This window comes from Pinus tabuliformis, chromosome 7 (assembly GCF_031772625.1).
Source record: "Pinus tabuliformis cultivar Carrire ecotype Pingquan chromosome 7, CPIR1, whole genome shotgun sequence".
Lineage (NCBI taxonomy): Eukaryota > Viridiplantae > Streptophyta > Pinopsida > Pinales > Pinaceae > Pinus > Pinus tabuliformis.
In genome coordinates, this window is record NC_142293.1 from 165,598,327 (window position 1) to 166,175,042 (window position 576,716).

The window sequence follows — 576,716 nt, forward strand, 5'->3', positions numbered from 1 at the left end:
TGGAAGAGCACGGAAGATAATCAGCGAAGAGGTGGTTTCTCAAAACCATAAGTGGTATTTCGGGCGGACAAAAAGCTGTAAGTTGTATTGAAGGGTAGTCACTCGATTCCATTAACCATTTTCCATGTAGCAGCCAAGGAGAGAGAAAAATTGCTTTATCGAGCGGGTATTCTCCATGCTTTTGTCTCCCCTGAAATCGTTCTGGATCGTCAGATCAAGCAGATCCAGATCAACGGTCACAAAGTGTTGTGCAAGTTGATTGATCGGGAAAAGGCATCAGCCGTTGATCTGATGGAAGGAGATCAATGGTGGAGATCGAGTGGACTAGTTAGTGATCAGGCTAAGCGACAACCGTTGGATCGAGTGCCAGATCGATAGTTGCGATTTAATTGATAATCGCAGTCATGAAGGGTTGTCACCCCCGAAACCTCCGATTGCGATAATACATGCGGACCCACAGCTCCATTGTAAATCACCTATTGAAATATCACGTCCACCATATCACAAGCCTCTTGTAAAGCCTTGCCACATTGAAAGCACTGATTGTGATAATAATGTGGACCCGAATGCACCATTTAACATGACTAAATGTAATATCACATATGTGTTGTATCGCTAGTCTCTAAGGGATGTCAAACTGCCGATTGCAATAAGGTTGTGGACCTGACGGACTTATTAAAAGCAGTTTAATATAATATTGCATCTGGTAGGGGCAATAGGCCATCGTCTATGGTATGGGCATGACTTATAAAATACCTCCGGAAGTCGCGATTGTGATTAAAGGAATACAACGTCCATGAACAATTAATGTATATTGTATGAATATTAAAAAGGGCCTCTCTGATATTTTTTAATATGCAACACTATTGTAATTCTACCTCTCTTCCAAATTAATGTGTCCTATGAGTATTGGAACACTCGAATAGACAGAGGAAGCCATAGATCGAGAAGCCGAAGAATCAAGCAAGCGCAGAGGAAGCTAAAGCGACTAGAGGAGGGAAGCCAGAAGGTAGAACGAGTGTTGAGGAAGCCAAAGCTCAAGCGAGCAAGGAGGAAGCCAAAGGTCAGCATATTAGGCTTATATAACAAAGAAAAAAAAAGGTGGTTGAGGTTGGGAAACTGGAAGAAAGAAGGAAGGCGACAGTTGATCCGGATTTAAACAGGAACGCAACAAATTACAGAGATAACCATGTACACAAAGATGCAGCGGAAATAATACTTCATTTCATTAATGGAAAATACTGAAATATGCTTACAAACAGAAATAGAAATAAACTAGCTAGGGCGATGGTAGCTTATCTCTGAGAAGAGATGTGATGGCTACATGCCTCTGAACTGTTCTGAACTGTGTTACAATGAGGCTCGAAGGCCTATTTATTGTTGAGAAACAATGGAAAACCCTTCACATCCCGAAACCTAACCCTAGAAGATGAAACACCAAATTGTGGGCCTCGTTTGGGTAAATTGGTACATCAATTTCCCGGGGTCGTAACTTTGGCATACGATCTCCGTTTGACGCGCACGATAGCTCGTTAGAAAGATCTATCCGAGTACTACCACTTTGGGAGGCAACATTGGTCTACGACCCATGTTGCCCCAGAATCCCAAAAAAACGTCGTTTAGGGCCTCAAAACGGCTCCGGAAGTTCAGGACCCGAAAAACTGCTAAAAATAGTAAACTGTGCTACAATTAAGGAAACTGAAAAGACTGAAAGAGACAGTTGTGGGGGTCCAAATGGGTTGGTGGGTGGCCACCAACATCCACCTGGATCATTCCTCCCCCCTTAGGAAGCAATGGTCCCCATTGCGTTGAGTTCCTCCATCTGCTGAACTTGTCCTGCAATCTCTGATGTGTCCAGTGATGGTGGGAAGCATGGTCGACGATGGTCCACATTGAACATTTGGTGCAGGCGAAGGAATGGAGGAATGATGTGCTCCAAAGCATTGTTCCCCATAGCCTTGGTACTGCTGTAAGGACCATGTCGGAGTGGTCTGAGCTTCTGATGGGTTCTGGTAAGGCGTTCTCTCTGCAAATGCAACCAGACTTTGTTGCCCACTTGAAGCTTATGTGGTACCCCTGTGGATGAGGAGAAGTTGTTCCTGTGTTCTGTCATGACCGTATTCCTTTGCTGCTGCTGCTGTGTAGAGGAACCCTTTGCCGGGGTCATGGATGTAGCAACGATCTTCCCCTTATTTTGGGAGTGAACCAGACAGATGAATTTCCTGGTCTGTGATATGAGCTTGCTGCCTTTCTTAGTAGTGATCAAGGATGTGGCAGTAGGTGGGGCTACCTCTGGTATCCTGTATAATGAATTATTCAAAGAAATAATGACAGCACGAGGCCTTGACTCATACACAGCATGTCGCCTCCACAAGTATGGTTGGCCTAATAATACATCACAAACATCCAGAGGTGTAACATCACACAATACCTCGTCTGTGAATGGTTTGATGCTGTAGGGAAGGCGGCACTGCTGGCGAACTTTGAGATCTCGTCCTTCATGAAGCCACCCGATACTGTACGGCTGTGGGTGAGGTGTAGTCGGTAGGCCCAACCGCTTCACGGCCTCTGCTGAAATGAGGTTCTTTTGGCTGCCACTGTCGACAATGAATTGCAGCGGCGAACCCTTCACCCACATCTGTGAGTGGAAAAGACGCTCCCCTTCCTCTGGATTTTCGGGCTCATCTTTCTGGATCTTGGCGGTGGCAACGGTGGCGCTGGGATCCGCATCAATGATCTGCTTCCCTTTGCCATTCCCCTTGTCGGGTTCTGGTTCAGGATCAGAACATGCATCTGATTCGGAAGCCTTCAACTCGGCCACAAGGGACTGCTTGGTCCGACACTCACTTGTGTTATGAGTGGGACTCTTGTGGAACTCACACCACTTCCCTGTGTCCTTCTTCGGCTTCATGGTGTTGTTCTTTTCTTGTGGCTTCGACGGGTTGTCTTGGGTCACCCCGCCTTGGCTTTGTCCTTTGGGCTTCGGATTTGCAGATCCAAAGTCTCGCTTCTTCTGTTTGAACTTTTGTTCGATTTTGACAGCATATCGGTATGCTGTGCCGAGTGAGGAGATGTTCAAGAACACCATCTCTTCCTGGATGTACTTGTGCAGGCAGCCACGGTATTTGAGTACCAGATGCAGCTCAGAATCTTTGATACCCAACTGTGTGCGAAGGGTATGAAAAATGTTTGTGAACTCCGGCACATCTTGGTCTCGTCCCTGCCGCAGTGTGGTCCATTTGATGTATTTGTCCTCATAGCTTCCGACAGGGTAGTATTGCTCCTTGATGGCATCCCGGAAGTCATTCCAAGTGGGTGTGGCTGAAAATAGTGAGCCTGTGATTTCATCCTTCTGCTCGCAGTAGGTTTCCCACCAGTCCTTGACGTGGGGGGCTGCTTTGAGAAGAGCGAAAACAATCTTTTCCCGATTTGAAAATTCATGAACAGAAAAATACCCATCTAGCAGATTTAACCATTTATCTACGACATCTGCGTCTATTTGACCCTCGAATATGGGGATTTCAAAATTAACTTGTACCTTGAAGGGTGTGGCGTTTCCAAAGTCACTGTTGGAAGCCGATGCGTCGCCCCTGGGTAGCCGCTGAAGAATCTGCGCAAAGCTATCCATCATCGCGTTCCTTTGCCGCTCGAGCGCTTCTTCGAGCAAGATTTTGATAGGATCCCCTGCTCCCTCGTCTTTCTTCTGATCCGCCATGGGAGGCCGTCGGGATTTGCGAGGCTGGTCTTGCAAAGGTTCGACCAGTTCAAGCCCTAACTCCTTATATCCCGACCTCGTTGGGGACATGCAAAGAAAAACAGAGAAAAAGCAGACCGCTCTGATACCACTGATCCGGATTTAAACAGGAACGCAACAAATTACAGAGATAACCATGTACACAAAGATGCAGCGGAAATAATACTTCATTTCATTAATGGAAAATACTGAAATATGCTTACAAACAGAAATAGAAATAAACTAGCTAGGGCGATGGTAGCTTATCTCTGAGAAGAGATGTGATGGCTACATGCCTCTGAACTGTTCTGAACTGTGTTACAATGAGGCTCGAAGGCCTATTTATTGTTGAGAAACAATGGAAAACCCTTCACATCCCGAAACCTAACCCTAGAAGATGAAACACCAAATTGTGGGCCCCGTTTGGGTAAATTGGTACATCAATTTCCCGGGGTCGTAACTTTGGCATACGATCTCCGTTTGACGCGCACGATAGCTCGTTAGAAAGATCTATCCGAGTACTACCACTTTGGGAGGCAACATTGGTCTACGACCCATGTTGCCCCAGAATCCCAAAAAAACGTCGTTTAGGGCCTCAAAACGGCTCCGGAAGTTCAGGACCCGAAAAACTGCTAAAAATAGTAAACTGTGCTACAATTAAGGAAACTGAAAAGACTGAAAGAGACAGTTGTGGGGGTCCAAATGGGTTGGTGGGTGGCCACCAACATCCACCTGGATCAACAGTCCAGCAGGATAGAAAGAGGCTGAAGGTCCAGCAGGACAGAAGGAAGACGAAGGTCCAGCTGAACAGGAGGCAGTCGAAGGACAAGCAACTCTGTTGATTGTGTTACCCTGTGAAAGACTCAAACTTGTGATGAATTAATCAGGTACATAATGCATACTGAAGAACAATTCTATGATATAATAAATAAAGTTTCATTTGATATCGCTTGAAGGGAACAGTAGCCAGCACCAGTATTGAAGCATATGTGAATGTATTTCTGGGAAGTAAGAGATTTCAATAGCAAGAACAGTGCCCAGTAGTCATGGTGGAAGCATTCACCATGACAGTGAGAACAGAGGCTTGAAACAGAGAGTTGGTTCTTGTGCAGAGCTTAGTGCAGCTAATAGTAGACTCACTAACACTATGTGGAGAAATTATCAGAGATCATGATGGCTATTTGATATCATCATCATATAACTTGTGCAGACTCTGTGTGGGCAGTATGAAGAGTTGTAAATACTTCTTCATATGAATATTGGTTGCCATTGATGTTGTAGCATGGAGACTACAGTGAAGCTGCAAACAGACAGAATTAAGTAGAGAAGAGTTTTTGGAGCAAAACATTACTATCAAACATGCCTTGACAGTAGAGGGTTGGAGCCCTTGGGGTCGGTGCCTCAGAAGTTGGAAGGATTGGTGTCCTTAGAGTTGGCGCTCCTATATCCAAGGTTGGTGCCTTGACAGCAGAGGGTTGGATCCCTTGAGGTTGGTGCCTCATAACTGGAAGGATTGGTGTCCTGGGAGTTGGTGCTCCTAAGTCCAAGGTTGGTGCCTTGACAAAACAGAGTTGGTGTTCTAGAGGTTGGAGCCTCACAAAAGTCCAAGTTGGTGCTTGGCAACAGATTGGAATCATATATATTTGTATCTATTTTATTGCAAAGATTACATTAATAAAAGCATTTATTCTTGTTTTTCATCTTGTGTTCTGAATATAAATGTTTTAACTGGTAAAATAACAATTGAAAAGAAATATTAATTCACCCCCCCCCTCAATATTTCCAACAATTGGTATCAGAGCCAGTACCTTCATTCAAAGCCTAACAGCTTGAAGGTTGATCTTTAGAACACAAATGGCAAAGTCAAGGAAGAAAGTCTCCAATCCTCCTAAGCATGTGTCTCCCTCTACCACTAAAATAGAAGACAATCAATTTGAGAAGGCTCCATGGTTCAATGGGAACTTTAATATATGGGAAGCAAGAATGAGGAATTTCTTAAAGACTAAAGGCATTGAAATCTGGAAATGAGTAATTGTTGATAGCATAATGGATGGAGAATCCAAGGAGTACAATGAAAAATAAATGAAGGCAATCTTGAATGGGCTACCTGATTCTATAAAGAACAATTTAGGAAAATGTTTGTGAGCAAAGGGTATATGGGACAAACTTCATGACCTTCACTCAAAAGGAGCATTGACCATGACCATCACTCAAGAAGATGATGGAAATCAAGAAGAAAATCTAGAACCCATTATAGAAGCTGAAAATGAGAATGATAACATCAAGGCTAAAGAAGACCTAGAAGATGAAGAGAATGAAAAATATTTTATAGAAGATCTCCTCGCTCAACTTACAGCTGCCATTGAAGAGATTACCAATTGGAAAAAGGAAAACAAGGAACTTAAGAAGAAAGCACTAGCTGGTGACCAAGACCAAACAAGGAAGAAAGTTGACCTTGTCCAGCTTCAAATACAAGAAAGGGATGAAGAGCTTGTCAAGCTTAAGAAGGAATTTCATCAAAGCAAAAGAAACATCATGAAGAAGTCATATCCATGACAAATAAATTCGATAAAGCAAAGAAACGGGAAGATACCTTGTTAAGTCAACTTGAACAAAGGCACAATAGCTTGAACAAACTTGATGAAGGGATTGGTCAGTACAAGGTAGAGGTCTCCTCTCTCAAATCTCAACTACAAGAAGCAAGAAAGTTAGCACAAGGAGCTGAGAAGACAATGGAAACAATGGCAATCATAGAAGAACAAGTCAATGAAGCAGAAAAGGAGAGAACCACCATGATATCTCAACTAAAAGCAAAGGGTGTAGAAATCTTCAAATTAAAATCTAACATCAAAATTCTCAAGGCCGAAACATGTAAAGCTACAAGGATCAAGGAAGAAATGGAGAGAAGTCTAGCAAAGGAAAATGAAGAAATCTTCAAAATGAAGCCAGATATCATCTCCCTTAAAATAGAAGCAAATGAAGCTGTTCATATCAAGGAAGAAACTAAGAAACAACTTGCTAAGAAGAATAATGAGTGTGAAAGATTAGAAGAAGAGATTGTCTTCCTTGGGAAAAAGGTTGAAGGGATGAACAAAACCTTGAAGAGCTATCAAGCCTTGGATGACATTCTCAGCCATCAAAGATGTCCATTTGATAAATCAGGTCTCAGGTATGCAGGTGAATCCCCAAACAAGAATGATAATGCTTCAAACAAAAAGGATGTGAAGAAGCCAAAAATAAATGGTGATGCTCCCAGTTCCAGCAAAGGCAAGGAGAAAAATCAAGGCAACAATGGAAGAAATCTTGCTCCAAGAAGAAATGTAGATAATGTCAAGGATGCTAGAAGCAATGGTTATCATCAGAGTGTCTCAAGATAGAAAGACTTCAGAAGTACATCAAGGAAAGCTCCATCTCCCAGGTACCAAAGTATATTTCTTGGTTATTGTTATTCTTGTAGAAACTTTGTCACATAGCAAAAGATTGTAGAGCATATCATAAAGATAGATGTTATGGTCCCCAACAATCTCCGAGGAAGAATTTTGCTGGAAGAAATCATGAATTCTTATTCATGAACAATGTAGAATGCTTCAAGTGTCATAACATTGGTCATATGGCATGTAATTGTAACTTAACTTGGGCTCTTACACAAGCTAGTACCATGCAAAAGAAGAAAGTTACACAAGTATGGAGAAGGAGGCAAATACAATCCGGAAGTACCTTGAACTCTCCAACCAACAACATATGTTGTTGACCTAATCTTCGACAATCTGAGCATTTGATAGGAAGATTCTGCCAAAAGAGATTATGCATACAGTTAGGGGGAGCTTGTGATTCTTGATCATTATTGCAGAAGCTATTAGTGAAACGGTCCTTATGAAATCCTTATTGAGCTATATTAACAATCATTCATTGATAAAGATCATTTTTCATGAGCACTCCATTGAAGAACTTGATCTCTTAACTATTCTTTGTACTGGTGTTGAATATGTTTTCCACTTGATCACTAAGTAGAAATTCGGACAACAGAGAATGTCATCTTATACTAGAGAAATAGGGCAAATAACCGTGTTGCTGTTATTACAGAAGTTTATGTCTCGACTCAGGGATTGAATGTAAGAACAAGTAAATTATGGACACAAATAAAGGCAACCTTCAAACAAACAGATACATTTGGGAATGAAGTATGAAGCAAGAGTAGTTGGCAGCATCTAACAAAACCAAAGCATTGTTGAAGCCATGATAAAGTAGTTCTGAGACATGAAGAGGGGATAATGTGCTAGTTACGGCAATCCTTCTATCTTGAGTAAAAAGAAAAAAAATAGAACATTATGACAGGGGGAGTAATAGACTAATGAAGATCTACTATTCATGAAGAAGAGTAGCAGTTCGACAGGGGGAGTCCTTGTGCACTCCTTTGCCATTGATGTCAAAGGGGGAGAGAAGAAGAATATTGCCATCAATAAAAAAGGGGGAGATTGTTAAGTTAGGTTGTCATTGATGTCAATATGGAAATATTCTGGACAATAAACAATGATGTGAAGCCAAGTAGAGCAGATCCATGAAGAAATAGGAGTATGTCAATACAGAAATATTCTAGGATACTAAATGACGATATGAAGCCAAGGAGAAGTAGAGCAGATCCGTGAAGAAACAGGAGCAAGAAGCCATGAGAAGAAACTAGAGGAAAGCCAAGACAGTTAAGCCATTGGAGAGAATATCGGAAGTCATAGGAGCTATCAGAGCAGAGCTATCAAAGCAGAGAAGAGGTATTGGGGCGGTATTGGAAGCCACAGGAAAGCCAAGTTAGTAAGAGCGGGAGATTGAGGAGGAGCCATATCAGGAGTATCGCATGTAATATATGCCAAAGAAGAACTATAGAGTATCAAAGGAGTTAACAGAGGAGCCATATCGGACCAGAGAAGAGCGGAAATTCAAGGGAGTTGAGATGATTAGGTTTTGAGTGAGAAGCGAGAGGTTGAGTGTTAGAGGGCGTTTGAGACAGAGGTCAATTCATCATTGTAATTGAGCTGAGAGGGTAAGACTCATGCCTGGTGTGGACTCTTGTTACTTTGTGTATCCGCGTTCAACAGTTAACCGTGTATTTCTTTGTATTCCCACTGAATGGATCGATGGTGATCCAATATTAAGTGAATGAATCGATATATGAATGTCGTGTGTTAAACGGAGTGTGGAAGAAACCGTGGTTTTAACACAGAGTCCATCAAAAGCAAGCGAGATTAAGTTAAGGAGGAAACAGACGGAGAGTGCACAAGATCCGTTGGATCTCATAGATCAACGGTCATCGCATGGTGGAAGAGCGTGGAAGATAATCAGCGAAGAGGTGGTTTCTCAAAACCATAAGTGGTATTTCGGGCGGACAAAAAGCTGTAAGCTGTATTGAAGGGTAGTCACCCGATTCCATTAACCGTTCGACACGTAGCAGCCGAGGAGAGAGAAAAACTGCTTTATCAGGCGGGTATTCTCTATGGTTGTGTCTCACCTGAAATCATTTTGGATCGTCAGATCAAGCGGATCCAGATCAATAGTCACAAAGTGTCATGCAAGTTGATTGATCGAGAAAAGGCATCAGCCATTGATCTAATGGAAGGAGATAAATGGTGGAGATCGAGTGCACTGGTTGGTGATCAGGCTAAGCGACAAACATCAAATTGAGCACCAGATCGACAGTGACATTTTAATTGCTAATCGCAGTTATGAAGGGTTGTCACCCCTGAAACCTCTGATTGTGAAATACATGCGAACCCGCGGCTCCATTGTAAACCGCCTATTGAAATATTGCATCCGCCATATCACAAACCTCTTGTAAAGCCTTGCCACATTGAAAGCGCTGATTGCGATAATAATGTGGACCCGAATGCACCATTTAACATGACTAAATGTAATATCAGATCTGCGTTGTACTGCTAGTCTCTAAGGGATGTCAAACCGTCGATTGCGATAAGGTTTTGGACCCAACGGACTTATTAAAATCAGTTTAATATAATATTGCATCCGGTAGGGGAAATCGGCCATCAGCTATGGTATGGGCACGACTTGTAAAAGACCTCCAGAAGCCGCAATTGCAATTGAAGGAATGCGATGTCTGTGAACTATTGTATGAATATTAAAAAGGGCCTCTCTGATATTTTTTAATATGCAACACTATTGTAATTCGGCATCTCTTCCGAATTAACATGTCCTGTGAGTATTGGAACACTCGAATAGACAGAGGAAGCCATATATCGGGAAGTCGAAGAATCAAGCGAGCGCAGAGGAAGCTAAAGCGATCGAAGGAGGAAAGCCCAAAGGTCGAGTGAGCGTTGAGGAATCCGAAGCTCAAGCGAGCGAGGAGGAAGCCAAAGGTCGGCATATCAGGCTTATATAATAGAGATAAAAAAGGTGGTTGAGGTTGGAAAACTGGAAGAAAGAAGGAAGCCAATAATGCAGCAGGATAGAAAGAGGCGAAAGGTCCAGCAGGACAGAAGGAAGACGAAGGTCCAGCCAGAAAAGAGGCAGTCGAAGGACAAGCAACTCTGTTGATCGTGTTACCTTGTGAAAGACTCAAACCTGTGATGAATTAATCAGGTACGTAATGCATACTGAAGACCAATTCTGTGATATAATAAATAAAGTTTCATTTGATATCGCTTGAAGGGAACCGTAGCCAGCACCAATATTGAAGCATATGTAAATGTATTTCTGGGAATTAAGAGATTGCAATAGCAAGAACAGTTCCCAGTAGTCACGCTAGAAGCATTCACCATGACAGTGAGAACAAAGGCTTGAAATAGAGAGTTGGTTCTTATGCTGAGCTTAGTGCAGCTAATAGTAGACTCACTAAAGCTGTGAGGAGACATTATCAGAGATCATGATGGCTATTTGATATCATCATGAGATAAATTTTACAGACTCTATGTGGACAGTATGAAGAGCTGTAAAGACTTCTTCATATGAAGACTGGTTTCCATTGATGTTTTAGCATGGAGACTAGAGTGAAGCTGTAAAGAGACAAAATTCAGTAAAGAAGAGTTTTGGGAGCAGAACATTACTATCAAACATGCCTTGACAGCAGAGGGTTGGAGCCCTTGGGGTTGGTGCCTCAGAAGTTGGAAGGATTGGTGTCCTTGGAGTTGGTGCTCCTATATCCAAGGTTGGTGCCTTGACAGCAAAGGGTTGGAGCTCTTGAGGTTGGTGCCTCAGAAATGGAAGGATTGGTGTCCTCGGAGTTGGTGTTCCTAGGTCGAAGGTTGGTGCCTTGACAAAACAAAGTTGGTTCTCTAGAGGTTGGGGCCTCACAAAAGTCCAAGTTGGTGCCTGGCAACAGATTGGAATCATATATATTTGTACCTATTTTATTGCAAAGATTATATTAATAAAATCATTTATTCTTATTGTTCATCTTGTGTTCTGAATACAAATGTTTTAACTGCTAAAATAACAATTGAAAAGAAACATTGATTCACCCCCCACCTCTCAGTTTTTCCAACACAGTAATGTTGTAGGTCTCTGCCCACAAAAATAGAGGTAACCCCTAATCATGAAGCATGGCTTTGGCAGCGCCTACAATGGATCTGTTCTTCCTCTCTGCAACCCCATTTTGCTAGGGGTAGCAAGAAACTGTGAACTCCCTCCTAATGCCTGCCTCAGCACAAAAATCAACAAAATCATAAAGGGTATACTCCCCTCCATTGTCCAACCTGAGGACCTTGATCTTCCTACTTGTATGGGTCTCCACAAGAGCTTTGAACTCTTGAAACCGCTTTAAGACCTCACTCTTGGTCTTCAAGAAATAAATCCAGGTCTTCCTAGAGTGGTCATCAATGGATAAAAGATAGTACTCATAGCCACTCAAAGATGCATGAGACATCCGACCACTCACATCAGTATGAATCAAGTCAAGGATCCTAGTCGCTCTGCTGTCACTGCTGGGAAAAGGGTTCTGGCAAACTTCCCCATAACACATCCTCTGCGTACATCAAGGTGATCAGAACTAAAATCTGGCACACTAGTGGTGATCTCCTGCAATGTACTTGAAGGCCCCATGATACATGCGCCCCATCCTGCAGTGCCAAATCTCACACAACTCTGAATTGCTAGATCTAATGTCGGTCTTGTCTTAGGTGCTACTACTCAATGCCATCAGGGGCTGAAATGAGAACTTGTACACCTTGGCATGGTGCACACCAATCTCTCTAGCTGAAGAAACTGGAGTTCCCCTAGGATATATAAGCACCTGCCCTCTCCTGAACAACACATCATACCCTCTATCCTCAAGTGCTGAGACAGATATTAGGTTCTTCTTCATTCTAGACACATATAGAACATCTGACACTTTCAAGGGAGGTTTGGATCCCCTATCAAATGTCAATGTCCCCACACTGACTCCTCTAACAATGATTCCATCACCAAGTACTACATCCATATCAGTATCACCCTCTGAAAGCTCTAAGAAGTACTCTTTGACTCCTATCATGTGGCGGGAAGCACCATTGTCAACATACCAAATGCTAGAAGATGCTCTGCTAGTAGCGGAGAATGCACACTCACTCTGAACCTGTTTGGCATGTGATCCTGCACTAGTGGCCTCACAAGCTATGAACCCAAACTCCCGATCAAATCTCTCTGAGAAGCTCTCTATCTCTGCAGAAGTTTCCATGGGTTTGTCTTTCCCTTTCTTTTCTTCTTCTCTGGACACACAATAGCATAGTGTCCCAACTTTTGACAATTCCAACATTTGACTTTGGAATAGTCCTTCTCCTTATTCTATTGCTTGCCTTTACCTTTGTCTTTTCCTCCACTGTTGGAAGCTTGCTTCTTAGCTCTGCCCTTCTTGCATCTTGCTAACAATGCCACATTGTCATCCTCCTCCACCTATTTGGCTGCCCCAAGATGGTTCTTTATGATCTCATTCTGAATGCAATCATCCCACAACCTCTCCCAATCGGGAAGGTTTTCCCGTGCAACAATGCCATCCACAAAATTCTCCCAAGTCTTGGGAAGACCATTCAAAGCAATCCTCACCAACTCAGTGGGTGCAATGATCTCACCTACGGCTGCCAACTCATCTCTCACTGAAGTGATCTTTGTGAGGTATGTTGTAACATTGTTAGTCTTAGTCATTTTAATGGCCTTCAGTTTCTCCTTTATCACCATTTGTATGTTTTCATTTGAACTCTAGTAAAGACTGGTCAAGGCTATCCACATCTCATGTGCATAATTCTTTCCTCTCACATGAGGAATGACATGGTCTTTGATTCCTTCCAGAATCAATCTTTTTTCCTTAGCATTCTTTTTGTTAGACTATGCCAACTGTACAGGGTTAGCAGGTACTATTACTGGATTCTGTGTGGTATTTACCATAATGCCCCAGACTTCTTCTTCCTCAAAGACGCTCTGGATTCTCTCCTTCCATGCATTGTAGTTGTTCAGCCCATCCAACCTGTCTTCAACTCTCAAACCCAAAGACATGTTTCACTGTCCTACCAAATTGAAATTTTCAAATCTGTGGTAAAGGTTTATGTTTTCTGTGTAAAAATCAGCGTGTTGTAATTTTCACTTTATTGTCCCAAACTACACTTTTCAGCGAACCAAGCTCTGATACCATGAAAAAATTTCAACCCCCACTCCAGTTATCAGTTTTCCTTATCACTCCATGCATTTAGTTTTAAATCCAAGCATGATAAAAATTCTAAAATCTGGAAATGATAATATTTTTCTGAAAACACAAATTTAAAGATTTCACAACTGCTGAAATTGCAAAAATAAAACACAACAAAATTATGATAGCCACACACAAAAAATAGCACAGTGATTTGTGGTCAATGTGACCCTAGAAAAACCCCCTACAACTCTTGGGAAAAACCAGTTTGAGAGCTCTTCTTTATTTCTGAAAATGCTTTTATAGCGAAACTGAAATACGCAGTAAAAATTCCAGCAACCAAAAATTACAATTTATCTTGATTTTCATCCTTGAACTCCACCTCAAAAATCGTGCCAATCAACAAATAGCCAAAACAGAAATTTTTACAGCAATAAAACAACATTAAATATTGTACGTCCAGCCTCGAAAAATGTGCCCAAAACTTGTTGTCCCTCTTCCTTGATTTCTGTGCATTTTTCCTATTGTACGGTTTTTTCTTGGGATGCCTACCAATAAATGTTGCTGCCTAGATTTTTTGAAATGTCTTCTTGCTACTCTCCTTCACTTCCTCACTGCTAAGAAATTTTCTCCTTGCTCTCTCTTCTCTTTCTTTCAAATGCTCATAAAAAAATGAATTGATCTTTTCCTCTTCTCTTCTCATTTTATTCTCTAAATGACCTTTTGGGTTACCCTAAGATCTAACGGTTGAGATTCATTTAGATCTAGGGATGTAAATAAATGTGCATTTAACTCTCACTTTCTATTTTTTAACTCACCCACTTAGCCTTTTATTTCCATAGTCACTTTTTCACTTTCTAATTCTTCATTCACTTTAATAAAGTCATATTTAAATTAGAACTTAACTTTACCACTTATAAAATCACTTTTAAATTAGAATGTAACTTTACCACTTATAAAGCCACTTTTAAATTAAATTGACTTTACGACTTATAAAGTCACTTTAGGAGAGAAGTAAAAAATAAATTTGGACACTTTTCCCTAGGCCAAAGATCAAAGCCTTAGGAAACCACTTGTCCTCTGGTGCCCAAATTTTAACAAGGTGTTGGAAAAATTCATAGACATTTGTTTGATACCAGACACTGAAGTTGTTTATGTACTTAAAAAACTGCCACAAATGAATCTACAAAGTTGTGTAAACAAATTATAAATGACATTGCACAAGATATAGTAAGTATTTTTGTTTATATTTGTGTTTTGCGTTATTGTAACTGTATCATTATATTTTTATAACTTAATTTTTATTGACATATGATATTTTATTTGATAAAACTTTATTGAAAATCTTTCAATTATATTGGGAGGCATTCATTTCATAGAGAAAGATATTATGAATATTGTCAGCGGTTTCTACTTAGGGACAAAAGAGGATATAGCAAAAAAGCAAAATGTAGTAATTCAAGATGCTACAAAATTACATCCAAGGGATCATAAAAAAAAATGTCTTTAGTGGATAAATCTAGCAAATGTAAACAAGTTACTTTTGAAGATGAGGAAGTTGAAATTGACGCTAAATAATATGTTGCCATTACTGAGGATGACATTAGAACTTATGTTAAAAAAGAGAAGAGCCATAAAAGACCAAAAGTTGTTATGCCCAAGAATGTATCTGTTCTAGTTAATGATGAGAATGTTAGGAGGAAGAAAATGAAAGTTGAACATTCTCAAGTAGTCATTGCGAACAGTGAAGATTCTAGTGAAAATTCAAAAGAAAACAAGGAAATCATTACCCAAGGAGCTGATTTAGAGGATGGCATTATTAAAACAAAATAAAATGCCATTCGACATAACTTGACAAAGACAAACTTAATTGAGGGTGGTCGTACATTTCAACTTAATGTGAGACAAATCTATAAACCAAGTGAAGAACAATTTAAATATCAAATCAGAAAGCCACACCACCTGCATGTTCATAACTTGAATACATTGATGAGGTAAAACCCATATGCTCATGTGGTTAATTATGTGCTTCTTGTTGATCCAGTTCAAGTTCCCAACAAAGAAGCATTTGATAAGTCAAAATGTTTGGAATACAATTATTATGTGCTTGGGGGGAACCATTCTATAGAAGTTCAAAAGCAATTGATGGAGGAATATCCAACAACCCACGTTTTGAAACAATGAAATGTATCATTTACGCTCGTTTATCAGATACAGAAGCAAATTAATTGGCATGGGATCATAATTCAGATAATGAATATAGGATGTCTATGACTTTCATCCAAAGGGTTAGATTTATTCATAATGAATTTGAAGAAAAATGTGGTGGGCTAAGATAAATGTTATTATAGAATTCTGAAAGGAATGTTGTATGGAAATAGGCTATCAAATTGAGGATAAAATCAGTTCAAAAGGCGGCGGAGTAAATATTGATATATTCAGAAGTATTGATGACATTTTCAAGTTGGCATTTAGTACTGGAGAGATATGGGAATTGATTAATGATATTTTTAGCATGTGGGAGAACATTGGCATTAAAAACAAGAAGGTCAAAAGGTCTAAACCATTTATATGTAACAACAGTGAATCAGGTCCTGAAATGAAACAGCTTCCAGAAGATATGACTATCACGCCTTGGAGAGCATTGCAAGGAGTGAAGGATGAAAAAATTGTCGAAGAAATATTATCTTGTGTGAAGTCAGGGGAATTATGTTTGATTAATGTTTAAAAAATCATTTATGTACAAGTTAATTAAACTTTTACTATTTCGTGTTACGGGCAAAAGTCAAATCTTCTTAATCGTGAAGAGAGTTCATCCATATTGATAGTTGGACAAAAGATGATAACTATATGTCTATGCTTTTTAATCCAGTAGATGGAAAGAGTCATAGCCAAGTACTGGTTTATGATGTTGTTGTGAAAGAATTAACATATGACGATAAAAAAGCAAAATAAGAGATAGTTAACATCTATTAAAAATCATAGTCATTGATTAACTATCTTATAGACTTATGTTCAAATGAAGGAGATTGGGTTTTGGATTTATTTTCTGCCTCAGGTAAGTTTTATTATATAGAATTGAATTTCAATATCTTCTTTCTTAATTTATATGTCATTATGCTAATTTATTGCATTATTTATTTTGTGCTTGATATTAGGTACAACACTAGCATGTTGCCTACAAAAATGAAGAAATTGCATTGTCATTGAAAAGATCCAGTACAGTGCAAATTTATTCAGCAAAGAATTAATGCTCTTCAATTTTTTCCATATGCAATGCAAGAAATTGGGTTGAAGAAAGGGGATTTTAGTGAAACATGTGTGACAAAAAAGGCAAAGGAACCTCAACCACCATTACATGCAATGATTGGAAAGGCATACATTGGGAGATTCGCAAACATCAAAGATCCATTAAAAGAGCAAAATGAAGTAGAAAATATTGTGGAAAAATACAAAGATGAAACTCTAGAGGATGAAGAGTTTAGATTACGTGATATTGTTAATTAAATTTAAGTTATGCTTGGAAATTAAGCTCATTTTTTGTAACCATTAATTAGTTATACCTGTAATGTTTTGACTTTGACATTTTATCCGAAGAATAAGTATTCAATTAATGTTATTATGTGTTCAATATTTGTATTATGTGCTTTTGGCTTTAATTTTTTTGTGAATCATTATGTTTTGAAAAATTAATATTATTTTTTGACATAAAATTCATTAAAAAAAAACAACAACAACAACTATTATTTAACCATTTTTTGTTAAATTTTTCCTATAAAAATTGTGATTTTAACATGTCATTTCTAGCAAAAAATTATCAAAATGTGTAATTTTTTAGTTATATTTATGTTCAAAATGGTTATTTTTATGTCAATTGTTAAGAATTATTTTTTTTGAGACAATTATTTGATGTGAATTGAAACATTAATTAAAGATATATATAAATATGTAGAATATAGGAACTTTAAAATATTAACCACCTTCTTAATTATGCAAAAAAATAAAAATCTCACTACAAAAAAAATTAAAAGAAAAACAAGAAAATATGAAGGAGAAGACCACTTCAAAAATTCTTAAATTTAGAAAATAATTATTCACATTTAATACATTAGAAAATTTAAAGTCAAAAAATAGATCTTTTAAAAAAAAGACCTAATGCAAAATCAACACTTTTAAAATCAGCGTGTAAATCACTAACATTCTAAAAACTAATGTACATAAAGAAATTTAAAGTGTCAAACACTATGTTAAAAAAATGTGTATTCTATATCACCACTTTTGAAAATCGATTGACTTTTTTGCTACCTCAACGAAACGGATAATCGTATCAGTTCTCGTTTCAAAGTTTACAATGTTAAAAACTAGGGTTTCTGCAGTCGTTGAAATTGCAATCATAAATTGCAGGTCTAAAGTTAAGGTCGAAGAAGAGAAGTTGCAACAAATGTAAAGTTTGTTTGACTTGAGTCGACTTTGCTAGAAGAAAGTTCTTCTACGAAGAAGTTTGACTTGGTCTTGGAGGGGTCTTGGTCAAAGGTCATAGGTATTGGAATTCGTCATTTGAAGTTCTATAAGAAGATAAGAGTTCTTGTTGGTTTTCCTCTCAAGAGGAGAGGTTTTGGCCCTAGCCGATAGCGTATATCTTGTGTCCTCTTGTTTCATTGTTCTTTATTGTTTGGTAGTTGTTTGATGATAAAAAAGCCAATTATAATCAAGTGAAAGAAAAAGTTAATCAAGTTAAGTAAAAACACATAACAAACAGTTATCAAAGAAAGAAAAATCACCTAATCTAGTTTCCCCTAGATTTCTCAACAGTTGGATGCAGAATTTAATCCCTCATCGAAGGAGTACCCATCTTGCATACTTTTGATGGACCCAGCGACACGAAAAATAAGAAATACATAAAAATTGTTATTGCAATCACGTTTTTTCATATATTTCTCATTTTTCGTGTAACAGGGTCTATCGAAAGTATGTAACATGGGTACTCCTTGGATGAGGAATTAAATTATGCATCCAATGAGTGTTCCTACTCCAATCAAGACAAAGTCAGCATTGGTCAACCTTCTAAAATCCGATCAACTCCTAAAATTTTGAGCTTGTAGTAGCAAAAAAATTGCCTTAGAAAAATTCACATGTGTGAGCTAACTTAGGGCAAAAATCTTGAATTTTACCTCCTTTGACTTTCTCCTTTGACTTTAGTTTTCTTCTTATTTGGCACAGAAATCAATGTGTTGTGTGACGAGTGAGTGTATCTCCAAGAGGTTGAGTTGACTCATATATATGCATGCCCATGAGGGTCAAATTGCTGCTTCTCAGTCTGAGTTGTTCAAGGGGAGCCGACTTGGTCTTGTGATAAACACTTTGACACCAAAAAATAAAAATCTCTCTTTCTTTCAAAAGTCCAAATGGGACTTGACTCGTACATATTTTTTGACTCATAATAAATTCTTTGTGACTCAAATTGACTCTATAAGCATGAAGAACATGCTTTGACCAAAAATAATAATAATAATAATAATAATAATAAATATGTCCATGATAAAAATTACATTTTATTACATTATGAAAACCGACACTAATTACATTTTTCAATTATATTTGACTCGAGAATCACCAATTGATTAGCAATTTTGGGACATATAATTATTATTTTAAGCAAGAGAGATAGAAATAGTAATATCTTCTCTTGCCAAAGGCCCCTTAATTCCCCTTATTGTTATTGGTCTCATATGAATGAAACTGTGTCCAAATATGTAAAAGGATATGTCATGTATGCTACTAGCAAACCAAGTAATAGAATGTTAGATTTGTACATGCCACTTTCTATACCTTCTCATCAATGGAAAAGTGTATCTACGGATTTTGTAGGGGGTCTACATATGTCTAGAAAAGGGCATGATTACTTGTATGTGGTAGTGGATAGATTTAGCAAAATGTGTCTTGACGCCTTGTAAGAAGCAGGTGATAAGAGATAAGACTACACATGCTTTTTCAGAAAGTTTGGCTTCAATTTGGTTTTTCCATTATCATTGTATCTAATCGAGATTCTCGCTTCCTTGGGATGTTCAAGTCAACTCTATGGGGATTAATGGATACCAAGCTTCAGAAAAGCATTTTTTTTCATCTGCAAACTGATAGAAAAATAAAATGGTCAATGGGTAATTGCCTCTACTTTAAGGATATTGTAGCAAGCATCCTAAGCTTTGGGATGTGTAGTTGCATTATGCAGAACATGCCTATAATTGTGGCATGCATTCTTCTACACAAATGTCTCCTTTAAAGACAAGCTTTGTATATTTTCCAAAGTCTCTTTCAGACTTCACTTTTTAGAAAGATTTAGAGATGGATGGACATAGTGATGCAAACAAAGTCGTGAAGTTCATCCAAAAGATCTAATTGGTCCATCAAATTGTGCGAGGAAAATTGAAAAGAGCCCAGCCAACTATAACACTAGGCATGACAAGCATCGAGTTGATTATCACTTCCAAGTCAATGATTAAAATTGTTTATATATCAGCGAAGAACGTCTTAAAGGTGAAGGTAAAAAGCTAGAACCAATCAGGTTTGGTTCGTTTACAAGTTTGGAAAAGATCAGTGACAATGTTTTCAACTAGATTTACCTCCATATATGCAGAGGTATTCAATCATGAATATTGAAAACTTGAATCTACACTTATGGATCAAGGTGTGACTGTTCAAGTTCTTTATGTTGATGATTTTGCTTCTGAATATCTCAATGTGTTGCAAGAAGATGGTAATGTTGTTAGGAAGGTGAGGACTTCGTGAAAAGGTGATGTGGAATATCTTTGTGTGGGTCTAAATAGAATGCATCCAAGTGCAGTACAATGGAATGAAATCAAAAGAGTGAAGGAGTTATACCCTCACTTGTAAAATAAAATCAAAATTTTGGAGATTTGAATGCTTCTTAGTGGGAAGGATTTATCTAGGAAGATTCCTACAACCAATCCAAATATATTGTCTCAAATGTTGATAAAAAAGTCTCCATGTCGAAAAGCTCGCCAAGATATTTCTAGTGCAATTTGAATGTGCTCAAATGATCACTATTCAAAATTTATGGGCCTGACACATGGTACACTCACACTAACACATAGAACACTCAAGGCTAACATGTGGCATGATTATAGGATGACACATGGCATGACAAGTTGACACATGGCATAACCACAGGTTGAAATGTGACACCACATGGACCTTCTACAAAACTATATCGCAATGTGTGGTGGAGTTAGTTGGTGGATCAAAACTATATCGCATGAAATCTAGTAACAGTAAGATTTGAACCCCCTACCATGTCAAGGTAAGCCCTCCGCCTTACCACTACACCATAATATATAGGCATGTTATGTAGTCCAAAGGTTTTTTAATTTTTAAGCTATTTTTGGAAAACAAATGCCATAAAATGTGCAATTGCGGGAATCAAACATTGACCTCCTATACATAAGCTACAAGATTTACAACTACACCCAGACGAGGATACATGAAGATGTGGATGTTGATTTCGTAGATGATGTAATTAACCATGCATTATTTTTTATGCAAAATCCCAAAATAATTGCAACAAGAAGGCTTGAACCTAAGACCTTGCCTTTCTAAACTTCACACATTAACATTGCACCACAAGTTTGTCATGTGATAATTTATTGCCCATAATTGTTTATAAGAGCATTTTACAGTTGTTTTGGAGAACAAAAGTCCATGTAGCCTTTTTATTTATAGGAAGAAGCCAGAGGAAGTTTTCAACAGTGCTCATTTGTCATTTTCTAAAGGCGAATTTTACAAGTTTTAAAATCATTTTTGATGTATGAAGGCAATTTGATGCATTTCTTACCATTATAATGGATTAGTTGCACCTTTGATTATGAATGTACTATGTGTACTTAAACTTGTTGCAAAACTAAAGAAGCCATCGCATGACCTATCTCAAAGGCATCAAACATATCTCTCTGAAAATTAACTTACATCTTGAAATCATCTTGCAGACCTTGACGGTTTATGAGTTTATGGTTTCATTGGTTCTAGAATTTGATTTGCAAGTCATTTGTGATAGTGTGTGGTTTTTGAAGCAATTTATTAAGCATTATGAAGCAGTGTTTACCACATAGGCTCGCACATACATCTAAATATTAGAGCAAACCTAGTGCTAGCAATGGTCTCGTAGACATAAGCATGATTTGATTGTGAAACAAAACAACCTAATCTTCAAAAGTTAGTGGCATTGACCTTTGTGGCATTAAGAAGTCAGTGACTTGTTCTAAATATTACAGTAATTTGTAGTTGTAAAAATAGCAGTGGTCATATTTGCCCTCATCCAGTGAAATATAGCAGTGACATTTTGAGTTGATCACTTTAACAAGCAGCAAGTGATATATGATTTGATAGTTGTATGATAGAACATAATGCATCTATAACAATTATGGCAGTGTTCCTTTATGAAAAACTGGTGACAGCCGTCTTGATCTAGTCGATACTAATTTGTTTGTGAAAAAATTACATGACAAAAACCTACAAGACTAATGAATATGCAGAGTATTCTTTGAAGTTTTGAGTATGTGCTAAGGTATTGATCACCTAAAGGTTGTTGCAGACAATGACCCTATTGATATACATTGAAGTTTTGAGTATGTGCTAAGGTATTGATCACCTAAAGGTTGTTGCAGACAATGACCCTATTGATATACATTGTGGTACAATAGGCAGTGAAACATGATGACATAAACAGAAACCTAAGCATGGTTGGATAACAAGGGAAATGGCAGTGACTTGTGTGAGCCTATGACATATACTAGTGTTACAATGAACCTTTGATCTACAGTAACTTCTGAGAAATTTTGAGGTATAAAATGGGCTTTCTAAAGAATATTATAAAATAATAATGGAAATAATAAAATACAATTAGATTACATCATCAAATTTTAGAGTGAAATATAATAAATAAATTAAAAAACTACTTTTCCAACTTGTATTTGCGACTTATATCCCTATGGTTTACTCAAATTTTGAGTGGGAATACTCGTTGGATGCAGAATTTAATTCCTCATCCAAAGAGTACCCATGTTGCATACTTTTGATAAACCCTGCTACATGAAATATGAGTAAAACTATAGAGAGATAAGTTGAAAATATGAGTTGAAACATTAGTATTTTAATTCTTTTTATTTTTTATTATTTTTACTTTTTTACTCAAAAAATGGTGAATCATCCCTCATGGTTGACATCATCATCTTGAACCCTATTGATTCTTATAAAGTTGATTTTAGTTGTACATTTTTGTTTTGAGGCTCATTTTAGACCTCAAAATTTCTCCAATGTATTGCAGCGATCTATGACATTTGATATGGGCCGCTGAATATTTTGGTAAGGATCTGAAGGAAAACAAGTTCGTTTAAGTTTGTGCTATGTTCTTTCACCTATGGCAGACATCTATGACAGTGATCTGACCTGATGATGGTTGGTTGTGACCTAACCATGTCTTTGCAGTACCCTTGACAATATCACAATTACTTTGGTGTTCGGAGTTTTATGTGCTAGTATTGGACTCAATCGTAATCTAATAACATAACAGTGATGTATGAATCCATGATGTTTGGCAGTGAAGAAATATGTACAATGGCCTTGTGACAATGACTCAAGATCTATGATAATGATGATGTGCACAATGTGACAGATTGTATGTCTAGAGCAGTTCCAAGTTTCCAACGACTGTGAATAACAGTCAGTAATAGCAGTGACAGAGAGAAGTAGCAGTTATCAATAGTAGTAGTAGCAGAGGTGGCAGCGGTGGACAGTGACAGTGTGGCAGTTGTAGAAGCAAGGGTAGTTGAAGTGACAGCAGTTTATTGTACTTGGGCCATTATCCCTGATACAGGAGCCCATTCTTCAGGGAGCATTTGCTTCCTTCCAGCCTGTTGTTGGTAAAACCACTTGGGAGTGTTGTACTTCATTCCAAACTTGTCTGGTAAATATTGTATATACAACATACATAACTGAGCTTTTGTTGAGCCAAACTTGTGCATTGCCTTATTGATGTGATGTGATGGTTTTATGTTTACATTGATGCTCTGAATAATCTGAATATTTAAGAAAGATTAGAAATACTAATTGATAAGGAATTATTGATTCACCCCTCTTAGTATTTCCAACATCTGTGTTTCAAAACCACCTTCTCATAGATGTGAATTGTTACCTCTGTGAATTGAAGAGGTAACAGTATGGTTGATTTTTTCAAGACTATATTCTTTCCACATTTAAGAATTCTAGCATGTGTTGGTAAAACGGATACGCACATATTTTCTTTATCATTAGAATGTATTACAAGCAATGGAACATTAAAACATAGAGACACCATCCCAGCCGAAAGGACATAAGCCAAATAACCCATTATCACAAAACAAATGTTTAGGAACATTAAAACATAGAGACACCATCCCAGCCGAAAGGACATAAGCCAAATAACCCATTATCACAAAACAAATGTTTAGGTCGTTCTCCTACAAAAATTGTTCAACTATGTGACAGATCACTTTCAACTTGGCATGAAATGGAAATGTGAGCCCACAATGAAATTGAATTTTCTTTCCACAATCTAAATTGAAATCAGAAGACTAGAAGGATCGAAACTGCAAATGACACAAAACTAAACATTGTGGAGTTCTTGGAATATTTACTGTCAAAAAATAATCAGCAATAAGTTACCAAAGTGGGAAATCGTTTCATCTAATTGAATGTTTCTAGCAAACATACGACATACGAACTAGTTCTTCCCTACCTTTGTATACAATGAGCCTATGGAAAACTAAATCGTTTCTGCAAGTTTACAAAAACATGACCACGGGACAAGGTCCAGTGCAAATTGGGTGCAAAAGTAGCAGATGTCAAAATTTTAAGATTTAAAGATCTATAGAGATTGGGGTGTTCAGAAACATGATGATATAAAAAAAAATGCATGAACAACAAAATACACATATAACAACCTTCTTGAAACATCTTTTAGAGTTTAAGTAGAGTACGGCGTTAATCTTAAAAGTTTTCCTTTTTCATGGGTCATTTCATGTTTCTTTGTATTTTTAGTATAATATACGACAAAGGTCACACGTAAGTGGCAAGATCCATCACAGGAATCGTTCAAATCATCTCTACTTGTGCAATTTGGTCAAGAAACAAATCCTAAAAGAAAATATCACTGATGTTCCCTGGCAAAACTAAATAGAGCATATACATGACGTTCGATGTGTCCAATTTACTTAATCCCAACTACGTTTATTCCTCCTTGCAGATTTTTTTAAGGACTGCACCTTTTTAGTTTGAAGCCTCTTTTGTTCCCCAACTTCTGCCCTGCAAAAAATAAATACATTTTTCAATAACTCACAATTGTCTACTCTTGTTGGCCATAGTCTTGGCAATAGAAGATTTTTCCAATATAACAAATTAGCAAACAGAGAAATTCTAAAGTTCTCAATATTTTGGGCACCCCAGAATATCATCCATCGATCATTTTATTCCAAGGGAAATTTGTACATTGAACATTCTAATGCTACTTATTCATTTTTATATGGTATATATGACTACGGTATAATTTAACTGTATCGAAAAGAATGGCTAGAATTTCTATCTTTTCAAGAGCATCTCACCTTATCACCAAAGTGGGAAAGGGGAAAAAAGAAACGTGGAGGTTTATGAAAATCTGACTAATACTCTACAAAGTCCACAAAATTCAGTGCAATTAAACGAGGCAATACTGTCAATTCAAATTAGCATAAAAAAGTGGCATTCATAATCCGTTGGATCTACAAATCTTGTCCTTTTAACTACACTACATCCACATATTCAGCAACGATCAGCAATAAAAAACAATTCTCAATCACACCATAATGGCAAATCTATGGAACATGTTCTTCTTGGAGAAATACTAAGAAATTTTAGCAAAGTACTGTTAAACTACCAAATTTGATACAGGTAATGTTAGCATTATTTAGAAAAACACCATTGAAATCCAAAAACATTATATTGATCTTGACAGTCTAACCTAAAACAAGAAACTAGTTGCAAATTGTGTTGACATTTTCAGATGGGAGAGTTTTATTGAATTTCATCCACCAAATCCATTGAAGATGTTCACATCACTGAAATTAAAGCTTCTAACGGTTCTTAGTGGGGTGCTGAAAATGTCCATTCAAAGATTTAACAACTCTCAAATATCTCATCGGAAAAGACACTAGTGTACGGAGGGATTGAAAATTCCCCGGCAGCAAAGAGTAAAGGAGACTAGTCTAATAAATTGATTTCAAGTACTGAGTCATTTGTAGTTAGCTAGCTGACTACCTTCCATATTTCAATGCTTCTTCCTTTTGCAGCAACATCTGTGCAAAATCCTGGTTCAAAAACACAAATCTAATGCCTGAGTTGTCCTTTTCCAAATGAGTTACAGAGATCTAATGCCCAAACTGTCTTTTCCAAATGAGTTAATCACCTAAGATAAAGGGAATTATAGTGATGTTCCCATTATCTCCACCCATGACAAAATGATAAACTGTCTTCAGTTAAAATAATACATATGGTAAAGGATGCGATAAAAAACGTTTAAGAAATTTGTATGTTGTTACCTTGTGAAACTGGGTAAGAAATTATAAGCATATAACTCAACACATAATTTGTTTGAGCTGAGCCACAAGCACTACACGTGCTTAAGTTTTAAAAGTGGCAATCCTGTTAGACTGTGTTATGAACTCAATACTCAACAAAGCATGATAAACCAACATACACACATACTCCAAATATGCATGGTGAACGAGGAAAAAAATGACGCAGGCAGAATTGACAAAGAAAAATAAAGATATAAGAAGGTTCCGAGATCATAATCAAGCCCTTAACATTTTCAAATTTTGAAAAGTAGAATCAAAAGATCATAAATGAAGGTACGATAAAAGATGATTGTAAAAACTTTGAATAGCATTGAAGATGCACTAAATGTCGATGAGGTATTATCATAAATATAAGCAATAATTGAGAAGGGTGAAGGAAGTTAATGGATAGCATCACCTTTCAGCCTTCAAATAAGAAGCAAGAGAAGTTAAAAGGTCATCAAAAGATAATTGAGGAAGTCGATATCCTCCTTGAGGAGATAAAGTACATAACAGAGGACCAAAGAAAAATGGGGAAAGAATACATTTAATGAAATTCTCTCCCAATTAAGTGTGAATGAAGAAAAACCACAGAAGATAAAAGTAGATAATAAGATAGAAGAACTGCACAGGTATCCTCACTAGCAAGAAAGCATGAAAGAAATATGAGGAAGTGAACTGAACATTACCAGAGAAATAGATGGTGAAATCAGCAACATTAATGGAATCTGGCATCAATGAACTCTTATGTGATAGGATATTATCAAAGACCAACAACTACAACAGTACTGAATCAAAGGAAAAGAAATATGCAACATCAAACAATCAAGGATTTGTTGAAAGTGTAACTAGTATCGATCTTCATAATTGTTGATTGGCTCATGACATGATGTAATTCTTATGTACTTGTCAAGAGAACAAAAGGAAATTATTGTAAAGTTCAAAAGAAAAAATATTTTTTACAAGCACAGGTTTCATGCTCTATTTATTTTGTTTATAGGTCAAATCACCCATTGAGTGCTTCTAGGCTTGTGTCATGAGTCATTGTCCTAGTCATCATGTATTAGACCCTTCTTGGGCTCTTTATGTAAAGAAAGAAAAATATTTTTGTATCAAAAATAGGTTTTGTCCCTCCTCCATCAAGTCAGCATAGCTCCCTGTCAAGTCAGCCTCATGAAAGTTGTTCGACCTCGCATGAAGACTATATATAGAAGAGACATTCGATATCCATCCAAGAAGCAATTCAATCTACAATCCTAGTTAAGAAAAGAAGTGCGAAAGGCATAAAAGGAAGGTCTATCCCATTGAAAGAGAAGAAAAACCCTAGCGAGGAAGGAAGGAACAATTGACAAACAAGAAAGACCGAAAATATCTATGTTTCTGACATCTGTCACAAGTTCCAGCAGTTAGGGTTACCACAGGTCCGAGCTATTGCAAGCCGAGAATTTTAGAGCAAGGAAGAGGCCGAGACCTTATTTGGCTTGGTTTTGAAGTGTTTGACTCTATGTTGCACGAAACTTCAAGGAACCCAACGTTTTGGGCCGTACCCGTACCCAAAACTTCGAAACTTGGCCGAAACTCGACCGAAACTCGACCATCATGTAATCATTTATTAGAGTTAATATAGGCTTGTTCTTCCTTCTAAATTGTCATCTATGGGTATTATTCCCTTTTTTCTTGCAAGATAATGTGTTATTCACTTATTTATTTATATATATTTTTTATATATACATATATGACGTTTCGACCGACATTTCAGCCGACATTTCCATTTTTGGAAGGTGATGTTTCTAAACTTACTCGTTTCGAAAACTCCGAAACGTTTCAGCGTTTCATGCAACTTAGGTTTGACTTGTATTGAGTTTGAAGGTCTTGACTAGACTTTGACTAGTCTTTCTTGGAGGGCCGACTTGGTGGATGGAGGAAGGTTTGTTATTGGTCTAGAGGTCTTGGTTGTCTCATTTTGAATTGGTTCTTGAAGAAGAAGAGAATTTTGTTGGGTTTTCCCCTAGGAGAGGGGTTTTTCCCTGGCTGAGAGCCTACACATTATGTCCTTTGTTGTTTTGATCTTCATGCTTTTATGATTTGGTAATTGCTTGATGAAAAGAAGATAAAGAAGATAACATAAAGAACAAATACATCACAAGTAATTATCAAGATAAGAAAATCTTTCTTCCTTTATGAATTTCTAACATGGTATCAGAGCTAAGGTAAAGAAGGGAAAAACACAGCTTCAAGGAGAAAGAAGAGAAGTTTTGGATTCTTGTTCGGAAGATAGAAGGAAGTCTTGGAAGTTTTGAGGTCTTGGATCCTCCCTTGAAAAAGATATTGGAATAGTAAGCAACCCTTTGAAGATTCAATAGAAGAACTTGTTGTCGCTCAAAATGTATAGGTAAGATGCGACAACTAACAAGTCGGGGGTTGTCACTCTGAACTCTGGCCTCTCCATTCTAGTTGTCTCCCAACAGTGGGTTATGGGGAGTAGTCCCTATGGAATTTGAGAATGCAAGATTTGTTGGCAACCAACAAATCTGGGAGACACAACTGAATGGCCTAGCCACTTGGTTGATTTAGCAAGTTTTAGAGATTAGATTAAATTATTGCACGAGACCAGTGCCTTATGGAGTCAAATACTTGCTTTATATCAACTATATACCAAATGACCGGATGAACAATTGTTGCTTGGATATGCTTTTGCTATCCTATATGCCATGCAAATCCCACAACCTAGGTGAGTTGCAAAGTCTTGGTTTATTTTAGTTAAATGTTTGGCTAGGTGAATCCCTTAATCCTCAGTTGTTTTGAGGCTAGTCTCTAAAGTCAAGGCGAAGCAAGCAATGGCTTGGTTAATGATAACTCCCCTTGAAATCTAACTACCCGATGCCTCCAGTGCTGCAAACACTGTGGATCTGACGACTACAAGGTCACTGTGTTGACCACTAGAAAGAGTCTATCCTTCGCATACTACAAGAAGAAGGTCGGCCCTATCTTTCTATCAACCAAGCTTATGCTTGGAGGTTAGTTAATTAATGCAGGATTAGGCCTAGTATGCAAATACAAGATGATGAGTGCTCTTAAGGTGAGATTACTTATGATCTTATGTATCCAATTACAATGACCTTTAAATCACTAACAATGAAATACTCGGACAATTAGATGAATAAGAATCTCAACCATAAGAGGAAAGTGCTTAAACTCAATGGTGCCAGAAAATGTAGCCAATAGACAATTGCTTAAGTGATAAATGAGAAAAGATAAATATAATCAACAAGAGATATTCAATTTAATCGTGAACTATAAATCCACTTATCTAATGGTAATAGAGCATTTATCCACAATGTCACTTGGAACAATTACTCAAGGCGCTTATCAATTAATTAGAACACTTATGTGAGATGACGCAAGAGTGAAGATAGATTCCAATGATGTAAAACAAAACTATAGATCAGCCAATAAACATGAAATTGCAGCAGTATAAAATGACCCAATCACACAATTAAATACTTATCCAAGATTCATAAAATGTAAGGAACATAGACCAGGTGAAATGAGATAAGCTTCAGCTCTTTTAGCACTGTTGCAGATCTTTATATCAGACCTTACACTAATGTTAAAGCTCTTACAAATTATGAATTACGCCCAAACATATAAGCCCAATAAACACAAGTGACAGTATAAATGTAAAATATGATTGTTAATGAGCTATTAAGTCATTCTTATGAACTTAATAACTGTTGTAACTCAAATGTAGATGGCTGTAGCATATGAATCAGATTTGAAAATTAATTAAACAACTCACAAAATCCACTTGCATGCAATCAATATGATCCAAGATTTAATCTTTAGTGACTCAGGAGTATTCTTCAATGTCTTATACTAGGTTGCACGAAACGGGGAAACGGGTACAAGTTTTCGAAACGGGAAGCGATACGAAACGCGACCTCTCCAAATTTTGGAAACGGGGAAATGCAAATATATACATATATATATATAGATATATTGAAAATATTTAAATATATATATATATATATATATGTGCAATCATAAAGCATAAATGATGCATTATAATTTATTACACTTAAACATTAAGATTTAATTTACATCACATTTACTCATGAATGATCACATAATGAAAATAAAAATATCGGAATATCCAAAAGCAACCTTTATTATATATCCAAATCTCAAAATCAGCCTTTATTTATATTAATATATGAGGCTGCAAGTACAATAAAGACTATAAGGCTGCAAGAGAGAGATTCAAATCAGGATTTTCAGCATCCACATCCCATTCTTTAGAAGGACCACTGTTGTATTGGGAGTCTCCTCCTACATAGTCGAACGACCTTAGTGCTCTTGATTAAATACAAGTTTCATACCCTAGTACCCTACATGAGTTTCCCCTACATAGAGGGCTTGGTTCTCTTGATTAAATACAGGTTCCATACCCTAGTACATGATAAAATCCAATGGAAACTTTGCAATCCCCCCAATCCTGAAAACTTGAAAAACAGATAAGTCTGCTGGATTTTGAGTGAGATCTAAAATTCCACTTTCTCCATAAGAAATCCAATGAGGGCGAAACCACTCCCAAACATCCTAAGCCATTTCATGGTAATGTTAAAAATTTAAGTAAAATGATGAAAATGAAAAATAAAAGAGAATATCACTTTTACTTTAAGAATTTAACATTACCATGAACTGCATATGCCTCAAACTTCCTGATGAACTGCATATCAACACTAGGGCAAAAATTCACTTTTATAACTTTAGACACGCATCTAGAAGCAACTAGAAGTCACTAACATACCCTAAAAATAAATTAAAAAACAAATTAAAGACAACAACAAAAAAAAAACACAAGACGACCGTGAAACGCGTTTCCGGCCGTATTGGCCACGTTTCCATTTCGGGAAACGTGGTAGTACGGCCGGAAACGCGTTTCACGGCCATACCAAATGTGTTTCCTCGTTTCGTACCAGTTGACGTACAAAAACAGACCTCTGTACCATGTTTCCTGCAACATAGGGCTTATATGATCAATTAGTGGATTTAGGCTTAGATTTAGAGTGTTTTAGTTACTGAATACACTGTTGTAATAAAATGATTTATGATTTAGATTTGCATAACAGAATAGAAAGAAAAATATGGAGGAAGAGAGCAAACCCCTGGGCCTAATGGCCTAGTTTAATGACTAATTGTCCTCCAAGTGATTTGGGACTTGGGCCAATAACCTGCAACACAAATTTGTCAACTAAAAACCAATGGATCAGCCCTTTTATGACTGCAACTAGGGCATTAATGGCTGGTTGAGGCCTTGAATGGCACTTTTGGCCCTTGAAACCCTAGCCCAAGAGGCTAGTAAATCTGCAAAACCAATTGTTAGCCAAATAAACCCAAATTTCTAAATTTAAATTGCTAGGAACCAATGCCAAATGGCCTCCAAAGCCTGCAGCTGCCCAAGAAAAGGCTCCAAAGGCCTAGCAGCTAAGGGAAAAGGCCTCTAGGGCCTGCCACAAGCCCTCTAAGAGCTACGGCTTAGGGGAAATGCCCCTTAGGGGTTACGGCAAGGGCTAAAGGAGGGGGCTGAAGCCTCGATGAGGCTGGACGGTTCCCTTGGAGGGAGGTTGAGGCCTCTAAGAGGGAAAAAAGGGGGATGACTAGGGCTTAGAAGGCTAGGCTAGCGCCTCCAAAATTTTCCCAAGACCTGCAAACAAAAATTTTCTCCATGAAAACGCTACAAAAATGTTGAATGTTGAGCCTGCAAATTTATTTGAGACTAGATCTTACCCTCAAGAGCCTAGATCTAGCTCAAAGCCCCAGCAAACTTTTTCTCAATCACCTTGAAGCTCACCTGCACAAATGAATCAAAGAATTCCAAATCCCCAAATATATACACAAAAAATGACAACCCCAAAATAAAACCGCAAGTGCTGCAAAACAAAATAGATTAGAAATAATTTACAAATTTTATTTTACAATATATTTACAGATATACAATGTTTTGCAAATTAAAATTTTGGAGAAATATTTTGGTAAATAGCAATGGATAAATGTAATTTCCGAAAAATTAGAATATTGGCCACAAACCCTTCTACAAAATTAAAATACCAAGTATAAATCTTAGAGCCCAAACATAGTCGGCTCTTCCCCACAGTCTGTGGACTTGGAGCACAAGGGCTAGTGTACTTGTAGCTCTCTATATTTTTTCTCAAGTGAAATCGCTAGATCATATGGTGAAAGAGATCACCTAGCATAAAAAATATATTTTACCAATAGAATGTTCTTATCACTGACAAATGAAATAACAATTCATATAAACCATTTAGCACAATATTGGATAGCACATAACTAACACATACCACAGATCAATGGAAGAAGAACACCATGAATTGAATCCCAAAGTCTTTCTATTATGATACAGAAATGTTCTCAGCAGAGAAATCGCTCAATACCAACATTACAAAAATTACATTATCTAGAGATGCCAAATAGAAGTAAAATGACTTCTATTTATTGAGAAACCCTTCCAAATGGAAAATAATGGCTAGTTGGCTTGATACCTGTCAAAATAATATCGACCATTGAAAATAGCTTGATGATCTTTTAATCTCCAACGTCGAATTTTTAATTTTGAGGAAAAATTCATATTTTTCTTCAAACCCACTTTTAAAAGTATGTCTAACAAGCTTTCTTGAGAAAAATATATAGTGTTTGCAAGTCCCCTGATCCTTGGGTTCGAAGTTCACAAATTGTGGGCATGAACTAACTTTGTTTGGACTTCAGATATTTGTTGTGGTTTATCTAACTTCACTAAGGTTGCAGCTTGCACCTAATTTCAAAAGTTTTATTAGCTATTTATCAAAGAAAAACTCCAAAAAAATTATTCTCAAAATTTACTTTAAAACCCTTGTATATTTGTAAATTTTGTAGATATATTTGTAAAGTATATTTTTTGTAAATTATTTCTAACTAGAATTTTGGGGTTTTAAGATTTTGTATATATTTGGGGTTTTGTGTAAGAACCTTAAATTCAAAAATCAGAATATGTAATTTAACACAGAATTTAAATAATTTAACTAATGAAAACCAACCTGTCTGCTCTGCTGTGAAGCTCTACTGCAATTGTTCTGTTGTAATTTTGTCCTGGCTGCAATTCTTGTTCTGGCTACATTACCAAAACGGCCAAAACCACCCTGCCGAACTGGGTACAACCTGGGTACACAGTCTCAAAATGCTTTCCAATCGAAGCAATCTGATCCCCTGTGCCCAAAAACTCCAGTACAATCAAAACTCAAAACTCGAGAGTATCTGTATCTCTGTGTTAAAATTGAAATTGTTCTCTGTTTTTCCTCCCCCCCTTCTCAAGATTTCCTTCCTCCTTTTAATTCCCTGTCCACCGCCTTCCTCCCATCTCCGTGTCATTATTTTGATACATGTAATTTTATAAAACCAAATTTATTTGATTTTGTTGATTTTATTCGGATATGGAGATTTGATTTGATAAAGTTTATTTATTTTTTTAATGAATTAATTTGATTTATTTAATTTATAATTTTAATTAATCTAGATTATTATTTTATTAATTTTAAATTTTAAATTTTAATTTGTAAATTAAAATTAACATTTTCTGTTAGTTTAAGGATTTATCATATATATATGATATTTTGGTGAGGTATTAATTCATTACCTTAATTTATATCTCCTCCTGTAGTAACTAGCTTATATATAATGCGATACATGCGGGTCCATGCATACGTAGCTATTGTATGAAGGTCTCGTATGTATGCTAATACTCGTATTTTACTTATAGTTATAGGTGGGTCATTACATTTTGGGTATTTGTGCATCCATTTTTGTAGGTGAGATCAAGAGGTAAAGGACGGAATAGAGCTAGATCTAGGCCCTTGAGGGTAAGATCTAGTCTCTAAAATTTTTTGCAGGGTCAATCATTGAAGAATTTGCAGCGAATTTCAGATCTGAAGCAAGATAAATTTTCTAAAGTAAGCGTTTCATTTTTACGGTCTCTCGGGCCCAGATCTAGCCCCTCCAAGGCCAGTGTCCTCCTCTTAATCCCCTGCATCAACATTCTAGATCTTTGCACCAGGTTTCAACTTCTCTAAGGTTGGTCGTGAGCCCTAGGGGCCTCAGCCTTTCCTCCTATAAATGTCGCAAGCCTCCTTCTCCCTCTCGGCCTTCTCTGTTGCCCTTCTTCCCTTCTTCTCAGCCTCCCTCCTCCTCCGTGGCCTCTCCTCTTCCCTCCTCGACCTCTGTCCTCCTCTGCTTGCCCTCGATCCCCCTTCTCCCTTAGGTCGCAGCCCTAAAGGGCTTATAGCTGCCTCTTTTGAGGCCTCCTCTAGGGTGTCGCAGGCCTTAGGGCCTCAAAACCCTAGGCTGCAGCCCCTAGTGGGCCTTTCAATCCTTCCTAATCCCAGCAACAGCCCCTTTTGGGCTTATCGTGAGGCCTACTAGGCCTTTTAACCTAACCGCAAGCCTATTTAGGCCCCTTCCCTTCATCTTTGGCCTCTTCCTTTCCATCTCTTCACCCTAATTTGCCCTTGTCTATCTCTAAAATTTTTGGGACTGATTCCTTGGTGTATTTTTGCAGATAAAATTGGTTTCGAGCTTGTGTTTTGAAGTATCAAGTCATTGGGCAAAATTGTGCACAAGTTGGGCTAATAGGCCTCAAGGCCTAGGGCCTAGGGTTTGCTCTCTAAACACTATTCTCTCATTGTTTTACTACAGTTGTAAATTCCAATTAATAGCAGTGACTTAAAAGCCCCAAAAACACATCTAATTGGTCAAAATAGTCCAAAATTTGCATAATAAAATTTTCCTAAATTTTTGGCCACTTGGGCGTTGCATATTTAGCTTAGATCTACATTTTAGCTTGCTTGAATATCTTTGCATAATAGTGAAACCAGATCTGATATTTTCTGAATATCACATCATAAAAGCCCAAAAAATCTAATTTTTAAGTTTTGCAAGCTTACTCTAAGTTTTGGCATATTTGGTACTTGTTAAAGCACTAATAGCTCATCGTTTACATATTTCCTTACTGTTGTAACAGGTCATTTCAGATCTGATATATGTTAAACATAACATCTTAAGAGGGTTAAGAACTCAAAATTTCATATTGGTTAACTTGTTCTAACACTTAGCAATTGTTGGGCACAATTTGACACAGACCCTCACATCGATATCTCATCGACTTCACTCTTGTTTCTCTGTTGTCATAAGTACTTTTCAGATTTGATATAACATCAAATAACTCCTCATAAGTGGTTTTTTATTGTTTCATGCTCTAAGTGATTCATTGTGAAGAAGATTTGTTGCTTAAACATTGGAATCTAACGTTTACTTGTCTTGTGTTAGCTATAAGAATTGTTAAAACTTTGCACTAAGACACTCACATATCTAAGCATCTATCTTCTAATCTTGTTAATAAGCTAAGACATTTTGCCACTGAGATCTAATTGACATTTTGGTTGAAGCATTGTTATAGTAATCCAAGCTTATAATCTTGTGCTAAATCTTGAAAGACTTTGGTGATTTTATTGTCTATCTTGAGTAATTGGCATCTTGTGGATTTGATATTGGCATTGTTTAAGAGCATCATCATTGGCATTTATCTTGTTAAAGTACCTTGGAATACCTCTAATCATTGGTGTATTGGATAAGTTGCTTGATTTAGTGATCACATTAGCACTTTAATAGTTGGCACTTTCTTGGTTGTAAGATTGCATTTGATTTATAAGTACTTTTGTCTTTTAAGATTCATCAATAACTTAAAAGTACTCAAACAAATCTTAACCCAAGAAATTCACTCATAATCATTGCATAAGCATTCTAGGCTTAGTTTGCATTGAAAACTTACCTCCAAGCACAAGCTTGGTTGATAGACTCCTAGGACAACCCTTTCTCATCTAGCTTGAGGGATTCAACCCTTCTTAGTGGTTAACACAATGACCTTACAGTCGTCACAGCCACAGTGTTTGCAGCACCGGAGGCATTGGGTGGTTGGAACACAGGGGGAAGTATCATTAATCAAGCCTTTGTTTGCTTCCCGTTGGCTTCCATACCACAACCTACACTAAAAATTGTTCTCAAAACAGTTAAGGGAAAGGTTCCATTTAGACTAAGCATATAATCTAAAACTAACCAAGATCTTTGCATCACACTTATATTTTAGGACTTGCACTTCATATAGATTAGTTATTCATCTAAGAAGTAGTTGTCCATCCGGTTACTCTGGTCATAATTTATAATAAGCGAGAATTTTAACTCCACAAGGCACTGGTCTCAATTTCAAATATAATTACATCCTTAAGTCTTACTAAATTTTCACCAAGTAACTAGGCCACTCAACTGTGTCTCCCGGGTACCCCCCATAGCTTGTTGTTGGGAGACAGCTAGAATGGAGTGGGCGGGGATCAAAGTGACAACACCCACCCTATGCAGTTGTCACGGTGCATGTACAAGCTGAGCGACAACAATTTTTGGCGTCGTTGCTAGGGACAAGTTTCTTGTTGTCGGGGCTCACGACAATTTTCAATCCTTCATTTTTCCATCTTTTCATTTTAGTTGCCAATGCCACGACATTTTTGGCACCATGTCGGGGAACATTTTATTGGACCTTGGTTTTGACGACATTCTCATCCATCTTCGTAATCTTCTAATCTCTTTCACCATTCATTAGCCCATCAAGCGGCACAACATTTTTTGGCGCTTCTCTTTCATCATTCTTCGTCACCTTAACTTTCTTCCTTTCACTAATTCTTTCATCTTGTGTACCTCCACCTTTAGCACTTGGACATTTAGGTTGATTTCCTATTTGGGTGGCGACTCCACTTATTCAACCATTCACAAGAGCTTAATCTAGAAGGAATCTTGGTAGCTTGGTTAACCCCACTCCCAATCCTAAAAAGGTTCTAAGAGCCCAGTTAAACAAATTACATTCTAGAGAGCTTTTATTTTTTCTCAGACAGGAAGCTCTCCTTGATTTCTGTTGACCACTAAATGTCAACGACCCATAGCAGTACACCTCCTTTTTTCGCAAAAGGGGTAGTGCGGCTAGCGCCTGATCGATATGTCTGTGTCGTCCAGTGATCATCATCTGCCTGATCATCATGTTATAATGTAAACCCTTTCTGCATATATATGATGTAAATAATCTCAGCAGAACCGTGTCATGTATGTAACAACCTAGGTAAACCTACCCTTCAAGTGACGATCTCCATTCTGGGAAGTTTTTTGTCTCACTGATCCATTCTCGAATGATTGGCAGAGTTTTTCCCCTCCAATCTTACCTCAAAGCTGGAATGGATTTTGTCACTAAGATGTTAAGAGAGTCTCAGTGTTCTAGATCGAGTCTATGTAAAAGTATTTTGGGAATAATCCTAACTATTTGGTTAGGTTATTTTATTACAAATTGCTTGTTCTGCTGAATTATATTTGTGTCACAGAAATGGGTAGTCTTTGAGGGTCTATTACAAAAGGGTTTTCCCCCTTATGATATAAAAATTATGAAAATCAAGATGTAAAGCGTCTTGAGGGTTGGAAAAAGAATTTATCCCCTCATAGGTTAATTAATTAAATTTTCTAGCCAAAAATTAATTAAAATCGTAAACTAGAAATATAATTAATTCTAGGCCCTAGGTAAATTTAAATTCTCCAAAGGCAAAATCCGTCGATCCTAAAGAATTAAATTTTAAAAGGTCTCAGGACTAAGGTAAATTAATTATTTTGATAAATTTTAAAACTTTGATCCCTAGGGGTTAAGTCAAAGTCAATTTTTTGGGGAAACTAACTCAAAAATTCTATTTTTGAGTTAATTAAAATGCATTTAGATAAAAATTTCTAATTTACTCAATATTTAAATATTTCGACGGATGAGATTAAAAGAAATTTTAATCTTCATCAACGATCAAGATTGCTTCAACGAGGACCACTCGAACTAGCCATTAGAGGATTTATCTTTAAATAGAAAGTCATTTGTCTGTGAATCGATCCAATCTTTGAGTCGTGTGCTTAGAAAGAAGCTCTGGTATAATCTTTTTCTTGATAATAAAGAAAGACTTTGGGGTTAAATTCTGTTGATGTTACTCTTCATGGAAATACTGTAAGATCTGTTATTTTCATGCATAACTTTTTCTAGAGCCATTGATGATAGCTTTTGAAGAGTGATTTGAGTACAAGTATCTTCCTAAGTCGCTGGGGTTTGAGTAATAATTTAAATTTTGAACATAATAGCAAGTATCTCTATTTGTCAAGTTTTATTGTTATTTTTTCGCTCTATTTTTAATGGTTGGATCGATTTTTGTAGGGAAATCTTGATTTAAATCATCAGGCATTGGGGGAAGTTTTCAGTGGAACCAGCCAACACCTGATTCGTATTTTCTAAAGAGCCCAGCTAAATTAGTTTTGGACTTATCATAAGATTTTTGTTGGTGATGCATGAAGGGTTTCGAGTTAACACCTCATTTAAAATTTAAAAAATCTTTTAATTTTTGTGCAGCATAATGATAGATCTGGCTACTTAGAGCCTTCAACTTGTAATTATTGTAATTTAACTCGCGTTTTGGGTTTCTTTTAATTTTATCATTGTATATATCGTTTCTGGGTGTTTCATTTTTGTCATTACAAGTACAGATCTGAAGGAGAATTCCTGTTTGAAGCTAGATCTAGGCCCTAGAGGGTAAGATCTAGCCTCAATATTATTTTGCAGGGACATTTTTTAGAAAAATTTTAAATTCCTAAGGGTTTAAAAATTCTTAGATCTGGAAATTTTTATAAGGGTTTCAAGGATAAATCTGAAGCAAAAGGATACATCATTTTAAATCAAAAATTTTAGAAATTTTTCTTTTAAAGGTTTGAGCTACTCGCTTTTGGCTAAATTTTTCGCTACTTGCTTTGGGCTAAATTTTTCTTTCTCTGGGAATTTTTGAAAAAACAAATTTACTGCCTAGGCTTTTCGACCTATTGCAAATTTCGAAAAAAATATTAGAAACCCCTTATTCCTCCATTGTTGTGGCTCGATCATTACCTTTCTCTGTCGCAGCTCCCACAAGCTCTTCATCCAAGTGCTGCTCCCGCATGTACTTTACCTATGTCTCTCCTTGCCTGCAGCCCATCTTACCTCCCTCGAGACCTTCCTTCCCTTTCACATTCTCCTTATCTGCTTCCTTTCGTTTCTGCTCACCCTCCTTTTCTCCGCAATTTCCATCCCTCACCTCATCGCTGCCATCTGTGTGCTGCTTAAACTCCCTCAACCAACAACCCTCCTTCATTGCTACCCTCGTTCTTCCATTCCCTTCTTGTGGATCTGCAAACCCTTCCGCTGCCTCTACCTACACGTTGTGGCTCCATCCTGTCGTAGCTTCCTCCTGCAGCTACCCTCTCGACCTACACTGCATACAACAAAACAATTCGATTTTTTTTATTTGTTTTATGTTTGATGTATGCATTAAGTTTAGGTTTTAATTTTGATTTTTCTTCTTTATGTTAGTTTAGGTTAGGATTCAGTTATTAAATTTTCTTTTTTCTTTTTTTGTTTTTGACTTTTCAATTTTTTTTATTTGATTTTTATTTTGTTTTTGTTTCACATTTTTTTTTATACCCATGACTTTGATTTCTGTTTTGATTACCTTTTTTTATGATGATGATGATGATGATGATGGTTAACGTCCGCTGAGACCAAACATTGGTCTATCAAACCTAAAGAAACAAATTATTTATTTTGATTTAATATTTTATTCCTATGCTCAAAAAGCTTGGAGAGAAGCCTCCCGAACTCACTATAATTTTGACATTGTAAAAGGCCAGGAAGGTCAGTATTGTAACAAAGATTGTGAAACTGAGATCTAATGTGGTTGTACGCAGGGCACTCTAAGAGGGAGTGGTTTTCATCCTCGATGTTCCTATTCTCACATATATGGCAGATCCTTTCCATCCATGGCATTTTAGGAACTGCCCAACAACCTGTTTCACTATGGAGCTCATGAGAATTCGTTCTAATCTTTGCTATATTAATTTTCTTCTTTGAGCTAGTTAAAATAGAGAGATGCTTTTGATCTTCTAGGGTGGGGTTGATGACCTTCATATAATAACTTAATTATCTTTTAGCCGCTAAGTCTTTCTCACACCACATTTTTTCTTTGAACTTAGAAGGAACAATATCTTTAATGTTGTTTATGTTTTGCATTGCATCATTCTCGTTGATCTCCCAATAGTTTAACCAGGCCCTTGTGTCTTTATGCCACCCCCGATTGAGCCTTAGGTGGTTTTGGCTAGAATTTAAAGCTAGCCTAGGAAGTCTATGATCGTCTATATTATTGAGTTTGTGCTTGTACAGCAGAAACCTAATCATAGCTAGGCTCTCAATAGGGGAAAGACCTGCTTCTATAAGGAGAATAGGATAGGGTGTATTACTTTTAATTTTCAGGTTATAAGTTATAAAACGCTTCTGGATTTGCTCAATCTTTCTCCATGATTCTCTGGAGACGCTGCAACCCCAAACCTCACAGCCAATGTTACTTGGGAGCGGGAGCGGGAGCGGGGAGCGGGAGCGACCATTTTCAGAAGCTCCCGGTTTGGGAGCGAATCCGGGAGCGATTTTTTAAAAATATATATATATATATTTTATATTTTTTAATTTTTGATACATATATGTCAACAAAAACATGTAGAATGATGAAATAGACATAAAAAACATAAAAAAACATAAATTGATCATTGAACCATATCACATCAATCATCTAGAAATTATAATCGTCATCAACCATGTCCACAAGTTAGTAAAATACATATTACAACTACAACATATTGAGTCTTATAAATCATGATTCATCAAATTCAATATTAAAGTTTCAACTTCAAGCTTTCAGAATTGAAAATTCAATAACATTTATCATCATTGATCACCAAAGTTGTACTTGTAAGCCAAGTTTAACCATTACAAGAAGTAATATCGAAGATATTTCTAAGTCCTAACTTCTAACTGTTAACATGATATGAAATGTTAAAAATTTATAAAATGAAACATGAATAATGAGATGAAATGAAACAACTTTAGTCTTTCACAAAGCATCATATTCATAATTCACAATCATTACCAATGAGTTATAATTGCCAAGACCCAACTTCAAACTTCAAATTTTCATTGTCACAGTGATATAATGTTTACAAAAAATATCATAATGTCATAATGATATGAAAGAGTCAAGAGTCAAGAGTCAAGGACTCAAAACTCAACAGTTATGAAAACTAAAGTCTAATAGAAACTAAAAAAGACAAGTAAACTGTAAATCTACAAGTGGCCCTTGCCACGAGAGTCTCCAGGAGTATAAGCAGGTCGTGGTGGTCTTCTAGGAGTCTCCCGCACAGACCGACGACCAGAACTAGAGCCTCCACGCGAGGGTGTCGATGGAGGTGGCGACAGCAATGGAACAAGACTCGGGCCCCGAGCACTGCTACTGGATGGTGGAGGTGGAGGTGGCATGGCTGCAGCAGCTGCTTCATTTTCATTTCTTACAAGCTCCTCTTCTAGTTCTTCAATATGTACAATGCCATCCTCCAAATTGTCGTCCTCAGGGTGATTGTCCCAAATTTTATATGTGGGATCTTCATTAGCCCGATCACAGTAATGGCTCAACAACCTCAAGTTGTAGTGCACATAAACCAAGCTTTCTGCTCGGTTTTCGTTGAGTCTGTTTCTATAACTGTAGGTGCTCCAACACCTCTCTGCAGAAGAAGAATTTACAACCTGTGAAAGAACTTTTTTTGCCAATTTTGGCAAAAGTCCGTGGCCGCCATATGTTTCCCACCATGTGAGAGAATCAAATTTATCTTTGTCGTCCACTGCATGGAAGTTACCATACAAACCAGTGCCACTGAAGTATCTGCCTATTTCAAGGCGCACAGCTGCACATTCCTCCCTGTCAGGCACCAACTTTTCTAATGCTTCCAGATATCCTTTAGTTACCTCTTGATCTAAATGGGGTTTGGTCCTAACCCCACCCCCTGCTGCAGGTTGGCCCAACCAAGATGTAGAGTAGTATTTTGGCGTAAGGATATACACCACGCAATGTAGTGGAAGGTTAAGCCTATTCCACCGTTCACACACACAATCATGAATCAGTTTGTACAAGTTGGGATCTTTATTATGAACAATGTCTTTTATTTCCCCCAACATGGTATCCATTTGCTCATACACCTCGCCAATCACTGGTTTGTCTGTATCTGCAAACCGAATCATGTGATACATTGGCTTGGTGAAATCCAATACCTGCCTCATAGTTGTCCAAAACTGCCCATCAAGAGCGGCCTCCTCCACCGTTTCAAAACCTGCCATGTCAGCTACATTTGTAGCCCTTTCCTTTAACACCTGCCAATGTGGACTTGATACCATGCTAGCTAATGCCTCTCTTACCTTCAAAAGGCGCCTAAAGGTGAGGTAATAGCTACCAAATCTAGTCCTCGCAATCTTCAGCAACTCCAATCTCGAGTGACTGCGGAAAAGGCCATGGGTATTGCTATGATTTGTAATAAATTTTATCATTTGTTTTCCTTTCTTGTACAAATCACCAATCCATTGGTATTGTTCATTTTTGTTTTTGACAATATCATGCAACAGAAGGTTCAATGTGTGAACCAAACATCCAGACCAAAATATGTTCGGGTATTTATCCTCAATAATTGCTCCCGCTGCCTTACAATTAGGAGCATTATCAGTGATGACTTGGATGACATTGTATGGGCCAATACGCTCAATTGTTTCAAGTAATGCTTCTGCAATGTTGATAGCGGTCTTGAACTTGTCTGAGTAATCATGTGCAGCTAGAAAGATGGGACCACTAACAGACACAGCAAGAACACTTATCAATGGCTTGCCTTTTACATTTGTCCATCCATCAGATACAATGGACACCCCATTGTCAGTCCAAGAACTTGTCATTTTATTCAAAGAATGTGATATTTTTGCTTTTTCATGATCAAGGCCAACAGTTCTTGCTTTGTCATACCCAGGGCTCTTGTATCCTTTAGGGGCATCATTTATGGCAGAAACCATTTCGTGCCAATAAGGTGAGCGTAGAACATTGAATGGTATCCCACATGCATAGAGGAACCTGTAAACTTTTGAATCCACATCATTCCTACACCCCTCATCAAGGAAATCTGATATGGTTCTACGCCTTAAAGATGATGACCCTGTGCCTCCATGTCCATATCCACTGCCTTGGGAGGATGCTGAAGGAGTTCTTTGTAATTGTGAGCTTGGTTCAAAGAAACCCCTTGATCTTTTTGTTCTGTATTGGGCGTCCTCCTCTTCCTTTATGTATTTGGCTCTATCTGTTGTTGACACCGCTGCACAAGTTTTGATTCCTATTTGTTTCTCTCCATCCCATGGCCTTTTCCCGCAGAGGTGTCTTCTAGCACGGGTGTATGAGCCTGTGTAATCAGTGTTGCAATGGGGGCAATGAAATTTAGTGGTTCCACCCCCTCTCCCTGTTTCAGCCCTGTGAACATATTTCCACAATGGAGTTTGGTCTTGTTTAGTTTTTTGAGGGTCATGTTCACCCTCCTCCACCTCCTCCTCACTGGGGTTTTCACCCATTTGACTTCCTCCGGCTTCTTCATCCACCTCTTCAGTTTGAGGCCCCCTCCGTTTCCTACTCTCCATCACCATAATAACCATAAAAGGGACCAAGAAGAGGAAAATGCCAATAAATATCCCCAGGTCCATGGTGTTTGATGTTTGTAGGGTTTTGAGTCTTGAATCTGCAAATTAATTTAGTTTATTGGGATTAATTCATTTAATTTATTAATTTAATTTAAATACATGATTTTTAAACAGTTAAACTCAAACAACTAAATTAAATCAACTAAATTAACTACCTAACCAGCTAAACTAACTAGATTACTAAGTTACTTACCTCTGCAGGCTTGCTCCTCGCTCCTTGGCAGTTGCTCCTCGCTCCTCAGCACTTGCTCCAGCTCCAAATTGCTCAATGAAGTGATAATGAAAGTTTTTTTGGCCCATTGGCCTTATAAAACAAAAAAAAAATTCAAAAATTTTTATTATTTTCGGGTCCGGCGGATTTTTTTTCCGCCGAACCGCTCCCGGCCCGGCCCGATTCGCTCCCGGAGCGTTTTTTAATGTCCGGGAGCGATCAGGGAGCGATTGCTCCCCGATCACTCCCGGGCATTAAAAAACGCTCCGGGAGCGCGGGAGCGATCGCTCCCTGAGTCGCTCCCTAACAGACCAGGGAGCGTAAATTTTTTTACGGGAGCGATTTTGGGAGCGCGCTCCCGAGCCGCTCCCGCCCGGAGCGCGCTTCGGGAGCGGGTTCGAAGGGGGGGGGGGGGGGGGGGGGTGCTCCCCCGCAACACTGCTCACAGCCATATAAGATAACAGGAGTGACTAAAGTTTCAAAGAGGAACATCTTTTTATTCCACATTACGAGGTTTGTTGTTTTACAATTATTTTCAAGACCAAAATAAGCTTTCCACCCCACATTAATCCTTTTCTCAATGCTATGGTTCCAGTTGAGCTTGTGATGAATATCAATTCCTAAGTACTTGTAAGGATACACTTCCTCCAAGTTATTATTGTCATACATAAAATTAGCGTAAGTGTCCTTCTTGGATTTGATGGTCATAACTTTTGTTTTGTCAGTGTCAATAGTCATACCCATGGTAGAGCAAAAATCCTTAAGAACACTGAGTTGCTTATCAAGATCAGATGGGCACCTTGCCAAAAGAACAATATCGTCAGCATAGAGAAGAAGGATGACGACTATCCCAGCTAAGATCGTGCCATCTGATCCGGATTTAAACAGGAACGCAACAAATTACAGAAATAACCATACACACAAAGATGCAGCGGAAATAATACTTCATTTCATTAATGGAAAATACTGAAATATGCTTACAACCAGAAATGGAAATAAACCAGCTAGGGCGATGGTAGCTTATCTCTGAGAAGAGATGTGGTGGCTACATGCCTCTGGAGTCTGAACTGTGTTACAATGAAGCTCGAAGGCCTATTTATTGTTGAGAAACAATGGAAAACCCTTAACATTCCAAAACCTAACCCTAGGAGATGAAACGCCAAACTGTGGGCCCCGTTTGGGTAAATTGGTACATCAACTTCTCGGGGTCGTAACTTTGGCATACGATCTCCGTTTGACGCGTACAATAGCTCATTAGAAAGATCTATCCGAGCACTAGCACTTTGGGAAGGGCAACATCAGTCCATGGACCCATGTTGCCCCCAGATTTCCCAAAAAACGTCGTTTAGGGCCTCAAAATGGCTCCAGAAGTTCAGGACCTGAAAGACTGCTAAAAATAGTAAGTTGTGCTACAATTGAGGAAACTGAAAATGCTGAGAGAAACAATGGTGGGGGTCCAGGTGGACTTGGCAGGTGGCCACCAATATCCACCTGGATCATTCCTCCCCCCTTAGGAAGCAATGGTCCCCATTGCGTTGAGTTCCTCCATGAGATGAGGAAACTTTTGCTGAACTTGTTCCCTGGTGAGCCACTTGCCCTACTAAAGGAGTTGGCCTGCTTTGACAACTCGATACAGTTGGATATTCTGTTGGCGAGTGTTCTTGATCTGTGTGTCCATGATCCGATTAGTTGCAGCTTGTTCCATGCAATCTGGATTTAATTCTGTGGGTTTGATCTGTTCTACAATGTCGGATGTGTCTAGCAATGGTGGAAAGTATGGCCGAAGGCGGTCCACATTGAACACTGGATGTAGGCCAAGGAATGGGGGAATGCTGAGCTCAAACGCATTGTCTCCCATAGCCTTAGTAATGGTGTAAGGACCATATCGGAGTGGTCTCAATTTCCGATAGGCTCCAGTAAGGCGTTCCTTTTGCAAATGCAACCAGACTTTGTCGCCCACCTGAAACTTGTGTGGCACCCGATGTTGATCATGTCGCTGCTTGTACTTGGCATTTGATTTCTCAAGAATGTCATTGACCTGCTGGCGAATATGTTGGATGCGCTCAATGAAGTTGGTGGCCTTATCTGTTTCGGACTGGACATGAGCTGAATTTATGTGAGTAGCTGCAAGTGGCATGGCCACATCAATGGGGCATAGTGGCTGGAATCCCAAACCCACCTGAAAAGGGCTATGGCCAGTGGAGCTGTGAAGAGCTCGGTTGTAGCTGTGCTGAACATAGGGGAGGCTCTCGTCCCATGTGCGTGGATGCTTTGAGTTATACATGCGCAGAATGTGCACAATCATCCTATTGACAACCTTTGTCTGGCCATCAGTTTGAGGATGGAAGGCTGTGGACTTCGTGAGTTTGGTGTCCAGCATTGACCAGAGACTAGACCAAAATGTGCTGAGAAACCGACTGTCCCGATCTGAGATGATAGACTGTGGGATCCCAAAGTGCACCCACACTTGTTCAAAGAAGAGTTTAGCAGTGGCTTCTGCTGTGATATTCTTCTTGCAGGCCGCTATAATGGCCATCTTTGAGAACCTGTCGACGACCACAAAAACACAGTCATTTCCATGCTTAGTGGAAGGAAGGCCTGACATGTAATCCATGGAGATGGATTCCCAAGGTCGACTAGGGGTAGGCAACGGGGTATAGAGGTCGTGCTTCTTAATGGTCGATTTGGCAATGGCACAAGCAGTACATGATCTGATGTACTTCCCAACATCCTGTCGAAGATTCGGCCAATAGAAATAATTTTGCAGTACTGCCATTGTTTTCTCGACCCCGAAATGCCCAGCAGCCCAACTATAGTGTGCTTCCCAAATCATCTTGGCACGCTCGCTTGAAGGAACACAAAGGTGACCCGGGTGGCATAACAGGGCATCCTGGAGGTGAAAATCTGGAACATGCCGACCCTCCAAGAGTCTGGTATGTGTGGCCGAATTGGGTCGCTTTGGTAGAGAAGTGGTCAATCAGAAGTCTCGTGCCCACAAGAGTTGAGCACAGTGGTTAACGCCATGATCGGTGGTCGACTGAGGCAATCTGCAACATTATTGGTGCTGCCCTTCTTATACTTGATATTCAAGTGGAACTGTTGCAGGTATGTAGACCACTTCTGATAGTGATCATTCTGCAATTTCCCTTGGGTCTGTATGAACTGCAGGGGTCGGTGGTCTGTGTGGATGACCGTTTCCTTCCCCAAAATGTAATGCTTCCATTGTCGGCAGGCCTGTACAATGGAATACATCTCTTTATCATAAGTGGGGTACTTTCGGACTGTGTCTGAAAGTGTTTCACTGTGATATGCCACTGGATGTCCATGTTGAGTAAGGGCTGCCCCAATAGCATAGTCAGAGGCATCTGTCTCGACTTCAAATGGTTGTTGTAAATCTGGTAACGCGAGCACTGGTGCCGTGCAGAGGCGATCCTTCAACTCCATGAATGCCTTCTGTTGAGATTCAGACCAAAAGAATTTTGCTTTCGCCCCTCCCTTGGTGACTTGACTCAAGGGCCAAGTAATATGAGAGAACCCCAACACGAACCTGCGGTAGAAGTTGGCAAGACCTAGAAAGCTGCGGAGCTCTGTTAGAGTGGTTGGAGATGGCCAATCCCAAATGACTTGGATCTTGGCTGGATCGACATGCACCCCTTGTTCATCAATGATGTATCCCAGATACTGAACCTGGGTCATGCCAAAAGTGCATTTCTCCAAATTGGCACATAGCTTGTGTTGCCGCAGTGTTTGGAGAACCTGTCGAATGTGGTGGAGGTGTTCTTCCCAACTCTGGCTGAAGATCAGAATGTCATCCAAGTATACCACTACAAAGGAGTTGGTGAATGGCCGCAAGATGTCATCCATTAGCCTCATGAAGGTTGTAGGAGCATTCGTCAATCCGAAAGGCATAACCAACCATTTGAAAAGGCCCTCCTTGGATTTGAAGGCAGTCTTCCACACATCAGAGGGTTCGATTGGTACCTGGTGATATCCTGACTTCAGATCAATCTTGCTGAAATATTTCGACCCCTTTAGTTGGTCCAGGAGGTCATCAATCCGCGGGATCGGGTACCTATTACGGACAGTGATCTTGTTCAGCGCCCGATAGTCAATACAGAGTCTCCACGTCCCATCCTTCTTTTGTACCAACACGATCAGGCTCCCACAAGGCAATGAACTCGGACGGATGTGACCTTTCTGCAGGAGCTCCTGAATCTGCCTCTTGATTTCATTGTTCTCCAGAACGGAGTGCCGATAAATTGGTCCATTGGGTAGCGGCGCACCTGGGGTCAGATCGATGGAGTGCTTGACCTGACAGTGCAGAGGAACCCCTGCAGGGGAGGTGAAGATGTCCTCGTACTCCTCCACAACCTTGTCCATCTGTAGTTGTCGTGCAGAGGGACCCCGTCTGGAGGCCGCGGCCACCGTCTTCTTCTTTCCTTGAGGGCGTATCATCAAGAAAACAAATTTCCTGGTTTTGGAAATGATCTTACTGCATTGTTTTGCAGTAATCAAAGAGATGGCGGTAGGTGGTGCTACCTCTGGTATCCTGTACAACTTATTTCCCAATGTAATAATAACAGCACGGGGTCTTGATTCATACACAGCATGTCGCTTCCATAAGTATGGTTGTCCTAATAATACATCACAAACTTCAAGGGGAGCAATGTCACACAATACCTCATCCGTGAAGGGCTTGATGTTGTATGGAAGGCGACACTGCTGGCTCACGCGAAGATCTCGTCCTTGGTGAAGCCACCCAATGGTGTATGGTTGTGGATGCGCTGTGGTCGGTAAGCCCAACCGCTTCACGACCTCTGTCGAAATGAGGTTCTTTTGACTCCCGCTATCAACAATGAACTGTATCGGGGAGCCCTTTACCCACATCTGGGAGTGGAAGAGACGCTCCTCCTCCTCTAGATCTTCGGGTTCACTTTTCTGGATCTTGGCGGTAGCAACAGTGGCGTTGGGATCCGCATCAATGATCTGCTTCCCTTTTTCATTCCCCTTATCGGGTTCTGACTCAGAGTCGGAACATGCATCTGATTCTGAAACCTTTAGCTCAGCCACCAGTGACTGCTTGGCCCGACACTCACTTGTGTTGTGAGTGGAGCTCTTATGGAACTCACACCATTTTCCAGTGTCCTTTTTCGGCTTCGCGGCGCTGTTCTTTGCTTGCAGCTTCGGCGGGTTGTCTTGGGTTGTCCCGCCTTGGCTTTGTCCTTTGTTCTGTGGTTTAGGGGCACCTTTCCCCTGCTTTGGATTCGCAGATCCAAAGTCTCGCTTCTTTTGTTTAAACTTCTGCTCGACCTTGACGGCATATCGGTATGCTGCGCCGAGTGAGGAGATGTTCAAGAATTGTATTTCTTCCTGGATGTACTTGTGCAGGCAGCCACGGTATTTGAGTATCAAATGTTGCTCTGAATCCTTGATACCCAACTTTGTGCGAAGGGTATGGAAAAGATTGGTGAACTCCGGCACATCTTGGTCCCTTCCCTGCCGCAATGTGGTCCACTTTATGTATTCATCCTCATTGCTTCCGACAGGGTAGTACTGCTCCTTGATGCCATCCCGAAATGAATTCCAGGTGGGTGCAGCGGAAAATAGTGAGCCAATACTTTCATCCTTCAGCTCGCAGTAGGTTTCCCACCAGTCCTTGACGTGGGGGGCTGCTTTGAGAAGAGCGAAAACAATATTTTCTCGACTCGAAAATTCATGAACAGAAAAATAACCCTCTAGCAAATTTAACCATTTATCTACGGCATCTGCGTCTATCTGACCCTCGAATATGGGGATTTCAAAATTAACTTGTACCTTGAAGGGCGTGGCGTTTCCAGAGTAGCTGCTGGAAGCCGATGCATCGCTTCTGGGTAGCCGCTGAAGGATCTGGGCAAAGCTGTCCATCATCGCGTTCCGTTGCGCTCGAGGGCTTCTTCGAGTAAGATTTTGATGGGATCTCCTGCCCCCTCGTCTTTCTTCTCATCCACCATGGGAGGCCGTCGGGATTTGCGAGGCTGGTCTTGCAAAGGTTCAACCAGTTCAAGCCCTAACTCCTTATATCCCGACCTTGTTGGAGACATGCAAAGAAAAACCAAGAAAAGGCAGACCGCTCTGATACCATTGATCCGGATTTAAACAGGAACGCAACAAATTACAGAGATAACCATACACACAAAGATGCAACGGAAATAATACTTCATTTCATTAATGGAAAATACTGAAATATGCTTACAACCAGAAATGGAAATAAACCAGCTAGGGCGATGGTAGCTTATCTCTGAGAAGAGATGTGATGGCTACATGCCTCTGAACTGTGTTACAATGAGGCTCGAAGGCCTATTTATTGTTGAGAAACAATGGAAAACCCTTAACGTTCCAAAACCTAACCCTAGGAGATGAAACGCCAAACTATGGGCCCCGTTTGGGTAAATTGGTACATCAAATTCCCGGGGTCGTAACTTTGGCATACGATCTCCGTTTGACGCGTACAATAGCTCGTTAGAAAGATCTATTCGAGCACTAGCACTTTGAGAAGGGCAACATCGGTCCATGGACCCATGTTGCCCCCAGATTTCCCAAAAAACGTCGTTTAGGGCCTCAAAACGGCTCCAGAAGTTCAGGACCCGAAAAACTGCTAAAAATAGTAAGTTGTGCTACAATTGAGGAAACTGAAAATGCTGAGAGAAACAATGGTGGGGGTCGAGGTGGACTTGGCAGGTGGCCACCAATATCCACCTGGATCACCATCACATCCTGCTTCCTCTAAATAGCCTTCGAGCTTATCGATGTAAATGCCAAATAGGGTAGGGGAGAGGGGGCAACCTTGTTTAACTCCGATGTTACACTTAATATCTTTCGACCACCCCTCATTGCTCTTTAGCTTGGCAATTATATTCTCATATAGCCTTGTAGCGATAGCTCACAACTTGAAAGGAAACTTTAGCTCTTCTAACCTATTCCAAAGGTTGTATCTAAGAACCATATCAAAAGCCTTTCTAAAGTCCAGAAAGCAACAAAATAAATTGGATTTATCATTACAACATTCCTTCACAATGATCCTAAGCGTAACGAGGTGGTTTATTGTTGAGTGATGCCTTCTGAAACCTGCTTGGCCTTTAGCCCGCTTACCTTCATTTTCAAGCCATATGCTTAACTTCTTTTCCAAAATACTACCATATAACTTGGCTAAGAGAGGGTTGATCATAATTGTTTGATAATTAGAGGGGTTATTTGTATCCCCACTTTTAAAAATAGGGATAATGAGGCTCTCATTCCAAGGTTTAGGGAACCCTTGCTTGACTGCTTGATTGAAAAGCTTATGGATGTGGGGGATGGGGACAGGACCTCCAATTTTTAAGATTTCCGCCTGGTAACCTTCAATGTCCTTAGCTTTCCCATTAGTGAGGCGATTAACCCCAAACTTAATGTCTTCTAAAGAGAAAACTTCTTTCGTTGTGAGCAGGGTTTCCAAATTATCCATGACATTTGGAGATTCATAAAGCTTTTTAAGATAGGAATTCCAATCGTGAAGAGCAATTTTATTATTATCTTTAGTCTTCCTAGTCAGAATCTGCCTCCAAAATTTCTTAGGAGCTACCTTAGAGAGGTGTAAGAGATTCTCCTGTCTTTGATGAATGTACTGCCTCTTTTTCATTTTAGTTAGGGGTTTGTATATTTTTATCTTGTCCATTTTAAGAGATTCACCAACAGCTTCCTTAATTGCTCTCCTCGCACTTTTACAATCTTTGTCATACCATGGATTGGTTTTGCTATTTCTTTTATTATTTGAAACTTCAATTGAAAACTTGTTAATAGAATATGAGAGGGTTGTAGTAAAATTATGATAGAGGTCTTCTATGTTGTCTATACTAGATAAAGGAAGCAAATTAGTTTTTAATTCGTTTAGAAAGAGATCATTTTTATTTCTATCAAATATTAAGTTCTTTTGGCTGTAAGTATTATTTTCTGTGGGAACTCTATGCATGACAAAATTGAGAGTTATAAGTAAAGGCTTATGATCAAAGTCAGGTTCATGGTTGTTTAAGATGTCAAAATTTATTATTTGGTTGTATAATGGGAGATCAGAAATAACGTAGTCTACCATGCTGCTACCAAGTCCATGGATGCAAGTCATCTTGCTGGAATTGGACCACTTCTTTAGATCGTTGCAAATCATGAGATCCTGAGCACTACAGAGCTTGACTAGCTCCAACCCAACCAAATTTTCCCCGAAGTCTTCAGTGCTCCTTTTGTACCTACTAGCCAGAGTAGGGTCTTCGTCTAACCAAAGAGGATTAGGGTTGGAATGATTGCTTAGAATAATGGCTTGGTTGTTTGAAGTTCGAGCATTAAAGTCACCTATTAAAAGGATCTTACCATCATTCCTTAGGCTAGAAATATCATTCTCTAAACCATTGTAAGGGTTAGTTTTATCTAGATTCTTCTTCTTATAGAAGTTAAAATTGATCGGGGAAAATAACATATTGCTATGTAGGACTTTTTATTATTAATGTCTCTGATCTCTATCCAACTATATTGGTTGTGAGGGTCATTTTTATAAATCCTAGGATGGGGGGAGATGTTCTTCTTAATGTAACAAGCTATTCCCCCAATGCCTCTACCAGAGGATTGCTTGTTCCAGATAGACCATAGCGTAAAGCCATCTATGTTAGGGACCTTAGATTCTTCGTGCTCCCAAGTTTCAACAAGCAAAATAATATCAACATCATTTGAAATCCAACTTAGCTTGGGGCCTTTATTCCATGGGAAGCCCCGACAGTTCCAAGAAAGGATCCGGAGCATGTTTAATTGCTATTGATTACTATCTTTTTGGTTTCTATCTCGACTAAAGGCTTTTCTATTTCTGATTATTGCCCATTTTCCTTCCTTTCTAGCTTCTTTTACCTTTTGAACCTCCTTTCTTAATTCTTCTTGATCTTCTGGAATGAGATCTTCATTTATGAATATTCCTGTTCCTTTTAGACTTGAGGTTTTACTAAGTATGTCGGACTTATGATCAGTGTAGCTCACCTTTATGCGGATTAGTCTTCCTTTATTCTCGGCTAATTTCCCCAACGTTGTTGCTTTTGTGAGACACATTGTTTCAATTTGTAATCTATTATGTAATTCTGTCTGGGCTAAGGCTAAAGTATCCTCATCTACTTCCTCTTTTAAACTGAAGATTATAAGGTTCAAGGCCCTTTTGTTACGTTCGTGGTCTAATTCTATTAATTTTTTTCATTTCATCTTTAATTGGTTTGATATCTAACTTATCTACCACATTATTTAGAGTGAGGCGGCTATTAACTTTTTCCTCTAGTTCTTTAATCATGTCTTTCATTTTAAGACTCTCTAAAGTATCAGCATCTCCTTGCTGGGATGGTTGGTTAGTATTTTGGTTTTGTTTTTCTATAACCTGCAATCTAGTCTCCATTGCCTCCATTTTATTTTCCAGTAGTTCTATTTTATTTTCTATTTGTTTTTGGATCGTGTCTTCAAGAGATGCAAATTTATTTTCCAGCATGGCTTCTAACTTATTTTGTAGCTTGGCTTCTCTTTCTTCTCTACGTTTCTCTAAAGACTCTATATACTCATAAAGGCCTTGTAGAATAACTGTGCTAGGTCTGCCCTTGGTAATCTTTGGTAACTGTGGTGAAATATTCATACTTGAAATTATATGAGCAAATATGTATTAGAAAAAGATAAGGAATGTGTGCACCTGATATCAGCAAACCTGACTGCAGATCGTCCGTGCCCACCGCAGCCCACAAACCGAAGAATACATAGAGTACGTTTTTAACTCTTTCACCGAGCCTCAAAACTCTTTCACCGAAGAATATATAAGTACGTGTTTAACTCTTTCACCGAGCCTTAGAACTCTTTCACCGAAGTATATATAGAGTACGTGTTTAACTCTTTCACCAAGCCTCAGAACTCTTTCACCGAAGAATATATAGAGTAGGTTTTTAACTCTTTCACCAAACCTCAGAACTCCTTCACCGAAGAATATATGCGAAGAATATATAAATTACGTGTTTAACTCTTTCACCGAGCCTCAGAACTCTTTCACCGAAGAATATATGGGAAGAATATATAGAGTATGTTTTTAACTCTTTCATCGAGCCTCAGAACTCTTTCACCAAAGAATATATGCGAAGAATATATAGAGTATGTTTTTAACTCTTTCACCGAGCCGCAGAACTCTTTCACCGAAGAATATATAAAGTACGTGTTTAACTCTTTCACCAAGCCTAAGAACTCTTTCGAAACATCTGAAAAACTAAAAATTTAAAAATTTCATTTTTGTGACTATGAGATTACTAAGGAATTAAATCAAAAGAGGACCTACACTTTCACATTTAAAGAATTAAATTTTGATGTGGCCTACGGCCCATTAAAAATTTAAATTTAATTAAGGTCTTTTGATTTTTATCTTTGGTCACATTAAAACATTTAATTAAACATTTGTCACATTAAAAGTTTACCTAAGGAATAATTAAATTCTAATCCAATGTTCCTTGGTGTCTTTTTGTGTTAAATGTAAAATTTTAAAGGGAGAATTTTGTGGTATTGACTTCTCTATTGTCAAGCGTGATTAATGTTTTAGAATCATATCTAAAAATTGACTATAGGAGAAAGATAATTTTTTCTAGATCTAGGTTATTCAAGAAAATCATTTTAATGCTAGAATCATATACTGCTTAGCAGTTAAATTTCATAGCTCTTCATGGTATTTAATTGCTAGAATATCTTGCATGTTAAAGTTTTGAACATTTACATTTAATCGTTCATGATCGTCACTTTCATCGCATTTACAAACTTCTCTGGATAACTTGTTTTCAATTGGTTTATGGTTAACTAAATATTAAGGCACTGGTCTAAAATCATTTCTATCTTGTGGTTGTATTCGTCTTAATTGTTTGATCTATCCATCTCGGTTAACCAAGACTTGTTTTATAATCATCAAGTTGTTCATCCTTAAGTCTCCTAGACCCTGTGTTAAACAGGATACCCTCATTCGTTCACCCTAGGGACTACCCCCCTTGACTTGTCTAGGAGAGAGTCTAAACAGAGTAAGGATTAGAGTGACAGCTCTTACTCTAAGAGTTGTCACAATGCCTAGACACTTTATACGACAACATTTTTTTGCGTCGTTGTCGAAGACAAGTTTTTTGTCCTTAGTCCTCTCAATCTCTTCTCATCATTTGATCCTTTCATTTTCACCCATTCATCTTCATCTCAATTTCGTCATATCATCTTCTGTGTCTAAGTTAGATTTCTGTCCGGGTGGCGACTCCACTTCCTTCATCTTCTACAGGGGCGTGTACTAGGAGGAACCCAAGCAGCTTGGCTAATCCTGCTCCGGATCCTGAAAGGGCTCTCAGAGCTAGATTACACAAGCTCTCTTCTCATACACTCCTCGACAATCTCGGTCAAGAAGCTCTCTATGGCATCCATTCACTCTTTTTGAATCCTCCCATTCCAGACATCATGGATATATATGAGCCTCTTAACTTTGCTAACATCCAAGGTTATCCCCATAACCTTCCTAATATTGGTATAGACAAGTTGCCTGCTTTCCAAGGAAATAATGCAATCACTGTTAAAAATCATTTATATGCTTTTCAGACTTGGTGGGCTAAATTCGCTCATGCTCATATGAGGATGTGCAAATGAAATGCTTCGTCTTGACCCTTGAGCAGGAATCAGGATGCTATGGATTGGTTTAGGGATAAGCCTAATCATAGCATTGATTCATTTGATTCCCTCCTTAATGCTTTTAGAGAGAAATTTGGTGATAAGAAAGAAGATCGATTTTTAACAAAAGCCATTAGCGTCCTTAAAAAGAAAGAAAATGAGACGTGGAGAATTTAATAAAAGTTTTAATGGTATGCTTAAAGAGATATCTAATGATTACAAACCAACTGAGAAAATGCTTCTAGAATATTATCTCGATGCTTTCAATCCTAACAATTCTTATGAGCTAAGAAGGTCCAAGCATGTTGACTACAAGGCTTGTCAACTCATAGCTTTAGAACTGGAAAAAGATAAAAAGGCTTCTAGCAAATCTGAAATTCCTGGGTTTGATAGATATGTTTTTAAATTAAAAGAACCTAAAGAAAAAGAAAAGGAATCCGAAGAAGAACCTATGCAAAAACTGCATAAGAAGTTGGAAAACATGGAGTTAAATCAAGCTAGGATGATTGTTGATCACGCTAAAGAAATAACTACATTACAGCCTAGGTTGATTCAAATCGAAAGAGCTCAAATGAAAAATCCTCAACCTAGGGGTCAAAATAATAATAATAATCGAAATAATTGGCAGAAAAAAGGTCCAACCAATGGCCAGAGGCCTCCCAATCCTCTTGAAACTAATAATCTTGTGGAGGATACCCTGCCTTACTGTAGGACCTGTGATGAGCTTCATGAAGAAGCTACTTGTCTCGTTATCAAGAGAATCATGCATCATGAGATGCTTGGGACAAATAATCAGATAAATGTGGTTGGTAAAGAATATCATCTATCGCAAGAGAATTGGGAAGAGGTCAAGGGAAATATTCAACGAGTTAGACCTTTCACATCTTCATATAGCATTAATAATTTTGGTCAGGAAACTGATATCTTGGTTAAACTTTTTAGTGAGGAACTTCCTCCTAAGCGAGTTCTTGAAATTGCTAACGAAAAGGGGCTAACCTATCAGAGAAGAAGTCAAAATGATAATCAAGTTAATTCTCAAAATCTTAACCTTGAATCAGCTTCTGGTATGAATATTGATTTAGGAGGTTGGTTTAATAATTCTAAAGTTTTGGTTCCTGTCACCAAAATAGTGAAGATCCCCTCCCAGAAGGCCAAGTTATTAAGTGCTATTGGTAGTACCCAAGTGAATGCAACTCAAGAGGAAACTCATGAGGCTTTCTACCAAGATGCTCCTATGTATTTGCAAAGTATGGAATCCGATAACAAAGGGCATTCTCCTTTTTTCGTTACATTGCTTGTTAATAATTATCGGTTATATAACTACATGCTTGACTCTAGTGCTTATGCTTGTGTGATGACTAAGAGAGTCATAGAACAGCTTAATTTAAGGATATCTAGGCCTTACTACAACATATGTGCCATGGATTCGAAGAAAATTGAAGTTCATGGGTTAATTAAAGACTTGCAAGTCCATCTGTCTGTTTATCCTGACATCATGATTGTCATGGACATAGTTGTGGTTGATGTTCCTGATGCTTGGGGTATGTTGTTGTCTAGGAAATGGGCCTCCAATTTAGGAGGAAGCATACAAATGAATTGGTCTTATGCTATGATTCCTTCCCCTAATGGTCAAAGATATCTTAAGTTAAACAGAGAGCCTAAAAGGAGATTCCATGTGGAAGATCCTACAAGTCCCCACAACGAGATCATAAGTGAACAGCCTAGCCTTGGGAATCATGCTATCCTGTCTAATCCTATCACTCCCTTGGAGGCCAAAGTTGAAGATAAGGTTTGCATTTATACTTTGATGGTGTAGCGTCTAGATATCGTCAAGATGCGGGAATTGTCTTAAAATCTCCCCTTGGTCATATTTTCAAATTTGCTTATCGGTTAGAATTTGAAGCAACCAACAATGTGGCTGAATATGAAGCCTTGTTGTTGGGTATTGAATTGGCAAAAGCTTTAAAAGTTAAATTGCTAAGTACCAATGGTGATTCAGATTTAGTTATCATGCAAATTAAAAATAAATTTACATGTAAAAATCGAGATTAAAAAATTATAGAAATGTTGTGTGGGATATCATGGAGTATTTTGATGCCATTAACCTTGAAGCTATCCCAAGGGAGCAAAATAGTTTGGCCAATGAGTTAGTTGTTGTTGCTTCCACCATGCAATTATCTGATAATTTAATTGAAGATAAAATTAAGATGGAAATTGTTTTCAGTCCCAGATAATTCTGTGCATTGGCAGGTCTTTGATGATGAAAGACAGATTATTCACTTCTTAGAAAATTTGGATGAGTTTCAAAGTTTTCAAGTAAATTATAAGGAGGATGGACCTGATAACGATGAAGATATTTAAATCCTACTCCTCGGAATTGTTGCTCTTGAACAACACTTTGATTGGCATGATGTTGTTAAGAAGAAAGAGGAAAATAAAATTGATCCTAGAGAGTTTGTTGAAGTAAACATTGGTACATCTAAAGATCCTAGAATTATTAAAATTGATAAAGGTACTAATGATGATGAAAGAAGAAATTAATAAATTTACTTCACAAGTATAGGGATGTTTTAGCTTTTTCTTACGATGAATTAAAAGGCTATAGGGAAGATGTTATGGAACATACTATTCCCTTAAAAGATGAAAATGCTAAGCCATTTCATTAGAAACTTAGACAAATAAATCCTAAATTGGCCCCCTTAGTCCAAAAGGAACTCACAAAGATGCTTGTTGCTGGCATTATTGCTCAAACTGGGCATTCTACATGGTGCTCAAATTTGGCAATCGTTAGGAAAAAGAACGGTATGATCAAATTGCGTGTCGATTTCAGAGACCTTAATTTACCTTGTAAAAAGGATAATTACCCTTTGCCTAATATGGAGACCATGTTGCAAAGAGTGACGGGATCCGGGATGATGTCATTGTTAGATGGTTTTTCCGAGTACAGGCAAGTCTGGGTAAAAAAGGAGGATCGACATAAAACAACTTTCACCGCACCATGGGGAACATATGAATACATAAGAATTCCTTTCAATTTAACGAATGTTGGGGCTACTTTCCAAAGGGCTATGGACTATGCTTTTAAGGGTTTAATTGGAAAATTCATTGAAATATATCAAGATGACCTTACTGTTTTTTCTAAGAATTGTATTGATCATATAAGTCATCTTAGGAAAATTTTTGACAAATGTAGGGAGTTTGGCATTTCCTTAAATCCTACTAAATCTATCTTTGGGGTAACTGGAGGGAAGTTACTTGGTCACATAATTTCAAAGGATGGGATCAAGATTGCTCCTAAAAGAGTTGAGGCAATTCAAAAGATTACTCTGCCCTATAATCTAAAATCCCTCCAATCCTTCTTAGGAAAGATAAATTTCCTTAGAAGATTTATTCTGAATTACGCAAAATTAGCAAAGCCTATTCAAAGTCTTTTGAAAAAAGAAGCAAAATTTATGTGGAAAGAAGACAGTAGAAAGGCTTTTCAAGAAATAAAGAATGCTATAGCCAAAGCTCCTATTTTAATCAGTCCCGAATATTCCAAGGATTTCATGATTTTCTCTTTTGCTTCTGAGGATACCATTGTTGGTGTCTTACTTTAAAAAAAATAAAGATGGGCAAGAACAGCCTATTACTTTCATGAGTAGAACACTCCAGAATTCTGAATTTAATTACACTACCATTGAAAAGCAAGCTTATGCCTTAGTTAAATCTCTTAAGCATTTCACATATGTGGGATATTCCAAAGTCATAGCTTTCGTCCCACATTCCGTTGTCAAAAATATATTAAGTCAAATTGATTGCTTAGGGACCTGTGCTAGGTGGGTAACGAAAATTCAAGAATATGATTTGGAAATTAAACCCACCAAGCTGGTCAAGGGTCAAGGTTTAGCCGAGATGTTAACTGAAAGTAACGAAAAAGATCTTGGTTTGATTTGTCTTAATGATTCATCTTCACCTGAGCTACAAAGGTTAGGAGAGCACGAATGGTACAAGGATATATATTACCTGTTGAATCTTGCATGTCCTAATCATTTAGTTGCTCATAAAAGAAGGGCTCTTAGGTTAAAGGCTTCTAAGTATTGCCTCATGAAGGACGGCCTTGGGTGGCGTAATCCAGAGGACATTATACTTAGATGTGTTGATGAAATTGAGTCTTAAAAAGTTGATTTCCGAGTTTCACTCTGGATTTTGTGGAGGGCATTACGCTGCTAGAACTATCGCCCACAAAATCCTTAGAGTTGGATATTATTGGCCTTCGATTTTTACTGATGTGCACAAATTTGACAAAAGTTGCCAAGCCTGTCAACTATTCACTGGAAAGCAGAAGCTAGCTGCCCTGCCCCTTGAACCTGTGGTTGTTGAGGCTCCTTTTCAGCACTAGGGTCTGGATTTCATAGGGAAATTCCACGAAAATTCTAGCAATGGCTACTCATGGATTTTGACCGTTACAGATTATTTTACAAAACGGGTAGAAGCCATTCCAGCTATGAATGCCACTAAAAAGGTTATTACGGACTTTCTTGAAAATCAAATAATTACTAGATTTGGTGTCCTTGCCAAGACAACTACTAACAATGCTAAGGCTTTCAGTTCTATGGAACTTTCATCATTATGTTTTAAGTATGACATTGTATTATCTCATTCATCTAACTATTATCCTCGGGGTAATCGCCTCGTTGAAACAAGTAATAAAAATCTTATAACCGTTATCAAGAAAATAGTAGGAGATAACAAGCAATCTTGGGACAGTAAAATCGAGTATGCTTTGTGGGCAGATCGGATAACAAAAAAGAAAGCTACTGGTAAAAGTCCCTTTGAATTAGTCTATGGCCTGGTTGCAACTTTGCCAATGCACCTTAAATTTCCAACTTACCAACTCCTTCAGCACTTTACTAACAATAAAACTATTGTCCAGAATAGAATTGATCAGCTTGTAGAGTTGGATGAAACTTGTAGGAAGGCTTTTGATAATATGTATAAGAATCAATCTAACATCAAGAAAAGCTTTGACAAAAATCTCGTCCTAGATCTTTGCAGGTTGGAGATATGGTCTTATTGTGGGATCAAAAGAATGGAAAACCAGGAAAGCATAACAAATTTGACAGTTCGTCGCTGGAACCATACATCATTCGAGGCATTGTTGGACCCAACTCATTCCATTTGAGCATGTTGGAAGGCGAACCACTAGATTTATCTACAAATGGCCAAATGCTCAAATTGTACTTCAAAGAGGACATCTAATGCCACTGGGCATCCTTTGTATTGTATTCCTAACCCTACACTCTTTCATTTCAACATTTCATTTTGTAGTTATGTCAGATTTATGTTTTTCATGTTACTAGACTTGTTAATAAATGAAGAGCTTATATCTTTCAAGTGTTTAATATTATATGATGATTTTTGGATGGACGCTACTTATGTTATCTTGTGTGTTGCGTGGATGCAGATTATGGATTCTCACATTCATCCGGTGCAAAAACGTGTCCCCAAGTAGAACCAGATGTTGACCACTACGTGTCAACTACCCATAGCAGTACACCCCCTTTTTTCGCAAAAGGGATAGCGCCTGATCGATATGTTTGTGTTGTCCAGCTATTGTCAACAGCTTGATCATCATGTTATAATGTAAACCCATTCTGCATGTATATGATGTAAATAATCTCAGCAGAACCGTGTTATGTATGTAAAGTGTCCTGAGGGTTAGAAGAATAATTTATCCCCTCATAGGTTAATTAATTAAATTTTTTGGCCAAAAATTATTTAAAATCCTAAACCAAAAATTTAATTAATTATAGGCCTTAGGTAAATTTAAATTCTCCAAAGGAAAAATTCAACAGTCCTAAAGAATTAAATTTTAAAAGGTTACGGGAATAACGTAAATTAATTATTCTGATAAATTGTACACCTTTGATCTTTGGGGGTTAAGTCAAAGTCAATTTTTTTAGGAAATTAACACAAATATTATATTTTTGAGTTAATTAAAATGCATTTAAATAAAAATTTTGAATTTCCTCAATATTTAAATATTTCGACAGATGAGATTAAAAGAAATTTTAATCTTCATCAATAGACGAAATTGCTTTGACAAGGATCACTCGAACTAGCCATTGGAGGATTTATCTTTAAACAGGAAGTCATTTGTCAGTTGATTGATCCGATCTTTGAGTCATGTGTTTAGCAAGAAGCTTTGGTGTACTCTTTTTTCTGGATAATAAAGAAAGACTTTGAGGTTAAATTCTGTTGGTGTTACTCTTCATGGGAACACTCGAACTAGCCATTGGAGGATTTATCTTTAAATAGGAAGTCATTTGTCAGTCGATCGATCCGATCTTTGAGTCGTGTGCTTAGCAAGAAGCTCTGGTGTACTCTTTTTTCTGGATAATAAAGAAAGACTTTGAGGTTAAATTTTGTTGGTGTTACTCTTCATGGGAACACTGTAAGATGTGTTCTTTTCATGCATAACTTTTTCTAAAGCCATTGATGATAGCTCTTGAAGAGTGATTTGAGCACAAGTATCTTGCTCAGTCGCTGGGGTTTGAATAATAATTTAAATTTTGAACATAATAGCAGGTATCTTTATTTGTCTAAGTTTTATTATTATTTTCTCGCTCTATTTTTAATGGTTGGATCGAGTTTTGCAAGGAAATCTTGATTTAGATCATCAAGCGTTAGGGGAAGTTTTCAGTTGAACCAGCCAACTCCCGATCCGTATTTTCTGAAGAGCCCAGCGAAATTAGCTCTAGGCTTATCATAAGATTTTTATTGGTGATGCACGAAGGGTTTTGAGTTAGCACCTGCTTTAAAATTTAAAAATCTTTTAATTTATGTGCAACATAATGATAGATATGGCTACTTAGAGCCTTCAGCTTGTAATTATTGTAATTTAACTGGCTTTTTGAGTTTTTTTTTTAATTTCATCATTGTATATATCATTTCTGAGTGTTTCGTTTTTGTCATTACAAGTACAAATCTGAAGGAGAATTCTTGTTTGAAGCCAGATCTAGGCTCTGGAGGGTAAGATCTGGCCTCAATATTTTTTGTAAGGACATTTTTTTAAAAAAAACTTACAGTCCTAAGGGTTTAAAAATTCTTAGATCTAGAAAAAATTTTAAGGGTTTCAAGGATAAATTTGAAGCAAAAGGATAGATCATTTTAAATCAAAAAATTTAGAGAAGAAGAAAAAATAAAAACAAAAAACAAAAACAAGGGTTTGAGTACCAACTTTTGGCTGCATTTTTCCTTCTCTAGAAAATTACAAAAAAAAATTATTGCTTGGGGTTTTCAATCTACTGCAAATTTCAAAATTGTTTTTTAGAAACCCATTATTCCTCCATTGTTGTGGCTCGATCATTGCCTTTCTCTGCCCAACTCCCTCGAGCTCTTCCTCCAAGTGTTGGTCTTGTGTCTCCTTTCCCTGCGTCTCTCCTTGCCTGCAACCTGTCCTACCTCCCTCGAGCCCTTCCTTCCCTTCCGCGTTCTCCTTATCCGTTGCCTTTCGTTTCTGCTTGCCCTCCTCTTCTCTGCGGTTTCCATCGCTCACCTCATCGTTGCCATCGGTGTGCTGCTTACACTCCCTCAACCAACAACTCTCCTTCATTGTTGCCCTCGTTCTTCCATTCCCTTCCTGCGGATCTGCAGACCCTTCTGTCGCCTCTACCTACACGTTGTAGCTCCATCATGTCGTAGCTTCCTCCCATCGTTGCCCTCTTGACCTACAGTGCACACACAACAAAACAATTCGATTTTTTTTATTTATATTATGTTTTATGTATGCGTTAGGTTTAGGTTTTAATTTTGATTTTTTTTGTTTATTTTAGTTTAGGTTAGGATTTAGTTAATTAAATTTCATTTTTTCTTTTTTTGTTTTTGACCTTTTGATATCTTTTATTTTTTATTGGATTTTAATTTTGTTTTTGTTTTACATTTATTTTTTCTTAAACCCATGACTTTGGTTTATGTTTTGATTGCCTTTTTTTTCAAAACATCTAAAAATCTAAAAAATTTAAAATTTTCGTTTTTGTGACACTAAGGAATTAAATCAAAAAAGGACCTACACTTTCACATTTAAAAAATTAAATTTTTATGTGGCCTGCGGCCCATTAAAAATTTAAATTTAATTAAGGTCTTTTGATTTTTATCTTTGGTCACATTAAAAAATTTAATTAAACATTTGCCACATTAAATTTTCACATTAAAAATTTACCTAAGGAATAATTAAATTCTAATCTAAAGTTCCTTGGTGTCTTTTTGTGTTAAGTGTAAAATTTTAAAGGGATAATTTTGTGGTATTGACTTCTCTATTGTCAAGCGCGAATAATGTTTTAGAATCATATCTAAAGATTGACTATAGGAGAAAGATAATTTTTTCTAGATCTAAGTTATTGAATAAAATCATTTTAATTCTAGAATCATATATTGCTTAGCAATTAAATTTCATATCTCTTCATGGTATTTAGTTGCTAGAATATCTTGCATGTTAAAGTTTTGAGCATTTACATTTAATCATTTATGATCGTCACTTTCATCACATTTACAAACTTCTCTGGATAACTTGTTTTCATTTGGTTTATGGTTAACTGAATAGAAGAATAAGTGTAAATTGTCCATTATATAAATAATTGATGTAGGATGAGTACAAATGAAAATGAGGGTCCTGTATATATAGCCGGATAAGTACCCTTTCACGAACAGGCATGTCTCTGAGACATGCCTTTTCATTATTAACTAACTAACCATTAGTTAATTTACTTATTATTTATTATTATATTTATATTATTATGATTATTATTTATTATCTATTTTTATTTATTTTTACATAATTAATGTTCATAACATTTCCTTCTTCAAAATGCTTTGTCCTCAAAGCTTGTTGATGAAAGAGCTTGATCTCGTTTCTGCTATGAATGTCTTCTGCCTAATATCATTCCTACTACGATGCCTTCTCGTCACGGAACAATCATCTTTGTCGATACAAGTTGATATGATCCTTGGAGTGATATACAAAATTGTCTTACTGAGAATGAATCGGACCATCCTAGATTAACTTTCTGTGGAATCTTCTGATCACTGGAACTCTGTAACAAATTGTTATCAGTGGACTGAATTGAGCTCACTTCATTATTCTTTGTAACATAAGTTTGTTGTTTATGTTTTGAGTGATACAGATTCATAGATTGATTAAGGTGTCTACTCTTGTGATTCAGATGTAGATAAGAAGTTTTTCTTGTTTGAACTTCCTTTAACGTTTTTATGACAGTTTCCTGATTTCCATCAAGCATTGTTGTTGTTGACTTAACTACTAAATCTTTATTTGGGGTGTTCTATGTTTGAACGACAACCTCTGAGTACGTTTTTACTTCAACAGGGTTTGGATTTGCCTGAACTGCGAGATTAGTGGTCTTGATCTTTGTTTCTTCAGTTTGGACAGCTACATCTGGAGATTTTGATGCTTCCTTTGCGACAAGTTCATTGAACCTATTCGTCAATGATTTCTTTTCATCCTTAACTTTTTTAATCTGTTTGTGTAGATTTTGATTATGATTTTTGAGACGCAAGCATTCCTCATTTTCTGAGTCAACTTTATTTTGGCTTCACGCTTCTCGTCTTTTAAACACTTGATTTGTTCTACTAATGTTTGGTTAAGGCTCTTTAAACATAAATTTTTTTCTTCTTGTTCTAATAAACGCTCATTGAGTTCCTTCCTTGATGCTTTAGCTTTCTTGACTTGTTCAAGTAGCTTTTCTTGGTGATCTATGAGGCACGAAATTTCTTTGTCTTTGCTGCAGATGACTTCTTCAAGCTCTTTTTTCTTTTTTGATACAATTTTTTCGTTATCTTGAAACATCAAATTTGAGATATCCTTAAGATCTTCTAACAAAGATTTTATTGATTTTGATTTACTTGTTATGTCTCGAAATATGACCATCTTCCCTTTATAAGGAAACGTCAAAACTTGTTTCTTTATGTTTAACATGAATGTACCCAAATCCTTAAACCAGGGTTGACCGAGTATGATGTCAGTGTTTTTATCCGTCCTTACAACATGAAATTGAGATATGTAGTCATAATGACCTATTGTCACTTGTAGATCACTAATTTTATACTCTTTTTGGTCAAAAATATTTTTCTTTACACCAATGCTTAGCTCTGGAATTAATAGTTGATTTGCCAAGTTGATGTTGATATAATTTTTATCGTTGCTTGGGCTGATGGCGACATTAACTTCTCTTCCTTGGATACTTCCTTTTAATGTAATTACTCTATGATCTGTAATTGAAAGACCATTATAGGAAAACCTTTCTTCCTTCGTCATTTTAGAATTGAGCTCCATCATTTTTTTCAATGATTGATCCCATTTTGTTTTGTCAAGATGACTTTAGGTATATATTTAAAGTTCCTTTGGACTTTGTACTTCAAGCCTCCTTTAAAAGTGTCTTTTTAATATATATATATATATATATATATATATATATATATATATATAATTCTTCAAAACTCTTTTAATCCAATTTCCTATTATCCTTAATATTTCAAAACTCCTTTGTATTCTTTTTATATATTTCTACTTACATTTTTTTTCCTTTTGTACTTTAAAAAGAATATTTAAATATTGTTTCAATTGGCTTCTTTTAAATATCTTAATGTCCTTCGAATTTATTTTTTAAATTTCATATAACTCTTTAAAATTTAATTCAACTTCACTGTAACATAAACTCTTAACTGATAGTTTCTCCTTATGTAACCTTTTATTTATATATTTTCAATAATTTTATGCTTGAACTTTTCTTTAAATACCCCTTTATAATATAATACTTCTCTTTATATATCTTTTATTTATAATATTTGTTTTTCTTTTCGAAAAGTTACAACCCTAGTGAAACGTGGCTATTCACCTCTTTGGGGTATAATATAAAAAGTAAAACTTACCATTCACATAAAGAGATTTTGTATTCCTTTTATTTTTCTTTTACTTTTAAAATACCATGGGAAATTACCATGGGTTTCTAAAACCATGGGCTTGTAAACCACTTAATGAAGAAACAAGATAATATTATTTACTCTTCTTTCTCTTACGTATAGTTTTAAACATATTTGGAAAGATTCCCTCTTTACTTTATCATGCATTCTTTATCAATACTATAGAACATTTTTATATATATGAATTTTCTCCTTTAAAATTTACATTAGACTATATTTATTTACTTTTTTTAGATCTTTTTTTTAATCTTTATATGTACTTATTTTATTTTCTTTTTTCTTTTTTTCTTTTTTTGAATTTGATTTTTTTTCTTTATTTTTCTTTAACTTTGTTTTTTGACTTTTTATTTTCTCTCCATACATATATATTAAGTTTTTTTTATTATTATTATCGAATGGCCAAATACTTGATAGCGAAATGGAGAAACGCCAAATTCTTGTAGCAAAACACTTCAACGACAATAATGTTGATGAATTTGACGGTCAAAGACCTAGATCAGAGAACATGGCTCTGTGCAGCGGTTGAGCGACCAGAGGATCGAACACCTCTGATACCAATGTAATGAACAAATTTCGTACTTCACAAGGAATCCTCTAATACCAATGTAATGACCACCAGTCGTATATGCAACAGAAATATTTAAAATATTTCGTAGACAAATACATCCATCGTAGGATAGTAAGTGTAAATTGTATATTATATAAATAATTGATGTAGTATGAGTACAAATGAGAATGAGGGTTCTGTATATATAGCCAGGTAAGTTCCCTTTCACGAACAGGCATGTCTCTAAGACATGCCTTTTCATTATTAATTAATTAACCATTAATTAATTTACTTATTATTTATTATTATATTTATATTATTATGATTATCATTTATTATCTAATCAGCGGATCAAATCCCGACCTCCCCGCCGCTCCATTGTGATATGATAAGACATAACAAAATTATATTTTTTAATATATGGTGGTTGGGGTCTAGCCATACCCACTGCCCATTTCCTCCACAATATACAATGTATAACAATAACCCTTGTCACTCCACAATCTACAACGTATAACCATATGTCACATTAAATATTAAACGAAATAATGTGCCACCATAAGAATTCGAAGAAGCATTGGTTATGGCAGGAGTTATGGTTGGAGGATAAAGTTGGTAACTATGGTTGAGTTAGATATGGCGGAGGCGACATATAACATGGCGGGGGTATGTTGGTTATGATAAGTATGGCAGAGGTATGGTGGGGCCACCAATAATGGTGGCCTTCCGCCATTATTTTCGTTTAATAACAAACATTATCCCTTTAAATAAATGCGTTGGAGGTTTGTTTAACAAGAAATTTTCATAGCTCAATGACAATGTGTCGGATTTGACGCCGAGAGGTCGCAAGTTCGAATCCCGTCCAATCCGTCGAAGCCCTTAACAAATTTTTGACTAATCCAATGAGGCCACGTGTCGCCTTGGGATTGGTCCCAATGCACCCAACCGCAACTTGCCACTTGCCAGCCATCATTGGTTATGCGCCAATCACAACCTGCCACTTGTCACCTTCTCGTGATGCCACGTGGCAGTCAAACCTTGACCTTTGACTGCTCGTTGACTATTGACTTTGACTTTTTGGATTTAACCCTGAAAACTTTGACTTTGAATAACTTCTTCATACAAAGTCTATTTTCGCCCGTTCAAGTTGTGTTGGAATCGTTTTTCTGAGCTCTACGCCATGGCACTGCTTTCGCTTGAATCCAATGACTTTGAATTTTTGGCCTTTTCTCGATCCTTGATCATCCATTAATCCATTTCGAATCACTTTCCTGATCATTTCGGATTACTTCCTCCCTCTTCTACAAGTTGTTTGATAAAGTGGCAATTCACCTCAACATATTTGGTATGGTTATGTTGAAATATGTAACTAGGTTCGGTCTTCATAATGACATGTGTAATCATGATTTTAGTAATTGATGCAAAGAAGAAAATAAAATTATTTATGTTATGATTGAGTCATGGGTTTCATGCTCAAAAAAATTATTTTATAGATGAAGCTCCCATTGTGAGTTATTAGGTTTGGTGATTAACTCAAGTCTATTGAATCAATGCCATGTATTGAAGACCCATTGGGCATGTTACATATTATAAAAGAGAATGTATTTGAGTCATAAACCCTCCCTGACCTTGTCACAAGTACTCCATCAAGTCGACCTTCAAAAGGAGATGGAGATCATTCTAAAAAAGGATGTCGGTCTACAAGCACAAGTTGGCTTAATTTCATGGCCAGACTACTATATAAAGGAGGTCTTGGCCTCACTTGGAGATCATCGATTCAAGCATCTAAAATAGAAAATCAAGTGTGAGAAACACAAATAAAAGAAGCCTCTCATCAAGCAAAGAAAGGAGAAGAAAAATCTGAAGTAATCTTAATCTGTTTTGGGCCAAATACCTCTCACATGTGCAAGGAAGACTAGTATCATCTAATGCGGAAGAAGTCTCATAGTCATCTTGGAGGCTGAATCAAGGAAGAACCAAGTCACTTTACAAGCCGAATTGTAAAGTTGGCTTAATTTCATGGGCAGACTACTACATAAAGGAGGTCTCGGCCTCACTTGGAGTCATCGATTCAAGCATCTAAAATAGAAAATCAAGTGTGAGAAACACAAATAAAAGAAGCCTCTCATCAAGCAAATAAAGGAGGAAAAAAATCTGAAGTAATCTTAATATGTTTTGGGCCAAATACCTTTCACACGTGCAAGGAAGACTAGTATCATCTGATGCAGAAGAAGTCGAAGTTATCATAGTTATCTTGGAGGCTGAATCAAGGAAGAAACCAATTCACTTTACAAGCCGAATTGTAGAAGAAGGAGACTCTATCCAAGTGAAGGGAATCAAGGGATAAAATTATTGTTTATCCCTCACACGTGCTGCAACTAGGGTGGCTTCCATTCATCTCATCAAAGTTATCATTACCATCATCGTTTATATCATGCTTATCATATCAACTTTTCTTTCGATCATCTTCACCACCTTGAAGTCTGTATACCTGCACAACTTAGATAGCAAGTACAACCAAAACTATAGAGGCATGACGTTAGCCATCTAAAATCCTATAATAACATAAGCATATTACAAACATAATCAGCAAGAGACTATACTTGAATACTTCAACTTCTTGCCCAGGTCTTGTTACAAACCCTAAATCACATTCGTAGCTCATCAAGATATCAAACTCATTATATCTAGGGTTTCAATATTATTTTTAATAACATGACATGATCTTTCACATAGCAAACCTTAGAAACAAATTGGATTAATAAATCTAACAATTTTCAAATTTCATATGTTAGACTCCCTGTAAAAAATTTGAATAATATAACACTTATTCACAGAGAGTATCCTGATTATACACTATTTGCGGAATGCATGCATAATACATAACCTCCTCTATTATTGATCATCAATTTGCAGTATTCAGAAACAATCGCACGCGCACATTGAAGCATCAATCACACATATCAACACAGTATATCACGGGGAATGCATACAGCTAAAAACCCCCAACTATCTGTATATTATATTGATTGAGAACATGTAACAATACATAGTACAATACTCCTCGCAAGTACTCAGTACTATCTCCACCTATTACATACAAACTAGCTCAGATCTGAATCAATCACAGGTTCACATCTCCTCCACTGCTTGCCTGCCTCCACTGCGCAATCCTGCATGAGAATAGATGAGAATGGTTGATCCAAACTTGTATTTCCCTTGGCTAAACCACGCAATCCTCATTGGCAATACTCAATCCATTGATTGTGCAAATCTCATGCACAACTATAGTCACAACTAACAGCTGTCTTGCCCTTTCACTCACCTCTAACACTTGTCTCCACTGAACTGTCCATGCACTGAGTTAACTGATGTATTCTTTAGTTGATTTATGAGTTAATAATTAGTGAATTAATTAATAATTAATTCACATCACTCATCGCTAGTGTATTCTGCAGTTAGACTAAATACAACTAGTTCAACTAAGTCAAATTGAACACAACTCCATCAACTCCTCAATCAACTCCACCAAACTCAATCACTTGAGTTCTAACTGAAGTTCATCATGCAATAACTCAACTGACCCATAAGAAAAGTGTATTTCCTTCTGGCAGTTGCATGTGCCACATCCATAGCTCGAACTGAAGTGCTCCAAGAGGATAAGATAATGTTTATAGTCCAAATATTATTAAGAGCTAATAATATTCGACTGTTCTATTTTTAGCCTGGCATTCTAAAAATAGACTCCACCCATATGTCTAAAAATAGAAGTCCATCTATTTTTACCATCATGACCAATCATCCACAAATAGCATCCTGCAACTCATAGACCATGATCCATATGTCTAAAAATAGACTTTGCGCCAAAAATAGCCTGCGGGCCCACTTAGTGAAGGCGACTCCTTTCCACTAAGCTCCATCATCTTGTTGCATTTTCAACACTCCCTCTCAACAAGATATGGATTATCTGCAACCCCTATCCTGCAACTCTGGAATGTTTTGCATGCAACACATTTGCCCGGTCCACTTGCTCCAACAACACTTGGAACAAAAACACTCCCAACTGACCACTCTGTTGGGCTAGGAACATACTCTGATGCTGAAGCTCTACCTATTGCTGACAAGTGCTCCCTCTCTGACATCTGCGCTACTGCAACATCTCCATGCATCTCGCACCATTGCACACCTCTCTGTGCCACCTAGCACTGTGCAAAACACTTGTGCCTCTCGCATTGCTGCAGCCTGCTAGCTATGCGTTGTCCTGGGATTCCCTGCACTGTCGCTCTCTCTGTCGCTCCATCCGCATTTGTCTACCCAATTAGTCAGTTCTTGCTACTCCACATCGGGGCTCCCGTAGCAAGGTCTCATCCAAGAGGTTGGGTACCTCAAAGATCCTGCCCCTCCTCCTTGGAACGATCACTCTATATCGCCCCACCTCCTACCTGGAGGTATGGCTACATGTGATCCCTCAGCCCACCTGGCTCGAAGTTTCCCCCTACTGGAGGTCTCTGCATGAGTAGATGTCTCTACTCGATCTCCTCTCAGCTTCCCTTGTTGTGGATGCTCCATAACCTCCTGAAGCTGCTACACCAATCGTGGCTCCTCCACAATCGTTTGAGACTTCTTCTGGCTCTGCATGTTGAGAGGTAATATACGCTCCCTCTCAACCACCAAGTCTCCATCAGTTGCCTCACTGCTCAAGGCTTTGCATGCATCTTGAACCTCAAGAGCATACAGGTTCTTGACCCGTGAACCAATCTGCTTCACCTGTCTAGTGATGATGTGTCCAAGGAAAACCTTTCCCTTACTGAAGACTACATCATAGCCTCTGTCTTCCAGCATCACGATCGACACCAAGTTTCTCTTCAGTCCTGGTACATACTTGACATCAGTCAAGGTAAGGCGAGCTCCATGCTCCCTCTGAAAAATAACCGTGCCTACACCTGAGACACTATACTTCTCATCATTACCCATCGCTATGAGCATCTAGAGATCTTTCTCCTCCAAAGTACTGAACAAACTCTTGTCACCGGTCATGTGGAAAGAAGCTCCACTGTCAAGGAACCAACCACTTCCCACCATGGATGAAACCATGCACGCAAAAAGTGTGAAATCCAACTCAAACTGTGAAGCAAGTGCCTCACCTTCAAATCCTTCCCCGGATCCCTTCTTGGATTTCCTCCGTGGACAATTTGCAGCGTAATGGCCCACCCCATGACAACGAAAGCATCGCATTTTCGATTTGTCAACCTTCTTCCCATCATTGGAAGAACTGGATTCGGAAAGAGAACCCTTCTCCTTCCCCTTCTTCACCTTACTCGCTAAGGCACAGTTCTCCTCATCATGCATGCATGAAGAACTCTCTGGTGCTCCGTCTGATCTCCTCCTGCACAAGATCAGACCAAAGTCTCTCCCATCCTGGCAATTTCTCCCGACCATTGACAGAGTCCTGATAGGAATGCCAACTCTTCGGAAGACCAAGGAGAGCCAAGCTCACCAAGTCCTCATCATCGACAGTCACCCCCACACTTCCCAGCTCATCCCGGCATTGGGTGAACTTCGTGAGATACCTGGGCATACTGTCTCCATTCTCACACTTAATGTTTCTGAGTTTATCCTTGAGCGCCAACTTCCTCTGGTCGCTCTTGCTTTGGAATAAATCTGTCAACGCTTTCCACATCAAGTATGGAGAAGCCTTTCCATGCACGCTGGACACAATGTGATCCTTCACGCCCTCCAACAGAATCCTTCGACACTTTGTTGTCTTCTTTTGCCCATCCTCAACGTGAGCAGCATCAGTAGGCTTTGGGACCTTAGCCTCTATGAACTCCTTCAACCCATTTTCATCTAACACCGCCTCCATCCTGTCTTTCCATGCAATATAATTCGAGCTGCCTTCAAGAGCATACTCCAATCGCAATCCGTTGAAAGACATTTCAACTTTGACACCAAGAAAACACTGCTGCAAATTCGAATTCCACCAGCACAAAACTCAACCGCTTCTGATCTACAATTCGTGAGAACAAAGTATTTCTCGTACAGAGATTGACTGTATGGGTTTTTACCGGATATCTCACCTTCGAAAAGAAGGATGAATCCAGAGGCTAGCTGGCCCGATTACAGACTCTGCCTAAAGAAATAAAATGTCATCACTTTCTGAATAATAGATCTGATGATCAATTCTACTCTGATACCATGTATAAATTTTGAATAATATAACACTTATTCACAAAGATTATCCTGATTATACACTATTTGCGAAATGCATGAATAATACATAACCTCCTCTACTATTGATCATCAATTTGCAGTATTCAGAAACAATCGCACGCGCACATTGAAGCATCAATCACACATATCAACACAGTATATCACGGGGAAAGCATACAGCTTAAAAACCCCAACTATCTGTATATTATATTGATTGAGAACATGTAACAATACATAGTACAATACTCCTCGCAAGTACTCAGTGCTATCTCCACCTGTTACACACAAACTAGCTCAGATCTGAATCAATCACAGGTTCAAATCTCCTCCGCTGCTTGCCTGCCTCCACTGCGCAATCCTGCATGAGAATAGATGAGAATGGCTGATCCAAACTCGTATTTCCCTTGGCTAAACCACGCAATCCTCATTGGCAATATTCAATCCATTGATTGTGCAAATCTCATGCACAACTATAGTCACAACTGACAGTTGTCTTGCCCTTTCACTCACCTCTAACACTTGTCTCCACTGAACTGTCCATGCACTGAGTTAACTGATGTATTCTTTAGTTGATTTATGAGATAATAATTAGTGAATTAATTAATAATTAATTCACATCACTCATCACTAGTGTATTCTGTAGTTAGACTAAATACAACTAGTTCAACTAAGTCAAACTGAACACAACTCCATCAACTCCTCAATCAACTCCACCAAACTCAATCACTTGAGTTCTAACTGAAGTTCATCATGCAATAACTCAACTGACCCATAAGAAAAGTGTATTTCCTTTTGGCAGTTGCATGTGCCACATCCGTAGCTCGAACTGAAGTGCTCCAAGAGGATAAGATAATGTTTATAGTCCAAATATTATTAAGAGCTAATAATATTCGACTGTTCTATTTTTAGCCTGGCCATCTAAAAATAGACTCTGCCCATATGCCTAAAAATAGAAGTCCATCTATTTTTACCAACATGACCAATCATCCACAAATAGCATCCTGCAACTCATAGACCATGATCCATATGTCTAAAAATAGACATAGTCTAAAAATAGACTTTGCGCCAAAAATAGCCTACGGGCCCACTTAGTGAAGGCGACTCCTTTCCACTAAGCTCCATCATCTTGTTGCATTTTTAACACTCCCTACTAGGATTTCAAATAAACCCTGGATTTCTTATTTACACAAACTCAACACTCACCATATAGATAGATTCCAGAGTGTCATATCACACATACTAGAGAATTTAACTACTACTAGGGTTTAGCTGCAAAACCCTAGTTTTACCAAACAACATCATCCTAGAATATCAATCTTTGACAAGGGCTTGTTTCCAAACCTTAGGACTCATGACCAACAATAATTACATCAACATCCATATCTAGGAATTCATCATCAATTATAAGCATAACATATGTCAGGCAAACACATTAGACATATATTGACCTAGACCAAGCTAAGTTTTGACCACATGGACTCATATATAAACCTAGTGCTCCATTCCTAGGATCTTTCATTACATATCAAAGGTTTTGCTTATAATCCCAACCAAACCATAAAGATCTAGGGTTTCATAACATAACAAAGTAAACCCTACTATACTAGAACTTTAAAGGTTCAGGATTTCAAACAACACCATTTCAACCCTAACAAGTTAGGGTTGTCATGATCATACCAAAACCCCAAACATGACATCATCAACAAAAACTTCAAATAACATTTTCAAGTAACACTAAAATGTTTTAGGGTTTTAGACATTAACATTAACATACCCTTAAGTTAGGGTTTTCCAAGAAACCTGTCTAGGGTTCTATAAAGTCAATTAAGAATATGAGGGGGGTAGATTTATCAAGTGATGAATCACCCAAAACAAGAATCATTATGATTCAATGCTAGACATAATGATGTTAGTAATAGATTATGAATAAACATTTATTATAAGGAAATCAACATTTTGTAGTTTAAGACATAACTTTGTTCCTTGACAAAACCTTGTAGGGACTTCTTGAACTGATATGATATTTTGTACCTGTACCAAATACTTCTAGGCAAAATATGTGATACCAAGAATATGATGTTAGCTTTCAATCTATATTTTCTAACAATTGAGGATGGAATTCTTTATATAAAAATCAAATTTATCTTTTCTTCCAATTAATACTAAGATTTTGCTTGACATTCTAGATTGCTTTATAAATCCTAGAAGATAAGGATTAAGCTTCTTGTATGTTCTAGACTTGGATTTTATGGACCATCTCAGATTAGATATAATAAAATCTTATAAATATTCGTACCTCGAGTTTACATACCTTGAACTTCTTTAATTGAGAGATCAATGTTTTATAGGACTTGATGCTCTCCTTGGAATCTGTAAACACATTGTTAGATGACTAAAGAATAGAAATCGCAATACTTACTTGAGTTAGAGGTTGTTCTCAAACTGTAGAATGTTGTAGAGAAGGCTTGTAAGAAAATAGCTGCTACAAGACTTCATATAGGCTACTTCTTATGTTGTCATAAACGACTTATTTTTGCTGATTGAATTTAGACCTCATAACATGTCTTATTGTCATCTTTCTAGGATGGATTCTTGTCTTCTTCATATTGGTGGCAGTTCCTTCTTGAGTGATAGTATCTTTGGCTTCTCAAATTGTAACTTGCTTTAAAGATTACCCATAATGACCTTGTCTTTTCGTGCTTCTTAGAAGGTTTAGATTACCATTGTATCTAGGATCTCCTCAGACTTATGCATGTGCTTAGATGATCACAAGATAAAGAGTGTATTTAATCTGAACTAGATAAAATAACATCACTGATAACTATGAATTTAATCTGAACTAGATAAAATAGCATAACCAATAACTCTGAATTTAATCCGAACTAGTTCACTGTGGTATACTGAAACTAAGATTCCACCAAAAACCTTTTGAGCTATATATATCTCTTCTAGATTGTGAATACATTGACCCTTATTCTCTGACGATTGATCTGAATTCCTTCACTGTGGTTAGCATAACATCGAATTGTGGTTACACCGAATCTATAGTAGCACCGTGACCTTTGGTAGCAGAAAAAGTGGATCAATTTCGAGAAGAAAAGAAAAGAAAATGCAGACAGAGGGAGCAGCGAAATTTTAAAGGGCTTTAGGGCAGCAAACAGTAGCCCAAGAACCTTAAAACAAATCCAAAATATTTAAATTTCAAATGGATATATTTCTGCTTTAAAATTTTCTCTCAGAAAAACCTCAGATCTAAATTTGAAACTCTCGAACTGAAAATAATTTCGAATAATGTCCCTGCAAAATGATATTGAGGCCAGATCTTGCCCTCCAGGGTCTAGATCTGGCTTCAAATTAAATTTTTCCTTCAAGTCCGCACCTGCAAAACTTCAAACTAGAAAAACCCCAAAACCCAAAACCCAAGCTAGAAAAACTTCAGATCTATACAAAAAAAAAATTACAGATCTATGCACAAAGGTTGCAGATCTATCAATTCTGAGGAGTATGAGTCCAATTCCACTCCCAGATCTGAAGATCTAAAGCTCTTCCTAACCAGATCTATCAAATTTTCCACAAAATATTTAAAAGATAAATTTTGAAATTTTAGAGAGGTACTAGCCCAAAAACATCATGCAAACACTCAATGAAAACCTGAGAGATCTTCTGCAAACACTAGATCAACTATCAAAACAAGTAGAGAAATAGAACAACAATAAAATTCTGAAGAAATAGAGATACTTGGTACTTCAATCAAAATTAAAAATGCTACCCTATATCCGACAAACCAAATAAGGTACCCGTATTCAGATTATTCTAAGAGGGCTATTGATTGAAATTTTTCACATAATATTAAGCAGAAATTAAAACAATGTTACCATAGATTCATGAAGTGGAACACTACCGCAAGTTGAAACCCCAAAGAATTTTGCATTTATTCCAAAAAAAGTATACAAAAAAGCTTGAGAGCTTAGTACACGATTCAAAGATCGGCGAAAAATAGACTAAAATCGATCTCTAATTTATAGATAAATTTTCCAACGGCAAGTTCGCTTGATCTTTGTCAAATTAATTTCGATCGTTATTAAAGATTTAATTAATCTTTAATTATTACTGTCGAAAATTATTTTTTAGAAAAACTCAAATTTTTCATTTAATTAACTCAAAATTAATTATTTTGAGTTATCGTCAAATAATTGACTTTGACTTAACCACCAAGGCCCAAGAGTCCAAAATTTCTAGATTTCCTAAATATTCCCTTGGTCAGGGACCTCTAAAAATTAACTTCTTTGAAACCCACGAATTTCACCTTTGGAGAATTTAATTTTACCTAGGACACAAAATTAATTAAATTTCTAGCTTAGGATTTTTAATTTAATTTGGCCAGAAAATTTAATTAATTCACTGATGAGGGGATTAATTATTTTTCCAACCCTCTAATACTTAGCCATGGTGTCTAATTATGAAGGACCATGCACTAAATATTTTTACATCAAGATTTTACATTTAAATACATGAAGGGGGAAAACCCGTTCGTCATAGACCCTCAAATATCTACTCAATTCTGCGACTCAAAAAAAATGATCTAGTAGACCAAGTAATTTGTAATAAAATAATCTAGCCAATTAGCTAGTATTATACACTCGATAAAAAACACTAAGACTCACTTAATATCTTGACGATAAAATCCACTCTAGCTTTGGGGTGAGGTTGGAAGGAGAAACTTTGTCGATCATTTGAGAGACAGATGAATCAGTAAGACAAAAAACTTCTTAGGGTAGAAAGCGTCACCAAAATATTATGCTTACCTAGGTTGTTACATACATGATGGTCTTACTAAAATCATTTACAATATAACCATGCAAAATGGGTTTACATCTTTAGCAAAACTGTCAGTTGATGATGAAATCTGAATGGCATGGACACTTGAACATGATGGATCCCTTTTGTGAAAAAAGGGGTGTACTGTTGTGGGACCGTTGACACAGAGTGGTCAACATCTGGCTCTACTTGGAGACACGTTGTTTCATCAAAGGAATGTGAGAATCCAAAATCTGCATCCAAGCAACACACAATATTATATAAGTAGCTTCCATCAAAAAATCATCATATAACATTAAGCACATGAAAATAGGAGCTCTTCATTTATTAACTATTCTACTAACATGAAAACATAAATTTAATCTAACTACAAAGTGAAAATGTTGAAATAGCAGGGTGTAAGGTTAGAGATACAATACAAAGGATGCCTTGTGGCATCAGATGTGTTCAATATAGTGCATGCTAAGCATTTTCCTTCTTTCGGGCAAATCTGTGGGCTTTTTTTCGGATGTGCTATGTCCAATCCTGCATATGGTAGGAATTTGTCTTATCAAAAAATCGAGTTGCTTGCGGTCATCAGATGCATCAAATGGCTTCCTTATTATTTTTCTTTTTCGCTTCAGGCTTTTCTTCGTGGCAAGTTGTATCGCTAATGATGTGGAACATTCTACTTGAAAACTTTCAGACGAAGTATTTAAGAAATTTGTGACATGCCTCTCTTCATTCTACATCTGTTCTGTGATAAATGATGGATCAATTTCACAAGTGTTATGAGTTATAACTTGATCCTTTTCAATTTCTTCTTTGATTATGTCATCCCTAGCTAAATCTTCGTTAATGGGGTCAGCCACTTTCTTAGGATATTCACAACAAGATGGGACGTGCTTTAATGGATTATGAGAGTTATGATTTGTTGAAAGCTCCTTGATTTTCTGCCATCTATCATCTGGATCAGGCTGAAACTTTTGTACCTGTGATTTCCTTTCTTCCAACCTCTTATGTATGGAACTTATTTCTCTAGTATGCGTTACTATTAATTTAGCTTCATTGAGCTCAGTTTTCTTGAATATGTCTTGTAGAGTGATATGATTGGCCTCCATAGTTTTCATTTCCCGAGTGTGCTTTGCTTCCATTGCAATCATATGATTTTGAATAATGGACATCTGATTAGAATGATTAACTTCCATTATCTTTAATCTTTTATCATTCTTCGCTTTCATGCCCATGAAGCAATTTTGCATATAGTTTATCTCTTTCTCATGATGATTCTGCATGTCGGTCCTCATAGCTTCCATCTTCTAAACACACTTTTCTACTACAGTGGCTATGTGATTGGAGTGATTAATTTCCATGATCTTCATTTCCTTAATGTGTTTTTCTTCTATAGCCAACAACTTGTTTTGCATAGAACTCATTTCCCTGGTGTGATCTTCTGTTAATCTAGCTTGGTTGAGTTCCATGTTCTTAATGAGTCAAGTCTGGTTGTCTTCCATATTCTTGATTTCCTGCGCTTGATTTAGTTGCATATCCTTCTCATGGCCAAAGTTATTAATACTATAGGAAAATGTAAAAGGTCTAACTTCTTGACTATGCTCTTTAACTTTTGTCCAATTTCCCTGAGACAAATGATATCCTTTACCAACAATATTGACTTGATTACTTGTCTCTACCATTCTACTACCTATGATTCTTTTGACAACATGGCAAGTAGCCTCTTCATGAAAAGCATCACATGCCCTGTAATAAGGCAAAGCCTCATTTACTTGTTTGCAGATTCAAGCGGATTGGGAGGTCTCTACTCACTAGATTGGCCTTTTCTCTGCCAACTATTACTGCTTTGATTATTATTGTTAATCCTAGGTTGAAAAATCTGCGCTTAAGCCATTTCCATTTGGATCAACCTAGACTACAAAGTACTTATTTCCTTAGCATGGTTAGAGATTAATTTCGCTTGGTTAAGCTCCATGCTTTCAAGTTTTTGCAGTAATTTTTGCATAGAGTCGTCATCAAATTCTTTAACCTCTTTTCCTTTAGATTCTTTCAATTTGGTTGAAGCCCTATCAAAACCTGGGATTTCAGACTTCCCAGATGCCTTCTTATCTTTTTCAAGCTTTATAGCTAAAGTCTGAGCAATTTTATAATCACAATTCTTAGCTCGTTTCAATTCATAAGATGTATCAGGATTAAAAGCATCAATGTAAAAATCCAAAAGAGATTTATCAGGAGGTTTATAATCTTGAGGTAATTCCTTAATAATACCATTAAATCTCTTGTTGAACTCTTCAACTGTCTCGTTTTCTCTCTTTTTTATGACACTGATAGCTTTTATGAGATGTCTCTCTTCTCTCTTATCTCCATACTTTTCCTTAAAGACATTAATAATCGATTGCAAAGAATCAAATGAATTATCAGGCTTTTTCGTAAACCAATCCAAAGCATCTTTCTCCAAGGTAAGAACAAAGAGGCTCATTTTTACATCTTCATGATTATAATCAACAGCTCTTGCATGCTTACCTAACCCAAGAACCAAAAGCTTTCAGATGAGCATCAACACTAATTGCATTATTGCCCTGAAAAGAAGGCAATTTATCAATCCCATTCTCTGGAAGATCATTAGGATAACCTTGAATATTAGCAAAGTTACAAGGGGCGAACACGTCCATGATGACTTGCCTAAAGGGAAAAGGAGGGGCCAAATGGATGCTAGAGAGAGAGATCCTTGCTCAAGAAAAACAAGAGATCCACAAGAAGCGAGCTTCTAGCAGAAATTCTTGTAAGAAATGAAAGAAGTGGAGTCGCCACTTGAACATGAATCTAGCTCTAAGATCCAAAAGGCAAAAACTAAAAGGTTAGTTAGGGAGGAACAGATGGATACCAAGGGAAGGTTTCTTGTCTGAGAAATAATGGATGAATAAGTAGAGTCGCCACCAAACAAGTGTTAAAATTTGGGTACCACAAGTGGTTCCCTAAGGCTTTGATCTTTGGCATAGGGAAAAGTGTCCAAATTTATTTGTATTTTTCTCCTAAAGTGACTTTATAAGTGGTAAAGTCAATTTAATTTAAAAGCGACTTTATAAGTGGTAAATTTACATTCTAATTTAAAAGTGACTTTATAAGTGGTAAAGTTACATTTTAATTTAAAGGTGACTTTATTAAAGTCAATGAAGAATTAGAAAGTGAAAAAGTGACTATGGAAATAAAAGGCTAAGTAGATCTTTATTTAAGTGGGTGAGTTAAAAAATAGAAAGTGAGAATTAAATGCACATTTATTCTCATCCATTAGATCTTAGGGTAACCCAAGAGGTTAATTAGAGAGTAAAAAGAGAAGAGAAGAGGAAAAGATCATTCATTTCTTTCATCAGCATTTGAGAGAAAGAGAGGAGAGAACAAGGAGAAAATTTCTGAGCAGTGAGGAAGTGAAGGAGAGCAGCAAGAAAACATTTTAGCAAATCTGGGCAGCAGCATTTATTAGCACGCATCCCAAGGCAAAACTGTACAGCAAGAGAAAGGCATAGATATCCAAGAAGAGGGGTAGCACAGAAATCGAGGAAGAGGGACAACAGTAAGGACACGAATTTTGAGGTAGATTTGGGCATGAATTTCGAGGCAATCATTTTTGAAATACGTACGATCAGTACAATCCATACAGCAAGTTTTGGGCACGTTTTTTGAGGCATGTCGTACAACATTTAACGTCGTTTTATTGCTGGAAAAAATTATGTTTTCGTTGTTTGCTGATTGGCACAATTTTTGAGGTGGAATGCAAGCACGGAAATCGAGATAAGTTGTAATTTGTGGTCGCTGGAATTTTTACTGTGTTTCAGTTTCTCTGTAAAAACATTTTCAGAAATAAAGAATAGCTCTTAAACTGGTTTTCCCCAAAAGTTGTAGGGGGTTTTCCAAGGTCACATTGACCAAAAATCACTATGTTATTTTCTATGTGGCTGTCATAATTTTGTTGTGTTTAATTTTTGCAATTTCAGCAGTTGTGAAATCTCTAAATTTGTGTTTTCAGAAAAATATTGTCATTTCCAGATTTTAGAATTTTTATCATGCTTGGATTTAAAACTAAATGCATGGGGTGATAAGAAAAACTGATAACTGGAGTGGGGGTTGAAATTTCTTCATGGTATCAGAGGTTGGTTGGCTGAAAAGTGCAGTTTGGGACAGCAAAGTGAAAATTACAGCAAGCTGATTTTTACACAAAAAACAAAAACCTTTACCACAAATTTAAAAATTTCAGTTTGGTAGGACAGTGAAACATGTCTTTGGGTTTGAGAGTGGAAGACAGATTGGATGGGCAGAACAACTACAATGCATAGAATGAGAGAATCCATAGCATCTTTGAGGAAGCAGAAGTCTGCAGCATTATGGTAAATACCACACAGAACTCGGTAGTAGTGCCTGCTAACCGCGTACAGTTGGCAGAGTTTAACAAAAAGAATGCTAAGGCAAAAAGATTGATTCTAGAAGGAGTCAAAGATCATGTCAAACCTCATGTGAGAGGAAAGACTTATGCATATGAAATGTGGACAGCCTTGACCAGTCTTTACCAGAGCTCAAATGAAAACAGAAAAATGGTCCTAAAGGAGAAACTGAAGGCCATTAAAATGGCTAAGACTAACAGTGCTACAGCATACCTCACAAAGATCACTTCAGTGAGAGATGAGTTGGCAGCCGTAGGTGAGATCATTACACCCACTGAGTTGGTGAGGATTGCTTTGAATGGTCTTCCCAAGACTTGGGAGAATTTTGTGGATGGCATTGTTGCACGGGAAAACCTTCCCGATTGGGAGAGGTTGTGGGATGATTGCATTCAGAATGAGATCAGAAAGAACCATCTTGGGGCAGCCAAACAGGTGGAGGACGATGACAATGTGGCATTGTTAGCAAGAGGCAAGAAGGACAAAGCAAAGAAGCAAGTTTTCAACAGGGGAGGCAAAGGCAAAGGTAAAGGCAAGCAGCAGAACAAGGAGAAGGACTATTCCAAAGTCAAATGTTGGAATTGTCAAAAGTTGGGACACTATGTTGTTGTGTGTCCGGAGAAGAAGAACAAGAAAGGGAAAGACAAACCCATGGCAGCTTCTACAGAGATAGAGAGCTTTAATTGAAAGTTTGGGTTCATAGCTTGTGAGGCTACTAGTGCAGGATCACCTGCCATATAGGTTCAGAGGGAGTGTGCATTCCCCGCTACTAGCAGAGCATCTTCTAGCATTTGGTATGTTGACAGTGGCGCTTCCCGCCACATGACAAGAGTCAGAGAGTACTTCTCAGAGCTTTCAGAGGGTGATACTGATATGGAGGTAGTACTTGGTGATGACAGCATTGTTAGAGCAGTTGGCGTAGGGACACTGACATTTGATGGGGGACCCAAACCTCCCTTGAAAGTGTCAAATGTTCTATATGTGCCTGGAATGAAGAGGAACCTGATATCTGTCTCAGCACTTGAGCATAGAGAGTATGATGTGTTGTTAAGGAAAGGGCAAGTGCTTATATATCCTAGGGGTACTCCAGCTTCTTCAGCTAGAGAGATTGGTGTGCGCCATGCCAAGGTGTACAAGTTCTCATTCCAACCCCTAATGGCATTGAGTAGCAGCACCCGAGACAAGACCGACAGCAGATCTAGCAGTTCAGAGTTGTATGAGATTTGGCACCGCAGGATGGGGCACTTGAATCATGGGGCCTTGAGTACATTGCGGGATATCACCACTGGTGTGCCAGATTTCAGTTCTGATCACCTTGATGTATGCAGAGAATGTGTTATGGGGAAGTTTGCTAGATCCCCTTTTCCCAGCAGTGATAGCAGAGCGACTGGGATCCTTGATTTGATTCATACCGATGTGAGAGGTCGGATGTCTCATGTATCCTTCAGTGGTTATGAGTACTATGTTTTATTCATTGATGACCACTCCAGGAAGACCTGGATTTATTTCTTGAAGACCAAGAGTGAGTTCTTCAAGCGGTTTCAAGAGTTCAAAGCTCTTGTGGAGATCCAAACAGATAGGAAGATCAAGGTCCTCAGGACAGACAATGGAGGGGAGTATACCGTTGGTGAGTTTGTTGATTTTTGTGCTGAGGCAGGGATTAGAAGGGAGTTCTCAGTTCCTTACAACCCCCAGCAGAATGGGGTTGCAGAGAGGAAGAACAGATCCATTGTAGGGGTTGCCAAAGCCATGCTTCATGATTAGGGGTTACCTTTATTTTCGTGGGCAGAGGCCTGCAACACTGCTATGTACTTGTAGAATAGGAGTCCACATTGTGCCTTGGGGAATGTGACTTTGGAGGAGGCTTTTTTTGGGAAGAAACCTGATATTGGGCACTTTCATATCTTTGGGTGCCTTACATATTCCTATGTCCCCAAGGAGAACAGGACCAAGCTAGAGCCCACTGCAGACAAGGGCATCTTTGTGGGTTATAGCGAGACCTCGAAATCTTATCAGATTTATATTCATGCGCGGAGGAAAGTGGTTGTCAGGCGAGATGTGAAGTTCGAGGAGGAGAGAGCTTTCAGGAGGTCACGAGAGTTAGAGTATCCAAAGTCACCAGACCCTCAGGAGCAGCTAAGTCAGTGACAGGGATCCAGTGGTCAGGGATCAAGAGGTACATCGATTACAGTGTCAAGTCCATCAGTGAGCAGTGGCTCTCAAAGTCAGGTTGGTGGTTCTTCGGGCAGCATCCAGGGCAGTCTGTAGAGCAGTTCACAGGGTAGTCCACTAATGGATAGTTTGCACGGTACTTCACCATCTACAAGCACAGATTCATGCATGAGGTCAGTTGGCAGGCCTTCAAGAGTTCAGGCTTCTGATGATGATGAAGATTCTTTCACTCTGATGGGAGAAGTATGCTCAAGGAAGAGGAAGCTCAAGTGGCTTCAAGATACCTTGCGTGAGGCCACATCAGTTGCTGGGCCAAAGAGGCAGGTTAGAGAGAGTAAACCACCTGAGCGGTTTTGTAGTTACATGGCATTAGTAACAAGCATTGTTGACTCCGAGCCTTCTAGTTATGAGGAGGCAGCCAGCCAGCAGGTCTGGAGAGAGGCCATGATGGAGGAGTATTCTTCTATTATGAAGAACGATGGAGGTAATGTCGAGGCCTAAAGGTAAATCAGTGGTTACTTCCAGATGGCTCTACAAGATAAAGCATGCTACAGATGGCAGCATCGAGAACTTCAAAGCTCGATTTGTGATGAGAGGGTCCTCACAGGGAAAGGGAGTTGACTATGAGGAGACCTTCACTCCTATAGCTTGGTATACATCTATTCGCTCCATTATATCGATTGCAGCAAAGATGGGCTGGAAGATCCACTAGATGGATGTGAAGACCGCATTTCTCAATGGCTTCATTCAGGAGGAGGTTTATATTGAGTAGTCGCAGGGCTTTGATGTGCATGGGAAGGAGTCCCATGTATGGAGATTGAAAAAGGCACTCCATGGCCTGAAGCAAGCTCCTAGAGCTTGGTACTCGAGGATTGATACATACTTGCAGCGGTTGGGTTTCACAAAAAGTGAGGCTGATCTGAACCTATACTTCATTGTGGTCGGTGAGGAGCCTCTCATTCTAGTGTTGTATGTTGATGACTTGATCATCATTGGTGCAGAGAGACTCATTGAGGGCTGCAAGAGAGATCTTGCTTCAGAGTTTGAAATGAAGGATATCGACTTGGTGCATTATTTTCTAGGATTGGAGGTGTGGCGGGAGGAGGGCCATTTCTTCCTGGGACAAGGGAAGTACACTGTGGATATTCTTAGCAGATTTCACATGGAGGACTGCAAACCCATGTCTACACCTATGATCACTAACTGGAAGAAGCTTCACGCTTCTGATTCTGAGTTGGTGGATCCTACTCTATACAAACAGCTGATTGGTTGTTTGATGTATTTGGTCAAAACTCGACCAGATATATGTTTTGCAATTAACACTATGATTCAGTTCATGTGTGAGCCCCGGAGAATGCATTGGGTGGCTGCAAAACACATTCTTCGTTACTTGCAGGGGACTGTGGATTTTGGTCTGGATTATAGGCAGGGTGATGGAGTGAGACTAGCAAGGTACACAGATTCAGATTGAGCAAGTTGTGCTTCAGATAGGAAGAGTACTTCTGGGTGTTGTTTTGGGTTGGGTTCGACAGTTGTGTCGTGGATCAGCCGGAAACAACAGTCAGTTGCATTGAGGTCAGCTAAGGCAGAGTATATCACTGCTAGTTTGGCTAGTTGTGAGGCCATATGGCTTCGCAAGATGTTGTTTGGTCTATTTGGTCAGGCATTGAGACCTTCAGTAATTTATTGTGATAATCAAAGTTGCATAAAACTCACGCAGAATCTAGTTTTTCATTACAAGTCAAAGCATATTGAGATCAAGTATCACTTCATTAGAGACTATGTCCAAAAGGGAGTTGTCAAGCTCGAGTACATTTCCACAAATGAGCAGGTAGCGGACATTTTCACCAAAGCCTTACCATGCGGCAAGCATGTCTACTTCAAAGACAAGATGGGAGTGGTGAGGAATACTTTCCTCGGTAAGAGAGAGTGTTAAAATTTGGGTACCAGAGGACAAGTGGTTCCCTAAGGCTTTGATCTTTGGCCTAGGGAAAAGTGTTCAAATTTATTTGTACTTTTCTCCTAAAGTGACTTTATAAGTGGTAAAGTCAATTTAATTTAAAAGTGACTTCATAAGTGGTAAAGTTACATTCTAATTTAAAAGTGACTTTGTATATGGTAAAGTTACATTCTAATTTAAAGGTGACTTTATTAAAGTCAATGAAGAATTAGAAATGAAAAAGTGACTATGGAAATAAAAAGCTATGTGGGTCTTTATTTAAGTGGGTAAGTTAAAAAATAGAAAGTAAGAATTAAATGCACATTTATTCTCATCCCTAGATCTAAATGAATCTCAGCCATTAGATCTTAGGGTAACCCAAGAGGTCATTTAGAGAATAAAAGGAGAAGAGAAGAGGAAAAGATCATTCATTTCTTTCATGAGCATTTGAGAGAAAGAGAAGAGAGAGAAAGGAGAAAATTTTTGCGCAGTAAGGAAGTGAAGGAGAGCAACAAGAAGACATTTTAGCAAATCTAGGCAGCCGCATTTATTGGCATGCATCCCAAGGCAAAACCTTGCAGCAAGAGAAAAGCACAAATATCGAAGAAGAGGAGCAGCACGGAAATCAAGAAAGAGGGATAGCAGGAAGGGCACAAATTTCGAGGCAAATTTGGGCACAAATTTCGAGGCAATTGTATTGTTGAAATCCGTACGATCTGTACAGTCTGTATAGCAAGTTCTAGGCATGTTTTTCGAGGCAGGTCATGCAGCATTTAAAGATATTTTATCGCTGGAAAAAATTATGTTTTGGATGTTTGCTGATTGGCACGATTTTCGAGGCGAAATGCAAGCACGAAAATCGAAATAAGTTGTAATTTGTGGTTGCTGGAATTTTTACAGTGTATTTCAGTTTCTCTATAAAAGCATTTTCAAAAATAAAGAAGAGCTCTCAAACTGGTTTTCCCCAAGAGTTGTAGGGGGTTTTTCCAGGGTCACATTGACCAAAAATCACTGTGTTATTTTCTGTGTGTGGCTGTCATAATTTTGCTGTGTTTTATTTCTGCAATTTCAGCAGTTGTGAAATCTCTAAATTTGTGTTTTCAGAAAAATATTGTCATTTCCAGATTTTAGAATTTTTATCATGCTTGGATTTAAAACTAAATGCATGGAGTGATAAGGAAAACTGATAACCGAAGTGGGGGTTGAAATTTCTTCAACAAGAAATCAACCAAAATGTCCAAGTGCTAAAGGTGCAGATTGAGAAGATGAAAGGATTAGTGAGAAGAAAAAAAATAAGGTGATGAAAAGATGAAGAAATGAATTGGCATCAGTAAATGTGGCGTTGATGGGACAAAAAAAAGATAAGAGATTGAAAAATAGATGAGATGAATGAAACTGAATATTGTAAATCCAGGTCCAATAAATTGGTCCCTGACAACAGCGCCAAAAAATGTTGTCGCACAAAATGTCTAAGCATCGCAACAACGGCTCAGATCAAGGGCTATCACCCTGATCCCCATTTAAGCTATCTCCCAATAGCAAGCTAAGGGGGCTAGACCCTACAAAAATGGAATGAAGGAGAAATAGTTGGGAACCAACCAGTTTGGGAGACAGTGAAGCGACCAAGTACTTGTTTAATATTTAGCAAGACTTATAGGATTTGATTCGATTTAAGAAATTGATACCAGTGCCTTATGGAGTCAACTATCTTGCTAGGAAATTTAGGGCCAAGTAATTGATTTGCAACTGGTGCTTGAATTAACTATCTTATATGGAGTGCAGATCCTAAAGCTAATGTGAGATGTAGGAATCTTGGTAAATTTTAGTTAAATGCCTATCTAAGTTTTAACCCTTCAATTATTTCTATATTGAGCTTGATTTCGTAGTAATTGGCAGAGAGAAGATAAGATGAAGCACACTAAGGTGTGATTAACAAAACCTCTCCTGAAAATCTAACATACCCGGTGCCTCCAACGTTGCAAAGAGTTGTGGCTCTGACGACTACAAGGCCACCGTTTTAAGTACTATTAAAACTAGGTTTCTCAAGCAAAGATGGATGGGTACCTATCTTTCCATCGACCAAACTAATGATTAGTAGTAAATTTTAATTATGCAAGACTAACCTAATACGCAAATGCACGAGATGATTAAAAGACGAAGCGAGAATGAAGTTAAATTCAACGATAGAAAACGTTTATGCCATGATCTATTTCTGAGTTATATATCAAAGCCCTTAATTGCCAAAATGAATGTTCACTTCACTAGATTGAAAGATAAACTTCTCATCAATATGCTTAAAGTATCACGATATAATGCCCAATTAAATCACAAGCTTATCCACTTCGATTTATCTAGACTCTTTCCAATGCAATTATACCTCAAGGAGAACAAAAACCTCTTCACAATTCTTTAATATCAATGCCAATTATATAGATGCTTCAAAAAAGTACTCAATGTAGGAAATGAAAGATACGCAATTGACCACAATTCCATAAAACAGTACTTAAAAATTACTTGAAGAATTCTCAAAAGTATAATATGCCATAAATATTCAATAATTCAAGTAATTAAACCACGCTTAGAATTAAATGACGAGCAATCTCAATAGATGTCAAGGATAAAAAAGTTCAAAACCCTTAGCATGCAAAATACTTGAGCTTAAATTTTAAAAATTAATTACCATGTAGAACCATGAAATTCAAATGCTAAACACTTCAAACAATTCCAGAATTAAAATGATTTTTCTTAAGTGACCCCAACCCAGAAAATTTCTCTTTCCTCTAGTCAAAATTTAGAGAAGAAAAAATATTTAAATGTGACTTGACTATAGAGAAATTTAAAATCTTTTAACACCACAAAATTTTCCCTTTAAAAAAAAATTAAAGCCCCTAACACAAACACCCCAAGAAGGAACTTTAGATAAACAAAAAAAAAAAAAAAAAAAATTCCTTCAGCAAATTTAATGTGACGAATGTAAAAATTAAAATGCGTAGTTAATTAAGTTTTTAATGGGCCAAAGGCCACATAAAAATTTTAATTGGAAATATTAAAGTCTTCTTTTAGATTTAATTATTTTTTTTAAATGTTAAAAAACCACAAATGAAAATTAAAAAAAAAAAATTAAACCTTTCTTTTGTTTTAAACAAAATCAAAACAAAAATTAAAAAATGAAAAGCAAGCTCAAAAAAAAAGATCGAATTCTTTTCGTGTTTTATAATTGCGAGACTTTAACCCTAACAACACAAAAGAATTACAATAAAGAATGAAAAGGGAAATTGGAAAGGTAAGTCGAATTTTTGTATGCAAGTAAGAGTAGCGGATGAAGGAGACGTAGAAGAGGAGTTTGCAGGCCGAAGGAGCAACAATTGGAAGGAGTCTTTACGCAGCTCTGCAGGTCGAGGGAGAGCTAACAGGCGAAAAAGGGATAGAGGGTCACAGACGAGAGATGTGATTGCAAGCTAGAGCAGCAATGGAATGGAGTTGGATCTCACGTAGGAGAAGAAGAAAGGGAATGTGGATGGCAGAAGGCAAAAAGAAAAAGGCAGCATGCAGATAAAGGACGAGAAGCAAGGGAAGTAAAGTCTAGGGAACTCGGACAGCGAGGGGAAGAAACACAGAGGAGAGGGAGCGAGGAAGAATATAGGAGAAATGCAAAGGAGGAAGAAGAAAAACGCAGTTGGAGAGGGCTGTGGTTTGGCAGCAGAAAAAGAGGAGCAATTTCGAGAAGAAAAAAAAAGGAAAAGCAAACAGGGGGTAGCGAAATTTTAAAGGGCTTCAGGGCAGCAAACGGTAGCCCAAGAACCTTAAAACAAATCCCAAAATTTAAATTTCAAACCAATATATTTCTGATTTAAAATTTTCTCTCAGAAAAACCTCAGGTCTAAATTTGAAACCCCCGGACTGAAAATAATTTTGAATAATATCCTTGCAAAACGGTATTGAGGCCAAATCTTGCCTTCCAGGGTTTCGATCTGGCTTCAAATTAAATTTTTCCTTCGGATCCGCAACTGCAAAACAAAAACAAAAAATATCCAAATCCCAAATATACAAAAATGAATAAAAACCCCAAAACCCAAGCTAGTAAAACTTCAGATCTATACAAAAAAGTTTACATATCCATGCAAAAAGGTTGCATATCTATCAAATCTGAAGAGTATGAGGGGAAGAAACGCAAAGGAGAGGGAGCGAAGAAGAATATAGGAAAAACGTAGAGGAGGAAGAAGAAAAACGCAGTTGGAGATGGTTGTGGTTTGGCAGTAGAAAAAGAAGAGCAATTTCGAGAAGAAAAAAAGGAAAAGCAGACAGAGGGGACAGCGAAATTTTAAAGGGCTTTAGGGCAGCAAACGGTAGCCCAAGAACCTTAAAACAAATCCCAAAATTTAAATTTCAAACCAATATATTTCTAATTTAAAATTTGCTCTCGGAAAAACCTCAGATCTGAATTTGAAACCCTCGGACTAAAAATAATTTTGAATAATGTCCTTGCAAAATCGTATTGAGGCCAAATCTTGCCCTCCAGAGTTTCGATCTAGCTTCAAATTAAATTTTTCCTTCGGATCCGCAACTGCAAAACAAAAACAAAAAATACCCAAATCCCAAATATACAAAAATGAATAAAAACCCCAAAACCCAAGCTATAAAAACTTCAGATCTATACAAAAAAGTTTACAGATCTATCCAGAAAGGTTGCAGATCTATCAAATCTGAAGAGTATAAGGGGAAGAAACGCAGAGGAGAGGGAACGAGGAAGAATATAGGAGAAACATAGAGGAGGAAAAAGAAAAATGCAATTGGAGAGGGCTATGGTTTGGCAGCAAAAAAAGAGGAGCAATTTCGAAAAGAAAAAAAAAAGGAAAAGCAAACAAAGGGGGCAGCAAAATTTTAAAGGGCTTCAGGGCAGCAAACGGTAGCCCAAGAACCTTAAAACAAATCCCAAAATTTAAATTTCAAACCAATATATTTCTGATTTAAAATTTGCTCTTAGAAAAACCTCAAATCTGAATTTGAAACCCTCGAACTGAAAATAATTTTGAATAATGTCCCTGCAAAATGGTATTGATGCCAAATCTTGCCTTCCAGAGTTTCGTTTTGGCTTCAAATTAATTTTTTCCTTCAGATCCGCAATTGCAAAACAAAAACAAAAAATACCCAAATCCCAAATATACAAAAATGAATAAAAACCCCAAAACCCAAGCTAGAAAAACTTCAGATCTATACAAAAAAATTTACAGATCTATGCAAGAAGGTTGCAGATCTATCGAATCTGAAGAGTATGAGTCCAACTCCACTTCCACATCTGAAGATCTAAGGCTCTTCCAAACCAGATCTATCAAATTTTCCACAAAATATTTAAAATATAAATTTTAAAATTTTATAGTAGCCCAAAAACATCCTGCAAACAAACAAACAAACAAACAATATATATATATATATATATTGGAGCTTATGTGGGTAAGCCTAAGTTGCACGAAACGGGGAAACGGGTACGAGTTTCCGAAACGGGAAGCGATACGAAACGCGACCTCCCCAAATTTTGGAAACGGGGAAACGCGAATATATCTATATATATATATATATGTGTGTGTGTGTGTGTGTGTGTGCAATCATAAAGCATAAATGATACATTATAATTTATTACACTTAAACATTAAGATTTCATTTACATCACATTTACTCATGAATGATCACATAATGAAAATAAAAATATCGGAATATCCAAAAGCAACGTTTATTATATATCCAAACCTCAAAATCAGCCTTTATTTATATTAGTATATGAGGCTGCAAGTCCAATAAAGACTATAACGCTGCAAGAGAGAGATCCAAATCAGGATTTTCTGCATCCACATCCCATTCTTTAGAAGGACCATTGTTGTATTAGGAGTCTCCTCTTACATAGTTGAACGACCTTAGTGCTCTTGATTAAATACACGTTTCATACCCTAGTACCCTACATGATCTTGATTATTGGGAGTTTCCCCTGCATAGAGGGCTTGATTCTCTTGATTAAATACAAATTCCATACCTTAGTACACGATAAAATCCAATGGAAACATTGCAATCCCCCCAATCCTGAAATCCTGAAAAACAAATAAGTCTGCTGGATTTTGAGTGAAATCTAAAATTCTACTTTCTCCATATGAAATCCAATGAGGGCGAAACCACTCTCAAACATCTTGAGTCATTTCATGGTAATGTTAAAAATTTAAGTAAAAGGATGAAAATGAAAAATTAAGGAGAATATCACTTTTACTTTAAGAATTTAACATTACCATGAATTGCATATGCCTCAAACTTCCTGATGAACTGCATATCAACACTAAGGCAAAAATTCACTTTTATAACTTTAGACACACATCTAGAAGTCACTAACATACCCTAAAAGTAAATTAAAAAACAAATTTAAAAGAAAAATTAAAAAAACACAAGTTAATGAGGAAACGTGGGTCGTACGGCCTTGAAACGCGTTTCCGGCCGTACTGGCCACGTTTCTGTTTCGGGAAACGTGGCAGTACGGCCGAAAACGCGTTTCACGGCCGTACCAAACGCGTTTCCGCGTTTCGTACCCATTTCCGTACGGAAACGGACCTCTATGCCACGTTTCCTGCAACATAGGGGTAAGCTCTTCAGAAAATATATGTTGAGAGTTGGTCCAACCGAGGACTATCCCCAAACACTCAATGAAAACCTAAGAGATCTTTTACAAACACTAAATCAACTACCAAACCAAGTAGAGAAATAGAACAACAATAAAATTCTGAAGAAATAGAGATACCTGGTACTTCAATCAAAATTTAAAAAGTTACCCTATATCCGACAAACTGAATAAAGTACTTGTATTCATATTATTCTAAGAGAGCTATTGATTGAAAATTTTCACATAATATTAAGCAGAAATTAAAACAATGTTACAATAGATTCATGAAATGGAACACTACCGCAAGTTGAAACCCCAAATAATTTTGCATTTATTCCAAAAAAAGTATACAAGAGAGCTTGAGAGCTTAGTACACGATTCAAAGATCGGATGAAAAATAGATTGACACTGACCTCTAATTTATAGATAAACTTTCCAACAGCAAGTTCGCTTGACCTCTGTCAAATTAATCTCGATCATTCATAAAGATTTAATTAATCTTTAATCATCATCGTTGAAATTCTTTATTGTTTTGAGGAAAAATCCAATTTTTCATTTAATTAATTTTTAATTAACTCAAAATTAATTATTTTGAGTTGATTTCATCAAATAATTGACTTTAACTTACTGGGGACCTCCAAATATTAACTTCTTTGAAACTCATGTATTTCACCTTTGGAGAATTTAATTTTACCTAGAACACAAAATTAATTAAATTTCTGGCTTAGGAGTTTTAATTTAATTTGACCAGAAAATTTAATTAATTGACTGACAAGGGGATTAATTATTTCTCCAACCCTCTAATACTTAACCATGGTGTCTAATTATGAGGGACCATGAACTATATTTTTTACATCAAGATTTTACATTTAAATACATTAAGGCGTAAAACCCGTTCGTCATAGACCCTTAAATATCTACCCAATTCTGCGACTCAAAAAATATGATCTAGTAGACCAAGTAATTTGTAATAAAATAATCTAGCCAATTAGCTAGGATTATTCTCAAATTATTTTTACAAAAACTTAATAAAAAACACTAAGACTCGCTTAATATCTTGACGACAAAATCCACCGTAACTTTGGGGTGCGGTTGGAAGGAAAAACTCTGTCGATCATTTGTGTCTAGAGACACAGATGAATCAGTGAGACAAAAAAACTCCTAGGGTTCAACAAAATATTATTCTTACCTAGGTTGTTACATACACGATGGTCTTACTAAGATCATTTACATTATAACCACGCAGAATGGGTTTACATATTTAACAAAACTGTCGGTTGATGATGAAATCTGAATGGCACAGACACTTGAACATGATGGATCCCTTTTGCGAAAAAAGGGGTGTACTGCTATGGGGTCGTTGACACGGAGTGGTCAACACCTTGAATGTCAAACACATAAAATATTAAAGGCTACCATGATCATAGTTTCACAAAATATAATATTATTGATGGAAAAATGACCTCAGTTAAGGATGAAAATGGCACCAACTTGTAGAGGACATTTTTCCCTTTCTAATGAACTATCACTCACCCTCTAACTCTTCATAGATTGAGAAAAAACGAATTTACAAGTTGGAATAATATATTTTCTCGGTAAGACGACGTGAGCCTACTTGTGAAGTCGACCTCTCCTCCAAAAAGACATGTCTCTTCGCTAAAGGTCAAAAACTAGCATATATAAACGTTTAAACTTGTCACTCAACCATAAAAATTTCAGTGAAAAACATAGAATTCGGATTAGAAGCATGATAGCAATCAAGGAGTGTTAAAATTGGCAACTAGGGCCAAACTCCATGTGGATCATCTTATTTATGGCAACTAATATTTTTTTGGATCCCTCTCGTCGAGAGGTGTAGGATTGATCTAAAGATCATCTGATTCCGATAAGTATTCATGGAAATATGAATTTATTTGTGTTATGGGACAATTCGTCAAGGTCGACCAGCAACCAAATTTCCCCCTCTCATCCTCAATGTAGCACTATGAATAAAGGTGACTCTTAAGTCATTTCACACACCTCTTGTGACCTCTTCCTCTCCCCCAATCTTTGGGTTTTGGTGGGAGGAGAGATCTGAAGATGATACGCTGCCCAAGAAGAAGCCCTAGACCCTAACGCTGTCATGGAGGAGACACAGTTTCTCATATGTTGTCAAGGAGAAGCCCTAGACATGGAGTTGTAAAGGTTTTCTAAGGAAACCTACGCTGCCCTAAACTACAGCCCATAAAGCCAACGTTAACGTTAATATGGAGAAGCCACTTGATGCCCTCATACGTTGTCTAATATGTAGCAAGAAGAGACACTTAAACGCTTTCATGAACACAGCGAAATGGAGATCCAAAAAAGCCCTAACCGAAATCTTAGAACACAGCTCTAACGCTGTCCTAAAATGCGGTCATGGTCATAGCAAGGATTGGGCAAACATATTATGCCCTAGCCGCAGCAAAAGAGACAGCATGAGGACAGCGTGGAGGGCCTAATTAGAGGCCGAGTTGTTGTGGGGATGCGGGTTGGTTTGAGGGTTGTTTGAGGGTGCAAACAGGCCCAAGAACAGGGTTGTCTCAAAGGAACAAGGAGTTGGAGATTAGGCCAATTAAGGAGGCTCCTTGCAGGCCTATCTTGAAGGCAATTTAAGAGCACCAAGATGTTGGAGTAAAGACAATTAGGGCACTTTTATTTGAGCCGTTGAGAGAGGCTACCACTGCATGGGAAAGGAGGCTACTAGGAGCTATGTGTAGGGCTGTTGGGCCAAGTATCTACAAGAGCCTAATCAAGGTTGTTTGGACCGCAATCAAGTTACATTAGCATTGCTAAGTGCTAGGCCACAGGCCATAGCACCATAGCAAGCAACCTTGGTATCTTAGGATGAACGTTGTGATGCATAGTACAGTAGTTATGTGAGACTCAATGAAGGTGCAGCATGAAGGACAGTTGCAAGTGGGTAAGCTTGGTGACACATAGGGACAACGGCAACATGGGACAACTGCAAGCATGAACAATCATGGACAGCAGCAGCATGGTAAAGCATGGACAGCAGCAAGTATAGTGCAGCAAGTACATTGGGACAGCAGTAAGTATGGTGCAGCAGTGGCACTATGTACAGCAGTGTTAAACACTGGGACAGGGCGACTACTCGGTGAAGTCGCCCTGCCCAAGTGATGGTTGCAACATGGTGCAGCACGTTGAGGTGCAGCATGATGACGAGATGCAGCACTATGATAGGTGAAGCAGTCACCTTGGAGAATCAGTTGAAGCAGCGTGTCTTCAACTGATCTCATGTATCATTATCCTAGGAGATGATCTATGCTCTTATCAGGATAAGTCAAAGTGTTGACTTCTGTTGTAAATGTACTATCTCTATCTCTCTCTCTCTGTTGAACTATTGAAGATCATATAAGAATAATTGACGAAGGGTTTCCCCACATTGGGGTTTGTCCCTGGCTAGTGCCACATCTTGTGTCCTCTTGTCTTGACTTGTCTTCTGTGATTTATATTTATGTTCTATCTGCAATTTACTTTAATGCTGATGTGATTGCTAATCTGGAAAAGATATTAAGCTAACTGTGAAAATTGAAATAAGACTACAATCAATCACAGTGACCCTTGCTACAGGGAAGGAATACACCGGTATATGAGACAGTGGATTATATTACAAAGACCTTCTTGAAGTCCCTTTGAACATTATTAAAGGCATATTGGAGAAGACTTTGTAGATTTATCTTTGGAGACAATCTTGAGAATCTAGAAGACTTGTTGTTGGGCATCGGATCCCCCCACAGCATGTTTTGGGGCTCAAAGCCCAGGTTTTGGTAAGATGTATTATAAGACTCCGCGAATTGCAAGCGCGGAGCGCGAAGTATAGGTTGAGTCATAGGGTTGTCCGCCCTAAGTTTTGTAATGTAATGTAATGTCATGTCGGCCTAGCCATGGTCCGCGGACCATAGGATTGTATAAATAGAGCAAAGCTTTAAGTTGTAAAGATAGCGAAGGAAAAGGAGATAGATGAATACGAATGGTTCGAACATAGAGTAAGAGTCTAAGTGTATTGGGTCGCAGTAGTAGGAAGAGGCTCTACAGCGGAGTGCGCAGAGGCCTAGTAGAGTCCGCAGCTAAGTGCGCGGACCCTGCAGCTGAGTGCGCAAGGCAGTGTTGAGTCTGTAACCTTGAACGAAGAATAATAAAGAGAAGTTGATTCCAAATTCTGTGCATCTACTTGTGTATTGCATTCTATACATGTATACTATTTTGTTTATCGCGCGCATTTATATGAATGTTGGATATATTGTTAATTATGACTAGAATTACACAGATAAGTTAAGTAATCAGGTAACAACAAGTTAAATAGTAAGGAACTTGAGTATAATACGGATCGCGCACTGAGTAGGGCTGCACGAAGGCAGCATCATAGGTTGCGAGGGACTAATAGATGCGCGTAGCGACGTGCGCGCAGGGTCAAACCACAGACCGCCGGAAGCTCATCACACATCCCCTGGGTGCGAAAACCTGGTTCTAGCACCCTCCCATACTACTTCAGGTGAGACCTCAGTCCGCAATCCGCGGACTGTTGCCGAAAGGGCAAGTAGTACCGGGATTTGTTTGGCTAAATCACCTTTGAACCTAGGTCAGGCCCATACAAGCCAACAAATGGTTCCGTTGTTGGGACCGGGATCTGCATAAGGGATGTCTGATGTCGTGCCACTGGAATCCAACAAAGAAAGAAATTGAAGGGTGGTTGGACAAGAAGATTCACGAGTTTGCGGCACAGGAAAACAAAAATCTGCGAGTATCTAAGGAACAGTGGTTGGAGCGCTACTTATATACGGAAATCCACGAAATTTTCTTTGCATCCTTTCCTTCTGAGTTGTATGAGTGGATCGTGAAGCTAGCAGACAGTCAGGGAAGGTGTAGGCTCGACAAACCAATCGTGTGGACTCTGGAATTAGTGCGCAGACTAGAAGCGTCAGGAGATAAGATCGCACGAGCTGTGGACCATTGGCTCGACTGAATTATAGGAGGATTTATCACTGAGTTCGCGGTAGATACGACCGTCAGCTACAGTGAGGCAAAGCGACGTTTCCTCAAGGGACCGCGAGGTAAGTATATCAAATCTTTGAACACTTGGATTAAGATGCTATTGTGTGAAAAGTGGGTTATGAAAATAAATTAATGTTTGGGACTATGCGAAGTGGGAAGATCTACAGAAGCGAAAGTAGTGAAGAATTGGAAACCAATCCCTTAATTTCCTCCTCGCGAGAAAGCAAGGAAGAGCACATGAAAGTTTCTCTGAGAAGCGCGGTCAGTCTAATAAGGTAGCGAATTCCACGCTTACCACCTCCACCTACACCACCACCCGTCTCACGCTCCTCACCCCCATCTCCACCCACCCCACCTCCGCCACCACCACAGTTCAGTATCGCGAGTGCGATCAAACTACCGATATTCATAGGAGTAGGGAATGAAGATCCGGACCAATTCTAGTTCGTGGTAAAGGCGGTATGGGAAGCACAAGGCGTCGTGGAAGATAATATCAAGAAGGCTACATTGGTAAGCGCGTTGCAGGATCGCGCATTAACATGGTACATCAAGCATTCTAATGACCATCCAAATGCAAAAATCGCAAAAATCCAGACCGCGCTGAACAAGGAATTTAGCAGGCCAAAGTCGGAAACACAACCAATCATTGGGTTTAAGGAGATCGCGATGCTCCCGAGCGAGACCCCATGGGATTTGGACCAAAGACTGAAGGGTATGATTTGCGAAACCAACATGATGTTGACGGATGGACAGCACCGCACATGGTTTGTAGTGTCACTAACACCGCACTTACGGACGGCGCTGTCACAGCAAAAGCTTTCCACCTAGGCCAAAGCTTTGGAGATGGCGATGAGATTGCATGAGACCCCTATATAAGACCCTGGTCTAGGAGTCCAGCAAATCCACGCGCAACTGCAAAATCTGTATCTGGAGATGCAGAGTTTGAAACAGGACAGGACACCTCAGCCAAAGGTGCGCGAGGAGGTATGGTGCATAAAATGCAAACACCAGGGGCATGACAAGGGCCACTGTCCAGTGTTCGCAAATTACTTGGCAAGAGGAGGGTCGATGCCGTTAAGACCCAAGGCACAGGCAGGATGCGCGATCTGTCAGATAGGAGGAAAGCACACTACAAATAATTGTCATCTATTGCAGAAGTATACGCAGACGTCCCAGCAATTGTTTTGTAATTTCTGCAGATCAGTAGGCCATGATGAATGCACCTGCAGAAGCTACGAACTAATGATGGATCAGACTCCTGCCTACAGGGTGCAAACCGAAATGCGAGCCCTCGACCCAAATGCAGGAATGGCGCGCACTGGATTTCAGGGGCGCAGTCGAGGTCGAGGTGGAATGGGACCAGGAAGGGGCCGCGAACAATTAATTTGTTACAATTGCAGGGGGCCAAGGCACTATGCCCACGATTGTACAAATCCGACAAGGACATCATGTTTGTACTGTACTTAGTTTGATCATGTGGCAGAAGACTGCCCTGCATTAATAGCAAGACTACGCGAAAAAGGGGTACTTCAGCCCCCTCCGACTCAGAATTTGCAGATGATGAGGTCTGAGCCGCACGAAGAAGACTCGAATGTAAACATGATGCTCAAGAGCGGTATGACCACTGACGATGACAAGGGTAAGCAGTCAGAAGAAAGTGGGTGGGTCCGCAAGGCTCCTACAAAGGAACTTGAATTTGATTTAGAACGCGCGAAGGAGACATTCATGGAAGCTAAGAAGAGCTTCACCGAGGCCTCCACTTCAGGTAGTAAAGATCAACTAGAACCAGGGATGGATCCTTCAATGCTCACTACCTTTCTAGAGACATGCATGAAACTGCTACGCAACAGCAAGGCAGTAAAAGGACTACAGGAACTTATCACTAGGTGCGTGGGGTCAAGAGAACCGCGCATGGTCCGGAAACTTGGGAAGCACGCATTGTGCACAGGAAGGGAAATGAGGTTGATTGTGCAAATCGGCGAGTATGAAATGGATCAGGTAATCCTGGATCTCGGATCGGACGCGAATGTACTGCCAAAACAAACATGGGAACGCATGGGCAGACCCGCGCTACAGTGGTCTCCTATTCAGTTACGAATGGCGAACCAACAGAAGATGTTGCTCATGGGAAGATTGCAAGGGGTAACAGTAGATATTGAAGGTGCGAGCGCACAAGCGGATTTTGAAGTGATAGAGATGTCGATGATAGTAATCCCTATCCCGCGCTACTAGGAATAGACTGGACCACCGATATGAACGGAGTCATAAATTTAAATAAGCGCAAAATGATCTTTGAGAAAAAGTCACTACGCGTAGTAGTACTGCTAGATCCAGTGGAAGGAGCACGATACACTGAACCGGTGCGCAACGACGATAGTGATGACGATCTCGATTGTATTTACAAAAAAACTGCGCGAGAAGAGAATTGGGTGAACCCGATTGCAAATGGAAGGATTTTGTGGGAGCGCGAAAACTCGTGCACTTCAGATTCAGATGAAGAGATAGAGCGATGGCATAATCGGTTGCACGAAGTAACAACACTTAATTGCAACATGATGGTTAAATCACTGTGCTGCGTGACAACAGAAGCAAGGGATCTGCCTACATATGATGGGTTGACAGCGGTGGATGAATTCCTGAACAAATTTGAAAGCGCAGTACCAAAACAACAGCGATTCGATGCTTTGAAGTGGGCACTGTGCACAACGCCCGCACGATGGTGGGGTACGCATCAAGGAAGTTTTGAGGACTGGCGTGGATGCAAAAGGATGATGCGCCTACACTTTGGAAAACCCCAGCTTAGAACAAGAGCCAGTCAGCAGGGGCAGAACAACTTGCGCGCCCACCTTTCCCGATGGGTACGGACATATGTTGTACAGCCCGCACAAGCGCACACCACTCCCAAAATAGAGAATCGGAACAACCGCAGCAGCAGGAAAGGCAATGCGCGCTACCAATTATCCAGAAGAAGCATTCGATAGGGTGTGCGAAGTACTGAACAGGGTTCACCAAGCGAGACGCACTGATTGGGACCTACGCGTACCAGCGGTTTGATGGGCCTATAGGACCATATGCAAAACCCTGACCGCGGAAACGATTCCAAAGGTGCGGAACAGAGTAGAGACCATAACTTCTAAAGAGAATGCAAAAAGGAATCCACACGTAATAGCTCCCGCAAATGTGACAATGTGCGAAGACCAGGACAAAGAAATCACACAACTACGCGAGGTCGAATACATAAGGATTCAGGAAGCCATTCAGTGAGGGAACCTTAGACTTCGCGAACTCGAAAAAGACCGGGTATGATTGAGGACGAAAATCATTTTGATGGATGCCGAGGTCAAGAGGTTGGAAAACGAGATCAAGCAAGCATGTCTCGTCGATAAACCAAGGATGACAAGGCAAGGTGCGGATGATCATACCACTGAATTAGAAAAGTGTCACCGAGAATTTATGACTCTGCTGCCATGGCTACAACCGCATCTCACCAAATGCAGTAACCAGGGGAGCGCACTACATACGATAGAATGTGTGGCGTCGGCTATCGCAAGGGCAATTAGGGATTTTTCGTGGACTATACTGGAAGGCGAGTTGAAGCCTCGCACAGGTGGTGCAACCACCAGAGTAACCGTAGGAAGCACAATCTCAGCGCTCCAGGCAGTTGAAAGAGAGCGCGGGACTATAAAAGAGTCTGTTTGGGAGCTGCGCGATAAGGGGGGTGCACGCAGAATCAACATGTCACAAGGTTCGCGCCCACGCAGGAGGGACTGCGCTACCGTGTGGGTAGGCTGGGAAGTGACGCTGGTGTCACTATTCATGACGGGATGTCCGATTTGAGGCCAAATGGAGCAGGCGGCGGGCATTTAAGACGCGAAGTGCAAGATTTGGGACAATCTACTGCCAAAAAAGCATTGATGGCCTAGAATTGGGGCGAAGGGTCAAATTTGAATTCAAAAGGTGCTATAAAACTCCAGGGGCTAGCCATGAGACAACACTTGTTCACTTGAGATTTGAGCAGTTGATTAAAGCACGGAGTTTTGAGCGCTGAGTGATATTCAAGCCCCGAAGTTCGTGAACGACCACAGACAGTTCAAACAAGATGGCGGCTACCAGGAGAGGTTTGGGCTTTGCAGAAGGAACCGCCGACAAGGCTGCGCAGAACCCCACGGTACACGGTGTTCCCGAAGGTACTGAGGTTGCACCGGAAATCCCAAAATCACCTCGGACGCTAAGACCTAAAAGAATAAGCAGGCAATGGGACCAGTCCGCATGTCCCCGAGGAATCCGCGGTTCAGTAAGCTCTCAATGGAAGAAAAGGGCAAGGTTGTCACCATTGAGTCAGATGACGAGGAGGAGGACCTACAGGCTTTCATTGCTGAGGTAGAGGAAGCAGAAGATATGGAAGAGGATATCCAGTTGGTGCGCTCTACAGCGAAATTGCCCGAGTACGTCCCTCCGTGAAAAGGGAAAACCAAGATACCAAAGGATCTGTATGCCACAAAGAGCGCACTCCAAACCCCGCTCCTCCTTGATGGAATTTTGTTTGAGGGCTTGCACCTAGGCCGCGTGCCCACAATGAAGTTAGAAGATTGGGACCTCGCGGATAGCGAGAAGTTTCCACACTTAGAGACGGAGAGCCTCATGAAGCAGAGCACGAAGGGGCCAGTCATAACATTAAAGCCGCAAAAATGGCTGCGTGGTGTAGAGAAGGTTGGATTGCTTCATCTGCTGTGGATACCACACTTTCATCGCGCGCCCATCATTATTTTCGTCATTAGGCAACTGCTTTGCCTAGTGCATGATGGATACTTATGGTTGGAAGAGCCTATTCCCATCACAGCCGATCTCATCCAAAGAATTTCTCGGCTTCCCTGTAAGGGAAAGGACCCTACGACAATAGCAAGAAAGAGCGGCGATCTAGCTCTCGCGGAAGCCATGAAGAAAAAATATAAGCTCGAGAAGAAAAAGAGGGGTTACGCCATCAGCAGTATCAAGGATAAAGGGGTGCGCATAGCCACCCAACTCCTGGCCGGGAAGGTAATGAGAAAATGTCGCGGCGACGAAGTACCAGCATCGGTAGTTGCGTTGGCCGAACAATGCGCAAAGGGGGTCCAATTCAACTGGGCCAAGTTCCTTTGCGAGGAATTCTTGATCAACTGCAAGGAAGCACAGGAGCAGGGTAAGACCTTCCACTATGCGTGGTTTCTCTTGTCCATTTTGCTGGTAGCGGGAGAACTGCCAGAGGACAATCAGTTCCCAAGCATTGAGCATGACTTACCAGAGGCCGCAAAGTACGCGTCGCTCTGGGCTACCAAGGACGCGAAGTGGATTCGTGATACGAAGATCTTCTGGGTGCTCATGGAGGCGAGCATCCAAATGTGGATTAATAGGAGGTCGCGCCTATCCCCCACAGTGCACAATAGTCTGCGGAGCTTTGCAGACTTCAAGGCAGACATGCACAATATTTACATCAAGGCGCGAAAGGATCTAGCGCAGCAATGGACCAAGCTCCCCTTCATCACCACTGATGATGCAATTTTTACAGTGTTAGAATCATGGCCTCCCGAGTGGCACGCCCCGGATTTGGCGAAGTTGGATAGGACAGCAGCACAGAAAAGAAAGGATGAGGCCAAGTTGCGCGTCACGCAACTGGCCGAGAAGAGGCGCAATGAAAAAGCAGCAGCAGAGGTAAGGGCAGTCTGTGAGGCAGCAAAGGCAGCCACAGAGCAAGCAAAGGCCGCCAAAGTAGCAGCAGTAGCATAGACAACAGGGGCCACAACAACGTAGGAAGAGGAGGGCCAGGAATTGTCTACAGGATAGGAGGCAAAGGACACAGACCTTGCAGAAGAAGGCGCGGACCCGGGCACAACTTCCACCCAACTCAAAAGGCCGCGCGTCATAAAGAGATCAGGTCCACGGAAAAAGGTCAAGGCCTCCAAATTGGCCATCGACCTGATCACGTTAACGGAAGGTGACCTCTACGACATTGGCGACATGGTTCACGAGGTCACCAAGGAAGCACTCCAAGAAGCCATGTCGGAGCAGCAGACTGTGTTGGGGGCCTTAAGGGCACAGCGGCAGGAACTACACGTGCGGCCCCCACAGGAACTATAGCCACCTACGTTGCAGCAGGCACATCAGCAGCAGAGCAGATGCTTCGTGCAAGGATGGCCAATACCATAGTGCTATCGAAAGGGGCGCTAACAGCAGAGAATGAGATCAACAGAGCTGCGGTTGGCAGGATCAAGGGACTTGGCCTTAATTTGGTTGCCCTTCCGCGAGACACACTATACCAACTGCAGGATGGAATAACAGCAGAGCTCTGCGCCAGGGAGGGTCGCACGATTCAGGTGATGAGTGAGCAAAAGATCAACATCGAACAGCTCAGCCTACAGCGTGACAAACTGGTGTCACAAAACCAACAGTTAGTACAAACAGTGGATGAAGCGTGTCGGCGTGTCCCAGAGTTGTCCATCATCGCGGACCTACCAACAAAAACGTGGATCCACTGTTTCACATGTGGAGTCCAAAATGCGCGCGAGGAAACAACGCGAGTGCAGCTGGAGCTGAATCTCCAGATTGTCGAGTTGCGGCTGAAGGCACAGCCTTCCACTCCTCCGGAAGTTAGAGAGCAGCGCATTAGCACTATCCAAACAGGGTTGGAAGAAATTGGACGGGCAGTGCAGGATTGTACCAGTATGTTGGACCAAGCCTTTGGCGTCCTCACATCCTTGCAGGAGGACCCCAACATACAGCGCCTGGAAACAGAGGCGCACGAGCTTCAGGAGCAATACGACAATGTAAGGGGAACTATGCAGATAGTCGTCCTCACTCAACGGCTAGCAAAGATGCAGCAAGCAAGGGCACTGAAGGAGCAGGTGGATGCTGCAAGACAAAGAGAGGCAGTTCTTAAAGCACGTGTCCAGCCATGGATTGACGAGGCCTTCACCATTACGGCAGAGATCGAGGGCAAGCTCGCACAAATGCAGGGGCTCTACGCGCTAAGGCAGGGATTTGATCCTCACAAAGAAGCATCAAAAGAGCGCATGCAACAGGTCCAGCAAACCGCAAAACAGTGCGTTGCGGACCTCCGAACCATTCAGGACCAGTTGGAGGGACTCCGCACCAAGATCGCCACGTCAACAGAGTGACTCGAGGGCGAGTCACAATGTTTGTGTTAGGGGCCTGTTGGGCATCGGATCCCCCCACAGCATGTTTTGGGGCTCAAAGCCCAGGTTTTGATCAAATGTATTGTAAGACTCCACGAATTGCAAGCGCGGAGCGCGAAGTATAGGTTGAGTCATAGGGTTGTCCGCCCTAAGTTTTGTAATGTAATGTAATATCATGTCAGCCTACCCATGGTCCGCGGACCATGGAATTGTATAAATAGAACGAGGCTCTAAGTTGTAAAGATAGCGAAAGAAAAGGAGATAGATGAATACGAATGGTTCGAGCATAGAGTAAGTGTCTAAGTGTAATGGGTCATAGTAGTAGGAAGAGGCTCTGCAGCTGAGTGCGCAGAGACCTAGTAGAGTCCGCAGCTGAGTGCGCGGACCCCTGCAGTTGAGTGCGCAGGGCGGTGTCGAGTCTGTAACCTTGAATGAAGAATAATAAAGAGAAGTTGATTCCAAATTCTGTGCATCTTCTTGTGTATTGCATTCTATACATGTACATTGTTTTGTTTATCGCGCGCATTTATATGAATGTTGGATATACTCTTAATTATCACTAGAATTACACAAATAAGTTAAGTAATTGGGTAATAACAAGTTAAATAGTAAGGAACTTGGGTATAATACGGATCGCGCCCTGAGTAGGGCCGCGTGAAGGCAGCGTCACAGGTAGCGATGGACTAATAGATGCACGTAGCAACGTGCGCACAGGGTCAAACCGTGGACCGCCAGAAGCTCATCAGACATCCCCTGGGTGCGGAAACATGGTTCTAGCACCCTCCCATACTACTTCAGGTGAGACCTCAGTCCGCGCTTCGCGGACTGTTGCCGAAAGGGCCAGTAGTACCGGGATTTGTTTGTCTAAATCACCTCTGAACCTGGGTCAAGCCCATACAAGCCAACACTTGTTGACCTATGAAAACTAGTAAAGGCTTGCTGGCTTGTAAAGTGTTCTTGAAGATTTGGAACATACCTTGGAGAAGCCTTCATTGTCTTGGAGAATTCTTGGGACAACTTATTGAAGACAACTTGGAAGCATTCTTGAAGACACTTGTAGAAGTTGATCTTGGAGACACCCTTGGAAGATCAGGAAGCATTGTTGAAGCCCTCATGATGTAACCTTGGAGAATATTGTTTAAGTAACATGAAGAGTTGTGGAGACACCTTCATATGAAGACAAAATTTTCATTGATGAGCTAAATGCCTTGGAGATCATTTGAGGGCAGTGTTGAAGGTGAAGATATTGTCAGAACTCGTTGCAGAAGATATTGGCAGCCGGGAAGAATAATTAAACTTATCTTAACGAATTGAAGTTGTGGGTTGGAGCCCTAGAGGGTAGGAATCATCAAGAACACCAAGTTGGAGCCTGTACCAGAGATTGGGTTGGAGCCCTAAAAGTTGGTGCCTCAAAGTGACAAGGTTGGAGCCTTGGGAAGATAGGGCTAGAGCCCTAAAGGTTGGAGCCTCGTGAAGTCCAAGTCGGTGCTTGGAAAAATATAGGTTGGAGCGTGGTGGATTGGAGATTGGTGTCTTCATCTAAGGTTGGAGCCCTAATTATTATTGTACTTGATTGATTGTAAAGAGGATTGGAGTCCTCGTCATTGATTAATAAAATTATTATTTTGTGTTCTAATTATAAGTGATCTTAACTGGTAAAAATAACAATTGAAAAGAAATATTGATTCACTCCTCCCCCCCCTAGTATTTCCAACAATTGGTATCAGAGCTAGTACCTTCACTCAAATCCTCACAGCTTGAAGGTAGACCGTTAGAACAAAAATGGCAAATTCAAGGAAGAAGACTTACAAACTTGTTGAAAGTGTCATGTCATCAATGGATAATCAAATTGAAAAAGCTATGTTGTTCAATGGAAACTTTGATATATGGAAGCCAAGAATGAAGAATTTTTTAATGGCTCAAGGTTTTGAAGTCTGGGAATCAGTGATCACTGAAAGCATGATGGAAGAAGAGTCCACGGAATATAATGCAAGAGCAATAAAAGCAATCTTGAGTGAGCTACCAAATCCTATAAAGACCAAAGTGGAAAAATGTTCATCAGCAAAAGATATGTGGGACAAGCTTCAAGATCTTCACTCAAAAGGAGCATTGGACATGACCTCTAATCAATAAGATGATGGAAAACAATAAGGAAACCTAGAACCCATAAAAGAAGTTGAAGACAAGAGTAAAGACATCAAGACCAAGAAGGACCTAGAAGATGAAGTAAATGAAGAAGATCTCGAGGAAAAACTTGTAGCCTCCCTAGAAGAGATAAGCAGTTTGAAAAAGGAAAATGAGGAGCTCAAGAAGCAAGCACAAGATGGTGACCATGACCTTGACAAGACAAGGAAGGAGGTTGACATTGTTAAGTTGCAAGAACAAGAAAGAGATAAGCAACTCATCAAGCTTAAGGAAGAACTTCAAAACAAGAAAAGGCATCACGAAGAATTCATATCCATGACAAATGAATTAGATAAAGCAAAGAAAAGGGAAGAAACTTTGTCAAGTCATCTTGAACAAAGACATGAAGACTTGAACAAACTTGAAAGAAAAGTTGGTCAATACAAGGAAGATGTCTTCTCCTTTGAATCTCAGTTGGAAGAAGCAAGGAAACAAGCACAGGGAGCTAAAAAAGTGATGGAGTTTTTGGTCCTCCTCCTGGAAGGACAAGTCGATGACGCAAAAAAGGAAAGAAATGCCATGACATGCCAACTAGAAGAAAATGATGAAGATATCTCCAAATTAAAATCCAATGTCACCTCACTTAAGGCCCAATCATGTGAAGCAACGAGAATGAAGGAAGAAATGGAGAACCATCCCGGCAAAGATAGATAAAGAGAGCAAGATGATGAAAGAAGAAATTAATCTCCTAAGAAAAGAAGTTGATCATCTGAACAAGGGTCTACAGAGCTCTCAAACCCTAGATGACATACTAAGTCATCAAAGATATCCTCTTGATAAATCAGGTATTGGTTATGCAGGTGAAACCTCAAATAGAAATGATGCAAACCCTAATGCTTCAAACAACATGGATGTGGAGAAGCTTGGAAGATATATTGATACCCCCATTTCCAACAAAGGCAAGGAGAAGAGTCAAGATGACATTGGAAGAAACCCTACTCCAAGAAGATATGCAGATGGTGTCAAGAATGCAAGAGGTAATAAATTTGATCAAAGGAGCCCAAAACAAAATGACTATAGAAGTACATCATGACAATCTCCATCCTCCAGCTACCAAAGTATATCTTTTGGTTATTCATTACAAATTTTGGGCACATGGCAAAGGATTTGTTGACACCTAATCCTCTGCGATTCGGTGAATGTGGAATCTGAACAGTCATCAAGAAGATGAACTGATCAGTCACATTCATGTATATAACAATAGCTACCTAATGAAATAAACACATCAGTTTTTCTGCCAAATCTGGAGTTACTCCTGGCCTGACATGGTATCAGAGCACAGGTCCCAGATTCCTTTTTTTGGCGTGCCTTGTAACTCCTCTGTTCCATACTCTGCCATAACGCATCTGCCTGGCCTGAACATTTGCCTGGTTGGTTAACGCCTGACATGGCCTGAACGTTTGCCTGGTTGGTTAACGCCTGAACGTTTGATAAGGCTGCGTGAATGATGGAAGGAGGCTGCGTGAATGTTCGAAACCTCGCGGCAGACTCTTTGCGCGCATAAAGATTCCATGCTCGCTGCCCTGGTGCTCCGCCATTTGCCCAAAGATGATAAGGATAGCAAGAATTCCGTCGTCAGAATCGACAGAGACGGTGAGAGGTTCGTTCACATCTTGAATTATCTACGCAGCGGCACCGTGTGGCTGCAGGACGTCTGGCTCCTGCGCAGGCCGATTTCTTCTGCCTCAACGGCTTTAATGCCCTCTGCGTGATAACGCTTTGCATACCCATCGAATACCCAATGCTTTAGCATTGATCTCTTTGTTTTTCCGTTTACTGTATATGCATTAAGCCTAACCTGTGTGAAAGATTGGGATCCGCCAGAACATCACCGTCCGGAGCTGGAAATGTCAAGGACGAGACGTTCATCGAGTTACAAGTAGGAGCGAGAGCCATTGCTCATCTTCTGAGCCCGAGAGCCATTGCTCATCTTCTGGCCCGAGAGCCATTGCTCATCTTCTGAGCCCGAGAGCCATTGCTCATCTTCTGGCCCGAGAGCCATTGCTCATCTTCTGAGCCCGAGAGCCATTGCTCATCTTCTAAGCCCGAGAGCCATTGCTCATCTTCCAGATTTTTGTGCTTGTCTGTATAGGAATCTACGCAGACTAAGACATACAACCTATAGAACAGATCCTGTTCAAGTAAGGTCGGCCTCTCTCTATTCACAATGCTCCAGGTTCAATCCTTGTATGAATACCATTAAACGCTGCTTGAAATACCATTGAACGCTGGCGACTCCGCATCAGAAGTGAATACCATTGAACGCTGCTTGAAATACCATTGAACGCTGGCGACTCCGCATACGACTGTGTGAAGCATTGATCCCGGAGTGAATTAACTGTGTGATTCGCCACAGGTCCCAGGATCTCTTCCGCCATGGATTTATGACTATGGGCCTGTTTTTTTGGCCATCGAATGTTAGTTCTCATTCTGGTTGAGTCTGCACAAGTTTCTGAGAAGTGCATACATTTGGATTGTATACATGGACTCCTTTAGGACCGGCAATATGTGTGGATTTTGAAATCAATGTGTATTGCTACTGCTACATCGTTTGTTTCAGAGGATTATAGTTTTTAAGACTTGGAGATGCTGATGAAAGAATTTAAAATCATCAGCCTTTGATTTGAATGCCTATAGTATTGCACAGTTTTGTTCATTCAAAGCAGTTGTGGAGGTGACATAGTAATATTGCACAGTTTTTTTTTATCATTTGAATGGTAATGCTGCTTTGAAAAGTTAAAGCATTAAAGTGATATGTAATATTGAAGTGAGGAAGTTTTTTTTTATCAGCAGAAGTATTTTTTACAGAATGCATTCAATCATCTCTATGGTAGGGATAGTTCTCACTGGCAAGGAGAACTATCCTGAATGGTCCAGGATGATAAAACACACTCTCATCTTCAATGAGTTGTGGAAAGGAGTGTGTGTCGGAGAAGGAGACAATGACCCAGTGCAGCCTACATCAGACAAAGAGCTTGTCATTTGGGAAAACAAGAACAGCAAAGCCTATGCATTAATCATAGCATCTGTAAATGAAGAAGTAAGTCGCCATATTTCATCATATTCAACTGCCTTTGAAGCTTTACAAAAGCTGAAAGAACTTTATGACTCACATTCTGCACTTGAAGTTGTTCAGCTCATGATTAAACTCTTCACTCTTGAACTGAAAAATAATGATCCTCTTGCTCTTGCATCTGAAGTAAAGTCCATAATGCATGATATCAAATCCACTAAGGTTGAGTTGGATATCCCTCTTATTGCTTTTCTCAAGGCACTCTATCCTACTTACTCCAATTATCTTGAGTCTTTACAAGCAAATGGAAATCTTAAAGATATAACCTTTGATTCTCTTGTGAAAAAGTTTGCTAAAAGAGAGAAAGCCTTTGGAAAGAAGACAGTCCCTGAATCTTCTGAAGAGACTGTTTGCCTTGCTCATAAAGAAAAGCATCCTGCTCAAGATTCTACAAGAGGAAGAGGTGGACGAAGAGGAAGAAGAAGATATTTCAGAGGCAGGGGGGGCAGACATTCTCAAGGAGAAAAGGCAGATCTGCATTGCATTCGCTGCAAACGAAATGGATCACATGATGCTTCTACATGCAAGCTACCATGGGACAAAATTGAGCAGAAAAGAAACTAGCAAAAAGGTAAAACTGATGATACAGACAAAGGTGAAGCACCTGAATCCGCTCACTATATTGAGGCACAATGTAACATTGGAGTAAATGAAGATTTGTTTAATGCTTCACTTGCTTCTTCGAAAAATGATTGGTTGCTTGATTCAGGAGCAACCTGTCATATGACTCATAGGAAAGATTTTTTTGAAGATTTCACTGACAATGTTGATGGAGCAGTATACTTTGCAGATCAGTCAAAAATCAAGCCATCAGGGCTTGGCACAATCAGGCTTAAACTGCCTGGTCTTCCAGACTTTCTTCTGGATCATGTTCTATATCTCCCACAGCTCAAGAGAAACTTGCTGTCCTTGGTCCACATCCGCCAGCAAGGTCACTCCATTCATATGTTTGATGGCAAGCTTGAGGTAAGAAAAGCATCTGACCACTCACTTGTCATGAGGGGAATGGAAGAAGAAAGGCTTCTCAAACTGCAAGGAACCTCTGCTCATGCACAACATTTCTCATATATTTCTCATCATGAAGAAGGTACACTTCCATCAAGTTTATTATGGCATGCTAGATTTGGACATTTAAACTATGACAGTCTCCACTTATTGAAGAAAAATGGTGTTGCTGGTTTGCCTACAATTCCTAGGAAACATAAGCAATGTGATGCTTGCATTCTAGGAAAGCATAGCAAACAGTCTTTTCATGATTCACATTCAAGAGCACATAGGAAGCTTGAACTCATTCATTCAGATTTATGTGGTCCAATGCCTGTTCCTTCTGCAAATGGAAATAAATATATCATGACATTTATTGATGATTACACCAGAATGTGTTGGGTTTATTTATTGAAGAACAAATCTGATGCTTTTCAAACATTCAAGAATTTTCATAAATGGATTGAAAATGATGCACAATCTCATATTGGGTCTATTCGCACTGATAATGGAAAAGAATATACATCAAATGAATTTGAAAACTATCTCCGCCAACATGGGATCAAACATCAAACAACTGTGCCTTATAATCCCCAACAGAATGGTGTAGCTGAAAGAATGAATAGAACAATCTTGAATATGGTACGATCCATGCTTTTCTTCAAAAATGTAAAGATAATGTTTTGGGCTGATGCTGTTCTATGTGCTGCATATATAAAGAATAGATGTCCATCTAATGCTATAAGAAACAAGACTCCTTATGAATTGTGGTATGGACATGTTCCTTCGGTAAAACATCTCAGGATCTTTGGTTCCACCTGTTATGCTTTGATACCAAAGGTACATAGAAACAAACTTGGTGCTAGAAGTCGTAAGTGTATCTTCTTGGGGTATTCAAACACCTCTAAAGCATACCGCCTCTATGATGAAGTAAATAAAAAGTTTGTTGTATCTAGAGATGTCATTTTTCTTGAATCATCCAAATCTGACAATGTTGTTGAGCGGCAACTTGATCGCTTGGATAGATTCGCAAAAACGAAATCATTTCAAGAATTTGATAATCAGATTCCACATCTTGAAGGGGGGATTCCTATACTAGATCAACATGTGGAATCTTCTTCTGAAACACAATCTCCCCTGCATGAAACTCCAACAACGGATGATGTTTTAAGTGATGTAATTGATAGAATTGGGAGACTCAATCTTGATTCAGTCCCAACTCAATCAACAGAGCAGCCTGGACCATCTCAGAAAGGTCCCCCAAAGTGGCTGACAAAGACACTTGAAACTGTTCATCCTGATGAAATTGGAAAAACAGGAACCAGAAATTCAAACCGACAAAATGGAGGTGATGTAGATGACTCTAATTCACCTGTTGATATGGATGTTACTTATGATTGTGAATTGAACTTGTCTACAGATTTTGAACCAACTTCCTTCAAAGAAGCTGCTTCTCATGATGAATGGAAAGAAGCGATGCAAAAGGAGTATGATGCTCTCATAAAGAATGGCACTTGGAAGCTGGTTGACCCTCCATTTGGAACCAAACCAATTGGCTGCAAGTGGGTCTACAAGAACAAGTACAAAGCTGATGGCTCACTTGACAAGCACAAAGCTAGGCTTGTGGCAAAAGGTTTTGCATAGAAGGAAGGGGTCGATTATGAGGAAACTTTTGCCCCCACAGCAAAATGGGCCACCATCCGGACACTCTTTGCACTAGCAGCTCAGAACGGTTGGAAAGTCCATCAAATGGATCTAAAGACTGCATTCTTGAATGGAGATCTAAAAGAGAATGTTTTTATGTCCCAGCCTGAAGGATTTGCTGTGAAAGGACATGAACAAAAAGTATGCAAACTTGTGAAGTCCTTGTATGGCCTCAAACAAGCACCGCGAGCCTGGTATGAAAAACTAACTGAGCATCTTCTGAAACTCAACTTCAATCATTTCGATCTTGATGATGCAACTTTATTTGTCAAGAAAGTTGGCAAAACAGTTGTATATCTTGTGGTATATGTAGATGATCTTTTAATGACAGGGAACAATGAAAGCTATATTGCATCCATAAAGAAAGAATTAGGAAAAAGTTTTGAAATGACTGATTTGGGCTATGTTCATTACTATCTTGGCATTGAAGTAACCCAACATCCAAAATCCATATTTCTTTCTCAAAAGAAATACATTGGAGATTTGTTAAACAGATTTGGCATGACAGAGTGCAATCCTCTTTCTACTCCAATGGAACAAAACTTAAAGCTCACATCTATTGAAGGAAAGGAATTTGAGGATGCAACAAAGTATAGACAGCTTATAGGAAGTCTCATCTACCTCACTACTACCAGACCAGACATTTCATTTGCTGTTGGAATCCTCTCCAGGTTTATGCAAAAGCCTTGTGAGGAACATTGGTCTGCTGCAAAAAGAGTTCTAAGGTACTTGAAGGGAACTCAAGACCTTGGAATCAAGTATACACAGGTGGACGACTTCAGGTTGATTGGATACTCTGACTCAGACTTCGATGGAGACAAAGAAACTGGAGTATCTACTTCAGGATATGCTATGAGTCTTAGATCAGGAGCTGTCTCTTGGAGATCACACAAACAATCAGTTCCAGCAGATTCCACAACAGAAGCAGAATATGTGGCAGCAGCTAAAGCAACGAAAGAAATTGTGTGGCTCAGGAAAATTCTTGAAGATTTGCAGGTAAAACAAGTACAATCAACTCCACTCATGATTGACAACACCTCTGCAATAAAGTTGGCCAAGAACCCAAAGTTCCATGATCGTACAAAGCACATCAATACTAAATATCATCTGATCCGACATCATGTTGAGGCCAAAACAATCCATCTTCGTCATTGTTCCACAAATGAGCAAATTGCAGACATCTTCACCAAAGCGCTTGGAAGAGAAAAGCTTGAAAGATTCAAAACGATGCTTGGACTCACCAACATCCCTTCAGATTAAGGGGGGGAATGTTGACACCTAATCCTCTGCGATTGGGTGAATGTGGAATGTGAACAGTCATCAAGAAGATGAACTGATCAGTCACATTCATGTATATAACAATAGCTACCTAATGAAATAAACACATCAGTTTTTCTGCCAAATCTGGAGTTACTCCTGGCCTGACAGGATTGTAGGGCATACCATAAGGACAAATATAACGGTCCACATCAGCTCCCTACAAGCAACTTTGCAAGAAGAAGTCATGATTCCTCATTCATGAACAAGATGGAATGCTTCAAATGTCATAACAATGGACATATGGCTCGTGATTGTAATTTGACTTGGGTCCCTAAACAAGCTAAAAACATGACAACCAAGCAAGAGAAGAAAGTTACACAAGTATGGAGAAGGTAGAAAATTGGATTAGAAAGTGTCTTAGACACTCAAGGAATTAACACATGTTGATATGATCAGTACATCTTTGGCATATGTGATATTCCAAGTTTTGATGATGAAATTCTACCAAACAAAAGACCATGCAAATGTTAGGGGGATGATTCATGACTATTCTTGCAAAAGCTATCCGTGAAGAGCCCTATGAAACCCTTGATGCATCACACATGGAAAATCGTCTCTTGATAGATCATCTCTTGGGAGTAATTCCATTAAAGAAGATCATGATATTGTGTCTTCACTACACATCCATTGTTGAACATGTCTTGATATTGTGTCTTCACTACACATCCATTGTTGAACATGTCTTCCACTTGATCACAAGGCAGCAATACTTCTTGTCTTGACCAAAAAGAAGAGCTAGAGGAGCTTATGTAGGCAAGGGGAGTTGGTTGATCATCTACCTCATCCATTTCCATGAAAGCATGAAAAGGCTTAGGGGGAGCAAGTTCATTAAAGAAGAGCACCATGATAGTGGGAGAAACATATCTATCATGCAGAACTATCACTAATGAAGAAAATACGATGGAGCAGCATATCAAGAAGTAGCTTGTGAGGGGGTGTACATGGGCACCCCATTTGCCATTGATGTCAAAGGGGGAGAAATTGTTGACAAAGCAAGAATATTGCCATCAATGACAAAGGGGGAGACTGTTGATCAAAGTTGTCATTGATGTCAATATGTCATTGTTGGAGATGGTAAATATTATTGTGATGCATGAATAACCCTTTTGTGATGTTGCCCTAACCTCTTGCAAATCATAAGAGAAAACGCTAAGCATGAAGATGTTCAAGTCACATGATGCAAATATTCCCTAGCTACATTTATATCCCTATCTATATAATGACAAGCCCTAGATTGATGATGCATGATCTAATGATGAACAATGAAGCCCTAGATGCCCACGATCTATCTTGAATGAACTAATGATGCATGAAGATGAATGAAGAAGCCCTTACCATAAAACTCTTCTAGGCACATGCATGTAATACACCCTTGTCCTTATGTAATAACGATGCATGGATAACTGATTGGCAAATTGGATGCCCTAAGGCTTAGCCTTGAATGAAGATGCCCATGAAGACAAATTGAAATGGCACCCTAAGCCTTGTTGAATGATGCCTTAAAGAAGGAGCCTTTACCTTGAATTCCAAAGACAAATATTAAAGGTTGCCATGATGACAGTTTCACAAAATATCATTTTATTGATGGAAAAATGACCTCAGTTAAGGATGAAAATGGCACCAGCTTGTAGAGGACATTTTTCCCTTTCTAACAAGTTATCACTCGCCATTTAACTCCTCATAGATTGAGAAAAAACGAATTTACAAGTTGGAATAATATATTTTCTCTGCTAGCTGACATGAGCCCACTTGTGAAGTCGGCCTCTACACCAAAAAGACATGTCTCTTCGCTATAGGTCAAAAACTAGTATATATTGACGTCTAAACTTGAAATTCAGCCAAAAAAATTTCAGTGAAAAACACAGAATTTGAATTAGAAGCATGATAGCAATCAAGGAGGTCGAAGAACATTAAGCTTGGGTCAATTCTGTTTTAAGATTTTTGATGGGTTAAAGACCTAGGGCTACAGCAAAACTATAACAGCCACCTGTGGAGGCCAGAGGCTCGAAGTTGCAGTTTAGGGTAGTCGCATTCAAACTCGGACTAGTGGACAAGTGTACAAACAACACCATGGATCTGTGGCAGGAACCTAGGAGCTCGGACTGCAGGACTGTGACAAATCTCGGACCTGTAGCTTAAGAAGGCATCTGGACAGCCATCTCTAGATAGCTCGGACTATACTACAGTGACCTTGTTTGGAGCTCGAAATAAGATTACAGTCACTTGGACCTGTAGCTTAAGGCTGGTGTGCAGTGATAAGGAGTTCGGAAATTCTGTGGGAGACTTACACTTATACCCTCCAGTACCCCGAACCAGTGAACATACCTTCTTGGAGCTCGGACAAAGTGAAGGAACTTCGGATCGGAGGATCATAATTCTGTGGAGGACAAGCCTCTGAAGCTCACCTTACACCAGTTATAACCAGACCTGTAATACCTTGGACAGCAGACAGTATTCTGCGGCTCAGACTAAAGTAGAACAGTTATTCGTTAAAGAGCTCAGACCTGAAGTTTCTCAATAGTGAGGCCTTGATTCTTCTAGGACTTGTGATAAGACCCTTCACCTATAGCAGAATATTTATTTGTTGGCATAAGTGTTAGTGTGACTGATATTTTTTATACTAGTGATTGCTAACAACACATGACACTCTTGTAAAGACAATGACAGCAAGACAATAAGACTACAGTCAATGACAGTGACCCTTGTTGCATGGAAGCAATACACCAGTATATGAGAGAGTGGATCTTCTTGAAGTCCCTTTCAACATTATTAAAGGCATATTGGAAAAGACTTTGTAGATTTATCTTGGAGACAACCTTGAGAATCTAGCAAACTTGTTGACATCTAGTATTCAGAAGTTGTGAAGACTTGCTGACCTGTGAAGACTAGTAAAGGCTTGTTGACTTGTGAAGTGTTCTTGAACATTTGGAACATACCTTGGAGAAGCCTTCATTGTCTTGGAGAATTCTTGGGACAACTTATTGAAGACAACTTGGAAGCATTCTTGAAGACACTTGTAGAAGCTGATCTTGGAGACACCGTTGGAAAATCGTGAAGCATTGTTGAAGCCCTCATGATGTAACCTTGAAGAATTTTGTTTGCGTAACATGAAGAGTTGTGGAGACACCTTCATATGAAGACAAAGTTTTCATGGATGAGCTAAGTGCCTTGGCGATCGTTTGAGGGCAGTGTTGAGGGTGAAAATATTGTAAGGGCTCATCGCAAAAGATATTGGGAGCCGTGAAGAATCATTAAACTTATCTTGACGAATTGAAAGTGTGGGTTGGAGCCCTAGAGGATAGGAGTCACTCATGAAGACCAAATTGGACCCTGTACCAGAGATAGGGTTGGAGCCTTAAAGGTTGGTGCCTCAAAATTACAAGGTTGGACGCTTGGGAAGATAGGGTTGGAGCCTCGTGAAGTCCAACTCGGTGCTTGGCAAAATACAAGTTAGAGCCTGGTGGATTGGAGATTGGCGTCTTCATCTAGGGTTGGAGACCTAATTATTATTGTACTTGATTGATTGTAAAGAGGATTGGAGTCCTCGGTATTGATTAATAAAATTATTATTCTATCATTGTTCATTTTGTTTTCTAATTATAAGTGATCTTAACTGGTAAAAATAACAATTAAAAGGAAATATTGATTCACCCCCTTCCCCCTCCCCCTCCCCGCACCTCTCAATATTTCCAACAATTGGTATCAGAGCCAATACCTTCACTCAGAGCCTAACAACTTGAAGGTAGATCCTCTGAACACAAATGGAAAATTCAAGGAAGAAGACTTGCAAACCCGTTGAAAGTGTCACGTCATCAATGGATAATCAAATTGAGAAAGCTCTGTTGTTCAATGGAAACTTTGATATATGGAAGGCAAGAATGAAAAAAAAATTAATGGCTCAAGGTTTTGAAGTTTGGGAATCAGTGATTACTGAAAGCACGATGGAAGAAGAGTCCAAGGAATATAATGCAAAAGCAATAAAAGCAATCTTGAGTGGGCTACCAGATCCTATAAAGATCAAAGTGGAAAAATGTTCATCAGCAAAAGATATGTGGGACAAACTTCATGATCCTCACTCAAAACGAGCATTGAACATGACCTCTAATCAAGAAGATGATGGAAAGCAAGAAGGAAACCTAGAACCCATAAAGTAAGTTGAAGACAAGAGTAAAGACATCAAGCCCAAGGAGGACCTAGCAGATGAAGAAAATGAAGAAGATCTCAAGGCAAAACTTGTAGCACCCTAGAAGAGATAGGCAGTTTGAAAAAGGAAAATGAGGAGCTCAAGAAGCGAGCACAAGATGGTGACCATGACCTTGACAAGACAAAGAAGGAGGTTGACATTGTTAAGCTACAAGTACAAGAAAGAGATAAGGAGCTCACCAAGCTTAAGGAAGAACTTCATCATGGAAGTTTTGGTCCTCCTGGAAGGACAAGTCGATGAAGCAGAAAAGGAAAGAAATGCCATGGCATGCCAACTAGAAGAAAAGGATGAAGATATCTCCAAATTAAAATCAGATGTTACCTCACTTAAGGCCCAGCCATGTGAAGCAAGGAGAATGAAGGAAGAAATGGAGAACCATCTAGCAAAGAAGGATAAAGAATGCAAGATGATGAAAGAAGAAATTAATCTCCTAAGAAAAGATGTTGCTCATCTGAACAAGAGTCTAAAGAGCTCTCAAACCCTAGATGACATACTAAATCATCAAAGATATCCTCTTCATAAATCAAGTCCTGGTTATGCAGGTGAACGCTCAAATAAAAATGATGCAAACCCTAATGCTTCAAACAACAAGGGTGTCGAGAAGCTTGGAAGATATATTGATACCCCCAGTTCCAGCAAAGGCAAGGAGAAGAGTCAAGATGACATTGGAAGAAAACCTAACCAAGAAGATATGCAGATGGTGTCAAGAATGCAAGAGGCAATAAATTTGATCAAAGGAGCCCAAGAAAAAATGACTTTAGAAGTACATCAAGACAATCTCCATCCTCCAGGTACCAAAGTATATTTTTTGGTCATTGTTATTCTTGTACAAATTTTGGGCACATGGAAAAGGATAGTTGGGCATGTTAGAGTCAGTCTTGAGCCCTCCATCGGCGATCAAAACTCTTTGCATTTGCATAGGTAGGTGTCTCATCAGTGTCAATTTTTGCATCCCATTAGGCATGCCATAACGCTGATGGAGGAACTGGTGTATTTATACCCCTCTTGGCATTGCTGGATCAGGTCATTTCAGTCATTGAGCTCTTTCAAGCTTGTCTTGTCTTGTCTTGAGGTCAAATTCCTAGGTCTAGGGTTTTGGTCAAGTATGTTCACAAGGTCATGTTTCTGAAGGTCAATAAGTGCTCAGCAAGCCAGAGGGATGCTTGTAAAGATGTTTCTTCGAAGTTTTTATCTTGTACAGTTAATTTTCACCTTGGATTTAAAAACTCTGTTTTTAAAGCCAAGGTCATTTTTTTAATTTTTGTAAAAAGTGATGAAATTTCAAAAGATTTCAGCGGACAGCATGTAACCCTGGTCCCCTTGCCAAGATCCCTCAGATGATCTCCCTGCAAAAAGAATCAAGCCAAAGCACTAAATGAGTCAATTTCAGGACAAAGGAAACCAAAAAGTCAGTTTTATAAAGTGTCAAAGAGAAACATTAGAAAGTGGGTTTGAGCATGAAATTTATTCAAATGAAACCTATAAAGACCCAAACTCCCTCCTTTTACTCTCATTGTGCATCCAAGACACTTGCAAGAGAGTTTGGGCGAGTGATTGAGTGAAAGGAGTGAAAGTTGAGCGAATCCGGGCGTTTGACAGGCGCGCGACCCGTCAGGCCAGGCGCGCGACCCGTCAGAGGCGCGCGACCCGTCAGAGGGGTTCCCACAGTTCAGTTTTTTAACGGGCGCGACCCGTCAGAGGCGCGCGACCCGTCAGCGACCTCCCTTCCAAACTCGTTGCAAATTTGTTCAAGCACCCTCCAAATCATCAAATTGCTTGAGGTAGGTTCTCCAAACTTGGAAATGATTGCTGGTTATGTTTGAAGGACATCATGAATGTGTTTTTAATGATCAAATTGTGCAAGAGAAAACGCTCCATATGGCTGTATATTAAATTTGTAAAAATTTGCTAGGGTTTGTTGCTGTTTCAATGGTTTTTTCCCTTGTAATCATTTTTCCTCATTCCCATTTCATTTTCCCTGTATGTCCATGTAAATTTCTCTTTTAAATTTGTAAACAAAAAAGAAAATAAACCCTACCCCTTTTCCCTAAAAAAAAATAAAAAAATCAAGCCCTAACCCTACCCCTCATAATACCCATGTAAACACATGTATTTAATGATGCATATGCAGTGATGTTTGCAGTGTTTTTCCCTAAATTCCTTGTTGTATACATGTATTCCCATTTTCCTTGTAAAAATGTCCCTCCCCTAACATTTCCCTCATGTTCCTTGTCCCCTTGAAACAGCATATAAATCAGCATTTTATAGGCAGAAACAGCAGCACAGTTTGTCCACTTTGCTCTTTAAACAATGTCAGAAACCGAAACCTATGAGCAAAGTGATGACCAGTCATCAGCTTCAGAGATTGAGGTACAGAGGAGGCCTCATAAGGGTGGAAAGGGTGGTCATCATAGGCGAGAGGAGCCCACCTCTTTAGCAAAGTTACAGGCTTGTCCTATGGCAGTCACATGTTTCCAGTATATGTCTTGCTATGAGTTTTGTGAGAGGATCTCTCGGATTCAGCACCACCGAGAGTTGGCTCACCTTTTTGTTTTACACTTGCATGATGGACATGTCAACCTTGCCGGGGTGGACCTCACATTGACACCCGAGGTGATCTCACATGCCACAGGGATACCTAATGTTGGGGAGGTGTGGAATAAGCACAAGGTGCTGGATAGTGTTCACTTTGAGCCTTTTGTCCGGCCACCTTTCATGAGACATTTGGCAGGTGCGTTTCCATTCAGGTTTCTCAGGAGCAAGTATGCTCCCATGATGAAGCTCATCATGCACTATTTTACCTGTGAGGGCAGATTTTCACAGGTATATTCATACCATGTTCGCCTCTTGATGCACTTCACCCGAGTGAGGATGATGAACATCCCTGTTTTCTTCTATCAGAACATTCAGAGGATGGTGCCCATGTTGCAGAGGAAGAGCCCGGCACAGCAGTATAGGAGCCTGTACCATTATGGTTTGATTCAGCTTGTAGTATTGCATCAGTTGGCTCAGTAGGGCATCTCATGGGAGGAGTTCATCTCTCGTGAGTTTTTCACAGCACCACCCTCACCACATCCTGAGGTTGTTCACGAGGAGGGAGGACCATCACAGCAGCATGACATCCCTGTCACTAGACATGTCAGCTCCTCACCTCTGGTTACCTATCAGAAAGGCCCGAGGGTCTTATTTGCAGCAGCTCGGCGAGTACTTTCTCCACAGCATGTGGAAGGGGTCTCGCCTTCTTCATCGGCTCAGCGAGTGTTATCTCCACATCAGGTGGAAGGGGCTTCGCTTTCTTCACCAGCACAGGTACCAGGGAGGGGCAAACAGCCCATGATTGATGAGGGGCCATCAAGAGTTCCAGATATTGAGCTTGTCGATCTTGAGGCCAGTTCTCCTAGCCGAGAGGCAAAGGAGATCATTCAACACCTTAGAGCTGAAAATGATGCCTTGCAGAGGAAATTAGAGGGGGCACAATGGACCATCACATACCTCGAGCAGCGCAACAAACAGCTGGAAGATGAGCAAGCACTTGATGAGTTGTGGAGGATTCGTAGTGACCGAATCTTGAACCGAAGAAGACCCGGTGATCCATTGCCTGCTGACCGAGAGTCCATGCTCATCCGGGTAAATGCACACTTGGAGAGGCTGTTGGCTAAGGCCAACCAAGAGAAGAAATTGCTGAGGAACATGAAGAACCATTACTAGGCAAGGATGCATGTGTGCAAGGCAAAGATGAAAATGTTTCAAAGGCGGTTGGCCAAGGCACAAAAAGGAAGAAAGAGGCCCGATCCCCTCCATATTTTGGCTGAGGCTTCACTCAAGGATCAAGGCACTAAATAGCCTAGCCACAGCACAAATCCCAAAAAAATTTGAGAATTTTGGGTGAATTTTGGCATTTTTAGGCAATTTGCAGGTTTTTCCCATTAACGGGTCTCACCCCTCGCGCGACCCTTCATCATGGCAACTCCATTTGACAAAAACTCAGCATTTCCAGATTTGTCATGCAAAGTTACACATGCTCATGGATGGACTTGAGATTTGGTGAAGTTTTGGGCCTCCAGAAAGTCAAAAAACTAGTAAAAAATGACTTTCTGCCACTTTTTTGAATTGCAGAAAGCAGTCTTGGGAGATTTGATTTTTGATAGGGCAAATGAACTCCAAATTCAAAAATTCCAGTTGGGTTGGAAAGTAGACTCACAGACCTTTCCAACAAGCCTACTCTTGCCCAATTTGGACACCTGCAAGTGCCCCAAAAGTGGCTCCAAAGGCGCGCGACCCGTCAGGCAGGGGCGCGCGACCCGTTAGGCAGTTTTTTCCAGAATGCACTGTACAGCTCAGAAAAGCGCAGTTTGACTCAGTTTGACTTTTTGGGGTGAATTATGATTCTCTTTGATGTAATTATTGTACTTTTAAGACACTTTTACTCTTATGTAACACTTCTAGAAGATTCATTCATGAAAAAGGGTAAATATTAAATGAATGAATTGGTTTCCTAGCTTATAGAGGCAAGTTGTTTTGACTGCCTAGTTTGTAGTGCTTAGTTTAGAAATGGTTGAAACAGCTCCTAGGATAGTGAGCTCGACCCATGGAGGCAGGGAAAGAGGTTAGATCATCTATATTATGTACTTTCTTGCTCATTTTCATGGTTGGACTCTTGAGGGAGAAGCTATCATTGTATTATTCACTGTATCTCTGCAATTTTTGGCTAAGGAAGACCAGGGTTTTGCAGTCCTCTTTGGGATTCTTGTGGACTCGTGTTGATGGTGTGTTTCTCAATGTACTTGTAAGCTTGTTATGTGACTCATTTCCTTTCTTTTATTTCTGCACATTAAACAAATGAAGTGTTAAAGTAAGAATTCATGCCTGCCATGCTCTGCTTTTAAGTTTGTTTAATTTCAATGTTTTCTACTGTCTAAAGAGAATTCAAAGTTATTGTTTGCTCTCTTTAGCTCCTCACCTTTCATTCCTGACCATCCACCTCAGATCAAAGGCATCAATACTGTCTCCTACCTCGCCCCAAAGAACCCCCTGCAGAAACTGTGTCCAATCCCCGCACCCAAAATTGCCCTCTCCTCAATTTGCCACCAAAAACCCAAAAAACCCCAAATCAACCCTTTTGATCAGTTTACTAGCCTAATATCAGTGTTACCATTATTGGTCATCTCATCTATTGAAGATTTTACCGAGATAGACCGGAGAGAGCCTTCTCCTGCCCCGTAGGGCTAGCTACGAGGCTAAATGGTTTGATGTTGCCTTGAGGTTTACCTTTCTCAGCCTGAGGTGAAATTTCAAGCGCTAACAGGGCATACCACAAGAACAAATATAATGGTCCATATCAGCTCCCTAAAAGCAACTTTGCAAGAAGAAGTCATGATTCCTCATTCATAAACAAGATGGAATGCTTCAAATGTCATAACATTGGGCATATGGCTCGTGATTGTAACTTTACTTGGGTCCCCAAACAAGCTAAAAACACGACTACTAAGAAAGAGAAGAAAGTTACACAAGTAGAGATAAGGAAGCAAATTGGACCAGAAAGTGTCTTAGACACTGAAGGCATTAACACATGTTGTTAATCTGATGAGTACATCTTTGGCAGATGTGATATTCCAAGTTTTGATGATGAAATTCTGCCAAACAGAAGACCATGCATACTGCTAGGGGGAGCTTATGATTCTTGACTATTCTTGAAGAAGCTATCCATAAATAGCCCTATGAAACCCTTGATGAGTCACACATGCAAAACCATCTCTTGATAGATCATCTCTCGGGAGTAATTCCATTCAAGAAGATCGCGATATTGTGTCTTCACTACACATCCATTGTTGAAGATGTCTTCCACTTGATCACAAGGCAACAATCCTTCTTGTCTTGAGAAAAAAGAAGAGCTAGAGGAGTTTATGCAGGCAAGGGGAGTTGGTTGATCATCTACCTCATCCATTTCCATGAAAGTATGTAAAGGCTTACGGGGAGCAAGTTCATTAAAGAAGAGCACCATGACAAGGGGAGCAACATATCTATCATGGAGAACCATCATTGATGAAGAAAATACAATGGAGCAACATATCAAGAAGCAGCTTGATAGGGGGCGTGCTTGGGCACCCCATTTGCCATTGATGTCAAAGGGGCAAAAATTGTTGAAAGGGCAAGAATATTGCCATCAATGTCAAAGGGGGAGACTGTTGGTCAAAGTTGTCATTGATGTCAATATGGCATTGTTGGAGATGGAAAATATTCTTGTGATGCATGAATAACCCTTTTGTGATGTTGCCCTAACCTCATGCAAACCCTAGGAGAAAACCCTAAGCATGAAGATGTTCAAGTCATATGATACATATATTCCCTAACTACATTTATATCCCTATCTATATGATGACAAGCCCTAGATTGATGATGCATGATCTAATGATGAACAATGAAGCCCTAGATGTCCATGATCTATCTTGAATGATATAATGATGGATGATGATGAATGAAGAAGCCCTTACCATAAAACTTTTCTAGGCACACGCATGTAATACACCCTTGTCCTTATGTGATTGGCAAATAAGATGCCCTAAGGCTTAGCCTTGATTGAAGATGCCCATGAAGACAATATTGAACTGGCACCCTAAGCCTTGTTGAATGATGCCTTAAAGAAGGAGCCTTTACCTAGAATGCCAAAGACATAAAATATTAAAGGCTGCCATGATCACAGTTTCACAAAATATAATTTTATTGATGGAAAAATGACCTCAATTAAGGATGAAAATGGCACCAGCTTGTAGAGGACATTTTTCCCTTTCTAACGAGCTATCACGCGCCCTCTAACTCCTCATAGATTGAGAAAAAACGAATTTACAAGTTGAAATAATATATTTTTTCTGCTAGCCGATATGAGCCTACTTGTGAAGTCGACCTCTCCTCCAAAAAGAAATGTCTCTTCATTAAAGGTCAAAAACTAGTATATATTGACATCTAAACTTGTCATTCAACCATAAAAAATTTGGTGAAAATCACAGAATTCGGATTAGAAGCAAGATATCAATCAAGGAGGCCGAAGAAGATTAAGTTTGGGTCAATTCTATTTAGAGATTTTTGTTGGGTTAAAGACCTAGGGCTACAGCAAAACTATAACAGCCACTTGTGGAGGCAAGAGGCTCGAAGTTGCGGTTTTGGGTAGTAGCATTCAAGCTCGGACTAGTGAACAAGTGTACAGACAACACCTTGGATCTGTGGCAGTGACCTAGGAGCTCGAACTACAAGATTGTGACAAATCTCGAACATGTAGCTTAAGAAGGCATCTGGACATCCATCTCTAGGTAGCTTGGACTATACTATAGTGACCTTGTTTGGAGCTTGAAACAAGACTACAGTCACTCGGACCTAGAGCTTAAGGCTAGTGGGTAGTGATAAGGAGTTCGGAAATTATGTGGGAGACTTACACTTATACCCTCCAGTACCCTGTACCAGTGAACATACCTTCTTGCAGATCAGACTAAGTGAAGGAACTTCAGATCGAAGGATCATAATTCTGTGGAGGACAAGCCTGTGAAGCTCACCTTACACCAGTTATAACCAGACCTGTAATACCTTGGACAGCAGACAGTATTCTGAGGCTCAAACTAAAGTGGAACAGTTATTCGTTAAAGAGCTTGGACCTGAAGTTTATCAACAGTGAGGTCTTGATTCTTCTCGGACATGTGATAAGACCCTTCACCTATAGCAAAATATTTATTTTATGGCATAAGTGTTAGTGTGACTGATATTTTTTGTACTAGTGATTGCAAACAACACATGACACTCTTGTAAAGACACTAACAGTAAGACAATATGACTATAGTCAATGACAGTAACCCTTATATTACAAAGACCTTCTTGAAGTCCCTTTGAACATTATTAAAGGCATACTGGAGAAGACTTTGTAGATTTATCTTTGGAGACAATCTTGATAATCTAGCAGACTTGTTGAAGTCTAGTATTCAGAAGTTGTGAAGACTCGCTAACCTATGAAGACTAGAAAAGACTTGTTGACTTGTGAAGTGTTCTTGACCTGTGGAGAATTCTTGGGACAACTTATTGAAGACAACTTGGAAGCATTCTTAAAGACACTTGTAGAAGTTGATCTTGGAGACATCGTTGGAAGATCGTGAAGCATTGTTGAAGCCCTCATGATGTAACCTTGGAGAATTTTGTTTGGGTAACATGAAGAGTTGTGGACACACCTTCATATGAAGACAAAGTTGTCATTGATGAGCTAAGTGCCTTGGAGATCATTTGAGGGCAGTGTTGAAGGTGAAGATACTGTCAGGGCTCGTTGTAGAAGATATTGGGAGTCGTAAAGAATCATTAAACTTATCTTGACGAATTGAAGTTGTGGGTTGGAGCCCGTACCAGAGATAGGGCTGGAGCCCTAGAGGTTGGTGTCTCAAAGTGACAAGGTTGGAGCCTTGGGAAGATAGGGTTGGAGCCTCGTGAAGTCCAAATCGATGCTTGGAAAAATATAGGTTGGAGCTTGGTGGATTGGAGATTGGTGTCTTCATCTAGGGTTGGAGCCCTAATTATTATTGTACTTGATTGATTGTAAAGAGGATTGGAGTCCTCGTCATTGATTAATAAAATTATTATTCTATCATTGTTCATTTTGTGTTCTAATTATAAGTGATCTTAACTTGTAAAAATAACAATTGAAAATAAACATTGATTCACCCCCCCTCTCAATATTTCCAACATAGCCAACAAAACCAAAGATCTTATAGTAGTATATCTTGTGGTAGGTGCAAAGGTTTCTTCATAGTCTATGCATTCCTTTTGAGAGAAACCTCTTGCAACAAATCTAGTTTTGTACTTGTCTATGCTTACATCAACAACATGCTTGATCTTGTAGATCCATTTAGAAGTGACAACCGATTTGTAACTTGGTCTAGGAACGATTTCCCAAACCCCATTCTTCATGATGGATTGATATTCTTTCTACATAGCCTTTTTCCATACTTCTTGATGAGCAGCTTCCTCAAATGTAGTTGGTTCAGCTTCTGTTAGTTTTGTCATATATGCAACATATCCAGAATATCTTTTTGGTCTTTTACTTTCTCTAAAAGTTTCTTTTCGCAACTCCATGTCCCTCGGCATCTTCAAGAGTAGCTTTTAACCAATTTGGCCTCTTCCTTGTGTCAGGTATGATCACAGGTTGAATAGGCTCACTTGGTCTTTCTTCTTCTTCTTTATTTGTAGTAGGATTGTCATGATGCTCTTCTTCTTCAAATAGTGGTATATCTTCGTCATCAAAATCAATAGGAATATCTTTGGATCTTTTGTAGGCATGATTTTCATCAAATATAACATCCCTGCTTACTTCAATATGTCTTCCTTCCTTGATGTAGATTCTATATGCCTTTGAAGAAAGACTGTAGCCAACGAAAATCCCTTTAATGCTTGTAGAATCTAGCTTCTTTCATTTGTCCTTTGGAACGTGGATATAGGCAGGACATCCAAAGATTCAGAGATGGTCCACACATGGCTTCCTTCCTGTGAATGCTTCTTCGGGTGTCATATTATCAAGGATTCTATGAGGACTTATATTTTGTATATATACAACAGTCATTGTTGCTTCTCCCCATAGAAATTTTGGTATATCTTGATCAAAAAATCATTGTTTGTATACATTCTTCGAGTGTTCTATTTTTCCTTTCTACAACTCCATTCTATTCGGGATTGTAGGGAACAATAAGCTCCCTCTTAATTCTTGCTTCTTTGCAATATGCAATTATTTCTTTTGTAGTGTATTCTCCACCATTATCGGATCTCATAGTCTTTCTAGAGTGATCATCAATGAAGGTTACATAACAAAGATGACCTCCAAGTGATTTGTCAGACATAGGCCCACACACATTTGAATGAACGAGGTCCAATATTTTTTTAGACCTTGTTTCACTGCTTGTAAATAGCTTCCTTGTATTCTTTCCCAAGGCACATCCTTTGCGTATTCCTTCCCGATATTTTTTTATATTGGAAATGCAATTTACCAATTTATTGAGAGAGGGAATAACCTTGTAATGTAAATGTCCATATCTTCTATGCCATAGTTCGATGGAATTGATTTACATGTGAACTAGGGCTTGAGGAGATGGTGTTAATACTCTATATAAAGTTCCTTCACGAATTTTGATAACTCTAGCTTTATCAATGCTTGAATATTTACCCCAAGCCAAAACTTTTCCATCTACAAAAGCAATTCTATCACCTTTATATTCTAAGCAAGAAATTTAAAGTAAATTCTTTTTCAAACCTGGACATAGAGTATATTGTTGAGATGTAGCTTTGCTCCATTGTCCAGCTTCAAAGAAGTTGATCCCAGGCCTTTAACAGCATAGCTTTTGTTGTCTCCTAATCCCACTGCATGAAAAGATTGTTCATTTGATAGAGTGTGAAGTTGTTTGCTATCTCGTGTCATGTGTCTTGATGTTACACTATCAATAATCCATGCATTGTCATCATTGAGTGAACCTGTGAGTGCAGCCATAATCCCTTTGCTTTGACCTTATTGAATATGTTGTAGATGATTATTTTGATCCAACTTCCTGCAATATTGAATCCCATTTTCAAGTATCTTATCATAGAGGGAGTAGCCCTTTCTTTCAAGTCAATAGAGTGATCTCCAATCTTCCTTGACCTTAGCTTTGATCTGTTAATTTTTGGTATGTTCTATGCTGAAGACCAATTTACTTCAATTTTCTTGTTAGCCCAATATCAATATCTCATTTAGCAATCATATCAGTATGACAGTAAAACGCAGATAGAGCATAAACATAAATAGTAGAAGACAAGCCAAGACAAGGGGACACAAGATGTGGCACCAGCCAAGGACAAACCCCAATGTGGGGAAACCCATGATCAATTCTTCTTATACGCTTCAAAAGTTTGGCAGAGTGAAAGAGATAGAGTACAATGATTTGAAGTCAATACTGACTTGTCAAAATAGGAGATCTGACATCAAAGATCTTCACCATGAAGATGACACAATGAAGTTGTAATTCTGGCACGAAGGATTGCAGTGTTAAATATTGGTTAGGGCATACTTATCAGCCCCCAATCTTTAACCGATTCCAGCATATCACACTTCTAGAGCTATGGTTCTCCAAGGTGAGACCCTTACATCACTACGTTGCTCCTTACCGGTTGAATAACCCTCAACGCACCACTTCTAATCAATGTTGCATTAATCATTATCGGGATAATATCGATGCAAGGAAAAAATCGGAAAAAATCGTAATTATCGGGAAATAATCGGAAATAATCGGGAAAAAATCATTTGGTACAAAAATATTCATTTTTTTTTCATTTTTTTTCAATTTTTTTAATATCTGAACCATCTGCAACATAAATTAAATACATTAACACATAAATATGATAAAAGAACTAATATATAAGATGTTTAATATCATTTCTAGTGCTAAAATCACACATAACATTGAATCATGTCCTAACTCCTAGTCCCAACTCAGCCTCAAAATATCAACAAAAAATATAATAATGTATCTCATCATGTCATAATGTCATATACAACAAAATGAAGAAAATAACTAAAGTCTAATCCTATTGATTTCCTCTGCCCCTCTTGCGAGAAAAGGCCAAAGCTTTCCCTTTCCCTCTAAATGTAGATGCTGGTGCTGATGGAGTTGGCAGTGGAGTCTGCTATGCTCTAGAAGCTGAAGAACTAGAAGTAGGAGCTATAGGAGGTAGACCACGTCCTCTACTGGTGGCAGGGGTAGCCCGGGCAGGTGGTGTCACCTGGAAACATTACAATCTCCCAATCCTGAAATCCTAAAAAACTGATAAGTCTGCTGGATTTTGAATGAAATCTAAAATTCTACTTTCTCCATATGAAAACCAATAAGGCCGGAACCACTCTCAAACATCCTGAGTCATTTCATGGTAATGTTAAAAATTTAAGTAAAAGTATGAAAATGAAGATTAAGGAGAATGTACATTACCATGAATCGCATATCAATACTAGGGCCTAGACTTGATCATTAAGCTGCCCCACTCAAAAATTATTTGTTTCTTTCAAAAAAATTGCATTTCGAACATTTAGCATCCCTTATAAAACCTCGCTGCCCCGATTGCCCGCGATAAAAACGGAAAAAATCGCGATTTTTTCCAAAAAATCGGGTATAAAAAAAACTGGCGATAATTTCGGATATTACTCGCGATAATATCGGCAGCGGGAAATTATCGCGATAATATCGCGATATTATCACGATTTTAATAACACTGCTTCTAATAGCCTCATGTTGTTAGCTATGGCCTGCGGCCTAGCTCAGAAAGTCTAGGCCTAATCAGGGCACAAAACACAGTCTCCTAACAATCCCAAAATCTGCCCAGATTTGCCTTTAATTAATGTAGTTGTCCTCCAAGGGAAGGTTGTCCCCTTTGCTATAATTCAGAGCAGCCTTCTAGCCCTTAATAATGGCTCTGCCCTCCTGTCATTACAGCGGCATCCTACAGTCCTTAGAACAAGCCTGCGGCAGCCCTTCTAGAGGATTGTTCCACCCTCTACGAGGCCTCAAACAACTCCCTTTCTCCTCGGCCTTCTAGCAAGATACCCAACCTCCTTTCAGCCCTTTGGTCTTCCTGAAATGGCTTTAGAACAGCCCTATTTCACCCACGCTGAATTGCCTCCTTCACGCTATGATAAGGCTCCTTCTTGCTACGGCTAGGGCATCCTCTTGCTGCAACTTAGGATGTCCCTCTTGCTACGCATTAGGGCCTCCTTTGTTGCGGATTAGTGCCTTCCTTTTGCTGCATATTAGGACCTCCTTTTGATTGCGGCTAGGTTTCTCTTCATGACTGCGGCTAGGGCTTCTCTGACCTTTCTTTCCACCACGTCCTCCTTGTGAGAAGACAAACCCAAACAAGTGGAGAGAGAGATCATGAGATAATGTGCTCCTCAAATGACTTGGGGCCTCCTCTATTTAAATGCAACGTTGAGGTTAAGCTGGGGGTAAAAGTGTTTGTTTAGCTTGTTGGCCGACCTTGACAAATTGTCAATAATATGAATAAATTCATATCTCCATAAATACATGTTGGAATCGGATGATCTTTAGATCAATCCTACACCTCTCGGAGAGAGGAATCCAAGAAAAATATCAGCGGCAATAAATAAGGTGACCCATATGGACTTTGGCCCTAGTTGCCAATTTTAACATGATCCCATGTCGAGAAATCAATGCTAGTATAATTAGGGTTTATTTCTCTTTCTTGATAATTACTTGTGAATTATGTTGCCTTCTTTTACTTCTTTATTATATTATCGTTCATCAAGAAATTACCAAATCATGCATGTATATAGATCACAAGAACAAAAGTCACAAGATATAGGCACTCTGTCAGGGCAAAACCTCTATCTAGGGGAAAACCCAGTCAAACTTCTTCCTCCAGTAGTTAAGATGAGTTAATCCAAGACTCTTCAACCTAGACATAGACTTCCCCCAACCACCAAGTCAGCCCTTCCTTCCAGCGACTTCGATCTAGATCTTCGACCCTATGACCCAGCAACTCTAGAATTTTGACCTTCCCAGCAACAGAACTTTGACCCAGCAAAATCCAGGACTTCGCCCTTCCAACAGCAGAACTTCGATCTAGCAAATAGCCCAGTAACTTCGCATAGAAGAGAGAGAGATAGCCCAGAAACTTTGACTTGCAATCCTTCCTTCTTCTCCTTGAACTTCGCACTTTTTATGCACTTCCTTGATGTGTATCAAACTTGTTGAGGTTATATCCAAGAGATCGAATTGCTCTTGTATATATAGCCTCTTTTGTGGGTCGAATTGTCCTCTTGTAGGCCGACTTCATCATGCAAGGGCCGACTTGGTGTGGAGGTGACAAATTACATTTTCGACTCAATAATAAAAAAAATTACATGATTCAAAAGCCCAAGAAGGGTCTCATTAAATGGACAATGACTCTAACGTCTCAATATAAAACCTAGAAGTCCTCAATGGGGACTTTGACCTATAAAATGATGACCCAAGCATGGAACCCATGCTTTAATAAGTCATTGTAATAATAACAAAAAAATATTTTTCATTATTTGATTTAAATAAAAATATGAAGACCAAACCTAGTTACATTCTTCAACATGTCATAGTACTTTGTTTGCAAATCTATGATTTTGTTGATGGGCGAGACGGATACATTCAATGTCTCCAGCTGAGAGCAAGTCTGAGCGACGCAAAAGGTAATAGAATAAACTGACCTTTTGTAAAGTTTGATGCCCTGACTTATCTGCCCATCATTCCCCAACCTTACAACATGTCTACCCTGCGGAACCACCAGCACCTTAGGGCCTTGAACTTGGCCTGTGATTATGTACTCAACGGTTCCTTCGGTTTTCCAGTTGCTGCTACTGTTGCCCCCACAATCAATGGCATTGCCATTTTGATTCCAGGAAGAGCAAATCAAAGGAAGAGAGGGTTATGCAACCTTAGGGTTTAGGGTTTAGCACTACAGATGGGTTCAATGGAGGCATAAAAGCAACGGTTGGAGGAACAATTTACATTTTTGGATACCCAAAGAGTCGTTTTAGAGAAATGCACTCTCTAATGGGAGGAACTCACAGCCCACTATGTATAAATGGAGCAATTGCTCTAGAAGAAATTTGAAGAACTCGCAGAGAAGGGAAAAAGAAAATTGGAGCTCAAAACCAAAGAAACGGAAGAATTGTTGGAAAAAAGAGAGTAATCGATCAATTTTAACAGAGAACTTACCTCACCTACTTATAAGAGTAGAAGAATGCCACTCTCATGGCCATTGAAAGTGGAAAGAGTGAAAATGGTGTCAAACTCCTTTGCCAGAAAATGAACACAAAGGGTCTTAGGGAATTCATCATGGAACACAAAAGAAGTTACAGTGCTCAAGGCCAAGCAATGATTGTTGAAAATTAGCTTTAACAAATAAATGCCAATAGACCTCTCCTAAACCAAAGAATAGGCCCCGCGCATGAGTTAGTATATTGGAGCTTTAGCTTAGAGGTGTAATTTACAAGATGGAGAGGTCATCTTTGGGGAGTTTAAAAATTTTTTAATAGACTAGGCATTACCCCGAGCTTCTATAATGGGGCTTTCTTTACTAACAAAAATTTCAGTGGATGTGTATTTATAAAATGGGTTTAGTTGTTCGAACAAATAACTTTGCAAGTGTATGAGTTTAAATCAGTTGGAATTCAACGTTTGCTCATGAACAGGAATTTGATGTTGGGTGCGGAAGTGTGTCTTAGGTAAAGATTTTGAATCTAGGCTCTAATACCACATGTGAGGACCTAACCTAGGTCTTCTAACTAAACCAAATTTATCATTTAATTGAATTACAATAAACAGAAAATATCATGTTTATAACTCTATATTTACGTGATAAAAACATACAAGCAAAATTTGATCAACAACATATGAAACATGTAAGAAATTTCTTTTGCAGCAATTTACATAAATAAAACAACAAATAGAAAAATACATGTTCCAGTGGCTTGGTTGAAATGTTGCTAACTCTGTTGGGATGTTCCTCCTAGCTACCCGACTAAATTTACCTCCAAGCCAACTAGGAATGATTTCCTAGCACAGGGAACCTCTAGAAGTTCCCTAGCCCTTCGAGCCCACGTCCAACCAAATGTAGTGTGTCCAAGTTAAAACCAACACTCTCCAATTGATCCAGGTTTGAGTTCTCTCATTTTTCTCTCCATTCTCTCCCTTCTCCTTCTCCATATTCCTCCCCAAAATAAAATCCTCCAATCCAAAACAAAGACCAAGGATCCCCTCTTCTCTTTTCATCCTCCTTCCATTTATGTCTCTTCCTCTCATCCACCTCAACCACTTACCATTAATGTCATGACTACCCCTCATCATTTTAATTTAATGACCTTGTGTTAAGTTATGGTATGTTCTATGCTTATAACAGTTTACTTCTTTTCCTTATTATATTCCAAAGATTAGCAATCACACGTACATAAAGTAAAGTGCAGATAGAGCATTAAACGATTGACAGAAAACAAGCCAAGACAAGAGACACAAGATGTGGCGGCTAGCCAGGAACAAACCCCACAATGTGTGGAACCCTTTGATCAAATCTTCTTTTATCTTCAATAATTCAGCAAAGAAAAATAGTACAATAAATCTGAGTCATATCAGCAGTAGCAAACCCTAGATCAACAGCATCAGCATTAGCGGCTTCATTATCAAACTAGGGCAGACGATATCTCACAAACCGACCGTCGGATTGACTTCATTCCACCACCAAAAGTTTCGGCTTCCAGAGGAGGTTCAGATGAACCTACAGCGCAGTTCAGATGAGGAGATCTTCTAGGCCACGCAAGTCAATCTTTACTTCTGCAGTTGCAGCTTCAGTTTCAGCAGTTTCCGGCTTCAAACTAGGGCAGTCGATATCTTGCAAACCGTTCGTCGGATTGACTTCATTCCACCACCAAAAGTTGCGGCTTTCAAAGGAGGTTCAGATGAACCTACAGCGCAGTTCCAAAGAGGAGATCTTCTAGTCCACGCAAGTCAATCTTTACTTCTGCAGTTGCAGCTTCAGTTTCAGCAGTTTCCGGCTTCAAACTAGGGCAGTCAATATCTTGCAAACCGTTCGTCGGATTGACTTCATTCCACCACCAAAAGTTGTGGCTTTCAAAGGAGGTTCAGATGAACCTACAGCGCAGTTCCAAAGAGGAGATCTTCTAGGCCACACAAGTCAATCTTTACTTCTGCAGTTGCAGCTTCAAATTCAACAGCTTCCGGCTTCACATGTGTGAGAGAGAGAGACCCATTTCAGCGCAGTAGAGAAGAGACTCATATCTGCGCAGTAGAGAGAGAGAGATGTGATGAGATGAGTGAGTCCAAATGAGGAAAAATCCTCTTATATTTATACACAACGTTGGTGGGTGAATAGATGCGACTGTTGGGCTTCTGAGCCTACATGAGTTGTACGTCGACTTGATAATAATTCCATAATCAAAATAAATTCATATCTCCATGAATACTTATCGAAATCAGATGATCTTTATATCAATCATACACCTCTCGACGAGAGGAAACTAATAAAAATATTATCAGCCATGAATAAGATGACCCACATGAAGTTTTGCCTTGGTTGCCAATTTTAACACTCCCTCTCAACCATGGAGAACTTCATCTGCAATCTGTCTATCGGTCGTTACTATTCATCCATCAAATGCACTCCCCGGAACAGCCTGACCCTTGCCCTGCTCTGCTCTATTCTGCCTGTTCTGCTTTGTCTTGATCTGCCTGCACTGATCTGTACTGTTTTGCTCCGTTCTGCTCTGCTCTTGCATTGTTCTATTCTGCTCTGCTTTTGTCCGAATTATGAAGAAGAAGAAATGATCGAGGATGTATCATACTGACTCAAAGTCAGTCTCAGAGTATGTACCACTGGTCCCAGACCAGTCTCAATCAACCCAAAGTCAGCGTCATAGTGAGTACAACTCCAATGGTCCCAGACCAATATCATCCTCCACTGACTCAAAGTCAGTCTAGAGTATGTACCACTGATCCCAGACCAGTCTCAACCGACCCGAAGTCAGCGTCATAGTATGGTACAACTCCTACCACTGGTCCCAGACCAGTATCATTGATCCCAGATCAATGGAGGTCATCCTAGCGTAGGGAGTACGGTAGTTACAACGATGCGTCCATCGGTACTACTATGGTCCCTAACTTCATTTCCCTGCTCATTGATCAGATGAGAGGTACTTCCCATGAGTCCCAGACTGCATGGGTAGGATGCCTCGACAGGAGAACTAATCAATCCTGTCCTCACAGGAGAACACATCAATCCTGCTACAATTGCCATGGAGAACACATCAATCCAGGCCTCACAAGAGAACACATCAATCCTGCTACAATCGCCGTGGAGAACACATCAATCCAGGCTGCCATGGAGAACACATCAATCCAAGCCTCACAGGAGAACTAATCATCCTGCTACACAGGAGAGCGAATCATCCTGTCCCACAAGAGAGCGAATCATCTTGTTCCAGTGTGCACCACCAGGGGAGGGTGAGTCACCCTGTGGTCATATGTTGCTCCAGTAATAACCGCAAGCCCTCAGAGCTCCCAGAGCTCAATGTATGCAACATGCAGGACCCTTGTACAAGGGTTTCTTGCCGACTCCAAGTCGTTTGGGAAAATCACAAATTAGATCTTTCCTCGGGACTTTGACAAGGTGTATCAACCTGTACATCATCTTAATGCGATGGAGCCTCCTTGCTCATCAACTTACCATATCCCAGATGATGTCTATCTGCTGGAGCAATCGACGAATACAGGATTCCTCAATAATCGAATCCCACCTCTGGTTGTTATAGAGAATCACAGTGGTATCCAATGTAAATCCAAACAGCTCACTGAACAGCTTTCACAACAAGACTGCCTCACACGAGGTCATGCTAGCAGCAATATATTCTGCTTCGGCGGTGCTCAAAGCCACCGACTTCTACTTCCTGCTCATCCAGGATATCGAAGCAGATCCCAAGATGAAACAGCACCTGGAAGTGCTCTTACGGTCCACCACATTGCCTGCCCAATCAGCATCAGTATATCCAAGTAGTCTTACATCTCTGGCAGTGTATTTTAACCCATTGTACCACAAAGATATCTCAGAAGATTCTTGGCATCAATCCAGTGAGGCTCAACCAAATATGAGCTCACAATGCTAACTGCAAAACATATGTTCGGACGGAGGTTCACCAAGAACATCAATGCGAATGAGTTTTTGAAACTCAGAGGCATTTCCCAAGTTTGGTCTGACATCACTACCATATAACTTCTAAATGTTAAGATCCTCGAGGTAGTCACAGGCTTGCAGTCCATCATACTAAATCTTTCCAATATCTTTACCACATATTTTCCTTGAGATAGGAAAATTTCCCTTGGCTTCTGCCATACTTCAATTCCTTGGTCCTTCATTTCAAATTCAGAAGCCAACTCCCTCTTACATTTGTGAATGAGAGGGTTTGCACCTGTTAGAAAGAGGTCATTCACATACAACACCAGTATGAGAGGCTTGTCATCTTCAACCTTAAAGTAAAGGTTAGGATCAGCTTCACTTCTAGTGAATCCCAGCTTCATCAAGTAGCTATCGATCCTCTCATACCATGCTCGGGGTGCTTGCTTCAACCCATAGAGAGCCTTCTTCAACCTGCATACATGATATTTTCAATCATAAATCTCAAATCCTTCAGGTTGCTCCACATAGACCTCTTCCTTGATAGAACCATGCAAGAACGCAGTCTTAACATCCATCTGATGTAGGTTCCATCCCTGTGAAGCCACAAGGGCTATGATCAAGCGGATGGTCGTATATCTGGCAACAAGTGCAAATATCATAGTCTATACCTCCCTTCTGGGATAAACCATGAGCAACAAAATGAACCTTATACTTTTCCATACTTCCATTTGCTGCATGCTTTATCTTGTAAAGCCATTTTGAAGTAACAATTGTCTTGTCCAGGGTCTGGGAACTACTTCCCAGACATCATTCTCCATAATAGACCATAGTTGCAGGAATCGCCCCCCCCCCCCGGATCCTAAGCCGGAATCGCGACCCGTACGGAATCGTTCCGGAATCTCCAGGCGAAGCGCGATTCCAAATTTTAGGTTGCGCGATTCCGTTTTTTAAAAACGATTCCTGGTTTTTAGGTGGCGTTGCCCCGGATCCGCGCTTCGGAGGGCGATTCGGGCATCCGGTTGCGCCACGCAACCCGCCCGGAAGCGCACGCAACCCGGACGCAACCCGCGGGCAGCAAAAATTAACTTAAATTTTTTTTAATTTCTTTTAAAAGTTAACTTAACTTAGCATGAGGGGGTGGGTTAGGGTGAGTTTAGGGTGAGTTTAGAAAAGAATAAAGCCCCCATTCTCTTCTCATTTTCTCACTTTGAGTTTATGAGAGTTGGAGAAGAGAAGAGAGGAGAGGAGAAGAGAAGAGAGGAAAGGAGAGGAGAAGAGAGGAGAGCTTGGAGGAGTGAAGAAGGAGGAGCTAGGAGAAGGAGGAGGAGCTTGGAGCAAGAGCTTGGAGGACTTCATCTACAAGAGCTAAAGAGGTAAGTTCAAACCCCAAACTCCCTTGTTTTTTTGAAAAAAAAATTGTATTTTTCTCCTCCCTCTCCTACTCTTTCCCATTGTTTCTACTTGCTCCTTTATTTACAGGTTGTCCACCACCTATATCCATATTCCAAGATGGTGTTCTTTTGGCTTCTATGTATCATTCCACTCTTGGTTTTAATGATGGCAAGGGTGAGGAATAGAGGGGAAGAGGAAGGGGATGAACTTGGTCCTAATAGTAGTGACCCAATGTATGATGAGGAGGAAGGGTTTGAAGAGGAAGGGGATGAACTTGAAGGGGACACTGAAGCACAAGATGGGAAAGGTACATCAAATCCCTTGTGGAACTATGTGACCAAACTTGATGGGGGAAAGGGTGGTGGATCTTACAAATTTGTGTGCCCTCATGGTTGTCATGGAGGAAAACCATATACGGGTTCATATACCCGTCTGAGGAGGCATCTTTGTGGGGTGCTGGACAGTGATGAAAAAAGGGTTCTGTGGGGGTACAAATTTGCCCAAACATTTCAACTGAAGAAAGAAGAAAATACATCCAAATAGAGATGCCTGCACAACGAAAAAACAAGAAACAAAAAACTCATTCTGAATCAAGTGCAACCTCTAAATTTGGTAGTTGCCCATCTCCTCATGGTACTTCTGCAACCTCTGGAGGTAGAAAAACAATAGGGGATTTCCTTAATGTTTCTGGGAGGGATGATGTGGATGGAAAGATAGTCTGTTTTCTTTGTGCTTGCGGTGTACCATTCAATGTGCTTCGCTCTCCCTATTGGCATGACATGGTAAAGGCCATCAATGAAGCCCCAAAAGGATACAAGGCCCCCAACTATGAGAAAGCTAGAACAGTGTTATTAGAAAGAGAAAAAGCTAAGGTTCAAAGAGCTTTGACACGTTTTACACATGAGTGGGTGGATTCTGGGGTATCCATTGTATCAGATGGGTGGACAAATATTAGAAACCAACATTTGATAAATGTTCTTGGTGTTTCTTCTAGTGGTGCAGTATTTATTGCATGTCATGACTCCTCCTCCATCAGTGCAACTGCACAAAACATTGCAGATCTCCTATTGAAATCAATCAAAGATGTTGGTCCGAATAATGTGGTTCAAGTGATCACAGATAATGCAGCAAATTGTAAGGCAGCAGGAAAAATTATTGAGCGTACTCATCCACACATCTTTTGGTCTGGGTGCCTGGTTCACACATTGAACCTTTTGATGCATGATATTGTGAAACACAAAGATTGTGGGTGGATTGCTGAGGTTTACAGGAAAGGGAAGCAGCGCATTAAATTCATCACAGGGCATACAAGGGTAAACTACTTCTATTGCACTTACTCCAAGTTGCAATTGCTTAAAATTGCAAAGACAAGATTTGCTAGTTATTACCTCACCTTTAGGCGGCTAGTGAGGGTGAGACAAGCTTTAACTAATCTGGTGTGTGCTGAAACATGGGATGAAATTAACACTGACACAGATGGTGCTAATGTAGTCAAGGACACTGTTCTTGACAGTTACTTTTGGTCACAGGTTAAATATGTTTTGCAATTCACCCAACCAATTTATTACATGATCAAGTTTGCAGATTCAGATCAACCAGTAATTGGGGAGGTGTATGAGCAAATGGATAGCATGTTGGGGCAGATTAAAGACATTGTTGAGCCTAGAGATACCACCTTGTACAATTATATTCGTGTAGAGGTGCAAAACCGATGGGAAATGCTAAATATTCCATTGCATGCATTAGCATATGTTTTGACACCTAAATACTATCATCCATCATGGCTTTCAACACCAGCACCTGGGGGGGGAAGCAGGAAAAAACCACACCAAGATAGAGAGGTTCACGAAAAATATATGGCTGCATTGAGTAGATTAATCCCTGATAATGAGGAGGCTGCATTGGTACGGAGACAGGTGAGCAACTATACGCTCAACACTGGTCCATTTGGGAGCATGCATGCAATTCAAGATCGAGAGCATTTTTCTGCTCTTGAGTGGTGGAACATGCATGGAGGGGCTACTCCACTTCTACAGAGTTTGGCATTGCGGGTGCTATCACAGGTGGTAAACACTTCTTCTACAGAGAGGTGTTGGAGCTCTTATTCTTTCATCCACAGTGTTAAAAGGAACAGGTTGAATTTAGACCGGGCAGAGAGCTTGGTTTATGTTCATTACAACTTGCGATTGTTGTCCCATTACTGTGAAGATGCAAAGTCTAATAAAGACTTGTTGACTTGGGACAAGAATCCAGAGGAGCCCAATTTGGAGGATGGAGTGTTGCGACTAGAGCAATTAGAGGATGCTCTTATCCAGGTATGTCCATTGTGGTATGAATTTTCCAATTTTCCCTTATAAAGCATTTCTCTAATTCATGTTTTTAATTTTTTTGTTAACTAGTGTTTTTTTTTTTTTGCATGAATTTTTTGAGCGATTCTAGGATGATGATGACCGTGTTGATATGCCACCACCCCCACCCCCATCTGGTCCCTTGGTTCCTAGGTTCCATGGTTCAACACCAACAGCAGGGGGTTCTTCTTCATCAGTTCCAGTGCCACGACTTACACAGGGACCATCTTCTTCATTGCCACCACGTGGAGGCCCGCCATCACGTTCTATTCGTGGTGGAAGGAGGAGAGATTAGTAGATATATTCACAATCTACTTCTTTTTGTCATAGATTACTCATTAGACTTGTAGACTTGTGAATTTGAATTTTGAACCTTTTTGGCTTGGCGGTGACCAAGTGACATATTTTGTAAACATTATTATTTGAATTTTGGACATGACAAATGTTGACAGTTGCTCACTTGCTAGATAAATCATAATATGCTCTATGTTTTATGTTTTATAATATGCTTAAATGTTTTATGTTTTATAATATGCTTAAAAATTTGATGTATGTTTGTAATAGCTAGAATATAGATGATTGTTGTACTAGTAAGTAACTACAATGGAATCATGGATGCCATATCTATCTTGATTTATGCAAAAATATGCATGTTTTCATGTCTTCTACAATTAATTTGGTATTTGGGATGTTTGTTTTGAGTATAAATGCAAAAAAATATAAAAATATATATATATATATAGCAGACGCTTCCGCGGACGCTTCGCTTCCTAGATTTTTGGAAAATGACGCTTCCGCGCTCCGCGCTTCCGCTTCGCGCTTCCGCTTCGCTCCCGCTTCGTGCAACATTGTAATAGACTCATATTCTATGGTCATAGCATCCTTCCATAGTTAATGCTTGATGACATCTGAGAATGATGAAGGTTTATTTTGTATGATCGTGCTCATGATGGTCAGGTATCCCTGATACTTGTTAAGTTTCTTACTTTGATGGAAGGTTCCTCAGGGTGCAGCGTGTCCTTCAGCATCATCAAGTATCCCCCTAATCCATGAAGGCCTCTTCCTAGAAGAAGAAGGCTCATGTGGAGGAGGATCAATCGGATCCATGGGTTCTTCTACATCAGGCATTGATTTATCAGCCTTTTCTTTCGATTCCCTACTGTCGGCTTCTTGAGAGCTCCTCAAAGTCGGAAGATTGTTCACCTTGCTGAGAGCCATATCTTCGTCAAAGGTGAAATCATGAGTAATTACGACTTCCCTTTGACCGGCTACATAGATTCTATATCCTTTAGTATTTTCACCATAGCCCACAAAAATTCACTTCTTTCCAGATGCACCCAATTTATTTCTTTTCTCTTTCAGCACATGAAAATATACAGGGCTTCCAAAAATTCTGAAATGAGAAACATCAGGTTTCTTACCAGTGAACTTTTCTTCAGGAGTCTTGGAACCCAATGCTTGATGAGGGCATCAAATTTTGTACATATACGACAATGATTGTAGTTTCAGCCCATAGAAACTTTGGAAGTCTTTAATCATGTAGCATGGCCCGGACAACTTCCATCATCGTGTGGTTCTTCCTTCCCACCACACCATTCTGCTCAGGAGTATGTGGTGTAGTAGTCTCCCTCTTAATGCCAACCTCAGGTATGCCTGAGTAAATCAATTGTAATATATCGGAGGTCTTGCTTTGGCTTGAGGGGAATGGTCCCCTTTTGAGCTTTCCTTTGGCACATCCTGGACATACACCTTCTTTCTCTACTTGGAATTCGGGCATCCCTGTTACCATTTGTTTTACATTGGGTAGAGCTTTGTAATGAAGGTGGGCAAACCTCCGATGCTAAAGTTCGGACTAAAGAGTTGTGTCACAAGACATGACACCTAGCGGACTTCCATCGACCTGATATAATGAATAACCACTAAACCTAAGAGTAAAGGCATCTTTAACATTATTTTTCCATATACATACCTTGCCATTGTTGAAGGTTACCTTGTAGCATCTGTCTTCCATTGCCGAGATGGACACTAGGTTCTTTTTGAGGTCAGGTGCATTTAATACATCCTGGACTTTCTAGCCTTCTTGAATGGTTGTCCTCTTCCTCGATTCCCAGCTCTCCTCTTACCTTTGCTATTAAATTTTCCATCCCTTTGATTTGCCATCAGAGGGATTTTGATCATTGTCCCGGTGTGAGTCCTTTCTATCAGGGCACTCCCTTGTAGATGTAACATCGTCCTTTTCTTCCACCCTTAGGTCTAGCCTTTCCTTTTGATTGAGAAGAAGAGGCAGCAGGAGGACCTTTAGGCATGGGCATTTCTTGCTCTTTCTTCCCTTGTTTCTTCTTGAATGCATCTAGCCATTAATTCCTCGAAACCAGGAATTACATTATAGTTCAGAAGAGTAGTCCTGAACACATACCATTCAGATGGTAATCCTCCAAGAGTTGTGAGTGCCATTTCTCTGTCAGTAATAGTTTCCCCAATAGATAGGAGATCGTTCTTGATCTCGGTGATTCTTAAGAAGTATGCTTGCATACTTTCATCTTTACCCTTCTTGATTTCCCTAAGCTTATTTCTAAGAAACAAAACTTGATTTGCATCATTAACTTTAAATAAACTCACCAGTCTATCGTAGATTTCCTTGGAGGTGTCCAGTTCAGAGATGTAGGCCACCAAGTGCTTGTAGATAGAGTCCCGGATGATCTTCTATTGTTTTGACTTCTCCATTTTTCCATTTGTTCCAGGCAGCAGCCGATGCATTTGATGGAGGCTCAACAATATTGCCTCTCACATGATCCAACACTCCTTGATTCTCAAGGGTTAGATCGATAGACATCTTCCATCTGTGATGGTCAGCATTCTCACGGAGCTTGTCTTCAGCAGGAAAGAGTGTTGAAGACACCATAGTTCTTTTAGGATAGCCTTGCCAATCTTCTCTTCGATAATTGCTCTTGCTCTTGCTCGGGCTTTGTCTTCACCTCAGCTCTGATACCATGTTAAGTTATGGTATGTTCTATGCTTATAACAGTTTACTTCTTTTCCTTATTATATTCCAAAGATTAGCAATCACACGTACATAAAGTAAAGTGCAGATAGAACATTAAACGATCGACAGAAAACAAGCCAAGACAAAAGACACGAGATGTGGCGGCTAGCCAGGGACAAACCCCACAATGTGTGGGGAAACCCTTTGATCAAATCTTCTTTTATCTTCAATAATTCAGCAGAGAAAAATAGTACAATAAATCTGAGTCATATCAGCAGTAGCAAACCCTAGATCAACAGCATCAGCATTAGCGGCTTCATTATCAAACTAGGGCAGACGATATCTCACAAACCGACCGTCGGATTGACTTCATTCCACCACCAAAAGTTTGGGCTTCCAGAGGAGGTTCAGATGAACCTACAGCGCAGTTCAGATGAGGAGATCTTCTAGGCCACGCAAGTCAATCTTTACTTCTGCAGTTGCAGCTTCAGTTTCAGCAGTTTCCGGCTTCAAACTAGGGCAGTCGATATCTTGCAAACCGTTCGTCGGACTGACTTCATTCCACCACCAAAAGTTGCGGCTTTCAAAGGAGGTTCAGATGAACCTACAGCGCAGTTCCAAAGAGGAGATCTTCTAGGCCACGCAAGCCAATCTTTACTTCTGCAGTTGCAGCTTCAGTTTCAGCAGTTTCCGGCTTCAAACTAGGGCAGTCGATATCTTGTAAACCGTTCGTCGGATTGACTTCATTCCACCACCAAAAGTTGTGGCTTTCAAAGGAGGTTCAGATGAACCTACAGCGCAGTTCCAAAGAGGAGATCTTCTAGGCCACACAAGTCAATCTTTACTTCTACAGTTGCAGCTTCAAATTCAACAGCTTCCGGCTTCACATGTGTGAGAGAGAGAGACCCATTTCAGCGTAGTAGAGAAGAGACTCATATCTGCGCAGTAGAGAGAGAGAGATGTGATGAGATGAGTGAGTCCAAATGAGGAAAAGTCCTCTTATATTTATACACAACATTGGTGGGTGAATAGATGCGACTGTTGGGCTTCTGAGCCTACATGAGTTGTAGGTCGGCTTGATAATAATTCCATAATCAAAATAAATTCACATCTCCATGAATACTTATCGGAATCGGATGATCTTTATATCAATCCTACACCTCTCGACGAGAGGAATCTAATAAAAATATTATCAGCCATGAATAAGATGACCCACATGAAGTTTTGCCTTGGTTGCCAATTTTAACACCTTGACTTTCCTTACCATATCTTATCCAAAAGTAAATTTGAGAAGACACCTTGGGAATTGAAATATGGATATTTGCTTTAAAAATAAATTGGAGAAGACCATATCTTATCCAAAAGCAAATTTGAGAAGACACCTTGGGAATTGAAATATGGATATTTGATTTAGAAATAAATTGGAAAAGACCATATTTTATGAAGACACCTTGGAACTAAAATATGAAAATTTAATTTAGAAATAAATTGGAGAAGACCATATCTTATCCAAAAGTAAATTTGAGAAGATAACTTGAGAATTGAATAATAACAATAATAAAAGCCATATCAATAAAATAAAATTACAGATTCGCAAGTGTAGGTATATACCAATATTACTTAATAATTATAAGTCAATATTTTCAGGTTGATTAAACACTACTCAAAATTAGCATTATAGGATCAACTAGGGCATTACAAGAATGAGGAATATGAATCTATCGTAAAGAATGATGTCTGGGACGTGGTGCCTAGACCTAAGGACAAATCCGTGGTCACCTCAAAATGGCTTTACAAAATTAAACGTGGAGGTGATGGAAGTGTTGAAAAATATAAGGTCAGGTCCGTAGCTTGTGGCTTCTCTCAAAAGGAAGGAGTGGACTATGATGAAATATTTACACTGGTTGCTCAATACACCACTATCCGATCTACAATTGCTCTCGTTGCCAATCAAGGATGGAGCCTACATCAAATGGAAGTCAAGATTGCTTTCTTGCATGGCTCACTTAAAAAGGAAGTCTACTTCAAACAACCTCTGGGGTTTGAAGTACAAGATCGAAGCTCTCATGTATGCAGGTTGAAGAAAGCCCTCTATGGGTTAAAGCAAGCCCCTAGGGCTTGGTATGAGAGAATTGATAGTTATCTTATGAAGCTGAAATTTATAAGAAGCTATGCTAATCCAACCTATACTTCAAGGTTGAAAAGGACATGCCTCTTATTTTGGTATTTTATGTTGATGATCCCTTTCTGATCGATGTGGACCCTCTTATTTATCAATGCAAGAGGGAGTTGAATTCCACGTTCAAGATGAAGGACCTAAGACCGATGCATTGCTTCCTAGGCCTGGAGGTCTAGCAAAAGCTCGGCGAGATTTTACTTTCTCAAGGAAAATACATTGTAAAGTTGTGAGAGAGATGCGGCATGGTGGAATGCAAGTCAGTGTCTACTCCGATGGAACTCAAATTCAAGAAGCTATAAGTGTTGATGGGCCTGAATTGGTAAACCCTTCTGAATATAGACAACTTGTGGGGGGCCCGATGTTCTCGGTAAACACTCGACCGGACATATGGTTCGTTGTAAATACTTTGAGTCAATTTATGGTTGAGTCTCATCACATATATTGGATTGTTGCTAAGAATCTCTTGAGATATCACCAATTCATATAAATGCTTCTTCCTAGATCAGAGGCCCATTTTCTAGATAATAACATACCCCAAGCATCAGGCACATCAACAACAACAATGTCCATAACAATCATAGTGTTAGCACAGATAGATAGGTGCACTTTCAAGTCCATAATCAACCCATGCACTTCAATCTTCTTAGAATCCCTGGCACATATGTTGTAATAAGGCCTACAAATTCTTAAGTTGTTCCATAACTCTCTTGGTCATAACACAAGCCGAAGCACCAGAGTCTAACATGTAGTTATACAATCTATATCCATTCACAAGCAAAGTAATAAAGAAAGGTTGATGTTCTTTATTATCCGAGTCCATACTTTGCAAATATATAAGGGCATCCTGATAGACAACCTCAGGAGCCTCTGTCTGAGCAACATTGATATGGTGACCTTCAATGGCACTTAATAACTTGGCCTTTTGGGAGGGAATCTTCATTATTTCAATGATAGGAACCAAAATTTTTGAATTATTCAACCAACCTCACAAATCAATATATAATCTAGAGCTTGACCGAGGGTTGAAACTTCGAGAATTAATTTGATTATCATTTTGATCCTTATTTCTCCTTTGATAGGTCAACCCTTTGACTTTAGAAATTTCCAGAACTTACTTCAGTGAAGGCTTTTCATCAAATAATTTAACTAACACATCCTTCTCATGGTCAAAGTTATTTATACTATAGGAAGATGTAAAAGGTCTAACTTCTTGACTATGCTATTTAACTTCTACCCAATTTTCCTGAGACAAATGATATTCTTTACCAACAACATTGACTTGATTATTTGTCCCAAACATTCCACTATCAACGATTCTCCTAATAGTGGGACAGGTGGTTGCTTCATGAAAAACATTGCATTCCCTTCAATAAGGTGGAGCCTCATTCATTTGATTTGCAAATTCAAGCGGATTGGGAGGTCTCTGCTCACTAGATTGGCCTTTTCTCTACCAAGTATTATTGCTTCGACTATTATTGTTATTCCTAGGTTGGAAATTTTGTTCTTGAGCTCTTTCCATTTGGATCAACCTAGATTGCAAAGTACTTATTTCCTTTGCATGGTTAGAGATTAATTTCGCTTAGTTAAGATCCATGCTTTTAAGTTTTTGCATTAATTTTTGCATATGGTCATCATCGAATTCTTTAACTTCTTTACCCTTATGTTCTTTTAATTTAGTTGCGGCCCTATCAAAGCCAGGAATTTCAGACTTCCCCGGTGCCTTTTTATCCTTTTCCAACTCTTCTATGAAAGCTTGGCAAACTTTATAATCACCGGTTTTAACTCGTCTTAACTCATATGAGGTATCAGGATTAAAAGCATCGATGTAAAAATCTAGAAGAGATTTATCAGGAGGCTAATAATCTTGATATATTTCCTTAATAATACCATTACATCTCCTATTAAACTCTTCAACCATCTCATTCTCTTTCTTTTTTATGATACTGATAGCCTTAACCAAATGTCTTTCTTCTTTTTTATCTCCAAATTTATCTTTGAAGGCATTCACAATTGATTGAAAAGAATCGAATGTGTTATCGGGCTTCTTTGTAAACCATTCCAAAGCATCTTTTTCTAAGGTAAGAACAAAAAGTATCATTTTAACATCCTCTTGATTGTTACCTCTAGACCACTTACCCCACCAACCACAAAAAAGTGCTTAGATGAGCTTTGACACTAACTGCATTATTGCCTTGAAAAGAAAGAAACTTATCGATACCATTTTGAGGGAAATCATGGGGATAACCCTGAATGTTAGCAAAGTTACATGGGGCAAAGATATCCATGATATCTTGCTGGAGATGGTCAAGGAAGAGCGAATGGATATCAGAGAGAGCTTCTTGTTCGAGATTATCAAGAAGTGTACGAGAAGAGAGCTTATGTAATCGGACTCTGAGAAACTTTTCAAGACCCAGGTAAGAATTAACAAAGCTACTTGGATTTCTCCTAGTACACACTCCTGTAGAAAATGGAATAAGTGGAGTCACCACCCGCACAAAAATCTAACTTAGACACACAAGATGAAAGACGAGAAGAAGAAAATGGATGTTGTAAAGCCAAGGTCCAATAAATTGATCCCCGGCACGGCGCCAAGAAATGTTGTCGCCCAAAGTGTACACCAAAGGCCACAACGCTCAGGACAAAGGTTGTCAATGTAAACTTTGTCCACTCCGTTCTAGCTATCTCCTAGGCAAGCTAAGGGGGGTAGTCCCTAAGAGGTGAAATATGGATGATGAAGGAAAACTTATTGGGAACCAACAAGTTCTAGGAGATGCATCGAAAGCTATCTTATTAACTTGACTTAAATTAGATGCAAGCAAGATTATTTGAGTAATGTTTAAGATATTCAATTAAATTTAAACAAACCAAAGTTAAAGTTATGAGACCAATGCCTTTAAATACAATGCTCAGAAATAAAAGACATGCAAGATAAGTGATTCACCAAGTAACAAGATGACAAATGTTGCTTTAGATGGATGATCGACTAACTTATATGAAATGCAAGATGAAACAAGATGTTAAAGACTTAAGCACTTAGGTTACGATTTACTCTAATCTAAACGTTGAGTACTTAAACAAAAATTTCAATGAAAATCTCAATTATGCAGTTGCACAAAATACTCAATTTAGGAAACGAAACATATACAATTTTCCACAAGTCCACGCTAGAGTATTCGATAAAAATGTTGACCACAATTACTTGAAAATTTCCAAACTAAATATGCAAGAAATATCCAATAGTTCAAGTAAATAAACCCACACTTAGAGTTAATTAAACAATGAGCGATCTCAATAGATATCAAGCACTAAAATATTTAAAATCCAATGCCAATGATCATGAAACTTAGCTGAAGCATGCAAAAGGCTTAAACACTTAAATTTTGAAAATTAATTACCAGGAAAAACCATGAAATTTAAATGCTAATCAAATAAATACTTCTTCAAGCAATTCTGGAATTAAATGATTTTCTTAAATAACTTCAATTCATAAAATATTTTTTTCTTCTATAGTCGAACTCAGAAAGAACAAAAAAAAATTAAAAAAATTAAAAATTAAAAAAATATATATATATTTGCCTTGACTATAGAAAAATTTAAATTTTTACCCCACAAATATTTTAAAGATTTAAAAGCCCCAAAAACCCTTATCACAAAAAATCCAAAAAAAGAACTTTAGTCATACCTTTATTGAATTTAATGTGATAAATGATTTAAATGTGAAAAATCAGAAATTTAATTTTTTAAAGGGGCAAAGGCCACTTTAAAAAAATAAAATCTAAGTATTATTTATGAAAAATTAAGTTTATAAAAAAAATTATGGGCCAAAGGCCACATTAAATAAAAAAAAATAATAATAATAATTAAACAAAAAAACACAAAAAAAATTAATCGAAATATGAAGTTGGGATGAACGATGGAGCTAGGTCAAGAGGGAAAAAGGAGAATTAAAGGAAAGCGGGTCAAGGGAGAATGACAGACGCATGTGAAGGCAGCGCAAGCAAAGAAATGGAGACACGGGATAGAGGAGGAGTTCACGCAGAGGGAGAAGGCAGAGAGCAGCAAAGAAAAGGAAGGACGTAGGTTGCAGGAGATAGGGACATAGAGAGAAGGGTTGCGGGGCAGAGGAGTGATGAGTTTAGAAAGAATAAAGAGACTGCGGGAGTATGGCAGTGAGGGAGAGAGGGTTTTCGAAGTCGAGGGAAAGCGCAGAGAGAAGGTGGGAGGGATGTGTGATGGATTAAGGGACGCGGTTTAGGCAGGGATGGAAAGGCAGGAACGTGGAGGAGTTTAAAGGCCTTTAGGGCCTATGAAATAATGGAGGAAAAGGGCAACGTTATGCAAAAAAAGAAAAGCAGAGAGATGGAGCTACAAGGAAAGAAAATGGAGAGAGAATGGAGCTACAGCAGGCAAGTAGGAGAAGAGTGAGACTGCTTGGAAAGAAGCTGAGAAAGCTAAGGATCCCACAAAACAAAACAAAATTGTTATAATAATAATAATAATTTTATTTATTAAATTTTAAAAATAAAAAATAAAAAATAAAAATAAAAATGTCGCTGATATATTTATGCTTTGAATTGTTCCCAGAAATTACTATGAAAACCTCAGATCTGAACCTTTAAACAAATGATTTAGTCGTTTGATCCCTGCATACAAAAGTTTGAGGCTAGATCTTGCCCTCCAAGGCCTAGATCTACCTCAAAACCCCAAATTTTCTTTGACAAGTTTCACATCTGAACCTGCACAAAACAAAAATAAAAACCCAAGACCCAACACATATACAAAAATCTAAAACAAAAAACCAAATCCCAAGTTAAAAAAACAAAATTTAAATTTTTCAAAGATTTATACAATTAAATTTACAGATCTATCATATCTTAGGAGTATGAGTCTGACTCCGCTCTTTCTAGTCAGATTTAACAATTTAACACAATATTTTGAAGATAAATAATTTTTTGAGTTTTAGGTACCAGCCCAGGGCACCCCTATAGGATATAATTCATTAGATAATCTAGGAATTTTAATCGGAAGGCTCTCCAGATCTTAAGGTTCAAGAGTCGGCTAGTTCAACCGAGAACTTCCCTAAACGCCCAAAATTTCTGAATCAAATGATTTCTGCACACTTATAAAATAAATCGTTAAACCAATAGAAATATAAAATAACTATTAAATCTTTAAAGATTAGAGATACCTGCTAATCAATTAAAAATCTTAATGCTATCTTAAAACCCAACAACCTAAGCAAGTGTTAATTTTAGGTATGTTCTATGCTATAGCAATTTATTTAAATTTTCACAGTTAGCAATCACATCAGCATTAAAAGTAAATTGCAGATAGAACATAAGTATAAATCGCAGAAGACATGCCAAGACAGGAGGACACAAGATGTGGCGCTAGCCGGGGACAAACCCCACAATGTGTGAGGAAACCCTTGATCAATTCTTCTTTTATGTTCTTCAAAGTTCAGCAGAGAAAGAGAGAGAGGGAGATAGTACATTTACAACAGAAGTCAACCCTTTGACTTATCTAGATCTAGCATAGACCATTTCGTATAACGATGAGATCAATTGAAGACATTCTGCTTCAACTGATTCTCCAACATGACGACTTCACCTATCGTAGTGCTGCATCTCGTCCATTTGCCGCACCTTACCATGTAGCACCATGCTGCCCTATCACAGTGCTGGACCTAGATGACTGCATTGTTCATCATGCTGCATCTTCCATGGTCTCATTCATCATCAAGTTGCCCATGCTTATGATTACATTCATCATGATGTTGTCCATGCTCCATGTATCATTGTGCTGCCTATGCACATGATCTCATACATCATGCTGCTGCCCATGCTCCATCATGCTCGATGTCATCACAGTTGCATCATTGTTGCTCCTTTACTGAGATCATGCTTGTTGTGCCTTTGAAGTTGTTACTGCTACATATGTTATATAATGACAGTTTCATCATATAAACACTAGGATCATCAATGTATTACTGCAGGGGGTATACGAGCTAGCAGGAGCACAGATCAACACATATTTATATATTGATATATATGTTAATACACATACCTTTTTCATCCATCCCAGATGACATCCGAGATCATACCTTCATTCAGGGCATCCGAGATCTGCTCCTTTGATCGAGATCTCAGAGAAGGTTTTACTGTCAACAAGACTGAAGCTTACCATTTGAAGTCTTGTCTATCTGTGATTAAGCAGGAGAATGTCTGAGGCAAGTCTCCTTTGACTACGTATAAAGGCTTGTCTCCATGACTGCGTAGAAGGTGACTTCCTGACAGCGTAGGAAGGTATCTCTATTACAGCGTATGTACATATAGTGCCATTGCCTGCAAATATATCTTTCTGCGTTGAATGCCATTGTTGCATTGTATCTCTATTGCCTGCGTATCACCTGCAATTGCCTGCAAATATATCTTGTTGCGTTGAATACCATTGCTGCGTTGTATCTCTATTGCCTGCGTATGTACATATATTGCCATTGCCTACAAATATATCTTGCTGCGTTGAATTATTTTCTCTCTGCCCTGTGTATGTACATATATTCTTATGTATTGTGTTCTCCTCATGATCAGTGTATAATGGCATCAATGTACAGCATACTCTGCGTATTAATGTCATCAATGTACTCCTGATTTGCCTATGTATAGCATACATAAGTCTTTCCTTATCTGCGTATGTACAGCATACATAAGTCTTTCCTGATCTGCGTATTAGGACCTGTGGTAGGGCACCTTTCAACTACAATTGTGCTTCCTTTTGTCATTGTGGCTAGGGTTTATTATGGTCGCCTTTATACAGCGTATAAGGATCCTCTGTGACTACGTTTATAGGGCCTGCATCTAGATGTCCAACATTTCATCTTTCTTAGGACAGCGTAGATACTAGGGCACTTCTTTTGGATCTTTTCTCCATCAAACCCAAAACAGGATGAAGAGAGATCACAAGAGAGTAAGTGTGTAGAATGACTTAAAGTCTCCTTTTATTTATACTAAAAACATGGATGATTGAATAGACATGACGTTTGGGCTTCTTGAGCCTACATAAGTTGTTGGTCGGCTAGATAACAAATCCATAATCAAAATAAATACATATCTCCATAAATACTTATCGAAATCGGATGATCTTTAGATCAATCCTACACCTCTCGACGAGAGGGATCCAATAAAAATATCAGCTGCCATAAATAAGTTGACCCACATGGAGTTTGGCCCTAGTTTCCAATTTTAACACTCCCTCTCAACTAAGGAGAACTCCATCTGGTGATCCATAAGTCCAACTGTACTATCTCTGCCATCAGTGTCCTCCACTGCTCTGCCCAAATCTGCTCAACTCTACTGTCTCTGCTATGCTCTGCTCAGCTCTGCTAGCTCTACTCAGCTCTGTTGGCTTTGCTTTGCTCTGCTCAGCTCTACTGGCTCTGCTAGCTCTGCTCTGCTCTGCTCAGCTCTGTTGGCTTTGCTAGCTCTACTCTGCTCAGCTCAACTCAACTCAACTAGCTCTGCTAGCTCTGCTCTGCTTAGCTCTGCTGAACTATGAAGAAGAAGAATTGATCGAGAATGTCTCATACCATTCTCCACTGACCCAAAGTCAGTCTCAGAGTGTGTACCACTGGTCCCAGACTAGTCTCAACCGACCCAAAGTCAGCGTCATAGTGGGTACCACTCCTACCACTGGTCCCAGACCAGTATCGCAGGCTCAGAGAGTGTACCACTGGTCCCAGACTAGTCTCAACCGACCCAAAGTCAACGTCATAGTGGGTACCACTCCTACCACTAGTCCCAGACCAGTATCGTAGGCTCAGAGAGTGTACCATTGGTCCCAAACCAATCTCAACTGACCCAAAGTCAGCGTCATAGTGTGTACCACTCTCACTGGTCCCAGACCAGTCCTACACTGACACGAAGTCAGTCTCAGAGTATGTACCATTGGTCCCAGACCAGTCTCAACCAACCCGAAGTCAGCGTCATAGTATGGTACAACTCCTACCTATTAGAATATTCCTATTTAGCATTTAATGCTCATTCCTTTTAGCTGTTGCTATTTGTATTCTTTTAGCAGTTTCTTAGATGAAACTGAGTGTTTCTATATTCTACATAGAAACCTGATGTTTCTATTATTGTAAATATCTCTGTATTATGATTGAGCTGTTTGCTCATTTGAAATTAATTCATTCAACATTCTTTTATGGTATCAGAGCGAGGTTAAGAGATTTCTTGAACAGTTATTCTCTCTGCATCTTAATCTCTCGAGTCCTTTCTAAGGTCGAGCCCTCTGTAAGCCAGGTAGCCTTCACTGAGTCTTAGCCTCGGCTTTGCTCGCTGTGATAAAAGCTTACAGTCGTCCATCTCGATACAGAAATGGATTCTTCTCCTGCATAATCATTTTTCTGAGGAATTAACTTTGTGGCGGTGACTGTTTCGTGGGAGCGGGATTTTTTTTTGGCTGGCGAATCCGGTTATTTTCTTCGAAGTTGTGGAACCTGTGGATACACCTCGGGTATTCAATCAAGCTCTCGTATATTGATAATTGAACCCTCACGGCTTCCAGCGTTGCTCTTAACTCTGCGTTCTCGGCTTCGAGTGCTTCAATTCTCGCCTCGGTCTGCTCAAGCCCATTCACTTTCATGGTCAACAGATACTATCTTGGAAATGCGTGGATGAATATTCAGTAAGTATATACTTCACACGTCTATGCTGTTCGATCTTCGATTTAGAGGGAATTGCTTGTCGATTTAATATACCGCGGAACTGTGGACGTGAAGCCGTAACAAAAATTAAATCGTAGCTGAGACGTGAAGACGTGGGTTCATTTTTTTTGTTTTGTGAGCCGTGAAAAATTAAATCGTAGCTGAGACGTGAAGACGTGGGTCCATTTTTTTGTTTTATGAGCCGTGAAAAATTAAAATCGTAGCTGATATACCGTGGAACTGTGGACGTGAAGCCGTGAAGAAGACGTGGGTCCATTTCTTTTTTTCAATCTACGTATTTATTTTTCAACAGTCTTGTCTGCCGGCAGTTGTTTTCCAGTCAGCGAATTTTTTTTCTCCATCGTGATCATGACAGCCTCCATTACAACTCAGATTTGAAGGAAAATTACCTGTTTATAGCTTGGACATTGCAGCAGTATACGCTTGTGGTAGATTTGCATTCTCAGACCTGTGGGAGACTGTATACTCAGACCTGTGCTTACCTTAGGACAAATCTCAGAACTGGACAGAGAAAGGAATCTCAAACTTTACCTTATGATTTGGACCTGTCACATTCATTAAAGTTCTGTCCTGTGGTATTTGCCTAAAGAAGGGTACAGCTACAGCCGTATTGCTATTTTTTAGACAGGGAGAGATATTTTTGCTGGGTAATTTTTTTTTCAGAACAAAATCTGTTTTGATTTACATCAGGATAAACAGGCAGCTACATTTTGTTTGTATCAGACTTCTGTATTTTCTTTGAGAAAATGGCCACGCTCACCAATCTGATGTTAGAAGGAAATCAACGCTTTAATGGCAGCAACTATAACATTTGGAAACAAAGAATGTTGACCATTTTTGAATACAGGCGTCTTGATCAGCTCATTTTGGGCAAAGAGCTTCGTCCCGGTACAGCTGGGACCGATCAAGATAAATTTGATGATCGAAATCGAGAGGCTGTTATGCTTCTCAAGCTCTCTGTCGCTGATGATCAGTTACCACAGATTCCTTCTGGCAAAACAGCTGCCGAAATCTGGCAACAGTTGAAAGAACTGCACGAGACATCTGACAAAAGCAGAGCTTTTTTTCTCAAAAATCAGTTGTTCTCCATCATGATGGACGAACATATGTCTTTACAGGAACATCTCAACAAAATTAAAGACATTCGAGATCAGCTCGAAGCCATTGGTCGGACCATGGAGGAAGAAGATATGGTAGTCATTACTTTGAAAAGTCTACCGAAATCTTATGAACACTTCATCGAAACACTCAACATTACCACCACAAATGTTGATCTGAAGTTTTCAGATTTATGTACCAAACTTCTGCAGCAGGATCGGTGGAAACAGCAGTTTGGTAGTAGTGCTTCATCAGTGTCCTCGGAAAATGCATTTGCTGCAAAATATCAGTCCTCTCAGTCCTTTCAGCAGAAAGGCTCTTCTCAGACTTTTGATCCTGCTAGGAAGAAAAGTGTGCAGTGTAATTACTGTCATAGGTTCGGTCACATGAAGAAAGATTGCCGACAGAGGATTGCTTCTGAACAAAAGAAACAGGGAGGGCCACATCAGACAGCAAATGTTGCAGAGCATTCCGAGCAGACAGAGTCTGCCTTTTATGCCTTTATGGCTAAAAGGTCCTCAGATCATGTTCCTTCCTCTGCATGGTACATTGATTCTGGTGCATCACGCCATTTCTCTCACAGGCGTGATTGGTTTATTGACTTCTCACCTTTCAGTGATTCTGTGGTATTTGGCGGAGGTGAGAAGTACACAGTAGCTGGCAGAGGGACAGTTCAAATTCAGTCTGGTGGACGCACACTCATATTTCTGAATGTATACTATGTTCCTGGTATGGAAATTAATCTGCTATCTGTCAGCCAGATTATGAGGAATTCTCCTCAGCTTGATATTGTGTTCAGTGCACACAAGTGCTCCATCATTGACAGGGAGACCAGTCTAACAGTTGCTGTTGGCCTAGAGGACCATGGTCTATACAGGCTACTTGATACCGGTGACTCTCCAGAAGTGGCTCTAGCAGCACGTGTCTCTCCCATCAGCACTCTATGGCATCAGCGGTATGGGCACCTAAATATGCAGTATCTCTCTCAGCTCTCTCGGGAGGGACTTGTGTCAGGATTACCTGATATTCAGACTCAGCAGTTGGGGGTATGCAGCGCCTGTCAAGCGGGAAAGCAACATCGGTCTTCATTCAAAAATGGAGAATCTTGGCGCGCATCTAAGGTACTTCAGTTAATTCATGCTGATATTTGTGGTCCTATGAATACAGCTTCTATCACTGCTTGCAAATATTTTTTACTTATTGTAGATGATTTCAGTAGAAAGATGTGGGTGTATTTTCTAAAAAATAAATCTGATGCTCTTAGTACCTTTCAGAAGTTTAAAACCTTAGTTGAAAAAGAATCTGGTTGTAATATCATGACCCTTAGGACCGACAATGGGGGGGAATTTTGTTCCTCAGCTTTTGCCAACTTCTGTGATATTCATGGCATCAAACGTCAATTAACCACACCTTACACTCCCCAGCAGAACAGTGTTGTCGAGCGTCGCAACCGCACGGTTGTTGAAATGGCTCGTTCCATGTTACAACACAGGAGTGTTCCAAACAGATTCTGGGCTGAAGCAGTATTTACTGCTGTTTATCTTCTTAACCGATCACCCACTCAGGCTGTTACAGGGAAGACTCCTGAAGAGGTTTGGTCTGGCCGTAAGCCTAAGATCAGTCATCTCAAAGTATTTGGCTCAGTTGCATATGTTTGGATTCCAGCTGCTAAGCGCTCTAAATTGGATTCCAAAAGCCAGAAACTCATGATGACAGGGTACAGTGATCATCATAAGGCCTATAGGCTGATAGATATAGCCACTGGTCGTCTTAGCTTCAGTCGGAATGTAGTATTTGATGAAGAAAGAGGATTCTTTCAGTCTTCTTCTTCTTAGCAGTGTTCTGAGGATCAGCCTCACAGTATTCGTCTTCCGGTCGGTCCACCTGATGGGAGGGATGATGTAGCATCCGTATTTGATACTACTCTATCTGAGCCTCCTCCAGAAAATAACCCTCCTCTTGCGGCCCCTATTGCTCTTGAGTCTTCTCCAGCTATTCCTGATATTGGTTCTTCTACTCTTCGGCCTAAATGGTGGGCTAAAACCATTGGTGATCTCCGGGATGATGAGCTCCTTGAAGGTAGAACTTCTAGACATAAGAACAGACAACAGTCTACAGTCAATTTTGCTCTTATGGCTAACCTGCACAGTATTTTTGAGCCTCAAACCTATTCAGAGGCTAAGGGTACATCTGAGTGGGAACAGGCTATGGAAGCCGAATTCCAGAGTCTTCAGAAGAATCACACATGGACACTTTCTGATCTTCCTGCAGACAAAAAGCCCATAGGCTGCAAATGGGTGTATAAAGTGAAATACAAAGCTGATGGAACCATAGACAAGTATAAAGCTCGGCTTGTGGCTCGAGGATTCTCACAGAAGGAAGGCATCGACTATGAGGAGACTTTTGCTCCTACAACCAAGATGAGTACCATAAGGCTTGTTCTTGCCCTAGCAGCTCAGTTCAATTGGAAAGTTCATCAGATGGATGTAAAAAGTGCTTTCCTAAATGGTGATCTCCAAGAAGAAGTCTACATGACGCAGCCTCCAGGATTCAAGGTTGCTGGTCAAGAACAGAAAGTGTGTCGGTTAGCTAAAGCAATCTATGGATTGAAACAAGCTCCTCGGGCTTGGTACATGAAAATTGATCAGTACCTGACAGATCAGGGTTTTCAGCGGAGCCCTTCTGATGCAAACCTGTACATCAAGCATACTGGTGATGATATCTTGTTTGTGGTTGTCTATGTGGATGATCTTATCATTACTGGCAGCTCTGCACATTTGATCCATGGGATCAAACAAGATTTATGCAGAACTTTTGAGATGACAGACTTGGGGCTTCTTCATTATTGTCTGGGGGTTGAAGTTTGGCAGACTGAAAATCAGATCTTTCTCTCTCAGTCCAAGTATGCCAAAAATCTTGTGGACAGATTCAGAATGCAGGATTGCAAACCGGCCACGACTCCTATGGAACCAGGGCTCAAACTTTCAGCTCAGTCATCCTCTCCCCTTGTGGATGAAACTTTATTCAGGCAATTAGTGGGCAGTCTCATCTATCTTACTGCTACCAGACCTGACATCAGTTTTGCAGTAAGCTACATTTCTCGCTTCATGTCCGCTCCTAAAGCTGATCATTGGCAAGCAGCAAAGCGTGTGCTACGATATGTGCGTGGCACTTCTGATTATGGCCTCCTATACACTTGAAGTTCCAATCCTATTCTCAGTGGTTACACTGATTCTGACTGGGCCGGTTCGGTTGATGGCCGTAAATCTACAGCTGGGTATGTGTTTAATCTAGGATCTGGTGCTGTTACTTGGACTAGTAAGAAGCAACAGGCAGTGGCTCTCTCCTCAACAGAAGCCGAGTATCGGGGAGCAATTAAGGCATCCTGTGAGGCAGTTTGGCTTCAACGTATGCTGGCAGATATGCATGTTTCCCAGACAGGGCCTACTTCTTTGTTTTGTGATAATCAGGGAGTGCTCAAACTTGCCAAGAATCCTGTCTTTCATGAACGAACAAAGCATGTGGAAACTCATTGCCACTACATTCGCCAGCTTGTTGAAGACGGCTCAGTTCAGTTGCAATATGTTCCCACAACAGAGCAGCCCGCCGACATCTTCACCAAGCCTCTTGGTCCTGATAAATTTGTAAAATTCAAAGGGTCTATTGGTGTTGTAAATAGATTGAGCATTAAGGGAGGGTATTAGAATATTCCTATTTAGCATTTAATGCTCATTCCTTTTAGCTGTTGCTATTTGTATTCTTTTAGCAGTTTCTTAGATGAAACTGAGTGTTTCTATATTCTACATAGAAACCTGATGTTTCTATTATTGTAAATATCTCTGTATTATGATTGAGCTGTTTGCTCATTTGAAATTAATTCATTCAACATTCTTTTACTACCACTAGTCCCAGACCAGTATCATTGATCCTAGATCAATGGAGGTCATCCTAGTGTAGGGAGTACGATAGATACAACGATGCGTCCATCGGTACTACTATGGTCCCTAACTTCATTTCCCTGCTCATTGATCAAATGAGAGGTACTTCCCATGAGTCCCAGACTGCATGGGTAGGATGCCTCGACAGGGGAACTAATCAATCCTGTCCTCACAGGAGAACACATCAATCCTGCTACAATCGCCATGGAAAACACATCGATCTAGGCCTCACAGGAGAACACATCAATCCAGGCCTCACAGGAGAACACATCAATCCTGCTACAATCACCATGGAGAACACATCAATCCAGGCCTCACAGGAGAACACATCAATCCTGCTACAATCACCATGGAGAACACATCAATCTAGGCCTCACAGGAGGACTAATCATCCTGCTACACAGGAGAGCAAATCATCCTGTTCCACAAGAGAGCGAATCATCTTGTCCCACAAGAGAGTGAATCATCTTGTTCCAGTGCGCACCACCAGGGGAGGGTGAGTCACCCTGTGGTACTGGTCGTAAATTGCTCCAGTAAGAACCGCAAGCCCCCAGAGCTCAACGTATGCAACATGCAGGACCCTTGTACAAGGGTCTCTTGACAACTCCAAGTCGTTCGGGAAAATCACAGATTTGATCTTTCCCCCGGGGCTTTGCAAAATGTCAGCGACCTGTACATCAGTCTCAATGCGATGGAGCCACCTTGCTCATCGATTTACCATATCCCAAATAAGGCAGTATCTGATGTCTATCTGCTGGAGCAATCGTCGAATAAGGTATTCCTCAATAATCGAATCCCACCTCTGGTTGTTACAGAGAATCACAGTGGTATTTATCATGTGTACAAACAGCGCACTGAAGAGCTTCCCCAACCAGGGAGCTTCATACGATATCATACTCGTAGATATGTATCTGGTCTCGACGGTGCTTATAACAACCGACTTCTGCTTCCTGCTCATCCATGCTATCGAAGTAGAATCCAAAGAGAAACAGTGCTAAGAAGTGCTCTAGTGATCCTCCACACTGCCTGCCCAATCAGCATTCGAATAATCATGCAGTTTCATATTTCCGGCAGTGTATCTCAATCCATGAGAGATTGTGCCCTGAAGACATCTCAAAAGATTCTTGGCACCAATCTAGTGAGGCTCAACCAAATATGAGCTCCCTATGCTAACTACAAAACATATGTCCAGACGGAAGTTCACCAAGAACTTTCCCAAGTCTGGTCCAACATCACTACCATATAACTTCCTCGAGGTAGTCATAGGCTTGCAGTTTATCATTGCACATCCGGAATCCAACTCCCTCTTACTTCTGCAAGTGAGAGGGTCTGCATAGGTCGTCCTCAGGTTGTTCCATACCTGTGGACCTGCTACATGAGGGGAATGGTCCCCTTGTAAGATTTTCCTTCGGTACATCTTAGACGTGTACTTTCATCCTCGTTTTGAATTCAGGCATCCCAGTCACCATCTGACTCATAGACTTTCGATGCTACGTGACAATGAACATGGTCCCCAGTGGACTTCTTGCAATTTGATACAACCCTGAACTCAAAAGCATCTTTGAAAATTCTATTTCCAAAAACTTACCTTTCCATCGATGAGTGCCACCTTGAAACCTTTGACTTACATTTCCGAGATGGACACCAGGTTCTTCTTGCGATCAGGTACATAAAAGTGATTCGGGGTTCCTTGCTTTCTTTGAAGGGTCGACCATTTCCTTGATGACCTGTATTACCAGTCATTCTTTTGATCATGGAAGATGTCCCTGGAATGATTGTTATCTTCATCAAGAGATGTGTCTCTGCCATTCGGACACTCCTTCGCATAATGGCGGAACTTATTGCAGCCAACGCATCTGCGTTTCCTTCCATCCTTAGATCCGAACTTCCCAATGTGATCTTTAGATGGGCCATCAGAAACTTCCGTTGTGCCATTTTGATAACATTCTCTGCTTCGACTTCTCCCTGGGTGAATTATGAGGAACCCATTGACCCTTTTGTATTGTCCCGACTATCTTTGGTGATTGCTCCTTCACTCTTGCTTAGGCATTGTCTTCACCTCAGCTCTGATACCATGTTAATTTTAGGTATGTTCTATGCTAGAGCAATTTATTTAAATTTTCACAATTAGCAATCACATCAGCATTAAAGTAAACTACAGATAGAACATAAGTATAAATCGCAGAAGACATGCCAAGACAAGAGGACACAAGATGTGGCGCTAGCCAGGGACAAACCCCACAATGTGTGGGGAAACCCTTGATCAATTCTTCTTTTATGTTCTTCAAAGTTCAGTAGAGAAAGAGAGAGAGAGATAGTACATTTACAACAGAAGTCAACCCTTTGACTTATCTAGATCTAGCATAGATCATTTCGTATAACGATGAGATCAGTTGAAGACATTCTGCTTCAACTGATTCTCCAACATGATGGCTTCACCTATCGTAGTGCTGCATCTCGTCCATTTGCCGCACCTTACCATGTAGCACCATGCTGCCCTATCACAGTGCTGGACCTAGATGACTGAGTTGTTCATCATGTTGCATCTTCCATGGTCTCATTCATCATCAAGTTGCCCATGCTTATGATTACAATCATCATGATGTTGTCCATGCTCCATGTATCATTGTGTTGCCTGTGCACATGATCTCATACATCAAGCTGCTGCCCATGCTCCATCATGCTCGATGTCATCACAGTTGCATCATTGTTGCTCCTTTACTGAGATCATGCTTGTTGTACCTTTGAAGTTGTTACTGCTGCATCTTTTATATAATGACAGTTTCATCATATAAACACTAGGATCATCAATGTATCATTGTTGGGAGTATACGAGCTACCAAGAGCACAGATCAACACATATTTATATATTGATATATATGTTAATACACATACCTTTTTCATCCATCCCAGATGACATCTGAGATCATACCTTCATTCATGGCATCCGAGATCTGCTCCTTTGATCGAGATCTCAGAGAAGGGTTTACTGTCAACAAGACTGAAGCTTACCATTTGAAGTCTTGTCTATCTGTGATTGAGCAGGAGAATGTCTGAGGCAAGTCTCCTCTGACTGTGTATAAAGGCTTGTCTCCATGACTGCGTAGAAGGTGACTTCCTGACAGCGTAGGAAGGTATCTCTATTACAGCGTATGTACATATAGTGCCATTTCCTACAAATATATCTTGTTGCGTTGAATGCCATTGCTGCGTTGTATCTCTATTGCCTGCGTATGTACTGCCATTGCCTGCAACTATATCTTGTTGCGTTGAATGCCATTGCTGCGTTGTATCTCTATTGCCTGCGTATGTACATATATTGCCATTGCCTGCAAATATATCTTGCTACGTTGAATTATTCTCTCTGCCCTGTGTATATACATATATTCTTATGTATTGCGTTCTCCTCATGATCAGCGTATAATGGCATCAATGTACAGCATACTCTGCGTATTAATGTCATCAATGTACAGCATACATAAGTCTTTCCTGATTTGCGTATGTACAGCATACATAAGTCTTTCTTGATCTGCATATTAGGACCTGTGGTAGGGCACCTTTCAATTGCAGCTAGGGTTTATTATGGTCACCTTTATACAGCGTATAAGGATCCTCTGTGACTGCGTTTATAGGGCCTGCGTCTAGATGTCCAGCACTTCATCTTTATTAGGACAGCGTAGATACTAGGGCACTTCTTTTGGATCTTTTCTCCATCAAACCCAAAACAGGATGAAGAGAGATCACAAGAGAGTAAGAGTGTAGAATGACTTAAAGTCTCCTTCTATTTATACTAAAAACGTGGATGATTGAATAGACATGACGTTTGGGATTCTTGAGCCTACATAAGTTGTTGGTCGGTTAGATAATAAATCCATAATCAAAATAAATTCATATCTCCATAAATACTTATTTGAATTGGATGATCTTTAGATCAATCCTACACCTCTCGAAGAGAGGGATCCAATAAAAATATCAGCTGCCATAAATAAGTTGACCAACATGGAGTTTGGCCCTAGTTGCCAATTTTAACAGCAAGACACATGTGCAATAGATTGATCTACAAGAGCTATTAACCAGCAGCTTCTAAATAAGACCAGCAAAACTTTAAATAAAAGTTACCATAAAGTACCGGAGAGGAGCACTCTCATCAAGTAAAACCCCAAAGACTTTGCGTTGTATTATTCTATAAAAGTTTACAAAAGCTTCAAGAGCTAGTACACGACTCAATGATCGAATTATTTGAATGACAAGTGGTCTCTAATTTATAGATTAATTCTCCAACAGCTAGTTGGCTTGATCCCTGTCAACGTAATCTCGACTGTTGAAAAAGATTCAATTATCTTTTAATCTCCTGCGTCGAAATTATTTTAATTTTGAGAAAAATCGAATTCTTCATTTAATTGAATTTCAATCAACTCAAAATTAATTAGTTGACTTCCTCAAAAAATTGACTTTGACTTGACTACCAAGGCCCAAGGATCCAAAATCTCTTGAAATTTTCAATATTCCTTTGGTCGAGGACCTCCAGAAATTAAATCTTCTAGAAACCACGAATTCTTAATTTGGAGAATTAATTTTTCCTAAGACTTAAAATTAATTAAATTTTTGGCTTATAATTTTAATTTATTTTTGCCAGAAAAATTTAATTAATTGACTCATGAAGGGATTTATGATTTTTCCAACCCTCAAATAATTTAGTCATGGTGTCTAAATAGGAGGGACAATGCATTAAAATATTTTTTACATCAAGATGTTACAATTTAATACATGAAGGGGGAACACCCGTTCGTTATAGATCCTCAATCATTTACCCAATTCTGCGACTCAAATATGATCTAGTAAACCAAGTAATTTGTAATAAAGCAATTTAGCCAATTAACTCAAATTACTCCCAAATTACTTTATAGAAGACTCAACTAGAACACTAAGACTTACCTAATATCTTAATCCACCCTAGCTTTGGGGTGAAGTTGGAGGGGAAACTTTGTCGATCATCCGTGTTTAGAAACACAAATGAATCGATGAAACAAAACCTCCTAGGATAGAAATCGTCACCAAAAAAGTAGGATTACCTAAGTTGTTACATACATAGATGGTCTTACTAGGACCATTTACATTATAAACTCGCAGAATGGGTTGATAACTTTTACAACAACAAAAAACTGAAGATGATGACGAAATCTAGATAATCTTCACTGCCCGAGCATGATGGAATTTGCTTGCGAAAAATATACACCGCTATAGTGTAGTTGACGCAGAGTGGTCAACAGGCCACATCATCATGTAGGCTCATGAAGGCCAACGGACATGTCTTTTGACCCTCATCGATTCATATAAATAAGAGAGACCTCTCACCTCATTTGGCACCTCATCAACTCACACATTCTTCTCTCTCCTCATATGATTGGTTCGTACACCTCATTGGCTTTTCACGTGTGGTAATAAGGAATACGAATTTCAGTAGGCCAAAAATCTGAAGTTGTCTTCAACTTTAACCAACATTGAGTTGGGTGTATTTGACCTCTTTTGACTTCATTTTTTGTGGGAGATTTTCTATTTAGACAACCTGCATTATTTAGGACAGAAACAGAGAATTTCTAGGCTTGTTAACTGCAGGGCTAACTGCAAGTTTGATCATAGCAAGAAGTGCAAACTTTGACCAAGTTTGACTCATTGTTTTGGGTTGACTTTGACCAACAAGAGAGGTTGAGTTTCTCTCTCCTTTGACCGAACTCTTTTGGAAGGATATGATTAGGCTTTGACTATTGTTTACTTTCTGGTTAGAGTTGATTTAACTACTGTTGACTGAGAGCAGTGTTGCAAATTTGAAAGGGTTGTTTTGGGCAGTGATTTGGCAAGTCAATTTTGACTTTGACTTTGTATTATTGTACTTTCTCTCTCTGCTAGACATTTGATACATATAATAAGAAGAAATGATCAAGGGTTTTCCCGATCTTGGGGTTTTTCCCTCGCATTAGCCAAATGTTGGTGTTCTCTTGTCTTGGCTTGTCTTTTGCATTTACTGTTTATGTTCTATCTGCAGTTACTATCAATGTAATTAATGGTTAATGTGATTGTTATTGGAAATCAAGTGGAAATTGTCATTGGGCTACTAAAAAGACATTGAAGTAATTGTTGCAACCATAGAACATAGCCTTGTTATCTAAAATTAACAACAAGTCGGCTCTGCTCTCAGAGGTACCTTTTCAGATGAGGAAACAACCCATATATTAGCATCTATTCTCCATCATTTGGCAACCAATTCGGATCCCATCTGTGGAAGACAATTCGGAGATATTGTTTCATGGTATATGAGTTCTCTATGGAACTATACTTCTGTGATATGCAAGTTTCTTGTGACACTATACTTCTACGATGATGCAAGCTTCTATAGCACCTTCTCTCTGTGACATGCAAGTTTCTTGAGGATTATACTTTTGTGATCATTAATTCTGTGAATCCGAGTTTTTTGTAGCATTATACCTGTTGAAATTTTGATGTTCTATGCTGCAACAATTACTTATTCCAAAACTTCTTTCTTCTGAAATATTAATTAACCAATTGTAGATAGAACAAACACCATATAAATCATATGCAAAATAAAAACAGCCAAGAACACAAGTAGAAACAAAGCATTTAGGTCCAATGACCAAGGCAAAACCCACAAGGGGAAAACCCAACCAGATTCTTCTTCTATTAGAAATCAGTTGTTCAACAGAGATACAGAGTACAATGAGAGATCAAGAGAATGATTAGGTTCACCCAAATCTGAACAAGTTTTAGCATGCAAATCATTGGTAGCAGCAGCAGATGCACACGCTAAATCAACCTTCCCTTCAACTGAATCAACAATGAAACACTGAAGCACTAAATCAACCTTTACTCACCAAGTTTTGCTCTTACTCTCCAAGCCTCTCTCTATATATGTATATGCGAATATAATGACCTAATTGTTGATACTAATGGTTTGTGAATTATGGAAAACCTAGTAGAAGATTGATATTCTAGGATATAATGGGATTGCTTCCGAGATGATTTAATTTTGATGATAAAATCTAGGGTTTGCAACAAACCCTAGTAGAGTCTAAGGGTTTGTATTTCGAAGGTGAAATCTAGGGTTTGCAAGAGTAGAGCCTGCCATATACCTTTGAAATCGAGGCCCTACATATAATAAATCTAACTTCTTGATTAAGTTGTTTTATGGTGTAGTCTAGGTTTGTGACGAAACCCTAGAAAGTAATTGAGCTTGTAACTTTTGATTATAAACCTCACCAGGTTTAGGTATTTGATGTCTAAATCTAGATGCTTCCATTATATTGACATGATTTTGTTATAGTTAACTTCATGCATTTGTATGGTTATATTTGGTTGCACTTGCTATCAAAGTTTTGTAGGTACATAATTTTCAAGATAATGAACATGTCCATATAAGCATGATGAAGGATGTTATATATCAAGATATCCTTGATGTCGTAAGAATAAATGAAGCCATGAAAAGTTCTCTGATGTCATAGAAAAAGGAAGTGGTTGATCTCCCTAAAGTTAAGAGGGAGCCTAGATAGAAGAAAGGTTATATCTCCCCAGTTGAGAGGGAGGGCATATTATGATAGTGGATACCTTGAAGAAGAAATTGAATAATGAGTGAAAGTACTACAATATATTGAGGATGTCTTGGTGATACTAAAGAAATGAAAGAAGAAAAGCTTCCGACCAATTGCATATAAATAAATTGATATAAGTGGCATCAGGATGACTGAGGACCCCGAAGGTTTGTGTTTACTCGTATGTGTATTTGAAAGTTTATTACTGATTGGGGTTGTGTTTGTACAAGTAAAATCTCTCCATAAGAAGGTTGAACGCTCTGGAACCATACTTGGACATAAGGATCTCTCTAGTTTGATAGAGAGAGTTGAAGCATCTAATGGTGGATGCTTGGGAGGACATTTGGTCGACCTATGTGTTGATGTCTAGATCCCGAAGAGGGAGGGTGGTATTAGTCTTGGAGCTCTGACCTTGGATACACACCTAGATCCATGGGTTGACGGTTAGTGAGTAAGCTTGATGGTACCTAGACTGGTTGAAAGCTTGAGTCCATCTTAGTCCCACCCGGATAGATTACCTTGGTCAAGTATCTAGTTCGCAACACTGAGTGTGCAAGAACTCTTCGTAGTTCATTTCGAGATCTTCCATGTACTTACGAATACCTCCCTAGTTAAGAGGGAGTGTTGAAGAATGTAACTAGTGTTGGTCTTCACAATTCTACTTGAATCATTACGTAATATGTTTAAAGAAATTCTTGTTATTATTAATTTGTTTTATTAAATAATCGGTTTCATGCTTGGGTCAAAAGTCAATAGGTCAAAGCACCCATTGAGTGCTCTAGGATTTTGTTGAGTCAAAGTCAAATTTAATTATGTAAACCCTTCTTGGGATCATTGTATTAAAGAAAGGAAATTATTTGAGTCATGTTAACTCCTCCACCATTAAGTCAGCCTCCAGCGCTTCGAATTTGGATTAAATTTCAAGTCAGCTTCTCCTACTAAGTCATGTTGGCTCATTATACTAGTGGAAACCACTATATATATCCTAGTGAAGTCAACCCAAAGGTGGAGTAGTAAAAAAAAATCGTATGAACTACAATTAGCGAAATTACAGAGATACAGTGAGCGAAATTACAGAGATACAGTGAATGAAATTACAGAGATACAGTGAGCATAATTACAATCAACAAAGTTTTGAATATATACAGGACAGCGAAGTATTGGAGCATGACATAAATTCAGGACCAAAATTCTCCACAATTACAGAGATTGAAATTTTCTATTAGTACAGGGCCAGATTTAAATTGCAAGATCAAAGTTTCTTCCTATAATTACAGAAGTCATAAGTTGGTTAAAGAATGACCGAAACTTTTATTCTTGAAGATCAATATTGAAAGAATATTACTTCAACTAATAGGTTGACTTTATGGATGGAGAGAGGTTTAAGTCAAGAGCCTTGGTTGTCTCACTATAATTTGAATCTACTGAAGGAAGAGTTCTTCATTGGGTTTTGCCCTACCTAGGGGTTTTGCTCTGGTTGGGTGCCTACATCCTGCGCCCCTTGTGATTTTTATTGTTTGGCATCAATGTTAACGAAACCGAACTAGTCATTTAACCTTAAAACCTTGTGGATCGGAAACCAATTGGAACCAGGCAAAGAAAGAAGAAAAAGAACCAAAAAAAAAAAACCGGTTTACCAATAACACATAAAATATTCATATTTTAAAGAAAAAACAGATATATTCATGTACATCCATACAAATCCAAACCATTTATACACAAATATCCAAAAGTTATCATTTATATAGCAAGTAATAGTGCATATAACAAAAATAGCACTTAGTGGAAAACATCGTTGAACCAAAAATGTTACAAACATCAAGAAGCACGCTCTAAAAGGCCTTTATAGTCCAAAATAACATGTTAGATCATAGTATTATACCACAGCCTACAATACTACAAGGTACAGCTATAGCAAATCAATGATCAAATCATCATCCTCCTCATCCTCATCTAAAGAATGAGTAGCATCCAAGTCTGCAATGAGATTATGGCTTGATTCCCCTGGCCCTGAAGCTGCTACTGGTGCTGTTGATATATCTGTCTTTGCATCCTCTACAGGTGGGTCCAAATCCAACCAAGAAAGGTCTTCATTGTCAAAAGTTGGTGCTTGACTCTCCACAACCCATTCTGATGTTGGATCAAAGTCACCCAAGACAATGATGCTTGTTTCAGGGGTTTTATTCAGCAATTGATTGTGCCTCAACCTAAGGTTGTATTGAACAAAAACCATGTCATTCAACTGCTTTTGCTCCAAATGGTTCCTCTTCTTAGTGTTTATACATTCAAACACACTCAAATTCCGCTCACACCCTGAAGCACTACATGTTTGGCTCAAAATTCTAATTGCAAATTTTTGCAATTGAGGGCATTCACTACCAAATTGTTGCCACCAATAGGCTGCCAAAAGAGTGTAAGGGAAAAAAGTATTAGCAAATGAATTTGAAAGTTGAAACATAGACTCAACAATTGCAAAATTCAAATTGAAATCAAACGAGTAAATTATTAATATAAGAATTCAAATTTTAACAGTTTTTACCTAGGGAACTCTTTGCTCTATTTCTTATAGCCATAGAAATTCCAAAGGTACCAAGACTCTCACTAAAATTCAAGAGCTTGTTATGAATTTGATCTTGAGTCTTGAAATTTGGGACCAAGCAATCAATGCAATTATACAATCCCCCTAAAACCTCCCCATCAACCTCAAAATTTGTAGTGTAATGGTATCTTCAAAATTCAGAAAACAAAAACATATTCATCAAGTCAACAAAACTAAAAGCTAAAACTTATAACTTATAAGCAATGAGAATTGAAATCCAAAATTACATACCTTGGATTTAAGTAGTAGTCGGCTCCATGTAAAGGTCTATGGAGTTGTTTGTTCCATCTTTCATCAATGATTCTCCATAGAATGTCTTTTTGTCTTTTATCCCCATATGTTGCCTTTATTTGTTCCTTGGCCTGATTCATGGCCTCATAAACAAAACCCTTAGCAGATTTATCATTATCCACCATCCGCAAAACTTTGACAAGAGGCTCACTAAATAGCACAATCTCCTCTGCCTTTAACCAAAATCTTCTGTCAAATACTTGGTCAACCATCTATTTCCCTTCTGCCTTTTTGCTCCACTGAGATGAATTCCATTCATCACATGAAAATATCTTCCTCAAGTTTGTTTTTTGTTGAACAAGGGATTGCAACAAAAGGAAGTTGGTTGCAAATCGTGTGATCGCTGATCGAACAAGCTCTTTACCCCCTGTGTGCTTTCTCATAAGGTTCAAAACCCATGAGTGGTTGTAGATGTACCTGTTTATGGATTTTTTATCTTCCATGCATTTCTTCACCCACTCAATTTTTCCAGTATTCTCAAGCATGAGGTCCAAACAATGAGTTGCACGTGGAGATCACCAAATGGTGGGGTGTTTTTCCTCCAACATCTTTCCCACTGCAACATAGTTAGAGGCATTATTTGTGATTACTTGTACAACATTTTCAGCCCCTACTTCCATAACTACTTCATCCAAAAGATGAAATAGCAATTGTGCATCCTTCACCTGGTCGATGCATCAACAAATTTGAGAAACCTAGTACCTTTTGGACAAGCAGTTAAGAAATTTAGTATGGTGTGAAATCTACCATCAGTCCATCCATCAGACATAATTGTGCATCCTGTTTTGGGCCATGATTATTTGAACTCTATAAGGTACTATTTTATTCTCTGGACCTCATTTTGTAAAAGTGGCCCCCTGATATCATGAAAGCTAGGACCTTTGAAGCATGCTCCTCATGAAGCTATAGCATCAATCATGGGCTGAAAATATGCAGAATTAGTAGCATTTAAAGATATGTCTACATCATACCACCATCTAGCAATGCATTCATATGCAGCCTCCTCCTCTATTTTCTTCCATTTAGCATCAAGAGTTTGTTGAGAACCAGGGGTGGTGCAGGGTACAAAGGAGTCCTCTTCAAGTTTAAAACATTTGAACTACCCTCTCCAACTTTAACAGGGAAACTAGAGGAATCTTCAAAACTGGGCACATATTCTTCAAAATCAGGGTCACTAAACATAGCATCATCATTTTGACTTTTGGCTATATCTTTTTTAAGTCTTTTGTTTTTCCCCTTCTCTTCATTGTAGGCTTCAATTAAACTTTGGATCTTTGCTTTGAGATCATCATAAACATTTTTGTAAGGTTTTACTTGCCCTCTCCAATGTGCTATGTGTTCTTTGATTTTATGGTTCCCTCCACCCTTAACTTTTTTCCCACAATAATTGCAGACTTTTACCCCTTGTTCATTTAAATGATAGTGACCCCAAGCTAGATCATTCTTGGTTTTAGGGGCCATGAAGAATAAAAGAAAAATCTGCATAAAGAACCCTATGGTTTTTAGAATTTTATGACATTTTTTTTTAGAGAAAAATAAAAAAGAGTAGAAATAATGAAATATCTGGAGAAGATCTGTAAATTTTGAGAAGAGAAAAAGCTCCAACCAATCTAAAAAATAAACTCTTCAATCAACTCAAAAATCTCCCTCAGAAATTTGCCTACGAAATCTCTCAAAATAACCCTACAAATTACAGTATTTTTTGAAAAAAAGATAGAAGAAAATAACAGCGACAACTTTTTTTTCAAACAAAAACTTACAAATCTGAAATTTTGAATTTTGTGTAAAAAAAAACTGGGGTTTTAAAATTTTAAGGGAAGAAAAATAGAACATTAATAGTTGAAAAAAATACCTTGAATTTCCCTCTTAATTTGCTAAAGAAAATCAGCTCTAGAGTAGCCCCTACAAATCTGCATAAAAACACTGGGGTTTTTAATTTTTATGAGAAAAAAATAACTGATTTTTGGAGAAAAATTGAACAAAAAAAGGGCAGAAATTTCCTTGATTTATCCTCTAAATATTTTGGAGAAAATCAGCGCCAAAATCAACTATGTAGCAGCCCCAATAAAATAAAATAAAAATCTTCCACCCGCTGCAAAAACCAATCTTCCAACCCAACAGCTCTCCAAAACTCCAATCAGCACTTCAAATCTACAAAAAATCCCCCTCGGAACAACCTTGCAAAAAACTCTCCAAATTCTCCTCACCGAACTCAGCTCAAGAATTGCAAGAGACTCGAATGAATAGTGTGAGTAAAATAGAGGAGTGGGGGTGTTTAAATAGCTTTAGGAGGGGTAGATTAGGTTTAAAAAATAAAGAAACCAATAAAAAAAAACAATTTTTTTCACTACCTGGCCGTGTGGCGTGGCCCGTGGGACCTGCAGACCGACAGAACCGGTCATTTCCGGTTCGGAGAGCCGGTTCAGAGCGGTTTCGCCTCCAAACCGGTCGGACCAGCCAGTTTTGCCGGAACCAATTCGGTTCCGATAACACTATTTAGCATTTATCTTGATGAAAAAAAATATATAAATAAGAAAAAGAAGAACTAACAAGCAAATAAAAATATTCACAAGTAAATGTCAAAATCTATGAGAAATATAATGCCCTAGATTTCTCAACATAAGAGTGTAAGAGAATCTTTTATGACGAGCGTTAATGAGTGTAAGAGAATGTAAGAGCATTAATGAAAATGTAGGAGGAATATGCCATGCCAATAATGAGAGTATAAAAGAACATTATTGAGAGCCATGATTGAGTGACTTGAATTTCTTTTTAATAAAAATATAATAGTATCATAACAATAATAATAAAATGATAATATTTGCAAAGAGACGAGAGAGCGGAGGAACGCGCGCTGTGCTGCGTTCGACTAGGTCAGAGATCAGCTGCCGCCGCCATGGCTGCTCCAGGGGGTGCGGAGACCTCTCCCACCCCTCCGATATCCCCAGCAGAAGCATTCAGACGCATAATTTCGCAGAGAGGGAAACCCCGAATTCATCCTGAAGTCCCGAAATTTATAAAAAAGTTGGAAGAAATCCCAGAAATAGCTTTGCCAGAAGATCAAACCATCAAAATCGCCCTTGCTTTGGCTGATAGAGGTTTAGTAGGGCAATTTATGGGCCGGTGGCCAACTTCAAAATCGACCGATGAATGGGTGCAAAGAAACTGGAGACCTCTCCTCCCCAACAATGTGATCAGCTATGCGGTTGGAAGGGGCTTCTTCATCTTCGAATTTACTACCAAAGAAGACCGAGATCTGGTGTTCAGAAACGGTCCATACTTCATGGGAAACCAAGGTCTCTTCCTGAATAAATGGACGCCCGACTTTGATCCCTCAGTTGATGTCCCAAAGGAGGTCCCTGTTTGGGTCCGGCTCCCCAACTTGCCAATACACTGCTGGAGCTTTCAAGCTCTGCAAAAGATAGGAAACGGATTGGGCAGATTCATAGACAAAGCTGATAACAAGGGCCAATACACTTGCGCCAGAATATGCGTGGAAGTTGACCTAGAAGCTGGGCTACCGGAAGCCATCAAGCTTTCAGTGGGAGATTGGCACCATTACCAGAAGTTGGACTACGAGCAACTGCCATTCAAATGCAGAATCTGCCATGAGCACGGCCATTTTCAACGAAACTGCCCCAAAGCACCTTCAGGGGACAAAGAGGAAGAAGAAGGATGGAAGGAAATAAAAAAGGGAAAGGTAGTCACAAAGCCGAATGAGAAAAAGCAATCAGGATCAAAGGTAAATCCCCAGATCAATGACAAGACCAATCCAGTCTCACATGAAGGCCCAACCTCCTTTGAAAAGGGGGAGACCTCAGAGAAAAATGAAGAAACTGAAGATCAACCAAAGAAAAGGAAGGACACCGAAGAAGAATCAAATGCCCAACCAGTCAAGGCAGATCAAGGGGACAAAGCAGGCAATGATGAACACATAAGCCTTGCCTCTGAATCAGTGGAAGATTCAGAAGAAAGAGACTCCGAATCAGACAGCACACAAATAACTCCTATCAAATCGACCAGGGGCCGGAAATCCAAGAAAAAACAGAGAGAGGAGATAACCTACATGGATGTTCTCCAAGGTTCTCAGAAAACCCTAAAGGGAATGATGAACACAAGATCCGGGCGCAAGCATAACAAGGCTCCAAAAGGGGCCACCTCCCCCCACTCCAATAAATAATGAAATACGTCTCCTGGAATTGCAGAGGATTAGGTAGCAGGCTGAAAGAAGAGGCCCTGAAAGATATTGTGAGATTGCATATGCCTGAAATCTTTCTCATCCAGGAGACAAAACTGGAGGACACTCTTCTCCTCCAAACCAGCAAAACCTTTTGGCGCAAAGGCCCTGGTAGAGCTGTCAGTGCTAGAGGCGCCTCTGGTGGGATTGCCTCCTTCTGGGACAGCTCCAAATACGACTTGAGTCAGGAAGAAAGTTGCCAGCACTGGATTTTTACTCAGCTCCTCCACAAAGAATCTGGTCAACAAGTAAGTATATTTAACCTCTATGCTCCAGTCTCTCCATCGGAGAAAAAAATTTGTTGGGACTCGCTCCAGTCATTTCTTGTTTTGCACAACCCAGAAAATATCATTATTGCAGGGGATCTGAACGTTACTCTAGCAGCTGAAGAGAAAAAAGGAGGTTCCCCGGTAAGGGATCCGTCCAGAGAATGGGTAGAAGATATTATGATTGGTTGGGATTTGGAGGACATCAAACCATCAGCTGGGAAATTCACTTGGTCTAATAAAAGACTAGGCCCCACCCATATAGCTGCTCGATTGGACAGATTCCTCGTCCAAGCCTCCTTTCTCACCTCCGGGCTTATGGCTTCTTCCAAAATTCTGCCCAACTGCACTTCCGATCATAAACCCATAAGTCTCGAGCTTTCCAAGGATGATTCTCTGGGCCCAATTCCATTTAGATTTAGTCCATTATGGATTCAGCAAGAGGGTTTCAATGAGCTGGTTTCAGAAGAATGGAATCGGAAAATAAAAGGATCCCCCTTCTTCGTGTGGGAGGAAAAGTTGCGGACTCTTAAGAGAAGACTAAAGGAATGGGCTAAAACTTTGAAAACCCCTGCTTCCAAAAGAAAAGAGTCTTTAGAAAACCTTGCTGTTCATCAATCATCAATGGAGGATTCAATTATTACCCAAAGTCTTCTCCAAAAAGAAGTTGAGCTGCAAAAAGCCCTTCATAAAGCTAGTAGGGAAGAAGAAGAGTATTGGAGGCAAAAATCTAGAAATTTATGGTTACAGGCCGGAGACAAAAATACAAGTTTCTTCCACAGGCATGCCGAAGCTAGAAAGCAATTCAAAAATGTTTCAGAAATCAGATTCCAAGAGGCAGTGGTTAATGATTTTGAAGGTATCAAGAAAGCAGCATTTTCCTTTTTTAAAGATCTTTACTCAGCGCCAGATGACCAGCCGATAGACCCTCAAGCCTATCCGTACAATCTAATCCCCAGCTGTGTGAAAGATTCTGCCAATAATATGCTGACTGCTATGATCAGCATGGAAGAACTCAAGAAAGCCGTGGATGGCATGGATCCGGACAAAGCGCCAGGGCCTGATGGGTTCTCAGCTAGATTCTATCAATCTTGCTGGTCAACTATCAAAAAAGACCTCTTGAGAATGGTCAGGAAGTCCCAACTCTGTGCAAAGATAGGAGGGAGTACCAATTCAGCCTTCCTTGCTTTGATTCCGAAAGAGAAAGGAGCCTTAGAATTCAGTAGATTTCGACCCATATCTTTGTGTAATACTAGTTATAAACTGATTACCAAAATAATTTCCAATCGCCTCAAGAATATTTTGCCAGACATCATTCCGGAAAACCAAGGAGGCTTCATCAAAGGGCGAAAGATCCTGGATAATATAGTGCTGGTTCAAGAGGCAGTCCATTCAAGTGGCCAGAGAAAAGAGAAAGGAATGGTAATAAAACTAGATTTGGCTAATGCCTTCGATAGGGTGAGGCACGAATTTCTGTTTGCTGTTATGATGAAAATGGGTTTCTCACTAAATTTCATAAACTGGGTGAAAGCCTGCATTGCCTCTCCTTGGATTGCACCGTTGGTTAATGGTCGATCGACTGAATTCTTTACAGCTTCCAGGGGATTAAGACAAGGCTGTCCGCTGTCCCCTCTGCTCTATGCTATTCAAGCATCAGTTCTTAGTTTCCAGCTTGAATTCTGCCAGCAAATCCAAATTCTGCCAGGCCTTAGAATGGTGCAGAATGTCAAAGATATAAACCATGCTCAATTTGCCGATGATACTCTGCTGCTAGGTGGAGCGAGCATTAATTCGGCCAGAGCTTTCAAAAATGAACTGGACATCTATAAGGAAGCATCCGGCAGTAAAATAAATTACGCAAAAAGTACAATCTATGGCTGGAACTGCTCAGCCAAAAATCTTGCTGACATAGCCAGGCTTCTGGAAATGAAAATCTGTCAGGACTGGGATTCCTTCAAATACCTTGGGATCCCAATTTTCAGATCCAATCCTAAAGTCGCCCACTGGATGCCCTTGTTAGACAAGTTAAAGCTCAGAATACAAGCCTGGGGAGCCTCCTGGCTGAACACTGCCGGGAAAACAATTCTTATAAAATCTGTCCTAACAAGCATGCCTCTTTATCAGCATTCCATTCTCCTTGCCCCCAAAACCTTTCTCAATAAAATGGAAGGCTTATTGAGAAGATTCCTGTGGGAAGGGGGGAAAAACAATGAAAGAAGACTTCACTTAGTAAATTGGGATACCATAAAGAAACCATTCATAGAAGGAGGTCTGCAAATGAGAGACTTGGCAGCTCAAAATATGGCTCTAGGTTCAAAAATTTTGTGGAATATTGTGGCAGGGAAAATAAGCTGGAGCAAAAAAGTACTGTGGAAGAAATACTACCAAGGTAAACGTCTGAGATGTCTGGAACTTCCACCAAAAAATTCCAAAGGTTCCCCTATTTCCAAGCTATGTAACGCAGCCCTGGAGAACTTCATTACCAACCTCTACTGGATCCCAGGCAATGGGAAGAAAATTAGAATATGGAAAGATCAGATTCTTGGAGATCAACCTCTACACCAGAAAGAAGGTCTGGCAAATATTAAACTATGGCTGCAATCTAACAATAAAGAAACCCTTTGGGACATTTCCAACTGGACGGAGGATGCTGACAGAAGATGGGACAGCTGGAACCTAGGAGAGGTTCCACAACATTTGCATACAGAAGCTTCTTTACTGTTAGACAATCTGCAAGGGAAATCTCCTCTGTCTGCTTCAGCCAAGGACAAAAGAGGGTGGGGCTCCCATACAGGTACCTACTCAGCAGCTGAAGGATACAAAAGATTGATAGCTGTTCAGAACGTTCCCCCAGATCCATCGCCATGGAAATTCATATGGAGCTTCCCTTCTCTTCCAAAAATCGACTTCTTCAGCTGGACGCTTGCCCATAACAGTGTGCTAACAGGAGACAACCTGAGAAAACGGGGAATGGAAGGGCCATCTAGATGCCCTTTATGTATTTCAGAGGAAGAATCAGCTGATCACCTGATGTTGTTGTGCCCCTTTGCCAAGACAGTCTGGAAGGGGGTTCTGAGTTCACTGGCGAACAAGTTTGAGCTGCCAAGTAATGTGTCAAATCTCCTCCATGAGTGGGCCAAGCTATCACCCTTTTGCCTCAATAAAAAAAAAAATCTGTTAAAAACTGCTTGGATGTGGACCCCTAAATTCACATGCTGGAAGTTATGGCTGGAAAGGAATAACAGAATTTTTAGAGGAGAAATCTGCACAGCAAACAGCGTAATTTCCAAAATTAAAGCTATAATGGGAGAAACGATGGATGTCAAGCCAGCCTTAAGGAATGAAGCAAAGCTCGACAGTGAGGAAGAGCTCTGGCTGAAAGAATTTGGCCCTAAAAATCAATCCATCACTACTTCCCCAGCCTTTTGCCATGCAATGTGGGAAATTCGTCTAGAAGAACAGGAATTTCTAAAGTGGAGATCGGCCCTAGATGACCACTGTCTATTCTTTGACGGGGCCTCTAAAGGCAATCCAGGTGCTGCGGGTGGAGGAGGAGTTCTTCTAAAACCTGATGGCACCTGTTTATTCAGGTTTCACTGGGGTTTAGGCATCGAAACTAACAATAGAGCAGAGGCTCTAGCTTTATGGCAGGGGCTGACTCTCGCTCTCATCTGGAATATTCAATCCCTGACAGTCTTTGGAGACTCTCGGATTATCATTCAAGCTATGAATTCACATTCAAATCCATTGCAAATTCATTTGGACCATACTCTCAAGAAAATTAGACCCTTAGTGGCTAAAATTCGGAAAATATCCTTCTACCACATTCTGAGGCAGCTAAATTCTGAGGCAGATTCGGAAGCAAATCTTGGCTCTGGCAAAAGTCAAAGAACTCTTTCAGTCAATTCGGTTGATTCTCTCTGTAGTATCCCTTAATAGGCTTTTCCAGACTACTGTTCTTGAAGTTATGGGATCAGATTTTGTGACAACAATCGATTTGCTGTTCTGTTCTGGTTTCCAGGTTCAAACTCACCATTCTCCTAGGGCAGGCAATCAAGGAAATCAGTTACCCTGGTCTCTCTGTTTCTGGCAGTCTATAAGCCTCTGTCTCCAGCAGAATTCTGAACTGTCATGGACGATGCGTGACTGCTTGGTCAATTCTACGGTACAGGTGAGATATTGGAAGTATTAAAAGTATATCCTTTTGATTCCCAAATCCAATGTTGGAAAAAGCCTTGAATGGCAGCATTATTCGGGGCCCTCCTCTGTCTCAGTCCACAAATGCGCAGAGTCTGTTAGCAACTCTTTCCTCTCCAGACTATTGTTTACCTTCAGAAAGAGGATCCGGCAACAGCTTGCTCCACCCCATCGGTTCCCGCCCGGACCTCTGCAAAGGGAACGCTGAATCAAGTAAGTGCTTGCCATTCTATTCAGCGAGCCTAATAAAGCCTTGGATTAATCAGTCATAGACAGCTAGTTATCGCCCAAGGAAACGCATCACTATTCTACAGATTGTCCAGAGGAAATCATGTATTGATGTCTAAAAAGGGAAGTCGACAAACAATTGAAGAAACTATGATCCGTTCGTTCTTCTGGCAATCGACTCAGTGGTCAGCGTATTACACTCCAGGTCCAAGCAGGTCAATTTATGAAACCGCACAGGGGCATCAAGTTTCAGGCTTTGATCGAGTGGCCCATCGCTTCATCACTGATGTCCAGATCTGATAGGCAGAGCCGCTGCGTTTTTTTTCCCCTTCAGAAGTTTATGAATCCAAGCTTGTCAATGGATTCGTCTTGAATAGAGATTTCGGCGGATCAAGAAATTTGAAATCCTAATTCAATGTAACCAGCACGCGGTAGCTTTTTTGCCGCCAAAGCAATAAAAACCATAACCGTTACAGTCAAAAAAAACAATAATAATAATATTAATCATAAAATATTAAGTGGACACTGAACTATTAGGATTGATTAATGATAAGAGGTGATTTTTCATCAACAATACTTGATTACCGAATGATGCAAGGTGATTTATTATCTTGAGACTTTCTAATTTTAGACTCTACATTTTCAGAATTTCTATTTTTAGAAATTCTATTTTTGGGACTTTCTATTTTTTAGAAATTCATCCCTGAGCTGCCAATTTTCAACAATACCTCTGTGGATTCGAGCTTTCTGTGAGACTACACTTCCATGGATCCGAGCAACCTGAGATATCATTTCTTCTGTATTTATGCGAGCTTCTTTCTCTATGGGGCATAGCATCTAAAGACAGACATGTGTCATCTTGTGACCAGACTTGTTGAATAATTTATGGACAGAGTTATGGCAGAATTTGGACTATAAATGGAGGGCTGACTTGGCACATGGATCAATGGTTAGTTTCACTTGGATATCTCTTGATGCCAAAGATTCTATAAGGAAAGGATTGATGAGTTTTCCCCTTGTGGGTTTTGCCCTGGCCTTTGGCCTAATTTCTAGTGTCTCTTGTTTTTTTGTGCATTGTACTTGTATAATTGCTTGATGACTTAATGAATGAAATAATGGCTAAAAGAAAAATATAAATAAACCATCACAAGTAATTATCATGTTAAGAAATTATATCATGCATTTGAACTTCAACAGATCTAAGGGTGTTAAGTCCACCAATGCTTCTGTGATGAAAGATGAAGCATAAGTTTTCTTCTCTATAATTTAAATAAAAATATATTGAGGAACCAAAATGACAATGATTAGTTATATAAAATCCTCTTACAATTTTATGATCTTTTTTATCTTCTGTTCTGTTGGAGATGGTGGAACATAAGCGGCAGCATCAATTATTGCCTGTCATCACAGAGGCCTATCTTATCAAAAGACTACATGAAAAATCTGCCAAGGCACAACCTTACGTAGAAGGGTACAGTGAGTCTAGTGTAGCAATGAGAAGAAGCAGTAGAATGAGCTTTACAAGTTGCTAAAATGTAAAAACATGAAAAATATATAATTCTAAATCACGCCATAAAGAAAAGCATATGCAACATACAAGACCTGAAGTTTTCCCAAAGCATCCTCAATATTGCCCCTGCAATTTAACACTATTGTCAATCAATCAGATATATTCCTATAAATTAGTGAACAAAGTCCAAAAGATGAACAATAATTTACTTAATAGACATCAGAATCTAAGGGCATCTATTTACTTTTGGGTCCGACTTTTGGTGGATGACATAACAATTTCTCCATCCTTGTTTATTCGATTCTTTTCCTGTTTCACATTATAAGAAAATTCAGTATAGTGTTCACATGTTATAAATGCGACACATCCCAGAAGAGACATCAAAATAATTTAATAATGCATGTTTCTATAAATCAAACAAAATCATTATAGTAGACAGAAGTAGCTGATTCCTACATATGAAAACTTCAACAGACCATTTGCAATATTCTTTCTCTAATTCGCAGGGGAAGCCAACCAGCAGCCATAACATTGAATCGCATATCAACCTTGGTGTTCACTGGAAAATTCAGTATAAGTATAAGATAACCTCTACAATGTCTTAACTTCTAAGAGTAGCAAAAATGAGAAGATTTCACAAGCAGTATACCCATCCAAACTAGTTTCTGCAACTAAGAAGACTTGGAGGGTACTCGACCTTTGCTTCCAAGTACAGGAAAAAGAAAGAAAAAAAGCACAAAGAGTCTGCTCGGATATCTAACGATTTTAAAAGCATGTCAAGAAAACATCTTTTATAATGTCAAGGAACAATGGTTCAGGTCTCATTTTTCTTTCTGAAGTACAAAGCTTACTAATAACAAGCATATTTAGCATAAGACATTAGTTTTAGCTCTTAGGATGTTACAATTCTACATAACAGTTTTATGTGATTCTGTAAACCACATAAATTAACATACCATAGTATTATTGATACTGCATAATCAAAGTGTCAGTATACTGGAGCAATGTCTGCCATAGATGTTAAGAGACAAATGCATTGTAGTTAAAGTTCTGCACTAAATCAGTTATTCGACCTTGAAAAGATACAATCGAGCTTACAACTTCTGACAAGATTATTTGTTGCTACCTGTGAATTATATCTATATCTTAAAGGTTTGATGCTAATAATTACTAAAGGAATTGATGTCAAACTATGTAAACACACACAATCACATTAAGGAAAGGCATCCATGCACATAAGAGTTACTCTAACATCATTAAGTCATTTCATCATGTTTATTGCATGCAATCCTGCCACAAAAACTATATGCTGAAAGAGTAAAAAGCTCCAAGACCTTCAATAATCTCTTAAATATGAATGAATATTGACAGATATTACCTCAAAAACTCTTTTTTAAATCCCAATTGACTCATTCACTTCTAAGGTATTTACCAGGAAACACAAAAGCATACCTTTATTGACATTTTGTCCTCCAGGTCCTCCACTTCTTGCAAAGCCAACTGTCACGTGCTCTGCAAGATGCATATGTTATGACCTCTTTTAGTTTCTTATGCATTAAGAGTTACAAAGACCTGCATGTATACAACACTTTCCATGTGAATGAACATATATATTTGCAAAATATCACATAATCCTCCTTGAGGCTCTTCTTTCAACTGAAAACTGATTTCAGCAAATAATTTCACAGAAAACATTCAAGGATGACTATAATAAGGATTCAAAACAGACTGACTAGAACCCACAAATCTAGACAACATGGTAGCATACTACAGTAGTTTCCAGATGGTGGTCAATCAAATTGGTTAAGCCTTGAGATAAAGTTGAAGCCAAATTGGTTCATGTTTCTCATCAACAGGTTATTTTCGACAACCTCAAGTGTTATGAGAGTCCTGACATATTGTCCAAGACTCTCTCCCAAGGTTACAAAACCAGGCCTCTTAAGCATAGACTACCCCCTAATTACACAGACAAGTAGTGTATTGGCTCCTTCTTAGTGGTTGGTGGTACAGCACGGACATCTTGTAATGTCCCCAAATTTTGGATTACTAGGCGAGGTGGTTAGGAGGGTTTTCTAGAACTTGTGTCACCCTGGTCATAGGAGCAGGTTTACTCCATTGGTGGGCCCAGAGGGTTTTAGAGGAGTTTTATGGGTCCGAATGGGATCGCTTACCATATTTCATCATTGAGATCAATTCTGCACTGTTTGCTCTTGGTTCTGATGTGTTCCGACGATTTCCGTAAAATGGCGTTAATGACAGACATATTTTAATTATTTATGCTTAAGGTGTTGTTTCAGGTTGATTACTTGGAAAAACACCTTACTATAATAGCTCGTTGGAATTGGGGTGAAAAGATCTACAGGTCAGAATGATAAAAAGGGGCTTTGGGTGGCCAGTGTGACCACAGAGACGAATTAAGCATTTTCCAGCATTAAAAGTGACTTTAATTAGTTTATAAAAGTCACTTTATTAAATAAAGAAAGGAAAAGTGCTTTTAAATATTTAATTGGAGGAAAAAGGTATGTGAGTGATTAAAAAACAAAAAGAAAAGATAAAAAGGGAAGGTGAAGGTGAAAAGACAACCCTAAATAAGGAAAATGAGGAGACTCTCCTCATTCGTGCATTGTGTGAGTTTGAAGAGAGAGCTCTTGGAGAGAGTTGGAAGAGAACGCTGAGGGCTTTGGAACCCTAGCTGCCATAGCAGACTTTGGTGTTGCAATGAGACCCCCTAATCTGGATGTGAGAGTGAAACCACTCAGATTTCACCAGAGAGCTTCAATGGAGAACGAAATGTTTGAGAAATAATGAGGTATTCTAGTGTTATCAATTGATTTTAGAAGCTTAATTGGTATTTTCTATATTCCCTTTGCAGGTGGAGGAAATGTTTGAAACTTGAGACCTGGGAAACAAATTCCATGACCAAATAGAGGTTGAGTTTGTGGTTTATAGTGGTTGTTCATTTCGTGGCAACAGATAGAGGGCATCAGTTGCACAATTCACATCTTCTGGAAGGAAACTCGAACACCCAGTCACAGCGATTCCTTATTTTATTGCATGGACGATTCCCTGGTTGCTTGAGACTGCATATTGGTTGTGAAACTGAGGATAATGTCCGTGCAGCATACCCAGAAGCTTAACCAGGCTTATCATTAAAATCCTGGGCTGCATATTATTTAGAGGAGGGAGCATATGCGCTGTAGGAGGTAATACAAAGCTACAGGCAAGCCATGTCACATGTTTGGGGCATAAAATCATTTCTTAAGAGGCCGCAACTCCTTTCTGAGCATAACCATGAATTCTGGAGCATTATAGAGACAGTCAAAGGATTATTCCTCACTGCTGTAACCTCATTTAGGACACTTTGTACTTTCTCAAGGCATAGTTGAAGAGGATTGTTGATTATAAGAAGGGAACAATGTTTCTAAGTCAAGCAGAATTATTTGCCAAAAAATTTGAAAATTATAACAAAACATTTACAAAGGTGATAGAGCACATGGAAGCATGGGTGTCATCAAATACAGTAAATAGAAAATGGAATAGCAAATCCAAATATGAAAAGGTAGTCAAGGACCAGGAAGCAAGGAATGAAGATTAAAACCATGACCAAACCTTCCAGAACGAACTGAGAAAAGTCACACATTGAAAATGAAATTATCACAAATTCACTCCAACAGGTTGAAATGAGAGTTTGGGATGGAAGGGAATCAGAAATTGTTACAGACTGCCTATCGTCACATAGTGAGATTGTTGAATTAGATGATGGGTACAAAGAAAATCATGAGGCTACAACAGTTGATGATGATTCCCAAGAGGTGTGCAAAGATGATAACGCACATGTGGTCGACGATGCAAACTCAGTCCCATTTAGTTGATGAGGTAAATGCTGCTCACAAACCTACTTGTGCATATAACTTGGAAACCCAATTGAAGATGAAGGCAAACAAGATTAAGGCAGCCACGAAAAAATATGATGATGCACTGGTATTGGTGACAGATTATTGTTGGAGAAGTGCAGTGACACATGACAGTTTAGGAGGAGAGCCTTCACTTGCAGATTTTCAGACCCTCAAAGAGGTATTGGTAGAGATGAAATCTAACTACCTACACCTCCTTTCAGACAGAGATCACCTACTCATGCTTGCTAAGATATATCATGAGGCGCTAGTAGAAAAAGAGGAGGAAGTCGACAAGCTTACTTATGAGCTTGAGATTTCCCAGGAGTCCTTGAAAAGCACTCAAATGGCCCTTCAAGAATCAGAGTTGCAGGTCGAGCATGCCTTGTACAGAGTTGCATTGTGTACATTCTTCTAGGGCAACCATCACCAAAGAGGATGTTTGGGCCACTCATGATTTGATAGTGGAGCACACAGAGCATCTAGATGAACAAGCACTTGTAGAGAGGTATGTTCCAGAGGTTTCTGATTATACACCCATGGGATGTGGATACAGATATATTTCAGATGAGGATACGTGCATTTGGGATCCAGGTTCGGTTGACACGAGTGGAGTGGATACTGGAGATCCCGGTTGGCATTGGGATCCAGGTGGAGTTTTCAATCAGTTACCAGGTGTGAAGGATGACTATGGCGTTGACAGGGTGATTGACCCAGTGATGAAGCATTCACGTTCCTTCATACTTCCATCAAAGTTATGATCAACACTAGTGGCTGGTTGGTGTCATGCAGGATATGCAAACTTTGGGAGATGTCTTGGCAAATCATTCATACATGGAGTGGCAGGGTGGTCAACATGCCCCGACGAGAGTTATTCAGATGGGATGGCAATTGTATGCCACCAGATAGAGCAGTATATGAGGATGATGTTCTTCCATTGATGTATTGGGCACAGGAGCCACCGAGGATCAGCACAACAATGACATCCCCATTAGCATGTGAGAAGTCATACCTCTCAGGTCTACCAGGACAGAGGAGATATGGCTCACATCATGGTGGGTCCACTAGCAGGATGGCAAAGAAATTGGCACAAGCAGGATATCAGACGATACAGGGTGCATTAGTAGCAGGCGGGGATAGCCAGTGGGGTACAAGTATATGATATAGTGTGTATGGGTATGCAAAGGAGTGCGGTGATGCATGGTTTTATGTAGTCGTGTATGGTGTTGCACAATGGAATCTTAGAGCATTGCTTTTGGGGAGACAGATTGATTGAGACATCGGGCATACCAATGGGCCTGGCTTAACCAGGATTGATGAGTGGATGGATGAGCGTCAGGGAGCATTGCATTCCTCAAAGTTTGATCTTCGATTGGAGCATCACCTAATTAGAGTCAAAGAGCAAGATACTCGCAAGACTACCCATGGGTATCCATATGGGTTCTTGATCACGCCTTTGAGATTGACCCATGCATCGGTCACTTTCCAATCCGGCAAACTATTGCAAAGGCTTTTGTTGTTGTTCTTTGATGCTCTCATCACATATAGCAGGACACACAAGGGTCACCTAAGATAGTTGGGTGAGACACAGTGCATCATGGACAGGATAACGACTTCCCAACTGAGGCATATGGTAGGAGCGTGAGTTGACAGATACATGATTAGGGATGGTGTGACCCACTGCAGAGGCAACATATGTCCCGCCCCTGAGTACACACTTAGGGAGATGATCAAGAGAGAGTTGCATGACACACCTTCGGTAGGACATTTTGAGGCATTGTACGAGCATGGGGCACAGTGGATGGTAGGCCTCTTTTACAGGAAGGCATGTGGGCTCTAGGAAATAATTGGGTACATCACCAAGAGACAGGATAGCATAGTCTAATGTGTGATTAGGCAGGAGCAGGGCAGTTTAGCGTGCACCAGATTGATTCATGATACATGGTTTCCATCTATTGGTTGCATACAAGGATTAGTGATGGGGCACAAATGGGCGCCAACAGTTAGCAGTGCTTCATCGCAGCAGTTAGTTATGATCAGAGTGGCGCAGCGGCAACATGGCAATTTCCTTTTGGGATTAGCATGGGACCCTAGCATTACAACACTTGACAGCTCAACCACCATTATGGGTGAGTTGGTCTTTACAGGGGAAGATCACTCAGATCTTCCATTGGACTTCAATTTGGCGGAGGGTCATTTCACTTCTCTGTGATTCATTGGGGGTATCAAAGGTGGTAGTGGTTAGTTCCTGTGGGTGAGGATCCTTTTTAGTAAGTTTTGGAAGGTACTTTTGGAAGTTCACTCGTGAGGTGCACGAGATTGGTTTTCTGGTAGAGCAACTTCTTGAGGAGTTGGTTGGACTTTCACATTATCAAGACGCTCTACTTATTAGCAGTAATCAGAGGACCTCTAGTGTTTGTTCCTTCATGGTGAGTGAGTGGAGCGAGAGATGCTTCATGATGACTAGAATGGTTTGGGACCCTGGTATTCATTTGGATCAACTTGTGGAGCGACAACATGCGATGACATTGCTTGAGGGAAACCAATTTTAGGGAGGGGGGACTATGATGTCCCCAAATTTTGGATTACTAGGTGAGGTGGTTAGGAGGGTTTTCCAGAGCTTGTGTCACCCTAGTCATAGGAGCAAGATTACTCCATTGGTAGGCTCAGATGGTTTTAGAGGAGTTTTATGGCTCCGATTGGGATCGCTTACCATATTTCATCATTGAGATCAATTCCGCACGATTTGTTGTTAGTTTCGTTGCATTCCAACAATTTCTGTAAAATAGCGTTAATAATAGACATATGTTAATTATTTATTTATCAGAGTGAAAAGATCTACAAGGCAGAATGATAAAAAGGAGCTTTGGGTGGCCAATGTGACGACAAAGGCGAATTAAGCATTTTCTAACATTAAAAGTGACTTTAATTAGTTTATAAAGGTCACTTTATTAAATAAAGAAAGGAAAAGTGCTTTTAAATATTTAATTAGAGGGAAAAAGTAAATGAGTTATAAAAAAACAAAAAGAAAAGAAAAAGGGGAAGGTGAAGGTGAAAAGACAACCCTAAACTCATTAAATAAAGAAAATGAGGAGACTCTCCTCATTTGTGCATTGTGTGAGTTTGAAGAGAGAGCGCTTGGAGAGAGTTGGAAGAAAAAGTTGAGGAATTTGGAACCCTAGTTGCCATAGCATACTTCGGTGTTGCAACGAGACCCCCTAGTCTGGATGTGAGAGTGAAATCACTCAGATTTCACCGTAGAGCTTCAATGGAGAACGAAATGTCTGAGAAATAACGAGGTATTCTAGTGTTATTAGTTGATTTTAGAAGCTTAATTGGTATTTTCTATATTCCCTTTGCAGGTGGAGGAAATGCTTGAAACTTGAGCCCTGGGAAACGAATTCCATGACCAAATAGAGGCTGAGTTTGTGGTTTATAGTGGTTGTTCATTTCGTGGCAGCAGATAGAGGGCATCAGTAGCTCAATTCACATCTTCTGGAAGGCAACTCGAACACCCAGTTACAGCTATTCCTTATTTTATTGCATGGATGAGTTCCCTGGTTGCTTGGGACTACATATTGGTTGTGAAACTGAGGATAATGGTCATGGAGCATACTCAGAAGCTTAACCAGGCCTATCAAATAAATTCTGGGCTGCATATTATTTAGAGGAGGGAGCGTATGCGCTGTAGGAGGTAATACAAAGCTACAGGCAAGTCGTGTCACATGTTTGTGGCATCAAATAATTTCTCAAGAGGCTGCGTCCCCTTTCTGAGCATAACCACGAATTCTGGAGCATTATAGAGACAGTCAAAAGATTATTCCTCACTGCTGTAACCTCATTTAGGAGACTGTCTACCATCTCAAGGCATAGTTGAAGAGGATTGTTGATGTCAAAGACCCTTGTGCAAGGTGAACCTGTGTAGCCATTTCTGGACCAACATGTAATTTCTGAGCAGTGTCCCCATTATTGAATGCTGAAACGATGTGCTTCAGGGGCTGACATGTATAGTTGAGCATATTTCAGGGCTGTCAACAATTGCCAGAATTACGCTGAAACTGAGAAGTTCTGTAGCTGCAGTTTGTGCAAGGACGTGTCTGAACCAAGACTAGAGACCAAATCGGGTTGAATATCAGCCCATCTTGCTCGCTGATTGAACATGGAAGTTGTTGGTGCAATTTGCATATGACTGCGACGAGTTTTAGAGTTAATAACACTGCTGGACATGGCCAATTAAAGGCTAATATGTATGGTTGTTTTCCCTGAAAGGAACTGATAAGTTGGAGACATCTTTGCTGAAGCTACATTACCAGGTTCCTCTAGTCCATTGTTTTTCCAATGTATTTGCACAGTAATGAAATAAGAGGACTGCCATGGCTATTTGCGTTGTGATGAAGTCAATGTACCAGTATTTATAAATTTCCGAGCTGTCATAAAAAATATGGAGATGTGTTTTGGTAAATTTTTGGGTTCATATAAAGTAGAGAACACATTGTCCAGCAAACAAAATTAAAAGATACACCTATAGCAGTTACACCTACAGCAGTTTGCATGTGACATATTTGACAAAATTTCTAACTGAAATATTCACTAAAAAAACTCAGAAATTTGTGGTCAATTGGGTAGTTTCCTTGTTTGGAATCTTACACATCTTCATCTTCTTCTACTTCCACCTCTGTTTTCAACATTTTAACAAGGGCTTCCTCTTCCCCCTCTCATTTTGAATCCAATTATGGTGATGAGTAGTCCTTTATAATGGTTTATCTATGCTTATGTTTTTGGTTACTTCTCTCATTCAATAATTTAGTTTATTTTACATTTATATTTTAGCTTCTTGGACTTGCTTTGGCACTCCCACAGTTTGTCACTAATAGATTGTACTTTTGAGTCCCGGTGATCTCCTTTTTATGGTAATCAAAAGAAATTAATCATATTATCTCTTATATTATGCCGAAAGCTACGTTGAACTAGACCTTATCAAAGGCCTGCCAGACAAGATCATCTTGCAATATGAAGCCATCAAATGGACTCAGTTTCTGGATTATGAAAAAGACAAATGAAATTGAAATTTATATTAATGTTCACTAAAGACCCAAATAGGTCAAAGGAACTAGGATATATAACCACCAATAATGGCCATGTATAAGAGGGGCACACAAGAAAGCTTCCCTAAAAGGAAAACTGAGAGCTAAAAAAGTAGCATGAAGTGAAGGATTATACTGAAAAAGTAAACCCTATAAAGTGAAGGAGAGGCAGTAAAGAAAGGTAACTTTGAAATAACGTTCAACTGCAAAAAGAGGGAGGAGGAAGATAGCCCTGCTCATCATCCCAATCCATGGTGCAAAAGTCAATGCCATGTGTCTGCTGAATAATGTCCCTTGATGAGTGCACTAGTAGGTCACTCAGGAGTAATCCTGTCCAGCATCAAAATGCTCATAATGATGATTGAGGTAGAGAATGAGGAAGAAGAACTCCTTATATCCAAGGTTCAAAAAACCCTAGCAGTAGGAAAGAAGCTAGTAATGCTTCTTTAACCATGTGTCATGCTGTATGACAATCCTGAGCAGATTTGTTCCTCCTAGGAATCTTCAATGTGGAACAGTCAGGAGTCCAAGTGGCGTAGGCAAGGGAACAATGTTGGATGGTCCTGGTGTTGTCTAATTGAGAATACTGCCTACAGGTGCAGACTCTATCAAGAGACAGAGAATATAAAAGAAGCGTGTCCAAAAAGGACTTTCAAATAGGCAAAAGAAATTCGATCAAACAAGGCAAAGCAAAGCCTGGACAGATTTCAAAAATTATGGAAAGAAAACAGAAAAGAACAGGTTGTAAGAAAGGCAATGGAAAAAGGAAAAGTGAAAGTCAAAAGTATTGATATTTGTGTAGCATTGGAAGGTATTCCCGCATGCCAAAGAGGTCTCCAAGTCAGCCTAAGAAAATTAAAATAAAAAATTATTTTTGGGGCACCACGTTGGCCCAGTTCATGAAAGTGTGTGTCCCTTGGGTACATTTACCCCCATTCAACTAGTATATATAGATGATATGACATCTCATTTTTCTCCACTAAGCAGGGGATTTTCCTCTTCATTTTTCTGAGGTCTCTTGGACAGCCACATGTCTAAAGAAAAGAAGGACAAACTGACCGTTTGACCAAGCTGTTTTCTCTGTTTAAACAAGTTTGACCCGAGTTGACTGAACAGTTTTGGGCCGAGTTTGACCAGAGTTGACCGAGCTGCAAGAGAGCCACAAGTGCACAGCAATTTGACTGCAGGAAACATAGGACCAAAGTTTGACCACAGGTTGACTGTTTGACCACCATTAACTTCTGAGCATTTTGGCTAGTTTGACTAGCACTGACTTCTTGCTACTTTCACCAGGTTTTGACTAGTATTTGGATTTGTACTTGGCACACATTTCTAGACAAATTGGATTTGTACACCTTACTGAAGAATAATTTCTCCTAAAGAAAAGTTGTTTGGGTTTTCTCCCAAGTTTGGGTTTCCCAAGGTAAAAGTATTGTCTCTTTGTGCATGGCTGTCTTTTTATGATCTTTATTGCTTCCACTGCATTTACCGTTGATATTTTCTGAAGTGTAATTGCTCAATGATATCAGTGGCATAAGAATACTGTGTGAAAATCATTAGGTAGTAATTATCTTGTGGAAAATAGTATTCTACTGTGCTCTTTTAGAAAATTCAATAAGAAGCAGTAGAGAAACCAAGAAAAAACCATTAAAGATCTGCAGCAGCAAAATTCTGCAGTTGGGGAAGAAGGTAGTAGTAAAGAGGACCTACATTAGCAGAGTTAGCAAGGTATAGGATACCAACTATCAAAGTTCTAGTTTCAGGCTTTCAAAAGCGGAAAGTAGAAAGCAGAAATACCAACTACCAAGGACTGCTGCCCAAGCCCTGAATATTTTGATTTTTTTCCCTGTTTGATTTTCGATCAAAGCTTTGAACTCCTTGAACATTTTGAAGGCTTCATCCTTGTGCTTCAAATAATATATCCATGTCTTTCTTGAGAAGTCATCGATGAAGGTGATGTAGTAGAGATCGCCACCAATAGAATGCATAGGCATTGGAACACATATATCGGAATGAATGAGATGGAGGATGTCATTTGTCTTATTCTCGCTAGAGGGGATTGGTGCCCTTGTCTTCTTTCCACTGGCACAACCTGGACATACTCCATCATGATGGACTTGAACCTTGGGAATCCCAGAGACCAATTTCTCAAACTCTTGAAGAGCATCATAATGTAGATGGGCCAATCTTCAGTGTCATAGCTCACTTAGATGATCAGTATCATGGACCAATGCTAGAAGAGGTCTTCCAGTAACTTGGTAGAGTCCTTCATATCTTGATCCCAATGTGAATGCATCTCTCATAGGTGATCCAACAAGCCAAGTAAGAACCTTTCCCTAGATAAAGGTAACCCTCATCCCTTTGTCTTCCAAATTGGATATTGATGCCAAATTCTTCTTCAATCCCAGCACATACATCACATCATGGAGCAAAATGGATTTCCCAGAATTCAAATGAAATTTGACAGAGCCAAAGCCTTTGACGGGATGAGTGGAGTTGTCTCCAAGAATAATTTTCAAATTTGACTCCCTCTCTACCAAATTAGAGAGAACTTCCTTATATCCAGAGAAGTGATGAGTGGCCCCACTATCAACCAACCAACTATCCCACGAATCCGGAGGAGATGAACTAGTAAGGGCAGAAATAAGAATATATTCAGATTGATTTGCAACATTACTTTCATACCTGGAGAATTTTGAATTCTTTTGTGGACGACGATCTTCTTCATGATCACTTGGAGCATCTCTTCTTCTTCTTTCATCTCTTCCATTGCAATCATTCCTTCGTTCATCTCTTCTTCTTTGATCATTGGACTTCTTGTTGTTTCTAGTATTGTACTTGGTCCATTGTTCTTCTCAGGGCAATCTTGAGCATAGTGGCCTTTCTTATGACAATTGTAGCATTCAATGTACAATAATTCCTTCCTTCTATTTGGATTTCGAGGAAGAGGCTTTCTCGAATTTGAAGGACCTCCTTTTCCTTTCTTCTTCATGTCATGAGTGATGAATGTAGCGGGCTCTCCATGTTTTTGAATCTTTCCTCTTGATATCATCTTTGATTCTTCTTGAGTGAGCTTTCCAACAATTTCATCATATTACAGGAGGACTTGTTGTTGCTTATAGTAGTAATAAAGGTTTCCCAAATAGGAGGGAGACATGTTAGATTCGCAATCACCAATTCCCTGTCAGGGACAGATTCCCCAACTCTTTGCAATTGATCTCTAAGACGAGATATCCTCATTATGTAGGATTGCACAAAATCTCCTTTGTTCATCTTTGTGACTTTGAGTTGATCTTTGAAGGAGAAGATTTCATTCAAATTGTTCAATTCATACATGCCATCTATCTTATCATACATGTCCTTAGACTTCCTCAAATTTCCAACATATGCAAGTAAATTATCTTGTAAACCATCAGCTATAATTTTCTTTGCTTTCAACTCACCTTTCTTGTACTTGTTCTTGGCAACAACGGAAGCATTCTCCAGAGGCTCAGGTACTTTTCCTTGAATGTATTCCAAAACATCATTGTTGTCAGCTATGATCTCCAACCTAACTTTCCATGCAACAAAATTGGATGAGTCACCCAACTTCTCATTTTCCTTGAAGAAGGAAGACATCTTGACTTGACTAGATTGGCTCCTTCAACTTTCCCAAAGATGATTGCTTCAATACTTGTCTCATTTTGGGCTTGTCCTTCACCTTAGCTCTAATACCATGTTAATTTTCAGATTGTTCTATGTTGTATCAATTACTTTAGCCCAATTCAATACTTCAATTAACAATCTTTCCAATAAAAAATAGTCTTTCAATCATCAACAGTAATTGAAGATAGAACAATAAATGCAATGACAAAGGAGACAATCAACACATCAACAAGAGACACCAGGTTTGGTCAAAGACCAAGGGAAAACCCCACTAGGGCGGAAACCGTTGAAAATCTTCTTCTATTAGATTGTCATAAAATGTTCAGTAGAGAATACAATGAGGCCAATACAATATCATCCAACAAAATAACCCAATAACATTTAGAAATATGTTTCCAGCATCAAAATATATCAGAGACAACTTTTCCTATCTGCGGTCAACTTCGGTCAATGGTCAAATTTCAATCACACTTCCTGGTCACATGGAGGAGGTGTTGTGCGATCAACTAAAGGCTTCCAGTCGCTCCCTTGATCTTGCAAGTCAGCGACTGTGGTCGAATTTGTCCTGTGACGAGCTAGCAACTGTAACTCGAAACCCTAAAAATAGATGCGAGCCTCAGACTCTGTCATTTCGGACCTTTGCAACCTTATTTTGTCGTCCCAACCTCAGACACATGCGAACCAATCAATGAAGAAGAAAAGAAGAAGATACTTGGTGATGTCCAAATGAGCTTGAGGTCACTTGTATTTATAGGCTTCCAAAGGTGACCAATTTACCATTAGGGCCTACCTGTCCAAATGTGCATATGTGGGTTTCTCTTCATAAGCACACTTTCCCTTGTCCAAATTTGATGATATTTAGGTCAATTTTGGTCCTCTCGAAAAGAGGAATTCAATGCAATCATCATCTCCATCAAATGTGTTATCCAAAATGGAATCTGACCCTAGTTGCATAATTTAACACTTGGTCAAGGGTCATAGGTCTTGGAATTAGTCAATTGAAGATTTTATAAGAAGAGAAGAATTCTTGTGGGTTTTCCTCTCAGTTGGAGAGGTTTTGGCCCTGGTTGATCGCCTATATCTTGTGTCCTTTGTCTTATTGTTCTTTAAGGTTTGGTGGTTGTTTGATGAAAAGAATACTAATAATGATCAAGTGAAAGAAGAAGCTAATCAAGTTAAGTAAAAATACATCATAAGCAGTTATCAAAGTAATAAAAATCACCTAATCTAGCTGCCTCTAGATCTCTAAACATGTTGAAATGTAACTAGTGTCAGTCTTCATAATTGTACTTGAGTCATGAATTAATGTAACTATTGGCGTACTTGTCAAAAGAAAAAGAATTATTTATTGTTAAATGGGTTTCTTGCCCATAGTTATTTGTCCTAGGTCAAAGCACTCATTGTGTGCTCTAGGGATCTGTTGAGTCAAGTCAAAGAGTCAAGTCATAATGTCTTAGCCCTTGGAGGGCTCATGTATTAAGGAATAAATATTATTGTAATATAATGAGTCTAGAAGCCTCCAAGAGATGGAGTCGGCCAGCCTCCTCAAGTCAGCCTAGAAAGGCCTAATTCGCCCTCAAAAGAAGCCTATATAAAGAGGAGCTCTCTCCCACTTGATGACACACATACACCTCAAATGATTTTTGATCCAAGCAAAAGAAAAGAAGTCTGATCCAGCGAGGAGGAAGAGTGAAATTGTTTAGAGGCCAGCGAAGAAGTAAGGGGAGTGAATTTATGTTCTTGACATCCTTATCTTCTCACACGTGCAAGTTTGTTGGAGGACCTAGGGTTTCCTCAGTCCTGATTTTGCAGAGATATTGTTTGGGGTTTGGTTGGCTCATCTCTTGGAAGGTTTGGTCTTGGGTCAAGGTCTTGGAAGTCTTCATTAAATTGATTCTATAAGAAGAGATTTATGGGTTTTCCCCTTGTGGGGTTTTGCCCTGGCTTGGAGCCTATTTCTAGTGTTCTTGTGTTTGCATTGTGATCTTCTTATTGGCATGTGTAATGAACAAAGTTCGTATATGCAGCAATAATCTTCAAAATACTTCGAAAACAAAGACATCCATTTTAGGACAAGCAATTGTATATTGAATATTATATAAAAGAATTGATGTGAGATGATTACAATGAGGGTTATATACCCTAGGCAGGTACCTCTTCACCAACGGTTATGTCCTTTGGGACATACGTCTTCATTAACTAGTTACTAGCTAATAAATCATTATTTTTTATTATTATTGCTTACATTATTTGTATTATTTTATATATATTTTATTCATAACATTACCTTCCTCTTCAAAAAGATTTGTCCTCAAAGCTTACTAATGAAAGGGCTTGATCTTTTTTTCTCATTTCGAATATATTCTCGTTTTTGAACTTTCATCTTCGTTGATACAAATCGATATGATGCTCTGAGTGATAAACAAAATTGTCGAACTAAGAATGGATCCAACCATCCTAGATTAACCTTTTGTGGAATCTTTTGATCACTGGAATTTTGTAATGAATTGTTATCATAGGACTGGATTCTGCAAACTTCAGTATTCCTTAGAACATAAATCTGTTGTTTCCATTTTGAATGGTTCAAATATAAAGACTGACTTAGTTGTATGCTCTTATGGTTCAGATGTCAATAATGAGTTCTACTAGTTGGATTTCCCCTTGTCGTGTGTGTGGTAATTTCCTCATTTACTTCAGGTACTGTTGTTGTTGAGTTGGCTATAGAATCATCTCTTGGAATTTCTATTGTTTGAACTGCAACATCTGAATATGTTTTAACTTCTATTGGTTTCTCATCTTCTTGAGTTGTGATATTGACTGAATCGATATTTGTTCATTTTTCTTCAATTTGGACAGTTACATTTGATGACTTTGATACTTCCTTCGTGAGATGTTCTTCTAATTTGTTTTTTAATGATTTCTTATCATCCTTAAGTTTCTTAATTTGAGTGAGTAGGCTTTGATTATGGTTTCTGAGACGTAAAAGTTCCTCATTTTTTGAGTCAACTTTATTTTGGTATTCAAGCTTCTCATCTTTTAAACACTTGATTTGTTCTAATAACCTTTGGTTAAGGTTCTTTAAGCATAAACTTTCCTCTTTTTTTCCTTGTAGACTTTCATTGAGTTTCTTTTGGGAAATTTCATTTTCTTGTTCTAACCAGTGTTTCTTAGCTTTACATTTTCTCACTTGTGTAAGTAGTTTCTGATTATGCTCCTTCAAACATGAATTTTCCTTATTTTTGTTGGAAATGACTTCTTCAAGCTCATTCTGCTTCTTTGATACTGTTTTTGGATTCTCTTGAAACATTAGTTTCGAAATATCCTTAATATCTTTTGATGAAGGCATTATCAAGTCTAATTTCGTTGCCCTGTCTTGGAACGTGACCATCTTCTTCTTGTAAGGGAACATCAAGAATTTTTTTCAATGTTTAAAATGGATGTACCTAATTCCTTGAACCAAGGTCGATCAAGAATTATGTCAGCCTCTGTGTCAAGGATAGTTATGACACGGAATTGAGATATGTACTCGTAATGATCTACTGTCACTTGTAAATAATTAATTTCATATTCTTTTTTGCCAAAAAGACCTTTTCGTTCGCCTATATTTGGCTCTAGAACTAATAGTTGATATGTCAAATTAATATTGATGTAATTATCCTCGATGCTTGGATTAATAGCTGTAACGACCAAAAGTCGTATACGCAGCGGAAATCTTTAAAATACTTCAAAAACCTAAATGTCCATTGTAAGACATGTAACTATATATTGAATATTGTATATTGAATTGAAGTAAGATATGAGATGATTACAAATGAGAATGAAGGCTTGCTTATATACCCTAGGCAGGTGTCATTTCATGAATGGTCATGTCTCTAAGACATGCCTTTTCATTACTGACTAACTGGAAATTAGTTAATTAATTGTTATTTATTATTATTATTATATTTATATTTATATTTATTATTTTTATATGAATTATATTTATAATATTGTCTCTCTCTTCAAGAAGTTTTGTCCTCAAATCTTACTGAGAATATCTTCTCATCTCTGAACTTTCCTCTTCGTTGATAAACAAAATTGTTGTACTAAGAACGGATCAGACCATCCTATAATAATCTTCTAATCTCTGAAAATTTGTGACGACTAGTTATTGTAGGACTGGATTCTGCAAACTTCAGTATTCTTGGGAACAAAAATTTGTCGTTTATGTTCTGAGTGATACTGGTATGTAGATTGATTGGAAAGTCTACTCTTGTGATTTAGATGTCGATAAATAGTTCTTCTAGTTGGACTTTCCCTTATCATGTTAGTGGTTGTTTCCTGATTTCCTTCAGGCATTGTTGTTGTTGAGTTGGCTACTGAATCATCATTTGGAATGTCCATCGTTTGAACTGCAACTTCTGCATGTGTCTTCACTTCAGTAGGTTTATCCTCTGCTTGAGTTACGATTTTGACTGGATCAATATTTGTTTATTTATCTTCAACTTGGACTAAAACGACTAGAGGCTTCGATACTACTTCTCGAAGTTGCTCTAACTTGTCATTTAGTGATTTCTTGTCACTCTTAAGCTTCTTTATTTGCGTAAGTAAGCCTTGGTTATGATTCTTTAGATGTGAAAGTTTGCCATTTTCTGAATCGTTGACTTTGTCTATAGTATCTTTCTCTTTATCTTTTAAATTTTTTATTTGCTCTAATATTGTCTCTCTCTTCAAGAAGTTTTGTCCTCAAAGCTTACTGAGAATATCTTCTCATCTCTGAACTTTCCTCTTCGTTGATACAAGATGATATGATGCTTTGAGTGATAAACAAAATTGTTGTACTAAGAACGGATCAAACCATCCTATATTAATCTTCTAATCTCTGAAAATTTGTGACGAATAATTATTGTAGGACTGGATTCTGCAAACTTCAGTATTCTTGGGAACATAAATTTGTCGTTTATGTTCTGAGTGATACTAGTATGTAGATTTATTGGAAAGTCTACTCTTGTGATTTAGATGTCGATAAATAGTTCTTTTGGTTGGACTTTCCCTTATCATGTTAGTGGTTGTTTCCTGATTTCCTTCAGGCGTTGTTGTTGTTGAGTTGGCTACTGAATCATCATTTGGAATGTCCATCGTTTGAACTGCAACTTCTGCAAGTGTCTTCACTTCAGTACGTTTATCCTCTACTTGAGTTACAATTTTGACTGGATCAATATTTGTTTTTTTATCTTCAACTTGGACTAAAACGACTAGAGGCTTCGATACTACTTCTCGAAGTTGCTCTAACTTGTCATTTAGTGATTTCTTGTCACTCTTAAGCTTCTTTATTTGCGTAAGTAAGGCTTGGTTATGATTCTTTAGATGTGAAAGTTTTCCATTTTCTGAATCGTTGACTTTGTCCATAGTATCTTTCTCTTTATCTTTTAAATTTTTTATTTGCTCTAATAATTTTTGTTGAAGGGTTTTTAGGCACAAATTTTCTTTTTCTTTTTCTGATAGATTCTCCTTTAGTTCTTTATCAAACCTTTCTTTTTCTTGTTTTAATATTTGTTTCTTAACCTTGGACTTTTTTATCTGTGAAAGTAATTTCTCAGTGTGGTCCCTTAGACGCCAAATTTCTTCATTGTTTTCTATTGATTTTTCATGAAACCGATCTTCGAGATCTTTATATTTCTTTTCTGATGCTTCGTTCTTTTGTTGAAGTTTTGCAATTTCTTCCTTTAATTTTTTTATTTGCGTCTGTTCATTATCATTATGCTCTTCGTAACTAAATAATCTTCCACACGCTAGACATTTTAAATTGCATTTTTTTTAATACAAGTGTATCCAATAATGTCTAGACAAAATGGACATTTAGTCCAAAATAACGATTGTTGTGTGGAACTCATCTTTTCTTCCTTCATACTTAGATTATTCATTTTCTTTTTCAACAGTTGTCTGCACTTATTTATTTTATTTTTTATTTATAATATATATTTTTTTATTCTCAACAATTGTTGTTTTTTTTCTTAAACTCTCTTCATTTTTATAATTTTCTTTTTAAATTTCTTTTTATTTTCCTTTTTTTAACTTTATTTTGTTTTTTTTTTTTATAATCTTTTTTTTCTATATATGATTATAATCCTTTTTTTTTCTTTTTGAAAACTTACAACCCTAGTGAAATGTGGCTATTCACCTCTTTGGGGTATAATATAAAATATATGTCCACTTATGTGCCTTTGACTCGGTTAATTTTCTTCACATAAAAAGTAAAACTTACCATATTCACATAAAGAGATTTTGTATTCCTTTTGTTCTTCCTTTACCTTGAAAATACCATGGGTTTCTAAAACCACGAGATTGTAAACCACTTAATGAAGAATAAAGATAATCTTATTTACTCTTCCTTCTCTTACGTATAGTTTTAAAGATATTTGGAAAGATTCCCTTTTGACTTTATTATGCACTCTTTATCAATAATGTAGAACCTTTATATATATATGAATGTTCTCCTTCAAAATTTACATCGAACTAATTTTTTTTACTATAATCATTGAAATGTCAATTGGCCAAAGGCCTTATTATTATTATTAATTTTATTATTATTTAACTCTTCCTTTATAATATTTTTTCCAATTCTTTTTTTAAAAGTGGCCAAGGGCTTGATCTTAAAATGAAGAAACTCCAACTCATGTAGCGAAACGCTTTAGTTGCAACGACAAGTTGATGGCCAAAGGTCGGGATTTGCTAACATGGCTCTAATACCAATGTAACGACCAAAAGCCGTATACACAGCGGAAATCTTTAAAACACTTCAAAGACGTAAATGTCCCTTGTAAGACATGTCACTGTATATTCAATTGATGTAAGATATGAGATGATTACAAATGAAAATGAGGGTTTGCTTATATACCCTAAGCAGGTGCCCTTTCATGAATGGTCATGTCTCTAAGACATGTCTTTTCATTACTAACTAAATGACCATTAGTTATTACTTATTATTATTATATTTATATTTATTATTTTATATGAATTATATTCATAACAATAGCGATGCTAATCTTTTTCTTTTGGATACACCCTTTTAATGTAAATAATCTAAAATGTACAAGTGGAATATCTTTATAAGAGAATCTTCTTTCCCTTATTTCTGAACTTGACTCCATCTTTTCTTTTTCAAAATGGGCTTAGGGTTTCAAAATAATCCCTTTAGAAGACTTCAAACTTTATTACCCCTTCAAACTTTAATAAGAAATCTTTAATATTTTTTTCTCCCTTCAAAGAATTTCATATACTTTCGGCTTCTAATATTAATAATGCTTCCCCTTTATATTTTTTTAGTATATATATATATATATATATAAAATCTATGTATATGGTTTTTTGTTTTTTGATTTTTTGTTTTTTTAATTAAATCTATGTATAATGTTGTTTTTTAAAATGGCCAAAGGCTCGACGACAAAATGGAGAACCTCCAGAAACTATGTAGTGAAACGCTTTGATTATGATGGCAACAAAGTTGACAAAAATTGATGGCCAAAGGTCGGATCAGATTGGCTTTGTGCAGCGGTGGAGCGGCCAGAGGATCGAACAGCTCTGATACCAATATAACGAACAAAGTTCGTATATGCAGTGATAATCTTCAGAATACTTTGAAGACAAAGACATCCATTTTAGGACAAGTAATTGTATATTGAATATTATATAAAAGAATTGATGTGAGATGATTACAATGAGGGTAAGGGCATGCTTATATACCCTAGGCAGGTACCTCTTCACCAACGATTATGTCCTTAGGGACATACTTCTTCATTAACTAGTTACTAGCTAATTAGTCATTATTTTTTATTATTATTGTTTACATTATTTGTATTATTTTATATATATTTTATTCATAACATTGATACTAATGTAACGAACAATGTTCGTATACTTAGAGGAATGCTCTGATACCACTGTAATGAACAAAGTTCATATACACTCTGATACCATTGTAATGAACAACATTTGTATACATTCTGATACCAATGTAAGGAACAAAGTTCGTATACGCAGTAATAATCTTCAAAATACTTCGAAGACAAAGACATCCATTTTAGGACAAGTAATTGTATATTGAATATTATATAAAAGAATTGATGTGAGATGATTACAATGAGGGTGAGGGCTTGCTTATATACCCTAGGCAGGTACCTCTTCACCAACAGTTATGTCCTTGGGGACATATCTCTTGATTAACTAGTTACTAGCTAAGTAATCATTATTTTTTATTATTATTGTTTACATTATTTGTATTATTTTATATATATTTTATTCATAACAATTTGGCTTGAAGATGAACAGAACTAAATAATGATGATAATGTCCTAATATAATCACAAGAAAATGTCAAGAATTAAAGAGAAATCAAGTTAATAAATACTCCTTTTCTCTGCCCTAAATTTCTCAACAGTTTCAAAGTCACAGGCTTGTAATTCGTTAATCCATTTATGTTCTTCTTCACTCAATTCCTTCTATTCCATGAGGAATTTCAGGTTATCATGATTTATCTTCACTTTGAACCTTTTCCGCACTAAATATTTCCTTAACTTGGCCAATGCACGCATAATGGCCAACATTTCCTTGTCATAAATTGAATAGTGTTGCTCATAGTCCCTAAGTTTGCAGCTCTCAAATGCTACAGGGTGGTGATTTTGCATCAAAACTACTATATTCCCATCCCTGAAGCGTCATATTTCAACACAAATGGCTAGGTGAAATCTGGCAATGCTAGCACAAGACGCGAACCAACAGAAAGCTTCACCTTTTGAAAGGTTGTTTGTGCTTCATCGAACCAACAAAAAGCCCTATTTTTGGTGAGGTCTATTAAAGGCGCTATTAGTTGCGAGAATCCCCTAAAAAAATCATGTAGCATGTGCAAAGACCAAGGAAGCTCTTCAACTCAGTGACATTTTATGGGGTAGGCCACTCAATAATAACCTTGATTTTTTCCTAGTGCACCTAAACCCTATTCCCTCCAATCACATGCCCTAAGTAGAGCATCTCTATCATCCCAAACTCACACTTGGATTCTTTTGCGTAGAGTTCCTATTCCTCCATAATCCCCAATACATGGTCCAAGTGTCTAAGATGGTCCTCCCAAGTCTTGTTGTAGATAAGTATGTCATCAAAGAACACCAGCAAGTACTTTAGTGATTGTTTATTGAATACACGGTTCATATAGGACTAAAAAAGTTGTGGGTGCAATGGTTAACCCAAACAACATAAATGGAAACTCATAGTGCCCATAGTGGCACCTAAAGGCATTCTTCGGGATGTGTTGCTCCCAAAGTTAGATCTAGTGGTAGCCTGAACGAAGATCTATCTTCGAAAAATATCTAGCTCCCCTCAGCTCATCCATAAACTCATTTATTCAAGAGATTGGATACGGGTTTTTTATTGTCCTCTTGTTAAAAGCTCGATAGTTAATACACATCTGCAAGGTACTGTCTTTTTTTTTAGCCATCACCATTGAAGAAGCGAATGGACTGGAACTAGGCCGAATATGACCAAACCTCAACAACTCCATAATGGCCTTCTCAAAATCATCATTGTAAACCTTGGAACGTCAGTAAAGCTTGGTAATGACAACCTGCACTCCTTCCTCCAACTCTATAACATGTTCAAAACCTCTGTCTCATGGTCTACCCGAAGGACTATCAGCAAAAACTTTCTAGTGTTTACAAAGCAATACATGAATGTCGTCTAGATGTTGTGGAAGTTGTTTTGGTTGTCTGTGTCTACAATGAAGCACTTTATTGCCCACTCAATGTCACCCCACCGCAACATTGCGTCCATGTTGTTAGATGACACTATCTTCAGTGGATACTGGTGCATGGCCCTCAAAACTACTTTCTTGCCATTTGTTGGGTCAGTGAATTCCATCTCCATGTTCCTCTGGTTGGTAGTGTATGACCCAATGTAATAGAGCCACTGAACTCCTAGCACCACATTGGTGTCTGGTACGTCCACCACGAAGAAATCATCTGTCACTATATAATTCCCCATGGTTAGCTTCAACTTGGGGACATATCTAGTGCAGTCCATCTGATGGCCACCTGGTATGGCTACTACAAAGCCATCAAACTCCTCTATCAGAATCTCTCTCCAATCAACCAAGGTTGCATCCATGAAATTATGGGAAGCCCCACCATCAATTAATATTGTCACTTTGTGCCCTGCCAGAACTCCTTTGACTTTGAAAGTATGATACCTAGGGAATCCTGACATGGATGCGATAACAGGGACTTTGACCCTAGCCTATAAAGTCTCACCCCCAACTATCTAGTGTCTTTGTGCCTGTGCTCCAGTATTGGCTCCTCATCCTCATCATTGTTGTCACTCTCTGAATACACCTCAATATAGTGGGCCTTTCCCACCTTGGCCATCAAACTCCTCTACCGGAATCTCTCTCCGATCAACCAAGGTTGCATCTATGAAATTATGGGAAGCCCCACCATCAATTAATATTGTCACCTTGTTCCCTGCCAGAACTCCTCTGACTCTAAAAGTATGATACCTGGGGAATCCTGACATGGATGCGATAACAGGGACTTTGACCCCAACCTATGAAGTCTCACCCCCAACTATCTAGTGTCTTTGTCCCTGTGCTCCAGTATTGGCTCCTCATCCTCATCAACATTGTCACTCTCTGAGTACACCTCAATATAGTGGGCCTTCCACCTTGTCCTTCCCCGCACACATGTGCCCTAGTGCCCAAGGCTCCTGACAGTTGAAACAGAGCTTCTTCTTTCTCAACTCCTTCTGGGTATCCTCGTCCAACTTTGGTTTCCCAATCCCTTCCTTTTGAAAAAGTTTGACCTCTTTGCTCTTCTGGGGAAGGGAAGGCTTAGGAGGGAATCTGCGCTTAAGAACAACATCCTACATGTCCCTGGCTTTGTTAACTACATCACAAAGAGTCGCAGGTTAATAACCTTTAACCCAACCACGTAGAGGCTCAGGCAGCCCCTCCACAAATAGCAGTGGAGCCTCAGAAATGTCCGTGACCATAACAGTTAATCTCTGAAACTCTGATATGTAGGCCTCTAGACTGCTGGTCTGTTTGAGTTTTGCCAACTCTCTTAAATGAATCTTTGGATCTTTCCGGTCAAAGCAGTCAATGAGCCTCTGAGTAAAATCAGGATATGAAGTGATGCTAACATGACCCATGGTCACTAACTCGTGATGCCACCATGCATGGGCCTCACCATCCAGATGTAATGTCCCCAACTTAATGGCATCGACCTCGGTCATCAAATGTAATTGAAAGTAGGTGTCCAACTTTTGGAACCATGATCTGGCTTAGCACTTTGGTGACCCATCAAAACACAGAATAGACACTTACCCTAGTTACCCTAGTACCTTTTGGAGCTCATTATTCTGCCCCATTGCCTTCAACACGCCCTTAGGCTTGTTCTTCATCTGAAGCTTGCAGAAATATGTGAAGCTCATGGCAGCTTGGAAATCACGCCCCAATCTCCTATACTCCACCAAATAATCCCCAAAGGGAATCTCCTGGTCATTCTGCTCCACTTGTTCAGTTGTTGTCTCATTGAGAAATTGTGGCATGGTGGGCATGGAAGATCTACAATATATGTGGGACTGGTCGTGTATAGTTTTACATGCATGGCTAGCCTCTCCACGGTTAGACCCCTCACGAGTCACCATTATTGGGATCTTTAGTATGTTGCTTCCCCATTGGAGTTACGGTGGAACCCCCTTTGCTTCCTAAATTTCTCATCAATTCTACCATATTTTGGCCCTTTGCCAAATCATTGAGGATTCTGAGCAAATTGTTAAACTCCTGATTTTCTTTATCCCCCATGACTACCTTCTCCTTTTCAGAGGGAAATTCTTTCCCTTTGTTAGGTGTTTCTTCTTCTTCTTCCCACAATGGAGTGGGCTCTCTAGTTTGATAACTCCTATAAGTGACACCATTGAAGCGTTGTTCTTCGTGACTCATCAAATCTCTGTCAAAAGTTGCCCCTCAAACCCAAAAATTGTCCATGAACATGCTCTGATACCACTGTAGGATACCCACCTAGATATATCTTGAAAAACCCACGAAAATTCTAAGTTTATAAAGTCTAATTCACTATGGTCATTTAACAAACAATTTGCATATGAAGCATTGTAGGTGACTTTTTCGATATTTGTTCTCAAATAAAGATGTCAATACATACCGAAATGAAGCATTCAAATATCTTTCACTAATTTATATTGTGCCTAGAATTGTATGTAATGTTGATAAAAAGTCAATATTATAATAAATTCAAGCATGAACAGTCCCTTTCTAATTTAATATAAAAGTTCATAGTTAATAATAAGGGTAATGGAACCTGGGACTTATTTCAGCAAATAACCTCCAGAATATCAGTCACAAAGATATGATGAAACTAACAGTACAGGCTTAGGAATACAAGCGCCAAGAGATGTAACTCAACCCACTTTTGTCCACTGGGATATCAGTCCATGCAGAGTTGTGAGTGTTGGGCACTACTCAGTGGTAGCTCAGCCCCTTCTTGTTGACAACCTGCCTCCAACAATGACTGTATATCAACCCTTAACTCGCTCAACCAACAAGGGATGGAACTCGCGGCTACTCTAGCAAATGATGCTCAACGAAGAGGGTAACAACTTGGCCATCTTTTAAACTCGTGATGTCAGGTGAAGCTCAACCCCTTCGTGATGGCAACTCATCTCTTCTTTCACACTGAACTTAGACCTTTATACTATGAACTCAGCCATAAAACTCAGGTACACTCGCTCAACAAATAAAGTAGTCTCAACTCTTGCTCTGCTAAGAAAACTTGGCAAGCAAGACTAATAAAGGAAACCCGGCCCTCAATAAAGCTCTAACTTGGAATCTCAATTCATAAGAGGATACACAGTTTAGCTTGCAAGAACATGATTTATCTTTGGCCCTTCCTCTTCAACAAACCCCTCCTACAAATAAGCATATAGAAAACTCACGATTAGAGAATAAAATCAACTGATAACACTGTTACCTTTATTTTCTTCCTCAAATATTCTTCTTTAATGAAGCGCAATGGGGAAATCTGAGTGATTTCACTCTCCAAACTAGCTAGGGTGTATGGTTTCAACACCGAAACTAACAACCAGCAAGTTTCTAAAACCCTAGACTCTTCTCCAAGAGCTCTCCAAAATTCAATTTTCTCAAATGGAAAAAGACTAAAATGAGGAGAAACTCTTCATTTTCCATTTTTTATAACTTGTCGTACACTTTTGCTAGTGTTTTACCCTTTTAATTTTAATGTCACTTTAGTGGCTTTTTCACTTTATAAATTAAAAGTGATTCTTAGTTAGCCTAGAACATGTCCCCATTTTTGTCACTTTAACATTTAATATGTTTTTCATAGGTGAATCATGTTCCCTTAGTTAATTGTTTCCCCCGCCTTAGCTTACGTGAACTTTATTAGGCTAGCAGAAGTCTCCCATACACCTCCTAAGCAATTGGGGACATTACATTTACCGACTTGTTGGGCTCCTTTTTGAAGCTTAATCTACCACCAAATGAGTGTTATGCCTCAAGATGGAGCGAGCCAACTGGATTTTAACCACGTCATCCACAATTTGTTGTACACTACAGTAAACTTCCATATGTCGAACCCAGTTGTCAAGTCATTTAGCATTGATCTCTCCATCATACATAGGAAGATTTAACTTCACCTCCAATTTTAGCAAGGGTTTTGCAAAAGAAGATTTATGAGGAGACAAAGGTGGAGAAGGAGGGAAGCAGGAGGAGGAGACAGAGGAGAAGAGGGACGAGCAATATTCTTTTGGTCACCACTAGACTCCTCATTCTTCACTTGACTTGATCCCTCTGCCTCATCTTTCGATTTGTTAGCTTTTATTAGCTAAATGAATTCTTGAAATATCTCCTCAACCATGGCCTTCATTGTCATGAACGCATCCAAGAAAGTCGCTTTAGACCCAAAATGATGCTCTGAAGTCATTTTTTCACTATATGTTGTTTACCTTCTTGATTCAATTTCTGGATTTCCTTCCACAAGCATTCCTTCACCTTGTTTAAGCTTGACCCTGGTGATCATGCACACTCATAAACCAAACTATCAAACCGCTCTAATACCACTTGATCTAGGAATTTTCGTAAATGACTTTGGTTCAAAAATGATTTAAGTTCGTTTGCATGTTAGATCACCAATTAAGCACATTAACATAATAAAAGCGTGAAGAACTTGGAGGAATCACAGAAACATAAACGAGAACATTTACCACAAATAAAGATGCACACGAGAGATGATAACAAAATTCGTCCAAGGTCTAGACTACGTCTTCGGGCCCTTTGATCTTTACTAAGGAGGCCTTTTTATTAAGCTTGAAAGTACATCAAATAAATCACAAACTGGTTCCAATGTGTTGTGCTCGACCTCAGGAATTCACTGCAAAAAACTGCTCACAAAATGGCTAAGTTATGCTCCTAAAAATGGCCTCCAAAGTTCTTTTATGTCGCTAGTTACAGGCTCTGTGTCCATAAAATCATCTGCATATACAAGGATTCTCAACCTCACATTGTGGCGTGCTAGCCCATATTTTACAACGTAAAACGTTCGGTGGCCAAACTACCCGAGGTCAAACCCGTGGGAATGGCACCAAACTAACAAATAAAAAAAAAAATTGTTTCTAAAAATCAATCGGCGGTCGAATTATGTTAAACAACATTAAACCCCCATCGTAACAATATAACCAATGTTTTAAATAGCCTGTAGTCAAAACACATATCCCAACGTCAATGCTTCTGAAAATCGAATGATTAATAACCAACATAATTTTTGGTTAGTGCTTGTTGTATCCATTTGAATAGTGATCCAATACAAATATTGTTGTGTGTTAGTTGCAACTGTGGATAACGTGGGGAAGGTCACTAAGTTTCGCAGAGCCGCCAGATTTGGCAGGCTCCGCCACCCCACCCCTTCTTTTTTGCCATACCATATCAAAAAACATAAAATAATAATTTCCACCGCCATATCACATGTGGTGCCTGCAGTGTATTGGTGTGTCATTGTATTGTTGTAACCAAGGTTGGGGGGTCGAATCCCTGAATGCCACCCTTGCTGCGTTGTTCGTTGAACTGAACCTTCGACTGGCCGTAGGCCCTTTTGGGCTTCAAACAGGGTGCCACGAAGCACCACCTAATTGAGCCACATGACGAAAACCCATTGGTCCCCCTGTCACCACTTGTCAGCCCAATAATCCAAGCCACGTCAACTGCCATTCAACACCCGATCAGGTTGTCCAATCAATGCCTAATCAGTGCCACTATATCTGTCGAGTGTCAAAATATGATTGGTCCATGTGCATGTCCAATCAGTTGTCTACAATACCACGTGGCACTCCCTGGTGCTACCATGTGGCAACCTGTAGCTCATTTTTTTTGTTTCCCTCAAACTTCAGATTGCCATATCTTCGCCATACTGACTTCATTTGACATGATTCAAATGTTGTTGGAACCGATTTTTCAAGCTCTATGTAATGGCGTTGTTTCCGTTCAAATTCGGGAAATTTGAATTTTTGGCCATTTAGGGATCCTCCTGGATCACAGGGGCATCCTCAACAGGTGGACAAGCTCCAGGGGAGGATATTCCCACACTAATTGAAGAGGAAGCCAAGATGGCTTTCCGACACCTTGAAGGAAGCACAAGAGCCAGTGGAGATACCCAAGTGGTCAGTTAGGGAGAGCAGACCACCAAAGAGGTTGGGTGGCTATGTGGTAAGTCTTGTGGAGACCAAGCCAACTAGCTACGAGGAGGTTGTGAGTCAGCAGATTTGGAGGGATGCCACAATGGATTATACTTCCATCATGAAGAATGTTGTTTGGGAGATAGCGTTGAGACCTTAGGGGAAGTCAATAGTGACTTCCAAGTGGCTTTACAAGATCAAACATTTTGCGGATGGCAGTGTGGAGAAGTTCAAAGCTCGATTTGTGGCACAAGGGTTCTCATAGGTAGAGGGAATTGATTATGAGGATACCTTCGCACCAATGGCTCGATATACCTCGATTAGAGCAGTGATCTCCATTACTACAGAGATGGGGTAGAAGATTCACCAGATGAATATGAAGATCGGCTTTCTCATTGGGGTCATATAGGAGGAGGTTTATATTGAATAAACACATGGATATGAGGTGCATGGGAGAGAGTCTCATGCGCGTAAGCTTAAGAAAGCCCTCTATGGTCTAAAGCATGCACCGAGAGCATGGTACGAGGATTGATGCTTACTTGTAGCAAATGGGTTTCCAGAAGAGTGATGCAGATCCAAACCTATATTTCATTATGGTTGGCAAGGATCCACTCATGTTGGTCCTGTATGTGGATGATTTATTTATTACAGGAGAGGAGAGACTCATAGAGCACTGCAAGAGAGATCTTGTGTTAAAATTGGCAACTAGGGCCAAATTCCACCTTAGGACAGCTCATACGATGGAGATGATTATTGCATTGGATTCCTCTTTTCGGGAGGTCCAATTTTGATATAAAGATCATCTCATTCTGACAAGCAGAAGTCGAATTTTGAATTTATTCTCTCTCATGCACAAATTGTCAAGGTTGGCCTCAGTCAAATGTAGACTCAAGAAGCCCAATGGATGTGTCTCCTCACCCTTAACGAATTGTATAAATAGGAGTGACCTCTCTCCTCATTTGGACATCACTGACACACATCATTCTTCTCTCTGTTCTCTAGATTGGTTTGTACAGATTGGGTAGCCTCTCTCTTCTTTGCACGTGTGGCAGGAGGTCGAAAATTTCAGGGATAAGTGTAGGCTGAAATTTCAAAGAAACGGACCAGCGTTGACCAGGGCTCATTTGACCAATTTTGACTTCAGTTTTCAAGGCAGAATTTCGATTTCCTGGCCGAGTTACTAGGCACAGAAAACAAGATGTTTTGGGTAGTTTACCAACATTGACTTTAGATTGACCACATAAATTACAGCAATGTTTCTCTCCCCTTTGACCGAGTTTGACAGAGTTGTTAGGGGCTAACTTTGACCTCTTGTTCAGACCCAGTTTGACTTGGGTTGACCAAGTTGCATTCGAGATGAGTTGCTGCTATTTTGACTAGCGCTGACTTTCTGGTTAGGGCTGAAGTTTGACTGCAGTTGACTGCAGATTTAACAGGGTTGTTTGGGCAAGTAAATTTGATGTTTGTACTCTCTCTCTCTGCTGAACTATTGAATAATAATAAGACGATTTGATCAAAGGGTTTTCCCCACATTGGTGTTTTTTCCCTGGCATCCACCAAATCTTGTGTCCTATTTGTTGGAAATACTAAGAGGGGGGTGAATCAGTATTTCTTTTTAATTGTTCTAGTTATTACCAAAAGCATATATATGTATATATATAGAACACATAAATCGACAGCTGGAATTAATGCTTTTATTAACACAAAACAGTGCAATGAAGTAAATACAATATAAGTATATAACTGGGTGTGATTAGTTGCCAAGCTCCAACTTGGACTTCAGTGAGGCTCCAACCTCCAGAGCACCAACTCTGTTTTTGCAATGGTTCTGCACTTAGGAGCACCAACCCCTAAGAATGTCAGTCTTGTTCAGTTCTGAGGCTCCAACTCAAACCTGGTATAAACAGGTATGCTGCTGATCTTTGTTCTGCTGAGGTTCTCCTTCACTCCTACTCTCCTGCCTCTCACTCTGGTTATTCACCACCACCACACCCCCCACAGTTCTTTTTTTTTTGTTTTATTCATTCCCCATGCCTCTATCCATTTGTTTCCACTTACACCGCCTCTTAGGCTTCCTCCATGTCACTGCGGCTTCCTCTGAGTTGTGCGAGTTCACTGACTCTCTGGGGACAAGTAGATTCATTTGACAGGTCCAAACAATCCACGGAGAACACATCTTCCCAGTTTACCGTAACAGTGCTCCTTTTGGCAATGATTGCAGGCATACACAGAGTTCTTTTTTCACTAGTTTAACGGAGATGTTGTGTCTCGATCGCAATCATAATCGCCATGATTCACCCCTTTTAACTGACGTTCAGCCTTCTACACCATCGGAAACAGCTATCATAAGCCTTTCGCCCTAAAACACCCCACACAAGCCAACTATTTCATTACACAGAGTATATGAGAAAAACCAGTCAAAAAATAAGGGGCGGACTTCAATCAATATTAGACTCGCATCTAAACTGTATAGGGTTTGCAGCTTAAATCGCAATCGGCGATTCGTGACTCCCAGCGGTCCTTTATATGTCGAGCCCATGACACCGCCGATGGCCAACGGCCGATCCACCACTAGACGCGATATTATATTAAGCCAAATTGTGATGTCGCATCGGGTCCACAACATTCATCGCAATCGGCACTTGGGTGTGGCAAGGCTTCATAACATATGCGATAATAGATTAACTTATATTGCAATGCGTGGCGGGTCCACGTGGATATGCATCGCAATCGGGAGTTGCCCCTGGCGGAGGTCCGATGCGATATCGCTATCAGTGATCGCAATGGACCGCTTGACATATTGTAGCGCCCGCTTCCGAAGTGCCGATGCGATTATCGCTATCGGCGATCGCAAGTCGCACAGGGTCAAGGCTCGACGTTAACGTAGACCCCTCATAGCAATGCGATGTGCCGAACCCGATACAACTCAACACTCCCATGTATAGAGTTTTAAGTCCGCAATCTGCCTCCGATAGTGTAATTTCCCTAGAGCCAAGTCTTCCGCCTCCGTTAGTGTTTAGCCTATGTATATGGGCTTTTTGTCCGCCGATAGTGTTAAAACATGCATACATGGGTTTTACGAGCCCGATAGCACCCGATAATATACATGCACCCATAGCTCTGCTTGTTCCTCTGTTGCTCTGATGGTTGTCTGCGTCCTCTGTTGGCTCTGTTTGCTCCTGTACTTTGGCATATATGTATGGTATATATATCTGGCTCCTCTGTAGCTTCGATAGCTCTATTTTGGCATATATGGTACCCGAACGCTGTTTAAATGCATGCATATATATATGTCTGAGTTCTGCTCCTCTTGGCTCCGTCTGCTCTTCAAATATTGCCATATTGACATCAATGAAAATCTGTGTCCAACAATCTCCCCCTTTGTTATTGATGGCAATATTCTTCTGCTCTCCCCCTTTGACATCAATGGCAAAGGAATGCATACGGACTCCCCCTGTCAAACTGATCCCCCTGTCCTGCTACATCTTTATGAAAGAACTTGAGTGATGATAAAGAGATAACCCCCATCTTTTAGACGCAGATGTTCGAATGCTTCTCGAGGAAGAGGTTTTGTGAAAATATCAGCGATCTGCTCCTTAGTACTGATATATTCCAGGACGATGTTTTGTTTAGCTACTTGCTCACGAAGGAAATGATACTTGATTGGTATGTGTTTGGTTCATGAGTGCATCACTAGATTTTTGCTGAGACTAATAGCACTTGTGTTGTCACAATAGACGGTAATCGGATGATCTGTACATATGTCGACACCTTTTAGAGCTTCCTTCATCCATAGTGTCTGAGTACAACAGTCTGCTGCAGCAATATACTCGGCTTCGGTTGTGGATAATGATATGGATGATTTTTTTTGCTGAGCCAGGATACTAAACAGTGTCCTAGGAAGAACGCATTTCCACTAGTACTTTTCCGATCATCTATAATTCCAGCCCAATCAACATCGGTGTATGTAGTTACAATCAGTGTTGAGCTCTTTGGATACCAAAGACCAAAATCAAAAGTTACTTTCAGATATCTGAGAATTCTTTTTACAGCTAATAAATGGGATTGTTTGGGAGCAGATTGAAATCTTCCCACCATTCCTACTGCCTGCATTATGTCTGGTCTTGTAGTTGTTAAGTATAGAAGGGCTCCAATCATTAACCCGTAATGAGTTGCATCTACTAGAGGGGAGCCATCATCTTTGCACAATTTGCAATTTGTGGTCATAGGTGTGCTCATGGGTACACAGTCCTCCATTCCATATTTTTTGAGCATGTCTTTTAGATATTTGGTTTGAGATATACACAATCCTACTCTGGTTTGAGATACTTGAAGTCCAAGGAAGTGAGACAACTCTCCTATCATTGACATCTCAAACTCTTTTGACATGTTTTGAGAAAATTCATGGCTCATTTCATCATTATTACTAGCAAAAATCAGATCATCGACATAAACAAGAGCAACTAGTAACTCACCTTTATCCATCTTTATGTATAGATTACTTCCAGCCACTCCCTTTTTGAAGCCTTGTTGTTGTAGATAGTGATCCAGTCTTGCATACCAAGCTCTAGGAGCTTGTTTCAAACCATATAAAGTTTTTTTCAACTTACAGACTAAGTCCTTTCCTTCTGTTACATCAAACCCTTCTGGTTGCTCCATGTAGACTTCTTCTTTGAGTTCCCCATTTAGAAATGCTGATTTCACATCCATTTGATAGATTTTGAATCCTTTTGAGCAAGCAAAAGTTAAGAACATCTTGATAGCTTCCATACGGGCCACTGGTGCAAATGTCTCTTCAAAGTCAATTCCTTCAATTTGTGAATAGCCTTTGCAGACAAGCCTTGCCTTGTTTCTGATAACCTGTCCTTCCTCATTCATTTTATTTTTGAATACCCATTTGGTTCCTATTACGTTTTTGTCCTTTGCACGAGGTACCAACTCCCATGTCTTGTTCTTCTCAATTTGGGACATTTCTTCTTCCATGGCTTTTACCCAATGAGGATCTTTACTTGCTTCTACAAATGTTTCTGGTTCTGTCATAGATAGAAGAGCAATAACATTTCTCTTTGGTGTAATGGTCACCCTTCTTCGGGTTTGCATCCCTTAATCTCTATTGCCAATAATTTGCTCTTTTGGATGATATTTTTGGATAAACTTCATCTTTGAAGGGGTATGAGGAGGTTCTTTCTCCTCTTCTTCTTCCTCATCTATTTCTTCTTCTTCAGGTTCTTCTTCTTTAGGTCCTTCTTCAATGAAAAGATCATCTTCATATTCTTCAATTTCTTTTTCTGGAAGTCCTTCATCAACCTTTACATCAATGCTTTCCACTATTTTCTTTAGTCGAAAATTGTAGCACTTGTAAGCCTTGCTCCGTGTAGAGTATCCAAGAAATATCCCTTCATCAACACGAGAATCAAACTTTCCTAGTGAGCCATCAATGATTTTTATGAAGCACTTGCTTCCAAAGATCTTGAAGTACTTTACTGAAGCGGTCTTCCTTTCCATAACTCATAAGGTGTTTTTTCATAGTTTGGTCTTAATTGAGATCGATTTAATGTATAGACAGCTGTCCTTACTGCTTCTCTCCAGAATTTCGGATGCAAGTCTACTGCTAGTAACATTGTTCTTGCCATTTCTTGGACTATTCGGTTTCTTCTTTCAACTACCCCATTTTGCTAAGGTGTTCTGGCAGCAAAGAATTCCTTTTAATTCCATGAATATTATAGAACTTACTAAACTCGTTTGATGTGAATTCTCCCCCTCTATCTATTCTGAGGCACTTAATTTTTGAATCTTTTTCATTTTCTACAAGGGCTTTTAGATTCTTAAAACATTCAAAAGTTTCAGATTTATACTTTATAAAATATATCCACATCATTCTAGTATAGTCATCAACAAATAACACAAAGTACCTTTCTCCTTGGAGTGCCTGATTTCTAGTTGGTCCACATAGATCAACATGGATGATCTCCAAAGACTTTGATCTAGAGAGCTCTTTTGTCTTGTGGTTGGTTCTAGTTTGCTTTCCATGTTGACATGGACCACATACTCCTTGATTTGGTTTGAACAGCCTTGGGATGTCTCGTACAGCTCTAATCTTGCTGATATTGACCAGATTTTCGAAGCTTGTATGTCCAAGTCACTTGTGCCACAGCCAACTTTCATCTGTCTGACTCAGGCAGCATTTATTTTCCTGAATCTTGTTCAGAATGTAAATGTTGTCTGGTGTTCTAACCGCTTTCACCACAAGTTCCCCTGCTGAAGACAACCCTATGTCCTTGATCATAGATTTGGCTGACACTCAGGAGACTGTGTTTTAGCCCATCTACTAGCAGAGCATCTTGAGCTTTTCCTTTTCCGTTGATCAGAGTAACAGTGCCTTTTCCCGCAATTCTGGCAGATCCACTTCCAAAAGACACATTTCCTTCCTTTTTGCTCAATGAGACAAACTTCCTTTTGTCTCCTGTCATGTCTCTGGAACACCCGTTGTCCACAAACCAATGATTTCCATTATTTTGAGCATATAGAGCCAGGCCGCATTTATCCATGTTGGAATTCTTACTAGTCTTTCTTCCTTTGAGAGGGCAGTTTTGTTCATAGTGTCCATTATTGTAGCAGAATGAGCAAATCAGATCGAATTTGGTCAAGGGATCAAATGAATTGAAGGTTTTGATTTTTCCCTGCCTTTTGGGGGCATATGAATTGATTATTCGGTCCTTTAGCTTAGGCGTTTCACTTCTGCGGGCCATGCAATGTCTGGATTAATGATCGAAGTTTTTTACAATGAAAACAGTGTCCAAGAAAGATGGTTTTGTACCTGTTGAAGTAGCCACAATTTGAATCAATTTTCTTCCTAGGAATTACTCCTACCTCATTCTCTGGATTTGAGATGGGCCCTTGGTGGAGTACAGGTTTATATTTGCTGTAGTATCCATGATTCGACTCCACATTCTTCTTTGGAGTAATTCTCTCTTCATTCTTCGGATCTGGGATGGGCTTTTGATAACATACTTTTTCTTCTTTTGGATTGCAGGAAAATGCATCGGCATAGCTTTTCGCACTATTCTTAGTGCTTGAGGATTCTCCTTTGAAACCTATTCCAGACTTGTCATGTTAGGGTTTTTGACTTTTTAGAATAGTCTCAAGTATTTGAGAGCTTTTACAGCCCTTTTTAATTTGCTCCAACTCCTTTCTCAGAGACACTATTTCGGCCTCACGTTCTTCACAAGTCTCTTCTTTTTCTTTTAGCTTTGCTTCCAGGAGATCTTCTCTCCTTCTTGTTTCCTCGTTTTCCACCTTGAGAGAGATGATTTTATTCCGTAGTTTTTCATTTTCTTCAATGGCACTAATTAACAGTTCATCTACATTTCCTTCCAGCCCTGAGTCATCATCATTTGTGAATGCCATGAATAATGTTTCTTGGCTTTCATCATGGTCACTTTCCTCATCTGATTTCTTTTTGATGACCATAAACTCATCCTCATCAAACTCATCTTGCTTAGAGAAGAAGTTCTTCTTATTGAACCCTTTCTTTTTGTGTGCCATTCTTTTAGAATTTCCTTCATCATCACTATCATGTTTATGAGGACATTTTGTTGCATAATGACCTATTTTTCCACACTTAAAACAGATAAGAGGGTACTTGCCTTTAAGCTTAGATCCTTTCTTCAGCTTTCGTACAAATTGAGCCAATTCGGATTCCACATCGGACTCATCACTACAATCATTCCTTTCTTTCCCCTTCTTTAACTTTGAAGCCTTGAATGCTGCATCTTTGGGGCTTGGGCCACCTTTCCTCATCTCATAGGCAGTGAGGATTCCATGGAGTTCATCCATCTTGAGGGTATCTAGATCCTTTGCTTCTTCTATGGCGCTTATTTTGGAGTCAAATCTGTCTGGAAGAGATCTTAATACTTTTTGAACAATGGTACTTTCTTCAATTTTTTTGTCCAATCCTTTAAGGAAGTTGACCACTTTAGCTACTCAGAGGAGTTATGCTGCAATATCTTCTTCATCTTCCATCCTCAGGCTTTCAAATTGTCTTCTGTGAGTTTGAAGCTTTGCCTTCTTGACTTTTGAGTCTCCATCGTATAAGCCAACTAGCTTGTCCCACATTTCTTTGGCAGAGTCACAGTTCATGACTTTTGTGAACTCGGAATCAGTGATTCCACTAGTGATGGAGTTTAAGGCCTTTGCATTTGCAATGTAGGCTTTCCTCTCGTCTTGATCCGTTGGAAGAGTGGTAGGCATATGATACTCATTTTGAACAAAATGCCAGACTTCAGGTCCAAGGGACATTAAGTAGTAGGTCATTCTCTTTTTCCAAAAACCAAAGTTAGTGCCATCGAACAGAGGAGGTCTTCCTGATGCTTCGTGATTTCTCATCATGGCTGCGGATCCTTCTTCAAGCTGTTAGGCTAGTATGAAGAAGCCTGCTCTGATACCAATTGTTGGAAATACTAAGAGGGGGGGTGAATCAGTATTTCTTTTTAATTGTTCTAGTTATTACCAAAAGCATATATATGTATATATAGAACACATAAATCGACAGCTAGAATTATTGCTTTTATTAACACAAAACAGTGCAATGAAGTAAATACAATATAAGTATATATCTGGTTGTGATTAGTTGCCAAGCTCCAACTTGGACTTCAGTGAGGCTCCAACCTCCAGAGCACCAACTCTGTTTTTGCAATGGTTCTGCACTTAGAAGCACCAACCCCTAAGAATGTCAGTCCTGTTCAGTTCTGAGGCTCCAACCCAAACCTGGTATAAACAGGTATGTTGCTGATCTTTGTTCTGTTGAGGTTCTCCTTCACTCCTACTCCCCTGCCTCTGCTGCCTCTCACTCTGGTTATTCACCACCACTACACCCCCCACAGTTCTTTTTTTTTTAATTCATTCCCCATGCTTTTGTCCATTCATTTCCGCTTACACCGCCTCTTAGGCTTCCTCCTCATCGTTGCGGCTTCCTCTGTGCTGTGCGAGTTCACTGACTCTCTAGGGACACGTAGATTCATTTGACAGGTCCAAACAATCCACGGAGAACACATCTTCCCAGTTTACCGTAACAGTGCTCCTTTTGGCAATGATTGCAGGCATACACAGAGTTTTTTTTCACTAGTTTAACAGAGATGTTGTGTCCCGATCGCAATCATAATCGCCATGATTCACCCCTTTTAACTGACGTTCAGCCTTTTGAACCATTGGAAACAGCTATCGTAAGCCTTTCGGCCTAAAACACCCCGCGCAAGCCAAATATTTCATTACACAGAGTATATGAGAAAAACCAGTCAAAAGACTAAGGGGCAGACTTCAAGCAATATTACACCTGCATCTAAACTGTATAGGGTCCGCAGCTTAAATCGCAATCGGTGATTCGCGACTCACGGCGGTCCTTTATATGTCGGGCCCATGACACCGCCAATGGCCGACGGCCAATCCACCACTAGACGCGATATTATATTAAGCCAAGTTGTGATGTCGCATCGGGTCCACAACGTTCATCGCAATCGGCGCTTGGGTGTGGCAAGGCTTCATAACATATGCGATTGTGACGAATGCGATAATAGATTAACTTATATTGCAATGTGTGGCGGGTCCGCATGGATATGCATCACAGTCGGGAGTTGCCCCTGGCGGAGGTCCAATGCGATATTGCTATCAGCGATCGCAATGGACCGCTTGACATATTGTAGTGCCCGCTTCCGAAATGTCGATGCGATTATCGCTATCGGCCAACACAAGTCGCACAGGGTCAAGGTTCGACGTTAACGTAGACCCCTCATAGCAATGCGATGTGCCGGACCCGATACAACTCAACACTCCCATGTATAGAGTTTTAAGTCCGCAATCCGCCTCAAATAGTGTAATTTCCCTAGAGCCAAGTCTTCCGCCTCCGTTAGTGTTTAGCCTATGTATATGGGCTTTTTGTCCGTTGATAGTGTTAAAACATGCATACATGGGTTTTACGAGCCCGATAGCACCCGATAATATACATGCACCCATAGCTCTGCTTGTTCCTCTGTTGCTCCGATGGTTGTTTGCATCCTCTCTTGGCTCTGTTTGCTCTTGTACTTTGGCATATATGTATGGTATATATTTATGGCTCCTATGTAGCTCCGATAGCTCTATTTTGGCATATATGGTCCCCGAACGTTGTTTAAATGCATGCATATATATATGTCTGAGTTCTGCTCCGTCTGCTCCTCGAATATTGCCATATTGACATCAATGACAATCTGTGTCCAACACTATTGTCTTCTACATGTTGATTTGGGGTAAGATGTGCTCTAGCCATGAAAATTGGTGGAAAGGCTTTAAGCACATGATATATCCAAGACCCAAAAATGGTTTGCATAGATTGTACCCGGTTTGGGAGATATTAAAATGATTAATATTTTTAATAGAGTTCCTAAGTCTAAACTTAGGAAAAATAAAATATTAATGGGTATTAATATAAAACTAGTTCCAAAAGTCATGGATCAAGCAAAATCTAATCTTAGTTGTTGATTAGAGATTTAATCACGGCCATAGATGGACCAACAAGAAAAGTATAAGCAGAGGCTTGAGGGTCAGTTGGAAAACACACCAGAGTGATCAGTCATTCATTTTGCTAGAGCGGGTTTGCTAAGCAAAGATGAATCAATGATCAACTACGAGGGGCAGTGAGTACGAGGTAGAGAGGCAAGGACAATACTGGAAGACCAGCACAGAAGCGGAGAGAGCCAGAGCAGCACTCAGTGTAGGCCACACAAAGCCCAGCAAAGGCAGCGCAGAGCCCAGAGAGACTGCGTCATCCACGCAGAGGGTAGAGGGAGTGACGCAGAGGCTCCCAGAGGCTGCGCAGCGCCTCAGAGAGCTAACGCAAGTTAGCAAGAGGCTGACACATAGGCCAAAAGGGCCAGCGCTGAGCTTTAGTTGTGTTGGAGAGGGATACTGTGGGACAGGTTTTCTGAATACCTGTTTTCGGATATAGAGGTATTGTTGCCGTATATTTTTCTCTGTCGGATGAGCCGGTTTAGGCACCCAATTGTACTCTGATAAACAGCATAATAATATAACCCTCTAAATCGCTGCACTGGTTTTCCCGCATTGGATTTTTCCGGGGACATTGGTCCAAAAATAACGGTCACTTGTGTGTTGTTTTCTTTCAGTTGATGATCTATAGATGTTGACACTGTACTTGTGTTTATTTTCAGTATTTACACGGTAAATAACTTGTTAAGTAATTAAACAAGTAGGAAGAAATAAACCAAATAGTACAGGAAGAATTTCTAATGGGTTAAACTTAGAAATTCCAACATGGCATCAGAGCATGGTTGCAGATCACAGGAGAACTAAAGGCATCAGCCGAGCAGAGCATTTGCAGCAGATTCAGTTGTCTCGAGTGACAGAGCTTATCGAGACTTAGAGGGGGTTGAACCGAGAACTTCCAGACGGGAAGTTGAGAGACTCAGCAGGAGTCGAACAGAGGACTTCCAAGAGGGAAGTAGAGAGACTCAGAGGAGTCGAAAGAAGAGCAGCAAGATGGTCGTGAATGGGCTGAGAGATTAGGATAGGTTGGACGAACCGTCCAACTTTGTGGTTTGGAAGGCCAGGATCTTGTCCATTCTAAATAGACATCGCCTCAAGGGCTTCGTCACGAGAGTGATAACTATCCCAGTTAACTCGGTAGCTAATGCAAGATATGAGGAGGCAATGGCGAAGGCTAAGTGCTCATCCTTGATGGGGTCAAATATCATGTGGTACCACATATTGCTGAGAAGGAAACGGCATGTGGGATGCCTTGAAGACATTATACCATGTTAAAATTGGCAACTAGGGCCAAACTCCATGTGGGTCATCTTATTTATGGCAGTTGATATTTTTCTTGGATCCCTCTCATCGAGAGGTGTAGGATTGATCTAAAGATCATCCGATTCCAATAAGTATTCATGGAGTTATGAATTTATTTGCATTGTAAGACAATTCGTCAAGGTCGGCCAGTAACCAAATAAACCCCACATGTGCTCAACGTTTTAGTATAAATAGAGGTGGCCTTCAAGTCATTTCAACAAACTTGGGATCTCTTCCTCTCTCTAGTCTTTGGATTTTAGTAGGGGGAGAGATCCTAAGGAATAACGTTGCCCTGATCCAGAGGGAAGAAAGACGAAACTGCCGGAAAAGCCGGAACTGTCAGAAACGCCGGAACTGCCAGAAAAACCGGAACTACCGGAAAAGCCAGAACTGCCGAAATTGCCGGAACTGCCAGAAAAGCCGGAATTGTCGGAAATGACGGAACTGTCAGAACTGTCGGAAAAACCAGAACTGCCGGAAAAGCCGGAACTGCTAGAACTGCTGGGAATAACCAGAACTGCCAGGAACAGTCAGAACTGCCACAACTGTCGGGAACTGCCGAAACAGCTAGAGCATCTGTCTCCGGAGGAGAGCAGGATGCAAGGGACAGCTAACTAACATTGGGACAGTTATATGGTACTTAGCAACAAATACACCAAGCATGCAATGTTACAGCTAGCATGCAAGGGACAACTAGCATGCAACAACAAGAATTCTAAGGACAACAAGCAAGCAAGGTGCAGCCAACACATAGGTCAGGATGGCAACATGGTGCAGCAATGGCACATAATGTAGTACAATGATGGGTCCAGTCATGATTAATGAAGCGTGATAAGATGCAGCGTAGTGATGATGGGTGCAGCATGGTGCAGCGCGGTGAGGTGCAGCATGATGACGAAATGCAGCACAACAATAGGTGAAGGAGTCACCTTGGAGAATTAGTTGAAGCAGCATGTCTTCAACTGATCTCATGTATCATCTTCTTAGAGATGATCTATCCCATTATCTAGATAAGTCAAAGTGTTGACTTCTGTTGTAAACGTACTATCTCTCTCTCTCTCTGCTGAACTATTGAAGAACATATCAGAAGAATTGATCAAGTGTTCCACACATTAGGGTTTGTCCCTGGCTAGCGCCACATCTTGTGTCCTCTTGTCTTGGCTTGTCTTCTGCGATTTATGTTTATGTTCTATCTGCAGTTTACTTTGATGTTGATGTGATTGCTAATCTGGAAAAGATATGGAGCTAACTGTGAAAATTGAAATAAATTGCTCTAAGCATAGAACATACCTAAAATTAACATGGTATCAGAGCTGAGGTGAAGACAATGCCCAAGCAAGAATGAAATAGCAATCACCGAACACAGTTGGGAAAGGAAAAAAGGATCAGTGGATTCCTCATCCCTCTTCAAATTCACCAAGGGTGAAGTCGAAGCAGAGAATATTATCAGAATGGCGCAGCGGAATATGGCCTACCTAAAGATCACTTCATTGGAAGACCGGATCTCAAGGTGGAAGAAAAGGCAGATCAAAGGAATGACAGGTAATGTAGGTCATCAAGGAAATGGACAACTCTTCATAGACAGCAAGGAACCCCAAGTATGAAGAATCAAATGTTGTTTCTGATAAGATAAATAAGCGTTATCTTGTATTGGCCCTCTCCTTCAGATTCTTTCGGAATCTGGCTTATAGATTGTAGTGCTTCAAGGCACTTCATCGGATAGATGGGTGCACTCTCTAATTTGGTAGAGATGGAAACAATCATGGGATTATACTTGGAGTTGATGCCACCTATCCCAGAAAGGGTGTAGGGAATGTTAACTCTCAATTGAATAAGGGTAACTCGATTCATTTACAGAATCTCTTTTATGTACCTAATCGCAAGAAGAACCTGGTGTCCATCTCGGAAATGGAAGTCAAAGGTTTCAGGGTGGCATTCATCGATGGAAAGGGATGTCTGAATTCAAGTAGAGCATGAAGGTACATGTCTGAGATGTACCGAAGGAAAATCTTATAATGGGACCATTCCCCTCATGCAGCAAGTCCACACGTTTGTAACAACCCGAGGAGTTTGAGATTCATGATCGGGAATCTCATGTATACAAGTGGAAGAAAGCCCTCTACGACTTGAAGCAAAACACCCCAAGCATAGTATGAGAGGATTGATAGCTGTTTGATGACGCTGAGATTCACTAGGAGTGAAACTGATCCAAACCATTACCCGAAGGTTGTGGATGATAGACCTCTCATACCGGCACCTTATGAGGACGACCTATTTCTGACAGGTGCAGACCCTCTCATTTACAGAAGTAAGAGGGAGTTAGATTCCGAATGTGGAATGATAAACTGCAAGCCTGTGACTACCTCGAGGACCTTAACTTTCAAAAGTTATATGGTAGTGATGTCGGACCAGATTTGGGAAATGCCTCTGAGTTTCATAAACTCATTTGCGTTGATGTTCTTGGTGAACTTCCGTTCGGACATATGTTTTGCAGTTAGCATGGTGAGCTCATATTTGGTTGAGCCTCACTGAATTGGTGCCAAGAATCTTCTGAGATATCTTCGGGGCACAATCTCTCATGGATTGAGATACACTGCCGGAAATATGAAACTGCATGATTATTCGAATGCTGACTGGGCAGGCAATGTGGAGGATCACTAGAGCACTTCTCAGTGCTGGTTCTCTTTGGATTCTGCTTCGATATCATGGATGAGCAAGAAGCAGAAGTTGGTTGCTATAAGCACCGCCGAGACTGAATACATAGCTACAAGTATGATCTCGTGTGAAGCTGCATGGTTGCAGAAGCTCTTAAGTGAGCTGTTTTTACACATGATGAATACCATTGTGATTCTCTGTGACAACCAGAGGGGGGATTCGATTATTGAGGAATCCTGTATTCGATGATTGCTCCAGCAGATAGACTCAGATACTGCCATATCTGCGATACGGTAAGTCGATGAGCAAGGAGGATGCATCGCATTGAGACTGATGTACAGGTCGCAAACATTTTTTCAAAGCCTCGAGGAAAGGTCAAATCTATGACTTTCCCGACCGACTTGGAGTCGTTGAGAGACCTTATACGGGTCCTACATGTTGCATGCATTGAGCTCTAGGAGCTCTGGGGGGCTTGGGGTACTTACTGGAGCAACATACGACCACAAGGCGACTCACCCTCCCCTCGTGGTGCGCTATGAACAGGACAATTAGTTCTTCTGTGGGCGGGGATGATTAGTTCTCCCGTAGCAACTGTGGAACAGAGTGATTAGTTCTCCTATGGGCCAGGATGATTTGTTCCCCGTGGCGACTATGGAACAGGATGATTAGTTCTCCTGTGGGCCAGGATGATATGTTCTCAGTGGTGACTGTGGAACAGGATGATTAGTTCTTCTGTGGACCAGGATGCTTAGTTCTCTGTGGCATCCACTAACAGGATGATTCGTTCTCCTGTGGACAGGATGATTAGTTCTCTTGTCGAGGCATCCTACCCATGCAATCTGGGACTCATGGGAAGTACCTCTCATCTGATCAATGAGCAGGGAAATGAGGATAGGGACCATAGTAGTATTATCGATGGACGCATCGTTGTATCTACCATACTCCCTATGCTAGGATGACCTCCATTGATCTAGGATCAGTATGAATGGTTTGAGACACTCTCTTGTGACATTGATTTGGGATCAATGAAACTGATCTGGGATCAGTATGAGTGATTTGAGAAACTCTCTTGTGATTTTGATCTGGGATCAATAAAACTGAATTCGGGTCAGTAAGAGTGATGTGACACACTCTCTTCAGATGACACTGACTTCGAGTCAGTAGAGAATGGTATGAGACACTCTCGATCAATTCTTCTTCTTCATGGTTTAGCAGAGCAGAGCAGAGCTCAGCAAATCAAAGCAGAACAGAGCAGAGCAGAGCTCAGCAGATCAGAGCAGAGCAGAGCAGTGCAGGGCACTGATGGCAAAGATAGTACAGTCGGACATATGGATCAACGGATGGAGTTCTCCCTAGTTGAGAGGGAGTGTTAAAATTGGCAACTAGGGCCAAACTCCATGTGGGTCATCTTATTTATGGCAGCTGATATTTTTCTTGGATCCCTCTCATCGAGAGGTGTAGGATTGATCTAAAGATCATTCGATTCCGATAAGTATTCATGGAGTTATGAATTTATTTACGTTATAATACAATTCGTCAAGGTCGGCCAGCAACCAAATAAACCCCACATGTGCTCAACGTTTTAGTATAAATAGAGGTGGCCTTCAAGTCATTTCAACACACTTGGGATCTCTTCCTCTCTCTAGTCTTTGGGTTTTAGTAGGAGAAGAGATCCTAAGGAATAACATTGCCCTGATCCAAAGGGCAAAAAGCCGGAACTACCGGAAAAGTTTGAACTGCCAGAACTACCGGAAAAGTCGGAACTGTTGGAAAAGCCGGAATTGCCAAAAAAGCCGAAACTGCCGGAAAAGCCGAAATTGTCGGAACTGCCAGAAAGGACGGAACTGCCGAAAAAGATGGAAAAGCCAGAAAAGTCGGAACTGCCAGAAAATCCGGAAATGCTAGAACTGCTAGAAAAGCCGAAAAAGCAGGAAAAGCAGGAAAAGACGGAAATGCAAGAAAAGTCGGAACTTCCGGAAAAGCCGGAACTGCCGGGACTGTCGGAACTGCCAGGAACAACTGGAACTGCCGGGAACAACCGGAACTACCGAGAACTGCCGAAACAGCCGAAGCATCTATCTCCGAAGGAGAGCAGCATGCAAGGGACAGCTAACTAACATTGGGACAGTTGTATGGTACTTGGCAGCAAATACCCCAAGCATGTAATGTTACAGCTAGCATGCAAAAGACAACAAGCATGCTAAGGACAACAAGTATGCAACAACAAGCATGCTAAGGACAACAAGCATGCTAGGGACAACAAGCAAGCAAGGTGCAGCCAACACATAGGTCAAGATGGCAACATGGTGCAGCAATGGCACATAATGCAGTACAGTGATGGGTCCAGTGATGATTAATGAAGCGTGATGAGATGCAGCATAGTGATGATGGGTGCAGCATGGTGCAGCGTAGTGAGGTGCAGCGTGATGACGAAATGCAGTGCAACGATAGGTGGAATCACCTTGGAGAATTAGTTGAAGCAGTGTGTCTTCAACTAATCTCATGTATCATCTTCTTAAAAATGATCTATGCTCTTATCTAAATAAGTCAAAGTGTTGACTTTTGTTGTAAACGTACTATCTCTCTAGTTGAATTCAGGCTTCTGTGATCCATATCAAGTTATGAGAAAATATTTCGGCATAAATCACATGATAGTACATTTGTCGACGCGTTTCGAACCAGCAAGTGTACTATCTCTCTCTCTCTCCGCTGAACTATTGAAAAACATATAAGAAGAATTGATCAAGGGTTTCCCCACATTGGGGTTTGTCCCTAGCTAGCGCCACAACTTGTGTCCTCTTGTCTTGGCTTGTCTTTTGCGATTTATGTTTATGTTCTATCTACAGTTTATTTTGATGCTGATGTGATTGCTAATCTGGAAAAGATATGGAGCTAACTATGAAAATTGAAATAAATTGCTCTAAGCATAGAACATACCTAAAATTAACATACCAGCATACTTCCGTGCAGAGGAAGATGCTCCTGGAGAATCAGCTAAGGGCATACCAGATGCAGAAGGGAGAGCAGATAGATGTCTTCCTCGGTCACTTGAAGGAGATCCGTGACCAGCTAACTTCCATAGGGGCCACGCCGGATGAGGAATTGATGGTGAGGACCGCATTAAACGTAGTTTCCGAGGATTGGGAGGTATTTGTCCAGAGCATACTGGGCAGGACGAGTCTTCTAGATTGGGAAGAACTGTGGGTGGCTCTTCATCAAGAAGAGATCAGACAGCTGACCAAGGCAAGGAGTAGCGGCAAAGGAGTTAGAATCAAGGAGGAAGAAGAGGATGCGGCTCTAGCATCTATGGGAAAGCAGGAGAAGAGGAAGAAGAAGGAACTTTCCAAGGTCAAGTGCTTCCATTGTGGGGAACTGGGTCATTTTGCAAACCAATGTCCTAGAAAGAAGAGTAAGGGAGAGGCTTCAGACTCGAAGGCAGTGCCTGCAAAGTCGGAGAAAGAAGTTGAGAAGGAGGACGATTGTGCCATGAGTGCTCATGTGCCACTTGAGAAGAAGTGGGGAGACATTGAGTCGTAGCCAGGACGACAACAGGCAATGAGGGGCAGGATCCTTGAGGTACCCAACCTCTTGGATTATACCTTGCTACGGGAGCCTCGAAGAGTAGCAGCAGGACTGGCGGATGCACGTAGAGATGGATGCAGATGAAGCGACAGAGAGTGCTACAGTGCAGGAGTCCCTGGACAACGTGAGACTAGCTGGTTGCAACAGTGGGAGAGGCACGAGAGTGTTGCACCAGTGCACGATGGCACAGAGACGTGTGCAACGATGCGAGATGCAGGGAGTTGTTGCAGCAGCGCAAAAGTCAGTAGAGGGAGCACTTGTTAGCGGCAGAGGGAGCTTCAACATCGAGAGTGTTTCTAACCTGACAAGGATAGCAGAAGTTGGGTGGATCAGTTACTTACTTCTTAGTAACTGAGTTGCAGTGCAGTAGCAGTATGCAGCAGCATGATGCAGCATGATGAGAGGGGATGCAGTGCAGTTGTAGTGCTGGGAGGATGGACCAGCAGCAGCACGGATGGAGAGGGAGTTGTCGTACGGATGCAGCAGTGGCAGTGGCAGGGCCATGGGCAGCAGTGCAAAGGATGTTGGGTGGGGAGGCCTAGCATCAACACAGAGACTGGTGCCAAATAATCAGGGTAATGCTCAATGTGGAGTATTACTAGAGCACAGTCCTCGCCATAGTTTTAAAACTCCGACTTCGACTCTGACTCGACCGAGGATCGACTCCGACTCCGACTTCGAAACGATAATGACTCGGCCGGCTCGATTTCAATGACTCGGTCGTTGTAAAAAATACATTAAATATTTATTTTTTTTATAAAAAAACATAATTTTAAAGATTTTAAACATAATTTTAAAGATTTTCATTCATGTTTCCAAACACACAGCATTATAATATAGATGGAAGACAACATATGATCAAAGTAGGCTCATGAACCAATCCATTATATCAAAATGGTACCCAATGGCAATACATAGTCAACTGTCATACATGATCAAAGACTCAAAACAAAAAACACATAACCAAGGAGGCTAGAAATGGCCTCTACAACAAAAGTAAACTGTGACCAGACTCCAGTACTAGTACTACAGCTAGTAGCTACTGCCAGAGGAGCCAAGATCATGTCGATCAATCTCTGGATCATCATCAGAGTTAGACAAGGGGGCCCATGGCTCCTCATCATCATCATCATCTCCAACTGCAGTTGTAGAAGTGGTACCACTAGCAGGTTGTGCAACTGCAGCAGATGCAAGCTAAGATAGAGTAGATATGCGGTTGCGCTTCTGTCATGGCTGAGCAAAGGAAGCACCTACAACTGGAGTCCTTGCTGGCTGTGAGACTGAGGCTATGGATTGGGATCTGCATTCAACTGAACAGCATGTTCAAGTTCAACTGATGTCTCGATATCTAAATCTAAATCAAGATCCTCATCAGGATCAAACTCCGTTGGACAACTCTCCACTACCCAATCTGATGTTGGATCAATGTCTTCCAACACAATGGGATCTAAATCAAGTCTTTTGTTCAACGAATGGTTTTGTCTGAGCCGGAGGTTGTATTGGACATAAACTAGATCATTTAACCGTTTTTGATCCAGACGTTTCTCTTCTTTGTGTTACTTGTGAGCAGGAGCGAAAACGGGAGCAGGAGTGACATTTTTAGAAGCTCCTGGTTTGGGAGCGAATCCCAGAGGAGTTCGACAACCAATGTCACTAACATCAAGGTACATAGAGGGATTGGTGCTCTTGATTAAATACGAGTTCCATACCCTAATACATGACAAAATTCAATGGAAACATTGCAATCCTCCAATCTGAAATCCTGAAAAACTGATGAGTCTGCTGGATTTTGATGAAATCTAAAATTCTACTTTCTCCATATGAAATCCAATGAGGTCGAAACCACTCTCAAACATCCTGAGTCATTTCATGGTAATGTTAAAAAATTTAAGTAAAAGGATGAAAATGAAGATTAAGGAGAATGTCACTTTTACTTTAAGAATTTAACATTACCATGAAATTTGAATAGCATAGCAATAGTAGAGAGCATTTGAGTGTGTCATATAGGGTTTGGGAGGGGGAAATGGACCCCAAATAACATTTAGCTAATTCATAAAACACCTTGAAGTCCAAACCAATCAGCAAACCCCTTAAAATTTCATTAAAATAATGTTAAATCGTTGTTTTAGTGGGTTACGGGCCACTGTTTGTGACTCGGCCGAGTCAGTACGGGAAACGGCTGAGTTGGCCGAGTCAGCCATGACTCAACCGAGTCATTCAATGACTCGGCCGAGTCATGGTTGACTCGGCCAACCGAGCCGTTTTTTGTACCGAGTCACTCCGGAGGGCAATGAAACAGACCAACTCGGCCATTTCCGTTTCGAAACAGCCGTTTTTTAAAACTATGGTCCTCGCTAAGAGGTAGTGTTGATTTGGGGTAGCATCGAATGTGCTCTAGCCATGAAAATTGGTGGAGGCTAAAGCACATGAGATCTCCAAGACCCAGAAATGGTTTGGACAGATTGTACCCGATTTGGGAGATAGTAAGATAATTAATATTTTTAATGGAGTTCCTAAGTCTAAACTTACGAAAAATAAAATATTAATGAGTATTAATATGAAACAGGTTCCAAAAATCATGGATCAAGCCCAATCTAATCCTAGTCACTGATTAGAGATTTAATCTCGGTCGTTGATGGACCAACAAGAAAAGTATAAGAGGAGGCTTGAGGGTCAGTTGGAGAACACACCAAAGTGATCAGTCATTCATTTTGCTAGAGCGGGGTTGCTAAGCAAAGTTGAATCAGTGATCAGCAGCAAGGGGCAGTGAGTACAAGGCAAAGAGGCAGGGACAATACTGGGAGACCAGCACAAAAGCGGAGAGAGCTAGAGCAGCAATCAGTCCAGGCCACGCAGAGGTCAACAAAAACAGCGTAGAGCCCAGAGAGTGCGTCATCCACGAAAAGGGCAGAGGGAGTGACGCAGAGGCTGCGCAGTGCCTCAAAGGGCTGACGCAAAGAGTCCTAGGGCTGACACAGGTCAGCAGGAGGTTGACGCAGAGGCCAGAAGGGCCAACGCTGAGCTTCAGTTGTGCCGGAGAGGGTTTCTATGGGACAGGTTTTCTGAATACCTGTTTCCGGATATAGAGGTATCGCTACCGTATATTTTTCTCTGTCGAGTGAGTCGGTTTAGGCACCTAGTTGTACTCTGATAAACTACATAATAATATAACCCTCTGAATAGTTGCTCTAATTTTCCCGCATTGGGTTTTTCCGGGGACATTTGTCCAAAAATAACGGTGTCACTTGTGTGCTTGTTTTCTTTCAATTGATGATCTGTAGATGTTGATATTGTACTTGTGTTTATGTTTAGTATTTACATGGTAAATAACTTGTTAAGTAATTAAACAAGTAGGAAGAAATAAACCAGATAGTACAGGAAGAATTTCTAAGGGGTTAAACTTAGAAATTCCAACACTGCACATGTTTTATGTTCTATCTACATTTACTATCAATGTTAATTTGATTGCTAATAATTGGATATTGTCATTGGGCTAATAAGGAACACTGAAGTAAATTGTGCTAAAGCATAGAACATACCATTGTTATCTAAATTTAACATCCTGCTTCAGACTTTGACATGATTGATCTAGGACTAATGCACTATTTTTTGGGGTTGGAGGTTTGGCAGGGGGATGGGCATATCTTCATGGGCTGGGAAGATATGTAAGAGACATATTGAGGAGATTTCGTATGGAGGACTGCAAACCTATGGCTACTCTGATGATTACCAATTGGAAGAAGATGCATGCTTCTAATTCCTAGTTGGTAGACTCCACTTTATATCGTTAGTTGATCGGTTTGTTGATATATCTAGTCAACACTATACTAGATATATGTTTTGTAGTCAACACGTTGGCTGATTTTATGATAGAGCCCAAGAGGGTGCACTAGGTGGCTGCGAAACATGTCACTGTACCTAGAGGACACGGTGGACTATGGACTGAACTATATCCAGGGGGATGAAGTCAAGTTGACAAGTTGTACAAACTCAGACTGAGCAGGCAGTGCTAGTGACAAGAAGAGTACATCTAGATGTTGTTTCATGTTGGGTTCGTCATTGGTGTCATGGTTCAACAGGAAGCATAGATTAATGGCACTGAGTTCCGCAGAGGCTAAGTACATTACAACTAGTTAGGCCAATTGCGAGGTTATTTGGCTTCGCAAGATGTTGTGTGGCTTATTTGGTCAGAGGCTAAGACCAACTACGATATACTGTGATAATCAAAGTTGTATTAAACTCGCGATGAATCTAGTATTTCATGACAAGTCAAAGCATATTGAGATCAAGTACCACTTCATCTAGGATTGTGTTTAGAGAGGGGCAGTGAAGCTAGAGTACATACCCACTGATAAGCAAGTAGCAAATATTCTCACCAAGACCTTGCCAAGAGACAAGCATGTCAATTTCAGGGACAAGATGGGAGTAGTTAGAAACCCCTTCCTCAGTAAGAGGGAGCGTTGAAAAAAGGTACCAAGGAGGTGTTTCCTAGTGCTTTTTACTTTGGCCTAAGAAAACATGTGAACCCACTTTTTAGTGTGACTTTATGAGTTATTAAATTCATGTGACATTTTAGTCACTTTATGAGGTACTAAAAGTACAATGTACTTTATAATGTTAAAGTAACTTTATGTTTTTAAAGTGACTTTATGATGAAAAGGTACAAGGTACAAAAAGACAATAAAGTGACTAAGGAGGCTCCTCAATGAAGGGGAGACATAAGAGGGGGTCAATAAGAGATTAGATCTCCACCCTTGATCAAGGAGAGCTGAGATCTAATCTCAGCCCACAATGCCAGAGATAGGGCTTCTCATCATTAAGGAGATTAAAAAGGAGGAAAAAGGTAAAGTGAGAGTTCATTCTTATTGAGAAATCAAAAGGCTTGTAAATAAGGGTTGATTTCTGTGTCATGATAATTACTTGTGAATGCTTGTTGGCTTTATTAAATTTTATGTTCTTCTTCTTCATCAAGCAATTACGAAAAGTATAAAACATGAACATCACAAGAGACAAAAAACACAAAGATGTAGGCTCCAGGCCAGGGCAAAGCCCTACACAGGGGAAAACCTAAACAATCCTCTTCTTATAGAATCAGATCAAAGTGAGATATCTAAGACCCAAAACCAATACAAGACTGTCACAGAGACCCAAGTCAGCCCTCCAATCCTTTTCTGTCAGTAAATCTGCCACGTTGCAGAGATATGGATGTCATTGATTGCTTGCTTCATTACAGAATTAATGCCACAGGGGCTTACATGAACAGGAACTGGCATTCCCTTACAGAATTCGCATCATATATACAGAGCTTCAATCATGTAGTAGCACAGAATTCACATTATACAGAAAGTTGCTCTACCACAGAAGTCCGCGCTGCATAGGGAGATAAACCATAGAGGATTCGGTTCATTCATGCCTCAGAACTTTCATCACAGAACCGAACTATTTCATCCACAGAAAACCTGAATTGAATGCCAAAGTGTGGAGCACAGGTGCCAATATATAGTTGTTTGACCATATGAAGAGACACGACTTTATGGGCTGGCCAACTTGGTCTTGATGCGACAAAATTGACTCTTTTGACTTAAAATATTTAAAAAAAAAAATCATTGATTACAAATAGTTCAAATGGGACTTTGACTCATGACAAATTTGCTTATTGACTCAATAAATCCTAGAAGCATGATAAACATGCCTTGACTAATGAAAATAATAATAATAATAATTTATTTTTCTTCTTTTGCTTTTACATAAAATATATAATGACACAAGTGCACTGATAATTATGAAGACCGAACTTAGTTGCATTTCCAACAATTCTTCATGTGCAAGTGTTGGAGAAGAGAAGAGCAAGGAGGAGGAGAAGGTAAGGAGGCTGAGATAGCAGTTGCTGAAGGAGAGAACACACAGCAGCAAGGAGAAACCACACACAGCCTGTGTTTCTAGGCTGGAAATCAGGCATGCAGACTGAGGTACAGCAGGCCGTCTCTCATAGTGGTTTTCGAGGGGCTGACGGGAGTGACTCAGCATGGTTTTCGAGGGGCTGAAGGCAGAGACTCAGCATGAAAATCGAGGAGCTAAAGTGCTGGTCTGAGGCACGTATTTTTAGGATTGAAAAGGCAGGTCTGACAGTGCTGTTTTCAAGACAGAAAGGGGCAGCCTGTGCCATGAATTTCAAGGCTGATATTCTGAGCCTGTGGGCCAAATTTTGAGGAGAAAAATCTGGGCAGAGGGCATGAAAATCAAGAGCAGAGATTACTGACAGTGGTCTGAATTTCAAAGCAGTCAGAGGTACAGAACACTGGCATGAATTTCCAGTGTGGCCCAAGTTTCTAGGAAGACTGGCCTGATTTTCAGGGGAGAAATAAGTACCCTTGATGGGCATTTAATGCAGCAATAATTCTCTGGCATAAGCAAAATAAAATGCTCCTTTAAACGGGTTTTCCCTTCAGGGTTTTTCCAGGGTCTGTGATTGACCAAAAATCAAGTGTCTTAAATTCTGTGCATGTTGTGAAATTTCTTATCAGCTGAAAGTTAAAGTGAAAAGTAGTGGTAGTTCCTTGTGTTTTAATTAAATTTGATATTGAAGTTTAAACTCAGTGATTAACCATGGGGCTTGGGCATTAAACTTCATGTGTAAAACAAATTGAAACCAGAAGGGGCTACAGACCTAAAATTTCTACAGCCCTCATCCTGGTTGCCAGGACCTTAACAACCCTGATAAATTTATCGGTTACAAGAGCCAACTCCAAGCTCAAGCAAAGTTATATTTGACCATGTTTTTGAACCTCCAGACTAATGAAATGTGTTGGTCACCAACCCTCCAAAATTCCAAGGAGGCAAATCCAGGGGATAAAAAGCCCAAAATTCCAAATAAGCCAATCTTCTCATTCCAAACAACGTGTCTTCCTTTTCACAAAATATCTGAATATTGACTGCATGTTCTTTCATATCATATTCTAGAGGGCTCCATATCATGTGGTATTGGGAGATTTTTAAGTTATATTAGAAGACTGAATTGAGTTTCGATTTTAAAGAACAGGGGAAGAACTAAAGAAAACTCACACTTAAAAGTGAAGATTGCAGCACAAGATAACGCATTTCTTTAACAATTCCAGTATGAAATCAAGTGTTGAATATTATTGCATTGGCTGCTAGCTGCAACCCCTTGACAGAGAGTTGTTTTGACAGTTGAACTTAAATAAGAAAATATAACCACAAATAGGATTGTACAAAAATATTCTATTGAGTGGAACCACACAAAATACCTAGAGTCACCTTTGGAATTGGCTCATTTGCGTGAACAGCTCGAGACTCAGCTTCCTCGAGGACCTGCTGCATCTGCATTAGCCTGGCAGACATCCTTCCATCAGCCCCTGACTTCGAACTCATGCATTGTACCCTGTAATCCATATTTCCTGCTCGTGTTCCCAATTGTAAGAATTTTCCCATCATATTTTGGGTGGTGGAGGAAAAACTATTATGATGAGAAAGGATGGGCCCCATTTTTGAGAAATAGTTTATCCTTGGGAAGAAAACGGTGCATTTTCTGACTGTCAGCTTCAGCATAGCCATTATATAGAGGCTCATAGATGCTAGAAACTTTGAATCAATCAATGCATAGTCGCTTTAGTTACAAAACCTGAAAGAAATAGCATGCAAACCATACATCATTAGAATTAACTCCAATATTTGTAATTAGCATTCAAAGAAAACAAAAGTATTTAACAAGAAGATATTAGCAAAAAGAATAGATAGCTGAAATTTACCATTTAGGATCATGCCGATATCTCTTAGTTGATTTCAACTTAGTCTTCCAATAGTAGCCACGATCTGCAGACTTGCTTGGAAACCTAAACCATTGAGGAATTCAGGAAATAAATACTTGTCAGCAGATAAGTATACATGTGGTCATGCCTTTAAATCTTGCTCACACTAAAGAAAAACAAATCAAGTTTAGTAAATGTAACAAAAATAATGGTAATGTCCTAAATCCAGAGGCTATAAGTATCACACTAAGCCAAGCTCTCCTAGTCCACAGGATTAAGTCTGTGCAGCATTGAGTTGACTATAGTGTAGTCCAAAGAAATTAAGGCCGTCACTATTGTTCCGCACTGTACTAATCCCAGTTCATCTGGAAAGTGTGAGCTCTTATACTATCGGCATATTGTAACAAACAGTGTTCTGAGCATGGAATAACAATACATCAGAGCTAGCTGGATAAAGAGAGAGCTCAAAACTCACAAAATTTGTTAGAAATGTAGAAATATTTAATGTGGCTAGTGGCCTGAGGAGAATCGCCAAACTTCTTTTTGAGGTCTAGGACAACATATGAATTCTTTATTTTTCAAGCATTGACTTGTTTATTCAAGTTTGAAGCCTTGGATTCAAAATGAATACCATGAAAGATATCATATTTTCAATTTAGTGTTTCTTTCGGTGTCATTAATGGGATCACTGTTCAGCCATGAAGGCAGTAATATGTCAGGCTACCCACCAAGTTTCTGTTGAAAAATAGCAATATCATTCAAACTCTTGCTTTAATAAGATGCTGTTATGCTTTGTAAATGTTTGTAATGGAATGTTTCATGTAATGTCAATCAATCCTTTGGAAAGTTTATTGTTATGTAACAGAGACATAGAGAATGCATAAGATAAAAGGTACATACATGGGTAAAGATCGATCATAGGGTAGATTGGTAAGAAAAGATGTCCTTCGTTGGCAGTTTATATTCTTTGTACCTTCCATAATGAGAATTACTTTAATATGATCTCTTTATTTTCCCAAAATATGTTTCCATTATTTGGTTTGAATGCATGTACCTTTCTGTTGGATATTTCTTGCCTCTGATTTTATTACATATTGTGATTTGGTATGAACAAGCAGACTCTCAGATTATAGTTATTTAAATTTTACAACATGGTACCAGTAATAGTTCAGCAACGCATTTCATTTTAATCTTGGGAAAGCTGAAACTTTAAATCTCAAAAGGGATCAGGATGTTTCAGATATGTTTCCCGGCCATTTGGACAACATGAGGCAGAGGACAAAAGGAAAATTGTTGTGAGTCTTTCTTAGTGCTTTATATGTCCAGCTTCAAAATGTTGAAGAATGTAACTAGTGTCAGTCTGCATAATTGCATTAGAGTCATGATGTAATATATTTTTCAAAAGAAAGAAAAAGAAATTTTATTGTAAAAGAAGTTGACTTATTAAAGCATGGGTTTGATGCTTGGGTCAATGGTCAATAGGTCAAAGCACCCATTGAGTTGTCTAGGATTTTTGTATTGTATCAAAGTCAAAGAAAAAGAATTATATATATATATATATGCACTCGACCTATTGAAGATAGAGAACAAGAAGTCATTTTTTATGTTGAAGAGAAGGATTTGATCTACAATTCAAAAGGATGCGAACTTCAGGAAAGGAGACATGTCAAGTAAAGAGTCAAGAACCAAAATTTCTGTCACAAGTGCAACGGAGTCTAAGCTAATTGCATGGGCCGAAGGTACAAGGTGAGTTTCAGAAATTGCAGTGAAGGAGCCAAAAATACAAGAAGACTTGATGTGAAGAAATCTGTGCTAACAGCTGACTTGGTGGAAGGAGGAACTCTATGTTTCAGTCAAAGGTCTAGGTTGTCTCAACTTGATTTGATTCTACTAGTGGAAGAGTTTGACTGGGTTTTCCCCTTCATAGGGGTTTTTCCCTGGCTGTGTGCCTATCTCTGGTGTCCTATTTGTGATCTTCTTGTTTGGCATTTATCTTGATGATGAACAGAACATAATAATGATAATGAAGAATCAATATAATCACAAGAACTTGTCAAAGTTTGAGAAATCATTAATAAAAATTCTAATCAAGTACTGCCCTAGATTTCTCAAGATGGTTTCAGAGCTTGGTTTGATGGCATAAGGGCAGTAAGAGGGTCACATAGGCTTCAGAACAAAGAAGAAAAACTAGATCTCTAAGACCGAGCTCCTAGGAGAAAGGAGAACAAATTCTGGGCACATTCTATTAGCCTTTGCCACAGTGACAAGGCCACAGGCCTGAGCAAGGAAGAGCGAGAGGTTTTGAAGAGCATTAAAGCTCTGTTTCAGAAGTCCGAAAGGCTAAATCAATAGCCTTGTCAAGGCCGAATATCTGAATGAAGAAAACAAGGTTCTGAGACTTGTCTAAAAGCTCTGAAATTTCCACCAAAGGGTCCGAATTCTGCTGCCATCTCAGAGACCTAAAAATTTCAGAACCCTATGCATGTTTGTGGATGACCAAACTCCATTTGTAAGGACTAGGATTAGTCCTATTGACCAGCGAAGTGTTTCTAATTGAAAAAGACTGGAGACCGAATCAATTAAAGGAGTTGTAGGAAGGCTGGGTGTGAAGATACAGTCATATAAAAAGGAAGCCGAGACTCCTTCTATAAACCTGGGCATAAGTATATTTTGGAAGGCCTAAATTGCACCATATTTGGAGTAAAATTGCAATCTTGTACTAATCCTATACAGTGAGACACCTGAAACAAAAGCTAGCAGTCCTGTAGCATATATATATATATATATAATTAAAGTTTGAATAGTCCCATTTGAAGCCGACTTTTGGAAGTAATTGACAAAAAGAAGCCCATTCAAAAGGTATATGATCAGTGGTTGATAAAGATTCAGAATCTTATATCAGTATCTTGAAAGCCCTAGCCAGAGGATGATCTCAAGTCTACAAAGAAAGCAGTCAAGAAAAGAACAGTCTACAAACAATGAGAAGAATCTACTCAGAGTATCTTGCACAAGCCTATGAAAGGAGCTATGAAAACTTCATAAAAATCAAGTATTATCTTTGTTCCTTTTGTCTCAATCTTCTAATATTATGTTTCCAGCTTTGTAAGAAAAGGCAAAAAGCTCTATGGAACATCAATCCTTCAAGGCAAAGGTATGTAATTTTGAGGTATGTATAACATGGTCATTTGTTAAAGTTATTTTAGAATCTAGTTGCATGTATGGCCCTTAGGTCTGAAAGTTTTCAATGTATCTAGGGATTGTGAAACCCTAGATAGTTCATTTAGAAACCCTTGTTCATTCTTAAGAAACCCTATCCTATTCCATAAAAAAACCCTAGCTTTTGGGTTTATAGTTAATCTAGGGTGAAATGGGAAACCCTAGCAAGAGTTGGATTTGAACATAAGGTTTGAATCTAATATCCTGAACTTGTAATTATACTTGTATATTGTTCATGGTACTTGTCAATGATTGTTGCATATACAGAAAGAAATAAGGATGGTATTATTTCACGGTGAGAGGGAGCTCTTTCACAAGGAACTTCCACCTTCTCACAAAAGATATATATTATCTTTGATTTTCTTTTTCTTGAAGTGACTAAATTTGCAGGAATATTCAAAGAAATGAGGCTTGTAACCAGATTCAAAGGAATCTTCAAAGAAAGGCTTATAAGGAGCTTTGCTGCTAAAGAAGCCCTTCAAATAAAATCCTACAAGGTTTGCAAAAGAAAAATCTCAAGGTATGTATAAGTACTTGTAGTAGATCTTTTTCATATTAAAAGGTATGGTCATTTTGAAATTTGTTTTATATCACTAACTTTCTCATGTTTAGGTATTTTTGAACCTTAAAGATTATGTTAGGGTGATTAATCACTAGATTGAATCTACCCTTATCATACTATCTCTTGCCATCTTGTTCATTTTTGGTAAAACCCTAACCCTTAGGGTTCACTGTAAAACCCTAGTCTTTCGATGCTTAGGGTATGTTAACAATAATGATGAAACCTTAAGTCTACTTAGGGTTTGATGATAAAGTCTAGAACATATACTCTCTTGATGATTATGATTTTAGTAATGTTATAAAGAAACCCTAACCTTGTTGTTGATGTCTATAAAACCCTAGCTTCTCAGGGTTTGGTGAATTAGGGTTTATAACAAAATATTTGAAATAATTAATGAAAGATCCTAGGAAATGAAACCCTAGGTGTATGTGCTTCTGTATGTTTGAAACCCTAGCTTGGTCAAAATTGTTGTATAACTAATTTTGGAGTTTGGTGTTTATATCTAGGGTTTTCAATAAAAGATTGATATAAGGAAATAATAATGAAACCCTAGATATGAAATGCTAGTATGCTAACTTGATTATTAATTTTCATGGTTTAATGAAGTCTAGGGTTTGTGACAAAACCCTAGTAGAATTTGACATAAAATTCTAGGGCATAATATTGAAGCCCCAAACGTAGAGTGCTATGATTGGATTACTAATTACTAACTTGATTCTATTGATGATATCTAAGACTTTAAGTCTTAAAGATGGAATGTAGGGTTTGTGACAAAATCCTAGCAAGTTGAAGTCTAGAATATAAAAAATGTAACCCTTGTTTATTATGAACCTAACTAGATTTAGGTATTTGATGCCTAAAGCTTATTATTTTGATGCTTCCATTGTAATGACATGATTTTAATATAGTTGACTTCATGCTTCCGTATATTCGTACTTGGTTGTACTTGTTGAAGACTTGTAGATACATAATCTTCAAGATGTTGAAGATGTTCATAATTGAAGATGAATTGATGATGATGATAGATAAAATAAGTTGCAAGAATGATGTATAAATGACCTTGTTGCCATAAGAAAGAATGATGTTCTTGAAGAAATGAAGCTTTGAAAGGTTGAAGTTTCTCTGATGTTACGAAGCTATTGATCTCCCTAAGTTGAGAGGGAGCTTGGATATAAAGAAAGGGTATATCTCCCCAATTAAGAGGGAGGGCATATTATGACAGTTATAGTGAATACCTTGAAGAAAGAATGAGATCATAGAATGAATGAAAGTACTACTAATGGATGAAGTTGCAAACAAAAGTCTTGATTGAGTTAAAAGGTGTTGAGTTTGTGTTTGGTGTTGTTGAAGAAGTTTAAGAAAAAAGCTTCCGATGAAGATGTTTGGATAATATGATGGTGACCTAAGCAGCATCAAAATGATTGAAAACCCCAAAGGTTTGTGCTTACTTGTATATAGTTGAAAATTTATTACTAATTGGAGTTGTGATTGTGCAGGATTTCTCCTTTAGTAGGTTGAACATTTTTTAAGCATGTTTGGACTGATGGATATATTTGATTTAGTTGATAAGGAGAGATGAAGCATCTTGGGGCGACAAGATGCTTCAGAGGACATCTGGTCGGCCTATGTGTTGATGTCGTAATCCCAAAGTAGGGAGGGTGGAATTGGTCTTGGAGCTCTGACCTTGGATACGCACCTAGATCCTTGGGTTGGTGTTAGAGTGAAAGCCTAATGGTACCTATAGTGGTTGAAGCTTGGAACACACCTCAGTCCCAACCGAAATAGATACCTTGGTCAAGTATCTAATCTGTAGCACTGCGTGTGTTGTGACTCTTCATAGAGCATATCATTTTGAGATCTTCCATGTACCTTTGTATATATGTAATTATGAATACCTCCCTAGTTAAGAGGGAGTGTTGAAGAAAGTAACTAGTGTTGGTCTTCATAATTGTAATGTATTTGTCAAAAGAAAGAAAAAGAAATTTTATTGTAAAAGAAATTGACTTATTAAAACATAGGTTTCATGCTTGGTCAATGGTCAATAGGTCTAAGCACCCATTGAGTGCTCTAAGATTTTTGTATTGTATCAAAGTCAAACAAAAAGAATTATTTTGTGTCAAAGAGACTTCTCCACCAAGTCGGCTCCCTCTCCTATATGTCGGCCTGCCTCTCCTACAAGTCGGCCTCAAAAGAGCCACCATCTATTATATAAATATAAATGCACTCGACCTATTGAAGATAGAGAACACGTCATTTTTTATGATGAATAAAAGGATTCGATCTGCAAATCAAAAGGATGTGAAGATTAGGAAAGGAGACATGTCAAGTAAAGAGTCAAGAACCAAAAATTTTGTCACACGTGCAAAGAAGTCTAAGCTAATTGCAAGGGTTGAAGGTACAAGGTCAGTTTCAGAAATTGCAATGAAAGAGCCTTAAATACAAGAAGACTTGATGTGAAGAAATCTGTGCTCACAGCTAACATGGTGGAAGGAGGAACTCTATGTTTCATTCAAAGGTCTAGGTTGTCTCAACTTGATTTGATTCTACCAGTGGAAGAGTTTGACTGGGTTTTCCCCTTCATAGGGGTTTTACTCTGGGTGTGTGCCTATCTTTGGTGCTAAGTTACCAGAAACGTCTAGAAAATTTGCCTGAAACATCATTCTCCATTTCTGAAACAAAAACGGGTACGATCTGTGCACGATTTGTTGAAATATGTGACTAGGTTCGGTCCATAATGACGTGTAATCATGATTTTATGTAATTGATGTAAAGAAGAAAAATAAAATTATTTTATGCTTGAGACATTGGTTTCATGCTCAAAGAAATTTATTTTATAGGTGAAGCTCCCATTTTGAGCTATTAGGTTTGGTCACCAAGTCATAAAGTCTATTGAGTCAATGTCATGTATTGTAGACCCATTTGGACATGTTACATATGTATTTGAGTCATTGTAAAAAGTCTAAAGATCCTCCAAGACCAAGTAAAAGCACCTCCAACAAGTCTGCCTTCAATAAAGCAATCAACCATCACTAAAGATCAAGTCAGCCTCAAGTCATGGCCAAGAAGCCTATATAAGGAGGCACTCAGCCTCTCTCAAAGACCCACACTCACTTGTCACTCGAGCACAAGTAAGAAGAAAGGATGTGAGATAAAGGCGGACGAAAGAAGACAAGAAGATCAAAGTTTTGGGATCAGTTTTGGGTTGCTTCTCTCCACATGGGCGAAGAGATCTAGGGTCTCCATCTGTTGCAGGAAGGTCAAGTTGCAGTCACATCAAAGTGAAAAAAAATGGTGTCAACAAGGTCTAGTTTGAAGGACGAACTCACCAGGAAAGAGAAGGAGCCATAGTGAAGGCAAAGGAAGCTAGATCTCTCCATTTTCTTCTCTCATGTGATCTACGGTTTCTAAAGTTAGGGCCGAAAAGTTGCAGAAATTGCAGGTAAGCTGAAGTTGCAGTAGTTGCAATAAGGAAGGATGAAGTTGCAGTAAAAAGCGTTGATGAACTTGAAGTCAAGGAAGAAATTGATTTGGATCTTGGAGGAAGGCCCCCAAGATCTAAAATTTTAAATGGATCTTGGGGGGGACGCCCCCAAGATCTGAAAAATTGAAATGCCAACAAAGAAAAAAAAAAATGAGAGAATACACAGTAAATAAAACCACAAAGATCATTTTTTTATTAAAATAGAGAATAATTGTAAAAGCTACATTGTGATGGACAATCTATCATTTTACAAAATGTGACTTGTTGCTTATAGTATTTTTTTAGTTACAATACCACGGTAAATTCCATAGGTGGGTGAATGAATACCATGGGTAGATGTCACTTACAGTACCATGGGTGAATGCCACTTACAATACCATGGGTAGATTCCATGGGTGGATGAATACCATGGGTAGATACCACTTACAATACCATGGGTAGATTCCCTGGGTGGATGAATACCATGGGTGGATGCCACTTTCCATTCGGATCATTCCTCCCTCCTTAAGAAGCAATGGTCCCCACTGCATGAAGTTCCCTCCTAAGAAGCCTATGTTGAATATGAAGAGCCCCTAAAGAAAAGGGTTTGTGTGGTTAACCCATAACCGTGATGAATGAAGAACCGAGGATAGAGATACCCTATAATGCTTGTGACCAACTGTGATACTGACAGCGTGCGGCCCAGCAAATGGGCTTCGATAAAGTGTGGGTTTGTGGATGACCCATAACCATGACAAACGAAGATCTGAGGATATAGATACCCCCTAATGCTTGTGACCAATTGTGAAACTAACAGTGTGCGCTCAGCAAATGGACTTCGATGACAAGGATTTTGTGTTGTTGACCGATAACTATGATGTTGACCGTTAATGAAGTGTCAAGTACCTACATAGCTTGGGGTGGAGGGCACATCTCCAAATAACCCAAGTCAGATGTTGCTATGCTGAAACTGATGAATGTGAAGCAGGTGCCTACTAAAGTTGGGTGGGAGGGCACGTCTCCAAAGGGAACCCACTCTTAATGCTGCTCTAGATATAAAAACTAATTTAAAATGGGCATAGCTCGGTCAATATAACTTAGAGTCTTTAATATAACTTGTTTTGGAAACAGAATGACCATTCTACATCTTCTCATGTAATTGAAATCCCTATCTGGACACTCTAGAAACTCGGATTCGCGCTACCACTGTCTCGTTGTCATAAAAGTTCTGAAAAAATAGTTGATTTTAAATCAACGATATCTCCCTCATCCGAACTCCGATTCAACCAATTTTTTTTTAAATTTGGTGATTTTTCAAGAGAAGATCAGATCTGCAATCATTTTTCTGAAATTTTGCATAAAAACTGCAAAAAATTATAGGAGAGTCGTCGTCCATGAATTGTCGTCAAAAAAATTTCTGCAACACAACTGATTTTAAATCAGCAATATGTCCTTCATTCAGACTCCGATTCAGTCGATTTTTTTTTTTGAATTTGTGTATTTTTTCGCAAGGAATCCAGTTATGATATTTGTTTTTATAAATTTTGCACCAAAAGTTTCAGATCTGATCTGCAAACTCGTTGCCCAAAAAATTCCTGTAAAAAATTGAAAAAAAAAATGTTTCCCACTTTGCCCAAGAAACTGCTTTGTGGAGGTTGTAGCATAGGCATGAAGTTTGTTGAAGATTGCTACAAAAATTTGAAACTGAAATATGCATCAAACCCTCATTCCCATGGAGCCGTAACCTGAATCTGATACCATTGATCCAGATCTTAGGGGGAAGCCCCCAAGATCTAAAAATTTGAAATGGATCATGGGGGGGGAGGCCCCTGTTGAAAAATCTAGAGCATGGATAGTTAAAAGATTTCTCTACTTGATAATTGCTTGTAATATACTTTTACTTCTTAGCTTATAGTCTTTCCTTCGTTATGTTATTAAAATGTTCTTTTCATCAAGACAATTACCATTATGCATAATAAAAGACAAGTGAAACAGTATGTAGGCTAGTCAGCAAAGGCCAAAACCTCTCACCTCTTGAGAGGAAAACCCGATCAAAAATTCTTCTTCTAGATCTTCAATTAACAAGTACCAAGACCATGACACAGACCCTTGACTCTAGTATCCTCCCAAGAACCTTGTCACTAACCTTGATGCTTTGCCTCTTCCTTCTCTCGACTTCCTTCTTGATCTCGAACTGCTCTTCTCGTCTCCTTCTAGAGAAACTCGGTCCCTATTCTTGACACTACTCTTTTTCAGCTTCCTCTAGGGAATCTCGGTCTCTAGGCTTTCACTGATCTTCTCTAGAGAAACTCGGTCTCTAGATCTCTATCTCGGTCACCTAGAAGAATCCTTCTTTTGCTACCCAAAAGAAACCTCTCCTTCGCTTGCCCAGAAGAAACCTTCTTCTTCGCTGCCCCAGAAGAAACTTCCTTCCTTGCCCCAGAAGAAACCCTTCCTTCATACTGCCCAGAAGAATCTCTTTCTTCGTTGATCCAGAAGAATCTCTCTGCGCTATGCCCAAATGAAACCTTCTTGTCCTTCCTTCGCACTTCTCTTTGCAACCCCTTCTTCGCACTCCTTCACCCTTTCTTCACACTTCTTGACCGAAAGCTTATCAAGTCGCATACCTTCAAGTGAGGCCGAGTTAAGCTATATATACACTTCCCCTCATGTCCTTTAGGCCGACACAATTACTTGTAGTTAGGCCGACTTCATCTAGCATGTTCTTCCATCATTGTAGGCCGACTTGAAAAGGATAAGTGACAAGGTTTTGGAGGATACTTTACATAGACAAGATTGACCTTTTACAAAGTGTAACATGACTTCATTACATGACAATGACTCTAACATTTTATGACTAAATGACAAATAAATCCTAAAGACTCTCAATGAGAGTCTTGACTCAAAAATAAAATCTCTTGCTCATGAAGCAAGTCAATACAATAATTTTATTTTTCTTCTTTACATCTCATTACATAAAATCAATTACATGTCATGATGAAGACCAAACCTAGTTACACTTTTCAACACTCCTCCTTAACTAGGGAGGTATTCATAATGGTACTTGGACTTTCTCAATCTGAAGAGTTTCTCATAAGAAGAATTCGGATTGGTAACTCATTTGTATAGCATTGTTACATAGCAAAGCCTTGACTTACAGCTCCTTATCTCCACAAGATTTGAGCTCAATGCTAGCGAGACTAATGATTTATAGACACCCTCATCATTGTCTCTCTCGAAACATACCCCACCCGGGTTCTCTCAGGGTATGTTCCATGAGGACTATTCTTATCTTAGACTCCCCAGCCCTCAAAGAATATCGGTCCTCCACGACTACTCTTCCATCGGATGCCCTATCTCATCCTCAAAGAGTCTCAGATGCTAAATGATTACCCAATCCTCCATTCTGTCTTCCCAGGTGAAGACCAGAATGTCATCTCTATCTCTCCCTCTCAAATAGGGAGGTCCTATTCCAATAAGGAATGTACTCATTCCTACAAAAGGAATGTACCTAAGCTCCACCTTGGCTTAGGAATTTCCAAGTTTCTTCCAAGTAAGAAACTTCTTTTTCCGGCTCCCTCTTAACTAGGGACCTAAAAAGCTCCTCAAGTGGAACAAATAACTACCAAAAGAACTCCTCTTTTCTTCGATGTCATAAATTTCTCTTGCCATGGACTCTTCATCTTACAGGGACTTCTTCATAGGGCACAAGGCATCCATCACTTTCATCCATGAGTTAGTCATGTCCTTATCTCATCAGAAAGTGATCCATCAGATTTTTCCATCTGGCCTTTGCCTTATGTCATTCTGCCTTCATGTCATATTTTCTGAAAGGATCTCACATCCTTCAATATGGTCCTCTTGGAAGATATCCACGGATCTTCCCTTTGGCTGTCCTACATAAGCCCATGCAAATATTAGTTCAAAAATAAGAGATGAACACTTAAATCAAAATTACCTTTGTGATGGTCTTTCATCATGATATCTTCCTGTAGGTATCAGCACGCTGCATACATGTTGACACATTTCCCAAAGGATCTCACATCCTTCAATATGGTCCTCTTGGAAGATATCCACGGATCTTCCCTTTGGCAGTCCTACATAAGCCCGTGCAAATATTAGTTCAAAAATAAGAGATGAACACTTAAATCAAAATTACCTTTGTGATGGTCTTTCATCATGATATCTTCCTGTAGGTATCAGCATGCTGCATACATGTTGACACATTTCCCAAAGATATTCATTGTCAAGGGTCTCCATCTTTTTCCAACTCCTTTTAGAATCTTCATATCTTTCTAGGAGATATTCTAGTCAACTCTTCTTGGTCTCAGATGTTAAATTTCTCTTGCCATGGACTCTTCATCTTACAGGGACTTCTTCATAGGGCACAAGGCATCCATCACTTTCATCCATGAGTTAGTCATGTCCTTATCTCATCAGAAAGTGATCCATCAGATTTTTCCATCTAGCCTTTGCTTTATGTCATTCTGCCTTCATGTCATATTTTCTGAAAGGATCTCACATCCTTCAATATGGTCCTCTTGGAAGATATCCACGGATCTTCCCTTTGGCAGTCCTACATAAGCCCATGCAAATATTAGTTCAAAAATAAGAGATGAACACTTAAATCAAAATTACCTTTGTGATGGTCTTTCATCATGATATCTTCCGGTAGGTATCAGCATGCTGCATACATGTTGACACATTTCCCAAAGGATCTCACATCCTTCAATATGGTCCTCTTGGAAGATATCCACGGATCTTCCCTTTGGCAGTCCTACATAAGCCCGTGCAAATATTAGTTCAAAAATAAGAGATGAACACTTAAATCAAAATTACCTTTGTGATGGTCTTTCATCATGATATCTTCCTGTAGGTATCAGCATGCTGCATACATGTTGACACATTTCCCAAAGATATTCATTGTCAAGGGTCTCCATCTTTTTCCAACTCCTTTCAGAATCTTCATATCTTTCTAGGATATATTCTAGTCAACTCTTCTTGGTCTCAGATGTTGAATGCCTTTACCATGGTTTCATATCTCACAATCTCTTCCTTCCTTTCTTCACATGTTTCTTTCCCAAGAGCTTCCAATCAGAGTTCTTCAATTGTAGTCAACCACCTCATACTTCATATGAGGACATATTATGTTGATTTCATCTAGTGTGACTCATGCCTTCCGACATTCTTTCATAGGAGGAGATTCCTTTCCTTTGATCATGCCTCTCAAAACAAAAGTAGTGATCCATGTTACCTGCAACCATATGACATGACATTATAATATTAAATACAAGCGTACATACCTCATTTACCTTTATGACGTCTAGGCTTCTTTCAGCAGCTTCCTTGATTGAAGAGATCTTCAACCCCTTGATATGTTTCATCTCTCATGTCATCATACCATCATCCCATGAACTCCACAAGTTGGAGTTCCGGATCAAACACTTGCTTCCTCTCTAGATCGGTGAATCCTCCAATAAGGATTCCATCTCACGTATCCTTATTCGGCAGATGTTTCCCTTTTACACTGATGTATGATGAGACTTGTCCTAGATGACTTCTTCCTTTGATCTTTCAATGAGGTCACCAAGAGCTATATCCTTCAAAGTTGACTATCAGACATCCTTCATGTTTCATATGGTGATGTCACGAGCAATTGTTTCTAATACTTCCATGGTGCCAAGATGCATCTTATTATTTATTATAGCCATATCCTATAACATAAGATTTAGAAGCTATGTCAAGGCCCTTGTGAGGGAGACTATCTTAGACATAGTAGAGATCTCTTACTTCCTCTTTTCTTGGACTTCTCCTTTTCAGCTTCCTCCACTTCTTCGGTGATATGGGCTTCTTCTCTTCTTTTGATATTGTCCCTTTAAGACAATCTTTTCTATAATGTCCATAGTATTTTTATCCATAGCATTGAATCTCAGCTATGCTCTTCTTTCTTTTCTTGAGGAACAAATTTTCCAAACTTCCCTTTCCTTCCTGCAAATGTTTGAGTATTTTAACCTTCAACACTTTTGCCCTCAACTTGTCTTCTTCTATCTTAACTTCCCTTTCCTTCCTACAAATGTTTGAGTCTTTTAACCTTCAACACTTTTGCCCTCAACTTGTCTTCTTCTATCTTGCATAGAAACCACAAGTTGTCGAATGAGGTAACTTTCTTATCCCCATGGACATTTGTTACCTTGTTCATCAGTTAGTGCATTTAGAACAATGATGATTATCTTCTTATCATCTCTCCCAAATCTCGCAGTTGAGATCTTATGAAGATATCCCTTCATTCTTTGATACCTTCAATTTTGTGTAGATTAGATCTAAGTCATGTGACCTTCTTTATCGCATCTTCAGAGAATATTCTTACGAGCTTATCATATACATCTCTTTGATGTCTCCAATATTGCTATATGAGGGGACCTTTCATAAGAATCCCTTTCCATGAATTCAGAGGAGACCTTTTTCATTGATGTGTTCAATGACTTCACTTTCTTCGAGGACTATGTCTATCCTCCTTTTTCATGCAAGGAATTTCGATGACCCAACCAACTTATAGATCTCCTTGCAAACACGAAGTCATTTTACCAAATTTAATTAAAGAATGAAAGATACTTACTTGACAAGTGAAGATGAAATCTTCTACTTGATCACTTTGATGATGGTTGAAGAAGATGTATTAGTGTTCCCTCTTGGATGATCTTCTTCCAAATGAAAAAGCGTTTCTTCAATAAAGAAGATTGCTCCTTTTATGATGACAATGCCTTTTGATCTGGCTCCTTTTGATGAGGATGATTTGTTGCTTCCTCAGATGATCTTCTTCAAGGACAAGGAGAGGATCCTTGCTTGCTTTATAACCTTGAAGATGATGACGATGCCTTCTCGCCTTCAAGATACTTCGACTTCTCTTGTAGTGTGGATCAGAAAGGGTTTCGAATTTCTCCAAGATGATGTGATCTTCATTTTTGAAGTCCTTCGAGCTACCTTGCCTTGTAGATAACTTGATGATGACTAGAGGATCCAAAAACTTTTGTTGTTGTAGACTGCTTCTTCGATCTAGGGTTTTATTCTTCAATGTAGATCTTGATCTTTTGCTTTCATAGCCTTTGACTTGCTTAGATGCCTTTCTTGAAACTCGATCCTTGAGTGTCTCTTTGATTAGACGCCCTTCCTTTGACTTTAGCGACTTGGCTCTGATACCATGTTGAGAAATCTAGGGCATGGATAGTTAAAATATTTCTCTGCTTGATAATTGCTTGTTTACTTCTTAGCTTATAGTCTTTTCTTCGCTATGTTATTATTGTGTTCTTTTCATCAAGACAATTACCAATATGCATAATAAAAGACAAGTGACACAGTATGTAAGCTAGTCAGCCAGGGCCAAAATCTCTCACCTCTTGATAGCAAAACCCGATCAAAAATTCTTCTTCTAGATCTCCACTTGATGAGTACCAAGACCATGACACAGACCCTTGACTCTAGTACCCTCCCAAGAACCTTGTCACTAACTTTGATGCTCTGCCTCTTCCTTCTTGATCTCGAACTTCTCTTCTTGGCTCCTTCTAGAGAAACTCGGTCTCTATTCTTCACACTGCTCTTTCTCGACTTCCTCTAGAGAATCTCGGTCTCTAGGCTTTCACTTATCTTCTCTAGAGAAACTCGGTCTCTAGATCTCTATCTCGGTCACCCAGAAGAATCCTTCTTTTGCTGCCCAAAAGAAACCTCTCCTTCGCTTGCCCAGAAAAAACCTTCTTCTTCGTTGCCCGGAAGAAACTTCCTTCATTGCCCCAAAAGAAACTTCCTTTGTTGCCCCAGAAGAAACCCTTCCTTCATACTACCCAAAAGAATCTCTTTCTTCACTGATCTAGAAGAATCTCTCTTTGCTATGCCCAGAAGAAACCTTCTTGTCCTTCCTTCGCACTTCTCTTTGCAGCCCCTTCTTCGCACTCCTTCTTCACCCTTTCTTCGCACTTCTTCTTGACCGAAAGCTTGTCGAGTTGCTTATCTTCAAGTGACTCTGAGTTAGGCTAATATATACACTTCCCCTCATGTCCTTTAGGCCAACATGATTACTTGTAGTTAGGCCGACTTCATCTAGCATTTTCTTCCATCGTTGTAGGCCGACTTGAAGAGGATAAGTGACAAGGTTTTGGAGGATACTTTACATAGACAACATTGACCTTTTACAAAGTGTAACATGACTTCATTACATGACAATGACACTAACATTTTATGACTAGATGAGACTCTCAATGGGAGTCTTGACTCAAACATAAAATCTCTTGCTCATGAAACCCATGAAGCAAGTCAATACAATAATTTCATTTTTCTTTTTTACATCTCATTACATAAAATCATAATTACATGTCATTATGAAGACCGAACCTAGTTACACTTTTCAACGCCCCCAAAAATCTGAAAATTTGAAATGCCGGAAAAAAGGAGAGAACACACAGTAAATAAAACCAAAAAGAAATTTTTTTAATTAAAATAAAGAATAATTGTAAAAGTTACATTGTGGTGGTCAATCTGTCCTTATACAAAATGTGACTTGTTACTTACAGTTTTTTTTAATTACAATACCATGGGTAAATTCCATGGGTGGGTAAATACCATAGGTGAATGAATACCATGGGTAGATGCCACTTACAATACCATGGGTGGATGCCACTTACAGAACCATGGGTAGATTCCATGGGTGGATGAATACCAAGGGTGGATAAATACCATGGCTGAATGAATACCATGGCTAGATGTGATCCAGGTGGATACTGGTGGCCACTCGCCTATTCCACTTGGACCCCCACCATTGTTTCGTTCAGTTTTTCAGTTTCCTTAATTGTAGCACAGTTTACTATTTTTGGCAGTTTTTCAGGTCCTGTACTTCAGGAGCAGTTTTGAGGCCCTAAACAACGTTTTTCGGGAAAACCACAGGTCGCGAACACGAGTTATCAACTCCATGTTCACTATCAGCAATTGTAGCCCTCGGATGGATCTTTCTAACGAGGTATCGTGTGTGACAAACAAAGATCGTAAGCCAAAGTTACGACCCCAGGAAGTTGATGTACCAACTTACCCCAACAGGGCCCATAGTTTGGTGTTTCATCTCCTAAGGTTAGGTTTTTGGATGTTTAGCGTTTTCCATTGTTTCTCAATAATAAATAGCCCTTCAAGCCTCATTGTAACACAGTTCAGAGGCATGTAGTTGCCACATCTCTTCTCAGAGATAAGCTACCATCACCCGAGCTAGTTTATTTCCATTTTGTATATAAGCATATTTCAGTTCTTTGATATTAATAAAATGAAGGTTTATTTCTGCTGCATCTTTGTGTGTAGTAATTTGTTGCGTTCCTGTTTAAATTTGGATCAGTAGTATTAGAGCAGTCTGCTCTTACTCAATCTTTCTTTGCATGTCCCCAACTAGGTCGGGATATAAGAAGTTAGGGCTCGATCTGGTTGAACCTTTGCAAGATCATGAAGGATTTGGGCAAAGTCATCCATCATCGCGTTCCTTTGTTTCTCAAGGGCCTCCTCGAGCATCAATCCCTTCACAAATGAGGTATTATGTGACATTCCTCCTCTTGATGTTTGTGATGTATTATTAAGCCAACCATACTTGTGGAAGCAACATGTTGTGTATGAGTCAAGGCCTAGAGCTGTTATTGTTACCTTGGGAAATAAGTGGTACAGGATCCCAGAGGTAGCACTGCCTACCGCCATCTCTTTGGTTACTGCAAAACAAAGCAGTAAGCTCATTTCCAAAACCGGGAAATTTATTTTCCTGATGATGCGCCCTCAGGGAAAGAAGAAGACGGTGGTCACGACCTCCAGACAAGGCCCCTGCGCACGAAAACAACAAATGGACAAGGTCGTGGAGGAGTACAAGGACCTCTTCACCTCCCCCGCAGGGGTGCCTCTGAACTGTTAGGTCAAGCACTTCATCGATCTGAACCCCAAGTGCGTTGTTGCCCAAAGGACCAATCTATCAACGCTCTGTTCTGAAGAACAATGAAATCAAGAGGCAGATTCAGGAGTTGTTGCAGAAAGGTCACATTCGGCCGAGTTCATCGCCCTGTGGAAGACCAGTCGTGTTGGTATAGAAGAAGGATGGGACTTGGAGACTCTGTATTGACTATCAGGCGCTGAACAAGATCATTGTCCGGAATAGGTACCCGATCCCACGGATTGATGACCTTCTAGACCAACTCAAGGGGGCAAAATATTTCAACAAGATCGACTTGAAGTTCGAATATCACCAGGTACCAATCGAACCCTCCAATGTGTGGAAGACTGCCTTCAAAGCCAAGGAGGGCCTTTTCGAATGGCTGGTTATGTCTTTCGGGTTGACGAATGCTCCTGTAACCTTCATGAGGCTGATGGATGACATCTAACGGCCATTCACCAACTCATTTGTAATGGTATACTTGGATGACATCCTGATCTTCAGCCAGAGTTGGGAAGAGCACCTCCACTACATCCGATAGGTTCTCCAAACACTACGGCAACACAAGTTGTGTGCCAATTTGGAGAAATGCACTTTTGGCATGACCCAGGTTCAATATCTGGGATACGTTATTGATGAACAAGGGGTGCATGTGGATCCAGCCAAGATCCAAGTCATTCAGGATCGGCTAGCATCAACCACTCTGACAAAGCTCTGCAGCTTTCTGCGTCTTGCCAATTTCTACCACAGGTTCGTGTTGGGGTTCTCTCATATCACTTGGCCCTTGAGTCAAGTCACTAAGGGAGGAGCGAAAGCAAAATTCTTTTGGTTTGTATCTCAATAGAAGACGTCCGCAGAGTTGAAACATCACCTCTGCTCTGCACCAGTGCTCACATTACCGGACTTGCAACAACCATTTGAGATCGAGACAGATGCCTCTGACTATGTTATTGGGGCAATCCTTACTCAACAGCGGCATCCAGTGGCATATCACAGTGAGACACTGTTAATTTTAGGTATGTTCTATGCTAATAGCAAATTTACTTCAATTTTCCATACTAGCTCAATATCAATTCCAGATTAGCAATCACATTTAGCATGATAGTAAAATGCAGATAGAACATAAACATAAAGTGCAGAAGACAAGCGGACACAAGATGTGGCGCCAGCCAAGGACAAACCCCAATGTGGGGAAACCCTTGATCAATTCTTCTTATATGTTCTTCAATAGTTCAACAGAGAGAGAGAGAGTATGTATACATCAGAAGTCAACATTTTGACTTGTCATAATAAGAGCGGAGATCTTCTCTAAGAAGATGAGGCATGAGGTAGTTGATCCGAACATAGGTGATTCCATCACCTTGTTGTACCTATCACTGTGCTGCACCATGTTGCACCATCATACCATGTCCATCATCACTGTGTTGCACCATGTTGCACCATCACTGAGTTGTATCTCATCATGGTGTACCCATCATGCTACTCTTCATCATCATGCTGCACTATGCATCACTATGCTGCATTATGCATCACTGTGTTGCACCACTGTCACTGCGCACTATGATGCACCTATTCACTGTTGTACCCATCACTGTGCACTATGTTACACCAATCACTGTTGTACCCATCATTGTGCACTATGTTGCACCTATTCATTGTTGTACCCATCATTGTGCACTAGGCTACACCAATGACTGTTGTACCCGTCACTGTGCACTATGTTGCACCCATCATACACATGCTGCATCCTTCATGATGCACTTCAATACATTCATGTTGTTGTACCCTATTACTATGTTGTCCCATCATATCATATCATATTGCCGCACCCTATCATATTGCTATAGGATCCTTCTTAAGGGCTAGATACACAACAACTAGGGCAGCTCTATAGTTGCAGATTAGGGCCACCTTAGGACAGCGTATATGGAGCTCTCTTGACAGCATTTAGAACCTATCATTTTAGGCCTCCTTTATACAGTCATTAGCCCGCTTATTCTCTACAGTTAGGGCGTGATATGACCCTCCTAAATCAATGCCTAGATGTTTGTTATAGACCTGCGTTTTTACCCACTCCTTGTTGTGTTTCCATGACCGTATTTAGGGCAGCGTTAGAGCTGTGTCTCCTTCATGACTAGGGCTTCTCCTTGCTGCGAATAGAGGTCTCTTTTAGGACAGCGTTAGGGCATATAAGGACAACGTCTTAGTGTCTACGTTATGCCTTTCCTTACTGTGATTCCAAGGCTACATTAAAGTCTTTAGAATAGGGTTGAAGGTTCTCCATCATGACTGCTATTAAATCTTCTCACAACCCTGTGGCTAGGGCACATTGACAGCAGATTTAGGGTCTTCATAGATAAACATCATAGGGTCTCTTAGACCTGCGTTTAGGACAGCTTAGGGTCTCTTCTAGACCAACGATATAGATGCTTTTCTCTTCTGCGTTAAAGCCTTCTTCACCGTGACTGTGTTAGAATCTAGCGCATCCTTATATGACAATGTATGGCAGTGTCTTAGGGTTTGCATTGAGGGCATGAACTCTCTTCTAAGACATTGTTGAGACTTCATTAACTACGTTTATTAGGGCAGCGTTAGAAGCTAGGTCATCTTCTTTTAGGGCTGCGTAGACCCTTCTTTCCCATGGCAGCATTCAGATCTAGGGCAGCGTTGTCTCTTAGGATCTCTCCTCCCACCAAAACCCAAAGACAAGTGGAGAGGAAGAGATCACAAGAAGAGTGTGTGAGCAAATGACTAGCAAGCCACCTCTTTTTATACTAAAACGTTGATCACATGTGGGGGCAATTTGGTCGCTGGTCGACCTTGACGAATTGTCCCATAACACAAATTAATTCATATCTCCATGAATACATGTTGGAATCGGATGATCTTTAGATCAATCCTACACCTCTCGACGAGAGGAATCCAAGAAAAATATCAGCTGTCATGAATAAGTGGACCCACATGGAGTTTCGCCCTAGTTGCCAATTTTAACACTCCCTTTCAACTAGGGAGAACTCCACCTGCTAATCCATCTGCCAGACTGTACTATCTCTGCCATCAGTGCACTGCACTGCTCTGCTCTGCTCTGCTGAACTATGAAGAAGAAGAAGCAGTGATCGAGAATGTATCATACCATCCTCTACTGACCCGAATTCAGTCCCATATAAAAGAGAGTGTCTCATACCACTCTTACTGACCCGAAGTCAGTTCCAATGAAGAGAGTTTGTCATACCACTCTTACTGATTTGAAATCAGTTCCAAAAGAGAGTGAGTTATATCACTCTTATTGACCCGAAGTCAATTCCAATTTATCCTAGATCAACATCATCCTAACATAGGGATACCCCTATCCTCATTTCCCTACTCATTGGCCAGATGAGAGGTACTTCCCATGAGTCCCAGACTGCATGGGTAGGATGTCTCAGCAGGAGAAGGATGAACCACTCATCCTGCCTACATGTTGCCAGGGGTATCCCAAGGGAAGGTTGAACCACTCACCCTGTACACAACAAATCACTAAGGGAAGGTTGAACCACTTGCCTTATGGTTGCTCATCGCTCCAAGATGTACCCCAAAGCCCCCAAAGCTCCCAGAGCTTAATGTCCATATCGTATAGGACCCTTAGGAGAGTCTCTCCACGACTCCTAGTCGTTCTCAGAAAGTCACAGATTTGACCTTTCCTAGGGGCTTCGACAGAATGTCGGCAACCTGCACATCAGTCCCAATGCGATGGAGCCTTCTTGTTCCTCGATGTACCATATCCCAGATAAAGTGCTACCTGATGTCTATATGCTTGGAGCGATCATAGAACACGGGATTCCTAAACAATTGAATCCCTCTCTGGTTGTCACAGAAGATCACGATGGTATCCGCATGTATCCAAACAGCTCACTGAAGAGCTCCCTCAACTAGGAAGCTTCACACGAGGTCATACTCGTAACAATGTATTCGGCCTTAGCAGTGCTCAAGGCAACCAACTTCTGCTTCCTGCTCATCCAGGGTATCAAAGTAGAACCCAAAGAGAACCAGCACCCAAAAGTGCTCTTGCGATCCTCCACACTGCCTGCCTGATTAGCATCAGAATAATCATGCAACTTCACATTTCCGGTAGTGTATCTCAATCCATGAGAGATGGTGCCCTGAAGATATCTCAAATAATTCTTGGCACCAATCCAGTGAGGCTCAACCATATATGAGCTCAACATGCTAACTGCGAAACATATATCCAAACGGGAGTTCATCAAGAACATCAATGCTAGAATGAGTTTATGAAACTCAGAGGCATTTCACAAATCACGTTTGGCATCACTACCACATAACTTTTGAAAGTTAAGCTGCATTGAGGTAGTCACAGGCTTGCAGTTCGCCATTCCAAATCCAGAATCCATCTCTCTCTTACTTTTGTAAATGAGAGGGTCTGCATCTGTCAAAAAGAGGTCATCCTCATCAGGTGCCAATATGAGAGGTCTATCATCCACAACCTCAAAGCAAAGGTTTGGATCAGCTTCACTCCTAATGAATCTTAGCTTCATCAAATAGCTGTCAATCCTCTCATATCAAGCCCAAGGTGTTAGCTTCAAGCCATAGAGGGCTTTCTTCCACCTGCATACATGAGATTCCCAATCTTGAATCTCAAACCCCTCGGGTTGTTCCAAATCTATGGACTTGCTACATGAGGGGAATAGTCCCCTTGTAAGATTTTCCTTCGATACATCTCGGACATGTACCTCCATGCTCTTCTTGAATTCAAGCATCCCTTTCACCATCTGACTCACATCGGGTAGGGCCTTATAATGAATATGGGCAAACCTCCGGTGCCATTGAAGAGATGTGTCACATGACATGGTCCCCAATGGACTTCCTGCAACTTGACACAAATTGCCAACCCTGAACTCATGAGTAAAAGCATCTTTGAAAATTCCATTTTCAAACACATACCTTTCCATCAATGAATGTCACCTTGAAACCTTTGACTTCCATTGCCGAAATGGACACCAGGTTCTTCTTGAGATCAAGTACATAAAGAACTTCTTGTAAATGAATCGTGTTACCCTCATTCAATTGAGGGGTAACATTCCAGGATAGGTGGCATTGACTCCAAGTGTAATCCCCACGATTGTTTCCATCTCTACCAAATTAGAGAGAGTTTCCTTCTATCCGATGAAGTGCCTTGAAGCACTACAATCAATAAGCCAGATTCCCAAAGCGTCTGGAGGAGTAGTGCAGAGGGCCAATATAAAATAATTCTCCTTTAGCTTATCAGAAACAACATTTGATTCTTCATACTTGGAGTTCCTTGCTTTCTTTGAAGAGTCGGCCATTTCCTTGATGACCTGCATTCCTTTTTCCTTTGCTGTGGAACCTGTCATTCCTTTGATCATTGAAGATGCCCCTGGAATGATTGTTTTCATCATCAAGGGACGTGTCCCTTCTATTCGGACACTCCCTCGCATAATGGCCAAACATATTGCAAGCAAGGCATTTGCCTTTCCTTCCACCCATAGATCTGGACTTCCCATTGAAGTGATCTTTAGGTAGGCTATCAGATGCTTTCACTGCGCCACTCGGATAATATTCGCTGCTTCAACTTCACCCTTGGTGAATTTGAAGAGGGATGAGGAACCCATTGAGCCTTTTGTCCTTTCCAATTGTCTTCGATGATTGCTCTTTCACTCTTGCTTGGGCTTTTGTCTTCGCCTCAGCTCCGATACCATGTTAATTTTAGGTATGTTCTATGCTAATAGCAAATTTACTTCAACTTTCCATATTAGCTCAATATCAATTCCAGATTAGCAATCACATTTAGCATGATAGTAAAATGCAGATAGAACATAAACATAAATTGCAAAAGACAAGCCAAGACAAGAGGACACAAGATGTGGCGCCTGCCACGAACAAACCCCAATGTGGGGAAACCCTTGATCAATTCTTCTTATATGTTCTTCAATAGTTCAACAGAGAGAGAGAGAGATCGTATGTATACATCAGAAGTCAACATTTTGACTTGTCATTATAAGAGCAGAGATCTTCTCTAAGAAGATGACACATGAGGTAGTTGATCCGAACACAGGTGATTCCATCACCTTGTTGTACCTATCACTGTGTTGCACCATCATACCATGTCCATCATCACTGTGCTGCACCATCACTGAGTTGTACCTCATCATGTTGTACCCAACATGCTACTCTTCATCATCATGTTGCACTATGCATCAATGTGTTGCACCACTGTCACTGTGCACTATGTTGCACCTATTCACAGTTGTACCCATCATTGTGCACTATGTTGCACCTATTCATTGTTTTACCCATCACTGTGCACTATGTTGCACCAATGACTGTTGTACCCATCATTGTGCACTATGTTGCACCCATCATACACATGTTGCATCCTTCATGTTGCACTTTAATACATTCATGATGTTGTACTCTATTACTATGTTGTCCCATCATATCATATTGATGCGCCCTATCACTATGTTGTCAATGCTACAAGACCCTTCTTAAGGGCTAGATAGACAACAGCTAGGGCAGCTCTGTAGCTGCTGATTAGGGCCAACTTGGGACAGCGTATATGGAGCTCTCTTAACAGCATTTAGAACCTGTCCTTTTAGGCCTCCTTTATACAGTCATTAGCCCTCTTATTCTCTACAGCTAGGGCATGATATGACCCTCCTAAATCAGCGCCAAGATGTTTGTTATAGACATGCGTTTTTACCCACTCCTTGCTGTATTTCCATGACCATATCTAGGGCAGCGTTAGAGTTGTGTCTCCTTCATGACTAGGGCTTCTCTTTTAGGACAGCGTTAGGGCATATAAGAACAGTGTCTTAGTGTCTACGTTATGCCTTTCCTTACTGTGATTCCAAGGCTACATTAAAGTCTTTAGAATAGCGTTGAAGGTTCTCCATCGTGACTGCTATTAAATCTTCTCACAAGCCTGCGGCTAGGGCACATTGATAGCAAATTTAGGGTTTTCATAGCTCAGCATCATATGGTCTCTTAGACCTGCATTTAGGACAGCTTAGGGTCTCTTCTAGACCAACGATATAGATGCCTTTCTCTTCTGCGTTAAAGCCTTCTTCAACATGACTGTGTTAGAGTCTAGGGCATCCTTATATGACAGCACATGGCAGCGTCTTAGGGTTTGCGGTTAGGGAATGAACTCCCTTCTAAGACAGCGTTGAGACTGACTTCATTAACTATGTTTATTACAGCCACGTTAGAAGCTAGGTCATCTTCTTTTAGGGTTGCGTAATCCTTCTTTCCCATGGCAACATTCAGACCTAGGGCATCTCTTCATTAGGGCAGCGTTGTCTCTTAGGATCTCTCCTCCCACCAAAACCCAAAGACAAGTGGAGAGGAAGAGATCACAAGAAGAGTGTGTGAGCAAATGACTAGCAAGCCACCTCTTTTTATACTAAAACGTTGAGCACATGTGGGGGCAATTTGGTTGCTGGTCGGCCTTGACGAATTGCCCCATAACACAAATAAATTCATATCTCCATGAATACATGTCAAAATCGGATGATCTTTAGATCAATCCTACACCTCTCAACGAGAGGAATCCAAGAAAAATATCAGTTGCCATGAATAAGTAGACCCACATGGAGTTTGGCCCTAGTTGCCAATTTTAACAGACACTTTCAGACATAGTCCGAAAGTATCCCACTTATGACAAAGAGATGTATTCCATTGTGCAGGCCTGTCGACAATGGAAGCATTACATTTTTTGGGAAGGAAACAGTCATCCACACAGACCACCGACCCCTACAATTCATACAGACAAGGGAAGTTGCATAATGATCGTCATCTAAAGTAGTCCACATAACTGTAACAATTCCATTTGAATATCAAGTACAAGAAGGGCAGCACCAATGATGTTGCAGACTACCTCTGCCGACCCTTGATCATGGCGTTAACCACCGTGCTCAACTCTTGTGGGCACGAGACTTCTGATTGGCCACTTCTCTACAAAAGCGACCAAGAATTCAGCCACACATATCAGAAGCTTTTGGAGGGTCAGCAAGTTCCCGAATTTCATATCCATGATGCACTGTTATGCCACCTGGGACAGCTTTTTGTTCCTTCAAGCGAGCGTGCCAAGATGATTTGCGAAGCGCACTGTAATCGAGTTGTTGGGCATTTCAGGGTCGACAAAATAGTGGCAGTACTACAGAAGTATTTCTATTGGTCGAATCTTCAACAAGATGTCGAGAAGTACATCAGATCCTACATTGTCTGCGCCATTTCCAAACCCACCATCAAGAAGCAAAGCCTCTATACCTCATTGCCTACCCCTAGTCGACCTTGGGAATCCATCTCCACGAATTACATGTCGAACCTTACTTCTACTAAGCATGGCAACAACTGTGTTTGTGTGGTCGTTGACAGATTCTCGAAGATGGCCATTATGGCAGCCTACAAGAAGAATATCACAGCAGAAGCCACTGCTAAACTCTTCTTTGAACGAGTGTGAGTACACTTTGGGATCACACAATCTATCATCTCAGATCGGGACAACAGGTTCCTCAGTACATTTTGGTCCAGTCTTTGGTCGATGTTGAACACCAAGCTCACCAAGTCCACAGCTTTCCATCCCCAAATTAATGGCCAAACAGAGGTCATCAACAAGATGATCATACACATTCTACGCATGTACAACTCATAGCATCCACACACATGGGATAAGAGCCCCCCTATGTCCAGCACAGCTATAACCGGGCTCTCCACAACTCGACTGGCCACAGCCCTTTTCAAGTGGGCTTGGGATTCTAGCGACTATGTCCCATTGATGTGGCCATACCGTTTGCAGTTACTCAAGCAAATTCAACTCATGTCCAACTTGAAGTCGAAGAGGCAAACAGCTTCATTGAGCACATTTAGCACATCTGCCAACAAGTCCATGACATATTGGACAGAGCCAATGCTATGTACAAGCAACGACATGATCAGCATCGGGTGCCACACAAGTTCCAGATGGGCGACAAAGTTTGGCTACATTTGCAGAAAGAGCGCCTCACTGGGCCCCACCACAAGCTTCGCTCACTCTGATATTGGCCATACACCATCACCAAGACAGTAGGGGACAATGCCTTTGAGCTCAGTATTCCACCATTCCTTGGTCTGCACCCAGTGTTCAATGTGGACCGCCTTCGGCCCTACTTTCCACCATTGTTGGACACATCCGACATTACAAAACAACTCACACCAACAGAGTTAAACCCAGACTGCATGGAACAAGCCACAACTGATTGGATCATGGACACACAAATCAAGAACACTCGACAGCAAAGGATCCAACTATATCGAATTGTCAAATCAGGCCAACTCCTTCACCAAGGCAAGTGACTCACCAAGGACCAAGTTCAGCAGAAGTTTCCTCATCTCATGCAGGAACTCAACGCAATGGGGACCATTGCTTCCTAAGGGGGGAGGAATGATCCATGTGGATATTAGTGGCCACCAGACTATTCCACTTGGACCCCCATCATTGTTTCTTTCAGTTTTTCAATTTCCTTAATTGTAGCACAATTTACTATTTTTGGCAATTTTTCGGGTCCTGAACTTCTGGGGCCGTTTTGAGGCCTACAACGTCTTTTGGGAAAAGCACAGGTGGCTAATATGACTTTTCAACTCGGTATTCGCTGTCAGCAGTTGTAGTCCTCGGATAGATCTTTCTAACGAGGTATCATATGCATCAAACGGAGATCGTATGCCAAAGTTACGACCCCGAGAAGTTGATATACCAACTTACCCCAACAGAGCCCATAGTTTGGCGTTTCATCTCCTAGGGTTAGGTTTTTCGATGTTTAGGGTTTTCCATTGTTTCTCAATAATAAAAAGCCCTTCAAGCCTCATTGTAACAAACTTCAGTGGCATGTTGCCACCACATCTCTTGTAAGAGATAAGCTACCATTGCCCGAGCCAATTTATTTCCATTCTGTATGTAAGCATATTTTAGTTCTTTGATATTAATGAAATGAAGGTTTATTTCCGCTGCATCTTTGTATGTATGGTTATATCGATAATTTGTTGCATTCCTTTTTAAATTCGGATTAGTGGTATTAGAGCAGTTTGCTCTTTCTCGATCCTTCTTTGCATGTCCCCAACGAGATCAGGGTATAAGGAGTTAAGGCTTGATATAGTTGAACCTTTGCAAGATTAGCCTCGCAAACCCCGACGGCCGCCCATGAGGGAAGAAAAGAAAGACAAAGGAGCAGGAGACCCTATCAAAATATTGCTCAAGGAGGCCCTCAAGAAACAAAGGAACGCGATGATGGATAACTTTGCACAGATCCTTCAACGGTTGCCCACTGACGGCGCATCCACATCCAGCAGCCACTCTAGAGACGCCACTCCTTTTAAGGTGAAATTAAACTTTGACATTCCCATATTTGAGGACCAAATAGATGTAGACGTCGTAGATAAATGGTTAAATCTGCTAGAAGGATATTTTTTGTTCATGATTTTTCCAGTCGGGAAAAGAATACTTTTGCCCTTCTCAAAGTAGCCTCCCACATCATGGACTGGTGGGAAACCTACTGTGAGCAGAGGGATAAAAGTACGCCCTCAATGTTTTTAGCCGCACCCACCTGGAATTCGTTCCGGGATGCCATCAAGGAGCAGTACTACTGTTAATTTTAGGTATGTTCTATGCTTAGAGCAATTTATTTCAATTTTCACATATTAGCAATCACATCAGCGTTAAAGTAAACTGCAGATAGAACATAGACCTAAATTGCAGAAGACAAGCCAAGACAAGAGGACACAAGATGTGGCGCTAGCCAGGGACAAACCCCAATGTGGGGAACCCTTGATCAATTCTTCTTATATAGTTCAGCAGAGCGAGAGAGAGAGAGTACGTTTACAATGGAAGTCAACACTTTGACTTATCTAAATAAGAGCATAGATCATCTCTAAGAAGATGATACATGAGATCAATTGAAGACATGCTGCTTCAACTGATTCTCCAAGGTGACTCCTTCACCTATCGTTGTGCTACATTTCGTCATCATGCTGCACCTCACCGAGCTGCACCATGCTACACCCATCATCACTATGTTGCATCACATCATGCTTCATTAATCATGACTGTACCCATCATTGTACTGCATTATGTGTCATTGTTGCACCATATTGCCATACTGACCTATGTGTGGCTTCTGTTTCTTGGGGCATTCATAAGTGGCTTATTGAGTGCCTTCTCTGTCTCACCTGCTGAGAATGAAAAATGGATTTAGGCCTTCAATTTGTAACCAACGGGGCCTTGATTAACTGGTCAGGTCGACAGAATGTCAGACCATCCGCCAGTGTTCCATTGTCTCTGTGGTCTGACCCACATAAATCGCTAGTCAAAACAGGATGAGAACATGTACAAATTTGGAAGAATAGTTAATAGATACCCTACGACCTGGCACCCAAACCAAGAGACCATCGTGTAATGCAGTGAAGCCGCCAACCTCGGGGCATGTTTGTCTAAGTAACTTAAAAATAAAGAACCCTTCAACTTGGCGCACAGACAACAAATGGGTTCCGCACAGCTTTAAGCAAGTTGCAACTCACTTATAGCAGGCAACAGTTTTGTGAGTGCGCCAATGCAGGGCTCGATCCAATTTATCTCGTCATTTGGATTGGAGAACAAAGAGAATTGCTAGAGAGGGGACTAATTTAAAAGTGGAGAATATAGTAAACAAACTTATCCCTACAATCAATTTTCTGTCTAGTTAATAAATGTTGGATAGCAGGGCAAAGCTGTGTCACAGGAAAAAACAACTCAAAATGCCACCAGCAAAATTTATCAAAAGGGTTTGACAGTGGGGTAAAGCTGGGTAGCAAAAATAAATTTATAAAACATTCAAAATACCAACAGCAATATTTGCATGCAGAATATATTGAAGTCTGAAACAATTAGGGTCATGTGAATCAACATAAAGAAGTTTACGTACTTACCAGCCCAGTGCTCCAAATCGGAATGATCATGTAACTTCGCAGCAAAAGCAGCTCTTCGATGGCACCAAAAGGATTAATGAAATTACCCGCGTGTCAAATCGGGCAGATAATATAACTTCACAGTAAACAGCACCTCTTCAACGGTACCAAAATGGAAAATGAAAGAACCTGGATTATATGATGAAAGAAGTGAGCAATGCAAAAGAATTTGGCGGGTAAGCCTGCTTGGCATCTAGTTTTCACTCCGGTTCCTTGAACTCCTACGGCCCTTGTGAAGTAATTCAACTCTTGTGGTTCAGCAATATTATCACTTTCAGGTGCTCCAAGTTATGCAACCTCATAAGGTAAATAAGTTGAATGTGTAAGGTTCCACGTTTTAAAATTGTGTTCATCAGCGATTTGGAAAAATTTGGTATCATACTTGTCCAAATTTGGTTTCATTTTATTATATATATATATATATATATAATCATTTTTATATATTTATTTATTTTTAGAATTGAGATGTATTCCTATTTATTTATTTTTAGAATTGAGATGTATTCCTATAATATATAATGTTAGATATATTTAAAATGAGCACATTAATTATATTTTTTCTCAAATTTTGCATTAAAAATAAGGTTTGCGCTTCTAGAGATCAGCTTGATAGATCCAGGGTTAACATAGGTCTAAACTAATTTTATTTTAATGATTAGTTTAAAAAAATTACCATATAATTTGTTATTTTTTATTGGATAAAAAAAAATTTATTAAAAATCATATATATATATATATATATAATACCAAAAATATTATTGAATATTATCAACTTTATTTAAAATAAAAACAAATATATATTTTAAGATATATGTGGATAAGATTTGTTATACATTTAAACAATACCCATACTATTAAAGCATCCATCGGACTGGGAAGTGGATCAAATAATTTTGCTGAATTATCTGCCCTCAAATATCTCTTATGCTGGTTGATTCATAAAAACACCCTCACAGTACAAATTTTTGGAGACTCACTAAATGTAATCAATTGGTTAAATGGACGTAGCAGATGCCAAAATTATGTATTACAACCTTTATTTGAAGAAATTCAGAATCTGAAAATGTCTTTTAATTCCTTGTCCATTCATCATATTTACAGGGAACGAAATGATATGGCAGACAAACTTTCTAAAGACGGTATTGAACAAGCTGTGGGCAGCTGGAGAATAAGGGAGGAAGTGAATGGAGAAAGCTACGTCTCGGACCAGCCTCCATATGCAGAAAATCTCTAACAGAAACCAGTGGATCAGCATACTCTTTTTGGTTTTTTTGTTATTATAAAATACTGCTGAAATAGTATTTATGGTTTTTACAGTCGATTATGGGTGCGAGGTATATGTTTCCCTTTTGGATGCCTTATGATACAGCCAGCACAAAACAGGAAACAGGATGGACACATGAAAATCAAAGGAAGTGAATGACAGATCGTTGGAGAATTGATCTCTTCTCGGGAAGAGAAGTTTCACTCTTTTTTGAGCAATTTGTGCAAACAAAACTGTTATAACAGCAATAGAGCTGTGTATGTACATGCAACTTTTTATAATATAAAAAGTTCGTTTTTTTCTTTGGAAAAAAAAGATATATGTGGATTTAAAAAAGAAATCATGATTAAAATGATACATATCTTCCCATCCAATAAATACAAAATTATAAACAAAGGGAGGGAGGGAGATAAAGTTTCTTTATCTTCTCCTATCATAATTCTCCAAGGGAGGGAGGGAGATAAAGTTTCTTTATCTTCTCCTATCATAATTCTCCAAGGGAGGGAGGGAGATAAAGTTTCTTTGTCTTCTCCTATCATAATTCTCCATCCTTACAGTCTTGGGTTGTAAGAACAAAACCCAATATATTTCTATTTTGGTTTTTCATGATTCTAATGAAAAAGCACTAGGGGAAATAGTATAATCGTGACATTAATTATGATAAACTCAATTTAACATATAAAAAGTGGCTAACTTATACATCATGTTATTAAATATTTTTAAAGAACAATTATGTGGTCTTTGTACCTTTAAAGTGTCTTCTTACAGAGTATCATGATGATCATTTCGCTAAAGTAACCCATGACTACTATAAGATGTCAATTATTATCTTTACAAGTAGTTGGTAGACCTTTTAGGATGTTTATTTCAACTAATTGTCACAATATGGTGAACACTAAAATTGGGATGGATTCGTCTAATTTCTAATTTGTTAACATTGATATGTGATAGAGAGTACCACTTTACACAAATTTTACCATCATTTACATTGTTCTCCACTAAAAGAAATGCTTTACAAGTAGTTGGTAGACCTTTTAGAATGTTTATTTCAACCAATTGTCACAATATGGTGAACACTAAAATTGGGATGGATTCGTCCAATTTCTAATTTGTTAACATTGATATGTGACAGAGAGTACCACTTTACACAAGTTTTACCATCATTTACATTGTTCTCCACTAAAAGAAATGCCTCTACAAATCCATTATCATATTCTCCACTTCAAAGTGTCTTGATAACTTTGAATGGTTTACCTCCCACAACAACTGAAGTTTGTAATCTTTGTGAGGAACGCCAATGCTACTTAGTCAACGCAAAATAATGTGTTGTATCTTGTAATATTTCGTTTGGCAATCCCATTGTAGAGCCTTGTAAAACTAAATAAATTAACACAGAGTCTAGACCATTAAGGTTCTCAAACCTCCTTGAGTAGATAGAGAAGTTGTTCCTTGTTGAGGTTGTCTCTATTAAATAAGGCTAGTGTAGGACATATAGTGTGCGATGAGTCCCCATTTTGACCATGTTTTGCCAGATTAATACTTCCCTTTTTGTCCTAATATATAATTGTTTTTCCATTGATCACTTCCACTTGTCATGGTTTTGTTAATGTGTATAATTATTATTGATTTCTCTCATTTTCTTTTCATGGTTACAATGAAAATGTGTCTTAGGGATTAGTTGGAACATTGTGTATATTTATGTGCCTCAGGTCAATATACCTTTTGCCTTCGTGTCGGGGACGATATAGCTTTGCTTTTGTGGTGAATATTAAAATGCTAAACGCTAATAGCAAACTTTGGTTAAAGGATTTTCATGGAGGTTGGAAGGGGCTTCACCCTGATCAAAGGTATCTCATGCAATGTGAAAAGGCCTTCACCCTGATCTGAGATTCCAAGAAGATAGGGGCATAGGCATATCAGGGGTTTGTTCTTCAGTTAAACAATGTCATGCTCGATACTCCATACAATATATGCGAGCACGGAATTAGGTTCAGTTCGGGTTTTAATTATAATCACATGGATAAAACTAGCATCACAAGTTGCATCCTATCACGATCAGAGGAACCCATAGAACTTAATGACACGAGTAACTCAAAGACCATCTAAGGAAGCATTTGAGTATGCTTGATTGGGTTTTGATCCAATCATATTCATGACTAGTTCTTTTGGATCTGTGTGTATTAAAATTGATTTCTTAATTTAAGAAACCTATCATTCCATTTATGGAACAAGTATACATATGTAATAATATTTGCAATGATGTTGTTACCCTATTTGTGCAAGACATCAAACTAAAACTTATGTTTGAAACTAACTTTCGGATTAATCACATAACCTTATTATTTGGTCGATGTTTCAAACCTACTAATGAGGTTCATCTTGTGGACCAAGATGAAAAAAATCGATTAATCAATAGAATAACTTATGTTGTAAGATTGGTTTTCCTTTATAGTATAATTGTAGCACTTTTGGTTTGAAGCATGGCATTCAATCATAGCTTTACTCTTTTAAGCTTGTGGATATAGGCATAATTGAACTTGGAGAAGATCCCACTCAGGGTAAGGCATTGTACCATATTTATTTTTCCCGTGTTAATTGGTTGGTTGTGGATTTGGTTAAGTTCGTTTTTGTAGCTTCATTATTTTGCTTGTACGCTTGCCTCGTTGTCTTGTACATTATTGTGTTATTATTTCCTTCTATATTTAGTAGCTAGTCCAAGATAGATTTGCAGTCTTATCATTTATTGTTTTGCATACTTGTTTTCCTATCATCTGTATTAGCTTTAGAGTTTTTTTGCTATTTTGATCTACGACAAAACGAGCTATAGAATGTGTTGTTACAAACTTATTATGTTGTAGTATTAGTGTGTACTATTAGTGTGCTAATGAATCAATTTATTCATAATTTATGTTTGGAACATGTTGCTGCAAAATCTAGCAAGCCTTCTAATGGCATTCACAAGACGAGGACTAGACCCCATAACAACAATGAGGAGATATTGCCATTATCACCTCAACAATTCTCCTCTCGCTCTTTAGTGGAATTTCATTACAAGGGAGATTTCCATGTATTCACTTACATGGGTAATCTAAGTATAATGTTCAAAGTGATGTAAATAGGATAGGTAATGATACCTTATGCGTTATGGGAAAATTTAGTGTTTCTTCAAACGACTAACCCCTAGACCTAGTAGCAAGTCTAGAACAACAGTTAAAGTAATTCCATTGCTTTTCCTATAGCTAACAGATAAAAGAAAGAGGAGCAAAAGAACCAACCTGTATCTCTCGCTCGATGCCTCTTCCCCTTGACCACTTTCGCCACTCCATTTTGTACTTAACTCGCTTGGAAGGTACCTGCACACAAGTCGAGACAAAAAACCATCAAAGCATACATATCGATCTGTTAACTAAACATATTATATAATCGAAAGTGCAATATACATCACATAACAAATGAATGGGAAAAAGCATAGAACTCTTTATCAATAGAAGGAAATATTACAACCCATGTAGCTGCATGTCCAATTCAGCGTCATCCTTCCAGCTTCAAACCCTTCTCTCCTCATGAAACAACAATTTGACATGATAACATTACTCTCTTTCAAGTCTTACTCAAACAACATTTCCTTAACTCAAGAAGTTCCAACCTAGACCAGCCTTTGAATGCTTGGTCCTTTTATAACTGAATGGAGGAGGTTAAGCTATTAATGGCCCTCATGAATGCTTTGCCAAAATTGGGAAGTGGTTCCATGGAGGAAGGGATAATGGATTAAGGTTCATTCATCTTCTTCCTCATCCAAAAGCAAGCTCCAATCCATCTGGAAACTTCTAGAAGGATCCAAGGATCCATTGGATGAGGAATCCAATGGATTCATTTAAAAACTTCGAAGAATCTCGCTCATCGCAGGTGAAACAAAGGCTAGGTGCGATGCATAGCACCCAGACAGTGCAGTTCTTGCAATGCATTGCAGCCTGATAAAGGGCCATCTGCGCTAATCCCTCTAGGGGCATTTTTTGGATGAATTGTGTCATGAAACTCTTGGGAGGCAAGCATGATGTAGGTTAACTTCATTAGGGAATGAAAACAATTGAATTAGGGGTTGATGGACCCTAATAATACAAATCTGGAAGTCGGGGTTGATGTGCCCAAATTTTCCTGTAACAGTTGCCCCCTAAAGCATGAAGTAGAAAATAAACATGTCGAGTGAGATGCTTTACCACTTGGAGAGAAGGTTTCGAAACGGAAGGTGACCTGCATCAGTTACAATACAAATATCATGATACTTTGATTATTTCTCATAATTAGCTGAGGAAAGGCATACCCATGCTCAGCTTTATAAACTTTCATTACATGTACAAATATATTCGTCTACAGATGTAGAACTATGAATGGATGACCATGAATGTAAGGCCATTGTACATTTGATATGGTACTCCTAAAAATATATTGCAGCCCGGATGGATGAAACTAGATCCGGGGTCTTCAATCTCGTCCAATCTTTCACTCAAGTACAAGTCTAACCATGTGAATAGATGACCTGAAGTCGAACATGGAGAGACATCGTCTGATTACCAGCCAATGATGTAAGTCGTTAACAGATACGAGAGGAATCACTGATAATGATAATGACCCTCAAGGTACTGCAATACATTCCGCATGGTGTGAATAAATGATTTGATGTTGAACACCATATGAAGTCTTTTGGTCGAAGGCTAGTGATGTCAACCTATCGCCGGAAGCGAGAAACCTGCCATTGATGTATGCAAGCCTCAAGGTACAGAAGGGGTGTTTCTAAGTCAGCTTCTTGGATGGCGTGCTGACGTCGACAAGAAGTGACTCGTCACAGGAGGGCCTTGATGTATCCCACATCAACGACACGAAACAAGGTAAATGATTTTTGAGATGAAATATTAACTGATGACACAAGTTTCAGGAATGGCGAGCATGAAAATGAAGGTTTACTGTATTGTAAAGAATGAATTTTTGAACTGAATGACTTCTCTTGAACATATTAGTGACACTGAAGTGAATTGGTAGCATTGACCCAAAACAAAGTGATGGATGGTATGATAGACCAACGGTGTGATAACCATCAAGCTAAATGACCCAACCCACATAGTCATGGTGATGAGGTGAAAGTGTCATGTTCAAGAGCGACCCGCTACCATAAAGTGTTCCCAGATTTTTCCCAGTCATTTCTGACTAGTACCTCTTTATTTTTAATAAAGCTTGAGGAGGATAACATATGCTTGTTGTATAATTCACCATTTGGGTGAATCCATCGCTATTTGATGTTTTAACGAGTCTAGCAAAGGTGAAACTCGGTCTTGTCTAGATGGGCATGTTTGTCACTGTTTAATGTTTTTAACGAGTTTAACGACAAAGAGAACTTGGTCCTTTTAACATTTAGAGAGTCTGAAAAGGGACTAAAAGGAAACCCCAAAAGTTCTTTTTTCATACATTTGTCTCTCAAGCCCAAAAAAGCATAAAACAATACAATAGAGAACCTATTGATCATGTTTGACCAACAAGTACCTTTTTCGCAGTTAATCTATCTCAGCCCGAAGAAGGGGTAAAACTATACTGAGTAGATATTGATTCTAATCCGTTTAACGAGCCAGAAACAACAAGTGCTCGACAATCTTTTCATGTTTAGAGAGTCTGAAAAGAGCTTAAAGAGGACTCCATTTTGAGGAACGAGTGGTGTCTAGGATAGCAACTGGTTTCGGTGATGTGGGAACTTCTCAAAACATGTTGATTTATGTGAAGAGGCTTTCTAATAAGACCACTCATTGCAACTGTTCCTCAGAAAAGGTAAGACAACCAAGTGAAAGTGAATGATACCAAAGAGATGGTGGTGATGAAATGAAACGACCAAGGCTCATCTGATGAAAGACGTTGATAGAATGGCAATCACAAGAGTTAAAATGGAAATGGGTTCATTTTTACACAAGCTTGAACCATAGGGAACTATGCCTGGATTCAATTTCATGTTTACACAAGCTTGAAACAAACAAACTATACTTGGATTCAGTTTCATTTTTATACAAGCTCGAAATGAAAAGCTATGCTTGAGATTGGTTTACATGCCCCCAGCATGATGAAAGGGAGAGTCTCCTGTAACCAGATGGAATTCGTTGTGGTGAAGCAGGACGGTTATCCAACACCTATTTGGCTTCGTCCAGATAGACAAAGGTGAATGGGGTGATTCCCTTCACATAACCTACAGGGAAACTTATCTTTACCACTAGGTGCATGCCCCCCAAGCTTCTTTACATTCACCTAAGTAGACTACTCGTGGCTATTAAGTGGATGGAATGAAGGTTCTTTTACGAGATCAAGTGAAAGACTCGAATGGGATTTTACAAGATCTAATCAAAGACTCGACTTGGAACTTTTCTCCAGGTGACCTTGTTTCATTTTTTAATGAGCTTGACACAAGACAAGGAAATCTGCTCAAATTCCTTGTTTCATTTTTTTAACGAGCTTGACACAAGACAAGGAACTATGCTCATAGACCCTTGTTTCTTTTTTAACGAGGTTGACACAAGACAACGAACTATCCTCGGACCCTTGTTTCATTTTTTAACGAGGTTGACACAAGACAACGAACTATCCTCAGACCCTTGTTTCATTTTTTTAACAAGGTTGACACAAGACAACGAACTATCTTCAGACCCTTGTTTTGTTTTTTAACAAGGTTGACACAAGATGACAAACTATCCTCAGAGACCTGTTTCATTTTTTTAATTAGGTTGACACAAGACAAAGAACTATCCTCGTAGTCCTTTGTTTCATTTTTAACGAGGTTGACACAAGACAATGAACTATCCTCGTACTCTTATTTCATTTTTTAATGAGGTTGACACAAGACAACGAACTATCCTCGGATCCTTGTTTCATTTTTTAACGAGGTTGACACAAGACAACGAACTATCCTCGAACTCCTTGTTTCATTTTTTAACGAGGTTGACACAAGACAAGGAACCATCCTCATGGGACCTGTTTCATTTTTTACCAAGGTTGACACAGTAAAAGAACTATCCTCGTATCCTTGGTTTCATTTTTTAACGAGGTTGACACAAGACAATGAACTATCCTCAGACCCTTGTTGATCACAACTCATAAGGGGTCATGAAGGAGAGATTTGGTTCCAATGCCCCCAGTACATGATGTATAACATCACTGAATTGACCATTAGTTGATGTAGGTATGGAACAGGTTGCCACATAATTAACCCGTGGCAGGGATGATACCATTGGTACAAAAGGACCATTTAGGGAAGATGGTTGACTGGGAGCCATATTTGGACCGGGAAATGAAAGTTGGTCAACGGTGACAATTCTGCCTTCATGTGGGAAACAAATCACTCGAAAGAGTGTTGAAACAATAGCTCCCATGTCATAAACATAGTCGCGCCCAAGAAGTAAGTTGTAATCTAAAGGTCTTGGGACTACCATCACATTCAGATAAACGGTTTTTCCTCCCAAAGTAATGGGTAACCGAGGGAGGATCCCTAATGTTTGCCTGGTTCATCTAATAAAATCCAACAGATTCTGGGTAACTGGCACAAGCGGTGGTGAACCGAGCGCTTGCCAAGCAGTTGGGGAAAGGATGCTCACTGATGCACCTTCATCTATAATAATGCCAGATACAATCATATTACAAACTTGTACTATGATCTGGAAAGGCACATAGGAAGGAAGGCGAAATCTTGCCAGTCGATTCCAATCAAAGGAAGTGACTAGACTACTTGGAGGGGGTGCCGTAGAAACGAGAGAATTAACCCCTTTAGTTACGGTAGCGGAAGGATTTTCCTCCTGTCTTGATGGAACAGGAGGACTGCCCCCAAGTTCATTAGAATATGAAGAAACGAAAAGAACCTGAGTGGTATCATTTTCACTCTCTTCGGGAAAGGTATGATTTACTGAAGGTGAAATCGAGTCAATTGTTACCTCGACCTGTTGATCTGGGTCGGGTATAAACACATATGTTTCACTTTCAGAGAGAGTGGTTTTGACCAACGGTTGATTTTGGTTAGTCAATTCATCAACTAGTGAAGAATTAAGGGATAGTTTCCTGTAACTAGATGGAAGTCGCTACGGTGAGGCAGGATGGTTATCCAACGCCTTTTTGGCTTCATCCAGATAGGGACAAAGGTGAATGGGATGATTCCCTTCACATAACCTACATGGAAACTTAACTTTTCCATTCTTTCCATGATCTTTATTGCCACTAGTTGATGGTGTGTCACCAACATGATCTCTAGAAGTTGATGACACAAGACGATGTGAACGAGAAGACCATTCTTCTAAGATCTGAGGAATATTAGGACAATTTCGAAGAAGATGGTCTCCCGCACAAAGTTTGCATGGATATTGAACTTTGTGAGGCTTGACGGACGGTTTCTCATCAGATGTTGCATTCAAAGCAATGGTTGCTTGGTTTCCCTTCTGCTGAATTGGCTTCTTCTTCTTCTTCTTCCCTTTCTTCTTCTTCTTAGCCACCTAGTTACTAGTACCAATACTTTCACCAGGCGAAGAGGAAGAAGGGGAGGAAGAAACAACCAAGGAAGAAGGCAAAGGGTTAACTTTAGGATCAACTGGAGGTTGATTTTGTCCAATTGGAGGAGTACTCGATTGCAAAGAAATCACAACATTTTGAACCAAGGAGGTTGAAAACAACCATACTTGCAAGCCAATGGTAAATCCTGGAAGGGACAATGTAGCCATATATGGAGCACCAATATTTCCAAATGGAGGAAAAGGACTAGGATTCCCATCGAAATGAATTCCTTGATCAGTGGATTCTGGGCTTGTCGCCATATGTTTCAACCTAAGATCAACTAAGGAGCGAGCGTGGAGGATGTTATTCGCGGTCAATTAATTTTTACGACACTGGAACACAACTTTGCGTTTTCATTTTTAAAGGGTCGAGAAAAAAGAAAAGATGATTGTAGTCGCTTTCGATGTTTAATGAGCTTGAAAGGACAAGCGCTCAAATGAACCTTTTCTTTTAAGGAGTCGAAAAGGAACAAAAGTGACTACTCTGGAGATAATAGACAAGAGGGTTTACCAAAATAATCACAAAACTGCAATATACACCTTGGTGGTAAATGAAAGAGAAATTACAAGGATTTACCATATTGAAGTCAGTCTTCCCGAATGTTGTGTTCAGTGCATTGTGATCGGTAAGGCGGCAGACTCGGCTTCCTAGGGATAAATGATTTCAACCTATTGGGGTCTCCCACTATATACTCGATGGTACTGGGAGCTCAAGTCCATACTAGTACTTATCGAATCAGAGAGGAGGAATCACCCAACCTCAATGAAAACGACAACCACTAGGTTTTAAGACGTCGGAACACGTCTCTAGCCTAGACACCTCTAGATGTTTGCATTAAGTTCCAATGCGTTATTAGGTTAATTGATGTACATTTTAGGTTGATCTTGCTTAAAATTTGCCTTTGAAGGTTCACCACGTGATGTTTTCCGAAATTCCTAAGAATGCAACTAGAATGAGAAGCACTTTTTCCATTTAATTTCAGCAATGAAAATCCTAGCTATGAGGGATAGAGCAAACAAGTACTTTTTGATCAATCAACAAAGAGCACAAACTGGATGCAATTCCATAAACCATTCCTGTTATGAAACCAACTCACAAAAAGATAGAAAAGATAGATCAACGCCTTAGAAATCAGCCTCTTCGAGGGGGCAACCTCCTTTACATTACACCAATGAATGATTCTTTAATGATTCAAATGACAAAACCTCCTTTCTATATATAGGAGTCTAAAGAGTCACAATATAACCCAACCAACCTAACAATAATAATGTAAAGCCACAAAAATAACAATAGAGGAATTCTATGGGGCACAGAAATAACAATATGGGGGCAACAGGGGCACAACAATATTAATAAGAGATACAACTACAATAGTAATGGGGTAATCACTAATATTATAGGGACCCAACATGCCCCTCTCCTTCAAAAAAGTGTTGTCCTCAATGCTTGAGTAGTTCTGGATGCTTATGTATAAAATTCTCATCCTCCCATGTGGAATCTTCAGTGGATAAGTTCTTCCACTTGATAAGATACTTCGAAATTGATCGATTTTGTAGCTGTCGAGTTCTTGTTTCTGTGACTGCTTCTGGTTCCAATATAATTTTTCCTTCCTCATCAAGTTCTGGCAATATTGTTTGAACTGGGAGCTTGTCGCCTATAACCTTCTTTAAACATGAAACATGGAAAACTGGGTGCAATCGAGAAGCTGCAGGAAGCTCCAATTTGTATGCCATAGTACCAATCTTTTGCAACACCTTGTACGGACCATAATACTTTGGTGATAATTTATTATCCTTCTTAGCTTGCTTGAGGGACATTTGCTTATATGGTTGTAGCCGTAGGAATACCCAATCACCTACATCAAAACTTATTTCGCTGCGATGTTGATCTGCCTGTTGTTTCATTCTATTCTGTGCCAACACGAGGTTATCCTTTAAGAGTTGGAGGACTTGTTGTTGATGTTCGATGTGATGTTCCACTGCTTGAACCTTAGAATTTTCTCTTAAATATGATGTGATGGATGGTGGATGATATCCATAAAGTGCCATAAATGGGGTCATTTTTGTTGTTGTATGGAAGGAAGTGTTATACCACCATTCAGCCAGAGGCAACCATTTGACCCATTGTGTCTGTTTATCAGATACAAAGCAACGAAGATATCCTTCCAAACATTCGTTTACTATCTCAGTTTGCCCATCAGATTCAGGATGATAAGATGAGCTATGAGCTAACTGAGTACCAAGACAAGAAAATAGTTCTGTCCAAAAATTTCCAGTGAAAATGGGATCTCTGTCACTTACAATAATCTTTGGGTTTCCATGTAGCTTTTGAATTATTTCCATAAATGCAGAAGAAATGTACTAGCTTTAAATGGATGTGATAATGCACAAAAGTGTGCATACTTGGTAAGTCTGTCAACTACCACAATGATGACACTATTTCCCTCAGACTTGGGTAAACCTGTGATAAAATCCATTGAAACCTCCTCCCAATGTTGGCTTGGAATGGATAAAGGTTGTAATAGACCCAGTGTCTTAATTGTTTCAACTTTATTTTGTTGGCAAACCAAACATTCCGCCACAAACTTTTGAATATCTGATTTAAGGCCATCCCAAAAAAATTCCTTCTTAACCCTATGGTAAGTTTTTAAAAATCCTGAGTGCCCTCCTAAGGGAGAGGTGTGCAATTCCATAAGAATCTTTTGTTTTAGCTGGGAATTCTTACAGAGGTATAAGCGATCTTTGTACCATAACGAATCATTTTGCCAGCTAAATGTATCAGACGTACTGGAATCTTGTTGTAACTTTCGAATAAGTGCCCACACTTCTTCGTCATTCTTCCATTCCTCCCTTGCTTCGTTTATCCAATCTGGTTGGATAATAGAAATGGACACAACAACAATGCTTCCACATCCTCATCCTTTCTTGAGAGTGCATCTGCCACCACATTTTGCTTCCCTTTTTTGTAGATGATTTCAAAGTCATAACCCAACATCTTTGTGACCCACTTTTGTTGCTCTTCAGAGGATAATCTTTGTTCTAAAAAGCATTTAAGGCTATCATGATCCGTTTTTACCTTGAAGTGTCTTCCCATTAGGTAGGGTCGCCATTTCTTAAGTGCATGGAGTAATTCCAACATTTCCTTCTCATAAATAGCTTTGTGTAAAAACTTTCCCTTGATTGGACGACTTTCAAAAGCAATGGGTCTTTCATCTTGCATTAAAACAACACCAATTCCATTTCCTGAAGCATCACATTCCACAATAAATGTTTTTGTGAAGTCTGGTGTAGCTAAGACCGGTGCTTGGCACATTGCCTCTTTAAGATGTTCGAAGGCCTTTGTTGCTGCTGGAGTCCATGAAAATGCATCTTTCTTCAATAGTGTTGTTAGAGGTGCTGCTATTCTCCCATAATTCTTAACAAACTTGCGATAATACCCTATCAACCCGAGAAATCCTCGCAGATGCTTTATGGATGTGGGGATTTTCCATTCCTTAATGGCTTTAATTTTGCTAGGGTCTACCTTAACTCCTTCATGAGATACAATATGACCCAGATATTCCACCTCTTGTACTCCAAAGAAACATTTGGATCTTTTTGCATATAATTGTTTCTCCTCCAATAGTTTTAGCACCCTGTCAACATGTTCAACATGATCCTTCCAAGACTTGCTGTAGATTAGTATATCATCAAAAAATACTAACACAAATTTTCTAAGGAATGGTTTGAAAATGGAATTCATCAAACCTTGAAATGTTGAAGGTGCATTGGTAAGGCCAAAAGGCATGACCAAAATTCATAATGACCCTCATGAGTTCTAAACGATGTTTTCGGAATGTCTTCAGTCTTCATTCTGATTTGATGATATCCTGAATGAAGATCCAACTTGCTGAAGTAAATTGATCCATGCAATTCATCCAGTAATTCATCAATGACAGAAATGGAAACTTATCTTTAATAGTGAGCTTGTTGAGCTCCCTATAATCCGGACACATGTGCCATGATCCATCCTTCTTGTGCACCAATACTACTGGAGTAGAGAAAGAACTTTGACTCGGTTGAATTATACCAGCCTCTAGCATTTCTGCAACCATACATTTAATTTCACTCTTTTGGGCATAGGGATATCTATACGGCCTGATGTTTGGAGGAACACTTCCTGGAATCAAATGAATAACATGATCATGATCATGAATAGGTGGGAGACCTTTGGGAGTCTCAAATACCTTGGAATGATTGTCCAAGACTTTTTGGAGATCTGGAGAAATAGATGATTCCAATGTGGAAACATCTAGCAAACATAATTGTGCAATTACACCTCTTTGTTCCTTTTTTAGAAGCTTTGTCATACCGTTAGAGCTGATTATCTTTCCCAGTTTCCCTGCAATACCCCTTAATTCAACTTCCTTTCCTTCCACAGAAAATTTCATGAAAAGTTCTTGAAAATTAAAAGCTATTGTACCCAAAGATTGTAGCCATTGGACTCCTAGTACAACATCAGCACCTCCCATTGGAATGGAAAGCATTGGGCTAGTCAATACATATTCTCCCATGGATAGCTTGATATTATGGCACTTTCCTGAGTAATTTATTGTTCCTCCATTTGCAACCATCACTTGACACTCTGGTGCTGGATATAAGAGCAATTCAATTCTTTTGCTACCTTATAATGAATAAAATTGTGGGTACTTCCTGGATCAATCAACACTATTACCTTTTTCTTCTTGATTTGTCCTTCTATCTTGATGGTTTGAGGAGTGGTAATTCTCACCAATGCAATACAAGATATGGTCGGATTCATTTCTTCTTTATCTAGGCTTTGTTCCTGGAGTATATCCTCTTCTTTTTACCTTTCTTGCTCCTTTTCTTCTTCCTCTTCACAATCTATGTAGAATAATTTCTTCTCAGCATACTTATGACCTTTAGTGTATTTGCTATCACAACTGTAACAAAGCCATTTTGCTCTTTTTTCTTCCAATTGTTGTGGTGTCAACCTTATAGGTTTGGAAGACTAGGGGCAACAACACTTCATCTTTATCGTTGTGAGTGGTATGCTTCCTAGTTTCCATAATTTTGCTTTCCATTTTTCTTGCTAACCTGAATGCCTTCTCTAATGAATCAGGTTCCCAAAGGCGAACATCATGTTGGATATTATCCTTTAAAGTCCCTATGAACACATCAATCATATGCTCCTCTAGAATATTTTTTACCCTTATGTTCAATTTTTGGAACTCCTCAATGTGCTCCATTATTGAACCCTTTTGTTTGAGACTTATCAATTGGCTAAAAAAAGTGTTGCTTTTGTATCCTCATAATGTGTTGTTAATTCTTCCGTAAAAATTTCCCAAGTGATAATTTGTTTACGAGAGCAAAGCCATTGATACCATACAAACTGATTTGGTTCCAAATATAAAGTTGTAATACGTACCTTTTGTGTGTTTTGCACATTATTGAGATCGAAAAATTGCTCCATCTGTAATATCCATGTTGCGGGATCCTTGCCATCAAACTTTCTCATATCGATTTTTGGAATATGGTGGGTCTTCGATCCCACATTAGAGTCTAGGAAATTATGATTAACATTTTTTTTGTTCACATCATGAGTTTCCTTTACTACCTTTTCACCATTAGTAAGTATTTCTTGTAGAAAATTTGTCAAATCTGTCTTCAAATCTGCCATGTCTCTTTTCAAATTTGTCTTCAAATCTATCTTCAAATCATCAATCTTAGCTTCCATGTCCTTTATCTTAGATTCCACGCCATTTATCTTAAGCTTCTGTTAGCTTTTGTGAGAGTGAAATTTGTTGCACTTGGTCTTGTAATTTTGATATATCATGTAGCATTTCTTCCTCTTCTTCATGGGTCATGCTAGAGATTTCAGGTTGCTTACTAGGTGTTTGCATTTTCTTTTCTCGGGGCATCAGTTACTGATAACCATGCTCTACTATGCCTTTTGAATTCCTTCAAAATAATTTTTCAAACCAAGCTTAAGCAAAAAGTTAAAAAATCTACACACCTTTTTTCACTTTGTAGGAGCTCGATATTGCCTCTGATGTCTCTCTGTAATTCTAGATCATCCAGTTCTGAAATTGCGATTTATAGTAGCTCTCTGTGTCCTCTTTACAATGCCACCAGTCTGATCCCAATTGGATTCTCCAAGGAAAAGTTATGTCAAATCTCCCACAGTGACCTGATTATAGACTAGTTCAGTAGAGCTAACTTGTACGACGCGCCACGTGTCCCTATTTCGACCTTTGGCTCTGAAAAAGATATACAAGAGACTACAGTCCGTCCTCTTTCTATACCTTCTTAGGAAATTTCAATATGATGCTCAGAGAGAAAGTTATGATGATTTTCCCCAGGTCACCTGTTTGGAATGTAATTCAGGAGTCTGCAAAAAGACCAACTTCCTCAGATCATATCTCCGCAAAATATAGTTCGAAAATATCTGAAATTTGGACCCGAGATTCAGCACGATTTCTTCTCAAATGGGTTTTTTTTTTAGCTTCTGAAACATCGCAAAAAAAAGTTATAGCGAAAATGCCACAATGACCTGTTTGGAGCAGCGAAACCCTAGAATCCAAAGCTCTAATACCAAATGTTATGAAACCAACTCACAAAAAGATAGAAAAGATAGATCAACGCCTTAGAATTCAGCCTCTTCGAGGGGGCAACCTCCTTTACATTACACCAATGAATGATTATTTGATGATTCAAATGACAAAACCTCCTTTCTATATATAAGAGTCTAAAGAGTCACAATATAACCCAACTGACCTAACAATAATAATATAAAGCCACAAAAATAACAATAGAGGGATTCTATGGGGCATAGTAATAACAATATGGGGGCAACAGGGGCACAACAATATTAATAAGGGATACAACTACAATAGTAATGGGGTAATTATAGAGCTTTGAAATTACACCTCTCCTACACACTTTCCTAGAACTTTTTCCACTCACCTGGACCTCTTAAGCTATCAAAATCATTGCATATTGATTCTAAAAGAGCATTTAACGCGGTTTTCTAACTATGTTTTGTGTTTGCTGTTTGAACTAGATTTTGCTCATTAGCTGTGGAATCTAGTCACTTTTCGCAGCTGATTCAACTTTCTGCATCTATTTTTGTTAAACTCTATGTTGCAAGTCTCACCAGGAAAAACAAGCCACATGGGCAAGTTAGAAATGACCTAGACATGGATCAGGTCCTATTGGTTCAACCGGATTCATTAAGGGAAGTTGTGGTCAACGGTGGTCCTACGTAAGAGTCCTACGGCAGCGAGACTCTGTTTTCCAGTACGTGAAGGATTCTGAAGGATGCGTGGCCGTTCCTAACTCTCTGGGGTCTGTTGCCACCTATAGAATAGCCCATGACGAGAATCTAACAGCCACAAGTTGATAGATTTAATATTTTCGACAACCAGTACGCTAAATCCGTGGACACTGTCTTTTACGTGTCCCCTGTTCATGCAATTCTACAAGAAAACAATTATGTAAACTCTGTTATAAATAACGAATTTCTACAACGCATAGTTAGTTTTTGGTGAATGTAATTTTTGTTGTTCAAGCCCACTGTACCGTGACACTAGTTTTATTGTTGTAACTGTGTTATGAAATATATGAGAAGACTCTGTTTCTACATGATTGCGTGAACATAATCTTGGATTGATAGCCTGTTGACCGAGGCTATGTAGAGGGCCCCTGTACGCTGAGGTTTTGTTTCTCTTGTTGTTGTAAAGTTTCCTACATTGTTTTCTTATTTCCATTTGCATATATTCCACCTGTGTATATTTCAATTGTCATGGTATTAACATTCCACTTCTGTTCATGATTTTACAGCTTTGTATGACACTGATTAGTGCATGTATGTTTCAGGATAGAGTAGGTAGCCCGGGCATCTGCATATAATCTTCACAATGACTAATGACATGGGATTAATTCTCTGCTGACTTCGATTTTCCTAGTTTTTAGTTCCAGTTCTGTTTTGTTGATTTCAATTTTGCTTCCTTGCTTGATTAGTTAGCTTAGATATTAAATTGCTCATATCATTGTCAGTTACCTCCGAAAGCCATAGCTGGACTATTGGCGAGGGATCGAATAATGAATGTGTAATTTGATTTTAGTTTTACTTTTCTGCAATTAGATATTAAATTTCTCATATCATTGTCGGTTACCTCCGAAAGCCATAGCTAGACTACTGGCGAGGGATCGAATTATGAATGTGTAATTTGATTTTAGTTTTACTTTTCTGCAATTAGATATTAAATTGCTCATATCATTGTCGGTTACCTCCGAAAGCCATAGCTGGACTACTGGCGAGGGATCGAATTGTGAATGTGTAATTTGATTTTAGTTTTACTTTTCTACAATTAGATATTAAATTGCTAATATCATTGTTGGTTACCTCCGAAAGCCATAGTTGGACTATTGGCGAGGGATCGAATTATGAATGTGTAATTTGATTTTAGTTTTACTTTCCTTGCAATTTTTAATTTCTTTGAGTGCAGTAGCTTAAATCATTTTTCTGTATTTAGACAGCAGCAGAGATGATAGTTTCATGATCAGTAGTTCATTATTTACTTGTTTTAGATAACAGCACATTATTTACTTGTTTTAAATAGCAGCACATTTTCATTCTTGTTCAAGTAATACTTTCATCACTAGTATGTTCTAAGACCTTCTGAAGTGTTAAGTTTTGGGAACCATTATAGAGGACACAATCGCCTTAAAATCTATAACCATACTTGCCTTCTAGAGACTCAGGAATAGGAATTCCATTCACATTATAAAAACCCCCAAAACAAAATAAAAACTGAAAAATGACAAAAACATAAGAAATAGGCTATCTTGCACATATAGTGCGCCACACTTCATCAGTTTACGACTCCCAGATTGATAATTAATGTAGTAATTTAGCACACACTAAACTGACCAAACATTTTGGTGCCGTTGTCGGCGAAGTGTAACTAGGTAGCCAATCTCTTAAAAAAAAAAAAAAAGGAAAAATTGATAACTTCTTGAAGTATGCTCTCCTTTTGCACCTAGTGTGATATGGAGGATCATAAAAGAGAGTTGTTAGTTTAATAATTTCTTGATTATCCTCTCTTCTTGCACCTAGTGTGACCTGGAAGATCAAAAAGAGAATTATTAGCCCGACTTTGAAAAAATTAAAAAAAATATATATAAAAAAAATGACATGCATAGAGCAAGAGATTCTAAGGGAAGGTTTATAGATAGGGCCAAAAGTTCGATTTTTACAACTCCAACTACTTCAAGGCATAGACAAGATACACCTCCATCATCTCCAACTCACACTCCTAGCCTTAGGATTCCTTGAATTCAAGGGGCAGCAGCTGAATTAGGTGACTCTCCCACACTATCCATCAAATCTGACCTAGGGAAAGAACCTTTCTTCACTTCTACAGGGGAACATATTGTAATCAAAGAAGTAGAATCACCTGAAGAAGAAGAGGGAGAAATTCCTCCTCGTTCACCATTAATAGAAGAACCAGAGGACTCTGAGAACTTTGAGGAAACTATCATGACAGAGGAAGTAGTAAACGGATTTGGAGGAGGAGGTAGAGGTAGAGGTAGAGGAGGAGGAAACAATGGAGGAGGTAGAGGTAACAATGGGGGAAATAGGGATAGAGATAACTCGTTTGGATTTCCTATAGCTGATGAGGAGACCCATACAACAATGAAAAATATTTCACCATATGTCCTCCCAAACTTTTATGGGTTGCGAAGTGAAGATCCTGAAACATTTCTATTTGAGTTTGAAGTCTTATGCCGAACTTATGATTATATGGAAGACTCTCAAAAACTCAAACTGTTTCCTTCAACATTGAAAGGAGCGGCTTTGAAATGGTTCATGGGATTAGTCACTCAATCTATTAGGTCTTGGAATGATATGAAACAAACATTTTTGGATAGATACTTGGATTATTGTACACCCACCAAACATAAATATGAGGTATTCAAGATGATGCAAAAAGAAGATGAAAACTTGGAGGATTTACTTGAAAGGTTTCAATACAACTTAAAGAGAGCAAAAATGAGTAATTTAGATGAGGAAACCTTGAGAGCCCTTCTATTGAAAGCCATTAGAGATGAATGGATAGATATTTTAAACATGATGGGGAAGGGAAATATTTCTCAACTTCCACTCCATGACATAGCAGAACTATGTGTCCATCTCTCAAGGGGAAAATCTAAAACTCGAAAAGGGCCTAGAGATCCTTCTCTTATTAGATCAAACAAATCTGCAACTGGATTAGTAAGTAGGGCAGAGATTGGCAATATGCTTGATGAGTTCTAAACTGATATTCTAGGGAGCCTTAGTGAACGATTAGACACCCTTAAAATACAAAACAAGCAGAAAGCAGAAGCCGAAGCCTTAGCCATCTTTTGTCCAAAATGTAGAAAGAAACATGCTTTAAGGGAATGTCCCTTGGATGCAAAAGTTGTAGAGACATGTGTGATTTTCTCAGAAAGCCATGAGACCAAGGCTTGTCCTTGAATTCCTGGGCTCAAAGCTGTCTTTCAGGAAGATCCAAATTCAGTAGAATCCCTTTGTTTTGTTTCAAGAATACCATGGCAGGGGCCACAAAATCAAGGATTTAACAATCCTATGAATTTTCAGCTCCCACCAAATTGGAATTCTTGGCAACAACCTTGGCCCTAATCTCAAAATCCATACCAATCATGGGCACAAGGGATGCAAAATCCTTATGGGAGATTTGCTCAATTTTATCAAGATCCTCCAACTTTTCAAAATCCACAAATTCCAAATCAAAACCCACAACTTTCATTACCATTTCCACAACAATAACCTTGTCAACAAAATCCAAATTCTCAACTCTTGCTTCCATTTCAACAAAAGACAAATCAACTACCAGCCCAGCCATTGCCAAATCCCAAGAAAAAAAATCCTCAGAATGCTTACATGGTAGAAGGACAACAATTTCCTACCTATATGATTGTTCCTATCAATGATGTACAACTCAGGTCTGGTAGAGTTTTAGAAAAACCTTCTATAGATGTTCAAGAGCAAGATACCTCTAAGGAGGACTCTCTTAAAGCTAATAAAGGTTCTGAAGAAGCATCTCTTCAAAACCAATCCATTCAAAAAGAAAAAGAAAAAGAGTCAACCCCCACAACTCCTATAGTTGAGAAACCTGCATCTTCGTTCACACCTCCTTTCCCTAAAAGATTACAGATTGACAAAGGGGTGGAAAAACAAATCTTGCTGCCTAACTATGATTTCCTAGATGAATTAAAGAATGTTTGTACCAAGATTCCCTTGCTACAAGCCATTAGAGAGATTCATATTCTAGCAAAAACAATAAAGGAGTTGAGTCTCAAAAGACCAGGAAGGAAACCAAGGGATACAAGAAGAATCCACCTGGTAGGAAAAATTACAAATATCATGATGGGAAAAATTACCATGCAGAAATATGTAGATCCAGGAAGTACAATTGTCAAGACACATATAAATGGGATAGAAATTCCAAATACTTTGATTGACTTAGGGGCTGCTATCAACATTATGAGTAGATAGACTATGGAACAGCTAAAACTTCATAATCTTCTTTTTACACCTACCTTACTGCAACTTGCAGATAGATCAATAATCAAATCAGATGGTGTATTAGAAGATATTTTAGTCTCCTTAGATTCTTGGGAATAACCAGTAGATTTCTGATTTTGACTCCCAAGAGTAATTTAGGAGGGCACCCACTCATCTTAGGAAGACCTTGGCTAGCCATAGCTGATGCTTTCATTAGTTGTAGATCTGGGGATATGTACATTTCTGATGGTAGTTCGACAAAGAAATTCAATTTGTATCCACCAGCAAAAGCAATTACAAAAGTAGGAGACAATGAATGGGTTGATGATGAGGATACTATACAACCTGTCTTTACCATTTTTGAAATCAGTGAAGATAGTCAAATTCTGAACACATTAGAAAATTTTGAAACATCTTCAGAATATGACCACACACAATTTCATTTAGATTCTGACATTGAGTATTTATCCTCTAGACAAATGTCTCTTTACTCTATGGAAGAGTTTGGTATTTCTACCGTTGAGATTTTTCCAGGTAAAACATTGAATATCAACAAAAACTTGGAAAAATCACAACAGGGAGAGCTAACCAAAATCTTGCAAAAATATTCCACTGCATTTGCATGGGAGTATACTGATATGAAAGGTATTGACCCTAAGACTTGCATCCATCATATCTATATTGAGGAAAACTGTAGACCAATCAGACAACCTCAGAGAAGGTTGAATCCAAATCTTAGGGAGATAGTGAAAGAAGAGCTACAAAAACTACTCAATGTAAACTTCATTTATCCAATTTCAGATAGCCTATGGGTTTCTCCTTTGGTTATAGTAACCAAAAAGAATGTAAATGGAGGGTATGCATTGATTACAGGGAATTGAACAAAGCAACCTTGAAGGATCACTTTCGTTTGCCCTTTATCGATCAAGTATTAGATAGATTAGCAGGCAAAAAATACTTTTCATTTCTGGATGGTTTTAGAGGTTATAATCAAATTCAGGTAGCACCTGAGGATCAAGACAAGACCACATTTACCTGTCCATGGGGAACTTCTGCTTATCGAGTGATTCCTTTTGGATTATGCAATGCACCTGCAACATTCCAAAGAGCAATAATAGGAATCTTTTCTGATCTAATCCATGATTGTGTAGAGGTTTATTTGGATGATTTTACAGTTTATGGTAATTCGTTTGAAGAGGCATTAAAAAATTTGGAAAAAGTCCTTATAAGATGTAAAGAGACAAACCTTTCATTAAGCCATGAAAAATGCTTTATGATGTTTACTGAAGGTATTTTTTTAGGACATCATATTTCAGGGGATGGGATTAAAGTTGATAGATCAAAAGTTGAAGTCATCTCCAAATTGCCTATTCCAAATTATCAAAAAGATGTTAGAAGTTTTTTAGGATTTACTGGATACTATAGAATATTTATAGGAAACTTCACTAAAATAGCATCTCCACTCTTCAAACTGCTTACAAAAGACTGTGAATTCAAATGGGATCATGATTGTCAATCAGCATTTGAAACTTTGAAAACAAGAATATCTGAAGCACCTATCTTGAGAGGACCAAATTGGAAACTTCCTTTCCATATTTCTACAGATGCTTCAGATACAGCTCTAGGAGCTGTGTTGGGCCAAAAAGATTTAGTTCCTTGTGCCATTTACTATACCAGTAAAAAATTGACTCCCACTGATTTGAACTATGCTGTAACTGAAAAAGAGTTCTTAGCTGTTGTTCATGCAATCAATAAGTTTAGACACTATATAACAGGCTATGAAACTTTTATTCATACTGATCATTCTGCGATTAGATATCTAATGAACAAACCTGTTACTAATGGCAGAGTTACAAGATGGCTCCTACTTTTACAGGAATTCAATATTACTGTGTTGGATAGACTAGGGAAACAAAATACAGTAGCTGATTTCTTGTCTAGGATTCAGAATACCAAAGAGTATTCTCCTGTAGAGGATAAGTTTCCTGATGAATATTTATTTGCAGTAACTACTAAGACTCCTTGGTATGCAGATATAGCTAACTATTTGGTTACAGGTAAACTACCTCCACATTTATTTCCTAGTGAAAGAAGAAAGATTATTCAGGAGAGTTCAAAATATTCATGGATTTCTAACGCATTGTTTAAAACAGGGCCAGATCTTGTGATCAGAAGATGTGTTAGGGAAGATGAAATGCTTGATATCCTCAAAGCATGTCATGATGAACCATGCGGCGGACACTTTGCTGACAAAAGGACAGCCTATAAAATCCTCTCTTTAGGATATTTTTGGCCATCCCTCTTCAAAGATGCAAAACAATATATCAAAAGGTGTGACAACTGCCAAAGAGTAAGGAAACCTACCCTTTCAAATGAAATGCCATTACAACCACAGGTACTCATCGAACCCTTTGAAAAATGGGCTTTAGATTTCATTGGACATATTAATCCACCATCTAAACAAAGAAAGTATATATTGGTATGTACTGATTATGTCACTGAATGGGTAGAAGCCAAAGCATTAGTTTCTGCTATTGAAAATTCAGTTGTTAGTTTTCTTTATGACGATATTTTTACTCGCGTTGATGTTCCAAGAGAAATCGTGACAGATCAGGGAAGTCAATTCACATCCAACCTGGTGGAGAAGTTGATGGAAGAATACAAAATCAAGCATAGAAAATCTACTCCTTACCATCCGCAAGCAAATGGCCAAGTGGAGTCTACAAACAAATTTATTGAAGCATCATCACCAAAACTATTCATCTACACAGAAGCGATTGGGCAGAAAGGCTTCCTGAAGCCTTGTGGGCCTACAGAACTACATGGAGGAATACAACAGGACATTCTCCCTATGAACTTGTTTATGGGAAAGAAGTCCTGCTCCCCATTGAGTTCCAAGTCAAAACTTTTAAGATGGCAGTTCAGTTGGGAATGGATCTATCAGAAGCCCAAAAGCACAGAATGGAGCAGTTGAATGAGCTAGATGAGATTAGACAAGAGGCAATCCTAAGAACTGATCTAGTTCAATATCAAAGAGCTAAGTGGCATGAAAAATACATCAAGGAGAAAAAGTTTCAAGGAGATTGGGCATTGCTATTTGATTCCAAGTTTAAAGATTTTAAAGGAAAATTTCAGACTCATTGGCTTGGGCCATATGAGATTGACAAAATCTTTAGCAATGGAGCGGTCACAATCAAAACCATTGATGAGCATCAAACTCCTCTTATTGTGAATGGCCACAGATTAAAAATCTATCATAAGCCACTCTCAAGAGGAATTTGTCAAAATCTTTCAAGATAATTATGCAATAAGGCTGGTGAAGAAGAATCCTTCTTCTCCACTAGCCTAGCCGTTGTTCCTTTTTGTTTCTAAGAAAAAAAAAAAAAAAAAAAATGTTTAAGCCTGAAAACCAATCACTGATTGGCAGTCTTATACAGAAAATACAGGGCAAAAATCAGGAACTCCTGACGCCCTATATTTTCCAAAAAAATTCTCTCTCTCATTTCACAGTTTTGTGACACTCCACTTTATTTCATTCCACTTCATTCCACTCCATTTCATTTCATTCCGCCAATAAAAGTTTTTTTCATGACCATTTTCATTCAGTCAGTTATCATTTATCCATCTCCATTCAGTCATATGATTGCTGTGTCAGTTTCCGCAGCCAGAAGCAGTTTCTGCATCCATCACTCTGTTTTTCAAAACTGACAGTCAGATGTTAGTTAAATGATCATGAAATCAAATGCAGGTATGACCAAGGACCTATTTTGAAGATATGAGGCACCTAAAAGCATCAACAAGGAGTAGCTGATCAAAGGTTAATGGACGAAAAGTGGCAAAAATTCCAAGGTATGGGTAAGATTTATTTCAAATAGCATTTAAAAACACATTTTACATGGTTTTGAAACCACGACTCCATTATATGCAATGATTAACGTTGATAGCTCCATAACTGTTCCACGACCTCTGTATGATTCCTCCACAAGCCTTGCATTTATTTTCAAACGGCCTCATGATCAAGCCTCCGATTTTAACTCGTGTTCGGTTGTACTTTGACACTCCACCTGTAATTATGGGACGTGGTTGATTGATCACGGCTTTTCTCCGCCGCACAAATTCCGCATCCATTTTTTGAGCATGTTTACGTCTACTTCAGTTTAAAACTCTGCCGGGCTCATTTTTCGTTTGTATTCCTACCCTGTTCACATAAGCCTCTGCTCTGCTGCATAAACTCACTTCCGCTAGCTGTTCTCTGTTTTCCGTTTACAGTCACTGGTTTTTTTTTCCATAAATCCCGTCCATCTCCCGCTAACCCAGCCGTCTCACCTCCGTTCATCCAATACCCATGCATTCGTGTTAAGACAGGAGGAAAAAATGGGTTCTCTGTTGAGAGCAGAACCGGAAAGGCCCAAATTTATGGAAGGGTGTCCGCAAGTGAAAGGCATGCTAAGAAAGGCCCGATGGTTACAATTTATTTAGAAATTCAGAGGCTACAACAAGGAAGTTATGAAGAATTTTGTGAGGTCCTTTGACGGCATAGAAGCGGAGATTGGAGACCTTAAATTCACAGTCACGGAGGCATCCATAGCAGCTGCAACCGAACTTCCACAGGAGGGAGAACGGTGGTTCAAAAATAAGAGCTTTGACGAGAGAGCATGGAGGGTTATCCTACGAAACCCAGGTATGGATGTAAGCATATTTAATAAAGGAATCCCTGTCTTTGCTTTACAAGAAAAATGGGCTAGTTTACTATTAATAATCCAGAAATTCATTACCTGTGAGGGAGATTCGGGTCAATGTACATGTATCACACCCGGTTGCTGATGAATTTTCTAGAGAACCAAACCCTTAATTTGCCCTATTTCTTGCTAAATAGCCTGAAGAAAATGTTCACCACAGTCCAAAAGAATCTGAGGGACGTAGAAACCCACTTGTATCACCACGGCCTTGTGAAAATCTTGATAGAAAAACAATTAAAAGAAAAGAAGGACACATGGGAGCAGTTTTTGGTCAGAAATTTCTTTAAAGATCCACAAGAAATTCCTGAAAGCAACACATCAAGGAGAAGCAGAAGAAAGAGAACAAGTGATAAAATTCAAGGTACTCCTACTAACATAGTTGAAGAAACTAGTGGAGAAGAAAGACTATCTGAAAGTAGGAAGGAAAAGGCTGAGGGTAAGAAGCCAAGAAAATTAAAAGGGAAAAGAAGTATTGAGGTTGTGCATCAAACCCCAGAACCTTCCTCAGAAGAAGACCATCAAGTACTGTTTGAAAGACTAGTTTACCTTTAGGAATAGTTAGTTGCAGCAAAGAAAAAAGGAAAAGAAAAACAGAGTGGGAAGAAAGAGGACACCAACCCACAAAACTTAAGGAGAAGTTCTAGACTTAAGGGGAAGTTGAGAAAAATACAAACTAAAGGACCCCACTTTATTGATTTAGGAGGGGAAACACTGGAGTAGCCTTCAGCAATCCCTCCTGGCTGTGGTCCCCACCATACTCCTATCTCTCAGCCAGATTTTGACATGAGTCCTTCTCGGCCAGATTTTGAAATCAACCCTTCTCAACAGGATTTTGGGGACAGCCCAAGAAAGACCACACCTGAGATAGACCCGAACCAGCAAGAAATGTATGATTATATAGAGTCCTTGGAGAAAACAATCGGAGACCCAGGCACTTCATTTGCCCAACGTAATACAACTCAAGAAGCTCAAATCCAATCCCTGAAACGGGAAGTTTTTGAGCTGGAGGTCTTAAATAGACACATTAAAAATGAAAATGAAACATTGAAGGAACAAAGCAGGTTAGATAAGATCATTCATGACAACACCATGTTGCATCTTGGGCTATGGCATAAGAAAAAATAGAAAATTAAAGAGAAAGAACAGAAGGTTGAACAGGGCTCTCATCAACCTCAAGTTCAGGTGTCTAATGAGGAAGCCAAGGATGGTAGTGGTCCCAAGGAAGAAGAAAAGAAGACTCGATGTATTGGCAGAGGTCTCAGAACACAAGAAATGAAGGAGGATGATCAAAGTTTTGGTTGCATGGGGACATGCAACACCTTCACAATGGGGGTATGTAGAGCTTTGAAATTACACCTCTCCTGCACACTTTCCTATAACTTTTTCCACTCACTTGGACCTCCTAAGCTATCAAAATCATTGCATATTGATTCTAAAAGAGCATTTAACGTGGTTTTCTAACTATGTTTTGTGTTTGCTGTTTGAACTAGATTTTGCTCATTAGCTGTGGAATCTAGTCACTTTCTGCAGCTGATTAAACTTTCCGCAGCTGTTTTTGTTAAACTCTATGTTGCAGGTGTCACCAGGCAAAACAAGCCACATGGGCAAGTTATAAATGACCTAGACATGGATCAGGTCCTATTGGTTTAGCCGGATTCATCAAGGGAAGTTGTGGTCAACGGTGGTCAAACGGTGGTCCTACGTAAGAGTCCTACGGCAGCTAGACTTTGTTTTCCAGCACGTGAAGGTTTTTGAAGGATGCGTGGTCGTTCCTAACTCTCTGGGGTCTGTTTCCACCTGTAGAATGACCCATGACGAGAATCTAACAACCACAAGTTGATAGATTTAATATTTTCGACAACTAGTACGCTAAATCCGTGGACACTGTCTTTTACGTGTCCACTGTTCATGCAGTTCTACAAGAAAACAATTATGTAAACTCTGTTATAAATAATGCATTTCTACAACACATAGTTAGTTTTTGGTGAATGTAATTTTTGTTGTTCAAGCCCACTGTGTCGTGACACTAGTTTTATTGCTGTAACTGTGTTATGAAATATATGAGAAGACTATGTTTCTACATGATTGCGTGAACATAATCTTGGATTGATAGCCTATTGACCGAGGCTGTGCAGAGGGACCCTGTACGCTGAGGTTTTATTTCTCTTATTGCTGTAAAGTTTCCTGCATTGTTTTCTTATTTCCATTTGCATATATTCCACCTGTGTATATTTCAATTGTCATGGTATTAACATTCCACTTCTGTTCATGATTTTACAGCCATGTATGTTTCAGGATAGAGTAGGTAGCCCGGGCATCTGCATATAATTTTCACAATGACTAATGACATGGGATTAATTCTCTGCTGACTTTGCTTTTCCTAGTTTTTAATTCAAGTTCTGTTTTGTTGATTTCAGTTGTGCTTCCTTGCTTGATTAGTTAGCTTAGATATTAAATTGCTCATATCATTGTCGGTTAGCTCCGAAAGCCATAGCTGGACTACTGGTGAGGGATCGAATTATGAGTGTGTAATTTGATTTTAGTTTTACTTTTTTGCAATTAGATATTAAATTGCTCATATCATTCTCGGAAACCTCCAAAAGCCATTGCTGGACTACTGGCGAGGGATTGAATTATGAATGTGTAATTTGATTTTAGTTTTACTTTTCTGCAATTAGATATTAAATTGCTCATATCATTGTCGGTTACCTCCGAAAGCCATAGCTGGACTACTGGCGAGGGATCGAATTATGAATGTGTAATTTGATTTTAGTTTTACTTTCCTTGCAATTTTTAATTTCTTTGAGTGCAGTAGCTTAAATCATTTTTCTGTATTTAGACAGCAACAGAGATGATAGTTTCATGATCAGTAGTTCATTATTTACTTGTTTTAGATAACACCACATTATTTACTTGTTTTAAATTGCAGCACATTTTCATTCTTGTTCAAGTAATACTTTCATCACTAGTATGTTCTAAGACCTTTTGAAGTGTTAAGTTTTGGGAACCATTATAGAGGACACAATCGCCTTAAAATCTATAACCATACTTGCCTTCTAGAGACTCAGAAATAGGAATTCCATTCACATTATAAAAACCCCCAAAACAAAATAAAAACTGAAAAACGAAAAAAACATAAGAAATAGGCTATCTTGTACATATAGTGCGCCACACTTCATCAATTTACGACTCCCGGATTGATAATTAATGTAGCAATTTAGCACACACTAAATTGACCAAACAATGATCACTAGTATTATAGGGACCCAATAATTCCTTTCAAGCATTCACAAACTTTAATATGCAATTGTATGTATTTCTTCTTTTCAGTTTTTCTTAATGTGAATGATGCACTAAGAAACTAATGCACAAATGATTCAAAAACCCTTTTCACAAAAATGTCGATTTATGACAATTTCTCTTAAAGTTAAAGGAAGACTAAACGACACTTTCAACTTTAAGGAAACAAATATTTTCGACACTTTAAATGAAAATATGAATCAAATGCACAAATAGATCAATCGATTATTTATGAAGGAAGACTTTACGACACTTCGTTTTGACAAAACAATCGATCGAAACTACTTTTCGACAATGGACTGCAAATGATAAAACAAATACATAAAAAACATTCAACAATCCAGTCTAAATCAGGTCGAAACAAGGAAACAAAGACTGTTTTCAGAGACAAGACCTCATCTATATCCAACAGGCAATTCAAACAACTGAAAATTGACTAAAGGTTTCAGCTCCTAGATGGGAAAACTGATCCTAAAGGGATCAGCGCAGGCCAGAGTTAGGGACAGTGCGATGCATCGCACTATGTCTATGCAGAGGTTGCAATGCAGTGCACTATGTCAGTTACAGAGGTGCGATTATTACAGAAGGAATTTTTATGCTCAAAATTGACTCAATTTTCAGTGAATTGACCTTGAATTCGATGAAAAACGGAAAGTATAATATGTCAAAGTGTTTTAAGAGATTGATAAGCTACTATAAGGGATAGGATTGCTCCCCAACGGAGTCGCCATTTTGTTATGGGAAAATTTAGTGTTTCTTCAAACGACTAACCCCTAGACCTAGTAGCAAGTCTAGAACAACAGTTAAATTAATTCCATTGCTTTTCCTATAGCTAACAGATAAAAGGAAGAGGAGCAAAAGAACCAACCTGTATCTCTCACTCGATCCCTCTTCCCCTTGAATGCTTTCGCCACTCCCTTCCATACTTAACTCACTTGGAAGGTACCTGCACACAAGCCGAGACAGAAAACCATCAAAGCATACATATCGATCTGTTAACTAAACATATTATAGAATCGAAAGTACAATATACATCACATAACACATGAATGGGAAAAATCATAGAACTCTTTATTAATAGAAGGAAAGATTACAACCCATGTAGATGCATGTCCAATTCAGTGTCATCCTTCCAGCTTCAAACCCTTCTCTCCTCATGAAACAACAATTTGACATGATAACATTACTCTCTTTCAAGTCTCACTCAAACAACATTTCCTTAACTCAAGAAGTTCCAACCTAGACCAGCCTTTGAATGCTTGGTCCTTTTATAGCTGAATGGAGGAGGTTAAGCCATTAGTGGCCCTCATGAATGCTTTGCCAAAATTGGGAAGTGGTTCCATGGAGGAAGGGATAATGGATTAAGGTTCATTCATCTTCTTCCTCATCCAAAAGCGAGCTCCAATCCATCTGGAAACTTCTAGAAGGATCCATTGGATGAGGAATCCAATGGATTCATTTAAAAAATTCGATGAATCTTGCTCATCGCGGGTAAAACAAAGGCTAGGTGCGATGCATAACACCCAGACAATGCAGTTCCTACAATGCATTGCAGCCTGATAAAGGGCCATCTGCGCTGATCTCTTTAGGGGCATTTTTTGGATGAATGGTGTCATGAAACTCTTGGGAGGCAAGCATGATGTAGGTTAACTTCATTAGGGAATGAAAACAACTAAATTAGGGGTTGATGGACCCTAATAATACGGATCTGGAAGTCGAGGTTGATGTGCCCAAATTTTCCTGTAACATTATGATAGGCACGACTCAATTCTTCTTGATAATGGAGTAATGTGTCATGCAACTAGAGTAGATAAAGATTTTTTTAAGATTTGGCTTGTCCAATGATAAATGAATATTTCGACCTATAGAAGATCAAGAAAGGGTTCACTTTGGAGATTAGATCAATAAAGCAATAGAGAAAACCCTCAAACATTCTTCAAGTTAAAGCTCAACTAGGGTTCCTATAATACTTCCTATATGATGTATGGTTTTTAACCATATGTAAATATAGTGGGTCGTGTTTATACATAACCATCAAACCTTATAATATACCATGGTATAATCTCATGGTGATGTTGCATATTTTTTTTCGTTTGGGTGTGTTGGTTTTAAACATAATCATATGTTATAAGCATGTCATGTTTGTTATAAAACTCGACGTCATAACATTAATAGTTGGTGGATGTGTGTGGTCATTTTTGTGTGCAAAGGTTTTGGTCATGGTTGGTTGGCGGTGTCACCAAATATGGTGGTCGACCACCCATTTTTAAAGCAATATATGTAACCAAATTAAATATGATTTGGCACACTCACTTTAACAAATGAACTCATAGCCCATTGATTGGGTGTTGGCATGTTGACATGGAGATCGTGGGTTCAAACCCCGTTGGTTCCAACTCTGTTCTTTGACCCAAGTGCGTGGGCCCTTTTCATTGTTAAGTGCCATCATTTCATCGGTCCACGTGGAACCTCATCAATGCCACATCAACTAGTCATGGTTGTCTACGTGTCACACTATTAGCACCATGTTCACCAACCACAACTATCTACGTGCCATCCTGCATAGGTCCACTTGTAACTACATAGTGCCACGTGGCACCTTTTAATGCTACCACATGGCAGTACCTACATAATATTTTTTATTATTTACGCCAAATTTCAGATAAGCATATCTTCCTCATGCGGACTCAAATTGAGGTGTTGTTCATTCCATTGGAATCATCTCAACGAGATATATGACTCGGTGCCATACTGCTGAGATTTGAGGATTTCAAAATTTTGAGTCTTTATCGTCATGGATCAAGCATCGAGCTCCAACTCAATGACATTTTCTCATTGTAGAGTGCATAATCCATATGCTCGAATGTGGAGTGCATGAGAACCCCAACAATCCCTGGGCTCACAAACCTATTATCTGAACACTCAAATCAACTTTTTTATAGCATGTGAGTGGGGTCTTGATCATCACCCTTGTGACATATGATATAAATAAAATAATATTTAAAAGATAATTATGTAAATTAAATTTAACCTAGTTTGCAAAACACATTAGCATGAATAACAAATAAATTAGGATGAACACAAAATAGTGCAAACAAAAAATTGTAATGAAACTATGCTAAAATGTACTACATCATATGTTGACTAGGTACATTCATACAATTAATGGTGCCAATATATTGTCTTTTCAGTATCAAACCTCCTACTCCTATGCTTAATTAAGAGATGGAAAAAAGCAATATCGCAATCAATAACCACTATCTCATGATATTCAACTACTAGATAACAACAGCAAGAGTGAGCGGTGGGAAAATAAAACAACCATGGATCATTAAGAGGGATCGAGGACGAAAAAGTCAAATTTTGCTTACACCATTGGATCATGTCTTACAGCTTGAATATGAAGTATTAAATAATCAATTTAAGGAATTCCTACCCAATACCTATCTCAGGCTTACAACTCTCATTAATGTCATGATCCATAAACTGTCATGGATATTCCACTAGACATTTCGTCACAACAAATATGATCAAATTATATTTAAAATTTCAGATGCTACACTATTACAATCTTATGAGATTTATGGACCTTTATATTTACTGCTAATAGTGCATGCATGTGAATTTAGAAATTATGCAGAAAATAGAGAATGGAAAAATAAAATCTCACACAAACATTTGACACAAGATATACTCGGGGAAACCATTTCAGGAGAAAAACCTTATTGGAAGGTGAGGTTAGTGCACTCTCTTTCACTATTGTGCAAACTCACACTTCTTGAGGTTTGTTAGCAGTTAGTGCTTCTTTAATGTCTCAAACACCTGCGTCAAATGCGAGATGTGCTCCTCCCAGGTAGTAATGTATAACAATATATCATCCAAATAGACAATAACAAATGAATCTATAATAGGGTGCAATACATCATTCATTAATCTCATAAATGTATTTAGTGCATTACATAGGCCAAATGGCATGATTAATTGCTCATACAAACTTTGATTGGTTTTGAAGGTAGTCTTCCGGGTATCTTCTTCTTTGACTCATACTTGGTCATATCCAAACTTTAAGTCCAACTTAGTGAAGTATTTTTCTTGTTGCAATTGATCCAACAGATCATCTATCTTGGGTAGGGGGTACTTGTTCTTGAGCATGAATTTGTTCAACGCACTGTAATATATACACATCCGCTAAGTCCCATCCTTCTTCTACACAATGATGATGGGTGACCCACATATTGATGTACTCGATCAAATGACACCATGTTCCAGTAACTGCTGCAATTGTTTCTTCACCTCATTTGCTTCTATAACAGACTACATGTGCATCCCAGTGTTTGGCAATGGGGAGTTCGACAATAATGGGATCTCGCTCTCCACTTCCCTCTTAGGTGGCAACCTTTTAGGCTCTCGGAACATATACCTAATGCATGTTGCAACTCTTCTAATTGTTGTTTTTGTTTCTTAATACATCCTTCTAGGGATGCCTTGCTTCTTACTAACTCTTTTATAGACTAATTTTCTCTTAAAAACAACAAAATATACTTCTTGTTAGAATTGGTCAATTTCTTGGCTTGGTTGGCACTTACCAACAAAATGTTTGACTTGCCTTTGTGTGCACTGATGATGAACGATTTTCCATCCTTGATGAGCCAATATTGGTTGGTTCTCTGCATGAATATCACATCTTGCATGTACATGTAGGGACTCCCAAACACGACTTCACGTGTATAAAGGGGAACCGCATATTGTTCTACTTCACAAATAAAATAAACACTGGTGGAAAATCTATTTTTCCATTGTTTTGTTACCTTCAATTATGCATCATTATTTACCCATCCCAGTGGATATGGGTTTGGATGATCACAAACTTCCAACCCCAACTTCTTGATCGGCTCTGTTGTAATGATATTCACCTATGATCTTGAGTCAAATACAACATTAATATTTTTCTTTTTTACTTCTATCTTTGTATGGAAGAGTTTGGTCATTTATTTCTCTTCTCATTGCTAAAGGCTACTCAGATTCACCTCCTTCTACATTGATGTACAAACAATCTTCTCATGCTTATTAGAGTTGCTTTAAACTTGGTTACTTGAATTAGTGGCCATGAGATTCTTCTTCTTATTGTCTTTCTTTTTGTTCTTCGGGTTTAGCTCTGGATGCAACTTACAACACTTCTCCTGTGTATGATCATCAATGTTGCAATGGTTGCAGTGGTTGTTGAGGTCTTTACACTGGTGTGCGGTAGTTATCATATTTTTATATTTTCCCCCTTTTCTGCTTCTTCTTCCCCTCCTTAGAAGTGTCTTGATGCTCCTTCTACTTCGATCCACTTGATTTCGCTCTCTTCAGGCATATGTTCTCCACGTACTCTAATTGTACAGAAGCCTCACCCATTGATTTGGGATTGAACAACATCACTTGCTCTCGCATATGGTGATGTAGAAACCCCTAAATACTCGAGGAGTACATTTGGTTTCTTTGGGAATATACCCAACATTATGACCATATTTCTAAACTTTGTGGTATACTCTTGAACACTCTGCCCCAACTTTTGCCTGAAGTAGTACCACTAGAGCCATTGGTCCTCCACGTACTTAATAAGGTAAAGCTATGATTTAATGATTGTTTTGAAGTACTATTACTTAGTCATTAGAGGCTCTCCCTCTAACCTCAGGGTCTTCATTTGGCTCTCCCACCAAGTCAGGGCATGGCCCTCTAATTTCAGTCACGCAAATGAAATCTTTTGTTCTTCCTCAATTTGATGGACACTGAAATACACTTCCAATTGTTGCAACCAGTGATTGATTCACAACCTTTGCTTGATATCAACCTTTGCTTCCATTTTAAATAAGGGTTATGATTGATTCACAACACTCAATCTAAGTTGACATTTTTCGAGTTCTTTCTTTGGTTGGTTCTCTGCTTCTTCTCGATCTCGTGATCCCCTTTCTGATTTTTCCTCCACATTTGAACACCCATCTTCTACAAATATCCCAAGATTATTGCTTAGGGCCACCATGAGCAGATTTAAATTATGATTTATATCAATGACTTTTTATTCCATCCATGAAAACCTCTCCTCTACAAGATCACCAGGGTTATTCACAGATCTGTCGACCATGATTAGGGTTTTGTGACTTTTGGCCCAATTGATCTAGATATCCTGCAAATCTCCACAATACACCTAAAGAAACTTGATCTGATATGAATTGTGGATATTCCAGTGGACTGTTCGTCACAATAGTTCTGATAAAATTATATTTAAGTTTGAGATTCTACACTATTACAGTTTTATTAGATTTATGGATTTGCATATTTACTGCTAATACTGCATGCATGTGAATTTAAAAATTATGCAGAAAATAGAGAATGACAATAAAATGTTACACACATGTTTGACATAGGATATGCTATGGGAAACGCTTTTGGGAGAAAAACCCAGTTGGAAGGTGAGGCCACTATGTTCTCTTTCTTTGAATGAAAATATTGCTACGAGTACAAAGAAGTATGGCCAGTGGCCCATGGATTGATGCAGTGCATAAATATTCTATGTGTGCTCTACATTCTATCCCTCTTGGTTATTTTTTTCTCAACTATGGAACAAATGCACTAAAAAGAATGGAATCCCTTTTCCTCCTAGTGGTTGGGGGATAACACAGCCTGATAACCTACTAGTGGTTAGGTTTTACTACCTCAAATCTTAACCAAAGTTACAATATAGACTTTTATAGAGTCTTCTACATCATAATCACATGGGTAGCCCCTTTTCCATGGATAATGGGGGTTGATGTGGCATCCTCTCAAATTATGGTTGTGAAACAGGAAGGTCAACTTCTGAGTGGCATAACTTTCACATATAGACCATTATTGACATGATTGTTGTGTTGTTGGAAAGTTATATTTGTGTATAGTAGGAAAAAAAGTGTGACGTTGGAACAAAAGAGTTTTACCCCCCAAAAAACGTCATTTGATTCCTAAAAACGCTCCTCGAAGGTTTCAGATCATGTTTTGCCACACTGGGTCCCACCGATAAAAAAAGGTTCTATGAGTTGATTCCTCCACTTTTGCGACTCTAAAAGCATCAAGATGACTGAAAAATAATACAATGATTCAATCTCGATCATGACACTTAAGAAATGTCGCAAATGGCATGAGAAGGGAGATGACTAATGGGTGAGGTCTCAACAAACAAGTTACTTGTCATGCAAATCAGATTTAGAAGGGGAAACAAAAGTTGGCACATCATGTTCATAATCCATGGAATTTGAATGTGACTAAGGAATGATACTAAGAGGATGTGTGAGTGGCTCAAACAAATCAACAATTATATCCTCTTGATCATCACATAGAATGAAAGGCTCATTCTTATCATGATCCTCTTCATTATAGATAGAATCTCTACTTAGACAATGATCTTCTTCTTCAGCTTCTTTGTCAATGCCTTTAGAGGAATTAAAGAGGCGCCCCTCTTGGAGGGCTATGACCAAATCTCGAAGGTATATTCACAAGTCTTAATGGTTCATCCTACTAATTGGTTGGAAGCTTTACAAAGAGCTTGAGAAGGTTAAAATATGATGAATGCTCAAATAAAAAAGACCTCGTTCATTCTCGATTCCTATCCCCATCCCATTATTTCTCCCCCAACCAATCTCTCTCTGTCATGTTCACATTTTAAGATCCATAAGTTAACCCAATCCCAAATTCCAAAATGCTAATTTAAAGATCCATGCGCTACAACTGTGATAAGATATATTCCCCCGAGCATAAATATTGATGAGTCACCAAATTGTCACTTTTTTCAACATCCAATCACCCAAGTTCAGTAATTTTATCATACTTATTTGACCATCTATGACCCATATTTCCATTCTTTGTGCATATACCACAATAATAGTTGAAGTGGTTAATTATCATTATTTCACTTTATTTTCGATGAATTAGAAAGGATTATTTTTGGTTTTGGCTAATGATGGTTCCTAGCTTGGTTCCTGTAGCTTCTATGCAGCCTCCAGGGTTATTAAGCATCACTCCAACTACTAGAAGCACAAAAAGATTTGGCTACTGGAAGTGTATAATGGTTGAGTTATTGGAAGCACACAACCTATGCTAATCATGTTAAAGTACTACAAGTAGTCGAGTTACCAGAAGGTGGGGTGCACTATTCTAGTAGTTACACAGGGGTTTGTATGTGTTTTTAGTTACTAGAATGTCTTATAGTCGATTGCCAATGGTGCATTTATTGGTTGATATATTTCTCCACCAAATCAGCATAAATCATGACATGGGATTTGTTTTAGTATCAATTATTTTATATCATTCACATTGCATCTAGGTCAATTTTAGAAGCCTGTAGGTAGAGATTAATAGTTCACATAGCTTGTGCTAGGCATAATGGAGTCATCAAATTTGGGTGCAATTTATGGGCAAAGGAAGAAGAATCTAGAAAAAAAAAACATAGGTTTTGTTTAGAACATCCCCATTCAAGTTACTTGTGAGAATTTCCTCCAAAAAGTGTGTGGATTGAGAGATATATATCATTCTTTTAGAGGGAAATTTCTAGTTGCAACCATTGTCTAACTATGCCCAAACTAAACAACCAGTTACTAGAACGTATCAGATCAATCTATTTCTAGATGCCAGTTAACAAAAGGCATCAGATTAAGCTATTTCAAGATGGTTTCATGCCAAATAAACTTTTTGTGATTAGATCTTTAGCTAAGGGTACTAACGAATCAATATTTTATCAAATCAATCATGATTTGATAAGCCATTTTGGGAAAAACAATTCCAACTCGCCTCCCATATGTTATGTTAAATTCATGTGATCCAGGTGGATATTGGTGGCCACCCGCCAATTCCACTTGGACCGCCACCATTGTTTCTTTCAATTTTTCAGTTTCCTTAATTGTAATGCAGTTTACTATTTTTAGCAATTTTTCGGGTCCTAAACTTCCAGAGCCGTTTTGAGGCCCTAAACGACCTTTTTTTGGCAATCTACCACAGCAATTTTTACTAATATCATCTTTTTCGTCGTAGTCCTCGGAGAGATCTTTCCAACGAGGTATCATGCACGTCAAATGGAGATAATATGACCAAGTCACGACCCTTGAGAAGTTGGTTGTCCAACTAACCCCAATGGGGCTCATAAACTCTTGGTGTTACATCTCCTCAGGTTAGTGTTTTGGTTGTTTAGGGTTTGGTCTTATTGTTCAATAATAAAAAGGCCCTTGAGCCTCATTGTAATGCAGTTCAGAGGTATGTAGCCACCACATCTCTTCTCAAAGGTAAGTTACCATCGCCCGAGCTAGTTCATTTCCATTTTTGTTTGTAAGCATATTTCAGTATTTTACATTAATGAAATGAAGTATTATTTTTGTTTCATCTCTATTTATATTTGTAATTTTTTGCGTTGGAAACGCCACACCCTTTAAGGTGCAAGTTAACTTTGAAATTCCCATATTTGAGGGTCAGATAGATGCAAACGCTATAGATAAATGGTTAAATCTACTAGAAGGGTTTTTTTTTTTCCTTGGTTGGGAAAAGATTATTTTTTCTCTTCTCAAAGTCTCCCCCCACGTCAAGAACTGGTGGGAAACCTACTGCGAGTAGAAGGATGAAAGTACAACCTCATTGTTTTCAGCTGCACCCACTTCAAATTCATTTTGGGATGCCATCAAGGAGCAGTACTACCCTGTCAGAAGCTATGAGGATAAATACATAAAGTGGACCACGCTGCAGCAAGGAAGGGACCAAGACGTGCCAAATTTTACAAATATTTTTCATACCCTTCGCACAAAGTTGGCTATCAAGGATTCTGAGCAACATTTGGTACTCAAATACCGCGGCTTCCTACACAGGTACATCCGGGACGAGATGGAGTTCCTAGACATCTCCTCACTCATCACTGCTTACCGATACGTTGTCAAGATTGAGCAGAGGTTTAAACACAAGAAGCAAGACTTTGGATTTGTGAATCCGAAGCAAGGGAAAGGTGCCCCCAAACTGCAGAACAAAGGACAAAGCCAAGGCGGGGTGGCCCAAGACAACCTGCCAAAGCCGCAAGCAAAGAACAACACTGCAAAGCTGAAGAAGGACACGAGAAAGTGGTGTGAGTTCCATAAGAGCTCCACTCACAACACAAGTGAGTGTCGGGCCAAGTAGTCACTGGTGGCCGAGCTAAAGGCTTCAGAATTAGATGCATGTTCTAACTCCGAGTCAGAACTCGACAAGGGGAATGACAAAGGGAAGTATATTATCAATGCGGAGCCCAATGCCACCGTTGCCACCACGAAGATCCAAAAGGAGGAACCCAAATATCCAGAGGAGGAGGAGCGCCTCTTCCACTCCCAGATGTGGGTAAAGGGTTCCCCGCTATAGTTCATTGTCAACAGTGGGAGCCAAAAGAACCTCATTTCGGGAGAGGTCGTGAAGCGGCCAGGCTACTGACCACAACACATCTCTAGCCGTACACCATCGAGTGGCTTCACCAAGGACGAGATCTTTGCATGAGCTAGCAGTGTCGCCTTCCATACAACATCAAGCCCTTCACAGATGAGGTATTATGTGACATTTCTCCCCTTGACATTTGTGATGTATTATTAGGCAAACCATACTTGTGGAAGTGACATGCTGTGTATGAGTTAAGGCCCCGTGCTGTGATTGTTACTTTGGGAAATAAGTTGTACAAGATACAAGAGGTAGCACGACCTACCACCATCTCTTTGGTTACTGTAAAACAATGCAATAAGCTCATTTCCAAAATCGGGAAATTTGTTTTCCTGATGATACGCCCTCAGGGAAAGAAGAAGATGGTGGTCATGACCTCCAGACAAGGCCCCTCCGCACAACAACAACAGATGGACAAGGTCATGTAGGAGTATGAGGACATCTTCACCTCCCTCGCAGGGGTGCCTCTGCACTGTCAAGTCAAGCACTCCATCAATTTGACCCTATGTGCATCATTGCCCAATGGACCAATCTATTAGCGCTCCGTTTTGGAGAACGACGAAATCAAGAGGCAGATTCAGGAGCTACTGCAGAAAGGTTACATATGACCGAGTTCATCGCCCTATGGGAGCTCGATCGTGTTGGTACAGAAGAAGGATGGGACTTAGAGAATCTGTATTAACATTCGGGCATTGAACAAGATCACTGTCTGGAATAGGTACCTGATCCCAAGGATTGATGACCTTTTGGACCAACTGAAGGGGGGAAAATATTTCAGCAAGATCGACTTGAAGTCAGGATATCACTAGGTACCAATCGAACCCTCTGATGTGTGGAAGACTTCCTTCAAAGCCAAGAAGGACCTTTTCAAATGGTTGGTTATGCCTTTCGGGTTGACGAATGCTCCTGCAATATTCATGAGGTTGATGGATGACATCTTGCGGCCATTCACCAACTCATTTATAGTGGTATACTTGGATGACATCCTGATCTTCAGCCAAAGTTGGGAAGAGCACCTCCACCACATCCGACAAGTTCTCCAAACACTACGGCAACACAAGCTGTGTGCCAATTTGGAGAAATGCACTTTTGGCATGACCCAAGTTCAGTATCTCGGGTACGTTATTGATGAACGGGGGGTGCATGTGGATCCAGCCAAGATCCAAGCCATTCGAGATTGGCCATATCCAACCACTCTGACAGAGCTCCACAACTTTCTGGGTCTTGCCAATTTCTAACGCAGGTTCGTGTTGGGATTCTCTCATATCACTTGGCCCTTGATTCAAGTCACTAAGGGAGGAGCGAAAACAAAATTCTTTTGGTCTGAATCTCAACAGAAGGCATTCACATAGTTGAAACATCACCTCTACTCGGCACGAGTGCTCGTATTACCGGACTTGCAACAACCATTTGAGATCAAGACAGATGCCTCTAACTATGCTATTGAGGTAGTCCTTACTCAACAGGGGCATCCAATGGCATATCACAGTGAGACACTTTCAGACACAGTCTAGAAGTATCCCACTTATGACAAAGAGATGTATTCCATTGTGCAGGACTACCGACAATGGAAACATTACATTTTGGGAAAGGAAATGGTCATCCACACAGACCACCGGCCCTTGCAGTTCATATAGACACAAGGGAAGTTACAAAATGATCACCATCAGAAGTGGTCCACATACCTGCAACAATTCCACTTGAATATCAAGTATAAGAAGGGCAACACCAATAATGTTGTAGATTGCCTCAGTCGACCACTGATCATGGCGTTAACCACCGTGCTCAACTCTTGTGGTCACGAGACTTCTGATTGGCCATTTCTCTACAAAAGTGACCCAGAATTCAGCCACATATACCAGATGCTCTTAGAGGGTTAGCATGTTCCAGATTTTCACCTCCAGGATGCCCTGTTATGCCACCTGGGTCACCTTTTTGTTCCTTCAAGCGAGCGTGCAAGATGATTTGGGAAGCGCACTACAATTTGGCATTTCGGGGTCGAGAAAATGGTGGCAGTACTGCAGAAGTATTTCTATTGGCGAAATTTTCGACAGGATGTCGGAAAGTACATCAGATCCTGCACTGCCTGCACCATTTCCAGACTAACCATCAAGAAGAAAGGCCTCTATACTCCGCTTCCTACCACTAATCAAACTTGGGAATCCATATCCATGGATTACATGTTGGGCCTTCCTTCTACTAAGCATGGAAACGACTGTGTTTTTGTGGTTGTCGACAGATTCTTGAAGATGGCCATTATGGCGGCCTACAAGAAGAATATCACAACAAAAGCCACTGCTAAGCTCTTCTTTGAACGAGTGTGGGTACACTTTGGGATCCCACAATCTATCATCTCAGATCGAGACAACATGTTCCTCAATACATTTTAGTCTAGTCTCTAGTCAATTCTAGACACCAAACTCACTAAGTCCACAACTTTCCATCCCCAAACTGATGGCCAGACAGAGGTCGTCTACAGGATGATCATACACATTCTGCACATGTACAATTCAAATCATCCACGCACATGGGATGAGAGCCTCCCCTATGTTCAACATAGCTATAACTGGGCTCTCCACAACTCGACTGGCCACAACCCTTTTCAGTAGGGCTTGAGATTCCAACCACTATGTCCCATTGATGTGGCCATGCCATTTGCAGTTACTCAGGCAGATTCAGCTCATGTCCAATCCGAAACCAATAAGGCAAACAACTTCGTTGAGCACATCCAACATATCCGTCAGCAGGTCCATGACATTCTGGAGAAATCAAATTCCAAGTACAAGCAGCGACATGATCAATATCGAGTGCCACACAAGTTTCAGGTGGGCGATAAGTTTGGTTGCATTTGCAAAAGGAACACCTTATCGGAGCCTATCAAAAACTCAAACCACTCTGATATGGTCCTTACACCATTACCAAGGCTGTGGGAGACAATTCATTTGAGCTCAGCATTCCCCCATTCCTTGGCTTGCACCCAATGTTCAATGTGGACCGCCTTCGGCCATACTTTCCACCATTACTAGACACATCCGACATTGCAGAACAACTCACACCAATAGAGTTAAATCTAGATTGCATGGAACAAGCCGCAACTTATTGGATCATGGACACGCAGGTCAAGCATAGTCACCAACAGAAGGTCCAACTATATCAAGTTGTCAAAGCAGGCCAACTCCTTCACCAGGGAAAGTGGCTCACCAGGGAAAGTGGCTCACCAGGGACTAAGTTTAGCAGAAGTTTCCTCATCTCATGGAGGAACTCAACGCAATGAGGACCATTGCTTCCTAAGGGGGGAGGAATGATCTAGGTGGATGTTGGTGGCCATCCACCAATTCCACTTGGACACCCACCATTGTTTCTTTCAGTTTTTCAGTTTCCTTAATTGTAGCACAATTTACTATTTTTAGTAGTTTTTCAGGTCCTAAACTTCCAGAGCCGTTTTGAGGCCCTAAACGACGTTTTTTTAGCACCGCCAACTATTTTCTACTAAAATTGTCTTTTTTGTCGTAGTCCTTGGAGAGATCTTTCCAACAGGGTATCATGTGCGTCAATCGGAGATAATATGACCAAGTCATGAACCTCGGGAAGTTGGCTATCCAACTAACCCCAATGGGGCCCATAAATTCTTGGTGTTACATCTCCTTGGGTTAAGGTTTTGGTTGTTTAGGGTTTGCTCTTATTGTTCAATAATAAAAAGACCCTTGAGCCTCATTGTAATGCAGTTCATAGGCATGTAACCGCCACATATCTTCTCAGAGATAAGCTACCATCGCCTTAGTTAGTTCATTTCCATTTCTGTTTGTAAGCATATTTGAGTATTTTACATTAATGAAATGAAGTATTATTTCTGCTGAATCTCTATTTATATCTGTAATTTTTTGCGTTCCTATTTAAATCTGGATCATCATGAGTAAAAATTAGGTTCAAAGATTGTTAAAGAGGATGGATAGTATTGCTTTTGATATAACGACAACATTCTGGAAGGTTGTTTGAACCTGTACTCTGTAATTTTTGGCTGATTAATGAAATTATCTTGTTGCTTATCAGTTCTTGAGTTGTATAATCCTGTAGTGCTCCCAGTCAAGAAGGACCCATGTACTGGGATACCCTTGCAAAGTTAGAGAGTTTTATAGATGTTATATAATTTATTTCATGCATAGTTATATCAGATTTAAGTATTTTCAACTGTTGTTCCTGTAACTTTTATATTCTTATTTTATATAATTTATTTCATGCATAGTTATATCATATTTAAGTATTTTCAACTGTTGTTCATGTAAATTTTATATTCTTATTCTATTTATTTCATCAAGTGATCAAATTTTAGCTCAAAAATGGAAGTGCCCATAAAGTCTTGAAACCTACATCAAGTCGAAGTGCTCTTTGTTCTGAATCCAACGACATTCCTTTCACCTCAATCTGACATAGTATGCTCAAGTTGTTGTGTGTTGACCGTTTGGCCCAATAGCTAAAATTTTAGTAGATATGTTGATTGGGCATCTGACTCAGTGACCGTACAGTTGAGTTAGCAAGGTGACTGTGCAGGCACGAACCAACCAGGTGCTGACAATTGGCATCCTCTGGTTCATTGGTAGCTGGTTGATTTTGATTGGTTGCGGTGTTTCTATGTGGACCAATGAAAAGGTGCCATGTGGCCCAGCCATGGGCTGCCACGTGGCACCTTGACAATGATGCAAAATTTTTGTTACAGTCCAACTTAGACCCGAGAAGGATTCGAACCCCTAACCTCCCATCTAACAACACAACGCTCAACCAATAGGCCTGATGGTGGTTCTTGTTGTGTAATGGGAAAAACTTGTATTTAAGTTTTCATTGACGTCGTTTTGGACGAAGGGGTCGAGCTGTCAGCCCCGACCCTCGATCATATCTGCAACCACATGACCCTCGGCAAAAAGATAAGGGGTTTGGGACCTTTAGCCTGGTCAATGGTCATATCCTATAGCATGAGATCCCAGGCCAAAGGCCGAGGCACTATGACGAGGGGGCTTACGTTGGCCCTTGCCTCGTGGCCATATCTCACCGCAGAGGACTATGGCTTGGTGCTTGTGGAGCGTGTTATGGGAAGGATGCCAGCCCCACGTCCTTTAGACCCCAATGTGACCAGAGCGCAGAGATTTAAGGGGCCCGACGAGAAGGGCGGGCGGTTAGTCCAGCCCTTGATCCCATGGAACCCTATGTGACCACACGCCCATTGTTTAAGGGCTAGACTGGCGAGGGCAGGCGTCAAGGCCCATCCTACAACCTTATATGGCCTATATGACCGCATTTTTTAGTCTTAAGGGGTTATTGTCGAATTTAAGTTTCCTACAAAATGCATCGGTAGAGGGCGAAAATGTCGCTTCGTTAGCGAAAAATAGGGCAGATTTGTAGGATAAGTAGATTGTTGGTCTGATTTCTAGGATAGTTAACAGTAAAACTCACCAGCAGAGGGCGAAAATGTCGCTCCGTTAGTGAAAAATAGGGCAGATTTGTAGGATAGATAGACTGTTGGTCTGATTTCTAGGACAATTAACAGTAAAACTCATGGGAGATCTTGGGGAGCCATACATTTTTTACTTTTTGACCAAACTGAGCTCAAGAAGAGTCCACTTAGGGGTTTTTGGATGTTTTGGATCCAATGGTGTCCTCTAAATTATGATTTGAGCACATATAAGGAGTTTTGTTTGCAGGTTGAAGACCAAGGGTGTATGGATCAATCAGGTTTTGGAAGCAATTCTGGAAGGTGTTTGAGCATGGAGAAGGCCTTGTAGGGGTTTCTCACCTTCAAAAGTCTACTGCAGCAATTGTTACTTTCACCTTCAAAAGTCTACTGCAGCAATTGTTACTTGCAGGGTTCAACTCAGGTTTACTTTTCTCTTTATGCCATGTTGATGGAAATTTTGTTTATATGCTTCAATGAGGAATTGAAGTGCTCACATGCTCATTTTAGTTGGAGTATGGGGTATTTGTAGGAGATGCCTTGTGTTGTTGCTTTATGTGAGAGTTCTTTATAGGATAACACTACATTGTAGGGGTAATAGCCACATGGTTCCATCAACAAAATTTATGTACTCCCTTTTATACTAAATATATGGAGTGGTCTAGCTATGTTGGCAGGCCCTGAGATGTAGCCTAGGAGGGGAAAACTTTGCTAACAAATATTTTGTCATCCTCTTCATTATGCCTATATGAGTTATGTGCGATTATGTTTCTTATGATAAGTTTACATGTGGTGACTAACTCATCACTTGAAGAGACTTTGGAAAAACTTGTTTTGTGACAAGACCCATTTTACCTCGCAAAGTGCTAGAACGGTCCTATTTTATTTTGTTTTGTTGTGGAGAAGAGGAAAGTAAAGACCTCCTCCATTTTCATATTAGGTTGGTATCAGAGCACCAGTTGACCAAGTTGCAATAATGGGCAACAAAAAGAGTCTCCAAGAGTTAGAGGAGCATCATTTGGCTCTTCATATGGAGAACATTGAGTTGAGAAGGATGCAAGAGATGGATGAAGAGGAGAAGAGGCACATGTGCCTACAATTGCAGTATGTGCTTGAAGAACAAGTTGTTGAAAGTTATACTCCTATGCCAACAAGAGAAACCTCTAGAATGAAACTAGTATGTGGTCACAGTTCAAACAGTGGTTATGGACCATATGAGGAAGATGATGCATGTGCATTTTGCAAGCATCTTCAAGAAGCACAGCATATGCCAGTTGATAAGAGTGGGTGGCTAGATTCATCTATAATATCATTGTCATCGTCATAAAAGTTTAAAAGATGAATGACAAGTTTAAGGAGTTAATTAGCATTTAAAGTACAATTCCTTCTGTTTATGTGCATAACACCTCTTTTGCAGCGTTTGAGCAACATACCAAAGGCATTGGTATGAAGCTACTTTCCAAGATGGGTTATTAAGGAGGAGGCCTCAACATAAATGGCTAAGGTATTACCAATCGAATTATGGTTGAGAAGAGACAAAAGTATCAGGGATTAGGTTATGGTCAAAGGGAGTTTGGAGAATGTTCTAAACGGCTTGAGGCACATCAATCATCTTAGGATGAGATGTCACCACCTTGTGACAATGTTCATTTATTTCCCAATCGAGATGAATGCTTGAAGGGAGCTTGCATGTCATCATCCACTCCACTCCGTCAAAGATGCAACCCTATAGACATGTATAATTCTCATGGGTGTTTTATAATGCCTGGTAATTTTGACTATTTGGGGAATAAGTACCCTTGTACTTTATGTGATGCATTTGACCATTATGTGGTTGTCTGTGAGCAACATATGAAAATGTTTAAAAGAATGGATCAGATTCTAGGCATCAAGCATAATGATTCTCCTTCGCATGCGAGGACTTATTTGTTGGCAAGCAAGAGAAAGTTCTTTTGTACCCATTGCAAGATGCATGGGCATGGCACTGAATGATATTGGAAATTACATCCAGAACTTCGTTCAAAGAAAGGAAAGGAGATTTTTCAACATAATGAAAGGGAAGCAAGAGGTGGAAAAGAGGACTCACAACAATCCTAAGCAACCTTCAAGGAAAAGATGATGCAAAAAGAGAACCCATAAGCCTAGGAGAGGCAACGTTTGGGTGGACTTGTTTATAAAGTTGCTTTGTAAATTTGTAATTACTTGTTGTTGTTTACTTGTTTAGGCACTTTTGTAAAGTGAACAATCATTGCCACTATGTTCAACAAGTATGTGTTTTTCATTGATGTATGTATTGGCTAATTTATAAGTCCACATGTTCAAGGACTTTTGTGAATGTACAAGATTGTCATTCAAAGTTTGTCTACAAGTTTGTCATGTACTCACAAATGCAAGTATTCGAGATGAAACTTGTGTGAATAAAATATTTGTTTCAAGATTGTACAAGATGACTATGTTTTGTAGGCAAGGCCAATTGTATCATTGAAAATTTACAACAAAGTACCCTTTATGTACAAGCCCAGATTGAGGATGGTAAAGCAAGTTTATGTTGCTTCTGATTTCCAAGATGAAGTCAAGTTTGTATTCAACAGTTAGCTTCAAGATGAAGTTGTCTTTTAGCTATGCAAAGATGAGATTAAAGAGAATGTTCAGATTTCAATCATCAATATTTTGTTCCTGCATCGGCAACAAGAATGTTGGCTCAATTCTTAACAGGATAGTAGGTATTCATGAAAAAGATGGGTGAAGTTCCTTGATTGGGGATTGAAGGGAACCAATTGAAAGGTAAGCATTTTAGATTGATTTTTAGCCTCATTATATTGACTAGGGAAGTAAACTTTTGGAGTCCAAAAGTTCCTAGTGGGGAGGTGTGATCAGGTGATCAAATTTAGCTCAAAAATGAAACTAGCTTCAAGTCAAAGTGCTCGTCGTTCTGAATCCAACAACGCTCCTTTCACCTCAATACGACATTGTATGCTCAAGTTATCACGTGGTGACTTTTTGGCCCAACAACTAAAATTTTAACAGGTTTTTTAACTAGGAAACTAAGTGGGTGACCGTACAGTCGAGTCATCAAGGTGAATGTGTGAGCGTGGTGTGATCTAGGAGGATCCAGAAGTGCATGTGGCCTTGAAAATAGATCAAAAATAAAAGTGGTCAAATGGAAGCGAAACTGGTACCAGATCGTAATGCTCATCGCCCTAATTCTAACAATGTGAACGACACTCAAATCTGAGTTCGTATGGTCGAGATATGGTTGGTCAAAATTTTGGTGAAAGTGGGCAAGTGGCAGGCTTAAGGGGGCTACAAAATGACCGGGACCCAACGCACAAAATCTGGCCCCCAAGAACGGGTGAAATTGTCGAATGGTTAATTTTTCTATGCACCCTTAAATTCGGAAAAGTTGAAAAAATATGGTTGGTTATATAAAATCAAAAAAATAATTAAAAATAAGGGTGGTGGGCCGCCACCCTCACTAGAGGATCCATTTAAAAACAATGAGGAGACAAGTATATGGGGTGGCAGGTTGTCAAAACCTGCCACCACTGACTCTCTCTCTCTCTCTCTATATATATATATATATATAGTTTGTGTTGGGCAGGTCGCCCGCCAACGGATCCGACCCCTCTTTCCATATGCGAGCGCCACATGTAAAAGGAAGCGACGAGGCTTGAACCCGCCCAGTCAGCCCCCCACCCGAGAGCCTCCACACTTTATGTTACAATGAAATCACCAATGAAAATCACAAAAAAACATTTAAAATTACCGCACATAGTTAAAACAAATGCCATAGGTGGGGGATCAGTAGGGTTGGAATCCTCGATCTCCCTGCCTCTACAACTCTGCTTAACCGACACACCAAGGGGGGCGCCATTGAAAAGGCTACCACCTCTACACGTTTTAAACTCGCCTTTTCTCATTTGTCGGTGAGGAGCCGAGCGGACCAACGGACAACAGTGGTGGGACCTTGATCTAGGCAGAGGGTGGAAACCTGCCCAAGGGAATCTTGGGGTATCATAAAGATTCCTTTGGGTGCAGAAGGTGACATTATGAGGAATTTGACAAATTTATAGTCATTTTTGCACATTTTCGCACCAAATTTAGTGGTGATGTTAGTTTCAACAGCTAGCCTCTCCATTTTCAAGCCATCTTCCAGTTTGGAGGTATAAGGGTCATTTTTTTAATAATTCTTGTACTTTATTTCTTGATGCCACTTAATGAAAGAAGGCCTCCCCACTGTTGAGTAGGGCTCGAAGACGTAGCCGACATTGGGTGAAACCTGTGATCAAATTGTTGTGTCTTGATCTCATGCGTATTTATGTTTTTCTGCTTTATATTCATGTGGTTTAATTTACTTGGTTAACATGCTCTATTATATGTAACTCTAGGTGCATCCTTGAAGTTAAAATATCTGGATCAAGTTTGGCATCAAAGGAGGTCTTCTTGATGCGAGTTGCATGAGTGAATGTTAGCCAGGAACAAACTCCAAAGATGTGAAGGAAAACTTAAGTCCTTTGATCCCGAAGCAGGGGGTGCACCACGAAGACAGAACATGGCAAATGAGGAAGATCAAATGGAGGAAGAGCGAAATTGTCACAAGGCTTTCTACCACACGGTAGAGAAAGTTGACAAGATATTTGCAGAGTATGAGAAGATAATCAAGCCCGAGAAGAAATGACCAGATGACTATGCATCAGTAAATCATGGAGGTAGTGGAGGAGAGGCTCCTCCCTCTCCATCTTCTAGTGACAATTCTTCTTCTTCTTCTCATCAATCTAACAGGCATCAGAGGAATACATCTGAAAGCCTTTTTTTAAACTCGATGTCAAATTTGATTTACCTGTTTTTAGTGGAGAATCTAATGAAGAAAAGATAGATAACTAGATAAGACAGGTTGAAGTGTATTGCCACATATAATAAATCAAAGAGGATGAAGTCAAGATCCATTTAGCATCCCTTCGATTGAGTGGCACTGCTCTCGTCTAGTGGGAAGGCAAGTTGCAACAAGGTGGTAAGAATAGTCATAAACATATTTCATCTTTTTTCTGAGTTCATTTCTGCATTAAGGGGACAATTTTACCCATTGGGATACAAACATAAGGCCATGATGGAATGGAAACATTTGAAACAAAGTAAAGGTCAAAATGTTCAGAGTTTTACAGAGGAGTTTAGGAAACAAGCTCTAGCATTGAATGTTCCACTAGACACTCCTGAGACATTGATGAAATATATTGGCTCTTTGCATGGTTATTTGTGTCATTCATTATTATTATTTGAACCTAAAACTCTTGATGACAATAGTGTAAAGGTTGTGCATCTTGAAAGCATGGGGAAGCATGAACAATATGACCACCTAAAAAGGGCAGCAAAAACTAAGAGAAGAGGAGCAAAGCCCTATTGTACTCATTGTGAGAAAGAAGGGTGTGATGAGGAGAATTGCTAGAAATTGCACCCATAATTGAGACCTAAGAGGAACGACATAAAAGAGAAGCATAAGATAGTTGAAACCGTGCAACAAGACTGAGAGTTTGAATCAGAGGAGGATGAGAAGGTCACAATTGCGGGATTTGCAAGCGGTGAACCAATTGACCTGGGGTTAGATTCATGTGACAAATGAAGATTGCATCTTTTGGGATCGCAACAGATGGACCCATCGACTTAGGTTCTAATTTGGACAATGAGACAAAAATTTCAGCAAGTGTTGTACCAAAGATGAAAAGGGTACCGAATGTGGCATGGCTCCAAGAACTCGAAGAAATCAACCAAACAATTTAGAAGAGAATGTTGAATTAAGGAGACTCCTACAAGAAGCAGAGAAGGAGAAACAAAGGTTGCGACATCAATTACAAGCCAATGAGGGGCCCTTGGAAAGGTTGCAGCATAACAAACATGAGGTAAAAAGTGATTCTTCAATTTCATATACTTTTTATGGTGATGATTTTGCTGCTTTTGAGAGACATACTACAGTAATTGGATCAAAATTGTTGAAGAAAATGGGGTATCAAGGAAAGGGCTTTGACATTAATGGCCAAAGCATTATGAACCCAATCAAGGTGGAGGAATTGCCTCATTATGCAGGACTTGGATACATCTGAAAAGAAGTTGGGGAATACTCCAAGACAACCAACAACCAACCAATAATAGAGGATGAGATCACCTCATCACATTCTAGTGACAGTGAGGATTCCGCGAGCACTTATCAGAGGTGCACTAGAAGAAAGCGTTCCAAGATGATCCAGAAAGATTGGAGAAGAAAGAATCATTGTAACGAGGATGGACACTAGAAAACCGCATGTCAGACACTCCAGGCCTAGAAAACACCCATAAAGAAAAGATATTCCACAAGCGACTCAGACACAAGGATTTGACCCATTCACTTTGTTAAGTAAGAGATGGTTTTACTAAGTATAGTTGCTTGTCATGGCCACAGTTGTAAATCATGTGTTGCGAATAATTGTAAAAGTGATGTTGTGTTTTCCATCGCTTATTACAACAACGATGATGTTTTGGCTTTTTTGTGAGTAGCTAGAGTATTGTTTTCTATTATGTAAAACTTGACCAAAGAGTGTGTGTTATAAACCCTTCGCAAGTATGGGGTTGTTTGAGTCATGTGTGGTTTGTATGTGATTGCAAAAGATGTACCAGATTGACATGCAATACAAATTTTAAAAGTGTGGTTTGATGAGGACACATGTAGTGTGCAGGATGTGGTCATGCTTTTGGAGGAACAAAAGATCTTTAAGTGGGGAGGCATCTAGGAGGATCCAGAGGTGCAAGTGGCCTTGAAAATAGCTCAAAAATCAAAGTGGTCAGATGGAAGCGAAACCAAGACCAGATCGTAGTGCTTGTCGCCCTGATTCCAACTGTTAACACTCAGGTTGTTCCCTTTGACTCCTAAGGGAATACGGCCGAGGTAACCACAAACCAATCTTTGGATTGCAGGTCCTAGCCTACCTGCAATCAGAGAGGGCTCTCTCTTTCTGATTTAGCTTTGTTTTAGGAATTTTAGGCTAGATATGAAACACTGAATTTTGTTTGAAGTTTGGTTGAATGATACTTTCTAAAGAGGGGCATGCAATATTCAGAGAGTTTAGTCCATTGGGCAATGGGAGTCCATGATTGTATGTTGTTCGGAGTATGTGATAAGGATAGTGTCACTGCAGAGCCAGACAGGTATTCATGAAACAAACTTTTGATTTAAAGGGAAACAGTGAGACTTAACACAATGAAAGGCAATGAAGATTTCTTTCACTGTGAAGACGAGACTAAAGGATTGAATATTTATTCAAGAGCAGTTAAGAATTCCTGAATAGATTTCACCACGTAAACTTAGAGAAAATGGGAGCATTTAAGAATTCCACATTTATAACTAGTCCTGAAGAAAACATAATTAGCAACAAAGATTGAGTTTAGGGTGCCTGAATGGACAAATCCTGAACTATTCTTTTTCCTTACTGCTAAGAGTATTAAACACATAATATAGATGGTTTAAGAAAACAGAGAAAATACAAAACACAGTTCAGAAGAAACTTATTGTATCACGAGATAACACGGGAATTCTGCAGTATCCAGCAATTTCATCACAACATGTCCAAGCAAAGCCAAATTGAAAACACCAACAGCTTCTTGTATTCAACTCTGAGAAGATACAGCGGAGCTCTCCAGAATAAAACCAACAACCCCAAATAAGTTATTCGTGGGGATATATATACAAAAGTGTTTCACAAAATATCTGAAAGATGAGTCATTAACTCATAACTTTCTTACCAACTTTCAAAAATAGTAGATACAACAGTTATTGCCATTAAAATAGATAAACAACAGCTGTTCATTTTTGTCAGAGTTCTTTGACTTTGCAACCAACTGGGTCGACCGAGTGCTTGCATCCATTTCGAGGAACTTCGCCTTTTGCTGCTTTGCCATGGCGTGACTGCTTTTGCCTCGTCACCTGCACTCGTTCATTTGTGCCAAGTCACTATCCTTGTTATCCAGCTGCTTTTTCTATTGCCACCTAGGCAGATTGAACATGTGAGTCTTTTTGAACAGGCTGACTCGAGAATGATAAAAAACAAAGGAATCTCAACCAAAATTTGATTTATCAAAGTAATGTTTCTATCATGCCTCTCCACCAATCTTCAGTAGGCAATTGGTGTCTCTGTATTTTAATTAGAGTCTCATCAGCTTCAGTATATTTGTAGTAATTTGGAGGTACTTCAAAAAGGTGCTTGATCTCATGCTCAATAAAAAACAAATTTTCCAACTTTTCATAGAGAGTCTGCCCAGATGGGGGCCCTGTTTCCTCTGAACTGCTTGCGGATGCTGTTATTTGATTTGTTGCATAATTGTTGACCCTCTTGGCATAATTTTCATGTGATAACAACCTTCCTGCACTAGTTACCAAGCTGGGAAGACCTCTATTATGCAATGCTGTGATTTTTGCAATAAATTCATTTACCTCTGTCTGCATTTCTTGACACCTTCTGTCCAATGTTTGCACATAGTTCCTCAAGGTAAGCACCCTCTTTATTAGTAATATGGTATCAGTTCTATCTCTGATACCCATTCCTGCTAGCTGAAGGCCAGTGCGGTTGTTGAGGACTTGAATCATTCTGTTGGCTATCTCAGGCATATTTCCCAGGGATGCCCGGGCTCTTTGTCCTTCTGCTTTTGCCCTGCTTAGGAGATCCATTTGCTCATGGATAGTTTCGATGGACTGCCATTGGTCTGTAATGGATTGACCAATGTTGGCCCACAGAATCTTCTTGACTTCACTTATAATTTTGTCCAAAGTGAGCTCTTTTTCTAACTCCTTTATCCTTTTCTCAAGAGCTCTTATCTCCCTTACTCTTTCAGCCAAATTCTGCTTAGATTTGTCATATTTCTCTTCAAGCTTGGCTAACTTTTCTTTAGCCTCTTTCAGTTCAGCCATCTGTACTTCTAGAGCTTCAAGCTCCTTCATCATATTCTGCATGCTGAGGCTGGGTACCTGTTCTGATGCTGGTGCTGAGCCTGAGGGGCCTGCCTCCGATGTTTGCCCGGTGGGAGGAGCTGGTGGAGTTATTATTTGAGGAGTATCCTCAATATTTATGACTGCTGGTGGTGGCTGAGCTGCTTGCCCTTCTGGCCTTTGCCTTAGGGCCGCTTCCAAAGCACCCTCTATTTCTACCAATCTCTTATGTAAGGTCAAGAGTAGAGCAACCACATCTTGATCTTTCTTTTGTTCTGCAACCCCTTCAGTCTGAGGGTGATGGGTAGGTGGTATCTTGATTTGCTTTCTCAAAGCTACTATATCCTCATCCTTCTTCTTCATCAAGGCTTGCACACCCTTAGGATCATTTGGATCATGTCCTAGTTCTATAATAATTTCTTCCAAGGACTTGATTCTGTTGTCCTTGGCTTGAGATGATGCTTTTTCCAGCTCCAGCTGAGCAGCAGTATTGTGTAGGGAATTTTGTAACTTGTGTGCCAACAGAGTTTTATCAGCTAAGGTTGAGTAGACCATCTCCCCGGTTTTCTTGTGTAGCTCAATCTGATCCATGGGATGGATGTCTTTGGCAAACACTTCCAAGTTGGTTATGATGTAGTCTGCCACTGACTGAGGATGTTGCATGGTAGGTCTAAAATGACTGAGAGTCATCTTCCCTTCTTGAATATCATAGGCTGCCATGAGTCTCTCCTGATTTGTTGGTGCCATTCTAAGCAGTTGGTTATAGAGCTGGTATCTAACCGGCTCATTCCTGGCTTTTATGTCTGTGAATTGCTTTTTTATACTGGATTCTGCCTTGGTTCGCTGCCTTGATGAACTTACTTCTGCTCCTTGCATTTCTTGCTCTTGTTGTAAGGAGTTGGCCGATGTTTCGATGCTAGGAGGGAGCATAGTATCAGTTGGTCTTTCAGGCATTTCCTCCTCAGAGAAGGGATTGAGTCTTTGCCTTTTCTCACCTTGCTGATCTGTTGAAGTGGTGAGAGGAGTTTCCTCTTGCCTATCCCTTTTCCTCATTCTTTCTTCATTTGCAGGTGTCTGTAAAACTGTAGTTTCAACTGTTACCTCCTGCCTTGGAGGGATTTTCTCTTGGGTTTGCTGCTGTGTGGAGGCAGGCGCTTCAGCCATTTCTTCTTGCTGCTCTACTTGCTGCTCCAAATTAGGAAGTGATTCCTCTTGTTGTACTTCTTTGCCTTTAGCTATGTTTGCTGCTTGACCAGTTGCTTTGGCAAATTGCTGGGGAACAGTGGAAGATGAGGCACTTTCTCCAAGATGCCGAGGGGTTGGAGACCAAACCTGTCCAAAATATTCCAAGTCAACTGCCTTTTCTAAATTCTTAATTGCTCTTTCTGCTAATTCTTCTTCAGAATAATCCTCCACTAATGTGCCTTCTTTCCACTCTAATTGATTAGCATATTTTTCAATTTGTGGAATGCTGAAATGATCATAGGTAGCAAGCCTATACTTGATTCTTCTGAGGCTTATGAAATGATTAGGGTCATATGGTGCCCAATAGAAGCTTGTTTTGAGCTGGAGGCTTTTTAGGATCTTGTCCGCCTCTCCCCAGGCTTCTTCCCTCTTATTAAATATGAATGGACCCAGTTGGTGCTTAATTTTCAGCTGTGCTTTCTTATTTTTGCTATGAAAGTGTACCATGTCTGAATTGCCAAATTGCCAAAAGTACTCTAGGGCAAAAAGTCTCATGGGAACGTACTTTGGCAGTCTGTATGGGGCTAGCTCACAGCCATATATTCTGATAACTGTGTGGTCTTGGTAGAAGTACCAATCTCCAATGCTATAGTTCTTTGACAGCTGGAGGATCTTCTGCATTTCATCGGTGAGTCTAGGAGGAGGAGAACTCTGTAGCAGGGACAAGGCTGGATGAATGAACAGATCAATGAACTCACAGTAGTTGTATGGAGAGTAAAAGATATGGTGACAGACTGGTGTCCAATATATCACTGACCTCCTGTTTCCTTTTGCACCCAACTTTTTGAGAAAAATAGGGAAACTGTCAGGATGATTGTATAATATCAAGTGATATATGTATGAAGTAAATTTAAATACCCTCTCTCTCTCCAGATTCATGAATTGCTCATGAATTCTGTCAGCAATAAATGTGGCATAATCATACTGGACAGCAGGGGGCTGTCCTGGAGTGAACATGGATAGCATTACCAAGACTGTTTCATCCACATACTCACTGGTATTGTAACCCAGGATGTAGGATATCATATCCACTAGCAGCCTCCCTGTTTCATTGAACCAAACATGTAAATAAGGAGGAGGTTGCCGGGGCTGATAATCTGGCTGCATGAACAACTGGCCAATCCTTGTGACCTCTGAGCTGGGCAGCTTGGCACCTTGTTTGAGCAAAAAATTCATAGAAAGGGGCACCAGAGGTTTAGTTGGCTCAAAGCTTAGCATCTCATTTATGGATTGAGGAGTGATGTGGAATAAGACAGTCCCAGATGGAGCCAAAACAACTCTTTGAGTGGGTTCATAGTGTTCACAACACTGATGGATGAAGTCTGGGAACACATTCACTTGTGGAAGGTAATAGATGGGCAAGTTGGACTCCCAGATACCTATGTCATCAGCACCACTTATGTGTTTCTTCTTCAGCTCACAAATGGTTTCTATGTGATATTTGTTGCTTATTTCAACCGTTTCTTTGATTTGATAATCCCGGTCAGCAAGGGCCAACCATTCTAGGTTCTTATGTGGAGCATTCAGAGGTGCAATGTTTAATGCCACAGGGGCCTCCATTGCTTAGTTGTCACTTGGAGTTGAATTGTACTTGACTTTTGAACAAAGGTAACACTGAACAGTGAATTTTGATGGATAAGGTAACTTGCAGAGAGAAAAAGGGGTAAATTGGGTGAAACAGAGGTAAAATGCTGCTGAGAGAGGCGAAAAGGATGAATTATAATGCAGTGGTTCGCCTTGCGGGTGAGGAATGCTTGACAAAGGGTCTGAGTCAAAATGGTGCAGTGAGTGCGGGAATTGAACGGGTTTAGAGCCAGGACGCCCCTCTGATAAACCTTTAGTTTAGTTTTGCAGTTTCAGGGAAATTGACTGGTTGATTTTGAATTTTTAACAGTGGAGGACTGAAAACCAGGTTGCATAGAGGAATGGTAAATACCTGGCAATTATGCAGCTAGTGGGGTGCTGACAGTGGTGAATCCGCGGCGGCAGCAGCTCAGGGTTGAAATTTCTGGAGGTTGGCAGACAACAACGTGAAAACAACATGCAGGTGGTAGAGCGCTTCGTCCAATGAAAAAAAGTGAGAAAAATCGTGATTTTGCGCAAAATATGGAGAAAATGAGATTTTTGGCGCCCTTTTAATAAATGACGTCAGCATGATGTCACTGGTCAGGTCCGGGTACGGCAGGTGATGTGGCGATGCGTGACTGGGCTGACGTGGAGGGATGACGCGGCGGCCATGTCGGATAGAGAGTGAAATGGCAGCTGACGTGACTGCTGATGTGAGCGAGGACGTAGGGGCGGGAACAAACGGTGGTAAGCGGTATTATCGGACCGCTTGTGGTACGGGCCCGGTAATGGTCAGTGGCCGCCCGACACAATAGGAAGCGGACACGCGTCCCAGGCACAACGTCATCCACTGACAATTTTCGGGCGGTAAAGGACGGATGGAGGAGGGGTTCCGAAATTCACGAGGACCGTCGGATGGGAGGGCCCAGATCCGACGACGGGCGGGAGGACAAGCCACCAGCGTGATAACGGTGGGACCCAAGCATTATTATATTGTTTTCTTCAGATAAAGCGCGGAGACATGAAACTTTGGATAAAGGTAAATGTGGGTTTGAGGGAACTTTATATAAGCGATGCGGAAAAGAGGGAAATAACATTATAAAGTGTGTAGTGGGTGAGGGTTATTAAATTAACCAGGTGTTAGTTTAATTCCCGAACATAGCATGGAGAACTATATACATGAAAGCCTTTGATTTTTTCACGCTTCCCGAACTTTAAAATATATGGCTATAATGCCCAGGGGGGGTATGTACATATTTTTGGGATTTTTGCATAAAATGTGATAATAGTAGGGGGAGGGGAACACTTAGGGAGTTAAATAATAAGGTTAGAAGTGAATATGAATTGGAGATGTGAAAGAGGAACAGAAAGCTAAGTTTAAGGAGTAAACTTAGATTTAGAAGAAAATGAGAGTGAGAAATGATTTTACACAAGAAATGTGGCTTTCTTGTGTGATAGAGACCAACACCTTGTCTTGATGTTGCTGCAATCTTAGAGTGATGTTAGGACTGGATGAGGAGATCCCACTGGTCCACTGAGGGGATATTAGAAAGAAGTATTGTGGGGAATGATGGGGAAATTAGACATGCTTCCATACTTTGTTATCAAGATGCTGAGTAGATATCTCTGTTCTTGGCAATGTATGCTTTCTTTGTCAAGGCCAGCAACATGAAGGAAGTCAAGCTTCTGCAACCCCTGTCTACCTACCCATCTTAGTACCTAGCATTTTTTGTTACTTCAGGGAGGGTGCACTTAGACTTGCAAACCCTCAATTGATCTTTTCTTTTTCTTTTCAACTGATTTGCTATCTGAAACTACCCTTATTACTTCCAAGGGCCCAGATTAAGCAGTTGGGCACCTTTGCTCTCTACCTAACTACTAATCTGCCAAGATTAAACTGTTTGGACAGATTTTCTTTCTCTAATCTAGAACAGGCAATTCAAAACATGGCATGGCCCAGCTTGAACTGTTGGGCCATCCATCAAGATAGCAGTGGCATTTTGGTTGGCCACTTTCCTGGTCTTTCTTTGGGGTTCATTTCAATTATTTTTTCTGACCAATTCATTTTCTTGCCTTTTGATTATTCTTTTAAGGCATACCCTCTTTACATTTTTTAACTGTCTGTTTCCTTCACAAAAATAGAACCTTTGTATTATCAAAGATGAACATTTTTGGCCCTTCCACTGTCAATCATGAAAAATGAAACCCTATTGGTATAGGAGGCTAACACAAACCATGTGAACGACACTCAAATCTGAGTTCGTATGGTAGAGATATGGCTTAAGGAGGCTACAAATTGACCAAGACTTGACGCATAGAATACGGCCCTCGAGAACGGGTGAAATTGTCAAATCTTTAATTTGTCTATGAACCCTTAAATTCGACAAAGTTGAAAAAATGTGGTTGGTTATTTAAAATGAAAAGAAAAAATTTAAAAATAGGGGTGGCGAGCTACCACCACCGTCGGAGGATCCATTTAAAACTAGTAATGAGTCAAGTATATGGTGTGGCGGGCTGCGACACCCACTAGAGGATCCGTTTAAAACTAGTGAGGAGACAAGTATATGGGGTGGCAAGTAGTCAAACCTCGCCACCCCAGGCTCTTTTTATATATATATATATATATATATATATATATATATATATATATATATATATATATATATATATATATAAAGAGTTTGTGTTGGGCGAGCCGCCCGCAGACCCTACCCATCTTTCCATATGTGTGTGCCACATGTAAAAGGAGGCGGCGGGACTTGAACCTACTAGGCCGTTCTGGTCGGCTTGCCACCGGAGCGCCACGACACTTTTTGTTACAACGAAACCGCCAACGGAAATCACAACAAACCTTTAAAATTACCACACACAGTTAAAACAAATGCCATAGGTGGGGGTCGATGAGGTTGAAACCCTCGACCTCCTCGCCTCTACAACTCTGCCTAACCAATGCGTTAAGGGGGGCACCCTTGAAAAGTCAGCCACCCATACACTTTTTAAACTCGGCTTTTCTCATTTGTCAGTGAGGAGCCGAGCGGACAGCAGTGGCAGAACCTTGATCTAGGAAGAGGGTGGAACCCTGCCCAAGGGAATATTGGGGTATCATAAAGATTCCTTGGGGTGCAGAAGGTGACATTGTCAGAATTTGACATATTTATAGTCGTTTTGGCACGTTTTCACGCTAGGAATTCAGTGCTAACGTTAGTTTCAGTAGTTGGGCTCTCTATTTTCAAGCCATCTTCTAGATTGGAGGTATAAGGGTCATTTTTGTAATATTTCTTGTACTTGATTTCTTGATGCCAGTTGATGAAAGAAGGCCTCCCCACTATTGAGCAGGGCCCGGAGAGGTAGCCCACATTGGGTGAACTCCATAATCAAAATGTTGTGTCTTGATCTCATGCTTGTTTATGTTTTTCTGCTTCATTTTCATGTGGGTTAATTTACTTAGTTAACATGCTCTGTTATATGTAACTCTAAGTGCATCCTTGAAGTTAAAAGATCTAGTTCACTGTGCAAGCACGATCAACCAAGTGTTGATACTTGGCATCCTCTAATTCATTGGTATTTGGTTGATTTTGATTGGTTGTGGTGTTTCTGCATGGACTTATGAAATGGTGCCACGTGGCACCTTGACAGTGGTGCAAAATTTTAGTTACAGTCTAACTGAGGCCCAGGAGGGATTCGAACCCCTGACCTCCAATCCAACAATACAACACTTAACCAACAGGCTCGATAGTGGTTCTTGTTATGTAATGGGAAAAAATTGTATTTAAGTTTTCATTGGCGCCCTTTTGGAGGAAGGGGTCAGGTTGCCAGCCTTGACCCCCAGTCATATCCACATCTACATGACCCTCAGCATAAAGATAAGGGGCTCAAGACCTTTAGCCTGACCCATGGTCATATCCTGTAGCACGAGACCACATGCCAAAGGCAGAAGCACTATGACAAGGGGCCTTACCTTGGCCATTGGCTTGTGGCCATATCTGACCGCAGAGGACTGTGGCTTGGCGCTTATGGAGAGCACTACGAGCAGGGGGCCAACCCAGGTCCTTTGGACCCCAATGTGACCGGAGCACAGAGATTTAAGGGGCTCAATGGGAAGGGTGGGTGGTTAGCCCAACCCTTGATCCCGTGGCACCCTACTTGATCACACGCTTGTTGTTTAAGGGCTATACCAGTGGGGGTGGGCATTAAGGCCTAACCCGCGACCTTATGTGGCCTATATGACCACATTTTTTGGTCTTAAGGGGTTATTGGTGAATTTATGTTTTCGACAAAATGCACAGGCGAAAGGTGAAAATGTCGCTCTGTTAGCGAAAAACAAGATAGATTTGTAGGATAGTTAGATTGTTGGCCAGATTTGTAGGACAATTATAAGTAAAATTCATGGTAGAGCTTGGGGAGCCATACCTTTTTGAGTTTTTGACCAAATTGAGCTCAAGAAGAGTCCAGTTAAGGATTTTGTGATGTTTTAGATCTAATGCTGACCTCTAATTTCTTATTTGAGCACATCAAAGGAGTTTTATTTTAGGTTGAATACCAAGGGTGTATGGATCAATTAGGTTTTGGAAGTAGTTCTGGAAGGTGTTTGAGCATGGAGAAGGCCTTGCAGGGGTTTTCTCAGCTTCAAAAGTCTACTTTAACAACTATTACTTGCAGGGTTCATCTCAGATTTACTTTTATCTTTATGCCATGTTCAGGGAAGTTTTTTTTATATGCTTCAATGAGGAATTAAAGTGCTCACATGCTCATTTTAGCTCATTTCAGTTGGAGTATGGGGTCTTTGTAGGAGATGATTTGTGTTGCTTCTTTATGTGAGAGCTATTTGCAGGAGAACATTACCTTGTAGGGATAATATCCACATGTTTCCATCAACAAACTTTATGTACTCCCTTTTATACTAAATATATAAAGCGGTCTATCTATCTTGGCAGGCCCAAAGATGTAACCGAGGAGGGGTGAACTCTATCAACAAATATTTTGTTATGCTCTTCATTATGCCTGTATGAGTTATGTGTTATTATGTTGCATATGATAAGTTTATGTGTGATGACTAACTCATGACTTGAAGAGATGTTGGAAAAACATGTTTTGTCACAAGACCCTTTTTACCTTGCGAATCGTAAGAATGGTCCTATTTTATTTATTTATTATTGTGGAGAAGGGGAAAGTAAAGACCTCCTCCATTTTGAAATAATTGTATAATCTTGTAATGCTCTTAGTCAGGAAGGACCCCTGTCCTGGGATGTACTTTTAGAGTTAGATAGTTTTATAGATATTATTTAGTTTATTTCATGCATAGTTATATGAGATTTAATTATTTTCAACTCTTGTTCATGTAACTTTTATATTCCTATTTTATTTATTTCATGCATAGTTAGACCAGATCTAGTATTTTAATTCTTTCAAGTTCCAGATTTTTGTGTGCTTGTGTGGTGTGGTTTTTAGGGCCCTAGTGTTAGGAATTGTTAACCTAGGGACACAACTAGTTGTCAAGAGGACACAACGCTCGAACCTAGGAATCCTACATGTTTATTTCAGTCATGTGCTGAGTGTGTTTGTTGTTACATGAATTATTGAACCTGTTGGACACCTTTAAGATGCTGATGCATGGGATGATATTTTAAATTATTACTTATTCTTCTATTTATGGGGCATGCAAAGGGTGAATCCATGCTAAATTAATTTCATGTAAAGCATGTTTATAATAGAATGTTGCAGTTTATCCCAATCGGGATGCGTGCCAACAACTAGGAGCATAAGGGTGTAGTAATGAAGGGTACCTAGGCACTTAATACCAACATCCCCCACATGCTCAAGGCAGGGGGTGCGGTGACCCTTAGCATGATTGCATAGTGGGGAGTTGGGCAAGGTGATGGGACTGGAGGCAAGGCAGGGTATAACGAACAGAGAGGCATTTCGACATGCAGTGTTAGCACAATAGAGTGCGAAGAAGGGTGGTGGCTCAGAGCTGGTGGTGATCATCGGAATGCGAAGAACCAAGGCCGTCATCGAAAAACTGCGGACTTCGGGTATGTTATTCGGCTCCACCTCAAACCTGTAATTATGGTCTTGCTGGGGTTTAGCTAGGATGCAAGAGGTTCTGTTTGGGGGATAGGAAATTGATGGTGGAAATGAGGCAGGCAATTGCTCGCCATGGCCTGGTTCTGCGACTTTACCTTATGTCAAATGGGTGATACCCATGATAGTTGGGGGGGACAATTACCTACTGTTAGGATGGGAAGCTTCGCGCTCTGGCAAAAAGGTGGGGGGGGGAGCTTTCCTGTTGTAGTGTAATGCAGGAGGGGCAATGGAGAATATATGGGGGCATGGGAAATCAGCTGGTAGGTGGCCTGTGAACCTGAGAATCACATTGTAAGCATAGGCTACCTAGAACCCATGCCAAAGTGAGGGTAAGACTGGACATTGTGGGTGGAGACCCGGTTGGGGGGAACTGAGAGGCAAGAGCTCTAAGGTTGAGGCAAAGGGGGAAAGGTACCTGATACACAACTGGCATGTAACAGAACACAAGGGGGGACTACAAGTTTGGCATGGGCATGGGAGGGTAGACCTGCATACAACCGAGAGAAATGGAGAGGGGAAAAGGGCGCTTGAAGGGGATGGGGCTAGGGCCTTTCCCATTTGGGGTTGTGGGCTCCAACCCACCCCAGCATGACTGTGGGGAGAACTGGCAGAGAAGAGAAGCATGGAAAGAAATACCCCACTGCAAGCAATAAGGAATGGGTGAGGTGGTGTATAATTTCAATTTTGTGTTTAAAACTAACTTACTGCAAATGTCATCAGTGCTCAGGACAACAGGTGATGGCTCGTGTTGCGTGAGGCCATGGGTGTGGTAGGAGAGGCCCGACACCCAAGAAAGATAAGGGGCCGAGCACGTCGGAGCCACGCAAGGGCAGAAAATCAGTAGAACATCTCATAACAGAGGCGACAGAAGCTTACCGAGAGGGGACGGATGTGGGCATCCAGAAGCTGCTAGAAGAATGGGAAGAGGAAGTGAAACAAGGCAGTGAGACAGAGGAGGAGATGGACAACTGGAGGACCTTAGTCCTGGATTCGAGAAACACCCGCGGAAGAATCACTCAGTTCAAGCAAACTCTGTACTTGTATTGGCTAATGAAGAGTTTATTAGGCAAGGCTATGGAATAGATCTCAGTGGGTATGGTGGTGACTTTACAAGGATTGTCTAACTACAAGAAGGATATGGATAAAATCCTATTTCAGCTGCATAAGCAAGATATTTGGCTGGACAGAATTGACCGCCATATACCTTGCATCCTGGAGCTGTACGGTATGCCTAGAGCATCCACCCAGGACCTGAAACTTGTTGCATCTGTCTCAGAGGAAAAGGACTAGAACAACACCCATGCATAATTTCGTCTTATGTGGATATATTTTAATTTCAATGTTGCAATTATCAGTCTATATAGTTATGTAGTGTTTGGTCATGAAGTAGGGACATATCTAGCCTGGCTGGAAAGACTAAGACAATATTGTTTTTGGATGGATTATACTGCAGATCGGTGGCCAATAGACTTGGTTTCCCTCCGAGGCAAGTTGATGCCACTCAGTTTATCTGTGTGGTGCAAACTTATTTATATTTAATAGAAAATGCAATGGTCCTACCGAGCTTAATAACAACAATAAGAAAAAACAGAATGCTGCAGTTTCTTTTGATTTAGAACCAATCAATCTTATTTTTGCATATATTTTGTCAGCACCTCATCAATTCATGAAATCCCTTTCAATAATTTAGTGGGTTGCTCGTCAAATATAAGGAGAAAAAACTATTTATGGCCATGTGGTGCAGGTAAATTTTCATTGAAGACACAAATAATTCCTCTAACCTGAGAGAGCGTGTCTAGCCACAAACAAACAACCTATGGATAATCTCCTTAATCTAGAATCAAATAAGAGGGCCTACCTCTTAGAACTCTATTCCGCTTGGTGATGATCCTGCTTCCTCACTCCAGCTACCTTTCGTTTTCTTCGAATACCTGAAACAAGCAAACAACAACAACAACAAACGTGATAGTATACAATATTGTATTCAACCTACTTAACAGGTCAAGGAACATTAAGCCATAAAGATGTAAGATAACACTTCATGTAGGAAATCAATCAATAGTTGTATTCATATAAATTCAGAAGGAAATTATGACCGATGCCTTGACATTGCTGGTCTCCTCCAACATATTCGGGTTCCCACACTTCTGCTAACATCTCATGGATAGCCCCAACAATGGAAGTTTTAAGGCTTATTTCCCTTAGTCTCAAACCAAGCCAAACACACTATTCTCCCTCAAACATACACTAGAAATCTTCAATCTATAGATGTCTTATTGATCATTCAAACTCACTCCAAAACTAGTTTAGTTTGGGAAAAGAGAGGTTTATATAGTTTGGATGGAGGGGATATGGTTCCTCTCATCATGGGAGAAGGTCTTATCTCTTGGGTTTGTTCCATCCTAATAGGGGAAAGGAGACCAAACTGACTTCCTTGGCTCCATCCAACGCAACCATCTACCAGACTTCTGTTATGAAGCTTCTAAACCTAGAAGTTTTGACTCCATATTTTAAAAACTTGCCAAAAGAGGATTGACGCGATTGGCAAACGACTCAATCTCTTCGTACAACACTAGTGCTAGTTTTAATCTATGAAAATCGGTGTGAGGAGGAAACTGGTTAGTAGCGCCGGTCTTGTAAACTAGGGTAAAAGGAAGATTCTTGGGAAATGATGCAAAAGGGAATTATTTTGCTCATGAAGAGGGACATACTGGGAGTTTCTTCATGACGGGAAAGCATGTAGGGTTCACCGTAGAGGTCCTCTAGGATCGTGGACAGGGAGTACAGGGATAGTGACAAAACGTTGTGTAATAGATGCCCCCAAATCATGAAGGTCGAACAAGAGTGAGGGGTGAAATGATTTACAAGTGGATGCGGGGAACCAAAGTCTATCGTCGGAAAACCTGCAAGCAAGCATAGATACATATACATCGCTGAAAACTCTGACAAATGATACATGAATCATGGCATGGACACAACCATCCAATGAATGATCATGTAAATGGATCCAAGGCATTGGCGCAACCATCCAATAGACAGGAGCATAGAGAAACAAAGGTATGGTCGCAACCATCTTATAATGAGGAGGATCACATATAACAACTAATGGTATGGTCGTAGCCATCCATCTGAAAGGGACATGTCCATCAATGTGATCGTGTCACATTGCCTTGAAACCTAGACTTGTGTACTTTGAGCCCAGGGTCTTGCGCTTCAACACAACCCGATCAAAGTACATGTCCTAACATTTGAATGAATGTGTTGAAGTCGAACATGCTAGAAAGTCGCTTGATTACCAGTCAATGATGTGAACTGTTAACAAACACGAGAGAAACCACCAATAATGACAATGGCTCTCAAGGTACTAGCAGCATAGTTCATGGAATGTGAATAGAGGAACTGAAGTCGAATGCCCGTGAAATCACCCGACCGAAAGCCAATGATGTGAACTTGTCGTCGAGTGCGAAGAATTTGCCATTAGGGCATGTAAGATCTAAGGTACTGGAAGGGAGTCTCTTGGCCAGCTTCCTAGATAATGAGTTGAAGTCGACAGGAAGCGACCATGTCAAAGGAGGGCCATGATGTATCCCACATCATGGACATGAGGCAAAGGGATGCAAATGATTTCAGATGATTCAGAGAATCAGGAGTAAGTGTAACTACAGAGGGACTAACTCTTGAATATATCGACGACACGACTCCGGAGTTTGGCAGCTTTTGGCTCCATAGAATCGATGGTCATGATGATGTGGCAGAGATCAAATGGAAGGCAAAAATGAGCGGCCCAACCCAGGAAGGTCAATGATGAAAAGGAGGATATCCCAACCCAACACGAAGTAGAAAGTGTCACGTTCAAGAGTGAGATACCGACACAACTGATAGAATTTCCAACTTTCCGCCACCATCTCTGGTAGGTACCCCAATTATTTTTTATCTCAAGCTTGAAAGGGATAGCATGTGCTTGCACTATAAGTTCATCCTTTGGACCAATCCGACCTAGTAAGTTTAATGAGCCCTAGGAAGGAGAATCTTATGTCCGTCATGGTGATGAATCCAATGTCGTTTAATCTTTTGACGAGTCCAACAAAGGTGTAACTCAGTATCTTTTTCATATTTAGAGAGTTTGAAAAGACACGGAAAAGAAAACTCCACATGGTCCCTTTTCGTACATATGTGTCTCTCGAACCTGAAAAGGTAGAAAACGATACTTGAGAGAACCACTTGACCATTTCAATCAAGGAGTACCTTTTTCGTAAATAGTTTATCCCAGCCCGAAAAAGGGGTAAGCTTATACTGGATAAACGATGTTTTGCAACCTTTAACGAGTTTAAAACGACAAGAGATCGACAACCTTTTTGTGTTTAAAGAGTCAGAAAATAACTTGAAAGTAGACCCCCATTTTATTCTCTTTTATGAGTCAAAAAGGGAAAAATACTATGTGTTCTTTTCATTTGAGTTTTACGAGTTGAGAAAAGAGCTTAACCATGACTCCAGTACCATCATTAGTAATTCGTCACCTGTCGCTGCACAAAAAGTAAATGCATTATCCAGTTTCTGAGGAAAAAATAGGTCAAAAATACTTTAAAACCCCTAATATTTCATGAAAAATGAATAAAAGGAGGAAAAAGTAATTATTTTTTTACCATTTTACCATTTTACCTTGTGTGAAGAACTTTTCACCCATTTGTGCCCTAGTTTTTTGGGAGCAGATTGCGGGAGATCCAGGAGGCCATTTGAAGATCCTTTAGTTGTAGGTAAGAGCCAAGACCTTTAGCTCCATTTTCATGCTTATTTTACCTGTTTTTAACCATTTTTTGGATTTCTTTAGGGGGTTTTAGCAAAAAAAAATTTCCCTTGGTCAATGTGATTTCTAGGCACGGAATCGCACCGATCGGGGGTTATGAACACTGTCAAACGCACTGTTGGCACTACTGTTTTTAAAACAATCGTGTCGGCGCCGCGAACATAAAATTTCCAAGTTTTCGCCGAATTTCTTCGATTGGATCCAAAATTTTCTAGCCAAGGATATTTATTGACTTGATTGTATGTTTTTTGTAGGGAAATATCACGAAAAATGGTTGATTGGAAGGAACGCGAGCATAAGGACATTGAAACACAAGCAATGGTAGACCCAAATTGCTTGAATGATTTGAGGAACTATGGGCTCCTCAAATTCTTCCTCACACCAGGTTTGCGGGCTCAACTCGAATTGCTACAGTACCTGATCAGTCTCAGGGATGTCAATCAGGAAGTTTTTATGATCCGGGACCAAGAACTGGAGTTGGAAACTTCTGACATTTATTTCATCACAGGATTGTCCCGAAGAGGGGAACTAGTCAATCTGTATGGGTCAAGGCCCATTGGGGCAAGTGTGACCATGTTACTTGCAAAACACTTCTCGGAAGCACTAAAATTAAAGAGCGACAAGATAGAGATCATGACTATTTGGGATCTTGCGCTGAGGGTGTTGTTGTTGACCATAAATAGAGTGGTTGGGGCTCAAGCACAACATGAAACCAACAAGTCGAAGTTTCAGTATGCTATCGACTGTACGACGCCGACTATCTTCAACTGGGTGGAAGCCATGAAGGTAAACATGAAGCGCCAGCTATCTAAAGCCAAGGCGGGAAACCTGAAGCAGTTCTGCTATGGGTCCATTCTAGTGACCTTCTTTTGGAGCGGGTCCTGCTATTTCACTACCAGCTTGCTGAGGTGGAACCGCCATTGCCATGAGACCCATGGATGGTCCGTTGGAGTGCATTGATGCCTAAGATTACCAGGGGCCAATAGATGTCCTATAAGCCCGCCTTCTTCTCATGGCTACGATGACAGCTGATCGTAGTAGAGGATTGGCCCTATAATGGTATTGACTTCCGCGGTGATCCAGATATGTCGCTCCGAGAGGGAGAGGACTATGATGATGGAGGTAAAAACAAACAATTTTAATTTTTGATTTTTTTTTTTGAGATATATGAATGCATGACATTTCGATTTTATATATGCAGACGTGGGACCAGAGTGTCCTGCCAGGATGTCCTCGATTACTAGGCACATTGCTCTGTAGCTCGATGTCGCTCCTTATCAGGAATGAAGCAATAATGAGGAGGAGATCACGCAGAACCTCGAGGAATTGACCATGATATCCCAGAGTATGCCCGGGTGGGTGATATCCCATGCCAGTATTAGAGGCATACAGTGGGGGTATCAAACTGAATCCGACAACTACTAACTTGTGTAGTACGAGCAATTACGTGCTACCATGAGCATTTATGCCGATTAGTTCATAGGTCTAGCATTCCACATTTTTGAGGCCTGCGAGCCACGGATGTATAAGGTCTATGAGTCACAGATGTATTTGAACACACATATTATTTTTTTGGGTTTTGATGTATGACAAACATTATCGACACACACACACACACACACATATATATATATATAGATTTCCTTTCTTACTATGGTACAAATGTTTTTTTTTTTTACATGTTTTGCAAATGTCTATCCAACACATAATTAGCTAATGCATCTGTCAATGTATTCATGTGCCTAGGAATATGATGATATGTAATGTAATCAAAATTTCTCTCCAATAGACGAATACGTAGATACATTCTCAATATTTGATGGTTTTTGATGGAATATTTCCATTAAGTTGAAGAAAAAGAAGTTGTGAATCAAGGTTGACAACCAATTCCCAGATGTCAAGAGCGATAGCTTCTGACAACAATTCGATAACTGCGCTATACTCAACAATGTTATTAGTTGTTCGACCTAGAAAAATACCTTGAAGATCAATCAACTCACCATGGGGGTCATAAATGGCCCATGTCGCAGATGATAGATTCCAGGTACTACAACAAACACCATTAGCGAAACCGATGTGAGGAGACACCGACATCTGTAAAGTAGGTAAAAAACATAATAACCAGGAAGGTTGCATGCAAAACAACACACCAAACCACACTGCACAAAAAATGAATAACACACTATTGTACAAAAGTAGCCATGCAAGATGACCTAGGCATAGTAATTTTTGAGATAAAGCCCATTACGGGGCTTGTCTAAGGGATTGCCCTCATGGTCAATAAGCGCATAGACCCCTTTCTGTAACACACATTTAAAAATGTATGGCCCGTGCCACATGGATTCGAACTTGCCTGCCCCCAACGTATCATTAGTCTGATCATACAGAAGAACCAGATCACCCTCAGAAAAAGCTTGAGGAGAGACAGACTGATCAAAATGGGACTTGATCCTCTTTTTCTGTGCTTCGAGGACCAAAGCAACAAGATGACAAGTTTCATCCAGTTGTTCTAAATACAAGAGGCGCTCTTCCTGAGGTGAGGTCTCGGGGAGAAGTTTGACAACCAGCTTGAGGGATGGAATTTCGCACTCAATTGGTAAAGTTTCTTCCAGACCGTAGACTAGCTGGAATGGTGTGAATCCATTTGCATCCTTGGTCGAGGTTCAGTAAGCCCACAAAGATGAAAAGACCATGATATGCCAATTTTACTTGTGCATCCCAATGGTATGTTGAAGCATCGTAACCAAGAATTTGATCACAACTTCAACTTGGCCATTGGCCTGAGGGTAATATGGGGTTGAGCCATCGTGGCACAAGCCCAACGTAGAAGTCAACTCAACGATGATGTAATCTCGAAAATGGGATCCATGGTCGGTGACAATGGCCTGAGGGACTCCAAACCTGGAAATAATGTGATTGAATAGAAATTGAGCCGTCATTTTATAGTCTGTAGAGTATGTAGGCATCGCTTCAGACCATTTGGTGAAATAACTACGAAAACGATAATATACTCATGCCCCCTGGCCAAACGAGGGTTACAGGTCATATAGTCGATGCCCCATTTAGAAAAAGGACCAACGGTAATAATAGGGTGTAGGTGAGTGGGTGGGGCGCACATTTTTTGCTGATAAATTTGGCACTCATGGTAGTTGCGAACAACAAGGATGAAATCCTTGAAGATGGAGGGCCAAAAATAACTAGGGCGAAGAATTTTTTGAGCAGTATCATATCTAGAGAGGTGACCGCTACATGTGCCGGAAAGGTAGTCATTCAAGACTCTCTCAGCCTCCTCAAGAGTGAGATAATGACGAAGAATTGAATCGACACCAATGCGGTATAAAGTATCTCCAATGATATGGTAAGGTTGATATTGATGCCGAATGTGTCGACAATCATCCTTGGTCAATGCATACCGGAAAGTGGATGTCTAGAGATACACGATGATATCACCGTACCAGGGGTCGAGAGTGCTAATCAAGAAAAGAGTCTCGTCCAGGAGCTGCTCATTGGCACCAACATGAAGAGAAGCAAGGGGAAGGGAGAAAATAAACTCAGCGAAGACCAGTGATTTCTTAGAATTGGCAATAGTGAACACCAAATCGAATTCTTGGAGGATGACAATCCACTTCGAATACTTGCCCCCAACAATTAACGAGTCAGGATGTAGGTCATGGGGTTGCATTCGAAAATCACAGTGGTAGTGTGGAGGAGAATGTAATACCGAAAACGATGAACATCATGTACAACAACCAAAGCCAACTTCTCGACATGAGAATAATGCGTCTCGATGTCGAGGAGATTGCGACTGAGGTAGTAAATAACATGTTCATTGCCTTCATCACTGTCTTGTACCAACACCATAGCAATGGTACTAGAGGCTGCAGCTAGATAAAGGAAGTAATCGTGATGATAGTTCAGGGGGTGCAACAAAGGAGATTGAAGATGATAGCTTTTAGGTCATCAAAGGACTTTTGGGAAGCCTCATCCCAAACAAATGGGGTTCCTTGCTTGAGCAACCAGGTGAACCTATATCTAGCTCAACATAGTTCGGTATGAAACGATTGGGGAAATTTTCTTTGCCCTACAGACTCTGCAGTTGATGTAACGAAGATGGAGGGGGTAAATTAACTATAGCCTCGACTTTAAGAGGATCAAGGCAAATGCCTTCTTTCGAAATGATAAAGTCAAGGAGTCATCCAGATTCGATGTAGAAGACACATTTATGCGGATTCAACTGAATGTTGTAGTGTCGACAACGAAGAAAAATTTGCCAGAAATGATCATGGCGTTTATGAGAATGAGTGGGGAGATCATCCAAGTAAGTTTGAACGATGTTTCGAATGTCATGGAATGCATAAGACATCGCTCTCTGAAATGTGGCCCCAACATTCTTAAGGCCAAAAGGGAGCTTTTTATATGCGAAGGTCCCCCACAGACAGATAAAGGTTGTCTTATCTTGATCATTCAACGCAATGTTTATCTGGTTGTAACTAGAAAAACCATCCATAAAGGAAAATAATTCACTCCCAGCACATTCATCAATGATTTGGTCAATGAAGGGAGTGGGGTAGTTATCCTTAGGACAGGAACGATTGAGATCAAGATAATCGACGCAAACGTGAATAGTGCCTTGTTTTTTTGTCACCGGTACAATATTTGACACCCAATCTGTAAGGGGGATTGGATAAATAAATCCAGCGTTCAAAAGTTTTTCAACTTCACCCTTAATGGCATCCACCTTTCTAGGGTGCACTGGACGAAGCCGTTGGCCAACAGGCTTCATATGAGGGTAATTTGGAATCACATGCACGACTATAATTGGGTCAATGCTAGGGATTTCTTCATATGACCATGCAAAAACATCCAAGAACTCTTGGAACAGATGAGTATAGAGCTTGATCTCATCTTAATAACAAGTTACCACGATACAGACATTTCAACGACACCAGGCTTGACAGAAGTATCAATTGGCATAATTTGGGTAATGTTACCCATGTTCCCTTACGACCAAATTTCATGTGTCATGATCGGCGTCTAAAGTGGTAGGGTCGAGAACTGAGAAGAGAACTTCCCTCGAGAAAAGTAGACATGACCGTCGGGTCAGGCAAGAACGAGGAACGATGATGAGTATTGTTCCAAGGTACTTCCTCCAGAGATATTACTTCCATGATACTCTCATCAAAAAGAAAATTCTTAGCTAAGGGATCGGGAGATTTCGAAGAACCAAGCCACGGGGATTGAGAATACGCATCAAGAGATGTTCTCGAAACATGATGATCAGAGGATACCGAAGGCGAAGCCGAAACAATCTCCACATAATTAACTTTGGCAGGACTTAGCGGCATGACCCCCCCCATTTATCAACAAGATCCAGTGAGGGAATGACCCAAGGATTATACTTGACTGAAATCATGTTTACAGAGGCAACATGAGAAGGTGGGAGTGGAAAAATACCCATTAAGGCAGGATCTTTAAAGATTCCTACCCCCACACTCTCATAAGGATCACCGATGTGCTTAACATACATAACATTGCCATCCGAGGAGGAAGAGGCAAAGAAGGAAAGTTGGTCAACTGTGACTATCTTCCCTTGATGGGGAAAACAAATCACACGGAAAAGGAAGGAGGCTACAACATGCATAGCATGGGTCTAGCTCCGTCTGAGTAGAATATTGTAATTAAGATTAGCGTCAACAATCTCTACTTTGACGTGTATTGTCCTACCTTCCAAAGTAATGGCAAGGTTGGGAAGGACACCAAATGGTTGCGAATCGTGCATGTCAAAAGCTTCCAAAGTGTTAGGGGACTGGTTCAGAATAGGAGAACCAATTGCCTTCCAACAAGCGACAGACATGATGCAGGTAGAAGAACCTTCATCGATGACGGTCTTATGAATGGTTTTCTCATTTATGATTACCTGAATGAGAAAGGAAATCTAATGAGGTAAACGTGGAACGTGGTTTTCTAGATCAAAGTAAATGAGATTAGAGTTACTTGGATCAATACCCCCAATAGTCGACAGTAATGATTTTTGCTGAGAAGGACAACTTTTAAGGACCTCGAGAGCAGACATAGTTGATGGCGCTTGAGATAAATATTCAACAATGTTATAATGTTGAGTGGCTCGAGCATTTGGATTGTACGAGGAATTTCGTAGCACACCTCAAGAAGGTGGTTGAATGGTGGGATCATGATTAGGTTGCTCTATATGGAGAGGACTCGAACTGGATGGGGCAGAAGAAGAAGGGGTACCTTCTTTCTCTTTCCCTACTGTCGGGGTAAGATTTTGATAATATTTTGACTTGGTAGCCACGTTAATTGGTGTATTCATCATGAACACTTGTGAACCTGTGGAAGCGGATGACTAAGGCTTGTCTACCATTTGGGTCTGCTGGGACGAAAAGTTATCTTTCAGGAAAACTGGGGTCCCTTTGGGTAAACGACTAACTTCAGATCGTCTGGGTCAATCCTTAGTATAGTGATCCTCCTCATAGATGAGGCATGGATATTTGGGCTTCCGTTGGGAAGAATCACCAGTAGATGAATTAGGAGGGCCCTGTTTCAGGGCATCTGCTTTACCCTTGCCTTTGCCTTTCTTCTTACCTTTGGAGGATTTTTCCACCGCGGTAGACTGGACAGTGTGAACCTCTAAGGTTTTACCAAGGCCTGATGAATTGCGAGAGGAATCATTAGAACCAGTGTTGGAGACTGTCTTCTGTTTGGAAGAAGATTTTGCAGGGGTCTGAGTCACTTAACCAATTACTCCATCAACAGGAGGTGTAGCCGGAGACTTATATGTTTTTAGATCAGATGATGGTTTGGGTGCATTGGGTAACACATCATATAATGTGCTGGATTGTGAATATATGAGGTCTAGGTACTGGGCACAAGCAATAGCTTGTTCCTCAGTGACGCATCCACCCATAGCAACATCCTCAACAATTTTGTTGATGAATTATTTGGTGAACCACTCGGTCAACAACTAATCAACAATCTCAAACTTAATCAGGCGATGCCTACATCTCCATTCATGGATGTGATAGGAGATGTGGGTCACAATGTCTTGCTTGAGAGACGTTAGCAGATGGGTGCCAGTTTCATAGGGAACCGACAATTGGAAATGTGTGAGAAAAGCCATGGCAAGAGTGTTAAAGTAATGATAGGTATTTCAAGGTAGCTCGATATACCACTTGGCTGCAGCACCTGTAAGAGTTCGTTGGAAAAGCCAAAGACAAATGGAATCATCAACGTAGGAATTCGAGGAGCACCATAGGTGATATGTCATCACGTGGGCTTGTGGATCCTCTTTTTCTTTTCCTTCAAACTTCAGAAAATCGCTTGAGATTTTGGATGGAACTAGAGGCCAATATGGCGAATGAAGAATCGGGTCATTCGTGAGTCTAGACACATCTGGAAATTCCAGTGTAGCCAAGAACGACAACTGGGTATTGAAAGGAATTTGAGGTCGATAAGGGGGCCCAATTGGCGGGGCCCATCCCTACTGGTAAGGATTTTGTCCCCATAGTGGAGGATTTTGTCCATATGGCATTTGATTTTTCCCCCACTGTAAGTTACCTTTCCCGTAGGGAGGATTCTAACCTTGAAAGCCTTGAAACTGTCTGGCCATAGGCTGTTGATAAGCAACAGGATGTTGAGCCTGTTGGCCTTGGACAAATGGATTTTGCACTTGATGTCCCTAAGCATAAGGATTTTGAACCTGCCACCATTGGATAAAAGTGTTTTGGACCTGGTGCCCTTTGACGTAAGGATTTTTCACTTACTACCCTTGGACATAAGGATTTTGTACCTGTTATCCTTGGACAAAAAGAGGGTGAACCTGTTTCCCTTGGACATAAGCATTTTGCACCTGCTGCTGCAGGACTTGACCCTGACCTTTCCCTTGGTAAGGTTGACCCTGTTGATATGAGTATAAGGGTTGTTGTTGCCAAGATTGACCTTGTTGTTGCAAGGGCTGACCTTATGGCTGTAAAGGTTGTCCTTGTAACTGCAGAGGTTGACCTTGCGAAGGCATAGGCTGGGAGGATTGCGGTGCATACTACACTTGCGGTTGCATGGTTTGTTGCAACGGTTGCGAGGGTTGCCCCTGTGGTTGTTGCAGTTGTCCTTGATGAGGCATTATCTAACCTTTTTGCAACGAAGGTTTCCCTTGCTACTGCAGAAGATGTCCTTGCTACTGTAAGGGTATTTGAACAGTTACCGGAATGACACCTTGAAATTTCCCGAACTGTATCTGGCCATATCCACCAGGCGTGGCGGATGGACTAGACTAGACATAAGGTCCAAGCTGAGGGATGTAGGGCATATTAACCATCGCTTGTGAACCATATGGAACATAAGGAGGTTGGTACTGAACCTGAGCCATATTAGGCTACTGGTACTGGATGTTACTTGACCTAGACAGACCAACAGGGTTTGGCTGTTGGTATTGGACATTACTCGATCCAGCAGGACCAACATGGTTTAGAATGGCACCCGAAGAGGGCTGGTTCATTCCAACCATGTGAGCTTGTGAGCCACTCACATTGGTTGTGCCAAACATCATAGAAACATTCAAACTTTTCCCCCCAGGCGGTGGCACAACCTATCCACTTATTGGAGGGATCAAAGAACTAATAGAGACATGACTCGAGACCGTCGGTTGAACCAGACAGGTTACTTGGACTGACGAAACAAGAGGATTCGGAACAGTGGGTTGCACCAGAACTGAAGTAACTGCAGAATGCACCATCAGTTGGGAGGTTGGGTTCTGAATGAATGGACCTGAGGTAGGCATAGCGCCAGATGCCCAGATAGGGTTGTGATATAGTGATGAGGCAGTAGGCATACATGAAACCAACTGAGCTAAAGTCACGTAATTACGCAATAACTTAGGATGAACACTGGTAAGAATGCTTCCCATGTAAGGGAAACCTTCAGGAGGGAACTGATATTCTTGCTTCTCGACTGTGCATGGAGTGGAAACCTCTGAGTGACCTGGAGAGGAGACTGGGATTTCGCCTTCTGATTCCATGGGTGAAAATAGGCGACGATGGATTACCGAAGATGTTCGAGGGGATAGTTCCGAAGGAATACCCGGCTAATCGTACGGACTGTACGAACGTTGCAGTGAGATCACAACAGGATCGAACAAAGGATTTGGGGGATAAACAACTAGTCCAATCTTACCTTCAGGAGTTGACGGACTCTCGAGAGTCTGGATAGGATTATCCAGAGATTCCGGGCCAATGTCAGAAAGTGACCCAGTAGCTGAGGGAGGGGGAGGATGAGATGACAAAGGTTGAATGCTTGGAATAATTCCAAGTTCAACACCTTGGTCCTCAAGTGACTGCGAAAATTCAGGAAAAGGCTCCTTAAACGATCTTTCAGACAGAGGAGAGGAAGAGGAACTAGGCGAACCTGATGGTTCAACCATGATGATTTTGCCTCAAGTAATCAGGAGAGAGAGATTGATTCCAAGGCTTTAAAATGTATTTAAAGGTATACTCACGATGTTGTCTAGAAAAAGGCTAACATGAATGTTATATGATCGTGGGAAACATTTTTTTAAGATGCAAAAACAAACTGATGCTCTTTCATGTTTTAAGAGTCAAGAAAGAAGAAAAGGTGATTCTATCACTTTTGGTTTGAAATGATCTCAAAAGGACAAGTGCTCGGGTGATCTTTTATATTTAGGGAGTCAAAAAGATCAAAATGACTACTCAGGATGATCTAGGCAAAAAGGATTACTAGGTAATTGTGAATTGCAGAATACCTCCCGATGAACCGAGAAATACGGGCAGGCAATCTCCCCGAATGCTGTATTCGGTGTATCACATTTACAAGGCGGCAGACTCGACTTCCTATGGATAAATGATTGCAACCTAGTGGGGTCTTCCTTTATATACACAATGATACGGGGAGCACAAGTCCATACTAGCGCTGTCTAGTGCTGAAGCAAACGAAAGCTGCTAGGTTTAAGGATGCTAGAACACATCTCTAGGCTAGACCTTCTAAATGTGATCGTTAGGTTTCAAATGCGCCTTAGGTTAATTGAATACATTTTAGAGCTTATATTGAAATTATGTCTCGGTTTTCAGGCCTTATTGATGTGATTCGAAAAACTCCTATATGCAGCTAAATGAGACAAGACCCTTTCAATTAGACAAATTGTTTACACTAATAAGAGTAGAAAACAAACTCAATGCAACAAACATGCAATTGAAAGCAAAATGAACTTTTCACTATTTCACTTTTTGAAAACAAAATGATGAAAAACTCTTTCCAATTCCTATATTCCCTATCAAACGCACTTCAAGCAGTCCTTTCACTAGTAAAGAGAATTCATTTCTTTTCCAATGCAAATGATGAGGCAACTCTAGTCTTCAATTATGCTAACTAATGTAACATATTGATTCAAAAAACTAGAATCATGTATTTTTCAATGAAATGAGAAAACAAATCTTTCACAAACACTTCAATGAAACATTCCAATACAATCAACCTCAAGCAAATGCAAAGCACAAAAGAGAATTCCTTTCAAACTAATGATGCAAAGACTCAACCAAAAACAAGAATAGCAATGTGATCTTTGCCAGAAAAGAGACGCTTAATCAACAAACGAAACTTTTCAAACTTGTTAAATGGAAATCAAAGCAACAAAAGGGCTAACAAATGAAATGCAAGGAGCAACTTGACTATCAACTTGACTTACTGAGCACACAAACAGGTGAATGGATGACGACCTAGATGCCCTAGGTCTACAAACCATTCAAGGACTCAAGAAACCAAGTGAAGAAAAGGCAAACCAAACAAGCATATAAACCAAGATAATAGGACTTTCCAGTCAGGGAGAACACAATCAAAACAAGCAAAGAGACAGAAATTAGAAGGGTGAGACACATTGGTTATGATCTAGGGAAACCATGATCTTCACATACAAGAATCAGCACGACTGCCTAACTAACAACAAGCGACAGAAGGGGGTCGACGCGACTGTTTTTGAGAAACTCTCGCTGATCGGCACGAATATTAGAAAAATAAATGCGTTGACAGTGGATTCAAGGGAAAAAAAAAAATTCAAAGGCTAAAACCAGACTTGCCACTATAAATTTCAGGCTCAGAGCAGTAAACCAGGAAAAGCAGAGAACACTAAAGGGAAATGGTGATACTAGAAAAGTTCACATAAAACCATAAAATGAAAATCAATCAAACAGAAGGATTGGATCCCTAGTGGAGTCGCCAATTTGTGGTGCAGGTAAATTCTCAGTGCGGACACAAACAATTCCTCTAGCCCGAGAGAGTGAGTCTAGCCACAAACAAACAACCTACAGATAATCTCCTTAAGCTAGAATCAAATAATAGGGTCTACCTCTTAGAACTCTATTCCGCTTGGTGATGATCTTGCTTCCTCACTCCAACTACCTTTCGTTTCCTTCAAGTACCTAAAACAAGCAAACAACAATAACAACAAACGTGATAGCATACAATATTCTATTCAGCCTACTTAACAGATCAAGGAACATTAAGCCATAAAGATGTAAGATAATACTTAATGTAGGAAATCAATCAATAGTTGTATTCATTTAAATTCAGAAAGAGATTACAACCAATGCCTTGACGTTGCTAGTCTCCTCCAACATATCCGAGTTCCCACACTTCTGCTAGCATCTCATGGATAGCCCCAACAATGGAAGTTTTAAGGCTTCTTCCCTTTAGTCTCAAACCAAACCAAACACACTATTCTCCCCCAAACATACACTAGAAAGCTTCAAGCTATAGATGTCTTGTTGATCATTCGGATGGAGGGGAGATGGTTCCTATCATCATGGGATAAGGTCTTATCTCTTGGGTTTGTTTCATCCTAATAGGGGAAAGGAGCCCAAACTGACTTCCTCGGCTCCATCCAGCCCAACCATCTACCCGACTTCCGTTACGAAGCTTCTAGACCTGGAAGTTTCGACTCCATATTTAAAAAACATACCAAAATAGGATCGACGTGACTAGAAAAGGGATCAGTCGCTCCGTATGATGCTAGTGCTAGTTTTAATCTTTGCAAATCGGTGCCAGGAGGAAATTGGTTAGTAGCGCCGGTCTTGTAAACTGGGGTAAAAGGAAGATTCTTTGGAAATGATGCAAAAGGGAATTATTCTTCTCATGAAGAGGGACATATTGGGAGTTTCTTCATGACGAGAAAGCATGTAGGGTTCACTGTAGAGATCCTCCAGGATCATGGACGGGGAGTACAGGGACAATGACAAAATGCTCTGTAACAAGCCATTTTGAAGGAAACTTTTGATGATGGAGTTAAATTTGCACCCTCGAAGGTGCTTCATCCATCCATTCAGGACACCCCCCACATGATCTACAAGATATTGAATCATGGACATTTCCATAGGATTTAATCGATATTTTACTCCCCAAATCCTCAAATTGATTATCCACATCAATATTTGTGAGGCCATTGTCTTGATTGACAATGGTAGCACCCATGGCTTTGTTCATCAATGCATAGCCCAAGAAACCCACTATTACATCCATGTTATGAATGACTTTGAAATCGTGATTTCTAATGGAGGTTCTCTAAAATGTGGAGGTTGTTTTGAAAATGTGAGGTTTCAAATAGGTGAGTATTCCTTAAAAACCCACATGTTTTCTACTGAAATGGGTGGTTGTGACCTTGTTTTGGGAGATAAATGGTTATAGACACTAGGTCTCATTACCATGGATTTCTATAACTTGTTTCTAGCATAAATGACATAGCTACACTTTCAAAGAAATTATAATCATCAGTACAAATTTAATTAGCTCCCATCATAAGGAAAATATTCTTAAAAGAGGGGATCCAAACATTGTGGCTCAATTCCAAGCCATTTAAGCCTTTGGGACACCCGCACATCCCATTCGTTTTGACATGTAGTTTGTTTTTTTCAAACACCAATTCATCTTTGAACCTCCCCCAAGACTACCACCCTCATAAGGTGAGCATGATCATTATGTTCTGCTCATATCAAGTAGCCTCCCACCCAATGTACACCTATATCGCTATCCATTTGCCCAAAAAATGAAATAGAAAAGATAATCTAGGAGTTGTTGATCATTGGTGTCACCTATCTTAGTACTCACCCTTATTCCTCACCAATCATTATCGTCCTTGAGAAAGAAGGAACTTTGAACTTGTGTCCTAACTTCGAAGCTCTGAAAAAAATGACATCCAAGGATAAGTTTCCCACTCCAATGATTAATAACCTTTTGAATGAGCTCCAGGTGTTTATTTCTTCACCACACTTGATCTCCAATTGGGCTATCACCAAATTCCCATGAAGGAAGTGGATATTCCTAAAACTGCTTTTCAAACTCATGAATGCCATTATAAGTTCTTAGAGAAGCCCTTTGGTCTTTGCAATGCACCTTCTACCTTTCAAAGTCTCATTAACCAAAAATTTAAACCATGTTCTGTTATATACCTAGGGGGGATAATATGGGGTACCAAGGGAGGTACCCAAGGTAATAATGTAATAATGGGATGGGCCATAGTAATAAATAAGGTGGTTAAACCATATTATGTAAGGGACCACAAGTAGTTAATAATAATGTAATGGGCCCATGGTATTAGTTGATGGTATGAGGGAACCATGGTAATGACCCATGGTATTGTATGTATGAGGCCTATATAGAGGCTAGAGACTCCAAGTCAAGGAATAATGAAGGATTATTGTATGAACAGGCATATGGCTTGTGGAGTGTTTTCCTTCCTTAAGGAGTGAATGTATGGTGTTGCCCTACCTTAAGGGTTTTGAGATTAATAAAGAAGCATTTATCTATATTTGATCTTGTTATTCTTGGGTTTATTTCTATTCTCTTATATTTTTGGATCAGATCTACAACAATTGGTATTGGAGCTATAACAATTGGTATCAGAGCTATATTTTCCTATCAGAGCTACAACAATTGGTATCAGAGCACTTTCTTGGGCAAAAGAAGAGAATTTTTTTGAATTTTTGCAGGATTTCAGGGGCGGCGAGTTTGCAGATCAGATCTATATGTTTTGGTGCAAGATCTGAAAAATCTAATTGAATATCTAGATTCTATGTGAACAAATACCCGATTTCAAAAAAAAATCGGTCGAATCGGAGTCCGGATGAAGGAGATATCACTAATTTAAAAATCAGTGGGGTTGCAGACAATTTTTCGGGGCAGCAAATTTGCGGCGCAGATCTGGACGTCTTGGCACAAGATCTGCAAAATCTAATTGCAGATCTGGATTCTTTGTGAAAAAATACCCAATTTCAAAAAAAAATCAGTCGAATCAGAGTCCGGATGAGGGAGATATCGCTGATTTAAAATCGGCTCTTTTTTCAGAAATTTTGGGTGACGGGAGAGTTGCAGCATAGATTTGAAATTCTAGTGTCTGGATCAAGATTTCTATCACATGAGTAGATGCAGAATGATTGTTCCATTTATGAAAACAGGTCATAATAGGGATTCTGAGCAATATTGACAGAATTGTGACAAATTCAAATTTTCACTATTTTTTTTCAAAACCCTCTTCATGGCCTCTAGCAAGGTTCTATTATTTACAAGAAAAGATAATGGTCCTACTATTGAAGAATACATAAAAAAACAGAAGTGGTTATGGAACAACAATTATAAATGGTGGATAGTGCAGAACTTTAGAGATGAGGCAACCACATGGTGGGGATTACTTAACCAAAATAAGTGTTCCAACCTGCCAGATGAAGAATTTGAAAAATTACTTTTAGTCAGATGGTCTCATGCTAGAAAACAAGATAAGGAGAAACATGTGGGGTTATTTCCTACTGGTATATCCTTATTGCAGGTTCATGGATTAATTCAGAAAGAGAAGATCATTGTTTCTATCAATCCTAGTGGTAAACATAATTTTATCAATGTTAATTTGGCAAAAAAAATTGCAAGTTCTAGCAAAACAAATTGAAAATACACAGGTTGATGATGAGGATGTTCAAATTTATAAGGATTTGAAGCTTTCTATGGATAAGTATGTGTTTCATGGTGATTTTTATGCTTAAGATATGGATAATATGGATGTTGTTTTGGGATATCCTTGGATGGAATCTGCGAGTACAATCAATATTAATGTGCAGAAGAAATTCCTGAAGCTCTGGTATAAAAAGAAGAAAATTACATTACAGGATATTTCCATCAATAAACAGGTAGAGTACATGGAGGCGGAAGCAGAAGATGTTCCAGGGACTGACCTATCAGATGATGAGCCTTTGATGATCAACAATCAAACACAAACAGAGGCTGAAGAAGAAAAGGTTACAGGTGATGATACATCAGAGGAGGGCTCAGTGGTTGAAGTCATATTAGAAAAGAAGACACCACAACAAGCACCACAACAGGGAGAATTAAAGAAAAAGACATTGTGGGTTAAAACTTCAAGATATCATCACCCACATCATCCCACAAGAAAACAACCAACAAGATGGCAACCAATTAGCCACAAGGACAATAACCCCCGTATGATGGATTGCAAGGAGCCTAGATCCACCTACTACACATCAACACAGAAGAGCTGCCACGGTCAACTTCCATCTCAAGCGAGCGAGGCACCAGCGAGATCGAGGGTTCACCTTTCTCTTGGATGGCTAGATGCATGTGCATGATACCAGTGGACTACTCTTTTGAGTAGATCTTATTATTTGTGTTCTTCCCATGTTTCGGGGACGAAACATGCTTAGGGGGGTGGAATGCTATATACCTAGGGGGGATAATATGGGGTACCAAGGGAGGTATCCAAGGTAATAATGTAATAATGGGATGGGCCATAGTAATAAATAAGGTGGTTAACCCATGTTATGTAAGGGACCACAAGTAGTTAATAATAATGTAATGGGCCCATGGTATTAGTTGATGGTATGAGGGAACCATGGTAATGACCCATGGTATTGTATGTATGAGGCCTATATAGAGGCTAGAGACTCCAAGTCAAGGAATAGTGAAGGATTATTGTATGAACAGGCATATGGCTTGTGGAGTGTTCTCCTTCCTTAAGGAGTGAATGTATGGTGTTGCCCTACCTTAAGGGTTTTGAGATTAATAAAGAAGCATTTATCTATATTTGATCTTGTTATTCTTGGGTTTTATATTTTTGGATCAGATCTACAACAATTGGTATCCGAGCTATAACAATTGGTATCAGAGCTATATTTTCCTATCAGAGCTATAACATGTTCACATCAATGTCCTTGTCTTCTTTTATGACATCTTGATTTAAAGTACAACATGGTAAACCCATGTCATCCATGTGGATTAGGTCTTACATGAATTGTTGATCATCAACTCTTTCTTAATAAATATATATGTGCTTTGGGTGTCTTTGAAGTGCAATAGCTAGGTCATATTATTAGTCATGAGGATTTGTGGGTGCATCCATTGAAAATTAAAGCAATGAAGAATTAGCCTTACCCAAAAAATCTTAAAAGTTCAAGAGGTTTTCTTGGTCTCATTGGCTATTATAGAAATTTCATAAGAAACTATGCTATGATTATAGCTCCCCTCACATAGTTGTTAGAAAAATGCATTTAGTTGGAATGATGCCACAAAATGAGCCTTCTAAGACTTGAAGAATGTTATGTGTACACCCCTAATACTTCCCCTACCTTACTTCACTAAGATCTTTCTCTTTGAATGTGATGCCATGAGTTAGGACATTAGAACAATGCTAATGCAAGAGGGATGGACTTTGGGTTTTACTAGTAAACAAATATGTGAGAGGCATTTGGGAAAATCAAATCATGAAAAGAAAATGACAACTCTATTGTATGTTGTAGATGTAAGGTGTCCATACGTACTCAGAGAATGTTTCTAGATTAAATCTTGTAATCACAACTTTAAATACTTCTTATAATAGAGGATTTCTTCTCCTGAGTAGATAAAACGGGTCACCAAAAATGTTGAGATATAACAATAAGATAATTTTTAAGAAGGGCAAGGAGAATGTGGTAGCATGTTCTGTCTCTTGAAAGTGTGAAGGGGAAGGTTTTGAGGGTAAACTTTTTATTTTTCATAGAAAACACCCGGATCTCGTTAGGTTAAGGGACATAGGCAAGAATGTCACCATGTGTTTATAGCCCTTAGAACAACATTAAGATTTCAAGATGCAAAAATTCTTGAAATCTAAATTCCATTTTCTGATATATATAATTTTCATGTTTATTATATAGAATAACTCAAAGAAATGAAAAAAGAAGAAGAGGTAAATTAATTGTACAATAAACTATGAACGAAGACTTCGAAACAAATTTTAAAATGTTTGAAATAAATAATGAAAATGAAATTGCAATATGAATTCAAAATAATTTTTTAGCAAGCCAATCAAAGAAAGAAATCAACAATGATTTTATTATAAGACCGATATGAATATAAGACAAACAATATTTACAAATTCCTGCAAGGAATAGGACCAAGGATGTCCTTAGGGGCCTCAAATGTTAAAATGTCTCATACAAAGGCAACTAAGTGCCATAAAAAAAGATAAAGAACAATGAATTTGATCTAGACCACTTACAGTAATATGACAAACAATAGTAAATTTCTACAAGGTGTACACTAAGTAGAACTGAATAAAATCATAACCTTTAATAAGTGTAAACTAAAACAAGATATATGAACAACCTTGAATAATACCATAATCAATATCTTTTTATCTTTCCTTGTCACTTTTCATGATATCCCTGTTATCAACAAGACAATTTAGCTGGCAAAATACTTGGAATGGAAAATGAATATCGCTTGAAAAAACACTCTTAAATCTTGAAATACCTTCACTCAAATAATACACCCCTCTCATAATCTGCTCAATTCTTTATACTTGAATCAAACAATTATTTGGTTCAATTGTTTCTCTTAACAATTTATTATTATTATTTGGTTCTCAAAATGTTAATGGAGGATATAATTAATACATAAAAGGTCATGTAAGTAATTTCATTACATTAACTAAATATAAGTGGCGTCCCACTAGACTCAACTAATGAGGTTTACATCATAAATAAACTCCTCGTGTCTTCCACATTTAAAACATGTTTGACGTATAATGACAAAAGATGTATGGTTAGATATAACATCATAATCCCAATAACACTTGTATCATCTTTATCAAACTACAATATTTTTATTCTTTCAAAATTAAATATCATATCATTACCACTAGACAAGGATTTAATGCCTTGAAATGTTTCAAACTATAAACATTGTCACGAAATAAAAATAAAATGTTTTGTCAAAATAACTATGGATGTATATTGTTGTTTGGGGTTATCTCAAGTGGTTAGGTGGAACGATTTTTATCTTCTCCACCCAAGTTCAAATCCCTTGTTATCTCTTAGAGGAAACTCAACTACGGGAAAACCTTTAAGGTAACCTTAAACCTCTTTGAGGTTGAAAGATGGCCCTTCAACCCGGAGAGGGATCTCTCCCTAAAACAAAACTACTCTAGGTCACTATAGTAGTAGGTTTTACACTTTAAGCTCTATGGCCAGATTTAGTTTGTAGGATGAAATTTGGTTGGGTTGTATATAAAACACACCATTGGGCATGGAGTCAAATTTTATCAAATGATGCTATAAATATAATGAGAAAGACACAAAAAGCAAGGTAGTAATAATTCCTTTAACAATTTGAGACATTTAGAAGAAGAAAATTGAAAAGAAAACATAATTATAGCTAATAGAAGCAACACGTACTAATGACTGAGAAATATGAGAAAGGGGCATGAATGAATCCTAATCTCAGAAACTGAAGTTTCCAGACATGAAGAAGGTTTTTCATAGATAGAGAAATAATGGTCAGGGAACTACAACAATTGAATTTTCTGCAAATGCTCTTCAAAACTGCAATATATTTAAGATCTGCTCAAATACACCAGAATGATAATGTCTTTACAATAAAAACTAACCCTTTTCCATTCTTAAGAAATTGTTTTTATGGACATTACATCAATTGATCACAGGATTATAGTTTCAAACTTAATTACAATAATCCAAAAATATCAAAATATTCTAAGTTCATGCATGTGGAAAATATCTTTAATTACATTAAGCTTTTTTTCTAAAATAAAATATCTGCTGGAAAATATGCTAACATATAGGCTAAGAAAAACTATCTTCAAAATATCTTCCTCAAAAATAGAAATAGGTCCTTGACTGATAGAATTGAATCCTTGCTGGAAAATAGGTCCCTCTAAAAACAGGTTCAATCTTTCACCAAAAGTTGCTTTATTGTTAGAGTTCCTTTTCCCTCGGGCTTCCTGGTGAAATTTGTTGATACTGTTATTGCTAGCTTCTTTGGTTTCCTGAGTTGAAGATTTTTCTGACAGACTAACTATCAACATTTCCTTTCTGTCTGTTTTTAGAATTCTCTTGACAGTGGGAATGTCAACATTTCTATTGCCAAAATTCGTTGACAACAAAGATATCAACGTTCCTCTTCAAAATCGTTGACAACAGAGATATCAACTCCTGTGTCTTTCAAAATCACTGATAGTGGGAATGTCAGCTACTTCCTGCTCTGCTGTATATAAAGATGTCATTAAGCACACTGTCAACGATAAAGCCAAAATTGTTGTTTCTTAAGTGCATAACCAAAATTTTCAAAATGACCCCAATCCTCCTAGCTGATGGTGTTGGCTACTTTTAGAAGCACATCCACCTTCTCCAACCTCTATTTCTTGCTTTGTCTTATATCCCTAGGACATTTTCCTTTAGTTTCTTTGTCTCTTCTCGTTTTAGAGTCTGTGATCTTCTTTGTGTTGATGATAATGTCCTTCAATGGCAGTCTATCTACATTAATTACCTCCTTGTCCAAATATGGGTTGCTTCTTAGTTTAATTTTAAGCCTTAACTTATTTGTTGCATAGGGTCTTTTGCCTCCTTCAAAAGTTTCAAACAATGTTTCTTCAGCTTGGGTGTCAACTTCAACCTCTTTGCCTTTAATGATCTCTGGCATAGTTGTGTCTATAGGGGAGGCTTCAACAAGTGAACTCATGGCTTGGGGAGAACTGATAGCAGAAGGTAAGCTTATAGGGGATGCAGGGTCTAGTTTACTAAGCCTGACACTCTTTCTTTGGTAAACTTTGGGGATTTTAGGGCCAGAGGATGTAGAAGGGACCTCTGTGTCTTTTTGGCTAGGAGTTGGCTCAATAGGGGTTGTTTCTTGAGTCTTTTTCCCCTGTTTAACAATTTTCTTTCTTCCTCTTCGATATTTAGGGGGTTGAGGTTTAAAACCTCCCCAAAATAGGAAGTGGCTCTAGGTTCTTCCTGCTTTGGCCAACTGGTTTCCAATTACTAGTTTAATGAGGGTTTGTGGTAGAAAAAATGGGGAGAAGGGTCGGTTCTGGATTTAAAACAAATTGCCATATGCCTGAGACTCTCCAACAAATAGAAACAAGTGTTCATCCTAACCTAACGAGCTAAATGTGCAAGAAAATGGAAGTGATAGAGATTTATCGGTTGAACCTTCCTTCACAAGTGAAGTACTACTGAGTAATGCGAAGTAGGCCATGCCATTTATCTTGTATCCAGACCCTCTAAACCTCGACTCTCTAATTACGATTCCTGAACTCTTCCTTCAGAAAGAAGGGCACATCAACTCCTGCCAACACATGGCTTCTAAAAAATTGTTCCCTGTCTGCTGGCAAGGTTGTGGCCTCTGAGATTAGTTGTTCTGTAACAAAGAAGGAGAGCCCACCGACTTCCACCTAGTTTCCATCAAAATTCTGAGAAAATGAACGAGCCACGACATCGTGGTAGTCGATGCAATGGTGGAAGAACTCACTCCAACTGGCTTGCTGAAACTGCTGCTGGATATCGGGATAAATCTCCAACAAATCCAGCGCTTTGGGCTCATCGCAGTTAGCTTTTCCACATTTCCCCATCGTAGAACTTAGTTAGAAACGAAAAACTCAAGGATTTTATGCTGGATCTTTGCAAGAAAATCTGGATGAAATCTTGCTAGACATTACCAATTTCACAGCAAAATAACCAAACTTACAAACGAAATCACCAATTTACAAAGTGAAATGAGTTTAATCGGTGGAGAGGGGAAATCATTACAATTTGGGGAAATCACGTTTTAAACCATGATTAATCGATAAATAATATACTGACAACGACAGACAAATCAATGATTTAACATTACACTTACCCGTGGCATGCTTGCAAACCTTATCATTGCTGCTGACGTGGTCAGCATAATTCCAAAATTTAAATTTGAAATTCATTTTTGGCGCTGACAGTCGGCCTGTCAATTATATTAGAAATGTTGATAAGCGCATTGTCAGCGAATTTCTTCAGAAAACATTATCAGAACATTAAAGCGTTGATAGCTTCGTTATCGATGATTTCCTTGTTTATGACAACTAAGATGCCGACGTTGAAACTATTAGCATTTTCTAAATTAAAAAAAATAAAGTTAATGTGATAACAATTGGATCCATGGGGATGATGTTGATCAATGATGGCAACAAGAACCACATAGACCAGATGCCTATTTATTACAAAAGACTAGTTCAAACAAAAACTTTGCTGACTCAGAAATAAAGAATTCACGTCTTAAAAGTTGTTCTTTTTACAAAATCTTGTTTTTTTTTTAAACATAACTGATTGTAAAACAACTTATTCTTTTGATAAACATTATCAGAACCTCAGGGCCTTCTCTTCGGACTTCATGTTCTTCAGAATGTTTGCCTACACCTACATTTTTTTCAAACAAAATGTATGATATGTACAATGAACTCTAAAAATTATCCTTCGGCTTTAGGATATGTAATGTTTTAGGAATCTTCCATTGACTGGACCTCTTGGTCGCACTACTCCTTGCAGATCTTCTAGAATGAAACTGTTCTTACCATAGAAAGTTGCTATTATGTATGGTCCTTTTCCAAATGTTGTCAAACTTCCCATGCTTACCCTTGTCCTCAATACGAGCATCTCATTTCAAAACCTTTTAGTGTTAATCCTGTCTGCCCATAAGGAAAACTTGAGTTTTGTATGCCTTATTATCTTCTAACTGTTTTTTAATAATTATGATCAGGTTTTTATTTGAGGATTCGTCCAGTCCATTACCTTGAGGGTAATAGGTTGTAGAATGACTAAGTTTGATATGGTAATCATCACAAAATTTTACTAGCCTCTTAGATTTGAAACACTGTGCATTATCAATAATAATTCTCTTTGGACAACCAAACCTAGAAAGAATATTTTTTAAGAATTGAATAACCATGAGATCAATAACTTTCCTTCTTGGGAGTGCTTCAATCCATTTGGTAAAGTAATTTGTTCCCGTTAAAATCCATCTGTGTTGTGTTGAAGATGTCAGATGAATTTCGCCTATGAAGTCAAGGCCCCATTGCTTAAAAGGTGCCTCTACAGAAATATGTTTCAAAGGTAGAGATATTAATTTTAACTTACCTTCAAACAACTGACGTTTATGGCAGGCTACAACTTTTTTTCTAATATCATGAAAAATGGTTGGCCAATAGAATCCAACTCTCAAAATTTTATTTGCAGTAGCCTTCCAGTAATGATGTCCTCCGCAAGATCCTTCATGGATCTTTTTACTCATTGTTTAAGCTTCATATTCTAGCAGGCAATTTAATAAGATACACTGAGGATCTTTCCAATACAAATAACCATCTAAAAGACAACATTTGACAGATTTCAATTTCAAAAATCTAGCTCGAGTCTTATCCATCCCTAGTGGTGCTTGTATATTTTGTAGAATGTCAATAATATCAGCACACCACACACATTATTTGAAATGATCTTATGCTTTAATCACTGATTCTTCATATGGAAAATACCATGATTCCAAAATTGAATTCACACCAAGAGTGCCAATATTTGTTTTAGTCATAAGTCTAGCCAAACCCTGTCCTTTGATTAGTTTGGTAGGATTACTTTCTAAGTCAAATTCTAACATCTTATCAATCCATGTCCCTCTTCTTCCATCACCGTCTTGTTGTACTAAAATACTTTTAATTGCAACATCTGGCACATAAGCAATCACATGAGAATGCAGAATAAAAACTCTAAAATATTTAAGTGACTTGATTAATGCATATGCTTGTTTGTCTAATATATTGTATTTTAGTTCAACATCTCTCAATGCCCTGCTGAAAAGGGAGATTAGATGTTCCTGACCTACCTGATTTTTCTGAAGTAAAACACCAGAAATGGTGTGCTTGGAGGCAAATGAAAAAATTATAAAGCCCTTAGAGAAATTTGGACTAATGAGTAGAGTTCCTTGGCCTAAATCTCTTTTGATATCATTAAAATACGCTTTTTCTTGTTCGGTCCACTTAATATCGCTCCCTTTCTTAAGCATATTTGACATTAATAAAATGCCGTAGAAAATTACTTTACCTAAGAAAGATTGCATCTCCTTCCTGTTTCTTGGCTGCTTAATATTTTGGATTGTTGTCACTCTGTTGGGGTCTATCTAGATGCCCTCCTTTGATACTATGTGTCCCAACAACTTGCCTTCCTTCATGGCGAAATGGGATTTTTTCGGATTTAGAGAAACTTTGAATTTCCTGCACTTGTTAAAAATTGTCCTCAAATGTTTCAAATGGACAGATTCAAATTTTGAGAAACAATGTTGTCATCTAGATAAATTACCACGAACTTACCTCTTTCATCAGCAAAAGTTATATCCATTGCGCATTGGAAAGTAGCTCCGACATTCATGAGTCCGAATGGCATCTTAGAATACATGAATGTACCCCATGGCGTGGTGAAAGCAATCTTTTCCTGATCTTTTGGGTCAACCAGGATCTGATTATATCCTGAAAACCCATCCAACATAGAAATCCTTTCTACGCCAACCACCTTCTGCAGAATGTGGTCCATTTTTGGTAAAGAATAATTATCTTTCAGTGAGACTTTATTCAGATGTTTGAAATCTACACATAGAAGGATTTCCCCGCTCTTCTTTCTCACTGGCACAAGGTTTTCTATCCAATTTGAAAATCTAGTGGAATGATGATTTTTGCAGCTAACAGTCTTTTTACTTTCTTATCAATAAGTGGTAGTAGCTTCAAATTGATCCTTCTTAACTTTTGTTTAAAAGGTTTCTCATTTTCCTTAAGTGTTATAGTGTGTTGGATGATAGTCTGATCATAGATTTTCAAATCTTCATATCTCCAAGCAAATATATCAACAAACTCTTTCAACAATTCTACATATTTTAGTTTATGCTCCTCTTTCAAAGTATTAGAAACTTTGACTATCTTTGGGTCAATATCGGTTCCCAAGTTGTAGTCTTCCATGTCATCATCGCTTGGTAGGATTCTTGGCTTAACTGCCACATCATTGGAGTCAAACAAACTTTATAAAGGAACCAAGCCTCCAGGGATTAGATTGTTATTTAATTGAATAATTTCTTGTCCAACAACAATATTAAAAAAAACTTTTGATTCATAATTTTTATCTGTAGTTTCATCTTCACCCCTGTCAATTGGAGTGCTGAGAAATTCATATGTTATTTCAAGAAACCTTTTAATTTGTTGATCGTCCTCAAACACATGCGAATGCTTAGTATTATCTGAAATAGAAGGCATATGTCTAACATTGATATCGTATTTTTCATTGGGATAAATTGGAATCCTGAATTCACTAGCAATTGTTGCTAAAGAGTCTGCAATTCCATTCTCCTCTCCTGGGACCAGTGAAATTTCATGTTCAAAAAATAAGTTAGAAAATAAATCCAACACCTCATTTATGTAGGCTCTCATTCTCGAATGCTTGGTTTGATAGGTATATTTGACTTGGTTCACAATCAACTCCGAATTCCCAAAAATGTGAATTTTTTGCGCCTTTTTCTCTCTTAACAGATTTAGCCCAATAATTAGAGTTTCATATTCTGCCATGTTATTTGTACATTCAAAATACAATTTAAATTAATGTAATTGGCTTGTACAATCTGGTGGAACAATCCATATTCGTGCTCTAGAACCCTTCTCGTTAGTGGAGCCATCAAAGTACAATTTCTGGACTTCATCTGAAAATTTCTGAACCTGTTTTTGCTTAACATTAGTCTCATCTTTCACTGATACTTCTCCCGCAAATCAACAATCACTAGAGAAAATCCGTGACCCCAATTCCGTATCTACTGCATAGATGGGACGGTTATCAGCTGGGTTCTACTACTCACCATATAGGCCATTTGTACCTCTCGGTATAATCTTTTCAATTCACCAAATAATGGGATTGAAGCATAAGACATGCCCATCTGTAAAGATCCTCCCAATATTGTTTTCCAAGATCAAGATAACAACATGCCAAATCTGGCTCGAATGTCTGCTACCACTATATCCATCATTACACTCTTAGTAGGAATTTGAGCTAAGGTGACAACTAAATCCTTAATCAACCCTAAATATTTTACTTTTCTGGAATCAAAAGAGAAAAAATCTTTGTAGGGTTTGGTAATTTGGAGTCCTAAATGGTTCAGGATTGACTTAGGCATGAGATTATGTGAAGCTCTGGAGTCTAACATGGCCTTGTGAAGGATCATATCATGTATGCTTAGACTTACATAAAATAGGGGAACACCATTGTTTATACTAGTGACATGTGGACCAAAAACAAATTCAGGAGCATCATCATCTAGGTTTAAAGAATCTTGTGAATTTATGTTGGTTTGATCGATTCCTGAACTTTTAACCATAGTAAAAATTCTTTTCCTATACTTTTTATTTCTTAAAAGTTCAACAAAAGGAATGGATACTTTCAACTTACTAATTCAGATTCCAGATTAAATGCTGACTGTGCTTTTTCTGAATCCTTGATCTCCTTTTTTGCTTCTTCTGCTTTTCTAGGATTGTCCTTCTTAGTCTCCTCTGGTTTCTTCAATATCTCTTTCCTGGGTTCAATTGGTTGTTCAATTGTTGTCTTTTGTGGCAGAGTCTTGATAGGGACATTCTGGTTTCTGAGGTTGTATTACCTCTGAAATTATGCCACTGGCTTATTATACCCCTGCTAATAAACAACTAAATCACAAATACGAATGCTTCCTTTTCTGCTGAGCATCTAGCAGAAATGTCATGCTCTTATTTAGTGGAAAATACTTGGGGTTCTTTATCATCGAAACACCCAATCTAATGATCTTCTTCATCAATGGAATCCTCATCAATGAAAGCTTCAGGAAAAGGAGGCCGAATAACAGGCTATTGGTCTTCGGGACCTTTTTGCTCTCTAGGATGATTTTGAGTAGCCTGGGGTCTTCTGAAACTCAGATTCTTGACTTGAGGTTGATTTTCAACTCGTGGAGGAGTTAATTTATCCACCAACTTCTCCATTTTTTTAGCATCACATTAAACTTTACATCAGGAGATGAAGACGATTCTTCTTTGAAATTGTTGTAGCGGTTGCAACACCCTCCAAATGTTTGGCCTAAATTGAAATATTGGAGCCTATTGTGGATCTTGTGATCGATCGTTCCTTAGGAACTTATTGCTTGTAGAAAATCTGGTGCAGGTTAACCCGATAATGCAATATAAATCAAAGCAACATAGTATAACCTACTTCTACTATCAATTTTTGGAAGCCTAAAGATCGAGCTGAACAATATAACCAGAAGAAGAAGAATCAATCACACAATACACATGAAAATACTTTGGGGAAAGCCTAAGCTAAAAACCCCACTATCTGTATTATCATACAAGGTGGAAATACATAGGAATGATACAAAGCCTTAGCTCTCATAGCTAGCCAGCTCTCAGTACAATCCTCACAGATGCTCATAGGCAATCTTGGCTTCTCTCAAGCCTTCCTCTCTGCCCTCCAAGCTCCTATTTCCTTGCGTTGTTCCTCTGGGATGATTCTCCTTCAACCAAGTGGAAAACTCATCTACCAAGTGGATGATCACCTGATCTCACACACTATCAGAACTGCGCAATCCTCAAGGAATGATTTCCTTGACTGCATGCATGAGTTTTCTTTATAGGAAAACACATACAACTGATAGTACATTGTCCTTGGTTTTAATCTCAACTGGGTCTTTCTCAGAATAGACATGCATGAGTTTCTGATGAGGGAATCTTCAGTTAACTGGAGTAGCATTAGTTGAGTGCATGCATGCATCAACTGACTGTTAACTCTCTATTAGTTCCTCAAATAGTTTGGAACTAATTTAACTGGACTTAACTCAGTAAACTGAGTCAACTAATTACAACTCAAATATAACTCAATCTTATCTCCTTAATTTAAGGGATAACTCTTGCATGACTTCAGAAAGACTTCTAACTTGAATTTCTCCAACTAATTAATTCAAAATGAATTAATTAATTATTTCCAAGTAGCTGTTAAGACTAAATTCGATTTTAATTCTCAATTTAATTCAAGGACAAATTAAATTGGAATATTCTTGTTGCCATATTTCAACACTCTCTCTCAACAACAAAGGGATTATCTGCCACCCCGATCTTGTCTCTATGGAACTCGAATTTACACTTTGATAATGCCTTTGTTAAAATGTCAGCATCTTGCTCCTCTGGTGAAATATACTGCAACAACATGATCCTCCCATCATCAACAACTTGCTTTACATTGTAAAGCCAACGGGAACTCACAACTGAATTGTTCTTCGGTCTGGGAACCATGTCCCAAGCACTATTACGAACTATGGAGTCATACTCCTCCACCATAGCATCAACTCAAATCGGCTACTGCACTGCTTCCTCAAAGGAAGATGGCTCGGTCTCAACACATTCCCCAGCAAGGGCCATGTATCCAGTGTACCTCTCAGGTGACCTCCTCTGTCTGCGCTAAGAAGATGGTGCTCCCACATTCTCTCTCGCATCCTCCAACAATCTGTTATCTTCTCTTGTGCACTTCCGTCCATCCCTGGAAGACTCTGCTTGAGTGGATGCCTCCACTCCTGGAACCTCTGGATGCGGCAGCTCCGCATCAGTCTGAGGCTCCTCCTCCTTAGGAATCAACAATTCCTCCACAGCTTGTAATTGGAGCTCCCTCTCAAGGGAAACTCGCATGGCCTTCTTCTCATTGAACTTGAGATCTTTGGGAACCACTGTCCTCTGGCTGGTAGGCAAGAACACCCAATAGTTGTGAGGTTTATCAGTGTACGCCACAAGTATCCCAACTCTGTTGCCAGCTCAAGCTTCTTTCATGCATCCTTTGTCCCACGACAATATACCGATGAGCCAAAGATCCTGAAGTGACCCACATCTAGTCTCTTACCAGAGAAAGCTTCCTCTGGTGTCTTCATCCCAAGTATGCGATGCAACCTTCTATTTTGCAAATAGACCGCTGTGTTGCATGCCTCAGCCCACAAGTGAAGTCGTAGGCCTTGGTCATGTAGCATTGCTCGTGCTGCCCCTACAATAGTTCTATTCTTCCTCTTGGCCACCCCATTCTGCTGTGGGTTATGAGGCATCGTCAACTCTCATTTAATTCCTTCCGCTACACAGAAGTCCTTAAACTCTTGAGAGACGTATTCTCCACCGTTGTCGCTTCTGAAGGCCTTGACCTTCTTCCATGACTCTTTCTCGACCAAAGCTTTGAACTCACAAAACTTTGTGAAAGTTTGGTCCTTCTTCTGCATGAAATAAATCCAACATTTACGAGAATAGTCATCAATGAAAATCACATAATACCTTTGCTTCGCTGTGGATGCCGTCGAGAATGGTCGACACACATCAGTATGAACTTGCTCTAAGATAGCCTTTGCTCGATTGTCTCAACCATGAAAGAAAGACTTGGTGTACTTTCCCAAGGTACAACCTTTGCATGTGTCAACTCGCTCAAGTTTACCTTTGGGAAGTCCTTTAGATATCTGCTGCATTATCTTCAATGCCCCATGATGCAAATGGCCCAACCACCTGTGCCACAACTCGCCAATGTCTTGGCTTTGCACCAATTCTGCTTTCATACTCAATGCTGCACAATCATTTACCTCTAGTTTATAGAGATTCTTCACCCAAATCCCTATCCTCTTGGTCTGACCCGTGGCTATGTGTCTTAGGAACGCCTTTCCTTTACTGAAGACAACATCGTAGCCTTTGTCCTCCAACATCGCGACCGATACCAAGTTCTTCTTCAATCCAGGCAGATACTTCGCATCTGTCAAGGTGAGAGGAGCTCCATGCTCCCTCTTAAAAGCAACCGTGCCCACTCCTGAAACACTATACCTTCCGTCATCACCCATCTCTATGCGCATCTCGAGGTCTTTCTCCTCCAAGGCATTGAATAAATTTTTATCATCGGTCATGTGGAATGAGGCTCCACTGCTAAGATACCAGACACAACCCATCATCGATGGCACCATGCATGCGATGAGGGTAAAGTCCATTTCGAACTGAGAGGCTAATGCCTCACCATCCGATCCTTTCGAGGATCCCTTCTTGGACTTCTTTGATGGGCAATTAGTCATATAATGTCCCATCTCGTGACAATTAAAGCATCTCACTTTAGACTTGTCAACCTTCTTCCCTCCATGAGAAGAATTTGATTTGGAATGGGAAGCTTTCTCCTTCCCTTTCCTTGCCTTACTTGCTAAGGCCAGATTTTCTTCATCATCATCCTTGGATGAAGAACCATCTCGTGTGCTCCTCCTGATCTCCTCTTGCATGAGATCCGACCACAGTCGTTCCCAAGCCGACAGTTTCTCCCCTCCATTCATAGAGTCTTGGCAGCTATTCCAACTCTTTGGAAGGCCAAGGAGAGTGAGACTCACCATATCATCATCGAAGGTAGTTATTCCCACACTGCCAAGCTCATCTCTGCAGGTGGTGAGCTTGTTCAAATATGTGGAAATAGTATCGCCCTTCTCTATCTTGATTCTTCCAAGCCTATCCTTGAGAGCCAATTTCCTCCAGTCGCTACTGTTCTAGTAGAGGTCCTTCAATGTTTTCCACATTGAAAATGGAGTATCCTTTTTTGATGCCTCTAAAATCGTAGCAACCAACATTGGGGTATAACCACCCACTCTGGACCTTAGTACAACTCCTTTTCCGTTTGGGATGGTGGCTCCGATTGGATATTATGGGACCAGTTTCCCAAGAATGTGTGGTTTAATGAATGAGTACTTTAAAATGTATATCGAAGATGGTAGATGGTTAAATCTATGACTTTAAAATACAAAAATATACCTATATAACCCGGGTAATCTTATAACAATGCGATTTTCGATAATTACTAGCAGACAAACAATCATATAGATGATTTACTTATCCATAGAAAGATGCATTTAAATAATGATTACTTTGTTTAAGAAATCAAACAAAGTAATTATAAAAACATATTGCATGACATCGTAATATTTATCGTTGATATATATCTCTAATATAACAATTCTAAATCGTTCAGAAGTGACTCAAATTAAATGAAATGCTAATTAAATCAGGACAAAAAGAACACTGATAGAAATACTGCATGCATTTGAGTCTTGATATTTAAATAAAATTCCGGTTCCACCTCTTTATTCCAGAAACTTCCAGGAGATACAAAATGCAGGTCTTGAAAAAGTTCTTTCACAAAAATCTGAAACCTTGATCCATTGCTCATAAAAAATAAATTTAGAAGTGCAGAAGTGCAACTTCTCAAGTCTAGTTTTTGTACAAATTGAGGACCCCCTCTTCAATAACGTGAAAGGGTTTATATAATAGAATTAAAACAAACTGTCAACAAAAATCGCTTAGAGTTGTTGAAATTGTAAACATTAAAATCTGGGATTTGAATTGCAAAAATAGTAGTGTGATTGACTTTGAAAATATTCATTGTATCTATTTCTTCTCCTGTATCCGCAACTGACAAATTGAGAGCATGTTTTGAATTTCCGGAGGATGACTCATCCTGGAGTGTAGTTGTCCTGTGTACGTGGCATCTGAAAGCTCGGGCACCATGCGATCAACAACGTTGGCAAGGCATTTGATGGTCATCTGTTGACTGTGCGGCTTGACCAAAAAGGACCAATACGCATCCCAAGTAAGGCTTTGTACTTTGCTGAGTTGTTCATCTTTGGTGGCCAAATCTTGCTTCCATTGATTTTCTAACATTTTCGCTTTTGGAAGCTTTCCTAGGGAACAATCAGAAATCAAATTGGCTCCATATAAATTATCATTTACCAGCTCAATCACATTTTTCATTATAGCTCTGGCCCTGGAAGTAGCCCTTTCTGCCTTTATCAACTGTGTTTCCCATTCTGAAAACAATATTTCTTTATGCGACTCTTGAATTTTCGGTAGGTTAGCAGCTCTGCCTTCCACTGTGCTTTTCCAGGAGAGGAAATTTGTGACCTTGTCATTTGCATCCTCAAATTCTAATCTGGTATTAACTGCCTGATTGATCAACGATGTAGTTATGATGCATAATGGGTTGACAAGAGATATTTTATGGCAAAGTAGATTGAGCTGTTGCGATAAGGCCTTATTTGCTTCTAGGGCTTCCTTCTTAAATTCCTCGACCTTAGGATAATCTCTGAACTGTTCTGTATATAGTTGTAGTTGTGAGATTTTCTCCTCTTTAGCCTTCATTTCTTGTTGATGTGTCAATTGAAGCTGTTCAAGCTTTTGAGACAACTATTTTTGTTTTTGGATGGCATGCTGGTCGATCTTCTGTTTCTCCAGGTTTAATTGTTCCTCAGACTGCTCGTTCTTTTGCTTTTCTTCTACCAACTGTTCTTCAAGCTCATTAATTTTTTGTTGTTGTACTGCTACCTATTCCTCAAGCTGATTAATCCTTTGATCCTTTTCCTTGAACAATTGGTTAACCTCAGTTGCCTTATCAATTGTGGCAGCTGTGTATGCCCCTGCAAATTGCGATAGCTTAGTCAAATCCTCAGAAGGATTGACTTCTGAATCCTTCCATAAAACATTCATAAATTCAGATTGAGGAGCTGTGGATGATGTATGATCAATTTTCCTCTTTTTTCTTTGCCTTTTGACTACAACCCTGTGTTTTGGACTGTAAAATACATCCAATGGTGGTATTTCCTCAATATTCAATATAATTTCTCCTGAAGGGTTTTAAGGAATTATTTCAATCTCTTTCTGCGCTATATCTTTATTGGGCATTGCTTCAATCACACTATCAGGAACAATGGGCCGTTGTGTCGTGGTCGATGTTGATGTGGTAATGTTTTGGGGGTCGCTCTGGCTTTTGATTTGCTGATCAAATTGCTCCCATTCTTTTATTAAGATGGGGTCAATATGGACATCTGTGCTAAGGGGTTCACTAGTCTTTCCACCTGTTTCCCCTACCCTAGAAATCTCTTTAATAGTCTGCTCCCGTTGTGCTCTGCTTGCTGAACAATAAGGGTAGTATTTATTAAGTCTAGAGGTACTGTCAGTAACCTCTGTGGTCTGTATTCCATGAATTTGTCCATCTTCTCGGTTCCCAATTTGAATCTTGCTAGATGACTTACTTGTGAGAATAATTCCGCTGAAGCGAATAGGTCATCAAACTCATCCTTCTCATGTATAAATTTACTAATTTTCACCTGACTAGTGAAATTGAAAGCGACCTTGTTTGGATCATATTGTCTTTTAGGAATTACTGCTAGACCCAGATCCTTTGTTTTCTCTACTTCTTTCTCAGCATGTTTAAAATCATGCAATGTGTAAGTGCCACAACGGAGGGGAACTGGAGGCCATACTTGTTTCTTAGAATCTTTAACGTTTCTATACATCCCTTTTTCCACTATCTGGTATGCTATTTCCTTAGCTAATAGCTTATCTGGAATGTAGAGTGGAAGGACATGAGGGTCTGTAATATTGCCAGAAACCCTAACATAAGTGAACTTCTCCTTCCTGAACCAACTGCCGATTGAAGTTAAGTCAATGCTGGCTTCGTCAGACAGCCGAGGAGCAGGTTTATTGAAGATGGCTTGATGGACAGGTAAAATGAAACCATGGAAAATCTTGTATGAATGATTCTTGTAGTTAGACTTCCATAAATATTTATGATAAATATGAATGGGGGTTGGATCCTGAACAGTCCATTTCCAGCCTAGGATGGGAAAGTCGGAATTGAAACAGATTATGTCCATTATGTAGGCGCTCATATAGAATGGGGGCACAATTTTGGTGGAGACAAATCTGTTCCTTCTATAATCTAGTATTTGACTAGCCATTTTATCTGATAGAATGGTTGCCCAATCCATAATAAAGGAGTTGATTGCTGCTTCTATTAATGGAACCATTTCTATAGAAAATCTAGTAGAATCGGGGCTTCCAAAGAGCCTACATACCATAGCAGCAACATAACAATACGGAGATGCTAAGGAGTCCACATAGTACATACCAGAGGATTCATGTTTATGCTTGTTTGGAAAATGTCTCCACTGTTTGATAGGGTCTGACTCTATGTCATTCTCCTTAGCGAAAGCTTCCAGGAATGATTTGTTGTAGTGTCGTTGGGGATCCGGCAAGTGATACATTCTCTTGACATCTTCAGGTTTGAATGTCCCGAACATCCTCCCATCAGCTGTGAAGAAAGCTCTGTCTATGATATTAATACTTTCGATTACCCATCTCACTAGATCATTATATGGTAAAACTTTGGCTCGGGTTGCTATTTTATGGAGGAAAGAGCTGGCCAGATCATTGAGTGTGGTTTCTGTTCGATCAGTTCCATAAACTGTTGCTTCTTCTTCTATCTTCATTGGATTTTCTGCTTCAATTATAGCATATATGCCTTCTCACGAGATTTTACCAAGGCCTAGATAGGTAGTATCTGCAATTAACACCAATTTTGCTGGTCCTTCTTCCACTATAACGGGGGCCTTTGCCTTTCAAGATTTCTTAGACATATTGCCCAATTTTGTGGTTCTCAGTCAGCTCTGCAAAATGAGAAAGAGGAGCATAACAATCAAAAAACTTGAGAGGAGATAATACAAATTACAGTCCAAACGCAGTTAAGCACATTAGATGCATGAGATGTTATATTGTACTTAGCTATCACGGATGAAATCTTTAAAGGACTTACCCATAACTGCTTCTTAATGTTTTACCGTAACTTCCAACATGAAACTTTAATGCTGAAACCATATGTCGCATTGCAAGTTTGGTAACGGTCCTTTTTAGAATAGGTGTCGTGACTCTGCGATTTGTGATCAATGATTGTGTTATTTTAATATTTGTGTAATAATCGCGTATCGCAAATCGGGAGTTACAAGCACCATGCTTAAAATGTTTGTTCGCATAGTTGCGATTGTGATGAGTGCTGAGCTGGCATGGGGAGACAACGGGTTTCATCCTTGGAAAATCACGTTATTTCTTTATAATCGATTTATCCCTATACCACATGTATTCATAGTATTTATCACTTTTCTTTTATCAAGTACGCGACATGTGATAATTGAATCGCAATGCAATCTTCAATGCAATGTATTGAATGTTTCCCTTATGAATTGGTGATATGCAATTGCGATAGCTTTATCGCATCACAAAGTTTCAATGCCGCTTTAATCATTCCATGGGATTAATGAAGTGTGAGGTGCGATAGTCAAATCACCTCGTGTTTTTTTATAAATGGCTTACTTTGATTAAAACTTTGCAATGAGGGCTTTGACATGACTTTTGATCGCATCGCAAGCTCTCCTTGGATGTTCACGGGTTCTAAAGAAATGCGATTTGCGATGAGCGGTCCTAAATACTCTATAAGCAATTTTCATATGACTTTTATGTAAAAATTATTTTACTCAAAAGTTTATTGCTTTTATTTATATTCTAAAGGGGACCCTTTTTATTTAGCATTTTAAGACTAAGAGTTTAAAAATTAAAATGGGGTGGGTTGTTGTATAGCACAACAATTGGCGATTCACTGGGAGAACCAGTTATCTTTGAAAAATAATGAAATTTCTAAAACTTTCTTATGTAGAATCAATTGAGGAAAAAGACAACTATCTAAGAATTGGTTAGATAAAACTTTACTCTGAAATAAAAATATATGAATTTTGCAACTTCTTGTACAAACCCTTATGATAAAATAAAAACATTTTTTGGTTTCTTCAAGCTTTGATTGGTTGTTAAAGATAAAGTAGGGGGCTCTTCCAACTTAGCTTTTTATATTTACTCTTTTTTCACAGGTAGTGCCTCTGCTTCTAGCAAACATCTATAGTCTGGACAGGGATACCTTTTAAGCATCAGTCATTCATTGTCCCATCCGTCTAAGAGTATAACTTATTGAAAGATAAATCCAAAAGATATGTCTACATGTATTTTTTATTTTTTGGATAAAAGCCATTTTCCTAGTTTGGGAGCCAGATGATGACAATGCCATTCATTGGTTGTAATTGAACTGAACAAGCTGGCTCATAATGAGACCCCTTGTCTTATGATTATAAGTCATTGCCCTGTTTTGATATGCAATTTTGGTAATGTCAATTTAATTAGTTCCCTATGATCATGGTAAGCAAGCTTGTCATGAAACCTCTTATCTTTTAAATGAAATATATTTTAGAATTACACTCTGAAAAATCATAAACCTAGTGGATGGGGTGAATGACTTACTCCTTAAGAGTTTGTGGATGACAATTTTAGAGTTGTGGATGCTTAGCTGGAGAAAGTCTTTACCTTTTTGTAAATAACCTTTCTTAACTTTATAAAACTTCAAAATGATTTACTATATTTTCTAGGTTTGGAAGATTTCACAAATTTAAAGAGGTTCTCAGAGTTTCATGTTTTATCTAATTTCCAAAACTGTAATCATTTCCTTGAAAGGTTCTATTTTTTGAAAGCCAATATTCACAATATTCTTTCAAAGAACTTTTCAATAGTGAAAAGTCAATGGGAGACTATTTACAACATTATTTCCTAAAAGAAACTAGCTTGCATAAAGAATATGTATAGGTAAGAAGGGGTTACCTCCTTAGGAGAAGAATTTCTTTAAGATAAGCCCATTCACAGGAAGAGAATCTCTCTTTCCTGATAAGTCTTGCAGTAGGAATGTTGATGAGCCTATCTTTTCAATGATCTGAAATGGTCCAAGCCACATCTTTTGAAATTTGGTATGCTTACCTTTGTCTTCATGTGATTTTTCCCATTTCAAAACGAGATCACCAATCTGTAATGTTTTTGAGCTAGCAGAACTTGCATCAAAAGAAGATTTAATGATTTGTTGATGTTTAGCATGAGTAATTTCGGCCTTTTCTCTTTCCTCATCTGATATAAGGATTTGATCAAACCTCAATTGAATAGAGGAAGAAGGGATTTCTTCAATAAATTGTACAAGGGCTAGGGATGCGAGTGCTAAATTTGGAGGTATTACAGCTTCCTTCCCATACACCAAGTTAAAAGGAGAAGTACCTATAGAGGCCTTATGAGTTATGCGATCTGCCCATAATGCAAATATTAAAGATTTATGCCAATTCTTTTTATTTTGATCAACAATTCTTTTAATCATCTTGATGAGATTCTTGTTAGTTGACTCGTCTAAGCCTTTCCTTGAGGATAGTAATTTGCAGAGTATTTTAACTTAAAGCCTCTCTTAAGAGCAAATTCAACTATACTATTCCCAGAAAAATAAGATGCATTATCAAAAATAAGCGCGTTAGGTAAATCAAACCTTGTAATGATGAACTGATCAATGAATTCAATAATTGCATCACAATTGGCTACCTTTAGTGGAATTACGTCTACCCACTTTCTGAAGTAGTCCGTGGCCGTGAGGATGTATCTGTGTTGCTTGGAAGAATGTGGAACAATCTCTCCTATAATATCAAGCCTCCATTGTTCAAATGGTTGCTCAATATTTACCGGTTGTAAAGGAAAGGCTGGTTTCCTTTGTCTTCAGCTAGCAGTTTGGCATACCTTGCATTTCCTTACGTAGTCATGGGCATCTTTAAACAAAGTCAGCAAATAAGATCCAACATGTAGTATTTTGTGAGCTGTAGTCTCTCCTCCAAAATGTCCACCTGCTGGGCCATCATGCAATTCCCGCAAAACCATTTGTGCTTCATTTTTTTCCAGGCATCTTAATAAAATTGAATCATAATTTCTCCTGAATAACACATTATCAATGATTTTGAAGTGTTTGGATTTTAATCTTAAGGCACATTTGTTTTTGTAACTGAATTTAGGGGGGGCATATCCATTTTTCAAGTAAAATATAAGATCAACATATTGAGATTAAGAATTAATGATACTTATCTCATTTACTTGTGCAGTATTGTTTGAATCTTCATGGCCTGGAATATTGGATGCTCCTGCCAATAACCTACAAAAACCTTGTCCTCTAACAATTTTCGTTGGTTTAATATCGATATCATACTCTTGTAAAGCTGTTACCCAATTAGCTCTCTTCTCTCCTACTTCCCTTTGAACTAGCAATTGTCTCACTGCAAAGAATGGGACTATTACCTTTGTGTGTGTTTTTAGGAGAAATGGTCTAAAGTGTTTGATAGATTTAAATACAACGAAAGCTTGTTTTTAAACTTCAGAATAGTTGAGTTCAACACCTTGAAAATTAGAGATAAAGAAAGATATGGGTGCTTGTACTTGCTGGTCATTGATCTATGTTAAAACAACAGTGTAAGATGTTTTAGTGGCTAAAGTATACAAAATAAAATGACTAGAAAAATTCAGAGTATTCAATGCAGGAGCATTAATGATTGCTTGTTTGATCGAGTCAAAAGCCTCTTTTTCGTTATGTCCCCATTTGAAAACTTATTTTTTCTTAATCATAGATTGCAAGGGTAAAACTATCTGAGAAAAATCAGGAACAAATCTTTTCACAAAATTTATCTGTCCCAAAAATGATTGCATAGATTTCTTGTTGTGTGGCAAAGGAATATCAAAAATCTCTTTTATCCTGTCCAGATCAATGTATATGCCATCTTTGGATACAATAAACCCTAAGAGCTTACCTTCATTAAGAGAAAAGAATGATTTCTTGGGATTTAAAGAAATCCCATATTTTTTACAACGTTCAAAGATCTGTTTTAAATCATGCAGATGATTGCTCTTTTTTCTAGAATAGACAGTTATGTCATTTAAGTAAAAAATGACTGTTCAATTGATCAAACCTTTGAAGGCTATATCCATGGCTCGTTGGAAAGTAGCTCCAACATTTATCAAACCAAAAGGCATTTTCTGATAAGCATATGTTCCCCATTTAGTTCTGAATGTAGTCTTTAATCTATCATCTGGATGTACCAGTATCTGATTGTATCCTGAAAAACCATCAAGAAAAGACATTAACTCTGAGCCAGCTACTGATTGAAGTATCTGTTCCATTGTTGGTAATGGGAAATTATCTTTCTGGCATGCTTTGTTGAGATTTCTAAAATCTATGCAAATCCTAATATCACCGTTATTTTTCCTCATACATACCAAGTTTGAAACCCATTTAGAATGTCTGACATGAAAGATTATTTTAGCTTTAAGGAGTTTATTCAATTAAGCTTTGATTTGACTTTCAAGATTTGGGTGAATTTTCCTTAGCTTCTATTGTACAAGTTTCTCATCAGAAATCATTGGAATTGTGTGTTGGATAATAGAGGTATCATAAGTTTTCAGATCTTCGTAATTCCAAGCGATTTTTTTTTTGTATTTATTTAATAATCTGAGGAAAGCAAATATTTCATCTGATGAAAGTCCAAGTCCTAGATTGACATTATGGGGTTTGGCCTCAGTGCCAAGATTTACTAATTCAAACCTTAAAGTAGAACTTTGAAGTTTTGCATTAGTGATCTTTTTGAATCTATCCTTAATATCATAAAGATCTTCTAGCTTGACCACAGATAGGAATAGGATTTTAATTGAGTCTTTGTTTTAATTGAAGATCATGATCGCTTTCATCGATAATATGTTCATCATAAGGTCCTTCAGAAGTCAGGAAATTTAAGATATCCTCATCATGATTAAATACACGCAAATTGGTGACATTATCTGGGACAGATGGTCGAAAAAATAATTCAATTGAAAATCTATCTGGACTATAATCCTCAAATGGAAGGAGCTTAGAAGAAACATTAGCCAAAATATCGACTGTTGCATTCTGTGATCTAGGAATAGGAGAAATGTCAAATGCCAGAAAGTGAGTTATGAGGTCTTGAACAAGTGACTGATAATGTTTGAGATGTCCTGAAAGACAATGGATAGTATTTCTCACTTGTTTTATGACAATCTTGGAATCACCAAATAATTTCAGATATTGGATATTCAGGCCTATTGATTTATAGAGCCCTTGAATCAATGCCTCACATTTCGTAGTGTTATTGGTACACTCAAATTCTAGCCTACATGATAACATCATTTTTTCTCCTTCTGGACTAACTAAAATACATCCTGCTCCTGCACTGTCATTAGATTTGATCCATCAAAATACAAAGACCAAAATAAAGGCTTCTTTACATGCTTATTTAAAAGTTCATCTGCAACATTGACACACTTTGAGGTATCAATATGGGAATTTTTTTTGATCTGTGACATGATATTATTAACAGGAAAAGGGGATTGTTGAGCATTAAAATTCCCAAAAAATGATTCAGCCGAATAGTTTCCAAGAATGTTATTATTGAAGGCTACAAGTTGATTTTCTTCTTCAAACTAAGTGACTGTATGAGTCAAATGTTTTTCGCGATCTATTCTGATTTGAATTGGTTTCCCATTATAGGGAAGCCACCTGTGAGACCAATCAGTCGAAATATAACTGTAAAGATTTTTGGACCAGTCTCTACTAAGGATCAAACCATAAAACTCATGGATGTCAGCAATTAATATATCAATTCTTTGGACAACCCTGGGATCAACTGATAATCTGATAGTAACTGAATTTATTTCTCCTAAAACTTGTACCTTAGTTCGATCTAATTGAACAATATGGACTGCAGACTTCTAGGGCTCAATATTTAACTTGGAGCAAACTGAGGCTGACATTATATTTGATGAAGCCCCTAAATCTATCAAACAGTTGTGCAAATTTCTATTATAGATCTCATAAGTCAAGAGAAAACGAGGAGTATAAGAATTTGACCTATCCCCAATTAAAACAACATCAGTAGCATCTACCTTATCGGATGGTGGCTTACCTGATCCTCTAGCAGCCTTGGATAATACACCAGTTGGAAGAGGAGAAGAAGGTACTGCGTTTAATTCTTTAAGCAACAACTTTTGTTGATGTTTGAGCTTGCTGATTTCATGTAAAGAAATATTTGCTCGAGCCTTCTTCATGTCTTCCACAATGTTATAGTCCATGGAATCTGAAACTACTAGTGTTTTAGAAGATGGGGGAGGATTGGAGGATGATGGTTGATTGTGGGGAGACACAACTGGAGTTTTCTTTATAGGAGTTTTGTCTTTAGTAACAGGAGTTGAGTTTTTCTTCTTAGAATTTGCTTGATTAGGATCTGCTATACTTTTTCTCTTGGTATTTACTGGGAGAGCTTCCTATTCACTTTCATTATCAGAGTTGGGTAAGATAAAGTCCCACATTCCATGACATTCAATTGTTTCATGTTCATCCGTTTCTTCAGCTGATAAAACATTATCTTCATCTTCATCATCATCCAAATCAGATTCTGCATTAGATATAGCATTAGGTGGTTTAGGATCAGTTGGCTGATTTCTTTTAAAGTTCCTAAAAGGTTTTTTTGTAGAAGTCTCAGCTACCTGCTTTTTTATTTCAACCATTTCATTAGACATAGTTTTAAGAAATTTTTGTAAACCTTCCATGTCATATGGATCCTTGACTTCTTTCTTCTTTGAATCATCTCTAAAGGTAACTTTTTTGGATTTTCTTTCCTCGAGAGCGTTTTTTTTCCAAAGCAAGGATACGTTTTTCAACAACGATTGCTTCCTTCATATTTTCTGCTAATGTTAGCTTAGTAGCCCTATCAACGAAGATGGCTATGTTTGAAGGCAAGGCAGAGATATATCATTCATTTCAGACTTCCTCACTAGGCTTAGATGTCGTAGGAATTTTATTCAACAACTTATTAAAGCGTGAGTTGAAGTCTTTGATGGGTTCCTTTGATTCAGATTTCATAATGGAGAGATCATTAATCAAAGTGGCAGTAGACCTATCGTCTCCAAACTTAGTTAGAAATTGTTCCTAAAAAGCATCCCAGGTATTAATAGATCCTGGTGGTAACAAAAAGTACCACGATCCTGCTTCTCCTTGTAGAGTGTATGGAAATAGTCTAACAACAACATCTTCTTCTGTTACTCCATTCAAGTTGATTGATAACATGAAATTATTTATATGTTCTTCTGCTAACAGGCCAATGTCAGGATTAAATTTTGGTAACCATTTTTCAGGATGTGCTGGTAATTGACTCAAAGGTGCAGGCATTCTGACTGCTCTTGGGTTGGTCCATGGCCTTGGTTAAGGTTGATTATGTGCCATCATTGAGCTAATAGTAGAAGAGGGTGATGAAGCAGTTGAAAGTGATTGGGTAGAGGATGTTGAAGTTCCTGTACCTTTTTGGACTATGATCTGAAGTTGGGAAAGGGATGGATGATCTTGCAATGGTATGGATGGAATAGATGATGATGAGGACAGAGTCTCATTGTTAGATTCAGATGGTGTCTTCCTAGCCCTTTTTTGACTTGGCAGAGGGAATTCAACTGGTGGAATACCAAGTTTTTCACTCTGTGCTCTAGTAAGCAGCTATGATGGGATATATTGCGAAGTCACACTGCCTTGGGATAACTCAGACTGTTCTTGGGATATTGAAAATCCTTGGAATTTATGAATTAAAGACTATACTTCAGGGGGTTCAAGAGAAGAATTGTCTGGTATGTTTAGGGTTTCATAGTGGGTGTTGTATTTTTCTTTTCAACTTCTCGCTTAGAAATATGAGATTTAGAATGTGAAGGAGAAGTTGGAGGAGATGGTGAGGGCGTTTTACTCTTAGAATGGCCAATGGATTTAGATTTACTCGCCATTCACAGTTAAGCCCTCCTTCTAGAGCCAAAAATGTTGATGCCTCTAAAATCGTAGCACCAACATTGGGGGATAACCACCTGGTCCGGACCTTAGTACAACTTCTTTTATGTTTGGAATGGTGGCTCCGACTGGATATTATGGGACCAATTTCCCAATAATGTGTGGTTTAATGAATGAGTGTTTTAAAATGTATATCGAAGATGGTAGATGGTTTAATCTATGACTTTAAAAAATACAAATATACTTATATAACTCGGGTAATCTTATAACAATGCGATTTTTGATAATTCATAGCAGACAAACAATCATATAGATGATTTACTTATCCATAGAAAGATGCATTTAAATAATGCTTACTTTGTTTAAGAAATTAAATAAAGTAATTATAAAAACATATCTCATGACATCGTAATATTTATTTCTGATATATATCTCTAATGTATCAATTCTAAATCATTCAGAAATGACTCAATATAGAATTGCTTGAAGTGTGTGAATACATCAACATTAGCAAATTAAATGAAATGCTAATTAAATCAAGACAAAAAGAATAATGATAGAAATACCGCATGCATTTGAGTCTTGATATGTAAATAACATTCCGGTTCCACCTCTTTATTCTAGAAACTTCTAGGAGATACAAAAATGCAGGTCTTGAAAAAGTTCTTTCACAAAAATCTGAAACCTTGATCCACTGCTCATAAAAAATAAATTTAGAAGTGCAGAAGTGCAACTTCTCAAGTCTAGTTTTTGTACAAATTGAGGACCCCCTCTTTAATAACATGAAAGGGTTTATATAATAGAATTAAAACAAACTGTCAACAAAAATCGCTTAGAGTTGTTGGAACTGTAAACATTAAAATCTGGGATTTGAATTGCAAAAATAGTAGTGCGATTGCCTTTGAAAAGATTCATTGTATCTATTTCTTCTCCTGTATCCGCAATTGACAAATTGAGAGCATGTTTTGAATTTATGGAGGATGACTCATCCTGGAGTGTAGTTGTCCTGTGTACGTGGCATCTGAAAGCTTGGGCACCATGCAATCAAGAACGTTGTCAAGGCATTTGATGGTCATCTGTTGACTGTGCGGCTTGACCAAAAAGGACCAATACGCATCCTAAGTAAGGCTTTGTACTCTGCTGAGTTGTTCATCTTTGGTGGCCAAATCCCGCTTCCATTGATTTTCTAACATTTTCGCTTTTGGAAGCTTTCCTAGGGAACAATTAGAAATCAAATTGGCTCCATATAAATTATCATTTACCAGCTCAATCACATTGTTCATTATAGCTCTGGCCCTGGAAGTAGCCCTTTCTCCCTTTATCAACTATGTTTCCCATTCCGAAAACAATATTTCTTTATGCGACTCTTGAATTTTCGGTAGGTTAGAAGCTCTGCCTTCCACTGTGCTTTGCCAGGAGAGGAAATTTGTGACCTTGTCATCTGCGTCCTCAAATTCTAATTTGGTATTAACTGCCTGATCGATCAGCGATGTAGTTATGATGCATAATGGGTCGACAAGAGATATTTTATGGCAAAGTAGATTGAGTTGTTGCGATAAGGCCTTATTTGCTTCTAGGGCTTCCTTCTTAAATTCCTCGACCTTAGGATAATCTCTGAACTGTTTTGTATATAGTTGTAGTTGTGAGATTTTCTCCTCTTTAGCCTTCATTTCTTGTTGATGTGTCAATTGAAGCTGTTCGAGATTTTGAGACAACTGTTGTTGTTTTTGGATGGCATGCTAGTCGATCTTCTGTTTCTCCAAGTTTAATTGTTCCTCAAGCTGCTCGTTCTTTTGCTTTTCTTCTGCCAACTGTTCTTCAAGCCGATTAATTTTATGTTGTTGTACTGCTGCCTGTTCCTCAAGCTGATTAATCATTTGATCCTTTTCCTTGAATAATTGGTTAACCTCAGTTGCCTTATCAATTGTGGCGGTGTATGTCCCTGCAAATTGAGATAGCTTAGTCAAATCCTCAGAAGGATTGACTTCTGAATCCTTCCATAAAACATTCATAAATTCAGATTGAGGAGTTGTGGATGATGTCTGGTTAATTTTCCTCTTTTTTCTTTTCCTTTTGACTACAGCCCTGTGTTTTGGACTGTAAAATACATCCAATGGTGGTATTTCCTCAATATTTAATATAATTTCTCCTGAAGGGCTTTCAAGAATTATTTCAATCTCTTTCTGAGCTATATCTTTATTGGGTGTTGCTTCAATCGCACTATTATGAACAGTGGGTCGTTGTGTCGCGGTCGATGCTGATGTGGTAATGTTTTGGGGGTCGCTCTGGCTTTTGATCTGATGAAATTGCTCCTATTCTTTTATCAAGATGGGGTCAATATGAACATCTGTGCTGAGGGTTTCACTAGTCTTTCCACCTGTTTCCCCTACCTCAGAAATCTCTTTAATACTATGCTCCCCACTGTGCTCTGCTTGCTGAACAATAGGGGTAGTATTTAGTAAGTCTAGAGGTACTGTCAGTAACCTCTGTGTTCTGTATTCCATGATTTTTTCCATCTTCTCGACTCCCAATTTGAATCTTTCCAGATGACTTACTTGTGAGAATAATTCCGCTAAAGCGAATAGGTCATCAAACTCATCCTTTTCATGTATAAATTTACTAATTTTCACCTGACTGGTGAAATTGAAAGTGACCTTCTTTGGATCATATTGTCTTTTAGGAATTACTACTAGATCCAGATCCTTTGTTTTCTCTGCTTCTTTCTCAACATGTTTAAAATCATGTGTAAGTGCCACAACAGAGGGGAAATGGAGGCCATACTTGTTTCTTAGAATCTTTAAGGTTTTTAGACATCCCTTTTTCCACTATCTGGTATGCTATTTCCCTAGCTAATAGCTTATTTGGAATGTAGAGTGGAAGGAAATGAGGGTCTGTAATACTGCCAAAAACCCTAATATAAGTGAACTTCTCCTCCCATAACCAATTGCCGATTGAAGTTAAGTCAATGCTGGATTCGTTAGACAGCCGAGGAGCAGGTTTATTGAAGATGGCTTGATGGAAACGTAAAATGAAAGCATGACAAATCTTGTATAAATGATTCTTGTAGTCAGACTTCCATAAATATTTATGATAAATATGAATGGGGGTTGGTACCTGAACAATCCATTTCCAGCCTAGGATGGGAAAGTCGGAATTGAAACAGATTGTGTCCATTATGTAGGCGCTCATATAGAATGGAGGGACAATTCTGGTGGAGACAAATCTGTTCCTTCGATAATCTAGTATTTGACTGGCCATTTTATTTGATAGAATGGTTGCCCAATCCATAATAAATGAGTTGATTGTTGCTTCTATTAATGGAACCATTTCTATAGAAAATCTAGTAGAATCGGGGCTTCCAAAGAGCCTACATACCATAAAAGCAGCATAACAATACGGAGATGCTAAGGATGTTGGAAATAATACTAAGAGTGGAGGTGAATTAGTATTATCAGATCACTAATTTAATTTTCAAAACAGATTTGTATACGCTACTTCAGTTAAGTGAACTAGCGTGTGTACGTGACTGTACTTAAGGCAACCAGCGTATATGCAGAGATCTTTTGATTTACTCAATTTATCATGCATTGAACTTTAACCAGTATATAAGTAATTCATTAGACAGTGCAATAAAAGCAAAATAAAGAATCACAGATAAGAAACACACATGAACACCAAGATATAAGGTGGAAATCCAATGTGGGTGAAAACCACCTGTTGCTGTCGTCTTTGTCTTCTTTTAATAATAAGAAAATCTGTTTACAATTTTTGTACTGGTGCAGACTTATACCAGTACGCAGGCTTCTACCTGCAGAAGGTTACAACCTTCTCTTGTTCTCCAGCTTCTCCTGGAAGGGAGCTACAACCCCCTAGCTCTTGTACTAGCCGATATGATTGCTAGTACGTAGGCGCCGACCTACAGAAGGCTATGACCTTCTCTTTTCTTCCAGGGACCACGTTTCATAAATTTTCAGACTGGATCCATCAACAACATCATTCAATCATCAAATATATCTGCATCAACCAATCACCTTTTGAACCAACCATAGCCGAATCAATCATTCACTTAGACAACCCATCAATCTGATCCTTCAGAATACTGTCACCAGAATACAGTAACCAGAACCCAAACCAGAACCTAGAACTCTGTAACAGTAAAGAGAAACAACTGAAACATATTTTATAAGGTATACGCTACTTCCATGTGACGAACCTGTGTGTACACACGCTTTTCTCAAATCCAACCAACATATACATCTGCAAATATAAATTCAGAGTTCTGCAGCTATTCCAGACTTTAGTTATACCCAGAAAATATCATTTATAGAATAATATATGCGTAAGTATTCAGATCTAGAATATACATGAGCAAAAACACATAATGATAGTTCATTTTACGCCTTAAGATCCCGATCCATCATTAAATCTGATCCCTCATCATCAGCTAAGGTTCATCCTTGGTTCAGATCCAGTAATGCACTATAACCCAATAACCTTCATACTAGATCTCACACTTCATCAAATATTTGATACTTGCACACCTTGGCCTAATGATATTCTCCTCCTTTTATAACTTTAGGCCTTTTGTTGAAGATAGCAACAAGAAATTCTAAAAAGAAAATGCTAAAAATAGCAGTGTCATCCAGTGTTGAACTTAGCTATATTGGATTAAAAGTGAAAGTGCTAAAAATAGCATTTTAGATGGATTCCTATTTTAGTCAGTACCTGGACTAAACATAGGAAGTAAAATTCGAATTTGAACTGAACATCTGTTTGAAAATAAATTAATTAATTCACCATGAGTTAATTAGTTGAGAAAATTCAAACATGAAGCCTATGTGAGGACGTGCAACAATTTCTCCATTAATTGAGGAATTTATCCATCAGTTAAAGGGATATGATGAGTTCTATATTGAGTAGTAATTAGTTGGCTCGGTTAACTAAGTCAAGTCCAGTTATATTTGATTTAAATAGTTTGTTTAAATTAAGTAAGTTCAGTTAGTTAATGCATGCTTGCATATAACTGTTGTCCTTCAGATAACTGAATATTCCCTCATGGATAACTCATGCATTTCAGTTCAGACAGAGACCAAGTTGAGTTCAGATGGTGGGACAATGTACTGTCAGTTGCTAGGATATTTCTGGTGAATATTCCTTGCATGCAGAAGGATTTCTATTCCAAGAGAATTGCGTTTTTATTTCTTCTTGTACAGTGAGTGTGATGAGGCCAAATCACACATGTGGCTTCACTGGACCCCAAGAAAAATTGCGCAAAGAAATAGGGGCTTGGAGGACCTGATGAGGATATATACTTGTCTATGTAGTCCATGAGCTTCATTATCTGATTACAGAGAGAGCAGGAAAGCTTTTGAGCTGATTCTTTTTGTAACTTGGAAAGGATTTCCACTTGTATGATAATACCGAGTTGGGGTTTTATGCTTTGGCTTTCCCCTGGTTATATATTTTGTGTTATGTGTGATTGATTTCTTCTTATCAATTATATGTGTTCTTATTGATGTTGCTCAATTTGATTAAGCTTCCACTAAATTGTTTGTAGAAGTAGATCAAGTATTTTGCTTTAGTATATTGCATTATCAGGTGATCTATAGGTGGGAATTTCTACATGGTATCGGAGCATAGGTGATCAAGGAAGAATAGTATACAAGAAGAGGAGAAGTTTGAAGTTTGTGATTCCTGAATATAGAAATCAAGTTCTTATCACATCTCTATTTCACCTATGGCGTTCAGTGGCTTAAGAATTGAATATGCCCTTGATGGCAGTTCGAATTATATAGCCTGGAAGGATCACATGGAGGCAGTATTAGAGGACAACGGTCTAAAGGACTTCATTGATCAAGAAGTCCCCAAATTGATTGATGCTACTCAATTTGCGGAGTGGAAGAAGTGTGTGGGTAGATCTAGGAGAATTCTTCTTTAGGGAATTCGAGACCACATAGTCTCGAGCCTCCATGGGAAGGAGACCCCATTTTCAATGTGGAAAACATTGAAAGATCTATATCAGAATAACAATGATCAGAGGAAGATGGCACTGAAAGACAAGCTTCATAAGATCAAGTATGAAAAGGGTGACACAATCTCTACGTATCTGAACAAGCTCACCACCTGCAGAGATGAGCTTGGAAGTGTAGGGATCATGATAGCGGATGATGACATGGTGAGTCTTGCACTCCTCGGTCTTCCAAAGAGTTGGCATAGGTACCAGGACTCGGTTAATGGAAGATAAAAACTACCAGATTGGGAAAGACTTTGGTCGGATTTGATGCAGGAGGAGATAAGAAGAAGCAACAGAGATGGATCCTCATCGAAGCAAGATGATGAAGAAAATATAACCTTAGCGACTAAGGCAAGGAAAGGGAAAGGGAAGGCATCCCAATCCACATTCGGTTCTTCCCATGGTGGGAAGAAGTTTGACAAATCGAAAGTGAGATGCTTTCATTGTCATGAAGTGGGCCATTATGGTACTAATTGTCCACAGAAGAAATCCAAGAAGGGTTCCTCAAAGGGATCTGATGGTGATTCACTTGCCTCACAGTTTGAGCTGGATTTATCTCTTATCACATGCATGGTTTCATCCATGATGGGATGTGTTTGGTACCTAGACAGTGGAGCCTCTTTCCACATGTCAGGTGACAAGAATCTCTTCAGTACCTTGGAGGAGAAGGATCTCTAGATGCGGGTCGAGATGGGCGATGATGGAAAGTACTGTGTCTCATTTGAAGGTATGATTGTGTTTCAGAGGGAGCATGGAGCTCCCCTCACCCTGACTGATGTTAAGTATGTTCCAGGTTTGAAGAAGAATCTTGTGTCCATTGCCTTGCTAGAAGATAAAGGCTATGATGTAGTCTTTAGCAAAGGAAAGGTATTCCTGAGGCATATCGGCACTGGACAAACAAAGCGAATAGGGATTCGAGTCAAGAATCTCTATAAGCTAGAGGTAGATGACTGTGCTGCTTTGAGTTCCAAAGCAGAGATGGTGCAGAGCCAAGATGTTGGCGAGCTATGGCATAGGAGATTGGGCCACTTGCACCATGGAGCCTTGAAGATCATGCAACAGATTTCTACCGGATTACCCAAGGGAAAACTTGAGCAGACGAGCACATGCAATGGTTGTACCTTGGGTAAGTATGGGAAATCTTCCTTTCTGGATCGAGATAGTAGAGCTGGAGCAATCTTGGAGTGAGTTCACTCAGATGTATGTGGACCATTCTCTACAGCCTCCACCGCTAAACAAAGGTACTATGTTATTTTTATTGATGATTTTTCTCGTAAATGCTGGATCTAATTTATGCAAAATAAGGATCAGACCTTCTTGAGGTTTTGTGAGTTTAAAGCCTTAGCAGAGAAAGAATCGGGAAAGAAAATAAAAGCCTTGGTTAGCGATAATGGTGGAGAGTATGTCTCTCAAAAGTTTAAGGACTTTTGTGCTTCAGAAGGAATTAAATGGGAATTGACGACACCCCATAACCCACAGCAGAATGGGGTGGCCGAAAGGAAGAACAAATCGATTGTGGGAGCAGCTCGAGCGATGTTGCATGACCAAAGCCTACCACTGCATTTGTGGGCTGAGGCATGCAATACAGTAGTATACTTGTAGAACAGAAGCCCGCACCATATACTGGGGATGAAGACACCTATGGAGGCCTATTCTGGGAAGCGACCTGATGTAAGTCACTTCTGAATCTTTGGATCATCAGTTTACTGTCATGTGACCAAAGATGCCAAGAAGAAGCTAGACCCAATAGCTGAGTTGGGAATACTTGTGGGGTACACAGATACACCCCACAACTATTGGGTGTACCTTCCTTCCACTTAGAAGACTGTGGTATGCAGGGATCTAAAGTTTGACGAGCAGAAAGCCATGCACTTATCACTTGAGAGGGAGCTTGAGTTGCATGCAAATGAGGAACTTTCAGTTCCTAAGGATGAGTACCCTTAGACTGATGCAGAGTAGCCGCATGCAGAGGATTCGGGAGTGGCGACATCCACTCATGATGAGACTTCCAGAGATGGGCGGAAACACTCAAGGGAAGCTAACAGGTTGATGTTGGATGCGTGGGAGAATGTGGGACAACCATCTTCTCAACGCAGACAGAGGAGGTCGCCAGAGCGGTACACTGGTTACATGGCCCTGGTTGGGGAGTGTGTAGATTTCGAGCCTTCTTCATTCAAGGAGGTAGTGCAACAACCAGTGTGGGTTGATGCAATTGTGGAGGAGTATGACTCCATCATACAGAACTGTGTTTGGGATGTTGTCCCAAGACCTCAGGACAAGTTAGTGGTGAGTTCTAGATGGCTTTACAAGGCAAAGTAGGCAGCTGATGCCAGTGTTGAGAAACACAAGGCAATATTTGTTGCCCGAGGTTTCTCACAGGTCGAGGGGATTGACTACGATGAGACTTTTGCTCTTGTAGCAAGGTACTCATGGATTAGATTGATATTGGCACTATCAGCTCAGATGGGGTGGAAGATCCACCAGATGGATGTGAAGACAACATTCCTCAATGGGATGATTGAGGAGGAGGTCTACATTGAGTAGCCAGAAGGTTTCGAAACCTTCGACAGTGAGTCGCATGTGTGCAGACTCAAGAGGGCTCTGTATGGGCTGAAGCAAGCACCTCGTGCTTGGTACACCAGGATCGACAGCTATTTCACCGGGTTGGGCTTCGCCAAGAGTGAAGCAGATGCGAACATTTACCACATCATGGTAGAAGGTAAGCCATTGATCATTGTACTTTATGTCGATGATCTGATTTTGACAGGTGATGATCAACTGATACAATCTTGATTTGATTTTGATAGGTGATGATCAACTGATACAATCTTGCAAGGAGGACCTTGCAAGAGAGTTCGAGATGAAGGACATGGACCTTATGCACTACTTTCTAGGCATGGAGGTGTGGCAGAGAGATGGAGAAGTTTTTGTATCTCAAGGCAAGTATGCCAATGAGATCCTCAGGCGGTTCCATATGGAGAAGTGCAAACCCATGCAGACTCCTCTAGCTAGGAACTGGAGGAAGGAGGATGCTACTTCAGGTGAGGTAGTAGCTGCTACTGTTTATCAGTAGCTGGTGGGTTCACTTATGTATCTAGTGAACACATGACCCGACTTATGCTTTGCGGTGAACCAGCTAAGTCCAACTATGGTTCAACCTACCAAGCTGTTTTGGAAGGTAGCAAAGCATGTGCTGAGATACCTCGGAGGCACATATCAGTTTGGATTATGGTACAGATGGACAGAGGGAGTGAGGTTTCAAGGCTTCATAGATGTGGATTGGGCAAGGAGTCCATCAGATAGGAAGAGCACTTCTGGAGGAATATTCAACATTGGTTCAACTGCAGTTTCCTGGTACAACAGGAAACAGAGATCAGTTGCACTTAGCTCAGTAGAGGCTGAATACATGGCTGCTAGTCAGGTTGCATGTGAGGCCATTTGGATGTGGAAGATTCTAGTGGGATTGTTTGGTCAGAGGATGGATCCTACAGTGATCTACTGTGATAATCAGAGTTGCATCAAACTCTATAAGAATCCAATTTTTCACGACAGGTCCAAGCACATAGATATCTGGTATCATCATCTTCGAGACTGTGTGATCAAGAGGATCGTGTTGTTGCTGTATGTTTCGACCGAGGAACATGATGCAAATATTTTGACAAAGGCATTGTCAAAATGAAAGTTCGAGTTCCACAGAGACAGGATTGGGGTTACTGATAATCCCTTTCTTGTTGAGAGGGAGTGTTGAAGATAGCAACAAGAAATGCTAAAAATAGAAAATTCTAAAATTAGCACTGCTAAAAATAGCAGTTTCATCCAGTGTTGAACTTAGATATATTGGATGAAAAGTGAAAGTGCTAAAACTAGCATTTTAGATGGATTCCTATTTTAGTCAGTCCCTGGACTAAACATAGGAAGTAAAATTCGAATTTGAACTTAACAACTGTTTGAAAATAAATTAATTAATTCACCATGAGTTAATTAGTTGAGAAAATTCAAACATGAAGTCTATGTGAGGACAAGCAACAGTTTCTCCATTAATTGAGGAATTTATCCATCAGTTAAACAGATAAGGATGAGTTCTATATTGAATAGTAATTAGTTGGCTCAGTTAACTGAGTCAAGTCCAGTTATATTTGATTTAAACAATTTGTTTAAATTAAGTAAGTTCAGTTAGTTAATGCATGCTTGCATATAACTGCTGTCCTTTAGATAACTGAATATTCTCTCATGGATAACTCATGCATGTCAGTTCAGATAGAGACCCAGTTGAATTCAGATGGTGGGACAATGTACTGTCAGTTGCTAGGATATTTCTGGTGAATATTCCTTGCATGCAGAAGAATTTCTATTCCAAGAGAATTGCGTTTTTATTTCTTCTAGTACAATGAGTGTGATGAGGCCAAATCACACATGTGGATTCACTGGACCCCAAGAAAAATTGCGCAAAGAAATAGGGGCTTGGAGGAACTGATGAGGATATATACTTGTTTATGTAGTCCATGAGATTCATTATCTGATTATAGAGAGAGCAGGAAAGCTTTTGAGCTGATTCTTTTTGTAACTTGGAAAGGATTTCCACTTGTATGATAATACAGAGTTGGGGTTTTATGCTTTGGCTTTCCCCTGGTTATATCTTTTGTGTTATGTGTGATTGATTTCTTCTTATCAGTTATATGTGTTCTTATTGATGTTGCTCAATTTGATTAAGATTTCGCTAAATTGTTTGTAGAAGTAGATCAAGTATTTTTCTTTAGTATATTGCATTATCAGGTGATCTACAGGTGGGAATTTATACACCTTCTCAATACCATGGACCAAAACCACTTAGGACCAATACCTTGGACCAAATACCTAAGGTCAATACCTCAGACCAGATACCTTGGACCAATACGATGGATCAAAATACCATGGACCAAATACTTCGAACCCAAAAACTTAGTTTTCCAAGGTATACATGCTTTTCCTTGTGTGAAAGTGCGTGTGTACGTATATGTGACTTGTATACAGTGAACCTGCGTGTATATGCAGCTTGGTCAATGGTGAACCTGCGTATACCTCTCTTTCTTCATTCTGTGAAGACTGATATGTAATTCTTTGCTGTTTACCTGCTATACTTTGATCTTACATCTAGGTGAGTTGCCATCAAGGACAATACCTATATCATAATGCCAACAATATCCCCCTTTGGACTTGATGGCAACAACCACACCAAGTCACTCTCCCCCTTTGACATCAAGGGAAAAGGGTCATGCTCCCCCTGAGTACATGTTGAATGGTGAAGTGTGCTGATTGAGCTCCCATGATCGAGTCCATGCTCCCCCTGAGTACAAGCAAAGTCTGCAAAAAGATGTTCTAAACGTATAACATGACTCTATACATACATCACCAATGACCTTCCTATCACCAATGACTCATACATACATCCATCTCCCAACCAAGTGGGGATATACCAAATTTGACTCATCCACCCAACCAAGTGGGGATATACCAATTGTTTATACATGACAAGAAACATTACATCATCCGTCCCATGCATAGAAGGGTTACAAATTAGGTCTTTTCATGACCTTTACATTAAATGATATACATGACATATATAACAGAGACCAAATATCTTAAACAAGACCATGATAGTCATCAACAACTATCATCAGCAGCATCTGTCAATCAGCATCCAGACCAACAACCTGTATATGTCCATTATTAGTTCCCAAAATATCATCAACCTGTGTCAAAGTATGTCGGCATATATCAACTCATCCTCTTGATCTCATCAAGATCAACTTGCTTCGTTCCCTTATCATAACCTTCCATGAATCAACTAAGCATATGTCATATCTCCAAGTGGTAGCACAAAATCATATCATATGTATGTGAAAACACCATAGACATTTTTATCAAGAACTGCATGATCTTTCCACAAGAACCTTCATTATATCATCACTAGGGAACATCCCATATCATCAACCATGATAATCAACATATGTGAGTATCAACCTATCATCATAAAGTAAGAACTCATTAGGTACCAAAGACTTCTAGACATAATGCCAACAATGCTTTATTAGAAGCATACCATGTTCTCCCCCTAAACTTGTTCCACCTGTTTACTATCAGATCTGATCATTGCATATGTCAGTAAGAGATATCAAAGCATCATCATCAATCAGATATAAATCAAGTTATCAACAACTTTATGAGGACCAATATATTTCCACATGTTATCAGCAGATTGAAATCATCATCAAACAGAGCAGATAATTGACAAAACCATAGCAGACCCCTTTTTCCCGAGTCTGGCCCACTGCTTTTCTTCAAACCAACATATATGCGACTGTGCCCATAGAGACTCGCGTATGTACGTGACTACTCTTTATGAAACTTACGTATAACCACCTTTCTCCGAAGAAAATAGGATTTACCAGCAGGATGATGTAGCAACTACTGCCAACTTTTGTCTGAGATATTCAAATGTCTCTCTGGGCAGTGGTTTAGTGAATATATCAGCAACTTGTTCTTTGGAGGGAACATACTCCAATTTGACCTTTTGTTCAAGCACTTGTTCACGTAGAAAATTCTATTTGATGGGTATGTGCTTGGTCTTGGAGTGCATGACTGGATTCTTTGAAATACCGATGACACTTGTATTATCACATAGAATGGAGATGGGTGGAGTACATGTGATCTGAATGTCTTGCAAGGTTTGCATCATCCAAAATAGCTGTGTGCAGCAAGATGCAACAACCACGTATTCTGTTTCAGCTGTAGATAATGCAATTGAACTTTGTTTCTTGCTGAACCAAGACACTAACCTGGAACCCATATAGAATGCAGCACCACTAGTGCTTTTTCTATCATCAACACTTCCTACCCAATTTGCATCTGTATATGCATGAATTGTAAGATCTGTATCTCTAGGATACCATAAAACAAAGTTCTATGTTCCTTAAAGATATTTGAAAATCCCTTTGACTGCCTGAAGGTGTGATTCCTTTGGATTTGATTGGAATCTTCCAACTATTCCCACTGCATGCATGATGTTAGGTCGGGTACCTGTTAGATAAAGCAGACTGCCAATCATGGATATGTAAGTTGGTTGATGTACTGCTACTGATTCATCAATTGAGCTAAGACTGCATCCTGTTACCATTGGGGTACATACCGGTTTAGAATCTTCCATGCCGTACTTTTTTAGGATCTGTTTGAGATATTTAGTTTGTGAGAGAAAAATACCATCTTTATTTTGTTGAACTTGTAGACCAAGAAAATAGTTAAGTTCACCAAGAAAGGACATTTCAAATTCTCGCTGCATTACTGAAGCAAAATTCTGGCTCATGGATTCTTCATTGCTACCAAAAATGATATCATCAACATAAACAACAATTATTAGCAATTTATCAGGTGTCAATCTTTGTATATAGATTGCTATCTACTGACCCCTTTGAAAAACCCTGTTGGTGGAGATATTTGTCAAGACGGTAATACCAGGTCCTTGGAACCTGTTTTAGACCATAGAAAGCCTTTCTGAGTCTGCATACAAGTTTTGCATCATTTCCAAGAATGAATCCTTCTGGTTGTTCAATATAGAATTCTTCTTCTAAGTCTCCATTAAGAAAGGTAGATTGTACATCCATTTGATATACTTTGAATTTCTAAAAACTAGAAAGAGCAAGAAACATTCTTATGGCTTCAAGTCTAGCAACAGGTGCAAAAGTTTCTACAAAATCTATACCTTCTTGTTGAGCATATCCTTTACAAACAAGTCTAGCCTTGTTTCTAATAACTTCTCCATTTTCGTTCAACTTGTTTTTGAATATCCATTTAGTTCCTATGATATTCTTATCATGAGTTCTAGGAAATAATTCCCAAGTATTATTCTTTTCAATTTGCTCAAGTTCTTCATTCACGGCCTTAACCCAACATTCATATTTGCATGCTTCATTTACATTTTGAGGTTCGGTGGAAGATAGTAATGCTAGATAGCTTGAGGCTTCTGTAATAGTTCTTCTTGTTGCACACCTGCCCATTTTTCCCCTATAATTTTTGTTTCTGGATGATTTTTCTGAACATACCTGGACGGAGTCTTTTCTTCTACTGTTATCTCTTCTTCTGGTGCTTCATTGGTTTCTTCTTTAGAATTAGTGTGATTTGATGTGGGAAAATGATCCTCATCTTCTTCATTGTCATAATCTTCGGTTTTTATCTGTTTTGGATTTTTGCATGCTTCATCAACCACAACATCAATACTTTCAATAATTTTCCCAAGTCTTTTATTATAACATTTATATCCTTTACTTGGGAAGAGTAGCCAAGAAGAATGCCCTCATCTGCTCTGGGTTCAAACTTACTAAGTTTTTCATCAGTCCTTTTGATGTAACATTTGCTTCACCCCAACATTTTCTTGGTTGAGAATAGTGATGGCGGCGAATGCAGCTTCACCCCAGAAGGTTGCAAGAGTTCAAGATTCATCTAGCATAGCTCGAGCCATTTGTTGAATAGTTCTGTTCATTCTTTCTACCGCTCCATTTTGCTGAGGAGTCCTTGCAATGGAGAACTGATTTTTTATTCCATGTTGTTCACAAAAGTCAAAGAACTCATCTGAGGTAAATTCCCCTCCTCGATCGGATTTGAGGCATTTGATTTTATGATCTGATTTATTTTCAACCAAAGCTTTGAAGGCTTTGAATTTTTCAAATGCTTCATCTTTATGCTTTAGAAGACCTATCCAACACATTCTGGAATAATCATTAATGAACAATATAAAGTATTCTTATCCACGTGGTGACTTTTTCCTTGATGGTCCACATAAATCAGTATGAACAAGTTCAAGAGGCTTACTAGTTGACCCTTCTTTTTCAATGAAGTGAGATCTATTTTTATTACCGAATTGGCATGATTTGCATATTATATTTTCAGGAATGCTGATATCAGGAAGATCACGAACAACCTGGAATCTACATGCTTTTCTTATTTGAGAAAAGCTTAGATGCCCCAATCTTCTGTGCCATAGCCAGTTTTCATCATTTTTGCTTAGATAGCATTGTTGTTGTCCTCCCTTGAGTATGTATAAGTTGTTTGGAGTTTTTGTACCTTTGATCACGGTTTCTCCTGTATCAAGCTCACGAACAACACATCTGTTTGATCGAAATACCACTTCATTTCCTTGATCACACATTTGACTGACACTCAACAGGTTATGCTTTAGACCATCAACATACATAACATTCCTAGCTTTAACTTTTTCTTTCAAGAAAACAGAGCCTTTACCTTTTATGACAGTAGGAGTGTCGTTTCCAAATGAGACATTCTTTTCCTTTTCTAAGGCATTATATGAGTGAAGTTTTTCTTTGTCACCTATCATGTGTTTTGAGCATCCACTGTCAATGTACCACTGATTTTCTTATCCTTCTGCATACAAGGCTATGCCACATATTTTTGTTTGTGGTTCTTTCTTTCTCCATATTTTGGGATTTAATGGAGTTTGCTCCTTTTGAGATATTTGCCAAAATTTACTCCTGCATTCAGATTCTTCATGGCCGAAGTTGTTACAGATTGAGAATTCTATTTCATTTTCAAGAAGAGAAAAGTTATTGTAGGAACTTTTCTTGATCCCTGTCACATTCCTTTGATTTCGTGCTTCTCTAGTCATGATGGTCTTGTAAGCAACACATTGAGTAGCTTTGTGTCCAAAGTTATGACATGAAAAACATTGACCATTAAAGAAGTTCCTGTGATTATCGAATCTATTGACCTGGTGATTGTAGTTTCTATTCAACTTTGAAGCAAATTGAGTATGATTTACCTAAGGTTGGTTGTGGCTTTTGTTCATCCTTGAAGTAAATGGAGCCTGATTTACCTGGTGATCTGCTTTATGCCTTTGCTGACGATTGTCATACTGTTCACTGTTCTTTGCTGCATCAAGATAGCTTTTAGTGGAGGTTGACGGCTTCTGTGATTGAGATGCTTCTTCAGTATATCCAAGACCTATCTTTATTAGAGGAGAACACTGCACTTTGATAATTTCATTTAAGGTTTCTGATCCTTTAGCAAATCTAAGATTTAGAGCTTTTGTTTTCTCAAGATCCTTTCTTAGACCCACAATTTCACATTCTAGTTTTTCATTATGTTTCTCTTTCAGCAAGTTGGTATGTCGAGGTATCTACAATCATATTATTTTCTTCTAAACAGATTTTGAGTTTAGAGATTTCTTCATAAAGATCATCTTCATCTAAAGCATCTCATAAATTATCATCTTCATAAGCCATCAAAAGTCTATAGTCATTACTATTTTCATCTTCATCACTATTTGATAAACCATCACTATCTTCATGAGTATAGTAGCTCTTTTTACTTACACTTTGTTTTCTATTCCATTTTGCAGATTCCTTCCCTTTATCATATTTATCTTTATGAGGACATTTGGCAACATAATAACCGACTCTACCACAGGCAAAACATTTGAAAGGTAGTTTACCTCTCAATCTTCCAGAACCGCGTTGAAGCTTCTTGACAAAGTTTACTTCATCTTCTTCTTCTGAAATATGTCTTGATTCATTAAGTTCTTCTTTTCCTTTTGCTGAAGCTTTAAATGCGACTTCTCTCATATCTGATGGGCCTCCTTTTCTCATCTCAAAGGCAGTTAAGATTCCGTGAAGCTGAGTCATAGTAATAGTCTGTAGATCCCGTTTTTCTTCTATGGCAGATACTTTTGATTCAAATTTAGCAGACAAGGATCTTAAAACTTTCTCAACAAAGGTAACTTCCTTTATCTCTTCATCCAGATTCTTCATGCAATTAACAACCTCATCTATACGTAAGAAGTAACTAGCTATACTTTCATCATTGTGCATCTTAAGAGTTTCATATTGAATTCTGAGAGTTTGTAGTTTAACACATTTTACCTGAGAGTCTCCTTCGTAGCTTAGAACGATTTTGTCCCATATTTCTTTGGCTGATTTGAGTTGCATAACTTTGAAAAACTCTGATTGTGACAGACTTCCCAATAATGTACTGATAGCCTTGGCATTGATTTCATATTGCTTTTTACCTACCGTATCTGTAGGAATTGCTGATGGAAATGTATATCCTCCTTCCACGATTTCCCAGACATATATTCCAAGTGATTGAAGATAGCCTGTGGTTCTTATCTTCCAATAAATAAAGTTGCTCCCATCAAAGGTTGGCAGTATGATGGATCCCCCGCTTTATTGATTACTCATGCTGATGGATCTTCCTTCAAGCGATCAAGCTTCTTTTGAAGGACATGCTCTGATACCAATTATTGGAAATAATACTGAGAGGGGGGGTGAATCAATATTATTAGATCACTAATTTAATTTTCAAAACAGATTTTTATATGCTACTTCAGTTAAGTGAATTAGCGTGTATATGCGACTGTACTTAAGGCAACCAGCATATATTCAGAGATATTTTGATTTACTCAATTTATCATGCATTGAACTTTAACCAGTATATTAGGAATTCATTAGACGGTGCAGTAAAAGCAGAATAAAGCATCACACATAAGCAACACACATGAACACCAAGATATAAGGTGGAAACCCAATGTGGGTGAAAACCACCTACTGCTGTCGTCTCTGTCTTCTTTTAATAATAAGAAAATTTGTTTACAATTTTTGTATTGGTGCAGACTTATACCAGTACGTAGGCTTCTACCTGCAAAAGTTTACAACCTTCTCTCATTCTCCAGCTTCTCCTAGAAGGGAGCTACAACCCCCTAGCTTTTGTACTAGTCGATATGATTGCTAGTACGTAGGCGGCGACCTACAGAAGGCTATGAACTTCTCTTTTCTTCCAGGGACCACGTTTCATAAATTTTCAGACTGGATCCATCAACAACATCATTAAATCATCAAATATATATGCATCAACAGATCACCTTTTGAACCAACCATATCTGAATCAATCATTCACTTAGACAACCCATCAATATGATCCTTCAGAATACTGTCACCAGAATACAGTAACCAAAACCCCAACCAAAACCTAGAACTCTACAACAGAAATTACCTGCATACGAATTCTAAAACACAAAAAATAAACAATGCGAGAGCATAACACATTAAACACATATACATAGAGATTTTCCCCTGGATCCCAAAACTAGGACTACTAGCTTGATTTTTCATTATGTTCCTTTCAATGTTATAATACATATTTATACATTCCAAAGCATCCAATACCATGGACCGAAAACCATCGCATCCAATACCATGGACTGAAAACCATTGCGTCCAAAAACATGTGTGAAAATCATGCACAAAACCATAGGTGGGTCCGCCCATCCTAACATAGGGTCCAAAACCACAATTTTCCGGGGCGCTGCCCCGGACCCCATAAAGTGGGGTTACGGGTATGCCTCAAACCCCCTATGGCCCCTCCCCGCTACACAATCAGGGCAATGAAGGGGGGCTCCGCCCCCCCTCTAACCCCTCGGTTGACTACGTGGGCTAGTCGTGGAAAGAATATAACACAACCCAACATTCTCCCACTTGTTGTTTTCTTTCCATAGGAGGCCACAAGAGAGCTGAGTCATTTTTCCAGCCCTGAAACGCCCATTGTCTCTCTACACCAAGAGAACTTCTCAGAGCTCACAAATTTTGTTAATGCATCTGCAGTATTCTTCAAAGTCTCTACCTTTACCAGAAACACCTTTTTGTCTTCTATCATATCCCTCACAAAGTGATACTGAACATCAATGTGCTTTGTCTTTGAATGATATGCGGGGTTCTTTGCCAAGAAAATTGCACTTTGGCTATCACAGTCTATCCTTATAGATCCCTATACTGACCCCATACTTGAACACAATCTCTACAACCAAACTGCTTCCTTGCTTGCATGAGTGGCTGCCATGTATTCTGCCTCTATAGTTGATAGTGCCACTACATATTGTTTCTTACCCATCCAACTGACTGCGACTCCAAATAGGTTAAACACATACCCACTTGTAGATCTTCTCTAATCCAGATCTCTAGCCCAATCTGCATCAACAAAGCCACGAATATCCAACATTCTATCCAATTCTGATCTTCCTTGGTAGCAAAAACCATAATCACTAGTGCCACGCAAATAACTGAAAACCCACTTCACTGCTGTCCAGTGCTCCTTCCTTGGTTTTGACATAAACCTGCTCAATACTCCCACTGCATGTGAAATGTCTGGTCTAGTATAGACCATTGCATACATCAGGCTACCGACTGCACTTGCATATGGAACACGGGACATGTCCTCTTCCTCTTCTTGTGTCTTGGGACACTATTCAGCAGATAACCTCACACCTACAGGACTAGGAACCTTCACCGTTTTACTATCCTGCATATTAAACCTCTGCAGTATTGTCTTGACATATTTCCTTTGGTTTAACCAGAGCTTCCTCTTTGCCCGATCTCTTTTAATTTCCATGCCCAAAATATAGTTTGCAGCACCAAGATCTTTCATGTCAAATTTGGAGGACAATTGGGTCTTCAAATCCTGGATAATTTCTTTGTAATTTCCAACCAGCAACATATCATCCACATACAAGACCAAATAAATAACACAATCACCAATTAATTTAAAGTACACACAATGATCTGCTTTGCTTTTGGTGAAGCCAAGTCCCAATATAAATGTATCAAATTTTTGATACCACATCCTTGGTGACTGTTTTAACCCATACAGAGACTTCTTTAACTTGCATACCAGTTATTTCTTACCCTTCACCACAAAGCCTTCAGGTTGCTTCATGTAGATTTCCTCTTCCAGATCCCCATGAAGAAATTCTATCTTCACATCCATCTGTTCTACCTCAAAATCAAAAGCAGCAGCTATAAATAAACGTAATCTAATAGAAGTTACCTTGGCAACAGGAGAAAAAATATCACCAAAATCAATTTCCAGCACCTGGGAATAACCTTTTTCTACCAACCGAGCTTTGTATTTCTCCACCTTACCTTCTGCATTTGTCTTCTTTTTGAACACCCATTTTTTGCCAATGGGTTTCCTTCTAGCTGGAAACTCCACCAGATACCAAGCCTCATTTTTGTGCAAAGAGGCCATTTCATTAACCATGGCCTCTTTCCAGAGTTTTCCATCCTTTGAATCTACTGCTTCCTTCATAGTTCTGGGATCATCGTCAGTAATAGATAAAGCAAAATTTGAACAGAAAGCAGATGGAATATACCTTTCTGGCTGCCTTCTTTCTCGAACTGATCTTCTCACACCTGGAGTTTATGGCTCTTTATCTTCTGATTCGTCCTCCGTTGTAGAGTCTGATTCTTCCTCCTTAAGCTCAAACTCTATCTTCTCAGGTTCCTTTTGTTGGACTTTATGTTTAATAACATATTTTACCTCTCTGAACACCACATCTTGGCTGTACACAACCTTCCATGTGACTGGGTTCCAAAGCTTATAACCCTTTAAACCATCCTTTTACCCAATAAAGATGCACTTTCAGATTTACTATCCAACTTGGTTCATTTCTCTTTTGGAACATGTACATATTCATCACATCCAAATACCCTTAGATGTGAAAGAGAGGGTTTCTTACCAGTCCATACCTCTTGTGGAGTCTTATCCTCTAACACTAATGAAGGTGACCTGTTGACCAAGTAACATGCAGTATCCATCGCCTCTGCCCATAATTCTTGTCCTAACCCCGCACCACTGAGCATGTTGCTTGCCCTTTCCATCAACATCTTATTCATTCTTTCTGCAACTCCATTTTGCTGAGGTGTATATGGATTAGTCTTCTGTCGTGCTATACCACACTTCTTACAGAATTCTTCAAATTCCTTGCTGCAAAACTCTCCACCATTATCTGTCCTCAGCACCTTTATCTTCTTCTCTGTCTGATTTTCCACGAGAGCCTTAAATTCTTTAAATATGTCAAAGGCTTCAGATTTCTTCTTAAAGAAATATATCCATGTATTCCTTGAGAAGTCATCTATAAATTATACATAGTACACAGACTTACCCAGTGATGGAACCTTCACAGGTCCAAACACATCACTGTGCATAAGTTCTAATATCTGTTTCGCCCTCATACTACCGAAGGGGAAACTCACCCGATTTTGCTTCCCATATACTTTCATAGAAATAAAAATCCAAAGAGCTATAACTCATACCTTCTATCATACCTTTACCATGAAGTATTCAAAGGCCCTTCTCTCTAATATGTCCAAGCCTTTGATGCCATAGCATGGTCTTCTCTCCAGAGATCACTAGATTTTCTGCTCCACTTTTTAGAACCATGGAATTGTTGGACCTATCAAAAACAGTGCTACCTTGCAGCTTGTACATATTTCCAATCTGAAATCCTCGCATCAATACCATTGCTCCTCGAACCATCTTGCAGGTATCCTTCTCAAACACTGTTTTTACACCTGCATCATCCAGCTCGCTTACAGAAATCAGATTTCTGGCCAATGCAGGAATATGCAGAACACCTGGAAGTGTTCTAACCCTTTCACCTTGAAACTTCAACTTTACTTTTCTGCGACGAATGATTCTAGCCTTCCTATCATCCCCTAAGAATACATCACCACCATCGTATTTCTCATACTCGCAGAACCACTCTCTATGGGGAGTGAAGTGAAAGGATGCACCTGAGTCAATCAACCATGCCTCATGATCTACATGTGTACTTGAAGAAGCCAAGTACACATCCCCACCTTCATCTGAGGTGGTTTTCACCTCTGCAGAAGGATCATCATCAGATCCCTTTCCTTTATCAGGAGCTTTAGATTTACAATCCCTTTTTTAGTGCCCTTCCTTTCCGCATTTCCAGCACATCACCTTTACAGGTTTTCTTGGAGATTTAGATCTCCCACTCGATGACTTATTTTTGTTTCTGTTCTGGGACCGTCCTCGTACAGACAAGGCATCACCATTCTTGCTCTCCATATTTTTCTATCTCATCTCCTCCGTCAGCAAGGATGATACTATTTCATCAAAATGCAAGGTAGTTGCATTGCTACCTATTGCAATAACCAGACTATCCCACGAATCTGGTAGAGAACACAACAAACTGATGCACTTATCTTCATCTGAAATTTTAATATCAACAGATGCTAACTGACTTACCACAATATTAAACACATTCAGATGCTCTGTCACCGAGTCTCCATCTTTCATCCTCAGGTTATACAGCTTTTTCTGCAGGAACAGTTTATTCACCAGAGAATTAGATTGGTACAAAGTCCCTAACTTGTCCCACAAAGCCTTTGTCGTATCTTCCCCTGATACATTCAACAATACTGAATCTGAGACACACAATCGTATTGTGCTCTTTGCCTTCCGATCCAACTTCTTCGATTCTTCATCGGACACTCCCGTTGGTTTAGTACCCGGATCTACCGCGATCCACTGATATTTATCCACCAACAGATCCTCCATCTTGAGTTTCCACAACTCAAAACTTTGACCATTAAATTTCTCGATCTCTATCTTTCCACTACTCTCCATCTTCTTTCACCACCAGAATCGATCTCGCACATCTCCCACTGAATAGGGTCTACCACAACCCCGCAACAAAGGCGTCCCCTTGAAGCCAAAACTGCTCTGATACCAAATGTAGGTTTTAACCCCGTATAGAAATTACCTGCATACGAATTCTAAAATACAGAAAATAAACAATGCGAGAGCATAACACATAAAACACATATACACAGAGATTTCCCGTGGATCCCAAAATCGAGACTACTAGCTTGATTTTTCATTATGTTCCTTTCAATGTTATAATACATATTTATACATGTCGAAGCATCCAATACCATGGACCGAAAACCATCACATCCAATACCATGGATTGAAAACCATCGTGTCCAAAAACATGTGCGAAAATCATGCACAAAACCATAGGTGGGTCCGTCCATCCTAACGTAGGGTCCAAAACCAAAATTTTCCAGGGCGCTGCCTCGGACCCCATAAAGTGGGGTTATGGGTACGCCTCAAACCCCCTGTGATCCCCCCCTGCTACACAATCGGCACAATGAAGGGGGGCTCCGCCCCCCCTCTAACCCCCTGGTTAACTACGTGGGCTAGTCGTGGAAAGAATATAACACAACCCAACAGAACTCTGCAACAGTAAAGAGAAACAACTGAAACATATTTTATAAGGTATACGCTACTTCCATGTGTCGAACCTACGTGTACACTTGCTTTTCTCAAAGCCAACTAGCGTATACATTTGTAAATATAAGTTCAGAGTTCTGTAGCTATTCTAGACTTCAGTTATACCCAAAACATATCATTATAGAATAATATATGCGTCAGTATTCATATCTAGAATATACATGAGCAAAAACACATAATGATAGTTCATTTTATGCCTTAAGATCCCAATCCATCATTAGATCCGATCCCTCGTCATTAGCTAAGGTTCATCCTTGGTTCAGATCCAGTAATGCACTATAACCCAATAACCTTCATACTAGATCTCACACTTCATCAAATATTCAATACTTGCACACCTTGGCCTAATGATCTTCTCCTCCTTTTATAGCTTTAGGCCTTTTTCAATACCATGGACCAAAACCACTTAGGACCAATACCTTGGACCAAATACCTAGGGTCAATACCTCGAACCAGATACCTTGGACCAATACCATGGATCAAAATTCCATGGACCAAATACTTCGGACCCAAAAACTTAGTTTTCCAAGGTATACGCGCTTTCCTTCTGTGAAAGTGCGTGTGTACGTATACGCGACTGGTATATAGTGAACCTGCATGTATACCGCAACTTGGTCAATGGTGAACCTGCATATACCTCTCTTTCTTCATTCTGTGAAGACTGATCTGTAATTATTTGCTGTTTACCTGCTATACTTTGATCTTACATCTGAGTGAGTTGCCATCAAGGACAATACTTGTATCATAATGCCAAAAAAGGAGTCCACAGAGTACATACCAGAGGATTCATGTTTATTCTTGTTTGGAAAATGTCTCCACTGTTTGATAGGGTCTGACTCTATGTCATTCTCCTTAGCAAAAGCTTCCAGGAATGATTTGTTGTAGTGTCACTGGGGATTTGGCAAGTGATACATTCTCTTGACATCTTTAGGTTTGAATGTCCTGAACATCCTCCCATCGGCTGTGAAGAAAGATCTGTCTGTGATATTAATACTTTCGATTACCCATCTCACTAGATCATTATATGGTAAAACTTTTGCTTGGGCTGCTATTTTATGGAGGAAAGAGCTGGCCAAATCATTGAGCGTGCTTTCTGTTCGATCAGTTCCATCAACTGTTGCTTCTTCTTCTATCTCCGTTGGATTTTCTGCTTCAAGTAAAGCATATATGCCTTCCCACGAGATTTTACCAAGGCCTAGATAGGTAGTATCTGCAATTAACACCAATTTCGCTGGTCCTTCTTCCACTATAACGGGGGCCTTTGCCTTTCGAGATTTCTTAGACATCTTGCTTGATTGTGTGATTCTCAGTCAGCTCTGCAAAATGAGAAAGAGGAGTGTAACAGTCGAAAAACTTGAGAGGAGATAATACAAATTATAGTCCAAACGCAGTTAAGTGCATTAGATGCATGAGATGTTATATTGTACTTAGCTACCACGGATGAAATCTTTAAAGGACTTACCCATAACTGCTTCTTAATGTTTTACTGTAACTTCCAACGTGAAACTTTAATGCTGAAACCATATGTCACGTCACAAGATTGGTAACGGTCCTTTTTAGAATAGGTGCCATGACTCTACGATTTGCAATCAACGATTGCGTTATTTTAATATTTCTGTAATAATTGCGTATCGCAAATCGGGAGTTACAAGCACCATGCGTAAAAGGTTTGTTCGCATAGTTACGATTGCGATGAGTGCTGAGCTGGCATGGGGAGACAGTGGGTTTCATCCTTGGAAAATCACGTTATTTCTTTATAATCAATTTATCCCTATACCGCATGTATTCATAGTATTTATCACTTTGCTTTTATCAAGAGCGCGACATGCGATAATTGAATCGCATTGCAATTCTTCAATGCAGTGTATTGGATGTTTCCCTTATGAATTGGCGATATGCGATTGCGATAGATTTATTGCATCGCAAAGTTTCAATGCCGCTTTAAGTCATTCCGTGGGATTAATGAAGTGTGAGGCACGATAATCACATCACCTCATGTTTTTTTATAAATGGCTTACTTTGATTAAAACTTTGCAATGAGGGCTTTGACATGACTTTTGATCGCATCGCAAGCTCTTCTTGGATGTTCACGAGTTGTAAAGAAATGTGATTTGAGATGAGCAGTCCTAAATACTCTAAAAGCGATTTTCATATGACTTTTATGGAAAATTTATTTTACTCAAAAGTTTATTGCTTTTATTTATATTCTAAAGGGGACCCATTTTATTTAGCATTTTAAGACTAAGGGTTTAAAAATTAAAATGGGGGGGGGGGGGGGTTGTTGTATAGCACAACACCTTCCCATGGAGACTCGAGACAATATGGTCTCAAACTCCCTCAAGGATGATTCGTCTCGCCTTCGCCACACACTTCTTCCAGACATCGAACTGTTGTGCATTAGTTGAAGTTGGCTTTGATATTTCTTGATCAATGAATTCCTTCAAGCCATTGTCTTCTAATGCAACCTCTATTCTATCTTTCCATGCTATGTAATTCGAGCTACCTTCCAAGGCATACTCGAGTATCGAGCTATAGAATTCCATTGGCCAACCTTGAAGTATGATATGAATTCGATTTGCACTTGCAACCCCGAACTTCAAACTTCAAATTTTCTTCTCAGTATACTGTTCACAGCTCCGATACCATGTAGAAAATTTCCTACAAATTCAGCTACAAATCTACCTCTGATACCATGTAGAAAATTTCTACAAATCCAGCTCTGATACCATGTTGAAAATCTGGTGCAGGTTAACCCGATAATGCAATATCAATCAAAGTAGAATAATATAACCTACTTCTACTATTAATTTGCGGAATCTTAAAGATCGAGCTGAACAATATAACCAGAAGAAGAAGAATCAATCACACAATACACATGAAAATACTTTGGGGAAAGCCTCAGCTAAAAACTCCACTATCTGTATTATCATACAAGGTGGAAATACATAGGAATTATACAAAGCCTTAGCTCTCACAGCTAGCCAGCTCTCAGTACAATCTTCACAGATGCTCATAGGCAATCTTGGCTTCTCTCAAGACTTCCTCTCTGCCCTCCAAGATCCTATTTCCTTGCCCTGTTCCTCTAGGATGATTGTCCTTCAACCAAGTGGAAAACTCATCTATCAAGTGGATGATCACCTGATCTCACACACTGTCAGAACTGCGCACTCCTCAAGGAAAGATTGCCTTGACTGCATGCCTGAGTTTTCTTTATAGGGAAACACATGCAACTGATAGTACATTGTCCTTGACTTTAATCTCAATTGGGTCTTTCTCATAATAGACATGCATGAGTTTCTGATGAGGGAATCTTCAGTTAACTGGAGTAGCATTAGTTGAGTGCATGCATGCATCAACTGACTGTTAACTCTTTATTAGTTCCTCAAACAATTTGGAACTAATTTAACTGGACTTAACTCTGTAAAATGAGTCAACTAATTACAACTCAAATATAACTCAATCTTATCTCCTTAATTTAAGGGATAACTCTTGCATGACTTCAAAAAGGCTTCTAACTTGAATTTATCCAACTAATTAATTCAAAATGAATTAATTAATTATTTCCAAGTAGCTGTTAAGACTAAATTCGATTTTAATTCTCAATTTAATTCAAGAACAAATTAAATTGGAATATTCTTGTTGCCATATTTCAACATTGCTAAGCTGATGATTTCAAGCTCCCTTCTTCAATCTTAAGATTCGTTCATGCTTTTATATTTATATAGTATGTGTCATCTTTGGGCATGGGGATTATCATTGTCATGCAAATGGAAGTTTGTTTTACTTCAAGGGGAAATCTTTGTGAAAATGGGTTGTTCTCATCATATAGACATGTTTCACACTCATTTCCAAAGTTTCACGCACTATTACACAAGTGTCTCCGTTATCCTCACAAAGTCCATCATCGGAGTTGCACTTGTCATAAGGGTCCACAAAGGTTGTTTCATTAAGTGAAGTATGTTTTCATATGTTCTGGATGGTCTATGTTGTATCACTAAGTGTTCAAGTGTGTGATCGTATTCAAGTTATATCACTGTTCACATCAAACCATTGATCCCACACTTAGCCAAATTCCAGAGTACTCCTAGCAACCTAGCCTCATCCGGCTTTCCGGAACTACACACTTCGCATCTGCAACCCTCAATCCTTTTCCTTTCCTACTGGAATTACGCAATGCGTAGGAAGCCCAATCTCCCTTGGCATCCAAAAATGCGCAGATGCTTCCTCTGGTGTCCTTCCCTTAGCCAGAACCCATTGTCTCCAGAAACTACGCAATTTTTCCCCTCAAGCGCCTCATATGCTCAGTTCACCTTGCCTCCTAAAACTGTGCAGATGTGCCCTCCCAGGGCCTTATCCCACAACAACCACTGCCTACCCAAACTGCGCAATTGTGTCTCTCAATGGCCACTGCGCAATTCACTCCCTTAGTGAGGATTGTGCAGAAATTTCCCTCAGTCTGGCCTGAGCTATGCACTGCACAATCTCAATGATCAAGCTTGACCCTTGGCTGCTTGAATTGCACAATTGTGTAGTCTGGGCCTTCTCACCTGGCCTATCACTCAATCCCAACCCAGTTTATGAACCCAAGTGCAACATCTTAGAATAAGGGTTTATTAATCTAATGTTGTCTTGTCATAAGTGGATTACAGATACATGAATTCTACTAGGCTATGACAAGATGATGAAGAAGAATATTAAGAAGCATGACATGCTAGATGACTCTCAAAGAGCTAAGGAGAGAAGATATTTATGAGATAATAAGACCAAGGAACTCAAGGTATTATAGAAGATCGGGAGGACATGAAGACTCTGTCTGATGCATAACCCTTTTAGAGGGTAGGTATGGAAAATAAATCACATATTTTTGAAATACACTTCTTAGTGTAGCATAAAGGGTTGATTTTCATTGTCATATCATTATGTCTTCAATGACATGCATGGTTACAAGCATTGAAAGCCATTCCACATGTTTCCTCTAAGTGTCTTGCTCCCTTTCGCCTGTTGGATCAATGGTCATCTTCTGGCATGTTTGGTTGTTATGTCATGTTTTCGAACCTTTCTCGTAACCTCAAACATTGATCTTTGTGTATACAAGTTTTCCTAGCCATGTAAACACTTGTTGCACTCATACACAAAGTCTTGAGCACTATCGCACAAGTGTTGTAATGGTCATCCTAAAGTCTATCTCAAGTGTCGCACTTTTCCTTTCTTGTCATGAGACAGTCGCTTAGAGGGTAATGCTTTGCTTGTTGTTCTGATGATCTGTGGTTTTCATGTCATTGAAGTATGCTAAGTATGTGATCACAGTTTGAGTTCATCACAAGTCCATCTTTTTCCTCACACTTAGCCATTTTCAGAAATCTTCCCAACCGAGCAACTCAACTTCACTGGGCCTCGTTTGAGCTGTGCACTACAAATTCTCAACCCTCAATGATGTGACCTTGCTGACTGGAACTGCATATTGCAGAGTCACTGTCCTCCAAGGCAATTGCACTATGCAATTCCAAAGTTTAGCAACCTTCCTTGACTCCCAGAATTGCGCAGCAGTTCCTTCCAGTCTAGCTTGAACTACACATTTCGCACTTTCAGTCCTCAAGCTTTTCCCTTGCCTGTTGGAATCCCGTAGTGCACAGAGAGACCAACCTCCCTTAGCCTCCAGAAATGCGCAAAGGTGTCCCCCAGTGTCCTCCCTCAGACAGAGCTCACTATCCTCTAGAACTACGCATTTTTGGCTTTGAGGCCTATCTGCTACCCAATCCTCCTTGCCTCTGAAAAATACACACAACTGATCTCCCTTGGCCTCACCTTGCACCAACCACTACTAAATTGAACTGTGTAATCCTATCTCCCGGTGCTCACTACGCAATTTTTCTCCTTAGTGAGGGTTGTCCTCAAAAGTTCCTCAGTCAATCCTGAGCTGTGCTCTGTGTAGTCTCAATGATCAAGCTCTCTCCTTGCCAACTGGAATTTCACAATGCGTAGTCATCGAGCCTTGTTTCCCAGCTTGTGATTTATACCAAGCTCAGTCGATGGATGATAATGCACAACCTTAGAGTAGGGAGTTTTTAGATTGATTTCATCTCGTCGTGAGTGAATTGTAAGAACATGTACATTGTTAGATCATGAAGAGATGATGAAGAAGGAGAAGAAGTAGGAAACATGCTTGAAGACTCACTTACAGATGGACAGACAAAGAAACCTATCAAGAGAAAGCAAAAGGGGCACATGTATGCAACCACCTCCCAATACCAAAGATCATTGAAGACCCCGCATCATCAAGCTATTTAGAGGAGAAGATAAAGCACATCCAAGAGCACATCTATCACTCAAAAGCAACAACAACTTGACATTGCCACCTTAGCAAGCCAGTCCATGTCAGCAATTTCATATCAAGTCATTTCATGAGTTTTCAAAGTCCACATCACTATTATGAGCCATGTATATTGTAAATCAAATGTAATGTAAAGTGTAAGTCCAATGGACACACATGAATATGAAGAGTCATGTCAATTGAAAAGTCATAGGAAGTTGAACAATCATGAGGGTAGTCAAAGAGTCACAAGGGTCAAATATCACCCCTTAGTTATATATAACCCCTCATTGTATGAGCAAAGGAATTTTCACCTTGACTCCTCCCACAAAGCATAGAGAGTTTCAGTCAGTTGTTTGAGGAGCAAGGAGTGGCTTCAATCTCCCACTACTGGGGCTAGTGATGTATGATGTAAATATGCACCTTGGAACTTTTGCTTAATACATAAGCCTTTGTAGGCCAACACGTTTCCATGCATGACTTATGGATGTTTGTAAGACTATTCTATGAGCATTTGTATTTCATGTTCATTTTCACATGTACTAATATAGTTGAACTATTTTGGTTGTTTTAGTGCTTTTCATGTTGGGAATGTGTTGTAATGGTTGATACTACTGTCTCATCCTTGTGGACTATTCCGTAGGATACTAGCCAAACATTTTTGTACTCATCAGTTGTAACGACAGTCACATCTGTTGTGGACTACTCCACTGGATGGTAGACGAACCTTCCCCTGTTCATTGGTTGTAACGATTGTCACACCCGCTATGGACTATTCCGCTGGATGTTGGACAAGCCTTTCTGGTTGACATGTGTCTCTTCCTGCGTGGTACTCTTACCTCTCACTTAGAGGCTCATTTTTCTTCCCCCCTTTACAGTAAGAGAACCTTGACACAGTTGTGTTGTACACTCATCAGGCACAATCTCCTTTCTATTCAAAGATACCATTGTGTTACTCTCCCGTGCTGACAGCTAGAGCCAAGGCAGATCTTCGAGGATTTGGAAACTAGGACTTTATACTATATGGGACTCCTACACCAAATTATGTAAGGTCTAATTAGGACTTCATATCATGGAGATCCCCTTGGTTGACGGATTTATAGCACCATCAATCAAATGGCGTTAGAAGGAGGACTAGATGACAGGTTGTGCCCGTAGAGTCTGATTTAGTATCTTATTTAAAATGGTTCTTCCCCAAATCATAATCTCGATATGTTTTTCTAAAGAGCCTAATTTTACCATCCCTTCGGAAGTTATTCATGACTTGTCTGAACTTAAGTTTAATGGTGAGGGTGATTCAACTTTTCGTGAACATCTATTTCAAATTATTCATCTTTGTGTTTGTCATGAAATATGTTTTGAATATGTCATAACTAGACTACTCACCCTCACATTCGAAGGTCGTGTTGGTCAATGGTGTCACACATTACCCATTTCTTCTATCCATTCATATGCATAGCTTGGTAAGACGCTGCATAAAGATTTCGATAAGTATAACCACCAAGATGTCTGTAAAAGAATCCGTCGATTAAGAATGAATCCTGATGAATCAGGTGAATATTTTCTTGATTGGTTCCTTCACCTTTGTTGCAAAATTCTTCAAAAGGATTTGAACTCACACTTCTTGAGACGAGAGTTTAAGTGCTTGGTTCATGTCTCGTTATACAGTGAGCCCAAACCTCTTATTTTCCCTTCTTCTTCAACTCTTGTGAATCATGAGGCACCTAAAATTTCAGAGGAGGAGCTTATTACCCCTTTTGTTCCTTGTCCTCCTCCCTTTTCAATCCCAATGTGGGTGCCTCCTTGCATTGATTGTAAAACTAGGAAAATTGCGAATCAAATTCTAATCCCTCTTCTCATTCTTCTCTCACTTCAATGGAGGAAATTCCAGAATGACTCATGATGCCTACGATGAAGACTCACTCCTCCAGTCCACAAGAGGATGTCACCGTTTACAACTCTAATCTCAAGGCTGATCCGTATTTCTGTCATCCTCCATCTTCTTCATAAAGGAGCATAAAGGTGAGGGCACTTTCTCTCTGTTTCAAAATCTTCTGTGTCAAAACAATGAGTTTCAATTCTTGAATGACTCTCAATTAGCTAATCTTGGTGGAAAACCAAATACAATCAATTATTTCAATCAACCCCCAGCCTTGGGAAGTAATCATTCCAATGATGATGACTCTATTTTCATATGTCGTGACCAATGCCCAAGCACATTGTTGTCACTCACTGCTTTTTCAGTCACCAGTGGCTTCAGAAGCCAAATAATAGTGATGTTTGATGCTAATTTTTGAGCCATAGAAGCTATTAGATCCAAAGCAGACCCTCTCCAGTGCATCGTGCTCGGAAAGAGCTTTCCTATGGTATATAGAAGTCGAAAAAAGGGTTCTTGGATCAGAAGTTAGGGCCTGTTGAAGGATCCCTTTAGAAAGCTCAAAAAACCCAAAAAAATGGCTAAGTGTTGAATAAAAATTGCAATCGGGATTTGGGACAGTTCGTCACAATCGCATATCGGCGTCGGTGGGTCTGGGTGCATTCCATATATCGCATTTTCGCATATCGGCAAGGTCTCGGGTCTAGGCAGAACAATTTATTGGTGGATAATCAATGTTGAACGCTGATATTATGGTCCTGCAATCCCACATTATCGCATTTCGACTGGGCAGTGTATTTATCACAATCAGTGGGTCAAGGCCCAACACTTATTGGTGATTGTGATGGTTTAAGTCCCGAAACAAGAAAGAGGGCCGATTTGGGATATAGCACTAAAGTTTGGGAAAGGGGCCAATTCCGATTTAGAAAGGAAGAGGTTGCCAAATCAAAGTTTGGGCTGCTCTTTCTCTCTCCTCCACGTGGCGCAATCCTGCATTATTGCATATCAGCGAGGTTTGAGCCCCAAAATGGCGAAGGGGTGCCGATATTGCGATATGGACCAAAATCGCCGGGGAGGGATGATTTTTAAATACAAAGGAAAATCATGCAAAACCAAGGCCCGACCGACCTCTTTCTCTCTCCTCCAAGGGGCCACGTGGGGGCTTTTGATTGGTCCTTAGAGCTGATGTGGCAGATGACGTCAGCAAGGATGTGGAAAATATAGATGATGATGTGGCGTTTGACACATGTCACTCATTTTTGGCATTTTTAGGGGTCCAATGGGGCTGTTTCTAGGTGCCACATGGCACCACTCATAGGGTGACACATGGTAGTGATGATGTCAACAATGACGTCAGTAGGTTATTGACGATCGACAGTTCCTGGTTTCAGGCTTATTAGGGATTTTGATGCGATAGGGAAGGGCTCGGGATGCGATATTTCATAAGCTATGATTTACAAAGATTTCGGTTCTGGGAAATCGACCGATGAGGGACTTATGTGTTATAAAGAAAAAGGCCCCTGCACAACAATTCAAGGCCTTAAACGCTTTTAAGATGAGCCCCCGGTCTCTGCCTATGGCCCTATGAGGAATTTCATAAAAGGGGCTGTAATAAAGGAGGCCTAAGAGTTAATTAAACGCCCACTTGTTCGACTGTTTTAAATGAATTGAAATCCCATGGCCGTGAGGCTCCAATAGTGTTGTTCAACAATTTAAATGGGTGGATGGGTTGAAAACTGCGATAGTTAATGGCACAACTGCAGAGCAGTATGGGGGGAAATCATGAAGACTTAATGGCACAACATGGTGCCCCATTCATCTACACATAAAATGACCGCTCGGGCACACGCCTTTCCTACTCTGCTCCCTACTCCATCGAACAGGTCACTCAGGTAGTTAAGGTAGAATTGACAGAAACCGGCCGTGAAACAAGTGGAACGCATCGTGACAGGGACGTGGCTTGATCTGAAGCTTTCACAAGGATAGCAGAGGGATACCTCCTCCTTTATCTCTCCATTTTCTTTCTCTGTTCATTAATTTATGTTTATTTCCAAGAAGGGATCAAATCCTGATCGTAATCTTTTTAGGAAGCAGGAGCTATCACAGGCCGAGGCAGCTAGTATATCAGACAACTGGCCTTTGGCTGAGATATTTTTTAACAGCTATTCCAACTCCCCTTCTTCTTATAAATGGGGTGAAGCAATATTATACAAGGGTTCCATAATTTTTCACCCAAGAGGGTTGAACTCTGTGATACCATATTTTGGCTCATAACTATGTAAGTGAATCACTGTTATATTAGATTGTATTACTTTGCACAGGAAGATATTTAGACTATCACAAAAATGGTGGTGATTCCTCCTTATTAGCATTACAATATGTTTTTCCTTCTATTAATTTCATTATGTTCATATTCTTCTTTGCATGTGTGCTACAATAGCTCGTAGAAATTATTTCATGCTTCCTTACAGATTCATGTGTGTTGATTTATTAATGCATAATGCCTGTATGAAGGGTTGAAGTATATATTTAAATTGATCTATAAGAATCATAGCACCCATCCTCTCTTTAGTCCATTATTTCTGCTTGTAACTCAAAAAATTGTAGAATTTCCCATTGCTTGCGCTCTATGTTTTCAACATACAATTTTGGATGTTTTGGGCTCTACATGATGAGTTATGCTCTCTCTTAATCCTCTCTTATTTACACAACAAAGCCTATTAAGCTGTAATCCCCTTTGAAGTAATCGGCCTCCGTTGTTCTATGTGATATTGTTGGGAACTGTGAGTGTGAGGCAATACCTAAAATGCATAACTCATACCTTTGGAGGAATGAACCAACCCCCCTCATACCTTTTTTATTTACGTGACAATTGGAGTGTTGCAACCCCCTCACATATAACCTTACAAGCACTCCTCTATTTAAGATGTCCTAGGTACTGGTCTACATTCAACCCAGAGGCTGTCTCTAGGGGCCTTTCCTTGCCTCCTGTTGCACTTGTGCTGCTGGTGCAAGATTTAGCGATAACATCTTTCTGGAGCCGTTGCTGGGGAATGGATTAGAATGTTTTTCCCTGGGCATGACAAAGTTTTACATTTCCCTTGTTAGGTGAGATAGGTAAGTGTGGGTTGAAGATCTCTCACCTTGGTGACTCCATTGTTTGAATATTAATTGTAAATAATTTGGTGACTACATTTGTCAAGAAATGGAAGAGATGATGGAAGAGAAGGTTGGCTTAACAAAGAACTCCTTATATAGATTGATGAAACTGGCATTAGAAAATAGAAGCCTTCGATGATAATATTCATCTTTCTCTGACAAAGAGCATGAATCCAGGACGCATGAAGAAGAGGAGGATGATCTAGATGATGATGAGATGGATGATTGCTGCAGGCAATTCGTCGATTTCATGATGGCTTGGCTCCACAAGGGAAGTGCTCCTCGGATATCTAGAAAGACATCAATGGGACATGACAAAAACGAAGAAGCTTCCTCCGAGGAGCCTCCCAGACTAGCTAACAAGGGAAAGGGACTTCTAGATACAAATGGCTTTAAACATGAAGTCCTCAAAGAAGAGAAGTCACCCTCCCCTTCTTGGCTCATATGTGAAGAAGTAAAGAGCCAAGTGGTGTTTGTGGCTGCCATGACCAAAAATACATCAGTTGACAAACTGTATGTGAAGAAGAGGTTACTGCAAACATTCCTTTTCTATTCCAGGACCCTGTGGCTGAGTACATAAGCATATTGTTCAGTAAACACCAAAGGTCATTTCATGAGCATGTATCAGGTTCCATATCTACATTTTTTTGATGTTGTATGCCTATGAAGGCATGTGGTCCAGTACTCTAATGCTAGCCTGGTTCTATTGGAGAGTTGAACATAGTTAGCCAAATTAAGCACTGTACATAAGTAGGATTGTACATAAATAATCTCACCAGTTGAGCATTTACTTTTAGTTGTTAGAGTTTTTATTTTCTACATGTAGATGGATAAAGAAAGGTCCCATTGAGATTTTGTTGATTATAAAGTACATATATTAATGACTCCATGCCCAATGGTGAAGGATGTTGGTCTGCAGGTTCTCAACACCTTGCCAGCAAGGCACTGTCCCTAGTACGAGCCAATGTTGTCACTCATTGCCTTTTTAGTCACCAGTGGCTTCAGAAGCCAAATAATAGTGATGTTTGATGCCAATTTTTGAGCCATAAAATCCGTTAGATCCAAACCAAACCCTCTCCAATGCGTAGTGCTCGGAAAGTGCTTTTTGGTGGTATATAGAAGTCCAAAAAAGGGTTCCTGGATCAGAATTTAGGGCATGTTGAAGAATCCCTTTAGAAAGCTCAGAAAACTGAAAAAACGGCTAAGTGTTGAAGAAAAATAGCAATTGGGACTTGGGAAAGTTCGTTGAAATCACATATTGGCGTCAACGGGTCCGAGCTCATCGCATATATCACATTTCCGCATATCGGCGACCAGTCCCTCATTATCGCATTTCATATGGGCGGTGTATTTATCGCAATCAGTGGGTCAAGGTCCAACACTTATCAACGACTGTGATGTTGTAAGTCCCGAAATAGGAAAGGGGGACAATTTGCGATATAGCACTAAAGTTTCGAAAAGGGGCGGATTCCAATTTACAAAGGAAAAGACAACTAAATCAAGGGTCGGGCCACTCTTTCTCTATCCTCCATGTGGCACACTCCTGCAATATGGCATATTAGCTAGGTTTGAGTCCCGAAACAATGAAGGGAGGCTGATATTGCGATATGGATCAAAATCGTAGGGGAGGGCCAATTTTTAAATAGAAAGGAAAAGTATGCAAAACCAAGGCCTGAATGACCTCTTTCTCTCTCCTCCAAGGGGCCACATGGTGACTTTTGATTGGTCCTCAGAGCTGATGTGGCGGATGACATCAACAAGGACGTGGAAAGTACGAACGATAATGTGGAGGTGGGCATGTGTCACTCATTTTTGGCGTTTTCAAGGGTCCAATGGGGTTGTTTTCGAGTGCCACGTGGCACCACTCATAGGGTGACACGTGGAAGTGATGACATCAATAATGACGTCAGCAGGTTATCGGTGATCAACGGTTCCTGATTTTGGGCTTATCGGTGATTGCGATGTGATAAGGAAGGGCCTTGGATGTGATATTTCAGAAGTTGCGATTTACAAAGATTTTGGGTCCGGGAAATCAGCCGATGAGGGACTTATGTGTTATAAAGAAAAAGGCCCTTGCTTAGCAAGTCAAGGCCTTAAGCACTTTTAAGATGAGCCCTTGGTCTTCGCCTATGGCCCTATGAGGAAATTCATAAAATGGGTTGTAATAAAGGGGGCCTAAGAGTTAATTAAATGCCCACCTGTTCGACTGTTTTAAATGAATTGAAATCCTGCAGCCGTGAGGCTCCAATAGTGTTCTGCAACGATTTAAATGGGTGGATGGGCCGACCGTTGTGATAGTTAATGGAGCATGGCACAGTTGCAGAGAAGTATGGGGGGAACTCATGAAGACTTAATGGCATGACATGGTGCCCCATCCCTCTACACAGAAAAGAACCGCTTGGGCACACACCTTTCCCACTATGCTCCCTACTCCACCGAACATGTCACTCAGGCAGTTAAGGCATAATTATCAAAAATTGGCCGAGTAACAACTGGAACACATCACAACATGGATGTGGCTTGATCTGAAGATTTCACAGGGACAACAGAGGGCCACTCCTCCTTTCTCTCTCCATTTTATTTCTCTTTTCATTAATTTATGTTTATTTCCAAGAAGGGATCAGATCCCGATTGTAATATTTTTAGGCAGCAAGAGCTATCACAGGCCGAGGCAGCTAGTATATCAGACAACTAGCCTTTGGCTGAGATATTTTGTAACAACTATTCCATCTCCCCCTCTTCTTATAAATAGGGGGAAGCAATATTATACAAGGGTTCCATAATTTCTCACCCGAGAGGGTTGAACTCTGTGATACCATATTTTGGCTCATGACTCTGTAAGTGAATGGCTGTTATCTTAGATTTTATTACTTTACAGAGGAAGATCTTCAAACTATCACAAAAATGGTGGTGATTCCTCCTTCTTAGCATTGCAATATGTTTTTCCTTCTGTTAATTCCATTATGTTCATATTCTTGTCTGCATGTGTGCTACAATAGCTTCCAGAAATTAATTCATGCTTCCTTATAGATCCATGTTTGTTGATTTATTAATGCATAATGCCTGTATGAAGGGTTGAAGTATATCTTTAAACTGATCTATAAGAATCATAGCACCCATCCTCTCTTCAGTCCATTATTTCTGCTTGTAACTCAAACAAGTGTAGAATTTCCCATTGCTTGTGGCTGTATGTTTTCAACATAGAATTATAGATGTTTTGGGCTCTATATGATGAGTTATTCTCTCTCCTAATCCTCACTCATTTACTTAAAAAAACCTATTAATCTGTAATCTCCTTTGAAGTATTGGCCTCCGCTATTCTATGTGATACTACTGGGAACTGTGAGTGTGATGCAATAACTGAAATGCATAAGTCATATCTTTGGACGAATGAATCAACCCCCCTCATACCTTTTTTATTTACGTGACAATTGGATCATTGCATCCCCTCACATATAACCTTACAAGCACTTCTCTATTTAAGATGTCCTAGGCACTTGTCTACAATCAAACTAGAGGCTGTCTCTAGGGGAATTTCCTTACCTCCTGCTGCACTTGTGTTGTTGGTGCAAGATTTAGAGACAACACACATCATATGGTCTTTCGGTTCCTCATGAAGATTTTGATTTATATCTATAATATGCTTCAGTCAAAGAATATTTTCATATCGAAACTTCCCCTTCACCTCACTATCCCTTATGTCCTACCATTTGGAACACATTCACTTGTGACGTGCTCTTCAGTTTCTTCATCTGATGAGTTATCCCCTCTATTGACAAAATGTGGCGAGGTTGTCCATGATGCAACTGAAAATAGCTAAAACACAGAGAACTCTTCCCACCCTCATCATCTCTTCTTTTGCATGAAGACAACTCTTCAAATCAACTTTCTCATGAGATCTCACCAATTCATTTATCTTTGAATGTGTTATTAGAAGATCCTCTCCAATTGAGTAATATGATTGTTGAAGATGAAAATTCCTATGAAAGCTATGACAGAGATGGCTACCATCCCGTGAGAAGTTTTGAAATCAGTAACAACATGCATCCTCTAACCATGCGTGATATGGTTCAAGTTTCAAAATGCGATTCTACGATCCTAGAAAGTTACCGGACTTGCCAAGGGTTCAAGGCACTTAAACTTCCGTTGATGGTTATGTTAGGATCTTGCGACTTTGGTAAGCCTCCCGAACTAAATCAGATCTAGTTTCTCTCACACAACCTGTCTATTTGCACTATTTCACTTGATGTGGATTTCTGTGTGAATTTTTTTGGGTATTTTGGGTGTAATCTTTCAAATTTTCAAGATTTTACTTCTGACCGAATTCAAGAATCTATCACAGTTCATTTGTCTTCATGCAAATATCTCACATCAAAGTCAGGTTGGGAATTTCCATCTCATATAAAGTCATGGAATTGTGAAGTTGATAATCTCAAGGACTATCTTTGCCCAGAAAAATCATGCTTATCGAATTCATCCTTGAATGGTTAGCTCCTGGGTCTTCTTGCGAATCTTATATTGAAAATTTGTCTTCTCATCACACCTGAAACATCCATATGTGATAATGAATGCACAAGATGTCACATGAATCAAGTTCTTCTCCATTCACCATGCCTCAATTGGTCTCATGCATTCATGGTTCTAGCATCCTTTTTAGGCTCTTTTAATGACTATGATTCTTGTACAATTTTTCACTAGTTACAGGAAGGTGGTTTGCCATATCTGGCTTGCAAGGAACTTGGTTAGATTGTTCAGAGCATTCGCAAAATTGTTCAAATTGAATTTTCTTTGTTTATTGCAAACTGGGAATTTGATGTTTCAATAAACTCATGTGACCATTTATTTGTCTTTGGTGACTATCATTTCACTTATCATTTTGCCATCAATACATCCAATGATAGTTGTTTCACACTCTTTTATCTTCGTTGTTTAGCATCTCTCTATTCAGATTTTTGTCAAGCAGGTGAGGCACTTCAACCTACACTGATGGTTATGGCAGGTCCTCACTGTCTTGGCATGACTGCTAAGAATTATTAGATCTATTTTCCCATACAAGATTCCCATCGTGATCCCGCTTCTCAAATTTAAAATTCACTTTCCCCAAGATCACAAGGTTTTAAAGAAGGCCATCATGAATTTTACGATCCAATCATTGAATGGATGGAACAATCTTACCTGACAAGCTCTGTAGCAAACAATAAGTTTCGATCTCTCGTCATGCTTTCCAAGGAGCTTGGTGTAGATGAAGACAAATCTGCAAGAGGTTGCCGAGGTTTGTTGAAAAATGGTATTCATAAAAAAGGTAAGCATGTCGATTAGATGAAAGTAGTGGTTGTGACACATCTTTCTGACCACATGCAAGACCTTCTTTTTCTTATGCAAGTCTTTCAAGTTTTTATATCTTATCTTTCACATCACTTTTTATCTGTTTTAATTGTTCCTATCTTTGTGATGTAGGCTAGGAACAATCATGGTGGCTTCACATGAATTTTCATTTTACGTGACCCTAACCTTCTAGCTGTTAGGATAGGGTAGGATTTGCTCCATCTTAGTTTTATTTCCTTGCACTCATATTACTCTCATTCCCTGTAGTTTGTCTTGTTTTTTCTGGTTCTACCTCATGTTTGCTTTAGTCCTTTTGTTCTCTTGTCCTTTGATTTTGTTTCCCAGTTCTGTGTTTTCTTTCTTTTTGCTTTGTTTTCTTCATTGTTGAGTTTTCCTTTTGGTTTTAATCATGAAAATAAGTGTTGTGCCTTGCTGCATTTTGGTTCAGAGTGTGTGTGTGGTTGAAGTTCAAAGGGTCTTGTGACATTGCAATGCTTAGCTAGTGCTCTGTCCATCTTCACTGTAATTGGTCTTATCTTTCGCCGATGAAGTTCTGACAGAAAATACGATCCATTCGTATGGAGATAGTTGTCCAACCATGAACTTGTGTCTAGTCTGGGAACCTCATGCCTATGCTCAGTTTTATGCTTTGGTGTTTTCAAGCTTACCCAACTAGTAGAGATGGAGAAGGTGAAAATCTAAACGAGCAAACCTAAATCAGAGGTATTTATATGCTTCTCTGAAGGATAAACCTCTCTTTCTCTCAATAAGTCGGGATCCATCTTCCTTTCTAGAATAAATAAGTGTTGATGCACAATTCTCTTTAAATAAATAAATAAAGGCGAAATAAGAGAAAATCTTCTTACATAGAGAGGTGAAGCAGGTAACTCCACCGGGGTATTGTTTAGGCTTGCTGGCAGTCGAGAAATTCTTGTGTTCATGTGTGAATCTATCGGGGTACTGTCTAGGCCTGCTGGCAGCGGAGCAACACCAAATATGAAAAACCATACTATGAAAATCGTAAGCTCGCGAGCTAAGCTACCCTTCCCAATTCAAAACAATGTGATCTGGTTGAATCTTATGATGTGTTTAACTGAGAAGGGACAAAGGGGACCATGTGTGCCCATGGAGTAAGTGGAGAAGCCAAAGTAATATGCATGATGAATCAATAATCACTGAAGGACCAAGGCCCTGCACAAAAGAAACTAACCAAGATAGAGAAGCTGGATTCTACCAGTGTGTCGCCAAGTGTTGTAGCGACTGCAACACCCTCCAAAATTTTGGCCTACATTCAAATCTTGGAGCCTATTGTGGATCCTGTGATCGATCATTCCTTAGGCACTTATTGGTAAGCTGGTGATTTCAATATCCCTTCTTCAAACTTAAGAGTCGGTCACAATTTTATCTTTATATAATATGTGTCATCTTTGGGCATGGGGATTATCGTTTGTCATGCAAAGGGAAGTTTGTTTTGCTTCAATGGGAAATATTTGTGAAAATGGGTTGTTATCATCATATAGACATGTTTCACACTCATTTCTAAAGTTTCATGCACTATTACACAAGTGTCTCCTTTATCCTCACAAAGTCCATCATCGGAGCCACACTTGTTGTAAGTTGCCACAAAGGTTGTTGCATTAAGCGAAGTATGTTTTCATATGTTCTGGATGGTCTATGTTGTATCACTAAGTGTTCAAGTGTGTGATCGTAGTCAATATATATCACTGTTCACATTGGTCCATTAATCCCACACTTAGCTAATTTCTGGAGTACTCCTAGCAACCTAGCCTCATCCAACTTTCCTGAACTACGCACTTCACATCTACAACCCTTAAGAATTTTCCTTGTAACTGCGCAATGTGTAGGAAGCCAAGCCTCTCTTGGAATCCAAAACTATGCAGATGCTTCCTCTAGTGTCCTTCCCTCAATTGGAACCCACTATCTCCAGAAATTACACAGTTTTGTTCCTCAAGCATCCCAGTTTCCTAGTTCACCTTGCCTCCTGAAATTGCACAAATGTGTCCTCCCAGGTCCTTATCCCACAACAACCACTTCTTGCTTAAACTACACAATTATGTCTCTCAATGGCTTCTTCACAATTCTTTCCCTCAGTGAGGACTGTGCAAAAATTTCCACCAGTTTGGCCTAAACTGCACACTGCACAATCTAAGTGATCAAGCTTAAGCCTTGGCTACTTGAATTGTGCAATTGTGCAGTCACTAGGCCTTATCCTTTGGCTTGTCACTCAGTCCCGACCCATTTTATGAACCCAAGTGCAACATCTTAGACTAGGGGTTTATCATACTGATGTCGTCTTATCATGAGTAGATTACAGATACATGAATTCTACCAAGCTATGAAAAGAGGATGAAGAAGAAGATTAAGAAGGCTGGCATGCTAGATGACTCTTAAAGAGCCGAGGATAGAAGATAGTTATTAGATAATAAGACCAAGGAACCCTGGGTATGATAGAAGATTGAGACCGCATGAAGACTTTGTGTGATGCATAACCCTTTTGGAGGGTAGGTATGGAAAACAAAGCACATCTTTTTGAAATACACCTCTTAGTGTAGAATGAAGGATTACTTGTTGTTGTCGTATCATTATGTCTTCAATGACATGCATGATTTCAAGCACTGAAAGTCATTCCACGTGTTTCCTCTAAGTGTATTGCTCCCTTTCACTTGTTGGATCAATGGTCGTCTTCTCGTATGTTTGGCTATTATGTCATGTTCACAAACATTTCTGGTAACCTTAAAGGTTGATCTTTATGTATACGATTTGTCCTAGCCATGTAAACACCTACCACACTCATACACAAAGTCTTGAGTATTGTCGCACAAGTGTTGTCACAGTTGTCCTAAAGTTTATCTCAAGTGTTAAGCTTGTCCTTTCTTGGTGTGAAATAGCCACTCAGAGGATAATGATTTTCTTGTTGTTCTAATGATCTATGGTTTTTGTGTTGTTGAAGTATGTTAAGTGTGTGATCACAATTTGAGTTCATCACAAGTCCATGTTTTTCCTCACACTTAGCCATTTTCAAAAATCTTCCCGATCGGGCAACTCAGCTTCACTGGACCCCGACTGAGCTGTGCACTGTGTAGTCTCAACCCTCAATGACGTGACCTTACTAACTAGAACTACACAATTCGTAGTCACTGTCCTCCAATGTAGTTGCACTGCGCAATTCCAAAGTTCAACAACCTTCCTTGAATCCCAGAATTGCGCAACAATTCCTTACAGTCTAGCTTGAACTACGCATTTAGCACTTTCAATCCTCAAGCTTTTCCCTTGCTTGTTGGAATCTCGCAAAGAACCTAGGGTGATTCTACCCGTAACAGAATTGGTGACTCCAATGGGGAAAGCATTCTTTTTTTTCCTAGATTGGGTTGTTTCTTCTTGATCAGGACCTGCTTGATTGATTTCTTGCTTCTACAATGTCTGTGACCTGTTTTCTTCCTCGCCATCAAGTCTAATCTTTCGATTAGGCTTGGATTTTTTTTTTCTTGATTGAGCTTTATATACACACTTCTCAGAGGATACAGTAACATATGCACGCTATTTTCTTCAAATAGACTCATGTATACACAAGTTTCCTGTGTTTTAGTCGCGTATACATGGTTCTGTGTTTTTGCACAGTTGTGTATACCTTATTTTAAATAAAATTTTCAAAATCTTTGGCCTAGTTAAGATTTTTGCCTGGTGTTTTTTCTACTTTCTGGTCATTCACTGTTAGTGAAGCTATGCTTTCTTGCAAGTTTTCAATTTCTATTCTTCTTCTTGTTGAAAAACCTAGTTAACCTAGGATTTTCTCTTTCAGTAAAGTTTCAGTTTGGGCTTTGGTTTATGGCTTCTTGTAGAAGTTCTTGGTTGTTCTGACTTTGTGGAACAAGAAATTGGTTGCAGTTTTGTTTATAACCCAACTTTCAGATTGCTTTTCTTTGCTTTCCTTTTTGGTTGACCTATTTTGTCTTTTATGGTTTTTGAGTGCCTCTTTGGAAATCTTGAAAGTCTTTCTTGACATTCTTTTGGTTTGATGAAGTCCTTTATACTTTTGTTTAGATCAATCTATGCAAGTTTGTAGTCCTTTGACGTTTCAAGTTTCATTATATTAATGATGTGCATAACTTGTGAATTTTGGGACTCTTTATGCTTGTTTTTGGTCTTAGAATTTTAGTAGTCTTTATGTTCTAAAAAATTTCTTTATGTTCCAAGGCCACTCAAACTGTTAGACATATATGTTGAATAATGAGTGAAATACAATGTCGCTAGAAAGACCGGGAAAGCTCCCGGACTGGGAGTCAAGCACGAGGGAGAGTGAAGACAAGGAAAGAGAGATACCCCCTCTCCTACTTGTTGGATCCCACCCCAAGACTATTCCACCTAGATTTTGATACGAACTGGTGTCCATAGTTGCTATTCCTAGGGACCAGATAGGTTTCTGCAGAGGGGAATCCAATGAAAACTGAGGCAGACATTGCATCACATTCATTAGTACTTCTGGAGGGTACCCTTGCGAAGCTTGGGTGCTTGCACCGGTAAAGGATTTTGTCTGGAGGTCAGAGTAACTGTTTCTTTCACCTTTGTTGGTAAGCCTGAGCCGTCATTATCCCAGAATATCTTCGAAAGGTCCTTGATTTCACTTTATTATATTTTGGTGTCCGGTCCTCATCACCCGAAGTGCAAATACTTGGAAGTTGATTGATTGACTCTATCTTCTAGGGACTTTGTTAGAGAGTTCTCTTTTCTCCTATTTGCCCTAGCTTTATAATATTTTTGAGTCTTTAATTAGTTCTCTTAAAATAATTAAAAGTGGTTGATCGACCAGTTCGTCGGTCTAGGAGGCTTTGTGGGCTTTCATCTACGAGTGTTGAGCCTTCTTCTAGAAGGCATAGGAGCAATTCTTCCGGTGATTTCCAATCAGTGGCAACAAACATAACGAAGATTGGTCCTCCAATTCATGTTGTTTATCCTATTCTTATACATAAGACACCTAGTCATAACCATGTTTTCAATTGGGGGGAATGTTTACTTCAATGAGAATAGGAGAGTGTGTATAGATGATATGTTATAAATTTCTTTTGAATCTATTCTATCTTCCTCCTCTCCTCTTTGGAGATATTGCATCAGAGACCTCACATCCATATAAAATAACAGGTGATGAGAGCCTCAATAAAGAGTGTATTTAAATCTCATATCCAACAAAGATATACAAACTTACAATTGTTTCCAAGTTCATAATAAGTTTTTTCATCTTCCATTTATCTTTTTCTTAATGCTATACTTCCAACTAAATTTTTGATAAATATGATTCCAAAATAATATAATATATAATCTTTCATATAATTATCTAATTAAATAAAATTAATATAATTCTTAAATAAAATAAAATTAATAATAATAAAACATGATAATAAAACTCCAATGTATAAAATAATATACAACTTAATAAAAAATTAAGTTATTTGAAATAATCAATAATTTTGATTATATTGTTAAAAAATAGAATGAATTAAAAAACAACCATAAAATTGTAAAATTAAAACATTTTAAATACCATTAACCCTCTTCCCAAGTACATCATGTTTATATATATATATATATATATATATTACAAATACATTGTAAGTACATATATATATTACAAATACATCGTATATATATATATAACAAATACATCGTACATATATATATAAAATTATAATGTGTGTCTATATTTATATACCGTTTTTTTTGTCTACCGCCAAATGAAGGGTTAAAAAAAATTTAAAGAAGCAATATCACACGCTTTTGCTATATCATCTCGAAAGCACGCAAGTATAATTTGAAATATGATTTTGAAATTCTTCTGAGAACATTATTTCCTAGTAATATCATTTTTACCTTGTACATATCTATATCATTAAGCTTCATTCACTCACTTTCCTCGGATTCCCACATGTTTGGTTAATGTGAATGCACATTATGTTCTTTCATATTAAAATGCACCATTTTATGTTACAGGGCAACCACTATATTGATGCACAAAAATAGTAAATGTACTCAAAAAAATTTGAATTCTATTCATGTGATCAAATTTCATAAAGGGACTTGAGATGGATTTCTTGTAATTGTATGAAAATTCTGAAGCTGATTTAAAATCAAAAGTGATGAGGAAGATTGCCACTGCAATTTAAAAGGAAAGCACATTCTTTATTTTCATGAATCGTATTAGATTCCTTAAACATGAATCATTATTCTTCTCGGCTTTCTGCTCGCTTTAATGTAGAATTAATAAGTGATGATTTTAGCCAATGAAAACTTCACTAAAAGTCACTTCTTCATAAATTTAAATCAAATTAAAAGAAGAGGCTCTTTGTTGTTGGAGTAGATGATTTTTCTTAGGTAAAATTAAACGAAATTCTCCGATAGTAAGTTTCATACAACCATTTTCATCCTTTTTAATTTGCTTGCATTTTTGTTTAAATTTTATTAATTTTTTTTAGTTTCGCTAATATAAAACTCTATTTCATAGGTCTCTATGAATTATTTTTTCACACCCTTGCTGGCTCAGATTTGGCACCCAGTCTCCTTTGTTTTATGTGTTTTCAAATTTTTGGAGAAGCAATAATGATCCTCATCAAATCAGCTAAAATAGGAAGTTTCTGAACCTTTAGTGTGTTTCTTAACCATTCCTTTTATAAAAATTGTTAAGATGCTTTTATGTAGGATTTGCTTTGAAACAAGAAAATTTGCAGTAGGCAGAGACTTCTCATTTGGGCTGAATTTTACCTTATGATTGCTTTTCACCTTTTTAGTTTCAAAGCCTAATTGCTTGTAACACTGCAAGATAAAATTCATTAGGTTCTCAACATAAAATGAACACACACAAGCTTATCTTCTTTTACTCTTTTGTTGAGACATTTGTATAATTAGTCTTTTTGGGTTTCCCTTTAATTTGAGATTTTATTTAAGCTTTTCCTTTCTCATTTTGACATGTTTGAAGTTGTTGTTTTCCTCTTTCATTTCAATTTCTATTTTGTTTTCCACTTTTTCCATTGCTCATGATTTGATTTTGGTGACTCTGCTAAAATTTATGTGGAAGGCCTTTTCCTCACCTAGCTTTGGTCGGAATATATGATAAATCTTTACTCTATCTATTCAATAAGTTTCATTTACCATTAAAGGGATATTTTTATGGCATTCAAAAGCCCTCTTACTTTAAATATTTTTCATGGAAGAACATGCATCATTTCTAAGTGATAGTTCACCTTTTCAAGGAAAGAACTCACATGAGTTTAAATCATTGGATCCTTCCAATCCTTTCATTAAAAAAAAACCTTTGATTGATAGTCGCAGGGAAAGACATGGAGTCAACATTATGGAAGTATTATATCCATTAGCATAAGTCTCTATTACCATCTCACCTCTTTCACTCAGGTACATCATAAACTAAAGTTTGCAAATGCACTTATCAAAAGGGTGATCAAAAGGGGAAGCATGGGAAATACAAGTAAACCTGCTGGGGCTATGGTCGCTCACTGGTAGCGGGGCCATGCTTGTATTGCATTAAGGAAAACTTCACCGGGTACTTACCAGGCTCATTGACAGTGAAGAAATGTCAAAGACCATTCATATCGATGGATATATGCTTTATCACAAACTCTTATTTGTACCTTCTATTTTTCATACGAGGTAATCTTAAAATATTTTTTTTCCAAAAATTTGGATTCATGATTCTAAATCTATTCTGCTTTGAGTACTTACCTTTTTCAACTCATATTGCTTAATTAATTAATGTGGGACCCATGCAAAATGTTTTACTGATTTACGATTTGATGGAATCCATCATTTTTAACCTCTGGGAAAATTGAAGTTCATCATCATCTTTTAACCAAAGATAATTGGTTCTTCCTCGTGTGTCGCCATTGTTGATGTGAAAACACAACACCCCCATTTTTAACTTATTTATTTCAAATAGTGGGGACACTTTCCGTAAATTTTGGCTAAATTAGCTTTTATGGTTTTCTTTTGGTTAAGTGTCCTACAATTTTTCCAAATTTTTATTTTCTTTGGATGATTCTTTTGATCACTTCATTGCATTCATCTTTTCACAAGCTTTCCATCAGTTCTTGTTTCATCTCATTTGGATGTATGGTTTGCAAATGTTGCTCATCCAAAATTTGATAATACTGCATGGGCTAAAAAATGTGCAAAATGTATATTATTTTATTTTTTGTAAATATTGTTTTTTAGTTGATTTTTAATAATTAATTTATTTTTCACTAACGATCCTACAAAAATCGTTGCAGCCAAATTGTAGAACAATTAAAATGATGTGTTTTTGGGATTTCGAAAATTTGTTCCAAATCCCAATTTCGAAAATTATTAGGATCTGAAATCCCGAAATTACAAAGTGATTGTAGTTCGTTTTGTTAACTTTTAAGTGACTCTAATTTATAATGGAACAGACCCACTCTACATAGACTCCACTTCACCTTATACCCCACTCCAACCATACTCCCAACATACTCTAAACTCCATATCGGGACCTCGGGGCCTTTTGATATCTGAAGCATTTGATAAAAAGTTATGATATATCACTTCACCGATATCCTGATACATAACTCCTCCCTCAGAATATTTCATATTGGACAGAATACAATATCAGAACATTATGGATATAGGGCTCTGATACAAAAGACTTATGAAATAACTTCTCGATACTCTTCATATATCGAACCTCAGAATTTTGGTTTTATCGTAACTTCATTTCTAAAACTTCCTATATTACTTAGTCTCTCTTCTCCAATATCCTAATTAAACAATGTTTTGAAGTCCTTTTAACATGTTTTGGCATTCAAGACTTGGTTTGTTAACATATGAGGTTTGAAATGTAATATATAATAAAGCCTTCACTTCTTGATATAACAAAGCCCCTTATGCCTCCCACTTAGTCTCACCATGGTTGATCCATGTGAGACCAAATCCACTTAGACTCATTCGTCGGAGCCAATAGTCAATCATTACTTGACACGTGTCTCATTAAGTTTTAATATTAATTTATTTTTAATTAGTTAGTTTAGTTTTTTATAATTTGTAATTATAATTAATAATTTAATTTTTCATTAATTTATTATATAATTAATTTGTAAATTAGTTAATTAATTTATTTTATATTTAATTAGTTTAATTTAATAATTGTAATTAAACAATTATTATATAATTGTAATTAATTAATAATTAATTAACTTTAATTGTACAATTAATTAAAATTAGAATTTTTAATTAAAAATGTCCAATTTTGACCTAGGTAGATTTTTTTCTCGGAATTATGACAATTTTGACACTTCAACTTTGGAGGCTCATAAGTTGAGTTTTACTTGGCCAAATGAAGCCCAAGACGACTCATCAGATAGATAAAATCATGAAAAATATTATTGAAGTGGTTGCATGACCCGATTTGGTCGTTAACTGAGTCTAAAATTTAGTAGAAAATTAAGCTCCGAATTTGTAACCAAAACTATTTTCTGAGTTTAGTTTTTGCATTTTCATTTGCCCAAACTCTCTCTTGATTGCAGATCCATTTGATTATGTTCTCTTTGACCAACAAAATATTTACAAGGATCAATGGGAAGCTCAGATTTATTTTTATTTAATTAAATTTTAATTGGAGATGTTTGTTTTCTCAAATTTGGTAATTTTGATTTTGATTTGCAATTTAATTTTCTTTTGATTGGTTTTTTGTAGGAGAGTAATTGGAAGGATGAGGAAGAGAAGATTTGAAACAATGGAATTGCTCCAACAAGAGAGGAAAAAGAATTTTGGCCAATCAATTTGTTGGAGCAAATTTATTTCTCCCACAACTCTCACATTTTGGTTTTCATCTTGTAATTATAAATATGGCTTTTAGAGAATGCTTGTATTGAAGACGTGTGCTTTGAGCAGTAACCGTATCTGATGTTGGGATAAGGAATTACTGAGGGGTGAATCAATAATTAGTGAGATTTATCAATTTTAAGCTAAATTCTTAATTTCCTTTCACTATTGGCAATTACCTATGTGAGCATTCTCAATACATTACATAGGTAGCAGTATAAACCATTTACATGAACATACAATCCAATAGTTGGACATCATATACATATTGACACATGTATTTTTATGTGGAAACCCAAAGGGAGAAAACCACCAATCTGTTTGTTATTATGATGTAATTTAAGCTCCTACTTAATTACATCAAGTTGTTTGTGAGAACCCACTCACAGGAGGCCCCAACCCCCTTCAAGATAGAAAGCCACAACTTGCTAAGAGGCACTAACCTCTTATGAATGTAGGCCACCACCTGCTCTAGCCAACTGTTTTGCTTTTCATACAATTTTCAAATTGAAAACAAAGGCCTATAGAAATGCTCAGAAATATAAACTTTATTAGTTGCTCCACACATGATCCAGGTGGATATTGGTGGCCACCTGCCAGGTCCACCTGGACCCCCACCATTGTCTTTCTCAGCATTTTCAGTTTCCTTAATTGTAGCACAGTTTACTATTTTTAGCAGTTTTTCGGGTCCTGAACTTCCAAAGCCGTTTTGAGGCCCTAAACAACGTTTTTTTGGAATTCTGGGGCGACCGAGCCCTATGTTGCCTCCCAAAGTGGTAGTACTCGGATAGATCTTTCTAACGAGCTATCGTACGCGTCAAACGGAGATCGTATGCCAAAGTTACGACCCCGGGAAATTGATGTACCAATTTACCCAAACGGGGCCCACAATTTGGCGTTTCATCTTCTAGGGTTAGGTTTCGGTATGTGAAGGGTTTTCCATTGTTTCTCAACAATAAATAGGCCTTCGAGCCTCATTGTAATACAGTTCAGAACAGTTCAGAGGCATGTAGCCATCACATCTCTTCTAAGAGATAAGCTACCATCGCCCTAGCTAGTTTATTGCCATTTCTGTTTGTAAGCATATGTCAGTATTTTCCATTAATGAAATGAAGTATTATTTCCGCTGCATCTTTGTGTATATGGTTATCTCTGTAATTTGTTGCGTTCCTGTTTAAATCTGGATCAGTGGTATCAGAGCGGTCTGCTTTTTCTCTGTTTTTCTTTGCATGTCCCCAACAAGGTCGGGATATAAGGAGTTAGGGCTTGAACTGGTTGAACCTTTGCAAGACCAGCCTCGCAAATCCCGACGGCCTCCCATGGCGGACGAGAAGAAAGACGAGGGGGCAGGAGATCCCATCAAAATCTTGCTCGAAGAAGCGCTCGAGCGACAACGGAACGCGATGATGGACAGCTTTGCGCAGATCCTTCAGCGGCTACCCAGAAGCGGCGCATCGGCTTCCAGCAGCTCCTCTGGAAACGCCACACCCTTTAAGGTACAAGTTAATTTTGAAATCCCCATATTCGAGGGTCAGATAGACGCCGATGCCGTAGATAAATGGTTAAATCTGCTAGAGGGTTATTTTTCTGTTCATGAATTTTCGAGTCGGGAAAAGATTGTTTTTGCTCTTCTCAAAGCAGCCCCCCACGTCAAGGACTGGTGGGAAACCTACTGCGAGCAGAAGGATGAAAGTACTGGCTCACTATTTTCAGCCGCACCCACCTGGGATTCGTTCCGGGATGCCATCAAGGAGCAGTACTACCCTGTCGGAAGCTATGAGGATGAATACATAAAGTGGACCACGCTGCGGCAGGGAAGGGACCAAGATGTGCCGGAGTTCACCAATCTTTTCCATACCCTTCGCACAAAGTTGGGTATCAAGGATTCGGAGCAACATTTGATACTCAAATACCGTGGCTGCCTGCACAAGTACATCCAGGAAGAAATACAGTTCCTAAACATCCCCTCGCTCGGCGCAGCATACCGGTATGCCGTCAAAGTCGAGCAGAAGTTTAAACAAAAGAAGCGAGACTTTGGATCTGCGAATCCAAAGCAGGGGAAAGGTGCCCCTAAACCACAGAACAAAGGACAAAGCCAAGGCGGGACAGCCCAAGACAACCAGCTGAAGCTGCAAGCAAAGAGCAACGCCGCGAAGCCGAGAAAGGACACTGGAAAATGGTGCGAGTTCCATAAGAGCTCCACTCACAACACAAGTGAGTGTCGGGCCAAACAGTCACTGGTGGCTGAGCTAAAGGTTTCAGAATCAGATGCATGTTCCGACTCTGAGTCAGAACCCGATAAGGGGTATGAAAAAGGGAAGCAGATCATTGATGCGGATCCCAGCGCCACTGTTGCTACCGCAAAGATCCAGAAAAATGAACCCGAAGATCCAGAGGAGGAGGAGCGTCTCTTCCACTCCCAGATGTGGGTCAAGGGCTCCCCGATACAGTTCATTGTTGATAGCGGGAGTCAAAAGAACCTCATTTCGGCAGAGGTCGTGAAGCGGTTGGGCTTACCGACCACAGCACATCCACAACCATACACCATTGGGTGGCTTCACCAAGGGCGAGATCTTCGCGTGAGCCAGCAGTGTCGCCTTCCATACAACATCAAGCCCTTCACGGATGAGGTATTGTGTGACATTGCTCCCCTTGAAGTTTGTGATGTATTACTAGGACAACCATACTTGTGGAAGCGACATGCTGTGTATGAATCAAGGCCCCGTGCTGTTATTATTACATTGGGAAATAAGTTGTTCAGGATACCAGAGGTAGCACCACCTGCCGCCATCTCTTTGATTACTGCAAAACAATGCAGTAAGATCATTTCCAAAACCAGGAAATTTGTTTTCCTGATGATACGCCCTCAAGGGAAGAAGAAGACAGTGGCCGCGGCCTCCAAACGGGGTCCCTCTGCACGGCAGCTACAAATGGACAAGATTGTGGAGGAGTACAAAGACATCTTCACCTCCCCGGCAGGGGTTCCTCTGCACTGTCAAGTCAAGCACTCCATCGATCTGACCCCAGGTGCGCCGCTACCCAATGGACCAATTTATCGGCGCTCCGTTCTGGAGAACAATGAAATCAAGAGGCAGATTCAGGAGCTCCTACAGAAAGGTCACATCCGTCCGAGTTCTTCGCCCTGTGGGAGCCCGATAGTGTTGGTACAGAAGAAGGATGGGACGTGGAGACTCTGTATTGACTATCGGGCGCTGAACAAGATCACTGTCCGTAATAGGTACCCGATCCCGCGGATTGATGACCTCCTAGACCAACTAAAGGGGGCGAAATATTTCAGCAAGATCGATCTGAAGTCAGGATATCACCAGGTACCAATTGAACCCTCAGATGTGTGGAAGACTGCCTTCAAATCCAAGGAGGGCCTCTTCGAATGGTTGGTCATGCCTTTCGGATTGACGAATGCTCCTGCAACCTTTATGAGGCTAATGGATGACATCTTGCGGCCATTCACCAACTCCTTTGTAGTAGTATACTTGGATGACATTCTGATCTTCAGCCAGAGTTGGGAAGAGCACCTCCACCACATCCGACAGGTTCTCCAAACACTGCGGCAACACAAGCTATGTGCCAATTTGGAGAAATGCACTTTTGGCATGACCGAGGTCCAGTATCTGGGATACATCATTGATGAACAGGGGGTGCATGTCGATCCAGCCAAGGTCCAAGTCATTCGGGATTGGCCCTCTCCAACCACTCTAACAGAGCTCCGCAGCTTTCTAGGTCTTGCCAACTTCTACCGCAGGTTTGTGTTGGGATTTTCTCATATTTCTTGGCCCTTGAGTCAAGTCACCAAGGGCGGGGCGAAAGCAAAATTCTTTTGGTCTGAATCTCAACAGAAGGCATTCAGGGAGTTGAAGGATCGCCTCTGCACGGCACCAGTGCTCGCGTTACCAGATTTACAACAACCATTTGAGGTCGAGACAGATGCCTCTGACTATGCTATTGGGGCAGTCCTTACTCAACATGGACATCCAGTGGCATATCACAGTGAAACACTTTCAGACACAGTCCGGAAGTACCCCACTTATGATAAAGAGATGTATTCCATTGTACAGGCCTGCCGACAATGGAAGCATTACATTTTGGGGAAGGAAACGGTCATCCACACAGACCACCGACCTCTGCAATTCATACAGACCCAAGGGAAATTGCAGAATGATCGCCATCAGAAGTGGTCTACATACCTGCAACAGTTTCACTTGAATATCAAGTATAAAAAGGGCAGCACCAATAATGTTGCAGATTGCCTCAGTCGACCACCGATCATGGCGCTAACCACCGTGCTCAACTCTTGCGGGCACGAGACTTCTGATTGGCCACTTCTCTACAAAAGCGACCCAGAATTCGGCCACACATACCAGACACTCTTGGAGGGTCGGCAGGTTGCAGATTTTCACCTCCAGGATGCCCTATTATGCCACCTCGGTCACCTTTGTGTTCCTTCAAGCGAGCGTGCCAAGATGATTTGGGAAGCACACTACAGTCGGGCTGCTGGGCATTTCGGGGTCGAGAAAACAGTGGCAGTACTGCAAAACTATTTCTATTGGCCGAATCTTCGACAGGATGTTGGGAAGTACATCCGATCATGTACTGCCTGTGCCATTGCCAAACCGACCATTAAGAAGCAAGGCCTCTATACCCCGTTGCCTACCCCTAGTCGACCTTGGGAATCCATCTCCATGGATTACATGTCAGGCCTTCCTTCCACTAAGCATGGAAATGACTGTGTTTTTGTGGTCGTCGACAGGTTCTCAAAGATGGCCATTATGATGGCCTGCAAGAAGAATATCACAGCAGAAGCCACTGCTAAACTCTTCTTTGAACGAGTGTGGGTGCACTTTGGGATCCCACAGTCTATCATCTCAGATCGGGACAGTCGGTTTCTCAGCACATTTTGGTCCAGTCTCTGGTCAATGCTGGACACCAAACTCACGAAGTCCACAGCCTTCCATCCTCAAACTGATGGCCAGACAGAGGTTGTCAACAGGATGATTGTGCACATTCTGCGCATGTATAACTCAAAGCATCCACGCACATGGGACGAGAGCCTCCCCTATGTTCAGCACAGCTACAACCGAGCTCTTCACAGCTCCACTGGCCATAGCCCTTTTCAGGTGGGTTTAGGATTCCAGCCACTATGCCCCATTGATGTGGCCATGCCACTTGCAGCTACTCACATGAATTCAGCTCATGTCCAGTCCGAAACAGATAAGGCCACCAGCTTCATTGAGCGCATCCAACATATTCGCCAGCAGGTCCATGACATTCTTGAGAAATCAAATGCCAAGTACAAGCAGCGACATGATCAACACCGGGTGCCACACAAGTTTCAGGTGGGCGACAAAGTCTGGTTGCATTTGCAAAAGGAACGCCTTACTGGAGCCTATCGGAAATTGAGACCACTTCGATATGGTCCTTACACCATTACTAAGGCTATGGGAGACAATGCATTTGAGCTCAGCATTCCCCCATTCCTTGGCCTGCACCCAGTGTTCAATGTGGACCGCCTTCGGCCATACTTTCCACCATTGCTAGACACATCCGACATTGCAGAACAGCTCAAACCCACAGAATTAAATCCAGATTGCATGGAACAAGCTGCAACTGATCGGATCATGGACACACAGATCAAGAACACTCGCCAACAGCATATCCAACTGTATCGAGTTGTCAAAGCAGGCCAACTCCTTCAGCAGGGCAAGTGGCTCACCAGGGAACAAGTTCAGCAGAGGTTTCCTCATCTCATGGAGGAGCTCAACGCAATGGGGACCATTGCTTCCTAAGGGGGGAGGAATGATCCAGGTGGATATTGGTGGCCACCTGCCAGGTCCACCTGGACCCCCACCATTGTCTTTCTCAGCATTTTCAGTTTCCTTAATTGTAGCACAGTTTACTATTTTTAGCAGTTTTTCGGGTCCTGAACTTCTGGAGCCGTTTTGAGGCCCTAAACGACGTTTTTTTTGGAATTCTGGGGCGACCAAGCCCTATGTTGCCTCCCAAAGTGGTAGTACTCGGATAGATCTTTCTAACGAGCTATCGTACGCGTCAAACGGAGATCGTATGCCAAAGTTACGACCCCGGGAAATTGATGTACCAATTTACCCAAACGGGGCCCACAATTTGGCGTTTCATCTTCTAGGGTTAGGTTTCGGTATGTGAAGGGTTTTCCATTGTTTCTCAACAATAAATAGGCCTTCGAGCCTCATTGTAATACAGTTCAGAACAGTTCAGAGGCATGTAGCCATCACATCTCTTCTCAGAGATAAGCTACCATCGCCCTAGCTAGTTTATTGCCATTTCTGTTTGTAAGCATATGTCAGTATTTTCCATTAATGAAATGAAGTATTATTTCCGCTGCATCTTTGTGTATATGGTTATCTCTGTAATTTGTTGCGTTCCTGCTTAAATCTGGATCAACACAACACTTTCCCTTCTGCTCTGCAGTCCTTCTTTGCTTTGCACACTTCACTACTCAAGCAACTCTGATCTCGACCTTTAGTTGTTCTATATGACAGTCAACTCTCGGCTCCAATATCGCTTTTGCTCACTCACAGAGATGCAATACATTTCTCTTTTCCCTTAGCCCACAATGCAACAACTCACAACAATGCTACATCACCCACATTGCTCAATTGCAATACCAAGTTTTGTTTCTGTGTTGCACAATAAACGATGCTAGATATGTCATAGATACTAAAACATGGCTTCTCATTCCACTACTACATCTATTCTCAGTCACGATAACTGAGTTAATGTAGGGAATGGGCTACTGTGTGTTTTCTTATGCTGAGAAATAAATCTCAGTCGCACTGCGCATTACAACAACATTTATCATTGAATGCGTTCTAAGAGTTTTTCATACTCAGAATTAATTCTTTGTTGGACTATACACTTTAGAAAGTCCCCTCCATGATTATTAGTTGGTTATAGAATCAGTCTTGTACCTCTGGAATGGCTCATTTGATCCATATTCAATTCTTCTTCACCCAACAATCTTTTCCATTTAATTATTCTCATCATGCAAGAAATCTTAAGCATGGTTGTTCTAGAGTCAATTGCTACTCCTGCATATCGTGGTCCTTACTATCTTAAACTAGCAACATTTGTAGTCCCCATTAATCCAACAACACCAACGTTAATGTGCACATTTACCTGGCCGCCCAGGTTCTGCTAATTCCATCTATGGCCATGGCCAATTATGATACAATAGCTAAATATGGTGGAACTTTGCCAAAGTAGTTGTTGCCTCATCCATGCCTGCATAACCAACTTATGGTGAATGGAAAATTTGGCGCATCTACCAAACATGGAGGACTTCTCCCAAAGCTACCAAGCCATCCATCCAAGTTCCCCAACACTTTATTAAAGGCCCAAATCCTTTTTAATTCTGTAGCTTCACAACATAATCTCTACGACCCCCTTTTTAAATTATATTAAACACTCCGCCAATTCCTCCAAAATTCTTTTACTTACTTTTCCATCATAGGACCACGTGTTGTGACCTCCAGCTAGGCCTCAAGGCACTTAGCCTATGGCTCTCAAACTCAACGCTATCACTTGTGCCTCCTTTGTAAACCTCCAGGCTCCTCTTAGGGGGCTTATCTTTCTCGTGCAATCCTCCCTTTGGCTTCTCATTAGTTGTTTCTTCTACCACAAAGCCTCTTTAGTTCCATCATGTCTCAGTTCTTGTTGCCTGACCCTCCCTTTTCAACATCCACTAGAAATCGCCAAGCTTTTGCTTGTAGGCTGCGTTGTCAAGTGGGATCTGCTGCTGCACTTGTGGACCAAGAGTTGCTCACCTGGGATGAACTGTATTTGACACCACCCACGTCGTCCTCGACCCAGTCAACCCGTCACTTTCTTATTGTGCTATTATCAACCTTTTGGACTATGACCAACGGGACGACATCATGTTGATGTCACTTGTGCCACATTTCATCCATAGATTGGTACACGTGTCACTCAAAAATGGGCCATTAGGATACCCAAAAACACCAAATATTCCTTCCACGTGTCACACTCTGATTGGACCACGTCATGTAGACGTCACCAACCACCATCATCTCCTGAGATTCAAACAAACGTTGGATCCAACAGGCTTATTTTTCTGCCATTTTCTTTATAAAAATTTAATGGCTCCCGACTTATTTCCTTTGTTCTTCATAACTTTCCTCTGGGCTGTCTCTCCTTTTCAGTTTTCTTTGATATCCCTTTGGGAAAGCCTTTGTGGGCTTCATTGTCACTGCGGGGGACTCCCACTTATCATTATGCCAATACTCTTCCTCCACTACACTGTGTTAGGGCCACGTTTGCCCATCAAATGTCATCATTCTTAAGTGCTTAGGTTCCCTTTGTAATTTCGTTGGGATGTACCTGTCGGGGGTCACTGTTGCAGGCTTATGTGTTATGTGGGCTCCACCGATGACCAATAACAATGCTCCCCGCCGCCTTTTTTTTCTCACCATGTGTGCCCTATACTCTCTATCACAACTCTGTTATGATTCTTCTACGCTTGGATACTTCACCAAACTTGGCTATGCTCCAAAAGGGTTTGCTACCTCCTTAGCTCCGCTAATTTTGACTTGGGGTTACCTAGGATTTGAATGAAAATAAGTTATGATCCAGGAGGTCATTTGCACACTTCAATATATCGTTGGAAATCTTTTTTTGAGCACAATCCAACTATGCCATTTTCAAGAGCATTTGATCAAAATTCCAAAGGCAGAAATACCTTTAAAGAATGGGACTCCCCAACTATCATAGTCATCTTATTATGGCTTCTTCACTAGGCCTACTACTATGATGATTCTCTACAAGAGACTACAACAACCATGGGACTCCCCCTAAGCTTGAAACCAAAGCTAGCTTGGTTGACATCAATTCCAACATAGGATGCCACCATCCATTCAGACAATGCGAACTACCCAATAATCTCTCCCTTTGGCACTGCTGGCAACAAACCACACACCTTGCATGCAATCGACGACACTACTCACCTTGACTACTCTGTGCCAGCTGCTGGGATGGGTCTATAATCTGTATGGGCGCAGTTTCATCAGTCTGTGCATGTTGCGCCTCCTGCTATACATGTTCCTACTGCAACTCCTTCTCTCGTCTGTGTAGCTCCTGTTCTTCCTTGAGTTTCCACTTCAGCACCTGTAACTCCTTCTTTGTTTCTCTCTCTTCCTTTTCGCGATCCTCTTGTTGTGATGTCACCTCATATCCTCAACATCCAAAGTTGCTTTCATCACAAGTGGATCCGCTTGAACTTGCAACCTTGCTCTGCCTTTGTGTTGTCGACAACCTTCCTCTTGCATTTGTTGCACGCAAGTGTGCTACCTTCTGCTGCCGTTGATGATGCTGCTTGCTTTGATGCCACTTCCATTTCATATTTATATCCTTGTCCATGGACAAATTGATGTCTTCATAGATAGGAAAGTTCATAGACACTTGATCGACTGCATCTCTAGTTGTGCTCTCAACAATGTCTTTGACTCTGCTCTCTTGGAATCCATTATCCCTGTGCTGCTGAGAGGCAGATGAACACTTGTGATACCTGGAGACATAGAAACACTCATGGAAAATAATCTGTCAGTTGAAAACCAAAACAAATTGAAGGAATGACATGCAACATACCTGTGTGACTGTTTGTGAAGATTGCGCAATTTTCACTGGGAGGCCAGGAGACTGATTGCAAAAACTGCACAAGGCACAGTTCGAGCTGTTAGGAGGTTGACTGACTATTGGAATTATGCTATGCACAGTCTAGCCTAGCTTGTTGAGGATTGAAACTGCGCAATGTGCAATTTCAGTCAACAGTGACATGCAAACTAGCAAACTGCATTGCACAGTTTCTGGGGCCAGCAAGGCACTGCCTCCCAGAATTCCGCAATGCAAGCCTGGAGGTCAGTGCTAGGCCAAACTTGCATAATTTCTAGAGGGAAGGAAAAGCCTTCACTTCCATAAATGCGCGATGCTAGCCAAGCAAGACAAGGTCCGAGCTAAGGCAGCCCAGACCCGCCAATGGGTGACTGAAAACATGAGAAGTCTGAATGCATGGTGAAACTGAGTGTAAACAAGAGTGAATGGTCATGCATGCAAACAGTAAGTGCAAGATTCAAAAAACAGGAAAGCATGCATCTGTATGAAGTGGGTCGCCGCAACGATTTCTGTTAGTGCAAAAACATTGTCATGCATGTGACAACAGTGAGAAGCAAACGAAAACTGAAACAAAGCTTCTACAAGCTAACATACCTTAAAACGACAACAAGTGCTCATTGAAATCAAACAGAAAACACTTACAGAAAGCAAAACACAAAAAGCGATAGAAATGCAGCTCAAGACATGAGAAGCAAACTTACCCTGAAAAAACTAAGCTGAAAGTGCCGAATACTCCTGGATGCGATGTGGGATGCTAGAGTTGCAAGATCATTGTGAGGAATGAGCTCTAAAACATATCGTTCATAAGTTTTGATAAGATCAAGGTCATGACGTGCATGCCACAAATCTAGGTAAAAGCGACACTTGGTCGGAGGTTTCTAAAATGACCTTTGCATGTAACCTCCAGCTGCTAAAAATAGATCCCTCAAATCTAGGGATTCCTTTAGCATGCTTCCTTTTGCTATTTTAGGAAAAGAAGCCCACGCATGCAAATAAGTTTTTCTCGGTCCCAGAGGGAACCAGTCAACCTAAAGGCACATGCATCGGTCTGTGAGCCTGGGATGAAAATTTGTACAGTTTCTAGGTTGTGCAGAGCTAGCTGTCTGTTAGGCATTACGTAATTTCTGGGCTGAGGCCCAATGCTAGGTCAGATTGTGCAGTTTTATGAAGGAGGACTGCCTGACTATTTTGCAAAATTATGGAACTCAACAAGCTACCTAGCGGATTTGAGCAATTCTTGGAGGGAAGGTTGGTTCCCCTCCAAAATTGCATAATTTTCTGGGGGAGTGTCTCAGCCAGCAAATAGTCTAAGTCTGGAATGCCGAACTGCGGGAGGGAGACAAACAAACTGACATGCGTAGGCTGGCAGGCCACTGAAACTCAGATGAAGCCTAAGTACTTGACAGTGCAAGACAAGTTTCTAAGGATGGTTGGTAGGGAGGCTCCAAAATGAAGCTACGGCAAAATTTTGGAGGATGGTTGTAGCTGCTACAACACCCCCCAAGGAAAAATCATAATTTTCATTGTTAGTTGAAAATTGGATGTTGTAGGTGCTAGTAGCATATGCTGTAAAAGTGGTCAAAGCCATTGACTGTGCTGTTCTATCCAAAAATGAGTCAATCCCAAGCATGGGAGACTATTTAAATAATTACATATGATATGTTATGGAAATATATAGATATGAAATGTACAATAACAAAAAATAAATACATTAAAAAAGCTCAATATATGACATAAAATCAGGGCCTATTGGCCCCATCTTGCTGCACGTCCATATATGGCCGATGGTAGTAGTTGTAGCATTCCTGATCAGATTGTTCCCTAATCAACCAGATCCGTCGTCGCTGGAGCAAGGCTTCTTTTGATAGTTGATCTAAAATTTTGGTTCGCTCCGAATATATATGATGACAAGAAATATAGTCAAAATGAGTCCTCGGCATCAATGTGTCATCCAAAATATGTCGAAATGAATGAGTGTGACATGTTGATTGTTGATTAAACCAATTTATAATAATTTGTGAGTTACCAAAAATCTGTAAATGACGACAACCTTTCTCAAGTGCAAAAAATAATAAATTATGGAGGGTAACGAGTTCAACAAAGTTGTTTGTTCGTTCCCCCAAATCCAAATGGATCTTATAGAAGTGGTTTTTAGTGATATGTAGGGGGATGCCCCTGCCACAGCCATGATGTTGCATCGCACCATCAAAGTATGCCCATGGAGTATTACAGTCAATAGTCTCGGCAGTGATGGTGCGCACTATGGGAACACGGTCATCCACCAGGATGCAATGATATATAGAGAGGAGATGTGCAGTAACATGCACCCATCGGGGATTGGTGTTAGTGAATATGATTTTGTTCCTTTGTAGCCAAATACACCAGCATATTAGAATAGGTAGGTTTCGTATCCTGTGTGATTGTGCAGTAATCCACCATAGATGCAAGGCCTCCAAGATGTCCACCTTATGCCATCTAGTCTGGATTTGAAGAAGTGCAGTAACCTCAAGCAAAATAGACACCTTATTCCCAGTAGGAACCTTATTCCGGAGAATGCACCAAATGAATAATTTGGCTTTGGATGGTGCCTTCAATTTCCATAGAACAATCCACCACCAATCAGAAACAAATGGTTTGTGATCTGAAAAGATGTGAAGATAACTAAACTTTGGGGAGTATTTTCCATTAAGTGAGTGAGCCCATATAAGCTCATCATCCCCATTGGTAATTATGAAATGGGATTCCATAAGTGTTGGCTTGGTGGGGCCTAACCCAGGTTCAACGTTAGTTAGCCAAACAAATCCCTACACTACTGGCCCTTTTGGCATCAGCCCACAAAGCGCGGACCGAAGTCTCACCCGAAGCAGTATGGGGGGATGATGGAACCAAGTTTCTGCACCCTGAGATGGTTGTGATGTCAGTTTATTCCTTCTATTCCTGCTTTCGCATAGGTCATTTAGTTCTAGGGCTTGCCAGACTAGCCCTATACTCCGGCCTTCAGTACCTTCGTGAAAAGGTACGATTGACCTTCACGTAGCCCTAACCTGCAACTAAGGTATTTTCACGCTGCTAGGGCAGCGTACCGTGTAGATTCCCAAACTAGTTTAAGTGTCTTACTTATCTTATTAAACTGTCATAGTTAGCACCATGTAAATAGATGTTCTTACTTGCGTTCACTTAACCAACGTAATTACATACATTCGCACATTGTATAAGCATTATAAATGAAATTCATACATAACATGACAAGATGCAGTAACAGGAAACAAAGATACATAATTTGTAGAATACTTCTCTTTATTGATATCTTTAGACGATTACAGAATTTATCCGCCCTGTGCACATCGCTGCAAGGGTCCACGCACTCAGCTGCGGACTTCTACACTAGGCCTCTGTGCACTCAGCTGCAGAGCCTCTACCTATGCTACGACCCGAAACTTAGACTTCTTTTCTTATCTTCAAGACTTCATCTAAAACTCATGACTTCTTCAAACTACTTAGAGCTTACTTACTTAACTCTTTTTATACAATCCCATGGTCCGCGGACCATGGGTAGATCTTTTACAGCCGAATTTACTTTACAAAATAAGGGCGGACAACCCTTTATGACTCATGACACCTCTGTGCTCCATGACCACAAAATGAAAAGACTTTACAACTTTATTACAAAATTAGACCCAAAATATGGGCTTTTAGTCCCAAAACTGTCCTTGGGGGATCCCGTTCCCAACAGGCCCCCAACAAAAACATCGTGACTCGCCCTCGAGTCACTTGGCAGGTGCGGAGATCTTAGCGCAAAGACCTTCCAGTTCGACTTGTATGACTACAACCTCAGCAGTGCACTGTGCAATCGCCTTCGTCATGTCTTCAACCATCTGCTCGGTCACTTCTCCTAAACTTGTTATCGCGAAATCTAGTGTCTATTCAGAGCTGCTAGTCCCACTAAGACGGGTAGCTATCTTAGAAACGAACAAATTAAATTCACTTGTTTTTCCTTTACGAGAGAGAGATGAGAAAGAAGCAGAGAGTACCAACCTCAGTCTTCTGCTTGGCTCCTTTCTTGTTTACTTTCCCCTTTGACGGAATCTCGCCACTATTTCCTTACTTGTCTAGCTTCAAAGAGCACCTATAGATTCACAGCGGCATAATACCATCAAAGCATAGAGATCTTTCACCGTAAACAATATAGGATTAGATATATATTGACCATACAAATGCATACAACAAACACAGTATTTAGAGATACACAAGAATATGGAGGAAAAATCAAATAGCTTTATTAGTAAAATTCATAGAAGAGAGGATTACAACCACTTGGTCTGACCCAATGCCATCCTCCTAGCTTGAAAGCCCTCTTCACCTCACACAAAGCAAGATCACCCAACAATGTCTTCAAAGAGAAACTAGTAGCACCTCTTTGTAAATTACCAAATTCCAACCTTTGGATCTCTTGGATGAGGGATCCATTTATAGATATTTGCAGGGGGGTGAGTCAGCTTTTTGGATTTTGATTAGTGTCATCTCTCTGATAGTTCCTAGTTCCACATGGAGATTTTAGATCTCTTACTCATCCCTGGGCGAACTCAGAGAGGCAAGTGTCAAATGAGCAGTTTCTAGAAGATTCTCTGGGTTTCCACCTAGCAAACTGCTTGTGCCATTTGTCTGCTCTCACTCATCACACCCTATAGAAGGGATTTCCAGTATTGCACTTTTTGCATGTGGCAGGTGAGATGCATCACAACTTTAGCATTGGGCAGTCTGTATGGTCCTGCTTTGACCAGTTCTGAGTAGTTTTTCATGGAGAACTTCTGGGAGATGATGTAATTAGCTGACCTTGCTCCTTTAGGGTATGAAACAACACTTTTAGGAACTTAGAAGACCTTGGTTTATGGACATATGTGATTGGGGTTGCAGTGCCCAAATATGTCTATAACAATTGCCCCCTAAAGCATGAGGTTGTAAATATTTTGATGTCGGGTGAAATGCTTTATAATTAGGATCTGAGGTTTTTCGCACTGGAAAGTGACCTGTAATAAGATACAATACAATACATTATCTTCATAATATTTTCATGATCTAGCTAAGGCGGGCATTCCCATGCTCAGCTTGATAAATTCATTTTCATGTACATAGGATAGACAACCGTTTGTGTGCAGACTAATGATTCTGGTAGAGCCATCATCCCTTAGTTTGGATGATTACCTGTGTAGCAATGATGTACATTTGATGTCTTTATTTTCCTAATTATATCACAGCCCGGATGGATGAAACTAGATCTGGGGTCTTCAAAACTCGTTCAATCTTCGCCCGAAAGTACAAGTCGATCCATGTGAAAAAGATGTTCTGATGTCGAACATGGAAGGACATCGTCTGATTACCAGCCAATGATGTAAGCTATTAACAGACGCGTGAGGAATCAGCGATGATGATGATGACCCTCAAGGTACTGCAGTACAATTCACGTGGTGTGAATACATGAGTGGATGTCGAACACCACACAAAATCTTTCGGACGAAGGCCATTAGTGGAAACCTGTCGCCGGAAGTGAGAAACTTGCCATTGAGGCATGCAAGCTTCAAAGTACTGGAAGGGTTGTCCCTAGGTCGGCTTCTTAGATAATGAGCTGATGTTGACAAGAAGTGACCCGTCATAGGAGGGCATTAATGGATCCCACATCTACGACACGAAACGAAGACAATGATTTTGTGGAGGTGAAAACGATCTGGTGATACAAGGTTTAGGGTGGCGGTCATGAAAGAATGAAGTGTGAAGGTATTGTAGCGGATGAGACACAAGCTGGGTAGGTGAATTCTTTGAGCAACTTCTCTTGAACATATCGGCGACACTGAAATGGATTGGTAGCGTTAACCCCAAAAGTGGATGGTACGGTGGACCAATGGTGATATGACCGGTGAACAACCAACCCGACTCAATCATGGTGATGGAGTGAAAGTGTCGTGTTCAAGAGAGACTTGCTACCAATAAAGTTTCTTCAAGTTTTCTTCCCAATTTTCCCCAGTCATTTCCTGACTAGTACCTCTTTGTTTTTGTCAAGCTTGAGGAGGATAACATATGCTTGTTCTATAATTTTCCCTTCGGGCAAACCCGTTGCTATGTTTTAACGAGCCTAGCAACAGTGAAACTCGCTCTTGTCTGAATGGACAAGTTTATCGCTATTGTTTTAACGAGTTTAATGACAAGGATAACTCGGTCCTTTTCAATTTTAGAGAGTCTGAAAAGAGACGGAAAGAAGACTCCAATATTCCTTTTTCGTAATATAATCCCTTAAGTCCAAAAAAGTATAAAACAATGTGAAAGGGATGACTTTTCGATAGTTTTAACAAGCCGAACAAGACAAAAGCTTGATCTTTTTGTGTAATAATCCCTCAGGTCCAAAAGATTAAAATCTAGAGGAGGGATAGCACTTCCAATCACTTTAACGAGTTGGAGAGGCCAATCGCTCGGCAATCTTTTCATATTTTATGAGTCAGATGAAAAGATCTTAAAGGAGACTCATTTTTTGAGGAACAAGTGATGTTTTCAGATAGCAGCTGGTTCCAGGTAAGGTTTGGAACTTTCCAATCATGGCAGTGTAAAAAGGTGGCTAATAGGATCACTCGTCGCAGCTGTTTCTCAAAAAGGGGTAAACAATCAAATGGAGGCGAATGATCAGCAACAACAGAGTGGAGGTGATGGTAAGAACACGACCAAGGCTCAAAAGCTGATGAAAATGCATTCACAAAGGTTATTTACCAGAGGTGGGTTCATTTTTTAATGAGCTTAAACTCTGGTGGAACATATGCTCATTATTTTTAACGAGCTTGAACTTTGCGTAAAACTGCTCGTGCCAGTCGTATAATAAGGATGTCTCATCGATAGGTTCATTTTTTAGGGAGCTTGCACCATTCGAAATTATGCTCCAACTCCTTTTATTATGTAAGCTAGGAACGACTAATGAGTTTAAAGGGTTAAGAACCTACAAACTAAGAAAATAAATGGTCGCTTTTCACTTTCATGTAAAAAGTTTGCATGCCCCCCCGTATAGCGAAGTAGAGTTTCCAAGGTTACCCCTCAATTTAAAAAAAAAACACTTGTTCTATCGGGAAAGGCCTACCTTTTCAGGTTACCCTTCAATTTGTAGACAAAACATTTGTTCTATCGGGAAAGACCTACCTTCTAACAGAGGTATCTTATTCCGGTCTAATCCCATTTTCATAAACGGACGTGTGCGTTAGAACAGTCATATATCCTCTGCGGAAACCTACCCTATACCTGAAGTCTTCCTGCCGAGGCAAGCCAGGGCGCATGCCCCCTGGGTTTCAGTCTTGACCACCGAATCACTCGCGCTCATCAGGTGGATGGACTGGATATTGATGAGACATTCCTTGTGAAAAAAGACCTGTTAAGGATGGAATTTGACTATTAGCTATGTGTGAACTGGGGAATGAAAGCTGGTCTACGAGCTAGACCACTCTGCCTTCATGCAGAAAACACATTACTCGAAAGAGTGAGGAGACGATGGCTCCCATGCTATAAATGTAGTCACGCCCAAGGAGTAGATTGTAATCTAAAGGTCCTTGGACTACCATTACGTTTAGATAAACAGTTTTCCTTCTCAAAGTTATAGGCAAACTTGGAAGGATCCCTAACGGCCGACTGGTTCCTTTATCGAAGCCTGTCAAATTTCGCATCTCAGGAAAAAGCGATGGCGAACCAAGCGCTTTCCAAGTAGTTGAGGAAAGGATACTCACAGAAGCCCCTTCATCTATGAGGGTACCAACCATGACCATTTTTGTAAGTTTGCACTATGATTCGAAATGGTACATTAGATGGTAAACGGGGTCTACCTAGCAGATTCCAATCGAAGGAAACGACTAGGTTGCTTGGAGGTGGGACCGAATAAATGGCCGAATACAACTCCGATGAATTTCCTTCCTGTGGTAAAGGAATGGGCAGATTGCCCCCATGTTCATCGGAGTCTGTGTTTACGAAAAGAATTTGAACGGTGTCATTCTCATTCTCTTCGGTGACTGTATCATCTGAAGGTAAATCTTCTGAAGTCAAGATGGGGTCGACTGCTGTCTTGACCTGTTGACTTTGGTCCGATGTGGACTCAGAGGGTTTATCTTCAATGATAGGTGCTTCGACCGACTCCAAAGGTGGGTTTCAACTAGCAATGGATTCGGCAAGAGTTTCTTGTACCCAGGAGGGTGTCGCTGTGGTGATACAAGATGATTATCCAAGACTCTTTTAGCTTCGTCCAGGAAGGGACAATGGTGGAGGGCATGATCGCCTTCACACATTTTGTAGGGAAATTTAGATTTTCCTTTTTGTCCGGTGACTTCACTTTCACTAGTTGATGGTGTACTTTCAACATGATCGTCAGAGGTTGACGACACCAGATTGTGCAAGCGGGGAGACCAGTCCCTTAGGATCCGTGAGATGCAATGACAATCTCGGTGATAGTGGTCTCCTTTGCAGATGACATATGGAGATTTAGGTTTGGACGGTGCAATGTGTGGATTTTCGCTAGACGATGTACGGTTGCCCCTTTTTTTCCGTTGGCTCCTTCTTCTTCTTCTCCTTCCCCTTCTTCTTCTTCTCAGTTACTTGGTTTTTAGTTTTACTATCTTTACCAAGTGAAGAGGAAGAAGGAGAGGGAGAGACAAACGAAGTAGAAGGTTGGGGGGAAACTCTGGTATCATCTAGTTGTTGATTCGATTGTTCAGGAATTACGGTGCTTTGAACGACAGAGGTCGAGAAAAGCCATATCGGCAGGCCAATTGTTAGTCTTGGAAGGGACAATGTGGCCAAATGAGGTGCACCAACATCTCCCCAAGAGGAGAAAGGACTAGGACTTCCCCCAAGGGGAAATCCTTGGTTGGTGGACTCCATTTTCTCAACCTAAGACCAACGAGGGAACAGTGACGTTATTCCAATTAAAATAAATTTTAGATGCTTTGACACAACTTGCTTTTTCAATTTTTAAGAGTCGAGAAAAAGCTAAAGATGACTCTAGTCGCCTTCGATTTTTAATGAGCCTGAAGTGACAAGTGCTCAGATGGACCTTTTCCTTTAAGGAGTCTGAAAAGGAACGAAAGAGACTACTCTGGAAATCTAGACAGAGGGATTACCAAACCAATCACAAAACTGCAGAATACTTTTTACGGTACGGTAGTCAATCTTCCCAAATGCTGTGTTCAGTGCATTGCGATCGATAAGGCGGCAAACACAGCTTCCTAAGGATAAAGGATATAGCCTATTGTGGTCTCCCAATATATACTCGATGGTACGTGGGAGCACAAGTCCGTAATGACACTTGTTGTCTCAAAGAGGAGGAATCACCCAACCTACGGTGAAAGCGACAGTTACCAGGCTTTACAACACCGAAATACATCTCTAGCCTAGACTTCTAGATGTTCTGCGGTAGGTTCCAAAGTGTTTTTATGTTCATTAAATTTATTTTACAGTTGATCTTTCTTAAGAAGTTTGCCTTTAAGGTTCACCGCGTGATGTAGATATACAATTCCTAAAATGAAATCTAAGATGATAAACAATCGTTTAATCTTGTTTTTGCAATGAAAATCCTAGCTACTAAGGAAAGAGAAATGAAATCCTTTCAACATAGAGCAGAGAGCACACACTAGATGCACTGTCCTAAATTAAAATCAACAAGCAGTCTAAATGCAAATGCACGTGCATGTATTTGTTTTTCGCTTTCTTAATGTGTGAATGATGAAAAGAATGCTAAATACAAATCTGAATTATTTCTTCTTTTAGAGCGACAATACTAATGATTTTCTTTTAAAAAAATGACAGGAAGGCAAGACGACACTTTGCGATTTTGAATCGAAAACTGCTTTCGACATTTGAAATACTTATAAATTCAGATCAAATAAAAGAGTAACAATGTAATCGACTATCAAAAAGAGAATTATTCTTTTCTTTGACTGAAAATGACACTTGCGACACTTCCAAATCAAAAGACGACAGTTCGATTAAGCTACTATTTTGTAAAAGAGAACTGTAAATGGCACACAATACATAAAACATTTTCAATTATTTGTACAATAGAGGTTGGATGATGCAAAGAAGGGGGTTTCAACAGTGGTCTACTGATCACAGATAGCAAAAATCCTGAATAAAACTGAAGACAGTGAAGAAAAAACCAAAATCTGGAGGCAGATCTAGTCTTGTCTGATCATCACACCTATAACATAGGGAAACAGGGATGCATCCCACCTACTGCACATGGGAGGTGCGATGCATCTAGATTTCCTAAAGGAGAGGGTGCAATGGTCAAGGAACGAGACTTTAACTTGGTTTTTGGTCACAGTTTGCAGTTTAGTTCAAGGGTTTAGGCCGAGCAAATGATAGTCAGTAACTACAAAGTATAGGGCTGATCTAATGAGGTTACTCAAGCTACCTCTAGGGAATTTAGGATGTTTGCAAGTCAATTTTTCAGTTCATAAATGAACCCGGAGATTGACTGAAGTAGCATTGATCTACTTTGCACTTTGCACTTGACTTCAGGCTCCGTCTGTGGTTTATGAATCAAACAAATAGAGACAAGCAATCAAACTAATCGCTCCCCAGTGGAGTCGCCATTTTGTTATTGGGAAATCTAGTGTCTATTCAGAGCTGCTAGTCCCACTAAGACGAGTAGCTATATTAGAAACAAACAGATTAAAGTCACTTGTTTTTCCTTAACGAGAGAGAGATGAGAAAGAAGCAGAGAGTACCAACCTCAGTCTTCCACTTGGCTCCTTGCTTGTTTCCTTTCCCCTTTGACGGAATCTCACCACTGCTTCCTTACTTGTCCAACTTCAAAGAGCACCTGTAGATTCACAACAGCATAATACCATCAAAGCATAGAGATCTTTCACCATAAACAATATAGGATCAGATATATATTGACCATACAAATGCATACAACAAACACAATATTCAAAGATACGCAAGAATATGGAGGAAAACTCAAATAGCTTTATTAGTAAAAGTCATAGAAGAGAGGATTACAACCACTTGGTCTGACCCAGCACCATCCTCCCAGCTTGAAAGTCCTCTTCACCTCACACAAAGCAAGATCACCCAACAATGTCTTCAAAGAGAAACCAGTAGCACCTCTTTGCAAATTACCAAATTCCAACCTTTGGATCTCTTGGATGAGGGATCCATTTATAGATATTTGCAGGGGGTGAGTCAGCTTTTGGGATTTTGATTAGTGTCATCTCTCTGATAGTTCCTGGTTCCACATGGAGATTTTAGATCTCTTACTCATCCCTGGGCAAACTCAGAGAGGCAAGTGTCAAATGAGTAGTTTCTAGAAGATTCTTTGGGTTTCCACCTAGCAAACTGCTTGTGCCATTTATCTGCTCTCGCTCATCGCACCCTATAGAAGGGCTTTCCAGTATGCATCGCACTTTTTTCATGTGGCAGGTGAGATGCATCGCACCTTTAGCACTGGGCAGTCTGTATGGTCTTGCTTTGACCAGTTTTGAGTAGTTTTTCATGGAGAACTTTTGGGAGATGATGTAATCAACTGACCTTGCTCCTTTAGGGTATGAAACAACACTTTTAGGGACTTAGAAGACCTTGGTTTATGGACATATGTGATTGGGCTTGCAGTGCCCAAATATGTCTATAACATTTCCCCCCTAAAGCATGAGGTCATAAATCTTTTGATGTCGGGTGAAATGCTTTATAATGAGGATCCAAGGTTTTTCGCACTGGAAGGTGACCTGTAATAAGATACAATACAATACATTATCTTCATAATATTTTCATGATCTAGCTGAGGTGGGCATTTCCATGCTCAACTTGATAGATTCATTTTCATGTACATAGGACAGACAATCGTCTGTGTGCAGACTGATGATTCTGATAGAGCCATCATCCCTTAGTTTGGATGATTGTCTGTGTAGTAATGATGTACATTTGATGTCTTTATTTTCCTGATTATCGTAGCCTGGATGGATGAAACTAGATCCGGGGTCTTCAAAACTCATTCAAACTTCACCCGAAAGTACAAGTCGATCCATGTGAAAAAGATGCTCTGATGTCGAACATGGAAGGACATCGTCTGATTACCAGCCAATGATGTAAGCTATTAACAGACGCGTGAGGAATCACCGATGATGATGATGACCCTCAAGGTACTGCAGTACAATTCACGTGGTGTGAATACATGAGTGGATGTCGAACATCACACAAAATCTTTCGGACGAAGGCCATTAGTGTAAACCTGTCGCCGGAAATGAGAAACTTGCCATTGAGGCATGCAAGCTTCAAAGACTGGAAGGGTTGTCCCTAGGTCGGCTTCTTAGATAATGAGCTGATGTCGACAAGAAGTGACCCATCATAGGAGGGCATTAATGGATCCCACACCTACGACACAGAATGGAGACAATGATTTTGTGGAGGTGAAAACAATCTGGTGATACAAGGTTCAGGGTGGCGGTCATGAAAGAATGAAGTGTGAAGGTATTGTAGCGAATGAGACACAAGCTGGGTAGGTGAATTCTCTGAGTGACTTCTCTTGAACATATCGACGACACTGAAATGAATTGGTAGCGTTAACCCCAAAAGTGGATGGTACGGTGGACCAATGGTGATATGACCGGTGAACGGAATAACCCAACCCGACTCAATCATGGTGATGGAGTGAAAGTGTCATGTTCAAGAGCGACTTGCTACCAATAAAGTTTCTTCAAGTTTTCTTCCCAATTTTCCCCAGTCATTTCTGACCAGTACCTCTTTATTTTTGTCAAGCTTGAGGAGGATAACATATGCTTGTTCTATAATTTTCCCTTCGGGCAAACCCGTTGCTATGTTTTAACGAGCCTAGCGACAGTGAAACTCGCTCTTGTCTGAATGGACAAGTTTGTCGCTATTGTTTTAACGAGTTTAACGACAAGGATAACTCGGTCCTTTTCAATTTTAGAGAATCTGAAAAAGAGACGGAAAGAAGACTCCAATATTCCTTTTTCGTAATATAATCCCTTAAATCCAAAAAAGTATAAAACAATGCGAAATGGATGACTTTTCGATAGTTTTAATGAGCCGAACAAGACAAACGCTTGATCTTTTTGTGTAATAATCCCTCAGGTCCAAAAAGATTAAAATCTAGAGGAGGGATAACACTTCCAATCACTTTAATGAGCTGGAGAGGCCAATCGCTCAGCAATCTTTTCATATTTTACGAGTCAGATGAAAAGAGCTTAAAGGAGACTCGTTTTTTGAGGAACGAGTGATGTTTTCAGATAGCAGCTGGTTCCAGGTAAGGTTTGGAACTTTCCAATCACGACAATGTAAAAAGGTGGCTAATAGGATCACTCGTCACAGTTGTTCCTCAAAAAGGGGTAAACAATCAAATGGAGGCGAATGATCGGCAACAACAGAGTGGAGGTGATGGTAAGAACATGACCAAGGCTCAAAATCTGATGAAAATTCATTCACAAAGGTTATTTACCGGAGGTGGGTTCATTTTTTAATGAGCTTAAACTCTGGTGGAACATATGATCATTATTTTTAACGAGCTTAAACTTTGTGTAAAATTGTTTGTGCCAGTCGTATAATAAGGATGTCTCATCGATAGGTTCATTTTTTAGGGAGCTTGCACCATTCGAAATTATGCTCCGACTCCCTTTATTATGTAAACTAGGAACGACCAATGAGTTTAAAGAGTTAAGAACCTACAAACTAAGAAAATAAATGGTCTCTTTTCACTTTCACGCAAAAGTTTGCATGCCCCCAGGTATAGCGAAGTAGAGTTTCCAAGGTTACCCCTCAATTTGCAGACAAAACACTTGTTCTATCGGGAAAGGCCTACCTTTTCAGGTTACCCTTCAATTTGCAGACAAAACATTTGTTCTATCGGGAAAGGCCTACCTTCTAACAGAGGTATCTTATTCCGGTCTAATCCCATTTTCCTAAACGGATGGGTGTGTCAGACCAGTCATATATCCTCTATGGAAACCTACCCTATACCTGAAGTTTTCCTGCCAAAGCAGGCCAGGGTGCATGCCCCCTGGGTTTTAGTCTTGACCACCGAATCACTCACGCTCATCAGGTGGACGGACTGGAGATTGATGAGACATTCCTTGTGAAAAAAGACCTGTTAAGGATGGCATTTGACTATTAGCTATGTGTGAACCATGGAATGAAAGCCGGTCTATGAGCTGGACCACTCTGCCTTCATGCGGAAAACACATTACTCGATAGAGTGAGGAGACGATGGCTCCCATGCTATAAATGTAGTCGCGTGCAAAGGAGTAGATTGTAATCTAAAGGTCCTTGGACTACCATTATGTTCAGATAAACGGTTTTCTTTCTCAAAGTTATAGGCAAACTTGGAAGGATCCCTAACGACCAACTGGTTCCTTTATCGAAGCCTGTCTGATTTCGCATCTCAGGCAAAAGCGATGGCGAACCAAGCGCTTTCCAAGCAGTTGAGGAAAGGATACTCACAAAAGCCCCTTCATCTATGATGGTACCAACCATGACCATTTTGTAAGTTTTCACTATGATTCGAAATGGTACGTTAGATGGTAAACAGGGTCTGCCTAGCAGATTCCAATCGAAGGAAACGACTAGGTTGCTTGGAGGTGGGACCAAATAAACGGCCGGATACAACTCCGATGAATTTCCTTCTTGCGGTAAAGGAATGGGCAGATTGCCCCCATGTTCATCGGAGTCTGTGTTTACGAAAAGAATTTGAATGGTGTCGTTCTCATTCTCTTCGTGACTATATCATTTGAAGGTAAATCTTCTGAAGTCAACATGGGGTCGACTGCCGTCTTGACCTGTTGAATTTGGTCCGATGTGGACTCAGAGGGTTTATCTTCAATGATAGGTGCTTTGACCGACTCCAAAGGTGGGTCAGTCAGATTTTCAACTAGCAATGGATTCGGCAAGAGTTTCTTGTACCCAGGAGGGAGTCACTGTGGTGATACAGGATGATTATCGAAGACTCTCTTAGCTTCATCCAGGAAGGGACAACAGTGGAGGGCATGATCGCCTTCACAGAGTCTGCTAGGAAATTTAGATTTTCCTTTTTGTCCGGTGACTTCACTTTCACTAGTTGACGGTGTACTTTCAACATGATCGTCAGAGGTTGACGACACCGGATTGTGCAAGCGGGGAGACCAGTCCCTTAGGATCTGTGGGATGCAAGGAAAATCTCGGTTATAGTGGTCTCCTTTGCCATGGAGATTTAGGTTTGGACGGTGCAATGTGTGGATTTTCGCTAGACGATGTATAGTTTCCCCTTTTTGCCATTGGCTCCTTCTTCTTCTTCTTCTCCTTCCACTTCTTCTTCTTCTCAGTTACTTGATTTTTAGTTTTACTATCTTTACCAACCGAAGAGGAAGAAGGAGAGGGAGAGACAAATGAAGTAGAAGGTTGGGGAGAAACTCTGGTATCATTTAGTTGCTGATTCAATTGTTCATGAATTACGGTGCTTTGAATGATAGAGGTCGAGAAAAGCCATACCGGTAGGCCAATTGTTAGTCCTGGAAGGGACAATGTGGCCATATGAGGTGCACCAACATCTCCCCAAGAGGAGAAAGGACTAGGACTTCCCCCAAGGGGAAATCCTTGGTTGGTGAACTCCATTTTCTCAACCTAAGACCAGCGAGGAAACAATGACGTTATTCTGATTAAAATAAATTTTAGACGCTTTGACACAAATTGATTTTTTAATTTTTAAGAGTCGAGAAAAAGCTAAAGATGACTCTAGTCGCCTTCGATTCTTAATGAGCCTGAAGTGACAAGTGCTCAGATGGACCTTTTCCTTTAAGGAGTCTGAAAAGGGACGATAGAGACTACTCTGGAAATCTAGACAGAGGGATTACCAAACCAATCGCAAAATTGTAGAATACTTTTTATGTTACAACAGTCAATCTTCCCGAATGCTGTTTTCAGTGCACTGCGATCGATAGGGCGGCAGACACGACTTCCTAAGGATAAAGGATATAGCCTATTGTGGTCTCCCAATATATACTCGACGGTACGTGGGAGCAAAAGTCCATACTAGCACTTGTCGTCTCAAAGAGGAGGAATCACCCAACCTACGGTGAAAGCAACAGCTACCAGGGTTTATGATGCCGTAATACGTCTCTAGCCTAGACTTCTAGATGTTGTGCGTTAGGTTCCAAAGCGTTTTTATGTTCATTAAATTTATTTTACAGTTGATCTTTCTTAAGAAGTTTGCCTTTAAGGTTCACCATGTGATGTAGATATACAATTCCTAAAATGCAATCTAAGATGATAAACAATTGTTTAATCTTGTTTTTGCAATGAAAATCCTAGCTACTAAGGAAAGAGAAATGAAATCCTTTCAACATAGAGCAGAGAGCACACACTAGATGCACTGTCCTAAATCAAAATCAACAAGCAGTCTAAATGCAAATGCACGTGCATGTATTTGTTTTTCGCTTTCTTAATGTGTGAATGACAAAAAGAATGCTAAATACAAATCTGAATTATTTCTTCTTTCAGAGCGACAATACTAACGATTTTCTTTTAAAAAACGACAGGAAGGCAAGATGACACTTTGCGATTTTGAATCGAAAACTGCTTTTGACACTTGAAATACTTATAAATTCATATCAAATACAAGAGTAATAGTGTAATCGACTATCAAAAAGAGAAGTATTCTTTTCTTTGACTGAAAACGACACTTGCGACACTTCCAAATCAAAAGACGACAGTTCGATTAAGCTACTATTTTGTAAAAGAGAATTGTAAATGGCGCAAAATACATAAAAACATTCACAATTCTTTGTACAATAGAGGTTGGATGATGCAAAGAAGGGGGTTTCAACAGTGGTCTACTGATCACAGATAGCAAAACTCCTGAATAAAACTGAAGACAGTGAAGAAAAAACCAAAATCTGGAGGCAGATCTAGTCTTGTCTGATCATCGCACCTGTAACATAGGAAATCAGGGATGCATCCCACCTACTGCACATGGGAGGTGCGATGCATCCATATTTCCTAAAGGAGAGGGTGAAATGGTCAAGGAACGAGACTTTAACTTGGTTTTTGGTCACAGTTTGCAGTTTAGTTCAAGGATTTAGGCCGAGCAAATGATAGTCAGTAACTACAAAATATAGGGCTGATCTAATGAGGTTAATCAAGCTACCTCTAGGGCATTTAGGATGTTTGCAAGTCAATTGTTTGGTTCATAAATGAACCTAGAGATTGACTGAAGCAGCGTTGATCTACTTTGCACTTTGCACACTTCAGGCTCCATCTGTGGTTTATGAATCAAACAAATAGAGACAAGCAATCAAACTAATCGCTCCCCAGTGGAGTCGCCATTTTGTTATCGGGAAATCTAGTGTCTATTCAGAGTTGCTAGTCCCACTAAGACGGGTAGCTATCTTAGAAACAAACAGATTAAAGTCACTTGTTTTTCCGTTATGGGAGAGAGATGAGAAAGAAGCAGAGAGTACCAACCTCGGTCTTCCGCTTGGCTCCTTGCTTGTTTCCTTTCCCCTTTGACGGAATCTCGCCACTGCTTCCTTACTGGTCCAGCTTCAAAGAGCACCTATAGATTCGCAACAGCATAATACCATCAAAGCATAGAGATATTTCACCGTAAACAATATAGGATCAGATATATATTGACCATACAAATGCATACAACAAACACAATATTCAGAGATACACAAGAATATGGAGGAAAACTCAAATAGCTTTATTAGTAAAAGTCATAGAAGAGAGGATTACAACCACTTGGTCTGAACCAGCACCATTCTCCCAGCTTGAAATCCCTCTTCACCTCACACAAAGCAAGATCACCCAACAATGTCTTCAAAGAGAAACCAACAGCACCTCTTTGCAAATTACCAAATTCCAACCTTTGGATCTCTTGGATGAGGGATCCATTTATAGATATTTGCAGGGGGGTGAGTCAGCTTCTGGGATTTTGATTAGTGTCATCTCTCTGATAGTTCCTGGTTCCACATGGAGATTTTAGATCTCTTACTCATCCCTGGGTGAACTCAGAGAGGCAAGTGTCAAATGAGCAGTTTCTAGAAGATTCTCTGGGTTTCCACCTAGCAAACTGCTTGTGCCATTTGTCTGCTCTCGCTCATCGCACCCTATAGAAGGGATTTCCAGTATGCATCGCACTTTTTGCATGTGGCAGGTGAGATGCATCACACCTTTAGCACTGGGCAGTCTGTATGGTCCTGCTTTGACCAGTTCTGAGTAGTTTTTCATGGAGAACTTCTGGGAGATGATGTAATCAGTTGACCTTTCTCCTTTAGGGTATGAAACAACACTTTTAGGGACTTAGAAGCCCTTGGTTTATGGACATATGTGATTGGGGTTGCAATGCCCAAATATGTCTATAACAAAATTGTTGATCTGAAGCTTTTTATGAGTTGTTTGCAGAGTCACAAGATTTCCTTCAATAGAGGCTGTCACCGTGTAAGCCTCATCTAGCCATGGCTTTAGTCATGCCTTCAGCACTGCTTCCTTGTGCAGCGTTGCATCCACTTGTTCTTTCAGCTACTTGGCCTCCTGCAACTTTGCTAGTATTTGTGTCAGGGCGACGGTTCACATTGTGCCCTTGACCTCATCAGAGCACTACTATAGCTCATGCACTTCTGTCTCTAGTCATCATACATTAGGGTCCTCCTGCAAGCTCGTCAAGACCTCGAACGACTACTCAAAAAGTTGCATGCAGTCTTCTACTGCACTATCATTTGTCGCTACTGCTGCTGTGGCAGCGGTCGCCCACTGCTCCTTTACCTCTGGCGGAGTTGAAGATTGGGTCTTCAACTGTAACTCTGTGATCTGAATGTTCAACTCCAATTTAACCCTCACGATTTCTGTTTGAGCATCGCGCACTCCTGTGGCCAACTTACTGACGCGTACCTCAACTGGTTCTTCCACAGGAATGGCCATCTCTGGGATCATTCGGCATGCCTCCTTGACGACCTGCATAATATCCTTGTTCTGATTAGTTGCCTCGGTCACAACGGCGATGGCAGAGTCTCGCTGTAGTGCCATCTTCTCATTGTTGATTTGTTGCTCACTAATCACCTCAAGGGCGCGGTGCTCACTAGCCCTCAGTGCTACAATCACTCCATCCTGCAAGAGGTGGAGTGCTTCACTTGGAAGCGCTACTAGATTCAACCCTACTCCCTTTAGGGCGCTAATAGTGGGCTTTTCAGCTTCATTCTCCATGGTCAGTGCTCCATCAGGCAGTACTATCGTGCTGGAGGCCTTTGCGTGCAGCATTTCAGTAGCTTCTGAAGTTTTGATAGCAAGGTTGGTAGACATCATGCCAGCCTGTGTCACGTGGGTTTGCAACTCCTGCAAAGGTGTCTTGATAGCTCCCAATACTAGTTGTTGATGATGCTCAAACTACTGTAGGGCCTCCACAATGACATCTCGCATCGTGTCACCGATGTCATGCAGATCACCCTCTGTTAGCGTGATGGGGCCCAATGATGTCTTTGTAGCCTTTGATTTCTTCCTAGTCCCTCCTTTCTCCTGCTCCCTTGGATGCTTGATGCGGGCAGACGTCGCTTGTGGGTCCGTGCTGTGCTATTTTGTCTACTCGTCCGTCTCCTCCTCTGTCTCAGGTGAAGGCGATCTTAAGCCTTTGTCAGAGCCTCGCCTATTCCACCTGTTTGCTTCCTTGTATACTGAGTGGCATCATGCTCCACTTGGGCCTTGTCAGTGGCCTCCTTTTTCCTCTTTTCGGCCAGTTATGTCATCTTAAGCTTGGCCTCTACCTTCTTTCTTTGCGCGACGAAATTTCTCTATTAGGTCTCTATACTACTAGTGTAACCCCTTATTGTTATTAGTACAACCCCCTTATTATATTGTTGTGCCCACGTAGTCCCCATATTGTTATTATTGTGCCCCATAGAAGCCCACTATTGTTATTAGTGTGCCCTTAGATTATTAGTGTTATGTCGGCTCTGATTATATTATGACCCCTTAGACTCTTATATATAGAAAGGAGGTCTTGTCATTTGTATCATCCAAGAATTTTTCATTTGTGAAATGTAAAGGAGGTTTCCCCCTCGAAGAGGCTTAGTTCTAAGGCGTTGATCTATCTTTTCTATCTTTTTGTGAGCTGGTTTCATAACATTTGGTATCAGAGCTGTGGCTTCTAGGGTTTCACTGCTCCAAACAGGTCATCATGGAATTTTCGCTACAAAGTTTCAAAAGCTAAAAAAAAAAATTTTTTTAGAAGAAATTGGTCTAAACCATGCATCTGAATTTGAGATCTTGTCTCGCTATATTTTCAGAGATATGATCTGAGGAAGTTATGGTTTTTGCAAGCTCTAGAATTTCATCTCAAACAGGTCATCGTGAACTTTTCACTATAATATTTGTTATATGAAGGTTCAGACTCTGAAATTAAAACCCATTTGAACCGAAATCTTGGTGAAGCTCGGGTCTGAATTTCAGATCTTGTCTCGCTATATTTTTGGAGATATAATCTGAGACATTTAGGGTTTTTGCAGGCTCTCGAATTACATCCTAAATAGGTGACCTTGGGAAAATCGTCATAACTTTCTCTCTGAGCATCAAATTGAAATTTTGTAAGAAGTTGCAGAAAAAGGACGGACTGTAGCTTTCTGTTTAATGGTTTTAGGTCTTAAGGTTGAAACAGTGACACGAGGCACTTCGTACAAGTTCAATCTACTGAATTAGTCTATAATTGGGTCATTGTGGGAGATTTGACATAACGATTCCTTATAGAATCCAATCTTGATCAGACTTTTGGGGTTAGAAAGAGGACTCAGAGGGCTACTACAGGACGAAATTTCAGAACTTGGAGATCCGAAATTATAGAGTTACAATCGTTTCAAGATCGAGCTCCTAAAATCAAGAAAAGGCAATATGAGGAAGTTTGATGGAAAGGATCTGATAAATTGGATACTACAGATGGATCAATATTTTGATCTACAATAGGTGAAACTATTACAAAAGGTATGTATTGCATCTTCATATTTAGAACCGGATCATTTTTTATGTTATAAAGGGTTGTGTTCTCGTAGAGCACTTGTCACTTGGTCAATTTTCACGGAAGAAATGATAGCACATTATGAGGATGCAAAGAGTAACACCTTCTTTAGCTAATTGATAAATCTAAAAAAAAAAGGGTTCAATGGCAGAGCACATTAAGGATTTCAAAAAATTGAATATAAGGGTAAATGATATTCCAGAGAATAAAAGGATTGATGTCTTCATAGGGACTTTAAAGGATAACATTCAACATGAGGTTTGTCTTTGGGAACCTGATTCATTGGAGAAGGCATTCAGGTTAGCAAGAAAAATTGAAATCGAAATTATTGAAACAAGGAATCCCACCACTCATGACTATAATTATGGAAGTGTTTTTTCTCCTAGCCTTCCACAACCTACAAGGTTTACACTGCAATAATTGGAAGGAAAAAGAGAAAAAGGGCTTTGTTACAATTATGATAGAAAATATACTAAAGGTCATAAGTGTGATGAGAAGAAATTATTTTACATAGATTATGAAGAGGATGAAGAAAATGATCAAGAAACATCAAAAGAAGAGGATATACACCAGGAACCAACCCCAAAGAAAGAAGAAATGAATCCGACCATATCTTGTAAATAATTGGAAATAATTACCACTCCTCAAACTCTCAAGGTAGAAGGACATATCAGGAAGAAAAATGTTCAAGAAGTGAAAGATCACATCGAGAAAGAAGAAATGAATCCTAGCATATCTTGTAATGCATTGGCCGGAATTACCACTCCTCAAACTATCAATATAGAAGGACATATCAAGAAGAAAAATGTTCAAGAAGTGAAAGATCACATCGAGCATCAAGAAATGAATCCGACCATATCTTGTTATGCATTGGAAGAAATTACCATTCAAACTCTCAAGATAGAAGGACATATCAAGAAGAAAAAGGTTCAAGCAGTGAAAGATCAAATCAAGCATCAACAACAAGTTCTCCAACTTTTAAAGGATAACACCACTTTGGTACAAAATCGAATGAAACAAGAGGCAGATCAACATCGCAGTGAAAGAAGTTTTAATGTAGGCGATTGGTCATTTTTACAGCTACATCTCAAGCAAGATATTGATGAGAAGGAAACGTTGGCAATACTACATGCACTTAAGAAATGGCGACCTTACCTAATGGGAAGACACTTCAAGGTAAAACTGGATCATGATAGTCTGAAATACTTTTTAGAACAAAGATTATCTTTAGAAGAAAAGAAAAATGGGTCACAAATATGTTGGGTTATGATTTTGAAATCATCTACAAAAACGGGAAGCCAAATGTTGTTGCAGATGCACTCTCAAGAAGGGATGAGGATGTGGAAGCATTGTTTTATGTTATTTCTATTATCCAACCAGATTGGATAAATGAAGTAAGGTATGAATGGAAGAAGGATGAAGAAGTGTCGCCACTCATTCAAAAGTTGCAGAAGATCACAATTCAAACAATATTGCTAGAGCTTGACGAGGAAGGAAAAATCATATTGGAACCTAGAGCAGTCACAGAAACAAGAACCGAACAACTACGAAATTGATCAATTTCATAGTATCTCATCAAGTGGAAGAACTTACTCCCTGAAGATTCCACATGGGAGGACAAGAATTTTATACAAAAGAATCAAGAACTACTCAAGCATTGAGGACAACACTTTTTGAAGGAGAGGGGCATGTTAGGTACCTATACTACTACTGTAACCCCTTATTGTTATTAGTACAACCCCCTTATTATATTGTTGTGCCCATGTAGTCCCGATATTGTTATTATTGTGCCCCATAGAAGCCCACTATTGTTATTAGTGTGCCCTTAGATTATTATTGTTATGTCGGCTCTGATTTTATTATGACCCCTTAGACTCCTATATATAGAAAGGAGGTCTTGTCATTTGTATCATCCAAGAATTGTTCATTTGTGTAATGTAAAGGAGGTTTCCCCCTAGAAGAGGCTTATTTCTAAGGCGTTGATCTATCTTTTCTATATTTTTGTGAGTTGGTTTCATAACATTACTGAGCCTTGTCAGTGTCCTCCTTTTTCCTCTTTTCGGTCAGTTGTGTCATCTTAAGCTTGGCCTCCACCTTCTTTCTTTGCGTGGCGGAATTTCTCCCTCCCACTGCCAAGTCTGTTGTAATGCACCACTCTGCCGACCATTGATCAAGTACTACATAAATGGTGTCATTTGTTGCCAGGTAAGGTAGTCATACCATTTCTGCACAGGGTCCTTCCACACCTTGATGGACACATGTTGAAAGTCTGCTTTAAACTCTGCGTAGCCCTGCAGGTTGGCGTACACCATAGGTGACAGCCGCAATTTGTCATTGATGGACATGCAGATGTTCATCTCTATTAAGATCAAGAAGATCTTGTTATCCTTGATTCGCTGCCTGTCCTTGGTCACCCATAGTGAAGTGTACTTCGCTGCTTTTGGTAGGTCTGGTGCGACTGAAGGGAATTTACTATCCTCTTGCAGCTCCCATGCTACCATCACAATTGAAAACAAGAGCCACACATAGTGGAACATCTTGTTGAGCTCTTGTGCTTCGCAGAAGTTTTCTAGGAACTCCCCGCGAAGATAGTCCGACCAGTTGAACTGGACTCCTTCAGTGCACTAGGCTGCTAGCGCGATGACAGGCGTTGACACCTCATTGATGCGACACTTCCTCATCACCTTCTTGGCTAAAATCTGTGTAGCTCCCTTTATAGCAGGGTCACAGATACTAGCTATTAGAAGTTCGTAGTGCTCGCGATTCATGTGCGCCTGAGAGCTCAACAACTCAATTCTCAAAATGGCAAGTGTTTTTCGCTAGACGACCACTTGTAATTTATAGGGCATTTTTAATTCAAATCTGACCGTTCCCCCCAAATTTGTTTCATTAATGCCAGATTGGCAGCGGATCTTCAAGGATCTGACCCATAAATTTCGTCTTAAATGCCAGTCGCTCGCTCCATTTGGCCACATTTCTATCGTCAAATGATGAACAATGACTGCAACGGTCACTTTCCGGTCGACCTGCGTGATTTCTCCTTGGGTAGCGCAACTCCCTTCGCACTGCCACGAACCCTATGACACTTCCTTGCTTCACGTAGCTCCCCAACCCGGGAAGTGTAGTTTATAGTCCCACGCCTCCTTTTAGCTGCCTGGAGTGCTAATATTGGGCTACCTTCATGCAGTCTCATTGCCAAACTACCGGTGTATGGCTTTAAGTGACTGCCATTCACCTTTCCTGGGAAGGGATCTCCATTCAATTTGACCAACTGTACCGCTCCTCCGTCGGTAATCTCTTTAATGACATAGGGCCCTAACCAGTGCATTCTAAACCTCCCTGGAAATTTATCAAACTTACTATCATGTAACAAAACCAGGTCATTTACCTTAAAGGTGCGCAGCTTAATGTGTTGATCATGCCATACTTTTTCGTGCTACTTTTGGACCTGTTGGTGAAATCCAGCCAAAAATCTCTCTTCCTCAAGCTCAGCCAGCTGCATGAGCCTTTCCTCTAGGGCTCTACGATCTGTCATACCCATGAGTGCCGCTAGGCGCAGGCTAGGCACAATGTATTCCATGGGCTGAACCAAAATGGACTTTGGATAGACTTCTAAGTCTAAGTATTCCTCACAGAGGAAAATTAAACTCCAAGGATGCTCCTATAAATAGTCCCATTGCGTAGATCTTTTCATTCTAAATCTATTGCAATTTGAATGGGCTAAAATGGACTTCGGATGTAGAAGTTATCGCAAAAAGAAGTTTGCCTTTGTCCTTTGAAAAGGAGGCAAAATCTTCTAAAAATGGCATAAAAGGCCTTATAAAGGAAATCACATCGCAAATGGTTCAAAGGGCGGACTTAAAGCAGAGGCGGAAGAGACCCCCGATCACCGATCTTCGACATATCGGGTCGGAGGCAGGCATGAATGCGATGTCGGGACCCCAGGCGGAGCCGATTGCGATATGCGATGAATCGGCGTCAGCGATCAGCATAATCCATAATCAATGGAAAGAACCCTAGGCCATAGCGAATGCGATATGTGATATGCCGATCCGTGGCGTGCGATCTCAGCCGTTGGATCGGAAAAGAGATCAACGGCCAGGATTTAATCGGCAGTCGGGAGATTGGTGATCCTCGACACAAAGGGCCGATGCGATAACGACCTGTGATGCGATATGGATTGTCTGATTGGGGATCAGATCAATGGTCTAGATTCAACTGGCGATCGGTGATCCCTGATGCCAAGGAAAATACGATTTTGATTGCGATAAGCGATTAAGGGCCGGACCCGATGGGTTTATAAACCCAATTTAATAATTTTTGAAGTCCCGGAATTCATATTTTTCAATGTATTCCCGTGTATTTGGGGTTTTGGCCAATCCACCTATGTGATGCGATATGCGACTAATGGCAGACCCGATAGGGTTTATAGGGGCGATTTAATGGAATTTGAAGTCTGGGACTTCACGCCCGATAGTGTATTTTTAGAAAATCTCTATGTATTGAAATTTTGTCCATTTTCAGGTTTTTGCCCTGGAGGAAGGCCCCGAATCCTCTGTAACCGCTCCTGATCATCGTGCCACGTTGCAAGCGGGCATTTTTGTAGACAATGATGCGTTTGAAAGCCACAGAGCCACAAAGCCAAATGGCCAGTCAAACAGACAAGGAGCAGAGAAGCCGCAGAGCCGCAGATGGATGATTACACACAAAGAAACGACTGGGGAAGCCATAGAGCCGGGAAAAATGCCTCAAAGGAGCCATAAATCCCAATGGACGAGGGGGCTGTTATAAACATATTTGGGCACTTCAACCCTATTCTTATATGTTGATAAAATATGGCTCTTTAACCCCTAAAAGTGTTGTTTCATACCCTTAAAGATCACAGTCAACTGATTACATCATTCCCCAAAAGTTCCACCTAAAAAACCATCTAGAATTGGCCTAAACTGGACCATATTGATTGATCCACTATCAGGGTGTGATGCATACTGACTTCTACACTAGCCAGGTGTGATGCATACTGATGAGGCCTTCTGGAGGGTGCGATGAGAAAGGATGGACAAATGTCCAAGACAATTTGATAAATGGATGCTCATGGAATCTTCTAGAAACTTCTCCTATGACACTTGTCTCTCTGAATTCGCCTAGGGGTGAGTAAGAGATCCAAGAAATCTCCAAGTGGAACTAAATGCAACAAGTGGAATGACACTAATCAAAAACCCAGAGATGCCTCACACCCTTGCACACATCTATAAATGGATCCCTCATCTGAGAGATCTGGAGGCTGGAATATTGTGAATTGAAAGTAAGTGCTGATAGTTTGAGGAAAGAGCATTGTATTGTTGGTGTGATCTTACTATCTCATGAAGTGAAGAGGGCTTGATGCTGGGAGGATGATGCTGGATCAGACAACTGGGTTGTAATTCTCCCTTCTATTTAATAAATTTCTTCGAGTTTTCTTCCATATAACTATGCAATTGTGAATGTTATTATTTGTGAATGCCATTGTATGTTCATTATATTTCTGATTCCGTAATGATTATGATATAATAGATCAAGATGCTTTGACGGTTCTTTGTTACTGTGTTTCTACAGGTACTCTCCAAGTGGGATAAGTACAGAGAGGAGTTGAAATTTCTGTTAAGGGGGAGAGTGATCAAGCAAGGAGTTAAGCGGAAGATCTTGGTTGGTTCCTTTGTCTTTCTCTTATCTATTATACATAGAAGAAATCACGAGTTGATTTAAACTGTTGTTTCTAGGATAGCTGCCAAACCTAGAGGGCTAGTCGATTGAAAAGACACTAGTTTTCCTGGAAACAGGGGCTGGAGGTCACTGAAGGAGAGTTATTAGCTACGAGAGCGAAAAGCCAGAGAGCACGATTGATAGGCAACAAAGCTGTTAAAGGTCGCTTGAAGGTTGCTAAAGGTCACTTGGAGGTCGAGCGAACCATTGATGCACGCAGAGGCCGAGAGAGTGCTCAGAGAAGCTAGAGCTGAAGAACCAGAACCAGAGCCGAGAGCCAAGATTTAGAGCCAGAGCCGAGAGCCAGAGCCAGAGCCAGAAAGCCGAGATCTTCAGAGCCAGGGATAAGATGGTGTTCTAAGCCTATTATGTTCTATGTAAACCAGTGGAGTTGAGCATGGAGCTTGTAAAAGAACTGTTTCCATAATCCTAGAGAGCCTAACTGAGTTGACTAGAGCTCAAGGAGACGTAGCCCAAGAGTTTTGGGTGAATTCCATATTAAACTTGTTGTCTTATGTGTTTGTTATTTGCTGTAATATTTTACTATTATATGTATGTTATATCAGCATAAACAACAGAATTTTAAAGCACATAAATAGTTTTAAAATAAACACCAGCATACACCTTATTTTCAAGCACATTATTAATTCCGCAATTGGTTAATCATTTGGGTCTTGGGAATATATAATCTTTGGGAGTGGGAGAGGTTCTTGTAAGCTTGACAAGAAGCCTTTAGTGCCCCATTTTCAGATCAGGTGGTATCAAAGCTTAAGATTGGTTAACCCCACCTTCAAAGAAGGTTACATCAGAATGCTTGATTGATAGAGCAAATATTGCTTGTCTGAAAGGTGTTTAAACAATCGGAGGTTGATTATATGTTTGTTTGCAGACTGACTATTGTTTGAGTTTGCAGAGGTGAAGGGAAAGCTAATGATAGCTCAGTCCAGGAAGGACAAGAAGGAAGAAGGGCTGAAGGCATTCTTCTATCCCAAGGGGCCTCAAAGCAATACTTGAAGCACAAGAGGTTGGTTGCAAAGGTTGCTTGAATAAGCTCTTTGTTAATCTTATTTGAAGTTCTTTTGTTCATTTTTGCATAATGACAACTTCTACAAGTGAGTCCTCAAATTCCTCCTTCATCACTAGATTCTTTGATGGAGACATGAAGAAAGACTTGTTCATCATGATGGATATGGTGAGAGAAATGTAAAAGGATGGAAGGAAAAGAAACATACTTAGAGAGCAGTTGAATTTGGTGGAGGAAGAGAAGCAGTTGACTTCTGAAAAATTGCAGGAAATGGAGAGGCAACTTCATATTGCAAATATGAACCTGAAAAGGATGCATGAGTTGGAGACACAGCTTTTTGTTGCCAAATAAGCCTTAGTCAAGTATCAGCTTGAAGAAGAGGTAAACCATTCCAGTTTGTCTTCAAATTCTTATAAGAATCCTTGTATTGGTTCTTTCGAAAAACATACCAGAGGCATAGGTTCCAAGCTAATGTCCAAGATGGGCTATGAAGGAAAGGGCTTGGGCAAACATGCACAAGGTATTATTGAGCCAATAATGGTTGAGGAAAGGCCTAAGTATTTGGGTCTTGGTTATGGACAATCTTATGGAGAGAGTTCCAAAGCTGCCATGAAGGCCATTGAAACAGTTCCAAGAAGGAGTTTCATTTTATGTCCTCTACCTCAAGAGTGTGAAGATTGTATTCAGGAGGAATGCATTAGCTTGAAACATCATTTGCAGGATGCAGGTGTTCAGAAACACACACTTGAACCAGAGAGTTGTGGAAACTCTGAAAGCCTTGAAGAGATTGATGGTGTTCCAAAGGGAGCCACTTCTTCACTTGCTTCACCTCGTCATGAAGGAAATAAAGGTGAAAGAGAAAGGTATAAATCTGGTTCTAATCATCTTCCTTTTGATTTTGCAAATCATGATAAATTTCCACATAGATATGGGAAAAGAATTGCATGTTCCTTTTGTGGTTTGGATAACCATAAGGTTTCTAGATGTTGGAAGAGGATAGCCACATGCAGGAAACTTTTGAAGGAAAGGAAGCAAGAAGCCAAAGGTCCATTGGACAAGGAAAGTCATGCTATCAAGAGGATGCACATGTGTTGCACTTACTGCCATAAGCAAGAGCATCTTGCTGAAAAGTGTTGGACTATGAATCCAGCAATGCTTCCACAAAATCTGAAGAAGGTGGAAAGAGAAAATGGCAAGAATGGAAAGAAAGATTCCATGATTGATGTGTTTCAGGATGATTCACATGTTGATGCTGATGTGCAGACAAAGGAAAGACCTTTGAAATGGATCGGTAAGAAATGGTTAGAGTTCTTATCCGATTAAGATTGCATATCTATTGATGCATCTATTTGCCTTTCTTTGCTAATGGAATGCAAGTTGCAAGATTTTACCAAGAAGGTGAATAAAGAAGTTGAGTAGGAGACTCACCTTGTTGCTGCAACATTATATTTCATTTCAGCTTCGAAAGTACAATGTGCTTAAGTGAAAGTTGAAGGATGAAATGCATGCATGAGAATGTTGTGCATGAACACAGGGATGTTGATGATTTCCTTGTTTTTGAACATGTATGTGTAATTAACTTGTAGGGTTGATTGCTTTGACATGCATGTGATGCAATGTTGACTTGGGAGAACTTAACTTGGTCTCCAAGATGGACATAATGATGAAGTGTTTCATCTTTTGAAAAAAAGTCCTAAAGGTCTTTTTCTACATGCTTAACTTGAAGGGTCATTTGTTTTAAAGGCATGTTTTGTGGGCTTGTTATCTAGTCCATCATTTGTATGTAGATGTCAGACATGGAGGTTCTCACAAGATGTGAAAATCTATTTCTTTTGTTGTAGTAGGAGTTTAGGCCATTCAGTTGTTGTCTGTATTTCTGTTGTTGTTAACAGTTGTTGTTGACAGCTTTTCAAACAGGTACAAATGAAAATTTTGTGGAGCAGATGTACTTCACATTTGTTTGAGCCACCTTGGATCAATGATCAAGGCAAAGAAGTTCAAACTACCTTCTGCGACCATCTCAGCAAGAATTCTGCATGAAGTCAAGGAGGAAAACAATTCTTCCCATGAGGACCAGCACATCCAGGAAGGAAAGTGGTCGAAGGGTTTAGTTCAGAGGCACTATGCAAGGAAAGTGTATGGAAGCTGAAAGAAGAGGGTGTTGTTACTCTCATTTACTATTCAAATCAGTATAACAGTCTTTTGGAGACCAAAAGTTCTTTAGTGGGAAGGCGTGATCCAAAATGGATTTTGGATAGACTTCTAAGTCTAAGTGTTCCTCACAGAGGAAAATGAAAGTCCAAGGATGCTCCTGGAAATAGTCCCATTGCGTAGATATTTTCATTCTGAATCTACTGCAATTTGAATGGGCTAAAATGGACTTCGGATGCAGAAGTTATCGCAAAAAGAAGTTTGCCTTTGTCCTTTGAAAAGAAGGCAAAATCTTCTAAAAATGGCATAAAAGGCCTTATAAAGGAAATCACATTGCAAATGGTTCAAAGGGCGAACTTAAAGCGGAGGTGGAATAGATCCTCGATCACCGATCTCTAACATATCGAGTTGGAGGTGATAGTGTCAGTCTTTTCAGCCTTCCTCCAGTGATCAAACATGTTCTTACAAAGTGATTTTAAGGTGTCGAGGTCAAATTTTGTCATTTTAGTGAGTCCTCAAGCAAAATCTGGTCACTAGGTATTAGGTCTAGGGTTTGCTTTTACTCCTGTCAAAGTTGTCCAAATGTCGGTCCATGTCACCATTTAGCTGAGTGTACCATCATTCAGAGGGTTTTCATCATCATTTCAGGTTCCAATGGGTCATTTTACGCCTTGTTCATGCTTCGTTTGCATCTAGGTAAGGTTCATTTCTCTCTCCTCGGGTTTTGAAGGTAATTTATCTTGGATGGTCAAATCATCAGCAAAACTTGTATCTTGATGTTCATACACCTTCCCCTATCCTTAATGTACCTTATTAAAAACTTCCCATCACTGATATCCCTCAAATTCCTCATTTTCACACAAACCCTAGTTTCTTGCTACAACTTGACAATTTTCTAGGCTAGGCCTATGTTTTTCCCTTTTGGACCTCTTCCCTCACTCAATATTTGAAATTCCACTTTCCCCTACTTCCTAACATCCCTCCCTACTTCCCAAAATTTTCTCAAGAATTTAGAAGCCCTTATCCCCTTCATTTTGCTTCATTTCGACAAATCCCTTGTTCCACACATCGGGATAGGTTTTACTTAAATGATATTTTTGAGCAAGAAAAGATGAATTTGGGAAACCTAAGAGAGGTTTTTGTCCACAATATGCCAAGGAATAAAAACCTCCTTCACTTTTACACAGGTGTCATGGTTTTAGAGAAATGTCAAAAATACCGTTGCCTCAAGAGAATTGATACACCTCTGAAGTGACCTTGGGAAAATCAAGTTTTCTCCTATATTGGTTGGCCAAATGACTTTCTTGATGATTGAAATGATAACTAGACACAGAGATATTTCCAATGAGCTATCACGAGCTCAATTTGGAGTTGAGAAAGACCTTCAAAAGTTGACTGCAACAACACTCTACCTTGAGGCAGCGTCATTTTGCACATTTTGACTAGTCTTGGGAAATTTTATTTTTGACAGGGAAAATTAACTCTAAATTGAAAAATTCCACTTGGATTAGAAATTAGACTCAATGATATTTCCAACTAGCTATCCCATGCCCAATGTGGACACTGAGAAGGCCTCCAAAAGTCTCCTGCAAAAAGGCACTACGCATTGAGATGGTGCGGCGCATTGGGCAGCCCTCTGCAGTGTAAAAAATGAATTGGCACGACGCATTGAGATGGCATGGCACATTGGGTTTGGAAGCCTGATTTCACTCAAAAACTCTCCCAAATTTCAAAATTTTCTCAATCTTCTTGTGTTCAAGTAAGTTAACATTTCTCCCATGACCAATGAATGAGTTACCTTGGTGTTTATGGTGATTTAGTGAGAAATTTTTCAAACCCTACCTCATTGCAATTTTTCCTCAAAAACAATTGCTTAGGGTTTGCAGTTTGAGTTTTTGTTGTCAAGTCCACTTCATCACTCCCTCCCTGATTTATTTTCCAGTTTCATAAACCCATTCCCTAACCCCATATCCCTAATTCTCATTAACCCTATATCCCTAATTCTCATTATCCCAAACCCTAGCTACATGTTCCTAAACCCTAATTGTTGTCCCAAAGAGCCTAAATACTATTCCTTAAACCCCTTATTCCCAAAATCCTATTAAAAAACATTCCCAAAACCCCTCATATCCTCTCCCTCCACAGTCCCTTATACATTTTCATACATTTGGCAGCAAAATTTAAGACACCTTACATCTCTTCATACTCATCTAAGAGAACTCAAACATTTGGCAAACATGGAATCTGATCCTTCCTATGACCGAGATGAGGAGACACACAGTGATTCTCCTACAGAAATGCATGCACCAAGGAGACCTCACAAGGGTGGTAAACATAACCAGGAGGAGCCGACTTCACTTGCTGAGTTGTAGCAGTAGCAAAACAAGTACTATCTCCACCCGAGGTGGAAGGGGTCTCATTTTCACCATCAGTAGAGCAGGTACATGACAAGGATAAGAAGCCCTTGAATGATGAGGGACCGTCAGGAGGTCAAGAGGCAGATTTCATCCTCATTCAGGATGATGACACAGATTTGGGCTCACAAAGCTCAAAGCTCAAAGAAGTCATTCGGGAGCAGCAAGATGACATTCATCATTTGTCTCTCAATCTGGAAAGAGCCAAGTGGATAATTAACTATTTGGAGTAGAGGAACAAACAACTAGAAGATCAACAAACCATCATGGAGCTCCAAAACATGAAGGCAAAACGGCAAGCTGCCAAAAGGAGGAAGGTCAAGTTCACAACACTTGAACAAGAAATCAATGTTGATCGTGAGTCTTGGTTGGAGAGGAAAAATATCCACTTGGAGAGGATGCTGGAGAAGGCCATCAATGAGAAAAATATGTTGAGAAACATGGCATATCACTACTTGTCAAGAAATATGGTGTGCCAAGCAAGAATCAAGAACTTGAAGGCCAAGTTGAAGAAGGTATCAATTAGGCAAAAAGTGCAAGATAAACTTCATATCTTGGCTGAGGCTTCCTTGGCCTAGAATAGCACTTAATGGAGGACACTCAGCCCAAATTTCAAAAAATTTGGGACACTTTTTGTAATTTTTGAATTTTTGGCTTAAAAAACAGGGTTTTCTGCCCAATGCGCCATGCCACCCGGCGCTCGCTTTTGATGGAGGCATCATTTTGAGAAAAAATCAACATATTTGGATTTTTCATGAAAAAATATGCATGCTCACAAATGGCCAAGAAATTTTGATAGGTTTTGAGCCCCCAAAAAGGTCAAAAACACCCTAAAAATGACCTTTCTGCCCCTTTTTTGACACACAGGAAGTAGTCTTGGGAGAACTCAGTTTTGGAGGGGAAAATGGAGGCCAAATTCAAAAATTACACATTTTCTGGAAAGTAGACAGGCCGACCTTTCCAACAAGCCCACTTGGAGAAAATTTGGACACCGGGAAGGCCTCCAAAATCAACTGCAAAAATGCGCTACGCATAGGGAAATCAGCGCGACGCATTTGAGAAATTTTGCTCAATTTGACCAAAATACTCTGTTTTTCGCCTAGTTTCTTGATAGTTTGACTTTTCTCCTTCTAGTTGTCAAATTCATGATGTAATTTAATGTGACATGATGGATTTTGATGTAATTATGCTACATTTTCACTTTTAGAGGTAGATTCATCCATAAAAAGGTAGTTTGCAACTGAATGAATCAGTTTCCTAGTTTTTAGAGGCAAGCTGTTCCACTACCTACTTTTTAGTTCTCAGTTTATATTTTGTTGGAACAGCTCCTAATATTATGAGCTTGACCCCTAGAGCTAGGATGAGTTTTTTTCTACCTATATCTAGTATTTTTTCAGTCATTGGTAAAGGTTGTACTTTTGAGAAAGCTTGGAGCTTCAATGTATATATTTTCTCAGCAGTTTTGGCTAAGGAATAGACCAGGGTTTGCAGCACTCTATGGGATTCATGTGGCATGTTGCTTTGATATTGTGTTTCCTTATGTAAATGTGAGTTTATATGTGTTTTATGTATGCCATTATCTCTCTTGCTTCTTCTTAACTAAAACAAACAAGGATAAAGGTAGAATCCATTTAAACTGTAGTGCTCTACCTAGGGTTTGCTTAGTTATTGATGTTTTCAGCTGTTTGAAGAGGATCCTTGAGGTCTTCTTGCCCTCTTAAACTCCTCACCTGTCTAAATCTTTCCATTTCATTCAATTTGAAGTATCAAATCACTTGCCTACCTTGCCCCATTAAGACCTCTGCAAAACTGATCCTCATTCCCAAGACCCAAAATCCACCTTTCCATTTGAGCCAACAAAACATCATCAAATTCAAAAAAACCCTTCTGCATACATACCTAGCCTAAAATCAGTCATTACATCAGTCAACTCAAGCTTTCATTGGCCATCTTCTCTGAGATTGACAAGGAGAGAGCCCTCTCCCGACCTGGTAGGGCTAGCTACTAGGGTAAGCGTGGTTTGATGTTACCCTAGATCCTACCTTTCTCAGCCTGAGGTAGATTTAGGCCCTAATAGGAGGCAGGCATGAATGTGATGTCGAGACCCTGGGTGGAGCCGATTGCGATATGCGATGAATCAGCGTTGGAAATCGGCATAATCCATAATCAATGGAAAGAACCTTGGGCCATAGTGAATGCGATATGTGATATGCCGATCCGCAGCATGTGATCTCAATCGTCGGATCGGAAAAGAGATCAACGGCCAGGATTTAATCGGCGGTCCAGAGATCGGCGATCCCCAACACAAAGGGTCGATGCGATAGCGACTTGCGATGCGATATGGACCGTCCAATCAGGGATCAGATCAACGGTCCAGATTCAATCGGCGATTGGCGATCGATGATCCCCATGCCAGGGAAAATATGATTGCAATTGCGATAAGCGATTAAGGGCTGGACCCGATGGGTTTATAGACTCGATTTCTTAATTTTTGAAGTCCAGGAATTTGGATTTTTCAATGTATTTCCGTGTATTTGGGTTTTTGTCCAATCCACCTATACGAAGCGATATGTGACTAATGGTGGACCTGATAGGGTTTATAGGGGTGATTTAATGGAATTTGAAGTCCGGGACTTCGCGCCCGATAGTGTATTTTCAGAAAATCTCTGTGTATTGAAATTTTGTCCATTTTCGGGTTTTTGCCTGGAGGAAGGCCCCAAATCCTCTGTAACCACTCCTGATCATCGTGCCACACTGCAAACGGGCATTTTTACAGACAATGATGCGTTTGAAAGCCACAGACCCACAAAGCGAGATGGCCAGTCGAACAAACAAGGAGCAGAGAAGCCGCAGAGCCGCAGAGGGATGATTACACACAGAGAAACGGCTGGGGAAGCCACAGAGCCAAGAAAAATGCCTCAAAGGAGCTAGAAAGCCCAATTGATGAGGGAGTTGGAGGTCACTGAAGGAGAGTTGTTAGCTACGAGAGCGAAAAGCCAGAGAGCACGATTGACACGCAACAAAGCTGCTAAAGGTCGTTGGAAGGTTACTAAAGGTTGCTTGGAGGTCGAGTGAACCATTGATGTACGCAGAGGCCAAGAGAGTGTTCAAAGAAGCCAAAGCCGAAGAGCCAGATCCAGAGCCGAGAGCCAAGAGTCAGAGCCAAAGCTGAGAGCCAGAGCCGAGAGCCAGAGCCAGAGCCAGAAAGCCAAGGGCTTCAGAGCCAGGGATAAGATGGTGTTATAAGCCCATTGTGTTATGTGTAAACCAGTGGAGTTGAGCGTGGAGCTTTTAAAAGAATTGCTACCATAATCCCAGAGAGCCTAGTTGGGTTGACTAGAGCTCAAGGAGACATAGCCCAAGAGTTTTGGGTGAAATCCATATTAAACTTGTTGCCTTATCTGTTTGTTATTTACTGTAATATTTTACTGTTATGTCTATGTTATATCAGCATAAACAACAAAATTTTAAAGCACATAAACAATTTTAAAATAAACACCAGCATACACCTTATTTTCAAGCACATTATTAATTTTGCAATTGATTAATCATTTGGGTCTTAGGAATATATAAGATTTGGGAGTGGGAGAGGTTTTTGTAAGCTTGACAAGAATCCTTTAGTGCCCCATTTTCATATCCATTGTGCATAGCCTACGCCTAGCGGCACTCATGGGTATGATGGATCGCAGAGCCCTGGAGGAGAGGCTCATGCAACTGGCTGAGCTTGAGGAAGACAGATTTTTGGCTGGATTTCACCAATAGGTCCAAAAGTAGTGCGAAAAAGCATGGCATGATCAACACATTAAGCTGTACACCTTTAAGGTAAATGACCTGGTCTTTTTATATGATAGTAAGTTTGATAAGTTTCCAGGGAAGTTCAGAATGCACTGGTTAGGGCCCTTTGTCATTACGGATATTACCGAATCATGAACAGTGACTGTAATGGTCACTTTCTGGTTGACTTGCACGATTTCTCCCTGGGTTGCGCAACTCCCTTCGCGCTGCCGCAAAACCCTGTGACACTTCCTTGCTCCATGCAATCCTCCAATCATGCAGCTCCCCAACCCGAGTAGTGTAGTTTATAGTCCCACGCCTCCTTTTAGTTGCCTGGAGCACTAATACTAGGCTACCTTCATGTAGTCACATTGTCGGACTACCGGTGTATGGCTTCAAGCGACTGCCATTCACCTTTCCTGGGAAGGGATCTCCATTCAATTTGACCAGTCGCACCGCTCCTCCATCGGTAATCTCCTTAATGACATAGGGCCCTAACCAATGCATTCTGAACTTCCCTAGAAATTTATCAAACTTACTATCATATAACAAAACCAAGTCGTTTACCTTAAAGGTGCGCAACTTAATGTGTTGATCATGCCATGCTTTTTCATGCTGCTTTTGGACCTATTGGTGAAATACAACCAAAAATCTCTCTTCCTCAAGCTCAGCCAACTGCACGAGCCTCTCCTCCAGGGCTCTACGATCCGTCATACCCATGAGTGCGCTAGGCGCGGGCTAGGCACAATGTATTCCATGGGCATTATTGCTTCAACACCATAGACAAGCCTAAAGGGTGTTTGTCCAGTTAACTTCTTTCATGTCGTCCGATAGGCCCATAATACAACGATTATGCATAGGTCCCAATCAATTCGTTGAGCGTTACAAACCTTGGTCAGTGCGTTCTCCATCACTTTATTGAATGCTTCCACTGTCTCGTTAACTTGCGGGTGATAAGGTGTGCTCTTCTGGTGATATACATAAAATTCCTCCATTAGCGCACTAATCATATCATTCAGAAAGTGTGTACCTCGATCACTCATAAAAATTTTGGACAACCAAATTGCGTCAGTATAAACTCAAAGAGGAACTTCACAGCAGTCGCGCCTGCGCAATCCTTCACAGGTTGTGCCTCTGCCCATCGGTTCTAAGACTTCGTCGCGGTGATAATGTATCTCGCTCCCGTCTTTCCTTGGGGCTGAATAGGTCCAAAAAAATCTATTACCCATTTATCAAAGGGTTGTAACGACATTTATGGAGCCAGAGGCATATCATCCCTCCGCGATGGTCTACCAGTCCTTTGAGACACATCACATGCTTTGCAATACGCTTTTGATTCATGATGGAGGGTTGGCCACCACAATCCTGTGCACAGAATCTTCTGTGCAGTCGCTCTTCCTGCATAATGTCTTCCCGCAGTGCCCCCATGAGCATATGTGAGGATATTGCTCCTTTCAAACTCTCATACATATCGTCACAATATTTCACCAGTCCCCATTTTGTATCAATGGCCAACAATGACAGAAAAATTTGCCGGCACACCACTAACTCCTTCTACTGGACGGTGTATCCTTCCGGGGCAGTTCCTGTCGTTAGGAAATGTATGATATCTTCAAAATGACCATCCGCGATGCGCACTGCAAATAGCTGCGCGTCAGGCAATCCTTCTTCCAAATTAGTGGGCTCTTCACCTATTTCGATGCGCGACAGATGGTCTAGTCCCATGTTCACTCATCTAGGCTTCCCAATAACTTCAAAATCATACTCCTGGAATAATAATAGCCATCTGCAGATTCTCCCCCACAACACATGCTTATTGACCAGACATTTCAGTGCGAAATGATATGTATACATCCTAAAATGGCCACCCAGGAAGTAGTGTCTAAACTTCTGGAGCGCGTATACCATGGCTAACCCTTCGTGCTCAGTGGTGGAATAGTTCTTCTCTACCTTGGACAACCTTTTTCTTGCAAATGATATAGGGTGGTCCAAGTCTCCTCCTCCGGCCTGTGTCAGTACTGCTCCCAACACTATACAGGACGCGTTGACATGTACATGAAACTCCTTCTTCTAATCTGGGAAGACTAGGATCGGCACGGTGACCATCTTTTCTTTCAATACATCCAAGCTCCTCTTACAGTCCTCGTTCTAGCAGAATGTGACATCCTTCTTCAACAACTTCTCCATAGGTGCGGTGATCTGGGCATAGCCTTTGATAAACTTTCTGTAATATCCCGTATGTCCTAGGGTAGTGCGCAGTTGTTTCACACTCCTCGGTGCTTCCAGATTTAGTATCACTGCGATCTTTGCGGGATCTACCATCAGTCCCTGCCTACAAACCACATGACCCAGCAGGGTCCCAAAAGGAACACAAAACATGCATTTCTTTAGATTGAGCGTGATCTGGTATCTTCGATAGGTATCCAGCATCAGGGGCAAGCTTGCTACATGGCATTCTACCAGCCCAAACACAGTCCAATCATCAAATTATACTTCCAGGAACTTATGAATAAATTCCTTGAATGCCGTAATGACTACGCACGAGAAAATCGCAAGCGCATTCTTCAATCCAAACGACATTACATTGTACTGAAAACACCCCCACTCAGTTATGAAGGTCGTCTTGCTCCTATCATCTGGTGCGATTTTGATTTGATGGTACCCAAAGAACCCATCAGTGAAGGAATATGCTTCCTGGCTACCTACATTTTCCAACACTTCATCATTGAATGGAGTCGGGAAAGGATCATGTACACAAGCACATTCAACTTCCTGAGGTCTACGCATATCCTTATTTCATCCTTCTGCTTTTTCTCCTGTACCACCATTGGGCTTACCCAATCAGATTCTTCCACGAGCTCGATGATGCCTACTGTGAGCATCTTGTCTAGCTCTAAGCGGACCTTTTCCTTATACTTTGGATTGAGATGGTAAGGTCTCTGCTTAACCGGCTTTGCGTCGGGCTTCAATGTGATCTTCATAACACTTAGGTCCCCGATTATCCCTTTTAGGTCCGTAAAATTGGTAGGGAATAAATCTTGGTATTCGCAGAGAAATTCAACGACTTTATCCACTGTCACATCATCCCAGTAATCTCCAATCTTCGCGAATTTTGGCTCTACCTCCGTACCAATGTTTACTTGTTTTGTTTTTAGCGGCTCAGTTATATCAGGATTCTCAATCTACGGTCCTTCAACCTTGCGGTGACCTTCGGTTTCCAGGATGTTAATCTTTCACGGATTCTCATCCTCTTCTTTAGCAGTTACGTTATAGCATTCCAGCGCGTGACTTAGCTGAGTAGCCCAATCAGGCTAAATCAGGTCCAAAGGATCCTGCGGTATCCTAAATATGGCTGCTTTCACCTCTTGTAGCACCTCGTCAATACAGTGAAACCCATCTTCAAAGCTGAATTTCATTATGAATCCTTCCTGTAGAATATCCCATTCACCTGTACCATGGCGGAGCTCTATTTCTACATACCAGTTCATCGGGACGACATCCAGGGTGTGACAAAACAAGTGCACCCATTCAGGTTGGGGCCTCTCTCCATAAGCCTGAGCCCATTTGGCCAAGTGCACATGCGGATCATCCTGCCCATCATACTTGTCTATTATTCATACCTTCGGCTTCCCAAAGCGGGTCCTCATCATCCTCTTACATTCACGACAATCATCAAAGCTTCCCTTGTGCATACCCCACCATCATGCGGGAGTAGCGCGCAGTGCCCAGTCCAACACCTGGAAGCGCTGCTTTTCTGGTACCTCCCTCTCAAATGCATCCATAAAGATATCTACGTCATTCAAGCCATCATAAGTGGGAAAATTTCTTACCTTTGACGACACACAGCGTAGCGACCAGGTCATCATGTTGCAGCTCAGTGTAGTTACTTCATGTAACCGATTCTGTCAGCGCTCTAATTCTTCATCAGAGTCTGAGGTGTAGGAACTCTTGCGATTCCATGTAATTCGTCCATCCACTATTGGATTCACCCAGTCTTGGTCTCATGTTGTTATCTTATAGACACAGTCCAAATCGTCATCACTCTCATAATCGCGGACTGGTTCAGTATATCGTGATCCTTCAGCAGGATCTAGGGGTACTATTACACGGAGCAATTTATTCTCAAATATCATCTTTTGCTTCTTTAGGTTGATTACCCTATTCATATCATGATCCAAAATGGATCTAGTTTTTCCTCTGGATCAAAATCTTTAAACTCAGTTGAAAGTGGGATGAAGTCGAAGTGCTCGACGAGATGATTCCAACCATTGCAAATGACGTGAAAATTCGAGTTCAGATGAAGAAGTTAAGGCCAGTCAAAGTTTTAGGCAAACTAGGGCAAACAAGGTCAAAAAGTCAAAGTCAAAGAAAGTCAAAGTCAAATTGGTCAACGGTCAATAGTCAACGCTGATATCAGCAGGACACATGTCATCCCAGGAATGCGCCACATGCTTGTGATGATGTCAGCAAGGAGGGTGACGTGGTAGGTTTTGATTGGTTGAAATGGGCCAATCTGGTGCTGACACGTGGCAGCCCAGATTTTCCCAATATTGGCATGCAAATCCCAAAATTTTGGGGTTAGGGAGGATCGAACCCCTAACCTCGGATTCTTGAGATCTCACCGGATTCCGCTCACCGGATGAGCCATCAAATCACTTGTTAAGTGGAGTGATAAGGGTTATATTTATTGTTATGGTTGGTAACTGCCGGAAAAAGGGCCGGATGGTCAAGGTCAACCCCTGACCGCCAATCCCTTTAAGAATTTAATATCACCGCCAAACCATATATAACCAACCTTAACATTAATCCCACATGCAACGCAACAATATATCATATATGATATATATCTCATATACCATTAAAGTATAGCAAGGAACAAGGCGGAAGGGTCAGGCGGAGGTTTGAACCGACGACCTTCCAAAAACCATTATATAACAACGCTTTCACATAAGTCCGCTAGCCAACTTGTCATACGGTGGAGCTTGATAACCAAGCCACCAAATTTTTATTTAAATTGTTGCAAGTGTTGAACTAGGCTGAAACCACTGACACAGATTCCAAGGCGAATTTCATTTGCAGAGGTGGTTTTTCACAGGCAGAGGCGGTTTTGCGCAGTAGAAAAGTGGTTTTGCTATAGGCAGAGGTGGTTTTTGACTTTCCAGGGGGTCTGGAGGTCACGTTGGCCAAATATGGTCAAGTTTATACTTGTTTGACTCAAAATTTCGAGCTGAATGCAGTGGTGAGGTTCTTTTTCTCATCTGAGACTCTGTTTTTGAGCTTATGCCTATAACATCATTTTTGAAGACAAAATAAAGAGGTCAACACTAGAAGTAAAAGGACTAGGAGATGTAGCTAGCAAGTCTAGTGAACTCCTCTATTAAATTCTATTGTGTTGATGTGTTTAAATGTGTCTTTAAATGGTTTTAATTGTTTATGTTATTCACAATCTTTTTGATCCATTTCATTAAGTAACATAAGTGAATTCACACATAGTCTATAATACCTTTTTCATTAACGGATCAAGTGGTATGAGAGCAACAAGGTTTTTAAGGTTTGACAAGTTTGTGTGAGGATTTGGATGCTTACTAGGTTGAGGCTCAAATGAGGCGAAGGAGAGCTTGTTGAGGCAAATCCAGAGATTGGAAGGGTCTGTTATAGACAATTTTGTGCCTTACAGCAACAAGCATGAATTGTCAATAATCCAAGGGATCCAAAGTTCCCTAAACATGATGTTCCTACCCCTAGAGGAACAAGGTCAGCAAACCAACAGCTCTCAGATCAGTTCTCCACCTGAAAACACTAAAAAACAAGCAATCCTGAAATCAAAGCAGGTGCTCCACTAGGCTTCTGCGCTGAAACACAACTGCTCCATGGTGTACCTGTGTTGCAAAGCAGGCAGAACAAAGCCCACCTGCGTTGGGCGAGTTTGGACATGTGGCACAGTGAGTCATTGCTTTGGAATCTTCCAAAAATGACACTTGGATCAGGTATTTCGTCTTGTGATGAGTCAGAGGCTTTGTTTCTCCAAGTGGAAGCAAGGTTCACCAAGTGGACTCAAGAACTGAAGATCAACTAAAGATTAACTGAAGAGAGAGAGGACACAAGGCAGCTACACATCAGTTGCAAGCTGACTCATCCTTTCTCAATTCATCTATATATTGAGCTCTCTCCTATGAGCTCAAGGGGGCTGGAATTTTGTGCAAAGTAATGATATGCTGTTGGTTTCATTCTTGAGTTATTGGGTGATTGTTTGAGAGAGGTGAAGAAGAGCAATTCTTTCTGCTGGGAGGTGTTGCTGGGTTGGAGCCTGCAATGGTTGTAATCCTCTCAGAACCTTTATTTCTTCATTAATAAAAGCTATTGAGGTTCTTCTATGTGCTCTTGTTTCAATTATGTATTGTGATGATTGCATGTTTGGTTTACACTAATCCATGAACCAGTTATGATTGCATGCCTCTTGTAGTTTCCTTCTTTGTCATTGTGCAGGATCTCATTGCAGCTGGGCGAGCAGAAGGACAAAGAGCTAGGAGCAAGCGGCCAAAGAGGAGAGTTTGGATTCGACATTAAGCGCAAGGCAACGGTTAGTGCTTTCTCCATCCTCTTTTGCTTTCATAAAGAAGTAAACCTTCAGTAGTTTGTTTTACAGTTGTTGCTAAGGAACTGTCACCCTTAGAGTGGGTTAGGGTCATCCGAGTCGGATACTTTTCCCTACAACAAACTGGCGACTCCACTGGGGATCATATCCGTTTGATTGTGTTTGTAGTATCTTTGCTATTCATTTCCTGAAGAAAAGAGTACCAAATCGAAAAGCTTTTGACTATACCAAAAGCGAAGTAGAGGGCAGCTACTCTTGCTCATTTTCTGAGCAGATTCATGATTTGAAGAGCTGATCTACAAAGATCCTTGTAAGCTCTTAGTGATAGCTTTGCACCTTCTAAATCATCCCTTTGATTGTGCTTGACTGATTGCTTCTGATTTGAGCAAAAACCGTGCATTTTTGAGAAAATTATGACCCGGAAACTGTGAAAACGCAACTCTCGTTTTCCAAAGCAGGTAGTACACAGGCTACCTGCTTTGCAACGCAGGTCCCGAACTAGCTACCTATGCTGAGAGCCAGTTTGACTGTGCAGAGCCTGCGTTGACCCAAATTTGCTTAGTGCATTTGGGGTTTCCTCCTTTCTCTTGCCTGTTTTCACTTAGTTTTGCTGCTAGGTGTCAGTCTTGTGCCTGTTTTGAAACCAATATTACTTGCCATCATTCTGCCTCTGTTATATAACGAAATTGTACTTGTTCTTTGTATTTCTTGCTCATTTACAATTTCCCATAACGAAAAGTAAACTGGTCATGCTTTTGGCCTCTTAGATCTGAACCTGTGTTAGGCGTTTTGCTGGTCTAAAGAGTTAGCTTGTTTGCTGTCCATAGCTGGTTAGTCATTTTACTTTCGTTCGTATGGTTTGATTTCATGTATTTCCAGTGATTAAGCAAGTGAATCTTAAGGTGTCTTTTGATTTTGGACAAGCTTGTTTACTTTCGCTTTAAATCGAAATCAAAGTTATATAACCACTTTCTTTTTGTATCCATCCACATTAAGAAAGGGAAAAGAAAATACATGCATTGTGCATTTTGCATTTGACTGTGTGCTTGACGATTTAGAAAAATTTGCATTTTAGTGTGTGCTCTATGATCTGTGTGAAAAGATTTGCCTTTCTTTTCCCTCAGTAGTTAAGGTTTTCAAAGTTGAAAGATTGAAAAGTTTGCTTCTCATCTTAGACTGCATTCAGGAATTTGTTATATACATCTCGTGGTGATCCTTGAAGGCAAACTGATAAGCAAGATCAACATTAAAATAAATCCAATTTACATAACAACGCTTTGTAACATAACGCAAACACATAGAGGTCTAGGTAGAGACGTGTTCCGGCGTCGTTAAACATAGTGACTGTCGATCTCTACGAAGGTGGATGATTCCTCCTGAGAGTCGGTGGCACTAATACGGACTTGTGCTCCCACGTACCGTCGCGTATATATTGGGAGACCCCTATAGGCAATTATCCTTTATCCATAGGAAGCCGTGTCGACCGCCCTACTGATCGCGATGCAGTGAACACAGCATTCACGAAGATCGACCACCCGTACCGTAAAACGTATTCTGTGGTTTCGCGAAAAGTTTGGCACACCCTCTGCCTAGAACTCCAGAGCAGTTTCTTTTGGCCTTTTTCAAACTCTATAACTGAAAAAGTCCATCCGAGCATTTGTCACTTCGGGCTCGTTAAAACATCGAAGGCGACTAGAGTCATCTTTAGCTTTTTCTCGACTCTTAAAACATGAAAAAGCAAGTTTGTGTCTAAAAGCGTCGTTAATAAAATTTATTTTAAGCGGAACAAAATCACCTGTTATTCCCACGTTGATCTTTCAGTTGAAAAGTATGGAACCAAGGAGGCAACCTTGGCGGAAGTCCAAATCCCTTCTCCTCTTGGGGAGATGTTGGTGCGCCTCATATGGCAACATTGTCACTTCCAGGATTGACAATTGGCCTACCTGTATGGCTCTTTTCAACTAATGTAGTCCAGATCACCACTAATCCTGAGCAGTCGAATCAACAGTCAGACCAGTCTAGGACTACCCACCAGCCTTCCACTTCTTACAATACTTCCTCTGATCCTTCATCTTCGCAAGGTAGAGCTGGCAAAAGTCAGCCTCCCAAGGAGAAGAAGGAAAGGAAGAAGAGAGGAAAGAAGCAGAAGGAGCCTATGGCGAAGGCGACTGGGGGCAAGCAAAAGACAGCTGACAAAAACCCACACACTGCACCGACCGGGCCTAAATCGCCGTGTGTCATTTGCGAAGGGGCCCACTTCCATCGTGATTGTCCTTGTATTCCCCGGATACTAAGGGACTGGTCCCCAAGATTGCACAATCCGGTAGCATCAACCTCTGGCAGTCATGTTGATTGCAGTCCGTCAACTAGCGAGAGTGAAGGACGAAGAGGGAGACCAAGATCACCCTGTATATTGTGTGAAGGCGAGCATGCCATCCACAGATGTCCATTCTTAGATGAGGCAAAGAGAGTTTTGGAAGATCGTCCGGTTTCGCCGTTACGACTTCCTCCTGGATACCAAAAACTCGCGCCTAATCCCTCGATAGTTGAAAATCCAGCTGACCCGCCCAAGTGGTCAGCTGAAGTGTCGGTCATTGAGAATGAACCTACTGAATCCAGACCAGACGAAAGTCTAAAGGTCGAAACGGCAGTTGACCCGGTTCTTCCTTCAGAGGTTTCATCGTCCAATGACTCCGTCATTGAAGACCCATCTTCAAATGACACCCTCACTGAAGAGGATAAGGATGACACCGTCCATATTCTTTTCATCAACACAGACTCTGATGAGCATCAGGGCAATGCGCCCATTCCTTTATCGCAGGAAGGAACATCGTCAGGGTCGTATCCGGCCGTATATTCGGTCCCACCACCAAGCAACCTAGTTGTATCCTTTGATTGGAATCAACTAGGCAGACCCCGGTTACCAGCCAGTATCCCATTCAGAATCATAGTCCAAATCTACAGAATGGTGATGGCTGGAACTATCATTGATGAAGGGGCATCTGTGAGTATCCTTTCCTCTGTTGCTTGGAAAGCACTGGGTTGCCCGGCGCTTTTACCTGAGATGAGAAATCTATCAGGTTTTGATAAAGGAACCAGTCACCCGTTAGGGATTCTCCCCAATGTTCCGGTTACATTGAAAGGGAAAACAGTTCGCATGAACATCATGGTCGTCCAGGGACCCTTGGCATATAACTTACTCCTTGGACGAGACTATATATATTGCATGGAGGCAATAGTGTCCTCACTCTTTAGAGTCATGTGTTTTCCGCACGAAGGAAGAATGGTCCAGCTAGTAGACCAACTTTCATTTCCAGGATCACGCATTGCAAATAGTCAAATACCATCCCTTAACGGTTTATTCGCTCAAGGAATGCCACCGCCCCCGGTTCTACTTCCCGATGAATGCGAGTAATTCGGAAAGAAAGAACTGGGACCCAGGGGGCATGCACCCTGGCCTGCCTCGGGCAGAGAAAACCTTAGGTATAAAGTTAATTTCCGCAGAAGGATGGACTAGTCCGTACCCCGTCCGGCAGAGGAAGAGAGGGTTGTTCTAGGATAAAATTCTTTTGTCAAAGTTATGTGAGAGAAGCAATCGCTCCCTTTGTCTAAAGAAGTGGGCTCTCCTAAGGAGGGGGTCTATTTGTGGCAGCAAGAAGCCACCATCTTTGAATGTCAAGCCTCACCCATTAAAACAAGCTGTTTTGAAGGATAAGTAGGGGCAGTCTTCAAAGAAAGAGATGAAATTGCTGCAACAAGTAGTCACCATCCTTAGCAACCTAATGATAGACATCGCCGAAAAGAGAGTTTAGTTTGCGGCAGCAAACAAAACCATTTTTCGGATAATAAGTAAGAGATGGCAGAATCTCGAAATTATACTTTATACCTGGGGGCATGCAAACCTTTTGGAGTGCAAGCACGGGACGACTATTTATTTTTTAAATTTTTAGGTCCTCCCTTTAAACCTGTAGGTCTAACCCGTTAAACTCGTAGGATTAGCCGTTTCTAGCTTGCATAAAGAAAGGATGAAGGGCAAAAGTTAAAACCTGCCAATTTGGAGTAATTAGTGAGGTATCGCTCCTTAAATAAGATTACCTCACCTAAAGCATTCCTTGTATTAAGACTGGTATAATTTGAGCAAGGTTTGAACGTATTCAAGCTCGTTAAAAAATGAACTGCCCCTTAAAGTTTAGGGGGCATGTGCCTCGTCTGCATTATTATGCTGGGGGCATCATCGAGCAGTTTTTGTGCAGAAGTTCATGCTCGTTAAAAAATAAACGTAAATTGTGAGCAATCTTTCCCTAGCAGTTCAAGCTCATCCAGAAAAATGAACCGGTAAACAACCTCGAGAAATGTAACCTTTGAAAGCCATATTAAAAGCCCTTGGTCGTGTTTATATGCCATCACCTCCATCTGTTCATTTGGCCAATCGTTCACCTCCATATGTTTGTTTACCCATTTTGAGGAACAGCTGCGAAGAGTGATTTCACTTAGCCATCCTTGTGACACTGCCGTGATTGGAGAATTCCAACCTGTACCTGGAATCTGCTGCTATCCCTGTTCATCACTCGTTCCTCAAAAGACGAGTCTTCTTTGAGCTCTTTTCACTGACTCGTAAAATATGAAAAGTTTGCCGAGTTTTGGCCTTCCAGCTCGTTAAAGCGACCGGAAAGCTATCCCTCCTCTAGATTTTAATCTTTTTGGACCTGAGGGATTATTGCACAACAATATCGAGCGCTTGTTTGTTCGGCTCGTTAAAGCAACCGAAAATTCATCCCTTCTGTATTGTTTTAAACTTTTTCGGACTTAAGGGATTAGATGACGAAAAAGGAATTTTGGAGTTAACTTTTCGTGCCTTTTCAGACTCTCTAAAAATGAAAAGGACCGAGTTTTCTTTGTCGTTAGACTCATTAAAATGATTAAATAGCGGCAAACTTGTCTTTAGACGAGAACGAGTTTCCCTATCGCTAGGCTCGTTAAAACATAGCGATGGGCTTGCCCGAAGGGCAGGTTATAGAACAAGCATATGTTATCCTCCTCAAGCTTGACAAAAATAAAGAGGTACTGGTCAGCAATGACTGGGGAAAAATTGGGAGAACCTCACAGCATTAATGGTAGCAAGTCGCTCTTGAACATGACACTTTGTCCTCCGTAGCACATCGGGTTGGGTTGTTTCATTCACCGGTCGCAGAATCATGGTCCTCGCCACACCATCCAGCATTGGGGTAATGCTACCAATCCATCACATCAGTGTCGTTATATGTTCAAGAGATGTGGTTCTGTAAAGAGTCAACCGTGTTCCACCCACTGCCATACATTATCCTTCATCCACTTCATGACCGCCACCCTGAATCATACATCACAGTTTGTTTTCACCTCATCATAATCACTAGCTCCGTTCCGTGTCACTGATGTGGGATTCATTAAGGCCCTCCTTTGACGGATCGCTCCTTGTCGACATCAGCTCATTATCCAAGGAGTTGATCTAGGAACACCCCCCTCAGTACTTTGAAGCTTGCATGCCTCAATGGCAAGTTTCTCACTTCCGGCGACAGGTATACATCAATGACCTTCGACCAGAAGATTTTGCATGGTGGTCGACGCCAAGTCCTTTATTCCCACCATGTAGATTGTACTGCCGTACCTTGAGGGTCATCATCCTTATCGGTGATTCCTCTCGCGCTTGTTAACGGTTTACATCATTGACCGGTAATCAAGCGATGTCTTTCCATGTTCGACTTCGAGAAATTATCACATGGATTGACTTGTACATCGAGTGAAGATCGGAAGAGACTGAAGACCCCGGATCTAGTTTCATCCATCCGGGCTGCGATATATATTCAGGACATAAAGACATTTGATATGTACATCATTGCAACAGATGATCATCCTTTTCAAAGGATGATAAATTCGGCAGAGAATTATCAGTCTAGCATCAGACGATCGTCTGTTCTATGTACCAAAATGTATTTATAAAGCTGAGCATGGGAATGCCCGCCTCAGCTAGATCATGAAAAATGTATGAAAAATAATGTATTGTATTGTATCTTATTACAGGACACTTCTCAGCAGATTGAATGAACTTCGGATCCTCTCAATAAAGCATTTCACCCGATAAACGACCTCATACTTTAGGGGGCATCTGTTATAGACAATTTTGTGCCTTACAGCAACAAGCATGAATTGTCAATAATCCAAGGGATCCAAAGTTCCCTAAACATGATGTTCCTATCCCTAGAGGAACAAGGTCAGCAAACCAACAGCTCTCAGATCAGTTCTCCACCTGAAAACACTCAAAAACAAGCAATCCTGAAATCAAAGCAGGTGCTCCACTAGGCTTCTGCGCTGAAACACAACTGCTCCATGGTGTACCTGCGTTGCAAAGCAGGCAGAACAAAGCCCACCTGCGTTGGGCGAGTTTGGACATGTGGCACAGTGAGTCATTGCTTTGGAATCTTCCAAAATTGACACTTGGATCAGGTATTTCGCCTTGTGATGAGTCAGAGGCTTTGTTTCTCCAAGTGGAAGCAAGGTTCACCAAGTGGACTCAAGAACTGAAGATCAACTAAAGATTAACTGAAGAGAGAGAGGACACAAGGCAGCTACACATCAGTTGCAAGCTGACTCATCCTTTCTCAATTCATCTATATATTGAGCTCTCTCCTATGAGCTCAAGGGGGCTGGAATTTTGTGCAAAGTAATGATATGCTGTTGGTTTCATTCTTGAGTTATTGGGTGATTGTTTGAGAGAGGTGAAGAAGAGCAATTCTTTCTGCTGGGAGGTGTTGCTGGGTTGGAGCCTGCAATGGTTGTAATCCTCTCAGAACCTTTATTTCTTCATTAATAAAAGCTATTGAGGTTCTTCTATGTGCTCTTGTTTCAATTATGTATTGTGATGATTGCATGTTTGGTTTACACTAATCCATGAACCAGTTATGATTGCATGCCTCTTGTAGTTTCCTTCTTTGTCATTGTGCAGGATCTCATTGCAGCTGGGCGAGCAGAAGGACAAAGAGCTAGGAGCAAGTGGCCAAAGAGGAGAGTTTGGATTCGACATTAAGCGCAAGGCAACGATTAGTGCTTTCTCCATCCTCTTTTGCTTTCATAAAGAAGTAAACCTTCAGTAGTTTGTTTTACAGTTGTTGCTAAGGAACTGTCACCCTTAGAGTGGGTTAGGGTCATCCGAGTCGGATACTTTTCCCTACAACAGGGTCTTTTCACAAAGAAGGATGGCAGACAAAAATCCACTTGGGTCAGAATCCCAATTCTTGGATAGTTTCATGACGATACGTGCCATGGTGGAAGAGATGTATAATGAGTTTAAAAAGGGTAAAGGTGAAGGTACTTCATCACCTAAACCAGACAATGGAGCAGAGGAACCTTTTCTTTTTACTCCTTCAGACAAAGAAGACAAAGGAAAAGGAGAAAAGCCTCCATCTCCTCCATCATCACCATCATCGGCATCATCATATTCCTCTCATAAAACTATTTCTTCTAAGAAGAAGAAAAAGAAAGCCTCTTTGATCAAATTAGATGTAAAATTATGATGGAGAAATTAACGCTGAAAAGCTTGATAATTGGATAAGGCAAATAGATGTATATTGTAGGGTGCAAAAAGTGGAATCAGAAAGGAAGAAGATCCAGCTTGCTAGCCTTCGACTTGGAGGAACCGCACTTGTATGGTGGGAAGGCGAGACTCAAGCAAATGTCCAAAAGCATGGTAAAATCATTTCAAATTGGAATGAATTTATTTATGTTATTAAAAAGAAATTTTATCCATTGGCTTATATGCAACAAGCAATGATGAGTTGGAAAACACTACATCAATTAAAAGGTAAAAGTGTTCGAAGTTATACTCAAGAATTCCGTAAGAGAGCTTTAATTCTAGGCATTTCTTTGGACTCACCAAAAACATTGTTGAAATACATAGGTGGTCTTAATAGTTATTTGAGGCATACCATATTTATGTTTAATCCAATTAGCTTAGATGATGTATCTATTCAAGCAACTCATCTAGAAGCTAGAGGTAAAAATGTAACCCCATATGTTGGGAAATCATCCAAACCTATTGAAAGCAAGAATAAAGGTAAGAAGAAACTGAAGTGGAAGGAGAAGAAAGAAAACACCGTGAAGAAGGATAAACCTTCATGCACTCATTGTAAGAAGGAAGGACACGATGAGGCACACTGCTAGTCTTTGCATCTGGAATTGAAGCCTAAGAAGTTCGGGAGTAAAGAGCAAAAGAATGTTGCTGCTATTTAGAAGGACTTGGGATCATATTCAGGTGACGAAACAATGGTTACAGCTACAGATATAAAAGGTAAAGATTCTAAAGCAACTACAAGTACTTCTTCAAATTTTGTTGATAATGATAATGATGAGAAGAAAAGAAATGAGATATTTCACATAAGAGTCATTGCCAAGCATACTAAAATTGATACTTTATTTGATAGTGGGTCACAAGTTAATTTGATTTCTGAAGCAATTGTAAAGAAGTTGGGTCTATAAACAAAACCTCATAAAAAGCCATATCCATTAGGTTGGGTGTGTGATAAGACTAAACTACAAGTTATGAAACTATGTAAACTTCATTTTGCTATTGGGTCAAATTTTGTAGATGAGGTAGAGTTAGACATAGTCCCATTGGACATATGCGGAATTGTATTAGGAAGTCCATACTTGTACGATAGAAAAGCTATCTTCTATCAAACTGAAAATAAGTTTCAAATCACTAAGGATGGAATTGAATATATTGTAAGAGCTCATAAACTCAAAGATATCTTCTCTCTCATAAATTCTGGATAGATGAAAAGAATTGTAAATGCAAGTAAACAATTTTTACTCATGATTGTAAAAGCAAAGGATATTGATAAATCTGATGCATTCAAAGGCTGTAATCCTAAACACAAAACAGATCTAGTTAAAGTTTTTTCCGATTATGATATTTTGTTTCAAGAGCCTAAAGGGCTTCCACCCAAGCGAGAGATAGAACATGAGATTTATTTGCAGCAGGATTCTCCACTACCTAACATTGGAATGTACGATTCTCAGCTCTAGAGAATGCAGAAATAAGGAAGTAGGTACAGGAGTTGCTTGATCAAGGATTTATTCAACCAAGCACATCACTGCGCAGATCACCTATTGTGTTAGTACGAAAGAAAGATGGTTCGTGGAAAATGTGCATTGATTTTAGAGCATTGAATAAAATCACAATAAAGAATTGTTATCCTCTTCCTCGTATTGATGATTTGTTAGATTAGTTAAAAGATGCAGTTTACTTCTCTAAATTGGACTTGTGAAGCGGCTACCATCAAATCAGAGTTGCAGAACAGGATGTATGGAAGACTGCTTTCAAAACGAATCAAGGACTCTATGAATGGATGATTATGCCTTTTGGCTTGACTAACGCTCCAGCTACATTCATGCGAGTCATGAATGATGTATTTAGGCCATTCATTGATGATTTTGTAATAGTCTATTTATATGATATTCTTGTTTTCAGTAGAACATGGGATGAACATGTTAAGCATGTAAAGCAGCTTTAGATGTTTTGAAAAGAGAAAATCTCTATGTCAAAATGTCAAAATGTGAATTTGGCAGAACATCTTTGAATTATTTGGGTTATATTGTAGGGGATGGTGAATTGAAGATAGATCCCTCTAAGGTTGAAGTCATTGTAAATTGGCCTAAGCCCAATACTGCTACAGAAGTTAGAAGTTTCTTAGGGGCAGCGCAATATTGGAGAAAGTTTATTGCTAACTTTTCATTGATTGTAGCTCCTTTACATGCTTTGAGAAGTGTGAAACAGGTGTTTTAGTGGGGAGGTAAACAACAGAAAGACTTCGACACATTGAAAGAAAGGATCAGTACAGTGCCAATACTAGCACTGCTAGATCTTTAGCATCTATTCGAGATCGAGACAGATGCAAGTGAATATGCCATGGGGTAGTGTTGATGCAGCACGGAAAGCCTATATGCTTTCATTCTGAGACATTCACATCAACAGTGGTTAGCTATCCTACATATGATAAAGAATTATATGCATTAGTTCAGAGTGTTAAAAAGTCGAAACATTACATAATGGGTAAAGAAACAATCATACACATAAATCATCAACCACTTCAATATTTACACTCACAAACTAAATTTCAACAATCAAGACATTACAGGTGGATGGGTTTTCTACAACAATTTCATCTTGTTATCAGATATAATAAGGGCATACATAATAATGTTGCAGACATGTTATCAAGACCAATCATAAATGCATCTACAATACTTAAGCATAATTCAGTAATTCATGAAAGTTACATAGAACAATATGCTCAAGACACAGATTTTAAGGATGTATATGCAAATTTAAGTCATGGCAAGCAGGTAGAAGAATTGGATTATTACATAAAGGATAAACTCTTATATCATTTGGGAAAGTTATGCATTCCACAAACTGAAAGAGTTAACATAATTCGAGAAGCACATACTTCTCTCATATCAGGTCATATTGGTGTAAGTAAAATAGTTGCACAATTATAAAGATTCTGTTATTGGCCACATATGAATGAGACAGTTTCTAGATTTATTAAAGGATGTATTATGTGTGCTACAAGCAAGCCAAGTAATAGAAAATTAGGCTTGTATACTCCATTTCCAATTCCTTCTCGTCCTTGGGAAAGTGTTTCCATGGATTTTGTTAGGGGATTACCAGAGTCTAGAAAGGGTCATGATTATTTGTATGTAGTTGTGGATAGGTTCAGTAAAATGTGTATTTTGACACCATGTAATAAACAGGTCATAACTGAACAAACTGCAAAGTTGTTCTTTCAAAATGTATGGGTTCATTTTGAGTTACCCACTTCTATTGTATCCGATCGAGATTCTCGATTTGTTGGGAAATTTTGGTCAAGTCTATGGGAGTTAATGGACACAAGGTTAAAGAAGAGCACGACATTTCATCTTCAAACAGATGGTCAGATAGAAGTGGTCAATATGATAGTGATACAATTGCTTCGAGGATATTGCAGCAAGCATCCCAAACTTTGGGATGAGCATTTGTGTTATGTGCAGCATGCTTACAGCCATGCAAAACATTCTTCTATTTAGAGATCTCCTTTTGAGACTTGTTTTGGTTTTACACCAAAGTCTCCCTCGGATTTTTTCTTTGGTAAAGACATAACAGTTGATGGACATAGTGATGTGGACAAAGCAACCAAGTTCATTGAACAAATCCAAGAAATTCGCCAGGCAATATAGGAACAGCTAGAAAGAAGCCAAGCAAAGTATAAAGCGCGACATGACAAGCATCAAGTTGAGCATAGTTTTCAAGTTGGTGATCAACTCTAGTTGTACATTAGAAAAGAAAGACTGCAAGGGGAAGGTAAAAAATTTGAAACCAATTAGATATGGTCCTTTCAAAATACTTGATAAAATTGGTCAAAATGCTTTCCGCCTAGATCTACCAGCTTATATGCAAATCTATTCTGTCGTAAATGTTGAAAACTTGCGATTGTATGAACCTTCATTGATTGAAGATCCTGAAGAGAAAGGTCAGCTACCTTCCATCGAAGATATTTTTCCCAAGTATCTCAATGAGCTACAAGAGGACACAGTTCTTGATAGGAGGATAAGGATTTTGCGAAGGGGAAATGTTGAGTATCTTCTTGTTGGACTCAAAGGTACAAATTGAAGTAAGGCATGATGAATAGAAATAGGAAAAGTGAGGGAACTTTATCCTCACTTACTCGATAACTAAAACCAACTTTTGGTGGTCCAAAAGCTTCTAGTGGGGAGGAGTGATCCAAAATGGATCCAGTTTTTCCTCCAGATCAAAGTCTTCAAACTTAGTTGAAAGTGGGATCAAGTCGAAGTGCTCAATGAGACGATTCCAACGGTGTGAATGACACGAAAATCCGAGTTCGGATGAAGAAGTTAAGGCTAGTCAAAGTTTCAGGCAAACTAGGGCAAAAAAGGTCAAAAAGTCAAAGTCAAAGAAAGTCAAAGTCAAACTGGTCAACAGTCAACGCTGACGTTAGTAGGACACGTGTCATCCTGGGAATGCACCACATGCTTGTGATGATGTCAGCAAGGAGGGTGATGTGGCAGTTTTTGATTGGTTGGAACAGGCCAATCTGGTGCTAACACGTGGCAACCCAGATTTGCCCAATATTGGCATGTGAATCACAAAATTTTGGGGTCAAGGAGGATCAAACCCCTGACCTCCCAAATTCTTGAGACCTCGCCGGATTCCGCTCACCGGATGAGCCATCGCATCACTTGTTAAATGGAGTGATAAGGGTTATATTTACTGTTATGGTTGGTAACTACCGGAAAAAGGGCCAAACGGTCAGGGTCAACCCCCAACCACCGGTCCCTTTAAGCATTTAATATCACCACTGAACCATATATAACCAAACTTAACATTAATCCCACATGCAACGCAAAAATATATCGTATATGATATATATATATATATATATATATATATATATATATATATATATATATATATCATATACCATTAAAGTATAGCAAGGAACAAGGCAGAAGGGTTGGGCGGAGGTTTGAACCGCCGACCTTCCAAAAACCATTATATAACAGTGCTTTCACATAAGTCCACTAGCCAACTTGCCATACGATGGAGCTTGATAACCAAGCCACCAAATTTTTATTTAAATTGTTGCAGGTGCTGAACTAGGCCGAAACCACCAGCGCGGATTCCAAGGTGGATTTCATTTGCAGAGGCGGTTTTTCACAGGCAGAGGCGGTTTTGCGCATCAGAAAAGTGTTTTTTCTACATGCAGAGGTGGTTTTTGACTTTCCAGGGGGTCTGGAGGTCACGTTGGAAAAATATGGTCAAGTTTATACTCGTTTGACTCGAAATTTCGAGCTGAACGCAGTGGTGAGGTTCTTTTTCTCATCTGAGACTCTATTTTTGAGCTCATGCTTGTAACATCATTTTTGAAGACAAAACAAAGAGGTCGACACTGGAAGCGAAAGGACTAGGAGACATAGCCAGGAAGTCTGGTGAACTCCTTTATTAAATTCTATTGTGTTGATGTGTTTGAATGTGTCTTTAAACGGTTTTAATTGTTTATGTTATTCACAATCTTTTCGATCCATTGCATTAACTAACATAAGCGAATTCATACAAATTCTATAATAACTTTTTCATTAATGGATCATATCAATAGCCCAATTAATTCCAAGGAGAGTAGGGTAGGGGTTGCTGTCATCCACGATTTTTATTACTTCAAAGTCAGCCAGCACACTCGCACCTTTAATATCTACAGTCACCCCTTGTAGCCGCCCCATGAGGATGATGTTCTGCTGATTTTCTATCCTTAGCTGAATCGGAGACCATTACAGTGCGGGTCTTCCCATCTGTTCCCAAGTATGTTTTGGTAGGACGTTCGCGTCTGACCCTAGGTCCAAAATAACCTGATCCATTTCATACTCTCCTATTTGCGTGGTCAGTCTCATATCTCGTCCCTTTCTTGTTTTATGCTTACCAATATTTCATATGATGCGTGGCTCACCCGGAGTGCTTCCACCGCATCTATTTATGAGCTCCTGTAACCCCTTCACAACCTTGCTATTACACAGTAACTTCATGTAGGTCTCTAGGAAGGTTGAAAGCATAGAGGGGTCCATCTCTTGATCAGGCTTATCCTTGCTTCCTGAGTTGGAGGCCTCAATGAAGCTCTTCTTTGCTTCCATGAATGTTTTGCATGCGCGCACTAAATCAAACTCAACCTCCTTCTTTGGAGCTTTGCAAACCCATGTGTTGTCTTTGGGTTGTTTCCCCTTGTCATATCCTGTTGTGATTCCACTTCGGAGCACTATATTCACGTTTGAATCCTCTTCGTGCGGCTCAAACCTCATCATCTGCAGGTTCTAAGTTGACTGACATGGTAGCACCCCTTTGTCACATATCCTCACTATCAGCGTAGGGCAATCTTCTGTCTCATGATCAAACAGAGTGCAATACTTGCATTACTGACTTGTTGGGTAAGTGAAATAGCGGGCATAGTGTCATGGTCCTCCGCAATTGTAGTAGATCAGTTGTCCCTGACCTCGAAAAGTCCTCCTCAGCCTCATCTACGCCCTTGAAAGCCTTTTCGCGCCATCCCCGCACTTTGGTTATGGGGCCACGTTTCTGCCTGTACCCTATAGGCGAGTGTTCTATCCATCATCAATTCATAGCTTTTTTAATTGTGCTCATCATGCCCTACCAACCTACAGAAGTTGCAGAACAGTTGTTGCAGTGTTTGTACAAACTTTTGTAGCAAATGACAGTTATCTGTGGCATGTTTTCCTGCTACCTAACATATAGCGCACCACAATGCAGGCCCCGTGCTTGGTCCTGCCTGAGCTTCCGGCCTCAAAGGCATCAGCCCTCCTCCTGCAATATAGTTCGCAAAGACCAGGAAATGGTCTTTGTCATGCCCCTGACCCTTGCATTTCAGGCACCATACCTCTTCGCGCACCTCTGGTCGAACTGTTCTGTCCTACTTCAAACTTTTCATCTCAAGGCAAAGATTTTTCAACTGCGCATGGATCTGCTGAACCCCCAGATTCAGATCTTGCATCGGTGTTTCATGCAGTCTCATTGCAATCTCCAAGGCCTCTGCCTGAGTCATTATCTTTTGTTGTGACAGCGCAACCCTTAGGTGTGGCAGGAGCGAAGCCACGAACCATTCGCGGTGTTATCCATCTATTAAATTCATATTAGCTTCATGGATTTTACACTTCAACCTCTAATCTAGTTCCCAAGGGGTCTCACCTGGTTGCATTGTGATTTCCTTAAACCCCACAATTGACTGTGCCTCAGATTTAGGCCTACTGAATTCTTTGTTCAACGCGGTCTGGATGTCTTCCACTCCAGCATTTGGGTTATCATTAGAGTACTTGATGTGCTAGGTTAATGCGCGATCTTGCAGAGCACTAACCAGTGTTTCCTTCTTCATGCGATCATCTATAACGCCCTGAGCTTCCCATTCAAATTTCACGATGAACCAGAACTGGTCCGGGTCCTCATTTCCCAAGCCTTTGAACAAAGGAAGCTTCACTGAATTTTCCATACTAAACTGCGGTGGGGGTGGAGGTGGTACGAGTGAAGTCACAGGTGATGGTGGTGAAGTTGGGGGTGGTGTGGGTGGAGGTGACAGTTGCCAGAATCCTTTTCTTATTAACTGAATAACACTTTGCGGAGAAACCTGCTCTATTCCTTCTTCATCAACTCGCGGAGGTGAAATCAATGGACTATATTCAAGACCCTTTCTTCCTTCGTTCCTATAAGTTTTTCCACTTTGTGTAGCTCCAAACATTAAGGTAGTTGCATAACCCATTTTTCGCACAATAACATTTTAATCCAAGTATTCAAAGATTTCAAGTACTTACCTCATGGACCTTTGAAAAAGCATCGCTCTGCCTCGTTATAGCTGACTGAGGTGTTGACCGTGAATTCAGTTACAAATCCTCCTATGACATGATTGAGCTAATGATCAACAGTGCAGGCGATCTTATCCTCATATGCTTCCAATCTTTGTACTAGCTCTGAGGTCTAAACAATAGGATCGTCAAGTTTTCACCTTCCTTGGCTATCTGTTAGCTTCGCGATCTACTCGTATAGCTCAACCAGAAAGGAACATAAAAAGATTTCGTGTATTTCTATATATAGGTACCTGTCTAGCCATTGTTCCTTGGTCATCTGCGGGTTTCTGTTCTCCTGGGCCACGAATTCATGGATCTTCCTATCCAACCAGTCTTCCATCTCTTTCTTAGTTGTATTCCAGTGATACGGCATCACACATCTCTTATGCAGATTCTGATCCCGGTAACAGAACCATTTGTTGGCTTGGTGGGCCCTGACTTAGGTTCAGTGTTAGTTAGCCAAAAAAATCCCTACACTACTGGCCCTTTCAGCATCAACTCGCGGAGCGCGGACTGAAGTCTCACCCGAAGCAGTATGGGGAGATGCTAGAAGCAAGTCTCGCACCCTGAGATGGTTGTGTTGTCGGGTTATTCCTTCTATTCCTGCATTTGCACAAGTCACTTAGTTCTAGGGCTCGCTAGACTAGCCCTATAATCTGGCCTTCAGTACCTCGACGAAAAGGTACGATTGACCTTCGCACAGCCCTAACCTGCAGCTCAAGTATTTTCGCGCTACTAGGGAAGCGTACTGTGCAGATTCCAAAACTAGTTTAAGTGTCTTAATTATCTTATTAAACTGTCATAGTTAGCACCACGTAAACAGATGTTCTTACTTGCGTTCGCTTAACCAACGTAATTACATACATTCACGCATCATATAAGCATTATAAATGAAATTCATACATAACAGGACAAGATACAGTAACAGGAAACAAAGATACATAATTTGTAGAATACTTCTATTTATTGATATCTTTAGATGATTACAGACTCTATCTGCCCTATGCATGCAACTACAGGGGTCTGCGCACTCAACTACGGACTTCTACCCTAGGCCTTTACTCACTCAGCTGCAGAGCCTCCACCTATGCTACGACCCGAAACTTAGACTTCTTTTCTTATCTTCAAGACTTCATCTACAACTCATGACTTCTTTAGACTACTTAGAGCTTACTTACTTAGCTCTTTTTATACAATCCCATGGTCAGCAGACCATGGGTAGATCTTTTACAGCCGACCTTACTTTACAAAATAAGGGCAAACAATCCTTTATGACTCATGACACCTCCGCGCTCCGCGACCATAAAATGCGGAGACTTTACAACTTTATTACAAAATTAGACCCAAAATATGGGCTTGTAGCCCCAAAACTATCCTTGGGGTATCCCATTCCCAACAATAAGTGAATTTGTATATGATTTCCAAATGGCATTCCAGATGGGAGGGATGCCCAAAATTCCAGAAGATTTCTTGGTCTGTCTGAAGATATTAATGTTGCCCTGATCGACAATATGGGCCAGTGTAGAGAAACCTACGATTGAGAGATAGTGTATCAGATTCTGGGGAATTTGATGTGCGTTCCCACAACCATTCCATGGGTCCAACCCAATGCGAACGATATTCCCATTGCCAATATTCCAAGTCAATCCATCCATGATATATACAAGCAAGTTTAGGACTGCCCTCCAAACGTTGAAATATTTGATCTGTCCTTGGAGGGAAGTCTGATCCAGTCGAGGGGATGGAGAGGGGAGATATACTTCTGGTTGACCACCTCTACCCAAATATTCCTGGAGGTGAGGACATTTCAACCCAAATATATCTATAATTTTCATACCACATCCACCCCATTTTTTGCAAAGAGCTAGATTATCCCATCTAGCCGAAGAAAATATGTGCCCTTCATGTTTTCCCTTCCAAATGAATCTACAACACATATGTTGTATTATATTAAGGATACCTTTTTGTATCCAAGCAAGTGACATCCAGTATACCAGAGTATCTTCCAGAACCGATTTGATGAGGACAAGTCTACCTACCCTGGAGAGCCATCTATGGTGCCAAATATTCTATCGCCTTTCGATTTTAGCCACCAGCCAAACCCAATATGCAGTCTTGTATTTTGCAGGCTTTTTCTGAAATCCCAAATATTTGAGACCTTATTCAAAGGGAAGAAAGGTAAAAGGGAAGCGTTGTTGAGAAAAGAGAATTTCATTAGGAGTGCATCCCGTAGCAGATAATGTGGATTTGTGATGATTGCAGTCCATGCTAGTGGAAAAGCAAAATGATCGAAAAACAGAGGAGAAAGCAGTTGTGTCCCCCAACGATCCATTCAGAAAAATGAGAATATCATCAACGAATAGAAGGTGGGTAAGGATGCAATTATTTGTGATCTTGATGCCCATCAGTCTGCCTTGTCTTTTTTCTGCAGTAATGTGATGACTCAGTCCTTCCATGACCAATAAGAACAGAAGAGGTGAGAGGGGACAACCTTATCTAAGGCCTCTCTCGGCATGAAAGAATGATGATGTAGAGCCATTAATAAGGAAATTGTAGGATCGTTAGTAATACAACACATAATCCATTGAATGAAATATAAGGGAAACCCTAGGTGAGTCAATAGCATCCTTAAGTAGAGCCAGCTAGTACGATCAAATGCCTTAGCCAGATCAATATTGAGAATCATACCTTTGAGTCTCTTAATTTTTATGGAATGAAGGACCTCCTATGCAGTGTCGTCTACTTCATGGATCTACCTATGTTCAAGAAATGCAAATTTCTCCAGGGATATGAACTCAGATAATATGGGCTTTATACGATTATCTATTATCTTGGAAATAATCTTATATATGCAGTTGCACAGTGAAATAGGTTGGAAATCATTAAATGTTTGTGGATCATCAGATTTGGGGATCAGAGCAATAAAGGTAGAGTTAAATGCATCATACATATGTCCCCCCATCCGACATTCTTTAATGACCTAAAGGAGATCGTTCCCCAAAATATCAAAGAAAGCAAGGTAAAATTCAATCGACCATTTGGTCCAGGGCTTTTATCCTTCTTGAACCATTTAAGGGTTCCTTCCAGTTCCCCCATAGTAATAGGCGGTAGAAGGTTCTCTTTCTCTTCTTGATCAACAAATCTAGGGAAAAGGCCTGCCACCTTGATGATCTCAACAAGATTTGTATCTTGTGAAGCTTTGAATAGTCGACTAAAATAGGAAGTACTGAGAGTAGTTAAATTGATGAAAAGTCTTTGCCCATGAACCTGCATCGTCCTCTAGATGCTAGATGGTATTGGTAACCCATTGGCCATTTGCAAAATGATGGTAAAATTTTGTATTTTCATCCCCCGCCTATAGCCAAATAGCACGACTCCTAAGTCTCCAGGTTTCCTCACAATCCTTCAAAATTCTATTTCTATCCACTTGTTATAGACATTTTTGGGCACTGCAGCCCTAAGCATAAATGTCCATAAACCAAGGGCTCCTAAGTCCCTAAAGGTGTTGTTCCAACCCCTAAAAGAACAAGGTCAACTGATTACAGCATCTCCCTGAAGTTCTCCATGAAAAACTACTCAGAACTAGTCAAAACTGGACCATTTCACCTGCTCCATAGGCAAAGTGCGTTGCATCCCACTTGAATACACATAGTAGGTGCGATGCATGTCAAAAAGCCCTTCTACGGGGTGCGATGGGCGAGAAGGGACAAATGGCAGGGTCAATCCACAAGGTGGAGGAGCATGGAATCTTCCAGAAACCTCTCCTGTGACACTTGCCTCTCTGAATTGGACCAGGGATGAGTAAGAGATCATCAATCTCCAAGTGGAATCAAGAACTATCAGAGAGAAGACACTAATCAAATCTCAAAATCTGACTCACCTCCCTTGCAGACATCTATATATGGATCCCTCATCCCAGAGATCCAGGAGGCTGGAATTTTGTATCTTGTAAGGAAGTGATGTTGGTTTCTTGGTGCAATATCATAGTGTTGGGTCATCTAAGCTTTTCATGAGGTGAAGAACGGCTTTCTTGCTGAGAGGATGATGCTGGGTCAGAACAATTGGTTGTAATCCTCTTTGCTCTTTCTTGATTATCAATAAAGCTATTCAAGTTTTCCTCCACATTCTTGTATGATTGATGATTTATGCATTTGTGTGGTCAATGTACATCTGATCCTATATTGTTTATGATAATAGATCTATGTTCTTGGATAGTGTTATGCTGCTTTGATTCTACAGGTACTCCTTGAAGCTGGGTAGACAAGGAAGCGAGTGGCAAAGACCTACCAAAAGAGAGAGGAATCAAGCAAGGAACCAAGCGCAAGACAAAGGTTGGTCTCCTTATTCTTCTCTTATATGTTGCTCATAAAGGAAAATGAAAGTAGTTTTTAGTGTGTTTGTTTCTAAGGTAGCTACCAGCCTTAGTGGGACTAGCAGCTCTGCATAGACACTAGTTTTCCCGATAACAAAATGGCGACTCCGCTGGGGAGCGAGTAGATTGTTTGTTCATCTACATTTGTTTACTTTATAAACTTACAGATGGAGCCTGAAGTCAAGCCAGCTAGCCTTCGAACTGCATTTTCTATGCAAGTGCAAAGTAGATCAACGTTGCTTCAGTCAATCTCCGGGTTTTGTTTATGAATTAAACGATTGATTTACAAGCTTTCTAATTGCCCTCGTGGTGGCTCTAGTAACCTCCTTAGATCTACCCCTATGATTGATTTACTGATTACCACTTGCTCGGCCTAAATACCTGAACTGAACTGCAAATTGTGACCCGGAATCCAATCAAAGTCTCGTCCCTGGTCCAGCGCACTGTCTGTTCTGTGAACTTCAAATGCATCACACTTCCCAAGTGTAGTAGGTGCGTTGCATTTCAGTTTCATTGTGTTACAGGTGCGCTGATCAGAGAAGGCCTTGTTCCTAAATTTTGGTTTCTGTGTTCATTCTTTTCAGCTCTATTCAGGAGTTTTGCTGCCTGTAGTCAGTACACCTCTATTTGAAACCCATTTTCGTGCTGTTATTCCGCCTCCATTGTGCAAAGAACTGTAAATGTTTTTATGTATTTTTGAGTCATTTTCAGTTCTCCTTTACAAAGAAGTAGCGTAATTGTACTGTCATTTCTCGATTTGAAAGTGTCGCAAGTGTCGTTTTCAGTCATAGAAGAGATCTGATTGTTCTTGATAGTTGGTTACCCTGTTACTCTTGTATTTGATTTGAGTTAGTAGTTTTCCAAGTGTCGAAAGCAAATTTTTAATTCTAAATAACAAAGTGTCGTCATTGTCCTCATTTTGTTTTGAAAAGAAACTTGTTAGTAATTGTCGCGTTGGAAAATAATTCAGATTTGCGCTTAGCTTTCTTTTTATCATTCACACATTAAGAAGGCTGAAAAAAAATACATGCATGTGCATTTGCATTTAGACTGTTTGTTGGCTTGATTTAGGACAGTGCATATAGTGTGTGCTCTATGCTCTTTGTTGAAAGAACGCCATCTCTCTTTCCTTAGTAGCTAGGATTTTCATTGCAGAAAGAAGATTAAACAACTGTTTATCATCTTAGATTGCATTTTAGGAACTGTGCATCTACATCACGCGGTGAACCTGAAAGGCAAATTTCTTAAGCAAGATCAACCATAAAATAAATTTAATGAATCTAAAAATGCTTTGGAACCTAACGCACAACATCTAGAAGTCTATGCTAGAGACGTATTCCGGCGTCATAAAGCCTGGTAACTGTTGTTTTCACTGTTGGTTGGGTGATTCCTCCACTTTGAGACGATAAGTGCCAGTACGGACTTGTGCTCCCACGTACCGTCGAGTATATTTTAGGAGACCACAATAGGCTTTATCCTCTATCCATAGGAAGTCGTGTCTATCGCCCTATCGATCACAATGCACTGAACACAACATTCGGGAAGATTGACTGCCGTAATATAAAAAGTATTCTGCAGTTTTGCAATTGGTTTGGTAATCCCTCTGTCTAGATTTCCAGAGCAGTCCCTTTCGTTCCTTTTCAGACTCCTTAACGGAAAAGGTCCATCTAAGCACTTGTCACTTTAGGCTCATTAAAAATCGAAGGCGACTAGAGTCATCTTTTGTTTTTTCTCGACTCTTAAAAATTGAAAAAACAAGTTGTGTCAAAGCGTCTAAAAAATTATTTTAAACGGAATAATCATCACCTTTCCTACATTGATCTTAAATTGAGAAAAATGGAGTCCACCAACCAAGGAGTTCCCCTGGGAGGAAATCCTAGTCCCTTCTCCTCTTGGGGAGATGTTGGTGCACCCCATATGGCCACATTGTCTCTTCCAGGATTGACAATCAGCTTGCCCGTATGGCTCTTCTCAACTTCTGTCGTTCAGAACACCATAATTCCTGAACAATCAAGTCAGCAACTAAACGATATTAGAGTTACCCCCCAACCCTCTACTTCGTCCAATTCTTCCTCTCCTCCTTCCTCTTCGCTTGATGAAGCTGGTAAAGCCCAAAATCAAGTAACTGAGAAGAAGAAAGAGAAGAAGAAGAAGGAGCCAAAGGTGAAAAGGGGCAACCAAGCATCGTCTAGCGAAAATCCACACACTGCACCGACCAGGCCTAAATTTCCATGTGTCATTTGCAAAGGAGACCACTATCATCGAGATTGTCCTTGCATCCCTCGGATCTTAAGGGACTGGTCTCCTCGTTTGCACAATCCGGTGTCATCAACCTCTGACGATCATGTTGAGCATACACCGTCAACTAGTGAAAGTGAAGCCCCTGGACAAAAAGGAAAATATAAATTTCCTTGTAAATTGTGTGAAGGCGATCACGCCATCCACCGTTGTCCCTTCTTAGACGAAGCTAAAAGATTTTTGGACGACCGTCCGGTTTCACCATTACGGCTTCCTCCTGGATACAAGAAACTCTTGTCGAGTCCGTCACTAGTTGAAAATCCGGCTGACATGCCCTTGTGGTCAGCCGAAGCGTCTATCATTGAAGATAAACCATCTAAATCCATACTAGACGAAAGTCAAAAGGTCGAGGTGGCAGTTGACCCGGTCTTGCCTTCAGAAGGTCCATCTTCAGATGATACAGTCACCGAAGAAAACAAGAACGACACCGTTCAAATTCTCTTCGTAAACACAGACTCCGATGAACATGGGGGCAGTCTACCCGTTCCTTTACCACAGGAAGGAAGTTCTTCAGAGTCATACCCGATCGTCTATTCGGTCCCACCTCCAAGCAACCTGGTTGTTTCCTTTGACTGGAATCTACTAGGCAGACCTCGTTTACCGGCTAGTGTACCATTCTGAATCATCGCTCAAGTATATAGAATGGTTATGGCCGGTACCATCATAGATGAGGGGGCTTCTGTGAGTATCCTTTCCTCAACTGCTTGGAAAGCGCTTGGTTCGCCATCGCTTTTGCCTGAGATGAGAAATCTAACAGGCTTTGACAAAGGAACCAGTCGACCGTTAGGGATCCTTCCCAATGTGCCGATAACATTAAGAAGGAAAACTATTCACATGAATGTACTGGTAGTCCAAGGACCCCTGGATTATAATCTACTCCTTGGACGAGTCTATATTATTGCATGGGAGCCATTGTCTCCTCACTCTTTAGAGTAATGTGTTTTCCGCACGAAGGAAGAGTGTTCAAGCTCGTAGACCAGCTTTCATTCCCCGGTTCACACATAGCAAATAGTCATATACCAACCCTGAATGGTCTTTTCACACAAGGAATGTCTCATAAATCCCCAGTCCATCCTCCTGATGAGCACGAGTGATTCGGACGGTGTTAGTGTCGGTCATGAAAGCCCTCCATCAGTGATCAAACCTTTTTGCATTTGCATTGGTAGGTGTCTCATCAGTGTCAAAATTTGCATCCCGTTAGGCATGCCATAACCCTGATCGAGGAGCTGGTCTATTCATATCCCTTTTGGCTTTGCTGGATCAGGTCATATCAGGTCATTGAGTTTGTCAAAATGCTCTTGTTTGGTCTTAATGTCAAGATTCTAGGTCTAGGGTTTTGGTCAGTTGTCTTAGCAAGGTTAGCAAGGTCATGTTTCCGAGAGTCCTTGAGTGACCAGCAAGCCAGAGGGAGGAAGGTAAACATGATCCTTTGAAATTTTCATCATGTATAGCTCATTTTTAACCTTGGATTTAAAAACCCTGTTTTTAAAGCCAAGGTCATGATAATTTTTGTAAAATGAATAAGTGTCCAAGACATCTTCAGAAAGGCAGCAATAACCCTGGTCCCTTTGCCACAGTCCTTCAGATGATCTCCCTGCAAAAAGAATCAGGTGAAAGCACTCAAAAAGTCAACTTCAGGATAAAGGAAACCAAGAAAATCAGTGTTTTTAAAAAGTGACAAAATAGACTTTATAAAGTGGGTTTTGGATGAAATTTTTTCAAAAGTGAGATTATAAAAGGTAATTCTCCCTCCTTTAACTTTCATTGTGCATTTCGAGCTTCTAAGAGTGATTGTGAGAGAGTGCAAGTCGAAGAAGGCGAAGATACAAGTGTTTCGGGCAGTTTCCAGGTGCGCGACCCGTCCAGGCTCGTGCGCGACCTGTTGGGCGGTGCGCGACCCGTCCAGCAGCTTCCGGCAGTGCAAAACACAACGGGCACGACCCGTCGAGCTGTGCGCGACCCATCCAGGGGTGTGCGCGACCCATTCGTCTGCCAGCTTTCAAAACTGCAAATAAATTCCCTCATTCCTCTTCAAACTTGCTAAATCGATCGAGCATAGAGTTCAGTACTTTTGCAGGCAGAGGCAGCAGTTCAATTTGTCCTTCAGTTTGCCCACCTTGCTCCAAAACCATGTCAGATACTGAGACTTATGAGCAAGGTGATGACCATTCATCATCTACAGAGATTGAGGAACAGAGGAAGCCTCGTAGAGGGGGTAAGGGAGGTCACCATAAGAGGGAGGAGCCTACTTCATTGGCAGAGTTACAGGCTTGTCCTTTGGCACTGAGTTGTTTCCAGTATATGTCATGCTACCAGTTTTGTGAGAGGCTCTCTCAGATTCAGCGTCATAGAGAGTTGGCCCACTTATTTGTCTTACACCTCCATGATGGACATGTCACTCTTGCAGGGGTGAATTTCATATTGACACCTGAGGTGATCTCAGAGGCTACAGGTATACCGAATGTGGGTGAGGTGTGGTCGAAGCGCAGACTTCTTGATTTTGTTCACTTTGAGCCCTATATCCGGCCATCATTTGTGAAACTGTTGACAGGTGTTTTCCCATTCAGATTTCTTCGGAGTGAGTATGCCCCCCTCATGAGACTCATCATGCATTATTTCACATGTGAGGGTAGATTTTCACAGGTGTATTCATATCACATTCGCCTGTTGATGCATTTCACCCGGGTGAGGATGATGAACCTCCCGGTCTTCCTGTTTCAGAACATTCAGAGGATGGTACCCATGTTGCAGAGGAAAACCCCGGCCCAGCAGTACAGGAGTCTTTGTCACTATGGTTTGATTCAGCTCATTGTTTTGCATCAGTTGACACAGCAGGGCATCTCGTGGGAGGAGTTTATCTCCCGTGAGTTTTTCGCAGTGCCACCTCAGCCACATCAGGAGGCTATTCATGAGGAGGGAGGACCATCTCAGCAGCCCGATGCTCCCATCACTAGACATGTCAGCTCTACTCCTATGGTCACCTATCAGAAAGGCCCAAGGGCCTTATTTGCAGTAGCTAGGCGAGTACTATCTCCACAGCAGGTGGAAGGGGTCTCGCCTTCATCTTCAGAGCAGCGAGTGTTATCTCCACATCAGGTGGAAGGGGCCTCGCTTTCTTCACCAGCAGATGTATTGCAGAGGGGCAAAGAGCCCATGGTTCATGAGGATCCAGTGATCGATCTTGAGGTCAGTTCTCCTAGCCAGGAGGCAAAGGAGATCATTCAGCAGCTCAGGGCCGAGAATGAGACTTTGCAGCGGAGACTTGATGGTGCTCAGTGGACCATCACATATCTAGAGCAGCGGAACACTCAGCTGGAGGAGGAGAAGGCTCTTGATGAGATTTGGAGGATTCGTAGTGATCGAGTCCTAAACCGTAGGAGGCCCGGTGATCCATTGCCTGTTGACCGGGAGTCTTTGCTTATTCAGGAGAATGCCCACTTGGAGAGGCTGTTGGCTAAGGCCAACCAAGACAAAAGGCTGCTAAGGAACATGAAAAATCACTATTGGGCTAGGATGCACGTTTGTAAAGCAAAGATGAAAGTGTTTCAAAGAAGATTGACCGAGGCTCTTGGGAGGAAGAAAAAGGCCAACCCACTCCGCATCTTGGCCGAGGCTTCTCTCACTCATCATGACACTCACTAGCCTCTTCACAGCACCAAGCACAAAAATTTTTGGGAGTTTTGGCTCATTTTTGGCATTTTTGGGCAATTTACAGGTTTTGGCTTCTCAACGGGTCTCACCCCCGGTGAGACCCTTTGTCCTCGTAGCTCCGTTTTGCAAAAACTCAGCATTGGTGGATTTTTCATGCAAAGTTACATATGCCCATCCATTACCTTGAGTTTTCATGGAGTTTTGGGCCTCCAAAAGGTCAAAATACAGTCAAATTTTGACTTTCTGCCCCTTTTTTGAGCTGCAGAAGTAGTCTTGGGAGAATTGAGTTTTGACTGGGCAAATGACCTCCAAATCCAAAAATTCCGGTTGGGTTGGAAAGTAGACTCAGAGACCTTTCCAACGAGCTATCCAGCACCTAATTCTGACACCGGGAAGGCCTCCAAACAGGGCTCCAAAGTGCGAAACCCGTTGAGGATGATGTGCGCGACCCGTTGAGGAATTTGTGCCAGATTTGACCAGTTCAGCCCAGAATTTGCAGTTTAGCTCCAGTTTGACTTGCTGAGGTCGATGGTGGTCCTTTTGACTATACTTGTGGCACTTTTTGGATACTTTTACTCTTGTTTTACTCTTCTAGAAGTTTCTCTCATGTAAAGGGGTAAAATTGACTGTATGAACTGGTTTCCAAGTTTTTAGAGGCAAGTTGTTTTGACTGCCTATTTTGTAGTGCTTAGTTTAGAAGTTGTTCAAACAGCTCCTAGGATAGTGAGCTCGACCCATGGAGGAAGGGAAAGAGGTTAGATAATCTATATTATGTACTTTCATGCTCATTTTCATGGTTGGACTCTTGAGGGAGGAGCTATCATTGTATATTTCACTTGTATCTCTGCAATTTTTGGCTAAGGAAGACCAGGGTTTTGCAGTCATCTTTGGGATTCATGTGGACTCAGGTGTTGATGGTGTGTTTCTTCATGTCATTGTAAGCTTTGTTATGTGATTCATTTCCTTTCTATACTGCTGCATATTAAACAAATGAAGTGATAAAGTTAGAATTCATGCGTGCATGCTCTGCTTTCAAATTTGTTTAATTTCTATGTTTTCTACTGTCTAAAGAGAATTCAAATCCATTGTTTGCTCTCTTTAGCCTTCTTATATTTCTTCCAGATCATCCATTTCAGCTAAAGACATCTACACAATCTCCTACCTTGCCCCAAAGATTTCCCTGCAGAAACTGTGTCCAATCCCCGCACCCTAAATTGCAGTTCCTCAATTTGCCACCAAAAACCCAAAAAACCCCCAAATCAACCTTCAAATCAGTTTACTAGCCTAATATCAGTGTTACCTTGATTGGTCATCTCTTCCTATTGAAAATTTACCGAGATTGACTGGAGAGAGCCTTCTCCTGCCCCGTAGGGCTAGCTACGAGGCTGAATGGTTTGATGTAGCTTTGAGATTTGCCTTTTCAGCCTGAGGTGAAATTTCAAACGCTAACAGACGGCATGACTAAAACCCAGGGGGCATGCGCCCTGGTCTGTTTTGGTAGGAAAACTTCAAGTATAGGGTAGGTTTCCGCGAAGGATATATGACTAGTCTGACACACCCGTCCGTTTAGGAAAATGGGATTAGGCTAGAATAAGATTCCCTCGTCAAATTTATGTGAGTGGAGGCGTCTGCGCCACTCACCTTTGTCTATTTTGGTAGACATCGCCGAAGAAGTGTTTTGTTTGTGGTACAGATAGAGCAATCTTTGGTAACCTGAAAAAGGTAGGCCTTTCCTGATAAAACAAATGTTTTGTCTGCAAATTGAGGGGTAACCTGAAAAGGTAGGCCTTTCCCGATAAAACAAATGTTTTGTCTGCAAATTGAGGGGTAACCTCAAAACTCTATTTCACTATACCTGGGGGCATGCAAACCTTTTGGCATGCAAGCGAAGAGCGACCATTTATTTTTTAAATTTATAGGTCTTCTAACCCTTTAAACTCGTAGGATTGGTCATTTCCTAACTTGAATAAAGAAAGGATGTGAGGCAAAGCTTTGAAATAATGTCATTTTTGTATATGAGACATCCTTATTATGCGACTGGATTAATCAAGCAGTTTTAACACGGAATTCAAGCTCGTTAAAAAATAAACATAAGCAATGAGCAAGTGTTTCCCCCAATGTTTAATCTCATTAAAAAATGAACCAATTTCCAGTAAATAACCATCATGAATGTATTACTTCAGCCTTTGAAGCCTTGGTCATGTTCTCATCATCACCTCCACTCTGTATTGGCCGATCATTCACCTCCACTTGATTGTTTACCCCTTTTGAGGAACAGCTGCGAAGAGTGATCTTGTTAGCCATCCTTGTGGCACTGTCGTGATTGGAAAATTCCAAACCTTACCTGGAATCAGCTGCTACCCGAATCCATCACTCGTTCCTCAAAAAATGAGTCTCCTTTAAGCTCTTTTCAACTGACTCGTAAAATATGAAAAGATTGCCGAACCATTGGCCTCTCTAGCTCGTTAAAGTGACCAGAAGTGCTATCCCTCCTTTAGATTTTAATCTTTTTGGACCTAAGGGATTATTACACAAAAAGATTGAGCGCTTGTTTTGTTCGGCTCGTTAAAATTACCAAAGATTCATCCCTTTTGTATTATTTTATACTTTTTCGGACTTAAGGGATTAGATGACGAAAAAGGATTTTTGGAGTTTCCTTTACGTCCCTTTTCAGACTCTCTAAAATTGAAAAGGACCGAGTTATCTTTGTCGTTAAACTCATTAAAACCTAATAGCGACAAACTTGTCCATAACAGACAAGAACGAGTTTCACTATCGCTAGGCTCATTAAAACATAGCGATGGGTTTGCCCAAAGGGAAAATTATAGAACAAGCATATGCTATCCTCCTTAAGCTTGACAAAAATAAAGAGGTACTGGTCAGCAATGACTGGGGAAAAATTGGGAAGAAAACTTGAAGAAACTTTGTTGATAGCAAGTCGCTCTTGAACATGACACTTTCACTTCGCATCCGAGTCGGGTTGGGTTGTTCCATTCACTGGTCACATCACCATGGTTCCATCACACCATCCACATTTGGGGTTAATGCTACCAATCCATCATGTCAGTGTCACCGATATGTTCAAGAGAAGTCGCTCAAATAATTCACCTGTGTCTCACCCACTATAATACATTTTCACTCCATTCTTTCATGACCGCCACCCTAAACCGTATATCACCAGATCGTTTTCACCTCCATTAAAATCATTTGCTCCGTTCTGTGTCATTGATGTGGGATTCACTAAGTCCCTCCTATGACAGATCGCTTCTTGTCGACATCAGCTCATTATCCAAGAAGTCGATCTAGGAACAACCCTTTCAGTACTTTGAAGCTTGCATGCCTCAATGGCAAGTATATCACTTCCAGCGACAGGTTTACATCAATGGCCTTCGACCGAAAGATTTTTCGTGGTGTTCGACGCCAAGTCCCTTATTCACACCACGTGAATTATACTTTGAGGATCATTATCATTATCGGTGATTCCTCTCGTGCCTGTTAACGACTTACATCATTGGCTGGTAATCAGGTGATGTCTTTCCATGTTCGACTCCAAAACATCTCTCACATGGATCGACTTGTACTTAGAGTGAAGATCGAACGAGATTGAAGACCCTGGATCTAGTTTCATCCATCCGGGCTGCGATATATATTCAGGAAAATAAAGACATCAAATGTACATCATTGCTGCACAGATAATCATCCAATATAAGGGATGATGGCTCTACCAGAATCATCAGTCTACACTCAGACGATTGTCTGTCCTATGTACATGAAAATGAATTTATAAAGCTGAGCATGGGAATGCACGCCTCAGCTATATCATGAAAATAATATGAAGATAATGTATTGTATTGTATCTTATTACAGGTCACCTTCCAGCTCGAAAAAACTTCGGATCCTCATGATAAAGCATTTCACCCGACATCAAAAGATTAACGACCTCATGCTTTAGGGGGAAACTGTTATAGACATTTTTGGGCACTGCAGCCCCAAGCATAAATGTCCATAAACCAAGGGCTCCTAAGTCCCTAAAGGTGTTGTTCCAACCCCTAAAAGAACAAGGTCAACTGATTACAGCATCTCCCTGAAGTTCTCCATGAAAAAATACTCAGAACTGGTCAAAACCGGACCATTTCACCTGCTCCATAGGCAAAGTGCGTTTCATCCCACCTGACTACACACAGTAGGTGTGATGCATGTCAAAAATCCCTTCTATGGGGTGCGATGGGCGAGAAGGGACAAATGGCAGGGTCAATCCGCAAGGTGGAGGAGCATGGAATCTTCCAGAAACCTCTCCTGTGACACTTGCCTCTCTGAATTCGACTAGGGATGAGTAAGAGATCATCAATCTCCAAGTGGAATCAAGAACTATCAGAGAGAAGACACTAATCAAATCTCAAAAGCTGACTCACCTCCCTTGCAGACATCTATATATGGATCCCTCATCCCAGAGATCCAGGAGGCTGGGATTTTGTATCTTGTAAGGAAGTGTTGTTGGTTTCTTGGTGCAATATCATAGTTTTGGGTCATCTAAGCTTTTCATGAGGTGAAGAACGGCTTTCTTGCTGAGAGGATGATGCTGGGTCAGAACAATTGGTTGTAATCCTCTTTGCTCTTTCTTGATTATCAATAAAGCTATTCAAGTTTTCCTCCACATTCTTGTATGATTGATTATTTATGCATTTGTGTGGTCAATGTACATCTGATCCTATATTGTTTATGATAATATATCTATGTTCTTGGATAGTGTTATGCTGCTTTGATTCTACAGGTACTCCTTGAAGCTGGGTAGACAAGGAAGCGAGTGGAAAAGACCTACCAGAAGAGAGAGGAATCAAGCAAGGAACCAAGCGCAAGACAAAGGTTGGTCTCCTTATTCTTCTCTTATCTGTTGCTCATAAAGGAAAACGAAAGTAGTTTTTAGTGTGTTTGTTTCTAAGGTAGCTACCAGCCTTAGTGGGACTAGCAGCTCTACATAGAGACTAGTTTTCCCGATAATACCACTTCTAATTTGATGAGTCGTTCTTTGTCCTCAATGGAGACAAAACCACGACCATCCTGCTCCACCAGATTGGCAAGCTCCACTTCAGTGTATTTTAACGTATGTTCATCCTTATGTCTTTTTTGCCTGGCCCAATCAATAGTTTTTTGGTTAAGGGAGAGCATTTTTTTGGCAAAAACTTCAAATACTAATTGGCCAGGTGAAGGAGTGTAGGTCGTCCAATGCTTAGTAACCAAATTCAAGTATCCCTTATCCTTGAGCCAGGTAGAATTGAATTTATATGGTGCCTTAGGTTTGTTGTCAGCACAAGAAAATTTGAGATAAATGGGCGAGTGATCAGAGAATCCCCCAAATCCCACCCATTGACGATATAAAGAGAGATGGTCTAGTAGAGAGTCCTTGACTAAGGATCTATCCAACCTTCTCACGAGCGCAACATCTCCAGTCCTTTTATTACGCCAGTAGGTTGCAATCGGACCATTGGAATATCAGAAAGTTGATGGCCCTCCAATAGAGAGAGAAAATGTTCAGATAGTGTGTCACATTGTGCATTGTGTCCCCAGGATTCAGCATGGCCAATAGAGAAGTTGAGATCTCCCCCAATAATAATATTATCAACTTGCATGTAAGTGAGGTTAAGGAGCTTGTGCTAGAATGGAGCCTGATTGATGCAGGGACCATATACATTGATAAGTCTCAGCTCCATCCCAAATTTGGAAGAGAAAATATCATCACCAATGATACCCTCCCCACCCCAAATATTCAGTAATTTTACAACTCGGGGATTGAAACCCAGAGCCAGTCCACCAGATCGGCCATGAACATCCAAGGCATTAAAATACCAGCCCGGGATAAGTGTCTCAAGTGTGGGGGTGGTCAATGTACAAGGTGCAAGAGTTTCCTGTAGAAAAATAATATCCACCATTTCTGTATCTATCAAGTGACGGAAGGCTAATTTCTTTACGATACTAGCCAACACACGATAGTTGAAGGAGAGCCACTTCATGGAGAACGAGGGTGAGAAGAGGTTAATTCTCTAAGGACCTTATCAATGGTAGGTTGGCAGCCATGAGCCACATCCAGTCCTGCCTAGAAGACAACCTTGGACATATTGGAATGACGACCCTGAGCAGTTTTAAAGGGTGGAGGGGGGGAACAATGCCAATACCACAATGATCACCAGGAGAAATCTGGGCAAGGGAGCGAAGGTTATAGTGATGAATCCAGAAAGAGTCAATGGAGAGCTCAGCAAAAGTGATGGAATTGGGGACATCGAAATGGGGGGGGGGGGGGGGGGGGGGGAGGGGGGAAAGTAGGCTTGGAGGGAGCCAGTGAACACAAAAGAGTGTTAGGGAAAAATGTAGATGTAGAAGTGCAAAGAGAAACACATGGTATGCAATCAAATAAAATAGCATAATTAAGAGAGGATGAAGAGGAAGTAGTACGTGTATTATAGGCAGTTTCCACCACATCCACATGATATATGGTAATACGTGGGGATGGGGGGCGAACAATCTCCATGTGTGCTTCACGGGTCGATGGAACAGTCATCGATGGGCGGTCCTCAAGCTGTGCAGGTCACTTGCCATGCGGATTAGTTGAATTGTCTACTGCAGCATGTTCAAGTTGAACCATCAAAGCATAGATGGATGCAAGAAGAGGGCAATCCTTGTATAGGTGCCCAATTTTGTAGCACCTCCGGAATTGATAGGGGACACCTTCATAATCTAAAATTTGAACATGACATGTATTTCTCCATTAGATTTGCAGGTTATCCTCTAGACCCTCTCTTGTGTACAGGTGCACTAAGATACACACCATAGCCATGTTCCTAGTGACAATATAGGATTTTTCATAGTCCAAGTATGTACCCAGTGCATTCCCAATTCTCTTAAATAAATCTTCTGACCAAAAGTGTAGTGGTAATCTCGGAAGACGCACCCATATAGGACCAGCCCCCAAGTGTTCGCACTCTGGATCGAAGAGTGGACTCCAACGTTTAAGTAGAACCAAAGCAAATTCAATATGCCAGTATTTTGATAATACCCATGGGATGAACTTAGGGTGTTGAAAGCGTAGCGCAAACCAGCCACGAGATAGAGTCACCACAGATGGTAGTTCATTGAGTACATGTCCCCATATTTCTAGAATCCACTAATGCAGATGAGCAACCAAGTATGCTCTACCACGGACTCTCCCCACCAAAACCCGATCAAAGGTATTGAGCAGGTCGCCCATCTGGAGATTGTCACTAAAAGTGAGAGAAATCTTCTTAGTCCCAACCTTGACCCCTTTGTATCGCTTTGCCGGTTGGTCCAACTTGATTGTAGAAGGAATAACAAATGGAGTGGAGGGAGGAGCATGATCATAACCCACCTGAGGACCCCCAGCCGAGTTTGGGAGAGGGGGAGAGGTGCCAACAAAAAATCAGAGGTGGGAGGGTTGGAAATCAGAGGAAGCGGGATGGAAGATGAGGGAATATAGGATGGGGGAATAGGAGGGTCCGGTACCGAGGAGGGTAGGGGGGAAGGGGTCCCAGTGCTGGGGATGACAAGGGGCTCTAGGGAGAAAGAAGCAGAGAAGGGGCCTAGATGGGTTGTGAGGAACTACAGAGAAGTCGGGGAGAGCGAGGGGTAGTCCGGTCGAGGAGCATAAAAAACCTCTTCAAGTAGCCTGGAAGACAACAACGAGATAGTAGGTAGACCAGTCGAAGGAAGTAACTGTTGAGCCGGAAGGGAGAAATCGAGATAATTTGGCGCCGTATAGACCTGCGGTTCACCGACCAACGACAAGGGGATTTCCAGGGAGATGTTGGAAGAAGTAACTGACAGCTGTGGGGGGGAGACTATCCAGATGGGCACCGAGGCATATGGGTCCTCATAATAGTCTACCATGTCCTCCTCCATACTAACCGACAACCCACAAGGAGAGCACCCAGGGAATAGTGCTAATTAAAAATTTTCCCAGACAACAATGGTTGGTCCCGATGCCAGATAACGGAACAGGAGAACGAACATGGTTGGGGGAGACAATTGGAAGGGGAGCATGCGAGTTAGCCCTAGTCAAGGGTAGGTGGAAGAAACTAGAAGGGAGCACCAAAACCAGAAGCTAGGGTTTATAGAAACACCATCGCTAGAGCTCTGATTTTTTCCTCAAGTTTTCTATTTTTCAAACTTGTACTTAATTTATTGTGCGATTATGATCATTCCAACCTAAATATAAAACATTTTCATTTTCATAAAGGAAATGTTATCACTGGTATCCAAGTCAGTCGGAATAACAATTAATCGTATCTGCCAATGATCTCAGTCGGAACAAATATTCACTCCCAGGCCAAACTAATTACACTCTTGGTAACAAAATTTTAAATGGGACATGATTGGACAATTCCTAACCTTAAGATATAACCTTGCATCATGTCTGAAAAATATCCTACATAACTATGTTTCCCACTTATACACAACTTTCACATAAGGTAAGTCAAAGAAAAACTTAGAATGTTATAACATGCAAAAGTGTTTAAAATTATTAAATAAACAATATACAATTTGAATTAATCAGATTGGCCAAAAAATGAAGCTTGGGCGTGCATTTTAGTGAAGCAAGGCAATTTTGGCCTGCTTCACAAAAATACATGCCCAACCTTCATTTCAAGGCCAAATTGCATGATTCAACTTGGAGAGTATTTTTCACTCATAGGTAACATTAATACAATTAAATATTTTTATTTTTTCACATATATGTATGTGTTTTTAAAAAATACTCCAAATTGCATGGATTTCAAAGGGTAAAACATAGGGCTTTTGTTCCTCAAATAAATGCATACTGGAAATATTTGGGAACAAGGTGATGGACTAAGAAAACTCAAACTTGAATTTTAATAGTTGAAACTTGTAGTTTCTTGGTTGAAACACTATAAGTAAAGGTTGGATGCCCTTATTTTAGGAGTCATTAGGTTTAAATGTTGCAAAAGGATCGATAAAGATATAACACCTCGGTTTTGCCAGGTCTATTTTAAGGTTTTTCTATATTGTACACATTTTTAGGGTTTTAAGTTTAAGATTAGGTTAAGTGGCCTAGTTAGGGTTTGAAGATAAATAGGTAAGGAGAATGGAGACAAATAGGACTACTTCTTATTTCTTGTTTGGCAATGAAGTCTAAGTAAAGATGTAACAATGCAAAAGTGTGTAAAATCATTAAATAAATAATCTACACTTTGAATCAATCAGATTAGACAATAAATGAAGTTAGGGCATGCAATTTTAGTGAAGCAAGGAAATTTTGGCATGCTTCACAAAAATGCACACCCAACCATCATTTCAAGGCCAAATTGAATGATTCAACTTGGACAATGTTTTTTAGTCATAGGTAACATTGATATAATTAAATATTTTTAATTTTTCACATATATGTTTGTGTTTCTTAAAAACACACCAAATTGCATGCATTTCAAAGGGTAAAAGGCAGAGTTTATGTGCCTCAAATAAATGCACACCACAAATGTTTAGGAAGAAGGTGATGGACTAAGAAAAATCAAACTTGAATTTTAACAGTTGAAACATGTAGTTTCTCTTGGTTAAAACGCTATAAGTAAGGATGGATGGCCTTATTTTAGTAGTAATTAGGTTTAAATGTTGCCATAGATAAAGAGATAACACCTTGGGTTTTCAGGGTCTATTTTAGGGTTTTTGTAGTACATATTTTTTTAGGGTTTTAAGTTTAAGATTAGGTCAAGTGGCCTTGTTAGGGTTTGCAGATAAATATGTAAGGAGAATGGAGACAAATAGGCTAGTTCTTATTTCTTGTTTGGTAATGAAGTCAAAGTAAATATATAACAATATAAAAGTGTGTAAAATCATTAAATAAACAATCTACGATTTGAATCAATCAAATTGGCCAATAAATGAAGTCTAGCAATGCATTTTAGTGAAGCAAGGCAATTTTGGCCCGCTTCACAAAAATGCATGCCCAACCTTCATTTAAAGGTCAAATTGAATGATTAAACTTGGAGAGTAATTTTTTTACTCATGGGTAACATTAATACAATTAAATATTTTTAATTTTTCACATATATGTTTGTGTTGTTAAAAAATACTCCAAATTGCATGGATTTCAAAGGGTAAAAGGCGGGGTTCTGCACCTCAAATAAGTGCACACAGAGAATGTTTGGGAACAAGGTGATCGAATAAGAAAAATCAAACTTGAATTTTAATATAGTTTCTTGGTTAAAACCCTATAAGTAAGGCTATATGACCTTATTTTAGAAGTAATTAGGTTTAAATGTTGCCAAGGGATAGATAAAGAGATAACACCTAGGGTTTGTAGGGTCTATTTTAGGGTTTTTCTATATTGTACATATTTTTTAGGGTTTTAAGTTTAAGATTAGGTCAAGTGACCTAGTTAGGACATTTACTATAAAAAGGTTTGGGTGCCATTTTAATGCAAAAAGGACATTTACTATCATTTATGAATAACCAGTTATATGATGGAAATTTGGTGAATTCTACCCATGAGAAAGAAGTGATGGCCATCTTACATGCCATCAAAATCATGTAGTTTGTTTTTTAAAAGTGTTATTTCTAATAAATTGTATCTTATATCTAAATTTTAAATTAAAATTTTTAATTCCGTGTTTGATAAAAAATAAGAGTAAAGGATCGAAGTTAAAGAAACTTATAAACAATTTTATTTTCTTTAAAAGTGATTTATAGAAAAATAAAGCAATAAGTTATAAAAAAACTCATTTGCATGTGCATTCCTCATAGTTTATTTGTCGTGCATTTTTGCATTTAGCATGCATTCGTCATGATTTATTCAGCATGCATTCCTTACGGTCTATGTAGCGTGCATTCTTGCATTCAACGTGCATCATCTAGCATGCATTGAGCCCAGACAATGATGACCTCAATTGAAACAACAATGTCCTATCTCCTGCAAACACTTGACAAATGAGGTTCCCAGGAGAAGTTCACAGTAAAAAAATTCAAAGAGTGCACCGATACATGGAGAGATACAAATAATTGTCCACCAGGTATGCTAAATATCCTGAGAAGAGCATATGTTTATAAATTTATATTTGGAAAATTCGATTTCCAAAATGATGAGATAGATGAGGCCACTGAAAATTATGATGATAAGATCATGGAATTAAAATTATTTTGGTTGAGGATTAACCTGGACCCTAATCTGGTTGCAAGAGAAACAAAAAATCCATGTAGAGGAGTAATATTTAACTCCAAGAAAACCCCTAAGCTAGAAAAGATTGGAATTACCAGTAAAATATGTGGGAAAAAAGTATATGTTTCAAGGAATGGATTAAGAATGCAAGATGTTCCCCAAGGACTATACAAATCCTTGTTTCAAGTTGTGCTTAGGACAATTATGAATCATCACAAGCTTGCTATTTTTGGTGATTGCATGAGGCTAGTTATTCATTGGGTTGAAGGCACGGTCATAGATGTCCCTCATCTGTTGGCTAAAAAATTACATTATTGACTAAAAGGAGGTAAAATTAACAAGGTTAAGTTCAATTTCCCAGGAACACTGCAGAAAATTATTGATTTGTATCGACCTAGTTTTGAAACAAAGCCTCTTAAATCTTACATTAGGAAATCAAAACCGAAGAAAACCATTAAGGAAGAACCCGAACAAACTCCGGTTGAAGGTATGGAATATTTTGTTAACACAATTTTCCATGTTGAAGATATATATGCTGGTGTTCTAGTAGAATTACATGTGCGCGTGGATGAAGATGAAGAGCAGGAAGGTATGGACCATTATATTGAAACATGTAGTGATGATTTTTCTATAATAGATAGAATTCATTCTAAACGGTTGGCACTTCAGTATAATATCCCTTTTATGGGTGATTCAACATCTGCATCTCCAAGTTTAAATATGCACAATCTAACACACAGTTTCGATAATAAAAAAAAAATCTCAGTATATGACAAAATGATCCATTACAAACAAGTTGCAATGGAGGATTCTTCCTCTATATACAAATGGAAGGAAAAGAATGAACTAAAGGAGAAGAATATTATTGAATGCATGAAGAAGATTGTCGTGCTGGAATAAAAAATTGTGCAACAAACAAAAAAATCAGTGAAAGACATAAACACGAAGGATAAAATTATTGATGAATTGCATAATCAATTATCCAAATTGAGGGACGAAGGTATGAGGAGATAAATGAACTGCATGCAAATTTTAAAAAAATCAGGTCGCATATGATGAAAAAATTATTGAACTTGAAGAGGAGTTGAGAAAAAGACCAAAGGTTCTCTATATACCTCCATTAGAAACTTCAAAAGTTTCCGAGGCTAAATTAGTCAAGTTATTGAATGAAAAAAGATAAATTTATTAAATATTTAAAGGTTGAAATTGCAAATAAATCTAAATATCGGGACCAAGAGAAGCATGAATCACAAGTTGAAGAATACAAAAAAAGAGTGACTAAGTTGGAGAAAACCTATCATAGGCAATCTAATAAGTTGAGAGAGATATATATTGAAATTTCCCAAGAAAAACTAGAGATTAAAGAAATTGAAGAGCAAAAATATCGACATTATATAGAAGATGGTACTAAGAGTGGGGATAAAGGTAAGGGTAAGGTTAAAGGTACAAGTCAAGATACAAGAGTAAAATAAATCCCTTCAAAGGACTTGGAGAAATCCAAGATAAAAGTGCGAGTGAAGGTTTTAGAGACCATTGTCTCAGCCATGAATTCCATGGGTGATCCATATGTATCACCCTTAGTTGTTCAATCATTGAATCAGATGGTAGCTGAGAGAGAAAAAAGAATTACAAAGCTACACAACGATATCATGAGCGATCGAAAAGCATAACATTTGAGATGTGACATGGAGATACAAAATTTAAAATCCCAGGTTTTTTATTTGCAACAACAATGAGAGAGGGAAAAACAACAACAATCAGCAGCAATCGAGGGAAAAAGAGCTTGAGGATAAAGTACAACAACTCACTAGTGAATTGGCCAAATGTATATATCAATTGAAATCTACAAAGGAAGATCTTGAAAGGAAGGAAATTGAGCACAAGTAGAAATATAATAAGAATGTAGATTTATTGAACATGATAATACAAGAAAAAGTTGTTATGAGAGAAAATTATGAAAGGAAAATTCGACAGTGTCAACAAAGATCAATGAATGTGTTTGGTGTAGTGCCCAAACAATCACATGTCTCCAAAAAAGGAAAGAGAGACTCTTCTTCTCAAGAGGAGGGCTTACAGAATCCTCCCAAGCATCCTCAAGTGTCAGAATATGAATTTTGTGTGTTGTATTTATGTAGACACACACACACATATATATATTACGTTAACCCACATTATATATCATTATATTTTATGTTAATGTGCATTTTTGAATAAATTGCTAGTATTTTTTGAGGACTTACTTTTATGTCTCCTTCATGGAGTTTTTATTTGGTTGTGGTCTCACTGAGATCTAGTTACTCTTTTATTTTTGGAAAATGTAATGGACTTTTATAAGCTGATAACTTAATGAACTGAGAAATTGGTGCTATGGAATGTATTAAATTTCTATTTGAAATACAAAATATGTCTTCTTTCCATAGTAGAACAAATTTACAATATTCTTAGTGCATCATATCGAAAAATTTACAATAGGGTGCCTCAAAAGGCAATCGGGGGTTTTTGGAGCTAGAGGTGTGAATTTTAACCAAAATGGTAAAACATTCGTGTCTTATGCATGGAGTATTGACATTGCCTCAATTAATCAGGCAGAGATGTGGGTTGCCTGAAAAGGTCTCTCCATTCTTCTCCAGTATGTTTTTTCTATTAATAAGAAATTTTCATAAAACTTATATGAGATACAAATTTAGCAGCATCAAAACAAAATAGATGTATAATAAGATTATATATATCAACATCACCAGGGATATAATCCACATATCCTTATCTCACCACACAAAATATCCTTCTAAGACTCACAAAATAGTACAAAAATAAAGCTTCAAGTCTCAAGAAATTACCAACTCCAACTCCAACATTGCAAAGTATTAAGAAAAATACATAATGTCTTTACTTATGATCTGTATTTGTATGATTAGTTTTGTTGTGCTAATAACAATTACATATTTATAAACATGTGCTTGCTTCTTTCTTTTTGTGTTGAGGTTTCCTTAGTTATTGGTTCTTACATACAGGTAAATTTCCTTAAGTTAAACAAGACATTCATGAAAAAAATAGCTTCAAAAATGAATAATGAACAACAAACATCTATAGTATAACAAACCATCAAAGAGACACATTAACACAGTGTTTTGATGAAGGATTTCATCCCTCCTGGGCTACATCTCCTTGGTCCAACTTCCATGGCTTGAGTCTTTGTATTAGCTCAATGTGGAAAAAATGTTGTTTACAAAGATCTATGGCTCTTGATACCTACACCAATGTGTTCATAAGGTCCAAATTAGCTAAGAACATTTCTTTCTGATCTTAATTTGGTCAAACATTGAGTAAGTTATGGCTCAGATAATTTTTCTTAGAAAACCTCCACTAAATCTGGAGAGACTCCAGTTAAGTCCGCCAAGTTTGGTGGTGGTTCTGGATTTGGTGACTCTGCCATAATTGTCGCTAACTTAATCAACAGATAAATGAAGACTAATCATGGATTAACGGTGCACTAATCGCACTTATACTTGGCAGTGGCCCATGGACGTGTGGTTGAGGTGGCATGGGGTGGGAGCTGGCCCACAGGGCTAGCCCACCGTTGGAATTTAATGAAGCAATAAATATATGTGCGCTGCCTTTTGTTTATCGCGCATGTCCGTGGCATAATGGTATAACATAGGAATATGAGGAGGGGGTCACGGGTTCAAACCCATCCTCCCCCTTCACATTATATATATATATATATATTCGCACACACCCATAGTTCAAACTTTGGAACTTTACCATTTCATATATAATTAAAAAAAATGTGTGTTTGGAAGGTTTATACATATATGTATTCACACGCACCCATAGTTCGAACTTTGGGACTATTCCATTTCATATATGTATTAAAAAAATACATAAGGATTTTAAATATATATAATATTATAATATAATATAGTTAAAAATTTATATAACATAAAATAAAAATTATATATAATATTTAAATAATTAAAAAATAATAATTCCACCTTGGAGCCAACTAGGCAATTTTCCCTTTCACACAACCATACTGAGAATTCGGAGGTAACACTTGTCATAGCCCCATTAGGCGAAAACTGAAGAAGACTCTGCTTGCTCACTAGACTGCCATGTCATCATTCTGTCCCATTCTGCAATTTTTTTCATTGTTTAGGAAAATGAACAACATGTCCTTTCTCCTTCATCCGGACTCTGTTTTCGACAAAACGAATTGTGTTGCAATTGTCTTGACGAGATGGACACAAACATATATTTTTCGAGCCAATATGAGAACTTTGAATTTTGAGCTAAATACTGAACACCTGATCATTCCTCCCTACTAGAAACCTTTATGACCCCAAAAAATACTATACATGTACTTGTCTTTGCCCTTTTCAAGCTGATATTCCATTGTTTGTTGCACCGTGTTAACACCCAGGTTGTTCCCTATGACTCCCAAGGGAATACGGCCGGGGTAACCACTAACCAATCTTTGGATCACTGTTTCTAGCCAAACTGTGATCAGAGAGGGCTCTCTCTTTATGATTTGTATCTGTTATGATAGTGTTTTAGGCTAGGTATTATGCACAGGTTTTGTTTATGTTTTGGTTGAAGAGTTTCTTTCAGGTCTTGTGATGTAGTGTTCAAAGAGTCAAATATTATTGGGCAATGGAGTCTATGGCTGCAGGTGTCTAGAAACCTTGAGGTGAATTGGTGAAACTTACAGGGCCATTTGGATACTTCATACAACAAAATTTTTGATTCATAACATGAACAAGTGAAAAAACCAGTGAAAGCATTTAAGAATTTTCACTAAAGTACTTAAGTATTTCCACCAAACTAGGTATGAGAAACGGATAGATGTCTCAGGAGCAAACTTGAATCCCTGGGAATGTCTATCACTGCAAAAGATATAGTTTTAAAGTGCAGCAATTAAGAATTACACTTCATTCACTGTATCTGAAGAAAACATGGATAATAGCTTAGATTGAGTTCAGGGTAATCAGTGATTAAATCCTGGAACTATTCTTCTACTTTGCTATTAAGTGTAAAACATTTAAACGATAAAAGAGAACAAAAGACTCGAAAAACATGTAATACAGAGATTTAAGAAAGACTTATTGTTTTATGAAACACTCTGGAATCCTGCAACATTCACCATTCATCACAATGCATCAAGGTACGCCAAGCTTCGGAAATTCCATTCACCCTTTGTATTATTTCTCTGAGAATTTTTACAGCAAGTGAGATCCCCAAAATGAAAATAACAACAACCCCTTAAGCTTATGTGCGGGGCGAATATATACTTACGATTTTTTACAAAAATATCTGAGTTCTAAGTTATCTCAGACTTAATATTCTCACCAACTTTTGAGATATTATTATCAGAAATTTATTACAGCATTGAATACAAAATAAAGGCGTCTTGATGTTCTGTCAGAAGATATTTTGGCCTTTGGGAGCTGCTGAGTCGGTTGGGATATTTTGATCAAATGCTGGAGAACTCGACTTTATAGCTCGTGCGCTGTATTTTTGGGTCTGCCACCTGTGATTGTGATTGCTGCTGTGGTGACTAAATAGCCCTGCTGAGTTGGCTCAGCATCTGTCTTTTCCTTGTAGATTTATCCACCAAAATTCTACCTGTGCATGACTGCTCATAAACTGGAGAAAATTAACGCTACAGGTTCTGGCTTGATAAGATTATCTGTGTCAAATTCCTCCAGACTTCCTGTGTGGGCAATTGGTGCTTCATGATTGCCTCCATAGTTTCATCTGCTTCTGTATACTTAAATAAATTTGGTGGTGCATCAAACAGGTGATCAATTTCATTCATAATAAAAAACAGGTTGTCCACCCTATCATACAAATTCTGCCCTGATGCTGGCCCTGTTTCTGCTGAGGTACTGGGTTGTTTTGCAATTTGTGCTGCAGCATGGGCATCAACCCTTTTGATGTAGTTTTCCAGGGTAAGCAGTCTTCCTACACTGCTTAATATGCTGGGGAGGCCTCTGTTCTGTAATGCCAGGAATCTGTCCAGGAATTTGTTGATTTCGGTCTGCATATCCTGTGTTCTCCTCTCCAGCGTTCCAACTAGGCTTCGTAGTGTCAGGACTCTTTTAACTACTGAGATTGTCTCAGTCCTGTTAGCAATTCCCATGGTAGCTAGTTGAGAGCTAGTTTTGTTATTTAAAATATTGATCATTCTGCTGGCAGCATCTGGCATGTGGCCAAGGCTTGCTCTAGCTCTGTGTATTTCCCTGTTTGCCTTTGTAATGAGTACTATTTGCTCATCCATAGTCTCAATATACTGCCACTGATTGGTGATGGACCGACCAATGTTACCCCAGAGGACTGCTTTTAACTCTGCTGTTACCTTTTCTAGTGAGAGCTCCTTTTCAAGTTCAGTTATCCTCTTCTTTAGAGCTTTTACTTCTCGTTCCTTTGCAGCCTCACTCTGCTTGCTCTTATCAAGTCTTTCATTTACTTTAGTCAAAGATTTTTTGACTTCATCAAGCTCTTTCATTTGAGACTCAAGAACTTGGATTTCGGCTTGCAGCTTCTGCATATCCAGACTAGGAGTCTGCTCTGTTGTTGGTGTAGCCGTTGCTGTAGTTGGTGTTGTAGGCCCTGTCTGTTGAGGAGGAGGAGTAGTTGTTGGAGGGGCTTCCTCAAGATTGATTATTTCAAGAGGAGGCTGGGAGGTTTGGCCCTCTTCTTTTTGCTTTAATGCTGTCTGTAGTGCTGCCTTTGCAGCTTCTGATTCTCCTAGTTTATCTTGAGTCCGAACCAGCTCCTTGTACAGAGATATCATTAGATCTGTGGCATCCTTTTCCAGCCTTTGCTGGGCAACCTCATCTGTTTGTGGATGGATGGTAGCTGGGAGCTTGATTTTCTTTCTTAAGGCCGCCATGTCTGCATCCCTTAGCTTCAACAGTTCTTGGATACCTTTAACATCTTTAGGATCATGTCCCATTTCTATGATTACATCTTCCAAGGACCTGATTCTGTTGTCCTTGGCTTGTGATGATGCTCTCTCCAATTCCAGCTGAGAGGCTGTATTATCAAGGCTGCTTTTCAATTTGTAATTTTCCAATGTTTCATCTGCCAAGGAGGCATACACCATTTCACCAGTTTGTTTATGCAGTTCAATTTTATCCATAGGGTGTATGTCTTTGGCCAGAACCTCCATGTTGGTCCTCAGGTAATCCGAGGCAGATTGGGGATGCAGAGTTGTGGGCATGAAGTGACTCATGATCATTTTGCCTTCACTTACATCAAAGGCAGACACGAGTCTTTGCTGATTGGTGGGAGCCAGGTTCAGCAAATGATTGTACAGCTGTATTTTAATAGGATCACTCCTCCTTTTAATGTCGATAAATTGATGTTTGATGCTTACCTATCCTTCTTTGTACTGGCTGGAGGAGCTGACCTCTCCTCCTATAGCTCTATCATGTTCATGCTGGAATGAACTGGCTGAAACTTCTCCGCTGGGTGGGCCCATGCCCGTTGCTTGTCTTATTGCTATGTCATCCTCTGGAAAGTCATTTAATCTTTGTCTTTTCTCTCCCTGATTGATGGATGAAGTCAGGGGAGTCTCTCTATCTCTTTTCCTGGTTAAGTCCTCCTTTTGTGGGGTTTGGAGGACCGAGGTATCAAAAGTAGTTTCTGCCCTAGGAGGCACTATTTTCTGAGCCTGTTGCTCAGTGGAACTTGGAGCATCAATCACTCTTTCTTGCTGCAAGGGCTGCTGTTTATTATATTGTACCTCTTCTTGCTGCTGCCCTTCTCCCTGCTGCTCCATCTCTTCCTGCTGCTGTAGCAATGTCTCCACTTGCTCTTCTGTCAATGGAGGTGGCTGCTCCACCTGCTTCCCTTTATCTTTGCTGGCTGTCTGCGGTGCTTTCCCAGCAGTTTGCTGCTGTGTTGTTGATGATGTAGCAGCTGCTCCAAGCTGCTTTTTGTATGAGAGGGGAACCTGGTAATTGACGAGCAGAGGTCGTGCACGCGTGCAAGGTTGGTGCTGTGGAGGTCGCCTTGGTCAACTGAGCAGGTTGGCGGATTTCAGGACGTAAACGGTCATGCAGAGGAAACAGTAGAGAAATGCATAAAAAATGGAAAAAAAAAAAGGCGTTTTTTGGCTTAATATGGGCTTTTTACGATTTTGGCGCTTTTTTTAGTGATGACGTCAGCATGACGTCATTGGTGGGTCGAGGTCAAGTGACGTCAGCTGACGTCATCGGGTGACGTGGCGGTATGCTGTTGGTCCATGGAGGATGGTGCGGTGGCAGCCACGTCAACGGCGAGGTGGACAAATGACGGAGATAAGGACAAGCGGACGTGACGCGGCGATATGCTGTTGGACAACGGTTGGCGGTTAGGACCGTAGCGGTTATGGTTAAGGCTAGCCGCTACGGTCTCTCGGGGCGGTTTGGGTACGGTCCCGGAAGTGTCAGGCCTTGCTCCGAGAGCCTTCATCGTGCGACGCGTGGACTGGCCCTGACGTGACGCAACGTCACATTCTCGGGCGCTAAAGGTCCGCTGCGGGGGCTGCTCCGATATCACTGTGGATCGCCGGATCCTTAGGATCTGATCAGACGGTGGGCGGAGCAACAAAGTGCTCGGGTTATATGCGCGGGCGGAAAACTTCAGATTATGGGTTTTTGTAAGGTTTTTCAATGTATTTCAATTAAATTGAACCCGCGCGCTGATGCTTGGAATAAACGCCAAGGGGGGTTTTGGACCTTGGTGATTTTTGCAAAGAGGGTTTAGGGGTGAAAGGGGTTTTTATGTGTGTTTTCAACAGAGAAACGGTGAGGGTTGAGGGAGAGGATTTCTGCTCATAACGAGAGGTCAGAGCACATCCAAGACAAGGTTGACCACAGTCCCAGGTGGACTGAAGTCCCCTTAGACCATTTACTTGGCTATAATGCCAAAAGGAGAATATGTAGATAATGCTGGGATTTATACACCATGGTGTTTAATACTAGTAGGGGAAAAGGTAATATAGGGGATTTACATAGTAGAATTAGAGTTAAAATGGATGAGAGGGTGAGTGGAGGGGGAAACCATTTAAGTTTATGTGAAACAAACTTGGTTTTGAGAGTAGATCAAAATGAAAAGATTTTTAGACAAGAAATGTGGCTTTTAAAGATTAAGAACCACCATGAAAACTTAGTCATTTTCATGAATCTAAGCTGATGGGGGAATGTTAGAAATGAAATTGGAGGGGAATGAGGGAAATTAGTCATGCTTCCTGCTGTATCTTTTGCTTTGATGGAATTAACCACTTTGTCCATTGATAGATTTTGCCTTGGCAAAACACCTTTTGACATATGTGCAATGGTGAAAACACCCTTTCTGCAACCACAACTGCTTACCCAGCTATTTTCCTAGCATTTTTTGTTTCTCCTTGGAGGGTGCACTTGGACTTGCAAACCCTTACTTGCCTTTTCTTTTCTTTGGCTTTTTCTTTATTCTTTTCTATCTACTTCTACCCTTATTTCTTCCAAGGTCCCAGATTGAGCTGTTGGGAACCTTTTCTTCTCTACCTGAACTACTTGTCTGCCAAGATTGAACAGTTTGGACAGACTCCTTTCTCTATTCTACAACAGAAAATTTAAACATGGCATGATCCAGATTTAGACTTTTGGACCATCCATCAAAACTTTGAGGCCTTACCAAGTTATTGTCACAAATCAAACTTTGTAGGAAATATGTGATGTTTGAGTCATCAAAGCAGAGCATATTTAGACCTTCCATAGCCAATCATGAAATATGAAACCTATTGGTATAGGTATCCAACAGTGGCTCCACATGGGGATGGTTTTTCTTTTGAAAGACCAAGAACAGCAGGTCAGATTGCCTTGTTCTTGACTGCTCCTGCCAAAACTTTGGAACATGCTATTTTGAAATGCCAAAACTGTGCTCTTCCTCCTTGGTGTCCTCTGATTCTAATTACCTTTGCTAACAGTCAATAAACTTGGAAAAGTGCATTTTCAGAATCTTAACAGAAAATAATATGTACATCCGCATATATACAAGGGAAACTCAAGCTGCACTTATGGGTGATATTCAAAATAGTGCTTCAGCATCCTGCCATTGACAGGACCTTCATCCAAATCAGTATCATTTAAGCTTTTTAGGAAGTAAGTGTTGTTACCTTGCACTGCTTGGACAACAAATGGTCCTCTCCATAAAGAGTCAAATTTTCCATGTTTTCCTTTCTCTTCTCTTCTTGCATCCCACTTTAAGACTTTGTCCCCCACATTGAAATCTTCTACTTTGGTTCTTCTATCAAAGGCCTTTTTCAATTTTTCTTGTAATATCTGCACTCTGCTGAAAACTTGTTCTCTTGTTTGCTGTAAACAGATTATCTGATTGATCCTCCTTTGCATATCATTTGGCTCCGCTTGACTTTCTTGCAGAAGCTTCATAACAGGCACTCCTAGTGATGATGGAAACTTGGCCTCTAGTCCATAGACCAACTCATATGGGCTGGTCCCAATTGATCTTTTTGTTGTTAGTCTATCTGCCCATAAAGCATTGACTAGTTTCTTATGCCAGTTCTTTTTGTTCTCTTCCAGCACCTTCTTTATGATATTTATTAAGCTTTTGTTTGATGATTCAGCGAGGCCATTTCCTTGGGGATAGTATGCAGTAGAATGGCCCAAAGTGATGTGAAATTTATGGCAGAAGTTCACCATTTTCTTGGATCTGAAGGCAGCAGCATTGTCTGTTATTATCTTGTCTGGACAGCCAAATCTAGCCAGTATATTGTTTTCCAAAAACTGAATGATTACTGAGTCATTTTCTTGTCTGCATGGGGCAGCTTCAATCCACTTGGTGAAGTAGTCTGTTGCTGTTAAAATCCATCTGTGTTGGCCTGAAGATGAGGGATGAATTTCCCCAATGAAATCCAAGCCCCATTGTTGGAAAGGTCTCTCTGTTGCAATGGGTCTTAAGGGAAGTGGCAGCAACTGTCTTTTGCCCTCAAAGAGTTGGCATTTGTGACATGAGGCTGTGAATTTCTTCACATCAGGGAACATGGTGGGCCAGTAATAACCAGCCCTCAGTATCTTGTCCACAGTGGACTTCCAGTACAAATGTCCACCACAGTCTCCTGCATGGAAGTCTTGCATGATATTGTTAGTTTCATTCTCCATTAGACAGTGCAGCAATATCCCTTCATGGTTTTTCCAAAGCAGATTTCCATCCATCACACAAAATCTAGATGTTTTCATTTTTAGGAACCTACACTTAGTTCTGGACAGTCCTGGGGGAGCACACAGGTTTTGTAACACATAACAGATATCAGAGTACCAAGGAGATTGTTCAAAGGCTACATTGATCTTTGGAGTCGCCAGCTCTGTTTCACTGTCCAGTTGATTGATATCTAAGGCTTGGAAATTTGCTTCTGTCATTAATTTGGCCAAGCCTTGTCCTTTTATTAGCTTTGTAGGTTTTATCTCAATGTCAAATTCTAGTATGTTGGCAATCCATTTTCCTCTTCTGCCCTCTAAGTTTTCTTGGGTGAGAATGTCTTTGACAATAGGACTTGGTACATAAGCCACAACATGGGAATAAAGGATGTAAATCCTAAAATCTTTAATGGCTTTGACCAAAGCATAGGCTTGTTTCTCCATAATTTGATATTTTAGAGGGGCATCTCTAAGAGCCCTGCTAAAAAAGGCAATAGGCTTCTCATTCCCTTGGTCATCTTTCTATAATAAAACAGCAACAATAGTGTGCTGGGAGGCGAAAGAGAAAATGATAAAGTCTCTGTCAAACTGAGGATTGGTTAGCACTGGGGTTTGAGTCAAGGCCAATTTTATACCTTCAAAGGCTTGTTTTGCTTCAACAGTCCACTTTACTTTTGAATCCTTTTTTAGCATGTTGTTTAATAGTCTGATTAGTTCTGCTAAGTTTGGGATAAACCTTCTCAAAAAATTGATTTTTCCTAAGAATCCCTGCAATTCTTTGACATTCCTTGGGTGGGGCATTTGTAGGATAGCTTGTATCCTGTCTCGATCAATTCTTATGCCATCTTTTGAAATGATGTGCCCTAAGAGTTTCCCTTCTTCCAAGCCAAATAATGATTTCTTGGGATTTAAAGAAATACCATATTTCCTGCATGTTAGGAAAATCTGTCTCAAATGTTTCAGATGTTCTTGGTCGGATTTTGAAAAGGGTGTAAGATCATCTAGGTAAATGACTAGGAAGTCATGAATCTCTTTTGCAAAAGCAATGTCCATTGCTCTTTGAAAAGTTGCCCCTGCGTTTTTCAATCCAAAGGGCATTTTTACATACTTGAAAGTTCCCCATGGGGTTGTAAATGCAGTTTTGTCTTGATCATCAGGGTGTACTAGGATTTGATTAAAGCCTGAGAATCCATCAAGCAATGACATCCTTGAAGCCCCCACCACTCTTTGGAGAATATGATCCATTTTGGGTAGAGGGTAGTTATCTTTGAGTGATACCTGATTTAGATTCCTTAAGTCTACACAAAGTCTAATCTCACCAGTCTTTTTCCTTGTAGGGACTAAGTTGGAAATCCATTCAGAGAATCTGATTGGTGCTATTATGCCAGCTTTGAACATTTTTTGCAATTCCTTTTCAATGGAAGGAAGGAGTATAGGATTGATCCTTCTCAACTTCTGTTTGAATGGTTTTTGATTAGGCTTGAGGGGAATGGTATGCTGAATGACAGAGGTATCATAGGACTTTAGATCCTCATAACCCCATGCAAAAACATCTTGAAACTCTTTAAAGAGGTCAATGTATTTGGGTTTTTGATCAGGGGGCAAAGAAGCAGATAGCTTTATTATTTTAGGCTTGTCAATAGTACCAATGTTGCATTCTTCAATGGCTGCATTTTTGGCTTCCTAGGGATGTCATTTGAATCAAAAATGTCCTCTAGCGGGGTAAGGCCTATTGGAAGGAAATTGTCTTTGAGTTGTATGATTTCGGCCTCTGCGCTGGTCACCTCTTCACAGTCAATTTGGTGAATTTGCTGAATGTTTTCGTTGTTGAAGATGGTTGGATTCAGTAATTGTTTTGCTGTTCTGGGTGATATTGGATGAGCCATCTGTCGGAACAATATTTGTGATTGACTTGCTGTCTCAAGTATTTGTGATTGATTTGCTGATTCGGTGTCAATATTTAATCCTGCAAACTCTTGTTGTGAGGTTAGAAAATTGTTTATTTGCATATCATTCTCAAATACTTGCCATTCTTTGACATTGTTTGGAATAGAGGGTCTGTATCTGACCTCGGCTGTGAAACAGTTATTGGGTTCTAGTGGAAATTTGAACGTGCTGGCAAATGTTGCCAAACTGTGTGCATGGAGATTGTGGCCCCTTGAAATTTTTGTGATAAGGAATTCAGAGAAAGTGTCCAATATTTCAATTACAGCAGACCTGTAAGATCTCAACCTTTTGTCATTGGTGACAAAACTTCCTTTCACTTGTTGAATTACTAGATCAGAATCTCCCATGATGGAAAGCCTAGGAGCTTGTAATGACTTTGCTAGTTTGAGACCTAGTAACAGAGCTTCATATTCTGCCATGTTATTAGTGCATCTAAAATTTAATCTATAAGCCCTGCCTTCTGCATGGTCTTTCTCTTTGTTATGTATCCAAACTCCAGCTCCTGCCCCTAACTTATTGACTGAGCCATCAAATTCTAAGATCCACAGGATATCTTGCTGAAAAGGAGGTTTAAAAATCTGTTCATGGGATGGCCATGTAAGCAGGAGTTGGGGTTTCTTTTCCCGCTTGTTTTCTAGGACAGTTTCATCACTTGTTGGACAATCTTTGACAACTAGAGGAGGGATAATGTTTATTGTTGGACTGATTGATGTTTTATGGGTGCTACTTCCTTGATTAATGTTTTGTTCTTGCATAAATGTTTCGGTCCTAATGTCATTGTTTGAGAGGCTTGGACTGTCGTTGAAGAGAATGAACGAGTTTATGTCTGAATGGACAGCATATACAGGAAAGTTTTGAGGCTTTTCCTCACTGCTGACCATATATTTCATGAGTGTTTCTCTGTAGAGTCTCTTTGGTTGCCCAAAGACAGATATGGTGGCATATGACATATCTAATTGCAGGGAGCCTTGGAGTTTGGCTCCCCATGATCTTGACAACAACATTCCATACTTAGGTGGGATATCAGCAACCACCACATCCATTAGGATTGTCTTGTTTGGAAATTGAACTAAAGACACACATAAATCTTTTATAAGACCTAGGCACTTGACTTGACTAGAGTCAAAGGAAAATAGGTCCTTGTATGGTCTTGTTATATCCAAATTCAATCTTTCCATGACTGCTTTTGGCATGAGGTTATGAGAGGCACCTGAGTCAAACATCGCGTTATGCAGTATTTTGTCATGAATATGCAAGCTGACATAAAAAGGTAATATCCCTGTAACTGCTGTTTTTCCATCTACCTCTGGGCCGAACAGTAATTCCGGAGTGTCATCTAACACATTTACATCATCTTTGCTATCAGTGAGTTGTAGGGATTTCTTAATCTGTTGTTTATATATGTCATGCTTAGCTAATTCTGAGAGGGGAATTGCTATTTTTAGCTTGCCAATCTCTGTGCTTAGGTCAAAAGGTTTTTCAGCTTGGGTTTTGGAGTTATGGATGGCGGCCCTTTCTTTGCTCATTACATCTCCTTGTTGGTTTTCATCTTGACTTTGAGACCTGTCCCTTTTACTCATGTCTGGAGGGGTAACATCTAAATCAGGGTGAGAGGACGACGTTGCCATAGGCTGATGTAGTGGTGACAAAAGTGTGGTGATCTCTTCAACCACTACTTCCTCTGTAGGCAAGTTTGATTTGTCATTAGTTTCTGTGACTATGGTTCCTTTAGACTGTTGTTTGTCTTTTATCTTTTCAGGCTGATTTACATTTACAGTCCTACTCCTTAGTTTGTACTGTTTATGAACTTCATAGACAGCACTATCATATCCTTGTTTAAAATCAAAGGATTCTCCTGATTTAGTTTGGAATATTTTGATTTCATCATCCTCATGATCCTCTTGTGTTAAGAAAACCTGGCTTTTACCATCTAGACCCATTAGATTAATCTCAGGGTCTTCATTAGGTTCAGTTGATGTTGAAGTTTCTGCATAATTTTCTTGGAAAGGGGGTCTAATGTCTTGGTCAGCACTTGTTCTACCAATGTTTTGGTTTTGGGTTCTCCTAAAATTCGGATTTCTAGGAGGGTTGTTTTGTGGTGCTTCCCATGATGACTTTCTTTCAACTGATTCCACTCTTTCACCCAACCTCTTCATGCTATTTAGTATTGCATCCAGCTTTTGATCAAAGCCCGAGGGTTCTTCTTTGAAGGCAGTCCTTTTCTCCAATTTTGCCCTGTTTCTTTTGGCAATTAGGTTAGCTTCCACTGTGACAGCAACCCTTTGAGCTTCTTCAAGGGTTGGAGGATCTCTTTCCTTCAACTGATAAGCCATGTCAGGGTCAAAACCATCAGGGAATTTATACAGGGCTAAATCAGGAGGAGGCCTTAAGTTCTGTGGAATAGCATTATATACATTGTTAAACCTAGCACAATATTCCAAAACTGTCTCCTGGGGACCTCTCTTAATAGTGTCATATTCACCAAGTACGTGGAGAGGATCTTTCTTCTTCTCCCATCTCTCAGTAAAAGCTTCGTAAAGCTGATCAGGTGTTGTAATGGAGTTTGCATTGAGGGATCTGAACCAAGTTCTAACATCCCCAGTCAAACTTTGAACAAAAATTCTCATTCTAACAGTGTCATCATCTATTTCATAGGTCTCAAAGTGATCTTGCATTTTCTTGGCATGCTGGATAGCTGTTAGAGAGCCATTTGAGTCAAAATATGAGATTTTACTTTGATAGTCTTGAGGTAAGGCCGCAGCGTTAGCTGGTATCTGCAGAGGTGCATACCTGTTAGCCATATTTATGAGGTTTAGAGGGTTAATAGGAACAAATGGGACAGCAGGGATCAGTGGTATAACAGGGTTAATGGGATAAGTAGCTAGTGGGAGACTGGTCAAAGGAGTATGTGCAGTGGGTGAAAATGTGAGAGGAGGACTTTGAGGTGTTGATGATGAACTAGGGGAACTAGGGGTGGACCGGAAAAGAACTTTGCAGGGAGTGGGAATGAGGATAGGTTGATCTGAACTTATATCTGAATCAGCAGGCTTATCCTGCTTTTGCTGTCTCCTAATGTTTTTTGGAATGGTATTTGGATTATCAACAATGATGGGTGGATTAGGGTCAGGGTTTGCCCTAGTATGCCGAGGATTTTTCTTAGGAGCCAGCTTCCAACCTGTTTTTGGGATTTTGTAGGAAGTTTTTATATCTGCAAGGACTGGATGAAGATTTTGGAATGGCTATATGTTCTCAAAGCTAAGACGAAGATTTCCCAAACAAGCTCCTCCCTAAAGCTGTTAATGTGATGCAGAAACAGTTCTAAGGCCTCTTGGCTGATTTCAGGTTTGATGGTAACTTTGGAAAACAGATAGTAATTGAAAAATCCTAAGAACTCCCCAGTGGAGTCGCCAATTATGTTAACACCCAGGTTGTTCCCTATGACTCCCAAGGGAATACGGCCGGGGTAACCACTAACCAATCTTTGGATCACTGTTTCTAGCCAAACTGTGATCAGAGAGGGCTCTCTCTTTATGATTTGTATCTATTATGATAGTGTTTTAGGCTAGGTATTATGCACAGGTTTTGTTTATGTTTTGGTTGAAGAGTTTCTTTCAGGTCTTGTGATGTAGTGTTCAAAGAGTCAAATATCATTGGGCAATGGAGTCTATGGCTGCAGGTGTCTAGAAACCTTGAGGTGAATTGGTGAAACTTACAGGGCCATTTGGATACTTCATACAACAAAATTTTTGATTCATAACATGAACAGGTGAAAAAACCAGTGAAAGCATTTAAGAATTTTCACTAAAGTACTTAAGTATTTCCACCAAACTAGGTATGAGAAACGGATAGATGTCTCAGGAGCAAACTTGAATCACTGGGAATGTCTATCACTGCAAAAGATATAGTTTTAAAGTGCAGCAATTAAGAATTACACTTCATTCACTGTATCTGAAGAAAACATGGATAATAGCTTAGATTGAGTTCAGGGTAATCAGTGATTAAATCCTGGAACTATTCTTCTACTTTGCTATTAAGTGTAAAACATTTAAACAATAAAAGAGAACAAAAGACTCGAAAAACATGTAATACAGAGATTTAAGAAAGACTTATTGTTTTATGAAACACTCTGGAATCCTGCAACATTCACCATTCATCACAATGCATCAAGGTACGCCAAGCTTCGGAAATTCCATTCACCCTTTGTATTATTTCTCTGAGAATTTTTACAGCAAGTGAGATCCCCAAAATGAAAATAACAACAACCCCTTAAGCTTATGTGCGGGGCGAATATATACTTACGATTTTTTACAAAAATATCTGAGTTCTAAGTTATCTCAGACTTAATATTCTCACCAACTTTTGAGATATTATTATCAGAAATTTATTACAGCATTGAATACAAAATAAAGGCGTCTTGATGTTCTGTCAGAAGATATTTTGGCCTTTGGGAGCTGCTGAGTCGGTTGGGATATTTTGATCAAATGCTGGAGAACTCGACTTTATAGCTCGTGCGCTGTATTTTTGGGTCTGCCACCTGTGATTGTGATTGCTGCTGTAGTGACTAAATAGCCCTGCTGAGTTGGCTCAGCATCTGTCTTTTCCTTGTAGATTTATCCACCAAAATTCTGCCTGTGCATGACTGCTCATAAACTGGAGAAAATTAACGCTACAGGTTCTGGCTTGATAAGATTATCTGTGTCAAATTCCTCCAGACTTCCTGTGTGGGCAATTGGTGCTTCATGATTGCCTCCATAGTTTCATCTGCTTCTGTATACTTAAAGAAATTTGGTGGTGCATCAAACAGGTGATCAATTTCATTCATAATAAAAAACAGGTTGTCCACCCTATCATACAAATTCTGCCCTGATGCTGGCCCTGTTTCTGCTGAGGTACTGGGTTGTTTTGCAATTTGTGCTGCAGCATGGGCATCAACCCTTTTGATGTAGTTTTCCAGGGTAAGCAGTCTTCCTACACTGCTTAATATGCTGGGGAGGCCTCTGTTCTGTAATGCCAGGAATCTGTCCAGGAATTTGTTGATTTCGGTCTGCATATCCTGTGTTCTCCTCTCCAGCGTTCCAACTAGGCTTCGTAGTGTCAGGACTCTTTTAACTACTGAGATTGTCTCAGTCCTGTTAGCAATTCCCATGGTAGCTAGTTGAGAGCTAGTTTTGTTATTTAAAATATTGATCATTCTGCTGGCAGCATCTGGCATGTGGCCAAAGCTTGCTCTAGCTCTGTGTATTTCCCTGTTTGCCTTTGTAATGAGTACTATTTGCTCATCCATAGTCTCAATATACTGCCACTGATTGGTGATGGACCGACCAATGTTACCCCAGAGGACTGCTTTTAACTCTGCTGTTACCTTTTCTAGTGAGAGCTCCTTTTCAAGTTCAGTTATCCTCTTCTTTAGAGCTTTTACTTCTCGTTCCTTTGCAGCCTCACTCTGCTTGCTCTTATCAAGTCTTTCATTTACTTTAGTCAAAGATTTTTTGACTTCATCAAGCTCTTTCATTTGAGACTCAAGAACTTGGATTTCGGCTTGCAGCTTCTGCATATCCAGACTAGGAGTCTGCTCTGTTGTTGGTGTAGCCGTTGCTGTAGTTGGTGTTGTAGGCCCTGTCTGTTGAGGAGGAGGAGTAGTTGTTGGAGGGGCTTCCTCAAGATTGATTATTTAAGGAGGAGGCTGGGAGGTTTGGCCCTCTTCTTTTTGCTTTAATGCTGTCTGTAGTGCTGCCTTTGCAGCTTCTGATTCTCCTAGTTTATCTTGAGTCTGAACCAGCTCCTTGTACAGAGATATCATTAGATCTGTGGCATCCTTTTCCAGCCTTTGCTGGGCAACCTCATCTGTTTGCGGATGGATGGTAGCTGGGAGCTTGATTTTCTTTCTTAAGGCCGCCATGTCTGCATCCCTTAGCTTCAACAGTTCTTGGATACCTTTAACATCTTTAGGATCATGTCCCATTTCTATGATTACATCTTCCAAGGACCTGATTCTGTTGTCCTTGGCTTGTGATGATGCTCTCTCCAATTCCAGCTGAGAGGCTGTATTATCAAGGCTGCTTTTCAATTTGTAATTTTCCAATGTTTCATCTGCCAAGGAGGCATACACCATTTCACCAGTTTGTTTATGCAGTTCAATTTTATCCATAGGGTGTATGTCTTTGGCCAGAACCTCCATGTTGGTCCTCAAGTAATCCGAGGCAGATTGGGGATGCAGAGTTGTGGGCATGAAGTGACTCATGATCATTTTGCCTTCACTTACATCAAAGGCAGACATGAGTCTTTGCTGATTGGTGGGAGCCAGGTTCAGCAAATGATTGTACAACTGTATTTTAATAGGATCACTCCTCCTTTTAATGTCGATAAATTGTTGTTTGATGCTTACCTGTCCTTCTTTGTACTGGCTGGAGGAGCTGACCTCTCCTCCTATAGCTCTATCATGTTCATGCTGGAATGAACTGGCTGAAACTTCTCCGCTGGGTGGGCCCATGCCCGTTGCTTGTCTTATTGCTATGTCATCCTCTGGAAAGTCATTTAATCTTTGTCTTTTCTCTCCCTGATTGATGGATGAAGTCAGGGGAGTCTCTCTATCTCTTTTCCTGGTTAAGTCCTCCTTTTGTGGGGTTTGGAGGACCGAGGTATCAAAAGTAGTTTCTGCCCTAGGAGGCACTATTTTCTGAGCCTGTTGCTCAGTGGAACTTGGAGCATCAATCACTCTTTCTTGCTGCAAGGGCTGCTGTTTATTATATTGTACCTCTTCTTGCTGCTGCCCTTCTCCCTGCTGCTCCATCTCTTCCTGCTGCTGTAGCAATGTCTCCACTTGCTCTTCTGTCAATGGAGGTGGCTGCTCCACCTGCTTCCCTTTATCTTTGCTGGCTGTCTGCGGTGCTTTCCCAGCAGTTTGCTGCTGTGTTGTTGATGATGTAGCAGCTTCTCCAAGCTGCTTTTTGTATGAGAGGGGAACCTGGTAATTGACGAGCAGAGGTCGTGCACGCGTGCAAGGTTGGTGCTGTGGAGGTCGCCTTGGTCAACTGAGCAGGTTGGCGGATTTCAGGACGTAAACGGTCATGCAGAGGAAACAGTAGAGAAATGCATAAAAAATGAAAAAAAAAAGGCGTTTTTTGGCTTAATATGGGCTTTTTACGATTTTGGCGCTTTTTTTAGTGATGACGTCAGCATGACGTCATTGGTGGGTCGAGGTCAAGTGACGTCAGCTGACGTCATCGGGTGACGTGGCGGTATGCTGTTGGTCCATGGAGGATGGTGCGGTGGCAGCCACGTCAACGGCGAGGTGGACAAATGACGGAGATAAGGACAAGCGGACGTGACGCGGCGATATGCTGTTGGACAACGGTTGGCGGTTAGGACCGTAGCGGTTACGGTTAAGGCTAGCCGCTACGGTCTCTCGGGGCGGTTTGGGTACGGTCCCGGAAGTGTCAGGCCTTGCTCCGAGAGCCTTCATCGTGCGACGCGTGGACTGGCCCTGACGTGACGCAACGTCACGTTCTCGGGCGCTAAAGGTCCGCTGCGGGGGCTGCTCCGATATCACTGTGGATCGTCGGATCCTTAGGATCTGATCAGACGGTGGGCGGAGCAACAAAGTGCTCGGGTTATATGCGCGGGCGGAAAACTTCAGATTATGGGTTTTTGTAAGGTTTTTCAATGTATTTCAATTAAATTGAACCCGCGCGCTGATGCTTGGAATAAACGCCAAGGGGGGTTTTGGACCTTGGTGATTTTTGCAAGGAGGGTTTAGGGGTGAAAGGGGTTTTTATGTGTGTTTTCAACAGAGAAACGGTGAGGGTTGAGGGAGAGGATTTCTGCTCATAACGAGAGGTCAGAGCACATCCAAGACAAGGTTGACCACAGTCCCAGGTGGACTGAAGTCCCCTTAGACCATTTACTTGGCTATAATGCCAAAAGGAGAATATGTAGATAATGCTGGGATTTATACACCATGGTGTTTAATACTAGTAGGGGAAAAGGTAATATAGGGGATTTACATAGTAGAATTAGAGTTAATATGGATGAGAGGGTGAGTGGAGGGGGAAACCATTTAAGTTTATGTGAAACAAACTTGGTTTTGAGAGTAGATCAAAATGAAAAGATTTTTAGACAAGAAATGTGGCTTTTAAAGATTAAGAACCACCATGAAAACTTAGTCATTTTCATGAATCTAAGCTGATGGGGGAATGTTAGAAATGAAATTGGAGGGGAATGAGGGAAATTAGTCATGCTTCCTGCTGTATCTTTTGCTTTGATGGAATTAACCACTTTGTCCATTGATAGATTTTGCCTTGGCAAAACACCTTTTGACATATGTGCAATGGTGAAAACACCCTTTCTGCAACCACAACTGCTTACCCAGCTATTTTCCTAGCATTTTTTGTTTCTCCTTGGAGGGTGCACTTGGACTTGCAAACCCTTACTTGCCTTTTCTTTTCTTTGGCTTTTTCTTTATTCTTTTCTATCTACTTCTACCCTTATTTCTTCCAAGGTCCCAGATTGAGCTGTTGGGAACCTTTTCTTCTCTACCTGAACTACTTGTCTGCCAAGATTGAACAGTTTGGACAGACTCCTTTCTCTATTCTACAACAGAAAATTTAAACATGGCATGATCCAGATTTAGACTTTTGGACCATCCATCAAAACTTTGAGGCCTTACCAAGTTATTGTCACAAATCAAACTTTGTAGGAAATATGTGATGTTTGAGTCATCAAAGCAGAGCATATTTAGACCTTCCATAGCCAATCATGAAATATGAAACCTATTGGTATAGGTATCCAACAGTGGCTCCACATGGGGATGGTTTTTCTTTTGAAAGACCAAGAACAGCAGGTCAGATTGCCTTGTTCTTGACTGCTCCTGCCAAAACTTTGGAACATGCTATTTTGAAATGCCAAAACTGTGCTCTTCCTCCTTGGTGTCCTCTGATTCTAATTACCTTTGCTAACAGTCAATAAACTTGGAAAAGTGCATTTTCAGAATCTTAACAGAAAATAATATGTACATCCGCATATATACAAGGGAAACTCAAGCTGCACTTATGGGTGATATTCAAAATAGTGCTTCAGCATCCTGCCATTGACAGGACCTTCATCCAAATCAGTATCATTTAAGCTTTTTAGGAAGTAAGTGTTGTTACCTTGCACTGCTTGGACAACAAATGGTCCTCTCCATAAAGAGTCAAATTTTCCATGTTTTCCTTTCTCTTCTCTTCTTGCATCCCACTTTAAGACTTTGTCCCCCACATTGAAATCTTCTACTTTGGTTCTTCTATCAAAGGCCTTTTTCAATTTTTCTTGTAATATCTGCACTCTGCTGAAAACTTGTTCTCTTGTTTGCTGTAAACAGATTATCTGATTGATCCTCCTTTGCATATCATTTGGCTCCGCTTGACTTTCTTGCAGAAGCTTCATAACAGGCACTCCTAGTGATGATGGAAACTTGGCCTCTAGTCCATAGACCAACTCATATGGGCTGGTCCCAATTGATCTTTTTGTTGTTAGTCTATCTGCCCATAAAGCATTGACTAGTTTCTTATGCCAGTTCTTTTTGTTCTCTTCCAGCACCTTCTTTATGATATTTATTAAGCTTTTGTTTGATGATTCAGCGAGGCCATTTCCTTGGGGATAGTATGCAGTAGAATGGCCCAAAGTGATGTGAAATTTATGGCAGAAGTTCACCATTTTCTTGGATCTGAAGGCAGCAGCATTGTCTGTTATTATCTTGTCTGGACAGCCAAATCTAGCCAGTATATTGTTTTCCAAAAACTGAATGATTACTGAGTCATTTTCTTGTCTGCATGGGGCAGCTTCAATCCACTTGGTGAAGTAGTCTGTTGCTGTTAAAATCCATCTGTGTTGGCCTGAAGATGAGGGATGAATTTCCCCAATGAAATCCAAGCCCCATTGTTGGAAAGGTCTCTCTGTTGCAATGGGTCTTAAGGGAAGTGGCAGCAACTGTCTTTTGCCCTCAAAGAGTTGGCATTTGTGACATGAGGCTGTGAATTTCTTCACATCAGGGAACATGGTGGGCCAGTAATAACCAGCCCTCAGTATCTTGTCCACAGTGGACTTCCAGTACAAATGTCCACCACAGTCTCCTGCATGGAAGTCTTGCATGATATTGTTAGTTTCATTCTCCATTAGACAGTGCAGCAATATCCCTTCATGGTTTTTCCAAAGCAGATTTCCATCCATCACACAAAATCTAGATGTTTTCATTTTTAGGAACCTACACTTAGTTCTGGACAGTCCTGGGGGAGCACACAGGTTTTGTAACACATAACAGATATCAGAGTACCAAGGAGATTGTTCAAAGGCTACATTGATCTTTGGAGTCGCCAGCTCTGTTTCACTGTCCAGTTGATTGATATCTAAGGCTTGGAAATTTGCTTCTGTCATTAATTTGGCCAAGCCTTGTCCTTTTATTAGCTTTGTAGGTTTTATTTCAATGTCAAATTCTAGTATGTTGGCAATCCATTTTCCTCTTCTGCCCTCTAAGTTTTCTTGGGTGAGAATGTCTTTGACAATAGGACTTGGTACATAAGCCACAACATGGGAATAAAGGATGTAAATCCTAAAATCTTTAATGGCTTTGACCAAAGCATAGGCTTGTTTCTCCATAATTTGATATTTTAGAGGGGCATCTCTAAGAGCCCTGCTAAAAAAGGCAATAGGCTTCTCATTCCCTTGGTCATCTTTCTATAATAAAACAGCAACAATAGTGTGCTGGGAGGCGAAAGAGAAAATGATAAAGTCTCTGTCAAACTGAGGATTGGTTAGCACTGGGGTTTGAGTCAAGGCCAATTTTATACCTTCAAAGGCTTGTTTTGCTTCAACAGTCCACTTTACTTTTGAATCCTTTTTTAGCATGTTGTTTAATAGTCTGATTAGTTCTGCTAAGTTTGGGATAAACCTTCTCAAAAAATTGATTTTTCCTAAGAATCCCTGCAATTCTTTGACATTCCTTGGGTGGGGCATTTGTAGGATAGCTTGTATCCTGTCTCGATCAATTCTTATGCCATCTTTTGAAATGATGTGCCCTAAGAGTTTCCCTTCTTCCAAGCCAAATAATGATTTCTTGGGATTTAAAGAAATACCATATTTCCTGCATGTTAGGAAAATCTGTCTCAAATGTTTCAGATGTTCTTGGTCGGATTTTGAAAAGGGTGTAAGATCATCTAGGTAAATGACTAGGAAGTCATGAATCTCTTTTGCAAAAGCAATGTCCATTGCTCTTTGAAAAGTTGCCCCTGCGTTTTTCAATCCAAAGGGCATTTTTACATACTTGAAAGTTCCCCATGGGGTTGTAAATGCAGTTTTGTCTTGATCATCAGGGTGTACTAGGATTTGATTAAAGCCTGAGAATCCATCAAGCAATGACATCCTTGAAGCCCCCACCACTCTTTGGAGAATATGATCCATTTTGGGTAGAGGGTAGTTATCTTTGAGTGATACCTGATTTAGATTCCTTAAGTCTACACAAAGTCTAATCTCACCAGTCTTTTTCCTTGTAGGGACTAAGTTGGAAATCCATTCAGAGAATCTGATTGGTGCTATTATGCCAGCTTTGAACATTTTTTGCAATTCCTTTTCAATGGAAGGAAGGAGTATAGGATTGATCCTTCTCAACTTCTGTTTGAATGGTTTTTGATTAGGCTTGAGGGGAATGGTATGCTGAATGACAGAGGTATCATAGGACTTTAGATCCTCATAACCCCATGCAAAAACATCTTGAAACTCTTTAAAGAGGTCAATGTATTTGGGTTTTTGATCAGGGGGCAAAGAAGCAGATAGCTTTATTATTTTAGGCTTGTCAATAGTACCAATGTTGCATTCTTCAATGGCTGCATTTTTGGCTTCCTAGGGATGTCATTTGAATCAAAAATGTCCTCTAGCGGGGTAAGGCCTATTGGAAGGAAATTGTCTTTGAGTTGTATGATTTCGGCCTCTGCGCTGGTCACCTCTTCACAGTCAATTTGGTGAATTTGCTGAATGTTTTCGTTGTTGAAGATGGTTGGATTCAGTAATTGTTTTGCTGTTCTGGGTGATATTGGATGAGCCATCTGTCGGAACAATATTTGTGATTGACTTGCTGTCTCAAGTATTTGTGATTGATTTGCTGATTCGGTGTCAATATTTAATCCTGCAAACTCTTGTTGTGAGGTTAGAAAATTGTTTATTTGCATATCATTCTCAAATACTTGCCATTCTTTGACATTGTTTGGAATAGAGGGTCTGTATCTGACCTCGGCTGTGAAACAGTTATTGGGTTCTAGTGGAAATTTGAACGTGCTGGCAAATGTTGCCAAACTGTGTGCATGGAGATTGTGGCCCCTTGAAATTTTTGTGATAAGGAATTCAGAGAAAGTGTCCAATATTTCAATTACAGCAGACCTGTAAGATCTCAACCTTTTGTCATTGGTGACAAAACTTCCTTTCACTTGTTGAATTACTAGATCAGAATCTCCCATGATGGAAAGCCTAGGAGCTTGTAATGACTTTGCTAGTTTGAGACCTAGTAACAGAGCTTCATATTCTGCCATGTTATTAGTGCATCTAAAATTTAATCTATAAGCCCTGCCTTCTGCATGGTCTTTCTCTTTGTTATGTATCCAAACTCCAGCTCCTGCCCCTAACTTATTGACTGAGCCATCAAATTCTAAGATCCACAGGATATCTTGCTGAAAAGGAGGTTTAAAAATCTGTTCATGGGATGGCCATGTAAGCAGGAGTTGGGGTTTCTTTTCCCGCTTGTTTTCTAGGACAGTTTCATCACTTGTTGGACAATCTTTGACAACTAGAGGAGGGATAATGTTTATTGTTGGACTGATTGATGTTTTATGGGTGCTACTTCCTTGATTAATGTTTTGTTCTTGCATAAATGTTTCGGTCCTAATGTCATTGTTTGAGAGGCTTGGACTGTCGTTGAAGAGAATGAACGAGTTTATGTCTGAATGGACAGCATATACAGGAAAGTTTTGAGGCTTTTCCTCACTGCTGACCATATATTTCATGAGTGTTTCTCTGTAGAGTCTCTTTGGTTGCCCAAAGACAGATATGGTGGCATATGACATATCTAATTGCAGGGAGCCTTGGAGTTTGGCTCCCCATGATCTTGACAACAACATTCCATACTTAGGTGGGATATCAGCAACCACCACATCCATTAGGATTGTCTTGTTTGGAAATTGAACTAAAGACACACATAAATCTTTTATAAGACCTAGGCACTTGACTTGACTAGAGTCAAAGGAAAATAGGTCCTTGTATGGTCTTGTTATATCCAAATTCAATCTTTCCATGACTGCTTTTGGCATGAGGTTATGAGAGGCACCTGAGTCAAACATCGCGTTATGCAGTATTTTGTCATGAATATGCAAGCTGACATAAAAAGGTAATATCCCTGTAACTGCTGTTTTTCCATCTACCTCTGGGCCGAACAGTAATTCCGGAGTGTCATCTAACACATTTACATCATCTTTGCTATCAGTGAGTTGTAGGGATTTCTTAATCTGTTGTTTATATATGTCATGCTTAGCTAATTCTGAGAGGGGAATTGCTATTTTTAGCTTGCCAATCTCTGTGCTTAGGTCAAAAGGTTTTTCAGCTTGGGTTTTGGAGTTATGGATGGCGGCCCTTTCTTTGCTCATTACATCTCCTTGTTGGTTTTCATCTTGACTTTGAGACCTGTCCCTTTTACTCATGTCTGGAGGGGTAACATCTAAATCAGGGTGAGAGGACGACGTTGCCATAGGCTGATGTAGTGGTGACAAAAGTGTGGTGATCTCTTCAACCACTACTTCCTCTGTAGGCAAGTTTGATTTGTCATTAGTTTCTGTGACTATGGTTCCTTTAGACTGTTGTTTGTCTTTTATCTTTTCAGGCTGATTTACATTTACAGTCCTACTCCTTAGTTTGTACTGTTTATGAACTTCATAGACAGCACTATCATATCCTTGTTTAAAATCAAAGGATTCTCCTGATTTAGTTTGGAATATTTTGATTTCATCATCCTCATGATCCTCTTGTGTTAAGAAAACCTGGCTTTTACCATCTAGACCCATTAGATTAATCTCAGGGTCTTCATTAGGTTCAGTTGATGTTGAAGTTTCTGCATAATTTTCTTGGAAAGGGGGTCTAATGTCTTGGTCAGCACTTGTTCTACCAATGTTTTGGTTTTGGGTTCTCCTAAAATTCGGATTTCTAGGAGGGTTGTTTTGTGGTGCTTCCCATGATGACTTTCTTTCAACTGATTCCACTCTTTCACCCAACCTCTTCATGCTATTTAGTATTGCATCCAGCTTTTGATCAAAGCCCGAGGGTTCTTCTTTGAAGGCAGTCCTTTTCTCCAATTTTGCCCTGTTTCTTTTGGCAATTAGGTTAGCTTCCACTGTGACAGCAACCCTTTGAGCTTCTTCAAGGGTTGGAGGATCTCTTTCCTTCAACTGATAAGCCATGTCAGGGTCAAAACCATCAGGGAATTTATACAGGGCTAAATCAGGAGGAGGCCTTAAGTTCTGTGGAATAGCATTATATACATTGTTAAACCTAGCACAATATTCCAAAACTGTCTCCTGGGGACCTCTCTTAATAGTGTCATATTCACCAAGTACGTGGAGAGGATCTTTCTTCTTCTCCCATCTCTCAGTAAAAGCTTCGTAAAGCTGATCAGGTGTTGTAATGGAGTTTGCATTGAGGGATCTGAACCAAGTTCTAACATCCCCAGTCAAACTTTGAACAAAAATTCTCATTCTAACAGTGTCATCATCTATTTCATAGGTCTCAAAGTGATCTTGCATTTTCTTGGCATGCTGGATAGCTGTTAGAGAGCCATTTGAGTCAAAATATGAGATTTTACTTTGATAGTCTTGAGGTAAGGCCGCAGCGTTAGCTGGTATCTGCAGAGGTGCATACCTGTTAGCCATATTTATGAGGTTTAGAGGGTTAATAGGAACAAATGGGACAGCAGGGATCAGTGGTATAACAGGGTTAATGGGATAAGTAGCTAGTGGGAGACTGGTCAAAGGAGTATGTGCAGTGGGTGAAAATGTGAGAGGAGGACTTTGAGGTGTTGATGATGAACTAGGGGAACTAGGGGTGGACCGGAAAAGAACTTTGCAGGGAGTGGGAATGAGGATAGGTTGATCTGAACTTATATCTGAATCAGCAGGCTTATCCTGCTTTTGCTGTCTCCTAATGTTTTTTGGAATGGTATTTGGATTATCAACAATGATGGGTGGATTAGGGTCAGGGTTTGCCCTAGTATGCCGAGGATTTTTCTTAGGAGCCAGCTTCCAACCTGTTTTTGGGATTTTGTAGGAAGTTTTTATATCTGCAAGGACTGGATGAAGATTTTGGAATGGCTATATGTTCTCAAAGCTAAGACGAAGATTTCCCAAACAAGCTCCTCCCTAAAGCTGTTAATGTGATGCAGAAACAGTTCTAAGGCCTCTTGGCTGATTTCAGGTTTGATGGTAACTTTGGAAAACAGATAGTAATTGAAAAATCCTAAGAACTCCCCAGTGGAGTCGCCAATTATGTTAACACCCAGGTTGTTCCCTATGACTCCCAAGGGAATACGGCCGGGGTAACCACTAACCAATCTTTGGATCACTGTTTCTAGCCAAACTGTGATCAGAGAGGGCTCTCTCTTTATGATTTGTATCTATTATGATAGTGTTTTAGGCTAGGTATTATGCACAGGTTTTGTTTATGTTTTGGTTGAAGAGTTTCTTTCAGGTCTTGTGATGTAGTGTTCAAAGAGTCAAATATCATTGGGCAATGGAGTCTATGGCTGCAGGTGTCTAGAAACCTTGAGGTGAATTGGTGAAACTTACAGGGCCATTTGGATACTTCATACAACAAAATTTTTGATTCATAACATGAACAGGTGAAAAAACCAGTGAAAGCATTTAAGAATTTTCACTAAAGTACTTAAGTATTTCCACCAAACTAGGTATGAGAAACGGATAGATGTCTCAGGAGCAAACTTGAATCACTGGGAATGTCTATCACTGCAAAAGATATAGTTTTAAAGTGCAGCAATTAAGAATTACACTTCATTCACTGTATCTGAAGAAAACATGGATAATAGCTTAGATTGAGTTCAGGGTAATCAGTGATTAAATCCTGGAACTATTCTTCTACTTTGCTATTAAGTGTAAAACATTTAAACAATAAAAGAGAACAAAAGACTCGAAAAACATGTAATACAGAGATTTAAGAAAGACTTATTGTTTTATGAAACACTCTGGAATCCTGCAACATTCACCATTCATCACAATGCATCAAGGTACGCCAAGCTTCGGAAATTCCATTCACCCTTTGTATTATTTCTCTGAGAATTTTTACAGCAAGTGAGATCCCCAAAATGAAAATAACAACAACCCCTTAAGCTTATGTGCGGGGCGAATATATACTTACGATTTTTTACAAAAATATCTGAGTTCTAAGTTATCTCAGACTTAATATTCTCACCAACTTTTGAGATATTATTATCAGAAATTTATTACAGCATTGAATACAAAATAAAGGCGTCTTGATGTTCTGTCAGAAGATATTTTGGCCTTTGGGAGCTGCTGAGTCGGTTGGGATATTTTGATCAAATGCTGGAGAACTCGACTTTATAGCTCGTGCGCTGTATTTTTGGGTCTGCCACCTGTGATTGTGATTGCTGCTGTAGTGACTAAATAGCCCTGCTGAGTTGGCTCAGCATCTGTCTTTTCCTTGTAGATTTATCCACCAAAATTCTGCCTGTGCATGACTGCTCATAAACTGGAGAAAATTAACGCTACAGGTTCTGGCTTGATAAGATTATCTGTGTCAAATTCCTCCAGACTTCCTGTGTGGGCAATTGGTGCTTCATGATTGCCTCCATAGTTTCATCTGCTTCTGTATACTTAAAGAAATTTGGTGGTGCATCAAACAGGTGATCAATTTCATTCATAATAAAAAACAGGTTGTCCACCCTATCATACAAATTCTGCCCTGATGCTGGCCCTGTTTCTGCTGAGGTACTGGGTTGTTTTGCAATTTGTGCTGCAGCATGGGCATCAACCCTTTTGATGTAGTTTTCCAGGGTAAGCAGTCTTCCTACACTGCTTAATATGCTGGGGAGGCCTCTGTTCTGTAATGCCAGGAATCTGTCCAGGAATTTGTTGATTTCGGTCTGCATATCCTGTGTTCTCCTCTCCAGCGTTCCAACTAGGCTTCGTAGTGTCAGGACTCTTTTAACTACTGAGATTGTCTCAGTCCTGTTAGCAATTCCCATGGTAGCTAGTTGAGAGCTAGTTTTGTTATTTAAAATATTGATCATTCTGCTGGCAGCATCTGGCATGTGGCCAAAGCTTGCTCTAGCTCTGTGTATTTCCCTGTTTGCCTTTGTAATGAGTACTATTTGCTCATCCATAGTCTCAATATACTGCCACTGATTGGTGATGGACCGACCAATGTTACCCCAGAGGACTGCTTTTAACTCTGCTGTTACCTTTTCTAGTGAGAGCTCCTTTTCAAGTTCAGTTATCCTCTTCTTTAGAGCTTTTACTTCTCGTTCCTTTGCAGCCTCACTCTGCTTGCTCTTATCAAGTCTTTCATTTACTTTAGTCAAAGATTTTTTGACTTCATCAAGCTCTTTCATTTGAGACTCAAGAACTTGGATTTCGGCTTGCAGCTTCTGCATATCCAGACTAGGAGTCTGCTCTGTTGTTGGTGTAGCCGTTGCTGTAGTTGGTGTTGTAGGCCCTGTCTGTTGAGGAGGAGGAGTAGTTGTTGGAGGGGCTTCCTCAAGATTGATTATTTAAGGAGGAGGCTGGGAGGTTTGGCCCTCTTCTTTTTGCTTTAATGCTGTCTGTAGTGCTGCCTTTGCAGCTTCTGATTCTCCTAGTTTATCTTGAGTCTGAACCAGCTCCTTGTACAGAGATATCATTAGATCTGTGGCATCCTTTTCCAGCCTTTGCTGGGCAACCTCATCTGTTTGCGGATGGATGGTAGCTGGGAGCTTGATTTTCTTTCTTAAGGCCGCCATGTCTGCATCCCTTAGCTTCAACAGTTCTTGGATACCTTTAACATCTTTAGGATCATGTCCCATTTCTATGATTACATCTTCCAAGGACCTGATTCTGTTGTCCTTGGCTTGTGATGATGCTCTCTCCAATTCCAGCTGAGAGGCTGTATTATCAAGGCTGCTTTTCAATTTGTAATTTTCCAATGTTTCATCTGCCAAGGAGGCATACACCATTTCACCAGTTTGTTTATGCAGTTCAATTTTATCCATAGGGTGTATGTCTTTGGCCAGAACCTCCATGTTGGTCCTCAAGTAATCCGAGGCAGATTGGGGATGCAGAGTTGTGGGCATGAAGTGACTCATGATCATTTTGCCTTCACTTACATCAAAGGCAGACATGAGTCTTTGCTGATTGGTGGGAGCCAGGTTCAGCAAATGATTGTACAACTGTATTTTAATAGGATCACTCCTCCTTTTAATGTCGATAAATTGTTGTTTGATGCTTACCTGTCCTTCTTTGTACTGGCTGGAGGAGCTGACCTCTCCTCCTATAGCTCTATCATGTTCATGCTGGAATGAACTGGCTGAAACTTCTCCGCTGGGTGGGCCCATGCCCGTTGCTTGTCTTATTGCTATGTCATCCTCTGGAAAGTCATTTAATCTTTGTCTTTTCTCTCCCTGATTGATGGATGAAGTCAGGGGAGTCTCTCTATCTCTTTTCCTGGTTAAGTCCTCCTTTTGTGGGGTTTGGAGGACCGAGGTATCAAAAGTAGTTTCTGCCCTAGGAGGCACTATTTTCTGAGCCTGTTGCTCAGTGGAACTTGGAGCATCAATCACTCTTTCTTGCTGCAAGGGCTGCTGTTTATTATATTGTACCTCTTCTTGCTGCTGCCCTTCTCCCTGCTGCTCCATCTCTTCCTGCTGCTGTAGCAATGTCTCCACTTGCTCTTCTGTCAATGGAGGTGGCTGCTCCACCTGCTTCCCTTTATCTTTGCTGGCTGTCTGCGGTGCTTTCCCAGCAGTTTGCTGCTGTGTTGTTGATGATGTAGCAGCTGCTCCAAGCTGCTTTTTGTATGAGAGGGGAACCTGGTAATTGACGAGCAGAGGTCGTGCACGCGTGCAAGGTTGGTGCTGTGGAGGTCGCCTTGGTCAACTGAGCAGGTTGGCGGATTTCAGGACGTAAACGGTCATGCAGAGGAAACAGTAGAGAAATGCATAAAAAATGAAAAAAAAAAGGCGTTTTTTGGCTTAATATGGGCTTTTTACGATTTTGGCGCTTTTTTTAGTGATGACGTCAGCATGACGTCATTGGTGGGTCGAGGTCAAGTGACGTCAGCTGACGTCATCGGGTGACGTGGCGGTATGCTGTTGGTCCATGGAGGATGGTGCGGTGGCAGCCACGTCAACGGCGAGGTGGACAAATGACGGAGATAAGGACAAGCGGACGTGACGCGGCGATATGCTGTTGGACAACGGTTGGCGGTTAGGACCGTAGCGGTTACGGTTAAGGCTAGCCGCTACGGTCTCTCGGGGCGGTTTGGGTACGGTCCCGGAAGTGTCAGGCCTTGCTCCGAGAGCCTTCATCGTGCGACGCGTGGACTGGCCCTGACGTGACGCAACGTCACGTTCTCGGGCGCTAAAGGTCCGCTGCGGGGGCTGCTCCGATATCACTGTGGATCGTCGGATCCTTAGGATCTGATCAGACGGTGGGCGGAGCAACAAAGTGCTCGGGTTATATGCGCGGGCGGAAAACTTCAGATTATGGGTTTTTGTAAGGTTTTTCAATGTATTTCAATTAAATTGAACCCGCGCGCTGATGCTTGGAATAAACGCCAAGGGGGGTTTTGGACCTTGGTGATTTTTGCAAGGAGGGTTTAGGGGTGAAAGGGGTTTTTATGTGTGTTTTCAACAGAGAAACGGTGAGGGTTGAGGGAGAGGATTTCTGCTCATAACGAGAGGTCAGAGCACATCCAAGACAAGGTTGACCACAGTCCCAGGTGGACTGAAGTCCCCTTAGACCATTTACTTGGCTATAATGCCAAAAGGAGAATATGTAGATAATGCTGGGATTTATACACCATGGTGTTTAATACTAGTAGGGGAAAAGGTAATATAGGGGATTTACATAGTAGAATTAGAGTTAATATGGATGAGAGGGTGAGTGGAGGGGGAAACCATTTAAGTTTATGTGAAACAAACTTGGTTTTGAGAGTAGATCAAAATGAAAAGATTTTTAGACAAGAAATGTGGCTTTTAAAGATTAAGAACCACCATGAAAACTTAGTCATTTTCATGAATCTAAGCTGATGGGGGAATGTTAGAAATGAAATTGGAGGGGAATGAGGGAAATTAGTCATGCTTCCTGCTGTATCTTTTGCTTTGATGGAATTAACCACTTTGTCCATTGATAGATTTTGCCTTGGCAAAACACCTTTTGACATATGTGCAATGGTGAAAACACCCTTTCTGCAACCACAACTGCTTACCCAGCTATTTTCCTAGCATTTTTTGTTTCTCCTTGGAGGGTGCACTTGGACTTGCAAACCCTTACTTGCCTTTTCTTTTCTTTGGCTTTTTCTTTATTCTTTTCTATCTACTTCTACCCTTATTTCTTCCAAGGTCCCAGATTGAGCTGTTGGGAACCTTTTCTTCTCTACCTGAACTACTTGTCTGCCAAGATTGAACAGTTTGGACAGACTCCTTTCTCTATTCTACAACAGAAAATTTAAACATGGCATGATCCAGATTTAGACTTTTGGACCATCCATCAAAACTTTGAGGCCTTACCAAGTTATTGTCACAAATCAAACTTTGTAGGAAATATGTGATGTTTGAGTCATCAAAGCAGAGCATATTTAGACCTTCCATAGCCAATCATGAAATATGAAACCTATTGGTATAGGTATCCAACACACCGTTTTCAGTCGTTCATAGAAACTCATGGTTTTTTCCATGTCACCATCAAAAGCAACATCCTTCTTATCAAAATGACATAACAAAATATAATGCAAATGGATGACAAATTTCACTACTTGATTTCCTTGACTCGAGCCCAATTGTAGATCTTGAAAGTATGAAATTTTCTGAACATAACTTCCATGTAAAACATAATGACGCTTGAATACAACAATTACATAACCAATATACCTAAAAGGCATAACAATGAACTTGTTGCTTATACCTCTTTTGTACTTTCGAACCAAGTGAAAATTTTGACAAGTATCCATCCAATGAAAGTGCATGAATCACTGCAACTTAATCTTTATACCATGAAAATTTTCTTAATGAAATAAGATGGTGAAGTTGCTTGCATAAACCTACAACTCAAATGAACCTTTCAAGTTAGAAAGAGCATAAAAAAGAATTGAATTGATCTTTTGGTTTGAAGCAACACATGCCTCTTGATGTTTGCCTCCCCACTGGAAGACTTTTCACACACATGACAATGCATGCCAAGGAGCTTCGAAATAAGAAATGTCAACAACAACTCTCCTCCGACATTGGGATGCTCCCAATAAACCTCTTATCAAAATGACGATCTTGGGCGTTGACCAATCAACAATGGCATACAACTTGGAGAGGCTTGCCTTCAACTTACCTCCTCCAATATCATGGCCCAAATGCATCAAAGAAGTGAAACCCAACTTGTACTTTGATATCTTGAAAACATCAAACAATTTTCTTTCATAGATGACATGTGCATAAAAAAAATTTCTCAACATGTTTATGTCACCCAAGTGGACAATTTCTTCAAGAAATGACTCTTTCTTTCTATAATTCAAATACATGTATGTAGTAGAAGTGTTACAAAGAACATACAACATTAAAAGCCATACAAACCATTCTTGTTTGGTGTTATGTATATTCTTGCACTAGCCTCTTTTTACAACTTTGCTTTAGCAAAAACTACTCCTTTTGTCCTCTTTCTTGAAATACTTACCATTCCTCTTTGGCACCATAACCATTGGTGCACAACATGACGTAAGGGATGATTGAATGAGCCCATGTTCAACAAAATTTTTCATTGCATTGGTTTCTCTACACTTTGCAATTTTGTCAACCCTCGCATGCTAACATCACAAAGAGAAACCTCTTACTGCAAAGATATTTCATGTGAAGTTTCTTTCTCCTTGAAGACGATTCTTTCACAACCTGAAATACTTCATGAATCTGATGAACTGAACCAACAAAATCAAAATTTAAACTTGCATTACATGCAACAACATTTTCATAAACAATATCATCATTTGGCTTCAACATGAGAAGTACCAAACTTTTACTTAAATTCACTATTCTTTTTACCTCCCTTGCATTAACCAAAGAAATGTTCAGTTTTTTGCGATGGGCTCTCACTATGTACTCCACACCATCCTTGAACAAGTGATACTTTTTTTCATGGCAGTAAAAGATTGCTTTCCGGTCATAAAAATATGGACTACCCAACACCACAACTGAAATATCAAGCGGTACCACATCTAACTCTACTTTGTCAAAAAAATTTGCAATGATTGTAAACTTAAACAAACATTTTCTTGTAACCTGTAAAATTTTGTCTCTTGTTATCCATCCCAAAGGGTATGGTTTATGGTGAGGTACAATTTCAAGATTCAATCTATTGACTAAGTCATTAGAGATTAGATTCACTTGTGATCCATTATCGAAGAGTGTGTCAATGTTGGTGTGTTTAGATATGACCCTGATCCAAGTGGATCTTGGTGGCCACCCACCTATCCCATTTGGACCCCTACAACTGTCTCTTTTAGTTTTTCAGTTTCCGTAATTGTAACACAATTTACTATTTTTAGCAGTTTTTTGGGTCCTGAACTTTCAGAGCGGTTTTGAGGCCCTAAACGACATTTTTTTGGGAAATCTGGGAGCAACATGGGTCCATGGGCCGATGTTGATCTTTCCAAAGTTGTAGTGCTTAGATAGATATTTCTAACGAGCTATTGTATGCGTCAAACGAAGATCGGGTGCCAAAGTTACAACCCGGGAAGTTGATGTACCAACTTACCCAAAACGGGGCCCACAATTTGGTGTTTCATCTTCTAGGGTTAGGTTTTGGGATGTTAAGGGTTTTCCATTGTTTCTCAACAATAAATAGGCCTTCGAGCCTCATTGTAACACAGTTCAGAGGCATGTAGTCGCCACATCTCTTCTTAGAGATAAGCTACCATCGCCCTAACTGGTGTATTTCCATTTCTGTTTGTAAGCATATTTCCGTATTTTACAGTAATGAAATGAAGTATTATTTCTGCTACATCTTTGTGTTTATGGTTATCTTTGTAATTTGTTGCGTTCTTGTTTAGATCCGGATCAGTGGTATCAGAGCAGTATTCTTTTTCTCTGTTTTTCTTTTCATGTCCCCAACAAGGTTGGGATATAAGGAGTTAGGGCTCGATCTGGTTGAACCTTTGCAAGATTAGCCTCACAAACCCCAACGGCCTCCCATGGCGGATCAAAAGAAAGACAAGGGGGCAGGAGATCCTATCAAAATCTTGCTCGAAGAAGCCCTCGAGTGACAAAGGAATGTGATGATGGACAACTTTACACATATCCTTCAACGACTACCCAGAGGAGACACATCGTCTTCCAACAACTACGTTGGAAACGCCACACCCTTTAAGGTACAAGTTAATTTTGAAATCCCCATCTTCGAGGGTCAAATAGACAGAGGTGTCATAGATAAATGGTTAAAATCTGTTAGAAGGGCATTTTTCTGTTCATGATTTTTCCAGTCGGGAAAAGATTATTTTCGATCTTCTCAAAGCAGCCCCCACGTCAAGGACTGGTGGTAAACCTACTGCGAGCAAAAGGATGAAAGTACGGGCTCACTGTTTTCAACTGCACCCACTTGGAATTCGTTCCAGGATGCCATTAAGGAGCAGTACTACCCTGTCAAAAGCTATGAGGACCAATACATAAAGTGGACCACGCTGCGACAGGGAAGGGACCAAGATGTGCCAGAGTTCACCAACATTTTTCATACCCTTCGCACATAGTTGGGTATCAAGGATTCTAAGCTGCATTTGGTACTCAAATACCGCAGCTGCCTACATAGGTACATCCAGGAAGAGATGGAGTTCTTGAACATCTCCTCGCTCAGCACGGCATACCAATACGATGTCAAAATCGAGCGGAAGTTTAAACCAAAGAAGCAAGACTTTAGATCTGAAAATCTGAAGACCAAAGGACAAAGCCAAGGCGGGGTGACCCAAGACAACCCGTCGAAGCCGCAGGAAAAGAACAACACCACGAAGTCAAAGAAGGACACAGGAAAGTGGTGTGAGTTCCATAAGAGCCCCACTCACAACACAAGTGAGTGTTAGACCAAGCAAACGCTAGTGGCTGAGTTGAAGGTTTTCGAATCAGATGCATGTTCTAACCTGAGACAGAACCCGACAAAGGGAATGGCAAAGGGAAGAAAATCATTGTCGCGGAGCCCAACGCCATTGTTACCACCACCAAGATCCAAAAGAATGAGCCCGAAGATCCAAAGGAGGGGGAGCGTCTTTTCCACTCACAAATGTGGGTGAAGGGTTCGCCGCTACAATTCATTATCGACAGTGGCAGCCAAAAGAACCTCATTTCAACAGAGGTCGTGAAGTAGTTGGGCCTACCGACTACACCACACCCATAGTTGTACAGTATTGGGTGGCTTCACCAAGGATGAGATCTTCGAGTTTTCCAGCAGTGTCGCCTTCCCTACAGCATCAAACCCTTCACAGACGAGGTATTGTGTGATGTTACACCTCTGGATGTTTGTGATGTATTATCAGGCTAGCCATACTTGTGGAGGCGACATGATGTGTATGAGTCAAGGCCTCACGCTGTTATTATTTCTTTGGGTAATTCATTATACAGGATACTGAAGGTATCCCCACCTATCGCCACCTCTTTGATCACTGCTAAGAAAGGCAGCAAGCTCATCTCCCAGACTAGGAAATTCATTTTCTGTCTGGTTCGCTCCCAAAGTAATGGGATGATCGTCACCACATCCATGACCCCCACGAAGGGTTCCTCCATGCAACAGCAACAGCAAAGGGATACGGTCATGACAGAACATAGGAACAACTTCTCCTCAACCACAGGGGTACCACACAAGCTTCAAGTGGGCAACAAAGTCTGGTTGCATCTATAGAAAGAACGCCTTACAAGAGCCCATCAGAAGCTCCGACCATGCAGACATGGTACTTACACCATTACCAAGGTTGTGGGAAATAATTATTTGGAGCACAACATTCCTCCATTCCTTCGCTTGCACCGAGTGTTCAATGTGGAACGCCCTCGACCATGCTTCCCACCATTACTGGACACATCAGAGATTGCAGAACAACTCACCAGGGACCAAGTTCAGCAGATGGAGGAACTCAACACAATGGGGACCACTGCTTCCTAAGGGGGGAGGAATGATCCAGGTGGATGTTGGTGGCCACCCACCTATCCCATTTGGACCCCTACAACTGTCTCTTTCATTTTTTAGTTTCCATAATTGTAGCACAATTTACTATTTTTAGCAGTTTTTCGGGTCCTGAACTTTCGAAGCCATTTTGAGGCCCTAAACAACGTTTTTTGGGAAATCTAGGAGCAACATGGGTCTATGGACCAATGTTGCTCTTCCCAAAGTTGTAGTGCTCGGATAGATATTTCTAATGAGCTATTGTACGCATCAAACAAAGATCAGGTGCCAAAGTTACAACCCCGGGAAGTTGATGTACCAACTTACCCAAAAACGGGGCCCACAATTTGGCGTTTCATCTTCTAGGGTTAGGTTTTGGGATGTTAAGGGTTTTCCATTATTTCTCAACAATAAATAGGCCTTCAAGCCTCATTGTAACATAGTTCAGAGGCATGTAGCCGCCACATCTCTTCTCAGAGATAAGCTACCATCGCCCTAGCTGGTGTATTTCCATTTCTTTTTGTAAGCATATTTCTGTATTTTACAGTAATGAAATGAAGTATTATTTCCACTGCATCTCTATGTTTATGGTTATCTTTGTACTTTGTTGCATTCCTGTTTAAATCCGGATCAGACCCTAACATGAAATAACTCAATTCGTCTCTTTTCATTTGGAGTAGTAGTAGTGTTACAATTTTGTGAACTAGTGCTTGCAATATCTTGTTTTCCTTTGATTCCCATGACAATGATTTTGTTTTCACCACCTAATTCAGAACCTAAATCTTCTTGAGTGATAGCAATGTTTTTCTGTTTCCCTTTATTGTTGAACTTATTTGGTCTCATTTTTTGATGCAATTTCTAGCAGTGGGCTTCATCATGCCCCTCTTTGGAATAGTTTTTGCATGTGATTTTCTCCCCTTCTTTCTTCACACTTGCATTCTTCTTTCCCTTCCATTTTCCTCCTTTCTCTTTCTCCTTACCCTTAGGTGGCTTTTTATTACTATCCTCTTCATAAGTGTTCTTTCCTCTAGATTCAATATGTGTGGCTTGCACACATACTCCATCCAAATTAGTTGGATTGAACATAAGAATAGTGTGTTTAAGATATGAATGTAAACCCCCAATATATTTCAGCAGTGTATCTTGAGAATTCAAATTCACTCCTACTAATAAAGCCCTTTTTCTAAACTCATGTGTATAATCTTGGACTATTTGACCTTTAAGCTGCCTAAAATTTCTGCCAACTCATAATGGCCTTTTGCATAAAGGCTAAAGGATAAAATTGTCTTTTAATTGCAGAAACAAATTCAACCCAAGTAATGGATACCTTACCATGGATTCTCATTTCCTCTTGAGTCTTTACTTTCCACCAATCTAGTGCAGCTCCTTCTAGCCTCAGTGAAGCCAACTAGATCTTTATGTCGTCTTCTTGAAGGTTATGAATTTTGTAGTATACCTCCAACTGTCAAATCCAATTGTCCAACTTTTCTGCATTCGCTTCTCCATTGTACATGGCAAGTTTGAATTTTATGTCCAATTTCAGTGATGGAGTTTTTCCTTTTGGGGTTTTAGAATGAGTATGGGAAGTTGCAGTGGTGGTAGTGGAAGATGATGATGTGTGAGATGGTGAAGATGATGAGGAAGATGATGAGGATGGTGGAGATGGAGGTGGATTTCCACCATTCCCTTTGGAATCCTTCTTCTCATCTTTTTTTTCCTTTGAGCTTCCTTCTCCATGTGGAGGTTTAGAACTCTCTCCAACCATTATGGTGTTCCTCTCTTCATAGAGGACTTTAACCATCTCAGTCAAAGTATAGAAAGCTTTCTTAAATTCTTCCTCTTCTGAAGAGGGACCTTCAGGCTCTCTTTCTCCAGACATAATGGCTATGGATTCAGGCTCAGAAATTTGTACTGATTGTACCTCTTCAATCTCAATTGAAGGAAAAACTTGAGGAGTTTCAAGTGCAGCGGGAATTGGAACTTTTTGTGGTGGATATTGTGGAATTGTGGCTCTCCATCTTCTGGGAATTACCTCAGGAGTTGTAACCAATAACTTCCCTTCTCCTCTCTGCAACTTTAACCTTGTAAGCATCACAAATTTGCAACCATTAAAACCCTAATTGTACAAACTCAAGCAATCAAGCAATTCAACCTTGTGCTCTGATACCAACTTAATATGTATTTGTATCATTAGTTTTTTTGTGCTAATAATAATTACAGATTTATAAACTTGTGCTTGCTTCTTGCTTTTTGTGCTGAGGTTTCCTTAGTTGTTGATGCTTACAAACAGGTAAATTTCCTTAAGTTAAATAATACATTCATGAGAAAAATAGCTTCAAAGATGAATAATGAACAAAAAACATCTATAGTACATCAAACCATCAAAGAGACACGTTAACACAGTGTTTTGATGAAGGATTTCACCCCTCCTGGGCTACATCTCCTTGGTCCAGCTTCCATGGCTTAGGCCTCTATATTAGCTCAATGTGGAAAAAATGTTGTTTACAAAGCTCTATGGCTCTTAATACCTACACCAATGTGTTCAGAAGGTCCAAATTAGCTAAGAACACTTCTTTCTAATCTCAATTTGGTCGAAAATTGAGTAAGTTATGGCTCAAACAGTTTTTCCTAAAAAACCTCCACTAAATCTGGAGAGACTCCAGTTAAGTCTACCAAGTTTGGTGGTGGTTCCGGATTTGGTGGCTTCGCCATAATTGCCACTAACTTAATCAATAGATTAATTAAGACTAATCCTGGATTAATGGCGCACTAATCGCGCTTATACTTGGCGCTGGCCCATGGACGTGTGGTTGAGGTCGCATGGGGTGGGGGCTGGCTCCCAGCACCCCCGCTGTCGGCATTTAATGAAGCAATAAATATATGTGTGATGCCCTTCGTTCATTGTGCCCATCTGTGGCTTAATGGTAAAGCATATCAATAGGAAGGGGAGGTCACAGGTTCAAACTCACCCTCCCCCCATCACATTTCTTTTAATATATATATTCACACGCACCCATAGTTCGAACTTTGGAACTATTCCATTTCATATATATATATATATATATATATAATGAGTGTTTGGAAGGCTTATACATGTGGATTTTTGAAATTTAATTAAATTAAATAGAATAAATATATAATATTATAATATAATATATAGTTAAAAAACTATATAATATAAAATAAAATTAAACCTTGTGCTCTGATACCAACTTGATATGTGTTTGTATGATTAGTTTTTAAAATAATTTATAAAAAAAATTCCACCTTGGAGCTAACTATGCAATTTTCCCTTTCACACAACCACACTGGTGAATCCGAAGGTGACACTTGTCACAACCCCATTGGGAGAAAACTGAAGAAGGCTCCCCCTTCTGACTAGACTGCCATGTCATCATTCTGTCCCATTCTGCAATTTTTTTAGTTGTTTAAGAAAACAAACAACATGCCTTTTCTCCTTCATCCGGACTCCTTCTTTGATGAAACGAATTGCGTTGCGATCATCTTGATGAGACAGACGCAACCATATAGTTTTCGAGCCAATATGAGAACTTTGAATTTTGAGCTAAATACTGAGCACCTGATCAACTTAGTAAATAAATAGCATACAAGTTGAATCCCATATTGTCCAAGAAATGAAGCATGGACGTGCATTTTAGTGAAGCAAGGCAATTTTGGCCCGCTTGACAAACATACATGCCTAACCTTCACTACAAGGCCAAATTGAATGATTCGACTTGGAGAGTATTTTTTTACTCATAAAAACATTAATACAATTGATTTTATTTCTATTTTTTCCCATAGAAAATAAATTTGCTAAGGTATAGTTAAACATTTCAAATTGTTTTATAATATAAATTAATGAACAAATTTTGCATAGATGTAACCTAATGGTTCGGATTTACATTATTTTACATACACGATATATGTAAATAAATTTTTGAACAATTACATATTTAAGGTATTGTTATTCAATAGGCTCTTCATCCTAGTTCAATCTGAGTCTAACCAATAAGTTGAAAACAACTGTAAACCATTATCAACCAATAAATGACCACTAACCATGCTAAATCTTATCCAAGTAATCCTATTTTTTTCTTCCAACAATTAATACCAAAGATTGAACACTTTAAGGATATTGCAATAGGTAATTTGTTTCTACACAAATAATACTTCAGTATTTCAAATTTTGGCCCACAAAAATCATCATTTTTAAAATATGGATTACAAACAATTATGAAAATTTAGAAGTCTTTCTCATTAACATTATTGTTTACAACCATGTCATCCATCATATCATTGTCAATGTTCATATGTTATTTCAAGTATTTAATATTATGATCATCCTCATCTTGACCTCCATCATCTTCCACAAACCCTCTATATCGTTACTAGATCTATTTGGATCATCATTTTCTATACCATCCATAGTTTTGTCTTCTATAACATCATCTAACTCTGGATTGTTGTCTTTTTGTGCCTAAACATAACCGTCTTCAACATCATGGATGTCAATTTCTTCGATGTCCTTTGACTCCTCTCTCTCATTTTGTTGGCCATTATTGTTCTGCTCAGTATGACTATTGCATCGTCAAATACATGCCTTAATCTTTGATCATAATGCATGGCAAATATCCATTTCAGGTCCAAAATATCTTCATAGAAAAGTACCTGCACATGAACAATGTACATATATTAGACATATGTTATAACAAATTTATTGTTTAATAAACACACACACACACACACAATATTATATTCGTAATAAACTATGAATTAATAGATTAATGATCACTACCTCTTCTTGTTTGAGTTAAAGAAATACATGCTCACAATGAATTGGTGGAACATAAGGTTCCATCTATACTTAAAAATACAACATTTAAAAGAGCAGTAATCCAACTCAATAATTTGTTCGATTTTCCTGATGTATTGTAGATTTACTTCAATAATATTCTTATCTTTTGAGCTTGCTCCACTGGATTGTTTGAAATCAACCATGACGCCACAATTAAATGATCATCTCTTTACATCTCCACTTTTTACATGATAATGTTGACCATATGCCCACATTGCAGGATATTTCTTCACCTGTGAAAGACCATTTATTTCAGTGAAAACAAATATAATGACAAATATTAAAATAATTAATACTGTCAAAATTGTCAAGAAAGAACATTTTATAAAATTCCATCTGTACCTTTCTTTCACATCCTCCACACATGTTGATTTCATCTTGTTTTATGTTTGAATCTATACTTTCATCTTCTAAATGATTTTGAATTTATTCAGTAACCCATTGTAGTGCGCAATCTTTGCCCATTCCCCAAGCATATTAGTTGAAAGTGGAGTATTCATTGGGTTCCATCTCTTAAATTGTCTCCTTGCTTCTAAAAATTCTTTTCTTTTTTTATCATATAAATCCATAAATTCCATGTGGTATAGAATGAACTCTCAAATATAACACTTTTGTCTGCACCTATTACATGTCAACATGTTTAGTTCAAACTTCAAATGTCATGTCGTACATTTGACAAATAAATTATAGAGTAAATTAATGATTGCAAAGAAAACAACCACAATGATGATGAATTTACTTACTAATTTCTACTTCAACACCATTAGATTGTGGTTTTTCTCCATCAATAATATTTGATGCTCGTTCTTCATCCCAGAAGCGTGACCCATATTCAAAATCCTTACCAAGGAATTCACATAGGAAGAAAAATACTTCATTCAACACATACCCTTCAACCATACAACCCTCTAGACGTGCCTGTTGTCAGACATATATTTTAGAGTTTTCATATACCTCTTAAAGAAAAACATCCACCTCATTGATACGACAACTGCCAATTCAATGTCATCGACTAAGTGTATAAGTAAATGGACTTATAGGTCCATGAAACTTGTAGGGAGCTCCTTTTCAAATACACATACAATTTCTGCAATTTCCTTCTTCCATTTTGGCACTTCACATTTGTCGATCTCCTTGGAGGTCGCCCACCTAATATAAGAATAACCTATTAGTATGAACCTTCAGTCAAAAATTAAAAATCAATATAATATCTCTATGTCTCACACAAAGATTTCATATCACATACCTAGCAAACGCTGACAATCGACTTATGACATTCCTTAAGTCAATGGTAAGACATGAATCCCCAATGGCATGATATGCTATCAAACAAATTTCTCAAAGATCATTAGTAATTTTTCTCACACAATAAAATATCAAAATATATATTGTGCTTAATCAATGTTACCAGTAAAAGTTAAATTATGATAATACCTTCATGAAATTATGAAAATCACGTGTTTTAAATCTTGTTAGATGACCATCAACTATAAAATCTTTTTCCAATGATGATCCAATGCGAGTAGGTGTCCTCATTGAATGGATGACTTTTTTTGGTTGGTCTAGCTCTTTTTGTTTTCAAAATCCATGGAGCTTCTATATATGTTTCATTTTCCTTGTTTGCATTAGGGGAATTTGAGGTCTGAAACGGGACTCCTAAGGAAATAATAGAATAATAGCTAAATCAATAAAATAATATTTATGAATTTTCAATTCACTTTTTGCACCACAATCTATGTAACCATGGTTAAATTCAATTGAAAAGTTATACCAAAATAAAATTAATAAAGAAATTGTATTGATGTGACTATAAAAAAATGAGTTTTTCAAGAAAAAATCATTATCATTGAACAACTAAAGCATTTGTCCTTTATACTTAAATAACTTAAAATAAGTTATAAATTCTTAATTGTATAATATACTATTAATTGAAATTTATATTATTTAAATTATACAATTAAATTGTATAATAACATGTATTTAATATACTATATAAAATTAACATAAAATAAAATAAAATAATAAATGTAATATATTCTTTCACTAGTTTAAATGAAAAAAATTAAATTAAATGCAAAATATACATGTAAAAAATCAATATTATTGATTTTTAAAAATAAACATCACAACACAATTTGCATATTATTTTATAATTTCAAGTTAAATATTATCAAATTTGCAGGACCAACAACTATATTTACTTTTTAATCATTAAATATTTTAATAAAATTATTATTGTAATTAACATAATAAAAAATTATTATTTTCTATTTTGGAAAAACAATATAATTTTTTTATAATCCTTATCACATTGATTTGTTTAAAAATGTTATAATAACATAATTTTACATATTATTCAATAACTTGAAATTAAGTAGAATTTGCAAGATTAATTTATTAAAAAAAAACCATAAATCATACAAAAATAATATACCTTTTTTTCTTTAATTTTAATATGCTTGTATTGCTATTAATATTATCATAATATTCTTCATAGATTTAATTTATCCTAAAATTACAAAATTACATTTTATTTATTTTGATTTCATATGTATAATATATATTTATAGATATTAACTTATACTTAATTTGAAATTGTAATATTAAATAAAATGAGATGAATATATAATTTTAAAATAAATATATGAATATATGAAAATACGAAAATATAATATTTATTGAAAAATGTGTAAAGTCGTGAAGATTGTATTGGGGTATGCATTGATTCTTTCAAAAAATATGAATTGGCAGTACTAATATTTTATTCAAAAAGTGTGAAATGACCTTTATTATGAGTACTTTATTTTATAACTTTAACAATACTTAGACACTACCATAGTTGACCGTGATTTTTTATCAATCATTGAGAATGTGACAAGTGAGTACCTTTAACTCAAGCAATGCCACATCAACCATTGAGGATGATGTCATCCCCTAAAATGTGATTGGTTCTCATAAAGTGAATTTTGATTATACATTTTCCTTAGGAGGCCCATTTTAGACCTCAAAATCCCCCCAATGGCCACAAATATCTTATATAAAATTTGGTACGTGAAAGAGCAACATCTCTCCTTGAAGACAAGGTGTCCTTCTCTTTGCCAGATATATGTCTAAATATAGAATCTGGGACATTTTTGAAGATGTGCATAAGATCTAATAAGTGAACTATTAATAGATCCTTCCACTAAGGGAGCTCATAAAATATGGATATCCTTTCAATTCCTTCTGGCATATTAACTACATCTTGTTCTAGTTCTTCGATTGAATCATCCCGATCAAAAAAATCCTCCCAAGCATTTGATTCAACACCTTCATACTTCTTAAGCCAATCACCTAGACCCATAATCAGGGGAGGGCCTCTATTTTCAAATTTTCCATCAAATTGATTCTTCTAACAGTTTCTAAACTTATGATATGGTGGTAGAAAAACTCTATTGTTTGCATAAATGAATTTATGTAGATATTTAGAATAACGCCCTTAAAATTGTTTCGCACATCTTGGACATGCAAATATCCCTTTTGTTTGAATCCCTACAATTCAATAAGTAATGTTAATAACATCAAAATAATAGTATAAATGTAGGTATGAAAGTTGGGATGAAAATAAATTATCAGTGTATATACGTAAATATTTTATCTTACCAGAACAAACACCAAGTCCTAGGAAATCATGAAAATTCCAATATATCACACCATACAACATGAAGTACCTATTTGATTGATCCGGACTTAAACAGGAACGCAACAAATTATAGAGATAACCATATACACAAATATGCAGCGAAAATAATACTTCATTTCATTAATGGAAAATACTGAAATATACTTACAACCAGAAATGGAAATAAACCAGCTAGGGCGATGGTAGCTTATCTCTGAGAAGAGATGTGTGGCTACATGCCTCTGAACTGTGTTACAATGAGGCTCGAAGGCCTACTTATTGTTGAGAAACAATGGGAAACCCTTCACATTCCAAAACCTAACCCTAGAAGATGAAAAGCCAAATTGTGGGCCCCGTTTTTGGGTAAGTTGGTACATCAACTTCTCGGGGTCACGAATTGGTCGTATTATCTCCATTTGATGCGCATGATAGCCCGTTGGAAAGATCTCTCCGAGGACTACGATGGAAAATATGATTATTTGACAGGAAAATCACTGGCGATAGATTTCCCAAAAAAATGTCGTTTAGGGCCTCAAAACGGCTCCGGAAGTTTAGGACCCGAAAAACCGCTAAAAATAGTAAACTTTGCTATAATTAGGGAAACTGAAAAAACTGAAAGAAGCACTAGAGGGGATCCAAGTGGAATTAGCAGGGCCACCAATATCCACCTGGATCATTGATGGAGGACATGATATGTCATACATTCGTATGCCTTTCCATAGCAGTTGCATCTCATCAATAAAAGGCACAAGATAAACATCCATTTTTTTTACTTGATGTCTAACTGGAACGATGAGAGTCAGCTTAAGGTGCTCCTTTATAACACTCAACCATGGGGGAATATTATATACTATCAATCGGATTGGCCAAACACTATAATTTGAGCTTAGGAAAGAGAATGGACACACTCCATTAATTGCAAGACCAAACCTAATACTATGGGGCTCATCTTGGAATTTTCTTGGCCATTTTTCTTCTGTGTTTCATTACTTTTGAGTCAGTCAGAATTCACATCAATCCATATTTACTCCTATTATTTGCATTTCATTCCATCAATTGTGCAAGTGACTTGAACCGAAACATTTATTGAAGTCTACACAATTGGCATGTGATTAAAAACATTTTTTGGAACTGTACGACCTTGCACATATGTACAATATCTCTTCTCTTTGCATATATGGAATTCTACCTTGTCTTGATATTCATCTTTGTATAAAATGAAATCATTTTTACATGAATGAATTTTCTTATATTCAATCTCCAACTCAACCAACAATTGATGTGCTTCTCTGCAAGTTGATGGAAACACATTCTCTTCAGGGAATATTTTAGTTTTTAGTGCCCTATAAGATTGCCCGAGATTAAATCAATTGAATGTTTGACTTATGATGAACATGTTTGATATGTCAATCTATACTAGGATTGTTTATATATAATATATGGTTTTAAAACGCTCTTAATAAATATAAACGAAGTTGATGAATGTTTATGAATTACGTACACCAATTGAAAATGAAAAGTAAGAAATAGATTTCAACTCACTTTAGTAGGGTAGTGAATCCTTTGTCTGATCAACCAAATAGTGACTTGATTTCTGATAATATTAATGTACATGAAATTTTTGAGGTTCTACTTACACCTGATTTGAACAAGGGCGTCTTAGTGGCTTGCTTGATTTATTCTTTCATGTTGCTATCATCAAGATTACGTTGGTGATAATTACCCTTGTTATCATTGTTATTGTCAACCATATGATCATTATTGTCATCATTGTTTCCATCCCCAAATAAACCTATAAGAATTTCATTCAATCCTTCTTCATGCATTACATTTTCATTATCATCACCATCATTAAGGCTAGGTGGCATGTCATCAATGTATGCTAATCTCATCAACTCTTCAAATTTATTAGCTGGTAGTGTTCTCTTCAATCTTGCTCTTCTTGCCCTGGTATGGTTTAAATGATGGTTTGGATCATCCTGTCCAACTCTCAGTAACCTAATCTGACCTTGGGTATTAGTAGGTGCATCATCAATATCTTCTAACTATTAACAAACACATGCATTATTTAATGTTAGGAAATAATTGGATGAATCATGAATGTATCAATTTTAAAGAAATATAATGAAATGTCTTAACAAATAAAAATATAAAATGTATGAATCTCTCTCTCTCTCTCTCTCTCTCTCTCTCTCTCTCTCTCTCTCTCTATATATATATATATATATATATATATATATATATAATAATGGAAAATCATTTTATAGACAACCTTTTTTATACAATAATTTAAAATAAAACACAATTTCGACAACAGTTTATAAAACATCAGCCCACACTCATTGATTGTTCTTTGGTTTTTTTCCTTAAGAAATCCTTAGGGAGACCTTGTTCTTCCCTTTTCTTTCAGACAAGAGTGAGTTTTAAGAAGGGGTAATTAATCAATAACTCATCCCCAATGGTAAGGTCCATAATAGACTCGACCATTATCAATTTAGCGACCTCTCTTTCCATATATCCATTTTATCATTCATAACCTCAACAAATTGACAATTTTGTCTTACAATAGGGTCCCTTCTCTTACTATTATTTATAAATCCCACAATATTTTTGTGTGTGTATGCACGTCCATCTATATACATAAGATGACCTCTATTCATTGTTTTCCACTTTCCAATTGGAGATGATGTGTAGAAATATTTGAATTTAGATCATATGCTGACATGCTATACTATTATGCTAACCTTCTCCATTCACCACTGTAATATGACATAACAAAATATGGCATTAATCTCCTAGTGGTTTGTTGTGAATTTTTTCTATGTTTAGATCCCACATGGAAATTTTGGACAATAAAGAGGCCTAGATTCACTCCATGAATATTGGAGGGTCGTATCATGTAGTTGTATCCCCAAAATTGAAACACCTCATACACTCTAGGTAGTTGTTGATCATTGGGCCAAGCGCAATATAGTCGACGATCAAATGTCTCTTTGTAAATTGATCTCAATCTCAAGGGCAAGTCATCATCTCCATCACATTCATTCTCATAGGGTATGTAGTCCACCTTCCCCTTGTCTTTAAGCAAATTATGCATCTTTAAACAGGTTTTTGTTTTGTTACTTGTTTTCATCAATTCCTCATCTTCCAAGCTGGTATATGTGCACATATATGAACATATTTTTGACTCTAGGCTGGAATTTAGTGCTCCAGGAAACATAAAAACCAAGAAATTTATCCTGCAAGTAATCATTGAGAAAAAAAATAATTATTTAAATAATAGAAAATAATGTTTAAAAGAAGAATACATATTATTTAAATCAAATTGGAAAATTCCTTACCACAATTTTTGTTGGATTCAAATCGATTTTAGGAAGCATACTACCCACTGGAAGCTCATCATCTATGTAATTGTTTTGTATAATCACTCATTTGAATTGTTTCTTTCCATGACATATAGAACATCCACAAACAACAATTTTTTCAAAGTATTCATCCCATGTAATATATACCAACCTCTTATTCAGTGTAATCATTTATTGTGTCTTCAAGATCCATTTTCATATTCTCTTCTACCCACTATGTGCTACGTGATTTACAAGTTTTAGGTCCATGTCCACGTACATATATTTTTCTTTTGCTAGTTGAAGGCTTGGGATTTGCATTTGCTATAATCTCCATCTAAAATAATCAACAACATGTATTCGTTTATGTCAAGATTGGATAATACACTATAAATTTTAATAATATCGTGAAAAAGAAGGACATATCACAAAATGGCATCATATCAATTTTTCCTAAGTTAAGTGAAAATTGAGTACCTTATGTCCTGCATCATCCATTGTGTCCTCATTTGATATGACATGATCAATTTCCATGGCCTCATCTGGCTCCTGCAATACACAACATATTCAATAATATTTAGTATATCAATTATATCATTTCAATGAATATGCTATCCAACACAAAAATTCACTTTAGTCATATATTTGACATGTTAATATCATGTTAATTGGGAGTTGAATTTTTTTTAGGACCTTACGTATATGCATCAAGCCAAAATTTTGACAAGAAAAGTATCAAACATCCCTATCCCACATGGCGATCCCGATTTTCAAACATTTCCCTTCATCAAAGAATCACATTTAATCACCATTCATGTGCATTTTCAACTAATAAGTTTGACCTGAAAGGCCTCATGGAGAAAAAAATGACTTTCTCTTGTCTATCCAAGTCTGCCATTGTAGCAATTCATCATACCCTCCAATGTTCAATTCAGAACAAACATGCACTCCCATGCCAAACCAATTACACTCTTAGTAATGAAATTTGAAATGGGACTTGATTGAATAATACCTAACCTTAAGATATAACCTTGCATCACGTCTGACAAATATCCTACATAACTATGTTTCCCACTTATACACAACTTTCAAATAAGGCAAAGTTGAAGCAAAACTTAGAATGTTGTATGAAATATGAAGTGTAAATATTTAAGCTCAAATTAAAGATATAATAATGCAAAAGTGTGTAAAATAATAAAATAAACAATCTACAATTTGAATCTATCAGATTGGCTAATAAATGAAGCCTAGGTGTGCATTTTAGTGAAGGAAGGCAATTTTGGCCCGCTTCACAAAAATGCATGCCCAACCCTCATTTCAAATTTAATTTAATGATTCAACTTGGAGAGTATATTTTCTACTCATAAGTAACATTAATAAAAATAAATATTTTTAATTTTTCACATATATATTTATGTTGTTCAAGAATACTCCAAATTGCAAGGATTTCAAAGGGTAAAAGGCAAGGTTTGTGTGCCTCAAATAAATACACACCGGGACTATAATTAATGGAAGTGATATAATAATCATTCCATCGTATGGGTCTACGAAATTGTACCTCAGTATTGTGGTGTATAGTGCCCTGATGGGCCTCCATCTTGTGGTGTAACAATGTCTTAATGAGCCTCAGCCTTTTGGTGTAATAACGCCCTAATGGGCCTCAATATTGTGGTGTAACAACACCCTAATGGGCCTTATTTCTTAGGTATGACAAAGACCTCTTTGGTCCTTCTTATTTGTGATATAAGAAAATATTATGACAAAGATATAAAGGAGATATGATGAGCCCTATGACAAAGATATCATGACAGACCTATGACTGCTTCATTGCATTGTTATTGTTAATGTTTGTTGGAAATTGGATAAATCAACGCTTCTTGTGTGTTTCACGACATGGACTAACCGCCATCTCGTGAATCCTTATCTCTAGTGATGCAATCATTGACTAACACCTACAAGTTTTGTTCTAACGATAATCATGATTCCCAATAAGTGGTATCAGAGCGCAGGTCATGAATTCGATACACACCCAACTAACATTGTTGGGGTGGGGGGGGGATTGTTGGAAATTGGATAAACCAACGCTCCCTGTGTGTTTCTCGACATGGACTGACCACCTCTTGTGGATCCTTACCTTTGGCGATGCGATCGTTGAATAACACCTGCAGGTTTTGGTCTAACGACAATCATGATTCCCAACAATGTTCTTTGTACATAATTACTTATGATGATATGGGGTGAATGCAATGTGAAAATGTTTTAAAATTCAATTATCTCAAACAAAGACTTCTAGCCCTAAGAAAATTAATGTTGTTACTCTACTAGTTAGTAAAGAGATAACAATGTAAAAGTGTTTAAAATAATAAAATAAACAATCTGCAATTTGAATCAATCAGATTGGCCAATAAATGAAGCTTGGGCATGCATTTTAGTGAAGCAAGGAAATTTTGGCCTGCTTCACAAAAATGCACGCCCAACCTTCATTTCAAGGCCAAATTGAATGATTCAACTTGGAGAGTATTTTTTTACTCATAGGTAACATTAATAAAATTAAATATTTTTTAATTTTTCACATATATATTTCTTTTGTTCAAGAATACTCCAAATTGCATGGATTTCATAGGGTAAAAGGTAGGGTTTGTGTGCCTCAAGATTTTTGTCAATATTGGATAATACATTATAAATTTTAATAATATTGTGAAAAAGATGATGTATCACAAAATTCCATTATATCAATTTTCCTAAGTTAAGTCAAAATTTGAGTACCTGATGTCCCACATCATCCATTGTGTCCTCATTTGATATGACATGATCTATTGCCATGGCCTCATATGGCTCCTGTAATACACAACATAGTCAATAATGTTTAGTACACCAATTATATCAATTCAATGAATATGTTATCCAACACAAAACTTCACTTTAGTCATATATTTGACATATTGATATCATGTTAATTTGGAGTTGAAAAACAAAAATAATTTTATGACCCTAGGTATATACATCGAGCCAAAATTTTGACAAGAAAAGTATCCAACATCCCTATCCCACATGGCCACCCTAATTTTCAAACATTTCCCTTGATCATAGAATCACATTTAATCACCATTCCTATGCATTTTCAACCAATAAGTTTGACCTGAAAGGCCTCATGGAAAATAAATTGACTTTCTCTCCTCTATGTTGTAGTATTTGTGAAATCATAAAGACCTTCCTCCTTTGGTTGAGGTTTCTTTGTCTTCTTACATGTATTGTATTTGCAGATTCCATTGTCATATCTTCTTTGATCCACTTTCCTCTTTGTGATTTAGTAGTTCTATGCCATCCACATCGTATGTCCATGGCCTCCTCTGGATCCTATAATACACAACAATGACAATAATTTTTAGTACACCAATCAAATCTAATTATCGACAATGAAAACAATAAGTGTAGGGTCATAATTATTGGTAGAATATGTTTTGAATAAAGTATAATTTGTCATTACAACTTAAATATTAATTGAGATTAGCATTTTTCCCCATGTAACACACTTTACCACTAGTGTGTATATCAATTATGTTTCATTCCTCATTTGTAACTTAGTTTATGCAATCATTTTAGAGTTAATTAAATTACTTTATAGTAAATGTAGTAGATTATTTAAATTATGGATATTCTATTGAATGCATTCTATTAATCTTTGATTTATTTGAGAATAATGTTATATTCTTGTAACATTTCTATGTCTAATTTTTTATGGAAAAAAATAACTTGACGGTGTTAGAGTAGGTGCCATTTTCACCGACTTTGACATCCCAACATGATCACTGTAACCACCCCTCCCACATTTACTAAATTTTACTGGTGTTGACGGTGTTGGAAATCTGTCTACCAAGAGAGTCTCCCCAATGTGAAGTCTCAATTAGAACTCACATTGTTTGGAGTAGGAGCCCCATCCGGAGTATCGGCTCGACTGCCATGTATCCTCATAGATTTTCCTTGGCTACAAAGTTCAACACAAGAGAGTAATACACATGTATTTTTGAACCAATAAGGGAGTATGCCTTGTGAAAAGTTCAACTGCGGAAAGTATCAAGGTCCTTCCACTGAAAGGGAAGAGAAAAGAGGGCCTTTTAAAGAAAAGTAATAGTACTAATCCAGAAAAGGCACACAAGCATATATATGTGAATGAATTGATGATCAACTAGCGAAATAGTTCATAAGGAAGCAACAATTGTTAGAGAAAATACAACACAACTTCAACAAGATAAATACCAAAGCCACAGAAATAGTTCAATTTCCTTAGTACATATGAAAAAAACATACATCGCAAACATTCAAAGAATAGTCTTACAATATTCACGACATATGCATGAAAGTGTGATGGCTCATCGAGCTTCTGAATTAAGTAAAAGTTCCAAGATACATCAAGACAGTGAACACCACTAGCCTCAATAGTGGATCATTAGAGCGGTCACTCACTCCTCCAAAACAACCATCTTCCTCTCAAATGCCTAGTAGGAAGAGCCAAGGTGAAAAGTCCTTTACAAAAGTAATGAGGGTGTACATATAACAAATGGTGATCCATCACCTTCCTTGTGACTCTTTGACTACCCTCATGATTGTTTGACTTCTTGTGACATTTCGACTTCCTATATGAATTTTCACATTACATAGATGTCTCTTGGACTTCCACTTTACATTACATTTTTCCAATATAGAATTTACACAATATACGAAATGATGTGGCACACGATGACTCGTGATGGGACATGACATGACACTGATGACATGGACTGCATGATGGTGTGACAGTGCCAAGTTATCTTTCTTGTTGCTTTGTCTTCAATAAAGATGTATCCAACACTTCGTCTTCATGAAATATATACTTTGTTCTTCATATCCACCCTCCAAAGGGTTGTGAATCGTTATGGAGTCTTCATGCGGTCGTCACCTTTGATCTTCTATTGTACTTTGGTGTTCCTTCATCTTCTCACCTAATGATCATCTTATCTCTTTAGCTTTGTAGGTGTCTTCTAGCATGGTTTCATTATCCTTTTAATCCATCATCATCCGTTCATGATAAAATAGAGTACCTGCAATTGAAACCACTCATCACAACCCAACATCAGTCCCAAAACTCCTAATCTGACATGCTTCATGAAATCACTTGTTATGACTAGAACCAGGTGAATGATTGAGTGCTTGACTTAGGGATTGTGCAGTTCCAGAAGCCAAGGTTTGGGACTAGGGCCTGAGACTGCACAATGCGCAGTTCAGGATGGTCGGGGTCAAAGGATTGCATAATTGAGGGGTTTAATAGCTCAAGGCTAGGCCTTGAGGCTTGAGGTTTCCCAATGCACAGTTCTGAGAGGACATACTAGGTGACTGTGCAGTTGAGGAGCTCAAGAACTCAAGGTTAAGGGTTGAGGCTTAGAGTTTCTTAATGTGCAGTTCTAGAAGGAGAACAAGTTGGGAGATTGCGTAGTTGAGGGGTTGAAGGGCTCAAGCTTGAGGCTTGAGCATTGAGTTTGCAAACTGTGCAATTTTGGAAGGACATGAGGCCAGGTGATTGCACAATTACGTAGTTCAGGAGCTCAAGGTTGAGGCTACACAATGCGTAGTTAAGGCTTGGATGGAGATAAAGTTTGCATAGTTCTAGAGCTAAGGGGATGGGCTTGAGCAATGAGATTAGGCAGTGCGCAATTCTGGGAGGCAGAGTCTATGCATTGCTCAATGTCAAGAGGCAAGGTTGTTGCTTGAAAGAATGTAAACTTTGAAACGGGAACTTTAAACTCAAAACGGGAACTCTAGCCAAAAAACCCCGAAAAACATGAAAAATAATGCTAAAAACGAAAAGTGTTAATGCTGGAATAACACCTTTTTTTTTCTAGCGTAAAATTTCAACATGTTTTAAAAATGGTAGTTGAAACCAAATTTTTGTGCAAAAATTGTGCAAAAAACACCCTCAAAACGAAAAGTGTTTATGCTGGAATAACACTTTTTTTAAGGGTAAACTTTCAATATGATTTAAAAATGGCGGTGAAAACCAATTTTTTGTGCAAAAATTGTGCAAAAAACACCTTCAAAATGAAAAGTGTTAATGCTAGAATAACAATTTTTTTTTCAAGGGTAAATTTTCAACATTTTGAAATAATGGCGTAAAAGATTTTATCATGTCTCCGAAAAAACATTAACATTTCAAAAAAAAATAAAAAAATAAAAACAACGAAAAAACTCAAAAAAAAAAAAAAGGTAAATAAAAAATATATATTAAAAACAAAACATACAATTAAAAAAAAAAAAAACAACAACAACAACAAAACCAAAAAAAACAAAAAAAACTACTAAAATTAAGATTAAAAACATTAAAAAATAAACCTAGAAAATAAATAAATAAATAGAAAAAAAAAAAAAAAAAATATATATATATATATATATATATATATATATATATATATATATATTAAAAAAGAACCATATATACTTTATTTAAAAAAAAAAAAAAAAAACATTTAAAATTAATATATATGATTTTAAAAAATAACATTTATATATATATATATATATATATTAAAAAAAAAAAAACAATCCGCCCCTGCCACCCGTGGGGGCGCAGCGGAGGGTGGGCTTGTTTAATTTTTTTTTAAATAAAAAAATTATATTTAAAAAAAAAAATAATGTTTATTTTATGAAAAACGTAAAAAAAATGCGTATAAATTTTTTAAATAAAAAATATTTATGTTTTAAAAATTTTAAATGTTTAAAATAAAAAATTTATATTTAAAAAAAAAAGTTTATTTTTTAAAAAAATGCGTATAATTTATATGATGATGATGATGATGGTTAACGTCCACTGTGACCAAACTTTGGTCTATAGGACTTGAAGGAACGAATTATTTAGTTTGATTTAAGATTTTATTCCTATGCTCAAAAAGCTTGGAGAAAAGCCTCCCGAACTCACTATAATTTTGACAACGTAAAAGGCTAGGAAGGTCAATATTGCAACAAAGATTTTGAAACTGAGATCTAATGTGGTTGTACACAGGGCACTCTAAGAGGAAGTGATTTTCATCCTCGATGTTCGTATTCTCACAGAGATGGCAGAACCTTTATATCCATGGTGTTTTAGGAACTGCCCAACGACTCGTTTCACTATGGAGCTCATGAGAGTTCGTTCTAATCTTGGCTATATTAATTTTCTTCTTTGAGCTAGATAAAACAGAGAGATACTTTTGATCTTCTAGGGTGGGGTTGATGACCACCTTATAATATCTTAATTTTCTTTTAGATGCTAAATCTTTCTCACACCACATTTTTTGTTTGAACTTAGAAGTAACAATATTTTTAACGTTATTAATGTTTTTCAATGCAACGTTTTCATCAATCTCCCAATAGTTTAACTAGGCCTTGGTGTCTTTATACCAACCTCGTTTGAGCCTTAGGTGGTTTTGGCTGGAATTTAAAGCTAGCTTAGGAAGTCTATGGTCTCCTATGTTATTGAGTTTGTGCTTGTACAACAGAAGCCTAGTCATAGCTAGGCTCTCGATAGGGGAAAGACCCACTTCTATAAGGAGAATAAGATAGGGTGTGTTGCTTTTAATTTTGAGGTTATACGTTATAAAACGCTTCTGGATTTGCTCAATCTTTCTCCGGAATTCTCTAGATATGCTACAACCCCAAACCTCACAACCGTATAAGATAACCGAAGTGACTAAAGTTTCAAAGAGGAACTTCTTTCTATCCCACATTACGAGGTTTGCCATTTTACAATTATTTTCAAGACCCAAAAAAGCTTTCCATCCCCCATTAATCCTTTTCTCAATGCTATAGTTCCAGTTGAACTTGTGATGAATATCAATTCCTAGGTACTTGCAGGAAGGCACTTCCTCCAAGTTACTATTGTCATACATAAAATTAGCGTAAGATTATATATATATATATATATATAATCTTAATTTTTTTAAATAAAAAATATATGGTTTTATAAAGAAATTAAATGCTTTTTTTTAAATCAAAAATAGATATTTTTTAAAAAATTTAAATGTTTTATTTTTTATTTTTTAATCTGAATATATATATATTTGTTTTGTTAGTGTTTTTAAATGTTTTTAATCTTAATTTTAGTAGTTTTTTAAATTTTTTTGTTAATTTTCTATTTTTTAAATCTATTTTTTTTTTAACTTAATTTTTAAGTTTTTGTTTGTTTTTTTTTCCAAATTCTTTTATGGCTTACAAGATAAATTTTTTTATTATTACATTTTTAATGTTTGTTTTTTGTTTTTATATATATATATATATATATATATATATATATTTTCTTTTTTAAGTAATCAACATTTAAAAAATAAAATTAAAACAACTTGAAAATTCATTAAGTAATCATGATTAAAAAAAAATAAAAATAAAAAATAAAAAATTGACATAATAAATTTTAAAGTGTCAAAAATGTTCTCTAAAAAAAAGTGTATTCTGCATCACCACTTTTCAAAATCGGGTCACCTTTTTGCTACCTCTACGAAACAGATAATCATATCAGTTCCCATTTCAAAGTTTACATTGTTTTGAGGGCTTAGACTACGCAGTGTGCAGTTCGGGAGGGTTGGATGAGGCTTAGTGGCTTGGTTGGGGAGTTTTCCCAGTTTTGACTAAGTGTGAGATTAGTGAGACAAAGTTGAACATGAACAATACTTGAGCATGATCGCACACTTAGATTACTTGACGACACAACATAGGACACCCAGAACCCATGAACAACATACTTTCCTCAATGCAACGACATTATGACGACTCACTCGAAGTGTGACACTAAAGATACACTTTGCGAAGACAATGACGACACTTGTGCGACAATGTTAAAAACTTTGGAACTCAGTGTTATGCATGTTTACATGATAAGAAAAACTCATTAACGTAAATATTATCCCCTGAAACAAACCAAAACTCCACTTTACATGTTAAGCGGCAACTTTTGATGCCAAAAGATGAAATTTTCTATATAAAAAGAGAAAAGAGTGAATGACGATCAAAGCGACACATGCCAGAGTGGAGATAACATGAAAACGACACTAATTAAAGTGAAATAAATAAAAAGCGATAGTCATAAACATGAAAATGACACTCGCGAAAACGTAGGTGCGCAAAAGTGAAAGTTTGAAAAACTCATCGAAATACAAGTACGAACATGGACAGAAGTGAGAAACTGTCAATGACATTGCACACTAACTGTTGACATGAATTGAGCATTGCACATGCACTATCTTGGTGGATTGTGCTAGGCATGTTCAAGCTTGTATGAAGGAATGTGCTCATGAATTTAGTATGGACCAAGCATGTGTGAGAAGGTGACTTCGACACTTAAAATCCAAGAAAGGAGCTCAAAGAATTAACAGATCATTAATTGACCAAGAGGTGACTACGAAATGATTGATCGTAATATCCACAGTAGGCTCCGAAATTCAAGTATAGGTGAAATTTTAGAGGGTGTTTGTTGCAGCGACAACACTTGGCGACACACTAGTAGAACTCCAGCTTCTTTGCCTTGGTAAATTATTTCGCGTAGGGTCTAGTTCTTCAAGGAGTATTGATTCATCGTTCAGATCACTTTGGTTTCCCCACTTACCCCGTGCATAAACATAGTCCCCTTTGTCCTTCCTCAGTTGAACACAATCATAGAGACAACCATATCACAATGTTTCAAATAAGGAGAAGAGTAATGTAATTCGCGAGCTTTAGATTTTCAGAGTATAATTTTTCATCTATGGTGTTCCTCCACTGCCAACAGGCCTAGACAATACTTCGGCATAGTCACTTCAAGAACACAAACATTGCTCCACTGCCAGCAAGCTTAGACAGTACCCCGTTGGAGTTGCTTGCTTCACATGTCTGCGCAGGAATCCTTTCTCTTCTTTCACTCTTTATTTATTGATTTTACAAGTGTTGAAATATGGCAACAAGAATATTCCAATTTAATTTGTCCTTGAATCAAATTGTGAATTAAAATCGAATTTAGTCTTAATAGCTACTTGGAAATAATTAATTAATTTATTTTAAATTAATTAGTTGGAGAAATTCAAGTTAGAAGTCTTTCTGAAGTCATGCAAGAGTTATCCCTTAAATTAAGGAGATAAGATTGAGTTATATTTGAGTTGTAATTAGTTAATTTAGTTTATTGAGTTAAGTCCAGTTAAATTAGCTCCAAACTGTTTGAGGAACTAAAAGTGAGTTAACAGTCAGTTGATGCATTAATACACTCAACTAGTGCTACTCCAGTTAACTGAAGATTCCCTCATTACAAACTCATGCATGTCTATTATGAGAAAGACCTAGTTGAGATTAATGTTCAAGGACAGTGTATTATCAGTTGGATGTGTATTCTCATGGAGAAAACTCATGCATGTAGTCAAGGATTCATCCTTGAGGATTGCGCAGTTTTGAAGGCTTGGTTTTCCACTTGGTAAGAGGCTAATCATCCACAAGGAACAGCGCAAAGAAATAGGAGCTTGGAGGGTAGAGAGGAAGGCTGGAGAGAAGCCAAGATTGATTGTGAGCATCTGTGAGGATTGTACTGAGAGCTGGCTAGCTGTGAGAGCGAAGGCTCTGTTTAATTCCTATGTATTTCCACCATGTATGATAATACAATAGTGTGGGGTTTTTAGTTGAGGCTTTCCCCAGAGTATTTTCGTGTGTATTGTGCTATTAATTCTTCTTCTTCTAGTTATATTTTTCAGCTCGATCTTTAAGCTTCCACAAATTGATAGTAGAAGTAGGTTATAGTATTATGTTTTGATTTATATTGCATTATCGGGTTAACTTATCACAAATTTTCTACAATAAGGACTATGCATCGAAACTTATTCATTTCATGGGTGGAAGAGGGATCTCAATTTATTGAGAGCAAAAGAGATTGTTCCTTCAAAGAAGCATATATAAAACCTTTGATGCTGGTTTGCTCATTTAGATTTTCCCCTTGTCCTTCTCTACTTGATCGGATCAACGTCAAAAACATTGAAACATAAAGAACCGATCGTAGGGATGAGGTTTCTAGAATAAACACGGACATTATGGTTCAACATATAGCTTTCCTTATGCAAGGGTTCTATTTTCCGTTAGAACATCATCGACCAAAGGATAACCGAGACGGAGAAGAAGGACTAATGGTTAACCAAATGTTGCATATTTAGCCACATTATCTTCAATCCAAGGGGAACGTCCTTCATGCGAAATCTTATTAAATAAAACACGTAAAAGAAAGAAGGCACAACAAGAAAATCAGAAGGGCAAAACAAATGGAGGCTAAACCAAAAACTAGAAAACAAACAAAAGACTATGAAAGCAAGTGCAGGAAGCATGTGCAAGGTAAACTAATATGCAACCAAACCTACTCCTAACCTAACTAGCTAGAAGGTCAAGGTCACGTATAATGAAATTTCCAATGTAGCATAACTGTACGTTAAGGGCTGGTGTAGCCCAGACCAGGTGCGATCCACATGTGATTTTGACAGCTTAGATGGTTTAGATGCCCCAACTGATTTTGACAGCTTAGATGGTTTAGATGCCCCTCGGTTACAGTTTCTCAAGCCAGGGGTCAAGCCTGGCGTAATCTTTGGAGAACTCAAAGAACTTGACAACAAAAAAAATACATAATAATATATGTTTTAAGTCACTAAAATATATTAAAAATATATAATATTATACGTTTTATAATGTATAAAATGCATTAAAATAATTAAACATTTAAAATAGGAGGGGGGAGCTCTGCAACTTGAGCTAGGGTTGAAGTTGACGCTCGGGTTTTGACTTTGGGAACCATGGCAGGACGTGCAGGGGGGAGTGCAGCTCCCTCCTACAGTCAGGTAGTTACAGAAGGAAGTAAGGACAGGGGAAAGCAGCATTTTAAAAAACCTCTGGAGAAGGTATCAGAGGCTAGTAGCAAAGGAACATTGGGAAGAAACGAGCTTCAGGAAATCGAAGGGGATCAGTCGGAAACAAATAAGGAGAAGGAGAATGGAGGCGGTAGTGGAAAACCTAACTCCACAAGGATGACTGGGGTCTACAAACCCAAGTCGATCATTATTCCCCGAGTCATATTGAGCGATCCAGCGCTTCAAGCACATAGGGATCATATGGCGGAACATGTGATTAGATGTAAATTTATGTGGATATGGTCGATGGAGAGGGTGTTACACATCTGGATAAAAAGCCCTTGGAAGCCAAAGGGGGAAATACACCTACATCTGGGTTCTAAGGGCTTCTTCACAGTGGTGTTCACGAGTCTAGAGGACAAAGATAGAGTTTTCAAAGGAGGACCATTTATCTACGCTGTTGCAGGACTCTAGATGCGACCATGGGTGATGAACTTTGTCTCGGAACATGAAACATTCACATCGGTATCGGTATGGATTAGACTATACTCCCTTCCTCTGGATTATTAGCTACCAGAATCTCTGAAAACAATAGGCAACAAGTTGGGGCATTTCCTAAAGATCTCAAAGGCGACTCTGAAAGGAAAATATACCTCCTTCGCTCGAATATGTGTGGAAATGGACTTATCTAGAGCCCTTCCAGAAGCGATAATTCTAGAAGTGTATGATGAAGAATGGGTACAGACTGTGGACTATGAGCACATCCCATTTAGGTGCCGCAAATGCCATGAACATGGGCATTTATTCAAAGACTGCCCAGCAAACAATATGGAAGGAAATGCGAAAGCTACTGAGGATAAAAATCACGAGGGTTTCACTAAGGTTGGAAGCAAAGGGAAAGGTGGTAAACATCCACAAAAGAAGATGAATGAGGATAG

General features: G+C 39.5%; 1 protein-coding gene across 7 annotated transcripts; it reads right to left on the reverse strand.

Annotated features, from left to right (window-relative positions):
- Window positions 1–24,313: 24,313 nt before the first annotated feature.
- On the reverse strand, window positions 24,314–265,046 carry LOC149246351 (uncharacterized). 7 transcript variants are annotated; one of them, XM_089457880.1, is made up of 10 exons: window positions 264,639–265,046; window positions 235,509–235,592; window positions 235,008–235,381; window positions 182,775–182,834; window positions 181,799–181,881; window positions 181,567–181,631; window positions 181,415–181,448; window positions 181,140–181,210; window positions 25,671–25,720; window positions 24,314–24,683 (listed from the first exon to the last, which is right to left on the reverse strand). In XM_089457880.1, exons 3-9 carry the CDS (start codon window positions 235,327–235,329, stop codon window positions 25,681–25,683), a joined length of 675 nt encoding a protein of 224 aa, XP_089314006.1. In that variant the 5' UTR covers window positions 235,330–235,381; window positions 235,509–235,592; window positions 264,639–265,046; the 3' UTR covers window positions 24,314–24,683; window positions 25,671–25,680. The 7 variants fall into 7 exon arrangements, with proteins under 7 accessions (XP_089314006.1, XP_089314003.1, XP_089314001.1 ...); XM_089457877.1 differs by lacking the exon at window positions 25,671–25,720 and having other exon boundaries at window positions 235,524–235,592; window positions 264,639–265,045; XM_089457875.1 differs by lacking the exon at window positions 25,671–25,720 and having other exon boundaries at window positions 264,639–265,045.
- Between the last annotated feature and the right edge of the window lie 311,670 nt (window positions 265,047–576,716).

Bases quoted from the DNA above. Each gene is read 5' to 3' on its own strand.
- LOC149246351 (XM_089457879.1), bottom strand. From the start codon at position 235,329: ATGAGCCTCTATATAATGGCTATGCTGAAGCTGACAGTCAGAAAATGC. The intron at 181,882-182,774 runs GTATGCTTTTGT...TGAATTTTCCAG, and splicing joins AGGACAAAATGTCAATAAAG to TGAACACCAAGGTTGATATG. The intron at 181,211-181,414 runs GTCTTGTATGTT...CTGTGATGACAG, and splicing joins ATGCTTTGGGAAAACTTCAG to GCAATAATTGATGCTGCCGC.